This window comes from Mobula birostris, chromosome 24, assembly GCF_030028105.1.
Source record: "Mobula birostris isolate sMobBir1 chromosome 24, sMobBir1.hap1, whole genome shotgun sequence".
Classification (NCBI taxonomy): domain Eukaryota; kingdom Metazoa; phylum Chordata; class Chondrichthyes; order Myliobatiformes; family Myliobatidae; genus Mobula; species Mobula birostris.
In genome coordinates, this window is record NC_092393.1 from 53341933 (window position 1) to 53918648 (window position 576716).

At 45.3% G+C, this 576716-nt stretch overlaps 3 protein-coding genes across 7 annotated transcripts; 1 reads left to right on the top strand and 2 right to left on the bottom strand.

Annotated features, from left to right (window-relative positions):
• Positions 1 to 23214: 23214 nt before the first annotated feature.
• aatkb (apoptosis-associated tyrosine kinase b) lies at positions 23215 to 410836 on the bottom strand. 5 transcript variants are annotated; one of them, XM_072242719.1, is made up of 16 exons: positions 410469 to 410836; positions 352905 to 352931; positions 146253 to 146386; positions 127977 to 128012; positions 108473 to 108617; positions 100256 to 100335; positions 93276 to 93394; positions 91885 to 91972; positions 74170 to 74303; positions 68851 to 68935; positions 63566 to 63687; positions 53079 to 53228; positions 47362 to 50698; positions 41545 to 41707; positions 30932 to 31159; positions 23215 to 24253 (listed from the first exon to the last, which is right to left on the bottom strand). In XM_072242719.1, the coding sequence occupies exons 1-16, from the start codon at positions 410551 to 410553 to the stop codon at positions 24225 to 24227; spliced, it is 4962 nt and encodes a 1653-aa protein (XP_072098820.1). In that variant the 5' UTR covers positions 410554 to 410836; the 3' UTR covers positions 23215 to 24224. The 5 variants fall into 5 exon arrangements, with proteins under 5 accessions (XP_072098820.1, XP_072098819.1, XP_072098823.1 ...); XM_072242718.1 differs by having other exon boundaries at positions 127962 to 128012; XM_072242722.1 differs by lacking the exons at positions 352905 to 352931; positions 410469 to 410836 and adding exons at positions 170298 to 170334; positions 176056 to 176129 and having other exon boundaries at positions 127962 to 128012.
• A 53728-nt stretch (positions 410837 to 464564) lies between these two features.
• Positions 464565 to 476077, top strand: LOC140187213 (parvalbumin-like EF-hand-containing protein). Its single transcript, XM_072242291.1, has 5 exons — positions 464565 to 465048; positions 465139 to 465262; positions 471118 to 471253; positions 473398 to 473513; positions 475171 to 476077. The coding sequence occupies exons 2-5, from the start codon at positions 465154 to 465156 to the stop codon at positions 475215 to 475217; spliced, it is 408 nt and encodes a 135-aa protein (XP_072098392.1). The 5' UTR covers positions 464565 to 465048; positions 465139 to 465153; the 3' UTR covers positions 475218 to 476077.
• Positions 476078 to 492699: 16622 nt separating this feature from the next.
• Positions 492700 to 559477, bottom strand: LOC140187098 (alpha-N-acetylgalactosaminide alpha-2,6-sialyltransferase 2-like). The gene is made up of 9 exons (XM_072242046.1): positions 558953 to 559477; positions 546624 to 546885; positions 524011 to 524179; positions 521456 to 521633; positions 517366 to 517504; positions 512466 to 512569; positions 502685 to 502768; positions 497761 to 497860; positions 492700 to 493594 (listed from the first exon to the last, which is right to left on the bottom strand). The coding sequence occupies exons 1-9, from the start codon at positions 559042 to 559044 to the stop codon at positions 493400 to 493402; spliced, it is 1323 nt and encodes a 440-aa protein (XP_072098147.1). The 5' UTR covers positions 559045 to 559477; the 3' UTR covers positions 492700 to 493399.
• Between the last annotated feature and the right edge of the window lie 17239 nt (positions 559478 to 576716).

Sequence of the window (576716 nt, forward strand, 5' to 3'; positions counted from 1 at the left end):
TTTATCATTAAATCTCCTGAAGGCTTCACCTCGGCAGTGGACTATGTCTATTTACTCTGCAGATGCGTTAACTATTGTGAGCTGACCATGAAACTCTGGCTTTTTACTTCCCTTTTACGTGCAAGGTTTGACTTTTCCTGGCTACCACCCAGGCAGTTTTGATTAGGGACATCTTGCTGAGATGCAGTTATAATCCAAGTTACGTTATGCACTCAGTGGCCATTTGGTTAGGAACCTCCTGTAACTGACAAAGTGGCCACTGAGTTTATGTTTGTGGTCTGCTGCTGCAGCTCATCCACATCAAGGTTCAATATTTTGTGTGTTCAGAGGTGATATTCTGCACGCCACTGTTGCAATGTGTGGTTATTTGAGTTACTGTCACCTTCTTGTCAGCTTGAACCAGTCTGGCCATTCTCCTCTGACCTCTCTCATTAACAAAGTGTTTTCACCCACAGAACTGCCGCTCACTAAATTTTTTTTTTGTTTTCTGCACCATTCTTTATAAACTCTAGAAACTTGTGCATGAAAAATCCAGGAGATCAGTAGTTTGAGATGCTCAAACCACTTTCAGTGGCACCAACAATTATTCCATGGTCAAAGTCACTTGGATCACATTTCTTCTCCATTCTGATGTTTGGTCTGAGCAACAGCTGAACCTCTTGACCATGCCTGCATGCTTTTATGCATTGAGTTACTGCCACATGATAGGCTAATTAGATACTTGCATTAGCAAGCAGGTGTACCTAATAAAGTGGCCACTAAGTGTATACCACACACTACCATGTACACACTGGCTTTATTTTGCTTTAAAACTTCTACCTGTTATAATAAACAAGTTTCACCCAACTTTCAATTCATTTTTAAATCAGTTTTAGTTTGAAGGAATTAGCTGAAGTAGATGTTTCAAAAAGATAAAAATTAGCTTTATTTGACACGTGCATCAAAACATTGAAACAGTGAAATGTGTTGTCTGAGTCAAGAACCAACACAGTACGAGGATATGCTGGGGTGAGCCCACAAGTGTTGCCATGTTCCTACCCAAACATAGCATGTCCACAACTTAGTAACTTTAACCTATACATCTTTGGAACGTGAGAGAAAACTCAAAGCAGTTGTGGAGAGAGCATGCAGACTCCTTACAGTCAGCAGTGGGGAATGAAACCCCAATAATTGCTGCTGCAAAGCCGCTACTCTTCTGTGCCAGCCAGATTCAGAACTGGTTAGCAAAAAATATTTATAGTGTAGGTACTCAGCAATTCATCGCCTGAGTTAGGTCTGCTACAGCTATTGTCTGTTCAAAAAGAAAATGGGCATGAGAAAGGTAAAAATAATGTAGGTGCTGATTAAGGAGGAGGCAAATACCTTCACATTCTTTGTCACAGACACAACCTTGTTGCTGCATTGTGTCCACTTACCTTCTATGAGCTATCATGTTACTTCTAAACACCGGGCTGCAGATGGTGGAATCGGTGCAAAAACAAAGCTGCTGGATGAACTCAGTGGGTCAGGCAGGATCTGTGGAAGCAGAGGGAAGTAATGTAGTTTCAGGTTGAGACACTGCTTCAGGACTGCGCGTGTCAAGGGGAGTGCCAGGGTAATGAGGTGAGGCAGAAGCTGGTGGTGATGGGTGGATCCAGGTGAGAAGCGTTTGAGTAGATGCAAACACTTATCTCCCCCATTTCACGCACATCTGCTCTCACTCCATCCTCCCGCCACCCTACTAGGAATAGGGTTCCCCTTGTCCTCACCCACCACCCCACCAGCCTCCGGGTCCAACATATAATTCTCCGTAACTTCCGCCACCTCCAATGGGATCCCACCACTAAGCGCATCTTTCCCTCCCCCCCCCCCCGGCTTTCCGCAGGGATCACTCCCTACGCGACTCCCTTGTCTATTCATCCCCCCCCCCCCATCCCTCCTGGCACTTATCCTTGTAAGCGGAACAAGTGCTACACATGCCCTTACACTTCCTCCCTCACCACCATTCAAGGCCCCAGACAGTCCTTCCAGGTGAGGCAACACTTCACCTGTGAGTCGGCTGGGTTGATATACTGTGTCCGGTGCTCCCGATGCGGCCTTCTATATATTGGCGAGACCCAACGCAGACCGGGAGACCGTTTCGCTGAACACCTATGCTCTGTCCACCAGAGAAAGCAGGATCTCCACATCCACATTTTAATTCCACATCCCATTCCCATTCTGATATATCTATCCATGGCCTCCTCTACTGTAAAGATGAAGACACACTCAGGTTGGAGGAACAACACCTTATATTCTGTCTGGGTAGCCTCCAACCTGATGGCATGAACATCGACTTCTCAAATTTCCGCTAATGCCCCACCTCCCCCTCGTATCCCATCCGGTATTTATTTATTTATATACACACGTTCTTTTTCTCCCTCTGTCCCTCTGACTATATCCCTTGCCCCCCTCTCCCTTTTCTTTCTCCCTAGGCCTCCTGTCCCATGATCCTCTCATATCCCTCTTGCCAATCACCTGTCCAGCTCTTGGCTCCATCCCTCCCCCTCCTGTCTTCTCCTATCATTTAGGATCTCCCCCTCCCCCTCGCACTTTCAAATCTCTTACTAGCTCTTCTTTCAGTTTGTCCTGACGAAGGGTCTCCGCCTGAAACATCGACTGTACCTCTTCCTAGAGATGCTGCCTGGCCTGCTGCGTTCACCAGCAACTTTGATGTGTGTTGGATGAGTAGGTGATCTGGGTAGAGAAATAAACAGAGGCTGGAAGGTGAGGAGAGCTGATAACAAAGGGCTGCAGATGCTAGGATCTGATAAAGTAGGAAAGATAGTAAGTACAGTGCAGAAGTCTTGGGGTCTCCTAACTACATATATGTACCTAAGACTTTTAAACACTGCTGTGGTAATTTAATGTATTGCATTGTAATGCTGCTTCAAAAAAATCATGACATGAGTGATGATAAACCTGATACTGATATGGATCTCTGTTGTGGAAGAGGGCAGGGAGAGGGGAATCATAATTGGGGGAAAGAGGGAAGGGAGCAGGAAGCACCAGAGGGCCATGCCATAATGATCAATAAACCAGGTGTTTGGAATCAAATGGCCTTCGTGGGTGTGTCTGCACCCATGCCACCTCCAGCTCCTGGTACTCCTTCACTGCCACCTGTCCCACACCCATCCTGCGGCAGTCCCCCCTTGCTATTCCTAGCATCCCTTGCTCCTGCCAGATTTACAAACTCTCTCTACTTCATGTTGACAAATTTAGTACTGTGCAAAGTTCTTGGGGACCCTAGCTCTATATATGTGCCTGAGACTCTTGCACAGTTCTGTAAGGGAGTGGGCAGATGGAATAGCTGGGGGAGATAATCAGAGAACTTAGTAGACTGAGTGTGTAAGTGATAGGCAAACGGAATTAGGTGGAGGAAGTGAATAAGACAATAAAGACAGGAGCAGAATTAGCCCATCGAGTCTGCTGAATTATTAGCAGACTAATAAATCAGCAGTCTACTGCTGATTTATCCTGCCTTTCTCCTGCCTTCTCTCTGTAACCTCTGATGCTCTTACTAATCAAGAACCTATCAATCTCGGCTGTAAATATACCCAAAGACTTGCCCTCCTGGCATTTAATTCCACAGATTCACTATCCTCTGGTTAAAAAATTTATCCTCTGTTCTAAGAAAAAAGCTATCATTTAAAAATGATCTTTTGTGCTGTTGATTTACCAGTACCGATAGATATTTGAGGTCTGGCATGTGGGGGGCGGGGTGAGGGTGTGCTCTATGTAAAATTGTGGTCTGACCCAACTGTAGATGGTCTTGCCAGCCTGCCTTCTCTTGTCTTTCATTCTGGGACAAAGTAGAAGTACAACCTGGATAGAAGGCACATGGAATGCAGACCTCTGTGGGTGAAAGTTGATGTTGAAAGCAAATGTCTTCCATCCTGAGCTCAATGGTGAGCATCTCTTTGGATGTCACATATTCCTCATCACACAATAAAACGAGATATTAGTTTAAAGAGGAAACAGCCTCAAACTTTCGTGTGGCTTTGGTGAAGTTAATTCAGCATAGATAATTTCAAGGAAGTGAAATAAGTTTGCTGAAAGTTCAAAGTAAATTTATTATCAAAGTACATATATGTCACCATATACAACCCTGAGATTTATTTTCTTGATGGCATACTTAATAAATCAATAAAATAATAACCATAATAGAATCAATGAAAGATTGCACCAACTTGGGCGATCAAGCAGTGTGCAAAAGACAACAAACTGCAAATACAGAAAGAAAGAAATAATAAAAAAAAAATAAATATTGAAAATATGAGATTCTTCGAAAGTGAGTCCACAGGTTGTGGGAATATTTCAATGATGGGTTGAGTGAAGTTATCCCCTTTGGTTCAAGACCCTGATGCTTGAGGGGTAATAACTTTTCCTGAACCTGCTGGTGTGAATCCTAAGGTTTCCAGACTCCATGGTGAAGAGAGCTCTACCCGTGATGCACTGGACTGTATCCACTACCTTTTGTAGGATTTTCCAGTCAAAATCATTGGTGTTTCCATTCCACACTGTGATGCAGCCAGTCAATATACACTCCACTGCACATCTATAGAAATACATCAACGTTTTAGATGTCATGGAGAATCTTTGCAAACTCCTAAGGATGTAGAGACCATAAGATATAGGAGCAGAATCAGACCATTTGGCCCATTGAGTCTGCTCCGCCATTCAATCATGGCAGATTTCTTTTTCCCTTCCTCAGCCCCACTCCCCAGCCTTCTCCCCGTAATCTTTGATGCCACCTCCAGTCAAGAACCTATTAAGCTCTGCCTTAAATACATGCAAAGACCTGGCCTCCACAGTTACCTGTGGTAATAAATTCGACATATTGACCACCCTCTGGCGAAACAAATTTCTCCATGTCTCTCTTTTAAATAGACGCCCCTCTATCCTGAGGCTGTGCCCTCTTGCCCTAGACTCCCCCACCATGGGAAACATCCTTTCCACATCTATTCTGTCTAGGCCTTTCAACATTTAAAAAGTTTCAATGAGAGCCTCCCTCATCCTTCTAAGACCGCAGACCTGAAGCCATCAAACATTCCTCATATGATAACCCTTTCATTCCCAGAATCATCCTTGTGAACTGCCTCTGAACCCTCTCCAACACCAGCACATCTTTTCTTAGATGAGGAGCCTAAAACTGTTCACAATACTCAAGGTGAGGCCTTACCAGTGCCTTACAAAGCCTCAGCATCACAACCCTACTCTTGTATTCTAGACCTCTTGAAATGAATGCTAACATTGCACTTGCCTTCCTCACCACTGTCTCTACCTGCAAGTTGACCTTTAGGGTGTTCTGCATAAGGACTCCCAAGTCCCTTTGCATCTCAGATTTTTGGATTTTCTCCCCATTTATAAAATCATCCGAACATTTATTTCTACTACCAAAGTGCATGACCATGCATTTTCCAACATTGTATTTCATTTGCCACTCTCTTGCTCATTCTCCTAATCTGTTTAAGTCCTTCTGTAGCTTAGCTGTTTCCTCAACACTACCAGTCCCTTCACCAATCTTTGTATCATCTACAAATTTGGCAACAAAACCATTTATTCCATTATCTAAATCATTGACATACAGCATAAAAAGAAGTGGTCCCAACACCAACTCCCGTGGAACACCACTACTGATTGGCAGCCAACTAGAAAAGGATCCTTTTATTCCCACCCACTGCTTCCTACCAATTAGCCAATGCACTAACTGTGCCAGTAACTTTCTCGTAATACCATGGGCTCTTAACTTGGTAAGCAACCTCATATGTGGCACCTTGTCAAAGGCCTTCTGAAAATCCAAATATACAACATCCACTGCATCCTCTTTATCTGCCCCACGAGTGATATCCTTAAATAATTCCAACAAGTTCGTCAGGCAAGATTTTCACTTAAGGAAATTATGCTGACTTTGTCCGATCTTGTCCTGTGTCACCAAGTACTCCATAATCTCATCCTTAACAATTGACTGCAACATCTTCCCAAACACTGAGGTCAGGCTAACTGGTCTATAATTTCCTTTCTGCTGCCTTTCTCCTTTCTTAAAGAGTGGAGTGATATTTGCAATTTTCTAATCCTCTGGCACTATGCCAGAGTCCCGTGATTTTTGAAAGATCATTGCTAATGCCTCCACAATCTTTACTACTACTTCTTTTAGAAGCCTAGGGTTCAGTTCATCTGGTCCGGGTGACTTATGTACCCCGAGGTCTTTCAGCTTTTTGAGCACCTTCTCCCCTGTATTAGTAGCTGCACTCACTTCTCTTCCCTCACGCCCTTCAACACCTGGCACACTGCTAGCATCTTCCACAGTAAAGTCTGATGCAAAATACTCATCTAGTTCATCTGCTATCTCCTTGACCCCATTATTATTTCTCCTGCCTCATCTTCTAGAGGTCAAATATCCGCTCTCATCTCGTTTTTATTTTTTACACACTTGAAAAAGCTTTTACTATCCATTTTGATATTGTTTGTTAGCTTGCTTTCATATTTCATCTTTTCCCTCCTAATGACTCTTTTAGTTGCTCTCTGTAGGGTTTTAAAAGCTTCCCAATCCTCTGTTCTTCCCACTAATCCGGGGTTGGTGGCTATGCACCTCCATCTTCTTCGATCTTGCGCTCTTTTTCTGGCCTCAGCATAACTCAACCCAGTCCATTGCCTCACATTATCATACCGAGTGGTTCGCTGCCTTCCTCTTTCCCTCCTTCCTTCTATCATCCCTTCCAATAACAACCTCTGCAGTCCACCACCTCTTAACAAGTGCCCGGCATATTCCAGCTTCCTTTTCTGCACATTCTTCAGCAACTCCTTTTCTCTCCTCACTCTCTTCAACACTTCCATATTACTGACCTTCGAATTTCACCCATCGAATTTTCTGCGGTCTCCTTAAACACCACATTTCAAATGCCTCCAGTCCTCGTTGCGCTTCCATGCGTAACGTCCACGATTCCATGTTTCCATGTACATGTGATAAATAAATCTGAATCTGAAGCGAATTTATTCTCAGAGAAGTGTGAATCTTCGGAAGTCCAAGTCAGTAAGCATATTCAAATCTATGGTAGATGTTGGACTGGTGAGAATTGGACAGGAATATTGAGCTGGGAATTGAAAATGTATGAGCTGTAATTGTGTTGAATGGTGGACAACTCTTGCTTCCAGCTCACATGTATGCAGGTAAGTGGGTTTGAAATTGAGCTCTGTAAATAATGGAGGAGGAAGGAGGGACGGTCATAGATTTAAACAGTGATTAATCTGCAGGCGCACTTTCCTCTGTGATCATTCTGAAATGGCCACAGGGGAATGAACCTGGCACTTGAACAATAATCATACAATTACAGGAAGTGTCACAAAAGGTGAGCTGTCTGATGAGATTCATCATGAACTATCACTTTGAGCAACCCTTCAACAGAGGGTGACACTTGCACAATGGAAGCCGGTGAACGGCTTTGACAGGTGTGGGATATTATTCAAAGGAGGCTACAGATAACTGGCTTTATGTACTCCCAAAGTGTTCCACTGTGGATCGTCTTGCCTTAGAGAAGCCTTTTCCCAGAACCTATGATGGCAACTGTGTCCATGAATAATTGTGTGTCCGTTTCATACGTCAGGACAGATGATGCAAATCCTCATTTTACTGGATTTGCAACAGCATGCAAATGAATGCATCTGGCAGATCTAGAGAGACAGCATGCAAAAGGTAGGTCAGAAAGAACCAGTTATAAACCCTCGCATCTAACTTACTTCCCAACTTTGCATCTTTCTGTCTAAAATGATTGACCTGATATGGAGATGAAGCCTCTGTAATTTTTAAAAATGCTTAATTGCAAAACCAGTTCAACATGCTTTAGTGCTTATAAGTATCACGACAGCGTAGCGCTTTACAGCAGCAGTGGTAAGGTTGGGATGCAATTCCCATCGCTGTCTGTAAGGAGTTTGCACGTTCTCCACGTGATTGCGTGGGGTTTCCTCTGGGAGTCCGGTTTCCTCCCACATTCTAAAGACGTACCAATTACAGTTAGTGAGTTGTACCAGTTACGGTTAGTGAGTTGTACCGGTTGAGGTTAGTGAGTTGTACCGGTTACGGTTAGTGAGTTGTACCGGTTACGGTTAGTGAGTTGTGCTGGTTACAGTTACAGTTAGTGAGTCGTGCCGGTTACGGTTACTGAGTCATAGAAACATAGAAACATAGAAAATAGGTGCAGGAGTAGGCCATTCGGCCCTTCGAGCCTGCACCGCCATTTATTATGATCATGGCTGATCATCCAACTCAGAACCCCGCCCCAGCCTTCCCTCCATACCCCCTGACCCCCGTAGCCACAAGGGCCATATCTAACTCCCTCTTAAATATAGCCAATGAACTGGCCTCAACTGTTTCCTGTGGCAGAGAATTCCACAGATTCACCACTCTCTGTGTGAAGAAGTTTTTCCTGATCTCGGTCCTAAAAGGCTTCCCCTCTATCCTCAAACTGTGGCCCCTCATTCTGGACTTCCCCAACATCAGGAACAATCTTCCTGCATCTAGCCTGTCCAATCCCTTTAGGATCTTATACGTTTCAATCAGATCCCCCCTCAATCTTCTAAATTCCAACGAGTACAAGCCCAGTTCATCCAGTCTTTCTTCATATGAAAGTCCTGCCATCCCAGGAATCAATCTGGTGAACCTTCTTTGTACTCCCTCTATGGCAAGGATGTCTTTCCTCAGATTAGGGGACCAAAACTGCACACAATACTCCAGGTGTGGTCTCACCAAGGCCTTGTACAACTGCAGTAGTACCTCCCTGCTCCTGTACTCGAATCCTCTCGCTATAAATGCCAGCATACCATTCGCCTTTTTCACCGCCTGCTGTACCTGCATGCCCACTTTCAATGACTGGTGTATAATGACACCCAGGTCTCGTTGCACCTCCCCTTTTCCTAATCGGCCACCATTCAGATAATAATCTGTTTTCCTATTTTTGCCACCAAAGTGGATAACTTCACATTTATCCACATTAAATTGCATCTGCCATGAATTTGCCCACTCACCCAACCTATCCAAGTCACCCTGCATCCACTTAGCATCCTCCTCACAGCTAACACTGCCGCCCAGCTTCGTGTCATCCGCAAACTTGGAGATGCTGCATTTAATTCCCTCATCCAAGTCATTAATATATATTGTAAACAACTGGGGTCCCAGCACTGAGCCTTGCGGTACCCCACTAGTCACCGCCTGCCATTCTGAAAAGGTCCCGTTTATTCCCACTCTTTGCTGCCTGTCTGCTAACCAACTCTCCACCCACACCAATACCTTACCCGCAATACCGTGTGCTTTAAGTTTGCACACTAATCCCCCGTGTGGGACCTTGTCAAAAGCAGTGCCGGTTACGGTTAGTGAGTTGTACCGGTTACGGTTAGTGAGTTGTGCCACATTGACTCCGGAAGCATGCCAATACTTGGGGGTTTCCCCCTGCACATCCTCGGATTGTGTTGACACGACGATACATTTTGATGTTTCAATGTGCATATGACAAGTGAAGCTAATTTTATAAAGTAACAGAAGTGGAAATGATATCAGTAAGGTCCTTTCTCAGGCCTCTTGCCCAGTTCTGAAGGGTCATTAACACGGTCCCTCCTTATCTGGATGCTGACTGGCTTGTTGGACATTCTTTTTTTATTGTTTTTAATGTCAGGAATCTGCAGTTTTTGCTCCATTTATACAGTTAGATGTGTTGCCACTGTAGTTAGCCTCAGTTACGGCCAGTATCAACCTCCTCAGTGACCGATATTTGATGCACATGATTTAAGAAAACCTGCTATTTTCTTTTCTAATTGCAAGGTTACCAACTGGCCGGTTACCAACAGGTCCTAGTGTTTTCCAGTCATGAGACAACGCCTTTAAAAGTCCTTTTGACCTTCCTAAGGCCAAATCAGATTTAAAAAAAACTCAAGGAACAATCTGCTGGAGGGAGTCAACAAGTCGAGCAGCGTCAGCGAGACGGAAGAAATTGTTGACGTTTTGGGTTGAAACTCTGCACCATAAAAACCTCAAATATAAAGAAGTCATGTTTGTTTAGAGTTAGTTTGAATGTTTTTGGTGTTGTGGGTTTGAATGGGTTTGTGAAATTAGCATCCAGGGCTGTACTGACCAGGCTTAAAATATCAACATAAGAAACAGGAACAGGAGTAGGCTATCTGTCCCGTTGAGCCTGCTCTACCATTCAATAAGATCGTGGCTGATTGGTCTGGACTCAGCTCCATCTGCCTGCCTTTTTGCCATAACCCTTAATTCCCCTCCTATGTAGTAATCTATCTAACTGTAGTTAGAATTACATAATGAGGTAGCCTCTAATGCTTCCCTGGGCAAAGAATTCCACAGACTCTAGGAAAAACAGTTTCTCCTCACCTTCATCCAGAATCTACTCCCCAAATCTTGAAGCTATCGTCCCTGATTCTAGTCTCACTTACCAGTGGAAACAACTTTCCTGCCTTTATCTTATGTGTCTCTTTCATAATTTTCTACGTTTCTATAAGATTCTCCTTCATTCTTCTTAATTCCAGGCGACCCAATCTCTCCTCTCATCTCCAGAATCAACCTTGAACCACCACCAAGCCCAATATAGTTTTCCTCAAGTAATGAGACTAAAACTGCACGCGGAACTTCAGGTGCGACTCTGTATAGTTTTGGGATAATCTCCCTGCTCTTAAATTCAATCCCCCTACCCACGAAGACCAACATTCTATTTGCCTTCTTGATAACCTGTCGCACCTACAAATCAATCTTTTACAATTCATACACAAGCACGCCCAAGTCCCTCTGCGCAGCAGCACGCTGCAATCTTTATCTGTCTGCAGATCTCCATGTCCTCTGCATAGTTTGCTTTTCCACTCAATTTGGTGTCGTCAGCAAACTTGGATGCACCACACTTGGTCCCCGCTTGCATACATCATTGACAGTTGTGAGCCTATCAACCAGCCCTGTGGCATTCCACTCACCGTTGACCGCCATCCAGAGAAAGACCCATTTATCCCAGTCCTCTGACCACGCTACCACATTACCGCCAACTCCATCTATCAGCTATGATTTTATTGAATGGTGGAATATGAGTGAAGACCGAATGGCCTATTCCTGTTCCTATTTCTGATCTGCTTACGTTCATCCTCATGGGCAAGCCGTTTGCATGTCACCTTATCAAGAGCCTTTGGAAATCTCCCCTTGGGGTTCTACACCTGATCCACAGGGTGGACACCTCTGCTGCGGAGGTGTTGGAGGCTCATCACTTGTGCAGAGTTCTCCCAGCAGAAATGGGTTATGTCTATAAATCGGGGCCTGCCAAAATGACAGGACTCAAAGCAGAAACCCAGTTTGTTCCTTCCTTTATACACACACAATATGGTTTTACAATTGTTTTCCCTTTTGCCTTTACTTTGACCATTTACAACAAACTCAAAGCTGAGAGAACAAATAACCTTAAATGTTTCCATCGTAATGCGGGGAGCCACTGTCTTGGCAAGTACTGACTTACAGTATACGGATCTCACGAATGCTCTACCACCTCCTGCCCAAACCAAAGAAGGTGAGACCCACACTCAGTGTTTTAGGAACAGCTTCTTCACCTCGCCATCAGAATTCTGAACAGTACACGAACCCATGAACATGACCTCATTATTTCTCTTTTGCACCTTTTTTATGACTTACAATAATTTTAGGTACTGCTGCCACAAAAACTCAAAATTCACAAAATACACCAGTGGTAATAAACCTGATTCTGAATAGCTCCTTACAGTGGGATTAACTAAGATTTTGGCTGTACCACTGGTTAAGTCCTTTCTTTAAAAGGACGGCTGATTCGGAGTCCTGCCGAAGGGTCTCGGCCCGAAACGTCTACTGTACGTTTTGCCATAGATGCTGCCTGGCCTGCTGAGTTCCTCCAGCATTTTGTGTGTGTGATGCTGAGCCAATTCTAGTGCATCTCCTCTCCAAACCTCCCTCTCTGAAACTTGTGCTGAGAATGAATAGGGCAGGGAGTGGCCATGGAAATTTACTGGAGTTGTAATTCTGATGAGGTTGGGATTAATAAAATTTGCTGTTTCAATCTGAACATACTTGACATTAACACACTGTGCACAAAACTGAAAATGCCATTGTATTGTAAAGTTCAATTAAAAAAAAAATTGGCCTGGTTTAAAATTAAAACAAGCTTCCAGCTGCTCTAAAGAAAATAACCACATCTGCAGGAAGCTCAGTACAAAACCATCGTCCGCCCCTTCATAGCAGGCGTTTAGAACAGGCATTTTCCAATCCCTCATGATGAGCTTTATTTTCTGCCTTCTCTGAGTAACTGGATGCATTGGTTACAAATAACAGCGGCAATGTTTTCTTGACCTTTTTTTTATCATTCTAATTGCGTCTCACTTGATATACACGGTTATAGCAATGACAGTTTATTCAGATCGGACAAGTCAATAATTACTGTTTGTCAATGCTCTGTAATAACTGGGCAGCCAGTTGCCTTCGTCCTGACATAACCAACACAAGATCTGTGGGAGCAAAATGCCGTGCCATTTCTGTATCCGATAAGCAGGAACCCTGCATGAACAAAGAGCCTTTCAGTGTAATTTCCAACCCCAGATGTACATTTACTGTTATAACATAGGAAATATAGTGGTCTATTTATGGGCTGAGAAATGGCAGATGGAGTTTAATCCAGAAAAATACGAGGTGTTGCACCTCGGTAGGGCAAGTGCAAGGAGACAGTTAAAGGAAAGATCCTTTAACAGTGTTGCTGAGCAGAGAGATCTTGGGATCCAAGTTCATAGCTCCTTGGTTCAGAAGGCTAATGGACTGGTTGCTTTTACTAGTTGAGGCATAGAGTTTAAAAGTCAAGAGGTTGCGTTGCCATTTTATAAAACTCTGGTTAGGCCACTTCTGCAGCATTGCATACAGTTCTGGTCACCCTTTTACAGGAAGGATGTTGAGGCTCGGAGAGGGTGCAGAAGGGATTTACCAGGATGCTGCCTGGTTTAGAGGGCATATAACCATAGAACAATTACAGCACAGAAACAGGCCATCTCAGCCCTTCTAGTCCGTGCCGAACGCTTACTCTCACCTAGTCCCATCTACCAACTTTTTTTTAAAATGACAAAATCGAACCTGCCTCTACCATTTCTACTGGAAGCTCGTTCCACACAGCTACCACTCTCTGAGTAAAGAAGTTCCCCCTCATGTTACCCCTAAACTTTTGCCCTTTAGCTCTCATGAGCTATCATGAGAGGCTGGATAAACTTGGGTTGTTTTCTCTGGAGTGTTGGAAGCTGAGGGGAGATCTGATAGAGGTTTATAAGATTATGAGAGGCAGAGATAGAGTGGACAGAGGGTATCTGTTTCCCAGGGTTGAAATATCTAATAGCAGAGAGCACGCATTTAAGGTGAGAGTGGGTAGGTTCAAAGGGGATGTGGGGGTAAGTTTTTTTTAACTCAGAGAGTGGTGGATGCCTGGTATGGTGGTAGAGGCGAATACATTAGAGGCTTTTAAGATTTGTTTATAAGAAAAATATTGGGATATGGACGTTGTGTAGGTAAGAGGGATCAGTGTTTGGGTGTTTTTGATTTGCTTTTTGCTTGCTTCCACACAACACTGTGGGCCAACTGGCCTGTTCCTGTGCTGCACTTTTCTATGTCTTTCTATAGGAAGTACACTCCTGTACGGAATAAAGTGGCCACTGTCTGTAGGTACGTGGTCTTCTGCTGCCGTTATGCGTCCACTTCAAGATGTTGTCTGTTCAGAGGTGATCCCCTGCATTCCGCTGTTGTAACGCGCGGTTATCTGAGTTACTGTCACTTTCCTGGAAGCTCGAACCAGACTGGCCATTCTCCTCCAACCTCTCTCATTAACACGACGTTTTCCTCCACAGAACTGCCGCTCATTGGGTGCCTTATGTTTTTCACACCTGTTGTGTATTTCCTATTTTAGTAATATTTGAATAATCTTGTAAATATATTGTTTGATTAGTCATTGTTGTTAATAAAATTCATTATGGTTATATGTAAAAATACGTAAATTATAACGTTATCACCCTACCATGTGATATGTGTGCTTAAACTCAAAGTTTAGACCTACTTACCATACTCCTATGTCTTCCCTTGAATTAGTTTAATGTTTTGTGGTTCCAAAACATAGAGCTTTGTAAGCTCTAGATATTGTTGTACGTGATGATCCCAGGAGATCGTGAGAGTAAGAGTTCGGCACGGACTAGAAGGGCTGAGATGGCCTGTTTCTGTGCTGTAATTGTTATATGGTTATCAACAGTTTCTGCAATACTTAAACCACCCCATCTGGCACCAACACTCATTCCACTGTCGACATCACTTAAGTCCCATTTATTCACCATTCTGATATTTGGTCTGAACAGCAACGGAACCTCTTGACCATGTCCACATGCTTTTAATGCATTGAGTTGCTGCCACATGATTGGCTGATTAGATACTTTCATTGTTGACCAGGTGTACAGATGTACCCAATAAAGTGGCCACTGAGTGTATATGAATGGATAAGGGGGATAACCAGTCTTCTTCCCAGGGTAAGGGAGTCTATAACTACTTGGCACAAATTTAAAGTGACGGGGAAAGGTTTAAATTAGACCTGAGAAGAAACTTCCTCACATAAAGGGTGGTGAGTTGCCAAAGGAAGCTGTAGAAGTGAGTGAAATTACAGTATTGAAAGTTAATTTGTATATTTACACAGACAAGGTATGGGCAAATGGAGCTAGCTTAGAACGAAATCTTGGTCAGCATTGATGAGTTGTGGAGCTCTATAGCACAGAAACAGGCCCTTCAGCCCATCTATTACATGCCAAAGTATTATTCTGTCTTGTTCCATTGGCCCGGGACCTGGACTATAGTCCCCCATATCCAGATTTCTCTTAAGTGTTGCAATTGGATGACTTGGGCCAAATGGTTTACTTTCGTACTGTGTAACTCTAAGATTCTGCAGATGCTGAAAATCCAGAGGAACACACACAAAATGCTGGAGGAACTCAGCAGGCCAGGCAGCATCAATGGAGAGGAATAAACAGTCGATGTCTTAGGCCGAGAACCCTGTTCAGGACTGGAAAGGAAGGGGAGGAGTAGCCAGAATAAGCAGGTGGTTGGGGGGAAGGGAAGGAGCCCAAGCTGGCAGATGATAGGTGAGACCAGGTGAGGGAGGTGATGGGTGGAAAATGTAAAGGTTGTTTGGTGACTGGCAAGCTCCCACAATGGCCATACAATGTAAGAGTTGGCCGAATGATCGAGACTGGCAAGGCAGGATTCTGAGATCTATTACATATACCTGAGAGGGCGAACGAGCCCCATGTTTCCCAGAACCAGAGAGCTTTACAGCACAGGACAAGACCTCTCTGCCCAATGTCAAGCAGAGAAACCTATCTTGGCTGTGTCCATACTCCAGATATGGCTATAGATTTGTGGGTGAGACCATGTTCATTCTTTTCCCACCACTTTGCAAGCAGTGGATTTCAGAACCCAGCCACCTTCTGGCAAAATTTCCTGAGCTCCTACCAGTTACCTAGCTCACAAGGTCCTTCACCTTTCTGCCAGGGCAAGAAACTTCTCCTTCTTCTTCCCATCTCTCAAAATTTTATATGTAAAACATAGAACAGTACAGGAGAGGAAGAGGCCCTTTGGCGCACAATTGGTGTGCTAATTATGCAATAACTCCAATCCCATCTGCCTGACCATGGTCTATATCACTCCCTGATCATGATCTATATCAATCCTTGACCACGGTCTATATCACTCCCTGACCATGGTCTGTATCACTCCCTGGCCATGATCTATATTATTCCCTGACCACGATCTATATCACTCCCTGACCACAGTCTGTATCACTCCCTGACCACAGTCTGTATCACTCCCTGACCATGGTCTGTATCACTTCCTGGCCATGATCTATATTATTCCCTGACCACGATCTATATCACTCCCTGACCACGGTCTGTATCACTCCCTGATCATGATCTATATCAATCCTTGACCACGGTCTATATCACTCCCTGACCATGATCTATATCACTCCCTGGCCATGGTCTATATCGCTCCCTGACTGTGATCTATATCACTCCCTGACCACAGTCTGTATCACTCCCTGACCGTGGTCTATATCACTCCCTGACCACAGTCTGTATCACTCCCTGACCGTGGTCTATATCACTCCCTGACCACGGTCTATATCACTCCCTGACCGTGCTCTATATCACTCCCTGACCGTGGTCTATCTCAGTCCCTGACCACGGTCTATATCACTCCCTGACCGTGGTCTATCTCAGTCCCTGACCACGGTCTATATCACTCCCTGACCGTGGTCTATATCACTCCCTGACCGTGGTCTATATCATTCCATGATCTATATCACTCCCTGACCGTGGTCTATATCACTCCCTGACCGTGGTCTATATCACTCCCTGACCACAGTCTGTATCACTCCCTGACCACGGTCTATATCACTCCCTGACCACAGTCTGTATCACTCCCTGGCCGTTGTCTATATCACTCCCTGACCACAGTCTGTATCACTCCCTGACCGTGGTCTATATCACTCGCTGGCCACGGTCTCTATCACTCCCTGACCATAATCTATATCACTCCCTGACTGTGGTCTATATCACACCCTGACCGTGGTCTATATCACTCCCTGACCGTGGTCTATAACACTCCCTGGCCACGGTCTCTATCACTCCCTGACCATAATCTATATCACTCCCTGACCGTGGTCTATATCATTCCATGGTCTATATCACTCCCTGGCTAGATGTTATTTTATTGGCTTCCTCCATCTCCCATGGCAACGTGTTCCAGGTGCCTATCTATTTCTGTGTAAACATCCCAATTAAATTTCCCTTCAGCCTCTAAAGAGAACTGCCCCAGACCAGTCAATCCCTCCTCATAACTAAAATCCTTTACAGCTAGCAATGATGTCCTGAACTTTTACTAATGTCTTCACGTCTCTGTGCAGAGCAGCAGCCAGACTGTACAGAGCGCACAAACTGTTTAACATTTCACCCGGACGCCAGCCTCTCAGGCAAGGCAGAGTTTAGTCAGTATGGCAACAACAGTCATTCTCTGACGGTCACTCTTGAACCTGGCTCCCAACCTGATGAAGGGTTTCGTCTCGAAACGTTGACTGTTTGTTTCCCTCCATCGATGCTGCCTGATATGCTGTTTCCTCCAGCATTTTGTGTGCTACTCCGTGTCAAGAGTGTGTTACTTTAGCAGTTCATTGGCTCCAACTAAAACTGGGCCACTCTGTGAAAACAAGTTACCACAGATGCTGGAAATGTGAAACAAGAACAGAAAATGCTGGAAATACTCAGCAAGTAAGGCAGCGTCTGTGGGGAGAGAAGCAGGGTCAACACTGCAGATCAATAGACTTTTGTTCAACACTGACATTCGCTGCATAAAAATATTAATCATTAATATTAATCTCAGCAAACAAAACATGGCTGGGGTGGAGCACAGTTCACCCCTTCCAGGCTGACGCAAAGAGGCGGCAGAGTAGCGTCACGCTGTTACAGCACCGGCTGTAAGATTGGAGTTCGATTCTCACTACTGTCTGTAAGGAGCTTGTCCATTCTTCGCCATCGCATACTGCTCCAGTTTCCTCCCACATTCGAAAGACGTAGAGTCAGAGTTAGTGAGTTGCGGGCATGCTATGTGACGCCGGAAGCGTGGTGGCGCTTGCGAGCAGTCCCCAGCGTAATCCTCGCTGATTTGATTTGACGCATTTCACTGATTGTTCCAATGTACCAGTGGCAAATTAAGCTGCTCTTTCTCTTTAAATCTTTCTGTGCTTCTGGAACAGAGCTGTTGATTTTACCTGCGATAATCAGGGTTTAGCATATCATTCTACGTTTACACCTCATCTAGGATTCTGCTCTTGCCCTTGACCTTCCGCTCTGAATTTATGGATAATATTAAGTTTTCTTTGATTAAACCATGATAGATGTCTGGCAGCTGACTGAAGGTGACTGTGACTGACTACTTCTCTGTGACTGATTTCTAGGTTTGTGTATCACCTGATTTCCCTCGGCAGAACTCCAAAGTCCAGAGCAGAGCCTTGATGTTTAGCTAACGTGACAGACGAACTTGTTACTCACATCAAGGGGAACGTGTGCCTCTTTCGTTCGGGTAGAAGCTAATTGCAGAGGCGCATGACTGTAATTTACCAGCTGCTTTGAATTCCAGCTTTCCTGCCATTGGGGAGTGATGAGATTGTCCAATAAAAAAAGACAAAATAAAAGGGCATTTTTAAAGAAGGAACTGCTTTACACTCAAAGTGCAGTGAACACACTGTGGGCACTTGACTGGGTACCTCCTGTTTCGAATAAAGTGGCCACTGAGCATATGTTTGTGACCTTCTGCTGCTGTAGCCCATGCACTTCAAGGTTTGACATGTTGTGCATTTGGAGACACTGTTATTTGAGTTACTGTCACCTTCCTGTCAGCTTGAACCCATCTGGCCATTCTCCTCTGATCTCTCTCATTCATTTCTAGAGAAATAGAGTATAGGAGCAGGGATGTGATGTTGAGGCTCTATAAGGCGCTGGTGAGACCTCACTTGGAGTACTGTGGGCAGTTTTGGTCTCCTTATTTAAGAAAGGATGAGCTGACGTTGGAGAGGGTACAGAGAAGATTCACTAGAATGATTCCGGGAATGAGAGGGTTAACATATGAGGAACGTTTGTCCGCTCTTGGACTGTATTCCTTGGAGTTTAGAAGAATGAAGGGAGACCTTATAGAAACATTTCGAATGTTGAAAGGCATGGACAGAGTGGATGTGGCAAAGTTGTTTCCCATGATGGGGGAGTCTAATACGAGAGGGCATGACCTAAGGATTGAAGGGCGCCCATTCAGAACAGAGATGCAAAGAAATTTTTTTAGCCAGGGGGTGGTGAATCTATGGAATTTGTTGCCACGGGCGGCAGTGGAGGCCAAGTCATTGGGTGTATTTAAGGCAGAGATTGATAGGTATCTGAGTAGCCAGGGCATCAAAGGTTATGGTGAGGAGGCGGGGGAGTGGGACTAAATGGGAGAATGGATCAGCTCATGATAAAATGGCGGAGCAGACTCAATGGGTCGAATGGCCGACTTCTGCTCCTTTGTCTTACGGTCTTATGGTCTTATTAACAGGATATTTTCACCCACAGAACTCTCACTCACTGGATGGCTTTTGTTTTTTGCACTATTCTCTGTAAATTCTAGAGACTGTTGTGCATGAAAATCCCAGGAGATCAGCAGTTTCTGTGATACTCAAACCACCCCATCTGGCACCATCAATCATTCCATGGTCAAAGTCACTTAGGTCACATTTCTTGTCCACGCTGATGTTGGTCTGAACAACAACTGATCCTTTCGACCATGTCCGCATGCTTTTATGCATTGAGTAGCTGCCACGTGATCGGCTGATTAAGTATTTGTATTAACGAGCAGGTATACAGGTGTACTAATAAAGTGGCAACTGAGCACATGTTATAGAATCATAGAATCATGCCCCATTTCAACCCAGCTTGTCATTCCAACTAATGTATATCCACCTACTCCCATTTACCAATGACTGGACTATTATCTGAAAGATTCTGCCTCCACTACCCTTCAGACAACACAGTCCAGGTACAGACGGCTGAGGTCCCACACCACTAGGTTACTTCCCTTCTACCGGTCAGTTCTTGAACCAATCAACACAACCCCAATCACTACCTCAGTATAGCAACACCACGACCTCTTTGCCCAGCGATGGACTTTAGAGTTTTTTTTGTTCTAATTGTGTTTTCTTGTATATTTTTGTATAAATTAAGTTAATGTATGCTTTTCTGTTTAATGTTGAGTCTCTAATGCGATGGTCCTGTGATACTGCTGCAAGTAAACTTCTCGTTGCACCTGTACCAATGCATTTATGCATATGTCAATAAATTGGGCTTTGGCCTCCAGTTATGCTGTGGGTGAAAAACAACCTTCTTCAATTCTGCGGAACTCTGTGGTTTTAGATACCTCTGCTCTAAGACAAGTTTCCTATTATTGACCCTCTTCATACTTTTGAATATCTCAATTAGGTCCCCTTTATGACCCCCCTGTTCCAAACCGGCAGGTTGGGGAAAGGCGGGTGGGTAAGGGAGGGGAGGGATGCTGCTTATTTCATGCCCGTCTTCCTCTTCACTTGGCTTCACCTATCAGATGCCAATTTGTAGTCCTCCCCCTCCCCCCACCTTCTTATTCAGGCTTCTGCTCTATTCCTTTCCAGTCCTGATGAGGGGTCTTGGCCAGATACATTGGTTTACTCCCCTCCATAGACACTGCCTGACCTGCTGAGTTCCTCCAGCACAGTGTGTGTGCGTTGCTCGGTTTAGTCTCTGATCAGTTGATTTATCATTCGTGCTGGAGACCAAGCTCCCCTTTTCACTGTAGAGAAACTTCCAGTATACTGTAGGACATAATCATTAATTTGGTCTATTTTCATCTCAAGGTGATAAGCCGCAACACAAAATTGCTGAATGGCCCACTGGTTGTTGTGGCTGCACCATGCACCTCCTCACCTTTCATCGTACCGTAAGACCATAAGAAATTGGAGCAGTATTAGGCCATTTGACCCATCGAGTCTGCTCCGTCATTAAGTCATGGCTGATTTATTATCCCTCTCAACACAATTTTACCTTTGATGCCCTTACTAACCAAAACCTAGCAACCTCCACTTTACGTATATACATTGACTTGGCCTCTACAGCCGTCTGTGGTAATGAATTCCACAGAGTCAGCACCTTCTGGTAAAGAATCTCCTCCTCTTCTCTGTTCTAAAGGGAAATCCTTGTATCCTGCAGCTGTGCCCTCTGGTCCTAGACTCCCCCACTGTCGGAAACATCCACTCTGTCTAGGCCTTTCAATATTCAATAGATTTCTTCAAGCAAGTACAGGCTCTATTTCCTGAGGAGACTGAGGTCCTTTAACATCTGCCGGACGATGCTGAGGATGTTCTACGAGTCTGTGGTGGCCAGGGCTATCATGTTTGCTGTTGTGTGCTGGGGCAGCAGGCTGAGGGTAGCAGACACCAACAGAATCAACAAACTCATTCGTAAGGCCAGTGATGTTGTGGGGATGGAACTGGACCCTCTGACGGTGGTGTCTGAAAAGAGGATGCTGTCCAAGTTGCATGCCATCTTGGACAATGTCTCCCATCCACTACATAATGTACTGGGTGGGCACAGGAGTACATTCAGCCAGAGACTCATTCCACTGAGATGCAACACTGAGCGTCATAGGAAGTCATTCCTGCCTGTGGCCATCAAACTTTACAACTCCTCCCTTGGAGGGTCAGACACCCTGAGCCAATAGGCTGGTCCTGGACTTATTTCCTGGCATAATTTACATATTACTATTTAATTATTTATGGTTTTATATTGATATATTTATACTCTATTCTTGGTTGGGGCAACTGTAACGAAAATCAATTTCCCTCGGGATCAATAAAGTATGACTATGACTACGTCTATGACTCAGAGCCATCAAATGCTCCTCATAGATTAACCTTTTCATTTCTGGAATCATTCCCCAGAACCTCCTCTGGACCTTCTCCTTTCTTAGAGGAGATTCTTCCATAGAGAAGGGGTGCAAAATGCTCACAATACTTACTGATAACAACACAGAAGGGGAAACATCCGGTCCAGCAAGCCTGTGCCAGTTCCTATCCGTTCCAAATCCATTCTTATATCCTTGTAATGCTGTATCTTATGATCTCTTTTCCAAGTTTAGTAAGCTTTCATTGTAGCCCAGGCAAACCGTGATCCATTGTAAGTTAGGGGTCAGAATGCCATCGACTGATCCACAGCTGACCCAGTCAGTACCATCCCTGCCACTGGACGGTCAAAAAATTTACATGCTGTATTAAGCTCACCATATGCAACTGACAGATGTGGAGGAACTTTAACAGATGAGGAGTGACTCCTATAGACTTAGGGCAACTTGAACAGATGTGAAGTAACAGACAGATGTGGAGTGACTCCGACAGATACAGAGTTACTCAGACTGATGTGGAGAGACTCCAACAGATGTAGAGCGATTGTAAAGTGGCTCTGACAGAGCCTGGGTTACTCTGTCAGATGTGGAGTGCCTGACAGATGTTGGGTTACTCTGGCAGAGATGGAGTGCCTGACAGATGTTGGGTTACTCTGGCAGATGTGGAGTGCCTGACAGATGTTGGGTTGCTCTGGCAGATGTGGAGTGCCTGACAGATGTTGGGTTACTCTGGCAGATGTGGAGTGCCTGACAGATGTTGGGTTACTCTGGCAGATGTGGAGTGACCCTGACAGACATGCGGCGACTCTGACAGGCATGGAGTAACTCTGACAGACGTGCAGCTGCCGTGACAGATGTGGACGGCTCCGGCAGACGTGGTGTTTCTGAAAGATACAGCTGGATCCCAATCTCAGGCCCCAGTAGCAGGGACACCCACGCGGGGAGGAGGGAGAGGGTCATAGAAACGTACAGCTCAGAAACAGGTCCATACCAAAACCATTTTAAACTGCCTGCTCTCATCGACCTGCACCGCGACCACACCCCTCCCATCCATGAACCGATCCGAACTTCGCTTAAACATTGAAATCGAGCTCGCATGCACCACTCGTGCTGGCAGCTCATTCCACACTCTCACCACCCTCTGAGTGAAGAAGCTTCCCCTCAAGCTTTTCACCTTTCACCCTTAACCTCTGGTTGTAGTCCCACCCAACCTCAGTGGAAAAAATCTGCTGGCGATTCAGGAACAGCTTCATCCCCTCTGCCGGCCAGTTTCTAAATGGACATTGAATCCATGATCGCTACCTCACTACTAATTTTTAAATTTCGGTTTTAGCACTACTTATCTTAGTTTAACTATTTAATATACATATTAAATAATATGTGCATATTGAACTCAGTGAAATTCATGATTTTTTCTCTGTATTTATCATGTATTGCATTGTACTGCTGCCGCAAAGTTAACAAATATCACGACACATACCGTTGCTATGAAACCTGATCCTGATTCCATACTCCTCACAATTTTGTGTACCTCTATCCAATCTCCCCTCAATCTTCTATGCAGTGGAATGGAGAAGGAAGTGAGGCACCCTCACTGAGAGTACGGAGCCGTCAGGAAGTAATGCAAAGCAAATATAAGATATCGTAAAAAGTTTATTAGTCTGGTGATTTAAGCCACATGCTGGTAGCTAGATGGAAATAAAACATTGAATCGCGGTAATGACCCGTATTGATCAGTTAACAGAATACTAACAGCTGGAACACTTAAAAAGTTACCCCCGCTTACTGACGTCATGCAACTAGTTAATCGCTTTTATAGAATAGATGTTGCATCTGTTGAGTAATGAGGGCAGAAAGTGCTCGCTTGCATCTTTCTAAAAATTCATAGTGTGACACAATAGCTTAAAGCCATACAGATAGCAACTAACATCGCTCGGAGCTGCACAATTTTTACATCTCTTTGGCAACATGTACAATATATTCATCAGTAGTCTGACTGGTTTTACAAAAAAAATAGCATAGAGGCTGCAGTTTAACTGGCTCTCTACGCTATTCAATATCAAACGCAAAGAGGCGGAACACTAAATACTGTGGACTGAATACTCTGAGGCATGGTTGATGTGAGATGTGAGCAGAAAGGGGTTAATAAATACGAATCACCCAAGCACATCCTGCAGGACTCTGAGCGTTTGACGAGGGGAAGCAGATGGTGTTATTTGCAAAACGTGGTTCAATATAAACGGAGGCCAAACTGTCTACAGTTCGTATACTCTGGAAACCTTCACAGTTGCTCTGCACTTTATACACCAGGGTGCTGGCGACCTGTGCGGGATCCTCCAGATCAGAGACGCCTCCCCTCTCCGATGTGATCCGACCCATTTGCTTCGGGACATGGGGGGTTGGGTCAGGTTTACCTGCAGCGACGGCATTGGGATCGAGGAAGTCCGGCCTAATGGGAAGGGGGATCCGAACTACGAGGAGGAGAGTGGCGGGCCGAGGGGCAGCTCGGGTCACCACCCGGTGTGGAAACGGTGCGTCCGTGCGCGCTGGCGGCCGAGTTGTCCAACAAATCCAAATCAGAGAAGTCACCGAACGAGACATTCATGTGCGGGTCCATTTCTGTCCGATCTTGTCCATTTCAATCAGTAAAACAAACTTCCATCCGTGATCTTGCAAGTCATTCCCTTTCGCTCCGCTCGCCGCTGCCTGGAAGGAACCAGAGAGGGAAGATTAGCGTTGCAACTTTCCACAGTAGCGCCAAAGTAACGACGTGTATTCGTGCAAACCTACTATTGTCCACAGCGCCTTATAGCTACTTTAATGTTTACCTGCACGCTCTCTGTAGCTGTTACACTTCACTCTGAATTGTTATTATTTTACCTCGTTCTACCTCCATGCACTTTGAAATTAATTGATCTATATAAACATTGGGCACGTGCGTGGCCTAGTGGTTAAGGCAGTCGACTAGCGATCTGAAGGTCGTGAGTTCGAGCCCCAGCCGAGGGAGTGTGATGTGTCCTTGAGCAGGGCAAATAATCACACATTGCGCTGCGACGACACTGGTGCCGAGCTGTTAGATATGGCCCTTGTGGCTAAAGGGATCAGGGGGTATGGGGGGAAGGTTGGTACAGGGTTCTGAGTTGGATAATCAGCCATGATAGTACTGAATGGCGGTGCAGGCTCGAAGGGCCAAATGGCATACTCCTGCACCTATTTTCTATGTTTCTATATTAATGCCCTTCCCTTGGACAACATCAGTGTCATGGGGAGACTTGCAGCATGGGCAACTGCTGGTCTTCCATACAACCTTGCCCAGGCCTGCGCCCTGGAGAGTGAAGACTTTCCAGGCGCAGATCCATGGTCTCGCAAGACTAACGGATGCCTTTATTTTATTTATAAACAGTACGCAAGTCAAGCTTTTCACTGTATCTTGGTACATAAACCAATACCAGGTTCTTTAAAGCTCAAAACCAATTTCCCCCGGGATCAATAAAGTATGACTGTGACTAAAAAAGTGTTTTAGAGGAGTATTTGGCTGTTAAATACATCATCATCATCGTCATTATGTGCCATGTCCTATGATGGAGGCAATCGTGGTCTTCCCCTCTATCCACGACCATGATTGTTCTTGGCAAATTTGTTTGCCATTGCCTTCTTCTGGGCAGTGTCTTTACAAGATGGGTGACCGCAGCCATTATCAATACTCTTCAGAGACTGTCTGCCTGGCAACGGTGGTTTTGTCGCATAACCAGAACTTGTGATATGCACCAGCTGCTCATACAACCATCCACCACCTGCCCCCATGGCTTCATGTGACCCTGATCGGGGGGAGAGGCTAAGCAGGTGCTACGCCTTGCCCAAGGGTGACTTGCAGGCTAGTGGAGGGAAGGAGCGCCCTACACCTTTGGGGGAGACACATATCCACCCATCACCAGTTAAATACAGACAGATGGACTTATTGTATGATAAGATGGATTCTTGACCTCACAGTCTACCTCAATACAATCTTGCATTTTATCGTTTATCTGCACTGCACCCTTTTGGTAACTGTTACACTTCATTTGGCACTCTGTTGTTGTTTACCCTTGTTCTAGCTCAATGCTCTGTGTAATGATTTGATCACAAACAGAGAAAATCTGCAGATGCTGGAAATTAAAGTAATACACACAAAATGCTGGAGGAATTCAGCAGGCCAGTCAGCATCTATGGTGAAAAGTAAACAGTCGACGTTTCAGGCTGAGACCCTTCTTCAGGACCTAAACCAATACCAATACAGTACTTCCTAGGTGTAAGGAATATAGCGGCCAACTTACACATAGCAAGTTCCAAACAAAGATACCATTAAGTCCGAAAGAGTGCAATGTCAAAGTAAATTTATTGTCAAGGTATGCATATATTACCATATAGGTCCTTGAGAAACCTTTTTCGCAGGCATTTCAAAGTTCAAAGTAAAGTACATATACGTTACCATATACTACCCTGAGATTTATTTTCTTGTGGGCATACTCAATAAATTCTTAATAGAATAATAACCATAATAGAATCAATGAAAGACCACACCAACTTGGACACAAACTGGGCAAATACAGAAAGAAAGAAAGGAAGAAAGAAAGAAGGAAAAAAGAAAGAAAGAAAGAACGAACGAACAAACATGAGATGAAGGATCATTGAAAGTGAGTCCACAGGCTGTGGGAACATTTCAATGATGGGGCAAATGGAGTTGAGTGAGTTATCCCCTCTGGTTCAGGAGTCTGGTTGAGGGGTAATAACTATTCTTGAACCTGGTGGTGTGAATCCTGAGGCTCCTGAACTTTCAGCCTGATGGCAGAAGTGAGACGAGAACATATCATTTGCAGGAAAATAAAGAAATACAATACTTTTTTTGAAAAACAATGCATAAATGAAGATTGACAAACAACAAGAGTGCAAAAGATGACAAATTGTGTAAATAAAATGGAAATACTGAGAACATGAGTTGGGGATTTGAGTTGTCGAGTCCTTGAAAGTGAGTCTGTAGGTTGTGGAATCAGCTCAGAGTGAAATTATCCATGCTGATTCAGGAGCCTGATAGTTGAGGAGTAATAGTTGTTCCTGAACCTGCTGGTGTAGGACTTCACACTTCCCTGTACCTCCTGCCTGATGGCGGCAGCGAGAAGAGGGCATGACCTGGATACTGATGTAATGTACTCATTGAGGACCTCACCTATATCCTTCACATCCAAACAAATTCTCCTTCCTTTATCCTTGAGTGACCCTACCCACTCCATAGTTATCTATTGCTCTTGCTCATGATGTGTAGAGTGCTCTTTAATCCTACTTGCCAAGGACTTTTCATGCTCCCCCCCCAGCTGCCTGGCTTTCCTAATTCCCTTCTTGAGTTCTTTTCTGGCTTCTTTACCCTCCTCAAGGGCTCTGTTTGATTCTAGCTTCCTAAGCCTGGTTCTTCTTGACCAAATTCATCACCAGGCTGTTTTACTTTGTCATTGTTGTCCTTCCTTTCGACTGGAACGTACCTGTGCAGATGGTCTTTAAGCAGCCTGCACATGTCAGATGTAGACTTACCCAAGAACAGCTGTTTCCAATTAACTCTCCTTAGTTCCTGCCCAATGCTCTCGTAATTCGCTCCGCTCCAATTCTCTCTCATACTCTAAGTGATTTTGACCATGGATCCCAGTCTGGGTGGTTTGGGTATCTCAGAAACTGCTGACTTCCTGGGATTTTCATGCACAACAATCTCTAGATTTTACAGCGAAAGGCGCAAGAAACAAAAAAAAAAATCCAGTCAGTGGCAGTTCTGTGGGCAAAAATGCTTTGTTCATGAGAGAGGTCGGAGGAGAATGGCCAAACTGGTTCAAGCTGACAGGAAGGTGACAGTAACTCAAATAACCACACATCATAACAGTGGTGTGCAGATGAGCATCTCTGAATACACAACACATTGAACCTTGAAGTGGACGGGCTACAGCAGCAGAAGATCATGAACACACACACAATGGCCACTTTATTAGGTACAGGAGATACTGTTCCTTTCTTGAACAATGCAGTCAAAAACAATATGGCTTGTCTTCTGCCAAGCAAACACTAGGGGACAGCACCAACTCCAGCTTGGACCCATGTACGCTACCTCGGGCACTCAGGTGGAGCACACCGACTCTGACGTCTCTCTCCTGGGCAGCTGCAAACAGGCGACACCACGGCTTAAGGCCCAGTCCTCACCATGACTGAGGCCACACAGTTCCCCCACCGTCTGTCAGTCAATCGGTGAATCGGACTCGCAGCATTCCACATTAACGGTGCCCAACAGGGTCTTGCGATCATTAGAAAAGTGACTAAGATGATCACTCGCTGTTAGGCCGCGAACTGCTTTCACAAAACCGACCCCTCTGACGCAGGCAGCAGCACACTCCGCAGCAGGCCCAGCTCCTCTGCCAATGAGCAACCCACTGACGGGACAGACCTGCAGCACTCAATGTCCAGCAGGGTCTTGCGATTGTCAAAAACACGTTCATAAAAGACAATAACGTCTCTGGTTGGCCCCGCAGAAGCCGCTGCGCCCGACCACACCACCATCTTCCCGGAACTTTAAGAAAATAGGTAGATGGATGGGAGGGAACGTGGGCAACTGGGACTAGCAGGGAGGATTGATGGGGGCGGGGAGAAGGCTATTCTGCACTATATTACTCTATGGATCCGTGCCAATTGGTATTATGGCTAGGTTTTTACATTTCAAAGCTGAAAGTACATTTATTATGAAAGTACGTATACTATATACAACCTTGGGATTCATCTCTTTACAGGCCAAAAACAACAAAACCCAATGGAGCATTGAATAATTCTCAGTATTAAGGAAATCAAGGCAGGTAGAGTAATTCAGAAAAGCGTTGTCCAGGTTAAGGGGAATTAAGGGTTGTGGGGAACTCAACAGGTCGGGCAGCATCTGTGGAAAAGATCAGTTAATGTTTCGGGTCTGCCCCCTCCCTCTTCAGTTCTGACGAAGGGTTCTGGCTGGAAACTTTGGCTGATCTTTTCCACGGATGCTGCCTGACCTGCTGAGTTCCTCCAGCGTGTTGTGAGTGTTGCTTTGATCCCAGCATCTGCAGAGTATTTTGAGGGTTATGAAGAAAAGGCAGGTAGGTGGAGATGAGTCCATGACTGGATCAGCCATGATCTTATTGAGTGGTGGAGCCGGATGACCTACTCCTGCTCCCACTTCTTATGTAAGGTCAACCATAATTTTACTGGTTGTCCCGATGGGCCGAATGGTTCCCTCCCGCTTTTATTGGCTCATGAGCTTGGAGATCTGGAGCACATTGTGTGGAAATGCATCCTGGTAGAAAAATCAGTCAAATAACATGAGGTGTGTGTATGTGTGCGGGGTGTTCACCTTTCAAGATCTCAGGGGAGGCTCTTCGATTAAAATAATAGAATTTAGCATTACAGAGCGACCTCAAGGTTGTCAAAAGCCCCAGAGGCCTTTCATGGAGCACTATCAGGTGAAGACCTAACACTGATAAAATCACATTAGGCTGGAGCCATATTAAGGATAGTTTTAAAGACGGAGAGGTTGAAGGAAAAAGTTTATGGATTTAAAAACCTAGGGAGTTGAAGACAGGTCAGCGGTGAAGAACGTGCTTGTGTAAAATGCCAGGATCAAATGCAGTTAAAAGAAATGTACTTGTGGTAAATTAAAAAAAAAATGAGATTCACAAAATTTCACAGTAACAGTCCAAGGGGCAGGGATTGAGTCAGTGAGCAGAAGTCACACTTCTTTGCAGCAACTAATTGGAAGGCTCTACACAGTCATTCCAAGGCAATGATCTTTTAGCGTGGGGGGAGGCTGGCAGTTGGTTATCTGACCCACGTGACTGGAATACCATAAAACATTGAGCAGATTTAGATCATTCAGCTCATTGAGTCTGTTTCACCATACACCAGGGCTAATTTATTATCCCTCTCAACACCACTCTCTTACCTTTTACACGTAACCTTTGACTCCCTAACCAATCAAGAGCCTATCAAATTCTGCTTTAAATATACCCAATGACTTGGCCTCCACAGCTGTTCAAGGCAATGAATTCCCTGGCTAAAGAAATACCTCCTCAGGTAGGAGGGGGAGGAGAAGATGGCAGCGCAACACAGTGCACGCGGCCACTCCAAAATGATATCGTACGTGTTAACTAGGATGCCGTGCACAATCCTGATTTGATGGAGACAGACGTGAGAAGCACGGAGGAACATCTGGAGAAACTTCTGAAATACCCGCTTCGCTGCCGCTGCTACTGTGCGATTGAGAATCTCTGGAGGGGAAGGCCCCAAATCCTCGGCTTTGCCTATTGCCTGTTGCCGGGGTCGGGGTCGAAACGCTCGGCAGAGATGGTGCTCGGTGCTCGGTGTCGGAGGGCTGGTCGGAGGCTCGAAGTTTTCGGACGGACTCAAGAGCCGGCTGTGGTCAGGTGCTTCCAGGGTGCTGCATCGGCAAGTTTGCGGCGCTGGAAGCTCATGGCAGGGAGAGTTTTTTTCTTCCTCCTACTGTCTGCGTGAGATGATGGGACTTTTGAGAAACTATGAGACTTTTTTGTTTACCGTGCCCATGGTCTGTTCTTCATCAAATTATGGTATTGCTTTGCACTATTGTAACTATATGTTATAATTATGTGGTTTTTGTCAGTTTTTCAGTCGGTTTGTCATGTGTTTCTGTGATATCATTCTGGAGGAACATTGTATCATGTCTTAATGTATGCATTACTAAATGACAATAAAAGAGGACTGTGTGTCCTCATAATCTAATCCAATCTAATCTCTGTTCTAAATGATCATTCCTCTATTCTAAGGCTGTGTCCTCTGGAGCTAGACTCCCCCACTATAGGAAACATTCTCAACACATTCACTCTAGGCCTTTCAATAATTGGTTGAAAACACACACACACTTAGAAATTTCTAAACTACTGTTAGAAATTACGAGCCGCTGTTTCAGGCCAAGACCTTCCATCCATGCTGATAAGGTCTCGGCCTGAAACATCATCTCATTATTCATTTCCATAGCTGCTGCCTAACCTGCTGAGTTCCTCCAGCATTTTGTGTGTGTTACTCTGGATTTCCAGCATCTGCATAGGGAGAGGAAGCTGGTGGGAAGGCACTCTTCTTGGTAAGAGTTTTACTAGGCAAAAATATAAAGCATGCATTTATTTTGGGCCATTTGTATCCTGAAGGTATCTTGTAGCGTTTCACAGTGACTAAATTACCTACTGGAATGAGATTACTGTTGCCAAGTCATTGTAACGCAGAATTAAACATTTACCCATTGTTTTGATTCAGAAGGAATTTCAATTATTCTGAGAATCTCCCACTGAGGCTCAAAGTGGATAGAAAGGGTTCCCTCCTCACCTCCAGCTGATCCGATGTCTGAATCCGATACGTGTGTAATTGAGAACCTTGAGAGGGTGGCGGGAGAGACGGTGAAACGTGAGAAGCGTGTCTGCTGCTCCTGGGCTCGCTCAGGCCCTGTGGGAACAGGGCTGCAGGCAGCTGCAGAGGGTGACAACGTTTCTTCAGCTGCCAGGGACGACTTCACTGACACCAGCGGAAAGTCATCATCCCACTCAAAGCCTCCACCTGCCGCAAAACGAAAGGCAAAGAGGACGGGTGAATCAGTTAACTGTCTTCAAAGGCTTTACCACTGTGTAGTAGCCCTGACCGCCAAGCCGTCCGACACGTACAACTGGCTAACAGCTAAGATTTCCGCCACTGTCTGCAAGGAGTTTGTACATTTTCCCCATGATGGTGAGGCTTTCCTCCCAGTGCTCTGGTTTCCTCCTACAGTCCAAACCGGTTGGAAGGTTAATTGGTCAGTGTAAATTGTCCTGTGATTAGGCTCGGGTTAAATCGGGGGTTGCTGGGTGGTGCAGCTCAAAGGACCAGCAAGACCTGTTCCGTGCTTAGTCTCGATAAATAAAATAAATGGTACATACAATGCTTTCCAGCACCAGCAATCAATTACTGCCTCCGTCTGTAAGGAATTTGTACATTTTCCCTTTGACTGCCTGGGTTTCCTCGGGCTGTTATGGTTCCCTCCCACATTCCAAACCAGAATCCAATTTAATATCATCGACATACGTCGTGAAATTTGTTGCTTTGGGGACGGGTGTGTCCTGGGCTGGACGTCCTGCTCACTTAAGGAAGGTGAAGCGTCTCCCGCAGCCTCTCCTTTGCAGGTGTAGTGATCGCCACAGGACCACTGTTCGGCTTGCCGTGCAGGAGGTCACTCCTACACTACTGCGCCCATAGCAACGCCTTCGTGTGGCACCCCGTTCTGACTGAATTTACAATGTCATGGCACGACCGAATGCCCAGCAGTATAACTGGGCAGGCAGGCTGGGCTCATCAGCCTCAGCTGGCAGCCAGCTTAGGAGAAGAACAACTCCGATTCCAGACCCGGGTAGGTGGGACTCGATAGCCTTGCCAGGCAGTCTGTCTCGGAGAAGGAGAACTCCAATACTCTACCACAGCTGTTGCAGCTCACTGTGCCGTTGAAGAATGTTCCCCGGTCTAAAGAGTGGAATTGGTCGGCACGCACCGATCCTCACTGTAAACCTACACAGCACGAGTGGGAAGGGAAGTCCTACAGCGATGGAGATATTCCCTCCCAATCTTCACAAGCAAAGAACCAGCCACCATCATCACATTGCAATACATAGTAATAACATCTATAAGTTACAATAAGTCATGGTCATAGAGAAGTACAGCACAGAAACAGGCCCTTCGGCCCATCTAGTCCACGCCAAAACCACTTAAACTGCCTACTCCCATTGACCTGTACCAAGACCATATTCCTACTATCCACGTACCTACTTGAACTTCCACTCAACGTTGAAATCGAACTTGCATGGACCACTTGTGCTGGCAGCTCATTCCACCCTCTCAGGACCCCCTGAGTGAAGAAGTTCCCCCTTAAACTTCTCAACTTTCCCCCTTAACCCATGACTTCTGGTTGTAGTCCCACCCAACCACAGTGAAAAAAGCCTGCTTGCATTTACCCCATCTATACCCCTCATAATTTTATATACCTCTATCTAATCTCCACTCAATGTCCTATGTTCTAAAGATACCTAAACTATTCAATCTTTCCTTATAACTCAGGTACTCCAGACCCGGCAACATCATTGTAAATTTTTTTCTGCACTCTTTCAAACTTGTTTACATCTTTCCTGTAGGTAGGTGACCAAAACTGAACACAATATTCCAAATTAGGCCTCACCATCATCTTATACAACTTCAACGTAACATCCCATCTTCTGTACTGAATACATAGATTTATGAAGGCCAATGTGCCAAAAGCTTTCTTTATGACCCTATCTACCAGTGACACCACCTTCAACAAATTATGTACCTGTATTCCCAGATCCCCTTTGTCCTACCACACTCCTCAGTTCCTGACCGTTCTCTGTGTAAGACCTACCTTGGTTGGTCCTGCCAAAGTGCAAAACCTCGGACTTGTCTGCATTAAATTCCATCTGACATTTTTCAGCCCACTTTTTTTCAGCTGATGCAGATCCCTCTGCAAGCCATGATAGCCTTTTCATTTTCCACTACACCCTCAATCGTAGTCTCATCTGCAAATTTGCTGATCCAGTTAACCACATTGTCATCCAGGTCATTGATAATGATGACAAACAACAAAGGATCCAGCACCATTCCCTGCAGCACACCACTAGTCACAAGCCTGCAGTCTGAGAGGCAACCCTCTACTACCACTCTCCAGCTTCTCCCACAAAGCCAATGTCTAATTCAATTTACTATCTCATCCTGAATGCTGAGCAACTGAACCTTCTTGACCAGCCTCCCACGTGAGGCCTTGTCAAATGCCTTGCTAAAGTCCATGTAGGCAATATCCATTGCCTTGCCTTTAACCACTGTCCTGTTAACTTCTTTCAAAAATCTATATGATTGATTTGACATAATCTACCATGCACAAAGCCATGCTGACTATCCTTAATCAGTCCATTTCTATCCAAATACTTGTATATCCGGTTCCTTAGAATACCTTCCAATAACTTTCCCACAACTGATGTCAGACTCATTGGCCTGTAATTTCCTGGTTTACGTTTAGAGCATTTTTGAAACAGCGGAAAAACATTGGCTATCCTCCAATCCTCTGGTACCTCATCTGTCGCTAAGGATGTTTTAACTATTCCTGCTAGGTGCCCGGGCAATTTTTGCACTTGCCTCCTGTAGGGTCCGAGGGAAAACCCTGTCAGGCTCCGGGAATTTATCCACCCTGATTTGCCTCAAGATAGCAAACACCTCCTCCTCTGTGATCTGTACAGGATCCATGAAGTTGATGCAGTTTTGCCTCACTTCTATAAATTCTGTGTCCATCTCCCAAGTAAATACAGATGCAAAGAATTCAATTAAAATTTCCCCCATCTGTTTTGTCTCCTCACATGGATTACCATTCTGACCTTCCAGAGGACCAATTTTGTCCCTTACTCTTAAAATATCTGTAGAATCCCTGAGGATCCTCATTCACCTTGTCTGCTAGAGCAACTTCATGCTTTCTTTTAGCCTCCTGATTTCTTTCTTCATGGTTCTCTTGCATTCCTTGTACTGCATAAACACCTCATTTGTTCCTCCTTGCACATGCACATCCTTTTTTCTCTTAACCAGGGCCTCAATATCTCTTGAAAGCCAAAGTTCCACACACTAGTTATCTTTACCTTTTATTCTGACATACACACACAAGCTTTGTACTCTCAAAATTTCATTTTTGATGAAGACCTCCCACTTACCAAGTGCACCTTTGCCAGAAAGCAGTCTGTCCCGATCCACACCTGCCAGATCATTTCCGACACCATCAAAATTGGCCTTCCTCCAATTTAGAATCTCAAGCCACATCTACACCTATTTCTTTGGATATTTACTTTGAAACTAATAGCATTGTGGAGGCAAAGTTCTGTCACCTACCCTGTCTCAGTCCCTGATAGCAGATCCAGTGTTGCACACTCAACATGCCTAGTAATATAAAAAATAAATTAAATAAGTCGTGCAAAAAGAGAGGGAAAAGATACTGAGGTAGTGTTCATGGCTCCGTTTTCCATTCAGAAATCTGATGACCTATGTACGAGTTAGGGTTAGGAAGTGGGGCAGGGGGTGTGCAATGGTGGTGCTGGGAGCATGGTGACACTTGCGGGCTGCCCCAGCACAACCCCAGACTGTGTTGGTTGTTGATGCAAATTACCCATTTCTCCATGTGTTTCGATATTCCAATGTGCACGTGACATGCAAGACTTTTAAAGGTTTTCAGCTCGTGCCTTTGGGGAAATAATCATGCTCTGTGATTTTGCTTTCTTGGTCTCAACGGAAAATTGCCACCCACGTACATAGTATTAAGCTAGTGTATAATATATAATAAAAAAAGAAAACAGCAGTTCTCCTCTTACCAGTTCATGAAGAGGAAAGAAAAAACTTTGAGTTGTAAATGAAGAAAAACAACCCCCCACTACACTATAGAAAAAAAGAAAAAAAAAGGGACTGGGCAGTCCATTCTGAGGATACGACCAAAAAAAAAGAAAAACTTTCTGATCAAATCTAAAACTTCAAAAAAAAATTGTAAGAGTAATAAATAAAATTAATTGAAAATATTGAATAAAAGGTCACCAGATTTGCTCAAATTTAAAGGATGTATCAAATGTCCGACTTCTTATTTTCTCTGAACTTAAACAGGACATAATGGAGGAGAGCCAATAAAAGACCGTAGATGGATTAGGATCCTGCCACTTCAATAAAATGGCTCTCCTAGCCAATAAAGTTGAAAAGGCTATCATACATTGAGCAGAAACAGGAATGTTTCCTGCTTCACATGGGATAATCCCAAAAATTAACACTATGTATGATTTTGACAATGTCTATCTCAATCTCGGTTTGTATTGTTATCGATATATATATTTGAGATAATTCTCCTTTTGTTTGTATTTATGTTCCTTTTAAATCAATAAAAAGATGAATAAAGAAAGAAAATTGCCACCTGCTTAAGACCATAAGAAATAGGAGTAAAATTAGGCCATTCGGTCCATCAAGTCTACCCACCCATGGTTGACTTTCTTTTCATTTCTCAGCCCCAATCTCCCGCCTTCTCCCTATAATCCTCAATTCCCTTACTAATCAAGAACCTATCCATAAACACAGGAGATTCTGCAGAGACTGGAAATCTTGAGCAACATGCACAAACTGCCAGAGGAACTCTGCAAGTCAGGCAGCATCGTACGTCTCCAGAGCCCAATGTGGCAATGATCTGAAGAAATTCCTCCTCATCTCAGTTCTAAAGGGACATCCCTTTATCCCGATGCTGTGCCCGCAGATCCCAGACCGCTACAGGAGACAGCCTCTCTACGCTCACTCTACCCAGGCCTTTCAGCGTCCGGTAGTGCAGTATCACATGATTTCCCGATGAGGGGTCCGGAAGGAGAGCATTCCTGGTCGGGCAAACATGGGAAAGTGTGCTTATGTACCACCTGAAGAAAGGCAGTGCTCTGCCAGGTCCCTGGAGTAGGAGCTGATTCACAGGAGGACGGCTAGTACCTACACGAAGACAGCAACATCCATAGATCCCCACCACCCGGGGCCGTGCCATCTTCTCGTGGGCAGGAAGTGCAGAAACCTAAAGCGGGTTCAAGAACAGCTACTTCCCTTCAACGATTTGGTTTCTTGAGCCATCTAGCACAACCCCAATCACTGCCTCAGTACACCAACACTATGAACACTTTGCACTACAATGGACCTCTTTTATGGTTCTAATTATGTTCTTTTTTTGTAAAATTTGTATATATAATTTATGTGTTTTTTCTTGCGAATGTTGAGTATTTGCTTCAGTGAGTGAGTTTATCATTGCATCTGTGTGTGCAGGTACCTGTGCAGATGACAATAAACTTCACATGCTGCCTTCTGCCCCCTTCCTCTCCAGTCCTGATGAAGGGTCTCGGCCTGAAACGTCGACTCTTTATTTTTCTCCGTAGATACTGCTTAACTTACACAAAATGCTGGAGGAACTCAGCAGGTCAGGCAGCATTTACGGAAAAGAGTAGACAGTTGAAGTTTCTGGCTGAGATCCTGAAGAAGTTACTCATTTTCACAGATGCTTCCTGGCCTGCTGAGTTCCTCCAGCATTTTGCATGTTTCTCTATTTTTCCAGCACCTGCAGAATCTAGTGTATATGACAAACACTCCCTATTGACTGAGAGTAAACCAGAAAGCGCAGCCTCCGAATACAAGTACGTCCCTTTAGAACAGAGATGAGAGGGGGTTTCTTTAGCAGAAGTTGGTGAATCTGTGGTATTCATTGCCACAGACAGCTGTGGAGGCCAAGTCATTGGGTATATTTAAAGCAGAGGCTCTTGATTAGTCAGGGTGTCAAAGGTTCCAGAAAGAAGGCAGGAAAATGGGGTTGAGAGGGATAGTAAATCAGTCACGAAGGAATGGAGGGCAGACTCGATATGCCGAGTGGCTTAATTCTGCTCCTGTGTCTTATGGTTTTATGGCCTTAAATCAGGATTCCAGCTCTGAAAATTTGCTGTAAAGGCCAGAAGAGGGCAAACATGAGCAGAATAGGGAACAGACAAAATGCTGGAGGAACTCAGCAAGTCAGGCAGCATCCATGGAGAAAAGTAAACAGTCAACTTTTCGGGCCGAGGTCCTTCATCAGGACTGCTTATTCATTTCCATTGATGCTGTCTGACCTGCTGAGCTCCTCCAGCATTTTGTGTGTGGTGCTCGGATTTCCAGCAGCTGCAGATTTCCTCCTGTTAGTGAGCAGAGTAAGGTCTGGAGTGTCTGTGGAAATGTGGGTGACAGAATGCATTGCTTCGCTGGCGCAAATGTAGGTACAAATTAATGTGAATTTACGAAGTGCTCAATGTATCTGAAGATGCGTGGATTTTCACTATAACGCAATTCCGGAGAAGCTAAGGCTGTTCTGAAACACAGAAGATAGAACAGTACAGCAAGGACATGATGTTGTATGAACTAATTAAACCAGTGACTTCTAGCTGATTGAATTCCTCTTCTCCACACTCTGAACATATCCCTTCCTTCTCTGCACTTTCTATCTCCTCCTCTGACGGCGCATTGCTGGCTCCCACTGGTCTCTGTGTAAAAAAAAACTTGCTTCTTATATTTCCTTAGTATATTCCTCCACCCCATGTCATCTTTATCTAGGCATTTCAATCCTGGGATCCTGGGCTGTCTAAGCCTCATGTAGATATATAAACTTCTATCAAATCTCCCCTGAGCTGCTTCTTCTTGAGAGAAAGCAGTCCCATCTCACCTAACCTCTCTTTATAGCACAGGGGTTCTTACCCCGGGGTCCATGAACTTGCGTGGGAAAAAATTACATTTTTATTTTCACTAACTCTACATGATATTTAGCATTTCCTTCAGTTATGAAGGTAAGCAGCAAACCACAGTAGAATAAGTCATTCTCGTGACTTTGTCACCGATAGAAATCACAGGTATTTTCATATCACGTCATTACAATGCTTCACCGGACTGCCAAAGGGATTCATGGCAGGTTGGTGCTGCAGTTTTTTCTTCTTGTGGCACATCATTTTGGCCATTTCCATAGCATTTTTATTAGGCCGAGTTGCTACTAAGCACTCAATTTAGTATAGATGGAAAACATGCAAGGAGCCAGCCGGATTTGAACTCAAGACCATTTGCATCAAAGTCTGGTGCTGATGTCACTACACCACCAGCTGGCTATTAAAAAGGTTAAGAACAACCAAACGCCCTCCACACCTCCAAACCAGGCAGCATCCTGGTAAACCTCCAATGCCTTCACATCCTTCCTATAATGAGGTGACTAGAATTGAACACAATACTCTTTGATGTGGCCTAACCAGACTTTTATAAAGCTGTGACATAACAGAAAGAAATTAAAGTTCAAGATTGTTTAACGTCATTTCCTCTACAAGTGTAGAGGAGAATGAAATAATTGTTACTCTGGATCTGATGCAAAACAACAAAACCACAATAAGAACACAATAATGATAAAAACACAATAAATATAAATACATAAGATAGCTTATATACATAAGTTGATTGTTTCTCCATAAAGTGATGCTGGGCACAGGAGTGTCTGTACAGAAGGTGACTCTGACAGGAAGTGATAAAGTAGTGGTGGTTGAGGCTGTGGAGGGGTGGGTTAGTGGGCGGAGGTGTTGATCAGCCTCATGCTGGGGGAAAGTCTGTTTTTGAGTCTGGTGGTCCTGGTGTGGATGCTCTGTCGTGCCCCCCCCCCCCCACCCCCGCAGCGGGACCGATGGTGGAAGGGTGGGATCCTTCATGATGTGACTGGCATTTTAATGGTTGAGAGGTGATGACTCACACATCTCACTGCCATGGGCAGGGGGCAAAGATTTAGGCAGTGCTGCCGCTGGTAAAGTTGCCTCCTTTGAGTACCAGAGACCTGGTTCCAAACCTGACCATTTCTTCCCCTGTTGTGTCTCTGGGGTTGCACCTGGATGTTTAGAGATGAAGGGAGTGGGAGACAGGGGAAAGGATGTCAGCACTGCACTAATATCACTTTCAAAATACGAGGGGTGATTGATAAGTTCATGGCCTGAGGTAGAAGGGGTCAATTTTAGAAAACCTAGCACATTTATTTTTCAACATAGGCCCCTCCTACGTTTACACACGTAGTCCAGCGGTCGTGGAGCATACGGATCTTGGACCTCCAAAAAGTGTCCACAGCAGGGGTGATTGATAAGTTCATGGCCTAAGGTAGAAGGAGACGAGATATACAGCTCTTGTTAAATGCACGTGCAGTTCAACTCTTTGAGTGATTATGCAGAAAGTTTGAAGTTAATAACTCATCTCCTTCTAGCTTAGGCCATGAACTTATCAATCACCCCTCGTACACGTCAGAACTTTTTAATGATTTAAGTGTTTAGGGTTTTCTTTGATTTCCTTCGGATGCTCCAGATTCTCCCCATGTCCCAAAAGCCAGGCAGGTTGGTAGGTTAATTGGGAAACGTGAATTGTCCCCGGTGTGTGGGTGACTGGTAGAATCTGGTGGGGGGGTGTGCGAATTGATCAGGATGGTGGGAGATTAAGGATCAATCCTTGTAGGATTAGAGTAGATGGGTGCCTGATGGTCAGTGCGGACTCGAGGGGCCGAAGGACCTGTTTCTGTGCTGCATGTCTGTGGGAGTCACCGCCCGCAGGAACGGCAGAGACAGAGACAATGATCGTTTTTAAAAGGAAACAGATTTTCTCTTAAGAGAGGGCAGCCTGCAGCGTGTGCAGAAATTGTGGAAATACAAAAAAAAATTAATAAATAGTTCAGTGAATAAATATTATTGAGAACATGCATCGTCGAGTCCTTGAATAGGCTGTGGAATCAGCTCAGTGTTGGGATGAGTGAAGTTATCCATGCTGGTTCAGGAGCCTGATTGCTGAGGGGTAATAACTGTTCCTGAACCTGGTGGTTTGCGACAAACATTTCACTGTATCTTGTTTCATTTAGTGAACAAGTCGCGAGATAGGTCCTTCCGGCCCTTTGAGCCACGCTGACCCAGCGACCCCACGACCCCGATTAACCCTAACCCAATCCCAGGACAATTTGCAATGATCAATTAATCTACCCGGACTGTGGGAGGAAACCAGGGCACCTGGGGAAAACCCACGCATTCCACGGGGAGAACGTACAGAGACTCCTTACAGCACAGCGGCCGAGACCAAATAACCGCCCCTCCAAATTGCACGGCAACTTGATCTCAGAAAGCATTTGGGAAAAAAGCAGAGCACCAAAGATCAAGCTAATAAAGGCTTGTGGAATGAAGGGGGCTGTGACAGCAGTGGCTGTGAGCTCAGACAGGGAAATGCCACGGTGCCTGAAGTACCACAGGGCTCCCCCACAGCCCAGATTAGCAGTACAGATGTCTTAGTTAAAAGAGTAATGGTGAAGTGCTTTTCTGTGTCAAAGTAGGGGAATTTTGAGAAAACATGACTTGGAATCTAAATTGGAATGTAAAATTCCCCGACATGTTGTTGAAGGGGTGCCCACAGGTACCTTGAACACTGTAAAAAGCATATTATTGTAAGTGGGTGGAACAAGAAGGCAGGTTCAGATTTTCAGTCAAACAATACTTTTGTGCAGGGGAGTTGGATCATATGACTGTAAACAGAGATATGTGAGAAACCGTATAATATATAAAACATAATCTTTTTCTGTGGTGCAACACACATAAAATGCCAGAGGAACTCAGCAGGCCAGGGGAATAAACAGTCAGCCTTTTGGGCCGAGACTGTTCATCAGGACAAAGCAGAGTCTCGGCCCAAAATTTTGAGTGCTTATTCTCCTCCATAGATGCTGCCTGACCTGCTGGGTGAGCTCCTCCAGCATTTTGTGTATATTGCTCAAAATTTCCAGCATCTGCAGAGTGTCTTGTGTTGATCTTTGCCTGTGGAGCAGGCATGCAAAGGTGTCCAGGGTTTAGTTGGGTATTGAACCCTCTACGGTGTAGATGTACACCGCTGAAACTCTTCAGATGAAATCCCCAAATTAAACACTGTATCAGACAGATTTGTCGGCCGACACTTAGCTGGCAGGGTATGGTCAGTGATCGAGAGGGCTGAGGTTTGAGAATGAGGGCTGAGATTCGTTGTAGTCCAGGCGCACTGACCCCTGCGATGTGTCCCCATCTGTGTGTTTTATGAGGCAGCATGGTAGTGTTGCAGTTAGCATAAGATTATAAAGCACCAGCAACTGGGGTTCAATTCCTGCCACTGTCTGTAAGGAGTTTGTATGTTCTCCTCGTGACCATGTGGGTTTCCTCCAGGTGCTCTGGTTTCCCAAAGACATACAGTTTAATTAGTCACATGGATGTAATTGGGCGGAGAGGGCTCATTGGGCCGGAGGGGCTTGTTACCGTGCTGTTTCTCTAAACAGATTTAAAAAAAAACACTTCAATAACCCTGCAATGACACACATGGACAAGGTACATTACTTTCTTCAGTGAAGCCTCTGTGTGAAGAATCACTGGTTCTGTTCTGTCTCTCTGTTGCCACGGAAACACTGCAGCTCTTATCCTGTGAATGGTGAGGTGGGTGCTGATGAGTTGGGTCAACATCCGGAATATTCTGCTCACTTAATTCACCTGTTGGGCTCTCCTGGAAATGAAACATACAGGTGTTTAAATGTGCCTGTCCAAGTCAACGTATTGTCTAAGTGTGTGTCCACTCAGTGGCCACTTTATCGGGTACAGGAGTGGTCTCCTGCTGGTGGAGCCCATCCACTTCAAGATTCAACGTGTTGTGTGTTCAGAGATACTCTTCTGCACATCACTGTTGGAATGTGTGGTTATTTGAGCTACTGTCACCTTCCTGTCAGCCTGAGCCAGTCTGGCCGTTCTCCTCATTAATAAGGTGTTTTCACCCACAGAACTGCTGCTCACTGGATGATTTCTGTTTGTTTTTCACACCGTTCTCTGTAAACTCTAGATACTGTTGCATGTGAAAATCCAGGAGATCGGCAGTTTCTGAGATAATCAAACCACCCTGTCTGGCATCAAAAATCATTCCACAGTCAAAATCACTTTTCGTCCCCATTCTGACGTTTGGTCTGAACAACAACTGAACCTCTTGACCATGTCTGCACGCTTTTATGCATCGAGTTGCTGCCATGTGATAGGTTGATTAGATATTTACATTAACAAGCAGGTGTATAGGTGTGCCTAATAAAATGGCCACTGAGTGTATGTCACCATATACTACTCCTGAGATTCATTTTCCTGCGGGCATTTACAGAAAAATAAAGAAATACAATAGAATTTATGAAAATCGATACTTTATACTTTATTGTCACCAAACAATTAGTACTAGAACGTACAATCATCACAGCGATATTTGAATCTGCGTTTCACACTCCCTGGATTACAAATATTAAATATTAAAAATAGTTAAAAGTGGTAAATATTAAAAATTTAAATTATAAATCATAAATGGGAAGTAAGGTAGTGCAAAAAAACCGAGAGACAGGTCCGGATATTTGGAGGGTACGGCCCAGATCCAGGTCAGGATCCGTTCAGCAGTCTTATCACAGCTGGAAAGAAGTGGTTCCCAAATCTGGCCATACGAGTCTTTAAGCTCCTGAATACATAGACAAGTACTGAAAACCAACCAATGCCGAAAAGACAACTGGTGTGTAAGGTATATTGTAACACAAACAAAATGCTGGAGGAACTCAGCAGGTCAGGCAAATTCTATGGAAAGAAAGAAATAGTGAAAGTTTTGGGCTGAGACTCGTCATCAGGACTAGTGTGTTATTCTGGATTTCCAGCATCTGCATAATCTCTTGTGCATGTGATTCGCAAAATGCTCTCTATTGTTGTGGTACCAATCTTATCCCTTCTAACAACACCTGAAGGTCCTTTCTCAGCCTAAACCATCAACTGTTCATTCACCTCCATAGACGTTGCCTGAATTGCTGAGTAGGTTGGATTAGTGGTTGAAGCAAGTCAAGCTGTTTCGCCGTTTTTGGCTCCACATCTAAGAATGGATGTGCTAGCATTGGAGAGGGTCCAGAGGAGGTTTACAAGACTGAGCTCAGGAATGAAAGGTTTCACGTATGAGGAGAGTTTGTTGGCTCCTGCCCTGTAATTGCTAGAGTTTAGAAGAATGGGGGGGGGGGATCTCATTGGAACATATCGAATATTGAAAGGCCTAGACAGTGTGGACATGGAGAGGATGCTTCCTATATAGTGGGGGGGGGGGTCTAAGAACAGAGGACAGAGCCTCAGAATAGAAGGATTTAGCTTTTTTAGTTCTTTGGAACAAAGATGAGGAGAAAATTCTTCGGCCAGAGGGTGATGAATTATGGAACTCATTGCCACAGATGACTGTGGAGGCCAAGTCATTGGTATATTTAAAATAGAGACAGATTAGTTCCTAATTAGTAAGGGTGTCAAGGATTATGGGGAGAAGGCAGGAGAATGAGGTTGAGAGGCAAAATAAAACAGCCATGATGGAATGGTGGAGCAGACTCAAGGGGCTGAATGGCTGAATTCTGCTCCTATGTCGTCTTCTAGTCCTGGTCTTATTTAATTGTGCAAAGGGTTAACGATAACACCAATGAGCAGGGCTAAAGGGCACTGTATCTGCACTTTGTTGCCTTACTAAGGCCAATTTACAAATATGAACATTGGGAGGCAATGGTGCATACTTACAACATACTGTATTAGATATTCAGTTAGCTATCGCTTTAACCTTGCCATTAGCAGTGTGTGTAGGCAATAAATACTGCAATCAATTTAGACCACACTGAAAGTGTTAGCCCAAGTCACGTACTGAATCCTTTCGTCAATTAAATCATGAAATAGAATATGATGGCAGCACATTTGTAGATGTTACAAATGGACAATCATAATTTATTAATGCTCGTTGACAATTGTACCGATTATTTAATGCTACTCTGCCATCTCCGGGGATTCAAATGAGAAGACACCAAGGTTTTGTTTACTTGCTGAAACACGGAGAGAGTCACTCAAAACATTAAACTGGATGTGGGCATCAGTCTGAGGATACAATTCATAAGATGGTTCACTTTATGTTTGCATAGATTTAGAGAGTGAATTTGTCATGCATTCAAAATTTCTGTTTTAAATTTATGTTAGTCTCTGCACGTGTGAACCAGAAGATGTTTTCACAAAAAAACCAGAGTTGAGCAAAACTATGAACACTTTGCACCAAAATAGACTTTTTTTGTTCTAATTGTGCTCATAAAAATTGTGTGTTTAATGTATGTTTTTTTTCCGTGAATGCAGCTTATCTGATGCTGTATGTCTGTGACGCTGTGGTAAGTTGTTCATTGTACCTGTATACATATGTACTTGGGCAGATCACAATAAACTCGTCTTTTCCCTTGACCCTCTGACATGTCCATTTTGCTGGATTAACCAATAATAGTGGAAACAGTGCTATAGCCTCAGTGGCCACTTTATTAGGTATACTGTACACCTGCTCTTTAATGCAATTATCTAATCCGCCAATCATGTGGCAGCAACTCAATGCATAAAGGCATGTAGTCATGATCAAGAGGTTCAGTTGTTGTTCAAACAAAACATCAGAAATGGGGAGAAATGTGACCTAAGTGACCTTGACTGTGGAATGATTGTTGGTGCAAGATGGGGTGGTTTGAGTATCTCAGAAACCGCTGATCTCCTGGGATTTTCACGCACAACAGTTCCTAGAGTTTACAGGGAATGGTGCAAAAAAAAGCATCCAGTGAGCAGCAGTTCTGTGGGTGAAAACGTCTTGTTAATGAGAAAGGTCAGAGGAGAACGGCCAGACTGGTTCAAGCGGACAGGAAGGTGACAGTAACTCAACTATCCACACATTACAACAGCGGTGTGCAGAAGAGCATCTCTGAACATACAACACACCGAACCTTGAAGTGGACGGGCTACAGCAGCAGAAGACCATGAACATACACTCAGTGGTCACTTTATTAGGTACAGGAGGTACCCAATAAAATGGCTACTGAGTGTATTTCACTCCTCCAATGGAGGCTCCAAAGGATAGATGGACAGGGAAGCAGCCAATGGAGTTTGACATGGGGAAGGTGGGAGGTAATGATTCTGAAGAGCAACAAGATCCTTTGGACCTAGACATCTCAACCTCCCGGAAGTGCATGCTAACACTTTAAATAACTTGAAAGATTTTGCTTCCAGGATTGTACAGGCCCTCCAGACCGCAGGAGAATGAGAAGAGATTTGATATAGCTGTACAAAATTATGGGGGATTTAGATGGGTGAACATATGCAGGCTTTTCCCCCTCACGTTGGCTGAGACCAGAGGTTTAGTGTGAAAGGTGAAATGTTTAAGGGGAATCTGAGGGAAAACTTCTACACTAATTCAGATTCAGATATATTAATCATATAGAGTACAGGTACAGCACAGAAACACGCCCTTTGGTCCATCTAATCTGCACCAGGTCATTTAAACTGCTTCCTCCCATCAATGTGCACCTGGACCACAGCACTCCATACCCCTACCATCCATGTACCTGTTCAAACTTATCTTAAATATTTAAATTGAGCTTGCATGCACTACTTGTGCTGGAAGCTCATTCCACTCTCTCACGGCCCTCTGAGTGAAGGAGTTTCCCCTCATGTTCCCCTTAAAGTTTTCACCTTTCACCCTTAACCCATAAATTCTAGTTGTAGAAAAAGCCTGCATGCATTTACCCTATCTATACCCGTCATAGTTTTGTATATCTCTATCAAAATTCCCCTCAATCTTCTACATCCCAAGGAATAAAATCCTAACCTATTCAATCTTTCCTTATAACTCAGGTCCTCCAGTTCCAGCAACATCCTTGTAAATTTTCTCCGTACTCTTTCAAACTTGTTTACATCTTTCCTGTATGTAGGTGACCAAAACTGCAGACGATACTCCAAGTTAGGCCTCAACAATGTCTTGTACAACTTCAACATGACATTCCATCTCCTATACTCAATACTTTGATTTATGAAAGCCAGTGTCTTTTCTTTTTCGCCCTATGTACATTGGTACATACAGTGAAATGTATCACTCCTAACGATGTGCTGAGGGGCAGCCCGCAAGTGTTGCCACACATTCCGGTGCCAATATATCGTGCCCAGAATGCTAGGCAGAACAACACAAGCAGTAGCAACAACAGGTGCAAGTGTGGAGTGTGCTGCTAGCAGAAGTGGTGGATGTGGGTTTAGCTGGAATAGTTAAGAGAAGTTTGAGTAGGTACATTGTTGAGAGAAGTATAAAGGGCTGTGGTTTGAGAGCAGATAGATGGGACTAGGAAGACCAGACTGCCATGTACTAGATGGGCCGAAGGGTTTGTTTTGTTCTGTAGTGAACTGTGACTCTATGATCCCAGCTGGAGAACTTCCTGACAGCTGCTTACCTTCTCTTCCAAGTTTGTCCCTGGTTACACGTGAAGTCATGGTGAAGTGGTAGTGGGACGCAGCAGCTTCTACGGGGTCAACCAAAGGTCTTTTTTAAACACACTTCTCATGATTGCAAGACCCTGCTGGACATTAAGGATTTAAAGAACTGCAGGTCTGCCCCAGCAGCGAGTCACTCGTTGGTGGAGAAGCTGAAGGAGCTGGACTTGGTGTGGACTGTGATGCTGCCTGTGTTGGCGACATGTCAAAGTGGGTACAGTCTAACAGCAAGTAATCATCTCAGTCTCTTTTCTTGTGATCACAAGATTCTGTTGGGCATTGGTGCTGTGGAATGCTGTAAGTCCAATTCGTGAACGGTGGGGGAGCTATGTGGCCTGGGTCACAGTGGGACTGGGCCTCAAGCCGTGGTGTCGCCTGTTTGCAGCCAAACAGAGAGTGTTGGAGTCGGGCACGCCCCTGGAGTGCCAGAGGCAGTGTGGTGCAGCGTCCATGTTGGAGTTAGTGCTGCCCTCTAGTGTTCACTCAGCAGAAGACTAGATATATTATGTTTGATTGCAGACCGCTGTACTGTTTATGGATTCAGGGACTTTTTTGTGTGACTATATTCTGTGCTGTCTTATATGTGCTATATATGTCTTGTGCTGTGTATGACTGTTGGTACTGTGTTTTGCACTTTGGCCCTGAAGGGACGTGGTTTCGTTTGGCTGTATTCATGGATGGTTGAATGACAATTAGACTTGAATTTGAACTAGAACTTAATATGCTTCTAATCCCTTCCTCACCATGTATACAATATACACAAGGATTCTCAGAGCCTAGCACTATGATCTGAGCTGGTGTTTCAGCTCATGGAGTAAACACAAATTTGCTTATGACCTGTCCTACCTGATCAAAAAGATAGACCGTGACATCATCGTAGAATGAGACAGCCTTTTTCTTCCTTTCCAGGTCCTCGCAGAAGCTCTCACACATCAGGTTAGGTAACTTCAACAGGCTGCGTAGGTTCTTGCCGTCGTCCTTCTCTGTGACGACGATGGGAACGGTGGGCGTGTCTTCCTCACTCTCTTCACTGTGCTCCTGAATGTTGTAGATGCCGAGTTCCTCGTCTGAGTCATCGCTCTCGTCCTCATCTTCGTCTTCCTCATCCCCTTCCTCACCGATGAAGGCCGGCCGAGGGTCCTTGTTGAGGGTGAGGGAGGGCAGCTCCAACGACAGCTGTACCGACTGGATCTTGGGGATGATGCAACTCTCCAGCTTCTCTTCCACGTTCAAGGAATAGGGCTGGAACTTCCTTATCCCAACGTCTGTGCAATGAAGCCCAACCGTCTCGTTGCCCTGCTCAGAGAGCTGTTCTTCCAGTATTAATTCTGTGCCATCGAAGATGCAGCCAGAAGGTTTGTGAAGGCATTCCTTCTTAGGTAAAGACACATGCTTGTTTAAGCCCAGACTTTCCAAACTACAGCTAGTTTGTAGTAACCCATCTTTGCTCTGTGAACTGAAGTATGCTCCCTCTTCAAACATCTGCCTACAAACCAAATAGTCTGCCTTAACTGTCCCTGTGTCATTCCCAATTTCTGAGTCCCGATGGTGAAACCCCTTGTTTATTTCTGGGACAGATAAGCATAACACTTCCCCATTTGGGTCTGTACTTGTGCAACAGTTCAGCTCATCCATTAGAGGACCTGTGGACTTCTCAGCTAGTACAGAGACCTCATCGGGGGCTGTGGACTCTACGGAAAGGCTGTCCTGAAAACTCTGGATCAAACTGCATTTTTCCACCAGCCCAGCAGCGCCTTGCTGACCCTCCCCTGGCTCGAGCCCAGCATAACTGAGCTCCGAGGAGCTCAAAGGTATCTGGTCTGTCTGTGGAACAGAAATGCTTGCTGGATGCTCCCCACTTAGTCCAATGAGGTCAATCCCATCCTTCTCCAAATCCAATGCCTGATATTTTTCTGACTCGGTGTCATAATCTGAGAAATAGGCAGAATCCCTGTAGGAATTCTTCTCCTCAAGGGATGGCACTTCAAATTCCTCCGCAATCTCACTGCCCCCCTTCACCTCAGTGACGCTGTTGGACTTGGTTACTTTATTGAAGACCTCGGGCTCCTTCTGCTCAACGGGCTCCTTCAGAACGAATTCCGGAGACTCGAAGTTCTCAGTGTCATAACCGCTGTCGGCAGCCTTGGGTTGCAGCGAGGCATAGTGCGAGGTGGGACTGGACATGTCGCAGGAACTGGTCGTGGACGGGATGTCGAGTGACTCCAGTGAGTCAGGCGTCCCCACCAGCTTCTGAAGAGGCTTGTGGGTCACCACCAGGTCGTTGTTCTCGCTGTCCTGTGCCAAGTCCGTAAATATTCCCGATGTAACGTCCGTCTCCTCGTCGTCGTCGTCACTGCATGCACCCGTTTCGGCGCAACTCGTGCTGGAGGTGGTCTTCATGGGGGAGCTGTCGGGATCTTTGGGAAGGAGCGGGTCACTTCTGTCGGAAGTTTCGGAGAGGGTACCGGAGCTGAGGTCTGTTACTGCAATTTCCACCTGGTGTACGTCATTGGGGACTGGCGTTTCCGATCGATCGTGCCCCAGTTCAACCTCCAGCCGGTCTGGGCTGTGACTCTTCTCTTCTCGTGGATGGGTGGAGATCCCGATATCCACGTGCCGCGGGAGCAGCTGGGCCCCACCCGTGTCGCTCTGCTCCCGGCTGCCGCCGCAGTTCTTCACGATCACCCCCAGCAAAGGGTCCACGAACTCCTCGCTCCCTGAGATGTGCACTCTGTCAGGACAGAGGGTCCCAGCTTCCTGCAGCTCAGACTCGGAGAGGGAGTGACTCAAGCCCACCCCCTCCTCTCTGTGCACTGACTTCAAGTTGCATTGCCCATTCTCGGCCAGTGGTTTGGACAGGTGAGGGAACGAGAGGGGGGGTATGGTTCCCAGTCTTGACAGATCGATTTCTGAAAATTCCACTTGGACCTTTCCACCAAATAAACTGGAAGCTTTGCCCTCCTGTTCCAATGGCTGTTCCACTAAATCCATGCCAAATCCACTGCAGAATTCCTCTGGGGTTCTGTCAGAGGCCAGGTGGGTTTCTCCTTCTGCCGCCGACGTACTGACCCTTCTGAATGCCAGCAAGTCTGTTTGCCAGGGGTCAGACATCCCGAGAGTCCTTGTACCGTCCAGCCCAGCCTCCAAGTGTGAGGCTGTGCTCTCCGGGTACATCCCGCCTTCCATCCCGGCTGTTTCATCCATCTCGTCGCAGGAGGGGATGAGCAACGGCCTGGATTCCCCAAAGGAAGAGGTCACCAACGGGGACATTCCCAGAGGGTCCATGCCGTCGTTCTCGCCTGAATTTTCTGCTTTCCAGTTGTCCTCACTTTCGGGGCAATCTGCCAGCAAATACTGGTTGGCGCCGTCGGCCGCAAAGTGCTCATAGTATCCCTCGCTCTTACTCCTGCTGTAATATTGCTCGCTCCCCCAGGGGTCCTGGCTGGCCGGAGGTCCCTGACCCAAGAGGGGCTCCATGGTCAAGGATATGGTGGGGCTGTTGTCGCAGTTGTCCGTGGTCTCCCCGCTGTGTGGTCCTTGCCAAGGCGACGACTCTGCCTGTGGGCTGGGTTCATACTCGGGGCTGTAGCTGCACATGGTGTAGTCCAGGTCCATGTTACACTCGCTGGGCTCCTCGATCCGGATGTAATACTCCCCAGCCACGGACGGGCTGTGCGCACTGATAACTGGAACCACGCCCGGAGGCTGGAGGCTCTGCGGCAGGCTGCACTGCTGCTTGGACTCGTAGAAGGAATTGGAGGAGACGGGGGACACGCTGAGGCTGAGGCGTCCCGAGGCGCTGCTGGGGAAGTAGATCTCCTGATACTGGGAGCTGCTGCTGCTGTGGGCCAGACCCACAGGAGAGGGCTGGAAATTGTCCATCTGCTTGTGGTCCCACTTGTACTCGAAGTTCAGGCCTTGGCTGGTCTCGGTTACGGTCAGCACGTCGTCCACCTCGGTGTGGAAGCTGTCCGTCCCAAACTGCTCCAGGAGGGGGAAGGAGGAGACTTCCGCCTTATGAGTGGAGCTGGAACCACTGGGCTTCATGGCGTTCCAGCGCTTCTCGAACTCCTCTTCCGCGTCGCTGGATGCCTTGGCGCAGAGGTAACTGAGGAGTAGGTGGACCTCGTCTGCCGTGGGTCTCTGCTCTGGCTGCAGCCAACAAAACTGCATCACCTCATACCTGCAACCACACAACAAGAAGATGACGTCATAATACTGGGACAGGGAGAGGAGCAAGGAGCTTGGCAAACTTGGCAGAGTGCAGTTCCCATGGAAACATCACTTGGAAATGGCAGAGTTGTCCAAATTATTGATTGGAACACACTCTAGGTTTCTTTGCTTCATTCACAGTCTAGGCAGACAAAAAGATATAGGGGTAGAATAGGGCCATTTGGCCCATTGAGTCTGCTGTGCCATTCAGTCATGGCCCATTATTTTGGTCGTCAACCCTGATCTCCCCGTAACCCTTAACCCCTTTACCCATCAAGAAGCTATCAATCTCTGCATAAGATACATCCAATCACTTGGCCTCCACAGCTTCCTGTGCCAAAGAATTCCACAGATTCACCACCATCTGGCTAAAGAGATTCCTCCCCTTCTCCGTTCTAAAGGGACATCCCTTTATCCTGAGTCTGGGCCCTCGGATCCTAGACTCTTCCATAAATGAATCTGTGGAATTTATTGCCACAGATGGTTGTGGAGGCCTGGTCATTGGGTATACTTAAAGCGGAGGCTGATAGGTTCTTGATTAGTAAGGGTGTCAAAGGTTACAGGGAGAAGGCAGGAGAACGGGAAAATAAATCAGCCATGATGTGATGTTGAGGCTTTATAAGGCACTGGTGAGATCTCACTTGGAGTACTGTGGGCAGTTTTGGTCTCCTTATTTAAGAAAGGATGTGCTGACGTTGGAGAGGGTTCAGAGAAGATTCACTAGAATGATTCCAGAAACGAGAGGGTTAACATATGAGGAACGTTTGTCTGCTCTTGGACTGTATTCCTTGGAGTTTAGAAGAATGAGGGGAGACCTCATAGAAACATTTCGAATGTCGAAAGGCATGGACAGAGTGGATGTAGCAAAGTTGTTTCCCATGATGGGGGAGTCTAGTACGAGAGGGCATGACTTAAGGATTGAAGGGCACCCATTCAGAACAGAAATGCAAAGAAATTTTTTTAGCCAGAGGTGGTGAATCTATGGAATTTGTTGCCACGGGCGGCAGTGGAGGCCAAGTCATTGGGCGTATTTAAGGCAGAGATTGATAGGTATCTGAGTAGCCAGGGCATCAAAGGTTATGGTGAGAAGGCGGGGGGGGTGGGACTAAATGGGAGAATGGATCAGCTCATGATAAAATGGTGGAGCAGACTCGATGGGCCGAATGGCCGACTTCTGCTCTTTTGTCTTATGGTCTTATGATAGAATGGCAGAGAAAACTCAAAGGGCAGAATGGCCTAATTCTGCTCCCATGTCTTATGGTTTCTTGGAAACCTCCTCTCTACGTCTTCTCTATCCAGGCCTTTCAATGCCCTTAGATTTAATGAGATTCCCCTCTTTTGACTTAACAAAATACATTTTTGTTGCAGCATAATACACATGACACTGATGGCCCCTCAAACCTGCTCCGCATTCCTTATGATCACTGCCACTTCCCCATAACTCTCAATCCAACACTTCTCCTGCTGCTTAGAGAAACAACACAGTATCAGACCCTTGCAGCCCAATTACACCCACGTGACAATGTAACCCACCCACCCGCACGTCTTTGGAATGTGGGAGAAAACCGGAGCACCTGAATCCCACATGGTCACGGGGCAAACATACAATCTCCTTGCAGACAGCAGGGGCAATTGAACCCGGGTGCCGGCACTGTAAAGTGCAGACATCCCACCTTGCAAAAACTCATGTCAGGGAGGTAGCACCACCAATTTGCGGGAGACTTCCGGGAGAGGCAGGATGTCTACAACAGAGCAGCTCCTTAGCAGCTAACCAGCTAGTTTAAATAACATTAGCTATGCTAATGAACGAATGACACCTGTTAAACTCACCTCAACATGTCTTTTACAGTCTTAACCCACCATGGGCAATAGAAAAGTCACTGTTGCAAACAGTGCAGCGAGCAACACTGTCATTATTTTTGACCCCTGTTCAGCAGGGGTACACTTTAGTGTAGTCTGGGGTGACATACGTTTTATATATTTTTTTTGGAACACTCTGCCATGGCGCTCTCTCTCTCACACTCACTCTCTCTCTCTATATCGCTCTCGCGCTCTCGCTCGCTCGTTCTAAAAATAAATCAATTTCCGGGATATTGTGTATGATTTGCGGGCATCAGGGAGCCACTATCAATATGTGGGAGACTCCTGAACTTCTGGGAGAGGTGGGATGTCTGAAAGTGTTCTGCTAACTGTGCCTCCCCTCTGATATGTCTTAGCTTCTCTGGGGGAGATAATTTCACTGATTCCACCCTCTGCAAAAAGCAATTCCTACACTCTTCCATGTTAAATGGCCGCGCCCCCCCTCCCCACCCCATAACTCCGACATGCAGGAGAGACGGGGAGAGACGTACCATCGGTCGGCCAGCGGCAGGTTCAGCAGTGGCTTCGGTAGTTTCAGCTGCTGCTCTTTGATGGCATAGGTGAGCACCTCCTTATCTGAACACTGGTGGTAGGGCTGCTTTCCGAACTCGAACAGCTCCCATAACGTCACGCCCAGGGACCTGTCGGAAAGAACATCGGTCAGTGGGAACGAGTCAAAGGTTCTCACCATTACAAACCTTTAGTCTTAACAAATCCTGAAAAATGTGGACACCAGAGATTCAGGAAATATGGAAAACTCACTAAAGTCAGCAGGTCAACCAGCCTGGATGTTGACAGGCACAAGATCTATCTCTTCCTTCAGTTAGTCCTGACGAAGGGTCTCGGCCTGAAACGTCGACTGTACCTCTTCCTAGAGATGCTGCCTGGCCTGCTGCGTTCACCAGCAACTTTGATGTGTGTAACGTATATAAAGTTAGACCATAAGACATAGGAGCAGAATGTCCCATCGAGTCTGCTCCACCATTCCATCAGGGATGATTTATTATCCCTCTCAACTCCATTCTGCTGCCTTCTCCCCATGACTGTTGATGCCCTAACTAATCAAGTACCTATCAACCTCCACTTTAAATATACCAAAAGAACTGGCTTCCCCAGCCATCTGTGGCAATGAATTCAACAGATTCACCACCCTCTGCCTAAAGAAATCCTTCCTCGTATCTGATCTAAGGGGACCTCCCTTTACTCCGAGACTGTACCCTCTGGTCCTAAAATCACCCGCTATATCAAGCATTCTCTCCACATCCACACTATCTCGGCCTTTCAGTATTTGATAGGTTTCGGTGAGATAGCCCTCGCTCTTCTAAACTCCAGCGAGTACAGACCCAGAGCCATCAAACGTTCCTCATACGTAAGTCCTTTCATTCCTGAAATCATTCTCGGGAACCTCCTCAGAGCCCTCTCCAACACCAGCACATCCTTTCTTAAATAAGCAAGCATGCAAGTACAGCAGGCAGTGAAAAAGGCTCATGGCATGCTGGCCTTGATAACAAGGGGAATTGAGTATAAGAGCAAAGAGGTCCTTCTGCAGCTGTACAGGGCCCTGGTGAGACCACACCTGGAGTATTGTGTGCAGTTTTGGTCTCCAAATTTGAGGAAGGACATTCTTGCTATTGAGGGAGTGCAGCGTAGGTTCACGAGGTTAATTCCCGGGATGGTGGGACTGTCATATGTCGAAAGATTGGAGTGACTGGGCTTGTATACTCTGGAATTTAGAAGGATGAGAGGGGATCTTATTGAAACATGTAAGATTATTAAGGGATTGGACACGCTGGAGGCAGGAAGTACGTTCCCGCTGACGGGTGAGTCCAGAACCAGAGGCCACAGTTTAACAATAAGGGGTAGGCCATTTAGAACGGAGTTGAGGAAAAACTTTTTCACCCAGAGAGTGGTGGATATGTGGAATGCTCTGCCCCAGAAGGCTGTGGAGGCCAAGTCTCTGGATACTTTCAAAAAAGAGATGGATGGAGCTCTTAAAGATAGTGGAATCAAAGGTTATGGGGATAAGGCAGGAACTGGATACTGATAGTGGATGATCAGCCATGATCACAGTGAATGGCGGTGCTGGCTCAAAGGGCCGAATGGCCTACTCCTGCACCTATTGTCTGTTGTCAATTGTCTATAAATAAGGGGTCCAAACCTTCATGTCTTCTAAAGCCTCAGCTTTGTTGGGTAAGTGCTCTAAAGGGTACATGGACACAGATGGCTGAAAGGTTTGGAGATTAGAGTGAAGTGAAGTCACTTTTTATTGTCATTTCGACCATAACTGCTGGTCAGTACACAGTAAAAACGAGACAACATTTTTCAGGACCATGGTGCTACATGAAACAATACAAAAACTACACTGAACTACGTAAAGCAACACAAAACTACACTAGACTAGAGACCTACCCCGGACTGCATAAAGTGCACAAACCAGTGCAGGCATTACAATAAATAATAAACAGGACAATAGGCACAGTAGAGGGCGGTAGGTTGGTGTCAGTCCAGACTCTGGGTATTGAGGAGTCTGATGGCTTGGGGGAAGAAACTGTTACATAGTCTGGTCGTGAGAGCCCAGATGCTTCAGTGCCTTTTGCCAGATGGCAGGAGGGAGAAGAGTTTGTATGAGGGGTGCTTGGGGTCCTTCATAATGCTGTTTGCTTTACGGGTGTAGCGTGTGGTGTAAATGTAATGGCGGGAAGAGAGACCCCGATGATCTTCTCAGCTGACCTCACTATCCGCTGCAGGGTCTAAGAACCAGACAGGATCTTCCACCCAGCAGAGAAAGGCTGGAAGACGCAGAAGCCCTCATCGCTTTTAAATATTACCTGGAAGAGCTTCTGATGTATGGGAGTATTAGAGGTGAAGTGGGCTTTGTTTAAGCAGTTTTCCTTTTTTCACTAGCCAACATTAACACACCGTCCCCCCCACCATCACCACTCTGCACTTTCCATAGGGATGACCCTCTGCGTGAATCCCTTCTCCACACGCCCCTCTTCACTCATCTCCCTCCAGAAACTTATCCCTGCCAGCGTGACAAGTGCTACACCTCCTCCCTCACCACTACTCAGGGCCCCAAACAGTCCTTCCAGGTGAGGCAGCACTTCACCTGCAAGCCTATCAGGGGTCGTCTACTGTATCCGGTGCTTCCAGTGCAGCCTCCTCTACACTGGTGAGACTCGAATGGGGGGGGGGGGGGAATCAGCTTTGCAGTGCGCCTTGACTTCATCCACAACAGCCAATGGGTGGGAAAGGGGCCTTAGTCCGTTCTGTTGTTGCCGCTGCTGCTGTTCTGCTGTTCTGCTGAACAGGGCGCTCACGTTGCGTTGGCACTGGAATGTGTGGCGGCGTTTGCCGGCTGCCCCCAGCGCACCCACGGGTTTGTTAACGCAAATGGTGCACTTCACTGTATGTCTCAAAGTACATGCGATAGATAATTGAACCTAATAGGACTGTAGGGAGAATGGTTCCCAAAGCTCATCTAGGAGAAGGAAAACCCTGATCTCAAACCTCCGCTGCCTTGCGGCTGTACCCGCTCACGGGGATGGCTTCTGGAGTGAACCCCGAGGGAAAAGTCCGGAGCTGGAGTCCCTGATACGTTGAGTTCAACGCTGACTGGCAACTCCTGTGATGCCACTGGTACCAAATAGTATCGGTCTCCGCTGCTCTTTTGGATTCACCAGCTTCGTGGAGAGGGGGAACCTGCTTGCTCTTCATATTGTACTGACCTGGCTTGCATATCACGTGGACAGTTGGGATACAGCATCTATGGTCAACCCAGACCAACGGAGGGCCTCACAGGGAGAATGAACTAGGACACATGTAAAATTAGTATAAATGGGTGTTAGTGCAGTGACATAGTTTTGCTGGGATGAAAGGCCCATTTCTGTGCTGTTATGACTACGAGCCACTGAAGAATTTGTTGGAAAATCTACCAGAGGCCGGGCAGGTATCTTACGACCTCCTTATTATATATGTCATCCTTCTGAGAGTTTGTTAACAAATCACAGTCATCTGGCGTCAGGTCACCAGAAGCTGTGTGGAGCTTCTCGTTTATAAGCTCAAGAGATTCTGCAGACGCTGGAAATCCAGAGCAACGCACACAAGATGCTGGAGGAACTCAGCAGGTCAGGCAGCATCTACGGAGATGAATAAACAGTCGATGTCTCAGGCGAAGACGCTTGATTGGGACTGGAAAGGAAGGGAGAAGGCATCAGACTAAAAGGGTGGCGGGGGGGAGGGAAGGAGGATAGGTAGAAGGTGATAGGTGAGGCCAATCGGTGGGAAAGGTAAAGGGCTGGGGAGGAAGGAATCTGATAGGAGAGGAGAGAGGACCGTGGCAGAAAGGGAAGAATGAGGAGCACCAAGGGGAGGTGATAAGCCGGTGAGGAGAAGAACAAAGAGGCCAGAATGAGGAACAGAAGATGAGGGAAGGGGAGGGAGGAATAATTTTACTGGAAGGAGTAATTCCTGGTGGAGTCGTCGGGCGCCATTGTATCAAGCTTTACACCAGTCTGTTCCATCTGTCGCAGTTGTGTGCCAGAGCCTGGGTCACCGCAAACGCTTTCCCTGTCCATTCTTGGACGTTGTCTGTCCATCTTTTCCTCTGTCTGCCTCTCTTTCTTTTCCCTTCCACAGTTCCTTGTAGAACGGTCTTTGCAAGGCCATTGGATCTTGTTACGTGGCCGTACCATCTCAGCTTTCTTTTCTTCACCGTTGTGAGAAGGTCTTCATGGGGACCTATGTGGTGCTGGATGTTCTTGCGGACCTGCTTGTTTGTGATGTGGTCCAAGTATGAGATGCCCAAGATGTTGCGATAGCATCTCAAATCCAAAGCAACACGCACAAAATACTGGAGAACCTTCATTAGTGTCTTGGCCCAAAATGTTGACTGTATACTCTTTTCCATAGATGCTGTCTGGCCTGCTGAGTTCCTCCGGCATTTTGTGTGTGTTTCTTCTCCTTTACGTGCCTTACTCAGTAAGGGTTGGTTGAGTGGTGAAAATAATGCAGACTGAAAGACTGAATCATTGATTGTGGAGGTTGACAAATGGAGTTAGTCAGTAATGACTAACTTTATTCTGCAATTCAGGTTTCAGAATTAAAGAGAAACAATTAAATTACACTAGACAGTTGCTGCAATCATGGCAAATGGCAAAGTGGTGAACGTACAAATCAGACTGCAAGATGACTAGCATTTATCACAGCGAATCATTTGTGCAGAATTCAGCTTGAGCATTTGGAAATGCCAATCATAGTTTAAAGAAATTGCTTCGAGGCTAGAGAGAGTGTGAAGATTATCCCATCCACAGCATTTTTCCTGAAGTTAACTCCTCCAGAATCAACAGATAGCGCCCCCCCGCCCCCCCGAGTCTGAAGGTTGTGAGATCAAATCCCACCCTGAAGACTTCAGCACAGAGAACACAGACCACAGAGTATGTGGAGTGTGAGAGGTTGCAGTTCCTGTTTGAGTATCTGAAGGTGCTGCTCCTCAAGTTCTCGCTGTACTTCAGACCCACGCTCCTGACCTACGGTTACCTAGTACGGGTGGGGGGGAGGGGTGCAGGTCGCTCGGGGGATCTACTGGTGGGCTTGCTCCAGGGCCTGGCCGAGATAGCCACCCGTGGGTGCAGGCAGCATGGAGTCAAGGGCTCTGTCCGAGCCGACTGCCTACCCCTCTTCTGGGATGATGCTTATGCCTGGGTGTCCTTTGAGACAGAGCATGCTATCTCTATGGGTATAGTGGGTGATTTCTGACAACAGGAAGCTGAATGCTTTGTAGATGAGAGTAACCATATTTTAATTTGAAATTGTTTGCAGTTTTGTGAACCCCTGCTCACTGAACATATTTTGTGTTTGAATAAACTTTTGCATGTCCGTACATTTTCCCCGTGATCATGGGAGTTTCCTCTGGGTGCTCCAGTTTCCTCCCACAGTCCAAACACACACAGGTTAGGGTTGGTGAGTTGTGGGCATGCTGTGTCAGCACCGGAAGCATGGCGACCCTTGCAGGCTGCCCTGCGCAATCCTCCCTGCTTTGTTCTGACGCAAATGACACACTTAACTCATATGTTTTGATGTACATGTGACAAATAAAGCTAATTTTCTTTAAATCTTAAGAACAGTGCAGCATAGTACAGATTGTTTGGCTCACAATGTTGTGCCAACCTTTTAACCTACTCCGAGATTAATCTAACCCTTCCCTCCTACATAGCCCCCTCCCTTTTTCTTTCATATACAGTCGACCTTCACTAATCCAACTACCTGTAATCTGGTTCCTTCAATAATCTGGCACTGATTATGTTTAATGTGATCCTTCTGTAATTCGGCATTTTCACTAATCCGGCACTCCTCAGGTCCCAGTGGTGCCGGATTAGTGAAGGTCGACCTGTACATGCCTATGAGTCTCTTCAATGTCCCTAATGGATCTGCTTCTACCGCACCTCTAGTAGCACGTTCCACCCTCTCACCACTCTCTGTGCAAAAAAAAACTACCTCTGACATCCCCCCTATACTTTCCTTCAACTACCTTAAATTTATGCCCCCGCATATTAGCCATTTCTGCCCTGGGGCAAAGTCCCTGGCTGTCCACTCTATATTTCTTTTCATCTTCTTTACACCTCTATCAAATCACCTCCTTCACTCCAAACAGAATAGCTCTAGCTCGTTTTCTCATAAGACACGCTCTCTCATCCAGTTAGCATCCTGGTCAATCTCCTCAGCACCCTCTGTAAAACTTCCACATCCCACCTGACTGAGGCCACTGGCTCATGAAGGGAGTTCTACCGTGCCAGAGCCGCCATCTTTTGGAAAAGACGGTAACCAAGGACCAGGCTGCCTTACCACGGTGCAAAAGAACCTATGGATATAGCTCGTGTCATGGGGCGCTCTTGAAGGACTGGAGCCAGGTGCAGAAGAATGGCAGGATCGCCAGGAAGAGACGGAAACAAGAGGATAAATATTGCAATCAGAGCCTCGGAGGAGCGACTCAGCAACACCATGAGAATTCATCCTCTCCAACACAATGACCCCACTCAGGCGCTGAATGAGAGTCGTCTTTAAGTAGTCAGAGAATGCGGGGAAAAATGTGCCAGCCTCGATTAACCTCACAACAACACAAGGGCTTAACTACTCTGGTTAAGATATTGATTAGTGAATACAGGTGCTCAAGAACCCGAGAAGCTCAATGCTCTATTGCAAGCCACGGGGCTCATGACATCTTGAGGAATAGTAAGGGACTTATCCAAGTCTTTACCCCTCACTTGACGCATCCCAAAACACATCACCTGGCCGTTATCGCATTGCTCTTTGCCGGAGCGTTAACTGTTAACCGCTGTCTGCTCTGTGGAGTATTTCCAGTGTTTACTGGACTAACCCTGGATGGGACATGGAAGGCGCTACAGAAATGCAGGACTTTATTTTGAGGGACTTTGAGCTTTCTGCTTTTTGATGGATAGTTGATGTAAATTTCCTTAACATTATATTCAGCCTGACTCCTAAGATGTAAGAAAAATAAAGTGATGCCAATTTTTGTGATGACGATCGGTGACAATTCCATGACTAATAAACACTCATCGACAAGCAATGTGGAAAACCGTTTATTGGATCATCTGCCACTTTGCTACTTCGAATATCTTGTGTTGCGTAACTGGCTGTCTTAACCGCAGTGGGAGTTCTTTGTTCAGCCCCTCAAGCATAGAGTCAGAGAGCACCAAAGCACAGAAGCAGGTTCTTCAGCCCATTTAGTCTGTACCAAACTGCTACTCTGCCTAGTCCCATTGACCCACACCTGGACCAAAGCCCTCCACACACCTCCCATGCGCCTATCCAGATGTTGCAATCGAACCTGCATCCACTGTTTCCACTGGCAGCTCATTCCACACTTGAGTTTACACTTACCCTCTCAATACCCCTCACTGAACATTGATAGCCCATTGCATTCAAATAGATTTACACCTTCATCCCATTTGCTCACCTTTGCTCCAGGCGCCCCACCACGCTCTAACCAAACAGAAGCATCCATTGCTGGCTGGCCAGTTGTCACTGGTGGGAACGTGCAGAAGTCCCCAACAGTTGACAGGTTGAGCGAGCCAGGGCTTTTCTCTTTTGGCTGAGGAGGTGGAGAGGCAACTTGATGGAAGTGTATAAGATTGTAGGCTGCTGCACTGTTCAACGTTCCTTGTTTCGAGGGTAAATGTGAGAAGTTTCTGGGTGCTGGCAATGTAAATGTTTTTGCAGTTGTGGGAAGAAAGTCTTGGAGTTATACGGCCCAATTTGTCCATGCTGACCCAAGGTGCCTTGCTGAGCCAGTCCTATTTTCCTGTACTGCATTCGGTCTCTATGACTCTAAAGCAAGAGTTCCCAACACTTTATATGCCATGGACTCATACTGAGGGGTCCGTGAACCCCAGGTGGAGAATCCCTGGTCTAAACCACGTGTCTGTCTGAATTCCTTTTAAATATTGTTAAGTACGTCCTGCACCTACCACTTCCCCTGGTAGCTTGTCCCATATACTCACTACCGTCTATCCCTCCAGTCCCCTTTAAATCGTTTCCCAATCACCTGAAACTTACTGTACTGTGTAGATAGATTTAGCCAGGGTGCCTAAGACTTTTGCACAGTACTGTATTTGTCAATGTGGAAAAGGTCTATGTAAATCTGGTGGGAGCAAAGGATCACACACAAAATGCTGGAGGAACTCAGCAGGCCAGGCAGCATCCATGGAAAAGAGTAAACAGTCGACGCTTCGGGCTGAGACCCTTCAGCAGGAAGACCCTTCTTGGCCCAAAACACCGACTGTACTCTTTTCCATAGATGCTGCCTGACCTGCTGAGTTCCTCCAGCATTTTGTGCGTGTTGCTTGGATTTCCTGCATCTGCAGATTTTCCCTTGTTTGTGGGAGCATAGGATGTTGGGAATGGTGAGGGTGGAGCGCCTCGGGAGGGGTGTGGGACAGGTGGCACAGAAGGATTGCGAGGGGCGGGTGCAGATTCACCAAGCCCTGAAACACCAGGCAAGGTAATTTGATTCCAAACAATTGTTTTATCGATCATTACAGAATGGCTCTCTGGTGCTTCCTGCTCCCTCCCCAGTCCCTTCCTCTTTTCCCAACCATGATTTCCCTCTCACCGCTCCCTTCACACTCTCAATCCACAATAGAGGCCCGTATCAGAATCAGGTTTATCATCACTCACATATGTCATGAAATTTGTTCCTTTTTGTGGCAGCAGTACAGTGCAAGACATAAAATTACTACCGTACTATGCAAACGGCACCCTAGCTATATATATGTGACCAAGACTTTTGCACAGTACTTAATGTCTTCAAAACTTAGATTCCCAGACCCGAGGAAAAAGACTGTGACTACCCACCTTATCCAGTTTTGAGCCCCTTATTTAAGAAAGGATGTGCTGACACGGAAGAGGATTCAGAGGAGGTTCAAGAAAATGATTCCAGTAATGAAAGGCTTATCAAATGAGGAACAATTGATGGTTTTGGGCCAGTTCTCACTGGGATTCAGACAAATGAGGAGGGATCTCATTGAAACCTATTGAATGTTGAAAGGCCTCAGTAGACTGATGTTGAGATGATGTTTTCTGTGGTGGGGATGTCTAGGACCAAAGGATACAGCCTCAGAACAGAGGAGCGTCCATTTAGAACGGGGATGACGAGGAATTTATTTAGCCAGACGGTGGTGAATCTGTGGAATTCATTGCCACAGGTGGCCGTGGAGGCCAAGTCATTGGGTGCACTTAAGATAGAGGTTGACAGGTTCTTGATTAGTCAGGGCGTGAAAAGTTATGGAGAGAAGGCAGGAGAACGGCGTTAAGAGAGGAATAGATCAGCCATGATGAAATGGCGGAAGAGATCCAATGGGCCAAATGGCCTAATTCTGCTCCTATATCTTATGGCCTTATGGACTATCTATGCCCTTCATGATGTTTTAAGCTTAATCTTGAGCTTCAAACGTTCTTGGAAATTGGTTTGGTAAATGGCTCCTATGGTTCTGGAAGTTGGAATGTCTCAGGCTGGTTTGAAGGAGGAACATCCTTGGGTACAGTATTAGGAATGAGGAAGATTCCCAGGTTTTATGAATATGAGATGTTCTCCGATATTGGGAATGAAGAAGGTTCCCCGAGGATAAAAATATGGAACTTCATTGGGCAAAATGGTAGAAAATTCTCAGCTATTTTAATGTAGGAATATGGACGGTTTCCTGGTAATGGAAGGATGGAATGTTTCTCAGTGTTAGAAAATTAAAAAGTTCCCAGGTTTTGGGAACTCCAGAGGGCCCCAGCTACTGGGAGTGTGGAATATTTTCAGGTGTTGGGAACATTGAAGACTGAGGTACAATAGCCATGGGCACTAGCCTCCCCATCATCGAGGAAAACTTCAAAAGGTGATGCCTCAAAAAGGCAGCATCCCTCACCACTCAGCACATGCACCCTTCTCATTTCTACGATCAGGGAGGAGATTGAGCAGCCTGAAGATGCACACTGAACATTTTAGACTCAAGTTCTTCCCCTCTATCATCAGTCCATGAACTCCACCTTACTGTTTTTGCTCTCTTTTTGCACAACTTTTTAAATATATTTCTTATTGCAACTTATGGTAACTTTTTATGAATTTCACTGTACTGATGGGACAAAACAACAAATTTCACAACATGTCAGAGATCATAAGCTTGATTCTGATTCTGTATTGGGACTCTGGAATATTCCTGGATATTGGAAAAATCAAAAGCTTCGGGGTCTTAGAAGTAGGCAAGGTTTTCAGATGGTTGACAGTTACTGGGTACTAGGAGCATGGATCTTTTCTGACTACAGTATTGGGAACATGGAATTGTCCCTGGGATTTGGGAATAAGGCACTGGCACCTCCTCCATCTGGGAGAATTATGGAGTTTTTTCAGAAGTACCTCCATGCACAGTTTTCCGATATCTGTCTGCAGTCAGTGCGCAGGACAGTGCTTGCTCACCAGATATTACTAATCTTGGTTTGATGCACCACCAGCAGGTTGCCATGAACTTCGTCGATGAGCTCAGGTGCGATCCAGCGCAGCGGAATCCAGTGCTGGTCAGGGGTTACCAAGTAATCTTTCTGCCGAAAGAAAATATCAGAAATACAACAGTCTCACCAATCAGCTCCAAGAATCACACAAAAAAAAATCACCACAGAGACATTCATTTGGAACAACAGCTGTTTTCAATTAAACATTAGTCACTAAACTTATTTCCTTTGGAGTTTTACACTCCACTTGGTAATTCAGAGGCTGGGGATTTGTTAATTGTTTATTACAGATCTCAAAATAACACAGAGTAGTGGGTGTGTGGGACCTGCTGCTGGTAGTGCTGATAGAGGCTGATACATTAGGGAAGTTTAAGAGACTCTTAGACAGGTACATGGAGGGCTACGGGGGACAGAAAGGTTAGATTGATCTCGCTGTGGGTTAAAGGGTCACCACAACATCCTGGGCTTAAGGGCGTATACGGCGATATACTGTTCCATGTTTTATGAGAAGTAGCCACAAAAGCACACCAGGAATAACTGCTGCCTTGAATTTTCTTTGTCAGTGTCTAATTCCAGCTCAAGGAACTGAGGAATTTTGGGAGGTCAGGAGAACGAAGGTGAGGTTAAAGTTCAGCCTTGATCCTACTAGATGCTGGCGTAGATGCAAAGGCCTCACTGAGCCATTCTTGCTTCCATTCCATACATTAAATCCTGCTTTAGATTTTGTCTCAGTTTTCTTCTTCCTCTCTTTCAACTTCCTGAACGCCCTTTCCATTCACCTGAATAGAAGTGCGACACCAGCCCTGTGACATCTACCTCGATCGTGGCCATCTTCATACAGGAAGGAAGGCTAGAGGTTTTGTTGGGGGGTGGGGTCGCAAGGGGCATAGATAATGTAAATGGCAACGGTAGTGTAGCGGCTTCCTGTAAAGAACATGTATGTTCTCCCATGACCACATGGTGCTCTGGTTTGCTCACACATCCCAAAGATGTACGGGTTAGGCTTAGTACGTTGTGGGCTGGCATTGTTTGCGCTGGAGGCATGGTGACACTTGCCGTCTGCCCCCAGCGCGCCCTCGACTCAAATGGCACATTTCACCGTATGCCTCGACGTACATCTGACAAATAAAGCCAATCTTTAATCTATAAGCTCCATCCCAGGATAGGGGAGTCTAAAATTAGAAGGCATGTAAGATGACAGGAGGAAAAATTTAAAAGGGCTCTGAGAGCAACATTTCTTCCACAGGTGCTGGTGGGTGTATGGACTAAGCTGCCAGAGGAAGCTATAGATCTAGACACTTGTGTAAAAGACATGGATAAAAAAAATGCCTGGAGAGAAATGGGCAAAATGTAGACAAAAACGATGAGCTCAGGCGGACATCTTAGTTGGCATTGATGAATTGGGCCAAGGGGCCTGTTTCTTTCTGACTTTATGATAGAACTTCCCAGGATTCAGTTTCCCCTGGTGCAGGCTGTTAGCTTTCTCTGACGGACACCACCAGTCTAATCTACCAACACACTCAAGGTGTAGGATGATATAAGACACAGGAGCAGAATTTGGTCCATTGAGTCTGTTCTGCCATTCAGTCATGGCTGATTTATTTTTCCTCTCAAACCCATTTTCCTGCTTTCTCCCCATAACTTTTGATGTTCCTCACCAACAAAATCTCCAGCTTTTCTTTCTGGATCAAGATACCCATCAATGACGAACATATCAACCTCCATTTTAAATATATCCAATGACTTGGCCTGCGCAGTCGTATGTGGCAATGAATTTCATAGAACTACCTCCCTCTGGCATAAAGAATTCCTCTTCATCTCAAATCTAAAGGGATGCCCTCCTATTCTGAAGCTGTGCCCTCGGGTTCTAGACTCTCCAACTAACGGAAACATCCTCTCCACATCCACTCTGTCTCGGCCTTTCAATGTTCAGTATGCTTCAATCTCCCTCATTCATCTGAACTCCAGCAAGTGCAGATCCAGAGCCATCAAACACTCCTCATACCCTTAAGCTTTTCATTCCCAGGATCATACCGTCCATGGACTCACTTTACACCGCACGCTGTCGGAGCAGTGCTGCCAGGATAATCAAGGACACGACCCACCCAGCCAACACACTTTTCGTCCCTCTTCCCTCCGGGAGAAGGCTCAGGAGCTTGAAGACTCGTGTGGCCAGATTTGGGAACAGCTTCTTTCCAACTGTGATAAGACTGCTGAACGGATCCTGACCTGGATCTGGGCCGTACCCTCCAAATATCCGGACCTGCCTCTCGGTTTTTTTGCACTACCTTACTTTCCATTTTTCTATTTTCTATTTGTGATTTATAATTTAAATTTTTAATATTTACTACCGATTTGTACTCCAGGGAGCGGGAAGCGCAGAATCAAATATCGCTGTGATGATTGTACGCTCTAGTATCAATTGTTTGGCGACAATAAAGTATGAAGTATAAGTATAGCGTAAACATCCTCTCGACCCTCTCCAATGCCAACCTATTTTTTCTTAGATACAGGGCTTAAAACTGCTCACAATACTCCTAAAGTGGTCTGACCAATGCCTTATAAAGCCTCAGTATTACATCCTTGCTTTTATATTCTAGTCCTCTTGAAATAAAAGCTAGCATCGCATTTGGAGAAACTGCTTTATGGGCCACGGTGGGAATTGAGCCTGGGTCGCTGGTACTGTAAAACATTGTGCTAACCACTATGTTACCATGCTGTCCCAATGAAGGAACGATTAGTTTTATTTGTTACATGGACATTGAAGCATACAATAAAATGTATCATTTTGAGTCAGATCCGTGAGGACTGGGCTGGGAAGTGTTGCCATGCTTCCATATTTCCGACACAGTGTTCACTAACCTGTACGTCCTTGGACTGTGGGAGGGAACCGGGGCATCTGGAAGAAATCTACATGGCCATGGGGAGAACATACAAACTCCTTACGGTCAGTGGCAGAAACGGAACCCCAATCAGTGTTCACAGGCACTGCAAACCGCTACGTGGCCGCGCTGCCAACTGTTACTAAAGTGCCCACAAGATGTCCACCTGCCTTGAGACAGATACTAACCTGCAAGACTTTAACTGCATTCACCTTGGACAATGAACGACTCCTCATGCGCTCTTGCGTCCTCTATAAGGATACCCAGAACTGGTCTTTCAGTGACCCACCGACAACAGCAGAGAGAAAAAGAACCATCTAGCATCACAAAGCCTGACTGCATCCACAGAGAACTAATTCCAACCATGGAATCCTTAACAATCGTTCAAAGTTCTGACCCCACCACAGCATCACAAGTCTTCAACGTACAATAATGTGGGAAATTGAATGTTCAAAGTTCAAAAAGTTTGAAGTGAACTTATTATTCACATATATCTCACCCTGAGATTCATTTCTTGTAGGAATTCACAGTAGAACTAAGAAGTACAATAGAACTTATAAAAAACAACATACAAAGACTGACAAACAACCAAAAGAAGACAAACTGTGCAAATTAAAAAAGAAAGTTAATAAATAATACTGAGAACATGAGTTGCAGAGTCCTTCAAAGTTAGTCTGTAGGTTGGGGAATCTGTTCAGAGCCGTGCTGAGTGGCGGTTCAGGAGCCTGATGGTTGAAGGGTTAAAACTGTTCCTGAACCTGGTGGTGTGGGACCTAAGGCTCCTGTACCTTCTTCCCAATGGCAGCAGCAAGAAGAGCATGGCCTGAACGATGGGGGTCCTTCATCTTGGATGCTGCAGTGTTCCTTGCAGTTGTGCTCAACGGTGGGGGAGGGCTTTCCCTGCGGTGAACTGGGCTCTGCAAACACGGATCTCTAGTTGAAGGAAGTACATATGGCTGATGCTGAGGAGGCAGGACCAAGGGTTCAGCTGAAAACGGGAAAGGTGACGTTCAGTGACAAAAATTGTCGGCTCCAATCCAGAGAAAGCTCTGGAATGAAGAAATGGAGGAAGAGACGGTAAAGAGAAAGGCAGGCGCACCAGTAAGATTGAAAGAGTACAGTGAACATTTACAAGGATTGGAGCTGAGTTACAAGGAAAGGCTGAATAGGTTAGGACTTTATTTCCTGGAGTGCAGGAGAATGAGGGAGAATTCAATGGAGTATACTGTATACAAAATCATGTGGGGCAAATCCAAGCAGGCTTTTTTCACTGAGAGTGAGTGAGACTAGAACTAGAGGTCATGGTTTAAGGATGAATGGTGAAATGTTTAAGAAGAACCTGAGGGGAAACTTCTTCACTCAGAGGGTGGTGAGAGTGTGGAACCAGCTGCCAGTGAAAGTGGCGGAATGTGGTTCGAGTTCAACATTTAAGAGGAATTTGGATAAATACTTGGATGGGGGTGGTGTTTGTGGAGGGCTATGGTTCAGATGCAGGTTGATGGAACGAGGCAAGTTAATAGTTTTGCACAGACTAGATGGGCTGAAGGGCCTGTTTCTGGGCTGAAGTGTTCTCTTGACTTTGTAACTTCGATACTGTTGTGTATTTGATATTTCAGTAATGTTTGAGTAATATTGTAAATACAATGTTTGAGTAAGGATTCTTTATTTTAAATAATTCATTACGGGTTACACGTAAAAATACGTGAATTGCATATGTCATGACGCTACCACATGATTCCGTGTGTGCGCTTTGCTTAAAGTAAAAAACAAAGTTAGATGCATTCGTGGCTCCCTTGTTTTCTTTTTCATTAGTTTTTATGTTTCGGAGCAACAAAATGTAACAGGGTCCTTCCCTGTGTGCCCGTGAGCGCCAGTTACTCGAGAAGTGGGTGGCCAAAGACAAAGTAAAAATAAGTAGATTTTATTATCAAAGCACATGTATGTCACCAGATACAACTCTTGAGATTTATTTTCCAACAGGAATAGTCGGCAAGTCTATAGAATAGTAACTACAGCAGGATCAATGAAAGATCAACCAGACTGCAGAAGGCAACAAAATGTGCAAATGTATATATCAATAAATAAATAACAATAAATAATGTGAACATGAGATAAAGAGTCTTTAATGTGAGCTCATTGGTTATGGGAACATCTCAATGACGGGGCAAGTGAGTGTAGTTATCCCCACTGGTTCAGGAGCCTGGTGGTTGAGGTGTTAGTAACTGTTCTTGAACCTGGTGGTGTGAGTCCTGAGACTCTTGTACCTTCTACCTGATGGCAGCAGCGAGAAAAGGGCATGGTGACTCTACCTCCACTTTGATCTCACAGGTCCAACTTGGTCCCTCTTCACTACTGCCTCTCGTCTATTTACCTTGTACTTGTTGTGAGACAGGCCATAGTCTCCGATTTTCACGGTCAGGTCCGTCGACAGCAAGCAGTTACGCAGCGCCAGGTCACTGTAGGGAGGAGAGGCACAGGCATTACTGGACAGCATTTGCAAACGACTTCCACTGACTTGAGCGAGGTTGTCTTGCCCTGCCTTCACCCAAGTAGTCATCGACTAAACAACCAGTACGAAACAGACAAGCAGGAGAGGAGGCCATGTATTTCTGTATAGCTTTCATAACCCTTTCAGCACAGCCCAAAGCTGATCGAGTACCTCAAGTGTCCAGCCGAATAGAGCTGCAGATTTGTGACAGTGAAGGAGGAGGCCATTTAGCCCATCACGCTGTGCTGGATCCCTGTAGAGCTCTCCTTCGTCTGTAGCCTTATAAATTATTTTCCTTGGTCCTATCTAATTTTTCTGGAAAACCCCAGAGGGATCCTGATTCCACTGTCCCTGACAGGTAGTGATCACCACTCTCTGTGTGTGAAAAGCTCCCTTAACATCTCCCTCATACCTTTTGCCCAGTGTTTTAAGCCTCTTCCTTCTCTGGTCCTTGAACTATAAGCTGATGGACAACATCTCCCAATTTAGCCTGTCATGACCTAACCCAGCTCTGTCAAATCTGCTGTTAACCTCCCGTGAATCTTGGCTGGACTCTCCAGCACCAGCACGCCCTTTTTTAGATATGGGGCCCAAAAGTGCTCACATGATCCCGTTGGCTAACCCTGACTCACAGTCTACGCTCTCCTGCTTCAACAGCACTCTCTCTGACCCAGCTCATCTCTCCCATGGTCTGCACGTTCCAATACATATATTTCACTATTTCAGTGGCTATATTTCATTAGAGCTTGAGGAGATTTGGTACGTCACTAAAGACCTCAGCAAACGTTAATGGACATACCATGGAGATCCTTCTAACCAGTTGCATCACTGTCTGATGGGGAGGGGCCACTGCACAGGATGAAAAAAGCCGCAGAGGGTTGTCAGCTGAGCCAGGTCAACCACGGGCACTAGCCTCCCCACCATCGAAGACATCTTCGAAAGACGATGCCTCAAAAAGCCTTCATTAAGGAAGCCACCACATACAGGACATGCCCTCTTCTCACTACTACCATCAAGGAGGAGCTACAGGGGCCCGTAGTCACACACTCAATGTTTTAGGTACAACTTCCCTGTCACCGGGTTTTTGAATGGACAATGAATCCATGCGCACTAGCTCTTCATTTTGCTCGCTATTGGCACTACTTATTTAGTGTTCTTTGTATGTATTCCTTATGATTTATAGTATATTTTATGTACGGCAGTATACTGCTGCAAAGCAACACATTTCACGACATACATCAGTGATAATAAACCTGATTGGTCCTGCTCTGTGACACAGTGCACACTGGGTAACGTCCCATTAGGCAAGACGAAACACTTTCCAGAGAGAGAGAGAGATAGAGAGAGAGGGGGGGGGGGAGAGAGAGAAAGAGAGAGAGAAAGAGAGAAAGAGAAAGAGAGAGAGAAAAAGGAGAGAGAGGAGAGAGAGAGAAAGGAGAGAGAAAAAAGGAGAGAGAAAAAGGAAAGGAGAGAGAGAGAAAAAGGAGAGGAGAGAGAGAAAGGAGAGAGAGGAGGGAGAGAGAGAGAAAGAAGAGAGCGAGAAAGGAGAGAGGAGAGAGAGAAAGGAGAGAGAAGAGAGAGAGAGAGAAGAGGGAGAGAGAGAGAAAGGAGAGAGAGGAGGGAGAGAGAAAGGAGAGAGAGAGAAGGGAGAGAGAGAGGAGGGAGAGAGAGAAAGGAGAGAGAGAAAGGAGAGAGAGAGGAGGGAGAGAGAGAAAGGAGAGAGAAAAAGGAGAGAGAAGAGAGAGAGAGAAAGGAGAGAGAGAAAGAGAGAGAGATAAAGGAGGGAGAGGAGGGAGAGAGAGAAAGGAGAGAGAGAAGAGGGAGAGAGAGAGAAAGGAGAGAAAGAGAAAGGAGAGAGAAAGGAGAGAGAGAAAGGAGAGAGAGAGCAAGAGAGAGATACAGAGACAGAGAGATAAAGAGAGACAGAAAGAGCAAGAGAGCTGTGGAGAATGCCCGGCGCCTTGCTGTCTGGTGGGAGAGGCGAGTGGTCAGCCACTACAACAAAATCACTGATGCTGGAGCTGTTAGCTTCACTCCGTCAGCATCAGGATATTGTTGCAGGGAGCGACCAGGAGGTCTGCAGAGGCTTCGTCATCGGCAAGGACCAGGGGGAGCGACGTGGAGCGGGCAAGGAACGGTGAGGGGTGGGGGGCAGAGAGGGGGATGGGAAGGGGAAATAGCGAGGAGCGGGTGATAGGGGAAGGTGCAGAAGGTGGAAGGGGGGGTATGGGAGGATGGGGTGTGGGAGAGGGGACAGAAGGAGGGATGGGGTGTGAGTCGGAGAAGAGGGAGGACAGGGTGTGAGAGACTGTTTGGAGGTGGACAGGGGAGGGAAGCATCAGCGACCCAGATGCAATCCCCATCGCTGTCTACAAGGAGCTTGCATGTTCTCCCCGTGGCCACGTGGGTTTCCTCCGGGTGCTCCAGTTTCCTCCCACAGTCCAAAGACGTACAGGCTAGTAGGTTAATTGTCACATGGATGTAATTGCCTGGCAGCATGGGCTCGTTCAGCCAGAAGGGCCTGTGATCATGCTCTAGCTCTAAATAAGCATTGATTTGAGATGCGGCGTGGTGCAAATTGGAGAACGGGAAGGTAGAGAAGGCAGACGAGGTGTGGTGGGGATATTGGAGGAAAGGAAGGGGTTAAATTGGAGAGGACAGAGAGGATCAGTGGAAGAGTTTAGGATAGGAGGAGGGGGCAGGAACAGTGAGTTGGGGGCAGGAGAGGCAGGAGAGATCATGTGGGGAGCAACGAATTGGGGTGGTTTGGGAAGTGGGGAGAATGGGGTTGGGGGGGAGAGGGAGGGAGATTTCAAAGGAGTGTCTACAAAAAGATAATGGCTTCAGAGGTGAGCAGTTATCTCATCCTGTTATTCTGCTGCCGGAAAAACAAATCCAACTAACCACGTCATGGGAAACAAGAGCAATTATTATTTCCAAGATGAGGCAGGAAAATAAACGTTTGTCAAACTTTAAGTTAATTCACGCAGCAGAACCCAGTAAATGGTCATTTCTCCTGACCTAATCAAGAAACTCAACAGTAAAGTCAGCGTACCAGTTGCTGCCCAGGGTCATTATTGCGCCTAACATACCCTCTACTGTTTCAAGACGCATTTTAAGCTGATTTAAGTCTCTGCTCCTATGTCTTAATGTCCAAGGGTCTAAAGTCTTCTCCCTCTGTCAGGATGAGAGCTTCATCATGTCGATATTCACAACGAGGCCAAGCTAACCAGGTTACTGGTCAGCAGGAGATTGTTGCCTGTTGGGATGTGAGAAGCACCTTTAGGGGTAGGGGGGAGTTCTCCCTGGGGCTGGTTGCGGTGGGAATGGGGCGGGGAGTGATCCGTGGGCGAAGGTTGAACCCAGGGCACGGTGAGGTACTCCGTCCCCGCGGCAGCGAGGACTGCAGATGCCACTGTTGGTTGGAGCCTGGGGCACGACAGCTGCTGAGCTGCTTTGGAGCCTGAGGAGATCCGGTATCTCGCCAAATGTCCATGGATGTATGGTGGACAGCCTTCGTTGCATCACAGCCTGCTACAGAGGCTCCAATGCATGGGGTTGACAGAGGCTGCAGAGCGTTATATACTCAGCCAGCTTCATCATAGACACAACCCTCCCGACCACCGAGGGAGTCTTCAGAAGGTGGTGCCCGATGAAAGCAGCAACCATCATCAAGGACCCCCACTATCCACAAAATGCCCTCTTCTCATTGCTACCACCAGGAAGGAGGTACAGGAGCCTGTAAGCCCACTCTCAATGTTTCAGGAACAGCTTCTTCCCCTCCTCCACCAACTTTCTGAACGGTCCATGAACCCGTGAACTCTACCTCATTATTTCTCTCTTGGACTATTTATTAATTGTATTTTCTATTGCAATTTATAGTCATTTTTTAATGGTTTGCTTTGCTCTGCTGCCGCATAACAACAAACTTAGACCGCAGAATTGGGCTACTTGGCCCATCAAGTCTACTCCCCAGTTCCATCATGGCTGATTTATTATCCCTCTCAAATCCGTTCTCCTGCTTTATTTGATGCCCTGACTAATCAAGAACCAATTAACCTCTGCTTTAAATAAACCCAATGTCTTCACCTCCACAGCCATCTGTGGCAATGAATTCCACAGATTCACTGGCCCCTGGCTAAAGAAATCCCTCCTCATCTCTGTTCTAATTGGACGTTGCTCTACTCTCAACACTATCTGTCCCTCCACCTATTTTCGTACTATCTGTAAACTTGGCTACAAAGCCATCAATTCTGTTATTGAAATCATTGACATATAATATGAAAGGAAGTGGTCCCAACACCGAACCCTGTGAAGCACCACTAGTCAACCAAAATAGCCCCCCTTTACTCCCACTCTTTGCCACCTGTCAGTCAATCTTCTATCATATTCATGATAGACCGTTTCCTGTAATACATGGGCGCTTTCTTGTAAAGAAGCCTTATGTGAGGTACCTTGTCAAAGGCCTTCTGAAAATCCAAGTAAACAATATCCACTGACTCTCCTTTGTCTATCCTGCCTGTTATTTCCTCAAGCAAAAAAATTACATGACATCTGATTTTGTTTCTGATTCACACCAAGTGTTGGAGAAACTTAGCGGCCGGGTAGCATCTGTGGAGAGTAGTAGGCAGTTGGCATTTGGGGTTGAGATCTTATATCTGTCCAGTTGAAGGTACTTGATCTAAAACGCAGACTCTTCATTTCTCTCCACAGATGCTGCTGATCAATATCCTGGCTCTCTGCCCGAGGACATCACTCTGTTGATTCAGCTTTGGTACAAACTGTGATAAGTGGCAGATTTATTCAATACAAACAAGGCCACACTGAATTCTGTACAGTTCCCCTGAAAAAATCGAGTAAGTGTCCCAAAGGGCAAGGATCAGAATGTAAGCGCTAGGAGAGTCAAAAACCTGACCTGCCTTAAAAACTGAACATTTAATTGTGTTACTGAGAGTCTATGGAGGGCAGTCCTCTCCCTCCCTGTGTTCACAGCTATGGAGCACAGTCCTCTTCCTCCCTGTGTTTACAGTTATGGAGCACAGTCCTCTCCCTCCCTGTGGATATAATTATGGAGGACAGTCCTCTCCTTACTTATGTTTACGGTTATGGAGGGCAGTCCTCTCCCTACCTGTGGATATAATTATGGAGGACAGTCCTCTCCCTACCTGTGTTTACAGTTATGGAGGGCAATCCTTTCCCTACCTGTGGATATAGTTGTGCTTGTGTAGGTGCTGGAGTCCGGAAGTAAGCTCACACGCCATTCTCTGCAGGGTCGAGGGGTCGGGGGCCAATTCGTCCACAGTGTTGTGGGTTCTCAGGTAACCCTTCAAGTCACCCTTTAACACAGTGCAGACAAGGGTTAGCAATGAAAGGTACAGATTTAGGCATTCTACTAACCCCTTAGAAGCCAGAAATACCTCAGGCCAGCACAGATCTCCACGATTAATAACATCAATGTTTCCACTAATATTTTTTACAGCTGTGCCAACCAACAGAGCAGGCAGTTTATACGCAGCCTGAAAACTGCATGCAATTTAAATTTTTTTTTTGTGATGTGCGTACTATGAATACTTGGAATGAAACCTGCTTTTGATCTTATTCATTAATTGAGAGGTGTAATGAAATAAAATACAACAAAGAAAATATTTCACATTTAGTAAATTCCTTCTCATCTGTCTTTATTCCAGCTGTGTGGCAACAAAGGGTACGTGCATGGGTGCATTTTGGTTACTGTGTGGCTGTGCACCCACGCAGCTTAGAGGAAACAGTGAGCACCATCAGTAGTCATAGAGTGATACAGGATGGAAACAGGACTGTTGAACTCAGGCTCATTCTTAAACACTCAGTTGCACTGACCTATATTATTTTTCTATTAACTTCCCCCCACCCCTCCCCGGGGTTTCAACTATTCACAATGTGCAGCTGACCATTAGATGAGCAATGGTTCGGGAATGGGGGCATGGGGAGAGTTGTCTTTCGGTTCTCCACAAGGGCTCTCTTTAGTTTGATTGCTCCTGCACGGGCAAGTCCCAGGAGCAGATTAAAGAGGAGCCCTCATGGGGAAATAAAGGAGGCGACTGGGAACACCCATCTCACAGGGAAGGCGGAAGACTGCGAACGTTATCGAACTGGGGACTTTACTCAATGGGTAGCTCCCTCCACTTTTCACCCATCCAACCTCACTCCGACCCCCTCCACTTTATACCCACCCAAACTCACTCCGACTCCCTCCACGTTATACCCACCCAAACTCACTCCAACTCCCTACACTTTACACCCACACAACCTCACTCTGACTTCCTCCACTTTACACCCACCCAACCTCACTCCGACTCCCTCCACTTTACACCCACCCAACCTCACTCCAACTCCCTCCACTTTACACCCAACCTGACTCCGACTCCCTCCACTTTTCACCCACCTAACCTCACTCCGACTCCCTCCACTTTTCACCCACCTAACCTCACTCCGACTCCCTGCACTTTACACCCACCCAACCTCACTTTGACTCCCTCCACTTTTACACCCAACCTCACTCCGACTCGCTCCACTTTTCGCCCACTCAACCTCACTTCGAATCTCTCCACCTTACACCCAACCTCACTCCGACTCCCTCCACTTTTCACCCACCCAACCTCACTCTGACTCCCTCGAGTTTTCATCCACCCAACCTCACTCCGACTCCCTCCACTTTACACCCAACCTCACTCCGACTCCCTCCAATTTTCATCCACCCAACCTCACTCCGAATCTCTCTACTTTTCACTCACCCAACCTCACTGTGACTCCCTCCACTTTTCACCCACCTAACCTCACTCCAATTCCCTCCACTTTACACTCACACAACTTCACTCCGACTCCCTCCACTTTACAGCCATCCAACCTCACTCCGACTTCCTCCACTTTAAACCCACACAACCTCACTCTGGCTCCCTCCACTTTTCACCCAACCTCACTCCGACTCCCTGCACTTTTCACCCACCCAACCTCACTCCGACTCCCTCCACTTTTCACCCACCTAACCTCACTCCGACTCCCTCCACTTTACACCCACCCAACCTCACTCTGACTCCCTCCACTTTACACCCAACCTCACTCCGACTCCCTCCACTTTTCACCCACCCAACCTCAGTCTGACTCCCTCCACTTTACACTCAACCTCACTCCGACTCCCTCCACTTTACACCCACCCAACCTCACTCCGACTCCCTCCACTGTACACCCTCCCAACCTCACTTTGATTCCCTCCACTTTACACCCAACCTCACTCTGACTCCCTCCACTTTTCACCTACACAAACTCACTCCGACTCTCTCCACTTTACACCCAACCTCACTCCGACTCCCTCCACTTTACACCCACCCAACCTCACTTTGACTCCCTCCACTTTACACCCAACCTCAATCCGACTCCCCCCACTTTTCATCCACCCAACCTCACTCCGACTCCCTGCGCTTTACACCCAATCTCACTCCGACTCCCTGCACTTTTCACCCACCCAAGCTTACTCCGACTCCTTCCACTTTACACCCGCCCAACCTCACTCCGACTCCCTCCAATTTACACCTAACCAACCTCACTCCAACTCCCTCCACTTTACACCCAACCTCACTCCAACTCCCTCCTCTTTACACCCAACCTCACTCCGACTCCCTCCACTTTACACCCACCCAACCTCACTCCAACTCCCTCCACTTTTCACCCACCCAACCTCACTCCGACTCCCTCCACTTTACACCCACCCAACCTCACTCCGACTCCCTCCACTTTTCACCCACCCAACCTCAGTCTGACTCCCGCCACTTTACACTCAACCTCACTCCGACTCCCTCCACTTTTCACCCACCCAACCTCACTCCGACTCCCTCCACTTTTCACCCTCCCAACCTCACTTTGATTCCCTCCACTTTACACCCAACCTCACTCTGACTCGCTCCACTTTTCACCTACACAAACTCACTCCGACTCTCTCCACTTTACACCCAACCTCACTCCGACTCCCTCCACTTTACACCCACCCAACCTCACTTTGACTCCCTCCACTTTACACCCAACCTCAATCCGACTCCCCCCACTTTTCACCCACCCAACCTCACTCCAACTCCCTCCACTTTTTACACCCAAACTCACTCTGACTCCCTCCACTTTTCACCCAACTAACCTCACTCTGACACCCTCCACTTTACACCCACCCAACCTCACTCCCACTCTCTCCACTTTACACCCAACCTCACTCCAACTCCCTCCACTTTTCACCAACCCAACCTCACTCCGACTCTCTCCACTTTACACTCAACCTCACTCCGACTCCCTCCACTTTAGACCCAACCGCACTCCGACTCCCTCGAGTTTTCATCAACCCAACCTGACTCCGACTCCCTCCACTTTTCACCCACCCAACCCCACTCCAACTCCCTCCTCTTTTACCCACCCAACCTCACTCCGACTCCTTCCACTTTACACCCACCTAACCTCACACCGACTCCCTCCACTTTTCACCCAACCTCACTCTGACTTCCTCAACTTTTCACCCACCCAACCTCACTCCGACTCCCTCCACTTTACACCCAGCCAACCTCACTCCGACTCCCTGCACTTTTCACCCACCTAACCTCACTCCGACTCCCTCCACTTTACACCCACCGAACCTCACTTTGACTCCCTTCACTTTACACCCACCCAACCTCACTCCGACTCCCTCCACTTTACACCCACCGAACCTCACTTTGACTCCCTTCACTTTACACCCACCCAACCTCACTCCGACTCCCTCCACTTTACAGCCATCCAACCTCACTCCGACTCCTTCAACATTTCACCCACCCAAACTCACTCTGACTCTCTCCACTTTTCACCCACCCAGTCCCACTCTGACTCCCTCCACTTTACACGGACCAATCTCACTCCGACTCCCTCCACTTCTCACCCACCCAACCTCACTCCGACTCCCTCCACTTTACACCCACCCAACCTCATTCTGACTCCCTCTACTTTTCAACCAACCTCACTCCGAGACCCTCCACTTTTCACCCAAACTCACTCTGACTCCCTCCACTTTTCACCCAGCTAACCTCACTCCGAATCCCTCCACTTTACACCCACCCAACCTCACTCCGACTCTCTCCACTTTTCACCCACCTAACCTCACACCGACTCCCTCCACTTTTCACCCACCCAACCTCACTCCGACTCTCTCCACTTTACACCCAACCTCACTCCGACTCCCTCCACTTTTCACCCAACCTCACTCCGACTCCCTCCACTTTTCACCCACCCAACCTCACTCCGACTCTCTCCACTTTACACTCAACCTCACTCCGACTCCCTCCACTTTAGACCCAACCGCACTCTGACTCCCTCGAGTTTTCATCAACCCAACCTGACTCCGACTCCCTCCACTTTACACCCAACCTGACTCTGAGACCCTCCACTTTTCACCCACCCAACCTCACTCCGACTCCCTCCACTTTTCAGCCACCCAACCTCACTCCGACTCCCTCCAGTTTTCACCCACCCAAACTCACTCCGACTCCCTCCACTTTACACCCACCCAAGCTCACTCTGACTCCCTCTACTTTTCAACTAACCTCACTCCGACCCTCCACTTTTCACCCAACCTCACTCCGACTCCCTCCACTTTTCACCCACCCAACCTCACTCCGACTCCCTCCACTTCTCACCCACCAAACCTCACTCCGACTCCCTCCACTTTACACCCACCCAACCTCACTCTGACTCCCTCCACTTTTCACCCAACCTCACTCCGACTCCCTCCAGTTTTCACCCACCTAACCTCAGTCCGACTCCCTGCACTTTACACCCACCCAACCTCACTTTGACTCCCTGCAGTTTACACCCACCCAACCTCACTCCGACTCCCTCCACTTTTCACCCACCCAACCTCACTCCGACTCTCTCCACTTTACACCCAACCTCACTCCGACTCCCTCCACTTTTCACCCACCCAACCTCACTCCGACTCTCTCCACTTTACACTCAACCTCACTCCGACTCCCTCCACTTTAGACCCAACCGCACTCTGACTCCCTCGAGTTTTCATCAACCCAACCTGACTCCAACTCCCTCCACTTTACACCCAACCTGACTCTGAGACCCTCCACTTTTCACCCACCCAACCTCACTCCGACTCCCTCCACTTTTCAGCCACCCAACCTCACTCCGACTCCCTCCAGTTTTCACCCACCCAAACTCACTCCGACTCCCTCCACTTTACACCCACCCAAGCTCACTCTGACTCCCTCTACTTTTCAACTAACCTCACTCCGACCCTCCACTTTTCACCCAACCTCACTCCGACTCCCTCCACTTTACACCCACCTAACCTCACACCGACTCCCTCCACTTTTCACCCAACCTCACTCTGACTTCCTCAACTTTTCACCCACCCAACCTCACTCCGACTCCCTCCACTTTACACCCAGCCAACCTCACTCCGACTCCCTGCACTTTTCACCCACCTAACCTCACTCCGACTCCCTCCACTTTACACCCACCGAACCTCACTTTGACTCCCTTCACTTTACACCCACCCAACCTCACTCCGACTCCCTCCACTTTACACCCACCGAACCTCACTTTGACTCCCTTCACTTTACACCCACCCAACCTCACTCCGACTCCCTCCACTTTACAGCCATCCAACCTCACTCCGACTCCCTCGAGTTTTCATCCCCCCAACCTCACTCTGACTACCTCCACTTTTCACCCAACTTCACTCCGACTCCCTCCACTTTACATCCACCCAACCTCACTTTGACTCCCTTCACTTTACACCCACCCAACCTCACTCCGACTCCCTCCACTTTACAGCCATCCAACCTCACTCCGACTCCTTCAACATTTCACCCACCCAAACTCACTCCGACTCTCTCCACTTTTCACCCACCCAGTCCCACTCTGACTCCCTCCACTTTACACGGACCAACCTCACTCCGACTCCCTCCACTTCTCACCCACCCAACCTCACTCCGACTCCCTCCACTTTACACCCACCCAACCTCACTCTAACTCCCTCCACTTTACACCCACCCAACCTCATTCTGACTCCCTCTACTTTTCAACCAACCTCACTCCGAGACCCTCCACTTTTCACCCAAACTCACTCTGACTCCCTCCACTTTTCACCCAGCTAACCTCACTCCGAATCCCTCCACTTTACACCCACCCAACCTCACTCCGACTCTCTCCACTTTTCACCCACCTAACCTCACACCGACTCCCTCCACTTTTCACCCACCCAACCTCACTCCGACTCTCTCCACTTCTCACCCACCTAACCTCACTCCGACTCCCTCTACTTTACACCCACCGAACCTCACTCTGACTCCCTCCACTTTACACCCACCCAACCTCACTCCGGCTCCCTCCACTTTACAGCCATCCAACCTCACTCCGACTCCCTCCACTTTACACCCACACCACCTCACTGTGACTCCCTCTACATTTCAACCAACCTCACTCCGAGACCCTTCACTTTTCACCCACCCAACCTCACACCGACTCCTTCAATATTTCACCCACCCAAACTCACTCCGACTCTCTCCACTTTTCACCCACCCAACCTCACTCCGACTCCTTCCACTTTACACCCACCTAACCTCACACCGACTCCCTCCACTTTTCAGCCAACCTCACTCTGACTTCCTCCACTTTTCACCCACCTAACCTCACTCCGACTCCCTCCACTTTTCACCCAACCTCACTCGACTCGCTCCACTTTTCACCCACCTAACCTCACTCTGACTGACTGCACTTTACACCCACCCAACCTCAGTTTGACTCCCTGCACTTTACACCCACCCAACCTCACTCTGACTCCTTCCACTTTACACTCAACCTCACTCCGACTCCCTCTACTTTAGACCCAACCTCACTCCGACTCCCTCGAGTTTTCATCCACCCAACCTCACTCCGACTCCCTCCACTTTACACCCAACCTCACTCTGAGACCCTCCACTTTTCACCCACCCAACCTCACTCCGACTCCCTCCACTTTACACCCACCCAACCTCACTCCGACTCCCTCCACTTTACACCCACACAACCTCACTGTGACTCCCTCTACTTTTCAACCAACCTCACTCCGAGACCCTCCACTTTTCACCCACCCAATCTCACACCGACTCCTTCCACATTTCACCCACCCAAACTCACTCTGACTCTCTCCACTTTTCACTCACCCAACCTCACTGTAACTCCCTCCACTTTTCACCCACCTAACCTCACTCCGACTACCTCCACTTTTCACCCATCCTCACTCCGACTCCCTCCACTTTTCACCCATCCAACCTTACTCCGACTCCCTCCACCTTACACCCACCCACCCTCACTCTGACTCCCTCCACTTTTCACCCACCCAACCTCACTCCGATTCCCTCCACTTTACACCCACCCAACCTCACTCCGACTCCCTCCACTTTTCACCCACCTAACCTCACTCCGACTCCTTCCACTTTACACCCACCCCACCTCACTCCGACTCCCTCCACTTTTCACCCACCCAACCTGACTCCGACTCCCTCCACTTTACACCCAACCTGACTCTGAGACCCTCCACTTTTCACCCACCCAACCTCACTCCGACACCCTCCACTTTTCAGCCACCCAACCTCACTCCGACTCCCTCCACTTTTCACCCACCTAACCTCACACCGACTCACTCCACTTTTCACCCACCTAACCTCACTCCGACTCCCTACACTTTACACCCACCCAACCTCACTCCGACTCTCTCCACTTTACACTCAACCTCACTCCGACTCCCTCCACTTTACACCCACCCAACCTCACTCTGACTCCCTCCACTTTACACTCAACCTCATTCCGACTCCTTCCACTTTAGACCCAACCTCACTCCGACTCCCTCGAGTTTTCATCCCCCCAACCTCACTCTGACTACCTCCACTTTTCACCCAACTTCACTCCGACTCCCTCCACTTTACATCCACCCAACCTCACTTTGACTCCCTTCACTTTACACCCACCCAACCTCACTCCGACTCCCTCCACTTTACAGCCATCCAACCTCACTCCGACTCCTTCAACATTTCACCCACCCAAACTCACTCCGACTCTCTCCACTTTTCACCCACCCAGTCCCACTCTGACTCCCTCCACTTTACACGGACCAACCTCACTCCGACTCCCTCCACTTCTCACCCACCCAACCTCACTCCGACTCCCTCCACTTTACACCCACCCAACCTCACTCTAACTCCCTCCACTTTACACCCACCCAACCTCATTCTGACTCCCTCTACTTTTCAACCAACCTCACTCCGAGACCCTCCACTTTTCACCCAAACTCACTCTGACTCCCTCCACTTTTCACCCAGCTAACCTCACTCCGAATCCCTCCACTTTACACCCACCCAACCTCACTCCGACTCTCTCCACTTTTCACCCACCTAACCTCACACCGACTCCCTCCACTTTTCACCCACCCAACCTCACTCCGACTCTCTCCACTTCTCACCCACCTAACCTCACTCCGACTCCCTCCACTTTACACCCACCGAACCTCACTCTGACTCCCTCCACTTTACACCCACCCAACCTCACTCCAGCTCCCTCCACTTTACAGCCATCCAACCTCACTCCGACTCCCTCCACTTTACACCCACACCACCTCACTGTGACTCCCTCTACATTTCAACCAACCTCACTCCGAGACCCTTCACTTTTCACCCACCCAACCTCACACCGACTCCTTCAATATTTCACCCACCCAAACTCACTCCGACTCTCTCCACTTTTCACCCACCCAACCTCACTCCGACTCCTTCCACTTTACACCCACCTAACCTCACTCCGACTCCCTCCACTTTTCACCCAACCTCACTCGACTCGCTCCACTTTTCACCCACCTAACCTCACTCTGACTCACTGCACTTTACACCCACCCAACCTCAGTTTGACTCCCTGCACTTTACACCCACCCAACCTCACTCTGACTCCTTCCACTTTACACTCAACCTCACTCCGACTCCCTCTACTTTAGACCCAACCTCACTCCGACTCCCTCGAGTTTTCATCCACCCAACCTCACTCCGACTCCCTCCACTTTACACCCACACAACCTCACTGTGACTCCCTCTACTTTTCAACCAACCTCACTCCGAGACCCTCCACTTTTCACCCACCCAATCTCACACCGACTCCTTCCACATTTCACCCACCCAAACTCACTCTGACTCTCTCCACTTTTCACTCACCCAAACTCACTGTAACTCCCTCCACTTTTCACCCATCCTCACTCCGACTCCCTCCACTTTTCACCCATCCAACCTTACTCCGACTCCCTCCACCTTACACCCACCCACCCTCACTCTGACTCCCTCCACTTTTCACCCACCCAACCTCACTCCGACTCCCTCCACTTTTCACCCACCTAACCTCACTCCGACTCCTTCCACTTTACACCCACCCCACCTCACTCCGACTCCCTCCACTTTTCACCCACCTAACCTCACTCCGACTCCCTCCACTTTACATCGACCCAATCTCACTCCGACTCCCTCCACTTCTCACCCACCCAACCTCACTCCAACTCCCTCCACTTTACACCCACCAACCTCGCTCTGACTCCCCCCACTTTACAACCAACATCACTCCGACTCCCTCCACTTTACACCCAACCTCACTCCGACTCCCTCCACTTTACACCCACCCAACCTCACTCCGACTCCCTCCACTTTACACCCACCAACCTCACTCCGACTCCCTCCACTTTAGACCCAACCTCACTCCGACTCCCTCCACTTTACACCCAACCTCACTCCGACTCCCTCCACTTTACACCCACCCAACCTCACTCCGATTCCCTCCACTTTTCACCCACCCAACCTCACTCCGACTCCCTCCACTTTTCACCCACCCAACCTCACTCCGACTCCCTCCACTTTTCACCCACCCAACCTCACTCCGACTCCCTCCACTTTACACCCACCCAACCTCACTCCGACTCCCTCCACTTTTCACCCACCGAACCTCACTCTGACTCCCTCCACTTTTCACCCACCCAACCTCACTCCGACTCCCTGCCCTTTACACCCACCCAACCTCACACCGACTCCCTCTACTTTACACCCAACTAACCTCACTCTGACTCCCTCCACTTTACACCCACCAACCTCACTCCAACTCCCTCCACTTTACACCCACCCAACCTCACTCCGACTCCCTCCACTTTTCACCCACCCAACCTCACTCCGACTCCCTCCACTTTTCACCCACCCAACCTCACTCCGACTCCCTCCACTTTTCACCCACCCAACTTCACTCCGACTCCCTCCACTTTACACCCACCCAACCTCACTCTGACTCCCTCAACTTTTTACCCACCCAACCTCACTCCGACTCCCTCCACTTTTCACCCACCCAACCTCACTCCGACTCCCTCCACTTTTCACCCATTGAACCTCACTCCAACTCCTTCCACTTTAGACCCACCCAACCTCACTCCGACTCCCTCCACTTTTCACCCAACCTCACCCTGACTCCCTCCACTTTTCATCCACCCAACCTCACTCCGACTCCCTCCACTTTACACCCACCCAACCTCACTCCGACTCCCTCCGCTTTACACCCACCAACCTCACTCTGACTCCCTCCACTTTACACCCACCTAACCGCACTCTGACTCCCTCCACTTTACACCCAACCTCACTCCGACTCCCTCCACTTTTCACCCACCGAACCTCACTCTGACTCCCTCCACTTTTCACCCAACCTCACTCTGCCTCCCTCCACTTTTCACCCATCCTCACTCGCAGCTCAGAATCAAGATTCAAGATTGCTTGTCGGATTTTTTGAATAAGACATGGCAGGTTTGTTTTATGTGCTTAGCAAAAGCTGCAGCACTTTACGAACAAACCAAAGGCAGTCACCTTACACTGACGTAATTACGTCAGGACACCATCTCTTAAAGTGAACAGACCAACTCAGTAACAGTGTTTGTAATTGTGTGGAACAGTTTCTGTTATGAACAATATGTGTGATCTGTCACCCATTACATTAGCCTGCACAGTCCCTCCCCAGCCCGGAGTTCACCGAAACTGGATTTGTCAGTCTGTCTGGAGCTCGTATGTGTGACCCAGCTGGGGTCCTCCTGGTTGGAATAACAGCAGGAGCCTCTGGCTCACCGAGGGGTGTTCTGTCATGCGCCTGGTCATTTCGTGACACTGGGAATACGGCAGTGGAACCATTCAGGTCTTGAATAGTCAGTTTAAGGTGATCTACACAAATACATTCAGGTTTACCATTCTTATCTACAATAAAAGTCCTTTTGCCTCATTCGAAAACATTGAACGGGCTATCCTAAGGGGCTAAGGGGGTGTTGAAGTGCATTATGGGGAGGGGGTCAAAAATGAACGAGATAGAACGTAGGTCAACTGGAGCACCCAAGGGTGCTGTAGGCCATGATGGGAGGTAGGAATCGGTGTAAAAGGATTGATTTTACTGAGGAGGGCAGAATGCTGCTGAGATACTGACCAGGTGTTTGTGGCGTCAGGAATAAAATCACCTGGCACCCGTGACGGCTGCCTGCAGACCAACTCAGCCGCAGATGACAGCTCGTCCTCCTTCGGCTCGTTCTGAGCCCCAGCAGGATTCAGGGGAAGTAATCACTCATCCGTCACGGAGGCCCTCAGAGCCGCCTATAAGGAATGGTGAAACCGCTCGCACAGGCCACTGGATTGCGGGTGATGCGCCGTGCGGCGTGATGCAACTTAACGCCGAGGTTCTGGGCCATTGCGGCCCAGAGGTCTGATCTGAATCGGGGTCTGCGGTTGCAAGAAATATCGGATGAGCAATGCAGGTGTTGATGAATGACCAAGCCGTGATCTCTGTCATCATCGACGCTAGAGGGACAGCTTCTGGCCACCTGGTGGAACGGTTCGCCATGGTACAGAGATGCATGAAACCGCAGAAGAGGGAGCAAAGACCAACTAGGTCCACACTGGCAGGGTCAAACCACTGCTCAGGGACCTCGCTGGTGCCTGAACGTGACGGTTAACTTTCGCCCGCTGACACACAACATCAGTCCCAAATGGTCCTTCCCAAGTCAGTGCCACACAAACTTTAAAGCAAACAGTTTCTGTAAAGCCTTCTATTCTAGACGCGAGAGGCTGTGAGTGGAGTGGAAAACAGTTTGCAGACACGACGGGGTGAGGGGGATATTTTGAGAAATCGCACTGGAAAGGTACTCCTGTGACCCTGAATTTAATGTCAGCCATTGTGACTGGTGTCCTGCAAAAGCCTGGAGCTCTGGGTGGGTAGCTTGGTTGGCACAGCATTAGTTTTCCCTTCGACGTGGTGTATGTCGGTCATGAATTCTAAAACGTAGGCCAGGTCTCACTGCTGCTGAGCCGATCCAGGATTTGATGCTTTGGCCATTGTGCGCATGAGCAGTCTTGTGTCCAGTGACCGCTGTGAAATGCTGACTGTCCAGTAGAAAATGAAAATGGTGGACAGCCGGATGGAGACCAAGAAGCTCTCGGTCAAATGCGCTGTACTCCCTCTCGCTGGGTGGGGTCGGAGCTGCTGGCTGAAGAGGTGATTCGACCTGCGTACAGTGACAAGTATTTCCATCTCAGCAAACTCAGCTTTTGCGCTGGCCCACCAGTCTACGCACACAGGCATAGACCAGTTGGCCTGTTGTGGAAACGTGGTGCTCGACCCCACGCTTTGTGACTGTGGGCTTGGGGAGGTGTTTGGGAATTTGCCCAGCATGCGCTAGACAAGTCATCACGGGGAATTTACTGGGGGGACAGGGTGATAACCAAAGTCGTTTGCATCCACAAGCGGGCAGTTCTTAAGATCCACCAATAGTCCTTTGACGCACAGGAAATCTGTGCCGGGCGGAGGTCTGGCAACTTTAGCCAAGACAAAATCCCGTGTGTAGCATTGTCTACTGAAGCACAGCATCATGCATTGTGTCTCGTAAGTCCGGATCCTGGTGCTATTAGTGGTCTCCAGCGAGGGTTCGTCGCTCTCTGCCTCATGGGCGATGCTGGCAACACATTCCGTCGAGCACCCGTGTCACACAGGAAGCATTGCCCTGAGAGGGTGCTTTAAATGAAGAAGGGCAGCTGGGACCCACAGTGTTCACACACCTCTGATGCCCCAGTGTGTGGTCACTGTCGCACTTCCTGAGGCTGATGCCAAAGCTTGTGTGGTAAAAACATACTCCTGGCACTGTCTGGCTTGGAGCCGTGAGCATGAGTCCGCTGACTTGGCTTATTGAGACTGGGAAAGCAGGAGGAATGAAGCACCCTACCTGGCTGTGTAGACTACTGGCAGTTTTAACAAGCTTCACGGGTGTATTAGTGAGGGCTAGGCAAACTTGACCTGGCATTTGTTGCATGAAGAATTCTTTAAAAATAAAACAAGCATGGCGGTTGCCCAGGAGAGCTAGCACGTGGTCCATTAGTTCTGAAGGCCTCCTGTCACCCACGCCGGGCAAGGAGAGCAACTGTTTGGCACGCTCAGTGTCTGATAATCCAAAATCCAGAAGTCTGTAATAGATCAGTTTTCAGAATGACGTGTTTATCATGTGCGGGGTGGGGGGGGGGGGTTTCTTCTTAGCAGGCTCACCACTTTGGCTCCCCAGTTTGGTATTGTCCGTGGTGATTTCTCGCAGCGTGAACTGGACTTCTGCCTGTGCAAACCACGGGGTGGCGTGCTGCTCCCTAAACTTCAGCAGCTTCAAAACGACTGCGTCGGTCGACACGCCATTGAGCAACTCTATAACCATCAGGGTCACCAGTGTAGGATCTTGTGAATAAAACCTGCGGGAGTTGTTTTATGTGCTTAAAAATAGCCACAGCCATTTGCTTCCATTCCGAGCAAAACAAAAGCAGCCGCCTTACACTATCGTCAGACACTGTCTTTTATAGTGAAGAGAACTCAATGATGGTGTTCGTGAATTATGTAGAACAGTTTCTATAATGAACGCTATATGTCACCGGTCACCCACTATATTACCCTACAGTTCATTGTCAGTCTTCAGTACACGAGTGTACAGGAGATCGAAAAGATTGTTACTCTGCATCTGATGCAGCATAGGTGAGCACATAAAATATAAAGAATGCAATGAAAAAAACAAAAAATTGAATCAGAATTTTTCACTCTGCAGACACTCCACACACAATAGTCTCTCTCATGCCCACATAGACACACATTCGCTGGCTGGTGGCGCAGTGGCATCAGCGCCGGACTTCGGAGCGAAAGTTCTCGAGTTCGAATCCAAGTCGGGCTACCACCCGAGCACGAAAATGAGGGTCGAGGCAGGAACATTCATATCGTGACTTGGTTAATCCGAAAGGAGACCAATTCTGACACTGCGCGCCAGACAAGGATCGCTGACTGTCCGGTGCGACACGCTAGGAAGGAATAGACACACACACACACCATGAACGTGCTCAGATCGATTAACAGAGCTGTAGTGAGGGTAACTGAGACTGCTGACACAAGAGCAGCAGCAGAAGAGATTTCAGTAAATCTTTACATCCAATATAATTACGGTAACAGTTAAATTCAACAATTATATGCTATGATAAAAACTCTCACTGACATCAATTAATGTATAGCATCTTGTTAGAGTGCTTGGAATTTTAGAGTATTTACTGACTGTTCCCATCACAGTTTGAAGGCTCCATTCAAAGGCTTCACTGGGAAATATTTCCGATCAGATGTCAGGGGCTGTAATGTTAGCTCACAACCACCAGGAGGCGGAGTATCTCCAATTGCAGCAAGAGGCCAAACAACAAAACCTACAGATTGGAAATCTTTCTGTAAGATTTAGTGAATCTTTGCAATTCCCAAAAGATTAACTTGCAGGTTGAGTCAGTGGTAAGGAAGGCAAATACAAAGTTAACATTCATTTTGAGAGGAATAGAATAGAAAAGCAAGGATGTAATGCTAAGACTTGAAGGACATTGGTCAGGTCACATTTGGAGTATTGTGAGCAGCTTTGGCCCCATATCTAAGAAAGGATGTGCTGACCTTGGAGAGGGTCCAGAGGAGGTTCACAAGAATGTTCCCAGGAATGAAAGGGTTAACGTACACGGAGCATTCGATGGCTCTGGACCTGTACTCGCTGTAGTTTAGAAGAACGAAGGGGAATTTCTTAGAAACCGACTGAATATTGAAAGGCCGAGATAGAGTGGATGTGGGGAGGATGTTTGCAGTGGTGGACACGTCCAGAACTAGAAGACACAGCCTCAGAATGCGCAGATGTCCCTGTAGAACAGAGGTGAGGAGGGACTTCTTTAGCCAGAGGGAGGTGACTTCATCGTGGAGGCCAAATCATTGGGCGTATTTAAAGAAGAGACTGATAGTTTCTTAATTAATAAGGGCATCAAAGATTATGGGGAGAAGGCAGGAGAATTAGATTGAAAGGGAAAATAAATCAGCAATGATTAAATGGCAGAGCAGGCTTGATAGGCTGAATGGCCAAATTCTGCTCCTCTGTCATATGGTCTTACTTCCTCAGTTTCTCTCAAAGTTTCATCCCTGTGGTTTCTAAATTTGCTTGGATCTCCCGCAGTACTGAATGAAGTTCTTGGCCTCTCACAAGCTTCCCGTTAAAGGGCACATCCGCCCTGCATGTGGTCTATATTGCTCTGTTCCTAGTCGGATACCATGCCTTTTAACCATTGTGTTGCCATATCTGCTTCCACTACCTCACTAGGCAGCGTGTAAGCACTCCCTGTGCAAAAAAAAATCTAAGACACCCTTTAATGGTTTGCTTGTCTACCTTCTTTGAGGTCTACAATATACTTCATTCTTCAGTTCAACCCACATTAGATCATAACAGCAGTGATTGCTCTCACCACTGCCCTCACCTGTCCTTTCATATCTCCCTCATTCCTTGTCCCTTTTTTGTCTGGCTGTAGAGGTAAGACAGAGGACCTAGGGGGATAGGAACTTAGTTCCTCAAAGTGGTGGCACAGGGAGACAAGTTGAGGAAGAACAGGTATCGCACGTTTGCCTTCCTAGAGTGCAGGAGTTGGAGTTGGGACGTCGTGTGTGAGATGTTGGTGAGATCATGTTCAGGTCTGGTCGCCTAGTTATTGAAAGCAAGGGTGGCACGGCAGGATCCCTTTACTGCCCCTGTGATCAGGGTTCAATTCCTGCTGCTCCCTGCAAGGAGCTTGTACGTTCACCCCATGACGGCGAAGGTTTCCTCCCACGTTCCAAAAAGATGTACAGGCTGGGCTTAGAGAGTTGTGGGCGTGGTGCTGCCAACACATCCTCGGACTGCGCTGGTCATTGTCACAAATGATACATTACACTGTACGTTTTGATCTACACCTGACAAATAAAGCTCAGCTATAATCTTTCTGCTAGCGGGGATGCAGAAATGATTGACAAGCGTGTTGTCAGGACTGGAGGGGCTTGAGTTATAAAGGGAGACTAGATATGCTGGGTTTGTTTTTGTAAGAGGTTGAGGAGTAACCTTATGGAGGTATACAAAATCACGAGGGATATAGATGGTGTGGATAGCCACAACTTCTCCCAAGGGTGGGGAAGCATAAAACTAAAGGGGGTAGGTTTAAAGCGGGAGGGAGGACTTGGGGCAGGTTTTTCACACAATGGTTGGTGGGTATATGGAACGAGCTGCCTGTGGAAGTGCCTACAAATACAAAGCTTAAAAGGCATTTGACAGATGTGTGCATTGGTGGGTGTGTGGACGGAGGTCTCTGTAGTCGAGTGGCTGCACTCGCTCTCTCTTTCTCCTGGTAGTGGGGAGGAGTTTTCTGCTGATAGTCAAGATGGAGAATCTCGTAATAAGAAGCGACGCGGCAGATGGTAATATCCTAACAGTGACTGTCAGTCTACCCCTTCGCTGTGAAAATGGGCGATATCTCTCTGTACCTTGTTAGTGAGAGAGAGAGAGAGAGCCTGTGACATGTCGAACTGTCGGGTAAACAGTAGTTTTACTGACTGCAGATCTTCGTCTCTCTTTGGTGCTTTGCTGTTGCTTGGCGGGTGATGGACACTGATGCGTTTTGCTGAAACGGACAGGGGAGGAGAGGTTGAGGCGTTCATGATTGCTGGGGCTTGCGTGGGGGGAGGGGAGTCTTTGGGGTTCTAACATTCATTCGTTTGGGGTTCGGTTTCTAGTGGATTTCAGGTTGTGTACTGTACACATTCTCGGACAACAAATGGAGCCATTTGAACCGTTTGGAGGAATTCAGAGGGATGTGGGCCGAACTCAGGCAAATGGGATCAGCTCAGGTAGGCATGTTGGTTGGCATTGATGAGTTGGACCAGAGGGTTCAATTCCATTCTGTATAACTCTATAAGAGCAGGATTTTGACTCCCTTGAGCAATGCCAAGGGTGGTCTGGTGCACTCTAGAAGCAATGACAGAGAGATTACTATCAGCATCTGCCATTGCCACAAAGGGAGGGACCATTACCAATTTAGAAGGATGAGAGGGGATCTGATTGAAACATGTAAGATTATTAAGGGATTGGACACACTAGAGGCAGGAAACATGCTCCCGATGTTGGGGGAGTCCAGAACCCAGAGGCCACAGTTTAAGAATAAGGGGCAGACCATTTAGAACAGAGCTTCACACAGAGGGTTGTGGTTCTGTGGAATGCTCTGCCTCAGAAGGCAGTGGAGGCCAATTCTCTGGATTCTTTTAAAAAAGAGTTAGATAGAGCTCTTAAAGATAGCGGAGTGAAGGGATATGGGGAGAAGGCAGGAACGGGGTACTGATTGTGGATGATCAGCCATGATCACAGTGAATGGCGGTGCTGGCTCGAAGGGCCGAATGGCCTACTCCTGCACCTATTGTCTATTGTCTATTACCAGCTCACAGGTTCTCAAGTTACAGGATCCCATGGAACGATGTATCCCCGCACATAACTGACCCACATCTCACCAGCTGACAGAACTCCATGACCAGCAAGTACGGCGTCACCTCTGTGAACTGAGCCAGGCACTGGAGCAGATTGGGATGCTGCAGGCTCCTGTAAGAAACGTACAGTATTTAAGGTGCTGAGGTGTGAAACTAATTACCATTTAAAGTCCTGAATGCATTTCCAGCTACTGCACTCCCTCTGGACCGGCACAAGAGATGCTGCAGATGCAGGAAATCTTGAGCAACGCTCACGGAAGGCTGGAGGAATTCTGGAATCCGACAGCCCACTCAGTCACCTTCCCCAAACCTCCGAGTGCTCCTCCATCCTTTCTCCCAGTTCCAGCCCTTCCTCCTCACCATGCCTGGGAGATCCTGGGATATTCTGAGTAGCCTCAGTGGTGCAGGAGTTCCCATTCCACTGTTCGTCTGTCAGAGCCTTTGAGCAAGGCCCGTAACCTCTTCCCAATGAGACTGAAAATAGTGCAAGCACCTGACCAGGGGTTCCTGACATTTTAGACCAGGGGTTCCCGACATTTTAGACCAGGGGTTCCCGACCTTTTAGACCAGAGGTTCCCAACCCTTTAGACCAGAGGTTCCCGACATTTTAGACCAGGGGTTCCCAACATTTTCGACCAGGAGTTCCCGACATTTAGACCAGAGATTCCTGACATTCTCGATCAGGGTTTCTCGACATTTTCGACCAGAGATTCCTGACATTTTCGATCAGAGATTCCTGACATTTTTGACCAGGGGTTCCTAATGTTTTAGACCAGAGATTTCCAACATTTTCGATCGGGGTTCCCAACATTTTCGACCAGGGGTTCCCAATGTTTTCGACCAGGGTCCATGTTTTTTACGCCATGGACCAATACTTCTTTTTTCTTTCTAAGGACCCTTCACTAGACTAGGTTTTTCACTGTATCTCGGTGCATGTAACAATAATAAACCAATACCAATACTAATTCCACCCTGATGGTTGTGGAAACCTGCTGAATCTGTAAATGAGGATGACAGGACCCCAGGATCTCGGTGTGGGATCTGACTGAGGAGAACGTGGTTGAGAAGGGAAATAAACCAACCATCATTGAACAGCAGAACAGACCTGATGGTCTGAATGGCCTAATTCTGTGCTTACTGTATGTGCTCTGATCTTATGACCCATGTCCTTAGTATCCCAAACGAGCAAGGGACCAAGACTGCCCTTCACCTCACCACCGAGCAGTAACTCGGCTTAAAGTAGCAATTGGGTGCCTTTTGGCTGAAGTCACATTTGAGAGTGGATCGGTTAGGATGTGATGCATGCTATAGCCAAACAGCCAGCTAAGACTTCCAGCTAGTGCATGAATGGCCAGTTGGAAAGGGCTAATGGCTTCAGGGAGACCAGGCGAGCTGGAGTAAGTGTGGTAGCTCACCTGTAGGGCTGGGCTTCCTCCAGGAACCGCATCTGATCCTGAACGCTGGCCCCGATTTTTAACTCCTTCACTACCACGTGGCAGGAATTCAGGCTGATGTTCACCTCACCAAGAAACACCTGAAAGACATCGGAACAAAAAGTTAGTGGTAAGTCTTTGTAACATTACACCCTGTCTCCAGAGTGGACCACAGACTCTTCTTCCACCGACATTCCTGAGTGAACCCAATCCAAAGGAGGATAACTTCAGCTAGAAACCTTTGGAATGAAAGCCGTATCCTGACAAATATTCTCTTGCTTCTGACAGTGCAAGCGAAGGTCCCCTTTAGAGGATACAAAACAGAGGTTCTGGTCATTTCCCTGTAATAGACACACCTTGGGGCTTCAAATTACCACCATCATGGAGGAGGTACAGAAGCCAGAAGACCCACACTCAGAATCGGAATCATGTTTAATATCACCGGATGTGTCGTGAAAATTGTTGTTTTGCGGCAGCAGTACATTGTGTACATAATATAAAAAAACTATAAATTACGATAAGTATATATATGAAAAAATAATTAAATTAAATATCATGCATAAAGAGGGAAAATACTGAGGAAGTGTCCATGGGTTCATTATGCATTCAGAAGTCTGATGGCAGAGGGGAAGAAGCTGTTCCTGAAACATTGAATGTGTGTCTTCAGGCTCCTGTACCTCCTCCTTGATGGTAGTAATGAGAAGGGGGCATGTCCTGGGTGATGGGGGTCCCCAATGACGGATGCCATCATTTTAGTATCAGCTTCTTCGCTTCTGCTATCAGATTTCTGAACAGACCATGAACTTATGAACACCACCAAACTAAACTAATAAGCTCTTCTTGGGCCTCCAGCCGGGTACAAGTAGCAGTTATAACCAACGCTTGGATGACAAACTCTGCCATCTTCTTCAGGGATGATGCCTGGGCATGTCTAGTCCACTGGTATCTATACCCTTGTAGTCTATCCCTCCTGATTGATTAGTCCTCATCCAATCAGGTTTCCGTTCCCCCCACCTTGTTGACGGGATGCACGGTGGAAACGTATCCTTTCCAGTTACCCGGAGAAATCGGCAGTAGCAGAACACTGCATTCACAATGGCCGAAGGATTGACTTCAACAGCACAAAACTACTGTGTCACGCTCACGCCAGTCGCTTTTGGGGCTGCCTGGTAAAGGAAACCATTGAAATAAAACTAGAGGAAAAGAACTTTAACAAAGACGAAGATCTCGCTCTAAGAACTGAATCGATTGTAAACAAGGTGGGAGAGCAGAGACCTGATTGGATGAGGACTAACCAATCAGGAGAGACGGATTACGGGGGTATAAATACCACTGGACTAGACGTGCCCAGGCATCATCCCTGAAGAAGAAAATATCAGTTATAATTGATAGCTGTACCCAGCTGGAAGCCTATTCATCATATATGCTGGGAAAGCACTAGATCCTTCTTCGCTACCTGACTAAAAGTTTGCTCTCATTTAACACTAATTAATATTTATTTACTATTGCAATTAATTTAATGACATATGTTAGTGTTAATAAAACTGATTCTGATTCTGAGCATCTTAGAACAGAACATACACCCAGTGACCGCTTTATTAGGTACAGGAGGTAATAAATTAGGCACCTTCTGTACCTAATAAAGCTGTCACTGAGTGTATGTTCATGGTCTTCTGCTGCTGTAGCCCATCCACTTCAAGGTTCGATGTGTTGTGCATTCAGAGATGCTCTTTTGCACACCACTGTCGTAATGTGTTGTCATTTCAGTTACTGTCGCCTTCCTGTCAGTTTGAAGCAGACTGGCTGTTCTCCCCTACCTTCTCTCATTTACAAGACGTTTTTACCCACAGAAATGCTGCTCACTGGATTTTTTTTTTTTGCACCATTCTCTGTCAACTCTAGAGACTGTTGTGTATGAAAATCCCAGGAGACCAGCAGTTTCTGGGATCCACAAATCACCCCATCTGGCATCGACAATCATTCCACGGTCAAAGTCACTTAGATCACATTTCTTCCCCATTCTGATGTTTGGCCTGAACAACAACTGAACCTCTTGACCGTGCCCGCATGCTTTGATGCATTGAGTTGCTGCCACGTGATTGGCTGATTAGGTATTTGCATTAATGAGCAGGTGTACAGGTGTACCCAATAAAGTGGCCACTGAGTGTACAGTGGAACATTAGAGCACAGTTCAGGCCCTTTAACCCACAATGTTGTGCCGACATTTTAACCTACTCTAAGATCAATCTAACCCTTCCTTCTCACATAGCCCTCCATTTTTCTATCCTCCATGTGTCTATCTAAGAATTTCTTAAATGCCTCTAATGTATCTGCCTCTATCACCACCCCTGGTGTCCCATGCACCCTCCACTCTGTGTAAAAAGAAACTTACTTCTGACATCCCCGCTGTACTTTCCTCCAATCGCCTTAAAATTATATCCTCTTGTATTGGCACTTTCCTCCCTGGGAAAAAGTCTCTGGCTATCCACTCTATTGCTGCCTCTTATTGTCTTGTACACCTCTATCAAGTCTCTTCTCATCCTCTTTCGTTCCAATGAGAAGACCTCATTCAACCTATCCTCATAAGACACGCTCTCCAGTCCAGACAGTATCCTGGTAAATCACCTCTGCACCCTCTCTAAAGCTTCCACACCCTTCCGATGAGGTGAGCAGGACTGAACACCATACTTCAAGTGCGGTCGAACCAGGGTTTTATAGAGCTGCAACATTTCGGGCCGATTGAATTCACCACAGGCCACTCCGTTGCCTCAGTTTCATCCTTTGGAGTTCAAAACCGAGAGACAAAGACTACAAAAAGCAGAACACTGTGAATGATCAGGGATAGGTCTAAAACATCGACTATTTTCAAAAAATGTTAAAACAATACACCAGGCCCATCAGAGCTGAATTTATACAAACCGCCCAAAGCCCACACACCTCCTGACCCACCAGCCTCGCTGGCTGGTCTATTGTACTCTCATTCTTACCTGCAGCGGTCTTATTCTTCTGTGTGATCAGGTAGTTAAAGACAACAAGATTGTGTCACTAATGTGACTGTAGCCTATCACAGGAACAGGGAGTCACCGCAGACACTCAAAGTTCAATGTAAACTTATCATCAAATTACATATACTCTCTGTCACTATATACAACCCTGAGATCCATTTTCTTGCAGGCATTCACGGTAGATACAAAGAAACACAACAGAATCAATGAAAACTGCGCTAGCAACCAAGCTGCGAAAGATGACAAACTGTGCAAATGCAAAAAAAAAATAAATGAGCAATAAATATCGAGAACACGGTCCTCAAAAGTCAGTCCATAGGTTGCGGAATCAGTTCAGTGTTGGGGCAAGTGAAGTTATCCCCTCTGATGGTTGAGGGGCAATAACTGTTCCTGAAGCTGGTGGTGTGGGTGCGAAGGCTCCTGTACCTTCTTCCTGATGGCAGCAGCGAGAAGAGAGTAGGGCCCGGCTGGGTGGGGGTCCTAGATGTAAATGTGCTCATTGGCAGGCATGGCTTTAGCTGTGAAGGACTGGGCTATATCCATTACTTTTTCCAAGGGCATGGGTGTTTCCGTATCAGGCAGTGATAAAACCAGCTGGTACAGTAGTTAGTCAGTATTGTAGTCTGGATTTTCCGCACTTTTAACTGCGCCAGTGCGAGCTCCAAGTGCTGGGTGTCTACAGTGGATGCAGGCAGTACTAACTTGCCAACACAGGGCAGCATGGTAGCGAAGCTGTCAGCACATTGTTTTATAGTGCTAGCTGTAGGATCACCGTTCGACGCCCTCTGCTTCTGTAAGGAGTTTGAACTTTCTCTCCGTGACCGTGTGGGTTTCCTCTGGCTGCTCCTGGATATCCTCCCACAAACACGAGGAAATCTGCAGATGCTGGAATTTCAAGCAACACACATCAAAGTTGCTGGTGAATGCAGCGGGCCAGGCAGCATCTATAGGAAGACGTACAGTCGACGTTTCGGGCCGAGACCCTTCGTCATGATGAACTGAAAGAAGAGCTGGTAAGAGGTTTGAAAGTGGGAGGGGGAGGGGGAGATCTGAAATGATAGGAGAAGACAGGAGGGGGAGGGATGGAGCCAAGAGCTGGACAGGTGATTGGCAAAAGGGATATGAGAGGATCATGGGACGGGAGGCCTAATGAGTTGTGGGCATGCTGAATTGCCGTATTGGCACCAGAAACACATCCCTCGCTGATGTGAATTGATGCAAATGATGCATTTCAGTGTATGTTTAAATGCACATGTGTCAAATAAAGCTGATCTTTATCTTTACCTCAGCACAGCAAGCTCCCGCCAAGGTGAATCAGCAAAGGCAATGCACCCTAGGACAACTGGGAAACAGCAAAAGGAGTAGACACCTTGGTTAAATGCAGACTTTCTTTTCCAATGGACAACCTTATCAGCTGTTCTAGAGGAAAGATCTTGGCACAAAACGTCGACTGTTTTCTCTTTTCCACGGATACTGCCTGGCCTGCTGAGTTCCTCCAGCATTTTATGTGTGCTGCTTTGTACTTCCAGCATCTGCAGATTTTCTGCTGTTTGTGATTTAGCTGTTCTGATGTGTTTTCACCTGTAGGAGAGGGGAAAGGCTTCAGATTCTGAAAAAGTGTCTTTAGAAACCTGCCCTTGAGTTGGAGCTATGGAAACAATGTGAGCTTGTTATCGGGTATAAAACATTATGTTACTGATCTCCCAGCCTCTCAAACCATTGTTAGTGTTATACAATCCTTCATCTCAGGTAGTCCTGCGGGATCGCGGATGACTTGCTTCCAGCAGGAAGGTCCGCAAGAGCAGAAGGCAATGCGCAAAATGCTGGAGGAACTCGGCAGACTGGGCAGCACCGATGGAGATGAATAGGGAGTTGACGGTTTGGGCCAAGATCCTTCCTCAGGAGTTCAATCAGGTCCTGATTTAGGGTCTCGGCCCAAAACATTGACTGTTGATTCCTCTCCGTGGATGCCGCCTGACTGACTGAGTTCCTCCAACATTTTGTGTGTGTTGCTCTGGATTTCCAGCCTCTACATAATCACTTGCATTTAAGGCGCAGAAGACAAAGGTCAGATCATTTTGATTGGACCGGATTTTAAAAAAAATATCCCAAATAGATTTTATCATTTTGGTATAGGTGAGGCAGTGCCTTTAAGTTATAAACAGAAGCAGTCCTTCCTACCAACCTGCACAATATCAGCTGTAGGGTATCTATGAACCACTATGTTGATCTACCCTGTATCTATAGTAGTATTCACTACAGTGGGCACATGGCCAAGTGGTTAAGGCATTGGACTAGCGATCTGAAGGTCATGAGTTCGAGCCCCAGCCGAGGCAGTGTGTTGTGTCCTTGAGCAAGGCACGTAACCACACACTGCTCTGCGACAACACTGGTGCCAAGCTGTATCGGCCCTTGCCCTTCCCTTGGACAACATGGAGAGGGGAGACTTGCAGCATGGGCAACTGCCGGTCTTCCATACAACCTTGCCCAGGCCTGCGCCCTGGAGAGTGAAGGCGCAGATCCATGGTCTCGCAAAAGTAACGGATGCCTTATATATATATATATATATTCACTACAAACAAGGAAGACCCTGGTGGGGATGACTAACCCCACCATTGCAGCTCAACACCAATGCCCAGGAATGATGAAGTCTACAGAACGTGGTGGACACAGCCCAATCCATCAGAGGGAAGACCCTCCCCACCGTTGAGAACTGCAAAAGACAGCAGCATCCATCCTCAAGGACCCCCACTATCCAGGACAGTGCTCACTTCTCACTGCTACCATCGGACAGGAGGTACAGGAGCCTCAGGTCCCACACCACCAGGTTCAGGAGCAGTTATTACCCCTCAACCATCAGGCTCCCTGGACCAGAGTGGATAACTTCACTCACCTCGACACTGAGCTGATTGAACAACCTTGCGACTCAGCATTATCTATCTGTCTATCTAATATTTGCACAATTTGTCTTTTGCACATTGGTTGTTTGTCCATCTTTGTTTATGTATTGATTTTAATGAATTCTAATGTATTTCTTTTACTTTCCTGTAAATGCCTGCAAGAAAATGAATCTCGGGGTAGTATATGGTGACAGATACGTACTTTGAAAATAAATTTACTTTGACTTTGACTATTCTGATTTGGGATAAGATGAGCAGTCTCAGAGGGAAGCAGACAGGAATTCCTAGTTAAGACAAAGGAATAATTCTGCTGACAAACTCTCCTGATCTTACTCAGCTTGAAGCTGAAGTCTGTATATTTTCCCTGTCATGGAAAGTACATCACCAGGGAATGAAGGCAGATGACACCAGAAGCACTCAGCGGGTCAGGCCACATCTGCGGACAGTGAGCATCGACTCTGCCCCTCTCTCTCCCCAAAGACGCTGCCTGCCCCGTCGAGCGTTCCCAACATCCACTGCGTTTTATTTCAGACTTCCTGCATCTGCAGCATTTCAGTCTTCACCGCCAAGAAGTCCGCTGACTGAAGGAGAGCCGACGTGCGACTGCTTTCTGCCCTCGGGTAAGTTGTCAGCAGGCTTTGCAAAGGGGAAAGGTAAATTCTGCCATAAGGTATAAGCCACGGGAGCAGATGTTCAGCACCACAGTTAAATGTTATACTTAACATATTGACAAGCTGGCAAGACTTGGCTGGCTTCTGACGCCTTCTGTGAAGTCCAAAGACCAACCTCCCATTAGAGATTTAAACTTAGAATGAAATCAATGAGAAATGCCCTCTACACCGATTAACACATGCTCACTGTCTTTTGCTGCATTTGCTAGACGAATGTACATGTATCGTTTTTCATAAATTCTATTGAATTTCTTTATTTTCCTGTAAATGCCTGCAAGAAACCGAGTCTCATGGAGACATAAATGTACTTTGATAACAAATGTACCATTAAGCATAAGGGGAAAGAGGTTAAACAGTAGCAGGTTTAAAAGCAACATCCCACCGACCTTTCCAAACCAGCCGACACCCGCTTCCTTCAGGTACAGGAGACTCTGACGGCCTAGGTCTGTCTGGTGAAGGAACTGCCCTGTAAATAGACGCAGGAAGGTTATCACCGCCTTCTCCTTCTGCTCCTTTCCACTGGCGATCCTTCCCCACCACGCACGCCCTCCCTGACTCGGCAGCCCACGACGTACACAGAGAGAAGAGGGGCGCTGTGGAAGTCACTGCCATCTCTGGGTGGAGAGACCCGACAGGAGAGTGGGAGAACAATTTTTTTTTGGGGACGGCGTGGACCCCGAGGCAGAGACCCCGGCAGTCTGCTGCCGTCGGAGCCAGAGTGAACCGGTCGCTGGCCGGAGAGAGGCGGCATTTATCCCTCCTCCTGGCACCCTCCACCCCTGTTTCTGAATGCACGCACTGACAGCAATATATTCTTTGTCACTGACTTGCATAAGCGTGGTCAGCTGGTTGCTGGAGAAGGCAGCACAGTTCCAGCATTCCACTGACATCAGACACCTTCTAGTGAATAACGCATCAGAACACATTGATCACTGCCCTCCTACTTCCCAAGGCTTCCACTGCAAAGAGCAAGCAGAAGACAAATCACCAAGCTTAGAGAGGAAGGCTGTCTTCAGAATGGTCAAGCTGCAGTTCCCAGCTGTACTCGGGTGATAAATATTCAGTATTTTATGCATTTCGATGCACACACGGCACATACATTAAAAACACTTCAGGGATTCAAGACGGTTTATTGTCATTCTTCAGCGCACACACGTAAAGGAGAACGAAATGATTGTTACTCCGGATCAGATGCAGCATAATGCACACAGCACATCGAACCTCGAAGTGGACGGGGTACAGGAGCAGAAGACTGATGCACTATCAATTACTCCAAAAGACTGGAAGTAGAGTAAATACTGAAAGGCTTTCATCAGCAGCAAAATGGGACCTCGTCCATGCTGAGTATCTGCCCTGGACTGAGGGAGGAGCAATGGCACAGTGGCCTTTATTCAGGGGTCTGTGGGAGGAGCCACAGGGGCAGTCAGCAGAGGGGTGTGTCCAGGCAGGTAACCCAGTTACAACATATATATATATGGTTTACCACAAAGACCACAAATATGGTTTACCACAAAGACCACAAACATCAACTCAGTGGCCACTTTATTAGGTACAGGAGGTAGCTCATGACGTGACCACTGGGGGTATAAAAGCAATGGTATAAAACACACTGCACATGTAACTGTTACATACACAGGCTGATCGTATGTACACACTAGGTGATGTGGTGGGGTGGGTTCGTGGGTGGAGGGTGTTGATCAGCCTGGGGGCTTGGGGAAGGCAGCTGCTTTTGAGTCTAGTGGTCCAGCTGCGGATGCTGCGTAGCCTCTTCCCCAAGGGGAGTGGGACAAACAGTCCTTGAGGAGGGTAGGTTGGATCGTTCATGGTGTTACTGGCCCCCTTCCAGCACCTTTAAGTGTATATGTCCTTGATAGTGGGTAGGCTGGTGCCAGTAATGTGTTGGGCAGTGTTAGCTACCCGTTGTAGAGCCCTCCTGTCCCACACAATACAGTTTCTGTATCATGCAAAACCATATGCAGAAGTTCATAATGCCTGTACATTTTTACAACATATTAACATAAAACTATGACGTGCATTCATTAAAAAAGATTAAATTAGCTAGTGGCTCACAGATTTGGAAATGTCAATTATCTTTCCTTTTCAATCAACCATTGAGTGTGTGGTAAACCATGTATATAGGTTGTAACTGGGTTACCTGCCTGGACACAGCCCTCTGCTGACTGCTCCTGTGGCTCCTCCCGCAGATCCCTGAATAAAGGCGATTGTGTCACTGCTCCTCCTCACAGTCCAGGACAGATACTCAGCAGGGACGTGGATCCATTTTACTGTTAATAAAACTGATGCACTATCAATCACTCCGAAAGCCTTTCAGTATTTACTCTACTTCCAGTCTTCTGGAGTAATTGATAGTGCATCAGAGTGCAGGAGTTGGGACTTATTGTTGCAGAAGTGAAGATGAGAGGCAATAATGGTTGCCCCATTATAGGAAGGATATCGAGGCTTTGGAGAGGCTGCAGAAGAAACTTACCAGGATGCTGCCTGGGTAAGAAGGATTGAAAGGCTTATTAAATGAGGAGTGTTTGATGGCCCAGGACCTGTCCTCACTGGAACTTAGAAGATGGGGTGGGGTGGGATCTCATTGAAACCTATTGAATGTTGAAAGGCCTAGATAGAGTGGATGAGGAAAGGATGTTTTTGTAGTGGGGAAGTCCAGGACCAGAGAGCACAACCTCAGAATAGAGGGACGTCCACTTAGAATGGAGGTGAGAAGGAATGTCTTTAGCAAGAGAGTGGTGTTGGGGGTAGGGTACTGACATGGCTAGAAAATTGGTTGGTGGACAGGGATTAATGGGTCCTTTTCAGAATGACGGGCAGTGACTAGTGGGGTACCGCAAGGCTCGGTGCTGGGACCGCAGCTATTTACAATATACATTAATGATTTAGATGAAGGGATTAAAAGTAACATTAGCAAATTTACAGATGACACAAAGCTGGGTGGCGGTGTGAAATGCGAGGAGGTTGTTATGAGAATGCAGGGTGACTTGGACAGGTTGGGTGAGTGGGCAGATGCTCGGCAGATGCAGTTTAATGTGGATAAATGTGAGGTTATCCACTTTGGTGGCAAGAACAGGAAGGCAGATTACTATCTGAATGGTGTCAAGTTAGGAAAAGGGGAAGTACCATGAGATCTAGGTGTCCTTGTTCATCAGTCACTGAAAGTAAGCATACAGGTACGGCAGGCAGTGAAGAAAGCTAATGGCATGTTGGCCTTCATAACAAGGGGAGTTGAGGTCCTTCTGCAGTTGTACAGGGCCCTGGTGAGACCGCACCTGGAGTATTGTGTACAGTTTTGGTCTCCAAATTTGAGGAAGGACATTCTAGCTATTGAGGGAGTGCAGCGTAGGTTCACAAGGTTAATTCCCGGGATGGCGGGACTGTCATATGTTGAAAGATTGGAGCAACTGGGTTGTACACACTGGAATTTAGAAGGGACCTGATTGAAACATATAAGATTATTAAGGGATTGGACACACTAGAGGCAGGAAACATGTTCCCGATATTGGGGGAGTCCAGAACCAGAGGCCACAGTTTAAGAATAAGGGGTAGACCATTTAGAACGGAGTTGAGGAAGAACTTTATCACACAGAGGGTTGTGGTTCTGTGGAATGCTCTGCCTCAGAAGGCAGTGAAAGCCAATTCTCTGGATTCTTTCAAGAAAGAGTTAGATAGAGCTCTTAAAGATAGCGGAGTGAAGGGATATGGGGAGAAGGCAGGAAAAGGGATGATCAGCCATGATCACAGTGAATGGCGGTGCTGGCTCGAAGGGCTGAATGGCCTACTCCTGCACCTATTGTCTATTGTCTATTGGTGAATCTGTGGAATTTGTTGCCACAGGCAGCTGTGGAGGCCAGGTCATTGAGGTTGATGGATTCTTGATAAATGAGAGCGTGAAAGGTTATGGGGAAAAGGCAGGAGATTGGGGCTGAGAGGGAAATGGATCAGCCATGATGAAATGGCAGAGCGAGTCAATGGGCCAAAATGGATGACAGGTACTGAAGGAGGAATTAGAACAAATGTTCCAGATAACATTTTGGCAAGCCAGTGTAAGTTTACATTGTGTAGTGATTATCCCCACAGCACACTTCAGATGAAACCTCACATTTAATTTCTTGCTAAGTGTAGTGGCTAAGGCTCATTAAGTAAGTAATTACTTCAAAGCTTGCTCAAGATTCTATTTTCTTTTCATCACCAGAGCATTAACAGCAAAAGATCCAAACTTAATGACCGCAGAGAACACGGTAGCTGTGATAAACCATATATATATATATATATATATATAGGTTGTAACTGGGTTACCTGCCTGGACACGCCCCTCTGCTGACTGCTCCTGTGGCTCCTCCCACAGACCCCTGAATAAAGGCAATTGTGTCACTGCTCCTCTCTCAGTCCAGGACAAATACTCAGCATGGACGTGGATCCATTTTACTGTTAATAAAAGCCTTTCAGTATTTACTCTACTTCCAGTCTTTTGGAGTAATTGATAATGCATCAATAGCCACTGTGTCTTGGCAACTGACCATGCCGAGAGACTCCCGCTTCCGTGAAATGCAAGTGTGCTTCACGAAAGGCCTTGTGGTAGGCTTCGGCCTGTCCATGTAGGCCTTTCAGCGTGAGGTTGCTGATAATCCTGTGCACATGTGGAAGCCCAGGAGACTGTACACTTGTGGAGTGATGCCCAGTGTTCCTAACTCTTAGCTAAAGCCACGGGGTCTCTGTGCCTGCTCTCTGAGTTCCCCATTGATTGTCCTTCCAAGGACAATGTTGCTGATCTACCTGTCCAGAGCTCCTAGCTACACCCTTCCCACCCCTGTAAAAAACAGGGACAGCATTGTGGTGGAGTTAGTACAACCGCTGCCTCACAGCGCTAGAGGTCCAGGTTCAATCCTGAATGTGGGTGCTGTCTGTGGAGATCTTGTGGCCCCCCAGTGCGAGATTTCTGATAAGCCTCGTTGTGAGGGAGATAGTCACAGTCACGGGATAAAGGGTAAAGCGCATAGGGTGTGCTGTTTTCAGCTATTCTCTGACCTCTGGCTTTCAATGTGTGGCGCAGAAGTCCGAAATGCAGTGAAGGCCGTGCGGTGAATAGGAACTCACGCCACCAGAACCCACCAATTTCCCGTCAGTGTGGAAAGGCTCTCTGGGACACGTTAGCTGCTAATGACACAGTTCCACTGGTCTGGCAAACTCTGAGTCATGTTCTGGCTTATTGTGTTTCTTGATTTTAAAAAACATTATCATTTTAAAGTAGGGGAGAGTTGAACTGGACTGGCCTTGTAGAATGATATCATTTTAATATGTTCAGATTGGGATAAAGCGTGTCCTGTGTTGATTTGTACTGACACCATTCCCTTCGAACACTGGTCAGCCTCTGAGACATGGGTTGCAGGACAACACTACCCGTCATTGCTCCACATTCCTACACAGTCCATGCACTTTACTTCCCCTATTTGTTAATTAGCAGCAAGTTCAGATTCTGTCTGTCTGTTCCTGTTGGGAACTGGGCGTAGAATCTGCAGGCGGTGGTTGTCCGCATGCTACCAGAGCGAGGTGGAGTGGCGCACAGACCCATGGTGAAAGAGGCAGGGCTGCGTCATGACAACCTGGCCTGTCCCCTCTGCACCTTGTGAGGAGACCGATCTCCCCAGCTCACTGTGTCCGGTCTCAGAGCAATAGTGTTGCTGAAGTCTGCATGTGTGTGTGTGTGTGTGTGTGTGTGTGTGTGTGTGTGTGTGTGTGTGTGTGTGTGAGAGAGAGTGAGTGAGTGTGAGTGTGTGTGTGTCTGTGTGAGAGAGAGAGAGAGAGAGAGAGTGAGTGTGTGTGTGTGAGCAATAGTGCATGTGTTTTTCTGTAAATGGGAGGTGGTTTGTTTATGTGTAGGTGTGTGGGCATGGTGTATATGTGGGAAGGTGTGTGTGTGTGTGTGTGTGTGTGTGTGTGTGTGTGTGTGTGTGTGTGAGAGAGAGTGAGTGAGTGTGAGTGTGTGTGTGTCTGTGTGAGAGAGAGAGAGAGAGAGAGAGAGTGAGTGTGTGTGTGTGAGCAATAGTGCATGTGTTTTTCTGTAAATGGGAGGTGGTTTGTTTATGTGTAGGTGTGTGGGCATGGTGTATATGTGGGAAGGTGTGTGTGTGTGTGTGTGTGTGTGTGGGGGGGGGGCACGCGTGCGTGCACACGCAAATCTCTGTGCGTTACAGCCAGTGAATGCACAGTTCACCCACAAACGTGCATATTGACACGCGTGTCTGTGTTGCCAGGTTAGTTCTTTCACTCCAATGTTCCCTCTCAGCTGTGAACGTGTGCGTGTGCACGCATCTTTTGCTACTAGCGCACTAAGGAATTTAAACCGCGCACAAAAGGTTGCCATCCTCTACCTTGATGGAATGTTAAGTAGATTCACAATCGTACACAATCACATTTCCTTTTCCGGTTTCTGATGTGGACAATGTTGACAACGTGGAGTTTGTGATGATTTGTCGGCAGATTTTAGAACTGGATTAGTTAGACTGTTTTTATGGAAGAAATTATCCGGTGTGCACATGTTGTTGTTGCTGGACAAAAGATTTCAGAGCACGAGATTTTTGTACACACTGGTCATTACAAACTGGGGGAACATTGAGTGCAGTTCGCACGTTCTCCCTGCAAACCAAACTCCGTGCATTCTAAATTCTGTGCTTTCACTCCTTCGTCCCCGGTGCCGTGTTGTTAGCTTTTGTGCGAGGGGAGGGGCTTGGGGGTTGCTGTGCAGTGCAACTTGTTAGTTTATTTTGTGTGGGGGAGGAAGGTTTGTGGTGTTGATGATCGTACTGACATTCTTTTTTTGTGCGGGGAGGGGGGTTGGATTTAATGTTTTTCCTTGAAAGACTTCCATGGTTTTTCTCTGTTTTGTGGCTATCTGGAGAAGAAGAATCTCAGAGTTGTATACTGCATACATACTTTGATAATGAATGAACCTTTGAACCTTTCAAATGAATGGGTTTCCTCCATGTGCTCCAGTTTCCCACCAATGAATGGGTTGGTAGGTTAATTGGCTGCTTGTGGGTGTGGTTTTAGGTGATAAGTTCAGGAGATTGTGGGTCACACAAAATATAGGAGCAATATAGCATCAGTTTGATAAGTGATGGTCAGGGGTGGAGTTAATAGGCTAAAGAGCCTATTTCCACTGCTATATCATTTTATGCCTCTTGCACTTTTTTTTTGGCATGAACCTGCATGCGTGCGAGTCTGTACGTGTGCATCTGCGTGTGCGTGCATGATGATGTCTTTTTCATGGCTTTTACAAGGCGCGGAGCGAGAGAGAGACTGTATGGTGCACCACTCCTCACACAGACATTTTCGCAGTATTTTTCCCTTTATTTTACAAGGTCGAGTTGCGATCTGGACACTCAGCCCGGCACGGATGGAAAGCGTACTCGGGAGCAGATCCGACTGGTTTAGAACCGGGGAACCTCCGCTCCCGGGTCCAGCGCTGATGTCGTTGCGCCACCAGCCGGATCACCTCTTGCACTTCTGAGTATGCTACCAAATTCCTCCAACAAACTCGGGGCCACCAACATCATCTAAGATTTTTAGCCCCAGCACAGACAGTAAAATTTACAGCAAACACTTACAAGGATGTTGCTGGGACTGGAGGACCTGGGTTATAAAGAAAGATTGACTAGGTTAGGACTTTACTCCTTGGAACGTAGGAGAATGAGGGGAGATTTGACAGAGGTATACAAAATTGTGAGGGGTACAGGTAGGGCAAATGAAAGCAGGCTTTTTCAACTGAGGTCGGGTGGGACCACGAGCAGAGGTCACGGGTTAAGGGTGAAAGGTGAAAAGTTTTAAGGGGAACATGAGGGGGAAACTTCTTCACTCAGAGGGTGGTGAGAGTGTGGAACGAGCTGCCAGTCCAAGTGCTACGTGAGAGCTCGGTTTCAACGTTTAACTGAAGTTCGGACAGGTACATGGAGGGAAGGGGTATGGAGGGCTATGGTCCCAGTGCAGGTTGATGGGAGAAGGCAGTTTAAATGGCTTGGCATGGACTAGATGGGCTGAAGGGCCTGTTTCTGTGCTGTACTTTTTAATGAGTCCAAAGTTTTTAATGAACTTTTTATGATTCCAAAGTTTGGATAGAAGTTGCTTGTTTGTTCAGCTTCTAGGAACAGGTCACTGACAGCCAGTCAATCAAGAATCAAATTTACTCACCATATACATTGACATGCGTTAGGAATTTGCTGTGGTGTGTTGGTCGTACAACCAAAATCAACAACATTCAACAATTGTAAAGAGTGAAGAATTATATAAAAATAAAGTTAAAAATTAAAGTACGGGTATGGAATAAAATGTGCATAAATACATAAATACCAGCATGCATTTACAATGTAAGCAGCGTTATAAAAAGTGGTTTAAAGTGTTTGTAGTGCAGTGGCTGAGGTAATAGAGGTGAGTGGGAGGGGGGCTAATGAGAATGGTTGATCCGATTAACTGCCTGGGGGAAGAAACTACTAATCTGCAGCAGTTTAAAGCATCTCCCCGTTCAACAGTTACAGCTCATACTACCGTGCGCACTATCCCAAAGGGAGTCCTGGTATAGGCCCGCTTACCTGGTCTTGTGGACGGCTGGCTCGACACAGGTAGCGACACCTCGGTGAGGGGCAGAATGTAAACCTCAGGCCCATTCTGCGAGGAGGAGGTGGTGTGGGGTGAGATTTCTCCTGCGTAGTCCTCACCCTCGTTATTTTCAAACTCCTACAGGCAGAAACAGAGCCACGTTAGCCTTTGCTTGGGGTTGGATCTGGGTATCCCATGATTTTCTGGAACCAGAGAAGAAGTGCATTCAAAGGGAGCTTTCAAAAGCATTCAAACCATTTGAGTTCACAAAAGAAAGTGGAACAGATCCTTTGTATAATAGTGTAAGAAACACAATACCAGATGTGTGTAACTTAAACTGAGGGTATTCAAGCAGTTTTTGATAACTAGGAATCAAACAATGGGTCAACAAAACTGGCCAATGTACAGTGGCATGCAAAAGTTTGGGCACCCCTGGTCAAAATTTCTGTTACTGTGAATAGCTAAGCGAGTAAAAGATGACCTGATTTTCAAAAGGCATAAAATTAAAGATGACACATTTCTTTAATATTTTAAGCAAGATTACTTTTTTATTTCCATCTTTTACAGTTTTAAAATAACAAAAAAGGAAAAGGGCTCGAAGCAAAAGTTTGGGCACCCTGCATGGTCAGTACTTAGTAACACCCCCTTTGGCAAGTATCACAGCTTGTAAACGCTTCCTGCAGCCAGCTAAGAGTCTTTCAAATGTTAGTCCTGACGAAGGGTCTCGGCCTGAAAATGTTAGTCCTGACGAAGGGTCTTGGCCTGAAAATGTTAGTCCTGATGAAGGGTCTCGGCCTGAAAATCCCCCTCCAACTTTCAAATCCCTTACTCACTCTTCCTTCAGTTAGTCCTGACGAAGGGTCTCAGCCTGAAACGTCGACTGCACCTCTTCCTAGAGATGCTGCCTGGCCTGCTGCGTTCACCAGCAACTTTGATGTGTGTTGCTTGAATTTCCAGCATCTGCAGAATTCCTGTTGTTTGTGTTTTTAAGAGTCTTTCAGTTCTTGTTTGGGGGATTTTCGCCCATTCTTCCTTGCAAAAGGCTTCTAGTTCTATGAGATTCTTGGGCCGTTTTGCATGCACTGCTCTTTTGAGGTCTATCCACAGATTTTTGATGATGTTTAAGTCAGGGGACTGTAAGGGCCATGGCAAAATCTTCAGCTTGCGCCTCTTGAGGTAGTCTATTGTGGATTTTGAGGTGTGTTTAGGATCATTATCCTGTTGTAGAAGCCATCCTCTTTTCACCTTCTGCTTTTTTACAGACGATGTGATGTTTGCTTCCAGAATTTGCTGGTATTTGATTGAATTCATTCTTCCCTCTGCCAGTGAAATGTTCCCCGTGCCAGTGGCTGCAACACAAGCCCAAAGCATGATCGATCCACCCCCATGTTTAACAGTTGGAGAGGGGTTCTTTTCATGAAATTCTGCACCCTTTTTACTCCAAACATACCTTTGCTTATTGCAGCAAAACAGTTCTAATTTAACTTCATCAGTCCACAGGACTTGTTTCCAAAATGCATCAGGCTTGTTTAGATGTTCCTTTGCAAACTTCTGACACTGAATTTTGTGGTGAGGACGCAGGAAAGGTTTTCTTCTGATGACTCTTCCATGAAGGTCATATTTGTGTAGGTGTTGCTGCACGGTAGAACAGTGCACCACCACTCCAGAGTCTGCTAAATCTTCCTGAAGGCCTTTTGCAGTCAAACTGGGGTTTTGATTTGCCTTTCTAGCGATCCTACGAGCAGTTCTCTCAGAAAGTTTTCTTGGTCTTCCAGACCTCAACTTGACCTCCACCATTCCTGTTAACTGCCATTTCTTAATTACATTACGAACTGAGGAAACGGCTACCTGGAAACACTTTTCTATCTTCTTATAGCCTTCTCCTGCTTTGTGGGCATCATTTATTTTCAGAGTGCTAGGCAGCTGCTCAGAGGAGCCCATGGCTGCTGATTGTTGGGACAAGGTTTGAGGAGTCAGTGTATTTATAAAGCTTTGAAATTTGCATCACCTGGCCTTTCCTAACGATGACTGTGAACAAGCCATAGCCCTAACAAACTAATTAAGGTCTGAGACCTTGGTAAAATTTATCCGTGACCTCAAATCTCTTGGAGTGCCCAAACTTTTGCATGGTGCTCCTTTCCTTTTTTTTCCACTCTAAAATTGTACAAAACAAAAATAATACACCAATCTTGCTTAATATGTTGAAAAGAATGTTTCATCTTTAACTTTATGACTTTTGGAGATCAGTTCGTCTTCTACTCACTGAACTATTCACAGTAACAGAAATTTTGACCGGGGTGCCCAAACTTTTGCATGCCACTATATCTGTTACCTTCCCCAAGCAGTAAGGCTGATCAACACCTCCCTCACTAACCCACCCCCAACACCACTACTTTATCATTTCCTGTCAGAGTCACCTTTTGTATAGACACTCCTGTACCTAGCACCAATTTCCGGGCATAACATTAATCCATGTATCTAAGCCATCTTAAATATTTACATTTACTGTGTGTTTATTTTATTGTTGTGTTCTTTATCTTATTGTATTTTTTGTGCTGCATCAGATCCAGAGTAATAATTATTTTGTCCACCTTTACACCTGTGTACTGAAAATGACATTAAACAATCTTGAATCAAAATCTCCTAATTTGCATACATTCAAATTACTGATACTAAAAGATATTGGTGCTTTGCATTGAGTTTTTAACCCAGCAGCGAGGCAACAGAAGTGGTATAAATGATTCTTCCGAGGCCACAGGCCACACTGTTTAAGAAGGAACAGCTCCGTCAGACTCTTCAGGTAACAGATATAAACTATCCACTCGATAGGCTGCCTGGCCTAATTCTGCTCCTATATCTAATGGTCTAAAGGCAAATGGGAGCAAAACTGTTGCTTTTAGTGCACCGGGGTGACAAGGAATTGAAGTGGGGTTGACAGCCTCTTCAAATAGAAAGATAAGTTCAGATTTAGATTCAGATTTATTTATCACAAGTCCATTGAAACATGCAGTGAAATTTGTCATGTGGATTGAAAACCAACACACTGAAGGATGTGCTGGGGTTACCACACATTCTGGCACCAGCACGGCCTGCCCCTATTGCTTAGCAGAACACAATAAACAACACAACAACACCAGCATAGCAAGCCCCGTTCCTCCCTCCCACCCACCCACAATTCTAGACCATTTTCAGTGCACGTCAGCTCCACTGCTCCCTCCGTCAACTGCTCCTCCTTGGGAACATGGTAGCATTGCGGTTAAGTTACTGGACTAGCAACCGGAGTCCTGCATCACTGGATCAGAGACACAAGTTCAAATCCCACCTTGGCAGCAGCAATTTAAATACGAGTAGTTAAATAAACCTGGGATTTAAAATGAAAATCCTTTCTCAGCAATGCAAATCTTAGCAATAAATATCTGTGCAAACCCCAGGCTGATCTGTGTATGTCAGATACACCGATGCGGTTGATTCTTAAGGACAGGCAATATATTCAGCAATGCTAGTGTATCAAGAATGGATAAAGGACATTGGGGAGCAATGGGTATCAAAGTGAGAAGAGACCAGAGAACTGACAGGAAGGTGGAGAAGCCTTTGTGGGATAAAACTTTGGACACGTTGGGATGATCTTCCCAGATGTGAGTTCCAACTGGACAATTAACCTGCTTAGCTGATTAAGGGGGTGGCATGGTGGTGTAGTGGCTAGCACAATGCTTTACAGTACCAGTGATCTAGGTTCAATTCCCGCCACTGTAAGGAGCTTGTGTGTTCTCTCCGTGACCGTGTGTGTTTCCTTCTACAGTCCAAAGACGTACCGGTTGATAGGTTATCTGGTCATTGTAAATTGTTCCGTGACTAGTCTAGGATTAAATCGGGGGGAATGCCAGGCGGCACTGCATTGTGCGCTGTATCTCAATAAATAAATTAAACGGGTGTCCCAACATCAGTCCACTGCTTTGCAGGCTCACCCCTCGGCCCAATTTCCCACACCACCATAAAACCTACAGTGACAACAGTCTCAGTCTTCGTTGCAAATCAGTAATCACAAATGAGTGAGGACGTCAAAGGTTACGGGGAGGCGGGAAGACAATGGGGTCGAGAGGAGAAATAACAGGATGGCAAGATCCGAAAAAATGAGGTGTCCTTTGATTAGTGATCTTTAACCATAGAGAAAATGTGCAGCAATCTGTATTGCTACCGGGCTAATAAAGCTCTAACATTACTTGTCAAAACCAAGAACTTACTGAGTTTTCACAGTCCCAGTGTTGTCCCTGAACTTAGTACCGTGAAAGGGAGAGGGACAGAGATTCCCTCTGGCTGAAGCAACTTGTTAACGCAAGTTACACAATCACATGCATTCTTCCCGGACCAGTGCACGCAAAATAAATTTCACCCTCATGGTACGTATGTAATAGCTTACGGTCAGACAGTACTTAAGCTTTGCATCTGCCACTGCCTGATGTGACAAGCCAGTAGTTATGTTGTTAATGACTGGTGTTATTCCCCATCTTGATTAGGCAATGTAATGTCACATCTACTCTTGCTTATTACACTCCACCGAGCAAACTGTGCGGGCTTGTTGTTCACAGTGAGCTAGCAGGCAATTCACTTTATCGTTCTCCTCTCAGGGACTCTGCAACTCCTCCCGCCTTTCAGCTTTGTGAGCCTCCATGGGGACTGACGAACTCCTGCTGTGGCCACAGGGAAATCCCCCGGCAAGATCACGACGACAACAGACTTTGTTTCCTTACGCCCTCCAGTTCCAAAACCTTTTGTCCTGAAGTTTACATTTACCTGCAAAACATCTGGAAAAGGCAGTCCAGAAATCATTGGCAAAGGGTCAACGATGAACTTTATTCACCAAATATATTTACATGTATCAGGAATTTGGTCAATTCTGTTGTATCTCTTTATTTTCCTGTGAATGCCTGCAAGAAAATGAATCTTGAGGTGGTACATGGTGACACAACAAACTTCCAGTAATAAATTGTACTTTGATTTTGATCTTAGGTCCAGGTCAGTGAAAGCTCGCGTGCCAGGTCACAGCGTTAGTATTTATTTATTTATTGAGGTACAGTGCGGAGTAGGCCCTTCTTGTCCTTCGAGCCACATCGCCCAGCAACCCGATTTAATTACGGGACAATTTACAATGACCAACTAACCTACCAACCAGTACGTCTCTGGACTGTGGGAGGAAACCGGAGCACCTGCAGGAAAGCTCCACGGGACAAACTCCTTACAGGCAGTGACGGGAATTGAACCCGCGTCATCTGCACCAGAGAGCATTGCGCTAACTGCTATTATGGACTTTGGGCACATTAAGGGGAATGCAGGGAGAATAAGTAATGGCATTAATGTGGGATGAGTGTAGAATATAGAACCATACAGCACAATGCTGTGCCAACCTATATCAAGGTTCAGTTGGTCAGTTTGGATTCAATGGGCCGAAGGGCCCATTTCCATGCTGTATCTCTCTATAAGTTAAGAGTCTCTATGACATTTAGGGGATTAGGGCATCGATAAAAGAGCAGACGGTACAAGGCTGGATAATAAGTCAGATATTACCCAATGAGATGGTTAAGTTTCCTGCATTTCCCCACATCAATACTTGTTCATAATTTCACTCAGCCAGAGGAGTTGTAGCTCTTTGATGGGGCACCAGGAACTCACGGACAGATGCGCCGCTCAGAGGCGCAGGCTCAAAGGTAAGCCGGCAGCTCCGAGCCCAGTTTTGCAACGTCCGAGGGGTGTATCGGGTCCAGCAGAAACGAGCTCCTGCGGTGGTCTGAACAGGCACCCTGCCGGGAAGGGTCTGGGGATTTACGGTGAAATCGGTGACCAACCCTCATCGCACCACGCCGTGGTCAGTTAGCCCAAGACGCACTGTCAAGGTGCGTGCAACAAGAATGACCACTGGGATATGTTACGGGGTTAAAGAAGACCCAGTTCAATTCATCCTGGGGTCTGCTGATCACGGGGGCTAGACTCCAGCTCAGTCCTCTGCCTTAAACCCCAAATCCATTGTGGTAACTCACAGTAAAGCAACACATACAGAATCTATGTGGAATGAAGGCCATTCAATCCATCAACTCCATGCTGGTTCCAAGCAATGAAATCCCATCAGTTTCATTCATACGAACATATACTTAGTGGCCATTTTATTGGGTACCTCCTGTAACTAATAATGTGGCCACTGAGTGTATGTTCATGGTCTTCTGCTTCTGTAGCCCATCTGTCTCAAGGTTCGATGTGTTGTGTGTTTAGAGATGCTCTTCTGCACGCCGCTGTTGTAACGTGTGGTTATTAGAGTTACCGTCGCCTTCCTGTCAGCTTGAACCAGTCTGGCTATTCTCCTCTCACCTCTCTCATTAACAAGGTGTTTTCACTCACAGAATTCCTGCTCATTGGATGTTTTTTGCTTTTCCCACCATTCCCTGTAAAATCCCAGGAGGTCAGCAGTTTCTGAGATACTCAAACCACCCCATCTGGCACCAACAATCATTCCACGGTCAAAGTCACTTAGATCACATTTCTTCCCTGTCCTGATGTTTGGTCTGAACAACAACTGAACCTCTTGACCATGTCTGCATGCTTTTATACATTGAGTTGCTACCACATGATTGGCTGATTAGATATTTGCATTAACAAGTAGGTGTACAGGTGTACCTATGAAAGTGGCCACTGTATGTACGAAAGAGGAATAAGTTAATTAACTCCTTGACCACACTGTGTCATTCAGTAATATCAGGACTAATCAATCACCATTTTCCCTAACTTTCCTAATATTCTGTCAACTCTAACACTCCAAGTTTCTGCCAAGTCTCTGCCTCAATACACTCAATGACTGTCTCCTCGCCCTCTGGGTTGAGAATTCCCAATGATCCATGACTTTCTGAGTCAAGTTTAAGTTCAAGTTCAATTGTCATTCAATCATACACCGTATACCGTGAGATGAAACAGTGCTCCCCTGGTGCAAAGGTGCAAAACACACTACATACCCTGAGTGGCCTGGTCTGAAAATTGATGGATCATGGGCTGTTATCCTGGAGCCACGTTTCTGCAAGAACATATACGTAGCAGTTCATCTCCTGTGGTACCTCATCATCTCCAAATGAAATGGGCAACCCCTTGATTCCAAAAAGAAATCCCCACTTTCCACCACAGGGAACATTCTTTCAGTATCTACCCTTTCAAACCCCCTCCAAAGCTTTTATATTTAATTAACGTCACCTCTCATTCTTCTAAATACCAGTGAGTACAGCTCCAACCTGTTCAACCTTCCCTACATCCCAGGGGGAAGCTTCTCTGCACAACAATCAGCATTATCATTATGTGCCGTGTTGTATGATGTGGGAGGTCATGGTCTTCCATTTGTCTTCAGTCTGCAGCTCCTCAGATTCTTTTCTCTCTCCATGACCACGATTGTTCTTGGCAACTTTTTCTACAGAAGTTGTCTGCCATTGGCTTCTTCTGGCCAGTGTCTTTACAAGATGGGTGATCCCAGCCATTATCAATACTCTGCCTGCCTAGTGTCAGTAGTCGCATCACCAGGACTTGTGATATGCACCAGCTGCTCATACAACCATCCACCACCTGTTCCCATGGCTTCATGTGACCCTGATCCGGGGGCTAAGCAGGTGCTACACCTCGCCCAAGGGTGACCTGCAGGCCAGTGGAGGGAAGGAGCACCTTACACCTCATTTGGTAGAGACGTAGCTCGACCCCGCCACCCCATAATATCCCTTTTTAAAATATTCTTTTATATTGCACAATATCATTCCTTAAATATAAGGCAGAAACTGGATACAGTGTTTCAGATACCATCTCACTACTCTGTAAAGTTTTAACAAAACTTTCCTTCTTTTAGTGCACCATGGCCTCTTCAATAAAAGCCAAGATTCCATTCGTCTAACTTGTTTAAACTGCATGCCAACTCTTTGTGTGTCTTGAACTGATCCCATTGTTGCAGTCTCCTCTGCCCTTTCCTACAGCCAGTCACACTATTCTTTCTCATATGGTGAATCCCACCTTGGCTGATCTGGTCTGTTCCACCACTACAACAGACACTGAACTGCAGATGGTAACCTCCCTCCATGCAACATAGTTTTATCTCATCTCTCTCCCCCCACCCCCTCCCCATTTGAAATCTATTCTCTCTGGCCAGGCGACCATCCCTCAATGGGAATCATCTCCCTCCATCTCCCTTATCTGAAACAGTCAGAATTCTGTCACTGCCATCAATTCTCTTTTTTCCAAGATGAATGGCTCAGTTTTTCCAGTTTATTCCTCGAAGTTGAAATCCCTCATCCTATAAAACTTTTCAGCACCTCTCTCTGAGACCTTTGTATCCTTCCTAAAGCTTGTGACAACCATTAGACCAACACATAGAAAATGTTTGAGGAACTCGGCAGGTCAAGCAGCACCTATGGAAAGGAACAAACAGTTGAGTTTTTGGGCCAAAACCCTACACTAGGACAGTTCTGATGAAGGGGCTGGGCCTGAAACGTCGACAATTTATTCCTCTCCATAGATGCTGCCCGACCTGCTGAGTTCCTCCAGCATTTTATAAGTGTTACCCTAGATTTCGAGCATCTGCCGAATCTCTTGTGTTTTATGACCACCATTAGACACACAGTGCCAACATTTTTTTGGAGGATCAACTTTATATCCCCGTGTTCTCTCTTTACCCCTGTAGGTGTTCTCCACCCCTTGTCCAAAGTGAAGTTTCAACTCACCTCTGACCCATTCTCTCCGACCTCTGTGGAGCACAGCATTGCAGCTAGGACTGATTGGTGCACATTTAGACACAAGTGCTGGAAGAAACAGTCACCGAGGCAACGGAGGAGAAATTTGGCTCCAGGAAGACTTTTGAATGCCACATATAGAAGAATGGACAAAGTAAACTGTGGTAACAACGGCGTCGAGATAAACCAGTCTTGGTCTCATGAAATCATCAGGCCAAAAAGGTGAATGACAGCAGGAGAGCTGTAACATTGGATCTCAACCTTCTGGTGCTGTTATCTAACATCACTACAGTGGGGAAAGCATCTAATTTCACCTGAGCCCACAGACCTAAAACCTAATAAAAACAGCTGGCCAATGCTTTTCGTTAAAGTTTCAGGGATACTTCGAAGATTTTTATGTGTGAGATTTGAGCATAATTATATACAAGTAATTTCATGGGATTAGATCACTCTTCGATGATTTTCACTCTCTCTGTCCAGAGCCACAAGTAATGTAACAAGGTAAAAACTTCTGGTTCTATTTCTCCTGATCTTCCCCATGTCTTTCCTAAGATCTATTTTAAGATAGAGTCATAGAGTTATTAAAAACTACATGATGCAATAGCACAAAAACAGGCCCTTCGGCCCATCTAGTCCATGCCGAACTATTACTCTGCCTAGTTCCATCGACAGGCAACCAGACCATAACCCTCCTTCTTGGTATCCAAGGTCTCCGTAGATCATCTTACCTTTGGTTAAACGTAACTCTTCCGGAGTCACGGCCATCTAGGAGGTTTCAAGACAGCGAGTCACTCTTCGCAGGGCAGGCGAGAAGGTGGCAAAGTAAATATTATTTCCTTACTGTTTACTAGTTCTGTTTTCAGCAGCAACACCACGGCTTTTACTAAATACCAGCTACCAGAAAGATCCTCTTACATGATCGCTGGTTAGCCATGGGATGAGCCTTTAAGCTATTTCAGTCTTCAGCTTCACTTGTGCATGGAATCCTGTCTTGTCTTGGGTCCTGCTGCTTCCTAGCCTCCTCGCCCTACATGGTGAAGTAATAAAGCCCCTGGACTCTATAACACAAACATCACCCATCTCCTCTCTCCACTCCAAAACTATAATTACACTCAACTGCCAGCAAAGTACCGCTGCATGATGAAATGGATCGTCTGTCCAGCATTTTCTTTGGTTAATGCTCTCATGAAGAAGAGCTGGGAGAATTTATCTCCTTTTGCAGACCAGCCAGCAAAGTGTTAGCAAAGTGCACACCAGAGGCTGCAGTGAACGCCCGCAAGCTAACTTATTGTTTCATTTAAAATGCCAAAAGCCCCCACAAAAATCCCAATAACGGAAAGTATTTCTTGGCGTTAGCCCGGCCTGTGAGGTGACCTCTGGCTAATTTAAATAATGGTGACAGAGAGGTCTTTATAATTTGGCTGCAAACTTTATTTTGCTTTGGTTATCTCAATATCGTCGAGCTTTCCTCTGACATTCTAATTACTAAATTCCAAACTTAATTCAAAGGCTTAGTCCTTTAACAGTTCGGCTCAAGATGGAATTAATCTCTGAGTGAGGTCTTAACATTAAATGTCATATTAAAGGGTCCAACACAGAGGAACCTTTTTTATACCTGTGCAATAACATCAGAGGACCAGTGGTTGCAACTCAGAGTGGTCCAGACAGACGATTGCTTTTGCTTGTGCGGGAAGCAGGGATCGTGCAAAACGTTTCATACACCATAGCGTACTTCTCTGAGGATCGTCACCTTGTTATGGCGAGGAGGTTTGTGAGTTCCAGAGATCCCCAGAGATTGTCTGGAGATTAGCTCTCGGTAGGGTCACCCATGACGGTACGGTCAAGGGGGAGGTTCCAGACGAAGAGCGATCCTCAACGGTGGAGCTGGTGGAAGATGGTGACGCATCACAATGGCAGCGAAGATGGAGGAAGACCGCAGCAGTCGTCTGGCACTCCAAGCCACTGCACCCTGATCCTGATCTGCCAATGACTGTGAGGGGGCAGTCCATGCGTCAGCCTCCCCTCGTTAAACAAAGTCATGCACAGGCATCCTCCAGTAAGAGAATAATCCCCAATGCCTGGGGTTCCCAATCTGGGGTCCACGGATCCCTTGCTTAATGGTATTGGTCCATGGCATAAAAAAGATTGGGAACCCCTGACTTGGGGGATTATTCCCTTAATGGAGAATGCCTGTGTGTGAGTTTGTTTCATGTGGGGAGCTTGATGCACGGTTAGCCACCACGTGGATCTTGACGATCGGGGTCAGGATCCAGTGGCCTGGAACACAAGGCGACTGGGGACCCTTCACTGCTTTAGGTGAACGTCATACCCAACTTGAGAGATCATGCTACGCACTCTTTGGAATTGGAATTGGCTTACTATTGTCACATTTCTGGGCAGGAAGGACTGCGTGGTACTGAGATAAAGGAAAAAACTTGTCTTGCCTATTGGTCACACAGATCAAACCATTACACAGTCATGTGTAATGACTTGATTACACAGTCAAAACATTGATAATGTTTATACAGTACTGTGCAAAAGTCTTAGGCACCCTAGAGCCCTGATCTCAACATCATCGAGGCTACCTGGGATCACAGAAGGAAGTGAGACAATCGAAGTCTGCAGAAAATCTGTGGCAAGTTCTCCAAGATGTTTGGAACAACCTACCAGCCAATTTTCTTTCAAAATTGCACGACAGCCTACCGAAGGGAACCTACCTACCTGAGAGTAGGTTAAAAGTTTGGCTCAACATTGTGAGCAGAAGGGGCTCTACTATGCTGGACTGTTCTATGTAAGTCACTCAGTCTCCCTTGCTGGGATAGCCCTCTCACATTAGGAACTGGCCTGAGGAATCTCCTCTGGACTGCCTTGACCATTACTATGTAAGATAAGGAGAAGGGTAACCATAATAAGATTTTGACCCGAGAGGAAGGGATGGGATGAACTGATAGTTCTGCTGGATGAAGATGACACAGGCTGGGTTCAGCAGAAGCGGCCATCAGATTAGAGGCTAGAGAGTCAGTTAATGATGAGGTCAAACAACTAACCCTTTACTGATCATGGACCTCCTGCTAGTTCAATGTCTAAAGTGTGAAGGGTTTAATGGTGGGAGGGTAAGTCAGAGTCTGTGACCTGACCAGAGTCCTCAGGAGGGTAAGTCAAGGTGTGTGATTTGACTATTACCCTCAGGAGGGTAAGTCAGGGTGTGTGATTTGACCATTACCCTCAGGAAGGTAAGTCAAGGTGTGTGATTTGACCATTACCCTCAGGAGGGTAAGTCAGGGTGTGTGATTTGACCATTACCCTCAGGAAGGTAAGTCAGGGAAAGTCAACAGGTAGTACATGGGAAGAATTTGGGTTCTGTCAGTTTCGGTACCTGTACCCCACCTAACTTACAAGTTTGTTTAGCCTGAGTGCCATGAGAGCTCCGGAATGAGGTTGCAGAGATTAGCACGTGGCACCCAGTGAAGAACTACTCTTTGTAGTGGGCAATCTGTGGTCTTCCCCCTTCCATCAGGCAGAAGATACAAAAGCTTGAAAACTCGTCTCATGTTCTCAGTTGTATTTATTTATTATTTGTTTTTTCTTGTATTTTCTTTGTATTTACACAAGTTGCCTTCTTTTGCACCTTGGCTGTTTGTTAGTCTTGGTGTGGAGTTTTTCGCTGGTTCTATTGTATTTCTTTGTTCTGCTGTGAATGCCCACAAGAAAATGAATCAGGGTGGAATAGGGTGACATAGGTACTCTGATAATAAATTTTCATTGAACCTTGAAGTGGGGTCAAGGGCAGCTTCTAACCTGCTGTTATATGATCTAGATCAGAGGTCCCCAACCTGCGGGCCGCGGACCGATACATTACCGCGAAGAACGCACCCAGCACATCTTTAAGACAAAAGCCGAAATAAACAATCGGCAATCGCCTCCGATCTGGGCCGACATTTATGTGTCAGGTGGCACCTAATTAATTAGCTTGCTTATTTCGGCTTTTTTCTGAAAGATGTGCTGGGTGCATTCTGGCTACCGCTGCATTCTTCGCGGCAATGTATCAGTCCGTGGCCCGGAGGTTGGGGACCTCTGATCTAGATTAACTGTTGATATCACAGTCTACCTCATCACAGCCCTTGCAGCTTATTGTCTGTCTGTACTGCACTTTTCTCCGTAAGTGTAATACTATACTCTGCATCCTGGACCACTCTGAGACAGAGGTATTTATGTATGGAATAAACACACATTCCAAACATAAACAGGAGAAATTCTGGGATGCTGGATATCCAAAGCAACAAACACAAACACAAACACACACACGCACACAGTGCTGAAGGAACTCAGCAGGTCAGGCAGCATCTGTGGAAACGAACAAACAGTCAATGTTTTGGCCTGAGACCCTTCTTCCAAACATAAATACATCAAAGTAGAACAAAAGGAAAGAATGCAGGACAATGGAGGGAAATTATTTGAAAGCTGTGTCCCTAATGAAGAGTCTCAGCCCAAAACGTCAACTGTCCATTTTCCTCCATAGACGCTGCCTGACCATTGAGTTCCTCTGGCACTGTGTGTGTGCATTGATCCAGATTTCCAGCATTGACAGTGTGTCTATGTGGGGACTGATCTGTCTGGATGACATACAAAACAAAGCTATTTCCTGTACCTCAGTACATGTGACAAGAATAAAACCATTACTAATTAAATTTGAACATTTTTTAGAGATTTCTTGTCTCAATTCTCAACAACGAAGACTTTGTGATGTAAACCATGAGCCGTTCTTCCATGAAATATCTCTAGCAAAGATACTTACTGCCTGTTACGTGCTGGCATTTAGGGCAGCAATGAAGGTCTTTCATCTCTGTACTGTCACACACAGATTTAGAAAGATCCTTCGTTGCTGTTCCTGTAACAATTTTGTTTTGAGAGGTCAGGGTTGTTGTCCCCGAACCTGGAGGACCGGTGGACCACTCTTGGTCTGGCCTCTACCCTTTGACCTGTTTGGCATGGGTGACCCGGCCAAGAGCACAAGGCCCTGACTTCAATCAACGTAGCTCTGCGGGCCATTGAGGCACACACGCCTCCAAAGCCTATGACAAGGCTGTGGTCCTCTTGGAGGTTCTAGCAAAGATAGACTGTGGTAACTCAGGGAGTTTCTTGGCAAAAAAACTTCAATTTAAGATTCAATTCAATTCAAAAAAACTTCAATTTAGCATCTGCAGAATTCCTCATGTTTTCAATTTAGGATTGAAGGTTCAGGAGGAGAATATTCTACTCTCAAATCTGTTCGGCTATTAAACTGATCCGTACTGAGTCACCCATACTTCTTCTCTATACCCTTTGACATCCTACTAAAGAAAATTCCATTGATTGCAGTCCTGATACTTGTGCTAATCCACAAATGACGGTGGAGCAGACCTGACCTACGGCTCCCCTTTGTGGGTGGACCTCCTACATACAACACTGGATGCTATTGTGCTTTAAAGAATAAACGTGGGGTTATTCAGAATCAAGGGCTGCTGAAGCAAGTTCACAATCTGACTCCAATGATGTCAACTCTTTGCAATCTGCCTTAACCTCTTGCATTCCGCTGTTGAAGAATTATTGTGCTGATAAAATGCAACTAAAGAACCTTTTTGGAATTGCTCACTGTTCAGATTCCTGCTGTAACCATCTGCTGCAAAGTACATCTCCCTGGAGAAGTAGGGTGTCTTTTGAAGATTATTTTCCTTTATCTGGAGTGTGCATGAAGAGCAATATTTGTAACGCAAGGGAGAGTGAAAGCTCGCTCACCACAATTTTGTGACTGTACGTAAGGAGAGCAAGGAGAGTGAAGTCGATTTTGTTCATGCTCCATGTCTTAATGCCAAAAGTTCTGTGAAACAAAGCCATTGGTAAGCAGAGTCGGTGATGCTGTTTAAAGGGGCAATACACAGCTAGACAACATAGAGAATAACACTCAAACTCTAAGGATTAAAGATGAGCTTTTAGTTGTCACACATACATGGATCCCCACAGTAAAATGCATCATTTGCGTCGATGACCAACATGAGGGTGCGCTGGGGGTGGCCCGCAAGCGATGCCAAGCTTCTGGTGCCAACATAGCATATCAATACCATATTGACCCCAACCTACATATCAATAGCGTACTGACCCCAACCTACATATCAATAGCGTACTGACCCCAACCTACACATCAATGGCGTTCTGACCCCAACTTACGTATCAATGGCGTACTGACCCCAACCTACATATCAATGGCGTTCTGACCCCAACTTATGTATCAATGGCGTACTGACCCCAACCTATATATCAATGGCTCACTGACCCCAACCTACATATCAATGGCATACTGACCCCAACCTATATATCAATGGCATACTGACCCCAACCTATATATCAATGGCGTATTGACCCCAACCTACATATCAATAGCATACTGACCCCAACCTATATATATTTGGACTGTGAGAAGAAACCAAAGCATCTAAAGGAAACCCACGCGGTCACGAGGAGAATGTACACACTTCTTACAGACAGCAGAGGGAATCGAACCCCAATCACGTTACTGTGGCAGCCTGTGGGGAACTCTGACAGTCAGTATCATTAACTTTAATTTCCACAGCAGGTTCTCCGAAAGGGATGCTTCTCAGTGTGAAGAAAACCATTCCATCCACGGCAAAGCGACCTTAGTAACTAATGGAAACATTACACTCAAATTCGGGCAACTTTTCATCATCTTTGGACCAATTCAATTAAACATCCTGCACTTTCAATGGAAACGTTGCTTATCAGTGTAACAGGACTGAATTCCTTCCCAAAAAGGCATTACTGAACCCAGGCCAAGCACTGGAGACCCAGAGGTGGCCAGTCCTAGAACTGGGGGTCTGTGTGTGTGTGTGTGTGAGGGGGTAGGAGGGTGGGGAAGGCACTTTGTTCAGCTGCTTTTGTCTTGTTTGATTCTGTTGTTGTAGTTGCTTGTGTTGTTCCGTGTTGTGTGTTGGATTTTATCGTTCTGTTGAACATCGTGGGCATGCGACACCGGTGCTGGAATGTGTGGTGACACGTGCCGACTGGCCCCAGCACATCACTGGGTGCTGTGCTTGTTAACACAAACGACACTTTTCACTGTATGCACTTGTGATAAGTAAACCTGAATCCAAATCCGAAACTGGTTTTGACACCAATCAATATTTTTACACTTGCATTACCTTCAACTCTCGACTGAGTTAATGAACTGAAGTTAAATTGCCTTGTAGTGAGAGAGAGAGAGAGAGAGTGTGTGTACGTGCGTGTGTGTGTGTGTGTGTGTGTGTGTGTGTGTGTGTGTGGTAGTGTGGTGGATAGGGAAAGGGGCAGTTCATACTTACTCACAGTTCATCCCAACACTATGATTAGTAAGTCAATAATCTACCTACTGTGACAGTGAACCCACACTGATGTACGAGTCGACCGTCTACCTACTATTGCAGGGGATCCACACTGATCTATGAGTTGACGATATTTGTTTATGAGTACTGTTGACAGTAGCAGGACCACCCAGAGCCAGGGAAATGTTAAATTTAGGAACAAGTTCAATTATATCAGCAATGTTCTCTGACAACCATTACAGAACATCACAAGTTCTGGGGACAAGGTTGAGATAAGTTAAACCAACAGCACATTCTCATGTTCTCAGAATGGTGGTGACTGAGAGATCTCCATGGCATTCTGTATCCTGACCCTGGTGGACCTCACCTTCACAACTGCATGCTCTTTGCCTTGTGATACCAGTGAATAGAGGAGCTGTGGAACACAAACACGAAAAAGTCCGCCAGATGCCAGGAATCCAAAGCAACACACACACAAAAAAAAACTCAGCAGGTCAGGCAGCATCCGTGGAAAAGAGTAAACAGTCAATGTTTCGGGCCGAGACTCTTCATTAGTCCGGATGAAGGGTCTCAGCCCAAAAGGTCAGCTATTTAATCTTTTGCATAGATGCTGCCTGGCCTGCTGAGTTTTTTGTGTGTGTGTTGCCAATTTTGTGAGCTGTGTCCAATGATCATCAAAGATCCACATCAAGAATCCACCTACACTCAGTGGCCACTTTATTAAGTACACCCGTACACCTGCTCATCACTGCAAATATCTAATCAGCCAGTCATGTGGCAGCAACTCAATGCATAAGAGCATGCAGACATGGTCAAGAGGTTCAGTTGTTGTTCAGACCAAACATCAGAATGGGGAAGAGATGTGATCTCAGTGACTTTGACCGTGGGGAGATTGTTTGTGCCGGAGACAGGGTGGTTTGAGTATCTCAGAAACTGCTGACCCCCTAGGACTTTCATGCTCAATGATCTCCAGCATTTATAGAGAATGGGGCAAAACCCCCCCCCCTAAAAAAACAGAAGTGGCAATTCTGAGAGCAAAAGTGCCTCATTAATGAGAGGTCAGAGGAGAATGGCCAGACTGGTTCAAGCTGACAGGAAGGTGACGGTAACTCAGATAACCACACGTTACAATAGTGGTGTGCAGAACAGCATCTCTGAATGCACAACATGTTGAACCTTGAAGTGGACGGGCTACAGCAGCAGGAGACCATGAACATACAAAAATATACCCAATAAAGTGACCGTTGCGTGTACGTTAAGTACGCGAGAGAGGTGTTTGGCGTCTGACACATTGGGAGCTTGGTTTTTTCCATTCATTGCAATGCTAATCATGCATTGTGTATTTAAACATTAGTTTGCCATGGTGAGATAGGGTGTTGTTTACTCGATGTTATTATTCTGGGCTTTCTGAATCATGCATAAATTTGGGATATTACTTGTTCAGCAAAAATAGGGCACAAACTATTGGTGATGAAATGGGATTTGTGACTCGAGAAGAAACAAAGAATTGTGTTTAGTTCTGAAGTATTTTTTTGAAAAGTAAAGTGGATCTATAGTGCATTCTATAGTAATCTATAGTGCATTCTACACTAAATAGCCACTTTATTAGGTACATCTGTAAATAGTACCTGCTCATTAATGCAAGTATCTAATGAGCCAATCATGTGGCAGTAACTCAATGCACTAAAGCATGCAGACATGATCAAGAGATTCACTTGTTGTTCAGACCAAACATCGGAATGGGGAAGAAATTTGCTCTAAGTGACTTTGACCGTGGAATGATTGCTGGTGCCAGACGGGGTGGTTTGAGTATCTCAGTAACTGCTGTTCTTCTGGGATTTTCACGCACAACAGTCTCTCAAGTTTACAGAAAATGTGTGAAAAAATCCAGTGAGTGGTGGTTCTGTGGATGAAGATGCTGTGTCCAGAAAGATGAGAGGAAAATGGCCGGAGTAGTTCAAAAGGACAGGAAGGTGGCAGTAACTCAAATAACTGAATTTTACAACAGTGGTGTGCAGAAGAGCATCTCTGAATTCACAATACATTGAACCTCTAAGGCTACAGCAGCAGAAGATCACACCGGGTTCCATTCCTGCATCCAATAAAGTGGCCACTGAGTGTGTTTTATTGGTGTTCACATCTCCAAACACTGGCCACCCCTGCCTAATAAACAGGGTCTGAATTACATATGTTCATAAATTGATTTAAGCTGGAAAATACTCAAAATAATTTGATATGGCATCCACACCTCAACAGTAATATCTTGCATTAACGTTCTGAGTCATTTATCCGAACTAAACCAATTTGTACATTGTCCTCGAATCCTTGGATTCTTAAACTTCTTGAACTAGAACCAGCAAATTGAGTAGCAAGTGCTTGCTTGTCCGAAGTTGATGTCTCTTGTGAAATGTACAATAAATTTCCAAAGCAAAGCTGTTTCCTCTTGAAAGAACTTGGGGCTGTTGTCTCATCGCACCTAAAGTTGGACAGTGTGCAGTCCAGTCATCAGAAATTCTCAGCTGTCTTGTCTTTCCCATGGGTGCAAGCTTTCTACAGTTAATTAATGCAATGAATGCAAAGCTTGGCGGCCGGAACGTGGAATCAATATCCGCAAGACTCGGGAATTATTAGTGTAGAATTCCAATACTGAAAAATGCACATGCACGCAATAAAGAGTCTGTGTGTCCTTCCCTGTATATGAAAAGATGCTTATACAGGAGATAAAGGACACACAATGAATTTTGTGTTAAATATCTGTCCTAAAGTACTGGCCGCCGATAAAATAAGGAAGCTTATTGTGAGGATCAATTAATCTACAATATAAACCACAGACAGGGTACACAAAAAAAATAGACAGTTCTAAGTTACGAACTATGAACCGAACCAACTTACAGCAAAGGATACAGGGTAAACAGTTTAATTTGAGGTAGCAGTGGGCTTTGAGGAAGAACCAGTTTTAACGAAATGGAGGCTACTTTACCCAGCATTCTCAGGGGCAGAGAAGCCGCACTACCTCGGGCCATCAGTCTTGGTTATTGAGCAAGCCCTCTGCTCCTCTGAATTCTGGGTAAAGTATGTCCCATACTACTGCAGTGATTTACCTCCCACAGATAAATGATTTGTGAAGGCCGTTACCAAGATGTTTGTAAATTACAAAATTCTTAGCATTTTTGTAAACAGTAAAGATAAACCATTGATTTAGTTTGCCGAATATTGAAATAACTCACAGATTTTCTTGATGAGTAAACTAACCCAGTTCTATGTCTCGCAACAGAAGATGTAACAATCATTTCAATACCTGCAATACACAAGCAAACAGTTGCCAGCTCTCTGACCGCAACCCTCCATCCCTCCAAAGCCAGTGCTCTAATCATTGCTATGATACGTACTTTGAGCTTTCCTACCTTTTGGCTGTAATTTTTGACTGCAGAAATCGGCTCCTGTGGGAATGAAGATGAAGAGATGAAATTTCCGAGACAAACAATGCATTGGCTTTGAAGATAGTGCGAGTCGTAACCGTAAATGAGGCAGGGGCTGTAGGCAAAGCAAGTTCACGCAGGTGTGCAGCTTGAAGCAGGGAAGAGGCAGTCATACGTGAGTGGAAATCAGAAGGAGAGGCAGGAGGTTACTTGTGAAGGCACCGTGGTCACCGATTTTGCAGGGTGCGGCTTAGCTTCAGTCAGATTCTGACAGCGTCTCCCAAACCCATAACCTCTATTTCCAAGAGCTCCGAGGGCAGCGGATGCATGGGAACACTGCCCCCTGCAGCTTCCCCTCTGAATCACACCTCATCCTGATCTGAGATTATGTTACGGGGCGAGGAGTCCTCGAACGCGCCTCCTCGACAGTACCTTCACCAAGACTGCAGCGGTTCGAGAAGGCAGATTCCCAAGAGCAATTCGGGAATGAGCAACCAAATCTGCGGTCATCAGCAACATCCACATCCCCACAAGAGAAAGACAGTAATGCCCCTTCCAATTAGGACGAGTTACTTTTAAATGTTTGGGTCCGCAGCCAGGGCAAGATGTGGAGCGTTTTTGGATTTTGACGTAACTTTTCACGGGGGAGACCAGGTCTGGGAAATCCCCTGTTCCCCAGCTGTTTTCTGAAAGGCGGACCTCAACTGAAATATGGTGAACTAAGTCTGGGTGCAGGGCTGCAGGAAGGAGGTGATTTGGAGGGGGGGGGCAGAGGTCATTCGGAAAGGTAACAGAGATGAGGGACCTCAGTTACCTGGAGCTGATGCTGTTCTCCTGGGAGTAAAGGAGATAATGGGAGGAAATAATACAGATCTTTCGAACCATGACTTGTGGTGGGGGTGGTGCGGGGGAGAGAGGAAGGATTTTTTCTTCACTGGGAAATGTCCCGGGAACCAAGGACACAGATTTAAGTTTTTGCCGCTGGTTGACAGCTCTCCTCTGTTGCTATGGAAGGTGGCGCCTGCTTAGGATGGAGATATGGAGAAACTCTTTGGAAGTGTCCACTCTAGCTGGAGAGGTGGAGCCATTTAACAGAATGGAGGCAAAGATTGATGGGCATTTGGACACGATGGGTGTCAAATATTACAGGAAAGAAGTGGGAAAGTAGAAATATGGCCAAGACCAGTGCAACCATCACATTCTGGGATGGCGGAGCAAGTTACAGAGGCAACGTGGATAATCCATGATTCAATTTCTTCTTATGGCAACTAAAAACCTAGTTGTGTGTGTGCTGGGGGGAGGATACCTGGGGATGTGGCACAGGTTTGCCCAGTTGCGACAAATCCACAGCCATGGAGCAATACTTGATTTTGTTTAAAATTTGAGACCTTTGGTGCAAAGTTTCCAAGATTTTAATTTTCTGGACTGCAGCCCCGTTTCTTGCTGAAGCTGGCTCACGGGCCTTAATTGATAAACACAAAGAGCACAGATAAAGGAAAACTCTCAAACGGTGGGGAAAACATTGGGTGTTTAAATGGGGGAAAGGGTTTCTAAATCTGGTTGCTAATACTAATTTTACCGTGTCAAAGAATTGGGAAGTGTCTTCCTCATTACAAACAGGCCACTGTGGCATAATGGACCCTTCAGTTCTGCCTCAGTACGAGGCTTAGTTTCGATAAAGCAGATGCAGTCTGTGCAGGCAAGGAGTGGGCTCTGGTAACAAGGAGCAAGAGGCTGGAAGAGAGAAAGCTCAGCTTCCTGCAGCCTTTTCCCTCTTTCCCTCCGCCCACCCACAACCTGGGTCCCTTCTTTGTTGGTAACGAGGTCCAGGTAAGGTGCTGCCCTCAGAGTAAGAAACATCAGCGACTCCCCCAAGATCATCAACCACCCAAGTGTGTCAGCAGAGCTGAAAGGGGGAGGGGGCATAGTTCCGCCCCTGAAAGCAGACAGCAGTAGAGGGGTGGAGAGTGGTGGGGTGGGGTGGGTGTGGAAGAAGAGGGCAAAGCTGATCTTCAGGAGGGTGTCTTGCCACGGCAAACAAAACCCAAACACCGGGAGCCTGCGGACATTTCCTGTGTTGCAAAGGACAAGGGCCCATGCTGGACGGTTATGAAAATGCAAGACTGCAGGTGGAAGGAGCAACGTAAAGTGAGGGTGAAGGATGGCAAAGGAAAGGTGTGGAGTGACAATGGTCATCCACAAAACACTCTACACGTCATACATATCTCCCGGCCTCTCTCCTTACCATTTTCTGTCTTGTGCCTAACATCTTCAGCCCCATGATCCACACCAGCTCCCTGGTCTCTGCCCTCTTCTGCGTTTTCTTCTGGACTTACCCTGACATTGATCGCTCCGAGTGAGGCCCCTCTCTCGTCCTGGACCCTGAGTTCTGCCAGTCTTTTTCCCCTATGACCCATTAACTCTTCCAATATCATCAAATCAAACAAGGTAACTCTCCCGCAGTGCTCCGCTAAACCAAATTACCAGGTTAGTAACCCAGAAACTGCGACTAACAATCCAGAGATGTGAGTTCAAATCCTGCCATGGCAGCTGAGGGATACAATTGTTAAAAAAATAATAATCTGGAAGATAAACATAACTCTTCTTAGTAATTGCAGTAAAAACAACTGAGTTGTTAAAATAACATACACAAAATGCTGGGGGAATTCAGCAGATCCGGCAGCATCTGTGGGGAGGTATGAAGAGTCGACGTTTCGGGCCGAGACCCCTCATCAGGACTGGAAAGGAAGGGGAAAGAAGCCAGAATAAGAACTTGGGGAGGGGCAAAAGAGGAGGGAGTACAAGCTGGTGGGCGATAGGTGAGGCCAGGCAAGGGGGGAGGCAGGTGGGCCGGGAAGGGAGGGCGAAGTGAGAAGCTGGGAGATTAGAGATCTTAGAGGTAAAGGGCTGAAGAGGAAGGAAACTAAAAAGAGAGGAGAGTGGACCGTGGGAGGAAAGGGAAGGAGGAGGGGCACCAGAGGGAGGTGTTCGGCAGGTGAGAAGAGAAGGGGTAAGAGGGGAGCCAGAATGGGAATTGAAAAAGACAGAGCGAAGGGAGGGTGAGGAGAAATTACCTGAAGTTCAAGAAAACAATGTTCAAGCCATCAGGTTGGAGGATATTCAAATGGAATATGAGGTGTTGTTGCTCCAACCAGAGTGTGGCCTTGTCGTGGCATGGACTGTCAGTGAATTTGTTTCTTTGTTTAAATAAACATGGTTCACTAACATCCATCATAGGAAAAGATCTTTCATCCTTTGTCAGGCCACTATCTTTCAACATAGAAGGAGGACATTCAGCCCATCGAGTGTATACTGGCCACCTGAGAACTTCCATCAATCCCATTCAGGTACAGACCACAGCAATGCGATTGACTCATGACTCTTCTCTGAATTTCTCCAGCAAGTCCCTAAATTGTACACAAATTGCGTCATTACATCACCAGGGCCAAGGAGGTACCAATTTCCCAAGGACAATCCAGGATAGATGTTAAATGCCAGCCTTGACAGTGATGCCAAGATCCTGAATATGAATAGATTAAAGAAATACTGTTGTTCCTTTTATCTCAGCATAGTCCTGCTCCTTTTATCCTGCCTTTTTGCCATGATCTTTGACCTGGCACCACCAGCACTCTCCATCCCGGCTGCTTCTCCTGAAGCCTGCAGCAGTTCACAGAAAATGGTTGCAAATGGGTTAAGCACAAAATGCAAATGGTGGACTGGGCGGGGGGATACTATCCCTCGTTACTTCGGTTCAAACTGGTCCTGGTATGGCAACTTCTCTGCCCGAGACTGCAGAGGGTTATCGAGCTCAGCACATCATGGAAGCCAACCTCAACTCCACGTCCTCGGTGTACACTTCTCACCGTCTCGGTCAACTACCCACCCACCCCCACCCCAGACGTTCTCTCTTCTCTCCTCTCCCACTGGGCAGTAGACACTAAAGCCTGAAAGCATGGACCACTTCTGTCCCACTGTTGTATGACTATCGAATGGTCATTCTGTACGATGAGGTGACAAGACCGTAAGACACGGGAACAGAATGAGGCCATTCACCCATTGAGCCTGCCTCGCCTTCCATCATGGCTGATTTATTATCCCCCTCAACCCCACTCTCTTGCCTCCTTCCTGTAAACTTTGACACTCTTAAAAAAGGAAGAACCCATCAACTTCAGCTTTAAATATGCACAATGATTTGGCCTTCACGGTCACCTGTGACAATGAATTTCACTGATTCACCATGGACTTGACCTCACAGTCTACTCTGCTATGACCAGGCTACCTGCAGTGCCCTTTCTCTGAGACCGTAGCACTTTATTCTGCACTCTGTCGTCTTTCATTTTCTCTTGTGCTGCCTCAACGCACTGTTGTAATTAAATGATCTGCATGGTCTGCAGAACAAAGAAGTTATTTTAAAATTGCGCCTTGGCAACAAGGGGGGAGTCTATCAGTTCCTTCCTCTCAAATTGTGACAAGGATATGAGAAAGGAGAAGAGATACCACAACCCAAACAAGACAAGTGAGTAATGTGCATCTTCTCTGTAATTGCACAGTTAAACTCCCCCGTCATAAGTTAAAAAGCTTCAGATGAAGAACATTGTTCCATATACATCTTCCAGCTGTGCTTACAGTGGATGAGACAGTGATTACACTGTGGCCTGCAGAACAAGATACAACATATAACGATCTCTTTCTTAATGACTGTCTATTTCTTTGTGTGTAACTAAATGGGAATCATGTTTATTTTTACTTTCAGTATCTACTGTCCAAATTGCTACTCATTTCACAGAATCTGGCACTGGTACAGAGCCAGCGCTTTGCTGCATATCTTTGCCAAATTATTCCTGAACACTCTGGCACGACTTTGGGCTCCAGTAAACCTACTGCAGATATCGGGGAGGAGGCTACGTGGCATCTGCACCAGGACTAACAGTGACTTTCCCCAAGCAGCAAGGCCGATCAACACCTCCACCCACTAACCCACCCCTCCACACCCCCAACCACCACTACTTTATCATTTCCTGTCAGAGGCACCTTACGTACAGACACTTCTGTACCCAGCATCACTTTATGTACAAATCCTCCTGGGAGGGGGGGAGATGATGGAGGCGCGACAACAGTGCGCGCGGCCTCTCCGGTGATAAATATCTGTTATCTGTCAAGTAGGGGACCGTGCACAATCCTGATTTGATGGAGACAGACATGAGAGCACAGCGGAACATCTGGAAAACTTCTGAAATGTCTGCTTTGCTATCACTGCAACTGTGTGGTAATCGGAATCTCCGGAGCTGAAGGCCCTGAAATCCTCGGCTTTGTGTGTTTCGGCAACCGGGGAGGGGCTGAAGGCACTCGGCAGAGGATGGCGCTCGAGAGGCTGTATCGGAGAGGCTGGTCGGAAGCTCGGAGTTTTCGGACGGATGGACTCGGTGTCGGCTGTGGTCGGCTGCTTCCAAGGCATCGTCAAGTTGACAGGGAGTTTCTCCCTTTTACTCCCTGCTATCGGGGACTCGGGAGTCGATCGATTCGGGACTTTGAGACTTTTTTTTTACTGTGCCTATGGTCTGTTCTTTATCAAATTACGGTATTGCTTTGCACTGCTGTAACTATATGTTATAATTATGTGGTTTTGTCAGTATTAGTCTTTGGTCTGTCTTGTTTTCTGTGATATCACTCCGGAGAAACATTGTATCATTTCCTAATGCATGTATGCATTTCTAAATGGCAATAGAAGAGGACTGAGTGTTCTCATAATCAAATATAATCAGTCTATGCATGTAAACTATCTCATGTATTTATATTTATTCTTTGTGTTCTTTATCTTATTGTGGTTTTTTTGTGCTGCATTGGATCCGGAGTAACAAATATTTCATTCTCCTTTACACTTGCGTACTGGAAATGACTTTAAACAAGGCGAGCTCATCAGTGTAGGAAGGATTCAAGCCTCAACAAAATCACGACGGGGGAATATCTCTGCCATTCCTCCCACTAAAGAACAGGCTCCCTGTCTCTCGGCCAGGGCAGGAACATAAGTAACTGGCATGCAGAGTGAGCATTGCTAAGTTTCTGATTCTATTAAAATACATCAAAAGGGTTCAGCATTTCTGAAAAGACTGATGGTGACTTACAGCTATAATAACAATACGGCTCAGAATTGAGCAACACGCGCGCACACACACACACAGGAAATCCACAGGAGGAAACCCACACGGTCATGGGGAGAATGTACAAACTCCTTACAGCCAGTGGCGGGGTTGAACTCAGGTCACTGACTCTGTAGTATTGTTACGCTAACCGTCACCCCACAGGGTGTTCCTCGTTTGTTTATGTCTTCTGCCCAATTGGCAAAATCTGTACTTTATTATCCATTTCGCTTCCCAGCAAACTGTACCATCACCTGCCCTTTAACTTTCTAAGTTTCCCCTCACCTGGTTCTTGCCCCCACACCAGTGCTTTGATTCTCTCTATCGCCAGCGACGTGTATAAGAACATTCAGTGTTGACAGTCAAGAGGGACTAAGTCACCACTGCAACGGGAGAGAACTGGGGGTTTTGCAGGGCACAAGGCAGGGACTGAGGACCCCTGTGCACTCATTCGGTGTGGGCCGATTGACCTAATTCTGCTCTTGTGTCTTATGGTCGTTATGGTCTCAAGCATCAACTCCCTGGGTTGATTCTAAGAGGTGAGGAGGCTTGGATGGACGTTTGATGGAGAGTTGGACATTTTTTCTCCTTTGCAGACTATTTGATGAGGTGTGTGAGATTCTGGTCAGTGAAAAGAATAATTTAAAAAAAACAGATTTTGACAGAGAAATAAATTATAAACAAAAGACTGACACATGGTAGCATAATGCTATTATAATGCCAGTGACCCGGGTACAAAATGCTATTTAAACAACAGGATAATCCCCTACTATTTATGCATGAGAACTAGGCGTCAAGCTGTGGTGTTGCCAGTTTACAGTCACCCGGGAGAGAGGCGTCAGAGTTGGTGCGCTCCACTGGAGTGTTGGGGACAGTAACCAAGCTGGAGTTGGTGCTGCTCCCAAGTGTTTGCTCAGCGGAAGACAAGTCATATTGTGTTCGACTGCAGACTGCTGCAACTTTCATGGACTCAGGGACTGGGACTAGATTTTTTTTTGTGTGTGGTGACTGTATTTTACTGATATCCTATATGTGCCTTGTGCTGTGTGTGACTGTTGGTACTGCGTTTTGTATCTTGGCCCCGGAGTAATGCTCCTTCATTTGGCTGTATTCATATATGGCTGAATAACAATTAAACTTCAACTTGAACTTGAAGGTCTCTAGTACTGTAACGTCAGTCTGCATTGTGCTATCCACCCAACTTTATTCAGGTCAACAGAATGGAGTGCAGGCAGCCGAAATTATCTTGCTTGCTCTTAGCAGCTGCAACCTAGGCCACACTCCTGACTGATGCCTCAGAAACCATTGGCTATGCTTCGGAAGGTAGTGCTCTTCCTCTGGGATTATGGGCCCGCACCAGCACTACAATAATTAGGGACTGCTGCACTGTCCGAGGCAGCACAGGAGTGAGGCAGCTGGTGCACTGCTCGGCAGGGCTACGTGTACAATCAGGATTGATCCCCGCTGCTTGTCTGTAAGAAGTCTGTATGTTCACCCCGTGACCGCGTGGGCTTCCTCTGGGTGCTGCGGTTGCCTCCCACATTCCAAAGGCGTACGGTTAGGGTTAGTGAGTTGCGGGCGTGCTATTGTTGTCGCCGGTAGTGCGGCAACACTCGCACAATCCTTGCTGATTTGACTTGATACAAACAATGCATTTCACTGTATGTTTCAATGTACATGTGATAAATAAAGCTACGGACACGATGGATTCCAGCTGATTGGGACACATCGAGACCTGTATGTTTTGGCCCAATTAAGCAGCAGCCCCAATTATTGGAAGTTTCATGTAAATAGTTAAAAAGGTATAAAAAATACAAACTACGATTCAACTAAGCAACAAATTATGTATTTAAATGAAATTCTACCAACATCAGAACACTACACATATTACTACAGTACTATAAAACAGTGTATTAGTTCGTAATGGAGGAAATCATTGAGTGTATGCTGGCATAGTACTTGATTGGTCCACTCTTAGCCCCTCGAAGCATTAAGGTTTAATGCTTTTCCCAATTACCAACACTTTCTTTTTATCAGTCCCCGATATATTTGAACAACAAAACACAGTTATGTGATGCATTGCTTTCTCTGAACCTGATAGTGTTGTGTGTTTACAGCCAAGGGGACCGTCCAGCGTGGCACAATTAAAAAAAGGCCGTGTAGATATTATCTGCAAATTCTGATTCTGATTCTGAAAATTTTTGAAGCAAGTTGGGGAGTTTTGTAGATTTCCACGTTTCCGAACTTCCAGGAGCGGAACTATCTTTCTCACATGTGCTTTCTCGAACTTAATGTGGTGCCTACATTTCCATCGAGACAACCAACCATCTTTTGCTTTAAAATCTTAGTGATGTAGCTTCTTAGTTAACTCCTCTGACTTGATTGGTCCACTGACACGCGCGCGCGCACACACACACACACTCACACACATATCGTCTAGCTACAATGGAAAACTATTGATTGAGGGCTTCTTCAACATCTGCATCCTTCACACTTTCAATTTCGAGATGTTGCCCATTGTCCCTCGCATAATGTTCATTCTTCTCACAGTTGATCTTGCTGATGTATCAAGTGTTCAGTGGTGGATTTTGGCACTCCAGTTATCTCTGCCAGCAGATGATGGGCGGTGTTCGGCAATGACTTTTAATTTGGTCCAGTAGGGTAATATTTTTGGCTAGAGTCAAGTCTTTTTGTGGCAAGGATCTCAAAATTTTTTAAAAAAGTCAATAAACAAATGATCTAAAATCATTGCTTTTTGAGTCATGCCCAACTGCCCAAATGAATAACACAAGCACATGCAATTGACGCAACTGTTCATTCTAAGCATGGAGTAGTCTCTAACAGCCATATAAATGCATGTGACTGAACGTTTCCTGCCCCAGTTAAGCAGCGTAGTGTCCCAAATAAATGAAGAGAATCCCATTAATTTTCTCAATTTGTTTTTCTTCTTTAAGACTTGTCCCAAATAAGCGGCTGCCCTGATTAACCGATGGTGCAATTAACCAGAATCCACTGTATATACGGATATATATACTGCTTAATTGGGACAGCAGACTGTTGCTGAACATTTTCTAACTAGTGTCAGTCATGTGCATACCGTGTGGCTGTTAAACACTACACTGTGCTTAGAGAGAACAGTTTTTAAATAACGTCACTTGCATTATTGTGTTCAAAAAGCAGTGCTTGCTAGTAATTTTCACTCACTGTGGTTTCAAGCATTCAGGCTTGGAGATAACAGAAATGGCAAAGAGTGAAAATGAAATGATTTCACTACTTCAACAAGTTAGAAACTATGAAGATTTTGACGGCATCGGCACTCGGCTTGAATGTTACAATTAGAATGAAGATTTGGAACTAATACGCAATTTTATATTACTATAGCAATTTTGGTAGTGTTCTTATTTATCTTCGATTTTATTTAAATGCATAATGCAATCAGGCCATTTGGCCCACGGAGTCTTTGGCACTCTATTATGTTTGATTTATTATCCTCTCAGTTAAAAGGTAGTTTGTCCTTTTTCTTTACCTATTGAACTATTTCCATAAAACTTTGACTAATTGGTGCAGCCACTTAATTGGGCCAAAATATACTGGTCCCAGTGTGTCCCAATTAACTGGAATCCACTGTGTGTGTGTGTGTGTGTGTGTGTGTGTGTGTGTGTGTGTGTGTGTGTGCGTGTGTGTGTGTATATATATACATATACACACACACATACATAAATAAATAAAAGGATTGATAAACTGAACCTCTGCCTGTTCTCTCAGGCTAGGTTTTTGAAAAGCAGAGTTCTTTTTGGCTCCTTGTGCTACATCTGTCCCTCAACTAATATTACTGATCACATCATTATGGCAAGGGATGTCTCTGGGAGCTTCTTGTGCGTTTGGAGGCTTTGGTATTTCCTACATTCTGAATGTGTCACCCTTTCAGAATACTGAGCGGGCTGTGGAGCGCCTTACAGATGCCAAGGTCATGAAGGTGCTTTGGAAAAGCAGATCTTGCTTTCTTGAAAAAGGAATGTGATTTATCCTTTTGTCTTTTTTTTCTGCAAAATGATTATTGTATTTATTTTTATTCAGAGGTAGGGCACGGTAACAGGCAATTCTGACCCAACGTACCCACACTGTCCAATTATATCCACGTGACCACTTAACCTAATAACACATATGTCTTTAGAGTGTGGGAGGGAGAAAGAGTTCCCCGAGGAACCCCACATGGTCACAGGGAGAATGTACGATACTTCTCACAGATGGTGGCAGGAATTGAACCCGGGTCACTGGTGCGGTAAGAATATCATGCTAACAGCTACCATAAGACCATTAGACAAATGTAAGAGAGCAATCAGGCTATTTGGCCCATGGGGTCTTTGACATTCTATTATGTTTGATTTCTTATCCATTCAACCAGTAACCTTCGACACCCTCACTACTCAAGAACCTAGCAACCTCCACTTTAAATATACCCAGTAACTTGGCCTCCACAGCCATCTGTGGCATTGAATTCCACAGAGTCACCACCCTCCGGCAGAAAGAAATTCCTCCTCACCTCTGTTCTAAGGGGATGTCCTTGTACTCTAAGCTGTGCCCTCTCATCTCAGACTCTTCACATCCATTCTGTCAAGGCCTTTCAGTATTTGACAGGCTTGAGTGAGATTCCCCCCCCCCCTCATTCTTCTAAACTCCAGTGAGCACAGGCCCAGAGACAACAAAGACTCCTCATATGTTAACCCTTTCATTCCTGGGATCATTCTCATGAACCTCCTCTGGAGCCCCTCTAATGCCGGCTCATTCTTTCTAAGATACAGGGCCCCAAACTGCTCACGTAACCACCGTGTCACCAACTTAGGAGCTTTAAGACAACGGCAAAACTTTGAAATCATCTCAGCATGGTGCAGGTGTAAACCAGAGGGCAGGGAGAGCTTTACAATTAGTTCAGAACTAGTTTCACGTGCTCGTGGGCTTGTTCAATCCGTATGTACGAAAGTTGTCTGTGGTACCTTGCTGCACTGCTGTCCGTGGGCAAAGAAGGCAGTGGTGGTCCAATCTCCTGACTGACCATTTACAGACAAGCACCATCCCTACACGAGGATCTAGGAGGAGGTCTGCAGGTATTCACCATGGATACAAACTGCCCTTCAGCTTCCTACACTTCACTCTTCACTTTAACCGTATGAAATGACTGTACTTCCCGAAATCCTGCACCAAATTTAGATGCACGTCGCAGACAACCATTCTGACAGATACATTGTCAGATCTTGGAGGTTAACGACAGTGCACAAACTCAGAGGCTGGTCTCATTTTTAAAAGCTGAAAGCATGTGGCTTAGATGCAAGCTAGTGATTACTGGGGAGAGATTCATGATGTTATGCAGCAAAAAAAAACATCCAGTTATCCAGGCCACACACAAGACAGATGCTTCCACTACACTGTAGGACGTATGCTGAAGGCTCGGACCAGTTGTCTGGGGTTGCACCACTATGGGTGTTGCCTTCACAAGTACAATGGTGTGTGGACTCTCCTAAATCCTATCGGCTTAGGCTCCTGTGGCGAAGCTGTGTCCAACAGAGGACCCAGCAGCAGGGTCACCCAACGAGCTATATTTGTTTTGGGTTTGGACTTTAATGAAACGAGGAAATCTGGAGAAAATGTGCAGAGGTTCATACCTCCTGTAGGGAAAGTGACCAGATGGGCCGGTATTCCAGAATACATTCCCATCTCTTTACCTCAAGAGATCGAAAGGCTCCCTCACTTCACCCCAGTGAGAAGTAGATGCTCAGGGAGCAAGCCTAATCAGCATCTGAATCGGAGAGATCCTTGGTCCTGAATGTGGTCTACTGAGAGGGAGGGAATGTCAATCAGATCTCATTCAGTGACACAGAGAAACAAGAAGGTGCTGGAGGTATACAATAGGTCAGGCATCTGGGGAGAGAGAAACGGAGGTCATTGCAAATTTTTCGTCAGAACTGGTCACAAACAGGAAAGGCAGGTTATCTGAAATTGTGTGAACCAACGTTGAACATATAGAATATAGAACAGCACAGCATAGTACAGGCCCTTCAGCCCACCATGTTGTGTCGAACCTACTCCAAGATCAATCTAACCTTTCCCTTCCATGTAGCTCCCCCCGCCATTCTTCTATCATCCATTTGTCTACCTAAGAGTATCTAAAATGTCTCTCATGTATCTGCCTCTACCACCACCCCTGGCAGTGTGTTCCATGCACCCACCAATTTCTGTCTAAAAAAAGACTATCTCTGACATCCCTCCTGTACTTTCCTCCCAACAGTTAACATGTCCTCCTGTATTCCCCATTTCCACTCTGGGGAAAAGTCTCCGGCTGACGATTCGATCTTACTTAAAATCATGAACTCAATTTCTTTTTGCGTGTTTTTCCGCCTCACACTACTTTGTCTCAGAGGTGGGAGAGAGACCCTGCCCCACCCTGAGACCCACTGGTCTCGGTCACTGTGAACAGGTGGGCACATGCTGAAATCTGACCATTCTGCATCGGCAATTTTGCAAGAGTGGGGGGAAATAGTACGGTTCCTGGCACTGGCCGAGCACCAGAGTTTAGCAGAGAATGCCTTCAACCTGCTGAAAGTTTACTTATTACATTAGAATATTAGAAAAGGGAGCAGGGGTCGGCTATTTGGCCCACCGACCCTTTTCTGCCATCCAGGAAGATCATGGCTGATCTGAGATGGGACCAGACCCATTTATTTATCATGTGTACATTGAAAAATACAGTGAAATGCATCATTTGTGTTAACAACTAAGGATGCGCTGGGGGGTGGGGGTGGGTGGCAGCCCGCAAGTGTCGCCGCACATTCCGGCAACAACAACAATGGCAAGACAAACTCCATTCTTCCCTCCCACTCACCCACCCACCCACGGGTGCAAGCAGATAGTCCTCTAACCCTAGGACGGGCTGTCTCCAGGCTTTCAGCCTTCAGTGAACTTGCAATCTAACTGTGTTTTAAATGTACTCGCTGAGGTAGCCTCCGCTGCTTCCCTGGGCAGAGAAATCAGCAGACAGACAGCACCGTAGCAGAGGTGGTTGTTGGATGAACCGTTACACCATGATCCCATCTGTTCTCTCAGGTGGATATCAGACATCCCTTGGGAGTGTACTGAAGAGCAACGGAATTTTCTCTGGCGCCCCAGACAGTATTAATTCCTCACCTTCACTATAAGCAATCTGCTTGTTATCACATTGCCGCTCGTGTGCGGCCTTGACGTGTGCGGTTCCCACATGCCCACGGGGAGGGCATTTCATAGGTCTAACACTGGCTGGAGCAAGCACGGGGCTGCCCTGTGGCGCGAGCTAGCTGCAAATTTTCATTCCTTTCAGTTGTCTGGCTGCTAGTGTCAGCTGTGTGCCCTGCTGAGCTTCCGGCTGCACCTTTGTGGCACTCACACAACACGGCCTCCAACATCAGCTCAGTGCACTTTGCAAACTTTAGATTGGTGACATCCTAGTCTCAGCTTTTTTAAATACTTCTCTCACCTCGATGCACTACGATACCTCTAACGTAACTGCACTCCAACCTACTCCTAGGCTTCAAAGGAGGAACTTAATTACTTCCCTCCTCACGGGTGCTGCACATTTAACCCACGAGGTACTGGGGTGCTTCCCTCGGTGGAGGTTAACAATCTGGCTGACTGAGGGAACATCTCGTCAACTGACCACATGTCTTTAACGAAAACGCCAAAACTAAAGCAGCAGCGTCAATCGATTGATTGTCAATAAATCAACCCATTGAAGTAAGAAACAAAAGGGGAATAAGAGCACCCGAAATAGAAGCTTTCCAGTCCTGTAAATCAAACAGTTCCTCTGTGGTAATTTATGTTTTTTCCAACATGCCCTCCATCTGTCATCAGGAGACACCAGACCGTTCTCTGTATTTGCGGTTCAGTGAATATATTAAATCGCACCAGGTACTTTTCCTGTTTTCTGAACATTTGGCACAAGTCACACAACTGAACTAAAGACTGAAGCGTTGAGCAAGATTGAGATCAATGGAGATGGAAGAGGAAGTCGAGCGCGTGCTCGGCACTGTTCGCTGTGCTTGACCAGTCTCCCTCTCGCCGCCGGCGGAGGGAGGTATGGCTCGTGGCCGTGGGACTTTCTGGTTTGATATTTAACACCCTCAGTGCTGAACACGGTCCGCGGTTGTGGATTTGCTTTTGGAGGACTCTGCGGCTCACGTTCCACGTGTTCCTGGTTATTTTTTGTTATTTGCCCGACCTGATCGAGGCGCTTCGGTGCGGATCTGGCTGTGCGGCCGAGGCCTGCAGTCATCGACAGTGCTAAACTGAGCTGGCTCGGTGGCTGTCACTGCTGGACCATCTTGGGGACTCTGCAGTTTGACGTCTAATATTGTGTGGCATTTGCTGGCTGGTTTGCTGTTCGCACATTGAGCATTCGATGTCTTCTGTAAAAGGCTTCCACGGCGTGTCCTTGTTCTGTGGCTGCCTGGGTTGTATACTGTATACATACTTTGTACTTTGAAACTTGCAAAGGATATCCTCGACGTGATCCATGTACATTGTGGGACAGCGGTTTCATAAAAAACACTGGGTGTGCAGGCAGTCTGCGCATTGTGCACAGATTCAACGCCTTATGCCAATATGCCAGTATGACGAGACACAGCTGAAAATGGTTTCAAGGGGCTTTTTTAGGGCTGTAGTTTCTCAGTAAAGACTACAGCAAGGAAAGGATTTATCCAACAACCAGTATTATTGAAAATAAAGCAGTGACCTGGTCTTTTTACCATTTTTACTGATAGGGAGGTTCTGAAGGTTCTCATCGCTGGGGGTGGTAGAGGGGACCAGCTCCCACTACCTATAAAGTGCTCCAAATGGCGTGCGTCTCCAACAGCCTCTGACAACCCAGTCCAACTCTCGGCCTTCATGTGTGGCTTAGTTACCTGGCCCGGTGGAACTGTTTCTACTGACAAGAGACGGGGTAAAGGTGGACCACTGGAGCATCAAAATCAGTCGCTTCGGGCAGGTGGGGCTCGTCAGCCTGCCTAGGAGAAGGAAAACTCTGATTTTAAACCTCCACTGCCTTGCGACCACACCCACCTATAGGAAAGGCTTCAGGAGTAAATCCTGAGGAAGAAACCTGGAGCTGGGGTCCCTGAGGCAGTTCGATGTTGTTTACAACTTCACTCTGGCAACCTCTGCGACAACACTGGTGCCGAGCTGTATCAGCACTTGCCCTTCCCTTGGACAACATCAGTGTCATGGAGAAGGGGAACCCACTGCAAGGGCAACAGCCGGTTCTTCAAATCTTCCCGCCCGGGCTTGCAGTCTGGAGAGGACACAGTCCACCAGAGGCGCAAACCCACGATCCCCTGGGATCGACGGCTGCCTGCTCCTACTGCTGATGGGAACTTACTGTCCAGAAGTACTGGAAGTACTTTTTGACTGCAGGGTGATGGGGGAGGGGCTTCACGAGGCTGTACAAGGTATAATATAACCACTGGTTCTTTCTCTCTTTGTTTAAGGTGGGGAAGCAAATGAGAAGAGTTATAAATAACCGAGTTTGCAAATGAGTGGTGCTAGGGAGCAGAGGGACAGTGGATCCCACTAGAGGCCCTTTTCCGGTTATCAAACCCCGAGTATCAGCTTTGTCGCAAAGCGGAGAAGCCACAGAGGCAAGATGCTGGCAGAACTCAGCAGGTCGGGCAGCAAATCAGAAGCACACAGGGAGTTCTGCAGACGCTGGAAATTCACAGCAACACACACCAAGTGCTGCAGGGACTCAGCAACTCAGGCAGCGTCCATGAGGAGGAACAAATGGTCGATGTTTTGGGCTAAGACCCTTTCATCAGAACTGGAAAGGAAGGGGGAAGAACCCAGAATGAGAAGGGGGTGGGGTTCGGGGTGAGGGAGAAGTACAAGCTGCCAGGTTTGTGGAGGGAAACGGGCAGTCTAATTTTCAGGTCAAGACACTTTATCTAGAAATGAAGCCTTGCTGATCTTTCTACAGAAACAACTAATTCAGCTCCCTAGTCATGAATAGAAATGTTTTGGATCCTTCCAACCTATATCAAATCCCCTGGCTGCCTGGCTGCCTTCTACACTGTCACTGGCTTGACTCCTAAGAGCTTGTCTGCTCCAGGTTGGGCCAATACTCAGTGGGACTCAGAGGGACAGGAGATGATCTTATTGGAACATACTGTATAAGCTTCCTAGAGGGGCTGGACAGTGTGGATACTGAGGAGGATGCTTTCAGTTGTGGGAGAAACACTGTCACGGGATAAAGGGTCAACTATTAAACGGAGGTAGAGAGGAAATTCTTCTTGCTGCAGGCCGTGCGCCTTTGCGGACGGAGTTGTCAATGCTCGAACATTGAGCGTGACACAGGGTGAAGCTGGTGCTTGATCTATTGGGAAATCTCAGGTTCATGGGAGTCAGGCAGGAAGGTGCACCTGAAATCAAATGTCAAATCATCCAGGACCTCACTGAACGACAGAATTGCCCCAAGAGGTTGAGTAGCCATTTCCTCCTCCTACCATTGATGGAAACCCCAGAATTCCTGTACCTGCAAAGTCCAACAAATACATGTCTACTAATTTTCTGATGCTAATGTGGGATGGAGGGGATTTATCGTAAACTGCCCCTGGACAAGCTTCGTGCTGGATTAACTCTGCATTGAGATCAATGGAAGCAGAAAGTAGTAATGAGCCAGTGTTGCACTGGTTCACTGGCTCAGGTTGATAACAAGCTGATGAGGAGTAATAATGAGCCAGTGTTCCACTGGTCCACTGGCTCAGGCTGCCACTGTATCCAATGGCAGTGTTGAGGCCCAGATGGAAGGTTGCACTCACAGCGAGATTCACGCTCTGTTACGGAACTGAACCTATACCAGCTTGTGGCTTGATAGGTTAACAGTGAGGTCTTGACGTGATTACTGTGGTGATTTTTAGCTGCTACCATCAAATTCACATGAGAGATTTATCTCCCAGGAGAGGTGGGTCACATGACAATGTAATATAATGCTCCCTTGAGCACAGAGTTTAGGCGAGCTTGGAAAATCTCATCGCCTGAAGCAGGTCCTTGTTGGCACGCAGAAGCTGTTTCAGGGGAATTGGATAAACAAAAATACCACAGATGCTGGAAAATCTGAAATAAAAACTTAACATGCTGGAAACACTCAGCAGGTCAGGCAGAGGGAAACAAAGTTAACGTTTCAAACTGATGGCCTTTCATCAGAACGAGGAAATATTCAAACCTTTCTCTACTCCTTTTTGTCACCCACTTCTCTTCCGCCTCCACAATATGTACAGGTATCCAAACTAACACAGCAGAGCTAAAGCAAGGCAACGTTGTGACAAGGCAGTTTCCAGCAACCTCACTCGCTGCCATCATGTCTGACAGTAAACACTCCAGATAAACCATTTCTCCTTTACAAAGGTTCCTGTAACTCTGACATCAGCATGGGGTAACGCACAAGAGCGGGTTAAGCAGGAGTGATCCTATTCGTACTTTGTCATAATCTAGTAACGATCTGTAAAAGGGAAACACATTCCCACACTCTCCCCCACACACTTAACCCCATACACCCAATGGCACATATCCTCTCCCACACTCTCCCCCCAACACTCTCCCTCACACACTTGATCCCACACACCCAACGGCACATATGCTCCCTCACATACCCACCCCACACACTGAACCCCACATATCCAGACCCACACTCTCCCCCACACACTTACCCACACACCCAATGGCACATATGCTCCCTCACATACCCACCCCACACACTCGCCCCCACATATCCATCCCCACACTCTTCTCCATATATCCATCCTCCCCCTACACCATATTGTTCCATATATCCATCCTCACACACACCACTGTATATCTCCCACCCCACTCACACTCCTCTATACCTCCATCCCTGCTGGGTATATCCGAACTCCCCACAATATACCTCTGTCCCTATCTCGTCTCCTGTGGCATACAGATTCACAATTATGAAAGCTGAAATTATCTCCATATCTGATCCTTCCTCAGCCCGAAGAAGACTCATTCTCACCAGTACCTGGTGTTCCAATCTTTATTACCTCTGTCCAGAAACACAGAGGAGGAAAAACAAGGAACGTATTCCTCTTACCTTAAACCCGATGTCTCCTTTCTTACAGCAGAGGCAGGCAAGCATGAGGAAGATGAAGGTGAAGAGCCCAGAGAAGGAGACTGCTACCACGGCTAATGAAGAGGACCACGTGAGTTCACTGATGGGAGTCCCGTCTGGAAACACAGAGAAAACTGTCTTCAGTGACCTTCTCAAATGTAAAAATGACTGCTATAGTCTCACAAAATGCTTCCAAATCTTGAACAAGTCAGTGCCAACTCAGATCCTCAGTTCACAAACAGGATCTCACCCTTGAAAACATTCAGTGGCCACTTTATTAGAAATGTCCTGTACCTAATAAAGTGGGCATGGAATGGATGTTCATAGCCTTCTGCTGCTGTAGCCCATCCACATCATGGTTCAATGTGCTGTGCATTCAGAGATGCTCTTCAGCAGATCACTGTTGTAACATATGGTTATTTGAGCCACTGTCCTTTTCCAGTCTGCCTGAAATAATCTGGCCATTATCCTATGACCTCTCTCATTAGCAAGGTGTTTTCATGTGCAAAGCTGCTGCTCACTGGATTTTTTTTTTGGTTTTGAGCACCACTTTCTCTTAACTTTAGAGACTGTTGTACGTGAAAATCCCAGGAGATCAGCAGTTTCTGAGATACTTAAACCACCCCATCTGGCACCAACAACCATTCCATAGTTAAAGTCACTTAGATCACATTTCGTCCCCTTTCTGATGTTTGGCCTGAACATCAACCAAACCTCTTGACTATGTCCGCATGCTTTTCTGCATTGAACTGCAGCCACATGATTGGCTGATTAGATATTTGCTCTAATGAGCAAATATACAGTTGTACCTAATAAAGTGGCCACTGAGTGCATTCACTCTACGTAGAAAGCTCCCTCCGCTAAAATTTCTGTGTTCAAAGTAAAGTTCTTCACTTGACGCATCAGAATGGTGGTATTCAAAGTTCGAAGTAAATCTATTCTCAAAGTACATATATGTCACCATATGCAACCTTGAAATTTGTTTCCTTGCGGGCATCCTCAGCAAATCCAAGAAGCACAATAGAATCAATGAAAGACCTCACCCAACAGGACAGACAAACAACCAATGTGCAAAAGACAAACAACTGTGCGAATACAAAAGAAAAAAAATAGCAATAAATATTGAGAACGTGAGATGAAGAATCCTTCAAAGTGAGCCTATTGGTTGTGGGAACATTGCAATGATGGGGCGACTGAAGTTATCCCCTCTGGTTCAAGAGTCTGATGGTTGAGGGGTAATTACTGTTCCTGAACCTGGTGGAGCGGGTCCCGAGGCTCCTGTACTTTCTTCCTGATGGCAGCAGTGAGAAGAGAGCTTGTCCTGGATGGTGGGGGTCTCTGATGATGGATGCTGCTTTCATGTAGGTTGCTCAATGGTGGGGAAGGCTTTACCCATGATGGAGGTTATTTGTAGTTTTCATAAATTTTATTGTACTTTATTTTCCCGTAAATGCCTGCAAGAAAATGAATCTCAAGGTCCTGTGTGGTATACTTTAATAATACATTTCCTTTGAGTTTGACTTTGAACCCCTCTGAACCTCTTACCCCTCACCCTAAACTCCAGCTCTCTAGTTGTGGACACCTCAAGGGATGACTGTTTGGAGGAATTAAAAAGAAAAATGATGACAATGAGTCAAAGAAGAAGTTAACAGATTGGATGATGTCACCACTGCAGCTTCAATCTCATCAAACGTTGGATCAGGCATGGTGACACATTGGCTTCCTTCGATTCTACACTCAAACAGTGCGATCGTTCACTTCAAGCCATCCGGAGAGCACTTACAGACCACAAATATCTGACTTTAATTTGCCCACATTTCAAGTACAGAGCATTTGGCTTGTGATTAGATGATGGATTTTCGGTTGCTTTACAATTGTGGCACTGTCATTTTCAAAGAGCTGCTGTCGTTTGAGGTTATATATTGTTGGACAAACTTATCAGAGCGATGACAGTGAGAAACAAAGAGACCTTTCCACCAGCAGCACCTAGTGCAAAGGGCATGGTCGTGGAGTGCAAACACAAGAAAATCTGCAGACGTTGGAAATCCAAAGCCACACACACACACGAAATGCTGGGGGAACTCAGCAGGCCAGGCAGCATCTGTGGAGAAGAGTAAACAGTCCACGTTTTGGGCCGGGACCCTTCAGCAGGACTGGAAAGGAAAGGGAGAAGTCAGAATAAGAAGGTGGGGGGGGAGGAAGAAGTAGAAGGTGACAGGGTGAGAGGTGAAACCGGGAGGCGGGGGAGGGGATGAAGTAAAGAGCTATGAAGTTGACTGGTGGAAGAGAATAAGGGCTGGAGGAGGACGAGTCTGAGAGGAGAGGACAGAAGACCATGGAGGAAAGAGAAGGGGGAGGAGCACCAGAGGGAGGTGATGGGCAGGTAAGAAGAGAAGGTGTGAGAGGGAAACAAGAATGATGAGAAGTGAAGGGGGGACAATTACTGCAAGTTTGACATCAGGTTGGAGGCGACCCAGAAGGAATATAAGGTGTCGCGCTCCTCCAAGCTGAGTGTAGCCTCATCGCGACAGTAGAGGAGGCTGGTAGAGTGGCTAAGCCTTACGGTTAAGATGGCTCCGAGCTGCGATGTCCATCAATGTCACAGCTCAAACTTAGTTGTTTTTGTTTGGTTCGTAGGGATGGCTTTGACGACAGCGCAGGGAGTTAGAGGAGAGGTTGGGGTTTAGCAACAGGGATGAGGGAAAGAAAATGAAAAGACGGGCGGGATTCAAAATGGTGCCAAGCTGCAATGGGAAAAGAGCTTGTTTTGCTGTTAAAAACGCAAACACGAGGCAATCTGCAGATGCTGGAATTTCAAGCAGCACACATAAAAAATGCTGGTGAACGCAGCAGGCCAGGCAGCATCTATAGGAAGAGGTACAGTTGATGTTTCAGGCCGAGACCCTTTGTCAGGACTAACTGAAAGAAGAGCTAGTAAGAGATTTGAAAGTGGGAGTTTCCAGCTCTTGGCTCCACCCCTCCCCCTCCTGTCTTCTCCTATCATTTTGAATCTCCCCCTCCCCCTCTCACTTTCAAATCTCGATTAAATTTTGGCTTGGCCTGCAAAGCCTACATCCCCCGAAAGAATAATAAAAAGGATGTAAGGCATTCTAAGGCAACATTTGAAAAGGAACACAGGAATTATCTCTGGTGCCCAACCCAATATTTATCCCACAAGTAGCAAAGATTATCTGGACAACATTACACCACTGTTTCAGGGAGCCTTCTGCGTGCATATGGCTGGCCACATCTCTTACATTGCAACTGTGATGACTAACGGGTGGACACAGCCCGGTCCGTCACGGGCAAAGTCCTCCCCGCCGCTGAGCACGTCGACAAGGACGCTGCCACAAGAAAGCAGCATCCATCATCCAGGACCCCACCACACGGGCCGCTCTCTCTTCTCGTTGCCGCCATTGGGAAGAAGGAACCATGAGGCACTGCAGAACTGCTGCTTGTGCAGTGGGAGGGGAAGGTGGGGGGCTTCGGGCTTCTGTTGTTTCTATCATTCATTCTATGGGGTTTCTTGTTTCGTGGAGGTCTGCGAAGAGTAAGAATTTCAGGTCGTATACTGTATACATTCTCTGATATTAAATTGAATAATTTGAACCATTTGAGTCTTCGGTCTCTGGGCCTGTATGCACTAGAATTCAGAAGATTGAGGGGTGACCTAATTGAAACCTATCGAATGGTGAAAGGCCTTGATAGAGTGGATGTAGAGAGGATGTTTCCTATGGTGGGAGAGTCTAAGACCAGAGGACACAACCTCAGACTAGAGGGGCGTCCTTTTAGGGCAGAGATGAGCAGGAATTTCTTTACCTGGAGAGCGGAGGATCTGTGGAATTCTTTGCCACAGGCAGCTGTGGAGGCCAAGTCTTTATGTACATCTAATGGAGAGGTTGATAGATTCTTGATTGGTCTGGACATGAAGGGATATGGGGAGAAGGCAGGAGACTGAGGCTGAGAGGAAAAATGGATCAGCCATGATGAACTGACAGAGCAGACTCGATGGGCCAAATGGCCTAATTCTGCTCCTATGTCTTATTGCCTTACGGAAGATACAGCAGAGTTGAACCATTTGAGGCTTTGGTCCCATACCATCAAGTTCAGGAAGAGTTATTACCCCTCAGCCACCAGGCTCCTGAACCATCGCGGATAACGTCACTAACCACAACTCTGAACAGATTCCACAACCTACAGACTGAATTTCAAGGGCACTACAAATCGTGTATTTAGTCATAGTCATACTTTATTGATCCCGAGGGAAATTGGTTTTCGTTACAGTTGCACCATAAATAATTAAATAGTAATATGTAAATTATGTAAATTGGCTCAGGGTGTCTGACCCTCCAAGGGAGGAGTTGTAAAGTTTGATGGCCACAGGCAGGAATGACTTGCTATGATGCTCAGTGTTGCATCTCGGTGGAATGAGTCTCTGGCTGAATGTACTCCTGTGCCCAACCAGTCCATTATGTAGTGGATGGGAGACATTGTCCAAGATGGCATGCAACTTGGACAGCATCCTCCTTTCAGACACCACCGTCAGAGAGTCCAGTTCCATCCCCACAACATCACTGGCCTTACGAATGAGTTTGTTGATTCTGTTTGTTGTTACTTGTTTATTTACACAGTCTGTCTGCTTTTGTACACTGGTTGTTTATCAGTCTTTGTGCGTAGTTTTTCATTGATTCTATTTTATTTCTCTGTCTACAGTGAATGCCTACAAGAAAATTAATTTCAAGGTAGTATATAGTGACATATACGTATTGAGATAAATTTACTTTGAAACTTTGAACCTCAGATTACACTTCAGGAGCTCAAGGAGTCTGGACACGATTTAAATCCAGCTTTACTTTTAATGGAATTCTGTATTCAGAAAATTATCCTGATTTTCCTCTTTTATTTCTCAAGCTCTAAAAGCAAGAATTGATTCTATTGACTTTAAGATGATGCCAAAGCTGCCTGTATTCAGTCTAATTATCCTCACAGTCTGCTAACTAACTGTTCTTGAATTGCCCTTGAAGATGAACCATCATGGACGGGAAATATATTAAAGATGCTACACCTGTGTGTCCTTCCTGACAAACTTTTTAGTTATAAATGCTTACTTCCATACTTATAATGGCAGTGCCAACAGATGTTTGATCCACTGTTAATGCAGTGGAAGACCTGCAGCGCCACCAAAGGGTACGAGAGCAACACTACAGCAGCAGGACAAATAGGCATCGTAGTTCGCATCAAACAAAAATACCGTGGGGGTGCAAATCTGCTTTACAATCGACTTGAGTGGCGCAGTAGCAAAGTGGTTAAGCTACCGGACTGGTATCCAGGATCACGAGTTCGAATCCTGCCACGGTATCTGGGGAATATAAATTTAATTAAAGAGCTTGTCTGACCATGAAACTACCAAATTATTGTAAAATCCCAGCCGGCTGACTGATGTCCTTCAGGAAAGAAAATCTGTCTTAGTGAGTCTAGTCAATATTTCACTTGAATACCGCTCCGCAAGGGATTGATACTATTAAAGTCTTAACAACACTGGCAAAATTGTACACTTATGTTCTGCATTGTACTGTATGCAGCATTGCAGTACAGACATTACACAGTGTCACTTAACAGAGAGGGAGTAATACACACAGTGGCCACTTTATTAGGTACAGGAGGAACCTAATAACGGGGTCACTAACGGTAGGTTCATGATCTTCTGCTGCAGTATCCCATCCACATGGCGCGTGGCCAAGTGGTTAAGGCATCGGTCTAGTGACCTGAAGGTCGCTAGTTCAAGCCTCAGCTGAGGCAGCGTATTGTGTCCTTGAGCAAGGCACTTAACCACACATTGCTCTGCGACGACACCGGTGCCAAGCTGTATCGGCCCTAGTGCCCTTCCCTTGGACAACATCGGTGGTGTGGAGAGGGGAGACTTGCAGCATGGGCAACTGCCGGTCTTCCATACAACCTTGCCCAGAAACCTTCCAAGGCGCAAATCCATGGTCTCACAAGACTAATGGATGCCTATATCCCATCCACATCAAGGTTCAATATGTTGTGCATTCAGGGATGTTCTTCTGCACACCACTGTTGTAACGTGTAGTTATTTGAGTTACTGTCGCCTTCCTGTCAGCTTGAACCAGTCTAGCCATTCTCCTCTGAACTCTCTCATTAACAGGGCGTTTTCACCCACAGAACTTACGTTCACTGGATGCTTTTTTTTGCTTCTCACACCATTCTTGGTGAACTATAGAGACTGTTGTGTGTGAAAATCCCAGGGGATCAGCAGTTTCTGAGGTGCTCAAACCACCCTGAATAGCATCAACAATCATTCCACAGTCAAGGTCACTTCGATCATATTTCTTCCCCATTCCAATGTTTGGTCTGAACCTCTTGACCATGTCTGCATGCTTTTATGCATTGAGTTGCTGCCACACGATTAGCTCATTAGTACTGCAATCACTTGAGTCAAGTATGACGTTCTCCCAAGGGGTTGTCTACTGGTGGGTCCTCAGGTGGCTGTAGAGAGAAATCTGGGATCCACGCAGAGTGCGCAAACGTGGTGGCTGCGGTTGATGGTTGGGTCTTTCGGTCATTCAGTCTCTTTTTTTGTAGCTGCTGCTTGTTCTCTGTAGCACAGCTTCCTCCTGAATAGATTTCCTCCAGGTGTAGCTACTGAGGGCAATGCCTTCCCAGTCTTTGGATGTGATGTTGAATTTCCTCAGGCTGATTTTAATAAGAACATAGGAAATAGGAGCAGGAGTCGGCCATATGGCTCGTTGAACCTGCTCTGACATTCAATAAGATCATGGCTGGTCTGGCCAAGGACTCATCTCCGTCTACCTGCCTTGTCCCCATAACCCTTAATTCCCCTACTATGCAAAAATCTATCCAACCTTGTCTTAAATGCATTTACTGAGGTAGCCTACACTGCTTCATTGGGCAGAGAATTCCACAGATTCACCACCCTCTGGGAAAAGCAGTTCCTCCTCATCTCCATTGTAAATTTACTCCCCCAGATCTTGAGGCTACGTCCCCTAGTTCTAGTCTCACCTACCAGTGGAAACAACTTCCCTGCCTCCATCTTATCTATCCCTTTCATAATTTTATATGTTTCTATAAGATCTCCTCTCATTCTTCTGAATTCCAGTGAGTACAGTCCCAGGCGATTCAATCTCTCCTCATAGTCTAATCCCCCCATCCGTGGAATCAACTTGGCGAACCTCCTCTGCACTGCCTCCAAAGCCAGTATCCTTCCTCAAGTAAGGAGACCAGAACTGCACGCAGTACTCCAGGTGCAGCCTCGCCAATACCCTGTACAGTTGCAACATAACCTCCCTGCTCTTAAATTCAATCCCTCTAGCAATGAAGGCCAACATTCCAGTTATCTTTGAAGTGTTTCCTTTGCCCGGCAGTGGCTTGCTGACCATTAGCATGCAGGTTTACAGGTGTACCTAATAAAGTGGCCACTGGGTGTAGATTATTACCACATTTGTCCTTACAACAAAGGGAAATCAAATGCAATGCAGTCTTATTACCTTCCATGTGAAAACCTGCAAATTAATTGTCATCGGCTTCCAAGCTTCTCCCAGTTGCTATCACAACTGAACTTACCCATTGTGAAAACCCCATGAAATAAGAAAATTATGCTATTCATAGAACAAATTACCGGGAGCTGATATCTCTGCTGCCTCACAGATTTCATGTTGCTGATATTATTGCACGGATTGTTCAGATTTAATAGTGCCTGTAAAATAATCAAGTCTGTCTGAAGATGGGGAATGAACTATCAGATTGTTCCATCCGTTCACGAATATAATTTTTGTGACCTACTTACTGGTGCCATAAGGGAGCTTTCCTGCAGAATAGTGTTTGGGATTTCTTTCTGCCCCTTGAAGTGGGATTAAGGATCCCTGGAGCTGATGTTGTGTCAAATCACTCAAAGGTTAAACAGGAGAGGCAGGAGCTGGGTTTGACCTGCTATGAGCACACTCGCGTGTGCTTTGTCCTTCCATTTCCTTTTCCTCTACCTCCCGACAGTGGGCACGGGGCCAAGTGGTTAAGGCATTGGACTAGCGACCTGAAGGTCGTGAGTTCGAGCCCCAGCCAAGGGAACGTGTTGTGTCCTTGAGCAAGGCACTTAATCACACATTGCTCTGCGACGACACTGGTGCCAAGCTGTATGGGTCCTAATGCCCTTCCCTTGAACAACATTGGTGTCGTGGAGAGGGGAGACTTGCAGCATGGGCAACTGCTGGTCTTCCATACAACCTTGCCCAGGCCTGTCCCCTGGAGAGTGAAGACTTTCCAGGCGCAGATCCATGGTCTCGCAAGATTAACGGATGCCTTTTTTACCTCCCGATAAGGTCAACAGTGTTCCTTGGTGTACCTTGGATGAGGGACCAATGACTTCTGTATAGTGGGCAGGAAGAACAGGAGCCTCAGGTCCCACACCACCAGGTTGAGGAACAGTTATTACCCTACAGCCATCAGGCTCCCGAACCAGTGTGGATAACTTCGCTCACCTCAACTCTGATCTGAACCCACAAACTATGGACTCACTCTCAAGGACTCTACAACTCATGTTCTCAGTATTATTTATTTTATATTGGAACAATTCCGTTCTTTTGCACATCGGTTAATTGTCAATATTTGTTTCTGTAATTTTTCATAAATTCTATTGTATTTCTTTATTTTCCTATAAATGCCCACAAGAAAATGAATCCCAGGGTGGTATATGGTGACATAGCCCTAATTTGACAATAACCTGATTTTGATTTTGACTTCCCAAGTACTTTCATGGGTTCCTCATATTCACCCCCACAAACACAAGAGATGCTGCAGGGGCTGGAAATCCAAAGCAATACGCACTGAATGCTGGAGGAACTCGGCAGGTCAGGCAGCACCTGTGGAGGGGAATAAAGAGGCAATGTTTTGGGCTGAGACCCTTCATCGAGTCTGGGGCGAAAGGGGGAAGAAGCCGGAATAAGGAGGTGGGGGAGGGCTAAGGAGTACAGGCTGGAAAGTGATAGATGAGACCAGGTGATGGGGTTGGTAGGTGGGTGGGGAAGGGGTGGATGAAGTGAAAATTTCACTGACAAGACCAGCATTTATTTGCCCGTCGGTAATTGCCCTTGAACTAAGTGAGAAGCCTTGCTGTTGGCCTGGGCTGACGTACAGACCAGACTAGGTTCCCTTCCTGAGAGGACGTTTGAACATTATGGTAACCTGGTAGTTTTGTGGGCACAACTAATTTCACCCTTCAGGTAAACTTCATGATTGGAATTTTAACTATGGTAGAGGTTAGCTTTATTCGTCACATATAGATCAAAACAAACAGTGAGATGCGTCATTTTGTGTCAACGACCAACGCAGTGTTGCGGGGGGGGGGGAGGCTGTCAAGTGTCGCCACAATAGCATGCCTACAACTCACTAACCCTAGCCTGTACGTCTTTGGTATGCGGGAGGAAGCTGGAGGAGACCCACACAGTCACTGGAAGAACAGGCAGTGGTGGGAATCGAACCCAGGTCGCTGATTACTGGCTCTGTAAACCATTATGCTCACCACTGTGCTACCAAACCGCCCAGAGAGGACACAGACTTATGCCTCTGGGTCTTTGGTCCAGGCTTCTGTACAGGTTGCCTGCTAATAATTGAGATTCACCATATTGCTAAAAACACAATTACTTTAGATTTGTAAAATATAACTTTCCCAGTTCCTACAGCATGGAAACAGGCCTCCTGCTCCATCCCATCCATGTTGACTGTTTTTCCAAGCAGAGTTTGTCCCACCTACCTCCATTTGCCCCCTAGTTCCCTAAACCTCTCCTATCCATGTACTTATCAAAATGTTGCTAACATGTCTGCCTCGATCACTGTTTCTGGCATCTCATTCTGAATTCGAACCACTCTTTGAGCAAGGAAGCTGCTTGTGGTGTCCCTTTTAAATCTCTCGACGCTGATCTTAAACCCACACCCTCTTGTTTTCATACCCTCTCTTTGGGAAAAAGGCTATGTGCCTTCACCCCAGAATCAATATATACCTCCTTTATATACAAAGGGGTCTATAAGGTTATGGACGTACTTCTATAGATTTCTTTTGCCATAGGGTGGTGAATCGGTGGAATTCTTTGCCATGGATGGCCTTGGAGGTCAGGTCATTGGGCGTATTTAAAGTGGAGGTTGATAGGTTCTTGATTAGGAAGGGTGACAAAGGTTACAGGGAGAAATGGGGTTGAGAGGGACAATAAATTTGCCATGATTGAAAGGAGGAGCAGGCTCGATGAAAAAATGGCCTAATTCTGTTCCTACAGCAGGGGCTCCCAACCTTTTTAATGCCATGGACCAATACCATTAAGCAAGGGGTCCGTGGGCCCCAGATTAGGAAGCCCCTGTGCTATAGGATGTCTTGTGGTATTATGGTTTATAGGTGACCGTCCGTATAAGTATACCAGCCATACAGCTGTCGTGATGATACTTCAACTCACATCTAGTAGTTAGCAGAGCAAGCCGCTGGGTTACGCATGCAGTGACAGGAGCACTCTGCACCCTTACACAGCTCCATTTCCAACCCCATTGTCGTGATTCAAGGCATTACGTAACCGGAAGACGCCCCAGTTCCCAGGTGAGGGGGCGCCAAGGTAGCCTAGCGGTTAGTGCGACGCTATTACAGCTGGGGGGGAGGGGTCAGAGTTCAAAGTTCAGTCCCAGTGCTGCCCATAAAAGGCTTGTACCTACCTTCCCGTGAGCGTGTGGGCGCTCCGGTCCCCTTCCTCATTTCAAAGACACATCGATCAATTGGTCATTGAACATTGTCCTGCGGCTAGGCTAAGGTGAAGTGCTGGGGGGTGCAGCTCGGTGGATATGCTCCAGGCCGTGTCTCTAGATGAGTCAATAAATGAAATAGACCCTGCCCTCGACATAGAACAGACTGGCGATTTTCTGAGTATTAAAATAACACCGCCGACTGACGTACAAGCAACCCTGCTGCCTGGCGTGATGGTGCCGTCTCCCAGAGGCACTGAATTATAAGTGCTACAGTAATCAATTCAACAGCAACATTAGAAAAAAATCAATTGCCCCAACAGTGAAATATGACAATATACAGCAAGCAGGAGACACATCAAACCTTCTTGTTCTCAAGATGAGTTATCTTTTGACATCGTACATTAGAGTGCATTTGAGATTCTGTCAACACCGTACCACCTGCAGCTGGCTGGGAAGAAGTGGATTCTGAGCCATTGCTCTCAGGTCCCCAGTAATGGATTGTCAATCGTGGTAACTCCACACATCCAGGGGCCACACAAACAAAACTAATCTCGACAGCAGCCATTTAAGGTTATGCCTCTTAAAGTATTCAGGATTATTTGTCCCCAGTCGAATGTTTAACCAAGCTTATATATTGCTTTTCAGTAGGGCTGTTAAGGAAGGAGAGTCTGTCGTTCAGTATGCTTGCTTTAATAATACATTATTTATCATGACAAGACAGTGGCATACTATAAGGCATAGACACAGGAGCAGAATTAGGCCATTCAGCCTATCCAGTCTGTTCTGTCATTCGATCATGGCTGATTTATTTTCCCTCGTGACCCCATTTCAATACAATAGAATCAATGAGAAACTGCAAAGACTGACAATCAGTGTGCAAGCGATGATAAACTGTGTAAATACAAATAATTACATAAATAAATAAATACTGCCATCCTCCTGCTTTCTGCCCGTAATCTTTGATGCCCTCACTAACGAAGAACTTATCAATCTCTGCTTTAATTATACCCAATGACTTGGACTGCACAGCTGTCTGTGGCAATGAATTCCACCGATTCACCACCCTCTGGTAAAGAAATTCATCCTCATCTCTGTTCAAGAGGAGCGTCCTTCCATTCCGAGGCTGTGCCCTCTGGTCCGAGGCACCTTCAGAATGTGGGGTGAACCTGGAGCATCAGGAGGAAATCCACGCGGGCACAGGAGAATAAACAAACTCCTTACAAACAGTGGTGGAGATTGAACCCCGATCTTTCAGCTGGTGTTGTAAAGTGTTAATGCCAGCCGCCACGCTGTGGTGCTGCCCCATACAAACAAAGGCAGCTGCCTGTGACACGGAACTGACATGTTCAGACTCTTCAAAAGCATGTGGATATTTATAAATCTGTATAACTGAATACTGCGCGGAATGATGATAGCTTCCCATTGCTGAAGAGGATGCTGGTTTTCATTGTGGCCGTCCATTGTTTGACCTGGGGCTGAGCATCTGCTCCGATTGCCAACAGTGTAGTGCTGACCAGTAACACACATCAAAGTTGTTGGTGAACGCAGCAGGCCAGGCAGCGTCTCTAGGAAGAGGTACAGTCGACGTTTTGGGCCGAGACCCTTCGTCAGGACTAACTGAAGGAAGAGCTAGTAAGAGATTTGAAAGTGGGAGGGGGAGGGGGAGATCCAAAATGATAGGAGAAGACAGGAGGGGGAGGGATGGAGCCAAGAGCTGGACAGGTGATTGGCAAAAGGGATATGAGAGGATCATGGGACAGGAGGCCCAGGGAGAAAGAAAAGGGGGAGGGGGGAAACCCAGAGGATGGGCAAGGGGTATAGTGAGAGGGACAGAGGGAGAAAAAGGAGAGGGAGAAAAAGAATGTGTGTATATAAATAAATAACGGATGGGGTACGAGGGGGAGGTGGGGCATTAGCGGAAGTTTGAGAAGTCAATGTTCCCTCTGTCCCTCTCACTATACCCCTTGCCTATCCTCTGGGCTTCCCCCCTCCCCCTTTCTTTCTCCCCGGGCCTCCTGTCCCATGATCCTCTCATATCCCTTTTGCCAATCACCTGTCCAGCTCTTGGCTCCATCCCTCCCCCTCCTGTCTTCTCCCATCATTTCGGATCCCCCACTCCCCCTCCCACTTTCAAATCTCTTACTCACTCTTCCTTCAGTTAGTCCTGACGAAGGGTCCTGGCCCGAAACGTTGACTGTACCTCTTCCTAGAGATGCTGCCTGGCCTGCTGCGTTCACCAGCAACTTTTGTGTGTGTTGCTTGAAATTCCAGCATCTGCAGATTTCCTCGTGTTTGCGAGTACAGTGCTGTCAGTCTGGCCAAGATGGCGCCGACCTGCCGATGACCATCGAGGTCATGGCTCAGGTTTTGGACCCAGCGTGGGCGTTAGGGGGTCAGGTTAGGACTGAGAAACAGGAGCCAGAGCACGAACTCCAGACCTCGAAATCTGCTCTCGCCGACTTCGGGCTTTGATCGTCATCACTGACCCCTGAACCCGCTGACAATGGATCCTCGAGCTCCAGACTCGCTGACCTAGGGGGCCAACTGGCAGCACAGGCCTACGATCCCAGGTCCTGCTGACTTGCAGGGGGGTTAGGAAGGACTCGGTGACCCGGGGTGGGGTAACCAGCCCTCATTCTCACTGATGTGAATCGGAATCTGCAGCTGAGAAATACCACAGGTACTAGAAACTGGGGGAAGGAAGACAGGGAATGCTGGAAAAGCTCAGCATGCAGGCAGCAACCGTGGAGAGAGAGCTAGATAAGCTTTCAACTGAACTGGAATAAAATCAGTTTAAAACTGCAGAGTAAGGGGAAGCAAAAGGTGAAGTCCGTGAGAAGGTAGAGACTAGGTGACACTGAGCTGTTGGCACTGGTTAACATAGTTTGGGATTTACTTGCTTCTGTTTGCTTGTGTCTCACCCAGACACGACAGCGTAGTGGTTAGCGTAACACTATGGCAGCAGCAGCGACCTGGGTTCATTTCCGCCACTCTCTGTAAAGAATTTGTACGTTCACCTCGTGAGCGTGTGCGTTTCCTCCAGGTGCTCCTGTTTCCTCCCACATTCCAAAAGACGTATGGGTTAGGGTTTGTGTGTTATGGGCAGCCTCCAGGAGGACCACAACTTTGTCATTGGGTTTGGAGGCTTGTTTGCCTCAGTTATCTAAAGGGCTATGCTGGCTGGAGTCAGGGCTTTATGTTTTGGCTCTTGGTAGGCTCACCCATACCAAACAGGTCAAAGGGTAGAGGTCAGACTCAGAGTGGTCCACTGGTCCTCCAGGTTTGGGGGCTTCAGCTCAAAGTTAAGCCTGACTGGTAAAACAAAACTGTTATGGAGGCAGCAATGCAGAATTCTTCTACAGCTGAATGCAGGCTGAGAACTTGCACAACTGAATGTAGTGAAAACCGAGCCACTGGCTCGATGAAGGAAGCCCAGAACACTGTCAGAGATGGAGGACCTTCATTGCTGCCCTAAACGCCAGCGGTGTAACAGGCAGTAGAGAGTTGTGGGCATGCTATACAGCCACCAGAAGCATGGCGACTTGCGGGCTATCCTCAGACAGTGTTTGTCATTAACACAGGAGACAAATAAAGCTAATTTTAAACCTTTAGTCTTTGTTACTCACTACGTTTTACCACTACCTTTCAGCACACGCCACCATCCCCGAATCTGATCTCCATGTCTTGTGAACGATGATAAAGTTAACTGTCTGCTCTTGGAGCAGACAGAAGGAAATAGCATCTACACTGTGTCAGAACCAGAAAACATGTTATAAGTAATTTTTGCATTGCTCCACGTTGGAGGAATTTAAGACTTGGAAGAATTTTTACTTTAAGATGATTATTTCATAGCTCCTACAGTCAGGACTCCAGGAATCCAGTTGCTATGTAAGATTTCTGATGCCTTTATAATTGATGTGTCTTTTTCTGGATAAAATATAAAGCTTTAAGAATGCACCATCAGAGCTTTGATCAGTAGCAGTGAAGGATTTGACAAGGTGTACAACAGAGTGCTGCGATCTCTCCCAGGACTGTGACAGGAAGAACATCATCATTCCTGGGAAACATCTCAGTGATAAACCTCAATATCTTCTCCCACTTGAACACGGTTACACCCATCTCGGTCTGTCTTTTGTAGCTGCAGAAAGCCCTGAATTTCACCTGCTTCCCTACACGCAGTGGCCACTTCATTAGGTATACCTGCTTGTTAATGCAAATATCTAATCAGCCAATCACGTGGCAGCAAATCAATGCATAAAGGCAGGCAGACACGGTCAAAAGGTTCAATTGTTGTTCAGACCAAACATCAAGAATGTGACTTTAGTGACCTTGACTTTAGAATGATAGTTGGTGCCAGACAGGGTGGTTTGAGTATAGAACATAGTACGGCACAGTACAGGCCCTTCGGCCCACAATGTTGTGCCGACCCTCAAACCCGGCCTCCCATATAAGCCCCCACCTTAAATTCCTCCATATACCTGTCTAGTAGTCTCTTAAACTTCACTAGTGTATCTGCCTCCACCACTGACTCAGGCAGTGCATTCCACGCACCAACCACTCTCTGAGTAAAAAACCTTCCTCTAATATCCCCCTTGAACTTCCCACCCCTTACCTTAAAGCCATGTCCTCTTGTATTGAGCAGTGGTGCCCTAGGGAAGAGGCGCTGGCTATCCACTCTATCTATTCCTCTTATTATCTTGTACACCTCTATCATGTCTCCTCTCATCCTCCTTCTCTCCAAGGAGTAAAGCCCTAGCTCCCTTAATCTCTGATCATAATGCATACTTTCTAAACCTGGCAGCATCCTGGTAAATCTCCTCTGTACCCTTTCCAATGCTTCCACATCCTTCCTATAGTGAGGTGACCAGAACTGGACACAGTACGCCAAGTGTGGCCTAACCAGAGTTTTATAGAGCTGCATCATTACATCGCAACTCTTAAACTTTATCCCTCGACTTATGAAAGCTAACACCCCATAAGCTTTCTTAACTACCCTATCCACCTGTGAAGCAACTTTCAGGGATCTGTGGACATGTACCCCGAGATCCCTCTGCTCCTCCACACTACCAAGTATCCTGCCATTTACTTTGTACTCTGCCTTGGAATTTGTCCTTCCAAAGTGTACCACCTCACACTTCTCCGGGTTGAACTCCATCTGCCACTTCTCAGCCCACTTCTGCATCCTATCAATGTCTCTCTGCAATCTTTGACAATCCTCTACACTATCTACAACACCACCAACCTTTGTGTCGTCTGCAAACTTGCCAACCCACCCTTCCACCCCCACATCCAGGTCGTTAATAAAAATCATGAAAAGTAGAGGTCCCAGAACAGATCCTTGTGGGACACCACTAGTCACAATCCTCCAACCTGAATGTACTCCCTCCACCACCACCCTCTGCCTTCTGCAGGCAAGCCAATTCTGAATCCACCTGGCCAAACTTCCCTGGATCCCATGCCTTCTGACTTTCTGAATAAGCCTACCGTGTGGAACCTTGTCAAATGCCTTACTAAAATCCATATAGATCACATCCACTGCACTACCCTCATCTATATTCCTGGTCACCTCCTCAAAGAACTCTATCAGGCTTGTTAGACACGATCTGCCCTTCACAAAGCCATGCTGACTGTCCCTGATCAGACCATGATTCTCTAAATGCCTATAGATCCTATCTCTAAGAATCTTTTCCAACAGCTTTCCCACCACAGACGTAAGACTCACTGGTCTATAATTACCCGGACTATCCCTTTTTTGAACAAGGGGACAACATTCGCCTCCCTCCAATCCTCCGGTACCATTCCCGTGGACAACAAGGCATAAAGGTCCTAGCCAGAGGCTCAGCAATCTCTTCTCTCGCCTCGTGGAGCAGTCTGGAGAATATTCCGTCAGGCCCCGGGGACTTATCTGTCCTAATGTATTTTAACAACTCTAACACCTCCTCTCCCTTAATATCAACATGCTGCAGAACACCAACCTCACTCATATTGTCCCCACCATCATCAAGTTCCCCCTCATTGGTGAATACCGAAGAGAAGTATACATTGAGGACCTCGCTCACTTCCACAGCCTCCAGGCACATCTTCCCACCTTTATCTCTAATCGGTCCTACCTTCACTCCTGTCATCCGTTTTTTCTTCACATAATTGAAGAATGCCTTGGGGTTTTCCTTTACCCCACTCACCAAGGCCTTCTCATGCCCCCTTCTTGCTCTTCTCAGCCCCTTCGTAAGCTCCTTTCTTGCTTCCCTATATTCCTCAATAGACCCATCTGATCCTTGCTTCCTAAACCTCACGTATGCTGCCTTCTTCCACCTGACTAGAGTATCTCAGAAACTGCTGAGGTCCTGGAATTCTTCACACACCAGAGTTTACAGAGAATGGTGCCCAAAACAAAAAACATCCAGTTCTGTGGACGAAGATGTCCTTTTAGTGAGAGAGGTCAAAGGGGAAAAGCCAGACTGGTTCAAGCTGACAGGAAGGCGACAGTAATTCAAGTAACCATGCGTTACAACAGCGGTGTGCAGAAGAGCATCTCTGAACATACAACATGACGAACCTTGAAGTGGATGGACTACAACAGCAGAAGACCATGAACGTACAGAAATACACTCAGAGGCCACTTTATTAAGTTCTCTCCTGTACCTAATAAAGTGGCCACTGAGTGTGTGTCACTCCCATTGGAGAGAAGAACGGCTTCGACTTTTCCATATTTTCCAAAGCAATTGGATCAGCGGCTTGTTGAGGAGTTCAGGGGAAAGTCACACCGGAGATAACGATCTTTATGTTTATCACTTTTATTCATTTATTTCGAGACAGTAGTGCACTTACTCGAGTTGACTACGATGTTCTAAGGGGTTGTCTATTGGTGGGTCCTTAGGTTGCTGCAGAGGCCGATTGAGATCCACGTATTCTGGTGCCTCTGACCAAGAGTCCAGTGACTGAATCAGATACCCACCACCCAATGTCCCAGCTTGTGACCGGGGGGCTTCAAGACCTCACAGTCTCTCCGCCTTCACCACTCGCCGATAGCCATGGGACTCACTGCAGGACATGTCAGGGCGGATTCCCGTAATGGAGAACATCTCCGTGCAACTTTGTGTTTAACTTAGAGAGGCTGGAGCCCGGGCAGCCGGCAGACAGTCCTTGACAGATCGGGGTCAGGGTCCAGTGGCCTGGAGTGCGGGATGACTGGGGACCCCTGACTGCTGCAGCTTCCTCTGCCCTCACTGTCACGGAGGTGTGTCATTGTCTTCTGCCAACTCCACCAGTGAGCTCCTGGTTGGATTGCTCCCCCTTGACCTCACTGCCATGGGTGACCCTACCAGGAGCTAAGTGCCAGACGGCCAAGCTCCAGGCGGCGTCGCTCTCGCGGTCTCAGGAACTCACCAGCCTCTCCACCACAACAGGGCGACGATCCGCGGAACACCTTCACGGGCCCTTCCCGCCCAACGAGACCACACAGCCCAATTACACACCTGTGACCAATTAACCCACTAACCCGCACACCTTTGCAATGTGGGAGGAAACCAGAGCACCCGGAGGAAATCAACATGGTCACAGGGAGAACGTACCAAGTGGTGGGTGCGTGGAATGCACTGCCAGCGACGGTGGTGGAGGCGGGCACAACAGGGTCTTTTAAGAGACTCTTAGATAGGTACATGGAACTTAGAAAAATAGAGGGCTATCGGCTAGGGAAATTTTTTTTTAGCATGTGCCTGCGTGCGAGTCTGTGCGTCTGCGTGCTTGTGCGTTTGCACGTCTGCGTCTGCGTGTCCATGCGTGCGTCCGTGATGATGTCTTTTTACAAGGCGCAGAGCAAGAGGGAGACTGTGTGGCGCGCCACTCCTCACACAGACATTTTCGCAGTACTTTCCCTTTATTTTACGAGGTCGAGTTGCGATCTCGACACTCAACCCGGCACGAATGGAAAGCATACTCGGGAGTGGACCCGACTGGTTTCAAACCCGGGAACCTTCACTCCCAGGTCGGGCGCCGATGTCGTTGTGCCACCAGCCGGCCCGCGCTAGGGAAATTCTAGGCACTTTCTAGAGTAGGTTACCTGGTTGGCACAACATTGTGGGCCGAAGGGCCTGTAATGCACTGTAAATTTCTATGTTCTATGTCCTTGCAGGCAGCGACGAGAATTGAACCTGAGTCACTGGCTCTATAATAGTGTTACACTAACCACTACACGACTGTATCACCCACTTCAGCAAGGAAAGAGGGTTGTGAATAAAAATGCACAGGCTAATGAATTTAGGTGTTCATCTGAGCAGTTTCTAAAAAAGAGTTGTGAAAAAACTGAACTGCATGTAATGCGTCAACACGCTCTGATCCACACTCACCGAAAGTCGTTAGTGTTCCACAGCTAAGTTGAGAGCTGAGGTGAAAAACAGTACTTGCCTGAAAAACTCAGCAGTGGCTGAGGAGACACAACGAGGCGTCGAAGTCCCGAGACTGAGAATATTAATGACTACTTTTCCACAGATGCTGCCTGACCTGCTGAGAGTTTCCAGTATTTGTTATGGAAATAAGCTCAGAGTCACACAGTGTAGAAGGAGGTCCTTCGGTGTATCTTGTCCATCCTGACCAAAGTGGCACCCTTGTGATAATATTTGGTTCACTGTCCACAAAGCCCCAAACTCAAAAGGAGTTTTTAAGCCCCATCTGGTATCTGTGAGTACCCTCACGAAAGGGAGGTAATTCTTTAATATTGTTATAGCCGGGGGGTGGGGTGGTGGTGGTGGGGATAAGCTCCAAATAATCCTCCCGGGAAGGGGGAGATGATGGAGGCGCAACGACAGCGCGCGCGGCCACTTCGGTGATGAGTATCTGTTATTTGTCAAGTAGGGGACCGTGCACAATCCTGATTTGATGGAGACAGACGTGAGAGCATAGCGGAACATCTGGAAAACTTCTGAAATGACTGCTTTGCTACCGCTGCTTCTGTGTGGTAACCGGAATCCCGGGAGCTGAAGGCCCAGAAGTCCTCGGCTTTGCTTGTTTCAGTGGCCGGGGAGAAGTCGAAGGCGCTCGGCAGAGGATGGCGCTCGGGAGGCTGTATCGGAGAGGCTGCTTGGAAGCTCGGAGTTTTCGGACGGATGGACTCAGTGTCGGCTGTGGTCGGCTGCTTCCAAGGCATCGGCAAGTTGATGGTACCTGGAGGTTTATGGCAGGGAGTTTCTCCCTTTTGCTGCCTGCTATCGGGGACTCGGGAGTCAATCGACTCGGGACTTTGAGACTTTTTTACTGTGCCTATGGTCTGTTCTTTATCAAATTATGGTATTGCTTTGCACTGCTGTAACTATATGTTATAATAATGAGGTTTTGTCGGTGTTAGTCTTTGGTCTGTCTTGTTTTCTGTGATATCACTCTGGAGAAACATTGTATCATTTCTTAATGCGTGTATGCATTTCTAAATGACAATAAAAGAGGCCTGAGTGTTCTCATAATCTAATCTAATAATCTATTAAATGCTCCCAATAGTGTGCGACTCAAATAGCCTTGACAACCAATTCCAGCTCCGGCCTTCTCGTGTGGCTTAACTAGTAAACCCGGCAAAACCTTTGCTACCGACAGGAGAAGGGGCAAAGGCCTTAAAACCAGCCGCTTCAGGCAGCTGGGGCTGGTCAGCTGTGATTGGCAGCTCATCCAGGAGAAGGAAAACTCTGATCTCAAACGTCTCCTGCCTTGTGGCTGTACCCACTCACGGGGCGAGGCTTCGGGAGCGAACCCTGAGGGAAAACTCCAGAGCTGGGGTCCCTGAGGCAGTCCTACATTGAGTACAAGGACGACCGGCAACTCCTGGCGCCAAACGGTATCGGTCTCTGCCGTCCCTTGGAGGGGGAGCTTGCTGCATGGGCAACAGCTCGCTCTCCATATCGTACTGCCCTGGCTTACGTACCGGCTTGTGAATCACGTAGAGTGTTAGGACACAACTCCCATGGTCGACCACAACCAACAAAAGGTCTGAACTGTACAAACCTACTCTTCAAGGACTATCACAGTGTCAGAGGTGAGGTCCAGCTGCCAACGTACACTATGATCCACCGCAAACCTGAACTGCTCCTAATTGCCTGCTTTTGGCCATATCAATAGAAACCTTTTCCGTCCGTTCACCCCTGTCCAACTGCATTTCAAACATTGCATCTACCACCTCCTCTGACAGCTCGTTCCACATACCCACTACCCTCTGTGTGCAAAACATGGCCCTTTAAATCATTACACTCTCACCTTAAACCTATGCCTTCTGGCTTTTGATTCCCCTACCCTGGGGAAAAGACTGTGACCATCCACCTTATCCATGCCCTTCATGAATTTATCAGTCTCTCCTGGGTCTTATTAAGAACTGAGCTAACGGTATTTGAAGAAAAGTAAATGAATCCTATGATTAAATTGTCAGATTTGGTCCCCTGTAAGTTCTTTACGCAGTCTATAAATTTCTGACTGTGTTATTATCCAATGCTTCTTTTTCCCAAACTGCGACACTGTTGCTATTGGCAACGAGCTCACGCTGAGTCATGTGACATCTTCGTTCCCAAGACTTCTGTGCGCAGTTATTTACAAGCCCCCTCTGATCCAAAAGAGAAGCACGGGAGACAATTTAGACAGACACTGCGCACAAAATGGTGCGGCGGCTGATGCGTGCCTAGGGCAGACAGACAGGAAGGAGGTGTAAAAGGCAGATGCAGCAGTAGTAAAGAGGCAGGAAAGGGACTTAAAAGTCGTCCGTGCTGTGGAATGAAAATTAGGTTGTATTCGGAATCCGTGCATCCAGCAACAGTGACATCATCAACCTGGCTGAGTGGCCAATCACGTTAAAGACTTCCCGCGGCCAGTAAGTTGCAAAGGGAAGTGTCAAGGGGAATATAGTTGCTGGAAATCTGAAATAAAGATGGAAAATATTAAAGATGACCATCAGACCTGGCAGCATCTGTGGAGAGAATGTGTGGACAACATTAATGTTCAGGTTAATTGCCCTTTCACCAAAACCACAATTGGAAAAGAAAGGCTGCCAGTTCAGACTTTTAGCTATTACGCAGAGTGAGGCTTTCAGATTGGATCATAGACTGCTGAGGTAGAGCAGCCAACAAGAAGCTGATGCAACTTGGTGGGGTCAGGCGACATTTATGGGAGAAAATGGACGTTCGGCCTTTCAGGTCAGCACTTCATGTGATCTGAAAGATAAGGAGGGGAGATAGCCAGTATAAAAAGGGGCTGGGAAGGGGTGGAGCAAGAGCCGGCAACCAATATGTGGATCCAGGAGATGACCCGCCCCATAGATGCTGCCTGGTTTGCTGAGTTCCTCCGGCACTTTGTGTGTGTGTGGTGTGTATGTGGTGTGTGTGTGTGTGTGAGAGGTGAGAGTGTGAGTGTATGTGTGTGGTGTGTGTGTGTGTGTGTGTGGTGTGTGTGTGTGTGAGTGTATGTGTGTGGTGTGTGTGTGTGTGTGGTGTGTGAGTGTGTGTGTGTGGTGTGTGTGTGTGTGTGGTGTGTGTGTGTGTGTGTGAGTGTGAGTGTATGTGTGTGTGGTGTGTATGTGGTGTGTGTGTGTGTGAGGTGAGAGTGTGAGTGTGTGTGTGTGTGTGTGTGGTGTGTGTGTGTGTATGTGTGTGGTGTGTGTGTGTGTGTGTGTGTGTGGTGTGTGTGTGTGTGAGTGTGTGGTGTGTGTGTGTGTGGTGTGTGTGTGGTGTGTGTGTGTGTGGTGTGTGTGTGGTGTGTGTGTGTGTGTGGTGTGTGTGTGTGTGTGTGTGTGTGTGTGTGTGTGTATGTGGTGTGTGTGTGTGTGGTGTGTGTGAGTGTGTGGTGTGTGTGAGTGTGTGTGTGTGTGTGTGTGTGTGTGTGTGTGTGTGTGTGTGTGTGTGTGTGTGTGTGTGTGTGTTGCTCCAGATTTCCAGCATCTGCAGAACCATTTCTGTTCATGAAATCACATTCTGGTGTTCGGCCTGAACAACAACTGAACCTCTTGACCGTGTCTGCATGCCTTTATGCATTGATTTGCTGCCACATGATTGGCTGATTAGATATTTGCATTAACAAGCAGGGTGTATCTAATAAAGTGGTCACTGCAGAACCATTTCTGTTTAAGAAAGGGCTGAGCTTGATGGAATCTGATAGGAGAGGAAGGCCGAGCATGGTATTGTGGAGCTAGGGCGGGCATATGATATTTTAGAATCAAATATAAATTTGCTAAAATCCATCATGTGCTGAAATATTTTTCAAATTAAGTAATTATTCACATGTAATTTGGTTATTTCTTATTTATTGAGACACGGCACAGAATAGCCATTTGCCACAAATCTTTGAACCGCGTTGCCCAGCAATTCCCCCAGATTAATCCTAGCCTGATCACAGGACAATTTACAATGATCAATTAAACTACTAACTGGTACGTCTTTGGACTGTGGGAGGAAACCGGAGCACCCGGAGGAAACCCACACGGTCATGGGGAAAACGTACAAACTCCTTACAGGCAGCGATGGGAATTGAACCCAGATCTCTTGCACTATAAATCATTGTGCTAACTACTACGCTACTGTACCATCCACGGTTTATGCCAGGAGTACGGGCCGAAAAGCAGTTAAAGCTCAGTATGTTATTGTAAACTTGGACTCCGTGGAACAAAGCACCAGATTCTCAGCAACACACACAAAACGGTGGAGGAACCCAGTAGGCCAGGCAGAATCTATGGAAAAGAGTAAACAGTCAACATTTTGGACTGAGACCCTTCAGCAAGACTGGGAAAACAGATTAGAGCAAGAAGGTAGCTTCCAACCTGATGGTATGAACTTCAATTTCTTGAACCTCTGGTAATTGCCCCTCCTTCCACCTTCACCATTCCCATTCCTGTTTCCCTCTCTTCTCTTCTCTTCTTACCTGCCCATTGCCTTCCTCTGGTGCTCCTCCCCCTTCCCATTTTTCCATGGTCCTATCAGATTCCCCCTTCTCCAGCCCTTTATCTCTTTCACCAATCAGCTTCCCAGCTCTTTGCTTCACTCCTGCCCCTCTCCTGGTTTCACCTATCACCTACCTCTTCCTCCCTTCCCCCCAACCTTCTTGCTCTCCCCTTTTCATCTATTTTTTTCAGTCCTGATGAAGGGTCTCGGCCTGATACATCATTTCCACAGATGCTGCCTGACCTGCTGAGTTTCTCCAGCATTTTGTGTGGGTTGCTTGGATTTCCAGCATCTGCAGGATTTTCTCGCCTTTGTGCGACCAAATTCTCCGGGTACCTTGGAGCAATATTAGCTCGTAAATAACTCAACTTCTCACCAATTAAACAGATGTTCTTTGGTTCCAGTGAAGAAAGCTGCAGAGCAGAACAGATTGTGAGACAGCACTGAATCACCAAAAGGCAACTAAAGGATTTCATACATGTATAAAAATCCAGAATCAGGACCTGGTTTAATTTCACTGGCAAAGGTTGTGAAAATTATTGCCTTTGTGGCAGCAGTTCTGTGCAATACAGAAAACAATTTAAATTAAAATGAAATATATATATAATATGGTGACAGGCTGGACATGCATCTCTACCAAAGGGGGTATAAGGCGCTCCTTCCCTCCGCTAGCCTGCAGATCACCCTTGAGCAAGGTGTAGCACCTGCTTAGCCTCCTCAGTCAGGGTCACATGAAGCCATGGGACCAGGTGGCGGAGCAGAAGATCCTGGTTATGCGACCACTAATGCCAGGTAGACACTCTCTAAAGGGTATTGATAATGGCTGGGTCACCCGTCTTATACAGACAGTGCCCAAAAGAAAGCACTGGCAAGCCACCTCTGCAGAAAAATTTGCCAAGGACAATCATGGTCAGGGAGGCCATGATCGCCCATGACATACTGCGTAGCTTCAGCATTATTACTAGTGCAAATTTCAGTCCAGCACTTGACAAGGGGACAAGTTTTTTGATCTTTTATGAAGGGGTAACACTCTTGAGACAATCCCAGGAATGTGTAAAAAGTTCTGCTATTTCCTTCGACATTTAGGCGGGTCCATAGGTAGGAAAGCTTAGGGCAGGGGTTCTCTACTTTTTATGCCATGGGCCCCTACCATTAACCAAGGGGTCTGTGGACCCCAGGCTCAGAGGGATATGGGTCAAATATGGGCAAACGGGACTAGAAACTTGGCCAGCATGGACAAGTTGGGTTGCTTCTGCGTCATTCTACTCTTTACCCTTCAGCTTGTGCTCTTTCTGTTGTGGAGAATGGGTCACAGGAGCTGTCAGATAGGAACAGGTCTTGAAGGTTGGACCCACACTCTTTGGAGTTTGGAAGAATGGGAGATGATCCCATTAAAAAGATTCTGAAAGCTCTGTGGTTGGGTGGACTTTCGTTCAATCTGTTACAGTTATTATTCTATAGATTTGTTGAGAATGCCCACAAGAAAATGAATCTCAGGGTTGTACATGGTGACATATATGTACTTTGATAAAATAAATTACTTTGAACTTTTAGAGGTTTCTCCCTAAATGGAAGAATCTAGGATGAGTATAGGTAAGTGTCTGTCCATTTGAGAATGAGATGAGATGCTGTCTCTTTCCTCAGTTGCAAATCAACTCTGTCACTATTTTTGGCATCATGTTTTGATTTTTGGTCATTGATATGACATTCAATTAAGTTCCTTTGTGGAGGGTTGGGTAGGGGTGAGTGGTTGGGAGGGAGAGGAAGGGGGAGGAGGGTGGAAATCCTATTTAGGCACAAACGAGACAGTTCCCCTGAGAGGGAGGACAGGTTGCCTCTGATTAGCCAAGTAGGGAGGCAGGCAGTCCATCTCAAAGGCATGTATTATATCACCAATGTTAATAATAATATTCACTGTGAATCTTAAGACCATAACATATAGGAGCAGAATTAGGCCATTTGGCCCATCGAGGCTGCTCTGCCACTTCATCATGTCTGACCCATTTTCCATTACAGTTCCAATCTCCCACCTTCTCTCCCTATCCCTTTATGCTCTGACTAATCAAGAGCCTATTAACCTCTGCCTTAAATATACCCAATAATTTGCCTCCACAGCCAACTGTGGCAACAGATTCCACAGATTCACCATCCTCCGGCTAAACAAATTCCTTTCTTTTCTTTTTCAATCTTTTTATTAATTTCATAGAATGAGAACATAACAAGCAAAAATACAAGTAGTAGGAGATACATTGTTACATTTAAAATGAGTAATTGTAAAACCAGATAGTAAAAATTAACAAAGCTCCCAATCGTGCAGAATAATAAATAATACAAAGCAAAAAAAAACTGAAGAAAAATCATGAAAAAGAAAAGAAAAAGAAAAAAAAAACAAACCCCATCCCCCAAAAAAACTAAACAGAATTAGTCAACTCAACTAAAAGACTTGGGCAATACTAACAACTTGAAAATGGGAAAGAAGAAAACCTTAGTGTCGACGACTCCATTCCTCTCAACCAAAACAAATTCCTCCTCATCTCCGTTCTAAATGGACATCCCTCTATTCTGAGGTTGTGCTCACTGGTTCTAGACTCCCCCACCATAGGAAACACCTCTCCACATCCACTCTGTCAAGGCCTTTCCACATTCGACAGGTTTCAATGAGATCCCCCCTCATTCTTCTGAATTCCAGAGAGTACAGGCCCAGAGCTGTCAATCGGTTCTCATATGGTAACCCTTGCATTTCTGGAATCATTCTCGTGAACTTCCTCTGAACCCTCTCCAATGTCAGCACATCCTTTCTTAGATAAGACAATAGGTGCAGGAGTAGGCCATTCGGCCCTTCGAGCCAGCACCGCCATTCACTGTGATCATGGCTGATCATCCACAATCAGTACCCCGATCCTGCCTTCTCCCCACATCCCTTGACTCCGCTATCATTAAGAGCTCTATCTATATAAGAGGCCCAAAACTGCTCACAGCCCTCCAAGTGAGTCCTCACCAGTGCTTTATAAAGCCTCAATATATTCTAGTCCTCTTGAAATAAATGCCTACATCACATTAACCTTCCTCTCCACTGACTCAACCTGCTAATGAACCTTTTGGGGATCCTGCACAAGGACTCCCAAGTCACTTTGCACCTCCGATTTCTGAATTTTCTTCCTGTTTAGAAAACAGTCAATAGTTTTATTTCTACCAAAGTGCGTGACCATACAGTTACTGATACTGCATTCTATCTGCCACTTCTTTGTCCAAAAAAAGAGGCAGATGACCCGGATCTGGGCCGAACCCTCCAAATATCCAGACCTGCCTCTCGGTTTTTTTGCACTACCTTACTTTCCATTTTTCTATTTTCTATTTATGATTTATAATTAAAATTTTTGATATTTACTATTTGTCATCCAGGGAGCGGGAAGTGCAGAATCAAATATCTCTGTGATGATTGTACGTTCTAGTACCAATTGTCTGGCGACAATAAAGTATAAAGATGGAATACATATCTTCTTAGATATTCTGTCAGTAGGAGTTCATTTTAAGAGGGTTCACATCATGTTGATTGTTTGATTATTGTCATTAAATAATGTAAACTTCCTTGAGTACTGATTTTGATCTAGCACTGATTTAATTCTAGATCAACGAGCCCGCAGTGACACACAGCTTACACCCGTTTTCAAGCACGTTTCATTGAACCTTCAAACAATGACGCATTCTATTACAGAGCAAAACCTTGCAGCCAATCGTAGGTTCAGTTTTATCTCTAGTATATCAGGCTGATGCCATTCAGCGAGTTGAGCACGGGCCAAGCCACAGAACAGAAGTCACTCCAGTCGGCAACTTTTCAATTTAGATTTAATCTTTGGAAAGCAAACTTCTAAGCGGTTCAGAGAAATGAAAGAACATGAGCCATTAGTTCACGGTGCCAAGAAAGAAAAAACAAAGACTGGCAAACATCTCCAATAAAGATTTTAAGGCTACTGTCTCAGATTGTGGTTCCAGCTCCTCAACACTATCCAGCGTCCCTTTGTATAAAGTGCATCGGGGATCACAGATTTGGAGTGGCCTATTCCTCCACAGAGTGTACATGATGGATTTTGAGGACCATAGTATGGGAAGGGGTGAGCACCACAGTATGGGGGGGTGGAAGGACCACAGTATGGGGGAGGGAGGGAGGACTGTAGTGTGGGGGTGGACCATATTATGTGGGGGGGAGCAATCACAGTTTTGGGGAAGGAGGGAGGACCACAGTTTGGGAGAGGGAGGGAGGATCACAATATGGGGTGGGGGAGGACAGCAGTATTGACGGGGGGAGGACCACAGTATAGGGTTCTTCCAGTACTGCACAAGGAGGGGCCGGGTTGGGTGACGAAGCCCCTCAACTTATTTATTTTATTGAGTGACACAGCACGGTAGGGCGGTGGGGTGGAGATACGCCCCCACCAAAGGAGCTGTAAGGCGCTCCTTCCCTCCACTAGCCCGCGGGTCACCCTTGGGCAAGGTGTAGCACCTACTTCGCACCCCGCTCCACCACTCCTGATCAGGGTGACGCGAAGCCATGGGATCAGGTGGTGGACGGTCGTGTGAGCAGCCGGTGCATATCACAAGTCCTGGACATGCGACCACAAACGCCAGGCAGGCAACCTCTGAAGAGTATTGACGATGGCTGGGGTCACCTGTCTAGTAAAGACACTGCCCAGAAGAAGACTTCTGTAGAAAAACTTGTCTAGAACAATCATAGTCACAGAAAGACCGTGATCGCCCACATGATGACGATGATGATGACAACACAGTAACAGGCCCACCTGACCCAACGAGCACAGTTGCTCAATTACACTCATGTGAGCAACAGACCCAACCACGTGACCAATTAGACCTACTAATATGTACGCCTTTGGGCTGTGGGAGGCAACCAGAGCACCCGGAGGAAACCCATGCAGTCAGGGTGAGAATTTACAAACTCCTTATAGACAGTGGTGGGAATTGAACCTGGTTTTCTGGCATTGTAATAACGTTATGCTAACTGCCATACTACTGTGCTGGCTGTACTTCTGTAGTGTACCTTCCTGGGAGGGGAGCAGGGTGGAGGCACGTTTGTGGCAACAGTGCTTTTGGCTTTAATGAATGTAATGGAACTCTACTCTGATGCTGAGATGCTGGAACACATTGTCAGTGATGTAACCAGGAGTCGTCAAGTGTAGACAACCTCACCCAGGCGACCCAGCCAGGGTTGATCAGGCCCTGGCTTGTGTCCCAGCAGCATTTGTCCTCAGGTCACGCCTCCTGATCCAAAGCCAGCTGGAGACTCGCTCAACAGCCTCGAAATGGACATTGAACCCGTGAACACGGCCTCACTTTTTAAATATATATTACTTCTGTTCTTGCACGATTTTTAAAATCTATTCAATATACGTATACAGTAATTGATTTATTTATTTGTTTATTGGTTCTTTCTCTTTCTGCTATTGCATTGAACCGCTGCTGCTGTTAACAAATTCCACGAGACGTGCCGGTGCTAATAAACCGGATTCTGATTCTAACGGTCCTGACTGCTCTTTTCTTTGCAGAGAGTAATGCCAAGGCGAGAGCAGTCAGGAAGACCTCCATAAGGCGATGTCTGTGATTCATTGTCTAAGAATGTACAAGAGAAATGGCATCGCGCAGTTTATTCTAGTAAATATTTTTTTTATTACGAATAAAGTTTACTTTACTTAAAAAGACTTGCACACTGTCAAAAACAACCTGTGTTCTGTGTCCCACAAGCAGGACTTCCCCGTGGCCAAACATTTCCATTCTGATTTCCATTCTCATTCCGACGTGTTGCTCCACGGCCTCCTCCTGTGCCACAATAAGGCCACCCTCAGGGTGGAGGAGCAACACCTCATATTCCATCTGGGTACCCTCCAACCCAATGGCATGAATTGATTTCTCCTTCTGGTGAACAGATTCACCCTGCCTTCCCCTTCCTCTGTTCCCGGCTCTGACCATTTACTACTTCTCACCTGCCTATCACCTCCCCCAGGTCCCCTCCTCCTTCCCTTTCTCCCATGGTCCACTCTCCTCTCCTACCAGATTCTTTCTTCTCCTGCCCTTGACCTTTCCCACCCACCTGACTTCACCAATCACCTTCCAGCGCCCCCCACCTTTCTATTGCCGGCGGATGGTGTAGCAGCATCAGCCGTGGGCTTCGAGGCGAGCGGTCCCGTGTTAGAATCCGGCCGGCTCCTCGCACGCTGGGTTGGGCGTCGAGCTAGCGACTCAGACTCGTACAATGCAGGCACACGCTAAAGATATGGCAAGTTTGCCGCCCAATGCGCCAGAAGGAGCGGAGAGAAACCACAACCTCTTTATTCTGGCATTGTCCCCCCTTCCTTTTCAGTCCTCAGGAAGGGTCCCGGCCTGAAACATCAACTGCATTCATTCCCGTGGATGCTGCCTGACCTGCTGAGTTCCTCCAGCATTTTCTGTGTGTTGATCTGTGTCCTGTAATTTATTTCATAGGGTAGGGTATTAATCGAGAGATGTGCCATTATAAATGGATTTAAGCCAATCAATGCAGACACAGGCATGAATTCTATGAACAGAAGTATCACATAACTCCAGTTACAAATATGCCAAAAATTGCTGGCTGGTCTGTCTGAGACAGTTCCAGCCTATTCCAGTATGTCACCAGAATCACGTCAAGTTGAGTTCATTTCCACTCATGTAATTTGTTCTTTACAAATCAAAATATTTTAACATGATTTTTTTAAAAATGTAAACTGGGCTCAGCTCCAAAGCAGGCTCATGGTGCATTGCAAATTGAACCAGTATGCTGGAATGGATGTGTTTGTTCTAGATGGTTTGATGCAAAACATCAAAGGGGTGTGAGATAAAACGTCGGTTTGATTTGCCGCCCCTCCTGCACTCCCACTATATTCTCAGCTTGTTCCGCCGGCTTCCCAGTTCACACTTTCCGAATGAGTCTCACTGCCCGAGGAGCAGAGTTCAAAAGACTTTACTCGAGCATAAGGAGATTAGCTTGCACACTGAACATAAATCACTGAAGCAGGACTGATGAATTTTGAGTCAATAACTCGGATAAGTCCAGCTCTAAGTATAACAACATGCTACAAATTATGAAACATACTATAGGAATAAGAGGAGGGCAAGGCCATTCAGCCCTTCTAGTGTGTTCCACCATTTAATACGATCACCGATCTCAATGCCAAATTCTCGTTCTTCTTCAATACTTGATGTCTTTTCTGCCTGGACATTCATCAGACTCGGTCTTGAAGATATTCCGTAGCCTCTACAGCCGTCTGTGGGAGAGGATTCTTCAGTTTATCACCTTCAAATGAAGAAATTTTCTCCTCATGGGAAATCTCTTCCTCTGTAACTGGAGACTGTGTCTTATTATTGTACCTTATGAGGATAGACTGAGTGAGCTGGGTCTTTTCTCTTTGGAATGAAGAAGTTTGAGAGGTGACTCGATAGAGGTGTATAAGATGATAATCAGTGGTAGAGAGTGTGGGAGTCATAGTGTGGAAGCAAGTGTGTAAGCGATAGTCTGGTGGAGTGTGAGCAATAGTGTGCAGGAGAGTGTGGGAGTGAAAGTGTGATTGAGAGTGTGCGATAGGAGTTCAAGAATGCATCAGTGTCAGAACTTCCATCACAGGGCAACACGGTGTGAGACTGCACGAATGTTTTCATGAGAGCGTAGAAAAAAATGTGTGTGAGATAGTGTGCAAGGATGTCCGTGGGAGTGACCGTATGAGCGCGGGTGAACAAGAGGGCAATTGAGTGAGGGCACACAGGAAAACGGATTTGAGCCTGCAGATCCTGATCTCTCCCTCTCTCTCTCACACACACGTACACATGCACACTCATGTGTGCACACATCACACATGTGTACTCACACGCACGCACACACACACTCGCATACGCACGCATGCACACACACATGCACACACATCACAAACATGGGCAGACACACATCCAAATCCTAAGGACTTTCTCCAGGGGCACAATTGAGAGCATCCTGATTGGCTGCATCACTGCCTGGTATGGGAACTGTACTTCCCTCAATCGCAGGGACTCTGCAGAGAGTGGTGCGGACAGCCCAGCACATCTGTAGATGTGAACTTCCCATGATTCAGGACATTTACAAAGACAGGTGTGTAAAAAGGGCCCAAAGGATCACTGGGGACCCGAGTCACCCCAACCACAAACTGTTCCAGCTGCTACCATCCGGGAAACGGTACCGCAGCATAAAAGCCAGGACCAACAGGCTCTGGGACAGCTTCTTCCACCAGGCCATCAGACTGATGAACTCACACTGACTTGAGTGTATTTCTATGTTACACTGACTGTTCTATTTATTATAAATTACTATGATTGCACATTGCACATTTAGATGAAGATGTAACGTCAAGATTTTCACTCCTCATCTATGTGAAGGATGTAAAAAATCAAGTCAATTCAATACACACACACACACACACACACAGCAGGACAATCAGGCTGTGTCTCAGCAGGACCCGATGAAGCAGTATTTGTCACTCCCCAGATCCCTGCAGCTTTTGAATGGAGATATGATGGAGATTGATGATGTAAGTTGTACTTGGGAGACAATATCAAACACCCAGGATGTGAAGGTGATACACAGAATTCAATTGTCAATGTGAGAGTCACATTACTGTTCAGGACTCATTAATCATTGTATCTAATATCACTCCAACCTCTGGTCTTGCAGCCAACACTGGAAATGGCATGCATAATCCCGAGTTTGCTCTTTTGGGGCTGGAGAAAGGTTTTTCTGGCTGGAGGAATCAGCGTACCTTGTGCTTTCCACCCACAAAGTGGCAAATGCCCAAATATAAAGAAACAAAATGATGTCAAAGGCTTTTAAAATGTTTCTTCAGTCCTAAACTGGTATTTGATGCTCTGAGGTTGTGCAGAGTATAAAAGGGTATCGAGCTTGATTTCATCCCCTGCAGAAGCCAGGTCTTGTGCAACTTCAAAGGTGAGGGTGGGGGGGGGGTCATTGCCTTGCTGCTATGTGCGTGGGAGGGGGGAGTTGGTGGGAGGGGCTTTGGGGTTCTAACATTTTAACTGTCATTCATTCTTTGGGCACTTCTCTGTTTTTGTGAATGTCTGCAAAGAAAAAGAATTTCAGGATGTATATTGTATACATTTCTCTGATACTAAATTCACCTATTAAACCTATTGAACTTCAGGCCAGACTGAGGGGCTTCAAGAGATCAAGGGTTGCTCATTGCAGTATTCTCGGGATTTGGTTCTAATTGTTTGCAGCTGGCTGGGATCCTTGGAAGAACTTGGGCAAATCTTGGATTTGATTTGGGCCTGTTCACTCCAGCCCTAGTTATTGTCAAAGATGGCGCTGAGCTACCAGGTTGTGGTTGTGGCTCGGACGTTATCTTATTGAGGCACATAGGGGTGGTTTGCGGGATTGCAGTGGAAGTTAGGAGTTTAGAGACAGAGATGAAAGGCTTTAGAGGTCAGGGGTGGTAAATGAAGAGTCTGGAGCCCAGGTTGGAGCACTCCACGGCAGAAGGCCAGCGATCCCCAGGGACGGATGTCAGGCCCTGTGCATAATGGCTGGTGAAACCCAAGTTAGCGAGTCCCAGGATCTGAGTGGGCAGGAAGCACAAGGGTTGGAAGTCAAGGCCCAATGTCTGCGAGTCAGAGGCCCAATGGCTCAAATATCAACCCTTTCTCCTTTGTCACTTCTGTAAAAGCCTTCCTCCCTCTGACTGAATCTTTTAAGCTTGCTGTAGTCATCCAGTAGTGGGTTGGGCTGTCCTTAACTAAGCTTGCCTCTTGCGTTTTTAGCTGAGCTCTCCCCTCGCCCATGCTTGTCCCAAGGCTGCACTACCTGCTGCAGCTGTCCCAGCGTGGCAGACCCTCATGGGTCACTGTCCAACAGCCTGGATGACCTTCTGTTACATCACTGCCATCAAGAAGGGAGCTCTGGAAGAAGAAGACCACCTAGGCGGCCTTGCAACTGTAGCACGCTGTAAGGTTTCACTGGTATTGTAATGGCTTCTCTGTAATGTTCCACTGCTGAGGTAATGGGTTCTCTGTAGCAGCAATGTTAGCCATGAGCAGGATGTTGTTCTCTCTTGTGAGTCTGGGAGCCGGGAATTCGCGGTCTTTTCCCGGAGAGAGAAGACACGAATGGAGAGTGTTGGTAGCCTGCCAGACGGAGTGGACTTGGAGGGTCGGAAGGTCAGCGACGATCGGAGGAGGTCGATGGCGGACGAACGGCCTTATCAGTGAGCTCCAACGTTGCACATTAGACTGTTTTATGAGAATGGGCACTTCTCTTTTTTTTGATTCGTTACTAACCATCCAGTCAAATTATAAATCTCAATCGTTTAATTGTATATTATGTACTGCTTGTTATTTCATGGTACTGATTTGTAACAGGGGACACATCACGCAGCACCCACCCAAACGAGATTTCTTAAGTTTGGCCGGACCGGGGGCTGTCACCCTTGATATTAAGCCGCTAGCCGAAGCAAGAGTTACGTGACCTAGAAGGTGGTTTTTGAGGAGTTGGGGGGTGGGGAGAGATTTAAGGTGGGAAAGGTTTCTGTGTCAGGCAGTTCAAAGGGAATTTCCCATCCTTGTCTGTAGTGTCTGAGCCCCAGATTCACATGAATTAACTTAATGGAGTTTGTTAAGATTGTTATAGCTGGGGGTGGTAATGGGGACAAGCTCCCACTGCCTATTAAATGTTCCCAATGGTGTGCACCTCAAATAGCCTCTGACAACCAAGTCCAGCTGCTGCCTTTCATGTGGGGCCAGGCTACTAAGCTCAACAGAACTGTTTCTACTGACAGGGGAAGGGGTAAAGGCCCTTAAAACCAATTGCCTCAGGCAGATGGCAGCTCATCTAGGAGAAGGAAGACTGATCTCAAATGACTGCAGCCTTGCAGCTGTACCCACTCACGGGGAAGGCTTCGGGAGTGAACCCCTGAGGGAAGAGTCTGGAGCTGGAGTCTCTAAGGCAGTCCTACATTGAGCCTGATGCTGACTGGCAACTCCTGCAGCACTGCTGGTGGCAAACTTCATCGGTCTCGGCTCTTCTTTTGGGCTCATCGGATGCATGGAGAGGGGAAACCTGCTACACAGGCAACAGCTTGCTCTCCGTATCGTACTGCCCAGGCTTGCGTATCTAGCCAGCTAGGAAGCAGCATCCATGGTCAACCCCAAGCAACGGAAGCCTCTAACTTACTGGATGAAAGATCTGGCCCTTCGGCCCACAAAACCTGCGTCTTTCTTAATCTTATAAATTCTTATCAGTAGATTCTAGGCCCAAGGAGGAGTCAGGTGTTCTGAGAAACAAGAAGGAAATTGGAATTGAGGTGAAGATTAGCCCAGCAATGAGTTATCGAAAGCTAGAAGGGCTAGGTGGCTGAATGCTGGTCCTATATTTTACTTGCACCAATATCCTACTGTAAATGGGATCCCTTTCCTTCACTAAATTCTTCAATGTGACATGTTACACAGTTATTTCCTATCAGTATTAATGCTATTTTTTCATTTGTCCAAATGCCAGCTTCATGACTCATCAGTGATAACTGAACTAGCTTGACTCAGCTAATTGAATGTCACACTGAAAATTCAGCCAAAATAATGATGATACCCAGTGACATTTCAAATTACAGTCAGCCAAATGAAGATGAATCTTGGTTGCAATCATAGGGTCACAAATAGAGTTGTACATCAAATGAGAGATAGGAATAGGCAAACAGAACTGGGAAGAAGGAATGTCTTCATCTCGAGCAGGAGTTCCCAACCTGGGGTCCACAGATCTCTGGTCAATGGTAGGGGTCCATGGCATAAAAAGGTTGGGAACCCCTGACTTAGAGCCGAGTGAGCCTTTGGAGTTTGCCTGAGGTGCTCAGGATAATCACCCGGCCAATCAATATTCTTTGTGGTGACTCATGGTTGCAGGGATAAGGGCCAAGATGATGAGAGTGGTGGGGAAGGCGAGTCACAGACGGGAAAGTGGAGAGGGGAAGGGAGGAGGAGTTGTCCTGATGAAGGATCTCGACCTGAAACGGCGACCGTTTATTCTCCTCCATGGATGCTGCCTGACCCACTGTGTTCCTCCAGAATTGTCCCTCAGTCAATTCAATTCAGCTTAATAGTTGTTAAACCATACATGAATACTCATGAATACAGTCAAATAAGACAGCGTTACTATGGGGTCAAGGTGCTAAAGCACAGCGGCAACAGTCACGCACAAGAACACGTTCAGGGGATAAAAGAGTCCCGATACGTTCTCCCCCCAATGACACCATGGCTTGATATCTAGTCGTCATACATGCGAGACTATATCTAAGGCATCCATTAGTCTCATGAGACCATGGATTTGCGCCTTGGAAGGTTTCCAGGGCGCAGGCCTGGGCAAGGTTGTATGGAAGACCAGCAGTTGCCCATGCTGCAAGTCTCCCCTCTCCACACCACCAATGTTGTCCCAGGGAAGGGCATTAGGACCCATGCAGCTTGGCACCAGTGTCGTCGTAGAGCAATGTGTGGTTAAGTACCTTGCTCAAGGATACACACACTGCCTCAGCCAAGGCTCGAACTAGTGACCTTCAAATCACAAGACGAATGCCTTAACCACTTGGCCACGTGCCAACAAGACTATATAGAATATCAGTAAACCACAACGACGCAGAAAATGCATGTATATAGTCCAGAACTCCCCCAGCCCACCGATATCATCTGTCGACCCACCCCAACATCCGCTAGGTGACACCACGGCTTTGAGGCTCAGTCCTAGCATATACAAGCACATACAGAATATTAGTAAAAATACAACACAGAAAATGCATGCATATAGTCCAGACCTCGCAGCCCACCGAGATCATCTCTCGACCTGCCCTGAAGCCCACTAGGCGATACTACCATGGAAAGCCAATCACTTTGGCTCTGCATTTCTTGTTTTCGAGATCTATAACAAGCAATGGAATTTAATATCCATTCTGATCAAATTGCATGAAACTTGTTTCTTGGTTGAAAACTCATAAAGCACATACTTGCTAGATTTGCTCATGTTCTCAGTTAATCCCAGTGTCAATTTTGCTATTAACTCAAACATGTTTCTTAAACAGGCTTCTTAATAAGAAAGCAGTCAATAAATAGAAATGCTAAACGTGTTACATTAAATTTACTCTGAAGCCTTCCTAGAAATTATTAATTGCTTGGTGTTCAATATTCAATTTTGCTCAAGTACAAAACCCCATGGAATGCATCATTATGTTAAGACTATAACACCATAAGACATAGGCGCAGAATTAGGCCATTCAGCCCATCAAATTCTCTCTGCCAATTCATCATGGCTGATTTATTATTCCTCTCAACCCCATTCCTCTGCCTTCTCCCTGTAACCTTCGACGTCCTTACAAATTAAGATTCTAACAACCTCAGTTTTAGATATACCCAATGACTTGGCCTCCACAGCTGTCTGTGGCAATGAATTCCACAGATTCTCCACTCTCTGGCTAAAGAAACTCCTCCTTATTTCCATTCTAACAGGAAACTGCAGAAAATCTCAAACTTGCCTATCACCACAAGTTTATAGCGTGTGCAATCTCTGTCTCTGCTTTGTAGCACATAGGCAACCACAATCACACTACCGTTCATCAATTACAGCTCAGAATTCCTTCAGTACTAATAACCAAGCTTCAAAACCTGGGCCTCAATACACCTCCCTGCAACTGGATCCCCAGCTTCTTTACTGGGAGACCACGGTCAGTGTGAATCAGTAATAATGTCTCCTCCTCGCTGACCATAAACACGGGTGCACCTCAAGGCCGCGTGCTTAGTCCAGTGCTCTATTCTCTCTCTACACTCGCGGCTGGTTAAGCACAGCTCAAACAACACTTACAGATTCGAAGCAGATTCGAAACTGTTGTTGGTAGAATCTCAGATGGTGACGAAGAGGCACACCAAAGTGGGGTCAGCTACTTGAGTGGCATTGCATTCAACATCAGCAGGACCAAGGTACTGATTGTGAGCCTCCAGAAGGGGCAGTCGGGAAAGCACATACCAATCCTCACTGAGGGGTCAGCATTGAGCAGCCTCAAGTACCTGGTTGCCAACATCTCAGAGCATCTATCCTGGACCAAACACATTGATGCCATCACAAAGAAGACTGCTTCGTTAGGAGTTTGAGGAGCTTTGTTATGTCACCGAAGACTCTTACAAATTTCTACAAATGTACAGCGGAGAGCTGTCTGACTGGTTGCACAGCCTGGTGTTGAGACTCCAATATATAGGATTACAAGAGGCCGTAGAAGGCACAATCCTCCACACCAGTGAGGACCTCTTCATGAGGCAGTTCCTCAAGAAGTCGGCATCCATCATTAAGGACCCTCACTACCTTCGATATGCCCTTTTCTTATTACTAGTGTCAGGGAAGAGGTACAGGATTCAAAGATCAAAGTATGTCTACTGTATGTAACCTTGAGATTCATCTTCTCCACAGGCAGCCGTGAAACAAAGAAAACCATGGAACCCCTTTCAAAGAAAAATATCAACCTCCTCCATGTGCAAAAAAAAACAAATTGCACAAATGACAACAAGAAAGAAACAAGCAAAAAACACAGAACATTAAACACAAACTTGAAAGAGTCCAGGCATATTCAGTTCAGCTCAGTTCATTACCTGCAGGTCGCCCTGACCAAAATCACCTGGAACAGCAACAAAAAAGGAACGACCAGAAACCAGAAACACATCACAACGTGAACCATGGAGTCCAATCCACAAACTGCAATGGTTAGACCTTGTCCAAGACCCAGAAATCTGGCACCATCCTCCAACGGCATCAAGGGAGAAAGAGACCGTCACACGCAGAGGCCTTCCTCTGTCAGCAGCCAGCGAGAGGCAGCACTGAACACCTGCCTGCGTTCTGCACTCGTCTCAATGATATCAATCTTCCTTGGCACTTTACAAGACCCACACTCAGCAATTTAAAAACATCTCCTTCCCCTCCACTGTCAGATCTCTGAATGGTCCGTAAACCCAGGAACACAACTTCATTTTTCCATCTTTCTGTACTACATGCATTTTTGTAATTTATAGACTTCTATGCCTTTGCACTGTCCTGATGTCACAAAACATCAAACTTCATGCCATTTATCAGTGATAACGAACCTGATGCTGATTCAGAACTGACCACCACCAACCAATAGAACGACACGAGGTTTAAAGCAACAATTGCCAAGAACAAGCAGCAGGTGTGTTTGAAAGTGCACGGCAAATAGAGCTTAGTACAGCAACTGAATGTGAGAAGTACTGAGCAGATGTTCAGCAAGGGCACGCAATTCATCAGCAGGGTTTCCCTGCACACTGAAAGCTGAATCTCTGGAGCATTAGATAACACTGACATTGAACCATTGAAAACTGGCAAACTAACATAGCCGAGGAATGACCCAGATATTATTTTACAGGCACAGAGTGACAAACACTGACAAGCACACGCATTTTTAAAATGCTATAGAACATAAACAAACATGCCTGTACATGAAAATCACAACATATATACATACACACACCCTAATTCAGCACAGATAATATAGTGTAAAATATATTAACTCACACACATTTATCTGCAATGTAGGATATTAACAATAAATGACCCCCCCCCCACACACACATTTTAAATATGCATTACCATCACAGAACACTACACTACAGCACAGAAACAGGCCCTTCAGCCCATCTATTTTGTGCTGAAACCATTTAAACAGCCTACTCCCATCTACCCGCACACGGACCTTAGCCTTCCATACCCCTGTCATCCATGTACCTATCCAAATTTCTCTTAAATGTTAAAACCAACCCTGCATGCACCACTTGTGCTGACAGATTGTTTCACACGTTCACACCCTCCGAGTGAAAACATTCCCCCTCACGTTCCCGTTAAAGGTTTCACCTTTCACCCTTAGCCCATGACCTTTAGTGATAGTCCCACCCGACCTCAGTAAAAAAAAGCTTGCTTACAGTTATCCTATCTATACCCCTCATAATTATACCTCTATCAAATCTCCCTTCAAACTTCTACATTCCAGAGAATAATGTCCTAATCTATTCAACCTTTCCCTATAATGCAAGTCCTCCAGTTCTGGCAGCATCCTCGTAAATTTTCACTGCACTCTTTGAATCGTATTTACATTGTTCCTGTACACACTCCAAACTAGTCCTCACCAACATCTTATACAGTTTCAACATAACATCCCAAGTCTTGTATTCAATAAATTGATTTATGACGGCCAATGTACCAAAAGCATTCCTTATGACCTAATCTACCTGTGACACCACTTTCAAGGAATTATGGATCTGTATTCCCAGATCTCTTTGTTCTACCGCACTCCTCACTGCCCTACCCCTCACATGTAAGACCTACCCTAACTGGTCCCATCCAAAGTACAACACTACACATTTGTCTGCATTAAACTCCACCTGCCATTTTTCAGTTCATTTTTCCAGCTGGTCCAGATCCCACTGTACGCTCTGATAGTCTTCCTCACTGTCCACTACACCCCCAATTTTGGTGTTGATTTTCAGCTCATTTTTCCAGCTGGTCCAGATCCCGCTGTACACTCTGATAGTCTTCCTCACTGTCCACTACACCCCCAATTTTGGTGTCGTCTGCAAATTTGCTGGTCCAGTTAACCACATTATCATCTAGATCGGTGACATAGATGACAAATAACAGCAGACCCAGCACTGATCCCTAGTCACAAGCCTCCAATCAGAGAGGCAACCATTCTCCCACAGAGCCACTGTCTAATCCAGTTTACTACCTGATCTTGACTGCCAAGTGACTGAACCATCTTGACCAACCTCCCGTGTGGGGCACTGTCAAAGGCCTTGCTAAAGTCCATGTAGACAACATCCACTGCCTTACTTTCATCAACTTTCTAAGTAACTTCTTTGAAAAACTCTTTAAGATTGGTTAGACATGACTTACATGGTCACAGTCATAGTCATACTTTATTGATCCCAAGGGAAATTGGTTTTCGTTACAGTTGCACCATAAATAATTAAATAGCAATAAAACCATAAATAATTAAATAGTAATATGTAAATTATGCCAGTAGATTATGAAATAAGTTCAGGACCAGCTTATTGGCTCAGGGTGTCTGACCCTCCAAGGGAGGAGTTGTAAAGTTTGATGGCCACAGGCAGGAATGACCTCCTATGACGCTCTGTGTTGCATCTCGGTGGAATGAGTCTCTGGCTGAATGTACTCCTGTGCCCAACCAGTACATTATGTAGGGGATGGGAGACATTGTCCAAGATGGCATGCAACTTGGACAGCATCCTCTTTTCAGACACCACCGTCAGAGAGTCCAGTTCCAACCCCACAACATCACTGGCCTTACGAATGAGTTTGTTGATTCTGTTGGTGTCTGCTACCCTCAGCCTGCTGCCCCAGCACACAACAGCAAACATGATCGCACTGGCCACCACAGACTCGTAGAACATCCTCAGCATCATCCGACAGATGTTAAAGGACCTCAGTCTCCTCAGGAAATAGAGACAGCTCTGACCCTTCTTGTAGACAGCCTCAGTGTTCTTTGACCAGTCCAGTTTATTGTCAATTTGTATCCCCAGGTATTTGTAATCCTCCACCATGTCCACACTGACCCCTGGATGGAAACAGGGGTCACCGGTACCTTAGTTCTCCTCAGGTCCACCACCAGCGCCATGCATCATGCACAAAGCTATGTTGACTATCCATAATCAGACCCTGTTTATCCAGTCACTTAGAATACCTTCTAATAACTTTCCCAATACTGATGTCTTATTCTTAGAGCCTTCCTTAAACAACAGAACAACATTAGCTATCCCCTTATCCTCCAGTCCTCTGGCACTTCACCCGTGGCTAGGGCTGCAGCATTTTCTGACATTGTTTCTCACAGGATTCGAGAGAACACTTTGTCAGGCCCTGAGCATTTCTCCAACCTAGTTTGCCCCAAGACAACAAACACCTCCTCCTCTGTAATTTGTGTAGGGTCTTTTACATATCTCGTGGGTATCTTGTGACTGTCTGATGACCATGAGTGTCTTGTGAGCATGATGTAGTGGTCTTGTGGAGGTCACATGATGTAATTTTCCCGCCAGTGTGAGGCCACATGATGACCTGTTCTCAACAGGTATATACGGGAAACCTCTGTTGTTACACAGGTTTTCTCTTAGTTCGTCAGTTACTCCGTTATGCTGCGTATTGGTCTGATGACGCAGTTTTGCTTTAAAACTTTTTTAAAGGGTTTTACTTTCTATTTTAAGGTGCAGGCAGTTTTGTCAATCGCTGCCAGTTTTGTGTATTGCATCTATAATTTTTCCTTTATAGTAGTATTGGAGAGTGAAGACCTTACTAAAGTATGGGAACCTGAAGGATCGAATAAAATTGGAGTCATTCGGCGGTTTTGTAAAGGATCGACTTGATCGAGTCTTTGTTCAGAAATAGTGACATGCATCTGAGATACCTCCTGCAAGAGCAGGGAAGTTTGTGCAGTGTTCACTCGCCAGGAAAAGGTCAGTTCCTTTAAGCCGTTTTATTTCCTTCGTTGTGAATCCCTTGGAGAATCAGCAGTAACGTTACGTCTTCGAAGAAATCCGTTTCCAGAGAAGTCTCTCCTTATTGACTGTGTAAATCACTTGGACTTTCGAATTTACCACTTTAAGAACTGTTCCAGAGTTGCCGTATAGCAGTTAACTTCCGGTTAAGTTAGTCGTTTGAATATTTTTCCTGCTATTGTTGAGCAGAGTTCAATAAATGTTTGTTTGTTTATAAAACCTGACTCAATTATATATTCATTGTTGCTGATTATGTAACAGGTCCATGACCTCTCTGCTGTTCCTCACATCTATAGACTCTGCGTCATCTCCTGAGTAAATACAATTACAAAAAATCCATTTAAGGTCTCCGTCATCTCTTTTGGTTCCATGCAGAGTTTCGCACTGTATCTTCCAGAGGACCACTTTTGTCCCTTGCAATCCTTTTGCTCGTAATACAGCTGTAGATGCCCTTAGGATGCTCCTTCACCTTGACTGTTGGAGCAACCTCATGTCTTCTTTTAGCCCTCCTGATTTCCTCCTTAAGTGTTCTCTTGCATTTCTTATACTTCTCAAGTGCCTTATTTGTTCCTGCCTGCCTACCTGCTATGCGCTTCCTTTTTCTTAATCAGGACCTCAATATCTCTCTGAAAACCAAGGGTCATAAACCTGTTATCCTTACCTTTTATTATGACAAGCTTTGTACTCTCAAAATTTCACTTTTGAATTCTGCTTAGTTACCAAGTACACCTCTGCCAGGAAACAAACTATCTCAATCCATACTTGCCAGATCCTTTTTGATACCATCAAAATTGGCCTTTCTCCAATTTAGAATCTCAACCTGCAGACCAGACCAATCTCTTTCCATATTTACCTTGAAACTAATGGCATTACGATCACTGGGTGCAAAGTGTTCCCCTACAAAAAACTTCTGTCACCTGCTCTGTCTCATTCCCTAATAGAAGGTCTGGTATCGCACTCTCTCTAGTTGGGACTTCTGCATACTGATTAAGGAAACTTTCCTGAACACACTTGACCAACTCTTTCCCATCCAGCCCTTTTACAGTATGGGGGTCCCAGTCAATATGTGGAAAGTTCAATTCATCTATGACAACACTATGTTTCCTGCAACAGTCTGCAATCTCTCTGTAAATTTGTTCCTCTAAATCCTGCAGACTGCTAGGTGGTCTATAATATAATCCCATTAATGTAGTCATACCTTTCTTATTCCTGAGTTCTACCCATTAAGCCTCACTAGACGAGCTCTCCATTCAGTCCTGACTGAGCCCTGCTGTGATATTTTCCATGACTATTAATACCACCTGTCGTCCTTTAACCCCTTGTACTCAATCACGTCTAGAACAACGGAACCCTGGAACATTGAGCTGCCAGTCCTGCCCCTCCTGCAACCAAGTCTCACTAATGGCTACAGTGTCATAACTCCACATGCTGATCCGTACCCTAAGCTTAAATTCCTTTGTGAACTAGTAACAAAAGATGTGTGTATGTGCCACGTTAGAGGGAACATTGGTTGTGCTGTGTATGACTGTTGGTACAGTGTTTTGCACCATGGCCCTGGAGGAACACTGTTTTGTTTGGCTGTGTTCACGGGTATTCACGTATGGCTGAATGACAATTAAATTTGAATTTGAACTTGACACTTATGCAAAACCAAAATCCTGTGGGGTATGTCCTTTCACAGGTTTAAACTTGAATACTTTAAGAGTAACCTCTTCCCATCACCTTCAAAGTGATTGAGGGTCAGGGAAGGAAGGGTTAAAATGAAAAGTCATTGGATGAAGCATGATTGATAATATTAGGATCCCAATGCACTACACGGAAGCTTAATTAAACTATATTTGTCACTGAGGTGACTTTAGAGCAGATGGCTACAGGCTGCATCAGGTACATGGGTTTTAAGGAAGTTTGTTAAATGAGGAAACAGAGAGGGGGAAGGAGAGAGATCTCTTGGTCAGACACATGGGTTTTAAGGAATGCTGGATCTCAGTTTACTTTCTGATCCTTAGGGTTCTTCCCCGAGTTAGGAATGACAAACAGTCTTAATTCTCATGCTCGTTTATTTTAGAGTACAAGCAAATGTACAAATACTAAGCAAGCTGAACAAAGAACTGAGAAGGGATGCTAAGAGGTAAATTAATGTGAAGACAAAGGGAATAAAAAATAAAGGATGGCACCTCTGAAAAATCCATCACTTTTATTGATGAGATAAGAAATTCCTTAGATAGAAATAAACTAGTTAATAGGTACATAATTAAAACAATCACATCACATGGGTAATGCATACAAATGCTGGAAGTACTCAGCAGGCCATGTAGCATCTGTGGAAAAGACTAAACAGTCGACGTTTCAGGCTGAGATCCTTCTTCAGGAGAAGGGTCTCAGCCCGAAACTGACTGTTTACTGTTTTCCATAGACGCTGCCTGACCTGCTGAGTTCCTCCAGCATTTTGTGTGTGTTGCTTTGTATTTCCAGCATCTACAGATTTTCTCGTGGTTGTGACATCATGTGGGTAATGTGCTAATTCTTAGCCAATGCAAAACGAGAGAGGTGATAGGTCGTTATTTTAGCTGCTATACCGCTTTCTGCCAGTGAGTGGGGATGAACCACCACATACTGTGAAAAATACATGAGTTTGTTAAAAAGTACAAATCTTATAAAAAAGTATCATTAAAAAGCAGTAGTTTCCAACAGGAACATCTTAAATGAGGCAAGGTAAACAAGACAGAATGCAGAATAGAGTGTTACAGTGAAAAAGCAATGCAGACTGACAAACAAAGTATAAGGGCCATGGTGAGGTTGATTGAGAAATTGAGTTTATCATTATTGTATAAGAGGTCAATTCAAGAGACTTATAACAGCAGGATAGAAATCATCCTTGAACCAGTGGTACATGTTCTCAAGTTTTTGTATCTTCTTGACTTTGTATTTTCTAGAATGGGTGGGTTGGCTTATGAGGGAATGTTGAAGAGTCTAGGCTTGTATTTTATGTTCAGAAGAGTGAAAGGTGACTTGATTGAACCATATAAGATTCCTAAGGGTTTTGATCAGGTGACTGTGGAAAGGAGGCTTCCTCTTTTTGGGTGTTCTGGAACTATGGGTCACTTAAAAAAAAAAGAGGTCACCTCTTTAGCATGAGAATCATGAGTCTTCAGCAATTTCTTTTGCAGAGGGGCAAAGAAAACAAAATCTGAATATTTGTAAGGCAGAAACAGAAAGAGTAGGCAAGGGAGTGAAAGCTGACGAGCAATTCCAGGAATGCAGACTTGAGATTGTAGTTAGATTATAGTTAGGTAGTCCTCACTGAGAGATCAGCGGCGGAGAGGGTGAGCAGCTTTAAGTCCCTGGGCCCAACATATTGACGTAATTTCAAGGAAGGCACAGCAGCAGCTATATTTCATCAGGAGCTTGAGGAGACCTGCTGTGTCACCAAAGACCCTCACAAATTTCTACAGAGGTACCGTAGAGGCCATTCTAACTGATTGCATCACTGTCTGGTATGGAGGGGCCGCTGCACAGGATGGGGAAAGGCTGCAGAGAGTTGTAAGCTCAGCCAGATCCATCATGGGCACCAGTCTCCCCAGCATCCAGGACACTTCCAAAAGGCAATGCCTCAAAAAGGCGGCATCCATCATTACAGGACATGCTCTCTTCTCATTCCTCTTCTTTTTCTTTTGTAATTTATTTTTTATTGAATTTCATCATCAAACAAACATTTCAATAAGATGTATTTCAGACACTGTACATATATATCATATAATCATATTTGTCACAAATCTCCACATAATATTTATCTGAGGTATACACTTCTAGGAAGGAGAGGAAAGAAAGAACAATTGAAAGAAGAAAACTAGAGCAGGGAGTGATCTTTTTTTTAACAACATATTCATCGACTTGTGAGAATAAAATTAGGCTTATGAGGTGTTATTTAGTTAAACCATTTTTTCCAGTCTGAATAAAATTGTTCCAACTTATGGTTAACAGATGCTGTTATCTTAGTCATAGTCATAGTCATACTTTATTAATCCCGGGGGAAATTGGTTTTCGTGACGGTTGCTCCATAAATAATAAATAGTAATAGAACCATAAATAGTTAAATAGTAATATGTAAATTATGAAATAAGTCCAGGACCAGCCTATTGGCTCAGGGAGTCTGACCCTCCAAGGGAGGAGTTGTAAAGTTTGATGGCCACAGGCAGGAATGACTTCCTATGACGCTCTGTGCTGCATCTCGGTGGAATGAGTCTCTGGCGGAATGTACTCCTGTGCCCACCCAGTACATTATGTAGCGGATGGGAGACATTGTCCAAGATGGCATGCAACTTAGACAGCATCCTCTTTTCAGACACCACCGTCAGAGAGTCCAGTTCCATCCCCACAACATCACTGGCCTTACGAATGAGTTCTTCTCCATCTTTGTATATCTTCTCCATTTTGTAAATGTCCATTGTAACTTCCATCCATACATTTAAAGTTGGGCTCTCTTGTGATAACCATTTCCTGGTAAGGGTCTTTATACCAGCCACCAGCAGTATATTCATTAAATATTTATCACTTTTCAACCATTCTTGAGGTATATACCCAAAATATATGGTCTTACTCTCTAAGGGTATTTCACATTTAAAGATGTCTTGTAGGGCATTAGGTATCCCACTCCAATAATCTTTTCATTCCTCTTCTTCAAGGAGGAGATACAGGAGCTTAAAGACACACACTTAACTTTTTAGGAACTGTTTCTTCCCACCATCATCGGGTTTATGAATGGATAATAAACCCATGTACACTATCTCACTGTTCTTCCCCGTTTTTTTTGTTCACTTTGTGCACTACTTAGTTAATTTAAAATTATCTATATATATTTTTTTCTTACTGCAATTTATAGTTTTTAAAAAGTGATGTGCTGCTGCCGCAAAACAACATGCTTCGCGAGATACGCCAGTGATATAAATCCAATTCTGATTCTGGGACCAGGCAAGCAATCAGCAAATCAGTAAATCATAGATGCACAAGTTTCTGCAGTTGCTGGAGATCTTGAGCAACACAGACAGAAATGCTGGAGGAACTCAGCAGGTCAGGCGGCATCTGACGCGGGGAATAAATGCTCGGCGTTTTGGGCGGCGATTTTTTATCAGGACTCCTAAAGGGTCTCAGCCTGAAATGTTGGCTGTCTGCTCCCCCTCCACAGATGCTGTCTGACTTTCTGGGTTCCTCCAGCATTTTGTGTGTGTCGTGGAGCCAGAAGGGGACGGGGCTGTGAGGTAAAGTCAGCTCATCTGGGCAAACAAACTCTGTTCTCCCGTGACGGTGCTGAGAAACAGCACTTGATTGATGGGTGAGGAGGACAGTGGACTGATCTGCAGATGACTTGAGGGAATGGTACAGGAGCAGATGGTGATTGCTGCAACAAATCTCTGAATTTCAATGGACACATGCGATTGGAGTCTAGGCTCTACGATCCCAATGGACTGAGCAAGAGCCACTGGAGGAGGAGGATGTGTCAGACAGGGCACTAATCTCCATAAATGGCATCAAATTCCAAGACTAGAGGCAAAATGAATTTGGAGCAACACACACAAAACGCTGGAGGAACTCAGCAGGTCAGGCAGCATCTATGGAGAAGAATAAACAGTCGACAACTCTGACTGAGACCCTCCATTGGGAGGAAGGGGATAGAAGCCAGAATAAGAAGGTGGGGGAAAGACAAGCTAGCGGGTGATAGGTGTGACCAGGTGAGGAGGGTGGGGGAGGGGGATGAAAATAAGAAGCTGGGAGATGATAGGCCGAAGAGGTAAATGGTTGAAGAAGAAGAAGAAGGAATCTGATAGGAGAGGAGAGTGGACCATGGGATAAAGGGAAGGAGAAGGGGCAATAGAGGGATGGGCATGTGAGGAGAAGAAAAGGGTAAAAGGGTAATGAGAATGAGAGAGGAAGGGTATGGGAGAAATTACTGGAGGTTAGACAAATTGATGCTCATGCCATCAGGTTGGAGGCTACCCAAGGAATTTAGAAATAGTTTGCAAAGATGGGGTCAAGTGTAAACTAAAGGGAGGAAGATGTCCTTTCCTACCATACAATTAGAGTGGTCTTCTTCCTGTGAACATTACAGTGGGTATGAAACAGCTGAACTGATAATTATAGTAATGAAGGGGGAACTTGTCTATATAACAACAGTTAATGTTTTTTTAAAAAGAGTTAATTATATACAAACAGCTTAAGACCTTTTGGTGTGCTGTGATTGGGTGCTACATAAATGTAAAATTTTAATTAACTTCACCTCTTTAAATATCATTGGCTAAATATATTCTAGATTAGGTCATGAGAGGCAACTTTTTCGCGTAGAGGATAGCGGGTACATGGAACAAGCTGCCAGAGGAAGTTGTAGAGGTACGTGTGATTACAGCATTTAAAAGCCATTGAGGTACACGGACAGGAAAGGCTTCTGGAGAGGTGGGCCAAATGCAGGCAATTGGGACTAGCGTGAGTAGGCAACCTGGTGAGGATGGATGGATTGGGCCAGAGAGCCTGTTTGTGTTACATCACTGTGAGTCATAAATACCTGGCAACCAACTTCACATTGAAGCTTCCTGAGATGGTGAAGACTTGGGAATTAAATCAACAGAAGGAACTTCCTTTCTTTCAGTGTTTGCAGACTGTAAGAAGTTTGTTTTTCTGAAGTAGGCTGGTTCAGTACTGGTTAGTGGTTCAGAGAGGGGGTCAAGGAGTGCAGCGAGGAAACAGCACCTTCCAGCTTCACCGAGCTGACCAAGTTCTTTAAGTGAGCCAGATTTGTCTTTTTTGCAGAGTCAGGGAGGTAGACAACTCCGCCATGCACGGTCCCAAGCCCGGCTGCGAAAGGAGAAAGGTTTGGCCTGGGGCTGAGCAACCCCACCGCGTAAACACCCAGAGGTACAGAAACGCCAGCAGAAGATCCACAAAGCCCTCACCTCTGGGAGAGGAAGCATACACCGGGAAGATGGGCTACATCTGGAAACAACGTGAACGGCTGTCCCAGGAACGAGGACTCTGGCCAGCTAGTACCGGTGGCCTATGCCCCAGCAGGGGTGACGGGCTTAAGAAGAAGAAGATAGAGATTATACAGCACAGAAGCAGGCCATTTGACCCAACTGATCCATGCTGACCAAGATGCCTATGTTTGGCCCTTAACCTTCCAAACCTTTTCTATACATGTAACTGTCCAATTGTCTTTTAAAAGTTGCATTGTGCTTGCCTCAACCAGTTCTTCTGGCAGCTCAAACCACCCTCTATGTAAAGAAACTCCACCATGGATGGTCCCAAGCCTGTCCGTGAAAAGGAGGACGGTTGAGCAGTGGGGCTAGCAAACCCATCCCGTAAACACCTGGATCTACAGAAACGTCAGCAGAAGCTCTAAAGACCTCATCCCTGGGAGACGAAGGATGAAAGACTGGCCCAGGGCAAAGGACTCTGGCAAGCTGCCTTTGGCGGCCCATGCCCCAGTAAGGGTGATGGATTTAAGTAAGTCTATGTAAAGAAATTGCCCCTCAAGTTCTTACTAAAATTTTCCTCTCTCATCTTAAACCTATGCCTTCTCGTTCTTGATTCCCCGATCCCAGGAAAAGGATGGAGCTCTTTTGGAAAGGCTGGACATACTAGGACTTCCCTCGGAGTATAGGAGACTAAGTGGTGATCTTACAGAGGTGTATAAGATCATGAGGGGCACAGACAGCTGAAGGTACTCAGTCCCCTTTGCAGGGTTTGCAAAGCAAGGAATAGAGCGTACGGGTTTAGAGTTAGAGGGGAAAGATTTAGAATCAGAATCAGGTTTATTAGCAGTGCTTTATATGAGGTGAAATTTCTTGTCTTGCAACAGCAAAACAGTGCAAAGACATAACACTACAGAATCAGAATCAGGTTTAATATCAGTGACATATGTTGTTGAGTGGCAGCAGTACAATGTGATACATATATAATAAAATTATAAATTATAATAAGAAATATATATTAAAAATTAAATGAAAATTAATGCAAAGAGAGAGCAAAAATTAGTGAGGTAGTGTCCTTTCAGAAGTCTGATGGCAAAGGGGAAGAAGCTGTTCCTAAAATGTTAGCAACACACATCAAAGTTGCTGGTGAACGCAGCAGGCCAGGCAGCATCTCTAGGAAGAGGTACAGTCGACGTTTTGGGCCGAGACCCTTCGTCAGGACTAACTGAAGGAAGAGCTAGTAAGAGATATGAAAGTGGAAGGGGGAGGAGGAGATCTGAAATGATAGGAGAAGACAGGAGGGGGAGGGATGGAGCCAAGAGCTGGACAGATGATTGGCAAAGGAGATATGAGAGGATCATGGGACAGGAGGTCTAGGGAGAAAGAAAAGGGGCGGGAGGGGGAAACCCAGAGGATGGGCAAGGGGTATAGTGAGAGGGACAGAGGGAGAAAAAGGAGAGAGAGAAAAATAATGTGTGTATATAAATAAATAACGGATGGGGTACGAGGGGGAGGTGGGGCATTAGCGGAAGTTAGAGAAGTCGATGTTCATGCCATCAGGTGTTAGGTGTGTGTCTTCAGGCTCCTGTACCTCCTCCTTGATGGTAGCAATGAGACGAGGGCACGCCCTGGGCAGTGGGAGTCCTCAATGATGGATGCCACCTTCTTGAGGCATTGCTCCTTGAAGGTGTCCTGGATGCTGGGGAGGCCAGTCCCCATGATGGAGCTGGCTGAGTTTACAGCTTCCTGCAGCTTTTTCCGATCCTGTGCAGTGGCCCCTCCATTACCATTAATTACAAAATGAATAGATAGTGCTTTGGAGGAGGCAGTGCTCATGGGTTCGTGGACGACTCAAAAATCTGGTGGTGGAGGGGGCAGAAGCTGTTCGTAAAACGTTGAGTCTGGATCTTCAGATTCCTATACCTCCCCCCTTGATACTAGAAATGAGAATGGGGCATGTCCTGGATTGTGAGGGTCCTTCGTGAAGAATATCACCTTCTCAAGACACCAACTCTTGAAGATATTCTCGATGGTGGGGAGGGTTGTGCCCATGGTGGGGCAAGTCCACAACCCTCTGCCAGTTGTTGTGATCTGATGTGATGCATTGCTGCCTTCATTACAGGTGGTGATGCAACTGGTCAGAATTCCCTCCACTGTACTTCTATAGAAATATCCTCAAACTCCTAGTGAAGTTGAACCATGAGCATGCCTTCTTTTTGGTTATATTAATGTGTTGAGATAGATCTCTGAGATGTTTAATACCCAGGAACTCAGAACTGCCCACTCTTTCCACCACTGATCCTTCAGTGAGGACTCCTGATTTCCCCTTCCTGAAGTCCACAATCAGTCCCTTGGTCTTGCTGATGTTGAGTGTGGGGTTAGTATTGTGACACTACTCAACCAGCCAATCTATCTCACTCTAATACGCCTCCTCATCACCTTCTGAGGTCCCACCAACAGCAGTGTCGTTTGCAAATTTATAGATGGTGTTTTTTTAGGCTGTGCTTAGCCACACGGTCCTGGGCGTAGAGCAAGTACTGCAGTGGGCTAAGCACGCATCCCTGAAGTGTGCCTGTGTTGGTTGTACATGAGGTGGAGAGAGGAACTTGTGGGGCAACACTTTCACCCAGAGGGTGGTCAGTGTATGGAATGAGCTGCCTGGGGAAGTGGCTAGCATGGGTACATTATCGTAAAGGCAGTTGAACAAGGATAGGGATAGGAAAAGTTAAGAAGGATTTAAGGCAAATGGGTGAAAACAGGACTAGCTTGTATTGGCACCTTTGCCAGCATAGACCAATTGGGCATAAGGGCCTGTTTCTGTGTTGTCTGAGCCTATGGCTCAATTGATCACAGTGCCAAAGGTACACATTAGCCTTGGCCACCCATATCTTCCAATGTCTTGGGATCTTTAATATCCAACTCAGAGGGCAAGTGGGATTAACATCTTTTCCAAAAGACAGCACCTCATGCCCGGAGAGGGACCTGAATCCACCGCCTCCTTATCCCGAGAAAAGGTTTGCCCCTGACAAAAGAACACAGTGAACTAAGATGGGGAGCGGCAGAGGGCGGGAGAGTCTGTGCTTTGGCGGAGGCATTCAAGTTATCGGTCAAAGCAAACTGAACCGTTCTGCTGGAGGTTCCACACTGAGGGCACAGTGTTCTCTGTGCTGTGACGCTGACAGTTCTATGTAGATACTGGCACAGAAAGACAAGCACAACAGCTGCAATTGTGTGTGTGTGTGTGTGTGTGTGTGTGTGTGTGTGTGTGTGTGTGTGTGTGTACTCATTCATCAGTAAACAACCCAGCCCGTCAAACACAGCGACCGTCACAAGGCAAACTGCCAGCGTGTGGGATCGGTGCATCTAACTCGTTCGTTTTACACTGTCAATGCATGAAGTTTAACAGCTACATCTTTTACTGAGCTGTCTTCACTTGGGTGCTCAGGAAGTGGCTTAACCTGTGAGAACCCTTGACTCAAAGTGAGGGGTTGAAGTCCTCCTGATGCCTGACCTTTGCTCCTTCAGTCTCGCTGGCCTTCTCCATCTCAGACACAGACTACAACAGTCAGCGCTTCTCAGACATGGTAAAATAGACTTTAGTCATCTTTCTCCACCCTCACACTTGATATGTTCTGGCTACAAACACAACTCTAGGTTTGCAAACACGTTCAAATCAGGACCTTCCTATTAACTACACCAATTCCTGGAAAGCCTCCGTCCTACACCAACTAACACACATAAAAGTTGCTGGTGAACGCAGCAGACCAGGCAGCATCTATACGAAGAGGTACAGGCAACGTTTCGGGCCTAGACCCTTCGTCAGGACTGACTGAAGGAAGAGCTAGTTAAGAGATTTAAAAGTGGGAGGGGGAGGGGGAGATCCGAAATGATAGGAGAAGACAGGAGGGGGAGGGATGGAGCCAAGAGCTGGAAAGGTAATTGGCAAAAGGGATCCTACATCAACTGATGGTTTGCACAATAAACATGAGATGGGGGGGGGGTGCTCACACCACAGTAACAATGATCTGCCGACTATGCTGCTCAGTTACAACATGGAGAGAGGCTGTTTTTTCTCAGATGAGAGTCCAGAACAAAGGACCAGAATCCAAGAGAAGAAGTCACCTATTTAGTACTAAGGAGAGAGGATGGTCCATTGCTAGCTTTGAAAAACTACAGTACCACAGATATGGTCTGGGGTCTTTGCCGCTGAATACACACGACCCTGAAATCAATGATATCTTGGACACTGAGCAAGATATGATGAAGGGGCAAGAAAGTGGACCCGAGCTGGAAGACTACCCATGACCTGCCTGAACCGCAGATCAGGCTCAAGAGCTCGTATGGCCGGCTGCTCCTTGGATTTCTCACAGCAACAGTGGCGCTTCCGCTGGAGCTCCACAGGTCTATGTATGATGGGTTGCATCTGAACCTAGCAATGGTATCTGCTCTGCTCTCGATCGCCAGAACCAGCAGGGAGTGGTAGACACAGCCCAGTCCATCACAGACCCGTCACTTCCTTCCATCCAGTCCACATCCTCATGGTGCTTTGCTTCAGGAAGACTAAGATGCCCTCCACCCTGGCCCTTCCCTTTTCGCTCTTCTACCTTCTGGGAGAAAATACAGGAACTTGAAAGCCTGGTCATCCAGACTTAAGAACAGAACATCTTCTGCACTGCCATCATAATCTGAACCAGTCACCAGTTCTTTCCAGTGCTTCTATAGACTTGGACTCTTAACTCTGCCTCTCTCAGGGTTATTCCATTATTATCTCTTTAGCATTTCTTTTTGCTGTTTTCCGCTCATTGTTATAATATCATTCATTATTGCCATGTACGCTGTTTACTCTGTGAGGTTCATGTGTTATGTGCCATGTCGTATAATGAGAGTGATCATGCTCTTTCCATGTCCATGATTATTCTTGGCATTTTTTTCTACAGAATTGTCTTCTTCTGGGCAGTGTCTTTACAAGATGGGTGACCCCAGCCATGATCAATACCCTTAAGAGACTGTCTGCCAGGTGTCAGTGTTCGCATAACCAGGATCAGCTTCTCATATGACCATCCACCTCCAGCTCCAATGGCTTCATGTGACCCTTATCGGGGGGGGCTAAGCAGGTGCTACACCTTGCCCAAGGGTGACCTGCAGGCTAGCGGAGGGAAGGAGTGCCTTACACATCCTTCGGTAGAGACGTAACTCCACCCGCCACCCAACAAGTGAATGCTGCTAACCCTGAGAGCTTCATGTGAGCAAGGAATTTCATTGCACCCTGGTGTATATGACATTGATCAGATACCCACATGCACCAACCCTCCCAACACTGTGCATTTCAGAAGGAGTAATACAAGGAAGAAAAAAGCAAAATGATTTACAGATATGGATGAGAGAATTCAGCTGCAAAGTTGCCGGAGATGTTATCCTTGGATGTAAAGGTGCTTGGCAAAAGGTGAGCAGAAGAAAGGAGCTCCTATTGGCTGATGATAAAAAGAGCAGGGGGAATTATAGATAAAAATTCAAGGATATGTGATAAAGAACTTTTTTTTACTTATGCAGTAATAATGACCTGATATTGGCTGCTCGGGGAATGTTAATCAGGGCTTACAGAAGAGAATTGATGGATACCTGGAGGAAAAATTTAGAGACAGGGCAGGAAAATGGGACTGATGGGGTTATTCTACTAGAATTCGGCAAAGATATGATGAGCGGACAGGCCCCCATGGCAATTCTCCGAAATTCCACCACACTTTCTAGTCCATCAGCCTTGGCCAAAGAATCCAACTTATTGTCTCATTTGGGACAAGTCCAAAAGGTACAAAAATCTTAGTCAAGTAGTGACCTTCATGAATAATGCAAGAACAGGACTGATCCACTATCATTAACTGTTCTGTTGTTATTATTGTTTACATTGCACAACACTAGGGGATCAATTGTTGTCAGACGCCATTAAAATCCACATGCCTGTGATTGATTTCATGAGGATCCCATTCCATCAAGATTATGAAGAGGAGATTGATTTTGCAAATTTGAAATCTGATTGAGGGGGTGACCTATTCTTGTTGGCAACACAGCTCTCAGGTACATCCACATTATACTTAATGATGATGGCACAAGTGGGTCATCACTCAAGTCTTAAAGTAATAAATAGTTCTTCTAGAATATAGATAACGTTGAGGGCACACTGCTGATGGAGAAATGCAGACCAAAAGCTGGTCAAACCTGGGGTGCACCGCTTGGTACGGCCACTGCTCTGCTCAAGATCTCAAGGAATTACAGAGAGTTGTGGACACAGCCCAGTCAGTCAGGACTCCAACAGGCCTCCCGCCTATTGGTTCAACCTGCACGTGGGAAAGCTACCAACATAATCAAAGGCCCCTCTGCTCTGCCCTGGTCATTCCCTCATCTCCCCACCTCCATTGGGCAGAAGATGCAAAAACTTGAGAATATGTACCAAGGCCCAAAGAGCCTCTTGAACTCTTTATATGACAAATATGAACTCTTGATCGCTTGATCTACCTCTTCATGGTCTTTGCTCCTTATTTGTCCTCCTGATTGCACTCTCTCTGTAACTGTAACACTACAGTATATTCTGCTTTCTGCTGTTGGTTTCCTTCTGTACTGCCCCAATGAACTTAATAGGCATCCATTAGTCTCATGAGACCATGGATTTGCGCCTTGGAAGATTTCCAGGGCGCAGGCCTGGGCAAGGTTGTATGGAAGACCAGCAGTTGCCCATGCTGCAAGTCTCCCCTCTCCACGACACCAATGTTGTCCAAGGGAAGGGCATTCGGACCCATACAGCTTGGCACCGGTGTCATCGCAGAGCAATGTGTGGTTAAGTGCCTTGCTCAAGGACACAACACGCTGCCTCAGCCAAGGCTCAAGCTAGCGACCTTCAGATCACTAGGCGAACGCCTTAACCACTTGGCCATGCTGGAATGATCTGACTGTAAGGTTTGGAAACCAGTCTAAGCCCGATAGCCGAAACCTGGAGACTGAAGAGTGGAGACCTGGACACCTGCCCTGAAGCTGGAGGACTGTCCATGTGTTAAGAGGGGGTGAGGGAGGAAAGGGGCCTGCCTTGCTGTTGTTGGCTTTGCTGCTTGTTGTGTTCTGTGCTGCCCCGCCGGGCTTTGTGGGCATGCGCTGCTGGTGCCAGAGTGTGTGGCGACACCTGCAGGTTGCCCCCAGTACCTCCTTAGGTCCTGACGAAGGGTCTCGGCCTGAAACGTCGACTGTACCGCTTCCTAGAGATGCTGCCTGGCCTGCTGCATTCACCAGCAACTTCGATGTGCATTACCTCCTTAGGTGTGCTGGTTGTTAACTCAGATGATGCATTTCACTGCATGTGTCAACGTACGTGTGATAAACCTGATTCTGAACAAAGTTTTTCCCTGTACATGTGACAATAATAAAGAGAAGCAGGAGCCTTCAGAGAGAGGAGCTTGGAACGTTGGATGGAACGGAGACCAGGGGATGGAAAAACAACGGAAGGATGAAGGACCATATCTGGAGGGGAAGGGTGACACCTTGAAGGGATACAATACATTTTAGATGAGGTTAGAGGGGTAGATGATAAGTGAGGGGCCACAACCCGATGAATGCACTACCATCAGCGCAAAGCCCTCTCCTCCTGACCCTGAATAGGAGAAGGTTTAACTGAGCAAGCTTGGTGAGAGGTCTGGCACCCTTACGAAAAATAATTGTGTATCAGAGACTCTCTGCCTGACACATAAACTCTGCTTGCACCTTGTGATATTTCTGGCGTTATCTATTTTTATTTTAGATTTCCAGTCTTTGCATTATTCAAGATTCAAGATTGTTTATTATCATTCTTCAGTACACCGAGTGTAAAGGGCAATGAAATGATTGTTACTCCAGATCTGATGCAGCATAGAAAAGATAAGCATAAAAAACTGAATAAAAATTTTAAAAACTCAAGTAATAATGGGGGGGGGGGCGGAGAAGATGGCAGCACGACAGCAGCACACACGGCCACTTCGGTGATGGTATCTGTTATCTGTCAAGTAGGGGATCGTGCACAATTCTGATTTGATGGAGACGGACGTGAGAGCACGGAGGAACATCTGGAAAACTTCCGAAATGACTGCTTCGCTGCCGCTGCTACTGTGTGGTAACCGGAATCTCCGGAGCTGAAGGCCCCGAAATCCTCGGCTTTGCGTGTTTCAGTGGCTGGGGAGAGGTTGAAGGCGCTCGGCAGAGGATGGTGCTCGGGAGGCTGTATCGGAGAGGCTGGCCAGAAGCTCGAAGTTTTCGGACGGACGGACTCAGTGTCGGCTGTGGTCGGCTGCTTCCAAGGTATCGGCAAGTTGATGGTACCTGGAGGTTTATGGCAGGGAGTTTCTTCCTTTTGCCGCCTGCTATCGGGGACTCGGGAGTCAATCGACTCAGCACTTTGAGACGTTTTTTTACTGTGCCCATGGTCTGTTCTTCATCAAATTATGGTATTGCTTTGCACTGCTGTAACTATATGTTATAATTATATGGTTCTGTCAGTGTTAGTCTTTGGTTTGTCCTGTCTTCTGTGATATCATTCCGGAGAAACATTGTATCATTTCTTAATGCATGTAATCATTTCTAAATGACAATAAAAGAGGACTGAGTGTTCTCATAATCTAAAAAAAATGTAAATGTTAGAAACAATACTATTAAATTAAAATGTACAAGTAATTAAGTGTGACCGTACTTACATAGGATTAGCTTATATGCATTATTTTAAATTTTACTTGTTTGATTGTGTATGTGTGTGTATCTGAGCTAGGATCAGAAATCTGGGCACATTTGTACACCTGCTTGCAGCGAGAGCTCTGTCTCCTGTTTGAGTCCGGCTGTCCGGCTGCTGCAGGATCTTCTCAGGTAGACACACCCCAGCAGTTTCACGGCAAAGAGCTGGACAGTGCAGTGAGGAACCTGTCCAACTCTGTCACGTGTATTCTCCACCAATGCACAATGTCACAATGCAGCAGTTCATGTGCATGCTTAGCATTTGTGACAAACTGGAAAAAAAAACTGCATTGCAAGAGGGAAGAGCTTGCGCAGGATCTGGGGGGAGTGTCGGTGGGTGGGGGGTATGATTACACACACAACAGATATCTAATCTTGTTTGAAACGGTGAACTCTTTTGGTGATTTTGCACAATGATTGCTTTGCCTAAATTTCTGATCCCAGCTCACACAGCAGACCAGAATTACAGGACCACAGATATAGAGTCATAGAACACTACAGCACAGAAACAAGCCCTTTGGCCCATCTAGTCCATGCTGTACTGTTATTCTGCCAAGTCCCATCGACCCACACCTGAACCATATCCCTTCCATTGATCTACTTATCCAAACTTCTCTTGAACGTTTCAATTGAACTCGCATCTACTACTTCTACTGGCAGGTCGTTCCACACTTGCATCACCCTCTAAGTGAAAAAGTTTCCGCTCGGGCTCTCCTTGAATATTTCACCTTTCGCCCTCAACCTGTGACCTCTAGTTCTATTTTCACTCGCCTCAGAGAAAAAGCCTGCTGCATCGGTAATCCCTCATGACTTTGTATACCTCTATCAAATCGTTCAGATATCTGAAGTTATTAGGATTACCTGCTAGTTACAAAGCAAGAGGCCATTCAGCCTATTGAATCCATGCTGGTTCAACCCCATTCTCCTTCTTATTCCCTCTCACTTGCCCATCAATTGCCGTTTGATTGTTGAATGAGATCGTAGGGATTAGAGGGAATAAGTCCAAGGAAAGTTTGAAAACAAGGGCATTACTCACAAAATGGGGACATTGCATAATCTGGCACCAACAAAGAACAATAAACACGAGGGAGTTGGGCTTATGAAGCACAGTTACACCCCTTGGTTAAAATCTTCCGTAGGTATAGTAACATGGTAGGTAATGGCAAGCAAGTTAACTTTCAGCTCGCTGTACCTTCATTAGGTACACCTGTACACCTGCTCATTAATGCAAATATCTAATCAGCCAATCATGTGGCAGCAACTCAATGCATAAAATTGGTCAATTAGTTCAGTTGGTGTTCAGACCAAACATCAGAATGAGGAAGATATGTGATCTAAGTGACTTTGACCGTGGAATGATTGTTGGTGCCAGATGGGGTGGTTTGAGTATCTCAGAAACAGCTGATCCCCCGGGATTTTCACAGACAACAGTCTCTAGAGTTGACAGAGAACGGTGTGAGAAACAAAAAACATCCAGTGAGCGGCAGTTTTGTGGGTGAAAATGCCTTGTTAATGAGAGAGGTCAGAGGAGAATGGCCAGACTGGTTCAAGCTGACAGGAAGGTGACAGTAACTCAAATAACCATGCATTACAACAGTGGTGTGCAGAAGAGCATTTGTGAATGCACAACACGTCGAAACTTGAAGTGGATGGGCTACAGCAGCAGAAGACCAGGAACATACATTCAGTGGCCATTTTATTAAGTACAGCAGATACCAGATGAGGTGCTCTCTGATTGTATACGTGTGCATTCATCAAGGTTACAAAGCCTAAAGTAGTCACCATGAGAGGCCAAGTAAAAAACACCAAGTAGTTTGGATCAAGACAACAGCGGAATGAGTGGGAGGATTGCTTATAGGATTTGATTACGACACTTCCAGTATGAAAAGTGTGTGTTACAACTTGGAATTGCATGCTAAATTTTTTATTACAAAGCAACCGGAGTATTTTCACAAGTGAGTTCTCAGAACCACAGTTTACTGTACATGAAATTTGGATGCTCATGAATAGCGTTCTGAGATTCAAACCAACATCTCAAGGTTTGCGTTCCCTGATTGTACCCAGGTGTGTATCGGCGGCTATGTGCCATTGTGCGTGGAAATGAAGTTTATCTAAAATAAACAAAATATTCCGGTTGTAAGCTGTCCTCTGGCAAACAAGAGCAAGAATTACCAGCTCTTTGCTTTCCGCAGTATTTAAGTAAGTTGCTTGAAAGCTTATGGAGGAGTCATGAAGTCAGGGAGTCATCGAGCAATACAGCATAGAAACAAGCCCTTCGGCCCAACGCATTCATGCCAACCAAGTTGCCTCCCGGAGTTTGTCCTATTTGCCTGTATTTTGTCCCTAACCCTCTAACCCTCTAACCCTCTAGGGCTTCCCAACCTTTTTTTCATGCCATAGACCAATACCATTAAGCAGGGGGTCCATGGATCCAGGTTGGAGATCCCTGCCCTCAATCCACGTACCCATCCAACTACGAGGGGTGATTGATAAGTTTGTGGCCTAAGGTAGAAAGGGTCTATTTTAGAAAACCTAGCACATTTATTTTTCAATATAGTCCCCTCCTACATTTACACACTTAGTCCAGCGATCATGGAGCATACGGATCCCTTCTTTGTAGAAGTCAGCATGTTGGATCTCCAGAAAGTGGTCCACAGCAGGGGTGATTGATAAGTTCATGGCCTAAGGTAGAAGGTGATGAGCTATACAGCTCTCGTTACATGCACGTGCAGTTCAACTCTTTGAGTGATTATGCAGAAAGTTTGAAGTTAATAACTCAAGGAGGAGGAGAAGATGGCGGCGCGACGCAGCGCGCGCAGCCTCTCCGGTGAATGATATCTGTAATCTGTCAAGTAGGGGACCGTGCACAATTCTGATTTGATGGAGACAGACCTGAGAGTACGGAGGAACATCTGGAGAAACTTCTGAAATGCCCGCTTCGCTGCCGCTGCTACTGTGTGGTCCGGAATCTCCGGAGAAGGCACCGAATCTTCGGCTTTGCTTGTTTTGGCGGCTGGGGTGAGATCAAAGGTGCTCGGTAGAGGATGGTGCTCGGGAGGCTGTATCGGAGGGGCTGGTCGGAGGCTCGAAGTTTTTGCATGGACGGACTCAGTGTCGGCTGTGGTGGGGTGCTTCCAAGGCATCAGCAGTTGTCGGTGCCTGGAGGTTTATGGCAGGGAGTTTCTCCCTTTTGCCGCCTGCTATCGGGGATTCGGGAGTCGATTGACTTGGGATTTTGAGATTTTTTTTTTACCGTGCCCATGGTCTGTTCTTTATCAAATTATGGTATTGCTTTGCATTGCTGTAACTATATGTTATAATAATGAGGTTTTGTCAGAGTCTTTGGTTTGTCCTGTTTTTCTGTGATATCACTCTGGAGGAACATTGTATCATTTCTTAATGCATGTATTTCTAAATGACAATAAATGAGGACTGAGTGTTCTCATAATCTAATCTAATCTACTTTAGGCCATGAACATATCAATCACCCCTCATATCTATTAGATGTTGTAACTGTACCTACCTCAACCATTTCCTCTGGCGCACCCACCATCTTTTGTGTGAAGAAGTTGCCCTCAGATCCCCTCTCACCTCACATCTACAGCCTCTTGTTTTACACCTGGGAAGGAGGCTGGAACTATGCACCTTATCTCTGCCCTCATGATTTTATATGCCTCCATAAAGTCACCCTTGAACTCTGGCCTATCTAGTTATAATCCAAGCCCGCCTGTCCCAGTAACATCTTTGCAAATCATTGCTGCATCATCCCAGCTTGATGATGAGAAGAGGTTGTTTCACAAATGGTGAGGCTAACGAATATGTTCTCCGCCATTGAGACACAAATTCTCTTATAAGAGTACTTGGTTAAATTCTCACAATTTAAGCTGTCCCTTCAGGACCAAGGAAATGGCCTTTTATACTGTAAACCTCTATGATTCCAACCCCTTTTCTCAATCCCCAACATTAGATTGCTGAACTATGGCAATAATTCCCACAGATGGGGACAATATTAAATTTCTTTTCAACCGGCAGATGGAATTTAATGCAGACAAGTGTGAGGTGCTGCACTTGGGGAGGACAAACCAGGGTAGGACTTACACAGTGAATGGATGGGAGGGATATGGAGGGTTATGGTCCGTATGCAGTGAGGAAAGTGGTGGAGGAAAACAGAGGGATCTGGGAGTATTGATCCAGAATTCCTTGACAGTGTCTCAGATAGACAGAGCTGTAAAGAGAGCTTTTGGCACATTGGCCTTCATAATCAAAGTTTTGAGTACAGGAGTTGGGATGTTATGTTGAAGCCATATCAGTCCCTGGCAAGGCCTAATTAGGAGTACTGTGTGAGGGTCTGGTCACCTACCTACAGGGAAGATTTCAATAAGATTGAAAGAGTGCAGAAAAAATTTACAAGGATGTTGCCAGGACACGAATTATAGGGAACGATTGAGTAGGTTTGGACTTTATTCCCTGGAGTGTAGGAGAATGAGGGGAGATTTGATAGAAGTATGCAAAATTTTGAGGCGTACAGAAAGGGTAAATGCAAGCAGGCTGTTGCCACTGAGCTTGGGTCAGACTAGAACCAGAGGTCATAGGTTATGTGTGAAAGGAGAAATGTTTAAGGGGAATGTGAGGGGGAGCTTCTTCACTTAGAGGGTGGTGAGAGTGTGGAACGAGCAAAAGTTGTGTGCGGATATGATTTCAACCTTTAAGAGAAATTTGGATGGATTTATGAATAGGAAGGTTATGGAGGGCAATGGTCTGGGTGCAGGTCAATGGGACTAGGCAGATTAATAGTTTGGCACAGACAAGGAATTTCTGTGCTGTGGTGATCTATGGCTCGATCTCATCTGTGTTACATTTTCTGTCTTACTTTGCCCGTCCAATCGGTGCACCTTCTGACAGTGCAAATCCCAGTGTGCTTTGTGAACAAGTGGTGTATCATGTTGACTTCAGTCGGCGTTTACAGCCTTTCCAAGTTTTTCGTTTATTTACAGATACAGTAACAGGCCCTTCTGGCCCAACGAGCCTTCACCGCCCAATTACACCCACGCGTCCAATTAATCCACTAGCCGTCATGTTTTTGGGATCTGGGAGGAAACTGGAGCACTTGGAGGAGACCCACACGTCATGGGGGAGAACATACTAACTCGTTACTGACAGCAGCAGGAATTGAACCGCTGTCGCAAGCATTGTATTGGCATTTCGCTACCGTTCCACCCCCAACCTAGGTCCCTAGTGCTGTGAAGCTGAAAGCTGCAGAAAGTTGTCATCTCAGTCAGCTCCATCACGGGCACTAGCCTCTCCAGAATCTAGAACACCTTCGAAAGCTGATGCTTCATAAAGGCAGTATCCATCATTAAGGACCCCCATCACCCAGGTCATTCCCTCTTCTCATTGCTACCATCAAGCTGGAGATACAGGAGCCTAAAGACACATATTCAATGTCTCAGGAACAGCTTCTTCCCCTCCACCATCAGATTTCTGAATGGACGATGAACTACGAACACTTCCTCAGTAATTTTCCCCTCTCTTTTTGCATTGCTTATTTAATTTATTCTTTCATATATATTTCTTATTGTAATTTGTAGTTTTTTTACTATGTATTGCAATGTACTGCTGCCACAAAACAACAAATTTCACAACATAGACCAATGATATTAAACCTGATACTGATTGTGACTGCACCACTGTGCTTGAATTAACTAAGCATGAAAAAGAAGGATCTTGGCCCAAAACATCAACTCTTTATTCCTTTCCATAGATGCTGCCTGAACTGCTGAATTCCTCCAGCGTTTTGTGTTTATCACTGGGGAGTGTTGCTGGAATATTTCAAAGTGGGCTTTGAGTTACTCACCATAGGCTGACTACCCCAACCAATTTTCTCTCCTGCCCAAGTTTGCAACCAGTTCCGACTCCAGCTGAAAGTTTTCAGCAGCTTCAGAAACAAGCTGGCCTAGGAGTGTATAATCTACAATTTATTCCGTTTATCTTCCCTTCTCCACTGTCACTGTCAGTGACTTCTGGCACAGGTTTAACACAACGTTTGAACTCTGCTGCCTCCTTTGACGTCAACGCTAGGATCTGGGTTCTGCTCATCAAAGCAGGGACCACCCTGAGGTCAGCAGGCTGTCCCACACACTGAGTGCGGTCAGCTCCAAAATGGCACCTCCGCAGCACGGTTGGCACTGTGCCCCTTCACTCCAGTCACAACTGCGCTCTCCAGTGAAATTTGACTCATGAATCTAAACTGCCTGAAGAACTCACACAAAGGAGTACTATCACCATTCAGTGTAGCCTTTGGGAGAAGAATAAAAGAGAGGCAGCATCATGATTTTGACCTCCTTAGGAAAGTCTGAACATAACTTAAAGGCGTCTTGTGCATAAAAGGCAGTTCTGCCTCTACTTGTTGTATAGACTCAACACTGATAATGCCATAATGGAGTTGTGCATTTAATATTTGAGTAATCTTGTAAATATATTAATTAAGCATTCTTTGTCATTTTTATAATTCATTATGGTGACATCAAGTGGTTAAGGCATTGGACTAGCGACCTGAAGGTCGTGAGTTCGAGCCCCAGCCGAGGCAACGTTTTGTGTCCTTGAGCAAGGCACTTAATCACACATTGCTCTGCGACGACACTGGTGCCAAGCTGTATGAGTCCTCATGCTCTTCCCTTGGACAACGTCAGTGTCGTGGAGAGGGGAGACTTGCAGCATTGGCAACTGCTGGTCTTCCATACAACCTTGCCCAGGCCTGCGCCCTGGAGAGTGAAGACTTTCCAGGCGCAGATCCATGGTCTCGCAAGACTAATGGATGCCTTTAGTGGTTACATGCAAAAATATTTGAATTGCATACCTCCAGTAGTTCAATAGTTCAACTTAATATCAGAGAATCTATCTAGTATACAACCTGAAATTCTTACTCTTCACAGACTTCCACAAAACAGAAGGAAACCCCAAAGAATGAATGACAGGAAAAGTTAGAACCCCAAAGCTCCCCCTCCCCATTCATGCACAAGCAGCAGCAAAGCATCAACTCTCTCCCCACTTGCTCCAGCAGAAGTATCAAGCCCCACCACCCATCATGCAAGCAGTAACAAAGCCCCCCCTGAGACCATGACCTAGAGTCCATCAGGAGACCACTGTCCATCTCAACACTTTGACTTCTCAGCGAGCTCTCTCACTGATGAGCGAGAGAGATGTAGCGCTCCCGCCATAGTGAGAGGGAGACCAACAGCTTGCTGTTTCAATGTTACAGTCTGCAGCTTCGCTTACCAGTAACGTAATCACGTTACCATGTTCAAGTGTACCTCACTTAAAGTAAAAGATGAAGCTAGATTCACATTCTCACCTCTCTTGTTTTTCTTCCAGTTAGTTCAATGTTTGAAGTTACAGAACATATCAAACAGATCCAGTTGTTGATTATCCTGACGCTGTCTGGGTGTACAGAATTACTTTAAACAGGGAAAGGAGCCCTGAGTCATTGTTTCACCCATTTTAGGAACAGCTTCTTTTTCTTCACCATCAGATTTCTGAATGAACAATGAACCAACTCACAAACACTACTCAGCAACACACACACACACACACACACACACACATAGCGCTGGAGTCGGTGTTTCGGGCTGAGACCCTTCAGCAGGACTGGAGAAAAAAAGATGAGGATTAGTACTCCTTATCCTTTTTTTTTTGCCGGTCCTGCTTTAGAGGTTTCGGCCCGAAACGTCGACTGTACTTTTTTCCACGGATGTTGCCTGGCCTGCTGAGTTCCACCAACATTTTGTGTGTGTTGCTCTGGATTTCCAGCATCTGCAGATTTTCTCTTGTTTGTGATTTGATTACAACTCTGCAAAGTCTCTTCCAGGGATGCCTACCCTGAAGAAGTTTAAATCTTTGCCAGTCCTGCGAAGCATTTCGGCCTGAAATATCTACTGTACTTTAATCCATTGATGCTGCCTGGCCTGCTGAGTTCCTCCACCATTTTGTGTGTGTTGCTCGGATTTCCAGCGTCTGCAGATTTTCTCTTGTTCATGAACACTACTTGCCTATTTTTGCTCCCTTTTGCACTACTTATGTAATTTAATTCTTTTATACAGTATATATTTCTTATTGTAATTTATATTATTTTTGTGTACTGCACTGTACTGCTGTCACAAAACTGCAAGTGTCAATGATGTTAAACCTGAAGTTAGCACACACACGAAATGCTGGAGAAACTCAGCAGGTCAGGCAGCATCTTTGGAAAAGAATAAACAGTCGACTTCTTGGGCCAAGTCAGGACTGAGAAGGAAGGGGGAAGATGCCAAAATAAAAAGGCGGGGGGGGGGGTGTGAATGAGTGAAGCCATGTGGGTGTGAAAGGGAAAGGGCTGGAGAAAAAGAAATCTGATAGGAGAGGAGGGTGGACCATAGGAGAAAGGGAAGGAGGAGGGAACCCAGGGCTAGGTAATAGGCAGGTGAGAAAGAGTAAAAAGAATAGAGGAGGGAGGGGGGAATGAATTTGTTCACTGGAAAGAGAAATCAATATTCATACCATCAGGCTGGAGGGTACCCAGACAGAATACGTGGTGCTGCTCCTTTACCCAGAGGCTGGCCTCATCATGTTAAATTTGTTTCTGATTCTGAGTGCGTGAATCTCTGGGAGTCCACTGGGGAAGTCGAAGCGAGTCGGAGTCCACTGAAGGCTGGAGGCCAAAGGCAGTCTGCTCTGGGGCTAGAGGACTGTGTCCGTGCATTAGGAGGGAGGAAGGGGGCTTGTTTTACTTTGCTGAATGGTGCCTTCTGTTAGGTTTTGTTTTGTGTTGTGCTGCCGGGCACAGCGGGCATGGCACGCTGACCCCAGAAGGTGCGGCGATGCTTGTGGGCTGCCACCCACCTGGTTGTCAACACAATTGCCACACTTCATTGTATGCTTCGAATAAATAAAGCTGAATCTGAGAATAAGAGTATCTAGCTAAGCTGTGGAGTGAGGGTTTGCACAGTTAATGTAGGCATTGACGTAAATAGTTAGTAATAACAGGCATGGATCTTTCTGGGCTTAATGACTATTTAGACTGCTAGAAACCCGATAGAGCATCCAAGACTTCTATCGAACACTTGACAAAAGGCAATGCCAAAATGATTGAGGTAAACAATAATTCAAGACTCCTGCCAGGAAGCCCATTAAGAATTGAGAATTTATCTACAGCTTCTTCACCATGTGTAATAACCAGGCTCAGTGTGAGTGGGATCAATGAATTGATTACTGCCAACGTGGAAAATCAATAAATAATCTGCCTGCCAAATGGAAATAATGAGAACGCTAGCTCGCAGGAAGGTCTTTAATAGCTGCACAGAATCACACCGTCGATAATGTGAGGAAGATGCGCTCCAGCTGAAGAGAGGCATGGCTTGTGGAGTACGAACCTGCTGTTGAGGTGACTCGCCTCTTTGAAAGAGGTAATGAAATGTTGTAACTTGGACCCACAGCCGGCAGCACTTTGGCTCCCCTGACAGCTGGTCATCCCCCCCGCCCCACCTTTCCTCTGCTCAGATGTGGCAGAGAGTGGGGGCTGAGGAAGCAAATGCGGGGAGGATGGGAGGAGATATTCCTGGTATTCTTGACTGGGGCATGGATAGTGGATTCCCTCGCCCCAGGCTGATAGAAATAGACCACAGAACAGTAGGGCTCAGTCGAATTTGTGTCCCTCTCAATCTCTTACCCATGAAGATTTGGTGGGGGAACCACAAATTCGACCAGGCATCCATGAGAGTCAGGGCACAATCAAACAAGAGAATTCCTAGAAGCGTGGTTTTCCGCAAACAATTCTGTAAACGAATGCGTAGACCTCGATCCTATTTATGACCCAATGCGGGCAAAATTCCAGACCACAACGCCCAGAATTTGCCACACAACCAATCGGCGGCGAGATTAACTCCCCACGCCACCGCTGAGTTTCCGAAATGGCGACCAATCAGCTGATTGATAGGTACATAAAGGCCAAACATTCGGAGCGCACGCCACAGTCAGCAATGCACTGATGATGTCTCGTTTGGTGACGAAACGTTTGCAAGTACATCGCCGAGATCGGAGAACAACTCAACACAACCATCAATCTATCTACTTATTTATTTGGAGATACAGCACAGTCAGAGGACCTCCCAGTCCAATGGATATATGCAAATATATGCAAATACATGCAAATAAACAAATCCTGTCTAATCTAATCTAAATCCTTAGTACCCGCCTACCAATCAGGCAGTTCTCTCTTGGCCAATTCTTTACCAATCTCACCTGGTAAAAGTCCACGTTGGCTGCATTCATAGATGTAAACACAAATGCAGATGCTGGAACACACAATGCTTGAGGAACTGAGACACTAATACTTCCGAATGAGCCACTTTAATGGAATGGAGTGAAAGGAAGCACAGTGGGTGCACACTATCAAAGCAGATGACGCAGAAGGGAAGCCACTGCTGCTCTGATTTTAGCAGCACTTTCTAAGGAGGATATTGCTTCTCTTCACATCATAACTGAGCATCTAAACGAAGCTGCCACTTCTTTCCCCTGAAATGTTTCTCCCTTAATAGGGAAAGATATTTGCAAGCACAAAGTTGCAAACTTGGAGCCAGGAAGCAACTTAAATGGTCAGGGTTACGGCATGGAGAAACGGCGCCAATCTACATACGTCAACAATCTCCCCATAAACATCTATGGGGTCAGCAGCCAGTTATGCTGCTCTGGTGTGTTTGGTTGGTCCTGGAGGACAGTCTGTCCATGTGGGTGGGCGGGAAGGAGAAAAGGGGCTTGTTTTCCTGTTGTTTTGGGGGACCGTTCTGTCAAAGCACCTCCGCTCCATTCACAAAAAGCAGAATTGCCCGGTGGCCGATCAGTTTAATTCCTATCCCACCCTTGTTCTGACATGTCAGTCCACAGCCTCCTCTTCTGAGGGGATGAGGCCACACTCAGGGTGGAGGAGCAACTCCTCATATTCCATCTGGGTAGCCTCCAACCTGATGGCATGAACATCGATTTCTCCTTCCAGTAATTTTGTTTTTCATTTTCCCCTCCTCTTTCCCTCTTTTTTTCTATATTTCCCCCCTCTGACCTGTCACCTCTTCTGCTCACCTGCCTATCACCTCGCTCTGGCACCCCTCCCCCTTTCCTTTCCCCTACGGTCCACTCTCCTCTCCTACCAGATTCCCTCATCTTCAGCCCTTTCCCACTTGGTTTCACCCTATCACCTTCCTTCCCGCCCCCCCCCCTCACAACCACCTTTTTATTCTGGCATCTTCTCCCTTCCTTTCCAGTCCTGAAGAAGGGTCTCGGCCCGAAACGTTGACTGCTTATTCATTGCCACTGGGGCTGCCTGACCTGCTGAGTTCCTCTAGCATTTTGTGTGTGTTACTCTGAACTTCCAGCTTCTGCAGACTCTCATGTTTATGTTTTATTGCTTGTTACATTCTGTTTCGTTGTCGTGTTCTGCGTTGTTCTGCTGGGCATGATGGGAATGCTCCCTTGGCGTTGGGATGTGTCGTAACACTTGCGGGCTGCCCCCAGCACATGTGACTGGCCCATTTCACTGTACGTTGCAATATACATGTTGCAAATAGGGGCTGTGGACAATTCTGATTTGATGGAGACAGACGTGAAAGCACAGAGGAACATCCGGAGAAATTTCTGAAATACCAGTTTGCTGCCACTGTTACTGCGCGATCGAGAATCTTCCGGAGGGAAGGCCCCAAAATCCCCGGCTTTGCCTGCTGCTGCTTGGTACTCGGTGTCGGAGAGCTAATCGGAGGCTCGAAGTTTTCGGACGACTCAGAGTCGGACTGTGGTCGGGCATGGCAGGGAGAGTTTTCTTCCTTCTCCCATCTGCGTGAGATGTGGGACATTCGAGAGACCTTGAACTTTTTTACTGTGCCCATTGCCTGTTCTTCATCAAGTTATCGTATTGTTGCACCGTTGTAACTATATGTTATAATTATGTGGTTTTTGTTAGTTTTTTCAGTCTTGGTCTGTCCTGTGATCCTGTGATATCACACCGGAGGAATATTGTATCATTTCTTAATGCATGCATTACTAAATGACAATAAAAGAGGACTGTGTGTCCTCATAATCTAATCTAAATAAATCTGAATCTGTATCTTTATCGGAGGATGGACTCTCCCTGGGCAAATGGAGGTCTCTATTGCTCTTCTCTATAATGGAGTAACAGGATAATTTACAGTCAGCCACTAAAGGAAGGGCAAGTTCAGTTTGGTATCTCACCAGGAGGATAGTACTGCAGGTTCCCCTCAGCCCTGCATCCAAATGTCAGCCAAGAGACAATGGTAAGGGTGGAGTGCAGCTTGAACCCATAAAAGGGCAGCACGGCAGCACAACTTCACTTTACGACACCAGCAATCAAGGTTCGATTCCCGCCACTGTCTGTAAGGAGTTTGTAAGTTCTCCCTGTGACCATATGGGTTTCCTCCAGGTGCTCTGGTTTCCTCCCACAGTCCAAAGACGTACTGGTTAGGGTTAGTGAGTTGTGGGTGTGCTACGTTGGTGCTGGAAGCATGATGACACTTGTGGGCTGCCCCCAGCACGTCCTCGGACTGTGCTTGTTGCTGATGCAAGCGACACATTTCACTGTAGGTCTCACTGTGCGTATGATAAGTAAAGCTCACTTTTAATCTCCCAGCTCAGATGTATCTGCGTGCTGTCAGGATGACAAACTGACACCAAGCAGACCCTTTACCCATCAGAGCAGAGAGTTGGATTGCCGGAACTGTACAAAATGCTGCTCTTCCATTCTTGAGTTCCTATATTTAGAACTGTGCCAAACATTAACATTGCTTTGAAACCAAACACAATCAGTCTTGATTGAACTAGCAGTCTGAGATTGAGTTAACGACTAGGAGGATAACCAGGAGAACCTGCAGTCACAGCTCAATTGATTTGGTTGGTTACTGACACTGTTCATTTAAAACAGTCATTCAAGATCCAAGATTAAAGGTTGCTTGATGTTATTTCCCTTACACAAGTGGAAGGAGAATGAAATAATTGTTACTCCAGATCCGATGCAGCATGAGAAAAATACAAAAGATAAAGAACACAGTAGAAATAATTTTAAAAAGCATAAATAATATAAATACATAAGATAGCTTATATATATTGACTGTATGTCCATAAAGTGACACTAGGCTGTAGATAAGGTGACTGACAGGAAATAATAAAGTAGTGGTAGAGATGAAGGGTGGGGGTGTTGATAAACCTTACTGCCTGCGGAAAGTACTGGTATGGCTGGGGAATTAGTCACAGACAGGAGGAAATGTGGGACCATTGGAACAGGATGAGCTTGGTGTCTATGAAGCAAAAGGACATAAAATAATGCAACGATCTCTCACGGAGTTTGGACATGATCTTATTATAAGTGTTATGATCAACCACAGAGTAAGAATAAGCTTGTAAATCACAGGACAGTGAGCCATGTCAGTTATGGGTAAGTAGTGCAAAGTATTCTAAGGGACAACTTAAAAAGGAATTTGAATATTTTGGGACTGATTAGGGAAAGTCACATTGACTTTGTGCATGGTACATAGTCTAACCAATCTTAGAGATTTTTTTTAAGGAGGTTACGAGGAAGGTTGATGAAGGAAAGCCAGTGGACGTTGTCCACATGGACTTTGACAAAGTCCTGAATAGGAGGCATAGAAAGTTAAGTTGTTTAGCATTCAGGTTGACGTAGCCAATTGGATTCCGCACTGACTTAGCGGGAGAAGGCAGAGAACAGTAGAAGATGGTTTTTTCTCTCTGAGTGGAGACCTGTGCCACAGGGGTCAATGCTGGGGCCGTTGTTGTGTGGCACGGTAGTGTGGTGGTTAGCACAATGTTTTACAGTACAGACAACCCAGGTTCAATTCCCGCTGCTGCCTGTAAGAAGTTTGTATGTTCTTCCCGTGACCGTGTGGGTTTCCTCCGGGTGCTCTGGTTTCCTCCCACAGTCCAAAGACATATCATTGTAAATAGTTCATTGTTAATTGCTCCATGATTACGCTACGATTAGCGGATTGCTGAGTGGTGTGGCTTGAAGGGCTGGAAGAGCCTACTCTGCGCTGTATCCCAATAAATAAATAATAAATAATAAAATAAATCTATAGTATCAGGTTGGCATGTACTGGTTGGGCTGAAGGCACTGCACTTTCTCTGTCACTGTTACACTTTATTCTGCATTCTGTTATTGTTTTACCTTGTTCTACCACAATTTGTGTTGGGCACATGGCCAAGTGGTTAAGGCGTTTGTCTAGTTATCTCAAGGTCGCTAGTTCGAGCCTCAGCTGTGGCAGCATGTTTGTGCCCTTGAGCAAGGCACTTGATCACACATTGCTCTAATGTCTGTGCGAGGAATGGCACCCCACACAGACTTCCAATCTGCGCCTTATAAGGCATGAAAATGCCTGACGCAGGCCTCTCATGGTCTGAGTCGACATTCCCCTACCACAGTGCACCGTGTAGTATTCTAATCTATAGGAACAGTTTTCATGCAAGTTTGTCACTGCACTTCCATACATGTGACAATAATAAACCAATTCTAATTCCAATTCCAAAATCAAGTAAAGGGCCCTGGACTCCTGGAGGTCCTGGAAAAGGAATCATGCACTTGTATCCCCATCGTCTGCTGAACGTGTACACAGGGGACACTATCGACAGGCTGCTTACTCTAAGACTACCAGTAAGCAGGAAATAAGCATGATGTCTGAGATTAGTGTCTGTTGGTCTCACCCGTGGTCTGGCCCGAGCTGGATTTTAGTCACTAGGGGTTGGTAACGAACCAGAAGATCCAGCCAGGGCAGCCTGCCCACAGATTCGAAGAAGAGCCTGAAACAAATCGCTTGGATTTCTGGAGAATCCTGTCACACTGGCGTCAGGATTTCTCCCTGCAGATCATTTTATCAGGAAGTCTGGCACTCATATTCCATGGGGGGGGGGGTGTGATAAATGGGGAAGAGAAAGCTCCTGCGAAGTTTCTTTAGCCAGAAGAAAATCCCAAAGGAGATTGGCCATTCAATTATCATGTTGACGAGGTGATTCTTAATACTGCATTCAATTATCAAATCACTCTGTAAATTAGCCCAGTTACTTAATTCACTTGAGAGCTCAGCAATTTCACCTTTAATCAAATTAGAGTTTTCACAATAGCAGGCAACACACACAAAAGTTGCTGGTGAACGCAGCAGGCCAGGCAGCATCTATAATTCTCCGTAACTTCTGCCACCTCCAACGGGATCCCACCACTAAGCACATCTTTCCCTCCCCCCCCCCCCACTTTCTGCAGGGATCGCTCCCTACGCAACTCCCTTGTCCATTCGTCCTCCCCATCCCTCCCCAGCGATCTCCCTCCTGGCACTTATCCTTGTAAGCGGAACAAATGCTACACATGCCCTTACACTTCCTCCCTTACCACCATTCAGGGCCCCAGACAGTCCTTCCAGGTGAGGCAACACTTCACCTGTGAATCGGCTGGGGTGATATACTGCGTCCGGTGCTCCCGATGCGGCCTTCTATATATTGGCGGGACCCGGCGCAGACTGGGAGGTCGTTTCACAGAACACCTATGCTCTGTCTGCCAGAGAAAACAGGATCTCCCAGTGGCCACACATTTTAATTCCACATCCCATTCCCATTCTGATATGTCTATCCATGGCCTCCTCCACTGTAAAGATGAAGCCACACTCAGGTTGGAGGAACAACGCCTTATATTCCATCTGGGTAGCCTCCAACCTGATGCCTTGAACATTGCAACACACATCAAAGTTGCTGGTGAACGCAGCAGGCCAGGCAGCATCTCTAGGAAGAGGTCTTCCTAGAGATGCTGCCTGGCCTGCTGCATTCACCAGCAACTTTGATGTGTATTGCTTGAATTTCCAGCACCTGCAGAATTCCTCTTGTTTGCCTTGAACATTGACTTCTCAAACTTCCGCTAATGCCCCACCTCCCCCTCCTACCCCATCCGTTATTTATTTATATACACACATTCTTTTTCTCTCTCTCCTTTTTCTCCCTCTGTCCCTCTCACTATACCCCTTGCCCGTCCTCTGGGTTCCCCCTCTTTCTTTCTCCCTAGGCCTCCTGTCCCATGATCCTCTCATATCCCCTTTGCCAATCACCTGTCCAGCTCCTGGCTCCATCTCTCCCCCTCCTGTCTTCTCCTATCATTTCGGATCTCCCCCTCCCCCTCCCACTTTCAAATCTCTTACTAGCTCTTCTTTCAGTTAGTCCTGACGAAGGGTCTCGGCCCGAAATGTCGACTGTACCTCTTCCTATAGATGCTGCTTGGCCTGCTGCGTTCACCAGCAATTTTTGTGTGTGTTGCTTGAAATTCCAGCATCTGCAGATTTCCTCGTATTTGCGTTACACAATAGCAGGTTTAGTGTAGAAACAGAAAATGCTAAACAAGACAAACAGCGGAAAGAGAAAGAGGTACTTTTTCAGATCAAATGTTCTTCAGAAGTAAAAGTTCCCTCTCCCTTTCCACAGATGCTGCCTGACTTGCTGAGAGTTCTCCACAATCTCTGCTTTTGTTTCAGGTTTCCAGCAGCTGCGATTCTTTTCTGATTTGCAGAACGGCAAGTGGTTGTGATTGTCTACCTGCAGGAAAGGTACCAATAAGATTGAAAGAGTGCAAAGAAAATTTAGAAGGATATTGCCAGGACCTGAGTACCTGAGTCATAGAGGAAAGTTGGGTCGTTCCTTCCTGCGCCTTGTTTGGCGGATCAGGTGGCAAACTTGCCGTTTCTTTAGCAGTTGTCATTTTATGAAGCCCAGTTGCTAGCTCGATGCTCAACCCAGCGCAGCTGGAAGGCTTGCAAGGAACTGGCCATATTCGAATTCGGGACCTCATTCCGAATTCCAGGTGTGAATACCACAGACAAAAGTTGAGTAGGTGAGGACTTTATTCCGTGGGGGGGAAGAGGGGGGAGGAGATTTGACAGAAGAAATCAAAATTATGAGAGGCATGGACAGTGTAAAATACAAGCAGGTTTTTCCCACTGAGGTTGAGTGAGACCAGAACTAGAGGTCATAGGTCAAGGATTGAAGGTGAAAAAATTAAGGGGGGAAATCTTCACTCAGAGGGTGGTGAGAGTGTGGAACAAGCTGCCAACAGTGGAAGCAGGTTCAATGTCAGTACTTAAGGGAAGATTGGATAATGGCTGGGCCAGGTCGGAGGAGTGTGGTCCAGGTGCATGTCGATGGGCATAGGCAGAATAATAGTACGGCATGGACTAGATGAGCTGAATGGCCAGTTTCTGTACTATAGTGCTCTATGGTTCTATGGAAAGATGGTATTAAACACAAGAGGCTCTGCAGGTGCTGAAAATCTTCGGCAACACAGACAAAGTGCTGGAGGAACTCAGCAAGTCAGGCAGCATCTGTGGAGGGGAATGAACAGTCGGCACAATCCGGTCGATATCGTTCATCAGTGCTGGAACGGAAGGAGGCAGAGGCCGGAATAAGAAGATGGGGGCTGGGAGAGGGGGAGGAGTATAAACTGGCAGGTGATGGGTGAATGTGTTCCTGACCGGCACTGTAGCTGGATAACTAGCACCGCCACTCACATTCCGTGCTGAACCACTGGTCTATAAAATATGTAAAGACAGCTTACCTTCTTAAACGGAATTATACACTTATAATGAGAAACAGCATCTGAAAAGGTCAACATTAGCACCGCTTTTCAGTTCACGGCCAGGTGCGTTTCTCGATAAGGGGGTTTACATCAGGAGAAACTACACCAGACACAACACGAATGAATCGAATTGTGCATTAAATACTTCTGAGATCCGTTGAAAATTACAGTGTGCTGCCCCTTTGCAACACTGACCCATGGATAAGGGTTACTTTGGCAGAGAAAGGAGGCTTTTATTTTAATATTTGTCTTATCAAATACCAATAAGAACATTTAATAACCTACAATTTGGACAGATGTGGTCCAATCACTCTAAATTTCCAAGTTACACATTGTTTAGTCAATATCCACAGTAACAAAGATTGCTGAGCTAAGCTACTACTCTAGGCTTTGGCATTCCTCTCGACCATGAATGATTTCTGTTGGTCTGCAGCCAGTGTTGATATTGGCCGTGTCTCAGGAGGAAACTTTCATACTTTGGAGTTGGGAGGTTCAAGTCTCACACAGCCCAGAATCAAGGCAGACACTTACTGAGGGACTGAGGGAGTTTTGAGAGACTGAGGTATTTCTGAGGTACTGAGGGAGTGCTGAGGGATGGAGAACACAAAATATTCTGCAGATGCTGGGGGTCAAAGCAACACTCACAACATGCTGGAGGAACTCAGCAGGTCGGACAGCATCCGTGGAAATGATCAATCAACCTTCATCAGGTTCCGGCCCGAAATGTTGACTGATCGTTTCCACGGATGCTGCCCGACCTGCTGAGTTCCTCCGGCGTGTTCTGAAGGATGGAGGGAGGGCCGGGTACTGAGGGACTGCTGAGGTACTGAGGGAGTGCGTCACTATTGGAGATGATGTCTATCGATGAGACCTCAAACAAGGGATGACCCTATCCTTATTGTGAAGCATACTCGATGGGCCAAATGGCCTAATTCTGCTCTTATGTATCGTGGTCTTTTTAAGGTAAAGGGTTTCATGGCATCACCTGAAAGGGAGAGGGAGAGTCATCCTCATTAATCTGTCATACAATTACAGTTCAACTAATGTTTCAGATTCAGATTCATAGTACATTACAGCATAGTACAGGCCTTTTGGCCCATAATGTTGTGCTGACCTGTTAAACAACTCTAAGAGTAATCTACCCCTTCCCTGCTACACCACCCTCCATTTTTCTACCATCCATCTGAAAGTTTTTAAAATGCCATTAATCTACCTGTCTTGTACCACCTCCTCTGGCATGGCATTCGCAGCACCCACACTCAGTGTATAAGAAAATTACCCCTGACATCTCCTCTATACTTTCCTCTAATCACTGTAAAATTATGCCCCCTCATATTAGCCGATCCCACCTTGGGAAAAATTCTCAGGCTTTTTCTGAATTCAAATCTAAATTCAGATTACGATTTATTTGACACACGAACATTGACTCGTATAGTGAAGCGCGTCATTTGTTTTAACAACCAACACATCCAAGGACGTGTTTGGGGGCAGCCCACAAGTGTTGTCACACATTCTGCCACCAACAGAACATGCCCACCATGCCGACCAGAACAAAACACACTCCACCGGGTTCAGGAACAGTTATTACTCTGCAACCATCAGGATCCTGAACCAGTGCGGATAACTTCACTCACCACAACTCTAACGTGATTCTACACCATACAGACTCTTTACAATTCATGTTTACAACATTTCCCTTCTTTGCATAATTTGTCTCCTCTGCCACACTGTTCATCCGTCTTTGCTTACGTCTGTTTTTTTTCCCAAATTTTCAACAGTATTTTTTTATTTTCCTATAAATGTCATCAAGGAAATTAATCTCAAGGTAGTATACAGTAACATACATACTTTGATAATAAATTTTAACTTGATTGTTGTACAAGATGTTAGCACTGGGATATTGTGTACAGTTTTAGTTGCTCTGTTATGGGGAGACATCACTGCACTGGAAAGAGTGCAAAAGTTATTGATGTGAAACATAGGTTACTTTCCTCTCCTTTCCCGAAACGCTGAGAATTCCCTGCATTTTCTGATTTAATTTTGGGGATGTTTGTTTTGCTTATTCAGAACATGTTACTGCTAACTCACCTGAAACATGCGAGATTAGTAGATCTTAGAAACAGTCTGCGTCTCCCTGGGATGCCTGCTATATGCAGCTCCACTGCACAAATCTCTGAAATATCTGCAGCAACTGCACTGCAGTCTCAAGGTGATCTCACAAAAGCCAACTGCTTCATTCTCTCTTAAAGATCCAAGCACTGTGGCCTCAGGTTGGAGAGCAAACCTTCACATTCTGACCAAGTAGCCTCTAACCTGATTGCTCTAACTCCCAGTAATTTCTTCCCCTCCCCTTCTCTCTTTTTCAATCCCCCCTTCTGGCTCCCCTCTCGCCCATTCTCTTCTCGTCACCTGTCCATCACCTCCCTCTGATGTCCCTCCTCCTTCCCTTTCTCCCAAAGTCTGCTCTCCTCTCCTATTAGATTCCTTCTTCTCTAGCCATTTACCTCTTCTGCCTATCGCCTTCCAGCTTCTCACTCCATCCTCCCCTTCCCCACCCACCCGCCTGGTCTCACTTATCACCAGCTCGAACTCCTTCCCCTCCACCTTCTTATTCTGGCTTTCTTCCTCCTTCCTTCCCAGTCCTGCTGAAGGGTCTTGCCCTGAAATATTGACTGCTTATTCCCCTCCATAGACGCTGCCTGGTTTGCTGAGTTCCTCCAGCATTTTGGGATCCAACCCCAAGATCCCCCATTCCTCGACATTGTTAAGAATCCTGTCATTAAGCCCTCGTATTCTGCCTTCAGGTTCGATGGTGATCTTCACCAACCCTTGTCCTTTTTTGTTTTATTTGGTCGTTACAGGAATCACATTATTACAATCGTACAGTACTTCACAATACACAGTGTTAACAGTTTCAAATGATCACATCGTCACAGCTATCCAGAACATGCTCGAGTGGGGCCCGCCAGCACCTCTTGAGGGATAGGTCATTGTTCTGGGACTTCCATAGATAGGTACATGCATTTTACAGATGGTAAACTACACCTTTGCTTTTAGTGAAAGGAATGAGCAATGGGTGCAGCTCTGGACGTTTAGTGATCTTTCTGGATAATGACGGAGAGAGGTGAGTTCTTCAAATAAAACTTCCACAATTGATCACAGGACAGTGATTCACCTTCCAGAATCAGAATCAGGTTTGTTATCACGTATATTCAGTAAATTTGTAGTTCTGTGGCAGCAATGCAGTGCACTACATAATAATAATAAAAAATTAAAGTTACAATAATAAAAATTAAAATTAAAAAAGTAGTTAATGGATTCATATTCCAAGTTTTGCACAGTGCACATGTATAATTTGATCTTCCAGATATGTTACTCAGTGTCACATCTCTCATCAACAGATATTTGATGTTACTTTACTAAAGTTCTGTGAACTTTTATTTAATTTTTTTTTGAGAGGTACAGCACAGAATATGCCCTTCCGCCCCAATGAACCACAACGCCCAGCAAACCAACTATTTTTAACTCGAGCCTAATCACATGGCAATTTACAATGACCAATTAACCTACTAACCTTTGGACTGTGGAAGGAAACTGGAGCACCCGGAGAAAACCCACACACACACAGGAAGGACATACAAACTCCTTACAGACAACACCGGAATTGAACAATTGTCCTCCGAACTCCAGAATTCCCTGAACTGTAATAGTGTCACACTAACAGCCACCCTAATGTGGCACAACTAAGCCACTGAATTCTCAGTTGTGATAAACCTAGAGAAAGTGGCATGAGTATTGAAATTTCGATCAAATACACCTTTGCAACAGAAGTGCTGCTAGATAATATTAATTTGTTAGATGTGAGATCATTTAAAGAAAACGTTCCCAGTTTTGGATGGACAGGAATCCAGAGTACCTGAAGATTCTTTCAGTTTAAACCACCCCCCCCCCCCGCCGATATTTCAATCCCCCATGCAGCATTAGCAAATCTTCCTCCTAGGGTATTAGTAACTGCTCCAGTTCAGGTGCAAACCATCCCTTCTGTAGAGGCCTCACCTTCCCTGGAAGAGAATCGTCCAAAAATCTGAACTCCCTCCCGCACCAACTCCTTAGACATGTTTTAAACTTTATGATCTTCCCTCTTCTGGCTTCACTAGCAAATGGCACAGGTAGCGATCCTGTGAGCACAACCCTGTAGTCCTGTCCTTTAACTGATCACCCCTCCTACCCATGTCATTGGCACCAATGTGGACCATGACCTCTGGCTGCTCAGTCACCCATTTATAAATGCTGTGGACTCAATCTGAAATGTCCCTGACCCTGGCACCCAGGAGGCAACAATCCATCCGGGAATCTCGTTCTTGACCACAGAACCTCCTTACTATTCCCCTAACCAACGAATCCACCCATTGCTACAGCTCGTTTCTTCTCCCCGCAAACAATATCCAAAGTGGTATACTTCTCATTGAGGGGTAAGGTCACGGGGGTGTTCTGTACCGGCTTGCAAGTTTTTTTTTCCCTCTGGGTCCTCCGGTTTCCTCCCACACTCCAAAAATGAAGATAAATATTATTAAAGATCAGCTTTATTTGTCACGCGCACATTGAGATATACAGTGAAATGTTTCTGTCAATTCAAGTCCACAAGGATTGTGCTGGGCAGCCTCCAAGTGTCGTCACACTCCCAGCGCTAACACAGCACACATTCAACTCATTTTCTAGACCTCCACGTCTTTGGAAAGAGGGAGGAAACCAGAGCATCCGGAGGAAACGGGAGCATCCAGGAGGAAACCCACGCTGTCACAGGGAGAACTTACAAACTCCTTACAGGCAGTGGGGGGGGGATCGAACCCTGATCCTGTACACCTGGCGCTGCAAAGTGTTGAAATTACCGCTACGTTACACAGTCAGGGTTAGTGAGTTGCGGGCACGCTCTGTTGGTGCCAGAAGCATGGCGACCCTTACGGGCTGCCCCCGACACAATCCTCACTGGTTTGATTTGCCACAAACAAAGCATTTTACTGCATGTTTTGATGTACATGTGACAAATAAAGCTAATCCTTTGAAAATCCGTCTTTAAATGAAGCCACAAATTGAGTCACTACAAGGCAGAATATGTTTGCAGCCCCATAGCTACTGGCATATCCATCCCACTGTTCTCCCACCTGTTAATTCATATGTACGGGCCACACACAGGTCCAAGTTCCAGTTTATTGTCATTCAACCAAACGCATGTATACAGCTAAACAAAACATTGTTCCTCTGGGACCAAGGTACAAAACATAATACACACAGTCACACACAGCACACATAGTTACGATCCAGCACATACAGTCTCAAAATAATATCAACACAAATCCCTGAGAGACCTGGCCTGAAGGTTGATGGATTGTTGCCAGCATTCTAGGTGGTGACGAGAAGGCGTACAGGAGCGAGATAGATCAGCTAGTTGAGCGCTGCCGCAATCTCAACTTCCTGTGTGTCAACATCTCTGAGGATCTATCCTGGGCCCAACGTACTGATGCAACTACAAAGAAGGCACGACAGTGGCCATATTTCATTAGGAGTTTGAGAAGATTTAGCATGTCACAAAAGACTCACAAATTTCTACAGATGTATTGTGGAGAATACGGATGTATTCTAACTGGCCGCATCACCGTTTGGTGTTGGGGGGGCACTATACAGGATTAAAATAAGCTGCAGAAAGTTGTAAACTCAGTCAGCTCCATCAGGGGCACCGGCCTCCACAGCATCCAGGACATCTACGAGGAGTGATGTCTCAAAAAGACAGCATCCATCACTGAGGATTGCCATCTCCCAGGACATGCCCTCTTCTCATTGTTACCATCAGGAAAGAGGTACAGAAACCTGAAGGCACACACTCAGTGATTCAGGAACAGCTTCTTCCCCTCTGCCATTGATCTCTGAATGGACATTGAACCCACGAACGCGACCTTACTACTTTTTTCCCTCTCCTTTTGCACTACTTACTTAATATATATATAGATACTTACTGTAATTCAGTTTTCTTTTTCTCTCTATTACCATGTATTGCAATGTACTGTTGCTGCAAAACATATGCCGATAATATTAAACTTGATTCTGATGGTTGGTGAAAGGGTTGTTTGTTTTTGACTCCATGCTTGCTTGATGACACACCTCAGGATAACTTTCTGCACTGATCCATGTAAGAGCTGTCCCCTTAGGCAGGTTAACAACTGCCCACACTGTCTTGGGTGGATCAACACAATTTATTATATCCAAATCTCATTAAAAGAGAGCACATCTGACAGCACAGCACTCCCGTTGCCCAGATTACCGGCTCATATTCTGTTTTACTGTCTGAACCTATGACCTGCTGACACAGAGGTTGACACGCTGAGCCAAGTCGACACTTTCTATATTGGCCCTTCAGTCTTTGTTACTGTCAACCCATGGCAGTGTGCTTATACTTCACTGACAGGACAGAGTTAGCAACTGAGGCAATAATCTGCCTTCTCGCATTAGTGTCTCAGCTTTCCAGTCCAGTCTTCCCATCCACGTCCTTTTCTGCCTTTTAATCCTGGAGAACCGGCCTGTGTGGTTGCAGCTGTCTGTTGGAAATGGACTCCTCAGCTAATTATGTTTGTAGCCTGTTGTAACATTCCTTGGAGGGTCCCGAGTCACAAAAGGCTTGGACTTAGGGTGTGGCAATGGTAGTGTAGCAGATGGCACGATGTCTTTACAACACTAGCAACCCGGGATCAATTCTGTCGCTGTCTGTAAGGAGTTTGACTATGTGGCTTTCCTCTCAGTGCTCTGGTTTCTTCCCACAGTCCAAAGACAAACTGGTGAGTAGGCTACTTGGTCACATGGGTGTTATGAATTCATTTGGCCAGAAGGGCCTGTTACAGTGTTGTATCTCTAAATCTAAATCTAGTGGTATGAGAGACGGTGTGGGGGGGTGCATGAGGGGTTAGAGTTGGGTATTGGTTGACCAGAACGACGGGCAGTTCTGGTCACCCCATTACAGGAAGGATGTGGATGATTTGAAGAATGTCGAGAAGCTGTTTACCAGGATGCTGTCTCCATTAGAGATGGGGAGCTATAAAGGGAAGTTGGACAAACTTTCTCTGAAACTCTGAGGCTGTGGGGATCGGCACCTCCCATAACTTATAAAAGTGATGACAAGCATTGATAGGGCAGAGAAGTCAGATGCCTTTCCCAAGGTGGAGTTTTTATGATGTATTTAAGTTGGGAACGAGAAGGTTTAAAGATATATGGGGGAATATTTTTTAATACAAAAAGTGGAAGTGACTGGAATGGGTGGCCAGGGTAGTAGTGGAAGCAGATATGATCGTGGCGATTAGACAGACATGTGAATATGCAGAAAATGGAGGGATATCGATCGTGTACAGGCAGAGGTGATGTGGTTGAATTTGACATCATGATTGGCGTGGACATTGTATTCTTGTCTGGGTAGTTTCTGACCTGACGGTAAGAACATCAATTTCGGATAACCACTCCTCTTCCCCCACCACACCTTCTTTTCCTTTCCCCATTCTGATGGACTTCTCACCTCTACTGCCCTCATTACCTTCCCATCAACCCCCCCCACTTCTCCACCTCCTTCCCTTTACTCCACTCTCCTCTCCTATCAGATCCCTCCTTCTTCAGCCTTTTCCCTCTTCCACCCGTCACCTTCCAGCTTCTCACATCACCCTCCCCCTTCCTCACCCACCCACCTTCCCCCTCACCTGGCTTCACATATCACCTGCCAGCTTGTTCTCCTTCCCCCTATCCACCTTTTTATTCTGGTTTCTCCTGTCCCCAGTCCTGTTGAAGGGTCTCAGAACAAAATGTTGGTTATTTAGTCCTCTCCATAGATGCTGTTTGACCTGCTAAGTTCCTCCAGCATAGCAGCCTGGTAGCTGAGCGGTTAGGACAATGCTTTACAGTACCAGTGACCTGGGTTCAGTTCCCACCATTGTCTGTGAGGAGTTTGTACGTTTACCCTGTGACCGCGTGGGTTTCCTCCCACAGTCCAAAGATGTACCGGTTGGTAGGTTACCTGGTCCCATGATTAGGCTGGGAATAAATTGAGGGATTTCTGGGCAGTGCGGCTCAACGGGCCTATCCTGCACTGTATCTCAATGTGCAAATAAATAAATTCTGTCTGTGTTCCTGTGCTGTACTATTTTACATTGTATGAGTGTATTCATAGTTCTGCAACTGGACTGGTAATTCAGAGAGGAAGGCCCCTGACTCAGCAACACAAGTTCAAATCACACCAAGGACAGGACCAAGGAAGTGTTTTAATTTCATTTAGAACATACAGGGGGTGAACCTGAGTCGGGAAGACTGGGAATAGGACCTCACTACATCAGGGAAATGACTCATCCATTCAGCCTATGTTGGAAAGTCAGGCCTTCTTGCGGATGACACTAAATTAGGAGGTGTTGTTGATAGTGAAGAAGGTTGTTATAGATTACAGGTTATAGATTATAGATTACAGATTATAGGTTATCTTGATCATCCAGGGAAGTGGGCTGAGAAGTGACAAATGGATTTAAGGATCAGCTTTAGTTGTCACAGGTACATTGAAGCATACAGCGAAGCGCATTGTTTGCACCAACATCCTACACCATCCGAGATGGCAGCCCGCGGATGTCGCCTCACTTCTGACTCCAACATAGCAGGCCCACAACCTACTAACCCTAACCCATACGACTTCGGACTGTGGGAGGAAACCGGAGCACCTGGAGGAAACCACGCGGTCACAGGGAGAACGAACAAGCTCCTTTCAGACAGCGGTGGCAGTTGAATCCTGCTCTTGCAGCTGTAACGCATTACGCTAACGTGCCACCCATTTCAATACAGATAGCTGCGAGGTGATGCAATTTACAAACTCTAACCAGTATCAGACTTATCCTGTGAACGGCAGGGCAGCAGGGACTGTACCGGAACAGAGGGACCGAGGAGTACAACTGAATAGTTCAATGAAAGCAGCATCATATATTATAGAATCATTGCTCAACCCAAGCAGGTCATTGGCCCTCCTAGTCCTTGACAGCCCTCTTCAGAACAATCCAGTGAGAGACATTCCCCCACTCTAAGCCTATAAAACCTGCATGCTTATTCCTTCAAGTGCCTCCTGAATTTCCAGTTCAAACGACTGAACCACTCAACACAAAAAAAATTCAAGATGGCACTGAGCTACGACCTCTGTTGAGGTCATGGCTCAGTTTTCTTTGTTCTTAACGGTTTTCTGGGGGTTCGTGGGGATGGTTTTGGGTTCAGAATGGGGAGTTAGGGATCAGGTTAGGGTTTTAGGAACAGAAATATGGGGGAATTAGAGGAATTAGGATCAGAATCAGGTTTATTATCTCCGGCATGTGTCGTGAAATTTGTTAACTTAGCAGCAGCAGTTCAATGCAATACATAATCTAGCAGAGAGAGAAAAATAAATAATAATAATAAATTAATTAAATTAAATAAATAAACAAGTAAATCAATTATGTATATTGAATAGATTTTTTAAAATATGCAAAAACTGAAATACTGTATATTGAAATAAGTGAGGTAGAGTCCAAAGCTTCAATGTCCATTTAGGAATCGGATGGCAGAGGGGAAGAAGCTGTCCCTGAATCGCTGAGTGTGTGCCTTCAGGCTTCTGTATCTCCTACCTGATGGTAACAGTGAGAAAAGGGCATGCCCTGGGTGCTGGAGGTCCTGAATAATGGACGTTGCCTTTCTCAGACACCGCTCCTTGAAGATGTCCTGGGTACTTCGTAGGCTAGTACCCAAGATGGAGCCGACTAGATTTACAACCCTCTGCAGCTTCTTTTGGTCCTGTACAACAGCCCCTCCATACCAGACAGTGATGCAGCCTGTCAGAATCCAAGGTACAACTATAGAAGTTTTTGAGTGTATTTGTTGACATGCCAAATCTCTTCAAACTCCTAACGTATAGCCGCTGTCTTGCATTCTTCATAACTACATCGATATGTTGGCACCAGGTTAGATCCTCAGAGGTCTTGACACCCAGGAACTTGAAACTGCTCACTCTCTCCACTTCTGATTCCTCTATGAGGATCGGTATGTGCTCCTTCACCTTACCCTTCCTGAAGTCCACAATCAGCTCTTTCGTCTTACTGACCTTGAGTGCCAGGTTGTTGCTGTGGCACCACTCCACTAGTTGGCATATCTCACTCCTGTATGCCCTCTCGTCACCACCTGAGATTCTACCAACAATAGTTGCATCGTCAGCAAATTTATAGATGGTATTTGAGCTATGCCTAGCCACACAGTTATGTATATACAGAGAGTAGAGCTAAACACACACCCCTGAGGTGCGCCAGTGTTGATCGTCAGCAAGGAGGATATGTTATCACCAAACGCACAGACTGTGGTCTTCTGATTAGGAAGTCGAGGATCCAAATGCAGAGGGAGGTATGGAGACCCAGGTTCTGCAACTTCTCAGTCAGGATTGTGGGAATGATGGTATTAACTGCTGAGCTATAGTGGATGAACAGCATCCTGACGTAGGTGTCTGTGTTGTCTAGGTGGTCTAAAGCCGTGTAGCGAGCCATTGAGATTGCGCCTGCCGTTGACCTATTGCGGCAATAGGCAAATTGCAATGGGTCCAGGTCCTTGCTGAAATCAGGCCAGAATCTTAAGTCTTAAGTCTCTGCTCTATGGATGTGGGAGATCCACAAACTGGGCTGGGATGTCCAGTCAGATATCAGAGTAACAGACCACCACAGACAAAAACCAGGAACAGCATGTTGTTAGCAGGTTCTGAAGTCAAAGTTTCACGTGGGCAGGAAGAACAAAATCTGATGATCGGCAGGGTTCAAAATTCAATGAGACCACAGTTCAAGGTCCTATCATCGAGTCCAGAGTTTGAGGCCTAATGTTCGGTGATTGGCAAGTCTTGTGGTCGATGCCAAGCACTGAGGTCTGAGGATCAAATCGGAAGTCTGGAAGCTGAGGCCCATTGGCCGAAGCCCCGAGACTGCAAATTTCTAAGTGCCTACTGGGGTGGGTGAAGGTTCAGTGTCTGCAAGTCTGCGTCCAAATCCGAGCCTGTCTTGGGGTTAGAGGACTGTGCATGTGTGTGGGTGGGAGGAAGAAACAGTGTTTGTTTTACTGTTGTTGGTTGCGTTCTGTTTTGCTTTGCTGAGCTTTGCGGGTTTGCCGTGTTGGTGCCAGATTGTGTGGCAACAGTAGTGTAGCCTTGCACCGTGTTCCTTGTTCATGCAAATGACACATTTCACTGTATGTTTTGATATACACATGACAAATAAACATGACTCTAGGGCACCATGGTAACGTAGCGGTTAGTGTGACCCTATTACATCACGGGGCGTCGGAGTTTGGAGTTCAATTCCGCCGCTGTTTGTAAGGAGTTTGTGCGTTCTCCTCGTGACTGCGTGGGTTTCCTCTGGGTGCTCCGGTTTCCTCCCACAGTCCAAAGACCTACCGGTCAGTAGGTTAATCGGTCACTGTATATTGTCCAGTGATTAGGCTAGGATGAAATTGGTGGGTTGCTGGCCATCACAACTTGTTGGGCCAGAAGGGCATGTTCCACGCTGTAACTCTAAATAAACAGAAATATAGTAAATAACTAATCCTTGATCTTGATCTTGACCACTCTATTTCTGCCAGGCACAAAGGCAGAGAACTCTGTGATTTGTGTAAAAATTGCTGAGCATTAAACTTTGCGATGAGAATAATGAGGTCATTTAGTAACTGAGAAAGGAATTCCTGACTCCCTGCGGCAAGGGCTTTACAGTGAAGTTTTGTGACATTTCTGCACCCGAGCTGAGGCAGATGACCTGATTCCCATGCTCTTGACCTGAGTTGAAATCTCAGTCACAAGCCAGAGATTACACGTTTTAAATCCAGTGACTGCTTTAAATGAATAAACCCAATGAAAGATCCATTTCTGACCTAGTCTTTTGGCCATTGGCCCTGGTCTCCCTTTATGTGGCTTGGTGTCAGGAGTTCCAAGGGTCTTCTTTTCCTTTTCGGCCCTCCGTTGGTCACATAGAAACATAGAAAACCTACAGCACAATACAGGCCCTTCGGCCCACAATGCTGTGCAGAACTTGCACTTACTTTAGAAGTCATCTAGGGTTACCCATAGCCCTCTAGTCATAGTCACACTTTATTGATCCCGGGGGAAATTGGTTTTTGTTACAGTTGCTCCATAGATAATAAATAGTAATAGAACCATAAATAGTTAAATAGTAATATGTAAATTATGCCAGTAAATTATGAAATAAGTCCAGGACCAGCCTATTGGCTCAGGGTGTCTGACCCTCCAAGGGAGGAGTTGTAAAGTTTGATGGCCACAGGCAGGAATGACTTCCTATGACGCTCAGTATTGCATCTCGGTGGAATGAGTCTCTGGCTGAATGTACTCCTGTGCCCACCCAGTACATTATGTAGTGGATAGGAGACATTGTCCAAGATGGCATGCAACTTGGACAGCATCCTCTTTTCAGACACCTACTTTTCTAAGCTCCATGTACCTATCCAAAAGTCTCTTAAAAGACCCTATCGTATCCATATATTGCATCCAAGCTGTTGACGTGATATGCAAGGGCAGTACAATATGGAGAGCAAGCTACAACTCATGTAGCAGGCTCCCCTTCTCCATGCGGCTGAAAGTCCAAACGAACAGCAGAGACTGACAGAGTTTGGCACCACCAGTGTCACAGGGGTTGCCAGTCAGCGTTGAACTCAACACAGGGACGCCAGCTCTGGACTTTGCCTCGGAGTTTATTCCTGAAGCCTTCACCATGAGTGGGTATAGCCGCAAGGCAACAGAGGTTTGAGATCAGAGTTTTCCTTCTCCTGCCAGCCGTGGCTGACGGGTCCTAATGTGAGGTACAATACGAATTGGACAATCTAAACACCGGCCCAGATAGACTGGAAAGGCAGTATGTCACGAGCCGGGAGAGGTTGGATCACTCTAAGTGCTGAGCTGATTGGAGAGGTTGAGAATGGCTTCGCCGGTAGCGAAACCTAGGCTAGAACGACTCACAGCGGTGGGGCGTGGTCCCTAGTGTGAGGTTCTGAGAATTTAAATGCCAGCCCAGATAGTGTGGGGGCTTCTCTCTCTGCGACGCTAAGCCTTGAGACTGCCTGTGGCTGCTGTGCTTTGTGTCTGCGAACTTTGTGGTGACTTGCCCCACTAATACAGTGAACTGAATACTGAGGCTTTGGACTACTCTGAGCTGCTCCAGGGATTTGGATCTTAGGACTCAATTTGGACTTAAACTGGATTTTGGGCTGCCGATCATGAAAATCACATTGAAATGTCCTTATCGCACACCTTTGTTTTTGAAATCGCCTATATTTGTTATTTCAATTCAAGTTATAATAACTGATGGCAAGATTAAGAAACGTGTTTTTTTTTGGCCCGTAAATCAAACAGGTCATCAATGACCGATGATTCGAAGAACTTCTAGTGTGACTGGAGAAAAATCGCATGTTAGGATACAAGTACGTTGCTGAAAATTTTCCTGGCAACTACCAAAATATGTGCAGCTGGTTGACAACATGCTTCAAGCAGACAAAACCTTGAAGTGCAACATGTCACTAAAGATTCATTTTCTGCATTCCCTTTTCATCTTCTTCTCTGCTAATCTTGGCACTGACCGTGATAAGCGTGGTGAAAGGTTTCACCAGGACAATGGGGTCATGGAGAAACGGTATCAGGGCAACTGGAATCCACCAGTCTGGCTGAGTATTGTTGCACACTTAAGCAAGGAGTCTCAGACACTGAGTACAAACAAAATTCATCAACAAAACATTTTTAGCTGAGTTGAACCATTGCAAAGCATCAGCACAATTATGCAATTAAATGCATTATGTTCAATGTAAGTTTATTTGTTGTTTCTCCAAATTCCTATGTAATACAAGTAGTCCGAAATTATATTTGTGTTCAGCTTCAAGTGGTCTATCATAAACTGAAAAACTTCTGAGGAAACAACACTTTCGAAAAAAATTCACTGTCCAGTGTTTCCAAATCTATTTCTTAAGCATCGACCATGCTGTTTCTTCTGCATTTAAATGGCAATTTTATCAGACAATGGAATCACATGGCGTATCTGCTCCTCAAACCGAGACAATTTGGAATATTTGGGTGTGCAGCCAGATTCAAAGTCTCAACATGTAAACAGTTAGTGTGCTGTCTTCCACAGAAATCCATCCCTACATGGAGTATGTATGCAGCGTACCAATGTATCCAGAAGACATTACACACATGATGCACAAAGCAGTATTAATTAGATTTTATAAGAGAATATCCTTCCATCCACAAAGATTAAAAGATGCTGTTGAAATTGTTCTTGAACCAAGCATTAAATATGATTTATGTACAAATAGATGAAAAACACATCCATATTTTCAGTACATAATAGTCCCAATTAATTGTCCAAGTTACTGTATTCCCTCTTTACAACGGCAGATGCTAAAGCCCCTTCCTCTCTGAGGTGATCTCAATACTTCAGTTGTATCTGTCTGTGGCAGACTGCCCTGTTTCACTGTGCTCTTTTTTAAACCGTGGTCCTTGTGCCACCTACCAGCTTCCCCGACTTTATGTTCTTGCCCAACGCCCACAAAGATTTCCCGAACTAACAACAAAATATGCTGGAAATGTTCAGTGGGTCAAGCAGCGTCTGAAGAGGGAGGACTGATTAACATGGAATCCATGCTATCGGTTCCAAATGACACCAAAACTGATGGTGTTTAAATTCGTATTCGTGATCCAGTACCCATGTCAGCAATTATTGCTTATCCCAAACTGAGGTGGCTGTGGTGAGGTGCCTCCATGAATGACAGCGGTATGTTTGTTAGGGACGCGATTGAACGGAGGTTCCCGGATTTCGACTTGGCCATGATGGAGGCCTGGCGTTTCCATGTGTGGGAGGTGTGTGACAAAGTGGTGAACCTGCAGGTGGTGATGTTGTAGAGCACTGTAGCACAGAAAGAGGCCTTTCAGCCCATCAGCTCCATTCCAACCAAGTCTTCTGCCTAGTTCCATCTACCCTCACTGAGGCCACAGCCCTCTATCCCACCCCCGTCCATCTACCTTTCCAAACTCTCTCAAGTATTGCATCTGAACCTGCATTCACTGGCAGTTCATACCACACTCGCACCATCCTCTGACTGAAGAAGTGTCCTCCTAAATATATCACCTTTCACCCTTGCCCCATGTCCTCTCATTCTAGTCTCATCCGACCTGAGGGGAATAGGCCTGCATGTACTTAACCTATCTATACTCCTCATGATTTTGAATACGCCTATCAGATCTCTCTTCATTCTCCTGCACTCTAGGCAATAAGGTCGTGATATATTTAACCTTTCCATATAACTCAGTCCTCAAGTCCCAGCAACATCCTTGTAAGTGCCTGCTGCCTTTGTCCTTTTTGGTGGTCAAGGATTTGGGGATTGCGTGGTCACCGGATAGAGAAGGAGACAATTTGACGGTGCGCATGCGCTGCCTCATGGAAAGGGCTGTCCAAACGAGCAATGCACGCAAAATGCTGGAGGAACTCAGCAGGCCAGGCAGCATCTATGGAAAAAAGTACAGCCGATGTTTTGGGCGGAAACCCTTCAGCAGGACTCCTCCAAAGGGTTTCAGCCTGAAACGTCGACTGTACTTTTTTCCGTAGATGCTGCCTGGCCTGCTGAGTTCCTCCAGCATTTTGTGTGTGTTGCCCAGATTTCCAGCATCTGCAGATTTTCTCGTTTGTCCAAATGCGCATTGGCTCTTTGAGAACTGTACAATTACGTGCTGTCATTTTGAAAGTAACTGTCAAAGTTATCTCATGTCTGGGAATTGCCTTACTTCTAATCTTCAGCTCAGCAGAAATTGCTTCTCAAACCAAAAGCCTGAACGTCCAGAGAAGATCCAAGAAGAACATACTTCTTCAAGCTGTTTGCAAAGAATTGCCCTTTAGGCTGAAAGGCAATTAGTCAGACACACATGAACCTGGTGTTATTCATGGTAACTGGTTGCATCATGGTTTGGTATGCCAATTCAAATGCGATAGAACGTGAGAAACCGTAGAAAGTAGCTCACTCGGCCCAGTACATGATGGGCACATTCATTCCCACCATTATTAGTATCTACACGAGGTACTTCCCCAAGACGGCAACACCCATCATCAAAGACCTCCAGCATCCGGTCCATGCTACCTTCTTGCAGCTATCATCAGGAAACATCAAAGACAGAAGTCTCACACCATTAGGGTTAAGAACAGCTACATCCCTTAAACCATTTGGTTCATGAACCAGATGTGACCCTGATCACTAGCTCAATATAACAACACTACGACCACTTTGATTAGTTTGCACTGCGACACACATTTTTTCTATTCTAATTGTGTAGTTTCTTATCAAAATTGTGTATCATTTATATTTATGTTTTTCTTACAAAGGAAAAAACACTGAGGGTTGCAAACTCAGTCAGCTCCATCACCAGCAAAAGCCTCCCCACCAACGAGGACATCTTTAACAGGCAATGCTTCATGAAGGGCTCCTACTATTCAAGCCATGCCCTCATCTCATTACTAACATCAGAAAAAAGGTCCAGGGGCCTGAAGACCCACATGCAATGTTTTAGAAACAGCCTCTTCCCCTCTGCAACCAGATTTCTGGAAGGTCCATGAACACTACCTCACTATTCAGCTCCTTTTGCATTATTTATTTACTTACAATTTCTTATTGTAACTTATAATTTTTATGTATTGTCCAGTACTGCTGCCACAGAGCAATAAATTTCAGGACATATAGGCATCCATTAGTCTCATGAGACCATGGATTTGCGCCTTGGAAAGTTTCTGGGCAAGGTTGTATGGAAGACCGACAGTTGCCCATGCTGCAAGTCTCCCCTCTCCACACCACCGATATTGTCCAAGGGAAGGGCATTAGGACTCATACAGCTTGGCACCAGTGTCATCGCAGAGCAATGTGTGGTTAAGTGCCTTGCTCAAGGACACAACACGCTGCCTCAGCCAAGGCTCGAACTCCCGACCTTCAAATCACTAGACAAAAGCCTTAACCACTTGGCCACGCACCAACACTATTTCATGACATACGTCGGTGGTAATAAACCTGATTCTGATTCTGACTCTAAATGTTGCTCACCTGATGCTATGTAGCTGAGACACTGCTCCATGTAAGTTGTGGGTGCGACAATAAACTCAACTTGGATTTTTTGACTTTATACATAACGTCCTCAGATACTGGACACATGTAGTTCTGGACAGTGCTTGTTACTTCAGCATTTCTGACAGAGTGCATCACTGAACCTTCACCACATGCCCCTGCCATCAATATTTCTCCGTCAGCCAGAATTTCAGCTTGACCGGCCACATAAATAATGTAGAGGGAAGGAGCAGGTCAGGAGCCAGGGACATCCTTCTGGGATTGACTCAACTCCCACGCAAATCTGCTGAAGATACAAAGGTGTACTTCTTGGCAAGGGGAACAACGAGCCCATAATAGGCCACCAGTAAGCCAAGTGGGTGGGCAAGAAGATGGCAGATGCAGGATAGTGGAGGATGATGTGGGAAAATGTGAAGTCATTCCCATTTGAAGGAACGAAAAGCAAGTTACTTAACTGGTATGAGACTATAAAATGTCATGGTCCAAAAATGTGAGTTCACAAAAAAAATGAGTAAACTCTAGAGATTCTGCTCAAAACCCACAGCAACACGCACAAAATCAAAAAAATTGAGCATGCCCCTCAGATTTGGATAGGTACATGGACAGGAGGGGTATGGAGGGCTATGGTCAATGCAATGAGGCAGAATAATGGACTATATGTTTTAAAGGGCCTGTTTCTTTGCCGCAGTGCTCTATGAGTCTATCTCGTTGTGATGCCACTTAATGGACTGAATTAAAATTTCCCAACCTCCACAGTGGGTTTCAAACTTGCGGTCATGGATCAAAGATTCAGGCCTCTGAGTAGTTCATCACTTTGCCACTGTAGCCATGAGGGGCATTTCCGAGCGGGATGTTGAGGGACTTGGAGGAGCAGCTGCACAGGGTGACACATCTCAGGGTATGTACTGCCCCCAAACTTTCGTATGGTTGAGGTCACTGTGTTTGGGAAGTGCTACGGGAGTGGCCTTGACAAAATTAAAACTTCGAAGTGACTTTATTATCAAAGTACGTCGATGTCACCATATACTACCCTGAGATTCATTTTCTTGCGGGCATTTGCAAAAGAACAAAGAAATACAACAGAATGGATGAAAAATTATGAAGACCGAGAAACAACCAACGTAAAAATGAAGACAAATTGCGCATAAATAAATAGATAGATAAAACTGAGAACATGAGTTGTAGAGTCCTTAAAAGTGAGTCCATGGGTTGTGGAATCTGTTCAGAGTTGAGGTGAATGAAGTTTTCTATGCTGGTACAGGAGCCTGATGGTTGAAGGGTAATAATTGTTCCCGAACCTGGTGGTGTGGGAACTAAGGCTCCTGTACCTCCTTCTTAATGGCAGTAGTGAGAAGAGAGCATGGCCTGGATGGTGGGGGTCACTGATAATGAATGTTGCTTCTTGCCGCAGCACTATTTGTAGATGTGTTCAATGGTGGGAGGGCTTTTCCTGTGATCGAATGGGTGGTATTTTTTATAGGCTTTTCCACTTCTGGGCATCAGTGTTTCCATACCAGGGCGTGATGCAACCCGTCAGGAGACTCTCCACTGTGCACCTATAGAAGTTTGTCAAAGTTTTAGATGACATGCCAAATCTGTGCAAACTGCACAAGCAACCACAGTGTATTTTACAGCTAATCCGCTCTGCAGTCACACTGGGAGCTGGGACAGGAAGTCAGTCAAGGGGATTGATTCAAACTGAATTGAAGAGTAATCAAATAGGAAGTGTTTTCATTGGTGATATTCACATCATATCCACCACTTATTAAATTATTCCATAACAAATAAATACTGAGTGAGTCACTTATGTTTGCCTTAATCAAGATGGGCATGGATTAATTAATTAAGGTGGATATATCTTGGTCTATGTCATATGTTAAAACCGCAACTGTTTTAAGGTAGATTTAAAATGTTCCCTTAAAGCTAATAACCGCCCAGCAGTTGGGGGGGGGTGTAATTTCTGCGATAATCTTCTAACAAGTGAAATAACAAAATCCAAATCTTTACTTAGCCGTGACAAGGTACAACTAGCAGGTCATAATTATATGCGTTGCTATGGAGAATGGCTGAAAGGAGAAACTCATTTAAAAGCTGTTAATTATTTTAATAAAGAATTTTAAGGAGGCCTTCTTGATTTGTTTTTTTTTTGTAAGAAGTATTCACACTGCCTTTTCCTTTATCAACAGCATTCTTATCTGGACTTTATTCATTGTCGGCAATCCCTCAACCCAAGGACGATTTCTGTCATGGTTCCCTGATAGAAAATGCACAAAACCATGAATTATTAAACAGAGGCATCGAAGCAGTGATGACCTTGACTGGTGCCCGCTACCTTTGCAAACTCTGGGGCCAGGCAAGTTTTGTTTTTCTCAGACATCTCTTCAGAATCCCAGCTAAGCATGCACTGGGCACAGGACACGGGTCATTACAGCACAGTGCAGGTCCTTTGGTCCACAATGTTGTACAACCTTATAACCTGCTCTAAGATCATTCTGACCCTATTTTTCCTTTTTGAAGTGGCTGGTATGATGCTGGAGTCCAGGATCTACAGCTGTGCTCAAACTATGTTCTTCACGGGCGGTAGGTTCTCGCTCTTCGGAACTCATCGAGCGGCCTGCAATTCGAATTGTCCAGGAGTGGCTTGGAAGACGTGCGCCTCCCAGGTGCTACCCTGTGGACGGCTTGATTCCTCGCTGATGTCATCAGTGAAACAACGCGGGAGATCAAAACATTGAGACAGCAGATACAACTGCCAGAGACCTCTGCACCAGCGATCTCTCTCTCTTTCGATTGTGGGTGAGAGTCTGTTGGCTCCGAGACAGGGGAACCCAGATAGGCGACATTGCAGACTGTTACATCCCATCTGTTGGCCTCCCATCTTGCAGGAGTGATATCTCTTTCTCTCTCTCTTTCCCTTACTGGCGAGACAGAGAGCCTGTCTGAGATGTCGAAGTGTTGGGATGGACAATTGTTTTTGATGGACTCTAGATTGTGTTGGGCACGTGGCCAAGTGGTCACTAGTTCGAGCCTCAGCTGTGGCAGCGTGTTTGTGCCCTTGAGCAAGGCACTTAATCACACATTGCTCTAGTGTCTGTGCGAGGAGTGGCGCCCCACACAGACTTCCAATCTGCGCCTTGTAAGGCATGAAAATGCCCGACGCAGGCCTCTCATGGTCTGAGTCGACGTTCCCTCCCCCCTAGACCATGGTCTCTGGGGGCTTGCTGTTGCTTGCGTGCTGGGTGGTTGAGAAAGCTGCCACCTGCAGCCCTTCGAGCCTTGCCAGCCCGCAGAAATGTGTGTCCACCCCTGCTCTTGCTTGAGACCCCCTCTGCTCCTTTCAACGCCGGCTTCCCTTTAATACCGCCCCCCCCGTCACCCTTGTTCTTTGTCTGTGAATAAAATGGCTGCCGGCTCAAAACCTGCTGAGCGTGCTTTGTGGAGAGAACGAGCACGTACAAAGGGCACTGCGCACACACGTGCACAGACAGAGACTCGCGCGCACACACACACACACACACACTCACGTATCCTTTCCTTCTGGATAAAGACATTCACCACATGTCGCACAGAAGAACAGCTCCGTGATTAAAGCAAAATGAAAGGACTATACACTAAATTGGTGTGTGTGCTAAAGCAAAGACTTCAAAGAAGGGATTACATTTTGCTCAGAGCTCCGGGTTCAGCGCCTGTGATGCAGAGTCAGCTTCCAGTGCAGCAGGGAACCGTCCAACTGCAGCCACAATCGCCACCTGCCAACATTAAAAATACAACTGGAAAATGCCAGCCTAATTACTCAACAGAGCGTATGTGCCCTGACACAGTCGCTTGGCCCTTCATCCGCTTCGTGCTTTGATAAGCACTTTGCTGTTTAAAGGAATGTGTTAATTTATCAAAATGCTCTGGTAGTCCAGGAATATCCCAATCCCGGAAGCAGTGGGAATGCTGGCTGAGTTTGCTTCGAGTCTTTGTCTCTGAATGAGGCCACAGAGCAGCAGAGGCTTTCATCATCTCTGGGTTCACCATGGAAATCTTGGCGCTGAGGTATCAGGAATACCTGGACCAGAGGATACCGGTGGGATACGAGGCCTGGGAATATAAGGGATCACTCAGTGGCCGCTTTATGAGGTACTGGAAATACCAAATAAAGTGGATGCTGTGTGTGTATGTTCCTAGTTTTAAGCCCATAAGGCCATAAGACATAGAAGCAGAATTAGGCCATTCAGCCCATCAAGTCTGCCCCGCCATTCCGCCATGGCTGATCTCGGATCCCACTCAATCCCACGCACCTGCCTTCTCGCCATACCCTTTGATGCCCTGACCGATCGGGAAACGGTCAACTTCTGCCTCAAACATACACACTGACTTGGCCTCCACTGCAGCCTGTGGCAGAGCACCCACAGATTCACTACTCTCTGGCTAAAAAAATTCCTCCTTACCTCTGTTCTAAAGGGTCGCCCCCTCAGTTTTAAGGCTATGCCCTCTAATTCTGGATACCCCCACCATAGGAAACATCCTCTCAACATCCACCCTATCTAGTCCTTTCAACATTCTGTATGTTTCAATGAGATCCCCTTGTATTCTTCTAAATTCCAGTGAGTACAGGCCCAAAGCTGCCAAATGCTCCACATATGTTAACCCCTTCATTCCCAGAATCATCCTGCTGCGGTAGAATAACTATTTCAAAATTCAACATGTTGTGCCTTCAGGTATGCTTTTCTGTACTCCACTGTTGTAACAAGCGGTTGTTTGAGCTACTGTTGCTTTCCTGTGAGCTTGAACCAGTCTGGCCATTCTCCCCTGACCTCTCTCATTAACAAGGCATTTTCACCCACAGAACTGCTGCTCACTGGATGCTTTTTGTTTTGCATCATTCTCTGTATCATCTTCCAATCTGCGCCTTGTAAGGCATGAAAATGGCCGACACAGGCCTCTAATGGTCTGAGTCGACGTTCCTCCTCCTCCCATTCTCTGTAAATTTAGTAGCTCTTACGTGTGAAAATCCCTGGAGATCAGCACCTGCTGAGATACTCAAACCACCCCATCTGGCACCAACAATCATTCCATGGTTAAAGTCACCCAGGTTACACTTCTTCCTCATTCTCATGTTTGGTCTGAACAACAACTGAACCTTTTGACCAGGTCTGCATCCTTGCGTGCATTGAGTTGCTGCCACATGATTGGCTGATTTGATATTTGCAATGAAGAACAGGTGTAATAAAGTGGCCACTGATTGTATGGTCAGGAGATAACGAGAAAAGGTCCAGAGTGTTGTGTACTTAATATTTCAGCAATATTTGAGTAATATTGGAATTATATTGTTTAATAAGTATTCTTTGTTTGCTTACATAATTCATTACAGTTTATATGTAAAAGTACATGAATGGTATACATCATTACGGCACCGCGTCATAAGTGTGTGCTTCACTAAAGTAAAAATGAAGCGTACATGTTCTCCTGGGCTCCCATGTTTTTCTTTTCATTAATTTATGAATTTACTAAACATAACACCGAGGAGACCAGAGATCAGAGCTGCACTCACTGCAGCTGGTGTGGTACGGTGCTTGAGCTAGTGGAGTCACTGCTTACAGTGCTGGAGACTCGGATTCCATCTTGTCCACAGATACAGTCTATGTGGAGTTTGCATGTCCTCGCTGCAACTAGAACATAGAGCACAGAATGGAGCAGAACAATTGTGGCCCTTTGGCCCACAATGTTGAACAAACCTTTTAATCTACTCCAAGTTCAGTCTAACTCATCATTCCACGTAGCCCTCCATTTTTCTTTCATCCAGGTATCTATCTATGGCCCTACTGTATCTGCCTCTACCACCACCCTGGCAGTAAAAACAACTACCTCTGACATTCCCCTACACTTTTCTTCAGTCACCTTTACTGCTGCCCTGGGAAGAAGGTGCTGACTGTCCACTCAATCTACGCCTCTTATCAACTTATACACCTCTATCAAGTTGCCTCTCACCCTCATTCGCTCCAAAGAGCTTGCACAACATTTCCTCATCGGACATGCTCTGTAATCCAGGCAGCATCCTGGTAAATCTCCTCTGCACCCTCTCTAAAGCTTCTACATCCTTCCTGAAATGAGGTGACCAAAACTGACCACAATGTGGTCTAACCAGACTGTTATAGAACTGCAAGATTATATCACGGCTCTTGAAATCAATCCCCTGACTAATGAAGGCCAACACACCATATGCCTTCTTAATCACCCTATCAACTTGCAAGTCAATTTTGGGGGATCTAAAAACGTGGTCCGCAAGATCCCTCTATTTCTCTACGCAGCTAAGAACCTTGCACTCTGCCTTCAAGTTTGATTATCACTTCACACTTTTCTATATTGAACTCCATCTGCCGCTTCTCAGCCCAGCAAAGTCCAGTCTTCTACACTATCCAAAAGACCATCAACAGGATCTCTGGTTTGCTCCCATGCCCTAAGGATGTGTTATAGGGAAAGATTGAATAGGTTACGACTTTAATCCTTGGAGCATAGAAGGATGAGTGGTATAGAAAGGGTAAACGCAAGCAAATTTTACCCACTGAGGTTGGGTGAGACTAGAACTGGCCGTCATGGGTTAAACGTGAAAGGTGAAATGTTTAAAGGGAACGTGAGGGGGAATGTCTTCACTCAGAGGGTGGAGAAAGCGTGGAATGAGTGCCAGCAGAAGTGGTGGATGCGGGTTTGATTTCCACATTTAAGAGAAATTTGGAAACATGGATGGAGGCAATGTTGCAGGTTGATAGGACTAGGTAGGTTAATAACTCAGCAGGTACTAGATGGGCCAAAGGGCCTGCTTCTGTGCTGTCGTGTTCTATGACTCTATCTGCAGGTTGCTAGCTTAACTGGACGCTGTCAATTGTCCTTAGTGTATGGGTGAGTGGTAGAAAATGGGAGTCTTGATGAGATTGTGTGAAGAACAAAAGGATTAATGTAGCACTAGTGTAAATAGTCAGTGTGGATTTGGTGGGCCAGAGTGCCTGTTCAGAAACTGTATCTCAAAGAACTCTTACTCTAAGATTAGAGAGGAAAGAAATCCTGAGGGCACAAGGGATACTTGGATAAGAAATATCAGAGAAATGTGGTCAGGAGATATCAGTTCAAAGTTCAAAGTACAAAGTTCAATGTAAATTTATTTTCCATGTATGTACTGTATGCCATTTATAACCTGAGATTCATTTTCCTTGCAGGTACCCACAAAGAAATAAAATAGAATCATGAAAATCCACACCTAACGAAGACTGACAAGCATGCAATGCACAAAAGAGGACAAATCGTGCAAATAATTTAAAAAGTAGATAAATATTTCACAGAACATGAGCAGCAGAGCCCTCAACAGTGAATCCACAGGTTGTGAAGCCAGTTCAGGCCTGTGGTGAGTGAAGCCAGCCCAGGGACCTGATGTCTGCAGGGCAACAACTGCTCCCGAACTGAACCTGCAGTTCCCGCCCGATAGTAGTAGTGAGAAGAGAAGGGTCCGGCGGGGAAAAGTGGTCAAAAAGATCAGCAGAATGAGGTTTCTGGAGCAAATTTTGTCCAATTCGGTCTGCTCAGGTTTAGGCGGTTGGCAGGGCGATGAACAGTCCGTTGCTAAGGAACGGAATGGGAGGTGATGGCTTCCCAAAAAGCAAGGTTTTATTTCTCCAAAAGCAAAAGAGATTACCCCGTCACCTACTCTCCCTCCCAGGGAATAACCAGCAGCATGCCAGAAGACCAAGGTAGAATTGAACAAGGCTTCTTGGACAGCAATAGGCTTTCTGCCCGTCTCATTACTCCATTAATGTTTCTAATTGGTTTGCAAGTTACAACATTCGCTTCGGTAACGGGACCTGTCAAACGGACGGAGTAAGCGGATTTGGGCAGACCTAATCTCAGATGGCACGAGAGAATGCCACTGGTACTGGCAGCCCATGCCAATTAGGCTGACAGCAGATGTTAGAGTGGGACAATGCCAATTTAGATTGCCAGCAGCTCCAGCCAGGAATCTCTCAAGAGTTAATTGCTATCATGTTCACGGGATAACACGCTAAAATCTTACCTGATCTCCCCAGTTATCAACATGACATCACAGAATCAGGCTGATTATCACTGACATATGTTGCTTTGTGGCAGCAGTACAGTGTAGCACATAAAATATACATCAAACTAGAATAGGAATATATATAAAGATAAATAAGTAATGAAAAAAGAGCAAAAATACTGAGGTAATATTCATGGGTTTGTTGTCCAATCAGAAATCTAATGGCAGAAGGGAAGAAGTTGTTCCTAAAAAAATTGAGTACATGTCTTCAGGCTCCTGTACCTCCTCCCTGCTGGTAGTAATGATGCCCAGGGTGGAGGGTGGTCCTTAATGATGGATGTCACCTATTCAGAGTAAGAGACAGAATACAGCGAGACTGTGGCTTACTTGAGAAAAGCACTTCGCAGGTCAAGAAACAGATTTTTATGAGCATACGTTGGCAAGTTTATTCATTTTGTGCCATATTTAGGCAAGATATAATCAGGATTATTTTTTGATGTACAGAAGGTATACGTACTAATAAGGACTAAACTGTTGGGGCAAAAGAGATTTTATTGTAAACGTTCACACCTCTATATTTGTAATTTCCAAAGGCAACTCATCACCACATCAGGGTAACTTTGGGAATGACAGCAAACCTCCAGAGAGGAGTGAATAGCCACTTTATTAGGTACAGTTGCTCGTTAATGCCAATATCAAACTAGCCAATCATGTGGCAGCAGCTCAACGCATAAAAGCATGTAGACATGGTCAAGAGGTTCAGTTGTTGTTCAGCCCAAACATCAGAATGGAGAAGAAATGTGATCTTTGACCATGGAATGATTGTTGGTGCCAGATGGGGTGGTTTGAGTATCTCAGAAACTGCTGATCTCCTGGGATTTTCACGCACAACAGTCTCTCGAGTTTATAGAGAATTGTATAAAAAACAGTGAGCGCCAGATCTGTGGGCGAAAATGCTTTGTTAATGAGAGAGGTCAGAGGAGAATGGCCAGACTGGTTCAAGCTGACATGAAAGTGACAGTAACTCAAATAACCATGCGTTACAAGAGGTGACGTGCAGAAGAGCATCTCTAAATGCACAATACGTCAAACCTTGAAGTGGATGGGCTACAGCAGCAGAAGACCAGGAACATATTCTCAGTGGCAACTTTATTAGGTACAGGAGGTAGCGAATGAAATAACCAGCGAGTGTATTTCCAGTAGGCCACTGTACCTCCATGGACATACACTCGATGGCTACTTTATTATGTTCTTATGAATGAAACCGATGGGACTGCATTGCTTGGAACCAGCATGGAGTTGATGGATTGAATGGCCTCCTTCATGCTGCAGATTCTGGACTATGATCGCTGAAGTTTAGAAGAATGGAGGAGAATCTCCTACCGAATATTGAAATGTGTAAATAGAGAGGATGTTTCCAATAGGGGGAAGGTCTAGGACCAGAGGGCACAGCCTCAAAATAGAAGGATGTTTCTTGAGAACAGAGATAAGTAGGAATTTCTTCAGCCAGAGGGTGGCGAATCTGTGGAATTCATTGTCATAGAAGGCCATGGAGGCCTAGTCATTAGGTATATTTAAAGCAAAGGTTCATAAACCCTTGATTAGTAAAGGAGTTAAAACTTACAGGGAGAAGGCAGGAGAATGGGGTGCAGGAGGATAGTAAATCACCATGATGGAATGATGGAGCAGACTTGATCGGTCAAATTGCTTAATTTTGTTCCTATGGTCTACAGTCTTGTGTTTACCTCACTGTCTCCCCTCAGCCTTTCAGTCCAAATGGCTTGGGGTGGTATGGCAGCATAACGATTAGCACAGTGCTTTATAATCATGTCCCTTTGACCTGTAATGTTGACTGTCAATTTCCCTCCATAGATGCTGCCTGGTCTGCTGAGTTCCTCTAGCATCTCTTGTGTTACAGTGCCTATAAAAATATTCAACCCCCTTGGAAGTTTTCATGTTTTATTGTTTTACAACATTGAACCACAGTGAATTTAATATGGCTTGTTTTGACACTGATCAACAAAAAGAGACTCTTTTGTGTCAAAGTGAAAACAGATCTCTACAAATTAATTACAAATATAAAACACAAAATAATTGATTGCATAATTCACCCTCTTTAATATGACCCACCAAATCTTCACTGGTGCAGCCAATTGGTTTTAGAAGTCACATAATTAGTTACATGGAGATCTGTTTTTGGAGACCTGTGTGCAGTCCGGGTGTTTCAATTGAGGGTAGTAAAAATACACCTGTATCTGGAAGACAAAAGAACATTCCAAACAACTGTGCAAAAAGGTTATTGAAAAGCACAAGTCAGGAGATGGATACAAGAAAATTTCCAAGTCACTGAATATCTCTTGGAGTACAGTCAATCATCCAAGAATAGAAAGAATATGGCAGAGCTATAAAATCTGCCTAGAGCCAAGCGTCATCAAAAACTCAGTGACCGTGCAAGAAGGGGACTGGTGAGGGAGGCCACCAAGAGACCTATGACAACTCTGGAGGAGTTACAAGCTTCAGTGGCTGCGATGGGAGAGACTGCACATACAACAACTGTTTCCCAGGTACTCCACCAGTCATAACTTTATGGGAGAGTGGCAAAGAGAAAGCCACTGTTGAAAAAAACTCACAGGAAATCTCGCTAGAGTTTGCCAGAAGGCATGTGGGAGACCGAAATCAGCTGGAAGAAGGTTCTATGGTCTGATGAAATCAAAATTGAGCTTTTTGGCCATCAGAGTGAACACTATGTTTAGTGTAAGCCAAACACCGCACATCATCAAGAACACACCGCCCCTACCTTGAAGCACAGTGGTAGCTGCATCATGCTGTGGGGATGCTTCACTGCAGCAGGCCCTGGAAGTCTTGTGAAGGTAGAGGGTAAAGTGAATGCAGCAAAATACAGGGAAATCCTGGAGGAAAACTTGATGCAGTCTGCAAGAGAACTGCGACTTGGGAGAAAATTTGTTTTTCAGCAAGACAACGACCCCAAGCATAAAGCCAAAGCTACACATGAATGGCTTGAAAACAACAAAGTTAATGTCCTGGAGTGGCAAAGTCAGAGTCCAGACCGTAATCCAATTGAGAATTTGTGGCTGGACTTGAAAAGGGCTGCTCACTCACAATCCCCATGCAACTTGACAGAGCTTGAGCAGTCTTGTAATGAAGAGTGGGGAAAAATTGCAGTGTCCAGATGTGCAAAGCTGATAGAGATCCATCCACACAGACTCAAGGCTATAATTGCTGCCAAATACTGACCTGAAGGGGACGAATACTAATGCATCAATTATTTTGTGTTTGATGTTTATAATTAATTTAGATCACTTTGTAGAGATCAGTTTTCACTTTGACACAAAGGTCTTTTTCTGTTGATCAGTGTCAGCAAAAAATCAAATTCACTGTTATTCAATGTTGTAAAACAATAAAACATGAAAACTCCTGGGGGGGGGTTATATACTTTTTATGGGCATTATATTCTGATGTTGGCGCGTGGCCAAACGGTTAAGGCGTTCGTCTAGTGATCTGCAGGTTGCTAGTTCGAGTCTTGGCCGAGGCAGCGTGTTGTGTCCTTGAGCAAGGCACTTAACCACACATTGCTCTGTGACGACACCAGTGCCAAGCTGTATGGGTCTTAGTGCCCTTCTCTTGGACAACATTGGTGTCATGGAGAGGGGAGACTTGCAGCATGGGCAGCTGCTGGTCTTCCATACAACCTTGCCCAGGCCTGCACCCTGGAAACCTTCCAAGGTGCAAATCCATGGTCTCATGAGACTAACGGATGCCTATATTCTGATAGAGTCAGATGAGGAAGGAAGGGAGGAGGCTTGAGTGCAGCTTAACTGCTGGCACTGAGTGGATGAGTCAGATGAACAACTCCTCTGTCACAGTACTCAATTTGATTCCTTGTTGTAGTCTGTAGATAATTGTATTCATTTGTTAAGAAGAGCTCAGACAACAAAGAGTCTATTTTACATTCTCATCAAGAATATCAGATCATACAGTTGGGAAAGAGGCACCACGATGCGCATGCCAGCCATCAAGTAGTACCTGTTTATACTAGTCTGATTTTCCAGCACTCAGTCTACATGGAGACGAACAACCAAAAGACCCAACCACTACCTGCTCTTGTCCACACTGTCCCAGAATATATGTAGCTGGATCGGCCTCTGCAGCTACTTGAGGATCACACTCGACCCCCGTGATCGCACTACAGGGAGCACAGCACAGGATTCTCAACCAACTAAAATCAAAAGATTACAAACAAAAGGTATCTTAGCCACTGTTGCCCATGGTTCTCCGATTGCTGCTCCCATTTGGTCAAGGAATTCCCATTTGGAAATCACAAGCGCTCCCAATAAAGACACAAACTTCTCATTCCAATGGTGTGCCTCTGAATACAAAGCTGGCTGCACCTCTATACATTGAATGAAAAACCACTGGTTCAAACCCTGCTTTATTCCCAAAGTGCTTGCGGCGAATGAACAGATCCTCTTCATTGACAAAGGCATAATTGTCGACTAATAGCACCTGTGAGCGAAGGCGGACTTGTGCCACAGAGGTGCGTGCGTTTCACATGATCCACGCACTGTGTTAGTGCTTCCTTTATACAACTGCAAACAATGTTTGTGGGTTTGAGTGGATTGCTGGGCACCACTGCCTAAATACTGCAGCAAGACCCAGCAGATTAGTTCACTCACAGTGAGTCTGGGATTTATAATTAAAAAATTCTGGGGAAGTCCCTTTCTTTGAAAAAGGAGGACATCTCCTTCGTTCTGGAATGAAAAGCCTCATCCTGAGAGCAGATGCGGCAGAGACAGAGGAATTGAGAGAAGGGGATGGTGTTTTTACAAGTAACAGGATGAGACAAGGTGTAGTCCAGGTAGCTGTGAGAGTCTGTGGGTTTGTAATAGACCTCAGTGGATAAGCTGTCTCCAGAGATAGAGACAGCTAAAATCGAGAAAGGGAAAGGAGGTGTTGGAAATGGACCAGGCAAATTTGAGGGCAGGGCGGAAGTTGGAGATAAAGTGGATCAAGTTGACGAGTATAGCATGGGTGCAGGAGGCAGCACCAATGCAGTCGTCGATATAGTTAGGAAAAGTGTGGGATGGAGCATCGACTGTTCCACGTAGCCAACAAACAGGCAGGGCATAGCTGGACCCATGTGAGTGCCCATGGCTGCACCTTTTGTTTGAAGGAAGTGGGAGAAGCCAAAGGAGAAATTATTTAGAGTGAGGACAAGTCCCACTAGGTGGAGGGGAGTGGTGGTGGAGGGGAACGGTGGTGGAGGGGAACCGATTAAGTCTGGTGTCCAGAAAAAAATGGAGAGCTTTGAAGCCTTCCTGGCAGGGGACAGAGGTGTACAGCAACCTGACATCCATAGTAAAAATAAGATGATGGGGGCCAGGGAACTTGAAATTCTTGAAAAGATGAAGAGTGTGTGAGAGATCATTAATGTAGGTGGGAAGGGACTGAACTAGGGGAGATAAAACAGAGTCGAGGTATGCAGATATGGGTTCAGTGGGGCAGGAACAAGCTGAAACAATGGGTCTACCTGGACAAGCGGATTTGTGGATCTTGGGTAGGAGGCAAGGTGCGGGAACTATGAGGTTGGTGGCAGTGGATGGGAGATTCCCAGAGTCAGTAAGGTTGGCAATGGTGTGGGAGACAATGGACTGGTGTTCCTTAGTAGGGTCCTGATCGAGGGGTAAGTAAGAGGAGGTGTTTGAGAGTTGGCACTGGGCCTCAGCAAGGTAGTGGTCAGTATGCCAGACTACTACAGCACCTCCCCGACCTTCCACATCAATCCTGTGCAACTCCACAATATTAACTCTGAAAGATGACTCATTCAACACCCCTACAACCTCTCTCTGTCCAGGATCGACTTAATTTATGGCTGTCTTTCCTCTGCTCACCTTCAGCCTTAAATCAGCCAAACATACACTTACTTTCCTCGTTTAAAAGAAATTTGGGGCATCACAGTAGCTGGTTAGCACAGTGCTCAAATATTACTGAAAATATTAAATACACAAAAATCTTCCCTAAATTGTCCCCCCCTCACCTTAAACGTTCGGCCTCCGGTATTGGTCACTGCTGCCGTGGGAAACGTGCTGGTTATTCTGGAGTGGGTGTGGGATACAACCGTGCACCTCATTTCTTAAATCACAACAGTGATTACATGCCAAATATACTCCGTTCACCGCAAAGTGCTCTGGGTCCTCCTAACGGAGTTGTAAAAGACACTATATCAATGCAATTTAGCTTCCAATGCCCTCAAGCCTGGACACTTAGTAAGTCCAGATAGTAGGAGCTGATTTGGACTTAAGACCATAAGACCATAAGACAAAGGAGCAGAAGTCGGTCATTTGGCCCATCGAGTCTGCTCCGCCATTTTATCATGAGCTGATCCATTCTCCCATTTAGACCCACCCACCCGCCTTCTCACCATAACCTTTGATGCCCTGGCTACTCAGATACCTATCAATCTCTGCCTTAAATACATCCAATGACTTGGCCTCCACTGCCGCCCGTGGCAACAAATTCCATAGATTCACCAACTAAAAAAGACTAAAAAAGTTTCTTTGCATCTCTGTTCTGAACGGGCACCCTTCAATCTTTGAGTCATGCCCACTCGTACTAGACTCCCCCATCATGGGAGACAACTTTGCCACATCCATTCTGTCCATGCCTTTCAACATTCGAAATGTTTCTATGAGGTCACCCCTCATTCTTCTAAACTCCAAGGAATACAGTCCAAGAGCGGACAAACGTTCCTCATATGTTAACCCTCTCATTCCCAGAATCATTCTAGTGAATCTTCTCTGTACCCTCTCCAGCGTCAGCACAACCTTTCTTAAATAAGGAGCCCAAAACTGCCCACAGTACTCCAAGTGAGGTCTCACCAGCGCCTTATAGAGCCTCAACATCGCATCCCTGCTCCTATACTCTATTCCTCTAGAAATGAATGCCAACATTGCATTCGCCTTCTTCACTACCGACTCAACCTGGAGATTAATGTTAAGGGTATCCTGCACGAGGACTCCCAAGTCCCGTTGCATCTCAGAACTTTGAATTCTCTCCCTGTGCAAGTGAATATAATTAAGTCTTCGGCAACTGAGGGCTGGTATCAGCAGGTTCACGTGAATTATCCAGTTTAGGAACAGTGCTCGACAAGGCCCAGCTGTCAAAACACATTCAGATTCAAGTTCCTTTGTTTCTCACTGAGGCCAACAGCGAAATGCATCGCTGGTGCTAGCAGCAGCATAACCCAAAGACGAGCTGGGGCCAGCCGCAGGTGGCGCCACGCATTCCAGTGTCAATGTGACGTGTTCCCCGCGTTCAGCAGAACAACACAAGTAACAACAAAATCAACAGCAAAACAACAGCAAAACAAACCCCCTTCCTCGCTCGCGCCCGGAGTGAGGCCTCCAAACCCCTTTCCTCGCTCGCGCCCGGAGTGAGGCCTCCAAACCCCTTTCCTCGCTCGCGCCCGGAGTGAGGCCTCCAAACCCCTTTCCTCGCTCGCGCCCGGAGTGAGGCCTCCAACTCCGGGCCAAGTTGCCTTCAGGCCTCCAGCCTCCAGTGCACTCGCAGACTCACATCACTTACAACCTAGGCGAGTTCTTTCAATGCAGGTAGACCTATGCCCTAATACTTAAAAAAAAAATAGGTACGGCAGATGCTGGAAATCTAGAACACTACACACAATGTGCTGGAGGAGCTCAGCAGGTCAGGCAGCAGCTATGAGTGGGAATAAACAGTCGGTGTTTCGGGATGAGATTCTTCATCAGGACTGGAAAGGAAGTGGGAAGAGTGTCAGAGTAAGAAGGTGGGGGGACAGGAGGAAGAAGTACAAGGTGGTAGGTGATAGGTGAAACCGGGAGAAGAGGAGAGCTTGAAGTAAAGAGCTGGGAAGTTGATAGGTGGAAGAGATAAAGGGATGGAGAAGGAGGAATCTGATAGGAGAGGATAGAAGGAGAACAAAGGGGAGGAGTCATCTACTGTATCCAGTGGCCTGCTGTATATCGGCGAGACCTGATGTAGATTGGGGGACCACTTCATCAAGCACCTTCACTCCATCTGCCCCAAAAAGCGGGAATTCCCGCTGGCCACCCACTTCAATTCTACTTCCCGTCCCCATTCTGACATGTCAGTCCACGGCCTCCTCTACTGCCGCGATGAGGCCACACTCGGGTTGGTAGAGCAACACCTCATAATCCATCTGGGTAGCCGCCTGACGGCATGAACGTCGAATTTTTTTTAAAAAAGTTGAGACATTGTCGTGCAGGGAATTGCAGAATTACAACGTCCTACAGCAGTACACTTCATAAAGCTTTACTGACTACAGGAATAGGCACTGTCACAGATGGTAAATCAGTAAAACATCACACAAACGAGCCTGCTCCCTGGAGACTCAGCTTGTGCATTATGCACGTCTAAAATAGAAAGTGACATGGCAGATGCTGGTGTAGCAGTTTAGAACATGGGACCAACTCATAATGGGACCGGCATTCACATGGCGCGAAGACCTACCGCCTGGGAAGAGTAACACATTGGACTCCTGGGCACTGTGGTCAGTCTCTACAACCTTCAGTCCCTTCCACTTCCCTCCATTAGCCCCATCATCCATCTCGGGTTTCTTTCTCTCTCCCTCCATCCTCACAGTGTGCCTCAGAAAGGAGGCATCCATTATTAAGGGCCCCCATCACCCAGGACATGCCCTCTTCTCATTGTTACCGTCAGGAAGGAGGTACAGAAGCCTGAAGGCACAGACTCTGCGATTCAGGAACAGCTTCTTCCCCTCTGCCATCTGATTCCCAAATGGACATCAAACTCATGAACACTACCTCACTTTTTAATATATATTATTTCTGTTTTGCACTATTTTGTTGGGCGCGTGGCCAAGTGGTTAAGGTGCTCGTCCAGTGATCTGAAGGTTGCTAGTTCGAGCCTCAGCTGTGGCGGCGTGTTTGTGTCCTTGAGCAAGGCACTTAACCACACATTGCTCTAGTGTCTGTGTGAGGAGCGGCGCCCCACAGAGACTTCCAATCTGCGCCTTGTAAGGCATGAAAATGCCCGACACAAGCTTCTCATGGTCTGAGTCGACGTTCCCTCTCCCCTGCACTATTTTTCTTTCTTTTTTAATCTTTTTTATTAATTTTCAAGTTCATCAACATAATAACACTAGTGATACAAAGAGATTGGAATTACCTTATTGTTAATAAACATATACCAAAAAAGACTACAAATAGTACAAGTGTAACAGACTTCCAAACTCTTGATATAGTTAATCATGGAGAAAAAAGAAATAAACAGAAATGGATATTGCAAAGAAAAACCCCCAAAAAAAGACAAAAAAACTAAAAAAAAAGAACTAATGGCTAAACCCAAGGCTGAACCAATATATCAGATTGAATCCATTCATTAATGTTGTCAACTCCGCTCCTTTATTCATATATTTTAAGTTAATAAAAAGGATTCGGGAAAGGTCAAACTACATCATACGAAAATGTTGAATAAATGGCTTCCAAGTCTCTTCAAATTTAAGCAAAGGATCAAAAATGACACTTCTGATTTTTTCTAAATTTAAACATGATATACTTTGGGAAGACCACTATTTTTATCTAACTATTTAATATACATCTATATACCTACTGTAATTGATTTACAAATGTTTGTACTTATTTGCTTTCTATATGATCATGTATTGCATTGAACTGCTGCTGTTAAGTTAACAAATTTCACAACACATGCTGGTGATATTAAACCTGATTCTGATCCTGAGTCTGATAAAGATTAGCTTCGAACCATACAGTGAAAGGCGTTGTTTGCGTCAACGACCAACACAGTCCGAGGATGTGCTGGGGGCAGCCCGCAAGTGTCCCTATGGTTCCAGCGCCAACATAGCATGCCCACGACTTACTAACCCTCGCCTGCATGTCCTTGGAATTAGGACTGAGAGGGAAATAAATTAGCCATGATGAAATGGCAGAGCAGACTAGATGGGCCAAATGGCCTAATTCTGCTCCTATATCTTATGGTCTTCTGAAATGAGGGAGGAAACTGGAGCATCCGAAGGAAACACACGCAGTCACAGGAAGAATGTGCAAACTCCTTGCAGACAGTAGTAGCAACTGAATCCCGATTTGCTGGTGTTGTAAAGCGTTACACTAGCTGCTACTCTACTGTGCAGCCCCACCCCACATCAATCAGAACTGGGGTCAGGTGATCACTTTGACCACAGGACGCTTACCTTGTGCCCCAGTCAGAAGCTGGGTCTGTTCCCCTGTGTCAGCCCACGCTTCACCAGCCACGTGCTCCCGGGCTGCATGTCCCACTCTCAGGGAAGGTGCTAAGGTTTTGCGATGGAGCAGCACCCTTCACATCTCAGCCTGTGTTTACCAACCATCGCAAGGAGGAAGTGGCTCATGGAAAAGAAACTGATTTTGCACAGATTCCACGGAGAGGAGCTATCGTCAGTCATCCTCCAGCCCGCTGAAACCTCCAAGCCAAAATTCTCCCCTAACATTTCCGTCCAGGGGGAGCCAGGTTTTGCTGAGAATGGAAGTGGTAGCAATCGCCACTCCTGAACATGAAACCAATCAGCGGTTTCTGAGGAAAATGAGGGAGCCTTAGCAATAGTTTTGTTAGCTCCCTGCTCCTACAAGTTCAGCAACTTAGACCACGAGACCATAAAACATAGGAGCAGAATTAAGACCTTCAGCCCATTGAACCTACTCTGATATTCCATCATGGCTGACTTATTATCCAGCCCAATCCCATTCTCTTGCATTCTCCCCAGAATCTTTGACGCCCTTACTAATCAAGAACCTATCGACCTCTGTTTTAAATAGACGCAATGACTTGGCTTCTACACTCGCTTATGGCAACGAATTCCACAAATTCACCAGCATCTGGCTGAAGAAATTCCTCCTCATCTCTGTTCTAAGTGGATGCCCTTGTATTCTGAGGCTGTGCCTTTTGGTCTAGACTCACCCACTATGGGGAACTTCTCCAGTACGATTAGAATAGTAACACGTACTGAGATACGGTGAAAAACTCGATTTGAACATTGCTGCATACATGGGGACAGCATAGTAATGTAGTGGTTAGCGCATCGCTCTACAGCGCTGGCGATCGGGCTTCAATTCCCTTGAAGGAGTTTGTACATTTTCCCCGTAACTGCATGGGTTTCCTCTGGGTGCTCTGGTTTCCTCCCACTTTCCAAGAAAAGGTGTATGGCTAGGGTTAGTGAATTGTGGGCATGCTATTTTAGCGCTGGAAGCGCAGCGAGATTTGCAGGCTGCCCAGAACAATCAAAGAACGCTGGGATTGGCGAGGGTGGAGCGCCAGGAGATGGTTGTGGGACAGGTGGCAAGATGATTCTAAATAATTGGTTTATTGATCATTACAGATAATCTCTCTGGTGCTGCCTGCTCTCTCCTGTCTCCCTTCCCTTTTTCCCAACCAATATTCCCTCTAATTTGTAATGACCAGTGTGCACAAAAATCTTGTGCTGTGCAATTTTTTGCCCAGCGATAACGACATGTGCACACTGAATAATTTCTTCAATAAGAACATTATAAATAAGTCAATTCTAAAACCTGCAGACAAATCATCACAAACTCCATGTTATCAACACCGTCCACGTCAGAAACTGGAAAAGGAAATGCGATTGTGTGTGATTGTGAAATATACATAACATTCCATCGAGGTTTTGTACGCAGTTTAAAGATGTGTGCACACGCACACGTTCACACCTGAGAGGGAACATTGTTCCCAGCCATAACTCCCTTCTCCCTGCCCCCTTCACCTCTTGATCCACAATAGACCCATATCAGAGTCATATATCATGAAATTTGTTTTTATTTTGCAGCAGCGATAGAACAATTCAAAAAATGACTACAGTCCTGTGCAAACGTCTTAGGCACTCTAGCTATATATACCAGCGCAAAACTTTTGCACAGAACTATACATACTTACATTCTAATTGTTATTTTGCGCTCTATAAACTTTGGATATAATGGCGCTTTCTTTCGGGTCTGGGAGAGTTCATCATTCTGACTGTCTGTCCAAACAGTCTGATGATATTACTCTGACTGAATGTCAGGAACCACACATTTTGACCCAATCCACATCCTTGAACCAAAGCCCAAAGCAGGTTACATGGTCTTGTTGTCCACACTGATGAGACCTCTAAGTCTCGGTGGATTGATTTTATTGAGATCAACGACGGCGACACAAAAATCCTCCCTGATATTAATTAGCCGCTGGACAACAGAATTTGCTCACTGCAAGTTCCACAGCTTGTGCTAAAGTGCAGCCAGTTTGAAAATGGGAACCATGAAAATATAAAGCTGTAGTTGCTAAAGGTCTACAATAAAAACAAAGAAATACTGGAAAAACCCAGTAGGTCAGGCTGCCTTTCCCATATGTGTTTGTCATTCTATAATTAAAACCTAGGAATAAAATTAAGACACAACTACATCAGCTGAAAAAAACCTGTCATTAATTGTCAATATTTTAAATCATATTAAAATAAGCTGTAAAAGATATTATAGACTATAAGATATCTTGACTTGACACTAAGGCAAATTTAAAACATTCACTTTATTAATGGCACAGCCATCTGGGAAGTGAAGTACATAATTTGTTAAAGAGATAATGTCACCTTTGTAAATGCCAGGGCAAAGTTCCCAAATGAGTCAAGAGGGAAGTGTACAACACTATGATGTCATCAGCACCAATCGTACACACAATTATTTAAACATTAAGACTGACTCAGAACACCACAGGGTGTATTTATTTTTAACGATAAGCTTCCTGGTTGCTTCTGCAGTCAGGCTCACCCACTGAATAGATGGCTCGTGGGCAGAAGCTCACACCAGGTTGGATGTGCGACATGTGAATTGCATTCAGAGTCTGAAAATCAGTTCCATTGGCCTCAATGTCACAGCAGCAAAATTTATGGCAGCAATAACTCCGAAATGAAGCCCACTTTCTAATTGTGCGCTCTGGGATTACAAAGGCACTAAAAATGTTACTTAGTGGACAGAAAAGACACAAAAATAGCAGAGGGATGGAGACTCGTTTTGCACCCCCTCCCCCACTTTAACCAGTTTTTACAGGAGTACCATTGAGAGTGTCCTGACAAGCTGCATCTCCGTCTGGTACGGGAATTACAAGATATCTGACCACAGTGGATGGTGAGGACTGCTGGGAGGGTCATCGGGGTCTCTCATCTGAGATACTTACCAGGAGTGCTGTGTACTCAGGGCCCGAAGCATTGTCAATGATCTCTGGTATCCATCCAACAATCTCTTTGACCTCTACCGTCAAGCAGGAGGTTTTGTTTATTTATTCACGGGATGTGGGCATCGCCAGCTAAGCCAGCATTTACCACCTATCCCTAGTTGCCCTTGAGGAGGTGGTGATGAGCTGCCTTCTTGAACCGCTGCAGTCCCTGAGGTGTAGGGACACCCACGGTGCTGTTAGGAAGGGAATTCCACGATTTTGACCCAGCGACAATGAAGCAACAGCGATCATGTTTCCAAGTCAGGATGGTGAGTGACCTGGAGGGGGATTTCCAAGTGGTGGTGTTCCCAGATGTCTGTGGTTCTCGTTCTTCTAGATGGTAGTGGTTGTATGTCTGGAAGGTGCTGCCTTCAGAACTTTGGTGTGTTGTTGCATCTTGTAGATAGCACACACTGCTGCGACTGTTCGTCAAGGAACAGGAGGTACCGTAGCATTAAGGCAAAGACTGTTAGATTAGCAAACAACTTCTTCCCCACAGGCCATGTCTCCACGCAGGTCTCACCACGTATGAAGCACCAGTAGCATTATAGTGTTTACTTTTTAACTCATGTTGTAAGCACACCTTATTATCTGTTAATTCCTTTGTGGTAATATTACTTCATATGTGTGAGTTATACATAGTGTGTTGTGCACCATGGCCTGGGGGAACATTGTTTCATTTGGCAGTATAAATGTGTACGATTGAAATGACGATGAACTGGAACTTGACTGGAGAGTGGGAACAAACAGAGCCCGCTGCAGGAAGAGAAAGTCATATCCATCGAGGCAGTAATCAAATCCAATCCATTACTTTCTTTATAATTAACAGGGTGGTCACAGCTGTTGCCATGTTTGCTCAGTTATAACCTTCAAAGGTTAAAATGTTCCCTCACATGTAAGCAATTTCTCTCCTTTTAAAAGTTGTCCATATAGATCATACAATATACAGTGCCTATAAAAATATTCACCCCCTCCCCCTTGAAAGTTTTCATGTTTTATTCTTTTACAACATTGAACCACAGTGGATTTGATTTGGCTTTTTCGACACTGATCAACAGAAAAAGACTCTTCCTTATTAAAGTGAAAACAGATCTCTACAAAGTGATCCCAATTAATTACAAATATAAAACACAAAATAAGTATTCATCCCCATTAATATGACACATTAAATCATCACTGGTGCAGCCAATTGGTTTTAGAAGTCACATAATTAGTTATATGGAGATCACCTGTGTACATTCAAGGTGTTTGAAGTGACTGTAGTACAAGTACACCTGTATCTGGAAGGTCCAACTGCAGGTGAGTCAGCATCCTGGCAAAAACTACAGCATGAAGACAAAAGAACACTCCAAGCAAATCCACAAAAAGGTTGTTGAAAAGCACAAGTCAGGAGATGGATACAAGAACATTTCCAAGTCACTGAATATCCCTTGGAGTACAGTTAAGTCACTCAAAAGAAATAGAAAGCATATGACACAGCTGTAAATCTGCCTAGAGCAGGCCATCCTCAAAAACTGAGTGACCGTGCAAGAAGGGGACTAGTGAGGGAGGCCACCAAGAGTCCTTTGACAGCTCTGGAGGAGTTACAAGCTTCAGTGGCTGAGATGAGGGAGACTGCACCAACAACCACTGTTGCCCAGGTGATTCACCAGTTGCAGCTTTACGGGAGAGTGGCAAAGAGAAAGCCACTGTTGGAAAAAAAAACCTCACATGAAGTCTCAGCTGGATTTGCCAGAAGGCACGTGGGAGAAGGTTCTATGGTTTGATGAAACCAAAATGGAGCTTTTTGGCCATCAGACTAAATTCTATGTTTGTCATAAGCCAGACACTGCACATCATCAAAAACACACCATCCGTATTGTGAAGCACGGTGGTGGCTGCATCGTGCTGTGGGGATGCTACACTGGAGCAGGCCAGAGGGATTGTGAAGGTAGAGGGTAAAATGAATGCAGCAAAATATGGGCAAATCCTGGAGGAAAACCTGATGCAGTCTGCAAGAGAACTGTGACTTGGGAGAAGATTTGTTTTCCAGCAAGATAATGACCCCCAAGCATAAAGCCAAAACTATACAGGAACGGCTTAAAACAACAAAGTTAATGTCTTGGAGTGGCCAAGTCAGAGTCCAGACCTCAATCCAATTGAGAATTTGTGGCTGGACTTGAAAAGGGCTGTTCACACACAATCCCCATGCAATCTGACAGAGCTTGAGCAGTTTTGTACAGAAGAATGGGGAAAGCTTGTAACGTCCGGATGTGCAAAGCCGATAGAGATCTATCCACACAGACTCAAGGCTGTAATTGCTGCCAAAGGTGCATCTACTAAACACTGACTTGAAGGCAATGAGTAATTATGCAATCAATTATTTTGTGTTTAATAATTCTAATAAATTTAGACCAATTTGTAGAAGTGTGTTTTCACTTTGACATGAAATAGTTGATCAGTGTCAAAGAAGCCAATTTAAATCCATTATGATTCAATGTTGTAAAACGATAAAACATTCCAAGGAGGGATGAATACTTTTTATAGGCATTGTAAGGAACATCAATGAATTGCACAGAGAACCACATTTTGCAGATTCAAAGTTAACCTCCATCAGCGGTATGAAGGACAAGAGATTCTGCAGATGCTGGAAGTCTGGAGCACACATACAAAGTGCTAGAGGAACTCAGCAGGTCAGGCAGGAATATAGTGGGGAATAAACAGTCAACATTTCAAACTCAGTGTTATATTTTGTAACTCCAAAACAAAAAAAAAACAATTGAAAGAAAAACAGTCAGAAATGCGTGTCTTTATTTCGATTTTACTTCAGTGAGCCGTGCATTTGTGATGTGGTGGCATAAAGAGGTATGTCCTTCTTGTACTTGTACATATAATTTGTAATGAATTATTTCAATGAACAAAGAATGCCTAATCAAACAGTATATTTACAAAGCAAAATACAAAGTGCTGGAGGAACTCAGCAGGTCAGGCAGCATCTACGGAAAGGAGTAAACAGTTGATATTTCGGGCCAAGATTCTTCTTCAAGTCGCAAACACGATGAAATCTGCAGATGCTGGAATTTCAAGCGACACACATAAAAGTTGCTGGTGAACGCAGCAGGCCAGGCAGCATCTCTAGGAAGAGGTACAGTCGACGTTTCAGGCCAAGACCCTTCGTCAGGACTAACTGAAAGAAGAGCTAGTAAGAGATTTGAAAGTGGGAGGGGGAGGAGGAGATCCAAAATGATAGGAGAAGACAGGAGGGGGAGGGATGGAGCCAAGAGCTGAGGCTCGAAAATGAATCCTAAAGCCAACTGGAGTAAGTTGGCAGCAGAGACACGTTCCAAGAAAGGATATATGGCTGTGATAGCGAGTCTGAGTCAAAATGTGGTCGAAACGTTGAAGAGCCGAAGAAATTACAGATGGGGAGCAGTGAAAGATGGTTTCACTGAACTCCCGTCGAAGAGAAGATTTAAACTTCTTCAGTGTAGGCATCACCAGAGGAGGCTTCGCAGTAGTGAATTTAAAAACGCAAACACGAGGAAATCTGCAGATCTGGAATTTCAAGTGTTGATGAAGGGCCTCGGCCCAAAACATCGACTGTTTACTCTTTTCCATAGATGCTGTCTGGCCTGCTGAGTTCCTCCAGCATTTTGTGTGTGTTGCTTTGGATTTCCAGCATCGGCAGATTTTGTCATGCTTGCATTATATTTAAAAATATTACTGAATTATTAAATACACAACACTCAGGACTTGGTATCGAGGGTCACTTTCTTTGTAATTGCTAGATAGAGTCTTTGAGCACCACAGCACAGAGAAGGCCCTTTTGCCCATCTAATCTCTGCTGACCCATTCTTTCACCTAGTCCCACCTACCAGCACCCAGACTATAACCCTCCAAATCCATCTCATCCACCTACCTATCCAAACTTCTCTCAAATGTTACAACTGAATCCACATCTTCCACTCCTACTGGCACCTTGTTCCACACAAGCACCATCCTCAGGGTGAAAAAGTTTCCCCTCATATTCCCCTTCAAATATTTCCCCTTTTACAGTAAACCTACAACCTCTACTTCCAGCCCCACCCACCCAAGCAGAGAAGGAAAAAGCCTGCAAGCCTTCACCAAGAGGTATATAGTCTCAGAGAGAGTCGCAGCACCGAGAGGGGGAGAGAGACAGCCTCTGCCACAGTGGGCTGCACGGAGAGGGGGAGAGAGACAGCCTCTGCCACACTGGGCTGCACGGAGAGGGGGAGAGAGACAGCCTCTGCCACACTGGGCTGCACAGAGAGGGTCAGAGACAGCCTCTGCCACACTGGGCTGCACGGAGAGGAACAGGGACAGCCTCTGCCACACTGGGCTGCACGGAGAGTGACAGAGACAGCCTCTGCCACACTGGGCTGCACGGAGAGTGACAGAGACAGCCTCTGCCACACTGGGCTGCACGGAAAGGGGGACAGAGACGGCCCCTGCCACAGTGGGCTGCACGGAGAGAGAGAGAGACAGCCTCTGCCACACTGCGCTGCACGGAGAGGGGGAGAGACGGCCTCTGCCACACTGGGCTGCACGGACGGGGGAGAGACGGCCTCTGCCACAGTGGGCTGCACGGAGAGGGTCAGAGACAGCCTCTGCCACACTGGGCCGCACGGACAGGGACAGAGACGGCCTCTGCCACAGTGGGCTGCACGGAGAGGGGGAGAGAGACAGCCTCTGCTACACTGGGCTGCACGGAGAGGGGGAGAGAGACAGCCTCTGCCACACTGGGCTGCACAGAGAGGGGGAGAGAGACAGCCTCTGCCACACTGGGCTGCACGGAGAGAGGGAGAGACGGCCTCTGCCACACTGGGCTGCACGGACAGGGACAGAGACGGCCTCTGCCACACTGGGCTGCATGGAGAGAGGGAGAGACAGCCTCTGCCACACTGGGCAGCACGGAGAGAGGGAGAGACAGCCTCTGCCACACTGGGCTGCACGGAGAGGGGGAGAGACGGCCTCTGCCACACTGGGCTGCATGGAGAGGGGGACAGACGGCCTCTGCCACACTGGGCTGCACGGACAGGGACAAAGACGGCCTCTGCCACACTGGGCTGCACGGAGAGGGGGAGGGACGACCTCTGCCACACTGGGCTGCACGGACAGGGACAGAGACAGCCTCTGCCACACTGGGCTGCACGGAGAGGGGGAGGGACGGCCTCTGCCACACTGGGCTGCACGGACAGGGACAGAGACGGCCTCTGCCACACTGGGCTGCATGGAGAGAGGGAGAGAGCCTCTGCCACACTGGGCAGCACGGAGAGAGGGAGAGACAGCCTCTGCCACACTGGGCTGCACGGACAGGGACAGAGACAGCCTCTGCCACACTGGGCTGCACGGACAGGGACAGAGACAGCCTCTGCCACACTGGGCTGCACGGAGAGGGGGAGAGACGGCCTCTGCCACACTGGGCTGCACGGACAGGGACGGAGACAGCCTCTGCCACACTGGGCTGCACGGAGAGAGGGAGAGACAGCCTCTGCCACACTGGGCTGCACGGAGAGGGGGAGAGACGGCCTCTGCCACACTGGGCTGCACGGACAGGGACAGAGACAGCCTCCGCCACACTGGGCTGCACGGAGAGAGGGAGAGACAGCCTCTGCCACACTGGGCTGCACGGAGAGGGGGAGAGACGGCCTCTGCCACACTGGGCTGCATGGAGAGGGGGACAGACGGCCTCTGCCACACTGGGCTGCACGGACAGGGATAGAGACGGCCTCTGCCACACTGGGCTGCACGGAGAGGGGGAGGGACGGCCTCTGCCACACTGGGCTGCACGGACAGGGACAGAGACGGCCTCTGCCACACTGGGCTGCAAGTGGACAATAATTTGACAAAGGTGCCCAAAGTGCCTAGCCAGACAGCAGGTCTTCAGCCCACAGAATGACAATGTGACAGCTCACCATTTAACACGGGACAGCATCGATTTGCAAACAGACTTGAGCTGCCTCAAAGCACGAACATTCAAACAGAATTAACAGGATCCCTGTCAAAGCACTGGGTGATTAAATGGAAGACTTGAAGCACAGTTGGGAGATGTTCAAACCGTCCCTTTTGATTTCCCCTTTCAGTCAATGAACATTCTGTGTGGTGCGTCCTGCTTGACGCTCAGTCCTCCTTACTCATTAGCCTCTCACTTGTTCAAGGGAGCAATACCCTTAGTTCATGGTTCGAGACCCACCTTGTTCTCATGGTGATCCTAATAGATCGTTCTCACAGTAGATGCTGGAATCCAGAGCAACAAACAATCTAGTCATAGTCATACTTTATTGATCCCGAGGGAAACTGATTTTCATTACAGTTGCCCCAACCAAGAATAGAGTATAAATATAGCAATATAAAACCATAAATAATTCAATAGTAATATGTAAATTATGCCAGGAAATAAGTCCAGGACCAGCCTATTGGCTCAGAGTGTCTGACCCTCCAAGGGAGGAGTTGTAAAGTTTGATGGCCACAGGCAGGAATGACTTCCTATGACGCTCAGTGTTGCATCTCAGTGGAATGAGTCTCTGGCTGAATGTACTCCTGTACCCACCCAGTACATTATGTAGTGGATGGGAGACATTGACCAAGATGGCATGCAACTTAGACAGCATCCTCTTTTCAGACACCACCGTGAGAGGGTCCAGTTCCATCCCCACAACATCACTGGCCTTACGAATGAGTTTGTTGATTCTGTTGGTGTCAGCTACCCTCAGCCTGCTGCCCCAGCACACAACAGCAAACATGATAGCACTCTGCTGGAGCAACTCTGTGTGTTTGTGTGTGTGCACGTGTGGGTGCGTGTGGGTGTGTGTGTGTGTGTGTGTGTGTGTGTGTGTGTGTGTGTGTGTGTGTGGAGGGGGGTGACCTGATGCAGTTCTCTCTGTCCCACAGATGCTGCCCAACATGCTGAGTTCTGCCAGCAGATTGTCTGCAGCTCCATCCTCTTCTGTCCCTTCACTGTTACTTAGTCTCTCGCATTTCGAAAGCCTCAGGCAATCGGGACTCCCTCGACTCTGGCGTCTTGCTCGCTCTCAAACTTAATTTGCCCCCTCAGATGACACAGAAGGCCACATAGATGTGAGTTACTGGAATCAGGGTGAATATTTGAGTCTGTACGAGGAGATGTATTAAGTACCTTGTATAAAGGGGAAAGAAAGATTGCAACAATAAGATAGAGACTGAAAGGTGTTATTGGAGGAAATGGAATTGGAATTAGTTTATCATCCACACAACAGATTCTGAGGATGCTGGAAACCCAGAGCAACACACACAAAATACTGGAGGAACTCAGCAGATCAGGCAGCATCTATGGCCGTGAATAAACAGTCGATGTTTTGGGCTGAGACCCTTCATCAGGACTGGAAAGGAAGGGGGAAGATGCCTGAATAAAAAGGTGGAGGGAGGGGAAGGAGGATAGCTGGAAGGTGATAGGTGAGGCTAGGTGGGTGGGAAAGGTAAAGGGAAGGAATCTGAGAGGAGAGGAGATTGGACCATAGGAGAATGGGAAGGAGGAGGGGACTCGGAGGAGGCAATAGGCAGGTGAGAAGAGGTAGGAAGCTGGAGTGGGGGAGGGAATTTTTATTTACCAGAAGGAGAAATCGATAGTCATGCCATCAGGTTGAAGGCTGCCTGGATGGAATATAAGGTGTTGCTCCTCCTCCCAAAGGGTGGCCTCCTTGTGGCGTAAGAGGAGGCCATGGACTGCCATATGAGAACAGGAATGCGGATCCGAATTAAAATGTATGGCCACCAGGAAGTTCCGCTTTTGGCAGACGGTGTGGAGGTGCTCGATGGAGTGGTCCCCCGTCTTGCGATGGGCCTCACCAGCGCAGAGGAGGCCGCGTTGTGAGCACTGGATACGATAGACAACCCCAGCAGGTTCGCAGGTGCAGCACTGCCTCACCTGGAGGGACTGTTTGGGGCCCCGAAGGGAGGCGAACGGGCAGGTGTGGCACTTGCAGGGATTCATTTCTAATCGTTAACACGGGGAGAAAATTCAGCCCGCGTCATCTCCAACACATCCTCAGTGATTAAATGAAATACTTGTCCCATACTTGGCGGGTGTCTGGAGCTTATGTAGCATCATTGAGAGCATTTGCATGAAGCCCTGCCACAAGAAAGCACCCATCATCAATGACCCCCACCAGTCAGACATCCCCCCTTCTCACTACTACCAATAGGAATGAGATACAGGAGCCTCAGGTCCCACACCACCACAGTTTGGAACAGTTATTGCCCTTCAACCATCAGGCTCCTGAACCAGTGCGGATAACTTCATTCAATACGCTGATCTGACTCTACAATCAACAGGCCCACTTTTCAAGGACTCTTTACAACTCGTGTTCGCAGTATCTTTCTTTTTTACTCACGGTTTATTATTATTATTTTCTCAGTAGTATTGTTCTTCTTTTGCACATTGTCAGTCGTGTTTATATATAGGTTTTTGTAAATTCTACTGTATTTCTTTTTTCCCTGTAGGTGCCTGCAAGGCATTGTGTGCTGCAAGTGTACTTTGACTTGAACCTTGGTCCCACAGGAAAGTTGTTTCATTTAGCTGAAAACATGTTGAATGACAATAAACTTGAAATTAAATCTCAGGGTACTATATAGTAACGTATATATGCTTCAATAATACATTTACTTTGAACTTATGAACTTTGCCTTTCTCTTCTGTAATTCTAGGCACTAAGCTCATCTTCCTTGTGTGTTATACACCTTGCATTGCAATAAATATACACAGTCTTAGGCACGTTTATGTAGCTCGGGTGCCTGTGACTTTTGCACAGTACTGTATTTGTCAGCGTGAAGAGGAGAGCGAGTTTGTGAATCTGGCGGGAGCAAAGGCCATTAGGATTGGCAAGGGTAGAGTGCTGCTGGAGGGCTGTGGAACGGGTGGCAGAGGAGTGCCAGGGACAGGTAGGGTGTGGCACAAGTGCAGACACACCCAGCCCTGAGACACCAGGCAAGGTCATTTGGTTCCAAACAACAGGAATTCTGCAGATGCTGGAAATTCAAGCAACACACATCAAAGTTGCTGGTGAACGCAGCAGACCAAGCAGCATCTGTAGGAAGAGGCGCAGTCGATGTTTCAGGCCGAGACCCTTCGTCAGGACTAACTGAAGGAAGAGTGAGTAAGGGATTTGAAAGTTGGAGGGGGAGGGGGAGATCCAAAATGATAGGAGAAGACAGGAGTATATGTAATATGCATATGTATATGTAATATTGTAATATGCATACTATGACTATTTAGAATGAAAATTGAAAAATCACATATTTTTGATTTTATTTATTAATTGAAAGGTATGATGAAAATCTTTCATGTTTCATAAACTTTTTCTAACTGCGCCTAATTCCAGCTGCATGGCAACAAAGGCTATGTGTGTGGGAGCATTTCAGTTACTGTGCGGCCATAGAGGGAACAGTGCTAATCACACCTCCAGCTCGCAGTCTGTGCATCGTGTAGGTTAAATGGCTGCAAGTGCTTAATCAGTGACTTTCAGATATGTGTTTGCTGCCTCCACCACCTTTTCAGGCTGTGACTCTTTGGGCCTTTGTCATCTACTGAGTGAAAGCATTTATTAACTGCCTCTGATTTATTCCTCAGTTACCTTAACTCCAGACGCTCTTGTAACTGATTCCTGAGAGAAACTGAGAATTTTAAACATTTTCTCATGAATAACATTTTGCCATCTTGTACAAATATCCCTTGATCACTCAGCAGTAATAATTATAAGTCAACAATTTAAAAATCAAATGCTTAAGAAAATAAATTCTCTGTCCAAGTATTTTCTTAATCTTATCTGCTCCTTGTTTGATTAATAATTGCTAAACGTCTACTGTGTCTCATCAAATTTTAAAAGCATTTTTCCTCATTTGTGTTCATGTTTATGTTTAAGCATAAAGTTCTTTTTCACCAATCATGTTTTCAGCTTGTTTTTATAGACTTATTAATGTAATCAATTAGCACTCGAACTGGTTGCATCACTGTCTGGTACGGAGGGGTCACTGCATAGGATCAGAAAAAGCTGCAGAGAGTTGCAAACACAGCCGGCTCCATCGTGGGCACTAGTCTCCCCACAGCAGTGAGGACACCTTATAAAGGTGATGCCTGAAACAGGTGACATCCATCATTAAGGAACCCCCATCACACAGGGATATGCCCTCTTCTTATTGTTACTATCAGGAAAGAGGTCCAGGAGCCTGAAGATCCACTCTCAACATCTTAGGAACATCTTCCCCTCCACCATCAGATTTCTGAACGGACAATGAACCAACCCATGAACACTACCGCACTATTTTTGCTCTTGTTTTGCAGGACTTCTTTAGTTTAACATTTGTTATATATAGTTCTTATTCTAATTCATAGCTTTTTTTATGTATTGCACTTTACTGCTGTCACAAAACAACAAATTTCATGACATATGTCACTGATATTAAACCTGATTCTGATTATTTGGCTAGGAAGAAGGTCAGATTGGATCGGTGTTACTAAATTTGGTCTATCACCTCAGGTATGAGGCCAATTTATTAATCTGTGTTGAAAGTTTCAGTCCAGGTGTGAAAATGCTTCATTGGGTGATGCTGCTCAAGTTTCCCAATAGCACAAAGAGCTGGCAGAAGTAGAGAAAGTATCTACAAGGCTAAAAAAGAGCTGAAGTGAAATTACCGAAATATTTCACAAATGTGCCATAACTGTTTGAAACAAAGGATGGCATACAAAGGGTTAAAGTTAACCAGATCGAGTAACTGGAGACACAAGTGACTGCAGATGCTGGATGCTGGACTCTGGAACTATCAGATTCAGAATCGGATTTAATGTCATTGACATACGTCATGAAATTTGTTGTTTTGCAACAGCAATTCAGTGCAATATATAATAATAAAAATAATAAATTATAATAATAAATACACACACGCACTATATTATATAAGTAGTGCAATTGGAAAGCAAAGTACTGAGGTATTGTTCATGGGTTCATTCATTGTCCATTCAGAAATCTGATGATGGAGGGGAAGAAGCTGATCCTAAAATGTTGAGCGTGTGTTTCCAGGCTCCTTTGAAGATGTCCTTAATGCTGGGGAGGCAGGTGCCCGTGATGGGAACGGTGAGTTTGCAGTTGAGTTTGCTCTGCAGTTTTTTCCAATTCTCTGCAGTGGCTCCTCTGTGCCAAACCGTGATGCAACCAGTGAGAATGTTCTCCACCGTACATATAGATAGATAGACAGACATACTTTATTGATCCCAAGGGACATTGGGTTTCGTTACAGTTGCACCAACCAAGGATAGAGTATAATATACCAATATAAAACCATAAATAATTAAATAGTAATATGTAAATTATGCCAGTAAATTATGAAATAAGTCCAGGACCAGCCTATCGGCACAGGGTGTCTAACCCTCCAAGGGAGGAGTTGTAAAGTTTGATGGCCACAGGCAGGAATGACTTCCTATGACGCTCAGTGTTGCATCTCGGTGGAATGAGTCTCTGGCGGAATGTACTCCTGTGCCCACCCAGTACATTATGTAGTGGATGGGAGACATTGTCCAAGATGGCATGCAACTTGGACAGCATCCTCTTTTCAGACACCACCGTGAGAGAGTCCAGTTCCATCCCCACAACATCACTGGCCTACGTCCCTAGAAATTAGATGGAGTCCTTGGTGAGACACCAAATCTCTTCCAAGTCCAGATGAAATATAGCCACAGTCCTGCCTTCTTTGTAATTGCAACAATATCTTGGACCCAGGATAGATGTTCAGAGATGTTGACACCCAGGAATTTGAAACTGCTCACCCTTTCCACTGCTGATCCCTCGATGAGGACTGGTGTGTGTTCCCTCATCTTCCCCTTCCTGACCTTCCTGAAGTCCACAATCAATTCCGTGGTCTTACTGACGTTGAGTACAAGGTCGTTTCTGCAACACTACCAAACCAGCAATTCAATCTCACTCCTGTATGCTTCCTCGTAACCATCTGACATTCTGCAAACACACAAAATGCTGGAAGAACTCAGTGGGTCAAGAAGCACCTGTGGAGGGAAATGGACTGTCAATGTTTTGGGTCGAGACCCTTAAAGTGGAGTTTGGGTAATTCCGCTGTTGTCCAAGCAGAGTGCTGTAGGTGACTCCACTCACTTCATTAGTGAGACCCAACATAAACTGGGGGGCCGCTTTGTCGAGCACCTCTGCTCCATCTGCCAAAAGTGGCCAAACGTTTTAATTCCTATCCCCATTCCTGTTCTGATATGTCAGACCAAGGTCTCCCTGTTCTGCCACAATGAGACCACTCTCACGGTGGAGGAACAATAGCTCAGGTTCTGTCTAGGTACCCTCCAACTTGATGGCATGAGCATGGATTTTTTTTTCCTCCTAGTAATCTATTTTCTTTTTTTCCTTTCCCCTCCCCCTTCCCTCTTCTATTCCCTGCTCTGATCTCTTACCTTTTCTCCTCACCTGCCTATCATCTCCTCCTGGTGCCCCTTCTCTTCCCATTTCTCCCATGGTCCACTCTCCTCTCCTATCAGATTCCTCCTTCTCCAGCCCTTTACCTTTCCTACCCACCTACGTTGACCTATCATCTTCTAGTTACTGCTCCATCCCTTCCCCCACCTTTTTATCCTGCAGCTTTCCCCCTTCCCTTTCAGTCCTGATGAAGGTTCTCAGACCAAAACATCAACTGATTATTCATTTCCATACAGGTTGCCTGAGCTGCTGAGTTCCTCTAGCACTTTGCGTGTGTTGCTTCAGTGCCAGAAGTTAGCCAGATTTGTAGGAGAACATGAAGAAGTTTCAACTCCTTCGATGTAAAAAAAATGTGTTTTCTCAGGAAGTTAACTCTGAGTGAAATTTCGTATGGGGTAGGCTAAGGGTTTTTCAGGTCGATTCAAGAACCTGATAGCAGTGGGGAAGAAGCAGTTCTTGAACCTTGAAGTGCAAGTCTTTAGGCTCTTTAAAGCAGCAAAAAGCATGGTACAGAATGTGGGGGCCCCGATGATGGATGTCATCGGATCAGAAAGTGACTGTTGAAGGAGAACAAGAAACTGAGAGCTGGATAACCATGCATCTGAGGAGAGAATCTGCCATTAGAAAGCATCCATGAAGAAATGGGGCTTCACAGCTTTTACAGACATAATGTGAGGGGTTTCAAACGGTTTATTTTTACCCAGTAGCTCAGCAACTCACTAAAGTTTGTAGTTTATATTCATTTGTTATGTGCCGTGTTGTATGATGTGGGCGATCATGGTCTTTCCATGACCGTGATTGTTCTTAGCAAATTTTTCTGCAGAAGTAGCTTGCCATTGCCTTCTTCTGGGCAGTGTCTTTACAAGACGGGTGAGCCCAGCCATTATCAATACTCTTCAGAGATTGCCTGCCTTGTTTTCGTGGGTGCATAAGCTGGACTCGTGATGTGCACCAGCTGCTCCTACAACCATTCACCACCTGCGCCCATGGCTTCACATGACCCTGATCGGGGGCTGCATCTTGCCCAAGGGTGACCTGCAGGCTAGCGGAGGGACGCAGCACCTCACACCTCCTTTGGTAGAGATGTATCTCCACCCCGCCAACCTACAGTTAATATGCACCACTATAATTCTCAGAGTTAAACCTTGGATGACTGGCAATACTACCTCACTGTTTCCCAGAAGTTGTTGCATATTCTACCTGTGACACCTCTGCAAAAGACCTACATATCCTCCTGTACCAATTCACAGAACTGGTGTAAAATTAAGTGAATAGATTACTGTCACCTGGGAAGTGTCTGAGCTCAGAGGTTCCCTCCAGAGACCCTGCCCCCCCATTCCTTCTTTAACTATGCCCCCTAATACCTACCCTTTGACCAATTATGTGTCACTTTTCAAGGATGCTCTCTACAGCCTACATCTGTGCCAGATTGTGCAACATCTTTCCCTGCCACCTCCCTCTGAGGTGGGATGTCCATTTCTGTTTGTTACAGCTGCTGTGATTTCCAGCATTAAAGGCTGCTGAACAATTAAAATCGGATTTATTATCGCCCCGCCCCATTACTTCTTTAACTATGCCCCCTAATACCTACCCCTTTGACCAATTGTTTTGTGGCAGCAGTACACTTGCAAGACACAAAGCATAATTTACAATAAAACCAAAAAATAAATTAATATATAGTGCAAACGAGGAGTAACAAGGTAGTGTTGATGGACCGCTTAGAAATCTGATGTCAAAGGGGAAGAAATTTTTCCTAAAACGTTGAGTGTGGGTCTTCAGACTCCTGTATCTCCTCCCCTGTATATCTGAAGATGAAGATTAGCTTTATTTATCACATGTTCAGCAAAACATACAGTGAAATACATTGTGTATGCCAAGTCAGAGCAGATTGTTAATGCTCCCAGTTCACAACTCACTAACCGTGACCGTGTGTCTTTTTGGAATGAGGGAGAAAACCAGGGCACCCAGAGGAAACCCACATAATCTTGGGAAGAACGTCCAAACTCCCAATCAATGGGAATTTAATCCTGATTGGTGGTTGCTGGCGCTGTAAAGCGAATGCGCTAATCGCTTCGCTACCGCGCTCGATTCTTTGGTGACGTACTAAATCTCCAGAAACCCCTCATGAAGTAGAGCCGCTGGGGTGCCTTCTTCGTGATTGCATCAAAGTGTTGGGTCCAGGTTAGATCCTCTGAGAGACTGATGCCAGGAACTTGAAGCTGCTCATCCTTCCTAACCCTGAGCCCTCGATGAAGATTGTTGAAAAATTGTAATACCAGCATTTTTAAAATAGCAGGAGGAACAGCAACTTTGTGTCAAAATATGGCCGATAATCTTTTGCATATTATTTCTGAAAATGTAGGATTAGGGAAAGGGAACTTTATTAATCTGGATCACCTTGGAATGTGTCAAGCGGCTGATATTAGCGTTCATTACATTTTCACATCTCGCCTGAGCTGAATATGAAGAGAGTTTTGTAAGTTGTGAGTCCTGTCACACAGAGCTTCCCAAACAGCAGTAGCTGCGGTCAGGAGTTAATGGGTTTAATAACGTGCAGGGTAACAGCTGGCCATCTGACAATGGGAACTGTAGGCAGTTGTTAACGTAGCTCTTGCCTATCAAAAGCCTTCGAAGGATCTCAAAGAGTTGTGAAGCGCAATGGAAAAATGGAGGGCTGTGTTGGTGGGAAGCATTGGTTGGATCTGGGAGTAGGTTAAGAGGTTGGTACAACATTCTAGGTTGAAGGGCCTGCACAGAGCCCTATGTTCTATCTGAACATTTACCTCAATGCCACCTTCCCCCAACCCTCAATTCCCCCAACACCAAAAGACATCTTGGTTTCTATCCTGAATAAACTGAGTGACTGAGTCCACTTGGGCCTCTTGGCTAGCAATCACTTTACCAATAGACTCAAAGATTCAAGATTCAAAGTACACTTTTTTATCAAAGTCTATAAGCAGTATACAACCCTGAGATTAGTCATCCCACAGACAGCCACTAGAGACTTCTAATAAGGTTTGACATCCAGGTGAGGGAATTCCTACCCATTTGAGATGGGAATGGCCAAACTCGATGGGCTGAAGGGCCTTTTTCTGTGCTGTAGTGCTCTATGACTCTTGGGCTGATCCATTATTTTTAGACCATTCCTCTACTTTTAGACATTTCTTCTACCCTGCCAAGCTCCAATGGAATTTTGTATGTTTCACTTAGACCACCTCTAATTGAAGTGTATAGCCACTCCCCGAAGAGTATAGTCGGCACATGGCCAAGTGGTTAAGGCATCGGTCTAGTGATCTGAAGGTCGCTAGTTCGAGCCTCAGCTGAGGCAGCATGTTGTGTCCTTGAGCAAGGCACTTAACCACACATTGCTCTGCGACAACACCAGTGCCAAGCTGTATTGGTCCTAGTTTGCCCTTTTCTTGGACAATTTCGGTGGCGTGGAGAGGGGAGACTTGCAGCATGGGCAACTGCTGGTCTTCCATACAACCTGGAAACCTTCCAAGGCGCAAATCCATGGTCTCACGAGACTAGCGGATGCCTATAAATAAGAGTATAGTCAGCCTGCTAACCTGCCCTCCGCAACAAACCCACCAACCTGTCAATCAGTACAGTAAACCTCTGCTGCAAGCATATCCCTCGTAAGTGGATTGACCAAAAGCATACCCATTATTCCAAAAACTGTCTTGCCAGGGCCCTGTATCGTTGGAGTCAGATGTCTCTGGTATTCAGATGCTCTGGTGATAATGACCAGCATACCTTATTGCTTTTTATATCAGCATGGTTTCTTTCATCGATTGTACGCAATGGCATTCAGCTCCCTTCCAGTCTATCATTAAAAATACATTGCTTTTCTTTATTTTGATTAAAGAATGAGAATTGGGTTTATTATACACACAAAAAAGTCTGCAGATGCTGGAAATCCAAAGCATCACACACAAAATGCTGGAGGAACTCAACAGGTCCGGCAGCACTGACATACAGTACAGTGCAAACGTCTCAGGCACATAAAGCTACTTTTGCACAGTACTGTACGTTTATATAAACACTACCTCAGAATGTTTCCTCTGTTTTTCCACTAATTAATTTAATTTTCTTTTTTATATCATTGTAATTTATAATTTTTATTATGTATGCAATATATTATGCATGGACAGAGTGGATGTGGCAAAGTTGTTTCCCATGATGGGGGAGTCTAGTACGAGAGGGCATGACTTAAGGATTGAAGGGTGCCCGTTCAGAACAGAGATATGAAGAAATTTTTTTAGCCAGAGGGTGGTGAATCTGTGGAATTTGTTGCCACGGGCGGCAGTGGAGGCAAAGTCATTGGGTGTATTTAAGGCAGAGATTGATAGGTATCTGAGTAGCCAGGACATCAAAGGTTATGGTGAGAAGGCGGGGGAGTGGGACTAAATGAGAGAATGGATCAACTCATGATGAAATGGCGGAGCAGACTCGATAGGCCGAATGGCCTACTTCTGCTCCTTTGTCTTATGGTCTTATGGTCTATACTGAGGCTGCAAAAGAGCAAATTTCACAACATACGGTACTGTGCAAAAGTTTCAGGCATCCTCTCTATATATGTGCCTAAGACTTTTGTGCAGTTGTGTATGTTGTGAAATTTGTTGCTTTGTGGCTGCAGTTCACTACAATACATTAAAACAATGACTGTTACGATAAGAAGTGGAAAATAATAAAAGAATAGTGCAAAAAGTAAGGCAGAGTTCATGGACCATTCAGAAATCTGATGGCGGAGGGGAAGAAATTGTTCCTGAAGCGTTGAGTGTGTGGCCTCACGCTCTTTGCTCTTTGACTAAACCTGTCCCTATCCCCCTGAAGCTCCTTGGCATCCTCCTCACATCCCAAACTTCACTGGCCTAATTCTGCTCCTGTCTTGTGGTCTTATTAATAACTTCTAATTTGTCACATTATTGCACACTGATTTAAATTCAAAGCAATATATCTGCTGTGTTTCCTTTATAGCAGAATCTACTTCTCAAGTACAGTGCGTATTTGTAAAAACGTAATCAGTCTGCAACTTTGTAGGGAGTATTACGTATGTCTAGAGGTCTGTCATGGACAAAGGCAGAGCTGTTAGAGGTTGTGGAACTCGGGCAGATGGATGGATTTTAATACACAGATACAATACGCCTGAGGACTCGAATGGCTTCCTGACCTCACAATTAGTCCCTTTCGCCCTCCTGAACACTAACAGAACCATCAGGATTAGTTTCCTATCCAGTAAGGTTTTGACAGTGTCGTCACTCCCTTTCAGTTCTTGTCCCGAACCGGTGGTGCGATCACTCGAATCGAACATGATGTGGGACTGTCCACCGGTGGGTCGTCAGGTGCCTGCAGAGGCCCGTCCAGGATCCACGTGTTCACTGGAGAATGTCTGTGTGTAACTTTGTTTAACACGGGGAGGCTGTTGTGCAGGCAGCCACCAGACAGTCTTTGACAGGTCAAGGTCATGCTTTTGACAACTAGGGACCCAAGTTCACTTCATCCTTCCTCTTTCTTCACTGCTGCTGTGATGTGTCATGATCTTCCGTCAGCTCAACTGGGCGAGCTCTTGCTTGGATCACTCTTTGCCTGGAACTTCTCCCTGGATCATGACTGACCCTACCAGGAGCTACAAACAGGAGAAAATCTGCTGCTGCTTTAAATCCAAGCCGAAACACACAAATGCTGGAGGAACTCAGCGGGCCGGGCAGAATCTATGGAAAAGAGTACAGTCTGTGTTTCGGGCCAAAACCCTTTGGTGGGACTGGAGAAGATAAGCTGAGGAGTTGATTTAAAAGGTGAGAGGTGGGGGAGGGGAGAGAGAGAACCGCCAGGTGAAAGGTGAAACCTGGACTGGGGGGATGAAGTAAAGAGCTGGGAAGTTGATTGGTGAAAGGGACAGAAGGCCATGGAAGAAAGAAAAGGGGGGAGGAGCACCAGAGGGAGGCGATGGGTGGGCAAGGAGATATGAGGTGAGAGAGAGAGAAGGAGATGGGAAATGGTGAAGGGGGGTTGGGGGAACTACGCATGAGGAACTCAGCAGTCCAGGCTGCATCTGCAGAAAAAAGCAAACAGTCAACATTTATCATCAGGACTTCTCATCTTTTTTTCCAGTCCTAATGAAGGGTCTTGACTCGAAACGTTGACTGTTAATTCATTCCCATAGATGCTGCCCGACCTGTTAAATGAGTGTAAGGGTTTTTTTTAATGTCACTGCGTAGTCTAATTAAAATAGCTTCTTTGTTATGTTAACTGCTGAGAAAGTCCTTCCCGCTAGCAGTTTGTTTTGGATTATCTATTGATAAGAGGACGAATGAATCAATTGCGATAGTTGTTACGCTTTTGGTGTGTCTGTAAGATATTGTATGCGCGGGGTTTTGGGGCAGAAGGCGGGAGAGAGAGAGATGGAGGATGGACCAGGTGCTGTGAGTCCGCTAACGGGGTCGGAGAGGAGAGGAGACGGAGACGGACTTGTGTGGAGCTTCTGGTCGACCACTGTTGTTGGTCCTTGGCAGCCGGTTGAGGTGGTCCGAGGGGTCGCAGGGTGAAGAAGAAGGGTCCTGAGCTCCAACTGTTTGTGCACGAAGTGATTGAACTTTGATAAGTGTGGCACCTTTTATACGTTTTGTATTTTATTCTCTATTAATTATATAGTTCCAGTAATATCTATAAACTGTAAATTATTTAATCATATCTGGTGCATTGTCTGTTATTTGGGCGGGGTGGGGTAGATCACACAGCATCCACACAAACTGATTACCCAGTTTGGCGGGGCCGAAGGCTGTTTCCCTAGACAACAGTGAGCCGAGCGACCCTGAGAATGGCCGGGGGGGGCTATATTCCTACGGCATTTTTTGTGTTCTGCCAGGAGCTAAACTCCATACGGCATTGCTATCAGGATCTCAGGAACTTTCAGGCCCCTCCACCATGACAAGTGGCGATCTTCGCAGAAGGATCTTGAATTAACAGCAAGCCGAAGAGCAGCATCTCCTTAATGATGAAACAGCTTGTTTGGCAGATCCGCAATGAGATCAATAAGTTCTCACAGAACAATTTACAATGTTATCAAACACCTTATTGAAAATCTATTGCAGTGACTAAACTTGATCTTAAAATATAAACCATCTGGAACAGCAAAAATACAGACTTTGTATGAATCATAATTCAGATATGTGAACACAGGGTAGGGGTGTGATGGCTGGTCAGGGTCAAAGTTGAGTTTATTGCCACATGCACAGACGTGATGAGAAACTTACTTGCAGCAGCATCACATAAACTCTATAAACTCTATAAACTCTAGAGACTACTCTATGTGAAAATCCCAGGAGATCAGCAGTTTCTGAGATACTCAGACCACCCTGTCTGGCACCAACAATCATTCCATAGTCAGTCACTTAGATTACATTTCTTCCCCATTCAGTGACGGCAGTTCTGTGGGCGAAAGTTCCTTTTTAATGAAAGCGGTCAGAGGAGAATGGCCAGACTGGTTCAAGCTGACAGGAAGGCGCCAGTAACTCAAATAACCACACGTTACAACAGTGGTGTGCAGAAGAGCATCTCTGAACGCACAACACATCGAACTTTGGATGGGCTACAGCAGCAGAAAATCACAAATTTACAGAAGTACACTCAGTAGTATCCCCTGTACCTAATCAAGTGGCCATTGAGTGTATTTAATGGTTTGTATTTAAGTTTCCTGGCTGATGTGGTGGGATTTGAACACGCATCTCTGGATTAATGATCCAGAACTCTGGCAGTTATTGTCGGTAACTGCACTGCAGCAACCCACGCTGAGTCCTGATTAGGAAAGATTTAACTTGGCAGGGCTTACTTCGGTATTGAAGATGCCCAAGAATGATCTTTAGAAGGCTTCAGGCATTAATGGTAAGATTATCACTGTCCAAGGATGTACTCTGAGCAGACCGCAAGCAATGTTCCCTTGAGGGTGTGTGCGCACACACATCTTTTGCTACCAGCGCACAAAGGAATTTAAACTGCGCTCAGTCATCCTCTACCTCATAGACATGTTAAGTATATTTCACGATCATACACAATCACGTTTCCTTTTCCAATTTCTGCTGAAAATGGTGTTGACAACTTCGAGTTTGCAATGATTTGTCGGCAGATTTTAGAACTGACCTATTTATACTATTTTTATTGAAGTTATCGATTCACTATGTTGAATTCCAAAGAGGCAAAGGGCGTGAAGTGCCCTTTGTTCCTTTAAGCAGAATGACTTAGTGAAACAATAGAAACTGCTACACCAAAAGCTCATGAGGTCAGGAACGTGTAGCTATGAGAAATATTTATGTACAATTCAGAAGCTGGTGTAACCTGCATGTATTGTTGCAATGAAAAAGTTGCTACAGAATTTGCAAGTGGGAAGAAGGTATTTGGAAACTTGAATTTTTAAAGCGACATTTAGCAAGGCCGGCTGGTGGCGCAGTGACAACAGCGCCAGACTCCGGAACTGAGGTTCCCGGGTTCGAATCCAGTCGGCCCGTTCTCGAGTACGCTTTCCATCCATGCTGGGTTGAGTGTTAAGCTCGCAACTCGACCTCGTAAAATAAAAAAGAAAATACTGTGCCGCGAAATATCTGTGTGAGGAGTGGTGCGCCACACAGTCTCTCGTTCCGCGCCTTGTAAATGCCCGACGCTGGCCTCTCAGGCCTGAGTCGACACCGTTATTATTAGCAAGGAAATCACGTATGGACGGTGTGCATAAGGAAGAAAATCCTTCATTACCTGCTACAGGCCTGCTACCTATGTTTTGTGAGAGTGCAGATAAACAAGAGTGAAAACAATCAAACCCAGAGCAGATCAAAGTTTTTATTGACAGCGTTTTGCTAGCTGTAAAAATGAACGCCTCGTTATATAACACAAGATTTTTGCGCACACTGGTCATTACAAATTGGAGGAAACATTGAGCACAAGTGCCACCATGCTTCCGGCGCCAACGTGGCATCCCAATAACTTACAGACCCTTATAGCTTTGGAATTTGGAAAGTGGAGCTCCCGGAGGAAACTCCGACGAACACGGAGAGAATGTAGAAACTCCCCACAGACAGCAGCGGAAATTGAACCCCGATTGCTGGCACTGTGAAGCGTTACATTAACGGCTACACGGCCACACCAGCTTATGGTCATCATAATCAATATGCACTACAATGGATCTTTCTGTTCGAATTGTGCTCACCCCTGTAGAATTCTGGATAATCTATGGTTAATTGTCCAGTGAAGGCTGTGTATCTGATGCTATGTGCCTGTGATGCTGCTGCAAGTAAGTTTTTCATCACATCTGTGCATGTGGCAATAAACTCAACTTTGACCCTGACCAGCCATCACACCCCTACCCTGTGTTCACATATCTGAATTATGATTCATACAAAGTCTGTAATTTTGCTGTTCCAGATGGTTTATATTTTAAGATCAAGTTTAGTCACTGCAATAGATTTTCAATAAGGTGTTTGATAACATTGTAAATTGTTCTGTGAGAACTTATCGATCTCATTGCGGATCTGCCAAACAAGCTGTTTCATCATTAAGGAGATGCTGCTCTTCGGCTTGCTGTTAATTCAAGATCCTTCTCCGAAGATCACCACTTGTCATGGTGGAGGGGCCTGAAAGTTCCCGAGATCCTGATAGCGATGCCGTATGGAGTTTAGCTCCTGGCAGAACACAAAAAATGCCGTAGGAATATAGCCCCCCCCCGCCATTTTCGGGGTCGCTCGGCTCGCTGTTGTCTAGGGAAACAGCCTTCGGCCCCGCCAAACTGGGTAATCAGTTTGTGTGGATGCTGTGTGAGGTACCCCACCCCGCCCAAATAACAGACAATGCACCAGATATGATTAAATGATTTACAGTTTATAGATATTACTGGAACTATATAATTAATAGAGAATAAAATACAAAACGTATAAAAGGTGCCACACTTATCAAAGTTCAATCACTTCGTGCACAAACAGTTGGAGCTCAGGACCCTTCTTCTTCACCCTGCGACCCCTCGGACCACCTCAACCGGCCGCCAGGGACCAACAACAGTGGTCGACCAGACACTCCACACAAGTCCGTCTCCGTCTCCTCTCCTCTCCGACCCCGTTAGCGGACTCACAGCACCTGGTCCATCCTCCGTCTCTCTCTCTCCCGCCTTCTGCCCCAAAACCCCGCGCATACAATATCTTACAGACACACCAAAAGCGTAACAACTATCACAATTGATTCATTCGTCCTCTTATCAATAGATAATCCAAAACAAACTGCTAGCGGGAAGGACTTTCTCAGCAGTTAACATAACAAAGAAGCTATTTTAATTAGACTACGCAGTGACATTAAAAAAAAACCCTTACACTCATTTAACAGGTCGGGCAGCATCTATGGGAATGAATTAACAGTCGACGTTTCGAGTCGAGACCCTTCATTAGGACTGGAAAAAAAGATGAGAAGTCCTGATGATAAATGTTGACTGTTTACTTTTTTTCTGCAGATGCAGCCTGGACTGCTGAGTTCCTCATGCGTAGTTCCCCCAACCCCCCTTCACCATTTCCCATCTCCTTCTCTCTCTCTCACCTCATATCTCCTTGCCCACCCATCGCCTCCCTCTGGTGCTCCTCCCCCCTTTTCTTTCTTCCATGGCCTTCTGTCCCTTTCACCAATCAACTTCCCAGCTCTTTACTTCATCCCCCCAGTCCAGGTTTCACCTTTCACCTGGCGGTTCTCTCTCTCCCCTCCCCCACCTCTCACCTTTTAAATCAACTCCTCAGCTTATCTTCTCCAGTCCCACCAAAGGGTTTTGGCCCGAAACACAGACTGTACTCTTTTCCATAGATTCTGCCCGGCCCGCTGAGTTCCTCCAGCATTTGTGTGTTTCGGCTTGGATTTAAAGCAGCAGCAGATTTTCTCCTGTTTGTAGCTCCTGGTAGGGTCAGTCATGATCTAGGGAGAGGTTCCAGGCAAAGAGTGATCTAAGCAAGAGCTCGCCCAGTTGAGCTGATGGAAGATCATGACACATCACAGCAGCAGTGAAGAAAGAGGAAGGGTGAAGTGAACTTGGGTCCCTAGTTGTCAAAAGCATGACCTTGACCTGTCAAAGACTGTCTGGTGGCTGCCTGCACAACAGCCTCCCCGTGTTAAACAAAGTTACACACAGACATTCTCCAGTGAACACGTGGATCCTGGACGGGCCTCTGCAGGCACCTGACGACCCACCGGTGGACAGTCCCACATCATGTTCGATTCGAGTGATCGCACTACCGGTTCGGGACAAGAACTGAAAGGGAGTGACGACACTGTCAAAACCTTACTGGATAGGAAACTAATCCTGATGGTTCTGTTAGTGTTCAGGAGGGCGAAAGGGACTAATTGTGAGGTCAGGAACCCATTCGAGTCCTCAGGCGTATTGTATCTGTGTATTAAAATCCATCCATCTGCCCGAGTTCCACAACCTCTAACAGCTCTGCCTTTGTCCATGACAGACCTCTAGACATATGTAATACTCCCTACAAAGTTGCAGACTGATTACGTTTTTACAAATACGCACTGTACTTGAGAAGTAGATTCTACTATAAAGGAAACACAGCAGATATATTGCTTTGAATTTAAATCAGTGTGCAATAATGTGACAAATTAGAAGTTATTAATAAGACCACAAGACAGGAGCAGAATTAGGCCAGTGAAGTTTGGGATGTGAGGAGGATGCCAAGGAGCTTCAGGGGGATAGGGACAGGTTTAGTCAAAGAGCAAAGAGCGTGAGGCCACACACTCAACGCTTCAGGAACAATTTCTTCCCCTCCGCCATCAGATTTCTGAATGGTCCATGAACTCTGCCTTACTTTTTGCACTATTCTTTTATTATTTTCCACTTCTTATCGTAACAGTCATTGTTTTAATGTATTGTAGTGAACTGCAGCCACAAAGCAACAAATTTCACAACATACACAACTGCACAAAAGTCTTAGGCACATATATAGAGAGGATGCCTGAAACTTTTGCACAGTACCGTATGTTGTGAAATTTGCTCTTTTGCAGCCTCAGTATAGACCATAAGACCATAAGACAAAGGAGCAGAAGTAGGCCATTCGGCCTATCGAGTCTGCTCCGCCATTTCATCATGAGTTGATCCATTCTCTCATTTAGTCCCACTCCCCCGCCTTCTCACCATAACCTTTGATGTCCTGGCTACTCAGATACCTATCAATCTCTGCCTTAAATACACCCAATGACTTTGCCTCCACTGCTGCCCGTGGCAACAAATTCCACAGATTCACCACCCTCTGGCTAAAAAAATTTCTTCATATCTCTGTTCTGAACGGGCACCCTTCAATCCTTAAGTCATGCCCTCTCGTACTAGACTCCCCCATCATGGGAAACAACTTTGCCACATCCACTCTGTCCATGCATAATATATTGCATACATAATAAAAATTATAAATTACAATGATATAAAAAAGAAAATTAAATTAATTAGTGGAAAAACAGAGGAAACATTCTGAGGTAGTGTTTATATAAACGTACAGTACTGTGCAAAAGTAGCTTTATGTGCCTGAGACGTTTGCACTGTACTGTATGTCAGTGCTGCCGGACCTGTTGAGTTCCTCCAGCATTTTGTGTGTGATGCTTTGGATTTCCAGCATCTGCAGACTTTTTTGTGTGTATAATAAACCCAATTCTCATTCTTTAATCAAAATAAAGAAAAGCAATGTATTTTTAATGATAGACTGGAAGGGAGCTGAATGCCATTGCGTACAATCGATGAAAGAAACCATGCTGATATAAAAAGCAATAAGGTATGCTGGTCATTATCACCAGAGCATCTGAATACCAGAGACATCTGACTCCAACGATACAGGGCCCTGGCAAGACAGTTTTTGGAATAATGGGTATGCTTTTGGTCAATCCACTTACGAGGGATATGCTTGCAGCAGAGGTTTACTGTACTGATTGACAGGTTGGTGGGTTTGTTGCGGAGGGCAGGTTAGCAGGCTGACTATACTCTTATTTATAGGCATCCGCTAGTCTCGTGAGACCATGGATTTGCGCCTTGGAAGGTTTCCAGGTTGTATGGAAGACCAGCAGTTGCCCATGCTGCAAGTCTCCCCTCTCCACGCCACCGAAATTGTCCAAGAAAAGGGCAAACTAGGACCAATACAGCTTGGCACTGGTGTTGTCGCAGAGCAATGTGTGGTTAAGTGCCTTGCTCAAGGACACAACATGCTGCCTCAGCTGAGGCTCGAACTAGCGACCTTCAGATCACTAGACCGATGCCTTAACCACTTGGCCATGTGCCGACTATACTCTTCGGGGAGTGGCTATACACTTCAATTAGAGGTGGTCTAAGTGAAACATACAAAATTCCATTGGAGCTTGGCAGGGTAGAAGAAATGTCTAAAAGTAGAGGAATGGTCTAAAAATAATGGATCAGCCCAAGAGTCATAGAGCACTACAGCACAGAAAAAGGCCCTTCAGCCCATCGAGTTTGGCCATTCCCATCTCAAATGGGTAGGAATTCCCTCACCTGGATGTCAAACCTTATTAGAAGTCTCTAGTGGCTGTCTGTGGGATGACTAATCTCAGGGTTGTATACTGCTTATAGACTTTGATAAAAAAGTGTACTTTGAATCTTGAATCTTTGAGTCTATTGGTAAAGTGATTGCTAGCCAAGAGGCCCAAGTGGACTCAGTCACTCAGTTTATTCAGGATAGAAACCAAGATGTCTTTTGGTGTTGGGGGAATTGAGGGTTGGGGGAAGGTGGCATTGAGGTAAATGTTCAGATAGAACATAGGGCTCTGTGCAGGCCCTTCAACCTAGAATGTTGTACCAACCTCTTAACCTACTCCCAGATCCAACCAATGCTTCCCACCAACACAGCCCTCCATTTTTCCATTGCGCTTCACAACTCTTTGGGATCCTTCGAAGGCTTTTGATAGGCAGGAGCTACGTTAACAACTGCCTACAGTTCCCATTGTCAGATGGCCAGCTGTTACCCTGCACGTTATTAAACCCATTAACTCCTGACCGCAGCTACTGCTGTTTGGGAAGCTCTGTGTGACAGGACTCACAACTTACAAAACTCTCTTCATATTCAGCTCAGGCGAGATGTGAAAATGTAATGAACGCTATTATCAGCCGCTTGACACATTCCAAGGTGATCCAGATTAATAACGTTCCCTTTCCCTAATCCTACATTTTCAGAAATAATATGCAAAAGATTATCGGCCATATTTTGAAACAAAATTGCTGTTCCTCCTGCTATTTTAAAAATACTGGTATTACAATTTTTCAACAATCTTCATCGAGGGCTCAGGGTTAGGAAGGATGAGCAGCTTCAAGTTCCTGGCATCAGTCTCTCAGAGGATCTAACCTGGACCCAACACTTTGATGCAATCACGAAGAAGGCACCCCAGCGGCTCTACTTCATGAGGGGTTTCTGGAGATTTAGTACGTCACCAAAGAATCGAGCGCGGTAGCGAAGCGATTAGCGCATTCGCTTTACAGCGCCAGCAACCACCAATCAGGATTAAATTCCCATTGATTGGGAGTTTGGACGTTCTTCCCAAGATTATGTGGGTTTCCTCTGGGTGCCCTGGTTTTCTCCCTCATTCCAAAAAGACACACGGTCACGGTTAGTGAGTTGTGAACTGGGAGCATTAACAATCTGCTCTGACTTGGCATACACAATGTATTTCACTGTATGTTTTGCTGAGCATGTGATAAATAAAGCTAATCTTCATCTTCAGATATACAGGGGAGGAGATACAGGAGTCTGAAGACCCACACTCAACGTTTTAGGAAAAATTTCTTCCCCTTTGACATCAGATTTCTAAGCGGTCCATCAACACTACCTTGTTACTCCTCGTTTGCACTATATATTAATTTATTTTTCGGTTTTATTGTAAATTATGCTTTGTGTCTTGCAAATGTACTGTTGCCACAAAACAATTGGTCAAAGGGGTAGGTATTAGGGGGCATAGTTAAAGAAGTAATGGGGGGGGCGATAATAAATCCGATTTTAATTGTTCAGCAGCCTTTAATGCTGGAAATCACGGCAGCTGTAACAAACAGAAATGGACATCCCACCTCAGAGGGAGGTGGCAGGGAAAGATGTTGCACAATCTGGCACAGATGTAGGCTGTAGAGAGCATCCTTGAAAAGTGACACATAATTGGTCAAAGGGTAGGTATTAGGGGGCATAGTTAAAGAAGAAATGGGGGGGGCAGGGTCTCTGGAGGGAACCTCTGAGCTCAGACACTTCCCAGGTGACAGTAGTCCATTCACTTAATTTTACCCCAGTTCCGTGAATTGATACAGGAGGATATGTAGGTCTTTTGCAGAGGTGTCACAGGTAGAATATGCAACAACTTCTGGGAAACAGTGAGGTAGTATTGCCAGTCATCCAAGGTTTAACTCTGAGAATTATAGTGGTGCATATTAACTGTAGGTTGGCGGGGTGGAGATACATCTCTACCAAAGGAGGTGTGAGGTGCTCCATCCCTCCGCTAGCCTGCAGGTCACCCTTGGGCAAGATGCAGCCCCCGATCAGGGTCATGTGAAGCCATGGGCGCAGGTGGTGAATGGTTGTAGGAGCAGCTGGTGCACATCACGAGTCCTGCTTATGCACCCACGAAAACAAGGCAGGCAATCTCTGAAGAGTATTGATAATGGCTGGGCTCACCCGTCTTGTAAAGACACTGCCCAGAAGAAGGCAATGGCAAGCTACTTCTGCAGAAAAATTTGCTAAGAACAATCACGGTCATGGAAAGACCATGATCGCCCACATCATACAACACGGCACATAACAAATGAATATAAACTACAAACTTTAGTGAGTTGCTGAGCTACTGGGTAAAAATAAACTGTTTGAAACCCCTCACATTATGTCTGTAAAAGCTGTGAAGCCCCATTTCTTCATGGATGCTTTGTAATGGTAGATTCTCTCCTCAGATGCATGGTTATCCAGCTCTCAGTTTCTTGTTCTCCTTCAACAGTCACTTTCTGATCCGATGACATCCATCATCGGGGCCCCCACATTCTGGACCATGCTTTTTGCTGCTTTAAAGAGCCTAAAGACCTGCACTTCAAGGTTCAAGAACTGCTTCTTCCCCACTGCTATCAGGTTCTTGAACCGACCTGAAAAACCCTTAGCCTACCCCATAAGAAATTTCACTCAGAGTTAAGTTCCTGAGAAAACACATTTTTTTTACATCGAAGGAGTTGAAACTTCTTCATGTTCTCCTACAAATCTGGCTAACTTCTGGCACTGAAGCAACACACGCAAAGTGCTAGAGGAACTCAGCAGCTCAGGCAACCTGTATGGAAATGAATAATCAGTTGATGTTTTGGTCTGAGAACCTTCATCAGGACTGAAAGGGAAGGGGGAAAGCTGCAGGATAAAAAGGTGGGGGAAGGGATGGAGCAGTAACTAGAAGATGATAGGTCAACGTAGGTGGGTAGGAAAGGTAAAGGGCTGGAGAAGGAAGAATCTGATAGGAGAGGAGAGTGGACCATGGGAGAAATGGGAAGAGAAGGGGCACCAGGAGGAGGTGATAGGCAGGTGAGGAGAAAAGGTAAGAGATCAGAGCAGGGAATAGAAGAGGGAAGGGGGAGGGGAAAGGAAAAAAAGAAAATAGATTACTAGGAGGAAAAAAAAATCCATGCTCATGCCATCAAGTTGGAGGGTACCTAGACAGAACCTGAACTATTGTTCCTCCACCGTGAGAGTGGTCTCATTGTGGCAGAACAGGGAGGCCTTGGTCTGACATATCAGAACAGGAATGGGGATAGGAATTAAAACGTTTGGCCACTTTTGGCAGATGGAGCAGAGGTGCTCGACAAAGCGGCCCCCCAGTTTATGTTGGGTCTCACTAATGAAGTGAGTGGAGTCACCTACAGCACTCTGCTTGGACAACAGCGGAATTACCCAAACTCCACTTTAAGGGTCTCGACCCAAAACATTGACAGTCCATTTCCCTCCACAGGTGCTTCTTGACCCACTGAGTTCTTCCAACATTTTGTGTGTTTGCAGAATGTCAGATGGTTACGAGGAAGCATACAGGAGTGAGATTGAATTGCTGGTTTGGTAGTGTTGCAGAAACGACCTTGTACTCAACGTCAGTAAGACCACGGAATTGATTGTGGACTTCAGGAAGGTCAGGAAGGGGAAGATGAGGGAACACACACCAGTCCTCATCGAGGGATCAGCAGGGGAAAGGGTGAGCAGTTTCAAATTCCTGGGTGTCAACATCTCTGAACATCTATCCTGGGTCCAAGATATTGTTGCAATTACAAAGAAGGCAGGACTGTGGCTATATTTCATCTGGACTTGGAAGAGATTTGGTGTCTCACCAAGGACTCCATCTAATTTCTAGGGACGTAGGCCAGTGATGTTGTGGGGATGGAACTGGACTCTCTCACGGTGGTGTCTGAAAAGAGGATGCTGTCCAAGTTGCATGCCATCTTGGACAATGTCTCCCATCCACTACATAATGTACTGGGTGGGCACAGGAGTACATTCCGCCAGAGACTCATTCCACCGAGATGCAACACTGAGCGTCATAGGAAGTCATTCCTGCCTGTGGCCATCAAACTTTACAACTCCTCCCTTGGAGGGTCAGACACCCTGTGCCAATAGGCTGGTCCTGGACTTATTTCCATCTGGCATAGTTTACATATTATTATTTAATTGTTTATGGTTTTATATTGCTATATTATACTCTATCCTTGGTTGGTGCAACTGTAACGAAACCCAATGTCCCTTGGGATCAATAAAGTATGTCTGTCTATCTATCTATATGTACGGTGGAGAACATTCTCACTGGTTGCATCATGGTTTGGCACAGAGGAGCCACTGCAGAGAATTGGAAAAAACTGCAGAGCAAACTCAACTGCAAACTCACCGTTCCCATCACGGGCACCTGCCTCCCCAGCATTAAGGACATCTTCAAAGGAGCCTGGAAACACACGCTCAACATTTTAGGATCAGCTTCTTCCCCTCCATCATCAGATTTCTGAATGGACAATGAATGAACCCATGAACAATACCTCAGTACTTTGCTTTCCAATTGCACTACTTATACAATATAGTGCGTGTGTGTATTTATTATTATAACTTATTATTTTTATTATTATATATAGCACTGAATTGCTGTTGCAAAACAACAAATTTCATGACGTATGTCAATGACATTAAATCCGATTCTGAATCTGATAGTTCCAGAGTCCAGCATCCAGCATCTGCAGTCACTTGTGTCTCCAGTTACCCGATCTGGTTAACTTTAACCCTTTGTATGCCATCCTTTGTTTCAAACAGTTATGGCGCATTTGTGAAATATTTCGGTAATTTCACTTCAGCTCTTTTTTAGCCTTGTAGATACTTTCTCTACTTCTGCCAGCTCTTTGTGCTATTGGGAAACTTGAGCAGCATCACCCAATGAAGCATTTTCACACCTGGACTGAAACTTTCAACGCAGATTAATAAATTGGCCTCATACCTGAGGTGATAGACCAAATTTAGTAACACCGATCCAATCTGACCTTCTTCCTGGGCAAATAATCAGAATCAGGTTTAATATCAGTGACATATGTCATGAAATTTGTTGTTTTGTGACAGCAGTAAAGTACAATACATAAAAAAAGCTATGAATTAGAATAAGAACTATATATAACAAATGTTAAACTAAAGAAGTCCTGCAAAACAAGAGCAAAAATAGTGCGGTAGTGTTCATGGGTTGGTTCATTGTCCGTTCAGAAATCTGATGGTGGAGGGGAAGATGTTCCTAAGATGTTGAGAGTGGATCTTCAGGCTCCTGGACCTCTTTCCTGATAGTAACAATAAGAAGAGGGCATATCCCTGGGTGATGGGGGTTCCTTAATGATGGATGTCACCTGTTTCAGGCATCACCTTTATAAGGTGTCCTCACTGCTGTGGGGAGACTAGTGCCCACGATGGAGCCGGCTGTGTTTGCAACTCTCTGCAGCTTTTTCTGATCCTATGCAGTGACCCCTCCGTACCAGACAGTGATGCAACCAGTTCGAGTGCTAATTGATTACATTAATAAGTCTATAAAAACAAGCTGAAAACATGATTGGTGAAAAAGAACTTTATGCTTAAACATAAACATGAACACAAATGAGGAAAAATGCTTTTAAAATTTGATGAGACACAGTAGACGTTTAGCAATTATTAATCAAACAAGGAGCAGATAAGATTAAGAAAATACTTGGACAGAGAATTTATTTTCTTAAGCATTTGATTTTTAAATTGTTGACTTATAATTATTACTGCTGAGTGATCAAGGGATATTTGTACAAGATGGCAAAATGTTATTCATGAGAAAATGTTTAAAATTCTCAGTTTCTCTCAGGAATCAGTTACAAGAGCGTCTGGAGTTAAGGTAACTGAGGAATAAATCAGAGGCAGTTAATAAATGCTTTCACTCAGTGGATGACAAAGGCCCAAAGAGTCACAGCCTGAAAAGGTGGTGGAGGCAGCAAACACATATCTGAAAGTCACTGATTAAGCACTTGCAGCCATTTAACCTACACGATGCACAGTCTGTGAGCTGGAGGTGTGATTAGCACTGTTCCCTCTACGGCCGCACAGTAACTGAAATGCTCCCGCACACATAGCCTTTGTTGCCATGCAGCTGGAATTAGGTGCAGTTAGAAAAAGTTTATGAAACATGAAAGATTTTCATCATACCTTCATCATACCTTTCAATTAATAAATAAAATCAAAAATATGTGATTTTTCAATTTTCATTCTAAATAGCCATAGTATGCATATTACAAAAAAAAACACATTTAAAATGCCGCGCAGTTTTAAGGCCTTGTAAATATTTTCCGCTAAGAACAATGGTTGGTCCACGCAGCTATATTGAAGAAAATTGGAGGGAATGTTGGTGATTAGGCTGGACTGCTCTTATTTAGGAATGTGGAACATCAAAGCAGGGTCACGGGTTTGGTGAGTGAGACAGAAAACACTGACTGCGGTTAAGCATATTAATCATTCAGTTACAAACAGTAAAAATTCAACCAAACATTCATGTTCCCCAAGTTACACAAACCACAAAGCTGAGTATTCAACAAATAGGTACTTAGTTAAAAGTGCACATGACGCACACCTCCAAGGGTCCTGCACAGCTTGCCTTGAACAAAGGAATAGAACGTAGAATAGTACAGCACAGTACAGGCCCTTCGGCCCACAATGCTGTGCCGACCCTTAAACCCTGCCTCCCATATAGAGCATAAATCTCCCACGCGCTAACCTTTATACCCAGGATATTTGAAACTGGGCTCTAGGTAGCCAACCAATGGGAAGAGCAGCTGCAGTTTCTGAACTAACTAATCACGATGCAAGTGACTTCCCACAAGCAGATAAGCTCCACCCCCACAGGTGGGACCGGGCCCAATAGACCAAATGGCCTCAGTTTCCACCTTGAATTTCTATAACAAATAGAATTTTTGGTGGCAATATTTTTCCTGAATTCAGATTGGCTAGAGATTCATAGAAATATAGAGACATAGAACTTGGAAAGGTGCTATTAACAACCCACCTCACCCATGCTCACCACGACACAAACCATTCTATTCCTGTTTTCCTGTATTAGGCTGTATCGCCCCAATCCTTTCCTGTCTGGCTCCTGAATAGTTGTTTGAATTGAAATACTTACAGCCCGAGAAATAGATTTTCATTTAGCTGTACAGGGCATGGGCGAGTACAGTGCACGGTCTTGGCTCTTCTATTTAGGGAAAAATATACTAGCTCTGGAGACAGACCAGATGAGTTTCATTGGGATGAGAAGGTTGTCCCCATCATGAATGGCCAAAGAGCATGACCCCCTTGAGGAGAATGAGGGGCGATTTTACTGAAACATGTAAGATCTCAAAAGTGTAGATGTTTAGAATGTTTTCACTTGATGGGGGAAGCATTATGACAAGATTTAAGAGAGTAGTCACAGGTATGAAATGGCGATGAATCTCTGGATTTCTCTACCCCAGAAGGTTATGCAGGCTAGATTATTAAGTGCACATATTGTTGAAAGACTGAAATTGAGGGTGAGAAACTGGTACTGAGGAGTTGAGATCAGGGACAGATCAGCCATGATCATATTAAATGGTGATGCAAGCTTGAGGACCAAATGGCCTACTACTGCTCTATTTTTTTGGAGGGATTAAAGAAAGTCAAGGAGTCGGTAAAGGTATGAACATTGTTTACCGATTACAAAGTTTATCTGAATGGTTGGTTGTGAAACCCGGTTCTTGATCAGTAAAGGAGGGAGGAAAAGATGGCGGCACGACGCAGTGCGTGCAGCCGTTCCGAATGATATCGTATGTGTTAACTAGGGGGCCATGCACAATCCTGATTTGATGGAGACAGCCATGAGAAGCACGGAGGAACAGCTGGAGAAACTTCTGAAATGCCTGCTTTGCTGCCGCTACTACTGTGCGATCGAGAATCTCCAGAGGGGAAGGCCCCAAATCCTCGGCTTTGCCTATTGCCTGTTGCCGGGGCCGGGGTTGAAGCACTCGGCAGAGATGGTGCTCGGTGTCGGAGAGCTGGTCGGACTCTCGGAGTTTTCGGATGGACTCGGAGTCGGACTGTGGTCGGATGCTTCCGGGATGCTGCATCGGCAAGTTTGCGGCGCTGGAGGTTCACCGTCTGCGTGAGATGATGGGACTTTCGAGAGACTTTGAGACTTTTTACCGTGCCCATGGTCTGTTCTTTATCAAATTACGGTATTGCTTTGCACTGTTATAACTATACGTTATAATTATGAGGTTTTTGTCAGTTTTTCAGTCGGTTTGTCATGTGTTTCTGTGATATCATTCTGGAGAAACATTGTATCATTTCTTAATGCATGCATTACTAAATGACAATAAAAGAGGACTGCGTGTCCTCATAATCTAATCTAAAGGAATGAAGGTCACAGGGAGAAGGCACAGGAGAATAGGGTGGAGAGGGATAATAAGATCAGCCAGGATAGAATGGTGGAGCAGATTCTATGGGCAGAATGGCCTATCTCTGCTCCTGTGTCTTATGGTATTAAATTATGAAAACAGCAACTCTATTCATGAAGTGACAAGAGCCAGCCGTAGCTGAATATCAACAGGTGGGAGGTACAATAATGCAGCTAACCGGCGATCCATCATCTCAGAATCTGTAAACAAGGGTTAGGAAAATTAAATGAAGCATAACAGGGCTTTTCCTCAATTTGTCTGTGAGGCTGATCACTATCGTGGGGCTCTGTGGAATCTTAAGCACTCCCACACTGTGAAATTAGAGGAGGATTTCTGTTATGAAGAAAATAAATACCAAATCAAACAATAATGGAAATAAAATCCTTGCCAATGACATAATTCTGAATGAAATGCATCTCCACAGTTCAATATAAATCATAATTCTCAAGAATTGCCAATGGAATAAAATATAAACTATTTTATCGGCCTCCTCTACTTCTATGATGAGGCCACACTCAGGTTGGAGGAGCAACACATTCCTTATACTGTATTCCGTCTGGGTAGCCACCAACCTGATGGCATAAACATCGATTTCTCTAACTTCTGGTAATTGCCCACTGCCCTCTTCCCCATTCTCCACTTCTGTTTCCCTCTCTCACCTGCCCATCACCTCCCTCTGGTACTCCTCCTCCTTTCCTTTCTTCCGTGATCTTCTGTCTTCTGTCAGACTCCCCCTTCTCCAGCCCTTTATCTTTTTCACCAATCAACTTCACAGCTCTTCACTTCACCCCCTGCCCCTCCCTCCCAGCTTCACCCCCTCGTACTTCTTCCTCCCCTTCCCCCCACCTTCTTGCTCTGACTTCTCTCCCTTTCCTTTCCAGTCCTGGTGAGGGGACCCGGCCCGAAACGTCGATTGTTTGTTCATTTCCACAGACGCTGCCTGACCTGCCGAGCTCCCCCAGCATTTTGTGTGTGTTGCTTTGGATTTCCGGCACCTGCAGATTTTGTCGTGTTTGAAAATAGAAACTTAACATCTAAAAAACATGAAGGCTGCTAAGATGGCTCAGCCTGATACGCTCCAGCATTCCGATCCTCTTTTAATTTTGCCTGGCAACAGTCAATGGGTGTGAACAATGCCATCAAATGTTCAGTGTACTGATGTAATTCTACATTGGTTTATAATGAGGAGCACGGTCGAGAGAATTAGCAGGTTCTCATGTCAGAGAATACAGGGATGAACAAGGGCCAGTGCAAACAGTGTATTTGTACTGGGTCCTGCACATTCCCTCACCAAGGGGAGACATGCAAGTGTGGGTTCACTACTGGCAAATTGTTGCCTTTGATGGGGGGGGGGGGGAGGCTAGACTTTATTTATTTATTGGGATACAGTGAGAGTAGGCCCTTCGACTTGGGACAATTTACCTACCAACAGATAAATCGTTAGACTGTGAAAACAGGAACACCTGGAGGAAACCCACGCGGTCACGGGGAGATCGCACAAACTCCATGTGGGCAGTGCCGGGAATTGAACCCAGGTCCACACGTACTGTAACGCGTTGTGCTAACCACTACGCTACCGTGCCCCCCCAAGCTTTCATACGCACTACATTCTACATCACCAGTGTGTATCCTCGATTAACGTACTGACATTTTATCCAAAGTCAAGAGTCTTAGACCACAGGAATTGTTAACAGATACTGAGGAACTGGCACTGGGCAGAGCAACAGGAGGTGGAATTTAATCCTGATAAGTAAAGGTGATGCATTTTGTGAGGTTTAATAAGGGTGGGATATGCACAATAAATGGGAGTATTGAGAAACAAATGGACCATGGTGGAAAATCCATAAATCTCTAAAGGTGGCATCAAATGTGGATAAGATGGAGAAGATGACATTGTGATGCTTGTTTTCATTAGCTGGGGCACACAAGTCAAGAGCATGGAAATCATGGTTCTTTGTAAGACACAAGTAATTCTGCAGATGCTGGAAATCTTCAGGAACTGACAGAAAGTGCTGGAGAAACACAGCAGGTCAGGTAGCATTTATGGAGAGGAATGAACAGTCAACCTTTCAGGCCAAGATCCTTCATCAGGAAAGGGTCAGAGGCTAGAAGAAGAAGGTGGGAGGAGGGAATACAAGCTGGTAGGTAATAGGTGAGCGGGAAGGTGGTCAGTGGGAGGGGGTAGATGAAGGAAGAAGCTGGGAGGTGATAGGTGGAAGAGGTAAAGGGCTGAAGAAAAATGAATCTGATAGGACAGGACAATGGTCCACGGGAGAAAGAGAAAGGGGAGGGGAACCAGAATGAGGTGATGGACAGATGAATAGGCAGCTGTATAAGACCTTGGTTTGGCCACAGCTGGAGTTATTTTTTTGCAGTTCTGGTCCCACGTCATAGGAAGGACATGATTGGATGGCATGACAGCCAGTGAAGTGCAACATCTGAACTGCTTTTTCCAGAACATTAAATAGGGAAAGAGCTGGCCAAACACTCTTTCAGAATTGCTGTGCCAGGCTAAGTTCGTGGCTGCCCCACTGGCTTGTTCACTTCCTGCATGAAATCCATCCCTGCCCCCTCCTGCCTCGGGGCACAAAGATCCACCGATTTCACCCTTCAATATACAGAGGAAGGGATTTCCGGTTCAGAACCCATTGTTCAGTGCAAGGATATGAGAAAGTAGGAGTAAGCTATTCAGCCCCTCAAACCTGTCCCACAAGGCTGATCGGAATCAGAAAGGAAGATTGTTGCTCTCGTTAGAGGTCAATCATCTCAATTAAAAGATACCCCTGGGAAATGACCCAAGCCCAATCATCAAAGAGATATTCATTGATAATGAACATCAATGCTCAGAACCAGTCTTGACTCTTCAGATAATGAAGCAGTCCAAATCCGAGCACAGTAAAACCTGGACAATATCCAGGCCTGGGCTGATAGAACATCTCCAGTACTGTACACAAGAGCCAGGCAGTGATAGCAACCAATGAGAGAAAGTCCATCCATCATCCCCTGACATTTAATGTTATTTCTATCATCGAGTTTCCTCTATCAACATTCTTCAAGTCACCACTGAACTGGAGTAACAACAGACACTATGTGATTCAAGAATAGATCAGAGTATCCTAATGCTGTGTGAGTCACTCATCTCCCGTCTCCCCAAGGCTTGTCTAGTGTCTATGTGGCATGAGTCAGGAGGCTGATGGAATTCTCAAGGAACAGAAACTAATTGAGAAAAATAGCCGGGATTCCCTTCATCTATTTGGGACATTATGTCGCTTCATTGGGACAAGAGACTGTTGCCGAACAGTTTCAAACTAGCAACACACACAAAATGCTGGTGGGACGCAGCAGACCAGGCAGCACCTATAGGAAGAAATACAGTCAGGACGAAGGGTCTCGGCCCGAAACGTCGACTGTACTTCTTCCTATAGATGCTGCCTGGCCTGCTGTGTCCCACCAGCATTTTGTGTGTGTTGCTTGAATTTCCAGCATCTGCAGATTTCCTGGTGTCTGAGTTTCAAACTAGCATCAGTCGCGTGCACTTGTGTGGCTGTTAGACACTACATCGTGCTTACAGTGAACAGTTTTTAAAATAGCGTCAGTTGCATGTGTCTGTGTTCAAACAGCAGTGATTTTTGTGACTGACAGTAGGGGTGAAGTTGTATTAGTCTACTACTAAAAGTGCTCCTCTGTTCAGCCAAGGAGGCATGCAGAGGCTGAGAAACATTGTCCAGAATTGCCAGGATTTTCTGTAGGGCCCTTTACTCCACCACTGTGTCCAGTTTGACTCCTATAACAGATCCAGCCTTTCTACTCAGTTTATTGAGACAACTGCGCTGCTTCAAAGAGCACAATGTGAGGTCATTCTTGCCCTCAACCATCAGGCTCTATAGTGAGTCAATCTATAGCTGGGGAAGTGATGACCTCTCCTGTTAGACTGTTTGAGGCAACTTATTTTTTATTCTTTCTTGCTTCACTTCTAATATTTAGACAATTTAGGAATGCTTTGTGGTTTCAAGCATTCAGGCTTCGAGACGCCAGAAGCAGCCAGAAGTGAAAATGAAATGATTTCAGTACTTCAACAAGTTGGGAACTACAGAGAATTTGAAGGTATCAACAATCATCTTGAATGTGACAATGAAAATGAAGATTTGGAGGATGCAATCGTCAAAAGCATTGTATGAAGGTAATCCATTATTTGCACGAGGTGTCTGCACTGATTTTGTTCATTTAAAAGGCGTCCGTTGCGTGACCATGGATCTGCGCCTGGAAAGTCTTCACCCTCCAGGGCGCAGGCCTGGGCAAGGTTGTAGGGAAGACCAGCAGTTGCCCATGCGTTTCCCCTCTCCACGACAAGGGAAGGGCATTAGGACCCATATAGCTTAGCACCAGTGTCGTTGCAGAGCAATGTGTGATTAAGTGCCTTGCTCAAGGACACAACACGCTGCCTCGGCCGGGGCTCGAACTCACGACCGTCAGGTCGCTAGTCCAATGACTTAACCACTTGCCACATGTCCACATTTACAGTCAATCAAAAAAACACATTATGGTACACTAGATGAAATCCTCCATCGATAACAATTCGGAACTAATCCACAGTTTTATAGTACTGTAGAGGTACTGGTAGTGTTCTAATTTGTCTGCATTTCATTTAAATACAGAACTTGCTACTCAGTTAAACAGTAGTTTGTCTTTTTTTATACCTTTGTAACTATTTCCATGAAACTTTGGCTAATTGGGCCAAAATGTACTGGTCCCGATGTGGCCCAATTAACCAGAACCTACTGTACTGCCTCCTTGACTGCACTGTCGGGATCACCATCACCCAACAGGATACAATAGTTCAAAGGCAGCTCACCACCAATTTTGCAAGGGCAGTTAGGGATGGGAAGCATATGATCCCCTGAAGAAAAGAACACATTTAGCTGAAATGTCAATTGTTTCTTCCTCTCCATTGATGCTGCCTAACCTGCTGAGATCCTTTAGCACTTGTGTGTGTTACACTCATCCTACGTCTGAACCATGAGCTGTCTCAGTGTGTAGTAACTGTGAGTAGCTCAGTTATCCTCCGCAGAACAACGGAAAACCAGAAGCCCTCATTCATTGAGCTACTCCCCCGCTGTGTGTCTTCCTGTAACGTCCCCTCCCCTGATAGGCATTATCCTGAGGTACACGGTCTTGCAAGAGCTTATGAAATAGAAGCAAGCATAGATCATTTGGCCTGTTCCACCATTCTATATCGTCTACCTGATCTGATCTTGTCCTCAATTTCAACACATTATCCTCTGCAACTCCTGCCATTTCCAAAGAGATTCTACACTAAACTTATCTTTACTTCCCCCCCCACCCCCCGCTTTCCATAGGGATCACTCCCTCTGTGATTCCCTTTGTCCATTCATACCTCCACCCCCCCCCCACAAATCTCCCGCCCAGTACTTAACCCTGCAAGTGGCCTAATTGCTACACCTGCCTATTCATCTCCTCCCTCAGCCCCATTCAGGGCCCCAGAAAAGTCCTTCCAGGTGAGGCAAGCTGCAAATCTGCTGGGGTTGATACAGCTTCCTCTACATTGGCGAGACCTGTCGCAAGTTGGGGAAGCCGCTTCATCGAAAACCTCTTCTCCATCCACCAAAAGTGGAGCTTCCTGCTGGCCAAACATCTTAATTCCGATTATCATTCCCATTCCGACACGTCAGTCCATGACCTCCTCTTGTACCAAGATGAGGCCACCCTCAGGGTGGAGGAGCAACACCTTATATTCCATCTGGGTAGCTTCCAACCTGATGGCATAAATATCGATTTCTCCTTCTGGCAAAAAGAAATTGCCTCCTCCTCCCCTCTTCTATTCCTCACCGGCCTCTTACCTCTCCTCACCTGCCTATCACCTCCCCCTATGGTTCACTCTCTTCTCCCACCAGAATCCTTCTTCTCCAGTCCTTTAACTTTCCCACATACATGGCTTCACCAATCACCTTCCAGCTATCTTCCTTCACCTCCACCCCTTCCCAACTTTTTTTTTATTCTGATGCCTTCTCTCTTCCTTTTCAGTCCTGAAGAAGGGTCTCGGCCCAAAACGTCAACTGTTTATTCATTTCCATAGATGTTGCCTGACCCACTGAGTCTCCCCAGCAATTTGCGCGTGCTGCTTTGCATTTCCAGCGCCTGCAGATTTTCGCGTGCTCTCAATTCCCACCGCTGCCTGTAATGAGTGTGTACATTCTTCTGATGACTGCGTGAATTTCTTCCGGCTGCTCTGCTCTCTTCCCACAGTCCAAAGACGTACAGGTTGGTAGGTTGATTGGTCATTGTAAATTGTCCCATGATTAGTCTAGGGTTAAACTGGGGGTTGTTAGGTGACATGACTCAAAGGGCCGAAGGGCCTATTCTGCATTGTAACTCAATAAATAAATAAATTCCTATTGTCCTGGTTTGTTTCCCTTCACCCTCAACTCTGTTAGTCTAAAACTCCACACCAGCTTTGAATAAGTTCCTAGACTTATAGAACCGTACAAACACAGAAACAGTCCATTCGGCCCACCTTGTCGTTATACTAGCTCCACTGGCTCGCATTTACTCTGTAGTTGCTCTACCTTGAAGACACAAGAGATGGCAGATGCTGGAGCTCAGGGAGTCAACCAGAATCTGTGAAGGGAGAGAGAGGGTCAAAGTTTCGGGTTTGGACCCCTGCAAGATGAATTTAGCGCTTCCAATGAACCAGAAGGCGGGATACGGATGCAAAAGCAGCAGCTCTGAACTGGAGACCCTTCATTTTACCTGCCATTTTGGGAAATTTATTCCCGGTACGGATGCTCTCTTCACATTACAACTGTGTCTACACTTCATCAACTGTGAAGTGAACAATCCGAGGTCCTGAAAGGTACTTCAAAATGCAAACCAGTCTCTCTTTCTTCACAGTGATGCCCTGAAATGAGGAAAGGTTGAGCAAGCTGGCGCTTCTCTCTTTGGAGCAAAGGAGGATAAGAGATGTCTCGATAGAGGTGTACAAGATGCATACTGTAGACAATGTGGACAGCCAGAGACTTTTTCCAAGGGCGGAAATGGCTAATACCAGGGGGCATAACTTTAAGCAATACACGCCAAATGCTGGAGGAACTCAGCAGGCCAGATAGTACCTTTTCCATAGACACTGCCTGGCCTGCTGAGTTCCTCCAGCATTTGGGCTGTGTTGCTTTGGATTTCCAGCATCTGCAGATTTTCTTGTGTTTGGCATGATTTTAAGATGATTGGGGGAAAGTATGTAGGATCATCGGGGACTTTCTTTCCCCCATTAGTGACATTTACCAGAAACGCTGTAGACAAAAGGGCCTGGAGCATTATTGAGGATCCCTACCACCCATCCCACCATCTCTTTGACCCACTACCATCAGGAAGGAGGTACAGGAGCATCAGGACTAGGACTGCCAGACTGAGTAACAGCTTCCTCCCTCGGGCTGAGAGAATAATAAATACCCTGCCACCACCGAGAACTCATCACTATATTTTATAAACTTATTTATAGTATAATACCTGTACTTTGTTTTATGTGCTGTGTGTGACACATGTTGTGTGGGTGTACCATAACCTGGAGGAACATTGTTTCCTTTGGTTGTATATATGTACAGTCAGGTGACAAATTTGAACTCGAACATGAACTTGGCAAGTTTTTTTTAAATAAACAGAGTGGTGAGTGTGTGGAACGGACTGCCAGGGCGGTAGTCAAGGCAGATCATTAGGGACACTTAAGACACTCTTAGATGGATAACGGAGAAACAGAGGGCTATTTGGAAGGGTTAGATTGATCCTGGAGTAGTTTAAGAGGTCAGCACAATATTGTGGGCTGAAGGGCCTGTACCGTGCTGTACTGATTGGTGTATGTTCTATTTTGTATGAAATGAACCTAATTTAATGACACTCCCCTGTTTCACCCGACTCCCACCAACCACTAACTGCTCAGATCATACCAGCTGTGTATCCAGGGTTTGAAGGACAATGTGTTTTATCATCACAACGTCAAGCAGATCGCAGTGAAAATACCGTTTGAAGTGGGGGGGGGGGTGGGGGAGAAGGATTTGGAATTACTCCTGGATTGTTCTATAAAACCAGTGTAAATGAACACATACTACTGCTATGGCTGAGATGTTCCCTTAATGCTCATTCTATCTCCTGCACAGTCTCAGCACAGACCGAAGTACCCCACTGTGAATCCAATAGTCACAACGACTACAGGCCACCACATTGGCCAGAGGTGAATACCAACACAAATTCCCTTTTTTCACATTCATTCAAGGGTCTCTCTCTCTCTCTCTCTCTCCCCCCCCCCTCTCTCTCTCTCTCCCCCCCCCCTCCCTCCCTCCCTCCAAAAAATCAATTTCCAGGATATTGTATATAATTTCCGGGCATCAGGGAGCCGCTATCAATATGCGGGAGACTCCCGGAACTTCCAGGAGAGGTGGGATGTCTGGGTGTGGACATCACAGGTGGAGGCAGCATTTAATTGTCCACCTGCTCAGAAGGTGGTGAGCTGCCTTCTTGAATGGCTGCAGTCAGCAAGGGATGAGTTCTAGGATTTTAACCCAACAATGGAGAAGGAACAGCAACATACTTCCAAGTCCATATGGTGTGTGGCTTGGACAGCAACTTCTAGTTGGTGGTATTCCCACGCTTTTGCTTCCCTTGTCCTTGAAGCTGGTAGAGGTCAAGGATTTGGAAGGTCCTGGTGACCTTCTAGCACATCGACCAGCGTGATCACCAGCTGCCTCTGTAAAGAGCTGGCCTGGAAGAGGGACCTTGGAGAATCTGACTTGCCATGAAACTTGCTGGCCACAAAAAGGACACTCTCTCCCTGTATAAATAAAGGGACAAAACAACACGACTAACATAACTAACAAACCACATTCCAGTTTCCATTCATTTTCCTTTCTGTTCCACAAACAGGAAGTTGGTGGCAGGCAGATGAAGCACCCTACCCACAGAGTGAGTCCATGGATTGGCTGGTCCATTACACAGCAACAAGGGTGGGGGGTGGGGGGGAGTGGGAATTGGAGATGGGAGAGGGAAAGAATTATTCCATATTAATTCCTGACCAGAGGTTTAACTCTATTCCACTCAAAAGTAAATCCAAAGTGGCCTTAAGACACAAGATCACTTTTCCCCCTTATGCCCTGGTTCCTTCATCCAATGTATTTACTGTTCATGGTACCAGGCTGACATGGTGGCCAAAGCTAGTTACACACAGAATCAAAAGGCCATGGTCTCAAGTCCCACTTTGGAGAGTTATGCTTAAAGATCTAGATTGATGTACCACAGCAATACTAGGCAATGTTACCACAAAGGCTAGATTATGGACAGTACATCAGAGGGTAAAGAACCTCACTGAACAAAGAGTATCCCACTGGCTGAAAAAAGGACCTCACTGGATGTACAGAGTATTCCACTGGCTGGAAAAAAACAGAGGACCTCACTGGATGCACAGAGTATCCCACTGGTGGGGGGTGGGGGGGACCTCACTGGATGCACAGAGTATCCCACTGGCTGGGAAAAACAGAGGACCTCACTGGATGCACAGAGCATACCACTGGCTGGGGAAAACCGAGGACCTCACTGGATGCACAGAGTATCCTACTGGTTGAAAAAAAAAAAGAACCTCACTGGATGCACAGAGCATACCACTGGCTGGGGAAAAACAGAGGACCTCACTGGATGTAGAGCATACCACTGGCTGGGGAAAAACAGAGGACCTCACTGGATATCCTGGCAGGGAGATTAGCGGGAGCTACTGAGATGACTTTAAACTAGAATGGTTGGGGGGTGGGAATCAAATTAAAGAGGCTAGGCGTGAGGAGGTTAGTTCACTACAGGGGGATGGGAACCAGTGCAGAGAGGCAGAGGGGTGTTAAGTGAGGGTAGAAACAAAAGTACTATGGAGAAAAGTAAAAGTGGCAGGCTGACAAATCCAGGGCAAGCATTAAAAAGGGCCACTTTTCAGCATAATTGTATAAGGGCTAAGAGAGTTGTAAAAGAGCGCCTGAAGGCTTTGTGTGTCAATGCAAGGAGCATTCGTAATAAGGTGGATGAATTGAAAGTGCAGATTGTTATTAATGATTATGATATAGTTGGGATCACAGAGACATGGCTCCAGGGTGACCAGGGATGGGAGCTCAACGTTCAGGGATATTCAATATTCAGGAGGGATAGACATGAAGGAAGGGGAGGTGGGGCGGCGTTGCTGGTTAAAGAAGAGATTAACACAATAGAAAGGAAGGACATAAGCCGGGAAGATGTGGAATCGATATGGGTAGAGCTGCGTAACACTAAGGGGCAGAAGACGCTGGTGGGAGTTGTGTACAGGCCACCTAACAGTAGTAGTGAGGTCGGAGATGGTATTAAACAGGAAATTAGAAATGTGTGCAATAAAGGAACAGCAGTTATAATGGGTGACTTCAATCTACATGTAGATTGGGTGAACCAAATTGGTAAAGGTGCTGAGGAAGAGGATTTCTTGGAATGTATGCGGGATGGTTTTTTGAACCAACATGTCAAGGAACCGACTAGAGAGCAGGCTATTCTGGACTGGGTTTTGAGCAATCAGGAAGGGTTAATTAGCAATCTTGTCGTGAGAGGCCCCTTGGGTAAGAGTGACCATAATATGGTGGAATTCTTCATTAAGACGGAGAGTGACATAGTTAATTCAGAAACAAAGGTTCTGAACTTAAATGGGGTAACTTTGAAGGTATGAGACGTGAATTAGCTAAGATAGACTGGCAAATGACACTTAAAGGATTGACGGTGGATATGCAATGGCAAACATTTAAAGGTTGCATGGATGAACTGCAACAAATGTTCATCCCAGTTTGGCAAAAGAATAAATCAAGGAAGGTAGTGCACCCGTGGCTGACAAGAGAAATTAGGGATAGTATCAATTCCAAAGAAGAAGCATACAAATTAGCCAGAGAAAGTGGCTCACCTGAGGACTGGGAGAAATTCAGAGTTCAGCAGAGGAGGACAAAGGGCTTAATTAGGAAGGGGAAAAAAGATTATGAGAGAAAACTGGCAGGCAACATAAAAACAGACTGTAAAAGCTTTTATAGATATGTAAAAAGGAAAAGACTGGTAAAGACAAGTGTAGGTCCCCTGCAGACAGAAACAGGTGAATTGATTATGGGGAGCAAGGACATGGCAGACCAATTGAATAATTACTTTGGTTCTGTCTTCACTAAGGAGGACATAAATAATCTTCCAGAAATAGTAGGGGACAGAGGGTCCAGTGAGATGGAGGAACTGAGCGAAATACATGTTAGTAGGGAAGTGGTGTTAGGTAAATTGAAGGGATTGAAGGCAGATAAATCCCCAGGGCCAGATGGTCTGCATCCCAGGGTGCTTAAGGAAGTAGCCCAAGAAATAGTGGATGCATTAGTGATAATTTTTCAAAACTCGTTAGATTCTGGACTAGTTCCTGAGGATTGGAGGGTGGCTAATGTAACTCCACTTTTTAAAAAAGGAGGGAGAGAGAAACCGGGGAATTATAGACCGGTTAGCCTAACGTCGGTGGTGGGGAAACTGCTGGAGTCAGTTATCAAGGATGTGATAACAGCACATTTGGAAAGCGGTGAAATGATCGGACAAAGTCAGCATGGATTTGTGAAAGGAAAATCATGTCTGACGAATCTCATAGAATTTTTTGAGGATGTAACTAGTAGAGTGGATAGGGGAGAACCAGTGGATGTGGTATATTTGGATTTTCAGAAGGCTTTTGACAAGGTCCCACACAGGAGATTAGTGTGCAAACTTAAAGCACACGGAATTGGGGGTAAGGTATTGGTGTGGGTGGAGAGTTGGTTAGCAGACAGGAAGCAAAGAGTGGGAATAAACGGGACCTTTTCAGAATGGCAGGCGGTGACTAGTGGGGTACCGCAAGGCTCAGTGCTGGGACCCCAGTTGTTTACAATATATATTAATAACTTGGATGAGGCAATTAAATGCAGCATCTCCAAGTTTGCGGATGACACAAAGCTGGGTGGCAGTGTTAGCTGTGAGGAGGATGCTAAGAGGATGCAGGGTGACTTGGATAGGTTGGGTGAGTGGGCAAATTCATGGCAGATGCAATTTAATGGGATAAATGTGAAGTTATCCACTTTGGTGGCAAAAATAGGAAAACAGATTATTATCTGAATGGTGGCCGATTAGGAAAAGGGGAGGTGCAACGAGATCTGGGTGTCATTATACACCAGTCATTGAAAGTGAGCATGTAGGTACAGCAGGCGGTGAAAAAGGCGAATGGTATGCTGGCATTTATAGCGAGAGGATTTGAGTACAGGAGCAGGGAGGTACTACTGCAGTTGTACAAGGCCTTGGTGAGACCACACCTGGAGTATTGTGTGCAGTTTTGGTCCCCTAATCTGAGGAAAGACATCCTTGCCATAGAGGGAGTACAGAGAAGGTTCACCAGATTGATTCCTGGGATGGCAGGACTTTCATATGAAGAAAGACTGGATGAACTGGGCTTGTACTCGTTGGAATTTAGAAGATTGAGGGGGGATCTGATTGAAATGTATAAGATCCTAAAGGGATTGGACAGGCCAGATGCAGGAAGATTGTTCCCGATGTTGGGGAAGTCCAGAACGAGGGGTCACAGTTTGAGGATAGAGGGGAAGCCTTTTAGGACCGAGATTAGGAAAAACTTCTTCACACAGAGAGTGGTGAATCTGTGGAATTCTCTGCCACAGGAAATAGTTGAGGCCAGTTCATTGGCTATATTTAAGAGGGAGTTAGATATGGCCCTTTTGGCTACGGGGGTCAGGGGGTATGGAGGGAAGGCTGGGGCGGTGTTCTGAGTTGGATGATCAGCCATGATCATAATAAATGGCGGTGCAGGCTCGAAGGGCCGAATGGCCTACTCCTGCACCTATTTTCTATGTTTCTATGTTTCTATATAGAGTATCCCACTGGCTGAAAAAAAGAAAGAGGACCTCAATGGATGCACAGACTACCCCAAAGGGTAGAGGAGGAATTCATTGGGTGAAAAGAATTCCAGATTGGCTAGGGAATGCAGAAGGTGATTTTCTTATCTATTGTCTTAATGCTCTTACCATTTTGCTGGAAAATTCATGGTACTGCCCCATCCCCTCAGCCCTGGAACCAACATCTCAGTATGATCAATCTCTCTTACTCTATCTGATTAGTGATGCTGGCTTGAAATAATTAATTGAGTACTGAAGACTTGAAACGCTGAGGCAAGGAAAATCTCTTTAATATGTGGCACATTTCAGCAAACATTGATTTCAAATGGCTTTAAGAACCCCTATTCGTTGAATAATATATGAAAACATTTTGAAGGAAATCATTGTAATATGGGATACAATTAATTTACCAGATTCTTAATCAATAGCTCCGAGATAGAGTGTTATGTGTGGTTAAGTAGAATGACTTTATTAAACTCTGCTAACACATACCAGTCTAGGAAATGGATTGTGCTGTGACACTGATCATTTGTGGGGCGGTAGACGGGAGTGCAGCAATTAGTGCTGCTGCTTCACTGTTCCAGTAATCTAGGTTTGAGCTTGCCCTCTGGATCTCAGGTGTACATACGCTGTCCCTGTGACCATATGAGTTTTGAAAATGAACCATTTAAATGCCCGTTTCTCAAAGACCCTGGTAACAAACTGCATTCGTTCTAACCATAAGAGATTCTGCAAACGCTGGAGGAACTCAGCTGGCCAGGCAGCATCTACGGAGGGGAATAAATAGTTGACATTTCAGGCGGAGGCCCTTCATCAACCATAGATGCTGCCTGACCTGCTGAGTTCTTCAGCATCCTTTGTGTGTTAAATTCATTCTGACCCTGAACCTTGTGCTGTCTCAATGTGCAGTAACTCTGGGTAGTTCAGTGTTATCCTCTACAGAGCAGCAAACAACCAGAAGCTCTCATGCAACTGTTCTATGAATTACTCCTTACTGTGTCTTCCTCTTCTTCTTGGGCCTTTAGCTCCCAATGGAGCAGAGGCCATTGATGGCCTCCCATCTCCATTGTCCAATGTCCATGGGATGGTTGGAGTTCATTAATGTTTCTGTAATCCATTGTATCCACTGTACAGGGGATTGGCCTGTACAGCTTCACCAGAGCTCTGTTGGCCTTATCCATTTCCACCTCTCACAACAGGGACATAGGATTGGACCGTGTGCTTTTTCCTGCAATTACCCCTTCCCAATGCACATCACCCTGAGGAATACAGCCTTGCAAGAGCATATGGAAAGAAGCAGAAAAGAGACCATGTTCCAACATTCTATACACTCTACACGATCTGACCTTTGCGTGGTTGGGGTGGAGATAAGTCTCTACCAAAGGAGTTGCAAGGTTCTCCTTCCCCCCACTAGCCTACAGGTCAGCCTGGGGCAAAGTGTAGCACCTGCTTGGCCCCCACCTGATCAGGGTCATGTGAAGCCATGGGAGCAGGTCGTACAAGCAGCTGGTACAAATCACAAGTCCTGGTTATGCGACCACTGACACCAGGCAGACAGTCTCTGAAGAGCTGGGGTCACCCGTCTTGTATAGGCAATGGCAAACCACTTTCACAGAAAAATTTGCCAAGATCAATCATAGTCTTGTCAGACAACATGGCACATAATGATGATGGTAATCTGGACTTGGCCTCAGTTCCTTTTGTCCTGTTTGTTTTGCATAACCAACCCTTAATTCTCTGTACCTCTAAAAATCTAAACTGGCTTTGATAAGTTCATTGACGTTTAGAGTTGTACAACACAGACACAGTCCCTTTGGCCCATCTTGTCCATACCAATCATTATTCGAGCCCCATTTGCCCACATTTGGTCTGTAACTTCCCTGCCTTGGCAGTTGACGAGTTTAGAGAGTGGAGTTCAGCGAGCTTGGCAATTAGCTTGCAGACGTTTCACCACCAATCAAGGTGACCTCCTCAGTGTTCAGCTGTTGGTGTTTCTCTCTGGGAATACTTGCTAATTGCCAAGCTCAGGGAACACCACAGCATCAAATGCCTCAACCCAAGCTACCAATATTCATCACCGCCCTAAACACGTTTACTTTCAGTCTGTCTATGTCCCTCATGATCTTGTATACCTCTATCAGGTCACCATCCACTGTAGGACAATCATGCGTAAAATAGTGTAGTCCCTTTCTCCTATTCACAGCTCTCCTCCAAACCCCACACTCCTCCAGTTAAATTCAAAGCCATGCCCCGAGTCAAAGATCATCCCAAACTGCTGAGGCTGGGTCTAAACTGGGCACATTGCCGACTTCAGGGAAGAGTTAAAATCAGCCCTCAATATCTGTGGAGACAATTCACAATTTTAGATCAGAGCTGCACATACACAGAAAATGCTGGAGGAACTCAACAGGCCAGGTCACGTTTATAGAGGGGAATAAACAGTTGATGCTTCACACTGAGACACTGCATCAGAACTCATTTTAAATGTCTCAGTGCTTCAGGCAATTGTGTTTTTTTTGGAATCAGCAAGGAAACAAGCCTTTCAGGCCACCAAGACCACATCAACCCTGAAGGATGCATTCACATTAATCCCACAACCCTCGTCTCCCCCTCCCCTTTCTTTTGTTTTCCTCCATTCTGGTGGCCCTCTTCCCCTGCCTGCACAACCTGCCCATCACCTCCCTCCTCCTCCCCTTTAGTCCACTCCGATCAGATTCCTTCTTCAGCCCTTTACCTCTTCTACCTAACACCTCCTAGCTTCTCACTTCATCCTCCCCGCTCCCCCACCCACCCACCTTCCCCCTCACCCGGTCTCACCTATCACCTGCCAGCTTAGATTCCTTCCCCTCCCCTCACCTTCTTATTCCGGCTCCTGCCCACTTCCTTTACAGTCCTGGTGAAGGGCCTCGGTCTGAAACGTCAACTGTTCATTCCCTTTCCTATGCTACCTGACCCGCCGAGTTCCTCCAGCACTTTGTGTGTGTTGCTCATGATTTCCGGCATCTGCAGATTCTTGTGTCTCCTACTCCTTGATTCCACTTGCCCACCACCCCCCTGCCAAGTCTGCATTTTACAAATTAGAGGCAACATAAAGTGTTCAATTAATCTACAAGTGCACACATCTTACATGCCGATTTCCTTTGGGCGCCCCAGTTTGAGCACGGGGGGAGCCTGCAAACTCCACACAGACATCACTGAACCCAGCTTACTGGAGCTCTGGCCACTGTGCCTCCCCAGATAGCCGCTACTGTAGTAACTGGTAAAAGAAAATCTTAAAGACAGATTTTTTAGATTTTAAGTGTAGGATGATCAATGGTCATGCTGAATGGGTGAGCAGACAATAAAGGGCTGAAAGGCCTTCTCCTGCTAGTTCTAATATTATCAATGGATTTCAGAAGTATTTCTGAGAGTTGGGTGTGCAATTACAAGGGGAAAAGCGGAATGAGATTTTTATTCTGATGTTTTTATTTATTTAGAGAGAGGGTGCGGAGCTGGCCCTTTGAGCCACGCCGCCCAGCAACCCCGGATGACCCCAATTTAACCCTCACCTAATCACGGAACAATTTACAACGACCAATTAACCAACCCGGCACACGGTCTTTATGCTGTGGGAGGAAACCAAAGAGTGCCTGGGGAAAAACCCACAAATTCCATGGAAATGATTTACAAACTCCTTACCAAAGAGGTCGGGATGGAACGCCAAACTCCAACACCCCGAGCTGTAGCAGTGTCACGCTAGCTACTGGTGCCCACAGTAATGTGAAATTAATGTGAAGGATTGCTTCACAAGGAAATCGTGGCTTGACCGCACAGCTTCTGAATGAAAGTGGGAAAGATCCCAAGTGTGCTTGTCTCCATAACAGCTCGTTGATTACTCACCAGTTGGGATATATTTCCTTTGTCTCTGCTGGGAAAAACAAGTCAAACAAAATACAGAACAAAGGAAGCTACAACACTGACCTCAAAGGATGTTTAGTACAACACAATTCTTGCACAATTGGCTCTTGCAGATGCAGGGTTTTTTTTTAACCTTTAAAAATAATTCATCATTCTACAGGGCCACTGCTGCTATTTTTAGTGAGATTGTAAAATTGACAAATAAATAAACATACAGGACAGGACTAGCCTGTAAAGGGGAAAAAAAATTTCTCATTGGTACAAAATTGATTCCAAAAGTGTGAATCTATTTCTGGTTAGCAAACAGATTCAAGCACCAGAAGGATTCTAAGTGATTTTAAGAGAAAATGTTTGAAAAATTAAGCTTCTGCTGCAGATTTTTTAAATGCAGGACAACTTAAAAATAGAAAAATATTTAGAAATGTAAAAGCCTCCCTATGATATCACCCAAGAGCCTCAGTTAATCACAAAATACCCTTACGATGCTGAAATAAATGCTGCACATTTTAAGACACTGTCTTAGCAACACTACAGGGATCTGTGCAAATGAAGCAAAAGGAATCAAAATTACTTGCAGGGAGAGGGAGGCAGGCAGAGAGAGAGAGAAAGAGTGACAGAGACAGAGAGAGAAACAGACAGACAGAGAGGGAGAGAGTCAGAGAGCGAGAGCAGAGAGAGAGAGAGGGAGAGTCAGAATGAGTAGAGAGAGAAAGAAAGAGTGCGATAGAGAGAGAGGAAGGGGGCCAGAGAGACAGACAAAGAGGGAGAGAGTCAGAGAGAGAGAGAGGCCAACAGACAGAGAGAGAGAGACAGACAGAGAAACAGAGACAGACAGACGAAGGGTGAGAGTCAGAGGGAGTAGTGAGAGTGAAAGAGAGTGGGGTGTTAGTGGGTGAAGAGAAACAGGAAAATGGGTTATTAGTATACTCACCTTTTCATCAGGTATTTACTAGAGAAATGTGTTACTTTATTCCCAGTTGTTCACAGAATGCTGTTGCAGTCAATACCCTCTCAATGGCCATAAACGATGTTAACAACAGGTTGTCATGGGTATGGAGCCCACACATATACAGTAAAGGTGGTAGATTTATTTTCTTAAAACACATTAGTAGGAATACTGATGAAACTGCAAGATTTTTATGGAGACACAGGGGTCGGCAGATGCTGGCAACCTGCAGCAACAACCAAGATGCTAGAAGAACGTAGTTGGTCAGGCAGCATCTGTGGAAGGAAAACGGACAAAAGACCCAAAATGTCTAAACCGTTGAGTTCTTCCAGCATCTTGCTTGTTGCTACAAGGTTTTCAGTATGGATCTTATTTACTGATATTTTAATTTCCCAGCTGCTAGGATGGTATTTGAACTCAGTTCTCTGCATGAGTGGACCAAGCCTCAGGTGGCGGGCTAAATACCTAAATCACCACTTACTGCTCTCACTCCCTCTGAGCCTCCTTGCTAATGAATCTCAGACAAACCTTCAAGTTCACCAATCATTTCGTCTTCAGTTCAGCCAACCGTGTGGAACCTTCCATGATCAGGAAAATTAACATCAAAGAACACAAGTTCTGCAGAGAATTAGAACTGACATACTTCTTAAAACAAAAATGCTGACAGGTGCAGATTAAAGAGAATCCAACTTTTTCAGCAACACAAGGAAACTTAGCAAGTTTACATCCATAAACTTGACCGTATGTTGTTTTCTAATTGCACGGTTTAATCAAAGATCAGAGTAAACTTATTATCAAAGCACATATATGTCACCATATACAACCCTGAGATTCACTTTTTTGGCATTGACAGTAGAACAAAGAAACACAATAGAATCAATGAAAAATTGCACACATACAAAGACAGACAAATAACCAATGTACAAAAGACAAACTTTACACAGGAGTGCTGTTGCAGGAAAGCAACATCCATCACCATCCAGGCCACGCTCTCATCTCACTGCTGCCATCAGGCAGGAGGTACAGGAGCCTCAGGTCCCACACCACCAGGTTCAGGAATAGTTACTACCTCTCAACCATCGAACTGTCAACCAGAGGGAATAACTTCACTCAACTTAACTCACCCCAACACTGAACCGTTCCCACAACCCATGGACTTATTTTCAAGGACTTTTCATCCCATGGTCTCAGTACCTATTACTTATTCATTGTTTTCTTATTCTTTTTGTATTTGTACAGTTTGTTGCCTTATGCACACTGGTTGATTGCCCATCTCGTGTGTGGTTTTTCACTGTTTCCATTGCGTTTCTTTGTACTTTTTGTAAATGACTGCAAGAAAATGACTCTCAGGGTGATAAATATGTACTTTGATAATCAATTTACTTTGAATTTTTGAATACAGTAAAAAAGCACATTAGGTTAAGGATGAAAACTCTGGACTGGCAATGAAGCAACTTGGCAAACTAAACATGACAAAACAAAAGAGAGACATAAACTAGAGCAAGATGTGCACAATCTCTTCCTCTTAACATCAGACCCGATCTACGGTATGAATAGACCGTCAAAAGTCGGCTGCCTCTAATGTCGCTTTGCTCAAAGCAGAAAAGCACATTAATTTAGCTCTTATCAACAGCAGAAAAAGAAGCTTTGTGAACTTAATTTACAGGAAAATGCAGTCTTAATACTTGGACAATCCATTAAGCTAGTAGGCACATTTTGCACGAGCATAAAAATTAATTGCAATTTGTTATCGTTTTCCATCCAACTTCACGCATGAGGAATCCCTCGCCATGCCCAGTCAACTATGAAAATATTTGTGAGTTTTTACAGCTTCACAAATCATCAAGAACAGCTTTGGACCTGATGAGGATCGGAATTCAATATTTAAGGAGGTTAGTTTAGACACGAGAGTGGAAGACACAGGAGCAGAATCATGAAATTCAGCCCATTGAGTCTGCTCCGCCGTTTTATCATGACTGATTTATTATCCCTCTCAACTTCATTCCCCTGCCTTCTCCCTAGAACTTTTGATACCTTCACTAATCAAGAACCTATCAACCTCCACTTTATATATACTGTATCCAATGGCTTGGCCTCCACAGCTGTCTGTGGCAGTGAATTCCACAGATTCACCACCCTCTGGCTAAAGAAAGTCCTCCTCATCTCCATTCTCTAGGGACGTCCTTATATTCTGAGGCTATGCCCTCTGGTCTTAGATTCCCCCACTATAGGAAACACCCCCTCTATCTCTGTAGGCCTTTCAATATTCAATAGGTTTCATGAGATCTGTCCTCATTCTTCTCAGCTCCAGTGAGCACAGGTCCAGAGCAATCAAATGCTCCTCACACATTAAACATTTCATTCCTCAGGTCACTCTCATGAACATCCCCTGGACCCTCTCCAATGCCAGCACATTGATAAGGATAGATGAGGGACCTAAAACTGCTCATAATACTCCAAGTGCAGTCTGACCAATGCCTTAAGAAGCCTTAGCTCACCGAAAGATGCCACCAAGATAAACTACACTAAAAAAGAGCTCCACATTTCTCTTTACTTCACTTACCCCACCCACCGCTGCTTCCTCCCCCTCTCCCCCGCCCAAAATATCTGGGAATGGATGCTTAGATTTGTGAAGGTTGATTTTTTTCAAGTCACAGAGACAGACCCTTGGAGTCACCATTTCTACTACCAGCTACCAGGTTTAACTAATCCTATACTAACCCACTTCCCATCTTTCCATGCCAGCTTCAAAGAGCTGGTCTGAAACTTCCCTCTGCCGGGCGAATAGAGCCAAGAAATTGTAGTGTGTTAAAACAGAACTTCAGATGAGTTTGACTACGGTGGAGGGCTGCACTGGTTACCAATTTTCTAACATACATTTGACCCAAAGTTTAATAAGAAGGTTCAACCTCTGCACGGTAAGAGATCACAGAGGAGGTGAATATGGGATTTTGGAATGGGGCAAGGATGGGAGGTGTTAATTTTTGTAACTTCAGAACATTAAATTAATTCAAAGGAAGATGTGGAATCTGGGAATGTGGATGTAACTTCATCTTTTACTTTTAGCAAGGCGAACACTTACAGTATGTATCACTTGGGAGCGTGATGACTTTTACATATAACCCGTAAATGCTTAATCAAACTATACACACACACACATGATAACTCAAATATTATTTAAATATCAAATACGCAACATGAGTGTGTAGGGGACCACAGATGGGACTTGCTTGGTCAGATGATCATGATCTAAATTAGGAAAAGAGATTACTGACGAAGCTATAATTTATGCATATGTTGGTAATCTGCAGTAAATCTCAAATGTGCGTGTGTTTCCCCCAAGTGCTCTGGTTTCCTCCCACATCCCAGAGGTCAGTAGGTTAATTGGCCGTTGCGTATCTCTCTGTGACTCTGAACACTCAGGTTGGGGAAGGGGGCTGGAATGGGGGAAAGTTCACCGGCACTGGGGCCAAAGAGGAGACGGTGAGTTAGTCATCTTGGGGATGGACTGAAGAGGGTGAAAAATTTCATCAGTGGGCGTAAGATGAGAGGGAGGGGTCAGGTAGGAGGAAGTGGTATTTGGACGGGGTGGGAACATTGGTGGGGGGGTGCGGGGAGAAGGCTAAAATTAAAAAGAAAATAAAGGAAAATCTCTTTTACATATAGTGAAGGATTCTGGCCTTCCTGATGCAGCATGATGTTGTGGCGGTTAGTGTAAACTGCTTTACAATGCCATCAATCAACAGTCAGGGTTCAATTTCTAACACTGTATGTGAAGAGTTTATACATTCTCCCCGTGACAGGGTGGGTTTCCTTTGCGGGCTCTGGTTTTCACCATGCGATGGACATACTCACAGAGGGTCTAAACTGGCTCCCAGCATAATCATCCCGACAGACCCTTCCCCTTCATCTTCCCTATCGCACCGCAACATGTCCACTCACATCTACCTGCCAATTTCTCCCTCATTCTCTTTGCCCCTTGTCTACACTAGAGGGAGTTACTGAGGCTAATTAACCCACTGGCAGTGGGAGGGAACCAGAGCGATTGGAGGAATCCGCGAGATTACCGGGAGAACGTGCGAACCCCACACAGTCAGCAAGCATTGCAAGTCAGTATTTGAACCTAGATTACTGGGGTGTGAGATAGGAGCACTAAATGCTGTGACGACGGGCAACTGCTGTATCTGACTGGTAGAGTCCAGGGGAAAGCTGATGAGAAGGTGGGAAGAATAAAATAGAATTAGTGGGTGCCTGTTGGCTGGTATGAACGCAATGGGCTGAAGGGCCTGTTTCTGTGCTGGACAACTCTACAAACTTGGTGAAGCAACATTTTGCGATCAGGTTAATTGTCACTGACTTACAGTATGTCATTAAAATTGTGTTGCAGCAGTGCAATAGATAAAATACACTATAATTTACAATAAGAAATATACATATAAAATTAAATAAGTTGTGCATAAAGAGAGCAAAAATCGTGCGATATTGTTCACGGATTGGTTCACTGACTGTTCAGAAACCTGATAGTGAAGGGAAAACGATGTTCCTAAAACAATGAGTGTCTCTTTTCAGGCTCCTGTACCTCCGTCCCCGATGATAACATTTCTTCATGTACACGGTGGGGAATGTTTCCCTTCATGTTTGTTGCCTCAGCATTTCTGCCATCTTATTGTTCCAATTCATCGTCTTTTATTGATCCCAACCTCTGCAAATTCTTTAATATTGCTTTCCCACGCAGCTACTGGCCTGCGCTCCCCGAGGACCTCCAAGCTCTCTCACTGAGCTGATCACAGATACTCCGAGTCAGCAGGATGCTTTGCAAACCTCTTGTCCCTCAGCTCCCTCTGCATTCACAGTTGGGCCCCTTTATTTAACTCTTTGTTGTATCAGTCTGTGCACCATGCTGCCTCTTTCCCCAACACGGTTGTTGTACTTAGTATGTTAAGTTTAAACCTTCTTAAGTAAAAGGGTTCAAAAGGCAGATTGTTGACAAAATGGAGAGAGTCTGCAAGTGAGTGAAGTTCAGTGGAACTCTGTGTTTGAGGGCATTAAGCACAGAAAGTCCATCAAATGGTTAAGGAGGCAAATGGCCTTTGTGGCTAAGAATTTGGAGTTTAAGGTTTGGGAGGTCTTGTTACAGTTGAAAAAGATCTTGGTGAGGCTACACCTGGACTAGTATGCAGAATTTTGGTCCCCTAACCTAAAAAATAGCGGCAGCAATTCACCAGCCCCATTCCCGGGAGAAGAGAGCTGTTGCCAAGAGACGGTGGCCAGGTTGGGTTTGTGTTCCTTGGAATTGAGAAGAATGGAGGGGTGACTTTGTTCAAGCACACACTCATTAGCCACTTTATTAGGTACATCTGCAAACCTGCTCGTTAATGCAAATATCCAATCAGCCAATCATGTGGCTGCAACTCAATGCATAAAAGCATGCAGACATGGTCAAGAGGTTCAGATCAAACATCAGAATGGGGAAGAAATATGATCTAAATGTTGGTGCCAGAAAGCATCACAGAAACTGGTGATCAAGGCAACAGAAACTCAGATAACCACATGTCACAACAGTGGTGTGCAGAAGAACATCTCTGAACTCACAACATGTGAACCTTGAAGTGGACGGCCTACAGCAGCAGAAGATCATGAACATACAGAAATGCACTCAGTGTCCACTTTTATTAGTTATCTCCATCACATAATAAAATGGCCACTGTGTGTATAAGAAGGTAAGGAAAAGCTCGCAGGTGATAGGTGGATTCAAGTGAGGAGAGGGTCAGTCAAATGGATGAGGGAAGAGTGGAAAGACTGAAAGAAGTAGGGAGGTGATAGTGGGCTGAAGATGATGCAATGAGATAAGAGAGTAAGGTGGAGAATGGAATCAGAATCAGGTTTATTATCACTGGCATGTGTCGTGAAATTTGTTAACTTAGCAGCAGCAGCTCAAAGCAATACATAATATAGAAGAAAAAATAATAAAAAATAAATTACAGTATATGTATAATGAGTAAATTAAAAATCATGCAAAAATAATATATATTAAAAAAGTGAGGTCATGTTTACAGGTTCAATGTCGATTTAGGGATCAGATGGCAGAGGGGAAGGAGCTGTTCCTGAATCACTGAGTGTGTGCCTTCAGGCTTCTGTACCTCCTGCCTGATGGTAACAGTGAGAAAAGGGCATGCCCTGGGTGCTGGGGGTCCTTAATAATGGACGCTGCCTTTCTGAGACACTGCTCCTTGAAGATGTCCTGGGTACTTTGTAGGCTAGTGCCCAAAGACGGAGCTGACTAAATCTAAGACCTTCTGCAGCTTCTTTTGGTCCTGTGCAGTAGCCCCCCACCCCCCCATACCAAACAGTGATGCAGCCTGTCAGAATGCTCTCCACGGTACATCTATAGAAGTTTTTGAGTGTTCTTGTTGACATACCAAATCTCTTCAAACTCTTAATGAAGTATAGACGCTGTCTTGCTGCCTTTGTAGCTGCATCGATATGTTGGGACCAGGTTAGATCCTCAGAGATCTTGACACCCAGGAACTTGAAACTGCTCACTCTCTCCACTTCTGATCCCTCTGAGGATTGGTATGTGTTCCTTCGTCTTCCCTTCCTGAACTCCACAATCAACTCTTTCATTTAAGGTTGTTGCTGTGACACCACTCCACTAGTTGGTATATCTCGCTCCCGTACACCCTCTTGTCACCATCTGAGATTCTACCAGCAATGGTTATATCATCAGCAAATTTATAGATGGTATTTGAGCTATGCCTGGCCACACAGTCATGGGCATATAGAGAGAGAGTGGAACAGTGGGCTAAGCACACACCCCTGAGGTGTACCAGTGTTGATCGTCAGCAAGGAGGATATGTTATCACCAATCCACACAGATTGTAGTCTTCCAGTTAGGAAGTCAAACCAAGTGAGAACCAAGAATCAAGTGAGGGGTGTGAGAAGAGCAGGCCCACATATCGCTTGTCAGCTCTCACTCCACCCCTCCTCTTCAATCTCTATACCGGCTCTCTCTCCTCTATCTTTCAATGCAAATGAAGGGTCTTGACCTGAAACGGGGACACCTCTTTTCCTTTTATTAGGGAGAGAGAGAGAGCCTGTGGTATGTCGAATACCAGGTGAACAAGTAGTCTTTGGGGTACTGCAAGTCTGTGTCCTTATTGATGCTTTGCTGCATGCTTGGGTGCTTGGTGGGGGTGGGGTGCCAATGCTTTTTTGCTGGTAGGGGAGAAGGGAGGATCATTGCTTTGCTTATGCATGAGAGGGGGGAACTGGGCAGGGCTTTGGGATTCTAACATTTAACTCTCGTTCATTCTTTGGGCACGCCTCTGTTTTTGTGGATGTTTGCAAAGAAAAAGAATTTCAGGATGTATATTTCTCTGACATTAAATGTACCTATTGAAACCTATTGAAAAGTAGACAGTCCATTTCCCTCCACAGTTCCCTGACTTGCTGAGTTCATTCGGTATCTTGGATATTGCTACCAAGTGGTTAAATACGTTACCTGATCCTGCAGTACACAAAGAGTTGTATTTGGGAATTTTAAAAAGATTTTGAAGTGTGTTGCAGCCTGTAGTAGTACAGGCTACTCTATCAGGAGCCCAAATAATTGATATACTAACAACAGAATGCAGATACATAGAACTATTGCACTGTCACTGAGACATACCATAAATCACAATATTTATGACATGCATACAAAAACGTATTGAGATACAGTGTGGATTCCTCAGGACATGGAAAGTTGAGAGATTTGATGGAGGTTTATGAAATTATGAGGGGTATAGGTAAGCAGGCATTTTCCATTGAGGTTGGGTGGGACTACAACCAGAGGTCACGGTGAAAAGTTTAAGGAGAACATGAGGGGAAACTTATTCATGAGTGTGGAACGAGCTGCCAGCACAAGTAGTACATGCGACCTTGATTTCAATGTTTAAGTGAAGTTTGGATAGTGGCGGTATGGAGGGCTATGGTCCCGGTGCAGGTCAATGGGAGTAGGTAGTTTAAGTGATTTCAGTATGGACTAGATGGGCCAAAAGGCCTGTTTCTATAACTCTAATAGGTCCTTCCGGCCCATCAAGCCACACTACCTAGCAGTCCCCTGACTCAGTCCTAGGGTAATCATGGGACAATTTACAATGACCAGTTAACCTACCAACCCGTACGTCTTTGGATTGTGGGAGGAAACCAGAGCGTATGGAGGAAACCCACACGGGGAGAACATACAAACCCGGGTCCATCTGTACCGTAAAGCGTTGTGCTAATCACTATGCTGCCGTGCCGCCCTATCACTGAAATGGAGTTATCAAAAGGAAAATATTCTGAAGGCACTTTAGGCAAGCTGACAGAAAAGATGTACTGCAGTGGGAAGCATGCAGTAAGCTGTCAACAAATACGACATGATTACAAGCAAAAAAGAAACAAGTTCTAGGAAAAGGGAACTAAAGGTTTATTTGAGGAATGATACACTGCCAAGAGATGGCCAGAGAAACCAACATTGTTTACCTTGAAAACTAAAACTCGCAGTTTGTGCTACACACGCATCAGGCTTGTTGATATTTAATCCCCGTAGGCTGTTTGTAGAAATGGTGCCAGAAGGCACCATTTTGTCAATTAGAATTCCACTTGAAAAGCACACACACACACACACACACACACACACACACACACACACACACACACACGCGTTGGAGGAACCCAGCAGGTCAGGCAGCATCTACGGAAGTGAATAGAGCGTCAGCGTTTCAGGCTGAGACTCTTCTTCAGGACTGGAAAGGAAGGGGAAAGATGCCAGAATAAAAAGGTGGGGTGGGGTGAGGTGGGGGAGGGGGGGGCGGATAGCTATAAGGTGATTGGTGAAGCCAGGTAGGTAGAAAAGATGAAAGGCTGGAGAGGAAGCAATCCTATTTGCAGGTTGTCCTTGGCACCATGTGCAGTATGTGTTAACCCACGACACACAGGAGCAGAATAAGGCCATTCAGCCCACTGAGTCTGCTCCACCATTCCATCATAGATGGTTTATTTTCATTCTCGATGCCATTCTCCTACCTTCTCCCTGTAACACCCTTTCTAATCAAAAACATACTCTGCTTAAAACACACCCAATGACTTGGCCTCCAAGGCTGTCTGTGGCAATGAATTCCACAGTTTTACCACCTTCTGACTAAAGAAATTCCTCCTTATCTTTGTTCTATAGGGACATCTTCGATTCTTAGGCTACGCCCTCTGGTCCTAGACTCCACCAGTACAGGAAACGTCCTCTCCACCTCCATTCTATCTAGGTCTTTCAATATTCAACAGATTTCAATGGGATCCCCCCCCCCATTCTTCTAAACCCCAGCAAGTGTAGGCCCAGAGTCATCAAATGCTCCTCGTACGTTAACCCCTTCATTCCTGGAATCATTCTCATGAACATCTTCTGGACTCTCTCCAATTCCAGCACAAGGATGAGGGGCCCAAAACTGTTCACAATACTGGACTCCAAATGTTGCCTGACCAATGCCTTATAAACCCTCAGCATCACATCCTCATTTTCATATTCTAGTCCTCTTGAAATGAATGCTAAGATTGTATTTGACTTCCTCACCATCAACTTAACCTGCAGGTTAACCCTGCACGAAGATTTCATCTAAGGAAAGTGTCTTGTTTTGCTGTTTTTGTTTTGTTGCTATTGTTGTGTTGTTGCTTCCACCGAATGTATTACGTTGAGGTCAGAATATGCGGTGACTCTTGCGGGCTGCCCCCGGCACATCCATAGGTTGCGTTGGTTGTTAACGCAAACAATGCATTTCCCTGTGTGTTTCGATGTACATGTGATAAATCTAAATCTGATTTGCAGCTTCTTTACCCATTCTTCTGATCTGTCCAAGTCCTGCAGACTCCCTGTTGTCTCAACGCTGCCTCCTCTCCACCTATCGTCCACAAACTTGGCCACAAAGTTTGGTAAAAGACTACCTGTGAGAGAATGGTGTCAGTGTTTTTTTTTGCTCTGTAGAATCAAGGCTCCCCAGCGTCCTTCCATTCACTGTGAAAGTCCTACCCTGATTTGTCTCCCCAAAGTGCAATGCCTCGCACACATCAGAATTAAACTCCATCTACCATTCCTCAGACCAAGTTCCCAGCCGATCAGGCTCCCGCTGTAATTCCCGATAACCATCTTCACTGCCTATGATACCATGTTGTTTTAGTATCATCAGCAAATTCATTAGCCGTGCAATGTACATTCTCATTCAAATCGTTGCTTTAGATGACAAATAACAATGAGCCCTGGGGAACGTCACCACTCACAGGCCTCCAGGCTGAAAAACATCACCCTCTGCATCCCATCGTCAAGCCAACTGTGTATCCAATTTGGTAGCCCAGCAGGGGTGGGGAGGAGTGCTGGTTGCACGCGAGAAGAATCACTGGGATGGATCACATCTCTGTTTTAGAACGTGCTTCTTTTTAAAAACGGGTAAGTGCTTAAGGCAGGGCAGACATAAATACACTGTGATTTACCCTCATCCGTGACTTCTGCCAACTGGAGGGAACACCATCATCTGCAAGCTCCCCTCCAAGTCACGCACAGAGAAAAGAACATAGAAGTAGAGAACAGTAGAGAATTTAAAAACGCAAACATGAGGAAATCTGCAAATGCTGGAATTTCAAGCAACACACATCAAAGTTGCTGGTGAATGCAGCAGGCCTGACGAAGGGTCTTGGCCTGAAACGTCAACACTACCTCTTCCTAGAGATGCTGCCTGGCCTGCTGCATTCACCAGCAACTTTGATGTGTGTTGCTAGAACAGTAGAGCACAGCACTGGCCCTTCAGCCCACTGTGTTATGCCAGCCCTTTAACCCACTCCAAGATCAATCTAACCCTTCCCTCCCACACAGCCCTCCATTTTTCTACAATTCATGTGCCTATCTGAGAAACTTTTAAGTGTCCCTAATGTATCTGCCTCTACCACCATCCCTGGCAATGCGATCCATGAACCCACTACTCTGTTAAAAAAAAACACCTGATACCCCTCTCCCCCTATAATTTGCTCCAAAGACCTTAAAGTTATGCCCTCTTATATTAGCTCTTTCCCTGCTGGTGAAAAAGTATCTGACTCTCCACTCTATCTATGAGACTTGCATGTCTCAATCACCTGAGAGCTATGCTGGCTGGAGAAAAAACAAGGGAGCTGGTCGTGGACGACAGGAGGAATGGAGACAGACTAACCCCTATTGACATCAATGGATCTGGGGTTGAGAGGGTGAACAGCTTTAAGTTCCTCGGCATACACATCACCGAGGATCTCACATGGTCTGTACATACCGGCTGTATGGTGAAAAAAGCACAACAGTGCCTTTTTCACCACAGACGGTTTAAGAAGTTTGGTATGGGCCCCCGGATCTTAAGAACTTTCTACAGGGTCACAATTGAGAGCATCCTGACTGGGTGCATACCTGCCTGGTATGGGAACTGTACCTTCCTTAATCGCAGGACTCTACAGAGAGTGGTGTAGACAGCCCAGCGCATCTGTAGATGAGAACTTTCCACCATTCAGGACATTTACAAAGACAAGTGTGTAAAAAGGGCCCGAAGCATCATTGGGGACCCAAGTCACCCCAACCACCCCAACCACAAACTGTTCCAGCTGTTACCATCCAGGAAATGGTACCACAGCATAAAAGCCAGGACCAACAGGCTCTGGGACAGTTTCTTCCACCAGGCCATCAGATTGATTAATTTATGTTGACACAACTGTATTTCTATGTTATACTAACTGTCCTGTTGTACATACTATTTATTATAAATTACTATAAATTGCACATTTAGATGGAGACGTAATGTAAAGATTTTTACTCCTCTTGTACATGAAGGATGTAAGTAATAAAGTCAATTCAATAGGGTCACCTATGTTGAACGGGTCAATGTGTAGAGGCCAGACTAAGAGTGGTCCGTCGGTCCTCCAGGTTCAGGGGCTCAGCTCAGGGATGACAAGCCTGACTGGTCAAACAAATTTGTTGGGGAAACAGTATGCCAGATATTGTAGTGTGTGAAGGAAGAGAAGTGGGTGCAGTTACTGTTACAAGAGAGAAGGTGCTCAAAAAACTGAAAGAACTAAAAGGTACACAAATCACCCAGACCACAGGAACCGAACCCCAGGGTTCTGAAAGAGGTAGCGTTAAAGATTGTGGTGGCAGTAGGAATGATCTTTCAGAAATTATTGGACTCCGGCATGATGCCAGAAGACTAGAAAATTTCAAATGTCACTCCACACTTTAAGAAAGGAGGAAGGCAGAAAGGAAATTATAGTCTGACCTCAGTGGTTGGGAAGATGTTGGAGTCAATTGCCAAGGATGAGATAATGGAGTACTTGGTAACACAGGACAAGACAGGCCGAAGTCAGCATGGTTTCCTTCAGGGAAAATCCTGCCAGACGAACCTGTTAGAATTCTTTGAGGAGATTACAAGTAGGATAGATAAAGGGGATGCTGTGGATGTTGTATATCTGGACTCTCAGAAGATCTTTGACAAGTTGCCACACATGAGGCTGCTTACCAAGTTAAGAGCCCATGGTATTACAGGAAAGTTACTAACATGGTTAGAGCTTTGGCTGATTGGTAGGAATCAGTGTGTGGGAATAAAAGGATCCTTTTCTGGTTAGCTGCCAGTGACTAGTGGTGTTCCACAGGGGTCAGTGTTGGGACCACTTCTTTTTATGCTGTATATCAATGATTTAGATGATGGAATAGATGGCTTTGTTACCAAGTTTGCAGATGATACGAAGATTGGTGGAGGGGCAGGTAGTGTTGAGGAAACAGGTAGGATGCAGAGGGAAATAGACAGATCAGGAGAATGGGCAAAAAGTGGCAAATGAAATACAATGTTGGAAAATGCATGGTCATGCACTTTGGTAGTAGAAATAAATGTGTGGACTATTCTCTAAATGGGGAGAAAATCCAGGAACCTGAGATGCAGAGGGACTTGGGAGTTCTTGTGCAGAACACCCTGGAGGTTTACTTGCAGGTTGAGTCAGTGGTAAGGAAGGCAAGTACCATGTTAGTATTCAGTTCAAGAGGTCTAGAATACAAGAGCAAGGAGGTAATGCTGAGGCTTTAAGGCACTGATGAGGCCTCACCTTGAGTATTGTGAACAGTTTTGGGCTCTTCATCTTAGAAAAGATGCGCTGGTATTGGAGAGGGTCCAGAGGAGGTTCACAAGGATGATTCCGGGAATGAAAGGGCTATTATACGAGGAACGTTTGATGGCTCTGGATCTGTACTCGCTGGAATTCAGAAAGTTGGGGGGGGGGGTGGGGGTCTCATTGAAACCTTTCAAATTTTGAAAGGCCTAGACCAGGGGTAGCCAACCTTTTACATTCCATGCGTCAAGTTTTTCACGCACGAGTTCAGATGCGCCATACAACTCTTGTATTCCCACAATTCTTACAAAAATATGTTAATATAGAACTCGAGCATGAAAAAATTGACGCATGGAATGTAAAAGGTTGGCCACCCCTGGCCTAGACAGAGTAGATGTGGAAAGGATGTTTTCCATGGTGGGGGAGTCTAGGACAAGAGGGCACAGCCTCAGGATAGAGGGGCGCCCTTTTAAAACAGAGAAGCAGAGAAATTTCTTTAGTCAAAGGGTGGTGAATTTTTTGGATTTGTTGCCACGTGCAGCTGTGGAGGCCAGGTCACTGGGTGTATTTAAGGCAGAGATCGATAGGTTATTGATTGGACATGGCAAAGGTTACATGGAGAAGGCCGGGAACTGGGGTTGAGGAGGAGATTTAAAAAAAAGATCAGCCATGATTGAATGGCAGAGCAGACTGAATGGGCCAGTAGGCCTAATTCTGCTCCTATGTCTTATGATCTAAACAGCAATGTAGATTGCTTCTACATCTGAGTGTGATGGTATTCCTGAGACCTGCCTGACTGACCATCGTGAAAACCCAGAGGAAGTTACTGACATGATGAAGGAAGCCCTGAACACCGCCAGAGATGGGAGACCTCCATTGCTGCTCCGATCGCCAGTGGCGTAATAGGCAATAAATACATACAACCAATGGCCCTGGAATCTGACAGGATTTTTCTGGAATCTTGTATCCGGAATCATTCGATTTGGAGTGTTTCATTTTTCAGTTCTGGCTACCAACAGCAATTTTATATAATTAAAGGAGGCTAACATTTTATAAACACAGATGCTGGAAATCCAGATTAAGACACACAAAATGCTGGGGGAACTCAGCAGGTCAGACAATGTCTATGGGAAGGAATAAACAGTTGAAGTTTTGGACTGAGACCATTCATCAGGCTTGAAATATCGACTGTTTATTCTTTTCTATAGATCCTGCCAGACCTGCGGAGTTCCTCCAGCAGTATGTATCTGTAACTTTAAACATTTTTATAAGTGCATCTGCATTCTGAAGACTACTTTGCTTTAGAAATTAATGTTGGTGGCCAGGCAGCTTATTTTATATGCCTGTCAGTCACAGGCGAGTCTTCCAGACAGTCAGCCAAGCATTATTAGGATAGTTGGACAATCTAACCTTGATAGAGGCTCCTTGCTAAATGTGGCGTCAGGTCAGTACAGTCAGTTATGGTGGCTACAGTCATTAATCATGGAACAAGGTGGCCTCAGTTTATACCTGCCCAGACCCTCCCAGTACCCACAAGTTTCCAATCGCAGCAAGGGCTGGGGACAGCAGGGCGTCAGTGTGAAGGGTGTGGAAGCCTGGATCCCAGCTCGTATGCTCTGCTAGCAATGCTAAATCCTGAACAACTCCTGGTGAATTGTTAAGACCCCCATTTTCACGGACGGTGACACGACTCTCTTGGCCAGTGACAGCAACGTTTTATCTGAAACGGCGCCGAAGGGGTTAACGTCCACAATGTCAGCCCGCCAAGGACCGATGCTGGGATGATGTTGTAATCGATCTCCCACGGAGCAAGGAGCTCTGGAGGCTGATAGAAGGGTCCCATGTGCCGAGAGCACAACAGAGCACAGCTACACGCAGCCTAACATCTGACACACAGAGATGCGCGATCGCATCGCCAGCGCGATGAAAGGGGAAACATTCAGTTGCCAAGACAGTGCGAACTGAGGGATGATCACAAGGACTTGTCCACACGCCCCGAAAATGCAAATGCCCTACTACGAATGAAGATCAGCTGCAGAATGCCTGCAGTGAAACAAGCCGGCACCGCCGCAGCCACGCTGAGGTCATTCCGCCCAGATGTTGCGAATCCAATCGCCCAAACAGAAGCCTTTCTCTAAACAAAAATCGCAGCTCTGTTTGACCCGAGATGTGCTGGTGCGGAATTCTGGCCTTAAACCTGCCAAGAACGACTGTTGATATCAGCAAGTCGGAGGCAAGCTGTTAAAATGCCTGCCACATGCGTGAGGCACCAAGCGGGTTCACAGATTGAGGTCAAACGCAGCCCGGAGAGTTTGAAACATACGCAGTATCCCTCTCCTACTTCCAATCGCCAAGCCACTTCCAGAGGAAGCTCGATTAACAAGATAAAAGGTACCACGAGGAACAGGGTTGCCATCAAGAAGAACGTACACGCTCTCAAGCTTAATGTTTTAGGAACAGGTACCTCGCCTCTGCCATCAGATCGCTGAATGGGAAATAAACCCAGGAACTACCTGTGTTTTACTCTTTTTTGTACTACTTGTAAATATATCATACACACATAAATATATGTCTCAGTAAATACATACAACAAGATATTAAATATATATAGATATTCCTCCCATCATTTCAAAATTATGCCTCCTTGCATTAGCCATTTCACCCTGGAGAAAAAGTGTTGGCTATCCACTCTACCAACGCATCTTATCATCCTGTCATCTCCATTATTATGCGCCATGTCGTATGACATAGACGATCATGGTCTTTCTATGACCATGACTGATCTCGGCAATTTATTCTACAGAATTGGTTTGCCATTGCCTCCTTCCGGGTGGTGTCTTTATGAGACAGCTGACCCCAGCCATTATCAGTGCTCTTTAGAGATTGTTTGTCCGGTGTCCGTGGTCGCATCACCAGGACTTGTGATATGCACTGGCTGCTCATACGACCATCCACCACCTGCTCTCCATGGGGGGGGGGGATAAGCAGGTGCCACACCTTGCCCAAGGGTGATCTGCAGGCTAGCGGAGGGAAAGGGCACCTTGTGTCCTTTGGTAGAGACATACTGCACCCTGCCACCCATAACTTGTACACCTCTATAGTCACCTCTCATCTCCCTTCACTCCAATGAGAAGATCCATAGCTCACACAACCTTTCCTCATCAGACCTGCTCTCTGATCCAGGCAACCTCCTGGTAAAGGTTTGCACCCTCTCTAAAGCTTTCACATCCACCCTATAACGAAGGGACCAGAATGGAACACAATATTTAATTATTTTAAATTGCATCTTAGAGCAATTCATTATGCCTGCATTGTACTGCTGCCACAAAACAACAAATTTCATGACTTACATTACCTGAATATTCACTACCATTCATGACAAGAAGATAGTGGAGGACTATGCAGGACTGTGGAGCTTTGAACTGAACTGTTGGGTGCGAAATCATTTTACCCTATCTGTACTACACTGGTTCTCCTGAACTACACACACAAACTGCCGGAGGAACTCAGCAGGCTGGGCAGAAAGGGTAAACAGTCAATGTTTTGGGCTGAATTCCTTCAACAGGACTGGAAAGGAAGGGGGGAAGTCGGATTAAGCAGGTGGGAGGAGGAAAGGAAGATATACAAGGTGGTAGGTGATGGGTGAAAAAGGGAAAGGGGAGGCGGTGAAATGAGGGGCTGGGAGGTGGGTCTGTGAAAGCGATAAAGGGCTGGAGAAGGGGGAATCTGACAGGAGAGGACAGGAGCCCATGGAAGAAAGGGAAAGGGGAGGAGATGGGCAGGTAGGGAGATAAAGTGAGAGGGAAACAGGGATGGGGAATGGTGAAGAAGAGGGGGAGGAGCGATGACTGAAAGTTTGAGAAATCGATGTTCATGCCATCCGATTGGAGGCTATCCTGGTTTTCCTGACTGGCATTCATGCTTCATCTTTGCCGGGTTGACGTCTCACTAATAGGAGTGGAGGTCTTCTCCAGACACATCCTCTACACTTCCACTGACTGGGGGGGGGGATCCCCTGCTTTGAGCACAATGGGAGGGAGAGGCCATGCGGTTACAGAGCGTGGTGGTGTACAGCCTTGACGGCCCACAGCACCTCATCAACATTTGGTTGTGACCTGTCAGATTTGTTCTGAGTCTTTTGAACTTGTATTGTTTTAGAGTCATTCAACATAGAAACAGGCCATTCAGCCTAACCGTTCCATACCAGCCAAGATTCCCATCTTAGATATCCTATTTGGCCCATATCCCTCTAACCTGGTTCTCATCCTGGGGTCCACTGACCCGCTGCTTAATGGTCCATGGCATAAAAAAGGCTGGGGACCCCTACTCTAAACCTTACCTACCCAAGTGCCTTTTAAATGTTGGTAATGTACTTCTTCTAACAGCCCAATCCATATACTGACCACCCTCTTAGCGGAAAAAGTTCCTATTAAATCTCTGCTCTCTAACTATATACCTATCCCCTCAAATTGTCCGATTCCCCAGCACTGAGGAGACAGTGTTTTATGCCTTTGTGATTTATAAACACCTCTATTAAAATCACCCTTCATCCTTCTACACTCTAATAAGTTCTGACCTCTCTCCATCACTCAGTCCATCAAGTCCTGGCGATATCTTTGTAGGTCTCCTCTGCACTCTTTCCAGCTTAATGGCATCTTTCCTATAGCAGGTGACCAAAACTGGACACTATATTACAAATGCTGCCTCGCCAACATCACGTACAACTGCAGTGTAACATCCCAAGTTCTAAACTCAATGTCCTGACTGGTGAAGGCCAGCGTGCCTTCACCACCCTACCCACCTGTAACGCCACCTCTTTGTGCTTGTGCTCCTTGTTCCCTGGGCTGTGTTGTAGAACCACAAAAGTGTCCTTAATGTGAAGACATGTGAAAGATTGGGCGGTGGTCTAACTTCTACCCATGCTAGAAAGGTGTGAGATGGAAGGGTTGGATTGATCTTGGCGTAGGTTAAAGGGGTCAGCACAGCAATGGGGGCCAAATGGCCTGTACTGTGCTGTACTGCTCTATGTTAACAGGACACTATTACAGCTCGGGAGCTCCAGAATTCAGGGTTCAATTCCAGCGCCATCTTTAAGGAATTTGTATGTTCTCCCCATGAGTGCGTGGGTTTCCTCTGGGTGCTCTGGTTTCCTCCCACGTACCGGTTAGTAGGTTAATTGGTCATTGTAAATTGTCCTGTGGTGAGGTTAGTGTTAAAGAGGCGGGTTGCTGGGCAGTGTGGTTCGTTGGGTCGAAGAGCCTGCTCTGTGCTATCCCGAAAGAGATGAATAAATCTACACTTGTTAGTTGGCCATAAACCACTGAAACAGTGAACTAATGACCTTTGAATCTCTTTGACCCACTAACGTCAGGAAGGAGGTACAGAAGCATCTGTAGGGCTGGACTAGGACAGCCAGACTGGGTAACAGTTTCTTCCCCCTGGCTCTGAGACTAATGGACACCCTGCCTCCACACCAAGGTCTCCATCACTAGATAGTAAGCTGCTTACCTGTGCTGCACACTCCACACGCACTTTGAATTATATTTTATTAAACTCATTTGTGGTAATATTTTGTTTTATGTGCTGTGTGTGAGATATATGTATTGTGCTTACACCGTGGTCCAGAGGAACATTAGAACATAGAACAGTGCAGCACGGCCATTCGACCCACAATAGACAATAGGTGCAGGAGTAGGCCATTCAGCCCTTCGAGCCAGCACCACCATTCACCATGTTGCGCCAAACCACCTAAAGAGCAAATCAAAACCACCCAAACACTAATCCCTCCTACCTACCAGTGATGTTGTGGGGATGGAACTGGACTCTCTGACGATGGTGTCTGAAAAGAGGATGCTGTCCAAGTTGCATGCCATCTTGGACAATGTCTCCCATCCACTACATAATGTACTGGTTGGGCACAGGAGTACATTCAGCCAGAGACTCATTCCACCGAGATGCAACACTGAGCGTCATAGGAAGTCATTCCTGCCTGTGGCCATCAAACTTTACAACTCCTCCCTTGGAGGGTCAGACACCCTGAGCCAATAGGCTGGTCCTGGACTTATTTCCTAGCATAATTTACATATTGCTATTTAATTATTTATAGTTTTATTACTATTTATTATTATGGTGCAACTGTAATGAAAACCAGTTTCCCCCGGGATCAATAAAGTATGACTATGACTATGACTACACAATGCCCATATCCCTCCATCTTCCTTACATCCATGTGCCTATCCAAACGTCTCTTAAAAGCCTCTAATGTATTTGCCTCTACCACCATACCACGCAGCGCATTCCTGGCATCCTCCACGCTCTGGGTAAAAAACTTACCCCTTACATCCTCCCTGAACCTACCCCCTCTCACCTGCAATGCATGCCCTCTGGTATTAGACATTTCTACCCTGGGAAAAAGATACTCCCAGTCTGCTCTACCTATGCCTCTCACAGTCTTGTAAACCTCAATCAGCTCTCCCCTCCGCCTCCGGAGAAAACAGAGTCAGAAACAGGTTTAATTTCACCGGCCTGAAATTTGTTAACTTAGCCGCAGCAGTACAATGCAATACATGATAATATAGAGAGAAAAAAAAAATAAATCTATCACAGTAAGCATAAGCATATTAAATAGCGCAAAAACAGAAATAATATAAAAACAAAGGTGAGGTGAGCCAACTTCACCTGTGAGTCGGCTGGGGTGATATACTGCGTCCGGTGCTCCCGATGCGGCCTTCTATATATTGGCGAGACCCGACGCAGACTGGGAGATCATTTCACTGAACACCTACACTCTGTCCACCAGAGAAAGCAGGATCTCCCAGTGGCCACACATTTTAATTCCACGTCCCATTCCCATTCTGATATGTCTATCCACAGCCTCCTCTACTGTAAAGATGAAGCCACACTCAGGTTGGAGGAACAACACCTTATATTTCATCTGGGTAGCCTCCAACCTGATGGCATGAACATTGTCTTCTCAAACTTCCACTAATGCCCCACCTCCCCCTCGTACCCCATCCTTTATTTATTTATATACACACATTCTTTTTCTCTCTCTCTTTCTTCTCCCTCTGTCCCTCTCACTATACTCCTTGCCCATCCTCTGGGTTTCCCCCCTCCCCCTTTCTTTCTCCCTAGGCCTCCCGTCCCATGATCCTCACCCTTCACCAGCCTTGTATCCCTTTTGCCAATTACCTTTCCAGCTCTTGGCCCCATCCCTCCCCCTCCTGTCTTCTCCTATCATTTCGGATCTCCCCCTCCCCCTCCCACTTTCAAATCTCTTACTATCTCTTCTTTCAGTTAGTCCTGACGACGGGTCTCGGCCTGAAATGTCGACTGTACCTCTTCCTAGAGATGCTGCCTGGCCTGCTGCATCCACCAGCAATTTTTATGTGTGTTTGCTGGAGGTAATGTTCATGGGTTCAATGTCCACTTAGGAATTGGATTTAGGAACCCAAGTTTATTCTGCCCCTCGTGAAAGCAAGTGCTGTGTAAACCAGGCAACATCATTTGATTGTATTTATGTACAGTCAGATGAGAATAAACTTGAACCTGAACTGATGGCTTTGATGACAGAGTTATTTGTGAACAGTTCAAAGGCAAACCATCAGTCCTTTGGAGCGAAATGGATAGAATGTCCTTAGAGATTATCCTTTCAGTGCAACACAGGCAGCAAATAATTTAAACAAATGAGAGCGAATTTCACAGCAAGAACTTAAAAATTTGTTCTCTCTGAGAAAATGTTACTTCTTGTACTTATAAAGCACCTTAACTAACACGTAATTTGTCAGATAGAAAGTACCATTCCGTGATGCAACAGGACTCTGCCATTGATTTTAATGAGGTACTGTAAAAGCACTAAGAGATGTCAAGAGGCTTACAGAGGAACGTTGAGGCCTTGGAAGCTGAAGGGACAGTTGCCAATTGTGAAGAGATTAAATGTAAAAATGTCTGGGAGCCAGAAGTTGGAGGAATGTCTGTAAATCATCAAAAAGCCCAAATGATTAGGTACACTGCAAATTCCTGGACAACCCCTTTCCATAACTCTGAAGAATAATTGCATTAAAACTCCAAAATTTTAATCCCCTCACATTTTCAATGGAGAACTGCTCCAACTGCAGAAGAATGATAACAGCCATTCGCAAAGGGAATTCCGTCTCCTTCACACCCAAATCAGATTTAGTATTGTGGTAGCAGTACAGTGCAATACATAAAATATACCATAAATTACAGTAAGAAATCGATACTCTATATTTGTGCGTTCATTGTCCATTCGTAAGTCTGATGGTAAAGGGGAAGAAGCTGTTCCCAAGACATTGAGTGTGTGTCTTCAGGCTCCAGTACCTCCTCTCTGGTGGTAGTGATGAGAAGAGGGCTTGTTTTGAAGATGTTTTTTTTTCCCCCAAGATGGTGTGGAAAGTCGCATGTCTTTGCATGCAGCTCTAAAGGGATTCATCAAATATTCCCGTTTAGGAATACTACAGCTAAAATCTGCTGTCATAGCCATGGGTATTTCAGTAGGGAACATTGTTTTAAGATGTTCTTGACACCTCAATCTTTAACAAGGATTTTTTAAAAAATTCTGTTTGCAAATCAATTTGTTTTTGTGCTAACTAGTTATAAATGCCAGTATTCCATGAGGAAAAGGCTTTAGCTGGTCCGTGATCTCTCACATTTTTCACTCTTTAAACCTATTAGTTCATTCTTCAGAGACCAAGGTAGACAATGTTGTCCTTCCATAGCTCTGGAACTGGCACTACCTCAGTTTAGTCAACACCATTACAAACAGACAACTGTACTGTCCAGAACAAGTACATTTGTCCATCGTGCTCAATCCAACATGAATATTAACCTCCCAGGCATGGTCTCTGTTTTTACTTCTCACTGACTCAGAAAGGCAGACAACATAATCAAAGATTCGACCCACTCTGTTCAACCTCTCCCATCGGGCAGACCCTACAAAAGTTCTAAACACAGACCGCTAGGCACAGGACAGCCTGTTACAAGACCTCTTGTACATTAACGATAACATATCAATCACTTGATACACAGACACTCCTCTGCCCTTCATCACTTTATGGATAAAATCAATGTACATAAACAGTCTTATGTATTTACAAGCACAAGAAATTCTGTAGATGCTGGCAATCCAAAGGAACACACACAAGCTGCTGGAGGAACTCAGCAGATCACCTATGGAAATGAATAAACAGTTGATGCTTCAGGCCGAGACTCTTCGCCAGTTCCGAAGAAGGGTCTCAGCCCAAAACGTTTACTATCTATTCATTTCCATAGATGCTGGCTGACCTGCTGAGTTCCTCCAGCATTTCATCTGTGTTGTTAGGCATTTTTGTTATTGTGATTTTATTATTATTGTGTTCTATATCTTATTGTGGTTTTTTTGTGCTACATTGGATCTGCAGTACTGTAATAATAATTTCATTCTCCTTTACACCTGCATACAGGAAATGACATTAAACAACCTTGAAATCTTGACCTCATGATCTCCCTTGCATGGCCTTGCACCTTATTGCTGACCTGCCCTGAAGTCTCTCTGCAACTGTTAAACTACAGAACTAAATTGCATCATTTTTAATGCATGCATTTCTAAATGACAATAAATGAGGACTGAGCGTCCTCATAATCTAATCTAATCTGATCTAAATTCTGCATTCTGTAATTGCTTTTCCCTTGTACCAGCCAACGTACTTATGTTTTGAGATGAGGTGTATGGATGGCAAAGAAACCTAAGTTTGGGTATATCTCAGTAATCGTAACAATGGTAAACCAATTACAATAAACAATTTTCTATTCCTAACAGACCACGAGAGAAGACCGTAAAACCTTAAGACATAGGAGCAGAATTGTGCTATTCGGCCCATCAAGTCAGCTCTGCTATCCCATCATGGTTGATTTTCTCCTCCTTGTCAACCCCATTCTCCAGTCTTCTCCCCTTACTAATCAAGAGTGTGTCAGCTTCCATTTTAAGTATACTCAATGACTTGGCCTCCACAGCCACCTGTGTCAATAAATTCCATCGACTCACCACCTTCTAGCTAAAGAAATTTCTCCTCATCTCTGTACTCTGAGGCTGTACTCCACAACTGTAAACACCCTCTCTACAGTACTGTGCAAAAGTCTTAGGCACGTATATACCTGTATATAGCTAGGGTGCTTAAGACTTTTGCATAGTGCTGCATTTTTCAATGTGGAGCGGAGAGCACATTTGTAGATCTGGTGGGAGAAAAGGATGTTAGGAATGGTGAGGGTGGGACACCGCGGGAGGGGTGTGGGACAGGTTGGCAGAGAAGGAGTTTGCGGGGGCGGTGGTGGGGGCGGGGGGGGGGGAGAGAATGGCACAGGTGCAGATACACCCAGTTCTGAGTCACCAGGCAAGACCACTTGATTCCAAAACAACTGGTTTATTGATCATTACAGAATGTCTCTCTGGTGATGCCTGCTCCCGCCCCTCTCCTTTCCCGTTTTCCCAACAATGATTCCCCTCTTCCTGCCCCCTTCCCACTCTCAGTCCACAATAGAGACCCATATCAGAATCAGGATTACCATCACTCACGTGTCATGAAATTTGTACTGCTGCAATGAAAACAAGGCAATACATAAAATTACTACAGTACAGTGCAAAGATCTTGGGCATATATATATATAGCTAAGGTGCCTATGTGCTTAAGACTTTTGCACAATACAGTATGTCCACTCTGTTCAGGCATTTCAATATTCAAAAGCTACTAAAAAGTTAAAAGAATTCCAGAAAATGGTGAGCAGAAAGGAACTCCTGGTTCTTTACTGGTTTCCCATTTCTTTTTGCTATTTTATTTAGCCATAAATTGATGCTCACTCTTCCAAAGTACTTCAGCTACTTTTGAAAATTAGTACATTTCAGAAGAAAGTAAACTTTTCAAGAACAAGTAAACTGGACATTGGGAAATCAAGTCAACAACTTTAGCATCTGATCATGCCACACCTTAGCCTCTGCCGCTCCAGAGGAAAAAAAAGTCCCAAACTTGTCTAACATAGTACAACCCAAGTTTGTCTAACATTTTATAGTACACACCCTCTAATCCAGGCAGCATCCTGTTAACCGTCTTCTGCACCATCCCCAAGCTTCTACTTCCTTCCCTTCATGGGGTAGTTAGGAACATGCAGGTTTCATTCCAAAAATACATCGCCAATGTCAGATGCCAAGTTGATATGCCAAGTTCCACTAGGAAGAACAGGATGGGAAGAGATTGGGGAGCCTTGGCTGTGCTGTTGTCCAGGCACCACCCATTCCTGGCCAGAAGCATGGCGATACTTGCGGGCTGCCCTGTACATCCTCGGACTATGTTGGTCGTTGACATAGGAGGAGCACAGGTGATACTTATTCAGTCCCAGAGTCGCTGCCTCTGCTCAGCTCAGCAGAGCAGCTGCCCAAAAGGACTCCAGCAGATCCCCGTCAGCTCAACACTCCTCTTTATCTAAACTGCCGGTTCAAGAAAGCGCTGTAGGAATGATATCTTCAGCAACCAGAGGCTGCAAGAGGTGCAAGGAATAGCAGAAGGTTCAAAAGGTTCATTTATTTCCAAAGCATGTCTGTAGTATACAATTCTGACATGTGTCTTCTCCAGATAGTCATGAAACAAAGAAAACTCACGGAAGTCCGTTCAAAGGAAAACAGCAAACCCATCCCCCCCCCCCATAAAAAGAATGGCAAACGATCACCAACCCGCAAACCCCTCCTACCCCGCAAAAAACACCCTTCATCTCCTCCCCTTCACAAAAAGCACCAAGAACATCGACCCTCAAACCCCCTCCCCCACACAAAAAAAGACAAGAGAGAACGGGTGAAAACATTGAACATAAAAACCATAAGACTGAAAAAAAAGTCCATGGTCCAATACCCAAATCAGATTTTCATCTTAAATGTGAGAGCTAGAATGAATTGCCCTTCACAAAGAAACTTTGCAACAAAGGAGTCTACAATTTGTATAAAGACTGTGCACATTTGGAAATTATGACAATCCTGCATCACTTTGATCGTTGGTCTAATAACCAGACGGGAATTAATTTTTAACATACAATTCATCATCGTCAGTGGAAATACTTGCATTATGTATGACTCCAATCTGTGGTATTCCAAATAAAATCTTCCATTGCCATTCAATATGAACTATTGTTTCCTTAAGTGCTTTAAGGAAAATTCCCAAACAGCGACTAGGAGCAGATGGGGTAAACCATCACAGACACAGCAGTAGCACACAGGTTTCTTATGGTGTAGTCACTCCTGCCTTACCGTAGAATTCGCTCACCTCCACACACCAGTGTGTTACTTCCCTACATGATTCTAATGCTCTCTGGTGTAACCTTATTCAGTGTGGCAAAGGAAGAAATCATTGTAGCTATCTTCAGATGAGTGGACCCAGGTGCAGGGTAAACTCAGGGCTCGATAGTAGGTATTAATGATGAAGATTTATTTGGAGAACAATTCAAGGAATAAACTAAGAGCTCATGTACTCGGGACTAGTGCGCACAGAACTCAAATCCGGAACTCAGCGATGAGCGCTGCTCCATAAAACACGGGAAACCCAAACGCAGGTCAAAATCAAAAGCTAATCACTTAAGAATGAGAATGGTCTGAAGGGTTCATGACAATCATTGGTCCATTGATTCTATTCTGGTTCCCAGCAGGGTAATCCCACCAATCCCCTGGCCCCTTACTTCTCCACGGGTAATCCCACCAATCCCCTGGCCCCTTACTTCTCCACAGCCCTACAACCTACCCGCATGCATCAACTCCCCTTTGACAACTTTTGACCACAGATCCATTGGGAGAGGCAACTGAAAACAGCCAATCAACCTAACAGCTGAGCCGCTGGGAGAAACCCACAAGGTCATTGGGAGAACGTGCAAACTCCATTAAGACAGACCGTAAATACATAACACAAGAGATTCTGCAGATGCTGGAAATCCAGAGTGACAGATACAAAATGCTAGAGAGACTCAGCAAGTCAGGCAGCATCTATGGGGAGAAATAGTCAGTATCTCGGGCTGAGACCCTGATGGTCAATCCTGATGAAGGGTCTCAGCTGAAAACATCAACTCTTTATTCTTTTCCATAGATGCTACCTGACGTACTGTCTATGAAGATTCTCAGTCATCCAGGTCATTGTACATCATGCAGGATAAATCAAGGCAACTGGCTCCTTTGATGATAACAATATGCACATTTTGGACAGGGAGGACAGGCCGTTTGAAAGAGGGGTTAAAGAAGCCATTTTTTGTCAAACCCATCCCTGAACAGAGGGAGTGGGGTACGACACCACCTATCGGCTACTTACAATGCTGTCCTAACATCTCTACCCCAGCATCTCCACAACAGTTCACACCTCCATTCATGCAAAGGTAAGACTAGTGACCCTCTCAAAGAGGATGCTGTCTAAGTTGCATGCCATCTTGGACAATGACTCCCATCCACTACATAATGTACTGGGTGGGCACAGGAGTACATTCAGCCAGAGACTCATTCCACCGAGATGCAACACTGAGCATCATAGGAAGTCACTCCCACCTATGGCCATCAAACTTTACAACTCCTCCCTTGGAGGATCAGACATCTTGAGCCAATAGGCTGGTCCTGGACTTAAATCCTGGCATAATTTACATATTACTATTTAACTATTTATGGTTTTATTACTATTTATTATTTATGGTGCAACTGTAACAAAAAACAATTTCCCCCGGGATCAATAAAGTATGACTATGACTATGACTATTACCTCTACAACTCTTAACCACCCTCATGGGATTGCTATAATTTTAAACAACTCACAGAGTTTATAAGCCGGAAAACTACCCACCATGGATCAGACTGAATAAGTCTCTCAGATGAGTGGTGGGACATCTTCTAGACAACACAGCAAGTCCCATTGCCCTAATTTACTATGTGTTACATTGTAAATACATGCTGGTATTTATGCACATTTTATTCTATATCTGTACTTTAACCTCTAACTTTAATTACTATTCTTTTTTTATTTTTATAATTGTTGAATGTTGTTGTTTTTTGTTGCATGTCACACACTAACCAACACACCACAGCAAATTCCTAATACAGTCGACCTTCACTAATCCGACTACCTGTAATCCGGTTCCTTCGATAATCCGGCACTGATTATGCTTAATGTGATCCTTCTGTAATTTGACATTTTCACTAATCCAGCACTACTCAGGTCCCAGTGGTGCCAGATTAGTGAAGGTCAACACAAAATAGTCTGCAGATGCTGGGGTCAAAGCAACACTCACAACACGCTGGAGGAACTCAGCAGTTCGGGCAGCATCCGTGGAAACGATCAGTCAGCATTTCGGGCCGGAACCCTTCGTCAGGACTGTAGAGGGAAGGGGCAGAGGCCCTGTAAAGAAGGTGGGGGGGGAGGGTGGGAAGGAGAAGGCTGGTAGGTTCCAGGTGAAAAACCAGTAAGGGGAAAGATAAAGGGGTGGGGGAGGGGAGGCAGGGAGGTGATAGGCAGGAAAGGTGAAGAAGGAATAGGTGAAAACACAACAGGTAGTAGAAGGAGGCAGAACCATGAGGGAGGTGATAGGCAGCTGGGGGAGGGGCAGAGTGACATAGGGAATGGGGAAGGGAGGGGGGGGGAATTACCAGAAGTTGGAAGTTGACCTGTACCTGTGAATGTATCTGGTGAACCAAGTTCACCAAACCAATGTCTTTGGAGCTCTGAGAGTCAGCACTGACTGTTACACCACTGTACCACTAAAAACCAGAAGGTGCAGTTATTGATTGCGCACACAATGAAATGAATTAAAATCACATTACAATCACTGTCAGATTTAATATCACTGGCATATGTTGTAAAATGTGTTGGTTTGCAGCAGCAGTTCAATGCAATATATAAAAACACTATAAGTTAAAGATGTATATCTTTTACATATATGTAAAAGGGAGCCAAAAATTAGCGGGGTAGTGTGAATGGGTTCTTTGTCCATTCAGAAATCTGAAGGCAGAGGGGAGGAAGGTGTTTCTAAATGTTGAGTGTGTTTCTTAAGGTTCCTGTACCTCCTCCCTGATGGTAGCAATGAGAAGAAGGCATGTCCTGGGTGGAGGCGGTCCTTAATAGTTGTTGCATCAGCTTTTGAAGACAACTCCCACCTTGGAAGTAAAATATCTGAAGGAAAATATTGCAGTCCCAGTTGACAGTGACATTCAAGGTTGTATTTCATTCACCCGTTCAAAGATGCCAGATTAATCGTCATACTGTGCGGCAGGTCTTTCCCAAAAGACGCACCTCACCTATCTGAAGAGAGTACAGGTGGAGCCCCAGTAGACAAAAGGAGGTTCCTTCTGCACAATTAACAGAAGAAAAATTCACCATTTCCTTAAATTACACGATTATGTAAAGCATTGTAAAAACAAGGAGCCGTAGGGCAAAAATGTTCAAATCTGAGAATCTCAAATTTCTGCCTCTTTATCAAGAGAACCATCAAAAGAGATTAAACTAGAACCATGCATGAACACATTCCCCCTCACATTCTCCTTAAGCACTTCACCCTTAACCCACAACCTCTTTTTCTAGTCTCACCCATCCTTAGTGGGAAAAGCCTGCTCGCATTTACCCAATCTATACTCATCATAATTTTCTATACCTCTGTCAAATCTCCCTTCAATCTTCTATGCTCTATGGACTAAAGTCCCAACCTTTCCCTATAACTCAGGTCCTCAAGTTCTGGCAACATCCTTGTAAATTGTCTCTGCACTCTTGAGGAGGCTCCAGAGGATGAGTGTTGGGTTCATTGGAGCGGGCCAGCTGGCCTTCACCCTGGCTCGTGGATTCACGGCCGCAGGTGAGTGCAAGGCACAGCTCCAATTTCCCTGGTAGATCTGGGATGAGCTGATCCATAGAGAAGTTTCATATGCGTGTTGATGTTAACCAGTTTACTATTTCCTCATTCCCAATTCTATCTGCACCACGTCCAACAAGAACAGCAAAAACTTCTTCCAGTTCAAATCAGACAAAGGAAATATTGTTCACTCTAAAACACATGGGTCCACTGAGGTTTAAATGCCATCTGGGCTTTGATCCTGACTTCCATCTCCTGTCTGTTATCCAGATCAACTGAATCTCTCTGTCTATCCTATATCTCACCTTTCTCTTATGTGAATGTTCTCTCCTTGTCATTTGTCTCTTTGTCCTCCTTGGATCTTCTGCACCTTAAATCAGCCTCTCATATTCCAGCACTTCACCACCAACTCTTCTTCTACCGTGTTTCTGGCCACCATTCTTCCCAAACAGTCTTTGGGCACCATCATCGAGTCCTCCACCATCTCTCACTCTGTCCCTCAACACTATAAACCCCCATCCCCACCCAGTATCTAACCACCTCTTAGCCATAGAACCCACATCCACCATTTCTGCCAGCAGTTCATTCCGCACTCTTACCACCCTCTGTGAAGAAGTTCTCCTTTCACCATTAATCCATGTCTTCTAGTTCTAGTCTCACCCAACCTCAGAAGAAAAAGCATGCTTGCAGTTACCCTATTTAGACCCCCAAAATACCTATCAAATCTCCCCTATGCTCACTCTTCTATGGGGAAGTCCGAGTCTATTCAACATTTCCCTCTAACTCAGGTCCTCAAAATCCAGCCACATCCTTGGAAATTTTCTCTGTATTCCTACAATCTTATTGATAACTTTCCTGTAGGTGGGTAACCAAAAATGCACACTATACTCCAAATGAGGTCTTACCAAAGTCCTATGCAACTTCAACATGACATCCTCCTATTTCAACTCAACAAACTTTACCAACGCAATCAAAAACAGAGGAGATTCTGAAGATGCTGGAAATCCGAAGTAACACACACAAAAATGCTGGAGGAACTCAACAAGCCAGGCAGAATCTATGGAGGGGAAAAAGCAGACAATGTTTTAAGCCAAAATCTTTCATCAGGACAAGCAAATCAACGTAACCAAAAATTTTCAAACTGAAATGCCAGCATCGACTGACACAAAATTCATATAGATTTTATAATATAAATGATGACTCTAAATGCAACATTAAGCAAGGATTAACAGTACTTGATTACCTGACTGGCAGACCACAGTACGTGTGCTTGCAACACTGTGTGTCCGACAGAGTGATCAGCAGCACAGGGGCTCCACAGGGGACTGTCTTGTCTCCCTTTCTCTTCACCATTTGCACCTCGGACTTCAACTACTGCACAGAGTCTTGTTACCTTCAGAAGTTTTCTGATGACTCTGCCATAGTTGGATGCATCAGCAAGGGAGATGAGGCTGAGTACAGGGCTACGGTAGGAAACTTTGTCACATGGTGTGAGCAGAATTATCTGCAGCTTAATGTGAAAAAGACTAAGGAGTTGGTGGTAGACCTGAGGAGAGCTAAGGTACCGGTGACCCCTGTTTCCATCCAGGGGGTCAGTGTGGACATGGTGGAGGATTACAAATACCTGGGGATAGGAATTGACAATAAACTGGATTGGTCAAAGAAACTGACGCTGTCTACAAGAAGGGTCAGAGCCATCTCTATTTCTTGAGGAGACTGAGGTCCTTTAACATCTGTTGGACGATACTGAAGATGTTCTACGAGTCTGTGGTGGCCAGTGCGATCATGTTTGCTGTTGTGCTCTGGGGCAGCAGGCTGAGGATAGCAGACACCAACAGAAGCAACAAACTCATTCGTAAGGCCAGTGATGTTGTGGGGATGGAACTGGACTCTTTGACGGTGGTGTCTGAAAAGAGGATGCTGTCCAAGTTGCATGCCATCCTGGACAATGCCTCCCATCCACTACATAATGTACTGGGTGGGCACAGGAGTACATTCAGCCAGAGACTCATTCCACCGAGATGCAGCACAGAGCGTCATAAGGAAGTCAGTCCTGCCTGTGGCTATCAAACTTTACAACTCCTCCCTTGGAGGATCGGACACCCTGAGCCAATAGGCTGGTCCTGGACTTATTTCCTGGCATAATTTACATATTGCTATTTAATTATTTATGGTTTTATTACTATTTATTATTTATGGTGCAACTGTAACGGAAACCAATTTCCCCCGGGATCAATAAAGTATGACTATGACTATACCATTTACCTCTTCCCCTCATCCATCAAGGACCCCCACCAAACAGGTTATGCTCCCTTCTTTCGGCTGCCATTGGGAAGGAGGTACAGGAGCCTTTGGTCCCACACCACCAGGTTCAGGAACTGTTATTACCTTTCAACCATCAGATTCCTGAACCAGCGTGGATAACTTCATTCACCTCAACACTGAAATGTTTGCACAATCTATTGACCCACTTTTAAGGACTCTACAAATCATGTTCTCAGTGTTATTCATTTATTTGATTTAGTTTGTATTTGCACAGTTTGTCTTCTTGAACACCGGTTGCTTGTCAGTTTTTGTGTGTACTTTTTTATTGATTCTATTGTATTTCTTTGCATCTATGAATGCCTGCAAGAAAATGAATTTCAGTATAGTATATGGTGCCATATATGTACTTTCATTATAAATTTACTTTGAACTTTGAAAAATCAGCATTGTAGGCTTGTTCTGGCGTTAGATTTTCATCAGAGATGATCTTTGCAAATTCATCAATGAATTTCTCTGCTGTTCCATGATCAATTGACGCTTTATATTTAAAACATATTAAAATCTCTAAAAATTTAATGACGTGTCTTCTCTTAAATTTATACAACCTCTAATATTCACATTTCTGTAATATTCACAATTACCGTCAATTTTCAGTTCATTGTGATAGATCTTTGCTTCTTTTATGATCAGCATCGACTGACACAAAATTATTAAGAGGCATATTTTTGCTCTGACAATGATGTATGTATCCTTTCAATACACGATCAAGATTTTCATTTTTCACTTCACGCAGTGTTTTTCTATTTTTCACTAACTTCTGTTCATTACAAATATGAGGTCATTTCTCAGAACTGTCTGTGGTGACGGGGTCCTGTACATTGCCTGGGAACCTCCCCAGCACCTTGTGGGATTTTCCACGTGTGACGTCATGTCAGTGATCAAAAATATCTCGGATGTTAGAGGTTTTTGGATTTTGGAAGTTCAGATAAGGGATGCACAACCAATACCAATCCCCTTTCATCTTATGAGGGGTGATTGATAAGTTCGTGGCCTGAGGTAGAAGGAGTCAATTTTAGAAAACCTAGCACATTTATTTTTCAACATAGTCCCCTCCTACATTTACACACTGAGTCCAGCGGTCGTGGAGCATACGGATCCCTTCTTTGTAGAAGTGGTCCACAGCAGGGGTGATTGATAAGTTTGTGGCCTAAGGTAAAACGAGATTAGTTATTAACTTCAAACTTTCTGCATTAACACTCAAAGAGTTGAACTGCACTTGCATGTAACAAGAGCGTCTTGGAACGCCAGGTGGTCCACAGTGGGGGTGATTGATAAGTTCGTGGCCTTAGGTAGAAGGAGATGAGTTATACAGCTCTTGTTACATGCACGTGCAGTTCAGCTCTTTGAGTGAAAATGCAGAAAGTTTGAAGTCAATAACTCATCTCCTTCTACCTTAGGCCACGAACTTATCAATGACTCCTACTGTGGACCACTTTCTGGAGGTCCAAGATGCCGACTTCTACAAAGAAGGGATCCGTATGCTCCACAACCGCTGGACTAAGTGTGTAAATGTAGGAAAAATAAATGCGCTAGGTTTTCTAAAATCGACTCCTTCTATCTTACACCACAAACTTATCAATCGCCCCTCGTACGTTCACCCTCTAGTATTAGTAACATTTGCTCCCTGGGGAAAAGATGCCCGCTGTTCTCCCCACATTCCCTGTAACTTCACCCAGGTACTACCACTCACCTATATGTGATGGAGAATTTACAATGACCGATGAATCTAGCAACCCACGTAAGGGTGGAAGACGTGGGAGGAAACACATGTGGTGACAGGAGGAGAATGCGAGCCCCACACAGACAATGCCTGATGTGGGGATTGAACCCAGCGAGACAGCAGCTCTGCCTTCTGTACCGCAGTTTCCCTCTGTTGTGGAGGAGCAAATGAAATGCCGACAGTTCCCATCCGGTAAATCAATGTTGGACTTAATCTTGATCCAACAAACTGAAAATTGAAGGTAACTGTGAATATTACAAAATTATGAATATTTCAGGTTGCAGAAACTTAAGGAAAGGTGTGGCATTACATTTTTAAAGATTTAAAATGTTTTAAAGATAAAGCATCTGCTGAACACGAAGCAGCAGAGAAATTTATTGATGAGGTTATGAAGATCATCGCTGTTGAAAATCTAACACCAGAACAAGCCTGAAATGCTAATTGTTTTTATACCTTACATAAAACCCAGAAAGCAATGAATACAAATATGGTGTATGTAACCTTTTAATCAAAGCACAGGATCGTAGGTGAAAACTGAAATTTGTTGTTCTACAGCTGATTCAAGTATTCGCCCGATGCAGCTGTGTTGCTTTTGCTACCCTGCATGTTATATTTTCATTATACTAAAGGTACGTAATACTTTTTAATATTAAATACTGTACAAAGAAGCTTTCCAAAAAATGAAGACCATATTAACAGACAGAAAGATGAGCACGTACACTAAAAACAGAAACAACACTCACAGCACGCTGGAGGAACTCAGCATGTCGGGCAGCATCAGTGGAAACGATGATTATTTTGTGTTTACACTAAAAACAGAATACTGCAGTGCTACATTTATTCTGTCCTGACTTATGGAAGTCAAAGCTAGACCATTTCCCCAGCAATGGAAAAGAGACTAGAAGCAGCTGAATTATGGTTCTACAGAAGAATGCTAAAAATATCATGGACCACACACACATCAATGAAGAAGTTCTCAGAAGAGCCCACGCAGTTCGATCACTCATACCAACAATAAGAGAAAGACAACTCAGGTTCCTAGGACACATCATGCGGAAAGATGAACTAGAAAAACTCATACTCCCTGGAAGGATTGAGGGGAGCAAACCCAGAGGAAGACCTCGGCTTACGTACATCAAAAGCATAGCCAGGTGGCTACACATCGAGGAAATGGAAGTCATCCAAAGAACGAAGGAGAGATCTATATGGAAAACCACGGTCACCAAAGTCCGCATCGGATATGGTACCTAGACAGACCGTACACATGTGTGATGAACGTGTGTGATGAACAAGTGTAAGACAAAAACTGCTTACCAGTAGCACATAAATTCAGAGTCAGAAATTATGGTGACTCCAAACTTTTATTATATATATATTCCAAAATCCGAAATCCAAAACCCTTGTGGCCCCAAGCAGTTTGGATAAGGGGAACTCGACCTGTATTGGTTTATTATTGTCGCGTGTATCAAAAAAACAGTGAAAAGCTTGACTTGCAAACTGCTCACACAGATCAGATCATTGCACAGTGCTTTAAGGTAGAACAAGGTAACACAATAGCAATGCAGAATAGCCCACACAAAATGCTGGAGGAACTCAGCAGGTCAGGCAGCATCTGCTGAAAGGAATAAACAGTTTCAGGCCGAAACCCTTCATCAGGACTGAAAAGGAAGGGGAAAGAAGCCAGGTGCAGGTAGGGGAAGGAGTACAATCGTGCAGGTAATAGGTGAAACCAGGTGGGTGGAGAAAAGGGGATGAAGTGAGAAGCTGGGAGGTGATAGGTGGAAAAGGTAAAGGACCAAATCTGATAGAGGTGACAACGCAGAATAGAGTGTAAAAGTTACCAAAAAAGTGCAGAATTGCCAAATAATAAAGTGCAAGATCATAACAAGGTAGTTAGTGCGACCAAGAGTCCATCTTATTGTACAAGCGCACCATGCATTGGCTGACAACAGTGGGACAGACGCTGTCCTCGAGCCTGCTGGTACACGCTTTCCAGCTTTTGTATCTTTTGCCCCCAGTGGGAGAGGGGAGAAGAGAAGGGGAATTTCAAAGAAGATGTGCGGAGCGAGTTTTAATTTCTAGCTTAATTAGTTCAGCCCCTTGGCTGTGTCATATTGTTTCATGTTCCAGAGATTAGTGTAAGGTTGGTATAAATCACAGTTCCCTCTAAGCTGCACGGCCGCGCTGTAACTGAAATGCTCCCACGCACATAGCCTTTGTTGCGGCGCAGCTGGGATAAAGACAGACAAGTAAAAGTTTTTGAAATGTGAAATAATTTGTTTGTTGTACTGTATTTTGTTTTACCCTTCAATCAATAAAGTCAAAAGTATGTGATTTTTCAATTTTCATTCTAACTATCCATATAATGCATATTAAGAAAGGAGCATTTAAAGTGCCACCCAGTTTTCAGCCTGCGTAAAAATTCCCTGCTCAGAGCAGTGATTGATCTGTGCAGCTGTAAAAAAATTAGAGAGAGCATTGGTAAATGTATGCTCAATGGTTAGTAGACACGTAGTGGGCTAAAGGGCTTATTTCCATGCCAGTTCTCTCTGTGACAACAGAATGGGTTCCATCAGTCCACTGTGCTGCAACAGGCAGCACAGCCCGTTGTAGAATAAAGATCCATCTTCTACCTAGCATTGCATCTCAGGCACAGAAAATTCAAAGATTTATTCCTCTTCACTTGCCCTCAAGGTCATGGGAAACAAAATGAATCACTCCGTGCTTTCAAATGCATAAAATCGAAAGCTCCTCATCAGCTCAAACACTCCCATTTGCAACACGGATCGTCCTTGTGGTCATACCCACACAACCAATGCCAGTCAGACAGCAGACTCTAACAGGACAAAGCAAGCCAGTCAATCTTCAATTTACTCCAAGCTCATTGCACAAACCTGACTGGGATTTGTGGGACCGAGAACTCAACTGACGATTATCTGCAATTAACCTATGGTTTGTGGTTTAGGTGGATACTAGTCAATAAATGTTTTACCCTGTTAAAAATCAGCACAGTGATTACTTGGGGATAACGTGAAGAATCTCTGAATTTGAAGGAAAGTACAATTAGACGGGCTGCTTGAATAAATTATTCTCTCCATCTCCCAGTGTCTCTCCCATCCTGAAATTATTCTGAGTCCATGAAAGAAAGATTTGCTTTACTAGCTCTGATTGCCACATGTAAAACCTGATTGTGGGCTTTGCGGAGGGTTAGACAAGGGAACACGAACCAATCCTCATAGAGGGATCAGAAGTGGAGCGAGTGAGCAATTTCAAGTTTCTGGGTGTCAAGATCTCTGAGAATCTAACCAGGTCCCAACATATCGATGAGGTTACAAAGAAGGCAAGACAGTGGCTATATTTCATTAGGAATTTGAAGAGATTTGGATTGTCACCTAAAACACTCAAAAACTTTTACAGATGTGCCACAGAGAGCAGTTTGACAGGCTGTATCACTGTCTGGTATGTGGGGGGGGAGCATTGCACAGGACCAAAAGAAGCTACAGAAAGTTGTAAAATTAGTAGTCCCATCTTGGCTACCAGCCTCCAAGGTATCAAAGACATCGTCAAGGAATAGTGCTTCAGAAAGGCAGTGTCCATTATTAAGGACCCCCATCACCCAGGGCATGCCCTCTTCTCATTGTTACCATCAGGAAGGAGGTTCAGATGTCAGAAGGCTCACACTCAGCAACTCAGGAACAGCTTCTTCCCCTCTGCCAGATGATTCCTAAATTGATATTGAACCCATGAACACTACCTCACTTTTTAAAAAAATAGATTATTTCTGTTCTGCGCTATTTTTAATCTATTTAATATACATATATATAGTTACTGCAATTGATATACTTATTTTTTTCTATATTATCATGTATTGCCTTGAACTGCTGCTGCTAAGTTAACAAATTTATTGGTAGATACCAGTGATAATGAACCTGATTCTGAACATTGAAACATCAAATTAGAGTGAAAAGTGTTGCTTGCATCAGCAACCAAAACAGTCCAAGGATTGTGCTGGGGGCAGCCCACAAGTATCGTCGTGTTTTTGGTACCAACATAGCATGCCGACAAGTTACTAACCCGTACGTCTTTGGAATGTGGGAGGAAGCTGGAACACCTGGACAGAACATGCAGAAGAGCATTGCAGCTCACTACAGGCCCTTCGGCCCACAATGGTCTGTCAAGCTTTTAACCTACTTGGTTAAAACCTCTAACCTCAATGCAACCCTTCCCTTCCACATTGCCCACCATTTTTCTACCATTCATGTGCCTATCCAGGAGCCTCTTAAATGTCCCTAATGTATCTGCCTCAACTGTCACCCCGGCATCCACCTATGCATCCACCCCTCTCTGTGTAAAGACCTACCTGATATCCCCCTTATCCTTTCCTCCAATCACCTTAAAATTATCTCCCCTTGTATCGGCCATTTCCTCCCTGGGTAAGAGTCTCTGATGGTCCACTCGATTTATGCCTCTTATCATCTTGTACACCTCTATCAAGTCACCTCTCATCCTCCTTCGCTCTGAAGCGAAGAGCCTTAGCTCATCCAAACTAGCCTCATAAGGCAAAGTACAGAAAAATTATGGGTCTGAATTTGGATTTGGATTCATTATGTGCCATGTCATATGACGTGGGGGATCACAATCTTGACCCTGATTGTTTTTGGTAAATTTTACTACAGAAGTGGTTTGACATTGCCTTCTTCTGAGCAGTGTTTTTACAAGGTGGGTGACCCCAGCCAGTATCAATATGCTTCAGAGATTGCCTGCCGTCAGGACTTGTGATCTGCACCAGCTGCTCATACGACCATCCACCACCTGTTCCCATGGCTTCACGTGACCCTGATCGGGGGGCTGGGCAGGTGCTACACCTTGCCCAAGGGTGACCTGCAGGCTAGCGGAGGGAAGGGGCATCTTATACCTCCTTTGGTAGAGATGTATCTTCACCCCAGCCACTCAGATCGTGTGTAGCCAGGTTATAAATTAGATCCCTGAATAGTTTGCTACACTAGTCTAATATTGCAAGATTTGGTATGGTAATCCAGAACATGTGATTTCATTTCCCATCTGTCCAATGTGAGCGATATGAAAATGAAAGATGATAACGTCCTCAGTTTATTCTAAAATAGGTGAATTGCCCTCGAAATTGAGTGGAGGATTGCCCTCAACCGCATCTCCTCCATTTCCTGCACTTCGGCCCTCACCCCATCCTCCCACCACCACAACAGGGACAGAGTTCCCCTTGTCCTCACCTACCACCCCACCAGCCTCCGGATCCAGCACATTATCCTCCGCAACTTCCGCCACCTTCAACAGGACCCCACAACTAAGCACATCTTTCCCTCTCCACCCCTCTCAGCTTTCCGCGGGGATCATTCCCTCCGCAACTCCCTGGTCCACACGTCCCTCCCCATGGATCTCCCACCCGGCACTTATCCCTGTAAGCATAAGTGCTACACCTGTCTCTACACCTCCTCTCTTGCCACCATTCAGGGCCCCAAACAGTCCTTCCAGGTGAGGCAACACTTCACTTGTGAGTCTGTTGGGGTCATCTATTGCTTCCGGTGCTCCTGGTGCGGCCTCCTCTACATCGGTGAAACCCGACGCAGATTGGGGGACCACTTCGTCGAGCACCTCTGCTCCGTCCGCCACAACAGACAGGATCTCCCAGCAGCCACCCACTTCAACTCTGCTTCCCATTCCAATTCAGATATGTCCATACATGGCCTCCTCTACTGTCATGATGAGGCTAGAGTCAGGTTGGAGGAGCAATACCTCATATACCGTCTGGGTAGTCTCCAGCCCCTTGGTATGAACACAGAATTCTCCAACTTCTGGTAATTCCCTCCCCCTCCCTTCCTCTATCCCTATGTCACTCTGCCCCCTCCCCCAGTTGCCTACTACCTCCCTCATGGCTCCACCTCCTTCTACTACCCATTGTGTTTTCCCCTATTCCTTCTTCACCTTTCCTGCCTATCGCCTCCCTGCTTCCCCTCCCCTACCCCTTGATCTTCCCCCTTACTGGTTTTTCACCTGGAACCTACCAGCCTTCTCCTTCCCACCCTCCCCCCACTTTCTTTATAGGGCTCCTGCCCCTTCCGTCTTCAGTCCTGACGAAGGGTTCCGGCCCAAAACGTTGTCTGATCATTTCCACAGATGCTGCCCGACCTGCTGAGTTCCTCCTGTGTGTTGTGAGTGTTGCTTTGACCCCAGCATCTGCAGAGTATTTTGTGTTTTTATTCTAAAATAGGTGCCCTTTACAGAGGATAGACTGCTTTCCCTGCCTGGCCAACTCTACATGCTACTCCAGGAGGAGGCCATTCAGCCCCTCAATATGACCCTGCCTTCTGCACCAGTTCCCCACAGCCTTGATCTTGCAAAGATATATCTACTTCCAGTCTTAATCCCACCCGTCCTCCATAATCCTCTGGAGTTTGAGATTCCAGAGCACAACCTCAGTTGTTATATCAGAACAAGCAGAGATAAGGCAGAACCAGAACTGGCGATATCCAAGAGAAGGTCCCCAGTTGACCACAACACTGTGATGGCAGAGCCACCACTCCTCACCACTGGTTGCGTGCCAGACAAAACTCAATGGCCATCCTTCTAAATGAGCGTTACTTTCAACCAGGCGTTGGTATCGTGATCTGTCCCATGCTGGACGCACTCTGCAAACTCGTGCCAAACAACCAGGCGAACTTCCCGGGACCCGGTGCCGGACTGAGTGGTAGGATTGTATTTTTCTTAAAAGTTTAACTTCCATATGCTTGTTTGTATTTGTATATAATCACCGACATGCAGTGAGCTTCCCAGTGGTTATAGTTACCTCTGTACTTTTGTGGAAACTTCTTGCTTTCAGTGAGGTTGTCACATTACTTGAATCTGGCTATTTTATTGGTTAACTGTTATCAGTGGAATTTCTGTGACCTCTAGTCCGACATGAGTGGGCTCTACTACTTTGCAGTCTCTCTCATTTCTTTGCCTCTCACCACATCTCTTCCTCTCCTCCTTGGCTCTTGTAACACTTAATAAAACAATCGTAAGCAGCAAGATTTATGCCTCATTCTTGACTTCCAAAGAGTCTTGGGATCACAAAAGCATTCAGAATCCAACACTCACCAGGAAGTCATCTGAAGGGTTCAGGTATCATTTCACCAACTACTCTGGAACTAGAGGCAGGCAAATAAAGATATGGCAAGGTCCTTATTAAATTTCTGGTGTTCAACATAGCAACAGATTCCAAACGTTTTGTGTGCGTAAAAGACAAAGATTTTCACCATCGTACAAAATAAAGTGCTGCCATTTCTAACACTGTTCAGGCAAATCTTGCTTTAATGAGAAAATCACAGTGTACTCACCGCCTCGCTGGCCCGACGTCCAGTGACCTGCTCCGGTAATGAATGCAAAGGGAACAGAAGAAATAAATCAATTAGTGTTGGGATTTGCATTGTCATTGATTTAATTTACATATTCATAAATCCCTGAAAGTATCAAGACAAACAGATGAGATAGTTAGGGAAATAGACGACATTCTTGCCTTTATTGACCAGGGCACAGAATACAGAAAGATTATCCGACAGGTGTGTCAAAGACTGGTTAGTCCAAAGCTAGAGTTCTGGTCACCACATTATAGCAAGGAAGTTATAGGATTGGAACGACTGCAGAGGGTGTTATACAGTAGTAATGACAGCGGTGTAGCTAGGCTGCTGCTGTTGTTTGCTATGAAATTAAGTACAGACGCCTCTGATCTGGGCCGACATTTACATGCTGGGCGGCACCTAATTAGCTTGTTTATTTCGGCTTTTTTCTTAAAGATGTGCTGGGTGCGTTCGGGCTACCGCTGCACCCCTGCATGCTTCGCGGCCCGGTATCAGTCAGCGGCCCGGAGGTTGGGGACCACTGACTTAGACCACTACAATCAGGGGTTGCCAGCCCTACTTTTATGCCATGGACCCCTATCATTAATCGCGGGTGCTGTGGACCCCAGGTTGGAAACTCCCGATTACAATGGATTTTGTTTTTTTTTTAACCTAATTGTTGCCTCAAAAAGGCAACATCTATTATCTTAGATCCCCACCACACAAGACCTGTCATCTTCTCAGAGCTACAGGAGCTGCAGAAGCATTAAGTCCCACACCACTGGGATTAAATTAACAACAGCTACTTCCCTTCAACCATTCAGTTTTTGAACCAACTGACAAAATTCTAATCACTACAGTGCAGCAGCACTTAATGAAGGCATTCGTTAGTCTTGCGAGACCGTGGACCTGCGCCTGGAAAGTCTTCACTCTCCAGGGCGCAGGCCTGGACAAGGTTGTATGGAAGACCAGCAGTTGCCCATGCTGCAAGTCTCCCCTCTCCACGACACCGATGTTGTCCAAGGGAAGGGCATTAGGACCCATACAGCTTGGAACCCGTGTCGTCGCAGAGCAAGGTGTGATTAAGTGCCTTGCTCAAGGACACAACACGCTGCCTCGGCTGGGGCTCGAACTCACGACCTTCAGGTCACTAGTCCAATGCCTTAACCACTTGGCCACGTGCCCACAGCAGCACTATGACCATTAATACTGTCCAGTACACTGCCAGTGTTTAAGGCAGTAATGAAGGTCCTTCATCTCTGGCGGTGTTCAGGGCTTCCTTCATGGTGTTAGTTGCTTACTTTCGGTTTTCACCACTGTCAGTCATCCAAATCCCAAATGGAAACTCAGGAATACCATGGCACTCAGATGTAGAAGGATTTTTCATTGCTGTTTCCATAACAGTTTTGTTTTACCAGTCGGAGTTGTTAGCCCTGAGCTGAACTCCCGAACCTGGAGGTCCAGTGGACCACTCTTAGTCTTGCCTCTACCCTTTGACCTTTTCGGCATGGGTGACCCTACCGAGAGCCAAAGCACGAGGCCCTGGTTCCAGGCAGCAAAGCCCTCCAGGTCATTGAGGCACGTGACCCTCCAAACCCTACGAAAAGGTTGAGATCTTCTTGGATGAACACAATGACCACTTCGCACAAAATTGGCTTTTTTTTTGTTCTAATTGTGCTTCTGTTTTGGTCAAAATAGTGTATAATTTCTATTTATTTTGTTTTACTTATGAATGCTGCTTATACGATGCTATGTGCCAATGATGTTGCTAGAAGCAAGTTTTTTATTGCCCCTGGGCTGCCATGTGTTTGTCCATATGACAATAAACTCGACTTTGATTTTGATTATGGACAGTAGGGGAACTGAATTGACATGACATGCACAAATTCTGAGAAGCGAAGACAGGATAAACAGGAAGCACTGACTTTTTTGGGCCAGTAATGGAGTCGATAGGCTGGATGGCCTTCCTCTGTTATCCTGTAATTTTTATTTACTATGCTTTTTTCACTTCTTCTGGATGTAAGGCTCAGTGTTTTATTCACTGGAGTTTCATTCAGAGTAAATAATCCCACAAGAGCACAATGATTTAAAGAGCTCTTAAAACAGCAGGGTTTTTATTTTATAAACTTTGTGAGAAATTCTTTAAAATTTCACATTTAATTGGCAGCGCACCCTCAGTCCAAAATGGCATTGAGAGTTGAACAATACAAGACCAGGTCCCACTGAAAAATAAACTGGATTATTGTGGATAAGTGTACATGTGGTTGTTGCTCAACATGATTCAAAGTTCAACGTGGATTTATTATCAAAGTTCATATATGTGACCAGAGACTGCCTTGAGATAACTTTCTCCCTGGCATTTACAGGAAAATAAAGAAATACAATAGAATTTATGGAAAAACTGTAAATAACAAAGACTGACAAACAACCAATGTGAAAAAGATGACAAATCATGCAAATGTTTTTTTAAAAAGGGAAAAAAATAACACTAAGTTGTAGAGTCCTTGATGCACTATCAATTACTCTGAAAGACTGGAAGTAGAGTAAATACTGAAAGGCTTTTATTAACAGTAAAATGGATCCACGTCCCTGCTGAGTATCTGCCCTGGACTGAGGAGGAGGAGCAGTGGCACAATCGCCTTTATTCAGGGGTCTGTGGGAGGAGCCACAGGAGCAGTCAGCAGAGGGGCGTGTCCAGGCAGGTAACCCAGTTACAACCTATATACATATATATGGTTTACCACAGTCCTTGAAACTGAGTTCATAGGTTGTGGAATCAGTTCAAAGTGAAGTTGTCCATGCCAGTTCAGGAGACTCTTGGCTGAAGGATAATAATTGTTCCTGAATCTGATGGTATGGGAACTAAGGCTCCTGGACTTCTTGGCTGGTAGTAGTTGAGAAAGGAGAGCACGGCCTGGATGACGGGGGTCCTTGATGATGGATGCTGCTTCCTTATGGCAGCGCTCCATGTAAGTGTGTTCAGTGCTGGGTAGGACTTTGCCTGGGCTGTGATGGAATTCGGCAGGCTAAAAGGCCCGTGCTGCAGCTCCACGTTGGCATAACAGTCAGCGGGACACCATTCCGGAGTTCAGAGTTCAATTCCGGCACCATCCTGTGCGTCCTCACCGTGGACCTATGTCAATATTATAGAGAGAGTGCAGAGGAGATTGACAAGGATGTTGCCTGGATTGGGGAGCATGCCTTATGAGAATAGGTTGAGTGAATTCGGCCTTTTCTCCTTGGAGCGACGGAAGATGAGAGATGACCTGATAAGGATCAAGGATTAGGGGGATTATAAACTGGTAAGGGGCATTGATCGTGTGGATGGTCAGAGGTTTTTCCCCAGGGCTGAAATGGCTAGCACGAGATGGCATAGTTTTTAAGGTATTGAGGGGATGTCAGGGGTAAGTTTTTCACACAGAGAGTGGCGGGTGTGTGGAATGCACTGCCGGCAGCGATGGAAGCGGATACGATAGGGTCTTTTAAGAGCCTCTTAGATAGGTACATGGAGCTTAGAAGAATAGAGGGCTATGCGCTAGGGAAATTCTAGGCAGTCTCCAGAGTAGGTTACATGGTCAGCACAACATTGTGGGCTGAAGGGCCTGTAATGTGCTGTAGGTTTCTATGTTCTATGTACCCGGTGTATCTTTGGTCTGTAGAGGGAAACCGGAGCACCCGGGGAAAACCCACACGTTCCACGGGGAGGGCGTACAGAGACTCCTTACAGCTGAAACTGGAATTGAACTCTGAATCCCAAAATACCCCGCGCTGTAATAGCGTCATGCTAACCCTTTTGCTGCCATGGTGCCCGTAAACTGAAGTTCTGAGTCAACTTCACAGACGACGCAATAAAATTAGAAGTGGGAGAGAAATGGTGTGCCGGTGTCAAAACCACCAGTGAAACTGAGCAGAGGTGAAAGGGAGAAAGATGTTTCATCATGGAGCAAGTGCAGGAAGTGAGCCTGTCATCACTTTGCTACTGAAACAGAACTAAGATGAGACCACAGAAGTTGCCCTTAAAGTTAAGGATCAAGGATTATGGGGAGAAGACATAAGAATAGGGTTGAAATAAAGCAACCATGATTGAGCCATAGAGCCATAGAACACTACAGCACAGAAACAGGCCATTTGGCCCATCTAGGCTGTGCCGAACCAATAATCTGTCTGCTCCCATCGTGCTGCAGACCATAGTTCTCCATTCCCCACTCATCTATGTATCTATCCAAATTTCTCCTAACTGTTGAAATTGACCACACACCCACCACTTGTGCTGGCAGCTCGTTCCACATGCTCACCACCCTCTGAAGGAAGAAGTTCCTCCTTATGCCCTCTTAAACATTTCACCTTTCACCCTTAACCCATGACCTCTAGTTCCAGTCTCACCCAACCTCAGTGAAGGAGCCCGTCTGCATTTACCCTATCCATACCCCTCACCACAAGGCACTTAGACGTCCTGGTCATCCACTGCAAGAGGTGGTGATCTCTTTAAACTCACCCGGCAGAAGGCAAAGGCAAACTACTGCTGTAACCTGCCACGAACATGATTTCCCAATATGTCAGAGCGGCTTGGAGGGAAATCGTCCGCCAACCCGAAATTCCAGATGCGACCTAACAACGATGACGATACCCCTTATAATTTTGTACACCTCTATCAAATCTCCCCTAGAACGTAGAATACTGTGGGAATAAAGTAATTCAATCTCTATGACTCAGGTGCTCAAGTCCCAGTAATATCCTTGTACATTTTCTCAGCACCCTTTCAATCCTATTTCCACCCTTCTTATTGGTAGGTGACCACAAATGCACACAATACTTCAAATGAGATCTCACCAACATCTTATACAACTTCAACACAACATTGCAACTCCTGTACTCAATACATTGATTTATGAAGGCTAACCTGCCAAATGTTTTCTTTACGGCCCTATCTACCTGTGATGTCACTTTCAAGGAATTATGGATTTGTATTCCCAGATCCCTTTGTTCTACCACACTCCTCAGTGCCTTACTGTTCACCGTGCAAGACCTGGTTGGTCCTCCCAAACTGCAACACCTTGCACTTGGCTGTATTTGAATGGCTAAGTAGACTTGGCAGGCTAACTGGTCTTAAACTTTTCCTATATCTGATTGTCTTGTGCTCTAAATCAAAACCAGGTTTAATATCACTGATATATGTCATGAAAGTTGTTGTTTTGTGGCAGCAGTACAGTGCAATATATAAAAAAAAACATAAATTACAATAGGAAATGTACAATATATAAAAATAGTTGGTGACCTCAATCTCAACTATTTTCCCAGTTCCAGATGTGATCGCTCATAATTGTTTGCAGTGCATCGCTCATTATTTTACACAGTGCTATAAAATCTAATTACAAAGTCTCTTGACTCCTAGTGTGAGACTGGATTGTTAGGGCATATTCTGGAGTTATGATATATAGCAAATTTTAATTTCAACAGCGACCAGTCTTCAGATCTGAGCGTAGATTGCAGATTGAATTTAAAAACGTAGCTCTGAACAATGGTGTTCTTGGAGCTGCAGATTGGGGTCGATAATTATCGTCAGAAAGGCTCTGCAGAAGTTCAGAACAATTCCATCACAAAGCATGAGCCTAGGTATAGATATGGTGACTGCCTAAAAAACCTTGACTGTTTAGATTCCCCCAGAGATGCTGCTGACCTGCTTCCAGCATTTTGTGTTTGTTGAATGATGTAACTCAGTAGTGCTTTGCAGAGTTGATGCCCATCAAGAGTTTGCTTAAAAACTAAAAATACCCACTTTTGTTGAATACTACTTTAAAAATCCTGAACTTCATTTTATTTAAAGATACAATGTGGAACATACTATTCTGGCCCAACGAGCCACACCACCCAGAAACCACCTATTTAACATCAGCCTAACCACAGGAAAATTTACAAAGACCAATTACCCTACCAACTGGAGAAAATCCGCAGATGCTGGAAATGCAAAGCAACACACACACGGAACATGGGAGGAACTCAGCAGGCTAGGCAGCATCTATGGAAAAGAGTAAACAGTCAGCATTTCGGGCCGAAACCCTGACTTCTCCCCTTCCTTTCCCGTCGTGACGAAGGGTCTCAGCAGGAAATGTCGACTGTTTACTCTTTTCCATAGATGCTGCTGAGTTCCTCCAGCATTTTACGCGTGTTACCCTACTATGCGTGTTGGACTGTGGGAGGAAACTGGAGCACTTGGAGGAAACCCAGGCGGTCATGGGGAGAATGTACAAACTCCTTACAGACATCAGAGGAATTAATGTCCGAACTCCAGAACGCACCTAGCGTTAAGCTAACCGCTACGCTACAGAGGCATCCAAACGCACAAAAACTAGGAATTTTAAATACTAATCACAACTGGTTATTTCTGCCAGCTTTAAAAATAATCTCGTTATTTGAACGTTGTTAATCATTCCTTTAGTGAGTGGTGACCAGTCCTCGCTTAATATGAATTTCTGGAAACCATTGTTGTTCAAAACTGCATGAACGAGAATTACTGCATTACCCTCAATAACCCATTCATGTTTGTCAAAGATGAAAGATCACACTATGGCACCGTGCCTGCATATTCCATGTACAAGCCCGTGATAAAATTAATTCAGAGCCAAAACTGCTGGAAGTGATCTGTTCTATGATTAAGAGGGCCATTAGCTTTACCTACCTCCTGAATGGATATTTCAAGCTCATCAGAATCAGGTTTGTTATCATTGTTTTATATTTAGAGATACAGCCCGGTAACAAGTCCTTCCAGCCCAATGAGCTCGTACCACCCAATTACACCCACATAGTCATGAGCCCTGCGGGCCTCTGCGGATCGACGTAGAGCATTGAGCTTCTGGAGTTCATGAAATCCTGTGTTCACTAATTGTTATCTTAACTAGAGCCGTTAAGCCCTTGTGGTTTCGGTTTAACCTTTTCAAGTTAATTGTGATTGGCATGGCTTTTCCCGCATTCTATGATTTTTTAAAGAGGGCTCTCATTTAGTGCCTTAGCAGAGTCATTGTGTGGGAGAGAATTAATCTTGTGGTGCAACTCAGTCATGCCTCTGAGGCTCTGTTGGTGTTCCTGTTTCATGGGGAATCTGCCGCCCTCTGCTCCTGGGGCCAAGTCATCGTCAGCGCTTGCCGTGTCTGAGGCCGCCTTCCGCCGCGCCCGGGTTGAGTCGGTGTCAGCAACTGCTGTGACAGAGAGAGCCTGCAGTTCTCCCTCACTTGGGTCCCGTCCTGCGAGTGCGCACTGTGGCACGTGGTCAATTAAACCATAAACCCCGTATGTCTTTGAAATGTGGGAGGAAACCAGAGCACCCAGGGGAAATCCATGCAATCTTGGGGAGGACGGACAAACTCTTTATAGACGGTGGTGGAACTGAGCGTGGTTCACTGGTGCTGAAATAGTGTTACGCCAACCACTACGCTGCCAACACTGCTGTGACAAGAAATTTGTTGTTTTTCCAGCCACGAAAGACATAAAATTGCTATAAATCGCAAAATAAATAAACAGTGCAAAGAAAAAGGAGAGGGAAATAGTGTCACAGAGCACTATGGCACAGAAATGGGCCTTTTGGCCCATCTAGTTGGTGCTTGTCCATCGAACAGAAGGACAGAAAGAGAGCAGTGTCTGATTCAGGCATAGCTGAGAGGTCAGGAGGACTCCACAGTGAAAGGTAATTCAGTCCTTCTCTCTGTCTGAATCAGGACTGACCACTTTCACTAGTCGGGCCTTTCTGCTTCCACAGTTTGTATAATCTTATTTGCTATTGAGATACAGAGCGGAATAAGCCCTTCCGACCCTTCGAGCCACGCTGCCCAGCAATCCCCCGATTTAATCCCAGCCTAGTCGTGGGACAACTTACAATGACCAATTAACATAGCGTGTGCTCAGACTGTGGGAGGAAAGCGGGGCGCCTGGAAGAAACCCACGCAGTCACCGGGAGAACGTACAAGCACCTTTGAAACCGAACCCGGGTCGCCTGTAAAGCATTGTGCGAACCACTGCATTACCTTGCTGCCCTGCTAGGCAAGTCCCACTGACCAAACTGTATAATATTAGCAACATATTACACATAGCAAGGATATCTATGGCCCCTTTACTGCAACATTATGTCACCCCTTTGTGGCACAATTGCTCACCACACCCACACCTGTCTATGACCTAGATTGACTTGCTTTCTCTCTTTCTTCATTCTGATGATGGTTCTTCAATTTGAAACATTGACTGTTTCTCTATTCAACATTACGGTTAAAAACCAGGAGGACACCGCATTCAATAGTTACATCATCATTATGTGCCACGTCATATGACATGGGTGATCATGGTCTTTGGCCATGATTGTTCTTGGCAAATTTTTCTGCAGAAGTAGTACGCCATTGCCTTCTTCTGGGCAGGGTCTTTATGAGATAGGTGACCCCAGCCATTTGTCAATACTCTTCAGAGATTGTCTGCCTGGCGTCAGTGGTCACATAACTGGGACTTGTGATAAGCACCAGCTACTCATACGACCACCCACGCCTGCTCCCATGGCTTCACGTGACCCTGATCGGTGGGCTGAGCAGGTGCTACACCTCCCCCAAGGGTGACCTGCAGGGTAGCAGAGGGAAGGAGCGCCTTTCACCTCCTTTGGTAGAGACGCATCTCCACCCCGCCACCCTAACAGATACACTTGTTGGAATTTTGTTCAAGAGGAAGCTATGCCAAAGAGAACAAGCGGCAGCTGTGACAGGAGAGACAGAAAAACCAAGAGACCCAACCACTGACCACAGCCACCACTTACTCTTGTCCACACGGCACCAGAACATGTGGATCCTGGATCGGCCTCTACAGCCCTGAGGACCCACCAATAGACAGCCCCTCAGGAGACATCGTACTCGACCCGAGTGATCGTGCTACTACTGCTCTCCATAGACGCCATCTGACTCACTGAGCAGCAATAGAATCATACAAGCCCTCAACACAGAAATGAGCCCTTTCTAGGTGCACTCTAACCAAGTTTTGTAAAGCTGCAGTGTGACGCCCCCAACATCTCCCGCTTTTATTTCAGATTTCCATCATGCAACATGGCAGCAGGTCCTCTGGGCCCAATGAGACCGCGTTGCCCAATTACACCCTTGAGACCTTGAAACAATTAACCTTTGGAATGTGCACCACGCTCCACAGGACCAGCGACCCGGGTTCAATTCCCGCCACTGCCCGTAAGGACTCTGTACATTCTCCCCGTGACCGCGTGCGTTTCCTCCGGGTGCTCCAGTTTCCTCCCACAGTCCAAAGACCTACCAGTTGGCAGGGTAAATAGCCCTGTGATTAGGCGAGGGTTAAATCAGGGGATTGCTGAGCAATAGGACTCAAAGGGCTGTAAGGACCTATTCCAAGTTGCATCTCAATAAAATTAAAAATCCTGTAAACGAATAAACCAAACCTCTGCAGGCACAGCAAATAAACTGCCCTGCCAGGTCTGTGTTAATTAACTTCTCAATTCATTGAATGTATTCCAGAAAAAAAGTACGTTGCTACAGTTCACACAACCCCCATCAGTGACAGAATTAAAATACAGATACACTGCTTTCCTCATGATCATAACCACTGCAGTGTAAACTTTATTCATACTTCAGAACAGAAATTCAACTTATGACACTTCAAAAACAAAATGACGACTGAAAGCCTAACACAGCAAGCACACAAAATCTGTAAAAAGCTGAACCGAGGCTCTGGCTATTTGGAACACAAAGTCAGAGGTGAAAGATAGACGAGGTTCTTTGTTGAGTGGCTAATGTGTGCAGTGGCAGTGGAATTTAATGGGTTGTGCGACTTGCCGAATAGAAATTCATCCCTGCAAATCAAGGATGATTTTCGAGAGATAAAGAAATGTCATTTCAATAATATGTGAAATGGTAAGAGGTTACAATATATCAAGTGACGATTTCAAGATGACTGATTGAGATAGAAAGGGGAGCCTGGAGTGGGAAGGGAGAAAGTGGAGTGGAAAGCATGAAAGACTGAGTGAGAAAGAGTGACAGAGAGGGGAGAAAGAGACAGAGAGAACAAGACAGAGTGAGGGGGAGGGGCAGACAGACAGAGAGGAGAAAGGGAGAGAGCAAGACAGCGAAAGTGAGGAGGCAGACAGAGAGGAAAAAGAGACAGAATGAGACAGTGAAAGAGAAAAAAAGAGATAGAGAGGTGAGACAGAGACTAACAGAGAGAAGGAATAAAGACTGACTGAGAGAGAGAGAAAAAATGGTGGAAGAAGATTGTTTACATCTTCTCATTGAGAGAAGGAGACAGAGAAAATTACAACTTTCCCATCTAAAGGAAGAAAGCAAGAGATGAGTTTTATTTCAGGATGCAGTACGGTAACAGGTCCTTCCAGTCAACAAGCCCCTACCACCCAGTTCTACCCATGTGATCAATGAATCTATCAACCACACATCTTTGGAATGCGGGAACAGTAGGAAGTCTTTCATGCTAATCTAGACAGTTCCTATCCCACAGCTCTTTAAGTATATCTAATACGTTATAGCAATTCATCTCCATATCCACAAACTTATGAATCAAAGACCTCACTCACCCCGCACATTCTTTCTTTTCACCTCTCCCATCAGGCAAAAGATACAAAAGACTGAAAGCACATACATCAGGCTTAAGGAGAGCTTCTATCCCTCTGCTACTCACAAGAACTCTTCCAAGTCCCGGAAGATGGGATTAATGTGATGGGTGCCCACTGCCCAGTAAGGATGTGACGGGCTGAACGGCCTAATGTTATGCCACATAACTCGATAACTCTTTTGCACTTATCCACGTCCCCAAATGAATGCATAAACATTACAACATAAAAAGTACAGCAGTAGACCATTCAGCCCATCGTTCCTGACCACCATCCTCAGCACCACTTCCTGTACTAACTCTAGATTCCCTCAAAACCTAAAAGTCCATCGATCTCCTCCTTAAATATTCTTGAAACCCCTCTCCAATAGAAATCTCCAAAGATTCGCCATTGTCTGGGCGAAGGGCACCGTGTTCAGCCCTTCTTTGGGAAACAGTTGGCAGCTGGCAGCAGCAGCCAATGAAGCCATTGTGTTAACGTGGTTGCTGGTACATCTCTGGGAGCTTGCTTTGAATGGAGTCTACTTTCACCAATTTGAAACACACAAAAAGGTGCCTGGATCAGAAGATGAATGTAAATAGCAGACTGATTAGAACAACTGGAGTTGCAGACTTTGTCTAAAAGTTCAACAACCAATTATTAAAAGAGAGCTCAGAAAAGTTTATCAAATGGAAGCAAAATTGCTTTGCAATTTTCACACCAGGAGAACTAATACAAGACTAAAACTGTAATGCCTCGCTAAACAAAAATATTGGAACCTGGACGGACTAGTGAAATACACCATTAATATTCATTAACCGCATCAACAATTCACAAAACATCAAGTAAGCTTTAAATATTAAATGAACAAGTTAAATGATGTCTTGCACAAAGCAGCACACACCAAATGCTGAATCAACTCAGCGGGTCAGGCAACATCTATGGAAATGAATAAAGAGTCGATGTTTCAGCCTGACACCCTTCATCAGGACTGGAAAGTAAGGGGGAAGACGCCAGAATAAAAAGGTGAGGGGAGGGATTGGAGGATACCTGGGACGAGAAATGTGACTCTGTTCCAAGCCAACGTAATAACTGATATAAAACACAAAGGGCTGTAGCAGAAGAGGAAAGCTATTCTTATTCACACATACAACAAGATATCCGGCAAATGCTGAAAATTCTTGAGCAACACACTTAAAATGCTGGCAGAACTCAGCAAGTCAGGCAGCATTTATGGAGGGAAATAAACAGTCAACATCTCGGGTCGTGAAACTTTATCAGGAATGTTCATCCAAGTACATCCTTTCATAGGGACTGACCTGTACCTATCTCCTCCTAAGGAGTTATTAGGCATTGGTCACACCAAACTTGGAGTATTGCAAGTATTTTGGGCTCTTTCTCAAAAAGCCCCCAAAAAAAGAAAGGATGTGCTGGCATTGGGGGTGGTTCAGAGGAGCTTAACGAGAATTATCCCGCGAATGAAAGGGTTAATATATGAGGAGCATTTGACGGCTCTGGGCCTCTACTCACTGGGGTTTAGAAGAATGGGGGGAAATCTCATTGAAACCTATCGGATATTGAAAACCACAAATAGTGTGGATATGGAGACGACGCTTCCTGTGGTGAGAGAGTCTAGGACCAGAGGACACAGCCTCGGAAGAGAGAGGCGTCCATATAGAAAAGAATTGAGGAGGAATTCCTTTAGCTAGAGGGCGGTGAATCTGAGGAATTTATTGCCACAGACGGCTATGGAGGCCAAGTCATTAGACGTATATAAAGTGGAGGTTGATAGGTTCTTGATTAGTAAAGGTATCAAAAGTTATGGGGAGAAGGCCATAATGGAATAGCAGAGCAGACTTGGTGGGTTGAATGGCCTAATTTTGCTTCTATGTCTAATGGTCTCATAGATAGGTACCCTGCCACAACTATCCCACATGAATCAAGTCTTCTATATTGCTTCTGAACACCTGGTCCTGCATGTACCATTGACTATTTTTTTTATAATGATGCTCTGGATGGCACCACAAGATAGCTTAACTTGAAAGTGATGGTTGGGTTAGCAACCATTTGCAATCTTACTGAGTTTCCTTTGCACAATTACTGTGCTGCCAAGCAATCTGGAGGGGAGGAGAGTGTCTCCCTGATGTACAGAAGTTAAAACAGAGAGAGGAATGGAAATTTGCCAGTCAAGTCATTAAGTTGTCCTGGGAGCCAAGATTTGTCCTGGGACATTGCAGCACATTAAGGGTTGCTACCAGAATGCAGGCTGTTAATGCCATTAACTTATGCGGGGTTGGAAGCAGCCTACGCATCTGATATTTATTCTACGAATAGAATTCGATGATGAACTAATTCCAAATAAATCTGTTCAAATGAACAGAGGCAATCTTATTTGAGGCTCACAAAGTGAGTCACATTACTGTCTACCTGTGCTGTGTAATTCACATGCATTTTGAATATTTTATCGAATTATATGTGGCGCAGTGGTTAGCACAACGCTTTACAGTACAGGCAACCAGGGTTCAATTCCCACCACTGTCTGTAAAGGAGTTTGTGCAATCTCCCCCATGACCGCATGGATTTCTCCCAGGTTCTCCAGCTCCCCCACAGTCCAAAGACATACTGTTTGGTAGGTTAATTGCTCATTGTAAATTGTCCTGCAAGGAGATTATACATTCTCCCCATGACCTCATGGGTTTCGTCCCATAGTTTGAAAGACATACTGTTGGTAGGTTAATTGGTCATTGTAAATTATTCTGTGATTATGCTAGGATTAAATCGGGGAACTGCTGGGTAACGCAGATCGAAGGGCTGGAAGGGTTGTTCTGTGTGTATCTCAATAAATAAAATAATATTTTGTTTATTTTGTGGGTGATATTTGTATTGTGGGGGCATTGTGGTCCGGAAGAATATTGCTTCTTTGGTTGTATATATGTACAGTCAGATGACAATAAATTTGAACTCACATTTGAACTTGATTAAGGTTTGCAAACTTCAACCAGGAAGATAAAAATAAATTAGAATGACAGCAACTAGGGTTAAATTCCACGTGATGCACAACATGTTTTATATGTGCCCCAAGCCCAGTGTTATTTTTGGCATCACAGTGCATTTAATTAAATCCTTTCACTTTCAACACTTAACCTTATTCCTGTAGCCAGTCATTACAATCTCCGCGCAGTGACAACAAGCCTCAGCACAGATCAATTGGATACAAGTAAATTGGATGAGGTGCATGCTTCAACAGTGGCTTATTCCAGGTCTCCAGGCAGGCGAGCTATCAACTATCACATGAAGGAGTTGTTCACGTTCTAATGCATGCTCTTATCAGCTGCCAATGTGAAGCTGGTGCATTCTTTTATTAAATGTAAAAAATTGGTGGAAATATTCATAACAAACTCTCCCATTTCACAGAAGTATTTCACAAAGGACTAAGTATAGTTAATACTTAGCCCTTTGAATTAATGGTCTTTTATTACATGTCATGACTTGCAATGGATAGTCTCTTATTAAACAAAATCGCATACCCTCAGTGGCCTCCTGTATCACTGTAAGCATGTTCGCAGTCTTACGCTCCTATACTCCATCCACTTAGAGGCTTGACGTGTTGTGCATTCTAAGATGCTCTTCTGCACACCACTGTTGTAATACATGGTTATTTGAATTACCGTTGCCTTCCTATTATTTTGGAACCAGTCTGGCCATTCTCCTCTGACCTCTCTCATTACCAGGGTGTATTTGCCTGCAGAATTGACACTTTCTGGAGATCTTTTGTTTTTCACACCATTCTGTAGACTCCAGAGATTGTTGTGCCTGAAAACCCCAGGGGATCAGCAGTTTCTGAGTTACTCAAACCTCACCATCTGGCACCAATCATTCAACGGTCAGAGTCAGGGATCATATATCTTCCCCATTCTGATGTTTGGTCTGAACAACAACTGAACCTCTTGACCACATCTACGAGTTTTTATGAATTGAGTTGCTGCCACGTGATTGGTTGATTAAATATTTGCATTAACAAGCAGGTGCATCTAATAAAATGACCACTGATTGCAATTCTGATAATCATGGTACATAGGATGAGAAGCACGGGCTCCAAATATTTTAAAGATCCAGCTCAGTTACGGGCTCCTCTGACCCAGTCAGCCCACACCCATGTGACTAACTTACCTACTAACCTGGACATCTTTGGAACATGGGAGGGAAGTGGAGAAGCTGGAAGAAACCCACAGGGGTGACAGGAAAAGTGTTCAATCAAGATCCTTACAGACGGAGGTGGCTGTGAACGTAGGTTGCTGGCACTGTGACAGCTGCCTGCAGTGTGGGGAGAAAGAAATTGGATTGGAGGAGGAGGTGCTTGCTGATCTTCACGCACCAGGTGAGCCAGAAAGCCCACTTCTACGCTGTCAGTCTACACAATTAAGTACATCTACTGAAGAAGCTCTTGAACTGAGCTGTCAAAAGAAAGATAAAATACAGTATCCACTGTTATAGAACAGGTAAACTTTTTCCAAAGGATGCTTGCCGGCCTCAACTGCGAGTGTGAGAAAGGTGCCAGAAAAAGGCCAGCGATGTCATGAAGGATCCCACCCAGCCTGCTCACAGAATGTTTGTCCCACTCCCATCAGGGAAGAGCCTATGCAGCATCCACACCAGGACCACCAGTCCCAAAATCAGCTGTCGAGCTGATAAACACCTCCGCCCATTAACACCGCTGCCTACACATCAGCCACTCCTCCCCCGAGCCCCTCGACACCCTTCACCCCCCACCCCCTCACTTTCCCCTTATGTAGCATTCCTACACTGACACAGCCATTGTCCTACTGCATTTCCATATGCCCTGCTGCTACTTAAATGAGTTCCTCTTGCCAAGTCACTGAATGCTGTCCTGTCAGAGTCACCTTATGTACAGATACTCCTGTATTTCATTAACACTTTAATCCAGGGGTTCCCAACCTGGGGTCCATGGCATAAAAGGTCTGGGAACCCCTCCTTTGCTCAGTCTACATATATAAGCTATGTTCTTATCTATTTATATTTTAACTTGTGTTTTTTTTTGTGCTGCATCGAATCCAGAGCAACAATCATTTCATTCTCCTTTATAGTCCTGTACTGAAGAACGACAAAAAGAAACATCTTGAACCTTCAATACCCTTATCCCTTCTCAGCCTGTCTTTGAAGTGGTTTGACAAAAGCCGTGCACACAGATAGGTAATTCCTGTGTGATTTTCTCTGCAGCAGCAGCAAGCTACGATGCCTGGTTGCACTCTTCTCCATTGTCAGGAATCTTTGGAGCGCTGCCAGTTACACAGGCTGGCAATAAAAAAATCAAAGCTTCCCTCAGTATCAAGAGGAAAGGCCAACCAAACCTCTCTTTCCGCAGGAACTGCCCCCACTAAACAGCTTGACGTAAAAACACATTCAAACTGTGCTTAATTAATTGAATAAGTTGTGCAAATTGAGTGTAAAAATAATGAAGACTGCCTCACTATTTTTGCTCTCTATGTGCACTACTTAGTTAAATAAAATTTATTTTATTTAGCGATGCAACAGGTCCTTCCAGCCACACTGCCCCAGCAACCCCACAACCCCAATCAACTCTAATCTAATCACGGGACGATTCACAATGACCAAGTAACCTACACAGTACACAGGCTTGGACTGAGGGAGGAAACTGGAGCACCCCAGCAAAAGCCACAGATTCCATGGGGAAGGACGTACAGAGGCTCCTTACAGAACAGTGCCGGAATTAAACTCTGAAACGCTCTGAGCTGCAGCAGTGTTTGCCAACCACCAAGCTATGTTTCTTACAGTAATTTACAGTTTGCATTTATGTATTGCAGTGTACTGCTACCACAAACAACATATTTCACGATGTATGCCAATGATTTTAAATACTATAATAACATTTTATAAATACTAATAATATTCCAATACAGCCAGTCATCTTGAACTACTTTACATAGGGCTGCGGTTGTAAAAATCTTGGGTTTCCACTTGAGCTGAATAGTTAGAACAAACAGAACAACAGACCCTTCGGCCCACGAAGTCTGTACTGACCATGATGTCAATCCAAACTAATCCCATCTGTCTGCACATCGTTCCATTCCCTCCATCAACTCCCTGTCTGAACGCCTCTTAAGCATTGCCATTGAATTTGCTTGCATCTCCCCTGGCAGTGCGTACCAGGCGTCTATAATCACTGAAGCATGGTTTTAGAGTAGGAAAATTAAACTTGGAGACTTAGAAACACTATCTACAATATTAACGTCAAAAGAAATCAAGTTTAACACACACAAAATGCTGGAGGAGCTCAGCAGATCAGGCAGCATCTATGGAGGGGATGCTTTTTCAGGACTGAAAATCACAAGCCTGATTTTGGTTCAATATACTTAATAAATATGACTCCCTAACACACAATATTGCTTATTCTCTCCTTGACATCAACTAGTTTCTTCTCGACGTGGCCTCCTCTACTTTGGTGCGACCCATCGTAAATCGGGGGACTGTTTCGTCAAGCACCTCCACTCCGTCTACTAAAAGCAGAACTTCCAGATGGCCAAACATTTCCATTCTGATTCCCACTCCTGTTCCGTCATTTCGGTCCATGGCTCCTCTTGTGCCAAGATGACGCCACCCTCTGGATGGAGAAGCAACACCAGATATATCTATATATACCACCATACAAACCTTGTATTCCGTCTGGGTAGCCCCCAACCTGATGGCATGAATATTGAATTCTCCTTCTGGTAAAAAAAAAATTTCCCTCCTTCTCCTCTCTTCTTCTATTTCCCACTCTGGCCTCTTGCCTAATACCTCCCCCGGATTCCCTCCACCTTCCCTTTCTCCTCTGGTCCACTCTCCTCTCCTATCAGGTTCCCTCCTCTCCAGTCGTTTATCTTTCCCACCACCTGGCTTCACCTATCACCTTCTAGCTATCCTCCTTCCCTTCCCCCACCTTTTTAATTCCGGAGTTTTCCCCCTTACTTTCCAGTCCCGATGAAGGGTCTCGGCCCAAAACATCAACTATTTGGGGAGGAGAAGATGAAGCGTGACGCAGTGCGCGCGGCCGCTCCGGGATGAAATCTGTGTTTGTTAAGTAAGATGCCGTGCACAATCCTGATTTGATGGAGACAGACGTGAGAAGCACAGAGGAACATCTGGAGAAACTTCTGAAATGCCTGCTTTGCTGCCGTTGCTTCTGTGCGATCAAGAATCTCGGGACGGGAAGGCCCCAAATCCTCGGCTTTACCTATCGCCTGTTGCCGGGGTCGAAGCGCTCGGCAGGGATGGTGCTCGGTGCTCCGTGTCGGAGGGCTGGTCGGAGGCTCGAAGTTTTCGGACGGACTCAAGAGTTGGCCGTGGTCAGGTGCTGCATCGGCAAGTTTGCGGCGCTGGAAGCTCATGGCAGGGAGAGTTTTTTTTCTTCCTTCTACCATCTGTGTGAGATGATGGGACTTTCGAGAGACTTTGAGACTTTTTTTACGTGCCCATGGTCTGTTCTTTATCAAATTACAGTATTGCTTTGCACTGTTGTAACTATACGTTATAATTATGTGGTTTTTGTCAGTTTTTCAGTCTTGGTTTGTCTTGTGTTTCTGTGATATCATTCTGGAGGAACATTGTATCATTTCTTAATGCATGCATTACTAAATGACAGTAAAAGAGGACTGTGTCCCCTCATAATCTAATCTAATCTAATCTAATTTATTCATTTCCATAGATGTTGCCTGACCTGCTGAGTTCCTCCAGTATGTTGTGTGTGTTGCTCTAGTTTGTAGAGCTAGAAGGGATGGAGTCAATAAAGTGAGTAATAAAACTCTGAAACTGTATTCTTCACAGGTGAGATTCTGCTGCTGGTCTCTTACCAGAGGTAAATATTGACATGAGGCAGGAGTTTAGATTCTGCAGCAGTCCCAGCTGAGCTCCAACAGGGCAAATCACCAGTTGAGCTCTGCAAAGTAGCAACCACTTTGAATTTGGAGACACAAGCAAGACCGTACATGCTGGACTCTGGAGTAACACGCCAAGCGCTAGAAGGACCCAGCGAGTCCAAATGAAGTGTCTCAAACATCCATTGGCGCTGGCCAACTACCCGAGTTCCTCCAGCACTGTGCATTCCGACTTGGAATTTGTCTGGATCGTCCCTCTCTGCTATTAGAGCAAAGTTGGTGATCAAGAGAAGCTAGCGTTCCAGGTCACACCGGCAGGGCCAAAGCCTCTGTAAGAACGTTGCTGAATGTTCAGGGAGACCCCCCGTGGTTTGAGGTCGGCTGTGGATGTTGTGTCCTGGCTGTCTATGTGATACGCAATATGATGCAGAGAGCAAGCTGTTGCCTGTGCAACAGGTTCCCCCTCGCCACGCAGCTGATGAATACAAAGGAACAGCAGAGCCCAATACAGTTTGTCACCAGCAGCATCGTAGGGGTGGCCAGACAGCAGTGAACTCAATGTAGGACTGCCTTAGGGACTCCAGCTCTGGACTTTTCCTGGGGGTTTACTCCTGAAGTCCTCCCATGAATGGGTACAGCTGCAAGGCAGTGGAGGTTTCAGTTCACAGCTTTTGTTTTCTTCCTTTTTTTTTGGCGTGTGCCTACGTGCGTGCAAGTCTGTGCGTGTGCGTCTGCGTGTGCGTGCGTCTGCATGTCCGTGCGTGCGTTCGTGATGATGTCTCCTTCATGGCTTATACAAGGCGCTGAGCGAGAGAGAGAGAGAGACAGAGAGACTGTGTGGCGTGCCACTCCTCACACAGACATTTTCACAGTATTTTCCCTTTATTTTATGAGGTCGAGTTGCGATCTCGACACTCAACCTGGCACAGATGGAAAGCGTGCTCGGGGGTGGACCCGACCAGTTTCGAACCCAGGAACCTCCGCTCCCGGGTCCGGCGCCGATGTCATTGCACCACTAGCCAGCCCAGAGCTTTCGTTTTCCTGCATGAGCTGCCAGCCATGGCTGGTCAGGCCCATTTGCCCAAAGCAGCTGATTTTAAGGCACCAGTAACCCATGTTTGCCCCTTCTCCTGCCAGTAAAGACAATTCCGCCAGGCTTAGTAGATAAGCCACACGTGAAGGCCAGGAGCTGGACTTGGTTGTTAGAGGCTAGTTGAGACCCATGCCATTGGGCGCATTTAATAGGTAGTGAGAGTTTGTCTCCATGACCTTGACAACCTTCACTGACCGGATGATAAGTATGTCCTTTACAACTGTAGAGCTCACAAAAAGAAAGTAAGATTTATAAACTTTTTTTTCAATGCGAAACTACTCTCTGTTTGGCATTATTCCTTAATTCCTCCATAAATCAGTGAGTTTTTTGCAGTATTTGGCAAACCACTGTTGGATTGGGAATTCATGTTATATTTCTTAGAGTTGAACTTTCCTATGCTTGCTTGTATTTTTATGTACATGCATGTTCAGAGAGAGCTTTCCAGCAATTATGGTACAGTTACTTCTGTATTTTTCCAGAAGCTTCTAAGTTTTGATTAGCCAGTGTCACGGGTCGATTGTTATCAGTGGAATTTTTGTAATCTCGATTCTGAGAATGAGACAACCACAACTGCTTTCCCCTTCATCTTTTCTTTGTTTTCTCTGCTCCTCTTTCTTGTTTGCTTTCTATTCTCGTAACACCTAATAAAACAAATGTAAGCAACCAGTTTAATCTGCCTCATTCTTGACGTCCAAAGAACCTTTGGATCTCGAAAGCATCAAGGGTCCAACACTGCTCGCCAGTGTGATAGCCCAAGGTGCATCAGACCATTATTAAAAGACATTATGGCAACAATTCCTAGAGGCATCACCAAAATCAAGGCCACACGGTTCTGCTAAAGCCAGCAGGTTGTTCACAGGAACGATCTAGGGAATGGAAGGCTTCAGAGAGAAGGAGTGCTTTGGGTTTCTGGGCCTGCACTCAATGAAGTTTAGAAGGATGGTGGCAGGGGTGAGGGGGGTGGGGAATGGCTCTCATTTAAACCTAATGGGTACCAAAAGCTTAGATAGGTTTTTATTCTATTCTATTCTATTTATTTATTTATTGGGATACAGCACAGAATAGGCCTTTCTAGCCCCTCCAGCCTCACTGCCAACAGTCTCCCCATTTAATTCTAGCCTTAACACTGGACAATTTACAACGACCGATTAACCGACCAACCAGTACGCCTTTGGACTGTGGGAGAAAACCTGAGCACCCGGAGGAAACCCACACAGTCCCGGGGAGAACGTACAATCCCCTTACAGGCAGTGGCGGGAAATGAACCTGGGTTGCCTGTACTGTAAAGCGTTGTGCTAACCACTGTAAGCAGGAAGGTTATTTCCTTCAATAGGAGAGCCCGGGCTCTGAGGACACAGCCACAGAATAAAGGGACATCTCTTTAAATCTCATTAGCAGAGGAATTTCTTCAGCCAGAGTAAGTGAATCTGTGGAATTCATTGCCAGAGAGCACCGTGAAAGCCAGGTCACTGGGTGTATTAAGGTAGAAACTGATTGGTTCTTAATTGCTAAGGGTTACAGGGAGAAAGCAGGCAAATCGGCTTAGAAAAATCTACCATGATTGAATGGCAGAACAGACTTTATGGACTGAATATCCTAATTTTGCTCCTATATTTTATGGTCTAATTAGAAGCAGCAGGTTCCAATGCAGCTGATTAATTATCCCTCTAAACATTCTTCTGCCTTCACCCATAACCTTACTAATCAAGAACCCCTCAACCTCCATTTTAAATATACCCAATGGCTTGGCCTCCACAGCAGCCTGTGGCAATGAATTCCACAGATTCACCACCCTCTGGCTAAAGGAATTCCTCCTCGTCCCTGTTTTTATATTCTGAAGCTGTGCCCGCTGGCCCTAGACTCACCCACTATTGGAAACATCATCCACGTCCGCTCTATCTAGGCCTTTCAATATTCAATAGGTTTCAGTGAGGTCTCCCCCTCCCCCCCCATTCTTCTAAACTCCAGTGAGTACAGTTCCAGAGCCATCCAATGGTTCCCATACATAAGCCCTTTCATTTCTGAGATCATTCTCGTAAACCTCCTCTGGACCCTCTCCAACGCCAGTATACATCCTTTGTCAGATAAGGGGCCCAAAACTGCTCACAATGCTCCGAGTGCAACTTGACCAGTGCCTTGTAAGGCCTCAGCAATACATCCTTGCTTTCATATCCTGATCTCCTTTCTCGCTGACTGAAAATAGGGATCAGAGGCCTCTCACCTTCCCCCTAAACTAGATAAGTTACGAAGACTGCAGGAAAACATCAGAGAACTCTCTGAATCAGAACATACGCCAATCGTGTCAGTACTAAGCAGCCTCAGATTTGCATTACATTTTAACTCAGTTAGGGAGGCTAAACTGAAAGGCTTTACTGAGCATTTAATACTGTAGACAGTATACACAAAGAAATACCACAAGATGATAGCTTAGAGATTGAGGATGCTGCTGCAGATGGGAAGTGTTTTAAGTGTTTTCAGCTTTTAAGCAGGATTAACTTCAAAAGATTGTTTCATGGAAAAGTACTTTCTGTCAGTTTCCTGTAAGCTTGTCAGCATTTAGTCAATTCTAGCAAAAAAAAACAGGATGAGACATAATGGTTTTATTTTTCTTGGAGATTTGGGTCCTAGTGCGAGGAACGAACTGATGTTTGTACAATTGAAACGCCGGGCTGGATAGATTGAAAAGGCAGGGTGTCGGGTCCAAAGGCGAGGGTTGGGCCTGTTCTGCTTGCTGCTTCGTGATGTTTACTCAGCCCTCCGCGGCACTAGGGTTGCCAACTTTCTCACTCCCAAATAAGGGACAAGAGTAGCAGTCAAATACGTTGTGTTTACCCCAAGAAAGACTACCATGACCATGAAGCCTTGCGCAGGAACCTGTGTGCACGTGCGTGTAGGTGCCGATATTTTTCCACAAATCGGTTTTGGCTTAATCTTCCCAATTTTGAAACACTGTACATACATTATTTCTACTTTATATTGGCTGTGTATTTATCATATCATTCCTGCTTTTACTATATGTTAGTGTTATTTTAGGTCTTATGTGAATTTGGTATGATTTGGTAGGTTATTTTTTGGGTCTGGGAACGCTCAAAAATTTTTCCCATATAAATTAATGATAATTGCTTCTGCGCTTTACGCCATTTTGGCTTACGAACGGTTTCATAGGCACGCTCTACCTTAGCGGAGGAAATAGGGGACAAGGGCGGTCCCATATGGGACAAACCAATTTAGCCCAATATATGGGATGTCCCGGCTAATACGGGGCAGTTGGCAACCCCACGTAGCACTGAGGTGGAGGCTGTGGCCTGCTCCGGGCTTCGTGTCTGCGAGCTCCGTGACGATTTGCCCCACGGTGTGATGAGCTGAGGCCGAGGCTGACAGCCTGATCCTGCTGCTCTGGGCTTCATATCTATGGACTCACTTTAGTTCTGAGTGCTGTTGTTTGCTTGTATTTGAACAATTTGTGTTTCTTCCTCTCTCTCTACACTTTGGGTGTTTATCGGCCCTTTTTTTAAAAAAGGATTCTTTTGGGTTTCTTGTTTAGTGGCTGCCAGTAAGGAGACAAATCTCAAGGTTGTGTAATTTATACACATTTTGATAATAAATGTACTTTGAACTTTTTAGAAGTCAGTCATTTCTCTAAACCCCAGTGCATTAAAGCCTATTCATTTTCGATTTTGAATGAACAACAGTGACTACACTGGACTACAGACCCTTTGGTAAATCCATACCAATCATTAACTATTAATTGCAATTTTATTCTCCCTGCTTTACCACTAATTCTCCTCCCAAGATTCAACCACACACCTACACACTGTGATCGGTTAACTTACCAACCTTCACAGCTTTGGGATGTGGGAGAGGGGGAAACCAGAGGAAACCCATGTGGTCACAGTGCGAACATGCAAACTCCACACGGACAGCACTGACCTTGGGCTGCTGGAGCTGGCAGGCTATGGCTCTGCTTGCTGTAGACTGTGGTGTGCTTGTCTCTGCAGTGCACTGCTGCCACCGAACAGCAAACTTCACATCCTACAAGCCAGCGATAATCAATCTGATCCTCACAAGCAGCCTGAGCAAGCAACCTTGGGGTAACAGAAGTCCTGAAGACCCTCCCTGAGACCCTACTCTTGGACCCTTGGCCCGTCCATATGTCAAGAGTGAGGAGCAAGTCACAAGGCTTCAGAAATTGTCACTTACACCGAAGAGCCCCGCACTGGGATCAGCTGGCAACAACTGGCGCAAAATCTGTTAATCCTGTCCAAACGCATTCAGTTCAGATTCTCATTTATTTATCACTTGTACATTGAAACATATTGTTATGTTTTTGCTTGTAACTTCAAAGCATTAAACTATTTCAAAGAGACTCATGGGAGTCCAAAATTATGGTGTAGCTTTGTCTTTTACGTTAAGCGAGGCGCACACCTGCATTTTCGGACTCCCCTGAGTTTCTTTGAATTAGTTAATGTACAATACATGACACCGGTGACAAATTATTTTAAAAACAAACACGACATGGCTACCGATCTGTTAATGCGGAGCGAGACGTCCAAAATAAAACGCAGAGGAATGTCGAGTCCAGCACGTGGAGGCGGTCGAGTTTTAAGCAAAAGGCAGCGCTTCACATATTTTTTGGAAGGGAAGTCACAATCGAGTTTAAAAAGAAAGTCTGAAAATGGAAGTGTTCACGGGTTCATAAGGAGTGAGTACCGGCTGACAGTAATTTTTTAAGAGACATCAGAAGTGGCTGGAGGAGCTCAGCAGGTCAGGCAGCATCGATGGAGTGGAGTAAAGAGTCGACGTTTCAGGGTGAGACTCTTCATCAGGTCTGGTCCCAGCCCGAAATGTCAACTGTTTACTCCCCTCCATAGGTGCTGCCTGACCTGCTGAGCATTATGTGTATTGCTCTAGATTTCCTACATCTGCAGTACCTCTCGTGTCAGAAATGGCTGGCTACATCGATTGATACAAGATTGACGAGTTTGATTACACAGCAGGTAATTGGCCCAACGATAGGAACAGTATTTTGAAGCAAATGAAATGGACAATGAGAAGCACGTGCCAGTTTTGTTGAGTTCATCAGGTTTAAAGGAATATAGTTTGTTTCAAAGTTTGACTGCTCCAACCAAACCTGCAGAAATGAGCTTTGGTGATATTGTCAACGTAATGGAGGAACACTTAGAACCAAAGCCATTGTTGGTTTCAGAATGCTTTAGGTTTCATAAATGGAATCAAAAAGAAGAGTCCATTTCTGTGTATACAGCTGAATTGAAGAGATTGTCTGAGCATTGTCAGTTCAGTAATGGTCTTATTGATGCACTGAGAGATTGTTTAGTTTGTGGAACCTTACAAGAAAGCATTCAAAAATAGCTCCCAAGTGTAGCACAGCTTACATTCAGATGAGCAGAGGAAATCATTATTTCAATGGAAACCGCAGACAGAGACGCAATCAAGCCGCAGTCAGGCATGAAAATGAGCTTGAACAAAACTACAGCATCTAAACAAAAAGCAGCCTGGCCAAACAAATTGTGTCACCATTATGGCAGGGGCTCATATACACCAAATAAATGTAGATTTAAAGGCGAAACTTGCAGAAAATGCAACCACGTAGGATACATTGAGAGCATGTTGGGCAGACAAAAATAAATGGTCTGCACAGGGAAGAGGAAACACTAAAAAGTCAAATTGCAGTTTCAAGAAGAGAGCTCATCTGCATGTCGTTGATGATGAGGGTGACACAGAGTTGTGTAGCCTTGAGATTTACAGTGTGAAAATTAACAACAGACAAGCAATATGGACTACGTCGGCAGTGATTGGCAAATTAATTAAAATGGAATTGGACACTGGTTCAGCAGTTTCAGTCATTCCACAAAATGAGTTTGAACACCATTTCAAAGATACTAAACTGAGGCCTGCAGATATCCAACTAAGAATACTGGAGAAAAGATAACTTCTGTGAGAATGATGCTCGTGACAGTGAAATGCAACAATCAACAAACCACATTGAGTTTGCGTGTGGTAAAGACAGCAGGACCAGCATTGTGGGGCATAACAGTCTGAGACAACTACTACTTGAATGGAGATCCATCTGTGATTTGCATGCTACGTCCCTGCAATGAAGCCATATGAAAACAAATCAAGAAAGATACTGGATGATGCAACAAGTGTTCAAGGGTGACATTGGGAAACTCAAACATATCAAGGGTAAAATGGTGTTAAATGAAAACACCGCACCCAAGTTTTGCAAAGCCCATCTGATTCCTTCCACCAACCATGATAAACTAGCCAGTGGAAGATCGCATGGAGGCTGACGGAATTCCTTCCGAGGTTGAGTGGAGCCCATGGGCAAAACTAGTGGTCCCAGAGGCCGAGAAGAACAGGTATGTCAGGATCTGTGGTGACTTAAAGGTTACCATCAACCCAGTACTGAAAGTAGATCAGTACCCTCTACCCAAGATAGAGGATATCTTTGCAAACCTTTCTGGAGGAAAATACTTCAGCAAAGTAGACTTAGCAGAGGCCTACCTACAGATGGAGATGGAAGAAGAATCCAAAACACTCACAAAGGCCAGTATCGCTATGATAGGCTTAGCTTTGGAGTAGCGTCTGCACCTACACTCTGACTGAAAGCTATGGACCATGTGCTGAATGGTTGCTCAGGTGCTCAATATTACCTGGATGAAATCATTGTTACCGGTAAAGATGACAAGCAAGAAAATCTCAAGACAGTGTTGAAAAAATTAGAAAGTTATGGGCTCAGAGCACCATGTGACAAGTGTGAATTCTTTTGACCAAGCGTCACTTACTGTGGTCACATGATTGATGCACAAATATTACGCAAGTGTGCGGAGAAAATTCAAGCAGTGGTGGACACCCCTATACATAGCGCCTATACTGCTATGTGCAAGAAAAAAAGAAAGGTGGACATTTATTGAGTCAAAGAGTACCACAACACAGAAATAGGCCCTTCTGCCCATCTAGTCTGTGCCAAAATATTATGCTGCACGGATCATGGCCTTTCATACCCCTGCCATCCATGTACCTATCTAAGCTTCTTTTAAATGTTGAACCCAATCACCACTTCCACTGGCAACTCTTTGCACAGTCTCAGCACCTTCTGAGTGAAGAACTTGCCGCCATGTTCCCCTTAAACATTTCACCTTTCACCCTTAAACTATGACCTCTAGCTGTAGTCTCACCCAACCTTAGTGGAAAAAGCTACCTTGCATTTACCCTATCTATACCCCTCATAATTTTGTATACCTCGATCAAATCTCTTCTCATTCTCCTACGCTCCAAGGAATAAAGTCCAAACCTGTTCAACCTTTCCCTATGTCTCAGTTCCTCAAGTCCCAGCAACATCTCTGTGCTCTTTCAATCTTATTGATTTCTTTCCTGTAGGTAGGTGACCAAAACTACACACCATAATTTATAATGTGACTTTCAAGGGCTAGAAAGTCCCTTGGAATTATGTTTTTTTTGGTAAAATAGCAAGGAGAAAGCTTTCCACAAGAGTCAACACAGTTAAATTTAATCCCACAATCACAAAGACTGAGCATGGTATATGCTAAAGACAGACCTCATCAGCCAAGTGGCCATTTCTTACTTAATGTGTTCCAATTTTGTTAATTACAACCCCAGCTACTGATTGTGAAATAGGCAATTTAGCCTTCAGAAGATGTTTGTCCAGTGATGAGAACATAAGCATGCAGTAATTTTGAAATCAATCCTGAAAACAGCTGCCCCCCAATACTAAGACCAGGAGGGATTAAGTTGGCAGAAAATCTGATACAAAGGATGACCCCCTTAAGCTTCCAAATGAATTCATGTCATGAACTCAAAGTAAAACTTATTCTCCAGATCAAACTATAATATATATTATAGAGGAGACTGTCAGAGCGCAATGGTATATATCTGGCAGGAGCAAAGGATGTTAGGAATGGTGAGGGCGGGGGTGTGGGAAAAACGGCAGAGGAGGAATACCAGGGTGCCAGTGGTGGGGGTGGCACGGGGGGGTGCCCATTTGGCCACTATGCCACCCCCTGCCCTGAGACACCAGGCAAGGTCATTTAATTCCAAGCAATTGGAATATTGGTCATTACAGAACATCTCTCTGGTGCTTCCTGCTCCTCCCCCATATTTAACTATATATAAACACCCAAGACTTTTGCGTAGTACCTGTATGTTTTGTTTGCAATGGACTAGAATCTCTCAGGAGAATTTCTTGTATGTGTGAAGCACTCCCTTGGTAAAGCTGTCAGTGAGCTAATACCCAAGCAGTTCATGGGCAAAATACTGGCACATGCTTCCACTTCACAGCAACAACTTAGCATGATCCAATTGCATACTCTAATAGTTTTCTTCATAGAAAAAGAACACCAACTTGTGAATCCAGGCAAAAACTGACACTTTCACCAATAGCCCTCGCTACCTTCCCATTGTGAGATGTCACTGAAAGAAAGGTGATAAGAGATTGAGTCAGATTATAAACTAGATTGTCGACTTGGATTGGATATTATTCTCACTATAGGCATTTTACTGCTGTGTAGCAACGCCATTCCCATGAGATGGGGAACAAAAAGTTTTGAAGTTCAACCACAGCTCACCCTTTATCTTCCATGCCTCAATGTTCCTGGAACAATTCAGTCCCAACCACTCACAGAAATACATCCCTCAAAACTCAAGCAGTTGGTAGCCATCATAAGAGGACTAGAATATAAAAGCAAGGATGCAATTTTGAGACTTTATAAAGCAATGGCAGGGCTCACTTGGAGTACTGTGAGAGGCTCTGGGCAGCTTATCTAAGAAGGGGTGTGCTGAAACTGGAGAGGGTTCAAAGGAAGTTTTGAAAATTATTCCAGGATTGAACAGCTTGTCATGTGAAGGGTGTTTGACGGCTCTGAGCCTGGATTCACTAGAATGCAGAAGAATGAGGAATGACCTGTTGAATGGTGAAAAGCTTTGATACGGTGGATGTTTCCTATGGTGGGAGAGTCCAAGACCAGAGGGCGCAGCCTCAGAATAGAGGGCATCCTTTTAGAATGAAGATGAGGAGGTATTTCTTTAGCCAGAGAGTGGTGAATCTATGGAAATCATTGCCACAGGCAGCTGTGGAGGCCAAGTCTTTAAGTATATTTAAGGCAGAGGTTGATGAATTCTTGATTGGTCAGGGAAGGAAGGGATATGGGGAGAAGGCAGGAGATTGGGGCTGAGAGAAGAAAATGGATCAGCCATGATGAAATGGCAGAGCAGACTCGATGGGCCAAATGGCCTAATTTTGCTCCTCTGTGGTCTTATTTACGTATTATTGTCCAATTAATTCACCAAGCAAATAAATGTTGGCAGAGTCTGACGTGCATGATATGTATGCATCATCGGTGCTGAGGTAGAGATAACTGAGAGCTTCAAGTTTCTATGAGTAAGTGTCCCTGCCTTCACCAGTCCTCGCTACCTTCTCAAAAAACACATTCAACTCAAAGATACAGGATCAAACTACTGATACTGGATTGCACCCACACAAAGTCATGCCAACTATCCGTGATCAGCCTCTACCTTTTGTAACATACATGCACTCTCTCCTTTAGACATTTCTCCAATAATTTTCCTACCACTGTTGCAAACCTCATGTTGTTTAAATTTTGTTAAAAGATGTCACAGGCATAGATAAGGTGAATGGTTGTGGTCTTTGTACCATTTAAGGGATTCCCAGCCCTTTTTTATGCCATGGATCCCTACCATTAACCACGGGGTCCATGGACCCCAGGTTGTGAACCCGATTTAAGAGAAGGTTGGATAGGTACATGGATATGAGGGGTACGGAAGACTATGGTCTAGGTCTAAGTAGATGGAACTGGGCAGAAGACCAGACTGGTACAGACTAGATGGGTTGAAGAACCTGTTTCTATTCTGCAGGGCTCTACAACCCTTTTAGAACTGAGATGCGGAGAAATTACTTTAGTCAGAGGATGATAAATTTGTGGAATTTGTTGCCACGAATGGCTGTGGAGGCCAAGTCATTGGGTGCATATAAGGCAGAGATAGATAGGTTCTTGATTAGCCAGGGTAGCAAAGGGTATGGGGAGAAGGCAGGGGAGTGGGGATGACTGGAAGAATTGGATTAGCCCATGATTGAATGGTGGAGCAAACTCGATGGGCTGAATGGCCTACTTCTGCTCCTATATCTTATGGTCTTATGGTCTCTATAACTACTAAATGGTTCCTTGGTATAATAAAGCGGTCTCCTGACTTCAAAATCTACCTCATTGTCACTTTGTACTTATTTTGTTTACCTGCACTTTCCCTGTAGCTGTTACACTTTATTCTGCATTGTTATTGCTCTAGCTCAATGCACTGTGCAAGGATTTGCTCTGTATGATCAGTACTCAAGGCAAGCTTTTCACCGTATCTTGATACATGCGACAGTAATAAACCAATTCCAAATCCAATTACCAATTAACCTTTGGGATGAGGGAAGAAGTTGGGAGTACCCAGCGGAAATGCACATGGTCACAACATGCAAACTCTACACAGAAGTATATCAGAGGTTGGTATCGAACTCAGGTACCTGGTGCTGTGGGACAGCAGCTCTACCTACTGGGCCACCACCCACTCGCTTGCTTCACCATATACCATTTCATGTGTTCATCTAATTTCTCATCCTTTCTTTTTCAGCAGGAACGTTTATGCAAAAATGTTTCTCCATGATAGCCTAATGTTCATCTTTGATGCCTTTAACTTAGTTACTTACTGCCAGCTACACCGCTGGTGTTTAAGGCAGCAATGAAGCTCCACCATCTCTGGCGGTGTTCAGGGCTTTCTTCATCATGTCTGCAGCTTCCTCTCGGTTTTCACTCCTGTCAGTCATTCAAGTCCCGGGTGGAGGCTCAGGAATACCGTTGCACTCAGACGTAGAAGGATTCTTCACTGCTGTTTCCATAACAGTTTTGTTTTACCAGTCAAGGTTGTTAGCCCTGAGCTGAACCCCCAAACCTGGAAGACCGGTGGACCACTCTCAGTCTGACCTCTACCCTTTGACTTGTTTGGCATGGGTGACCCTACCGAGAGCCAAAGCATAAAGCCCTGACTCCAGCCAGCATAGCTCTCTGGTCATTGAGGCACGCAAGCCTCCAAACCACAACGAGGTTGTAATCCTGTTAGGGGTTTGACGCCTTTAAGTCGGACAAAAATTCGACAGTGTACAAACCTCAATGGGTTTAAAAGCCACTGACCGACAGAGAGAAACATCCCACTTCATTACAGATTTCATTATAGTTGCATGAGACTGAACAACTTGATAGTGATTGAGAGTTTGTGTTGAATCGCTGTACTGAAGACAGATATGAAGAAAATGAACAATACTAACATTTCAGTTGTACCAGTAATCGCAATTTGTTTTATTTTGTTTAGAGATGCAGCACAGTAACAAGCCCTTCTGGCCCAACAAATACATTCATGTCACCAATTAACCTACTAACCCATACGTCTTTGGAATTTGGGAGGAAATCAGTGCACCCAGAGGAAAAGTTCAAAGTAAGTTTTCATCAAAGTACATATAAGTCACCATACACAACCCTGAGATTCATTTTCCTGCGTGCATGCTGAGCAAATCTTAGAATAGTAACTATGGAATTCTCTGCCACAGGAAACAGTTGAGGCCAGTTCATTGGCTATATTTAAGAGGGATTTAGATATGGCCCTTGTGACTAAAGGGATCAGGGAGTATGAAGAAAAAGCAGGTACAGGGTTCTGAGTTGGATGATCAGCCATGATCATACTGAATGGCGGTGCAGGCTCGAAGGGCCGAATGGCCTACTCCTGCACCTATTTTCTATGTTTCTACGTTTCTATAACAGGATCAATGAAAGATCAACCAGAGTGCAGAAGGCAACAAACTATGCAAATCCATATTTAAACAAATAGCAATAAATAATGAGAACATGAGATAATGAGAATAAAATGAGGTCGTTGGTCGTGGGAACATCTCAGTGGATGGGCAGGTGAGTGTAGTTATCCCCTTTAGTTCAAGAGCCTGATGGTCGTGCAGAGACCCACGTAGTCACGGACAGAACGTACAAACTCCTTGCAGACAGCAGCAGGAATTGAACTAGAATCACTAGTGTTGTAATAGTGTTATGCTAACCACTTTGCTACCGTGCCACCCTAACTAAACTGAGAACAAATCGGCACCTTAAAAATAAACTGCAGGTAAGCGAAAAGCTAGCCGGCCGGTGAGTGTGAGGATGCCGCCATCCGGAGTGGTCCCGGATTCGATCCGGCCGGCTCCCTGCACGTTTCCCATCTGGAGCGGTCCCGGAATCCGGCCGGCTCCCTGCACGCTTCCCATCCGGAACGGTCCCAGAATCCGGCCAGCTCCCTGCACGCTTCCCATCCGGAGCGGTCCCAGATTCAATCTGGCTGGCTCCTTGCACGCTTTCCGTCCGTGCTGGATTGAATATTGAGCTAGCAACTCGGCCTCGTAAAACAAACACTAAAGAAATGGCCGGGTTGCTGCCCGAGGATAAAAAATAGCAAGAAAGCTGCAAAAGATGTATAATTCAGGTTTGTAATGGGGACTCATTCGCAGGGCTGGGGTGCAGAATTGTCTGGCCTAAGTGACAACACACACAGTACCTGACTTCCCATCTCCAAAGGCTAAATCTGATTGACTTTTATTGAAAGCAGTGCAGACAGTAACCATATCCTTCAACTCAAATACAAGATAAATGACTGATGAGATGATTAATACTCTCAAAGCTACTGTGCTACAAATTGGGAACAGTCCATAGATCTTTAACATTCCCAGCTAATATCATTTATCTTAATCAGAGAGGTGCCTTTACAATGTTATTGCAGGCAATCATATTGCTTATGTGCAGCCCATGAGTAATCCAATACAGTTCTTGAATAATCAGACAATGCATTCATATTTTTGCCTTAAAACCGAACCGAAATGGAGAGACCCTGTAGCCTTCTGCTATGACACCAAGTCAGAATCAGGTTTATTATCACAGACATATGTCATGAAAGTTGTTGCTTTGTGCCAGCAGTACACTACAATACACAAAATGCACTCTAAATTACAGTGACAAATAAGTTGTGCAAAAAGAGAGAAAAAACAGTGAGGCAGTGTTCGTGGGTTCATGGACTGTTCGGGAATCTGATGGCAGAGGGGAATAAGCTGTTCCTGAAACGCTGGGTCTGTGTCTTTAGGCTCCTGCACCTCCTTCCTGATGGTGGTATTGAGAAGGGGGCATTTCCAGGGAGTGGGAGGTCCTTAATGATGGATGCCACCTCGTTAAGGCACTGCCCTTTGAAGCTGTCCTTGATCCTGGGGAGGCTAGTGCCCATGATGGAGCCGGCAGAGTTTACAATACTCTGCAACTTCTTCCGACCCTGTGCAGTGGCGCCTCCATTCTAGACAGGGATGCAATTGATCACTGGCCGGGGGGAGGTGGGGGGAAGTTGGGAGAATTTTTGCCAGTCACTTTGAGGCAGGTTCATTGGCTTTGTTTCGGATGGCAGAGCAAAAGATCTCTCCTGACACCGCCGATCTGAAACCTCACTTTCTTGCCAATTAAACTCCAAGGCAATTAGAGATTAATAAATATGTGGATTCCTTGTGAAGTTAGTGAAATAATCGGATGCACAACAGTTATGTCAGGGTTTGCATGCCATTACTTCCTATAAAGGCGAAACCGAACCGCGTCAATGTCTGTGATGCTGTTACTCACTGATGCTCTCAACGTTTTTTATGCAAGCATTGAAAGAGAAAATAAAACAATGCATGATACTTGGAGCCCACTCTCTCTACACTCATGACTGTGTGGCTAGGCACCGCTCAAGTGCCATCGATAAGTTTCCCCATGTTACATTGCTGTTGACAATGACGATCAGATAATGATGAGGAGACATCCAGGGGCTGGTTGAGTGGTGCCTCAACAACCTTTCTCTCAACGTCAGCAAGACCAGAGAATTGATCGTGGACTTCAGGAAGGGGAAGTCGAGAGAGCACACACCAGTTCTCATTGAAGGGTCTGCTGTGGAAAGGGTGGGCAGCTTCAAGTTCCCGCGTGTCAACAAACGAGGATTCTTCCTGGGCTCAACATGTGGGTGCAGTCATGAAGAAGGCGGGCCAGCGGCTGGAGATTTGGTATGGCACCAGATCCTCTTGCAAATTTCTACAGATGTGCCATGGAGATTCTGAGTGGTTGCATCACCATCTGATATGGAGACTCCAGGGCACAGGTTCGAAAGTGGCTGCAGACTTAGCCAGCTCCATCATGAGCACAACCCCCCACACCATCTTCAAGAAGGTGGCATCTATCAGTAAGGATCCTCACCACCTGGAATATATCCTCTTCATGTTGCAGTGCCTATAAAAAGTATTCAGCCCCCCCCAGCCCCTTTGGAAGTTTTTATGTTTTATTGTTTTACAACATTAAATCACATGGACTTAATATGGCTTTTTTTCACACTGATCAACGGGACAGACTCTTTCGTGTCAAAGTGAAAACAATTTTCTGCAAATTGCTGTAAACTTATTACAATTATTAAATGCAAAATAATTGATTACATAATTACTCATCCCCTTCAAGTCAGTATTTAGCAGATGCACCTTTGGTAGCAATTATAGCCTTGAGTCTGTGTGGGTAGGTCTCTATCAGCTTTGTACATTTGGACAGTGCAATTTTTCTGCATTCTTCTTCACAAAACTGCTCAAGCTCAGTCAGATTGCATGAGGATCATGAGTGAACAGCCCTTTTCAAGTCCAGCCACAAATTCTCAATTAGATTGAGGTCTTGGCCACTCCAGGACATTAACTTTGTTGTTCTTACGCCATTCCTGTGTAGTTTTGGCTTTATGCTTGGGGTCATTGTCTTGCTGGAAAACAAATCTCCCAAGTCACAGTTCTCTTGCAGACTGCATCAGGTTTTCCTCCAGGATTTCCCTGTATTTTGCTGCAATCGTTTTACCCTTTACCTTCACAAGCCTTCCAGGGCCTACTGCAATGAAGCATCCCCAAAGTATGATGCAGCCATCACAATGCTTCAGAGTAGGGATGGTGTCTTTTTGATGATGTGGAGTGTTTGGCTTACGCCAAACATAGCGTTTAGTCTGATGGCTAAAAAGCTCAATTTTGGTTTCATCAGACCATAGAACCTTCTTCCAGCTGACTTCTGCGACTGGTGAAGCACGTGGGCAACAGTTATTGTATGTACAGTCTCTGCCTCTCAGCCACAGAAGCTTGTAACTCCTGCAGAGTTCTCATAGGTGTCCCTCCCTAGTCCCCTTCTTGCACGGTCACTCAGTTTTTGAGGACGGCCTGCTCTAGGCAGATTTACAGCTCTGCCATATTCTTTCCATTTCTTGATGATTGACTTATATCCGAGGGATATTCAGTGACTTGGAAGTTTTCTTGTATCCATTTCCTGACTCGTGTTTTTCAATAACCTTTTTGTAGAGTTGCTTTGAGTGTTCTCTTGGCGTCATGGTGTAGATTTTGCCAGGATTCTGAATCACCAGCAGTTAGACCTTCCAGATACAGGTGTATTTTTACTACAATCAATTGAAACACCTTGACTGCACACAGGCCTCCAAAAGCAGATCTCCACTTAACTAATTACATGACTTCTAAAACCAATTGGATGCACCAGTGATAATTTGGTGTGTCATATTAAAGGGGGTGAATATTTAAGCCATCAATTATTTTGTGTTTGATATCTGTAATTAATTTAGATCACTTCGTAGAGATCTGTTTTCACTTTAACATGAAAGAGTCTTTTTCTGTTGATCAGTGTCAAAAAAGCCAAATTAAATCCACTGTGATTCAATGTTGTAAAAGAATAAAACATGAAAACTTCCAAGGGGGGGGTGCATACTTTTTATAGGTGCTGTACTACCATCAGGGAGGATGTACAGGGGCCTGAAGACCCATACTCAACACTTTTAGGAACAGTTTCTTCCCCTCTGCCATCAGATTTCTGAATGATCCATAAGCATACCCGTCTATCTATCTTTCATTCTATTTATTTATCTATCTATCTATTTATTTATTTATAATAACATAGAAATATGTTATGTCATATTGTATTGCTGCCGCACAAAAAGAAACAAATTTCATGACATATGTCAGATATAATAAACCTGACTCTAAATATTTACTGTGCTTTGTGGCTGCATTAACACACAGGAATGTGGAGCATAAAAATAACATTTTTAAAAAATGAAAATAACTCAGTGGCCCAAGCAGCATCTTTGGGGACAAAGCAGTGGATGAAACTTCCAGTCTCAGTTTTAAACACCAACCCATCCCTTTTCCTCCTCTGATGCTACTTAATCCACTGAGTTCAGCAGTGAAACACCATGGATCAGCTCGTACACTACTGTGGGTTTGTTTTTGTACTAAAGTCTTGTTTTGCACGTTCTTTTCCTTCACGGTCTTACATACCGTAATTTATGAATTGTGTGTTGTCTGAATCTATGTGCCTGTGATGCTGCTGCAAACAAGTTCTCATTGAACTTGTACCTCACTCCACTTGTGTATATAACGATAAACTTGACTTGACTTGAGTCTGAAACCCTGTGGGTCTGTTGTGGTCATCTATTGCATCTGGTGCTGCCTCCTCTATATCAGAGAGACCACTTCGTCGAGCACCTTCACTTCGTCTGCCACAAAAGGTGGGATTTCCCAGGGGCCACAATTTCAATTCAACTTCCCGTTCCAACATGTTGGTCTATGGCCACCTCTACTGCCACAGTTGGAGGAGCACCACCTCATATTCCATCTGGGTAACCTCTAACCTGGTGGTATGAAGATCGATTTCTCTAACTTCCAGCAATTCCCCCCCCCACTTCTTTTCCCATTCCCCATTCTGCTTCCCTCCCATCTCCTCTCCTCACCTGCCCATCACCTCCTCCTGGAGCCCCTCCTCCTTCCCTTTCTCCTATGGTCCACTTTCTTCTCCTATCAGATTCCTTCTTCTTCAGCCTTTAACCTCTTCCACCTATTACCTCCCAGATTCTTACTTTGTCCCCCCTGCCTCTCCCTCATCTGGTTTAGTCCATGACCTGTCAGATTCCACTCCTTCCCCTCGCTCCACCTTTTTACTCTGACTTCTGTTCCCCTCCTTCCTTTCCAATTCCAGGGTCTCAGTCCAAAACATCGGCTGTTAACACTCACAACACGCTGGAGGAACTCAGCAGGTCGGGCAGCATCTGTGGAAAAGATCGGTTGACGTTTTGGGCTGGAACCCTTTGTCAGGACACGTCGAGCCGTCCTGGCCCGAAACGTCAACCGATCTTTTCCGCGGATGCTGCCCAACCTGCTGAGTTCCTCCAGCATGTTGTGAGTGTTGCTTTGACCCTAGCATCTGCAGATTATTTTGTGTTTACATCAACTGTTAACTCCCCTCCATTGAATCTACCTGACTTGCTGGATTCCTTCACCATTTGGTATGTGCTGCTCAAGATCTCCAGCATCTGAAGAATCTCTTGTGTTTTTAACTTGATCTATTTTGTCACTCATATCAGTAAAAGTGATATTTGTGTCCATATAATTCCATGATTGCAGATCTAAAATCTACTATTCCCTTTAGACTTGATACCAAGTGACTGCCTTGTCAGCTTTACATTTTTTTTCCTGACTCTGAGATTCAATATGCAGGATTTGAAAACGCAGCAGACATAATCTGAAAAACAAGCTGAGGTTCTGTACATTGAGTACACCCTCTAGCATTCTTACAGCTGGGAACACATCTCCTAGAGCACATGGCTCTTATGAATAATCAGTTGATCTGAAGCCTTGACCTGAACACGCTCCGGCACACTTGTCAATCCTGCACTGTTGTCGATGGCAAGCTGCGCTTATGTCCAGCAGGGTTAAGAGATACTGGGGGAGGGGTGAGAAATACAATACAAGGGAGCTCTGACCCTCGGCATCTCTCAACATGGGACTGATTAAGTTATGGATCACCCATCGTTTTAGAACATAGAACATTGAAGAGCACAGTTCAGGCCTCTTGGGCCACAATGCTGTACTGCTCTTTTAACCTACTCCAGAATCAATCTTAACCATTCCTTCCCACACAGCCCTCTATTTTTCTTTCATCTGTGTAAATGGTAGTTCACAGACTATTCAGAGAATGAAAAGCTGTTCCTAAAACATTGAATCTGGGTCTTCAGAATCAGAATCAGTTTTAATATCACCTGCAAGTGTTGTGAAATTTGTTAACTTTGCAGCAGCAGTACAACTCAATACATGATAGTCCAGAAAAAACTGTGAATTACAGTATGAATATATCTATTTAAAAAAAAAAGGAAAGGTATGTCGTATCTGGAGTTTCTCCGGTTAGCGGAAGATTTCCCTCCACGCCTCTCTGACGCAGTGGGGAACCGCGTACGAGGCAAGTTACAGCAGTGGTTTGCCGTTGCCTTCTGCCGGGTGAGTTTCCAAAGAGATCACCAGCTCGTAACCCAGCACGGATGGAAAGTGTGCAGGGGAGCCGAACTCGGGACCTTTCGTCCCGAAGTCCGGCACTGATGCCACTACGCCACCAGCTGGGTCATCTATTTTAAATCGTTAAATGAAGTAAAACATAAAGTAATGAGGTAGTGTTCATGGGTTCAATGACCATTCGGAAATCAGATGGCAGAAGGGAGGAAGCTGTTCCTGAATCACTGAGTGTGTGCCTTCAGGCTTCTGTACCTCTTTCCTGATGGTAGCAATGGAAAACAAGGCACGTCCAGGAGGATGAGGGTCCTTAATGATGGACGCCACCTCTTTGAGGCATTGCTTCTTGAAGATGTCCTGGATACTACAGAGGATAGTGCCCATGATGGAGCTGGCTAATTTTACAACTCTGCAGCTTACTTTGATCCTGTGCAGTAGCCCCCACCCCTATACCAGATGGGGATGCAGCCAGTTAGAATTCTCTCTACAGTACATCAAATTTGCGAGTGCTTTTGGTGACATACCAAACCTCCTCAAACTCCCATATGTACCTCCTCTCTGAAGGTAGTAATGTGAAGACGGCATATCCCAGATGGTGAAGATCCTTAATGATGGATGTGGCTTTCTTCCTGCATTTTCTCAGCCAAAGTTCAAAGTAAATGTATTATCAAAGTATGTACAGAATACGTCACCATAAATAGTCAATCTCGAGCCCCAGTTTCTTCTGTCCTGCCCAACATGAATTCTAGATCAAACACAAGATGCTGGAAGAACTCAGTGGGTTAGGCAGCATATGTGGAGGGAAATTGGGACTGTCAACAATTTGGATTGAGACCCTTCTCATAGTGGTCATAGTCATACTTTATTGATCCTGGGGGAAATTGGTTTCTGTTACAGTTGCACCCTAAATAATTAAGTAGTAATAAAACCATAAATAGTTAAATAGTAATATGTAAATTATGCCAGGAAATAAATCCAGGACCAGCCTATTGGCTCAGGGTGTCTGACCCTCTTGGACTAATACACAAGTGAAGAGGGACGGTAGACAGATAGAGAAGGGGAGAGCGGAAATACTGAAAAAGCTGGGAGATGACAAAGACCAGAAGGTGATCAAAGATAAAAGACAGAAGATGATCTACCTTCTAGAGAATGAGGAAAGCTAGGAGGTCCATAAAAATTTTTTGGAAAGTCAGAATAAAGAGAATCCCAAGCATTTGATACGTACAGCAAGAGCAGGATGGTAACTAAGGAGCAGGTGGGACAACATCAAGTACAATGGTAGGAACTTGTGCTTGGAGATTGAGGATGCGTGTGTGGTGCTAACTGACTACTTACAGCGGTATTTACCACACAAATATTGAAAAGCCATTGGTCATTTCTTGGATGGTGAGATTAGAAACTGCTGGAAGTGAGGAATCAGATTGTCGACCTGCAGATCTCAATCAGCCCATGGAAGCCCCAGAGGACCAACACAAGCCAGCAACTGACCCGGTTGGCACAGAGTCTTCCTCAGTGGACAGCTTCAGTCTGTTCATCATCTGGTTCCAATAACAAGAACAGCAAGAAGGCAAAAGGGTTTCTGTAGCAGCTTTGAGAACGGCCAGTGAAGTGTCTGTGTAGTTTGGTGGGAAATGGGGCAGCTGAAGCAAAAATTTTACACATGGCTATGAAATAAATAACCAGATCACCTGCTTCCAAGTTCAAAAGTTCAAATGAATGTATTATCAAAGTACATATATGTCACCATATACAACCCTGAGTTTCATTTTCTTGCAGGCATTTACAGTAGAACGAAGAAATACAGTAGAATCAATGAAAGACTGAAAAAAGCCAATATGCAAAAGACACACTGTATAAATACAAAAACTAACCAACAAACAATAAATAATTAAGATAATAGTACTGAGAACATGAGTTGTAGAGTCCTTGAAAGTGAGTTCATCAGTTGTGCATTCAGTTCAGAGTTGAGGAGAGTGAAGTTCTCCACACTGGTTCAGGAACATGATGGTAATAACTGTTCTTGAACCTGGTGGTGAGGGACCTAAGGCTCCTGTACCTCCCTCTGATGGTAGCAGTGAGAAGAGAGCGTGGCCTGGATGGTGGGGGTCCTTGCAACCCAACTCTTCCTTGACAATGTTCCATGGGATCTCTTATACCAACCTGGGAAAGCAGCCAAGATCCACGCTTGATAACTTATGCAGAACAAGGCACACCTAATTGTACAGTCACCCCTCAATTTGTGCTGCCATTCGCCAATTATAACTTGGTGTGTTTGATGATTATCACTCCCAATGAATAGATGGACAACTTTACAAGAGCCCAAGCTAAAGCTCCATTTTGTTTCGTTAGGCAAACGGAAAGCATTTTGAAGGACAGTAAGGGAGCTATCTTATGTTAAGTCCAATCTTTACCCACAATTCACTTTATAAAGAAAACATTTACCAGTCAAAATGTTGACTGTCCATTTTTCCCCACAGATGCTACCAGACCTGCTGAGTTCCTCCAGTGTTTTGTGTGTTGCTCCAGATTCCAGCATCTGCAGTGTCTGTATCTCCATTATCATCCTGCCATCTGCACGATCTCACTTAACACAAGTTATCTACAACATTAGGTCAGTGACAAAACTACAAAATCTTTGAAAAGCACTATAGCGCATCCAGGTTGTGAAAAGTGCTACTGAATTATAAACGCAACTCATCCTGATCACCACATGTTTTGTCAATAATTTCCCCAATTCCAAGCTCCTTCTGCAATTCCCATCCTGGCAGCCCTATCGCTCCCCTTTCCCATCCTATTTTACCAGGAAGCCACCCGGCCTCCTGAACCTGTCCCATCATGAAATATGACCATGACTGATTTTCCCCGGGTCTCCCTCCTTTTCTGTGCCAATTGCTCAAAACTCTCAATTCTCTAAAAGTAGCCATTACTGTAGGGCTAGGGGATTTTTTTTCCCATTTGCCTGACACAGCAAAATGAAGCTTTAGCTTGGGGTCTTCTTCAAAAATATATCCATCTCCCCTTTGAATCCTTCCAGTGATCAAAGCTCCTTAACACATCGGGGAAGAGAATAGCAGCAGGTCACCATTACCCAATAGAGGAATTCCTATGCACCTCAGTTTTAAATAACCATCACCCCTCCTTTGGCTTGCAACTATGTCCCATCACTGAGACCCTAGCTCTGGTAGAAATATCTACCCTGTCATGAAGCCTTAAAACCTTACATGTTTCAATAAGATTATTCCTCTAAACTCCAATGGATGCAGACAAAACGTATTTAGCCTCTCTTGATGGGATGACCCTCTTATTCCGGGAATTAGCCCAATGAATCTCTTTGGGACTGCCTCCAGTGCTTCTACATTCTTTCTTAAACAAGAGGACCAAAACTGCCCAAGACTCCAGGTTCGGTCACACCAACACCCTTTACAAATGTGACAATAATTCCCTGCTAAGTTCCAACTCCTTTGCAATCAAGGCCAATATACCAACTGCGTGCTTGCTGCAGGGCACCACGGTAGTGTAGCAGTGAGCATGACACTATCACAGCTCGGGGCATCAGAGTTTGGAGTTCAACTCCAACATCATCTGTAAGGAGTCTGTACACCCTCTCCATGGAATGTCTAGGGTCCCCCCCCGCCCCCACAGTCCAAAGACGTGCCGGTTAATACGTTAATTGCCCACTGTAAATCGTCCCGTGATTAGGCTAGGGTTAAAGTGGAGTGTGCTTGTTCCTGAGGCTCGAAGGGCCAGAAGGGCCTCTTACGCACTGAACCTCTAAATTATCGGGACTAATCATCAAAAGCACCATATGAAGGATAATATGGGGCACTACTCCAGAGATCCCTTTGCAAATCAACTGCATCCTTCAAAAAGGAATATTTTGCATGCAAAAAGGAGATACATTTTGCAAACTGCATTTCAAGCAAGACTAGGATGAAAGTAGTACTCCATGTCTCTATATGGGTAGGAAATGTTTAGAGCAGGGGTTCCCAGCCTTTTTTATGCTATGGACCAATACCATTAAGCAAGGGGTCCGTGGACCCCAGTTTGGAGGGATATGGGTTAAACACAGCAAATGAGAAAAGTTAAATAGGTACCTTGGTCCCGATGGATTTGATCCAAAGGGTCTGTTTCTGTGCTGTATTACTGAGTGACTCTGAATAAAGATTCTCACTTAATTCAGTACGGTAGCATAGCGGTTAACGCAAAGCGTTGCAGCACCATGAATTAGGGTTCAATTCCCACCGCTGTCCGTGAAGAGTTTGTACATTCTCCCCGTGGCCATGTGGGTTTCCTTCAGGTTCTCCAGTTTCCTCCCACGTTCCAGAAAGATGTACAAGTTGGAGTTAGGGTTAGTGAGTTAGGGTTAGTAAGTTGTGGGTGTGCTACATTGGCACCAGACGCGTGCCGATACTTGTGGGGCTGCCCCCAGCACAATACTCCGAATGTATTGGTCGTTGGCACAAATGGCACACGTCACTGTATGTTTCGATGTACACATGAAAAAATAAACCTATTCTTTATATTTGTAGAGAGTCATCTATGACTTCACAACCTGAACAACGTATGGTCACTCAAGTTGTTCTTTAGGCATAGTCTCAGCCTTTTGAAAGAAAATGTGTCATATGGTAGTAAAAGAGGGACTGGTAACAACTCATAGAAGTGGTGAAGGTACCTGACATAGAACAAATTTAGTTTTAAGTACAGCTACACACATAAAAGTTGCTGGTGAACGCAGCAGGCCAGGCAGCATCTCTAGGAAGAGGTACAGTCGACGTTTCGGGCCGAGACCCTTCGACAGGACAGCTGCACTGTTGCTGTGTTGATTACAGCCGACGGCCTCTGTGTAGCACAGACAGAATGAACAACCGAGCTAGACACGGAGACCAAATGAAGAGAACCTCCTATTCTTTGAGCAGAGCCATGGGGATTTCGCCGTCCACCTGAACCAACAGATACATTTTTTTTGTATAAAGAATCTCAGGACCGTACAAGCTGAAAGGTGCAACTTCGAAGGGAATGTGAACAAAGAAATCGGTAGAGCGCATGAAGCGAAACAAAGCATATAAGTGGAGAGGACGACAAACAACAAGGAACACCAGGAGAGGCAGAAAACACAGTAAACCACTTTGAAACTTTTTTTCAGGCCCAAGTGGGTAAATGTGTCTAATTTGCATATCTGCACTTCAGGAAAGCTTCAAAACAAAAGGTGCAGAAAAGGTGACGGTAGAGGCAGATACATTAGTATAGGGGTGATGTCAAAGGTAGTGCTTTTACACAGAGAGTAGGTGTGTGGAATGTGCTTTCGGGGGTGCGGGTAGAGGCAGATATGAGGTGCATTTAAGAAACTCTTAGATAGGTCCGTGGGATGATAGACAACTCGAGAGCTATGTAGGAGGGAAGAGTTAGATTGATCTCAGAGCTGGTTAAACGGTTATCACAATATTCTGGGCCGAAAGGCCTGTTGTGTTTGAAACTAGATAATGCGTGGTTTCAGAAGACACATGGATAAATTGGAGAAGCTGACTTTATTCTCCTTGGAGCAGAGACGACGGGGATTTGATAGAGGGGGTTAAAATCGAAACAGGTTTAGGTGGAGTAAAGGGAAAGAGGCCCTTCGTCCCATCTACTCCATGCCGAGTTATTGGATTGCTTGTAGAAAGAGACAGCAGGAACTCTGTGTAATAAAAACTGTTCTTCAGCGATTTTACAGAATTCCATTGCATTGCCTGACACTGTTCACTGCGGAATATGAGTGGGCCCCTGCAACAGGGCAGCAACCCCATCGAGGTGCACATTCGTCTGAGGGGCCTGAACCCAAAGACTTCTACCTTGGAGGTGAGCAACAGCTGTCAAGTTTCTTCCCTAATTTGACACTAATAGAAGGATACTTTGGGGGTCTGCCCTTTGTCTCTGCTTCCTGGATCCTGACCATGAAATGCTATACAGTGCCCAGCAGCCCAAAGCACCTTCGCTCGCTTCCTCTCTGACAGTGAGCGTCGACAGGTCCTGGCGCCCGGCAGCAGCAGACTACGGGGTCTTGTAGCACAAGCCAGAACATGCATACAATGTCAAATCAACATACCTTCCTCTCCTCCCGGCAGCTCGGCTGGTTATAGACCAGCTCCAGATGGCCACTTGAAAGGAAAAGTGGCCCAAACATGAACGAGAAGAACAAGAGAAAGTGTGCTGTGTTCACACTGGAAGACCCAGAAAGGATGATACATTTAGATGCTTAGCTTACTTTGAACTTTTTTAATTTATTTGTACCACGTGGGTATTAGAGGCGAGGAGGGCATTTATTGCCCTTGCCGGTAGTGAGTTGCTTTCATAAACTGACTTCACCAGGTTCCCAATTTTCTCTACCCAACCCCTCTTCTTTTAAAGACGTTCCTTAAAATTCACCTCTTCAGCCTTATGTGGCGTGATGTTGACTGGTCACGCTTCTGTGAGACACATTTTAACCTGCAAAAAATTTCTATATAAAAGCCAGCAATAGCTCTGAGACACTTCAAATGTGTTGTGGCTTTAAATAAACACAGATTGCACGTAAGAACATAAGAAATAGGAGCAGGAGTCGGCCATCTGGCCCGTCAAGCCTGCTCCGCCACTCAATAAGATCATGGCTGATCTGGCCATGGACTCACCTCCACCTACCTGCCTTTTCTCCATAACCCTTAATTCCCCTACTATGCAAAAATCTATCCAACCTTGTCTAAAGTATATTTACTGAGGTAGCCTCCACTGCTTCATTGGGCAGAGAATTCCACAGATTCACCACGCTCTGGGAAAAGCAGTTCCTCCTCATCTCCATCCTAAATCTACTCCCCTGAACCTTGAGGTTATGTTCCCTAGTTCTAGTCTCACCTACCAGTGGAAACAACTTTCCTGCCTCTATCTTATTTATTATCCCCTTCATAATTTTATATGTTTCTGTAAGATCTCCACCAGCCTCAATATACTATATCTCAGAATTTCAATGGCAAACAGGCAGTATTGAAATATAATGGGGTCTCCCTCCACCCTCCCATTCAGGACATATATCAGAAGTGCATTCAGCATTGTCAAAGACCCCTTCAATCCTTCCCATAATCTCTTTGACCTCCTGCCGTCAGGCAGAACGCACTGGAGCATAAGAACCAGAACTGTCAGGCTCAGTAAGATCTTCCCCCCGGATCTACTTAACACCCTGCTGCCAACCAGCACAAATATACACTTTGTCTGAATGCCCCCTAACACTCCCCAACTCATAGACATATTCCCATCCTGCACAGGTCACTTTTCATCTTTTATTACTGCTGTTTCACAAATTTATACGACTGCTTGTTTTATTATAGTAGTGACAACAACATTATACTGTCCCACATGAACACGCACTTCGCACTTTATGTCAACCTGTCAACCCTCAGGCCAGGTCACTCAGGTGTTAGTTTTATTTTGTGACTGGATTGTAACTATGTGTACTGTGTGTGACTACATGTACTGTGCTTTGTACCTTGGCCCCAAACGAATGATGTTTCATTGAGTTGTATACATACAGTATGTACGGCTGAACGACAACTAGCTTGAACTTAAACTTGGTAATTGGACATGCATTCTGACTGCATCCTCCTGGAGCTGATCCAAGGCTACTGGGATGCTGACAAGATTTGTCACTCAGGGCTTTCAAACATTACCATTTTCCTCTCCCAATTCAACATTACAAGCCAATTTAACCACACCGGTAGTCAAAACTCTTTCAAAGATGAGATATTCCAAATTATAAGATGATTAACACTACCAATTAAACACAAGACTGATGATTATCACATGAGCCTTTCTGGTGAGATCATTTCTAATCCAACCTTTGTTGAGAAATTAGTTTCCAAATTAAGAAACTTCTACTCTGAAGTTCCTTAATATTTCTTGACAGTGTTATGCAAAATAGTATAACAATGATGGCTATCTTCATCAATGGACAGATTCTCCACTTCAGAACCAAAACCCCAAAGCATCTATAAGATAGATTTTAAACACATTTAAGTACTACAAATGGTGTACAATTTTCCTTTAATAATTGCTACAAATATTCTCCTCCCAACCTCCAAGATTTCTCTCTCCACCACTGCTCTTTCCATCTCCCTGCTTCTAGCCTCACTCCACACTGAGTTGTTACAGATACCACTTTCTACCTTCCAGACAAGGGAAAGGTGGAGGGGTGGGGGGACAGGGGTAGAGGGTGTGGTCTTTCAAAGGAGCACCGTCAAGAGTGTCCTGTCTGGCTGCATAATTGTGTGGTACGCAAGCTGCAAGGCATCAGACAGAAGATAACAAAAAACATCGGGAAGATTGCTGGGGTCTCCCTCCTCTACCCACGATTAGTGACACTTACTGGGACTGTTGTACACCAACGACTGTTGTCGACATACGCACATAGTACACTTGTTGTACACATATTTACCTGCCTCAATCACTTTGTCTGGCACTGCATTCATCTGGGTGTAAAATTTTCCCCTTTGGTCCCTTTTGAATCTTTCCCCTAAGTCCATGTGTCCTGGTTTTGGACTATAAGCTTGTCCCTATTCTCCTGCACCCCAATGCTGATCCTTTCCCCTACCAAGAGGATCACCAGGATCTCCCTCCCCACTATTTTGAATTATATTTCTTTAACTTATTTGTGGCAATATTTTGCTTTATGTGCTGTGTGTGATATATGTAATGTGGGTGCACCATGGTCCAGAGGATCATTGTTCCATTTGGTTGTATATATGTACAATAAACTTCAACTTGAACTTGGAGTTAAGGCATCCTTGTGCCTTGGGATTTTGGATGGAAAATGCAAATGGACTCAACTGATCTGCAGCTCATTCCAAAGCCAGGGAAAATAAGGTGGGACAATGCAGACACGAGGAAATCTGCAGATGCTGGAAATTCAAGCAACACGCACAAAAAGTGCCGGTGAACGCAGCAGGCCGGGCAGCATCTATAGGAAGAGGTACAGTCGACGTTTCGGGCCTAGACCCTTCGTCAGGACTAACTGAAAGAAGAGATAGTAAGAGATTTGAAAGTGGGAGTGTCTTCTCCTATCATTTTGGATCTCCCCCTCCCCCCTCCACCTCCCACTTTCAAATCTCTTACTATCTCTTCTTTCAGTTAGTCCTGACGAAGGGTCTCGGCCCGAAACGTCGACTGTACCTCTTCTTATAGATGCTGCCTGGCCTGCTGCGTTCACCAGCATTTTTTGTGTATGTTGCAAGGTGGGACAAGCTCAGTTAGACAACTTGGTTGGCATGGGTGATTTGGGCCAAAGGGCCTGTTTCCATGTTGTACAGCTCTATGGCTCTCTGGCTGATTAAATAAAACGGGCAGTGGAACTTTCAGAAGCCTACCAAATCTATCCTATCAAATCCTATCCTGTCTATACAAAGGACATAGATAGTAAATGCAAGCAGATGTTTTCCATTGAGGTTGGGTGAGAGTAGAACTAGAGGTCATAGGTTATGGGTGAAAGGTGAAATATTTAAAGGGAGCATGAGGGGGAACCTCTTCATTCAGAGGGTGGTGAGAGTGTCATTCCATGATTTTGACATTATAGACTTGTCATCTATAACAATGATCTGGATGATAATGCTGCCGGCAGAAGTGGTGGATGCCGGTTCGATTTCAATATTTAAGAGAAATTTGGATAGGTACATATGGAGGGCGATGGTCCACGTGCAGGTCGAGAAGACTAGGTAGAATAATGGTTCAGCATGGACTAGATGGGCCAAAGGGCCTGTTTCTGTCCTATCGTGCTCCATGACTCTAAGTTCAAGCTCAACGCTGGCCGTCATTGCTACTAAAATTACACTCAGTACCTGATAAGGATCTGGGGATGGTGAAATATTTAACCAACGGTCTATGAAATATCTTAGAACTACTGCAGGAAAAAGAAATTGGAAGGTCAAAAATTGCCACGTTTGGTGAGGGAACAATGTAGTCTAAAATCCAAATGCAAAATAGGGAAATGTATAAGGAAACAACATGGTAGTGTAGTGGTTTATAGTACCAGCAACCCCGGGTTCAGTTCCTGCTGCTGTCTGGAATGAGTTTGTACACTCTCCCTGTGACCTCGTTGGTTTCCTCCGGGTGCTCTGGTTTCCTCCCACGGTTCAAAGACGTACTGGTTGGCAGGTTAATTGGTCATTGTGAATTGCCCTATGATTAGGCTAGGGTGAAATTGAGAGAAACGCCTGGCAGCATGGCTCAAAGGGCTGCACTGTATCTCAATCTTTTTAAGGCATCTGTCAGTCTTGCGAGACCATGGATCTGCACCTGGAAAGTCTCCAGGGCGCAGGCCTGGGCAAGGTTGTATGGAAGACTGGCAGTTGTCCATGCTGCAAGTCTCCCCTCTCCACGACACCAATGTTGTCCAAGGGAAGGGCATTAGGACCCATACAGCTTGGCACCAGTGTTGTCGCAGAGCAATGTGTGGTTAAGTGCCTTGCTCAAGGACACAACACGCTGCCTCGGCTGGGGCTCGAACTCACGACCTTCAGGTCGCTAGTCCAATGCCTTAACCACTTGGCCACGTGCCCACACTCAATCAATCATTCAATAAACAGAAAATGCAGGACATACTGTACACAGAGAGGAAAGCTTCAGAGCGATATGGACCTAAACACCAGCAAATGATACTAGCTCACTTCACCAACTTATTTGGCGTGGGTAAGTTGGGCCAACGCAGGCCGGGTGCATTTATGAAGGAAGCAAAAGGGAAATCCCTGTTTTTCTCTGCCCAGATGCTGCCTGACCTGCTGAACATTTTCAGTATTTCCTGTCTGGGTTAGGCAATTGAAATTGTAACTAGGACTCTAACGGTTCACACGTTTATTCGTGCCTAAATCTTGCATGTAATAAGCCCTGACTGTGTATGCATCTGTGGTACCGAAACAGTATATACTCAGTTTACTCAATAAAGTGCAGGTTTGTGGTAGCCCATCCACTTCAACGTTCAACGTGCTGTGCATTCAAAGATGCTTTTCTGCACACCAGCGTTGTAACACGTGTTTATCTGAGTGACTGTCACCCTCCTGTCAGCTTGAACCATTCTGGCCAAACTCCTCTGACCTCTCTCATTAATATGTCGTTTTTGCTCACAGAACTGGTGCTCCCTTGATATTTTTTTCTGCAAACCCTAGAGACTGCTGTGCATGAAATCTCCCAGATTAGCAGTTTCTGAGATACTCAAACCATCCCATCTGGCACCAACAATCATTCCCCAGTCAAAGTTCAGAGAAGATTTACGAGGATGATTCCTGGAATGCAGGGACTAACATATGAGGAGCGTTTGTCGGCTCTTGGATTGTATTCATCAGAGTATAGAAGAATGAGAGGGGATCTCATAGAAACATTTCGAATGTTGAAAGGGTTGGACAGAGTAGATGTGGAAAAGGTTGTCTCCCTTGGTGGGTGAGCCCAGGACAAGAGGCCATAGTCTTAGAGTTAGAGGGTACCCAGTTAAATCAGAGATGAGGAGAAATTTTTTTAGCCAGAGGGTCGTGGATTTGTGGAATTCATTGCCACATACAGCTGTAGAGGCCCGATCATTGAGGGTGTTTAAGGAGGAGATTGACAGGTATCTAATTAGTCAGGGTATCAAGGGATATGGGGAAAAAGCTGGAAATTGGAACTAAATGGGTGAATAGTTTAGCTCATGGGGGAGCTGCGGAGCAGACTCAATGGGCCGAATGGCCTACTTCTGCTCCTTTGTCTTGTGATCTTGTGATTGTGATCTTGTGGAAGTCACTTTATTAGACTTTGACATTATAGATTTGTCAACTTTATCGATGATCTGGATGATAATGTGGTTAACTGGATCATCAAATTTGCAGATGACACCAAGACTTGGGGTGTGATGGTCAGTGAGGAAGGCTATTATAGCTTGCAGAGGGATCTGGACCAGCTGGAAAAATGGGCATGAAAAATGGCAAGCGGAAGTTAATGCAGACAAGTACAAGTTTTGTACTTCGGTAGGACAAACCAAAGTAGATCTTACACAGTGAATGGTTGGGCACTGAGGAGTGTGGTAGAACAAAGGGATCTGAGAATACAGGTACCTAATTCATTGAAAGTGGCGTCACAGGTGGAAAGAGTCGTAAAGAAAGCTTTTGGCACATTGGCCTTCATAAATCAACATATTGAGTACAGAAGATGGAATGTTCTGTTAAAGTTGTATAAGACGTTGGTGAGGCCTAATTTGGAGTATTGTGAGCAGTTTTGGTCACTTACCTACAGAAAAGATGTAAACAAGTTTGAAAGAGTGCAGAGAAAGTTTACAAGGATGTTGTCTGCTCTGCAGAACATGAGTTATAATGAAAGATTGAATAGGTTCAGACTGTATTCTTTGGAACGTATAAGATTGAGATGAGACTTGATAGAGGTATACAAAATTATGAGGGGTATAGATAGGGTAAATGCAAGCAGGCTTTTTCCACTGAGGTTGGGTGGGACTACAACTAGATGTCATGGGTTAAGGGTGAAAGGTGAGAAGTTTAAGGGGAACATGAAGGAAAACTTCTTCACTCAGAGGGTCATGAGATTGTGGAATAATCTGAGAGCATAAATTGTGCATGCAAGCTCGATTTCAATGTTTAAGGAAAGTTTGGATGATAAGGGTATGGAGGGCCATGGTCGCAGTGCAGGTCGATGGGAATAAGCAGTTTAAATGGTTTCAACATGGACTAGATGGACCGAAGGGCCTGTTTCTGCGCAGTACTTCTCTACAAGTCTATTTTATTTTATTTTATTTAGAAATACAGCATGGAATAAACCCTCCCGGTCCTTCAAGCCGCAGTGCTCAGGAACCCACCTGTTTAACCTCAGCACAATCACGGGACAATTTACGATGACCAATTAACCTACTAACTGGTACATCTTTGGACCGTGGGAGGAAACCAGAGCACGGGGAGGAAACTCACACACACACACACACACACACAGGAAAGAACATACAAGTTTGCTTACAGCGAGTGCCAAAATTGAACTCCAAACTCCGACACCCCGAGCTGTAATAGCGTCGTGGTGAACGTAATACTTCCATGACCCTCCTTAGATCACATTTTTTCCCACATTCCAATGTTTGGTCTGAACAACAACTGAACCTCTTGACCGTGACTGCATGCTTTCGTGCATTGAGTTGCTGCCATGTGATTGGCTGATTAGATATTTGTATTAACAAGCAGGTGTGCCTAACAAAGTAGCCACGGAGTGTACATGGACAGGGAAGGTTCAGAGAGATATGGACCTAACACCAGCAATTGGGACTAGCTCATTTAAGCAACCTAAGTCTCTACCAAATGAGGTGTAAGGCGCTTTGCCATTCCTCATTCTTGTTTCCTCTCCTTCACCATTCCCCATTTTTGTTTTCCTCTCACTCCTTACCTGCCCACCACAACCCTCTGATGCTCTTCCCCTTCCCTTTCTTCCATGGTCTGCTGTTCTCTCCTATCAGATGCCCCCTTCTCCAGCCCTTTTTCTCCCTCACCTATCAACTTCCCAGCTCTTTATTTCAGCCTCTCCCACACTCTCATTTTCACCTTTCACCTGCCACCTTGTACATCTTCCTCCCCCCACCCCCACCTTCCTATTCTGACTTCTCCCCTTCCCTTCCAGTCCTGATGAAAGGTCTCGGCCCAAAAGGTCGACTGTTTATGCTTTTCCAAAGTTGCTCCCTGGTCTGCTGAGTTCCTCCAGCACTTTGTGTGTGTTGCTTTGGACTTCCAGCACCTGCAGATTCTCTCACATTTGTAAGGCACTCCTTTCCCCTCCGCTAGCCCTGCAGGTCATGCTTGAGCAAGGTGCAACACCTGCTTACCAGCCCACCCCCAATCAGGGTCACGTGAAGCCACGAGAGCAGGTCATGTGACCAGCTGGGGGGCATGTCACAAGCCCCGGTTAGGTGACCATTGACACCAGTCGGACAATCTTTGAAGAGTATTGATAATCACTATAGGGAGGATGTGGAAGCATTGGAAAGGGTACAGAGGAGATCTACCAGGATGCAGCCTGGTTTAGAGAGTATGCATTATGATCAGAGATTAAGGGAGCTAGGGCTTTACTCTTTGGAGAGAAGGAGGATGAGAGGAGACATGATAGAGGTATACAAGATATTAAGAGGAATAGAGTGGACAGCCAGCGCCTCTTCCCCAGGGCACCACTGCTCAGTACAAGAGGACATGGCTTTAAGGTAAGGGGTGGGAAGTTCAAGGGGGATATTAGAGGAAGGTTTTTTACTCAGAGAGTGGTTGGTGTGTGGAATGCACTGCCTGAGTCAGTGGTGGAGGCAGATACACTAGTGAGATTTAAAAGACTACTAGATAGGTATATGGAGGAATTTAAGGTGGGGGTTATATGGGAGGCAGGGTTTAAGGGTCGGCACAACATTGTGGGCTGAAGGGCCTGTACTGTGCTGTACTGTTCTATGTTCTATAATGGCTGGGGTCACCAGTCTTGTAAAGACACTGCCCAGAAGAAGCCAATGGCAAACCAGTTCTGCAGAAAAATTTGTCTAGAACAATCATGATCATGGAAAGACCATGATCACCCAGGTCATACCACACAGCACATAATGATGGCAATGAGTTCCGTGTGGGTGAGTTGAGCCAGCCCACCCAGGTCAGACACATTAATAACCAGAGCAAAAGGTAAAAATCGTTTTTGTCTTTCTCAGATGCTGCCTGATCTGCTGAGCATTTTCAGCGTTTCCTGTCTGGGTTAGGCAATTGAAATTGCAAGTAGGACACTAAAGGGTCACACGTTTACTGATGTCTTAAGTCTTGCATGTAAAAAGCCCTGACTGTGCATGCGGTACCTGAACAGTGTAAATTTCTCCTTGAACCTGCAGGCAGGGCAGTGCTTTTGAGAGGAGAACAACGCTGCCGCAATGGGTTTTATTGAGAGAGGCGTTAATGTCGCTGATATTGAACATACAAAATAAAACCGCAAACTAATTTAGACGTCTGTTAGTATTTAAAATCTCTCTCTCTCTCTCTCACATGCAATTGTCATATGGCACCACACAAATTACAGTGAAGCACATCAATTCGAAGAATGATGTCACCACTGTTACTGGGCATTTTCATGCCGCTGCCCGCCGGCGATTGTTTTTGGGTCGCTCGCTGGCTCGCCAAGCCACCCTCAGACCCAGAGGTGGTAACCGTACCACTGCAGGAGTGTACTGCGTAACACACCTCCCACATGCGTTCTGAGTGAAACAATCACAGGCTCTCGCCGTGAACGGCAATAAGTTGACCGCAAAGGGGTGTCTAATTGTGCCTGTTTTTTGGGGGTAGCGAGCCGAGCGGAGGCTGTCATCCTGCGGTAGACAAGCCGGTACCGTTACAACCGAGCAGCGAGTGGGCCGGCACCTTCTCACCCCAAACCTCACGGTGCTTTCAGCTTCACCCTCGTCAATTCAATTTTGATCGGGGGGGGGGGGGGAGAGAAAGAAATTAAAGCGTAGATCTGCAACGCAGCAACATTTCACGGCCGACCACCACCATTACAGAGAAGACTGGGAGGGGGTGGGGGTTAACAGAGGAGGGGAAGGCACGGTGTTGGGGGGGCGTTTAGAGTGAGAAAGCCAAGGGGAAAGGGCGGGGGAGTCAAACGGGAGAGTGGAAGGGGGCGTTACGAGAGGGCAGTGGTGAGGAGGGAGAGGAATGACGGGGAGGGAGAGGAGAATGGAGGAAGGGAGGGAAGGGGAGTGATGGGGAGGTGAGAATAGGGAGAGGAGTGGCGGGGAGGGAGAGGGAAATAGAGGGAAAGGCGAAGAGGGGAGAGTAATGGGAGGAGAGGGAGTGTTAAGGAGGGGAGAACAAGATAAATGATTTTGGGGTTTAAGAAAGAGGCACCGAGATTAAACAGAGAATCCCTCCTGGAAACAGTGGAGACAGCAGAGCTAGAATGAACAAGGAGCTTAAAGAAATGAGCAGCACAGAGATTAATGGGGCAGAGAGGCAGTACGTCCCTAGGACCCGATGGCCTGCGGTCTAGAGGTACGAAGGACGTGGCTTTGGAGAACCAGGTGATGCCCTGGTTTCATCCCAGAACATTTTCCACAGATCGGAAAACAGCAAATACTGTTTAAGAAAGGAGGGAGAGAGAACCACAGACCAACTAGCCCATTCTCACTGGTAGGAGAAATGCTGGAATTCATTATCGAGAGAATGGCAACGGGATTCTTAAAACTAATGACCACAAGAGATTCTGCAGATGCTGCAGATTCGCGGTAACAGACACAGAATGCTGGAGGAACTCGGCAAGTCAGGCAGCATCTATGGAAAGGAATAAAGAGTCAACTCATCAGGTTCTGTTGAAGGGTCGAAGTGTTAGCTCCTTCTTTCCTTTTCCATAGATGCCGTCTGACCTGCTTGAGTTCCTCCAGCATATTGTGTGCGTTACTCTTAAAATTAATAGTAGGGTTTGGCAAAGCCAATCTGTAACGAGGTTGACACATCGGCTGGAATTATTTAAAGTTGTAGGTGACAAAACAAAACAAAAATGGCAAGCCAGTTTGAGCTTCCAGAAGGTGTTTTGTTCATGTGCTCGTTCTGAGATTATTCCACGGAATTAGAGCACGTGGTATCGGGGAAATGTACCGCGGGGAACCAAGAATAGACAGAAAAGGGAGAGTGGAAAATACAAGTGCGAATTCCTGGATGAGAGGCTATGATTAATGTAAATTGGTAAAATGGCTTATTATTGTCATATGTACTGATGTACAGTGTAAAACCTGCGTTGCATAATGCTCATACATACAGTGCACTGAGGTATCAGAAGGTAAAATAACAACAGAATGCAGAATAAAGTGTTACAGTTCCGGAGAGAGACCAGTGCAGCCAGACAATAAAGTACGAGGTCATTACGAGGTAGATTCTAAGGTCAAGATTCCACCTTATCATATTCAGGAAACGTTTAATGGTCTTAGAACAGGGAGGCAGAAGCTGTTCTTGAGACTCGTGGTACCTGCTTTCAGGCTTTTGTGTCTTCTGCCGCTGGGAAGAGAGAGGAGGAGTGGGGTCTTTGATTATTCAGGCTGCCTTACATTGGTGAAAAGTGTTGACAGGTATCAAGATTCTCTGTTTACAATCTTTATCAGTAATTCGAATGAGAGGATCAAGTTCAGTAGCTGAATATTGATTTATCTAACTTCCAATAATTTCTATGCTCTCCACAATCCCTCTATTTCCATTCCCCATTCTCGTCCCCCCTCCCCAACTCAACTCTTCTCTTCTTCTCACCTGCCCATCACCTCCCTCTGGTGTCCCTCCTCCTTCCCTTTCTCTCATGGTCCACACTCCTCTCCTGTCAGATTTCTTCTTCAGCCCTTCACCTTTTCTACCTATCACCTCCCAACTTCTGACGTCATCCCCAATCCCCCACCCACCCACCTTCCCCCTCAACCAGCTTCACCCATCACCTTCCAGCTTGTTCTCCTTTTTCTACCCCCCCCCCACTTCTTATTCTGGTTTATTCCCCCTTCCTTTCCAGTCCTGAAGAGTCTTAGCCCAAAACATCAACTGTTTGTTCCTCACCATAGAGTTCCTCCAGCACTTAGAGCTGTATGTAATACTCCATGTGCAGAATCTCTTGTATTTAATCAAGTTCACTGTACAGTATTCAACTTTGCTCATGGTACAAAACTAGGCGATACATATAGCTAGGGTGATATATATAACCAGGGCGCACAGTACCGTTGGCGTGGTTTGGCGTGGGTGCAGACACAGCCAGCCTTCAGACACCCGGCGAGGTGATTTGATCCCAAACAATTGGTTTATAGGTTATTACAGAATATCTCTGTGGTGCTTCCCACTCCCTCACCTCTCCCCAAACACGATTCCCCTCTCCCTGCCCCCTTCCCGCTCTCAGTCCACAATAGAGAGCCATATCAGAATCTGGTTTATCGCCACTCACAGATGTCATGACTTTTTTTTGTGTGGGAGCAATACATAAAATTACTACAGTACTGTGCAAATGTCTTAGGCACCCTAGTTTTATATATATTTATACCTAAGACTTCAGGTTCTGTATAAGGTAGAAAAATGAGAGATCTTGATAGAAAAACCTAGAAATTGGGAGAATTTTTAAACAGTAAAAACTATTGTTCACGAGGACCTGCTGAGCTTTGCTTTACTCATCACAAAAAGCTAAGAAACAGGTACAGTAAGAAGTTGGGAAGATAGGCTTATTTTGCAGGGAGAGTTTGAGAAGAAGAGATAAGCTAGCCACAGTGCCCTGGCGACACTGCACATGGAGAACCCATGCACAGCTCTGGTCTCTGTAGGAAAGGGAGGAATAGAGGGAGTGCAGAGAAGATTCAACATTGAGACATGGAAAGGTGGATTTGCTGTATGAGGAGAGGTTAAATAATCTGGATGATGGTCGGTGGGGAGGGGGATATGTAGGTAAAGGGATTAGAGTGGAGGAGGCTGGGGAGTGAGGGGGTGTGGTTCAAAATCAGCTATCACAGTGTCAAAACAAAAGTTCAATCACTCAGGATGGAGATGAAGAAATGTTTTCACCCAGCAGATGGTGAATCTTTGGAATTCCAAATCCCATGGAGGGTGGGGAGACTGGGGATATGACAGGAGACAATGCGGGGGGGGAGGCAGGAGAGATTTGTGGGAGCGGGAGGGAGAAGGGATATGGGAAGAAAATGGGGGTGAGGGGCTAGCAGAAAGCAAGGTGGGGAGTAACTGTGGGGTGGAGGGATGGAGGAGATGGGGAAGGAGGGATTGGGTATAGAGAAAGGGGAGGAGGGGCTGGGAAGTCTGAGCTGGGGCAGATGGAGGATGGGAAGATGGGGGTGGAGGTGGGAAAGAGGGATGGTGTGGAGAAATGGGGGGTGGAAACGAGGGATGGGGAAATGGGGATGAGAGAGTTGGAGAGAGTGGGAGGTGAACAAGGGAAGTGACGAATGTCGGAACAGAGTGGAGGTAAACACTAGATGGGGGACTGGACAAGGGATGAGAAGACGTGCAGCGGCAAATGGGGATTGTTGCAAAGATGTACAGATGGGAAAAAGACAGGGATGGGAAAAGGCAGCGGAATGAGTTAAAGAATCGGAGGATGTGTGTGGGTGAGGGAAATAGAGGTGGCCATCGGGTAGAGTGCGTGGCGGGGAATTAGAGTCGGGGGGGGTATGGCGGAGGGAAGAGACGGTGAGGAGATGGAGGAGGGGGAAGAGAGGAGGGACGGGGTGGGTGCAAGGGAGAGCTCAGGTGGGACAGATTCTCCGGGGAGGTGGGCAGTGGACAGGCGACGGGGTGGTAGAGCAGAGAAGCGGCCGCGACAGGGTTAAGCTGCTGCGGGCTGTGACAGGTACCCCAGCTCAGCTTCCCCGGCACAGGAGAGAGAGAGAGAGAGTGGATTCAAGACAACGCCGATTTAATTTTCAATAGAGAAATAGCCATTGCTTTGCAAGTACAAAAGGTACCGAGCATACCCAGCAAATGGAAATCGAATGAGTAAATAGGGAATAGGGGCGAGGGTAGAACGGATTTTTTTTTTTGCATCCTTTACTCACCCGGGTCGAAGTGGGAGCTAAAGGCAAGGCAGGGATGGCACAGTCCCGAAATCAGCATCAGGCGAAGATGCGCACACGACCACATCGTTGCTATAAATTTTGCAATCAACAATATAAAAAAAGGGGAGAGAAGCCTCCACGACAGAAATAACAAAATAATGCCAAGGAGAGCCTGTCAGCAGTGATGCCTATTTGAAATCAGTCAGGGTAAAGCCGGTGCAGCAGCCCGCTGTTGATGGAACGATGCCCGCTGTGCAAGGCTGCGGTGCCGCGGCCGGCCGGCCGGCTCCATGCTGCCGTCTCCGTCGCAGGGTCCCGGTGCAGAGTCGGGGGCGGCCGGGCCGCTGGCGGGGCTGCGGCGCGCACTGTGCGCGGGCGCTCGGGCTGCGAATGGCTGAGCCCGCGGGCACAAAGCGCCATCTTCGCCCGGGCGCGCGCGCGCTCGCGCTCGCCCGCCTGACTGACTGACTGACTCCGCGAGAGCGCCAGCGCGCTCCCGACACCAAGATCACCCCGCACCCAACCCGACAAATAACAACGCCGCTCCCGGGCTCCGCGCGGCCGTGCGCGCGCCAGCCCGTGCACCTGCGCCAGGCAGAAACCAGTGAGGGGCAACGGGGTAGCGGGGGCAGATAGGCGGTGGGGGGAGGGATCAGGGGGCAGAGAGGTGGGGGGAGAGAGGGAGGGAGAGGGGGGGGAGAGGGGGGGGAGAGGGGGGGGAGAGGGGGGGCAGAGGGGGAGGAGAGGGGGGGAGAGGGGGAGGAGAGGGGGGGGAGAGGGGAGGAGAGGGGGGGGAGAGGGGAGGAGAGGGGGGGAGAGGGGGAGGAGGGGAAGGGGGAGGAGGGGGGAGGAGGGGGGAGGAGGGGGGAGGGGGAGGGGGAGGGGGGGAGGGGGAGGGGGAGGGGGGGAGAGGGGGGGAGAGGGGGGGAGAGGGGGGGGAGAGGGGGGAGGAGGGGGGAGGAGGGGGGAGGGGGGGAGAGGGGGGGAGAGGGGGGGAGAGGGGGGGAGAGGGGGGGGAGAGGGGGGGAGAGGGGGGGGAGAGGGGGGGAGAGGGGGGGGAGAGGGGGGGAGAGGGGGGGGAGAGAGGGGGGAGAGGGGGGGAGAGAGGGGAGGGAGAGGGGGAGAGAGGGGGAGAGAGGGGGAGAGAGGGGGAGAGAGGGGGGAAGGGGGAGGAGAGGGGGGAAGGGGGGAGGAGAGGGGGGAAGGGGGAGGAGGGGGAGGGGGGAAGGGGGAGGAGGGGGAGGGGGGAAGGGGGAGGAGGGGGAGGGGGGAGGGGGAGGGGGAGGGGGAGGGGGAGGGGGGGAGGGGGAGGGGGAGGGGGAGGAGGGGGAGGGGGAGGAGGAGGAGGGGGAGGAGGAGGGGGAGGAGGAGGAGGGGGAGGAGGAGGGGGAGGAGGGGGAGGAGGGGGAGGAGGAGAGAGGGAAGGGGGAGGGGGAGAGAGGGAAGGGGGAGGGGGAGAGAGGGAAGGGGGAGGGGGAGGGAAGGGGGAGGGGGAGGGAAGGGGGAGGGGAGGGGGAGGGGAGGGGAGGGGAGGGGGAGGGGGAGGGGGAGGGGAGGGGGAGGGGAGGGGGAGGGGAGGGGGAGGGGAAGGGGAGGGGGAGGGGGAGGGGAGGGGGAGGGGAGGGGGAGGGGAGGGGGAGGGGAAGGGGAAGGGGAGGGGGAGGGGAAGGGGGAGGGGGAGGGGGAGGGAGGGGGAGGGAGGGAGGGAGAGGGGGTGGGGGGAGGAGTGGGGGAGGAGGGATGAAGGGGAGAGGGGAGGGGGAGAGGGGAGGGGGAGAGGGGGTGGGGGGAGGAGGAAGGAAGAGAGCAGAGGGAGCAGAGAAGTGACGGAGAAGGAGGGGGAGATGGGACAGTGAGGTGGAGGGGTAGGGGGCAGGGAGGTGGGGGAGAGGGGAGAGGGAGAAAAGAGGTGGGGGAGGGGGAGAGGAGTCAGTGAGGCGGGAGAGAGGAGAGAGGGGGCAGAGGTGGGGGAGGAGGGGGCAGGGAGGTGGAGAGGGGAGAAGGGGAGAGGGGTAAGAGAGAAGGCAGGAGGGGGAGAGGAGGCATTCGGGTGGGGAGAGAGGAGAGAGCGGGCAGAGGTGGGGAGGAGGGTGAGAGAGGGCAGAAAGTTGGAGGTGGGGGTAGGGTAGGAGAGGGGCCATAGAGGTGGAGAGGGGAGGAGGGGAGAGGGAGAAGAGAGGTTGGAGAGGGGGAGACGAGGCTGTGAGGCGGGGAGAGACGAGAGAGGGGGCAGAGGTGGGGGAGGAGGGAGAGAGAGGGCAGAGGTGGGGGAGGAGGGGGAGAGGGGGCAGAAAGTTGGGGTAGGGGAGGGGGCAGATAGGTGGGGAGGAGGGGGAAGAGCAGGCAGAGGGGGCAGAGAGGTGAAGAGGAATGGGAAAGGGGGAGAGGGGTGGAGGTGGAGGGAGAGGGACCGGAGAGGTGGCAGAGAATTGAGGAGGACGAGGGGAGAGGGGGCAGGGAAGTGGGGGGAGCCAGGCAGGGACGTGGGGGAGAGAGGAGGGGTAGAGAGTTGAGGAGAGGTGGAAGGTAGAGGGCAGAGGGGGGCAGAGAGGCAGAGGGAGTGGGGGAGAGAGGCAAGAGAGGTGGGAGGAGGAGGGGTAGAGGGGCCAGAGAGGTGTGGGAGAGGGGCCAGAGGTGGGGGGAGACAGGAGAGGGGGCAGAGAGGTAGAGGGGTGAGGAAGAGGGAGGTAGAGGGGTGGGGGAGAGGGAGGTAGAGGGGTGGGGGAGAGGTGGGAGGAGGAGGGGAAGAGGGGCAAGAGAGGTGGGGGGGAGGAGGAGGGGAAGGGGAAAGGTGGGAGGAGGAGGGGCAGAGGGGCAAGAGAGGTGGGAGGAGGAAGGGAAGAGGGGCAAGAGAGGTGGGAGGAGGAAGGGAAGAGGGGCAAGAGAGGTGGGAGGAGGAGGGGAAGAGGGGCAAGAGAGGTGGGAGGAGGAGGGGAAGAGGGCAAGAGAGGTGGGAGGAGGAGGGGAAGAGGGGCCAGAGAGGCGGGGGGAGAGGGGGGGTGAGGGGGCAGATATGTGCGGGAGATTGGGTGAGGGGCAGAGAGGGGGAAGGAGGGAGAAGGAAATGGGTGAAGGGATGGAGAGGAGGAAGGGGAAGGTGGAGAGAAGGGAAGGAGGAGGTGAGATGGGAAGGGGAGGGGAGGGGTATGGAGAGAATGAAGGGGAAAGGGGAGCAGTGGAAATCGGAGGGGAAATATGAGAGGGGGAAGTGGGAGTAGGGGAAGTGAGGAGGGAGAGGAAAGAGGGGAAAGGGGGCAGGGGGAGGGAGGAGAGGAAGAAGAGGCTAGTGGGGGGAGCGGGATGGGGGAAGTGGGTAAAGGGAGAGGGCGCAAGGTGAGAGTAGGGGAAGGAGTGAGCAGGAAAGGGGGAGGGGGACGGAGGCAGAAGGAGTAGGGGAAAGAGGGAGATGAGGAAGGAAGGGGGGCTGGCAGAGGGGGAGGGGAAGAGGTGGGAGGGTAGGAGGGGTAGGAGAGTGGGGAGGGAAGGAGTAGGGGAGAGGGGAAGAGGAGAGGGAGAAGAGGCCAGTGGGGGAGCGGGATGGGGGGCGTGGGTAAAGGGAGAGGGCGCAAGAGTGAGTGGGAAAGTGGGAGGGGGACGTAGGCAGAAGGGGTAGGGTAAAGAGGGAGAGCAGGAAGGAAGGGGGGCTGGCAGAAGGGGGAGGGGAAGAGGTGGGAGGGTAGGAGGGGTAGGAGAGAGATAGGGGAGGGGGAGAGAGTGGATCTTTCCCAAAATGACCACCCCCACCCCAACACCGTCCTGCTTCCTCAGCCATCAACACTGCCATCCTCTCCATTGGCTCTGCCTCCCTCAACACCAAAACCATCCTCCTCTTCCTCAGCCCCCACTCCTTCAATGCCAACACTCCCCTGGCGACACCGACCCTATCTATACCCCAAGATCTTCATCCTATGTATATCCCTCATAATTTTGTATACCTCTATAACATCTTCCCTGTGCTCTTGGGCATTAAGACCTAGCCTATTAAACCCTTCCCTATACGGTACCTCAGATCCTTAAGTTCCAGTAACATCCTTGTAAATGTTCTCTTCACCATTTTAAACTAATTGATATTTTTCCTGTAGGAAGATGACAAGGTCTGCACACAATGCTCTAAATGTGGCCTCAACGACATCTTGTACATCCTAACTCTTGTACATAATGCATATACTCAAGGCCAATGTGCTAAAAGTCCAACTTATGACCTTTTCTATCTGTGCTGCCACTTTCAAGGAATAATGGATTATGTATTCCCAGATCCTTGTTCTGCAGCACACCTCAGAGCCCTACTGTGTAAATCCTGCCCTGATTTGGCCTCCCAAAGTGCAGCAGCTCACACTATTGTAATGAATTTATCAGTATGAATGCTGTGCAAGACAAGTACTTCAAAGTATATTTATTATTCAAATGTGTATACTTTATACAACCTTGAGATTCGTCTCCTTACAGGCAGCCACAAAACAAAGAAACCCTATAGAGCCCATTAAAATGAAAGGCGGCTGTCAAATACTGTATGCCCAGAGAAAATACAAAACAACTTGTGCAAACAGTAACAGTAAGCAAACAGCATTCAGAACTTTACCGCTAATGCAAAACAACAAATTTTGTGACATATGTCGGTAATATTAAACCTGATTCTGACTCTGTATTACAGTACATGCGACAATAATTAGCTAACTTACCAATTTATGTTTTACTGATTGACTGATGGGGCAGATAACTCACCAGGTGTAGAATCGTGCCTTGTATACTGTTCGTACAGATCAAATTACTACCCAGGGTAATAATTACACAAGGTAAGCAATAAACATGTAGAATGAAGTGTAACAGTTACTGAGAAAGTGCAGTGCAGGTAAACAATAAGTGCAAGATCATAATGAAGTAGATCATGAGGTCAAGAGTCCAACTTATTATATAAAAGCTCTGTTCAAGAGTGTGATAGAAGCTTTGCTTGAGACTGGTGCAATATGTTTAGGTGTTTGTGCCTCCTGCTCAATGGGAGAGGGGAGAAGAGAGATTGTCTGGGGTGGGTGGGTGGGGTCTTTGATTATGTTGGCTGCTTTACTGAGGCAGTGAGGTGTATAAACAAAGGGGACTTTGGTTTCTGTGTCATACTGAGCCGTGTCCACCACTTTCTGCAGTTTCCTGTGGTCACCTGCAAAGCAGTTGCCACACCAAGCTGACCATGATAGCAAGGCTACGATGAGTTTTGAATGCAAGGATGAGAATTTTAAAATCAAAGTCTCAGACCAGGTGCCAATGTAAGTATAAAGGGTAGTTTAGAAGAGAAAGATAGGTGGGAAGGGGCAGAGAGGGGATTCGGGAGCTTGGGCACTATACGTTCCACAGAGGTGGAGCAACTAAAATTCAAACTGAGCAAGTATCATAAAATTGTAGAGTTAAGTGAAGAGTTAATCTCCACTCTATTCAGCTGAAATCGGTGTGCAGTCAATTGTAACCTTCCTGGCCTTTGCAGAATTAAACTAAATTCATTTTACTCAAATCTGTACTTTCGAGTTTCTTTCCGCACCAGGTGGCAACGATGCCATTCCTTTAGCATTTCTTGTCTACATTTTTTTAGTTGCTAGCTTGACACTCAAGAGGTATGTCTTTTACACAGAGAGTGGTAGGTGCAGGGAAAGCACTGCCAGCGGTGGTGATAGAGGCAAATGCATTAGGCACATGGATGAAAGAAAAATGGAGGAACATCAGGGAGGAAAGGGTTAGATTCATCTTAAAGCAGGTTAAGGGTTTGCACAGCATTGTTGGTTGAAGAGCCTGTACTGTGCTATACTGTTCTAAGTCCTAACTAACAAAACCATACACATAAACAGAAAAAGACTGCCAAGCAACCAATGTGCAAAATAAAGCAAACTGTGTGAATAATAAAAAATAATACTGAGAACATGAATTGTAAACAGTCATTAAATGTGAGCCTGTAGGTCAGAGAATCAGTTCAGAATAGTGGTGATTGAAATGATCCATGTTGGTTCAGGAACCTGATGGTTGTAGGGCGATAACTGTTCCTGAACCAGGTGGTGTTAGAAAGTGGTGCTTGAATTTATGATGACAGAGAGTATTTAGCAAGCTTTAGCTAATCCTTGCCTATTAACGACACTGATCACTTCCAACGCCATATTTGAAAACAGCACTAATATACCCAAATGTTACTTCACTTTAAAGATTATCTCCAAACCCTTCCAGCTGACAGAGTCTAGATAATTCAGGGAAAGGAAATGAAACATAATAACTGTCTCAAAAGGAGCCAAATCTTGCATTTGTAAAGTGTCATCTGTCCTGGAATGCAAAGTCTATTATTAGCAAGATAAATGCAGCTTGCACTCACCATGACCCAACAAGCAGGTAATCTATTTTTACTGGTGTTCTGCTGCTGCCATCGGGCAAGAGATACAGGAGCCTTTGGTCCCACACCACCAGGTTCAGGAACAGTTAATACCCTTCTACCCTCAGGCTCCTGAGCCAGTGTGGATCACCTCACTCACTTCAACATGCTGAACACAGCCTACAGATTCACTTTCAAGGATCTAGAACTTATTTTCTCAGTATAATGTGTTTGTTTGTTCAGTTATTTATTCTTTACTTTTTTTGTATTTGCATATTGGTTGCTCGTCAGTCTTTGTTTTTCATTGACTGTGTTGTGTTTCTTTGTTCTACTGTGAATGCCTGCAAGAAAATATATCTCAAGATTATATATGGTGACATGTTGTACTTTAATAATAAATTTTACTTTGATTTTGTCCTGAAGAACAACATCATAAAGAAGTGAAGATCACATCTTATAATTAAAAAAAATATAAAAAAACAGAAGCATCCAACTTAGGGTTGGATTCCTGGAATATGGGTGTCTGGCATGCAACTGTTAACTTGAGATTGCCTCTTGCTCTATATTATTGTTCCACAATAGAAGGAACTCAGATATATACTGAATATATTTATTGATTTATTTGTCTATTTTATTCATTCCTTCATCCAGTTATTTATTTATTTCATTGTATATTTGTCTATTTGTTTGTTTATTGATTTATTTTTACTTTCTATTTTGCACAGTGTCTTCTTTTGCAGATTGGTTGCTTATCAATCTTCATGTGCTTTTCATTTATTCTATTGTATTTCTTTGTCCTATTTGTGAATGTCTGCAAGAAAATGAATCTTCGGGTTGTATATGGGGACGTAGACCTACTTTGATAATAAGTTTACTTTAAACTTTGAAATTTATTTTGAGTGAATTCAAGGTTCAAGTTCATTTATTACGTGTACATCCAAACATACAGTGGAAATTGTAAATTTTTGGTATATTTCTTTTTTTTTGGCTGGTGGTTTGATGTTTATCTTTAGAAGCTTTTGTATGACGCATGGCTCTGGGGTTGAACACCTAATGGGTTTTTTTTTCCCCGCACTTTTTCTTGCTCAGCAGGGTTTTTTTTTGTTCTCTTTTTTTAAATTCACCAATATTTTTTTTCAATCTTTATAATAATGTTTTTTTTCTTGAGACATTGTAAGTGTTGTTTACTTCGATGTACTCTTGTAAACTTTGGATAATAATAATAAAAAGATTTGAAAAGGAACAAAATATACAGTGGAGCATGTCATTTGCGTTAGTAACCAACACACTTGGGGGTGTGCTGAGGGCAGCCTACAAGTGTTGACACATTCCAGTGCTAATCTAGCATTCCCACAAAGTTTAGCAGAACAACACAGAACGCAACAAGCAACCAAACAACATCAAAACATGCCCCATTCCTCCCTCCCTGTACCCATGCACATACGATCTTGCAGGTCCAGGACGGGCTGTCTTCAGCGAACTCGGACATGGGCTCGCAGACATTGGGCCTTCGACTTCTCAATGGACTCACAGAGATTCACAGACTCGGGCTCCAGCCCACGGGCTTTGACTTCCTGACTTACGATTTGACCCTCGGGCCTCAAAATTAATGGCAATATCACTGGGAACTCTTCTTGTATGGGCATGGAATTTGCAAGACTCGTCTGAGACATGGGTGGGTGGGATGTGCATCCAACACTGCATCGGCATGGTTACATCTCCAATTGCTGCAGTTGTTCAGTACGTGAGTGCTCTCCACCATTGCTTCAACGTGTAAGATTAGATGCACTGCTTTTGAGAAGATTAGAAATATGTACTGCATGTTGATGTAGGTGTATCTCTAAGAACAGAGTGTAACATGTGGTATGACTTTTTTTAGATTGTGTCAGCACACTTTGCCAATAGCTGAGAGTTGACTACCTTTAATTAGGGATGTGTAGTTGACAGCATCAACTCTGTCATTTGCTTTAATTAGCCAGCACCACAGAGCACCACAGCACAGAAATAGGCTCTTCAGCCCATCTAGACCATGCTAAACTTATTCCGCCTAGCAGCATCAATCCACACCTGAACCAGAGCCTTTCATATCCCTCCCAACCATGCACTTAACCAAACTTCTCTTAAACGATGCTATCAAACCTGCATCCACCACTTCTGCTCGCAGCTCACTCCACACTCACCACCCTCCTCTCGGGCTCTCCTTAAACATTTCATCCTTCACCCTTAACCTATAACCTCTAGTTCTAGTCTCGCCAAAGCTCAGTGGAAAAAGTCTGCTCACATTCACTATCTATAACAGCTCATAATTTTGTATACCTCTGTCAAATCTCCTCTCATTCTCCTTTGCTCCAGGCAATAAAGTCCTATTCAACCTTTCCCTGTAACTCAGATCCTCAAGCCCCAGCAACATCCTTGGAAATTTTCTCTGCACTCTCTCAAAATTCTTGATACCTTCCCAGTAGGTAGGTAACCAGAACTGCACACAATACTCAAATTTGAGCTCACCATCACCTTATACAATTTCAACACAACATCACAACTCCTGGACTCAGTAGTTTGATTTATGAAGGCCAATGTGCCAAAAGCTCTCTTTGAAAGTTCAAAGTAAATTTATTATCAAAGTACATAATATGTCACCATCTACAACCTTGAGATTCATTTTCTTGCAGGCATTCACAGTAACTATATAGAAGCACACTAGAGGCAATGAAAAACTTCACGACAGATGGACAAACAACCAATGTGCGGAAGAGCAGCAAGCTGTAAATACAAAAAAAGGGAAAAATAATAATAATCAATAAATAAGTAATAAATATTGAGAACAGAAGTTGTGAAGTCTATGTGCTGTGGAATCAGTTCAGTTTTGGCATGAGTGGTGTGATCCCTTTCAGTTCAAGAGCCTGATTGCTGACGACACCACTGTCATTGGCTGAATCAAAGGTGGTGACGAATCACCATATAGGAGAGATATTGAAAATCTGGCAGAGTGGTGCCAGAATAACAACCTCTTACCCAATGACGGCAAGGCCAAGGAGCTGATTATTGTCTTTGGGAAGAGGAAACTGGAGATCTATAAGCCAATCCTCAGCAGGGCATCAGAGGTGGAGAAGTTCAGCGACTTTAAATTCTTTGGTGTTATCATTTCATAGGACCCGTCCTGTCTGAATAGCACTCGTAAGTGCAATTACAAAGAAAACATGGCAGCCTCTCTTCTTCCTAGCCTCCAGTTTGCAAAGATTCGGCATGACATTGATAATCAATATTGAATGCTGCCATTTCTTTGTATTTATTGTGAATGCCCACAAGAAAATGAATATCAGGGTAGTATATGGTTACATATATGCATTTTAATAACAAATTTTCTTTGAACCTTCAACTTTGTAAACTTTAACAAACCTCTGTAGATGTGTAGTAGAGAGTACATTGATTGGCTGCACCATGTATGGAAACACCTTTGCCCTTGAACGGGAAATTCTACGAAAAGTAGTGGATAGGGCCCAGTCCATCGCAGGGAAAGCTCTCCCCGCAATGAGCACATCTACGTGGAGCATTGTTGCAGGAAAGCAGCATCCATCAACAGGAACTCCAACATCCAGTTAATGCTCTCTTTGCAATCTGCTGCTGCAGTTCATCCATTTCAAGGTTTGACTTATTGTACATTCAGAGAAGCTCTTCTGCATACCACTGATGTAAAGTATAGTTATTTGAGTTACTGTTGCCTTCCTGCCAGCTTGAACCACTCTGGCCTTTCCCCCCTGATCTCTCTCATTAACAAGGTGTTTTCACCCACAGAACTGTGACTATGTGATTTTTTTTTCACATAATTCTCTATAAATTCTAGAGACTGTTGTGTGTTAAAATCCCAGAAGATCAATAGCTTCTGAGAAACTCACCTCATCCTGTGTAGCACCAACAATCATTCCATGATCAAAGCCATTTAGATCACATTTCTTCCCCCATTTTGATGTTTGAACTGAACTGCTTGACCCTGTCTGCATGCTTTTATGTATTGAGTTGCTGCCACACGATTGGCTGATCAGATATTTGCATTAACGAGCAGGTGTACAGGTGTAACTAATAAAGACTATAAGACCTAGGAGCAGAATTAGACATCCAGCTCACATTCTGGAGCAGAGGGTAGCGGTAATGCACCATTAAGCTGGATGCCAACCGCCGTAAAACAAGATACAGACAGACAGACATCCAGCTCATCAAGGCTGCTCCACCATTCCATCATGGCTGGTTTATTATCCCTCTCAAATCCATTCTGCCGCCTTCTCCATGTAACCTTTGACACCCTGGTTAATCCAGAGCCTATTAACCTCCGTTTTCAATATACCAAATAAATTGGCTCTGTGGCAATGAATTCCATAAACTCACTACCCTCTGGCTAAAGAAATTCCTCCTCCTCTCTGTTCCAAATGGATGCTGCTCTATTCTGAGGCTGGGCCCCCTGGTCCTAGACTCCCCCACTACAGGAAACATCCTCTCCACATCCACTCTATCTAGGCCTTTCAATATTCGATAGGTTTCAATGAAAACCACCCTCCCCGCCAATTCTTCTAAACACCAGCAAGTACAGGCCCAGGGCCATCAAACACTCCCCTATATGCTAACCCTTTCAATCCTGGTTCATTCTCGTGAGCTTCTCTCTCCAATGCCAGCAGATCCTATCTTAGAGGCCCAAAACTGCTCACAATACTCCAGATGCTGATTGATCAATGCCTTATAAAGCCTCAGCTTACATCCTTGCTCTTGTATTCTAGTCTCACTGAGTGTTTGATATATTTTCTGTAGCTGTAATAGCATCCAAATGTTGAGATTATCAAATAATCTACCAGATATAACCTGTTACAATTGTTAAGAATTATTAGTCCCTGTTCAGTTTTATGTTAATGGTTGGTGTTTAGAACATGAAATAAAAAGTTCTCAGAGTGATGCATAGTTTTGAGGTGATAATTGCCGAACAGGAGTTGAGAACAAATGTGTGTGAAGTCTATTTGAAGAATTGATCCAGTGAAATTACTCGTGCCTGGATGGATACCACAGATGTTGCAATGAGCGTATTGTGAAGAGGAACAGATTGTGTGACTTTATGTTTAGTTACATATATAACTGTTACATACATAAATAGTATAACTTGTATACATAATAATTAGCTGACAATATGCTATACATAGTTTATCGTTTGTACGGGTATAAAAGGGGAAGCTGTGGTGTTCAGAAGAATGGGGTGGGGATCTCATTGAAACCTACCACATACTGAATGGCCTGGATAAAGAGGATGTGGAAAGGATGTTTCCATTTGTAGGAGAGTTTTGGGTCCGAGGACACAGCCTCAGAATAAAGGGAGATCCCTTTAGAATAGAGATGAGGAGGAATTTCTTTAGGATGTTTCGCAATGTGTTGGCATTACGAGAGGTTTCTGAGGAGGTTCATGAAAATGATCCTGGGAATGAAAGAGTTAGTGTATGGGGAGCGTTTGATGGCTCTGACCTGTACTCACTGGAGTTTAGAAGAATGAGTGGGGATCTTATTGAAATCCATCAAATATTGAAAGGCCTAGATAGAGTAGATGTGGAGAGAATAGTCGGAGAGTCTGTGACCAGAGGTCACAGCCTTCAAATAGAAGGACATCTCTTTAGAACAGAGAGGGGGAGAAAATTCTTAAGCCAAAGGGTGGTGAATCTGTAGAAGTCATTGCCACAGAGAGCTGGGGAGACCAAGTCATTGGGTATATTTAAAATGGAAGTTGATTAAGGGTTAAGGGATTAAGGGTTACAGGGAGGACACAAGAAAAAGGGGTTAAAACAAAAATCAGCCGTGATTGAATGGTGCAGCAGACTCATTGGGCTGAATGGCCTAATTCAGTTCCTATATCTTCTGGTTGCATGGTCCACCCTTAAGGATAGTGTGTGCCATGGGGATGAACATTAATACCAACAGTTGCCAATAACTGAGAGTTGATTGTCTTCAGTATAAGAGGTGTTGGAGGTAGCCCCACCCCTATTATTTGTTTTCGCAACCAGCAAACCTGCAGACTCTTCATACACCACAAAATCAAAGACCGAAGTTCTTGTTTTGCACCAAGTGCATTGGCTGAACTAACACTGAATACTGGATTGTTATGCCTATCAAAAATACATGACTCTAACTATCCTGTGGGAAAGGTTTTCAGGACCAGAATCAAATTTATTATCACTGACATAAATGATATGAAATTTGTTGGTTTGCAGCAGCAGTAGAGTGCAAAGAGGTAAAATCGTTATAAATTGTAGATAGATTTTATAACGTTTCACAAGTTCAGAGGATCCTTACTGTAGAGTCACAGAACCTTAGAGTCGTAGTGTACCACTACGATGGATCTTCAATCCATCCAGTCCACACTGAAATATTATTGTCTAATCCCACTGACCCACACCTGCACCATACCCACGTACTTATCCAAACCTCCCCTAAATGTTGCGATTGAACCCACATCCACCACCCCTGCGTTCCACACTCTGAGCAAGGAAGCTCTCCCTCAGAGAGGCAACCATCTACTACCTCTCTCTGGCTTTTCCTGCAAAAGCCAAGTCATAGAAGACAATTATTTACATATCAGCTAATAAAATGCAGATGTAAGTGGAAAAGCTCCAAGCAGCACACCATCCTGACTTGAAAAGAAATCACCTTCCTTTCACTGGTGTTGAAACTTCCTACTCGAGTGCTGTGGGAGTACGTTCACTGAAAGGACTGCAGTGCTCCCAGCCTGTTGCCACCAACTCCTGAAGGGCAGTTTGGGTTGGGTAGTACGTACTGGAACTTCAGAGATCCTGTAAACAATTGTAAAAACAAATTCATAAATAGTGAATGGAATAAAAGCAAAAGTGTGGTAGATATTCAGCAAAAGGAACAGCTGGAGAAGTGAGCAGCATAAATACAGAATGACTGACAACTTATTTGGAACTAGATTATTCACTCAAATATCATGTGCCTCCAAATCTGAATGAGAATGAGGTTTAACATCAGAGACATATGTCGTGAAATTTGTTGCTTTGTGGCAGCAGTACTTTGCAATACATAAAGATACTATAAATTACAGAAAGAAATACTGTATACATTTTTAAAAATTAGTTTAGATAAGCAGTACTAAAAGATTAGATTAGATTATGAGGACACTCAGTCCTCATTTATTGTCATTTAGAGATGCATGCATTAAAAAATGATACAACGCTCCTCCAGAGAGATATCACAAGAAAACACAGGACAAACCAAGACTAAAACTGACAAAACCACATAATTATAACATATAGTTACAACAGTGCAAAGCAATACCATAATTTGATAAAGAGCAGACCATGGGCACGGTAAAAAAAAGTCTCAAAGTCTCGATAGACTCATCATCCTACGCAGGCGGCAGAAGGGAGGAACTCTCCCTGCCGTGAACCTCCAAGCGCCGCCAACTTGCCGATGCAGCACCATTGGAAGCACCCGACTGCAGCGGACTCTGAGTCCGTCCGAAAACTTCGAGCCTCCGACACAGCCTCTCCGAGCACCATCCTCTGCCGAGCGCTTTGACCCCGCCCCGGCCGCCGAGCAACAAGCAAAGCCAAGGACTCGGGGCCTTCTCCTCCGGAGATCCTGGACCCCACAGTAGCAGCAGCAGTGAAGCAGGCATTTCAGAAGTTTCACCAGATGTTCCTCCATGCTCTCATGTCCATCTCCATCAAATCAGGATTGTGCACGGCACCCTACTTGACAAATAACAGACATCACCACCGGAGTGGCCGCTGCGAGTTGTGTTGTGCCGCCATCTTCTCTTTTCCCAAGCGGGAAAACATGAAGTAGTGTTCATGGGTTCACTGTCCATTCAGGAATCTGATGGTGGAAGGGAAGAAGCTATTCCTAAAACAGTGAGTGTGTGTCTCTTCAGACTCCTGAACCTCATCTTTGATGGTAGTAATGACAAGACAGCCGAGTCCTGGGTAATGGGGTGTCCTAATGATGGACGCCACCTTTTTGAGACATCTCCTTTTGAAGATGTCCTGGATGCTCAGGAGGCTTGGGCCAATGATGGAGCTGGCTAACTCTGTACCGCCCTACAGCTTTTTTCTAATCCTGTGCAGCAGCCCCTCCAGACCAAGCGGTGATGCAACCTGTCAGAAGGCTCTTCGTGGTACATCTGTAGACATTTGCTAGTCTTTGGTGACATATCAAATCTGCTCAAGCTCCGAAAGAAATGTAACTGCTGACGTGCCTCCTTTCTGATTGCTTCAATATGTCGGGCCCAGGGTAGACCTTCAGAGATGTTGACACCCAGGAACCTGAAACGGTGGTAAATCATGTATATAGGTTGTAACTGGGTTACCTGCCTGGACACGCCCCTCTGCTGACTGGTCCTGCGGCTCCTCTCACAGACCCCTGAATAAAGGCGATTGTGCCACTGCTCCTCTCTCAGTCCAGGACAGATATTCAGCATGGACGTGGGTCCATTTTACTGTTAATGAAAGCCTTTCAGTATTTAATCTACTTCCAGTCTTTTGGAGTAATTGATAGCGCATCAGAAACTGCTCAACCTTTCTACTACGAATCCCTCAATGACGACTGGTGTGTGTTTCCCCCGACTTCATGGTATCTCCTGTTGCAAAAACCCAAACAAGTGAACAGTTGTGTATGCAGCACCATTCAAGATCCATTTATTAGCAAAGAATGTTTCAATTATATGACCTTGAGATTGGCTTGCTCACAGGTAGCCACAAAGCAAGAAACTCAAAAGAACCCAATTAAAAAGAAGAATAAAAATAAAAGACAACACTGGATGCACAAGAGAGAAAAATTAAAATTAAAATAAAAATCATGCAAACTATTCAAGCGAACAACAGCATTCCAAACCAAACTGAGTCCTCAGATCCGAACTCCGAGGCAGCCTGGAGTAGGCTCAAAGCCTTGCTTATCAGTTAGCGGGGCAGTCTTCATGGCCTCAGTGCCATGGAGATGATCATTGCAGAGGATGAGTGAAATCAACTCTCGTTCTGTCCAGTCTTCACTGAATCCACACACCTCCTCGACTCCTCTTCTGTTCAATTCTTGCAATTAATTCTTAATTTCATTGCCAACGTATAACTAAAATTTGTTGTAACCTGCGTCAAGCCACACAAATTTGGTCAGCAGCCGTCTACATTCCTTGCATTCAATAAGAATAAATTTTCATTGCTGCTCCTCACCAAAGCAATAAGGAGTTACTTACTTAAGCCCATCAGCCTTTCTGAGGCACAAGCCAGTGACAGCAGCTTGCCAGAGTCCTCTGTCCTGGGGCCAGTCCTTCTGCCGTTCAAGTTGTCCATCTACTCAAAGATCATTCCTCTCCCGGGGTTGAGGTCTTTGGAGCTTCGGTTGGCGTTTCAGTAGCTCTGGGTTTTTACAGGATGGGGTTGCTAGTCCCATTCCCTCTTCTTGTCTTGCAACCATCTTGGGACCATCCACAGCAGAGTTCAATGAGTAGTTGGTTTTACAGAATTGGACTGGTAATAAACATCGTCACTTATATGCAAATATTGTTCTTATAGTTCGGGAACCCATCAGTGGGAGGATTAAATTCAGCCTGCCTTTGGGTAAGGAAGCAGCAGTACATGCTTTTAAGCAACACACATGAAAGTTGCTGGTGAACGCAGCAGGCCAGGCAGCATCTCTAGGAAGAGGTACAGTTGACGTTTCCGGCCCAGACCCTTCGTCAGCACTAACTGAAAAAAGAGCTAGTAAGAGATTTGAAAGTTGGAGGGGGAGGGGGAGATCCAAAATGATAGGGAGAAGACAGGAGGGGGAGGGATGGAGCCAAGAGCTGGACAGTTGATTGGCAAAAGGGATATGAGAGGATCATGGGACAGGAGGCCCAGGGAGAAAGAAGGGTGGGGGGGAACCCAGAGGTTGGGCAAGGCGTATAGTGAGAGGGACAGAGGGAGAAAAAGGAGAGAGAGAAAAAGAATGTGTGCATATAAATAAATAACGGGGTACGACCGGGAGTTGGGGCATTAACGGAAGTTAGAGGAGTCAATGTTCATGCCATCAGGTTGGAGGCTACCCAGACGGAATATAAGGTGTTGTTCCTCCAACCTGAGTGTGGCTTCATCTTTACAGTAGAGGAGGCCGTGGATAGACATATCAGAATGATTTCCTCGTGTTGTCGTACATGCTTTTAAATTGTTCCAAAGCAATACTTCCACAGTGGAAGAAACTATATCTTCCAGGGCTCGAAGCACAGGTGTTTGCTAGCACATCTCTGAAAAGAATGTCTATTTTTGTGGAATTAAAAACAAATATTGAGGAAGAATAGAACTTCGAGCAGTTATGGGATGATTAGCTACAATAACTTAAATTGGTCTTTTAGCATACAGAATATATAGTTTTCCTTTCAGCAATTTCCTAATGAAACTTAATCAATTCGTAGCGTGAACATGTTATGGGAAGGAAGTACTTTGTATTTCTTTCTCCCTGAGAGTGTCCCTAGACAAGATGGGTGTTCACAATGAATTCGGATGTCCAACAACTTTCATTTGCTATTGAGTTAAAGAAATGCTTTGCCCTCATGGTTTCTTTACTATGCGTCAATGTATTAGGCAGATAGAATTTAAGCTCTAGTCTCTGATCCTTGGTCAAACAGATCATTGTACTTTAAGTGGTACAGCATGATAAACATAATTTATTTGGAGCCCGAGTCATTTGCTTTCTCAATTTTAAAGAATTAATGTCATTAGTTTTGCTCTGCGTAGTACTCTTGCCACTAAGTCAAAAGGTTGTTGGTTCAAGCCCCACTTCAGAGACTAAGGAGATAATCTCATCTAAAATTCCACAGCAGTCTGGATGGATGCTGCACAATGGAATATACTGACAAAATATGCTACAATAAAATATTATTTGCTCTCTGCATGGGGGTGGAGGTAATATTTGTTGAGTCATTCTGGCAACATTAATCACTAAAAAGATTATCTGGTGAATATCTCATTGATGTTTGTGAGATCTGTCTGTACACAAAATTGTCCAGCTTGTTTTTCCATGATACTGCTGTTATCAGTTAGTTATACTGCTCTGCTAGCTGTAAAGTACTTTTGAACAGAAGACCATAACACAGAGGATCAGAATTGAGCCACTTGGCCCATTGAGTCTGCTCCATCATTTTATCATAGCTGATTCTTTATCCCTCTCAACCCTACCTTCCTGCCTTCTCCTCTTAACTTGTAACACCCTCACTAATCCAGAACATATCAACCTCCTTCTTTCAAGAGAATTGTAAATAGTGATTGAGGGCAACTGAGAGCACAAGAGACACATGTGCGAGAACTAAGCGATGCAGACACGGTGGTTACTGGAAATCTGAGATAATAGGATATAAACAGCAACAGAGAGAGAGAGAGAGAAAACTGGCCAGTCTTGACCCACATAGGAAAAGCTTTCAGAAAAGAATTCAAGATCAAGGTCTCAAGAGGTACAATGTGCTGAGAAGGAATTTGAGGTGCTGGTCCTTGAGTTTGGATTGTGAACCATTGGAGCAACCAAGAAGGTCAAAGGCAGAGCGCCAGGTGGGAGTATGACTCAGAATTAAAGTGACAGGTGATTGACTGCTCAGGGCCAGCCCTGCAGGCTCTGTGGAGGTGTCCACAAACCAATCACCCACTTCGTGTTTGTTCCTATAATGGCCACTCCTTTTTAGGAAGGATATGGAGGTTTTGGAGAGGACACAGGAGAGACTTAACAGGATGCTGCCTGGATTAGAGTTTGTGTGCTTTAAGGACAAACTTAGAGTGTTTTCTCTGGAGACCTGATAGAGGTTTACAAGATTATAACAGGCATAGATAGAATATGCAGCTTGTATATTTTCCCATGGTCTAAATGTCTAACACCAGAGGGGATTCAGTTAAGTGAGATGGGATAAGTTCAAAGGAGATGTGTGAGGCAAGTTTTTTTACATAGAGAGTGGTAGGTGCCTGGAATACACTGCCAGACAGTGGTGGAGGCAAATATAACAGAAATGTTTAAGAAGCTCTTAGATATGATGGAGATAGAGGAACTGGGAAATGAAGTTCTTAAAGGACGCATCACGTTTAAAGCCCTCTTCACCATTGACCATATCTATACCTAGCACTGTCACAGGAAAGCGTCATCCATCACCAGAGACCCCCACCACTTAGCTCATGATCTCGTCTCTCTCCTGCAATCAGGAAGATAGTGCAGGAACCTCAGGACTCATTAACAATTTCAGAAACAGTTATTACTCCTTGACCATCAGACTCTTGAACCAATGAGGATAACTTTACTCAACTTCACTCGCCCCATCATTGAAACGTTCCCACAGCCTAGGGATTCACTTTCAATACTGTTCATCTAATGTTCTCGATATCTAATGCCTATTTCTTTTTGTGTTTGCATAGTTTGTTGTCTTTTGCACGTTGCTTTTGTTCATCCTATTGGGTGCAGTCTTTATTGATTCTATTATGGTCATTGGACTTATTGAGTAGGCCTGCAAGAAAATGAGTCAGGGTTGTATATGGTGACATATATGTAATTTGATCCTTGAACTCTCAGTAGGAGGAGGCATGTTCAGCATAGCTGTGGGATTCTGTGGGCTTGTAAGAGATAATGGTCACCTAACACCTGAAATGAAGATAGAGGAATCAAAAAGAGTCAGTGATAAACCACATGGAAGTGAGAACGAGATGGAAATTGGTAGAATATATGCTTACACTCTCAAATTGTTTTTGCGTCCAGAAGGCAGCACAAGGACAGCTGTCAATGTACTGGAGAAAGAGTCCGGGTGGTGGGGGGATCGTGAGTAAGATTGAAGAAAGGATTGTTCCATGTAGACCTCAGAGAAAGTGAGAAGTGAGAACTTATGCTAGTGCAGATTCCCATATTGATACCAATATTGGTATCACTTGGGTGGCAGGATGGAGCTATGTCTCTACCAAAGGAGGTGTAAGATGCTGCTTCTCTCCAGTAACCTGCAGGTCACCCATGGGCAAGGTGTAGCACCTGCTTAGCCCCTCAATCAGGGTCATGTGAAGCCACGGGAGCTGGTCGTGGATGGTCATACAAGTAGCTGGTGAATATCACAAGTCCTGGTTATTTAACCACTGACGCCAGGCAGACAATCTCTTAATAGTACTGATGGTGGCTGGGGTCACCCGTCTTGTAAAGACACTGCCCAGAAGAAGGCAATGACAAAGCACTTCTGTAGAAAAATTTGTCAGGAGTAATCATGGTCATGAGACCTTGATCTCCTATGTCACACAACATGGCATGTAATGATAACGGTGATGATTGGTATCTCATGTACGAAGATACAGTGAAAAGCTTGTTGTGCATACTGTTCATACACGACTTTATTCAGCACATTGAGCTAGAACAAGGTAAAACAATAACAATGCAGAATAAAGTGTAACAGCTACAGAGAGGGTGCGGTGACAATGAACAATAAAGTGCAAGATCGTGACAAGGTAGATTGTGAAGCTAAGAATCCATCTTACCATACAAGAAGTCTGTTCAAGAGTCTAATAACAGTAGGCTAGAAGCTTTCCTTGAGCCTTGTGATACATGCTTTCAGGCTTTTTTGTCTTATGCCCAATGGGAAAGGGGTGAAATGAGAATATCTAGGGTCATACTTTTGATTATAGTGGCTGCCTTACTGAGGCATTGAGAAGTATAGATGGTTAATCCTTTGATATGAACAAAGGGATGGAAGTAAAAGGAGACAATGATCAGTTTAACAAGTTCAGCAAGGGGAATGAAAATAGCAAACACAAGAGATTCTGCAGGTGCTGGGATATCCAGAGTAACACACACAAAATGCCGGAGGAACTCAGCAAGTCAGGCAGCATCTAGGGAGAGGAATAAATAGCTGACGTTTCAGGCCAATGCCTTTCATCAGGAATAAGAACAGTGGTGGAGGGGGCTGGTGAAGTCTCAGTACAAGAAGTTGAGATCTTCCTCGCGATGTGGGGCAGAGGGGAAGATGAAAAAGGTGGCGAGTATCAGAGGAGTGGTGGATACAAGATGGAAGGGAGTGGATGGGGTAGAAAGAACCAAGTCACGGTCAGAAGTGATTTCTGTGTGGGAAAAGCTTTGGCACTGAAACAATGGGACAACAGGGACAATCCTGTGTTCTTTGGGGAGGAGGTTAGAGTGAGCTGGGAAGGGAATTGGAAACAGTGTAGGGAAGGTCTCCCAAGGGAGTTAGATTAGTGACTATTTTGGAATGAGTGGCCTGATGATCAATTGGTGGTGTTGTCGTGGTCCATAACCTAAGCACCTCTCTCTCCTTTTTACCAACTGCCCGTTACCCCACTGTCATACAGGGCAGTAACGAAGATCCTCCATCTCTGGCGGTATTCACAGCTTCCTTTGTCATGTCAGTCGCTCCCTCTCGGCTTTCACTACTGTCAGTCACACAAGTCCCTGATAGAGGCTCAGGAATACCATCGCACTCAGGTGTAGAAGGATTCTTCATTGCTGTTTCTGTAACAATTTTGTTTTTCCAGCCAGAGCTGAACTCCCAAACCTGGAGGACCAGTGAGTCACAGTTAGTCCAGCCTCTACCCTTTGACCTGTTTGGCATGGGTGACCCTACCAAAAGCCAAAGCATAAAGCCCTGACTCCAGTTAACATAGCTCTCCAGGTTGAGACCCGCAAGCCTCCACACCCAATGACAAGGTTGTGGTCCTCTTGGATCATCTACTTTAAATGGAGGCTTATGTAGGAGGGAGGGGTTAGCTTGATCTTAGAGTAGGTTAAAAAGTTGGTACAATGTTGTAGCCAAAAGGGCCTGTAGTGTGGTGTTGTGTTCCATGATCTTTATGCCGCTGGGTAATTGTACAAAACAAATTAATCATGAAGACCAAACCCAATGGCAAGGTTCCTCCAGCTTCAAGAGAAGCTCTGAGTTGATGTTCATCCTCTGCAAAGTAAGGGTCAATGTCCCAAAGCACATCTGCATTCCCCTTGTTCGTGGGCTTGGTGGAGTGCTGGTTCAAAGGATCGGAGAGAGAGCATAAGACATAGAAGCAGAATTAGGCCATTCATCCCATCAAGTCTGGTCCACCATTTGATTGGGGCTGATTTATTGTCCCTCTCAACCCCATTCTCCTGCCAGAGAACACAGCCTCAATTGAGGGATGACCATTTAGAATAGAGATGAGGCGGAATTTCTTTAGCAAGAGAGTAGTGAATCTATGGAATTTATTGCCACAGGCAGCTGTGGAAGCCAAGTCATTGGGTATATTTAAGGCAAAGAGTTGATATACTCTTGATTAGCCAGGGCATGATATGGGGAGAAGGCAGGAGATGAGGGCTGAAAGGAAATGATGGAGCAGACTTGATGGGCCAAATGGCCTAATTCAGCTCTTATACCTTATCGTCTTACGGCCTTCTCCCCATAACCCTTGACGCCCTTACTAATCAAGAACCTCTGCTTTAAATATACCCATTGTCTTAGCCATTATATTTCTTTAGGGCAATGAATTCCACAGATTCACCACTCTCTGACTGAAGGAATTCCTCTTCTGAGGTTAGGATGAGTAAGGAGAGTGGCAATGCTTACTGTTGTAACTGATTACACCATGCAATGAAAATTATCATCCTAAAAAGTCACAAATCTCAAACCACGTCAACCACTTAAATACAGTTTCCATTCATTATCAACAGTATTTCACTTGGCGAAGAGCAATTACTGCACCTGACATCTGGTCTACTGGCATTACAGGACTGAACCAAATCAGCTCCGTTCACTCCATTACATCTTAGATCGAATGAACTATCCTTCAAATACTTTACCACATACATTGATTGTAACTCAGCCGCTGAGACATCTGGAGAGAAAAATGAAGTATAAAATTGAAATAAACAACCAAGCTTATGTTGAAAGAGAGCCATATAGTCCAACATTCTTTTGATACGTTGATGCACTTTATAACTCCAACTTCTGATTTATTTTATAGCATATGTAAATTTTCAGAATTGCACACCATATCTAACGTATTGTAACACTGTAAGGCTTGATAATTCACAGACGTAATGAAATCTGGCAGGAACATAAAGGATTTAATCAGAATTGACTAAAGGACTTACCCTCAGATTCCACTTTATTAGTTACCCCTGTACATCTGATTGTTAATGTACTATCTAAACAGCCAATCACGTGGCAGCAACTGAATGCATAAAAGCATGCAGACATGGTCAAGAGGCTCAGTTGTTGTTCAGACCAAACATCAGAATGGGGAGGAAATGTGATCTAAATGACTTTGACTGGGGAATGATCGTTGGTGCCAGATGGGGTGGTTTGAGTATTTCAGAAACTGCTTCATCTCCTGGGATTTTCATGCACAACAGTGTCTAGAGTTTACAGAGAATGGTGCAAAAAAAAACAAAGAAAGATAGAGTAAGCGATAGCTCTGTGGGTGAAAACACCTTGTTAATGGGAGAGGTCAGAGGAGAATGGCCAGACTGGTTTAAGCTAACAGTAATTCAAATAACCAAGCATTACACTGATTGACGATGAGATACCAACATCGCCTCTTAATGACTGCAGTCTCCGGGCTGCACTTGCCCTTCTTGCCGACAGACCTTCCGCGTCTTCACCCGCCTCCTCTTCAGGTCCAGAAGATCATCTCTGAATGCACAGCACATCAAACTTTGAACTGGATGGGTTACCGCAACAGAAGATCACGAACATACACTCAGCGGCCACTGTATCAGGTATGGTAACCAACTAATAAATTGGCCAGTGAGTGTACAGTATTTCACTGTATTTTATAGAGAAATGTCAAAGGTCTGTGCATATTTCACAACACCAGGTCGTGGTAAAATTCTTCTATTTATGTGGAAATGTAGAATGGCAAACTTCCAACATATTATTAATTCATGCTGCAAACTGTTAGTGCCTAGATTGTCCTGATGGCTGACATAATCTTTTAAGAGTGAATTTCATTCAGTTGACAGTGGATCTGGTTTCACTCACCAATGTTCTGTTAGTTCCGATGTTGGATGACCATTTAATATGGCAATAAAGCAAAAGAGCACATCATTATGAAAATGTAAACTATTTAACTTTTATTTGATCAGTGCTTCCCATAAGAATGTTAAATGCAATTTAGCAATCAGGATTGAAAGTGCTGGCAGGTGACATGAAAACTGGATGTATTGTGGGTAACGTACAACGTTGTTGTAATTTACGTCGGAACACCGAAAGGCTGGAGAGCTGGGCAGATCGAATTTAATCCAGAGAACTGCGAAGTGATTCACTTTGGAGGTTGAACTTGAAGGCTGAATACAGGGTTAATAGTAGGATTCTTAATAATGTGGAGGAACAGAGGGATCTTGGGGTTCACGTATATGGATCCCTCAAAGTTTCCACACAGTTGATAGAATGGTTAAGAATGTATATGGTGTGTGGGCCTTCATTTGTGGAGGACTGAGTTCAAGAGCTGTGAGATACTATTACAGTTTTAGAAACACTCACAACACGCTGGAGAAACTCAGCAGGTCAGGCAGCATCCATGGAAAAGATCGGTCGACGTTTCGGGCCGGGATGGTTCGACGTGTCCTGACAAAGGGTTCCGGCCCGAAACGTCGACCGATCTTTTCCACTGATGCTGCCCGACCTGCTGAGTTCCTCCAGCGTGTTGTGAGTGTTGCTTTGACCCCATCATCTGCAGAATATTTTGTGTTTACAGTTTTAGGATATTCTGGTTAGACCACACTTGGGGTTTTCTCTTCAGTTCTGGTTGCCTCATTGTAGGAGGGGTGTGGAAGCTTTAGAGATGGTGCAGAGGAGACTTACCAGGATGCTGCCTCATTTAGAGAACATACCTTAAGAGGACAGGTTGAGTGAGCTGAAGGTTTTCACTTTGGAGCAAAGGAGAATGAGAGATGACTTGATAGAGGTGTATAAGATGATAAGAGGCACAGTCAGAGTGGACAGCCAGCGCCTTTTCCCCAGGGTGGAAATTGCTAAAATGTAAGGGGATAATTTTAAGGTCATCAGAGGAAAGTATAGAGGGAGTGTTAGAGGAAAGTATTTTTTACACGGAGAGTGGGGAGTGCATAGAACATACTGCTGGCATGGTGATAAAGACAGATTCATTCAAGACATTTACAATACAGTTAGAAAGGTACATGGATGATAGAAAAATAGAGAGCTATGAGGGAGGGAAGTGCTTGATTGATCTTGGAGTAGGTTAAAAGGTCACTACAACATTGTGAACAAAGGGCCTGTACTATGCTGTGCTGTTCTATGTTCTGTGTTCTAAAAGGAACTGAAGGGAATTTTTCAAAGTCTTTGTAGCTAATCACTTTAAAAATGATTCTAGGTATCTGTAAAATCCACAGAATTCACCGAGTAGGCCAGTGTCGGTGATGCGTTGGGCAGTACTGACTACCCGTGTAGAGTCTTCCTGTCTGCTGCAGTGCAGTTTCTGTACCAAGCAGTGATGCACATGTTAAGATGCTCTGTATGGCGCATCTGTAGAATGATGTGAGCATAGATGTGCAAAGTCCAGCTCTCTTCAGCCTCCTCAGAAAGTAGAGGCATTGGTGAGGTTTCTTGACTATGTAGGATATGTCCTGGGACCATGAGAGGTTGTGTGAGATGTGCCCTCTCAGGAGTTTGAAACTGCTCACAGTTTCCACTGACGTGCCGCTGATGTAAAGTGGGTGTGCGTGGTCTGAGTTCTCCTGCAGTCAATAACCATCTCCTGTGTCTTGTTAACCTTGAGGAGATCGTTATTGGCCTGGTAACGGGCCTCAAGGTCTTCCACCATCTTCCCGAAGGCCATTACACCTATGTTGGTAATAAGCCCCACCAATGTTGAGTCACTGGAAAATTTGACAATGTGATTACTCAAACATGAGGAAATCTGCAGATGCTGGAATTTCAAGCAACACACATAAGAATTGCTGGTGAACGCAGCAGGCCAGGCAGCATCTCTAGGAAGAGGTACAGTCGATGTTTCGAGCCGAGACCATTCGTCAGGACTAACTGAAAGAAGAGATAGTAAGAGATCACTCACAACACATTGGAGGAACTCAGCAGGTCGGGCAGCATCTGTGGAAACGATCAGTCGACGTTTCGGACCGGAACCCTTTGTCAGGACTGTAGAGGGAAGGGGCAGAGGCCCTATAAAGAAGGTGGGGGGGAGGTGGGAAGGAGAAGGCTGGTAGGTTCCAGGTGAAAAACCAGTAAGGGGAAAGATAAAGGGGTGGGGGAGGGGAGGCAGGGAGGTGATAGGCAGGAAAGGTGAAGAAGGAATAGGGGAAAACACAATGGGTAGTAGAAGGAGGCGGAACCATGAGGGAGGTGATAGGCAGCTGGGGGAGGGGGCAGAGTGACATAGGGATAGAGGAAGGGAGGGGGAAGGAATTACCGGAAGTTGGAGAATTCTATGATCATACCAAGGGGCTGGAGACTACCTAGACGGTGTTGCTCCTCCAACCTGAGTTTAGCCTCATCATGACAGTAGAGGAGGTCATGTATGGACATATCTTCGAGGTATGCCTACTCTGAAGAAGTTTAAATCTCCTCTTCTCCAGCATCTGCAGATTATTTTGTGTTTAAGATAGTAAGAGATTTCTGCCTGAAACGTCGACTGAACCTCTTCCTATAGATGCTGCCTGGCCTGCTGCGTTCACCAGCAATGTTTATGAATGTGATTACTCGGATCTTTGGCAATGCACTCATGTGTGAGCAGAGTGTACAGCAATGGGCTCAGCACACAGCCCTGTTGGGGGGAGGGGGCACACATATTAAGGATAATGGGGAGACAGGAGCAGTTAGGTATCCTGACTACCTGAGGCCTGTTGGTTAGGCAGTCCGACACCCATTTGCACAGTGGTGTGTGAGGGGTGATTGGTAAGTTCGTGGCCTAAAGTAGAAGGAGTCAATTTTAGAAAAACTAGCACATTTATTTTTCCTACATTTACACACTTAGTCCAGCGGTCGTGGAGCATACGGATCCCTTCTTTGTAGAAGTCGGCATCTTGCACCTCCAGAAGTGGTCCACAGCATGGGGTGATTGATAATTTTGTGGCCTAAGGTAGAAGGAGATGAGCTATTAACTTCAAAGTTCCTGCATTTTCACTCAAAGAGTTGAACTACACGTGCATGTAACGAGAGCTGTATAACTCATCTCCTTCTACCCTCAGCCACAAACGTATCAATCACCCCTGCTGTGGACAGCCTGGAGGTCCAAGACGCTCTTGTTACATGCAAGTGCAATTCAACTCTTTGAGTGATAACGCAGAAAGTTTGAATTTAATAACTCATCTCCTTCTACCTTAGGCCACAAACTTATCAACCACCCCTCGTATTTAGTCTGAGGTAGAAGTTTGATCACCGAGGTCTGTGGGACAATCTTGTTGGTTGCCAAACTGAAATCCAAAACCAGCATTTTGACTCAAGTGTTTTGTTTTCTAGGCTTGTCGAGGCCGGGTGCGTGACAGGTGCTTGGAATCTGTCGTAGAGCGGCTCTGCTGGTAAGCGTATTGGTGAGTGACCATTGTGGCAGGATTGGAGCTTGTGATATGTGCCATTACCAGCCGTTCAAAGCACGTCACGATGATTGGCATCAGTGCCACTGGGCGGCAGTCATTTAGCTCAGAAGGTGTAGGGTTCTTTGGTACAGGGATGATGGTGGCTGATTTGAAGCATGTGGGGACAGCAGCCTGGATGAGTGAAGTGTTGATGTCTGTGAGCTGGTGTGCACACTCTGAGTACTCGGCCTGGGATACTGGCTGGCCCGGGCGGGTTACAGGCAGTCCTTCTCGCACTTGCTGCTGTCGCAGGCAGAGGCTGTACACCTGGGAGAGGGGTAGCTATCATGGCTGGTGTTGTGTTGCAAACATTAAAGCGTGCATAAAAATCACGTAGAGTGTCAGGGAGGGAGGCTTCACTGGTACAGTTTGCAGTGGGTTCCTTCCTCTTCAGCCCTTTACCTTTCCCACCTATCACCTGCCAGCTTCTCATTCATCCCTCCACCCCCACCCGCCCACCTTCCCCCTCACCTGGATTCACCTATCACCTGCCAGCTTCTCATTTATCCCTCCTCCCCCACCCGCCCACCTTCCCCCCTCACCTGAATTCACCTATCACCTCCCCGTTTCTCATTCATCCCTCCTCCTCCACCCGCCCACCTTCCCCCCTCACCTGGATTCACCCATCACCTCCCCGTTTCTCATTCATCCCTCCTCCCCCACCCGCCCACCTTCTCCCCTCACCTGGATTCACCTATCACCTCCTCGTTTCTCATCCATCCCTCCTCCCCCACCCGCCCACCTTCCCCCCTCACCTGGATTCACCCATCACCTCCCCGTTTCTCATTCATCCCTCCTCCCCCACCCGCCCACCTTCCCCCCTCACCTGGATTCACCTATCATCTCCCCGTTTCTCATTCATCCCTCCTCCCCCACCCGCCCACCTTCCCCCCTCACCTGGATTCACCTATCACCTCCTCGTTTCTCATCCATCCCTCCTCCCCCACCCACCCACCTTCCCCCCTCACCTGGATTCACCTATCACCTGCCAGCTTGTACTCCATCTTGCTCTGGCTTCCGCCCCCTTCTTCTTCAGCTCTTTATTCCTCTCCACGGATGCTGCCTGACCCGCTGAGTTCCTGCAGTATTTTGTGTGTGTTGCGCTGGATTTCCAGCCACTGCAGAATCCTCTGTGTACACAAATTTAGACCTGCTGACTCCTGAAACCCCAGGTAATGGCTGTGCTGTTGATATTTCCATTGAGGTGAAATAATCATCAACTTTCATGTAGTACCCAGGAAGAAGGCTGCCTGAGTGTAGTGCACCGAGTATAGAGCCCAAAGCAGGGAGGCACAGTAATATAGCGACTAACATAACACTTTACAGCACCAGCAATCAGCGTTCCTTTCCTACCACAATCTGTCTGGAGTTTACGTATTCTCCCCATGCAGTGGAGGTTTTGCCCAGGTGATCCGACTTTCTCCCACATCCCAAAGGCGTATGGGTTAGGGTTAGTAAATCGCGGGCATGCTACGTTGGCACTGGAAGCACGGCAACACTTGTGGGCTGCCACCTGCACGTCCTCAGGCTGTGTCACACGTTGACGCAAACCGCGCACTTGGCTGCGTGCTTCGATGTACGGGTAACAAATAAAGCTATTCTTTCATCTTTAATGCAATGCTGCCTCAGGACTGAGCTGCCAGACCTGGCACCAGACTCCCTCTGCTGCTTGGGATGCTGAATGTTCGGCAGAAGATAATGACCCAGACACTTCCGTCTCGATGAAATCCTTTTGGCTTTGATAGGTCTGTGAAACTGGAATCAGCCTTGGGACGTTGCAAATATGCAAATCATTGCAGAAATATTGAAGTTGCTGCAAGTACATTAATTCAGGATTCCTTCATGGGCTGTACATCTGAAATCAATGGAATTGACATGAATTTCAGTTACTTTTACAATCATGTCACTGAAATCCACTCAGTGGTGACTTTATTAGGTACAGGAGTGGAACTCGGTGTGATCTTCAGCTGCTGTAGCCCATCCACTGAGGTTCGACATGCCATGTGTTCAGAGATGCTCTTCTGCACACCACTGTTGTATTGGGCAGTTATCTGAGTAACCGATCAGCTTCCTGTCAGCTTGAACCGGTCTGGCCATTCTCCTCTGCTCTCTCTCATTAGCAAGGCGTTTTCACCCACAAAACCTCTGCTCACTGAATATTTTTTTGTTTCTCGTACCATTCTCTGTAAACTCTAGAGATTGTTGTGAGTGAAAATCCCAGGAGATCAGCAGTTCCTGAGATACTCAAACCACCCCGTCTGGCACCAACAAATGTTCCACAGTCAAGGCCACTTAGATCACATTTCTTTCCTATTCTGATATTTGATCTGAACAACAACTGAACCTCTTGACCATGTCTGCATGCTTTTGACCTGCTTCCACATGATGGGCCGTTTAGATATTTGCATTAACAAGCAAGTGTACAGGTGTACCTAATAAAGTGGCCACTGTGTGTATATCTGAAAATTGTATCTCAGCAATATGAATCCTAAATGTGCTTCAAAGTTTTATTTAACCAGCTGTCCTGTTCTTAAAGAACTGGTTTTATTTATATGCACTTTAAAGGTGCGTTTCAATGGGACTAGGCAAAATAACAGTTTGGCATGGATCAGATGGACTGAGGGATTTGATTTAGCTCTATGACTCTACAAATTATTCGTATAAATGTTTCAAAATGACATTTTCATTTCTTAGCTAATAATCTCTAGTATATCTGCTTTAATCATATATGCACATTCCAATCTTCATCTAGAATCTTGTGTGATATTTAATATATTAATTAAACATCGTGCCTTTTGCTTCCAGCTTTGCTGTCTCAGAGAATACTTTCATGTACTTGGCAGTCCACCCAGAGTCACAGCTGCCGGGTGTCAGAGACCCAGGGAGCTAGCAGCTTTCAGCAGGGGGACCTTTCACTAACGAAATTGCTAAATCTTTGTGGAGAGCTTTCTTCAAGTCCAGAAGTGAACAATATTGTAGGTTTGGGGCGTTTGATTTTGAGGTTTTCTATTGCCCTGCGTTATATGTTTGCGCTTTTTTTACCCCCCCCCCCCATGTTCTCATCTTAAGAAAGGAGAAATTTGTAAACACGGGGATGCACTAATGAACTTCTGACTTCCACGTTCATTATAATATGGTGAACACTGACTGAGAGTGATAATCTTTCAATGGCAAAGAATGCTTTTGGCATGCTGGCCTTCATCATTTAGGGCACGGGGTATAGAGGTCGGGATGTTACATGATGTCAGTGAGGCTACATTGGAGTACTGTGTTCAGTATAGGTCACCCCGTTGTAGGAAAGATGTGATTAAGCTGGAAAGAGTGCAGAGGAGATCTAGGAGGAAATTAGTGGTTCTCAGTGGGCTGTGCTAGGGAGAGAGGTTGAGCAGGCCGCATTTGGAATATCGTGTTCAGTTCTGCGCACCCTGCTGTAGGAAAGGCGCCATTAATCAAGGAAAAGTGCAGAGAAGATTTACGAGGATCTTGCTGGGATTTGACACTGCATTATGGAGAGACTCATTACGTTGAGCAGTTTGGGTCTTTTTTCAATGGAGCATAGGAGATTTGGAGAGTCAAAGATTCAAAGTGCATTTATTATCAAAGAATGTATAAATTATACAACCTTGAGGTACGTTTGCTTACAGGCAGCCACAGAGCAAGAATCCCGAGAGAACTAATTTTAAAAGTATGTAAATAAATAAAAGACCGGTACCAAGAGAAAGAGGGAGAAAACATAAATTGTGCAAACAACAGAAGTCAGCAACATGTTCAGAACCAGGTTGAAGGGTGTATGAAATCACGAGGGGCGTGGATAGGGCGAACATGTGCCGTCTGTTTCCCAGGTTTGGGAAATCAACGACTAGAGGGTACGGTTTTAGGGTGGGCTGAGAGGGATTTAATAGGAACGTGAGGGACAGCTTTTCCACCTAGAGGGTGGTCAGTATATAGAAGGAGCTGCCAGCTATATTGAGGCAGGTATATTGACAACATTTGAAAAACTCTTGGACAGGTACATGGATAGGCAAGCTTAAGAGTGGGGGGGGGGGTCTTCAATCTTTTATGCCATGGACCCCTTTGGCAGATCAGCCCCCTTCTCAGAATAATGTATTTAAATATAAAAATAAAATACATAGCATTACAAAAGAAACCAATTATATTGAAATACAGTTATCAAAATACATAAAAACAAATTTCTTTATTAAAGCTTAAGTAGTAAGACAATACATTTAAAATATAGGCAAGTTAAAATTAAATTTTATTTTTAATTTTTAGTTGTCCAGCTACGTCACACGAGCGTCTGCAGACAGGAAGAACTGTGATTACATTCAATCTAGTGGCAGATCTAATTAACTACCATACTTCTCCGTGGATTGTCACCTTGTCGTGGTGGAGAGGCTTGTGTGGTCCTGTGATCCCGAGAGCAATGCCGTCTGGAGCTATGCTCCTGGCAGGGTCACCCATGGCGGTAAGGTCGAGGGTGAGGTCCCTGACAAAGAACAATCCAACCAAGACCTCAACGGTGGAACAGGCAGACAAAGTTACTTCAAACTCAACGGCTGTGAAGGCGGATGAAGGCTGCAACAAATCCATCAGCTCCAATCGTCGTGGTTTCCATGCCATTGGAATCAGTTGTTTGATTTGTGAAGTATCGTGTGCTTCTTGGAGTGCAACATCAAGTACACGTTGAACAAGTACACACACAGGTGTCTTCACTCTGTGGGCCACTTCTTCAGAACGAAGACCATCAGCCTCAACCTCGAGGGATAGCCACTACGATAAACTACCATAATTTCGAAGTAGTGCTGAGCATGCCATAAACAATATTTTGAGATATTTGTAACATCCGTAATGTGATATGAAAATATCTGTGATTTCTATTGGTGACGAAGTCACAGGTTCGGCTAATACTACTGTGGTTTGTTCCCTACATTCATAATTGAAGGTAATGCTAAATTTCAGTTTGAAGTTAGTGAAAATGAAGCCGTAATTTTTTTTCCTATCCAAGTTCACGGAGCCCCTGGAATCTATCCTCAGAAGCCAGATTAACAACCCCTGCTTTAGAGGGATATGTACCAGTACTAGCTTGGGTGCAAATATTGGTCAGTGTGGAGCTGTTGGACCAAAGGCCCTGTTCATTGTTGTTTGAATCAATGACTCCATCATCGAAAATCTGCAGTCAAACAATACACACATGTTACAGTACGCACCCAGCTGCGCCACCCTCCGGGGTTTAGACGCTCTGATTCTCCAGAGTATGGCTAGCTGGCGAGGTCCCTTTAAGGGCTCTAGCCAGCTCCACTTAATTGCTGGCCATGTTTTGACGCCAAGATTTTGGATATTTAAAGAGCACATGAATGCAGGTTCGGTGCTCAATCACCAGCTCAACTTTGGTTCAGCCTGCGATTGTGTTTAGGATTTCTGTCTCGTTTGGATTCTCCTCGAGTCTCGTCAGGTTCTTGTCTAGCCTCTGATCAGGGACCCTGTTCTTGTCTCGGTCTCAAAATCATGTCTGAATTCTAGTCTTGGATGCTCCAGCACCTGGGATCTTACCATCCTCGCCGCGGCCTCTCACCGCAACGCACAAATAAGATGCATAAAAAAGCTACATTGGTACCTTTAGATTCGATTATGAGAACACTCAGTCCTCTTTTATTGTCATTTAGAAATGCATACATGCATTAAGAAATGATACAATGTTTCTCCGGAGTGATATCACAGAAAACAGGACAAACCAAAGACTAACACTGACAGAACCACATAATTATAACATATAGTTACAGCAGTGCAAAGCAATACCATAATTTGATGAAGAACAGACCATGGGCACAGTAAAAATAAAGTCTCAAAGTCCTGAGTCGATCGACTCCTGAGTCCCCGATAGCAGGCGGCAAAAGGGAGAAACTCCCTGCCATAATCCTCCAGGCACCATCAACTTGCCAATGCCTTGGAAGCAGCCAACCACCGCCGACACTGAGTCCGTCCGTCCGAAAACTTCGAGCTTCCGACCAGCTTCTCCGATACAGCCTCCCGAGCGCCATCCTCTGCCAAGTGCCTTTGACCTTGTGAGATTTTAAGAAATACAGCTACATGAAAGAGAACCAAATGAAATGGAAGTAATTTATTCATCTCCATAGACTGTACCAGGTCCATTGTTCAAAGTTCAAGATTCATGATTTAATTTTATTTGTTTTGCGTACATGGAAGTATACAGTGAAATGCATCGTTTGCGTTAACAACCAACACATTGAGGATGTGCAGGGGTGTTGCCACCCATTCCAACGCCAACAGAGCATACCCACAATACTCGACAAGACAACACAGAACACAACAAGCAACAAAACAACAACAGCAAAGCAAGCCCCATTCCTCCCTCCCGCCCACGCACATACTCGGTCCTCTAGCACCAAGACAGACAACTTCCTTTGGCCTCCAGCCTCCAGCAGACTCAGACACGTAGACATTGTTCAAAGAGATCACGGATGACCTTTTACCTCAGCACCATCTGCCTGCATTCCTTGATTCTCATACTATCTAAGAGTCAGAAAAGGGTAAAGATAAAGATTAAGGATGAGCTTCATTTATCACATGTACATCGAAACATCAGTACATACAGAGAAATACATCATCATGCAGCAACAGCCAACACAGTCCGAGGATTGTGCTGGGGGCAGCCCGCAAGTGTTGCTATATTTCTAGCAGCAACATAGCACACTTACAATTTACTAACCCTAACCTGTAGGTTTTTGTGATGTGGGAGGAAACTGGAACACCCGGAGGAAACCCACGTGGCCGTAGGGAGAACTTTCAGACTCCTTACAGACAGCGGTGGGAATTGAACTCCAATCAGTGATCTCCGGCACCGCAAAGCGATTGCAATAACCACTATGCCACAGTGCCACCTATATACAGTGCCAAGAAAAAATATCCACCCCTCTCTGGGAAGTTTTCATGTTTTATTGTTTTACAACATTGAATCACAGTGGATGTAATTTGGCTTTTTTTGACATTGATCAACAGAAGAAAACTCTTTCGTGTCAAAGTGAAAACAGATTTCTACAGAGTGGTCTGAATTAATTACAAATATAAAACAAAATAATTGATTGCATGAGTATTCCCCTCCCCTTTAATATGATACACCAAATCACCTCTGGTGCAGCAATTGGTTTTAGAAGTCATGTAATTAGTTAAATGGAGATCACCTCTGTACAGTCAAGGTGTTTGAATTGATTGTAGTAAAAATACACCTGTATCTGGAAGGTCCAACTGCTGGTGAGTCAGTATCCCGGCAAAAACGACACTGTGAAGACAAAAGAACTCTCTAAGCAACTCTGCGAAAAGATTATTGAAAAGCACAAGACAGGAGATGGATACAAGAAAATTTCCAAGCCACTGAATATCCCCTGGAGTACAGTTAAGTCAATCATCAAGAAATGGAAAGAATATGACACAGCTGTAAATCTGCCTGGAGCAGGCCGTCCTCAAAAATTGAATGATTGTGCAAGAAAGGGACTAGTGAGGGAGGCCACCAAGAGACCTATGACAACTCTGGAGGAGTTACAAGCTTCAATGGCTGAGATGGGAGAGACTGCACCAACAAACAACCGTTTTCCAGATGCTTCACCAGTTGCAGCCTTATGGGAGACTGGCAAAGAGAAAGCCACTGTTGAAAAAATGCTCACATAAAATCTCAGCTAGAGTTTGCCAGAAGGCACGTGGGAGACTCTGAAGTCAGCTGGAAGAAGGTTCTACGGTCTGATGAAACCAAAATTGGGCTTTCATGTTATGTTTGGTATAAGCCAAATGCTGTACATCATCAAAAAAACACACCATCCCTACTGTGAAGCATGGTGGTGGCTGCATCATGCTGTGGGGATGCTTCACTGTACCTTGGGGGAAGACTTGTTTTCCAAAAAGATAATGACCCCAAGCATAAAACCAAAGCTACACAGGAACGGCTTAAAACAACAAAGTGAATGTCTTGGAGTGGCCAAGTCAGAGTCCAGACCTCAATCCAATCGAGAATTTGTGGCTGGACTTGAAAAGGGCTGTTCACTCACGATCCCCATGCAATCTGACAGAGCTTGAGCAGTTTTGTACAGAAGAATGTAGAAAGCTTGTAGCGTCCAGATGTGCAAAGCTGATAGAGAGCTATCCACACAGACTCAAGGCTGTAATTGCTGCCAAAGGAGCATCTACTAAATACTAACGAAGAGGGTGAATACTTGTGCAATCAATTATTTTGTGTTTAATAATTGTAATAATTGTAGAAATTTGTTTTCACTTTGACACGAAAGAGCCTTTTCTGTTGATCAGTATCAAAAAAGCCAAATTGTGATTCAATTTCTGACGAAGCATCTGCAGAATTCCTGTTGTTTAAATTGTGATTCAATGTTGTAAAAACAATAAAACATGAAAATTTCTGGGGTGGGAGGGGGTGAATACTTTTTATAGGCACTGAATATGTGAAGTATTTCCATAGCACGTCACACAGAAATCAGTCTGATTTTATTTAGTGGATAAACTGGCATAAGGATCTGGCAGTTTAATCAGCATTCTTGACAATAATGCGCCCTCCTGACCCACTCAACACTTAAAGCAGAACATTCTGTAAGTTTACTTTATACTACGAAGTCATCTCACATTAAGACATTTGTAATGAAGGAAATGTGGCACCAATTTATACATGGTATGCTTTCAGGGATTGTATTACAGTCATGCTTATTAAGGGTAAATATTAACTGGGACATCGGAGAGGACACCCTGATTTTATTTATATTAGCACGAGAAGATCTATTACATACATCCCAAGAGAGGCAATTGAGCTTAAAGACTGATGTTTCACATGAAGGAAGCTACTGTAACCTTCTTTGGTCCTGATGATCTCTATCTGAAATGTCTCTTTATGCCTCTCTGTAGATGCGACCTGACCTGATCAGACCAGTTTCTCCTGCATTTTTCCAGCGTTCCAGCATCTGCAGAACCTCTTGTGTTTAAGTTTACCTTCGTGGAGGCTGGTCCGGTTTGATCATCGTGATAACAGTGGGACAGACTCGCTCCTCTGTACCTGGAGACAGGCAGAGTGTGCTTTGTAGCAAGTTGGGTGTGACAGTAACACTACGGTTAACTATTACAGCTTGGGATGTCGGAGTTCAGAGTTCAATTCCGGCATCCTCTGTAAGAAGTTTGTGCACCTTCCGTGTGGAATGTGTGGGTTTCCTTCCGGGTGCTCCAGTTTCCTCCCACAATCTAAAGATTAGATTATGAAACATTCAGTCCTCTTTTATTGTCATTTAGAAATGCATACATGCATTAAGAGATGATACAATGTTCCTCCAGAGTGATAGCACAGAAAACAGGACAAACCAAAGACTAACACTAACAGAACCACATTATTATAACATATAGTTACAGCAGTGCAAAGCAATACCATAATTTGATAAAGAACAGGCCATGGGCACGGTAAAAAAAAGTCTGAGGTCCCGATTGACTCCCGAGTCCCCGATAGCAGGCGGCGAAAGGGAGAAACTCCCTGCCATAAACCTCCAGGCACCATCAACTTGCTGATGCCTTGGAAGCAGCCGACCACAGCCGACACTGAGTCCATCCGTCCAAAAACTTCGAGCCTCCGACCAGCCCCTCCGATACAGCCTCACGAGTGCCATCCTCTGCCGAGTGCCTTCGACCTCGCCCCGGCTGCCAAAACAAGCAAAGCCGAGGACTCGGGGCCTTCCCCGGAGATTCCGGTTACCACCCAGTAGCAGCGTCAGTGAAGTAGGTTAACTAGTCATTGTAAATTGTCCTGTGATTAGACTAGTGTTCAATATGTGGGTTGGTGGCAGTGTGGCTCAAAGAGCCAGAAGGATCTACTCCATGCTATACCTCTAAATATATAACGTAAACAGAAAGTTATTGCTGACCACAGGTCACAGCCAACAGATGTCCTTGGAGATGAAGGGATGCAGAACAAGCTCTGACAAATACTTGTTTTCCTTAATCCTTCCCATCAGCACATACAGCTGAACTTTTAAGACAGGTTCCTCTCCCAAATTCTGGCACGCAGACAGTTGGAAATGACAGTGTCTATTAACCAGAAGGTAGTTGCGTTTCAGCGTGGGGACGAGGTAAGTTAGCCGCACATGGCAGCTCTCAGAAGAATAAAGTAATTCTGTGTCTGACATATAGTTTGTTTTAAATAGCCAGTGAAAATGATATATAAGCCCAAATAACAACAAACACAGGGACAGACCATTAGATAGCCTGGCTACAAGGGTTTAGGAACATTTGCTTCTGGTGAGTTCTCTCTTAAGATTTGTAATTGATCAATTTTAATGGCAAAGCTTCAGATATTGAACTAAATACAAAGTCATGTGTTAACTATAAGGATTTAAGTATACTGAAACATCCACGGTTATAAATGGCTTCTAAGTTTAATTTCCTCAGACTTTTTAGTGTACTATTTAAGGTATTTCTAGTCATTTCTATTTGCATTATTTGATGCCATCATAACCCAGGATTATTAATTAGCTCACAACTATATTAAAGTAAGACAAAGAAATATTTGCCATTGTGCTAACAATAACCTGCTTCGGTATTCATTGATTTAGTTTTGTTATGTTTGACGTTTGTGGAATTCAGTACATTCCTAATTACGCATTTATACTAATAATAACAATAACAACTGAATATAAAGGGAAGGATGCAATCCTGAGCATTTATAAAGCATTGGTCAGGCTGCACTCGGAGTATTGAGAGCAGTTTTGAGCCCCTTATCTTAGAAAGAACGTGCTGCGCTTTGGAGAGGGTTCACGAGAATGATACCAGGAATGAAAGGGTTAATGTACGAGGAGCATTTAATGGCTTTTGCCATGTTCTCGCTGGTGTTCAGAAGAATGAAGGACGATTTCATTGAAACGTATCAAATATTGAAAGGCCTAGATGGGGTGGACATGGAGAGTATGTTTCCATATTTAGAGAATCTGGGATTAGAGGGCACCGCCTCCCAACCTGAGGTCCTTGCTAAATGGTACTAGTCCAAGGTATAAAAAAGGTTAGGATACCCTGGAATAGAAGGGTGGAGATGTGAAGAGTGTGTTTCCAATAGTAGGCAGTGGTGGGGGGGTCTAGAACAGGGGGCACAGCCCCAGAATAGAAGTACTTCCTTTTAAAAGAGAGATGAGGAGGAATTTCTTCAGCCACAGTTTGGTGACTATTGCCGCAGACAGCTGCGGAAGCCAAATCATTGGGTATATTTAAAGCTGAAGTGGATAGTTTCTTAATTAGTAAGAGCGTCAAAGGTTATGGGGAGAATACGGGAGAATAGGGTTGAGAGGGATAATAAATTAGCCATAATAGAATGTAGAAGCAGACACAATGGGCCGAGTGGCCTGATTCAGCTCTGATATCTTATGGGTTTTATAGAGTCACAAAGTAGAATCCTGTTGATGAAAGGAAGATACTTAGGAATGATTGAGGAACTAAAGACTCCTTTTTGCTTACATTTACAAAGGCAATTAAACTCCTTTTCTGATTTTAAAATACCATAAACTGAATCCAGAGTGAATGACCCACTCTCAAACAAATGTGGCTGTTAGCTTCGTTCGTTATGTTTAAGTACTTATTCTATTGGGAGCATTTAAGTTTTTTTTGGCTTGGCTCGCTGTCATGTATACTGAATCAGCAGAGTGGCCCTTAGTAAAACGAACTCTCCCAGGAGTGCAACGTTAGGAAACATGGGCAGCTGCACTTTACAGCATCCAAGATTAAGGCAAATTACTCCTAGAATAGGTGGACCTGATGCAGATAATATTACAAGATCTACTAGAACTTGCACAACACTGCATTTACTTTGCAACCACAACTCTAAATTCAAAGCTCAAAGTAAATTTATTATCAGAGTACAGATATGTCACCATATACAGCCCTGAGATTCATTTTCTCGTGGGCATTCACAGTAGAACAAAGAAATACAATGGAATCAATGAAAAACTACACACAAAGGCTGACAAACAACCAATCTGCAAAAGACGACAAGCTGTGTGAATATAAATAAATAATATTGAGAACGTGGGTTATCAGAAGTCCTTGAAAGTGAGTTCGTAGGTTGTGGAATCAGTTTAGAGCTGAGGTGAGTGAATCCATGCTGGTTGAAGGGTAATAACGGTTCCTGAACCTGGTGGTGTGGAACATAAGGCTCCAGTACCTTCTTCCCAATGGCTGCAGTGAGAAGAGAGCATGGATTAGATGCTGATGGTCCATAATGATGGATCCTGCTTTCTTCCCCCAGTGCTCCTTTTGCATCTCATTGTGCTTCGGTCAGCAACCTGGTCTTGTTTTTAGCATTTGTCTGTTCTTTGCGAGGCTGAGTTTCTGGCTCGATGCTCAACCCAGTACACATGGAAAGCGTGCAAGGAACCAGCCGGATTTGAACCCAGCACACTTGCCTTGAAGCCCGGCGAGCATGCCACTACAGCCCTAGCCAGCTAAATAATAATAATTAATAAATAAATGTTAATAAATAGTACTGAGAATGCACTACACTAGCAGCAATATTTTATTCTAGAGCTCTCACATTTAACCATGTAACAATTACAGCACAGAAACAGGCCCATCTCGGCCCTTCTAGTCCGTGCCGGACTCTTACTCTCACCTAATCCCACCGACGTGCACTCAGCCCATAATCCTCCATTCCTTTCCTGTCCATATAGCTATCCAATTTAACTTTAAACGACAACATCGAACCTGCCTCAACCACTTCTGCTGGAAGCTCGTTCTACGCAGCTACCACTCTCTGAGTAAAGAAGTTCCCCCTCATGTTACCCCTAAACTTTTGCCCTTTAACTCTCAACTCATGTCCTCTTGTTTGAATCTCCCCCACTCTAAATGGAAAAAGCCTATCCACGTTAACTCTATCTGTCCCCTCATAATTTTAAATATCTCTATCAAGTCCCCCCTCAACCTTCTATGCTCCAAAGAATAAAGACCCAACTTGTTCAACCTTTCTCTGTAATTTAGGTGATGAAACCCAGGTAACATTTCTTACAACTGTATTCATATTTCTCCTCTGGACCGCAGGAAGGGGCAAGAGACTTCTTGGTCCTACCTTTGAGGGGGAGGTGGGTAAGAAGCCCAATGATACTGTTTTTTGTTGACTTCAATTCAGGAGATAAAATTAAATGGGTTCAGTATAACCAGCATTGTACCTGAGTGACAGGGTTGTCACAAGAATCAGCAAGGGAACCACATGGACCCCATTCGTGCTCCGATACTTAAAAGGATCCTGGATTTACCCCAGGTCTCCAGGCTTTCTCTGTGCCAGGTCTCCAGAGCTGTCAATCCTTCAAGGTTGTATTTAACTCCACTCTAAATATATCCAATGATTTAGTGTTTCCCAACTGTCTGGGGCAGAGAAAATCCAGAGATGTGTCACCCTCAGGAAGAAGGAACTTCTGCATACTTCAGTTTTAAATGAGTGTGGAACGGTGAGGGTACGGTCAGCATAACACCTTACAGCATCTACGGCTGTGGTTCAATTCCTGCTGCTGTGCAGTTTCCTTACCACACAGTGAAGGTCTCGACTGTGCATCTGAAGGAAGTCTTGTGCTTGTTTGTTTTTCATTTTTAGTGTATCCAATGTTTGGTAAGTTTGGAATCTTTGTTTTAAGAGTTGAACCAAACAGTAATCTGTTGGGCAAAACAAAAGGAAATACTGGGTCAAATCAGTCTGACGAACAAGCAGAGGTTCTGCTTACACCCATCTAAAGCCGCATGATGTCAGGTGGCTGACATGTTTAACTTTCCACTCCACCACTTGACTCACCACTGAGCTTGCACTGTGGAGAGGTTCTGGATGCAGTTCACACCTGGCCCCTCAATTCACAATGATAGATATTCATTTGAAAGCATAGCCAGCCTTGTTGTTAATATAATTGCAGGTAAAAGTTTGATTCAAACTTCTTAATTTTAATGTTTTTAATTATTTATTGGCACTAATAAATAATTGCATTCATTTATTTTGAGTTACTGAACATTTTATTCACAAAATGTATTTCAATCAATTCCATAGTTTGTGATTATTTCAATCAATTTGAAAACTTTAGCCATGAGGGAAATCTGGGCTAAGCCAACACCATACTCTGCCTGAGGCTTACCCTCTCCTGGTTGCCTGCCTAACCTCACCAGATCCCCTGTAGGTGTGCACCTTCACGTCATTTGTCCCTCCGTTTCTGGAGAAGGGTAGTGCTAGTGGGCACCCCAGGGTGCGGGCCCAGTAAGTGTTCTGGGTCCAGCACGAACTGACCCAGGACATCCACTTAAAGATACTGATTAGCTCTATTTGTCATGAACATCGAAACGTGACCAACACATCGAGGATGTACGCTGGGTAGCCCACAAGTGTTGCATCACACTTACCAGACCCATCCTGTGTATCTTTGGAATGTGGGAGGAAACCGTAACACCCGAAGGAAACCTACGCAGTCACGCAGGGAAATATACAAACACCTTGCATACAGCGGTGGGATTTGAACCCCGATCTTACAGTCGCTGGTGCTGTAAAGCGTTATGGTAACCGCTACGCTACAGCACTGCTCCTACAGGTAAGGCCTGTTTTGGGCACCAGCTTACTGTTTCTTCCCATTTATTCCCAGTGTTTTATCTAACCCCGGCATATGTCTTTTTAACAAAAGTGTATATCTTTAATATTGAGTACTCCCAAGTGACTAAGTGGCTCCTGGCTGACAAAGCAATTTGAACAAAGTTGTGGATTGATTATTATATAATAAGCCAAGAATGAGCCTCTGTACAGTGAACAGTAATACTCCCTCCAGCTCAATAGAAATCTAATACTTTATCAACTAACTAGTCACTTTGTCAATAGCTCAGCTTACAGATGTACAGACCAAAATCAACACAACAGTACAGATCACCCAATCCGGCTACCTATAATTCATCCTCTCTGGCTTTAGTTCAGAGCTCTGCCAACATACTGACCTGAGTTTAATGACTGTTGGGAGGAGCATGCCATGTTGATTGACAGGGGAACTACCCAATCAGCTCCATTCTGCCTGGTTACAAGGGGCAGTGCTGACAGAAATATGATGTCAACATCTTTATTTTTGGCCTGGGTTTTAGTGCAAGGACATGGCATAGATCGTAGAGCCATAGAGCAATACAGCACAGGTACAGGCCCTTTGGCCCAACCAGTCCCTGCTGACCCAGCCAGTCCCAGAATCTTGCATTAGCCCTATATCCCTCCAAGCCTCACTCTTCCACGTAGCTACCCAAGTGCCTCTTAAATGATACTACTTCAGGATTCAGGATTTTTTATTGTCATTCTTCAGTACATGAGTGTAAAGGAGAACAAAATAGAATAGAATAGAATAGCACAGCACAGTACAGGTCCTTCGGCCCACAATGTTGTGCCGACCCTCAAACCCTGCCTCCCATATAACCCCCCACATTAAATTCCTCCATATACCTGTCTAGTAGTCTCTTAAACTTCACTAGTGTATCTGCCTCCACCACTGACTCAGGCAGTGCATTCCACGCACCAACCACTCTCTGAGTAAAAAACCTTCCTCTAATATCCCCCTTGAAATTCCCACCCTTTACCTTAAAGCCATGTCCCCTTGTATTGAGCAGTGGTGCCCTGGGGAAGAGGCGCTGGCTGTCCACTCTATCTATTCCTCTTATTATCTTGTACACCTTTATCATGTCTCCTCTCATCCTCCTTCTCTCCAAAGAGTAAAGCCCTAGCTCCCTGGAGTAGTGATTGTTACTCCATCTCTGACACCACAAAAAAAAACACAATAGCAAAGAACATAAAGAAACACAATAAATAACGTGACTGAAGTGTCCTGCGATTATGAGGAGACCATCCAGGTGATTGTTTTGTAGAGAGCTGATGACATTGTAAAGCCCTCCCAGTGCATCCGTAGGGTTTGTGCTTGGAGGGGTTGGGGTAGACCACGGCGATGAGTGAAATCCCTGAGTAGACAATGTGACCACCACTCAACTGCACGATGATCAATTGCCACAGAACGGTGACTGCCCACTGCAGAAGGATCTGGGCATCAACCCTTGTCGATGTACACACAAAGTACACGTCGCACACATCGCACACACATTTACCTGCCTCAGTCACTTTGTCTGGCACAGCATTTGTCTAGGTGTAAATGTTTCCCCTTTGGTCCCTTTCGAATCGTTCCCCTAAATCCATGTGTCCGGGGGGTTTTGGACTATAAGCTCGCCCCTATTCTCCTACACCCCAATGCTGATCCCTTCCCCTACCAAGGGGATCACTAGGACCTCCCTCCCCACTATTTGTGACATTTACCGGGAGCACTGCAGGCAAAGGGCCTGAAGTATTGTTGAGGATCCCTACCACCCATCCCACAATCTCCTGACCCACTACCATCAAGGAGGTGGTACAGGAGCATCAGGACTAGGACTGCCAGACTGGGTAACAGCCTCTTCCCTCGGGCTGTGAGACTAATGAATACCCTGCCACCACCGAGGTCTCGTCCCTAGAACAGTGAGCCATTTCTGTTTGCCTGGGCTGCATGCATTTTGAGTTATATTTTATTAACTTATTAATGGTAGTATTTTCTTTTATGTGCTGTGGGTGATATATGTATTGTGGGTGCACTGTTGCCCAGACAAACTTTGTTTTGTTTGGTTGTATACGTGCATAGTCAGATGACAATAAACTTGAACTTCAAATTTGCGAATCTTACATTGCCTTGTGTAACCTAATGTCAAATTTTAGATGGAGCTATGAAAGTCTACAGCAAGACAAGTTTATTGTCATCTGTGCAAGTCTATGTTTGCACAGCTGCAATGAAAAACATATTTGCAGCAGCATCACAGATACAAGGTAAGCAGCATTCACAGGAAAAAACCAAAATATAAATGACAGATGATTTTTACTAGAAAGAACACAATTAGAACCAAATAAAAGTCTGTTTAAGTTCGAAGTGGTCATGGTTTTGCTAAACTGTAGTGATTGGTGTTCTGCTATTGGTTCAAAACCCAAAAGGATGAAGTGAAGTAGCTGTTCTTGAACGTGGTGGTGTGAGACTTCAGGCTTCTGTAGCAGCAGGAAGTTGGCACGACCGGGAGGGTGGGGATCTTTGACGCCAGATTTTGCCTTCCTGAGGCAACACCTCCTGCAGATACTACCGATGGTGGGAAGGGGTGCGCCAGCGATGTGTTGGGCAGAGTCCAACTGCTCTCCGCATTTGTTTCTGTGCGTTTGAATTGCCGCACCAGACCATGATACAACCAGTCAGGACAGCTTCAATGGTACCGAAACCGACCACTTGATATACCGCATCCAAGACGAGCTTTGTACTTATCTACGCTCATTCTGTTTGTTAGCACAGTTGGGAAGCACTTAGGGACAGGTTGCTATGTTAAAGGCGCTACACCAGTACAAGTTTTTGTTATTGCAGCTGTTTGGTGCTTTGTTATGGGTCCCCCTCGGGTCGAGGCTCCCAGTCCCTGGTGTCGCCGGGAACCCTCAACTTGTCCGTATTTGCAGGAACCCCATTCCTTTTGCTTGTCTCCTTTGTTGAGTGTGGACCCTCGGTGTTTTGTTCTGGTGTCCCAGTATTCTGGACTGTACCCAGGCACCAAAGACACTGGCATGTATTCCCGCTCTGTTCTTCACCCTTCTTCTGACCGAGAGGTTCTTGTCCCATGTCCCACAGTGCAAGTTGAAAAGAAATTGCTGCGCCACAGTTTTGTTGTATACGGGAGTTCATTCAGCCCATGAAAAATATTTCTATATATTTCCCCCTTCCCGTTTCCTCTTCTTCCATTAACCACTCTGGCTTCCCCCTGACCTCTTCTCTTCTCCTCACCTCCCTCTGGATCCTGTCCTCCTTCCCTTTCTCCCATGGTCCACTCTCCTCTCCTACCAGATTCCATTTTCTTCAGCCCTTCACCTTTTCCACCCACCACCTCCCAGCTTCGCACTTCATTCCCCTCTCCCTACCGACCTACCTTCTCCTCCGCGTGCCTTCATCTATCACCTTCCAGCCTGTACTTCCTGTCTTCCCACCTTCCTTTCTAGTCCTGTTGAAAGGTCTCGGCCTGAAACATCGACTGTTTATTCCTCTCCATGGATGCTGCCTGGCCTGCTGGATTCCTCCAGCATTTTGTGTGTGCTGCTGTGGGTTTCCAGCATCTGCAGAATATTTTATGTTTACCATAGGGGCTAAATTTGATCATTATGGAGTAGTCCTATGAGTATCTTTCTACACAACCGACATTCCCTGCAAATAACTACTTTTCAAATTCTCTTTAAAAACTACACGTTTGATTATTTTCACACCTCCTTCATAGGTATGAGTTCTTAATGATAAATGACCACATAAAAATATCTTTCCTCACATACAAACCCTGGGCCCACCAAGAATATCTTTTCTCACAAACGAACCCTGGGTCCACCAAGAGTATCTTTCCTCACATACGAACCCCAGACCTGCTAATAAGAATGGCTTCAAAGTCAAAGTAAATTTATTATTAAAGTACGTATATGTCACCATGTACAACCCTGAGATTCATTTTCTTGCAGACATTCATATGGAAATAAAGAAATAGAATTTATGAAAAGCTAATAAAAAATGTATAAAAGACAAGTTATGCAAATCAATCAGTGAATAAATAAACAAACAAATAATTAAAGCTGAGAACATGAATTTCAAAGTGAGACTGTAGGCTGTGGAATCAGTTCAAATTTCAGGTACCACAGGGAAGGGGCTTTGTACTATTAAGGCCAGGACCACCAGACTCAAAAATAGTTACTTTCCCCAAGCAGTAAGGCTGGTCAACAACCCCACAACCACTACTTATTATTTCCATCATAAATGCCTCTTTACTTACAGACACTCCTGTGCCTAGCGTCACTTTATGAAGATACAATCAATCTATGTAGAAACATAGAAAACCTACAGCACAATACAGGCCCTTTGGCCCACAAAGTTGTGCCAAACATGTCCCTACCTTAGAAATTACTAGGGTTACCCATAGCCCTCTATTTTACTAAGCTCCATGTACCTATCCAAAAATCTCTTAAAAGACCCTATCATATCCACCTCCACCACCGTTGCTGGCAGCCCATTCCACGCGCTCACCACCCTCTGCGTAAAAAATTCACCCCTGACATCTCCTCTGTACCTACTCCACCAGCACCTTAAACCTGTGTCCTTTTGTGGCAACCATTTCAGCCCTGGGAAAAAGCCTCTGACTATCCACACAATCAATGCCTATCATCTTCTACACCTCTATCAGGTCACCTCTCATCCTCTGTCACTCCAAGGAGAAAAGGCCGAGTTCACTCAACCTATTCTCATAAGGCATGCTCCCCAATCCAGGCAACATCCTTGTAAATCTCCTCTGCACCCTTTCTATGGCTTCCACATCCTTCCTGTAGAGAGGTGACCAGAACTGAGCATAGTACTCCAAGTGGGGTCTGACCAGGGTCCTATATAGCTGCAACATTACCTCTTGGCTCCTGAATTCAATTCCACAACTAATGAAGGCCAATACACCATATGCCTTCTTAACCCCAGAGTCAACCTGCGCAGCTGCTTTGAGTGTCCTATGGACGCGGACCCAAAGATCCCTCTGATCCTCCATATTGCCAAGAGTCTTACCATTAATACTATATTCTGCCATCATATTTGACCTACCAAAATGAACCACCTCACACTTATCTGGGTTGAACTCCATCTGCCACTTCTCAGCCCAGTTTTACATCCTATCAATGTCCCACTGTAACCTCTGACAACCCCCCATACTATCCACAACACCTCAACCTTTGTGTCATCAGCAAACTTACTAACACATCCCTCCACTTCCTCATCCAGGTCATTTATAAAAATCACGAAGAGCAAGGGTTCCAGAACAGATCCCTGAGGCACACCACTGGTCACCGACCTCCATGCAGAATATGACCCGTGTACAACCACTCTTTGCCATCTGTAGGCAAGCCATTTCTGGATCCACAAAGCAATGTCCCCTTGGATCCCATGCCTCCTTACTTTCTCAATAAGCCTTGCATGGGGTACCTTTTTAAATGCCTTGCTGAAATCCATATACACTACATCTACTACTCTTCCTTCATCAATGTGTTTAGTCACATCCTCAAAAAATTCATTCCGGCTTATAAGGCACGACCTGCCCTTGGCAAAGCCATGCCAACTATTCCTAATCATATTAACCTCTCCAAATGTTCATAAATCCTGCCTCTCAGGATCTTCTCCATCATCTTACCAACCACTGAAGTAAGACTCACTGGTCTATAATTTCCTGGGCTATCTCTACTCCCTTTCTTGAAAGAAGGAATAACATCCGCAACCCTCCAATCCTCCAGAACCTCTCCCGTCCCCATTAATGATGCAAAGATCATCATCAGAGACTCAGCAATCTCCTCCCTCGCCTCCCACAGTAGCCTGGGGTACATCTCAACCGGTCCCGGCGGCTTATCCAAACTGATGCTTTCCAAAATCTCCAGCACGTCCTCTTTCTTAATATCTACAAGCTTTTCAGTCTGCTGCAAGTCATCACTACAATCACCAAAATCCTTTTCCTTAGTGAATACTGAAGTATTCATTAAATACCTCTGCTACTTCCTCCAGTTCCATATACACTTTCCCACTTCCACACTTGATAGGTCCTATTCTTTCACGTCTTATCCTCTTGCTCTTCACGTACTTGTAGAATGCCTTGGGGTTTTCCTTAATTCTGCCCACCAAGGCCATCTCATGGCCCCTTCTGGCTGTCCTAATTTCGTTCTTAAGCTCCTTCTGTTACAAGGGGGCACTGAAGGCAGACCCAAAAGCAAGACACAGACACTGAAGTACAAGGAACAGGACTAGGATTATCGAGATAGCAAGGTGAGTCAGGAAGAAACGACGCTGGACATTGACACAGGCCCTGGACGAGACTAGGATTCAGGGCCTGGGCTAGGACTTGGGCTAGAAGCACAGGACCCAGACGTGGAACCAGGAACAAGGAGCCTGGACTAGGATCTCGGAACTCCGGAACCAGAATCTGGACAAGGACCCGGAACCTGGGTCTTGGTTGGGATCGGAACCTGGGTCTCGACTCGGAACCGGAACCCAGGTCTAGGCAAGGACTTGGGACTAGTATCTAGGCAAGGACAGGACATGGCTACAGGGCAGGACAAGGCTCTTGGACTAGGTTTGGCTTGGCTCTTGGGTACAGAGTCAGGACTCCTCCTAGGAACGCAGGGCCAGGACCCTTCCTAGGAGCGCAGGGCCAGGATGACTGCCGAGGATTCAGATGGGGACGATCTAGCACAAGACGAGGAATCTCCAGCACCAGGCTGGGCAAGGATCTCCTGGGCTGGGCAAGGACACAAAGCTCAGACTTGGACAGGGCTGGAACACGGCACCTGGACTTGGTCTCGGAACACAGAGCCTTGGACTGAAGCACAGAACACAGAGTCAGGACCCATCCTTGGGAACAGGACATATGACCAGGACTCATACACAGGACACAGACACTAAACACATGGACACAAAGAGAAAGTTCCAAACTCAACAATAGGTAGTTCCTTATCTTGGCATGGCAAGGCTCCAGTCTCACTCCAGTAGTTGACCTTAGCGGGGATACTGACAAGATCTCGGAAAGAAGGAGAAGGGAACAGTCCAACCCAGGAATCCTTGGTTTGAGAGGTATTTATGTGCCAGCCCACAATGAGAATTAGATGCCTCAATTAAGGCACCCAATGGAACAAAGGAAAACAGGAAAACCCGGTATAAGGAATCGACGGACCGTGAACCGGAATGCAGACTTTACGGACCGGACCATGACATCTTCCTGTTAGCCTTATAATCTTCTAGATCTCTAACATTACCTAGCTCTCTGAACCTTTTGTGAGCTTTTCTTTTCTTCTTGACTAGATTTATTACAGCCTTTATACACCATGGTTCCTGTACCCTACCATAACTTCCCTGTCTCATTGTATATAAACTATCTTATATATTTATATTTATTGTTTTCTTTATCTTACTGGTTTTTGTGCTGCATCAGGTCTGGAGTAACAATTTTTCATTCTCCTTTACACTTGTGTACTGAAAATTACATTAAAAAATCTTGAGGTGAGTTTTCTTATTAACACCAGTTCAGGAGCCTGATGGTTGAAGGGTAGTAATTGCACCTGATCCTGCTGGTGTGGGAACTAAGGCTCCTGTACCTCCTGCCTGATGGTAGTAGCCAGAAAAGAGCATGGCCTCGATGGTGGGGGGCCTTGATGGATGCTGCTTTCTTGTGGCAGTGCTCCTTGTGGATGTGCTGTGTGGTGGGGAGGGTTTTGCCTGTGATGGACTGAGGTGTATCCACTACTTTCTGTAGACTTTTCCTTCCATCTAAACCCTTCATCACTTTGTACAAGTCAATCCAATATCCTCTCTGGTCCAAGGGGAAAAGGTCCACCAATAAAGATGCACCGAGCTTTGGATTGAACAGGATAGAGTGCCCAACCCTGAGCTTCTCAGTTATAGAGGCATATCACAATGTGGTCAAACCATGATACAGGAGGTGGATTGCGTGTACAGGAGAGGTTGCTCAAAGCTTGGAGCAAACAGGAGAACATTTCAAACAAGGGTTCCCAAGCTGGGGTCTACAGACCCCTCCCGTAATGGTCTTATTCCATGGCTTAAAAATGGTTGGGAAATCCTGCTTTCGAGGAGCAAAACTAAATAAAAAAAGGCAAGGAAGATTTCTTCTGTAAAACTGAAGTAATGAGACCTGTGACCACCTTTAGGGAGGGAATCTGTCTCAAAGACAGTTCCATCAAGATTCACTCGAAGTCCAGATGTGATCACATGTTAACATGAGCCTTTACAAAATGCTGATTGAAAAGCAATTCCAGTTCCAAATGACTGCGGAGTCAACAAGTCTCACAAAGCTCAGTGCCAAGCGGCCCACTTGATTGACCATAAGGCGTAGAAGCAGAATTAAACCATTTGGCCCATTGAGTCTGCTCCATCATGGCTGATTTATTACTCCTCTCAACCCCATTCTCCTGCCTTCTCCCCGTAACCTTGACACCCTATCAAGAACCTATCAACCTCCACTTTAAATATACCCAATGACTTGTCTTCCACAGTGGACTGTTACAAGTTCCACAAATGCACTACCCACTGGCTAAAGAACTTCATCTTCATCTGTGTCCTAGCAGGATATCCTTCCATTCTGAGGCTGTGCTATCTGGTTCTAGACTCTGCCACCATAGGAGATATCCTTCTAGCATCCACTCTATCTAGGCCTTTCAATATTTGATAGATTTCAATAAGATCACACCCACCCACTCCCAGTCTTCTGAACTTCAGCAAGCACATTCCCAGAGCCATCAAACGATCCTTGTATGTTAACCCTTTCATTCCCAGGATCATTTTCATGAACCTCCTCTGGACCCTTTCCGAAGCCAGCCCATTCTTTCTTACAAAAGTGGTCCAAAGCTGCTCACAATATTCCAAGTATAGTATGACCAGACCTCCCAGACTCCCCAGCCCCACCCACTGCCCTATTCCCTCCACCACTGGCACACACTGCACCATCTACTGGACCACTCCTCTCGGCTAGCTTGACTGCAGCTCCCAAATTGCCGACCTCTTCAAACAAGGACAAAGGGCAGCAACAATGTGGCGATAGCACCACCTGCAGGTTCCTCTTGAAGTCACATGTCATCCTGATTCCAAATTTTTATTTTATTTAGAGATTTTAGATACAAAACAGTAACAGTCCCTTCTGGCCCAGTGAGACTGTGCTGCACAATATACCCAGATCTCTGCCCCAACTAGACAGATAGTGGTTAGTTTCCTGGACTAAAAACCAGAAGCCAAGAGTAATGAGTTCAAATTCCAACTTGGGAAATTGAAATGAAATACAATCTACTCAGGTGAAAAGCTGGTCTCGGTAATGGTGAGCATCATTGTAAAGTCTTTCTAGTTCCCTGAAGACCCTTAGGGAAGAAGTGCATTTCATCTCATGTATATGTGGCTCCAGAACCTCGTTCTCCCCTAATTTCTGACCCCTTGTATATAGAACATAGAACACTACAGCACAGTACAGGCCCTTCAGTCATGATGTTGTGTGCCTTGTTAACATACTCTAACATCAATCTAAACCTTCCCTACCATTTGTTTCTTCATGTGCTTATCTAAGTGTCTCTTATATGGGGCCTAGTGCATCTGCCTCATTAGGCACATGATCTGGCAGCACCCACCCCTCTGTGTGTAAAAAAACCTACCTTTGACACCTCTCCTATACTTTCCTCCAATCACCTTAAAATGATGCTCCCTTGTATTAGCCATTTCTGCCCTTGTTGGCAACGGACAATGCCAGCAGACATCTGTTTAATAGATAGATAGATATACTTTATTAATCCCGAGGGAAATTTGGTAAACTGAGTGGAGGGAAGTTTGGGAGGGAGGTCAGAGGTATATTTTCTTTAATACAGAATAGTCGGTGCCTGGAAAGGACTGGCAGGAGTGGAGTTAGGGGCAGGTACATCAGGAGCATCTTAAAGACTTAGATAGGTACAGGAGTGTAAGAAAAATGGATGGTTGGGCAAACATCTGTAGGTATGTAGTAGAGACTGTATCAACTGGCTGCATCATGGCCTGGTATGGAAATTTACTTTGGTCTTTGACTTCATTGGTTACGGGCTGTGCGGGAGAGAAGGGTCAGGTTGATTGTGTCATAGTTTAATATAGATCGGCACAACATCGCGGGCCGAAGGGCTGTACTGTTCCAAAAATAAACAGCCTTTCAATCTGACTCAGTCTATCAAAGCCTTAAGCACATTTTTTTAATGCATGTTAATTTTCTCAAATTGATTCAACAGGTTCCTTTTTTTTGACACACTGTTAGACTCTCATGTACCCATCACACTGAGGGACGTTTATAAGGTCCTGTCGTGTCAGATTAAAGTTCCCCTTCATTACCTTGGGAGAACTAGCCTTTAAAAATAGGCAATGTGAAATAAAACTAACTTGGGATTTGTTATACAGTAACTGGAAAGACACCATCTTCGGTTACTGTCACAGACTCTGTTCCCAGCTGCCAACTCCGTTCACTGGAGTGATTCATATCCTCGAGGCATGGGAGACTGCAGGTGCTGGGGTCTGGTATCCCAGATTGACACCCCGTGTGCTCCTGAGTTAATCACCAGACCATTGTACACATGGTGACCATTTTGTTAAGTACACCAGTACCCCTGCTCGTTAATGTAAGTATCTAATCAGCCAATCATGCGGCAGCAACTCAATGCATAAAAGCATGCAGACATGGTCAAGAGGTTCAGTTGTTGTTCACACCAAACATCAGAATGCGGAAAGAAATGTGATCTAAGTGACTTTGACCGTTGGGGCCAGTCAGGGTGTCTCAGAAACTGCTGATCTCCTGGGATTTTCTCTAGAGTTTACAGAGAATGTTGTGGAAAAACAAAAAAAAATCCAGTGAGTGGCAGTTCTGTGGGAGAAAGTGCCTTGTTAATGAGAGAGGTCAGAGGAGGATGGCCAGACTGGTTCAAGCTCACAGTTCATAGTTTGAAGTAAATTTATTATCAAAGTACATATATGTTACCATATACAAGCCTGAGATTCATTTTCTTGTGGGCATACTCAGTAAACATAATAAAATCAATGAAAGACAACGTCAACTGGATGGACAACCAGGGTGCAAAAGACAACACACTGTGCAAATGCAAAAAGAAAGAAATATTAGTAATAAATAAACGAGCAATAAATATCGAAAACATGAGATGAAGGAGCTTTGAAGGTAAGTCCATAGGTTGTGGCAACGTTTTAGTGATGGGCCAAGTGAAGTTGGATGAAGTTATAACCCTCTGGTTCAGGAGGCTGATGGTTGAGGGACAATAACTGTTCCTGAACCTGGTAGTGTGACAGGAAGGTGAAAATTATTAAAATAACCACACGTTACAACAGCGATGTGCAGAAGAGCATCTCTGAATGTACGTGTTGAAACTTGAAGTGGACGGGCTACAGCAGCAGAAGACCAGGAACGTACACTCGGTGGCCACTTTATTGGGTACAGGAGGTACTTGATAAAGTGATCACTGTGCGTATGTGTGAGGCGTCACTGAGACTATCTAATTCAATCTGCATACTATTACCTGACTGCTGCTGAAAACCTCCTCAAAACCCCGATTTTCTCTTGCCCCCCCACCCCAAGTCACTGCCCCATCTGCCACTCTCTGTGAACTTGTTATACAGTTAGACAAGGCATTGCAGATGTTGAAATCTGGAGCAACACACAAGGTGCTGGAGAAACCCAGCAGGTCAGGCAGTATCTGTGGAAGGGAATGGACAGTCAATGTTTCAGGTTGAGAGCCTTCATCTGGAATGGTTATTATACTGTGCAGAAACAGACTCTTCGGCCCTTTGGGTCTGAACTAACCAATAAACACTCATTTGGTACATCGATGCCAAGGAATTGGAGGGCTATGGCCCAGGTGCGGATCCACGGGACTCGGCAGAATAACAGTTTGGCACGAACTAGATGGGCTGAAAGGCTTGCTCCCGCCCTGTACTACGTCTCTATGATGTCGCTGTTGTTCCCCCTCCCCCACATTCCCGTCAGCTACCCCCAGGTGCTACCACCGACCTACACACTAGAGGTGATATACATTAGGCAATGCACTGACCAGTCTATCGCAGGGAGAATGTGCAGACTCCACGTAGACAGCACCGGAGGTCAGGATTGAGCCTGGGTGGCTGAAACTGTGAGGTGGCTACACTGGCTGCACTGGCTACACTGGCTATAACTTGAAACGTCACCGAAAACTAAGTTAGTGCAACCAAACCTGGATCAACACTCTTTTTTGCACTACTAATTTAATATATTGTATATATTTCTTATTGTAATTTATAGTATTGTTATGTATTGCAATAAATTTGACAACATATATCAGTGATAATAAACCTGGTTCTGATTCTGATATGTTATGCGAGCACTGGAAGGGCAAAGGTAACGGGGCTGCCTCCAGCACTAACCTCGGACACAAACGATGCATTTCACTGTATGCCTCGATGCACTTGTGACATATAAAGCTAATCTTTTATCTTTAATCTTTAAATAACTTACCAGAAACCTGTTCTCCGCTCACGTGGCTGCGCTGGCTCTCTTGTGTTTAAAGTTTGACTGAGCTACTCTCCCTTGTCAGTCCACGGCCTCCTCTACGGCCACAGTGAGGCCATTCTCAGGGCAGAGGAGCAACACCACATACTCTGTCTGGGTAGCCTCCAACTGGATGGCATGAACATTGGTTTCTCCTTCCAGTAATTTCTCTCCCTCTCCCCCCTTCTATCTTTTTCCATCCCCCATTCTGGCTCCCCTCTTACCCCTTCTCCTCTCCTCACCTGCCCACCACCTCCCTCTGGCGCCTGTTCTCCTTTCCTATCTTCAATGGTCCACTCTCATCTCCTATCTTCAGCCCTTCACCTTTTCCACCTATCACTTCCCAGCTTCTCAGTTCGTCCCCGCTTTCTCCAACCACCCACCTTCCCCCTCACTTAGCTTCACCTATCACCCTCCAGCTTGCACTCCTTCCCTTCCCCCCGTCTTCTTATTCTGGGTTCATCCCCATTCCTTTTCAGTCCTGATGAAGGGTCTTGGCGCCAATTGCCAACGGTAATGAACATCCTCCACAGGTGCTGACTCACCTGCTGAGTTCCTCCAGCATTTTGGGTGAACTATTGTCCCTCATTTTCCCTCCAACAGGTCAGATCAGAACAGATGGATCCTACGGTGTTCAGTGCCCAAGTGAAGCAAGTTGCCCAAGCCATGAGCTCGAGTCTGACAGACCATGACATTGCTCGCATGCCCGAGGAGCTGAGACTCAGAGGTAGGACTGACAACCACAGTCTTTGCAATATATGTAAACTGCTGATAGTTGGAAATGAGAGGCTACCATCCCTCTTATCACCTGGAATAATGACATTTAAATATCATACTCTCAGGGTGACATCCTGTACTTAATAAAATGGCCACTGAGTGAATGAGATCTTCTGCTGCTGTAGCCCATCCACTTCAAGGTTTGAACTGAATTTAAATTAAATTGACTTTATTACTTACATCCTTCATATAGATGAGGAGTAAAAATCTTTATGTCTAAATGTGCCATGTGCAATTTATAATAAACAGTATGTACAACAGGACAGTCAATATAACATAGAAATACAATTGTATCAGTGTGAATTAATCAGTCTGATGGCCTGGTGAAAGAAGCTGTCCCGGAGCCTGGTGGTCCTGGCTTTTATACTGCGGTACCGTTTCCCGGATGGTAGCAGCTGGAACAGTTTGTGGTTGGGGTGACTTGGGTCCCCAGTGATCCTTTGGGCCCTTTTTACACACCTGTCTTTGTAAATGTCCTGAATAGTGGGAGGTTCACATCTATAGATGCGCTGGGCTGTCCGCACCACTCGCTGCAGAATCCTGTGATTAAGGGAAGTACAGTTCCCATACCAGGCAGTGATGCAGCCAGTCAGGATGCTCTCAACTGTGCCCCTGTAGAAAGGATTTGGGGGCCCATACCAAACTTCTTACAACCGTCTGAGGTGAAAGAGGCGCTGTTGCGCTTTTTTCACCACACAGCTGGTACGTACAGACCTCGTGAGATCCTCAGTGATGTGGATGCCGAGGAACTTGAAGCTGTTCACCCTCTCAACCCCAGATCCATTGATGTCAATAGGGGTTAGCCAGTCTCCATTCCTCCTGTAATCCACAACCAGCTCCAACCACAACCAGGTTCAACATGGTTTGTATTCAGAGAAGCTTTTCCGCACACCACTGTTGCAACACCTGGTTATTTATCACTTTCCTGTCACCTTGACCCAGCTGGTCATTCTCCTCTGAACTCTCTCATTTACAAGGCATTTTCACCCACAGAACTGCCACTCACTTCTGTTTTACACACCATTCTCTGTAAACTCTAAAGACTGGCGTGCATGAAAATCCCAGGAGATCAATCAGTTTCTGAAGTACTCTAACCACTTGTCTGGTACCAACAATCATTCCACGGTCAAAGTCACTTAGATCACATTTCTTCCCCATTCTGATGTTTTGTCAGAACAACAACTGAACCTCTTGACCATGTCTGCATGCTTTAATGCATTGAGTTGCTGCCACGTGATTGACTGATTAGATATTTGCATTAATGAGTAGGTGTACAGGTGTAACTAATAAAGTAGCCACTGAGTATAGATCTGGAATTTTACATTATAAATTCATCAAAGTCAAAATAAACTTATTATAAGTACATCTACTACCCTGAGATTTGTTTTCTTGCAGGCATTTACAGCAACATAAAGAAATGCAATGGGATTTATGAAAAACTACATTAATACACAAAGACTGACAAATAAAAAAAAATTGAGAACACGATACAAAGATAGGTGGAGGTGCAGGTAGTTCTGAAGACGTAGAGGGGCTACAGAAGGACTTGGACAGATTAGGAGATTCGGTAAAGAAATGGCGGCTGGAATACAGTGTCGGGAAGTGTATGGTCATGCACTTCGGTAGAAGAAATGAAAGGGTTGACTATTTTATAAGTGGAGAGAAAATACAAAAAACTAAAGCACAAGAGGTCTTGGGAGCCCTTGTGCAGGATTCCCTGAAAGTTAATTTGCAGGTTGAGTCTGTGGTGAGGAAGGCAAATGCAATGTTAGCATTCATTTCAAGAACACTAAAATATAAAAGCAAGGATGTAATGTTGAGATTCTACAAAGCACTGGTGAGGCCTCACTTGGAGCATTGTGAGCAGTTTTGGGCCCCTTATCTTAGAAAGGCTGCGCTGAAATTGGAGAGAGATCTAAGGAGGTTCACACAAATGATTCCAGGATTGGATGGCTTGTCATATGAAGAGTGTTTGATGGCTCTAGACCTGTATTCACTGGAATTCAGAAAAATGAGGGGTAACCTCATTGAAACCTATTGAATGGCGAAAGAGTGAATATGGGGAGGATGTTAGGATGTTTCCTATGGTGGCCATGTCTGAGACCGGAGGATATGGTCTCAGAATAGAAGGGCTTCATTGTAAAACAGAGATGAGGAGAAATTTCTTTAGCCAGAGAGTGGTAAATCTGTGGAATTCATTACCATCGGCAGGTGTGGAGACCAAGTCTTTATGTATACTTAAGGCTCTAGATTCTTGTGTAACTGGGTCTTGGTTATACTGGCTGCTGAGGTGTCTAAGATGGCTTCTTTGTATATTATATAAAATGGCTTTTCTGTAATAATAACTGCGATGTAAGGAGTTCTCACTCTCCCTGCTTGTTCGGGTTATATTATTGATAAGGGAGGGAATGAACCAATGAGTGTCCATGTTATTCTTTTTGTGGGTGATATTCTGTCTCATATGGCTGGGAACCGTGTGGTTTGGGGGGCTTTCGGGAGGAGAACCGAAGAGGAAGGACGTGCTGGACACGCTCTGGTTGACCACCGTGGGTGGTCCCAGGTGGCGGGTCGAGGGGGTCAGAGGGGATCGAATGGTGGAAAGAAGACCCCATTAATTGAGCTCCAACGGTTGTGCACAAAGTGGTTGAACTCTGATAAGTTTGGTGCCTTTTACTTTCCTTTTATATTGTATTTCAATTAATTACATAGTTCCGGTAAGATCTATAAATTGTAATCTGTAAATCGTACACTGTGTGCTGTCTGATATTTGATGTGCGAGTTTGAACCAGGGTGCATTACACAGCAACTACGCAAAACGTGAGACACGGTTTGGCGGGCAGACAGAGTTTCCCCCAGACAAACACGAGCCGATAGATCTGAGCGTTACACTTGATTGGTCAGGACATGAAGGGATATGGGAGAAGACAGGAAATTGGGGCTGAGAGGAAAAATGATGAAATAGTGGAGCACAATCAATGGGCCGAATTGCCTAATCCTACTCCTACGTCTGAAGGTCTTGTGAGTTGTACAGTCCTTGAAGGTGAGTCTGTAGATTGTGAAATCAGATCAGAGTTGAGGATAATGAAGCTATCCATGCCAGTTCAGGAGCCTGATGCCGAGGGGTAATAACCGTTCTTGAATCTGGTGGTGTTGGACAGCTCCTGTACCTTCCCCCAACTGGCAGCATTGAGAAGAGAGCATGCCTTTAATGGTGGGGGTCCTTGACAATGGATGCTGCTTTCTTGTGTTAGCTCTTCTTGTAGATGTGCTCAGTGGTTTGCCTGTGATAGAATGGGCTGCGCCTACCACCTTCTGCAGGCTTCTTCATTTCTTGGTATTTGGTATCCATACCAGGCCGTGATGCAACCAGTCAGGGTGCTCTCCACTGCACATCTATAGAGTTTGTCAAAGTTTTAGACTGCATGCAGAATCTGCACAAACTTCTAAGCAAGTTGAGGCAATGTTGTGCCTTCTTTGTGATAGTTCTTGTCCCAAGAACGATCCTCTGTTATCATAATGCTAAGGAATTTAAAGTGACTGAGCCTCTCCACCAAGACAATGGGAATGCAGAAAATGACATGCTTCACTTAACAACACACATCAAAGTTGCTGGTGAACGCAGCAGGCCAGGCAGCATCTCTAGGAAGAGGTACATTCGACGTTTCAGGCTGAGACCCTTCGTCAGGACACGTTTCACTTCGTGGTTTCAGCTCACAGTTTGGGCAACATTTTAATTGACTTAAATTATGAATTGAAATTACAAATCTAGGTGATTTTTACAAAATGGTGCGTGATAGGGAAATTTCATGGCGATTTTCATGATCAGCAGCCCAAAATCCATATGATACACTCAAAAGTATTCAGGAAGCAAAATCTTTGTTGTCCAGTGTAATTAGTCCAAGCCGTTGAACTAAAATCAAACATATTCAGAGTAGATCACTGTCATAATATCACTCATAGGCCAAGACATTGGATTTTACCTATCCTCAATGCATCATGAGTTTAGTTCTGGCGGTTAACCAAGCCCTACTCAAATTTGGCACTAAATTCGTAAGAACAACTGGTTCAAAATTCAAAGTAAATTTATTATCAAAATACATACTGTGCACTCTGTGGCCACTTTATTAGGTCCCTCCGGGACTTTATAAAGTTGCCACTGAGTGTGTGTTCATGGTCATCTGCAGCTGTGGCTGCTTCACATCAAGGCCACCCAACCAGATAACGCACACGACATAGAGAGAGGCAACAGCAGAGCGGGGGAAGCAGCTTCCAGATTTACTAAAGGAAACATACAGGTCCTGATAAGAGGAATAAGTGGCATCAGGAAGTGCCGGTTGCCAGGGTGAATAGGAAGGGGGCGGAGGATTTTGCAGAGCAGATGTTGGAGGAGGTGGGGGGAGAAAGTCCAGCCCGAGCCATAATTAGAAAATCTGGCATAAAAACAGTTGGAGCTTTCTCTGCCTGGAGAGGAAGATTGGAAAGAAGTATTAGGATCTCACAAGCTCTGTCAAGGTACATACACACACACACACACACACACACACACACACACGCACGCACACGCGCACACACACACACACACACACACACACACACACACACACACACACATCCATCTACACACACACACACACGCACGCACGCACGCACGCACACACACACACACACACATCCATCTACACACACACACACACACACACACGCACGCACGCACACACACACACACACACACATCCATCTACACACACACACACACACACACACACACACACACACACACACACACATATACACACACACATAAACACACACAAAATTAGTAATGATCTATTTGAAAATGGAGGGATGAGGTTTGAGCTTCTAGGACGATGGATCGTCATCTCAAAATAAGCAGGCAGTAATTAAGTCAGGGATGAGAGAAATGTGTTCCCCTAGAAGGCAGTGAATCTTTGGCCTGTGGAGGTTCTGATGCTGGGTATATTCATGACAATGAGTGCTAGGTTTCTAAGACATTGAAGGAATTGGGGTATGCGGTGTTGAGGTAAAAGGTCGCCCACAGATCTGGCCTATGGGACTAAATGACCTACTCCCACGTCAGTTCCTGTTGTTCTAATGTTCCTTACAGAAAGATTAGCTTTATTTGTCACATGTAGACCAAAACATACAGTGAAATGCATAGTTTGCGTCCAATAAAAGCAAGAATTGTACTGGGCAGCTGCAAGTGTTGCCACGTTTCTGGAGACAACATAGAACGCCCACAACTTACTGACCCTAACTATCAGCACCTGCAGACAACCGACAACACAATGCTAAATTGAGCTGAACTGAACTAAACTGAACACTCCTAGACTGTTTCAAGGATTCCATGGTTTCATGTTTTATATTATGTGTGATTTTTCGCTCGGTTTTTTTTGCCGTTTGCACAATTTGTTCCTTTTCTGTGTGTGCGTTGGGTGTTTGATATTTTCCTTGGACAGATTCCATGATTTTCTTTGTTTTGTGACTGTGTGTGGGAAGATGAATCTCAGGGTTTTATACTGCATACATACTTTGACAATAAATGTACTTCGGAATCTTTGAATCTAAGTCTTTCTGGAACATGGGAGGAAACCCAAGAACCTGGAGGAAACCCAGGTGGTTATGGGGAGAACATCCAAACTCTTTAAGACAGTGGCAGGAATTAAACCCGGGCTCCTGGCACTGTAACAGCATTTCGCTAACGGCTATGCTACTCTGCTGCACCCCCCAGGTTGTTGACCATAGATCGTTTGGTTCTTCAACTCACAACCTTCCTTATTCCACCAGGTCCATTTAATTACCACAAATTTTTTGAGTATATGGCAACATTCAAGAAATCCAAGCAACAGGAGGAGATCATCCGGAAAGCATTTGAACGGCTGGACAGGGATAAGAGTGGTTACATTGAGTGGAATGAAATAAAGTAAGATCTTTGCAAGTTTTTTTTCCTAATGCTACAAAACTTCAAACCTGCAGAGCAGAACCCAAACGGAAGATATTGCAGATGCTGTAAGCAATAATAAAAATAGATTTTATTTACTTTTTGTAGCGATACAGTGTGGAAAAAGGCCCTTCCAGCCCTTTGAGCCACACTGCCCCAGCATCCACACAACAACCCAAATTTAACCCTAACCTAACCATGGGACAATCTCAATGACCAATTAACCGACTAACTGGTACATCTTTGCACTCTGGGAGGAGACTGGGGCACCCAGGTAAAACCCACACATTCAACGAGGAGGACGTACAGACCCCTTGCAGATGATGCCGGAATTGTACTCTGAACTCCGACGCCCCAGACTGTAGTAGCGTTGTGCTAACCACGACGCTGTCCGTGGTGCAAATACTCAGCAGGCAGGGCAGCATCTGTGGAGAGAGACAGAAACAAGCTCACCAACCCAAAATGGAGACACAAGAGACTGTAGGTACTGGAAAGCTGGAGCCAAGTACGAAATACTTAGTGGGTCAGGCAGCATCGATGGAGAGAATCAAGACCCTTCAGCGGGGCTGGAAAGATACAAGGGAGATAGCCAGCATAAGAAGGTGAGAGGGAAGGGGTGGAGAAAGAAGGGAAAGGTTATAGGTGGATTCAGGTGGGGGGAGAGTGGAAGTGATGTAAAAAGCTGGGAAATGATAGGTGGAAGTGACAAAGGCTGAAGAAGAAGGAATCTGATAGGAGAGGATGGTGGACCATGGAATAAAGAGGAAGGAGGTGAAGAGGGGGACCAGAGGGAGGAATGTGTGGATGATGGGCAGATTGAGAGGGTAAGTCAGGGCAGGGGAGGAGAATGGGATGGCTGTTGGGAACTGGTAGGATAAGGGGAAAATACAGAAGAGGGCTGGCTACTGGAAGTTAGAGAAATCGATGTTCATTCCGTCAGGATGGAAATTACCAAGGTGGAATATGAGGTGCTGTTTCTCTAATCTGTGGCTAGCCTCAAATAGGCAGTGGAGGAGGCTGTGGACAGGCATGCCGGTGTCAGAACGGGAAGTGGAATTAAAACGGTTGGCCACCGGGAGGTCCTGCCTGTTGTAGCAGACAGATCAAAGTGTCACCTTGAGGAAGTGGCAGGTGTATGACGGTTATATTTTCAGAAAGAAACCTTAGGGATGATATTATTTTAGTGAAGGCATTTCAGAGAACGTTCACTAGGATGATCCCAAATATGAAGAGTTTGCTCTATGACAAAAGGCTAAACGGGTGAGTTGGAATTTCGAAGAAGAAGTGACCTTATTGAAATAAATAAGACTCTTCCGGGATTAGACAAGCTAAGTGGTGAGAGGACGTTTATCCTTACAGGAGGGTCCAGACCAAAGCTCATGCCGTCAGAATAAAAGAACACTCATTTAAAACTGAAAAGAGCAAGTATTTCTTCTCTCCAGGAGGTTCTAAGTCTGTGGAACTGTTTTCATGGAGACCTTGGGTATATTCATGGCTCAGATAGCTTTCTGATTGGTGAGATCATCAAAGATTGTGGGAAGGACAGGAAAGTGGGCATGAGGGATATTAGGTTAGCCCTGGTGCATACAGCGAAATATGTTGTTTGTGAATCCCAAAGGTCTCCTTAGATTATAAAATACTTTGTGACCACCCCTGGTTATTTGCCAGTTATTTTCCATTAACTTGTTTGTGTATTTCATTCATTACAACATAAGTGGTATTTTACAGCTTAGCCGCTGGAAAAAGTCACATTAATATTTCTATGTTCATTGGTTGAAAAGGAGTTTGATATGTCTTGAGATAGTACTGTCACCATATCAATGCAAGACTTCCATTTCTTTAGTTTCTTACTGATAATTAGACTAAAACAAAGTCAATTATTTAAAATTATACATTGGAAATAACAAATAATAAGACGTTAGTGCTGGAAAACGATAGAAATATCATTCTAATTTTGATTTGCATGAATTTGAGAGTCGTAAATGTTTTTTGGCCAAAAGACATAGGCTATTTGGCCCATCAAGTATACTCTTGCCAAAAGAGTGCTTGTGTCAACAGCTGCCTCTTGTTGTCTCCCAGTTGTGAGGAATGGTTAGTGTCACAGCTCACTCTACCTTGTTCTGCAGGTACATCCTCTCCATCATTCCCTCCAATGTTCCCGTTGTCCCTCTGTCCGATGAGGAGGCAGATGCCATGCTCCAGGCAGCAGACGTGGATGGAGATGGAAGAATTGACTTCAAGGGTAGGACGTACAGCTTGCACGTTCAGTACCTACAATGTGAACTGGCTTGGGTGGAGATCTTTGGAGAAGTGCAGGAAGTGAAGTGTTTCTTCAGGGTATAAGTCTGAGCAGAGTTTATGAAGATCTTGGAATATCTCTCCTCATCTCCAAAGGTGATGTAATGAGCTCTTTGGGCCTGTGAGGGGAGCTGGAGAGCAATGGGTGCCGAGGATTTTAGAGCACCAGAACTGGTTAGTTGCTGTTTAACGAAGTCGTTAATCACTTAGAGTTCCTTGTCTTTTTCTCAAGCGACTTGCTCTTTGTAATGCAGTCTCCTGGTGCTTTCTGTTTAAGCTCATTAACTTTATTTTGATAGGCTCAGGGTTACTGTGTTCCTTGTATTATTTAAGCGGATGCCCGATTAGCGCTAATCGCAGGGTCCAAGTTTTGAGAATACTACATCTCGCGGCGTTGCTCAGCTGAGCTACTGATGCTCAGTTGGAATACTCTAGTGAATAAATTCTGATCGCCGTCTCTACATTGGAGTCTGTCTTTGCTCCGCACTTGAGTTCTGACATTGCCAGCACGCACCATGACAGGCAAATCCAAAGAATTGCACAGAAATCCATACTTTCTTACAGCATAGAAGGAAGCCACTTTCTCCTTGCTCCAGGTACTCCTTGTATCTAATTCTCCTCATTAACTTCCCTCAGATTTGACCCCTCACCTACAAACTACGGGCTTCAGACTGCTCAGTTCTGATTAAGAAGCATTCACCTCCCCCTCTCAGCCAGCAAGAGCATTGCTAATGTCATTTAGATTCTGTCTTCATCCTATCATAAACATCCACTTTGTTCTCTCCTTCCCTGCAAATTAAAATCTGTTTCATTTCTCATTTTCTCAGTTTCAATTATCAACACAAAACACTAACTCTGTTCCATTCTTCACAGATGATGCCCGGCCTGCTGAGCATTTCCAGCAATGTTTGTTCAAAGTTCAAAGTAAATTTATTTTATCGCAGTCACCATATACAACCCTGAGATTTATTTCCTTGCGGGCATTTGCAATAAATACAAAGAAACGCAATAGAATCAATGAAAAACTGTACACAACAAAGATGAACAAACAAAACCAGTATGCAAAAGATAACAAGTTGTGCCAATACAAAAATAAAAACAAAATAATAGTAGGTACAAAGTTCGAAGTAAAATTATTATCCAAGCACATAAACATCACTATTTACAACCCTGAGATTCATTTTGTTGCAGGTATACCCAATAAATCTATAGAATAATAACCATAACAGAATCAATGAAAGACCACCCCACCTGCAAGAGACAACAAACTGTGCAAATACAGAAAGAAAAATAATAATAATAATAAATAAGCAATAACTATTGAGAACATGAGATGAAGAGTCCTTGAAAGTGAGTCCATTAGTTGTAGGAATATTTGAGTAAAGTTGAGTGAGGTTATCCCCGTTGGTTCAAGAGCCTGGTAGATAAGTAATAAATAATATTGAGAACAAGAGTTGTAGAGTCCTTGAAACTGAGTCCATTGGTTACCACTCCTGTTTCAATTTTTAATTAGTTAGCTTATTAAGTGCCGTCAGCTGTAATTGAATGCCAAAGAACTATCCGAACAAGGAAAGATTTCTGCTCTTTTTTTCCTCTTGCAGAGTTTCAAGCTATGATTAAAGAAGAAAAGATGCAAAGGAAGAAGTAAGGCAGTCAGAATTCCCACAAGGATCGTGTGAGGCTGAACCAAGCTGCAAATCCAGGGGCTTCTGCATTCTACTCACAACCCCTTTCACCCCAGAAATAGCTAAAGATGAGACTAATTCAGCTGATCGCAAACTGCATTCTTCTCCTTACACCTGTCACCCCTACCGGGCCGTAGGCCACTAACTGCAGCTTGCTAGAGTACTCTGTCCTGGGCCGCAGGTCGATTGACCCTGTGACTTCCACCTTCACTACCAACTCCATACGTTTTCCAGGCGAAGACCCTTCCTCTCCCGGGAATGAGGACTTCGGAGCTTCTGTTGGTGTTTCTGTAGCTCTGGGTTTTTATGGGATGGGGTTGCTAAGCTCTTAGCCAGCTCTCCTCCCTTCGCCACAGGGTTTGGGACCGTCCATGGTGGAGTTCGAACTGCATTGGCCTTGACAAATAAATAACTACAGCTTCCACAGTTTGAAAGAGGGCGAAAGCTACATTTGGGTCTTATCAATACAGCCACCCTATACCATGGTCTGCAGTTAATCTTTAAGTTGGAAAACCCAGGGAAATGATTATTCGTTCAAAGGTTGGTTAACTGGGGATTTAAAACTGTACAGCAATGCAGGCTGTTGGAATATGATTGAGTGGCAGTGAAGCCACTGGAATGTGCTTTGTGAATACATAGACCATAGTACTGCATTACCACTAGTTTTCTGCTCTGCCATCTCCTCCAAGGTACACCTGTGGGCTTGTGTGTCCGAGGTAGGAGCAGGACAACCTCCTCAATACAACCTCCAATAGCCCTGCCACCTTTGAAAGAGCCCATCATGCATCGAATTCTTGCATCGACAACTTGTGGCGACGACTTTCGAAGACACCTCTTTATTTTGTGTTTGAATAAAGCAGTGTTGTTTGGTGCAGGTGTCAAGTGAAGTCTTGGTGAGAGGGACATAAATGCTCGGAGCAGGAGTTCCCAACCTGGGGCCCACAGACCTCTTGGTTAATAGTAGGGGTCCATGGCATAAAAAAGGTCGGAATCCCTGAGTCAGAAGCAGTTTAGCTGTAGCATGTCTCTATAGCAATGTTTCAATTTAATATCAAAGGATGTATATAGTATACAACCTGAAATTCTTACTTTTCACAGACATCCATGAAACAGAAGAAAACCCCCAAAGACTAAATGAAAACATTAAAACCCCCTCCCATGCAAAAACAGCAGCAAAAGAATCAACCCATCCCACTTCCCACTTGCTCCAACAAAAGTATTGACCCCCTCCACCCACCAAGCAAGCAGCCCCCCAGAAACCATAATCTAGAGTTCATCAAGAACTCTAGATGCTCATCTCAACAGCTCGACGTCTTAAACAAGCTCTCTCCGTCTCACTAGTGAGGGAGAGAGACATATCACTCCTGCAGCAGACGGGAGGGAGACCAGCAGCTCGCTGTTCCGATGTTTCAATCCACAGTGTTGCTTATTTGAGTTCCTCTGACTCGAGGGCTAGCAGACACTCACTCATCATCGAGGGAGGGAGAGAGAGAGGTGGCTCGAGTGCAGGGGCCTTCCGGCAGCCAGGCACACTGCCTGCTGTCTGGATGTTTCAATCTCCCGCGAGGCTTCAGTCGGTGATGTCAGCGAGGAATCGGGTTGTCCACAGGGCCACACCCTGAAGACGCTTGTCTTCCAGGCCGCTCCTGGAGATATCAAAATGCCTGGCCGATCAGCAAGTTCTGAGCACAAGAACACACCATCCAGGAAGAACAATCGTTTGTAGATCATAGATTCCAACAGGACCCCTGCCTTGAAAAGAAAAAGAAGAGATGTAATGCTCAGGGCATTACAGAGACATGAGAAAAGAAGAAATTCAATTGTTTCATGATGAACTGGAAGAAGTTGCTCAGATCCTCAAAAAACTCTGGCACTATCTTTATTTAACAGCACAAATGGATTATAATGTAATTAATGGATTAGGGGTCACTGCATTCCACTGGCTACATTGGTTAGAGTGCAGTCATGATCAGGAAACCTCTCTAATTCGAAGAGATTCTGCAGATGCTGGAAATCCAGAGTAACACACCAGAGACGCAGGAGGGACTGAGCAGGTCAGGCAGCATCGAACAGTAACAAGCAGTCGGTGTTTCTGGCCAGGACGTTCCATCGGGACATGAAAGGAAGGGAGAAAGAAGCTGGAAAAAGAAGGCGGGGAGGGGAAAGAGTGCAGGCTGGCAGGTAACAGGTGTGATACCTGGTGAAGGGGAAAGTGGGGGAGCAGCAGTGAGGGGTTGGGGGTGAGGAAAGAAACCAGGAGGTGATAACTGGGAGTGGTAAAGGGCTGAAGAAGAATGAATCCAATAGAAAAGGAGAGCGGACCACGGGAGAAACGGAAGGAAGAGGGGCACCAGAGGGAGGTGATAGGCAGGTGGGGAGAGAGGCAAGAGGGGAGCCAAAATGGGGAATAGAAAAAATGGAATGGGGAGGGGGAGGATTTGCCAGAAGTTAGCGAACTCACTGTTCATGCTGTCAGATGGGAGGATATGACGTTCTGTTCCTCCAACCTGAGAGTGGCCTCATCGCGACAGTAGAGGAGGACAAGGACCGACATGTCAAAGTAGGACTGGGAAGCCGCATTGAAATGGGTGGCCATCTACATAGAGGAGGCTGCACCGGGAGCACTGAGCACTGCAGATCACCACGGTTTAAAACATTAACAGCCTGTTCTGATATAACATGACTTTCTACAACATGAGATTTCTTAGGAATGCAACCACCTGTAGTTACAAAACAATTTAGGACCCAAAGGAAACTGTGTTATATGTAATGTATTCACAACTGTGGAGTTACTGTTTTCTTTTACTGAAGGGACGCCTTCCAAAAGATGTTAATTAATGTCAGCTATTCAGATCCCACTTGTCCTCTCAATCCTCCGCCACTTTACTTATTGTTCCAGTCATCATTTTCATCGCTGGCGAGGCTGGCGTTGGATGCCTGTCACTAGTTGCTCGAGCTGGTGGTGTTGATCTACCTTCTTGAAGTATGTAGTCCTTTTGGCAATGGGTCACATGTACATCGAAACACACAGTGAAATGCACCATTTGTGTCAACAACCAACACAGTCCGAGTATGTGCTGGGGACAGCCCACAAGTATCGCCATGCTTCCAACGCCAACGTAGTGTGCCCACAACTCACTAACCCTGACCCGTACATCTTTGGACTGTGGGAGGGAACCAGAGCACCTGGAGGAAACCCACATGGTCGTGGGGAGAACATACAAACTGCTTATGGAAATAGGGAGGGGGAGGAATTAAGAGAAGTTACAGAAATCGCTGTTCATTCTATCAGGTTGGAGGTAGCCATGACGGAAAATGGAAGTGTTCTTCCTCCAACCTGAATGTAGCTTGGGTTTGTACCACTGGTCTCATAAATTTAAACAATTTCCCTCAAAAGGCAGGTCAGCTTTTTTGAACAATGCTTCTAAACTGTGGAACTCAATACCAAAACTATAAGATGCAGTTGACACTTCTAAACGCCAACTCAAAACATATTTATTTAACCTTGCTTTTAACTAACACCTTTTTGTCTTTTATTTTCATGTTTAATTTTTTTTTAATATTATATTCATGTTTGTACTTTTATCACACTGTTTATCACTTTGAACTACATATTTTTATATGTAGTTGAATACAGTTGAATACAGTTTATAAAGTTGAATACAGACAGAGCTACTTGGTAGGGAGTTTCAGGTTTTAAACCCACTGATGATTAGAAATGGGAATGTAAATCCGTATCTGGATGATGCTCCACCAGAGTGAACGTGGTTACAGGTCCCGTGGAGTACGTTTCTGCTGTTGACAAAGGTCCACAGCAGCTCAGCGTGAACACGGTCACAGATCTCGTGGAGTACCCAGAGATGCCCAGTTCTGATCTCCAAGACTTGTTTAACACCCTGATAGTGCCACCCACCATGGGAGACTTGAAGACAGTATCTTGTCTCCACAAAGACAATGCAGTGTTCACTTCTACCAATACAGCATAAATACAGGCCCTTTGGCCCAATCAGCCCATGCTGACCAGAGCCCATCCTGTTAAATGATGTTCTGTCATCAAAACCCATCCTTGATGGGCCAAATGGCCTCATTCTACTCCTATATATTCTGGTCTTGAGATCTAAAAGGAAATTTGCTTTAAAAATAGGTAAGTTGCTCTATTTATCCTAAATAATGAGATGGTTTTGCCTACTTAAATTTGCTCCCAGTGAAAAGTACGTTGCTTGCAAACAAATTATCCTTCACACCTTTTTGTGACATCAATGATCAGATACGAGATCAATAATAGTCGCTGGAAAATGTATTGCTACATTCAAAGTTTAAATTAATTATCAAAGTACATATATCTCACCATATACAATCCTGTGATTCATTTTCTTGTGGGCATTCACAGCAAATACAAGAAACACAATAGAATTAATGAAAGACCACACCCAGTAAGACAGACAACAGCCGATGTGCAAAAGACACCAAACTGTGCGAGTACAAAAAGAAAGAAAAAATAATAATAAATAAACAAGTAATAAGGATTGGTTGGTGCAGCTGTAACGAAACCCAATTTCCCTCGGGATCAATAAAGTACGTCTATCTATCTATCTATCTAAATATTGAGAATATGAGATGAAGAGTTATTCAAAGTGAGTCCATAAGTTGTGGGAAGAGTCCTGTGATAGGCTGAGTGAAGTTATGCCCACTGGTTCAATCTGGTGTAGATGATCATCAGAAAATAACGAATTCATCCTTGTGCCCAGAATGTGCTGAGCTGAGGTGAAATTAGTCTCGAAATGTCAGCACAGACATAAAACAAACAGCTTTTCCTTTGCTGTACGTCTCAGATTCAATCAATCCTGCAAATAAACAGGGGCTATATAGTTCATTCTTCTGTCACACCCTGTAACCTCTCAACTAGTCCTCAATGTATTCTTGAAGCATCCAGCTCCCATCAGAATCCTTTCTGGAGTCACAAGTGACGTAGACAATTTCTTTCCCTCCCACCAATGCTTCTCAAACCACTGAATTCCTCTACTTCAGGGGTTCCCAAGCCTTTTAATGCTATGGACCAATACCATTAAGCCAAGGGTGTATGGACCCCAGATTGGGAACCCCTGCCCTAGATTGAGTCCAATAATCTCAATGCTTTGGCAGGGCTGAAAGATGCTAGTGCTGTAGGGCAGGAGGTCAACCAGGAAAGCCCAGGAGATCCTTGGCTCCAATCAATTAGTTGAGCCGGGTATTTAGGGCTGGAGTTGTGAGGGCAGATTGGCAGTGAAAGAAGATGCTAGCACTTGTCGAACCCCTACTGGAAGATCACACCAAGGGACTCTTTAATTTTGTGGGGCCACCTCTCAGGTGAGTATTTATGGGTGGCAGACCGTGGGGTGGGCATTAAGGGCAGGCGTTGGCTTGGAGGTGTGTGGGCAGTAGAGGGGGGCAGAGTGTGGGGGAAGGAGAAGGTACTCCAGTCAACTCTTTAGGTTCAGTTGTCAGTGACAGATTTGTGCAAGGGCTCCCTCAGTGAGCATTTGCAGAGCCAAAGGGATCTGGGGGCAGAAGTGAACAGCGAGGAAGGCTACCAACGTTTACAGTGCGATCTGGAGCTGGGGAGGAAGAGGAGATACTCCAGTTAACTGTAAGTGTAAAGGCTCCCTCAGTAAGCTTTTTCACAGCCAAGGGATCTGGGGGGTTGGGGGGGGTGGGCTATAGTGAACATAAAACAGTACAGAGCACGAACAGGCCCTTCAGCCCACAATGTTATGCCCAGCCAACCAAATCATAGCGAGAGCTTTTGGCACAGCTGCCTTCATAAATCAGCACAGGAGCTGGGACGTGATGTTGAAGTAGTACAAGATGTAGGTGAGGCCTCAAAGGAGTATTGTGTGCTATTCTGGTCACCTAGCTAAAGGAAGGATATCTATGATACTGAAAAGGTGAAGGGAAAATTTTCAAGGATGTTGCCAGGTCTTGAGGAACTGAGACATAGGGAAAGGCTGAACAGGTGAGGACTTCATTCCCTGGAGTGGAGGAGGACGAGAAGAGATTTGATAGAGGTATACAAAATTGTGAGAGGTACAGATAGGCTTGCTCATTTACTTGCTCTCATCTACCCTATGTCCCAATGAGTTGGCTGGAGTACCTTCTCCTTCCCACCACTCTGCTCCCCCCCTACTGCCTTTTTCCATTGAGGGTAGGTGAGACTAGAACTAAAGGTCATGGGTTAAGGGTGAAAGGTGAACATGAGGGGCAACTCTTCAGTAGGAGGGTGGTGAGAGGGTGGAACGAACTGCCGCGCACATGGTGGATGGGGGTTTGATTTGGATAGGTACATGGATGAGCGGGGTTTCTGTGCTGTAGTACTCTATGGCTATGATTCCACAACCTACAGACTCATTTTCAAGCACTCTACAACTCGTGCTCTCCATTTTATTTTTTTTTTATTTGTACAACTTGTCATCTTCTGCACATTGGTTGTTTGTCCGTCTTTGCTTCTCTATAGTTTTTCAAAAATTTCATTGCATTCCTTTTTCTTCCTGCGAACAACTGCAAAAAAATGAACCTCAAGGTAGCATTTGGAATATATACATTGATAACATAGGGCACTTACAAAACATTTAGATAGACACGTGGATGATAGCAAAATGGAGGGCTACGTAGGAGGGAAAGATTAGATCGATCTTAGAGTAGTTAAAAGGTTGGTATATACATATTTCAATGGTTCAATAATTCCATTTAATATCATAGAATGTACACAATATACAACTTGAAACTCTTAACTCTCCACAGTCATCCACCGAGCAGAAGAAAAATTCCAAAAAACAAATGATAGAAAAAACCCCCTCCCACACACAAGAAGCACAAACCCTCCCCTTCCCCCCCCCCCACTTACTCTGGCAGAAAGCATCAGCATTCCCACCACCTTCCTTGCAAGCAACAGCAAGACCCCCATAGAGGAACGATGGTCCACAGTCCATCAAAAACTAACTGTTCACTCCAACACTTCGACATCCCATAGGCTCTCTCTCTCTCTCTCTCTCTCTCTCACTAACAAGGGAGAGACAGATGTCATTCCTTCCATAGCAAGAGCAGAGACAACAGTCGCTATTTCGATGTTACAGTCAGTCTGAAGCATTGTTTTGTATTTCGAGTTCCCAACTCGAGCATTGGCAGCAAACTTTCCCTCACCATCGAGAGTGATCGATCACCGAGCTTGGAGCCCTCCGACAGCCGCTCGTGCAGTCTTCGATGTGCCAGCTCCCTCTCGGCTTCAATTCACGACACAGGTGAGAATATTTGATAATAGGTTTACTTTGAGTTTGACTTGCATCTGCCTGATGCAGCTAAAATTCCAGTAAGTGGTTAAGGGGAGGTTAGAGGAGTAGGGGGTCAACATGTTGATGACGGGTTGCTGTTGGACGCTTGGCAAAATCATTAGGTTCCAGTTCGCTGGGAATAGGCACACAGGCCACACAAATGCCTACCAACGTTACTTGTTACACATCAAATCCAAGCCTGGATGTTGTCCAGATGTTATGGCTGTGGGTGTTTTCATTTTGAGGCCATTATGAGGCAATGGAAATATGTGACCTGTATTCGTTGATACTCCCTCTGAGCTGGGGACCAGCCCTAGTTTGACATTTTAACTCATGCCAAGTCTGGGGTTTAGTGCCCAATTAAAATCCAAAATAGCTCCTGGGGCACAACGTGACATCGCAACCAGCTACAGGTGCGAGAGCAGAGAGCACACAGACGCAAGGCAAAAATTTAGGAAGTGGAAGGGTTGTATATATTTCTGTATTCACTTCCACTGTCCAACTACACCCAGCAACCACAACACAAGCCAGCTGTTGGTGTAGAGGCTTCCGCCCCAGACTTTGGGGCAAGTGGTCATGGGTTCAAATCTGGCAGGCTCTCTGCATGCTTTCCATCTGTGCTGGGTTGAGCATCAAACTACCAACTCGGCCTCGTAAAAAAAACAAATGCTAAGGAAGTGGTGAGGTTGCTGCCCGATGTGCCCAACAAGGCACAGAGAGGAAAAGAAAAAAAATAACACATTGACTCATTGGACTGAAAGGGGGAAGGATTGCAAGTGACCTGAGGGGCAACTTTTTCCATGCAGACCCGGAGGGTGATGTGTGTATGGAATGAGCTGCCAGAGGAAGTGGAACAGGCAGGTACAATGGTATCAAAATGCTGGAGGAGCTCAGTAAAACAGGCAGCATCTGGGAAAAGAGTACAGTTGATGTTTTGGGCCAAAACTCTTCAACAGGAGTCCTGGTGAAGAGATACAGTCGAAACATTATAAGTACAGGTAATGCAGTTACGTCAGAAAGGATAGGTCCATGATGAGAGGGCTTTGGATGGATACCACACACTCACTTTCAAGGACTTCATAACTCATGTTCTTAGTACTATCTATTTTCTATTTGCACAATTAGTCTTCTTTTGTACTTTGGCTGTTAGTATTTATGTATATTTTTTTCCATAAATTCTATTATGCTTCTTTATTTTCCTGTAAAGTCCTGCAAGAAAATGAATCTAATACATGTGATATAGACAAGATAGTATAGGTAACATAACGCCAGCTGGTGGCGCAGTGGCATCAGCACCGGACTTCAGAGCGAAGGCTCCTGAGTTCGAATCCAGCCGGCTCCCTTGCACGCTTTCCATCCGTGCTGGGTTGAATGTCGAGCTAGCAACTCGGCCTCGTAAAAATAAGAAAGCCTGCTAAAAAAAAAAGGCCATCATGATGGTGTCCTGATGACTCCACTGGGAGTTAAGAAGGACTTTCTTCTTCTTCTTATAGGTAACATATACAATGGCAGATACATGAGGGCCATTTAAGAGACTCTTAGACATGGATGATAGAAAAATGGAGGGCTATGTAGGAGGGAAGGGTTAGATTGATCTTGGAGTAGGTCAGCACAACATGGTGGGCTGTAGGGCCTGTACTGTGCTGTGGTGTTTTATGATCTATCATACACATACTTTGATAATGAATTTGACTTTGACCTGGGTGCAGGTAGATGGAACTAAGCAGATCAGGTCAGCACGGACTAGATGGGCCTAAAGCCTGTTCCTGTTCTGTAGTGATCTACAACTCTACAGAAGTGGCACTAACCCATCTTTCCTCTCCAGCAAACCCGTACACGTTGAGCAGCTGGCTGGCTGGTGTTCAGCACGGGGGCTCCATGGTGCCATAGCGGTTAGCGCGACGCCATTACATCTCGGGCCATCGAAGTTCGGAGTTCAATTCCAGCATCCTCTGTATGTTCTCCCCACGAGTGCGTGGGCCTCCTCCCACAGTCCAAAGACATACGGGTTATAGGTTAATTAGTGATTGTAAATTGTCCTCTGATGAGGCTGGGGGTAAATGGGGGGGTGGGGCAGCGCAGCTCAGTGGACCAGAAGGACCTGTTCCACAGTGTATCTCTAAATAATAAATAAACAATTTCAATTGTGTATTTTATACCAATGATCCTTGCTTATTGGCAAATGGAGCTGAAGTCTGTTAACAGCTACCTCCCACAAAATCATTTAGGGGAGTTTTCCAATGAATTTTCACCTCTTTAACACCCATCCGCCATATATAAACAGTCAAGGTCATAGCTAGAAGACCTTTGGGGTGTCTAATCAAAGGAGTACAGTCCTTTAATTGGATGTCCTTTTCCAAAGGTACTTGTTAGCATGGCAGACTACCTACAGCCCTATAGTTGCTCTAAGCTATTTTGCAGCACAGTACTTGCCGATTTACACCCAGTAATCATAACAAGTGTCGCCTCACGTTCTGGCACCAACGCAGCCACTCCTTCTAGATTACTTTGCAGAGCACCTGCGGCCTGTCCAGTACAGCCATCTTCAGCATCCTGTTGCATACCATTTCAATTTCCCCACCCATTCCTTCAATAATCTCCTCAGCCTTCTCTACTGCCAGGGCGGGGCTGAATCCAAACTAGAAGAATGCCATCTTGTATTCCCACCTGGATAATCTCCAGCCCAATGGTATCATCATCATCATCAGCCGTGTCATATGACAAGGGTGATCACGGTCTTTGACTGTTTTTGGCAAATGTTTCTCCAGAAGTGGTTTGACATCACCTTTTTTTTTTGGGCAGTCTTTAGGAGATGGGCGACTCCAGCCATTATCAATACCCTACAGAAATTGCCTGGCATCAGTGGTCGTGTCACCAGGACTTGTGATATGCACCAGCTACTCACACGACCACCCACCACCTGCTCCCATGGCTTCATGTGACCCTGATCTTTGGGGGGGGGGGTGCTAAGCAGGTGCTACACCTCGCCCAAGGGTGACCTGCAAGCTAGCAGAGGGAGGGAACGCCTTACACCTTCTTTGATAGAGACGCATCTCCACCTTGGCCTCAGTGGTGTAGTCAGCGGATGGTACAGTTCCACCAATCCCTCTCTTCACCGTTCCTTTCCGAAACCCAGGCTCCCTTATCCCTTTCTTCACCTTTTCCATCTCTTCCACCCTTTCCCAAGATCAGGTACACCCAAACTGCCCATCACTCACACAGATTTTTTCTTCCTCGGATCACCCTTCCTATTTCTCCCCTCACCCGGTTGAATCTGCCAATCGTCGCTCCATCATCTGGTTCTGCCCTTCACCTGCCGCCTTCATCTAAACCACCCCCCCTCACTTTTAATCTCCCCTCACTTCAGTCTTGACTCAAAAAATGATTGACAACATTTACCCTCCGCAAATGCTGCTTAATCTGCTAGGCTGTCAGTGGTTTGTTTTTTGCTCAAGGACTCTAGATAACACAACTTCTGCTTACTTAAAGATAAGATTACCTTTATTTGCCACAGTGAAGTACATCGTTTGCGTCAACGACCAACACAGTCCGAGGATGTGCTGGGGGCAGCCCACAAGTGTCCTTATGCTGCTGACAGCAACACAGCACACTCACAATTTATTAATCCCAACCCGTTCGTCTTTGGAATGTGGGAGAAAGCCCAAAAGGTCATAGAAACATAGAAAATAAGTGCAGGAGTAGGCCATTCAGCCCTTCGAGCCTGCACCGCCATTCAGTATAATCATGGCTGATCATCCAACTCAGAACGCTGTACCTGCCTTCTCTCCATACCCCTGATCCCTTCAGCCACAAGGGCAATATCTAACTCCCTCTTAAATATAGCCAATGAACTGGCCTCAACTGCTTCCTGTGGCAGAGAATTCCACAAATTCACCACTCTCTGTGTGAAGAAGTTTTTCCTCATCTCGGTCCTAAAAGGCTTCCCCTTTATCCTCAAACTGTGACCCCTCGTTCTGGACTTCCCCAACATCGGGAACAATCTTCCTGCATCTAGCCTGTCCAATCCCTTTAGAATTTTATGTTTCAGTAAGACCCCCCCCCTCAATCTTCTAAATTCCAGCAAGTATAAGCCTAGTCGATCCAGTCTTTCATCATATGAAAGTTCTGCCATCCCAGGAATCAATCTGGTGAGCCTTCTTTGTACTCCCTCTATGGCAAGAATGTCTTCCCTCAGATTAGGGGTCCAAAACTGCAATGTCATGGGGAGAATGTACAAACTCCTTACACTGACGCTATAAAGCATTACAGGTAAGAGTTAGATTCTAACCGCCATACTTCCATGTTGCCCTTTCTACCTTTACTTTGAGGACAATTGACGTTGTCAGCCTCCATTTGTTTCAGCATAGTCTTAGAAAAAGTATTAAGTTGGCCACTAGTTGTACTGCCACGGTAGTGCAGTGGTTAATGCAATGGTTTTACAGCTTGGGGTGGCAGAACTCAGAGCTCAATTCCAGTGCCCTCTGTAAGAATTTTTTTTTACATCTTTCCCGTGAATGTGTGAGTTTCCTCCGGGTGCCCTGGTTTCCTCCTCCATTCCAAAGACGTACCGGTTAGGAGATTAATTGGTTCCATGATTAGGCTAGGATTAAATAGGTGGGTTGATGAGCGAGCCAGAAGGGTCTGTTCCATGTTGTATGTCTAAATAAATAAAGGTCTAATGCCTAGAGATCAATTTCCTGCTGGTTTCTAAGGTTCCCTTTTTCTCTAGAGCAGCCACATAAAGAAAATTATTTGAAGCAGGAATTTTTATTTTTCTGGCAGATTAACCTGGGACAGTCTCTAGGGATAGAGGACGTCCCATAACCATTCAGACCGAGGCAAGATTAAATGCAAAGACTTTGGGCAGCTTCACTTTGTGAGAACTTAATAATCAACACCTGGCACAAATCAACAAAATATACCTCTAAAATATTCCGAATATGCGAATGAACTCTTCTCGAACTTTCAGCTGGGTACAGGTATTGATTATAACTGATGTTTCCTGGCTGAGTTTATCATCGGTTATAATCGATACCTGTACCCAGCTGGAAGCCCAAGAAGAGTTTATTTGTCATATACACCAGGAAAGCACTAGTTCCTTCTTCCAAATATATTTTTGCAATAAGATTCTGGAGAGGATCAGCATGGAGTGCAGGGATAACAGGAATTTTTGCATCTTAATTTAAGTTAAACCCTATATTTCTTAAAGAGTTAGATTGCTACCATTTTACATCGGAAAATTAAATCTAGAATATTCCTCATGTGGATTCATTGTAAAGTACTATATAAGTATTTGCAGTAACTAATTCAATTCTGCACTTTTGTGATTTCATGGAAAAATTGAGTAAGGGTTCTATCACATCTGAAATCCTGTCTGCCCACTACCCTGGACCCTCATCAATTTGCCTATCACACCAACAGGTCAACAGAGGATGCCATCTCCACGGCACTTCACTCTGCCCTGATTCACCTGGACAGCCCCAACTCTTACGTCAGAATGCAGTTCATTGACTTTAGTTCGACATTCAGAACTGTGATCCCCTCCAAGCTGATCGCCAAACTTCTCCAGCTTGGTATCAGCTCATCTCTCTGCAATTGGACCTTGGACTTTCTGACTAACAGATCCTAATCAGTTAAGTTAGACAACCTCTCCTCCTCCACTCTCACCCTGAACACAAGCGTGCCTCAAGGCTGTGTGCTGAGCCCTCTTCTGTACTCCCTTTTCACCTATGACTGCGTACCTGTACATGGTTCTAACTCCATAATCAAGTTCGCAGACGACACCATGGTGGTTGGCCTGATCAGAGGGGATGATGAGACAGCCTACAGGGACGAGGTCCAGCACCTGGCCGCGTGGTGTTCTGACAACAACCTGGCCCATAACACCCAGAAGACCAAGGAGATCATTGTGGACTTCAGGCATGCTAGGAGCCACACTCACGTCCCCATCTACATCAACGGAACTGTTGTGGAGTGTGTATCATGTTTCAAATTCCTTGGTTTCCACATTTCCGAGGATCTCACCTGGTCCCTGAACTCTTCCATCCTGATCAAAAAGGCACAACAGTGCCTTTATTTCCTACGGAGCAACAAGAAAGCTCACCTCTGTCCCAGGATACTGACGGACTTTTACCGCTGTACCATTGAGAGCATACTCACCAACTGCATCTCAGTGTGGTATGGCAATTGTCCCATATCGGACCACAAAGCACTCCAGCATGTGGTGAAAACTGCCCAGCGGATTATCGGCACCCAATTGCCCACCATTGAGAACATCTACCATAAATGCTGCCTGGGCAGGGCGAAAAGCATTATCAAGGATGCATCTCACTCTAACCATGGACTTTTTACTCTCCTCCCATCCGGTAGGCGCTACAGGAGCCTCCGCTCCCGCACCAGCAGGCACAGGAAGAGCTTCTTCCCTGAGGCTGTGACCCTGCTGAACCTCACATCACAGCGCTAAGCAGTATTGCACCCATATTGTACTGTCTCAGTACTTTTATATTTGTGTACTGTACCACTTTTTATTCGCAGTTATTTTGTAAATAACAGTATACTTTGCTTTTCTGGTTAGATGCCAACTGCATTCCATTGGCTTTGTATCTGCACTCGGCACTATGACAATGAAGTTGAATCTAATCTAATCTAATTTTCAACGGATTCCAAACAGTTTTGACAAGCTTTATATAGAATCATTCTGATCAGTTTATGTATTACAGAATGACAACTTCCATAGTGACAAATGATCTTCGCAGTTCCTTACATTTTTGTTCTGATTGGTTTTGTCAAGCTTCACCGATACATAATGTTCATTAGCTCAAATATAAATTTCTTCTCTGAAGGACTGTGGACTTGTCAACACACCGCACTCCAATTTTCTTTTTTGTTAATATCAGGGACGCAATTGCGGGAACTTTCAACAACTCCAACTGGAAAACCTTAGGTATGCATAGAGTTACTGACAGCTTCTTGTCAAACGTTTCTTTTGAAATACTTGTCAAAGTCACGCTGTGTTTGAGAATGCCAGCTTTTCAGCTGAAGAGACAGAGACGCTGTTCTGTGGCTGTGGTCCACAACGGTGAGAGATGCCGGCAAGTGAGAAAGCATGGTCTGTTGGCTCAGGCAGGCTTTTCCTACCAGTTTGTACAATGTGGTAAGAGGACAACATTTCTCACCTAACTCAGCAAAGCCTTGAAGCATACCTCCGGGTCACATGAACTACTTTACTCAGAGAGCAGCAAGAGTGTGGAATGAGTTACCAGCGTAGAACGTGGATGCACGTTCAACTTCGGCACTTAAGAGAAATTTGGATAAGTACATGGAAGGGAGGGGTATGGAGAGCTGTGGTTCAGATGCAGGTCAATGGGACTAGGCAGAATATTATTTCAGCATGGACTATATGGGCTGAGGAGCTTGTTTAGCTGTTATAATGTTCTAACACTACAGCAGAAGCAACATATTTGGTGTCAAAATAACTGCAGATGCTAAGAAACTGAAATTAAAGCAGAAAATACTGGAAACAGAGTAACCCAAATCAGTAATTTTGTTAATCTTCCCAAGGATGGCGTCTTTGGAGGTTAAAGAACTTTGATATGTCACCGAACATTCTTATCGAACCTCTACAGATGTATCATTGAAAGGATTCTGTCTGCCCCACAGTTGAATTATGGTCTGGTGCGGCAACTCAAAGGTGCAGGAGTGTAGAATCTTCAGAGAGTCGTCCCCTCAGCTCAGTACATCTCAGGCACCGCCCTCCCCACCACTTGGAGTATCCTCAAGGCGGCAACGTCGAACTTCAAAAATCCCCACCACACCGGCCATCCCATCTCCTCCACGTAAGCACGAAACCAGGTTAAAGAGCAGCCACTTTCCTTCAGCTATTCAGTTCTTGAGGCAACAGGCGAAACCTTTTTCACAACGCTATGACTAGTGGGTAGTGGCTGCATATGTCACTACTACAGGGCGTGACGACCCTGCCTTACACGAGTCCCGGGCTCAGCTGGCTCCGGCTGACAGTACCCGGGATGGGCCCCTATCCAGGGTTACGGATCCCACTGCCTTGTGGGTATCTTCGGGAGAAGAGAAGGCTAAGGAGTAAACCCGACACAAATCCGGAGTGGAGCCCCTAAGGCGATTGGATGACGTATCACGTCACCTCCCGGCAGCTCCTGCAGCCAAGCTGATGCCAAATGTACTGCTTCGCATTCCTTTGGACCACATCCGCGAGGCTGAGAGGGGGATCTTGATGTCTGGGCAGCCCAGAATCTCCATATTCATCGCCCAGGTCCGCGCCCCGGAACCAGGCGCATCCATTGTCTACTTAAACAGACAGAGCCATTATTATATTATATTATTATGACTACTTTACACATGACGTGGACTTATTTTGTTCTAGTTATGGTTTCTTGTAAAAAATAGTATATAATTGATCATATTTTTTTTATGATGCTATGCTGCTGCAAGGAAATTTTTCATTGGCTCGGTGCCCACATGCACTGCACTTGTGCAGATGACAAACTCTACTTTGACTCGCCTGCTAAGTATTTCTGTTTTTAATTCAGAGACTCCAACTTGGGCAGTGGGGTGGAGATGCGTTTCTATCAGAGGAGGTGCAAGGTGCTCCTTCCCTCCGCTAGCCTGCGGGTCACCCTTGGGCGAGGTGTCGCACCTGCTTGGCCCACCCCCAATCACGATCATGTGAACCCATGGGAGCAGGTGGTAGATGGTCGTATGAGCAGCTGGTGCACATCAGAAGTCCTGGTTATGTGACCACCGACACCAGGCAGACAATCTCTGAAGAGTATTGACAATGGCCGGGGTCACCCATCTTGAAAAGACACTGCCCAGAAGGCGGCAATGGCAAACCACTTCTGTAGAAAAATCTGCCAAGAACAATCATGGTCATGTTCATCATTGCCTACATAATACAACATGGCACATAACGATCAGAACCAGGTTTTATAATCACCAGCATATATCATGGAACTTGTTGACTTTATAGCAGCAGTAGAATGCAATACATGATAATATAGAAAATAACTGAATTACAGTATATACATTTTATTCATAGTTAAATTAGCTACTCATTTAATTTAACTATTTAATATATATAAATATTTAAATAGTAAACTAAATAAGTAGAGCAGAAACAGAAATTTAAAAAGTAGTGAAGTACTGTGGGGTAATGATGATGATAGACTTTAGGAAGATATTTGACAAGATGGTATTCTGATCCAGAACATGGGACCCAATATTCTGATTATCAACCCTATCTAGGCCTCTTACAATTTTATATACCTGTATGTACCATTATACTGCAACATGCGCCAATTGCACAAGAATTTATCCAATCTCAACAACTTCAAAAGACAAACCATCGGATGTCCTGCCTTTCACCATTCACTCTTCAATCTTAACCTATCCAATATTGCAGTGTGCCACTCTAACAGCAGAGGGCGCACTTCACAGTTACTACAAGTCTCCACGAGCAACATTGGGCTAGCATTCTGCTCAAAACCAGCATTATCCCTAGAATGGAAGATGATGAGTTGAAGAGCTGCCTGTCTACAATTTTTTTTTATTACATTATCAAAGAAATTCCTTAATTTAGTGTACATGTTGGCTGCCAGCAGCCAAAGTTTAGACACAAGCTAAAGACAGTACCAAGTATCCTTCCTTTGAGAACAGTACATCAAGGACACCCACGATCCAGGTCATGCTCTCTTCTCGTTGCTGCCATTGGGAAGTAGGTACAGGAGCCTTAGATACCACACCACCAGGTTTGGGAACAACTTCTACCCTATAACCATCAAATTTCTGAACCAGTGTGGATAACTTCACTCACCTCAGCACTGAAATGATCACTGAACATAACCTACGGACTCACCTTCATTGGCTTGACAACTTATGTTCTCAGTATTATTTATTTACTTATTTATTATTATTATCTCTTTTTTTTGTATTTGCACAGATTATCTTCTTTTGCACATTGGTTGTCAGTCTTTGTGTGTCTTTGCTAACTTTGTTTTTCATTGATTCTATTGTATTTCTTTGTTCTACTGTGAATGCCTGCAAGAAAAAACGAATCTCAGGGTAGCACATGGTGACATGCGAATACTGATTAAAAATATATACATTGAACTTTGAACTTTAAGGTTTTATTCTTTGGTTTCTACAAGGATTTCAAGTCAATGTAAATGTCACACTTCCAGCCAGTAGGCGCAATGCATTGTGCCTTAAACCAGAGTTACTAATTTCCCCAGACACGCAACCATCAATCAGTGGACCAGTCTCTCTTTGGAAGACAGCTCCAAACAACTTTCTTAGCAATTGTGCCTGAATTTCCACGCCAGTACAACGAGAGATTGGATGCTAACTTGGGTAAACCGCCCAACGCATATGGTGACTGACTGGTCAATTTAGAAAATTATTTGAAAATAGTAACAGTGACCAAGTCAAGCCTTTGGAAAAAATAAAATCAAACAGCTAAACAAACATACATGGAACAATGTAAACATAATTCTTTCAGTTCCATTTACACAGTATGTACTCCACAGTAAAAGATCAATTCCCTGGATTTACTTATCGTCAGTAGTGCACAGTCCCTCATCCCATCAGTTTTCCCCTTTCTTACAGCAGCAATGAAAAAAAATTAGAATAAGAATCACCATAATCATATGTCAGAGGAGAAAGCTGATCAATAAACAGATTTGCATCAAGTCAGTATAAAAATCAGTTTCAGTTTCTCAATGTTGAAACGACCCCAGAAGTTAATGATATTCTTCCAAATTAAAGTCCCAGAGTGAATTATATTCTTCAATATAACTGTATTTCAGGTGCTATCATCTCCTTGTCTTGTTCTCACTGGTGTCTTTGGTGTAGAGTTTAATTACTCCCAGTTCATTCAGCTTCTTCCACAATCGCATTTCCAATTTCATGTCATGATTTGAATAGAATACCACCCTGTGGTAGGTCCGGTCATAGTAATGATCCGAATAATTTGCGTAATCTTCTGTCATAAAGCCGTACGCAGAGACCTGAAGGTTAAGAAGACAAGAAATGATAAGCAAAGACACTTACCAAGTTGGCAGAGACCCAAGGGTCAAGAAGAAACATTAAGCAGAGAAATCTATTAGGAAAGTGGAAATTCATCAAAATCAAAGTCAGTCTGAGAAAAATCCATTATCAGACTATGTATATGTCACCATATGCTACTCCGATATTCATTTTCTTGCAGGCATTTACTGGAGAATAAAGAAATACAATATAATTTATTTATTTGTACATCACGGGGTAGGCCTTTCCTCTAGCCAGCAATCTCCAGTTCAATCCCAGCCTAATCACAGGACAATTTACAATGGCCAATTTACAGTACATTTATGAAAACTGAATTCTTGATTTTTATTATTTGCCAGATTTGTTTTCTTTTGCACACTGGTTGTTCGTCCGTCTTTGTTCTTATAGCTTTTCATAAATTCTATTGTATTTCTTTATTTTCCTGGGAATGCCTGCAAGAAAATGAATCTCAAGTACGTGGAGAAACGCATGTACTTTGATAATAAATTTTCTTTGTAGTTTGGGTGGGAGCTGTGTAGTACATGGAATGGTGCACAACTGCCTTTGGGTGCAGTAATATAACAGACCTCTTGTGTTCTCTGGTAGGACAAGGGAGTTCACCTCAGTGTCAGTTTCAACATTACCAAAGTCACATGGATATTAACACAATGCTGCCCATGGGCACTTGCTGTACACAGCTAGCCTCCATCTCTCTACCATTAGGGAAAAATTAACCACAGTTCAAAACTATTCTGTTGGTGATAAAACATTTCAGAAGGTCCTTAAAGTTATTAAATGCCAGTTTTATTTATTGTCAAGGGTTTTGAAAATACATCTACTTGGGATCAAGATTTAGAATCAATCTTGATTTCTGTTGATTGATTGTAGGAAGTTAACCACATAAAGTGTTCTTTGTGCCTGTGTGGTAGAGACCTCTATAAATAATGGAGGGCAATTTACTTAAAACTTTTGACTATGAATTTCTTTAATGGCTCCAAACATCAAGGAATTAACAATGGGCCTGGAGGATCGATGGGCAGCATGGTGGCATAGCCGTTAGTATAGTGATTTACAGTGCCAGCAACCCAGATTTAATTCCTGCCACTGTCTGTAGGAAGCTTGGCCTCCAAGGGCTCCAGTTTCCTCACGCATTCCAAAGATGTATGCAATAGTAGGTTAATTGGTCACGTGGGTGCAACGGGGCTCGACGGATCAGAAGGGCTTATTACACAGTATCTCTAAATCTAACAAGAATTCCCATTATCTACCCAAACTATGGGCTAATTTGTTTTTTTTAAATCTCAATCTTGAGCTTTGGGAACCATGTTCAGAAGGGACAATGCAATTCCCTGGATTACTAGTTTAACACAAATACAAATTAACTTCAAATCCCAGTCTAGAAACAATTATTTTTGTGCAGTATTTTACCCAAGTCATGAACTTCCACCATAAATCTGTAATCCTACACGGCAGTTAATTTGTTCCGCAAGGAAAATATGGGCAGGGATTATAAATCTGTTGAAAAATGCCTCTGTAGTAATGAGAACACCACAGTATATCAAGACTGTCTTTTTGTAACTCCAAAATTTTCAAAAAATAAATATTGAAAACAAAATTCAAGACTCAGGCTGGCTGAATGACAAGACAGTCGACAGTCATGCCAACTGAGAACCCGATACCAAGGCAGAGGAGGGATCAAATAGACAACAGAACAATGAGAGCAAGGCAGAGGAAGCACAGGAATAGGACCCTCAACCCACCATGTCTGTGCTGAAGCTAATCCTTTCTGCCCGCACATGATCCGTATTCCTCCACCCGTCAGCCTCTTGGATGTTACCATCAAGTCTGCTTTCACTGTCACCCCTGGTAGAACATTCTAGACACCTACTGCACTCTCTGCGTAAAGACCTGTGCCCTGTGCATCTCTTTTAAACTTGCCCTCGTAGCTATGCACTTTAGTACTCGACATTTCTACTCTGTTGGGGGGGGGGGGCGTGGAAATTCAGGCTGTTTCTCCTCCCTATGCCTCTCAGGATTTTATAAACCTCTGTTAGATTTCCACTCAGCCCCTGACACCACGGAGAAAACAAACCAACTTTGTTCAGCCTCTCCTTATAGCTAATACACTCTCAACATCATCATTGTGCACCACTGCACCATGTCATATGACATCATCATTATGTGCCGTGTCATACGATGTGGGTGATCATGGTCTCCGTGACCACGATCGTTCTCGGAAAATTTTTCTGCAGAATTGGTTTCCTATTGCCTTCTTCTAGGCAGTGTCTTTAAAAGTCAGGTGACCTCAGCCATTGTCAATACTCTTCAGAGATTATCTGTCTGACATCAGTGATCACATAACCAGGACCAGCTGCTCCTATGACCATCCACTATCTGCTCTCGTGCCTTCATGTGACCCTGATCGTGGGGGCTAAGCAGGTGCCACACCTTGCCCCAGGGTGACCTGCAGGCTAGCTGAGGGAATGAACACTTTACACCTCCTTTTGTAGACACGCATCTCCACTCTGCCACCCACAATACACTCTAATGCTGGTAAATCCATACTGAACCTCTCCAAAGACTCCACATCCTTCAAGTAGTGGGGAGACAGGAACTGCATGCAATGCTCCAAGTGCAGCCTATCCAACGTTTTGTCGTCAAAGTAAATTTATCAAAGTACATCATTTAAAGTTAAATTGGACAGCTATATGGACAGGAAAGGAACGGAGGGTTAAGGGGTGAGTGCATGTCAGTGGGACTAGGTGAGAGTAAGAGTTCAGCACGGACTTGAAGGGCCGAGATGGCCTGTTTCTGTGCTGTAACTGTTATATGGTTATACGTATCTGTCACCATACACAACATAGAGATTCATTTTCTTGCAGGCATTTACAGGGATATAAAGGAATAATAGAATTATTATTTTTTTAATTTATGGAGATACATCATGGAATAGGCCCTAATGGCCCTTCAAACCGCACTGTCTGATTTAACCCAAGCCTAATCACGGGACAATTTACAATGACCAATTAACCTAACAACCAGTACGTCTTTGGACCGTGGGAGGAAACCAGAACCCCTGGCGGAAACTCACGTGGTCACAGGGAGACCGTACGAATTCCTTGCAGGCAGCAACAGGAATTGAACCCTGTACTGCAGACGAAGGGCTGAAAGTATTGTCGAGGATCCCTGCCACCCATCCCATAATCTCTTTGACCCACTACCATCGGGAAGGAGGTACATGATCACCAGGACTAGGACTGCCAGACTGGGTAACAGCTTCTTCCCCCAGACTGTCACCTGTCACCACCAAGGCCTCGTCACTAGGAGAACGGCTGTTTGTTGTTCACTGCCTATCTGTGCTGTGAACTATATGCACTTTGAATTATATTTTATTAACTTATTTGTGATAATTTTTTGTTTTATGCACTATGTGTGATTTATGTTTAGTGGGTGGACCGCGGTCCAGAGGAATGCCGTCTCGTTTGGTTGTAAATATACACCGTCATAAGACTTAAAACTTAACTATCAGATCACTATGGATCCCATGCATCTTAATCTTCCAGAGGAACCATGCTAACTGCCTTAATAAAGTCCACGTGGACATCCACTGCCCTAACCTCATGGGTCACCTTGGTCATCTCCTCAAAACTTCCAAATCAAGGAATGTCAGTAAGCCAGGCTATCAGAAAAGTTGAGACACGAGACACTGCAGGTGCTGGAATCTGAAGTCACGTGTGAAAAGCTGGAGGATCATTAATAGGTCAAGCACCATCATTTTTTAAATATTAGAGGTACAGTGTAGTTGTAGCCCTTCTGGCCAAATTACACCCATGTGACCAATTACCCTACTAACCCATCCGTCTTTGAAGCACGGGAGGAGGTTGGAGCACCCACAGGAAACCCTCGCGACATGGGGAGAATGTAGAAACTCCTTACAGTCAGCAGCGGGAACTGAACCCGGGTTGCCAGCACTGTAATAGCGCTATGCTAAACTCTACACAACTGTGCTGCTCTAAATCTGTGGAGGCTGGTCAGAAAAGTTGCTGGCATCCTACCACTGTGTCTCACTCAAGGACTCGCCTGGGAGATGCAGCAGCCCTGGAAACTGGAAGCACTGCTGGAGAATTACAACAACACTCCATCCTACCTCGTCACACGAATGGATGGCAGCCATCAGCATTGCTCCTCCCGTGGTTGGGCGATAGATGTCTCGGTGACGTGATTTCAAAATATTTGCCCTTAAAAACCTGTAGAAATAATGCACGCATTACAATTGGTCCGGGGGTACTTCAAGTACCGAACTAATGCAATTTATACTGGACTGACATAGTTAGAATCTCTCTGTTCCTCTTATGCAAGGACCTGGTGAACAGACCAAGTTTTCTCAACGGCCTATTACTTCCCCTGGGTGCCCTCCCCCTCCCCTTTCTCCTATTGTCCACTCTCCTCTCCTAGCAAATTCTTTCTTCTCCAGCCCTTGGTCTTTCCCACCCATCTGGCTTCCCCATCACCTTCCAGCTAGCCTCTTTTCCCTCCCCCAGCTACCAATTCATGCATCTCCCCCCGCCCCCCACTTCCCTCTTAGTCCTGAAGAAGGGTCCCGGCCCAAAACATCAGCCGTTTGCTCTCTTCCACAGATGTTCCCTGACCTGCAGACATTCTTGTGTTTGTGATTTACCCTAACGAAGGGTCTTGCCCAACCTTGGCATCTTCTCTCCTCCCCCTTCCGTCGGGCAGAAGACACAAAGGCTTGAATACGGGCACCTTGAAGCTGAAGGGCAGCTTCTACCTCCTGTTCTAAGACTACTGAGTGGATCTCCTGTACGATAAAGATGACTTCTTGTCCTAAGCTACCAACCTCACCACGTATCTTACATCTGCCTGCATCCATCGTATTCGCTCTGTAACATATCATCATCATCATCATCAGGTACCGTGCCCAGTTTGAGCTTTGACTGCCATGGCCCACACACTCCTGTTTCGGGTCAAGTGGATCAATTCATTGGTATTCATTTCCAGTTCTCTGGCTGCTGTCTCCATCATCATTTGTCTTTGCCTTCCTCTTGCTTTCTTCCCTTCAATCTTTCCCATAATTACTGTGCATTCTAACTCCTCTTTCCTAATCACATGTTCAATGAAGTTACGTTGCCTTTTCGTGATCTCATACATTATTTCTCTTTTTTTGTGCTTGCTCTGTTCATGACATCCTCGTTAGATATTAGTTTCATCCATGATATTCTTTGCATCCTCCTCAAAAACCACATCTCTGCTGCTTCAATTCGTTTCCTCATGCTACGAGATATTGTCCACTTTCCCCAAAGCTTTGAAAGTCCCCAGTCAGGGCCTCATCACCGGTTGCAGTTTAGAGTCATACCCAGGACTATCTCTAACACAAGACACTACATTTTATTCTGCCTTCCCCTTGTACTATCACGATGGACTCAAGTTTTAAAATAGGCCCTTCAGCCCATCTAGTCCATGACAAACTATTATTCTGCCAATTTGCATTGACCTGTACCTGCACCCTCCATACCCATCCCATCCATGTACCGATCCAAATTTCTCTTAAATGCTGAAATCGAACCCGCACCACCACTTCCACTGGCAGCTCGTTCCACACTCTCACCACCCTCTGAGTGAGGAAATCCCCCCTCATGTTCCCCTCAAACATTTCACTTTTCACACCTAAACCCTGACTTCTATTTCTGGTCTCACTCACCCTCAGAGGAAAACACCTACTTGCAATTACCCTGTCTATACCCCTCATAAGTCTATACACCTCTGTCAAACCTCTACTCATTCTCCTACGCTCCAGGGAATAAAGTTCTAATCATAGTCATAGTCATAGTCATACTTTATTGATCCCGGGGGAAATTGGTTTTCGTTTCAGTTGCACCATAAATAATTAAATAGTAATAAAACCAGAAATAGTTAAATAGTAATATGTAAATTATGCCAGGAAGTAAGTCCAGGACCAGCCTATTGGCTCAGGGTGTCTGACTCTCCAAGCGAGGAGTTGTAAAGTTTGATGGCCACAGGCAGGAATGACTTCCTATAACGCTCTGTGTTGCATCTCGGTGGAATGAGTCTCTGGCTGAATGTACTCCTGTGCCCAACCAGTGCATTATGTAGTGGATGGAAGACATTGACCAAGATGGCATGCAACTTAGACAGCATCCTCTTTTCAGACACCACCATCAGAGAGTCCAGTTCCATCCCGACAACATCACTGGCCTTACGAATGAATTTGTTGATTCTGTTGGTGTCTGCTACCCTCAGCCTGCTGCCCCAGCACACAATAGCAAACATGATCGCACTGGCCACCACAGACTCGTAGAACATCCTCAGCATCGTCCGGCAGATGTTAAAGGACCTCAGTCTCCTCAGGAAATAGAGACGGCTCTGATCCTTCTTGTAGACAGCCTCAGTGTTCTTTGACCAGTCCAGTTTATTGTCAGTTCGTATCCCCAGGTATTTGTAATCCTCCACCATGTCCACACTGACCCCCTGGATGGAAACAGGGGTCACCGGTACCTTAGCTCTCCTCAGGTCTACCACCAGCTCCTTAGTCTTTTTCATATTAAGGGGCAGATAATTCTGCTCACACCATGTGACAAAGTTTCCTACAGTAGCCCTGTACTCAGCCTCATCTCCCTTGCTGATGCATCCAACTATGGCAGAGTCATCCGAAAACTTCTGAAGATGACAAGACTCTGTGCAGTAGTTGAAGTCTGAGGTGTAAATGGTGAAGAGAAGGGAGACAAGACAGTCCCCTGTGGAGCCCCAGTGCTGCTGATCACTCTGTCGGACACACAGTGTTGCAAGCACACGTACTGTGGTCTGCCAGTCAGGTATTCAAGAATCCATGATACCAGGGAAGCATCCACCTGCATCGCTGTCAGCTTCTCCCCAGCAGAGCAGGGCGGATGGTGTTGAACGCACTGGAGAAGTCAAAAAACATGACCCTCACAGTGCTCGCTGGCTTGTCCAGGTGGGCGTAGACACGGTTCAGCGGATAAACGATGGCATCCTCAACTCCTAGTCGGGGCTGGTAGGCGAACTGGAGGGGATCTAAGTGTGGCCTGACCATAGGCCGGAGCAGCTCCAGAACAAGTCCCTCCAGGGTCTTTATTCAACCTTCCCCTGGAACCCAGGTCCTCAAGACCTGGCAACATTCTTGTAAATTTCTCTTCACTCTTCCAACCTTATTGACATCTTTCTTGTAGTTGGGTAACCAGAACTGCACACACATTGCTTCAGATTAGGCCTCACCAACATCTTGTACAACTTCACCATAACATCTCAACTCCAGGAGTTAAACATTGATTTATCAATGTGCAATTATCAATCCATGTAATGATCTGTATGGACACCATACAAAGTAAAGGTTTTCCCCACCGTATTTTGGTACACAAGACCATAATAAACCATTTCTCAGAGTAATTGACTAATGAGAAAAGTATCCCTCTATTTACCCCAACTAAACCAGCCACAATCTTCTACATCTCCTCTCCAACCTTCATTGCTCCCAGGGAAGGTGGCAGGCGACAAACTCCACTCTCCTGAACCTCTGGATTTCTCCTAGCGACACAAAGTGCCGAAGCTGTTCTCAGCTAACAAAATCCAGAACCCCCGGAGGAAACACAGGCAGTCACGGGGAGAATGTACAAACTCCTTACAGGGAGCGGCGGGAATCGAACCCTGATTTTTCAGCCGGCGTGCTCTAAAGCATTGAGCTAACCACTATGCTATCGTACCGCCCCAGGATACCCACAATGCCATCAACTCACACCCAGGCTCCTACCACCTGCCTGTCCACCTGGAGGCAACTTAAAAGAGGCCAAATAACCTAGCAGCTCACACACCTTTGGGACGTTGGATGATACAGAAGAACATTATTATATTTATGTACTTAACTACAGGAGTTGAGATGTTATGCTGAAGTTGTATAAGACGTTGGTGAGGCCTAATTTGGAGCATCATGTGCAGTTTTGGTCACCTACCTACAAGAAAGATGTCAATAAGATTGAAAGAGCAAAGAGGAAATTTAGGACCTCTTCACTCTTGATTGCATTGTACTGCTGCTGCTAAGTTTAACAAATTTCACAACACGTGCCAGTGATAATAAACCTGATTCTGATTCTCTGGAGGACCTGGGTTCCAGGGAAAGGTTGAATGGATTAGGATTTTATTCCCTGGAGCGTAGGAGAATGAGTGGACGTTTGACAGAGGTGTACAAAATTATGAGGGGTATAGACAGGGTAAGTGCAAGTAGGCTTTTTCCTCTGAGGGTGGGTGAGACCAGAACTAGAAGTCAGGGGTTAAGGGTGAAAGATGAAATGTTTCAGGGGAACATGCAGGGCAACTTCCTTCACTCAGAAGGTGATGAGAATGTGGAACAAACTGCCAGCGGAAGTGGTGGTGCAGGTTCGATTTCAGCATTTAAGAGAAATTTGGATAGATACACGGATGAGATGGGAATGGAGGGTGCAGGTGCAGGTCAATATCACTAGGCAGAATAATCACTTATCATGGACTAGATGGGCTGAAGGGCCTATCTGCATTGAGTACTCTATGACTGTGTATATAATATACTCTCTGTGAGGAAGCAGTTCTATCAGCTATGCCATTGTTCCAACAGATTGGTACATTTTGCTTTTGGAGATCCATAACAATAGGAGCTGGAAGATGAAAATAACAAGACTCAGACCATTCAACTGTCACATATTCATCTTCGGTGGCAAACCTCCTCCCCCTTCCCTTTGCTCTATGGCCCACTGTTCTCTCCTATCAGATTCCTTCTTCCTGAACCCTTGTAACCTCTTCCACTTCCCACTATCCCCCTCTTTCACTCACTGACCTTCCACCTCACCTGGTCTCACCTACCACCTGCCAGCTTCTAGTCCTTCCTCTCCTTTTTATTCTGGCTTCTGCCCCCTTCCTTTTCAGTCCTGATGAAGGGTCTCGGCCCAAAACGTTGACGATTTATTTCCCTCCGTAGAAGCTGCCTGACTTGCCGAGTTCCTCCAACGTTTTGTGCGTGTGCTGCCGGAGTTAAAGGTCCGTTTTACCTGTTTCGGACGTATCGGATGAAGTCTGGATGATACATCTTGAATTTTTCTGCCCTCCCGTCTTTGCTGAAATAAGTAGGCGGGCTGAAACAAAAACGAGAAATTAGAGATTTTGCAACAATACTCTTCAACCCTTTAACCAATACTATGAACCATACTGGTACCTGGTGGTCACACCACCACCATCTTACAATCTCAGCACACACTGCTCCTCCATCACCTGTCGCTCACACCCCCTCAAACTTCTGAGGAACTGAACCGAGCCACAAGAATCAACGCAACTCCAGTACTTCACACAGTGGCCATTCGTCACCTAATGACCAAGTTCAAGGAACGGGACAAGTTGAGGGACAAACAGATATCTGAACCACCAGCATAAGAATAGCAGAAGGGCCCCAGGTGTCTACCCTGCCAACTTCCACGCACAATTTTGGACAGCAGCGTTCATCTTCCCATTTTGGAAATGCAAACCTAGTTATTGTAGTCTTCATCTCAGTACCAGCTTGTACATTCTCACACTAATGACTCTCAGAGCCTCTGCAATACCATTCAAACTACTGACATAAAAAGAGAAGCTGCACATGTTGGGACCGCGCATGGTGTGCTGGCCTTCATTGGTCAGGGGCTGGAGTTCAGGAGTCACGTTGCAGCTCCATAAAACTCTCGCGATACGGTTGTCCACACTGGTTCGACCACACTCGTGCAGTTCTGCTCGACTCAGTATAGGAAGGAAGAGGAAGCCTCATAGAGGGTGCAGAGGAGGTTTACCAGTATGCTGCCTGGATTAGAGAGCAGGTCTAATGAATTCAGCTTGAGCGAGCTAGGGTTTTCTCTTTACATCAAAGGGAGATGAGATGTGACGTGATGATGGTGTACAATATAAACAGAGGCACAGGTACAGTGGACAGCCAGAGACTTTTGCTCGAGGTGGAAATGGCTAATACAAGAAAGCATAATATTACTCAGCATCTCATATTCTTAATACCTATTGCTTACTTATTTATTATACTCGTTTGTCGTCTTTTGCACTTTGGTTGTTTGCCTTATTGTGTGAGGCTTTTCACTGATTCTGTTGTGTTGCTTTGTATTTAGTGAGTATGCCCACAAGAAAATGAATCTCAGTACAGGATATGTGACACACATGTACTCTGACAATAAAGTTACCTTGAACTTTGATTAAGACCATTGGATGAAAGTGCAGGAGGGATGTCAGAGGTAGATGTTACACGGAGTGGTGGGTACATGGGGATGTGGAATGCACTGCCAGGGGCAGTGATGGAGGCAGATACATTAGAGACATTTAAGAGAGTCTTGGATAGGCACATGGATGACAGAAAAATGGAGGGAAGAGTTAGAATGATCCTGAAGTAGGTTAAAAGGTCAGCACAACATCGTGGGCTGAAGGGCCTGTACAGGTCTATGTTCTATGTTTCTTTATTTTTTTATTTTTAATTTAGCGATACAACATGGAGTAAGCCCTTCTGGACCTTCGAGCCATGCCCCTCCCCCCCCGCAGCAGCAGCCCCACAACTCCCATTAACCCTAACCTAACCACGGGACAATTTACAATGACCAATTAACCTACCCGGCGCATCTTTGGACTGTGGAAGGAAACAGGAGCACCCAGGGAAAACGCATGCATTCCACAGGGAGGATATACAGAGATTCCTTACAGTACAGCACCGGAACACACTGAGCTCTAATAGCGTAACACTAAAAGCTACGCAACTCTGCTGTATACGTTCCATGATATAAAGAAAAATTATATCTTCACTGGCTCTTTAACTTTATAATTTATTGTCGCCAAACAATTGGCACTAGAACGTACAATCATCACAGCGATATTTGGTTCTGCACTTCACACTCCCTGGATTACAAATATTAACTATTAAAGATATTAAAAATAGTTAAAATTAGTAAATATTAAACATTTAAATTATAAATCATAAATACAAAATAGAAAAATGGGAAGTAAGGTAGTGCAAAAAAACCGAGAGACAGGTCCAGATATTTGGATGGTACGGCCCAGATCTGGGTCAGGATCCGTTCAGCAGTCTTATCACAGTTGGAAAGAAGCTGTTCCCAAATCTGGCCATACGAGTCTTCAAGCTCCTGAACCTTCTCCTGGAGGGAAGAGGGACGAAAATTGTGTTGGCTGGATGGGTCGTGTCCTTGATTATCCTGGCAGCACTGCTCCGACAGCGTGCGGTGTAAAGTAACGTCGCCATAGCCAGGCTGTGGGGTGGGTGGGAGGAGCAATGGCAATAAGCTCCTGCTACTTATTAAATGCTCCCAATGGTGTGCATCTCAAATAGCCTCTGACATCCAAGTCCGTTTCCTGTCCTCACGTGTAGCTTAGTAGCTAAGCCCAGCGGAACTGTTTCTACTGAATGGAGAAGGGGCAAAGACGAGTTACAGACAACTTAAAACCCGTCACACTGGGAAGATGGGCTCGTCAGCCGTGGTTGGCAGCTCGTCTAGGAGAAGGAAAACTCTGATCTCAAACCTCCACTGCCTTACAGTTATACCCACTCAATGGAAAAGCTTCCAGAGTAAACCCTAACAAACAACCTGAAGCTGGAGTCCCTAAAAGATAGACAGATACTTTATTGACCCCAAAGGACATTACAGTGTCACAGTGGCATTACCAGTGCACAGATACACAAATACTAGAAAAAATAAAATAAGTTACCTTAAAAATAAGATGTACAAGATTAAGCAGTCAAAGATTACAAGATTTACAAGTATTTGTATTTATTTATTATTTTACATCCAAGGGAGTAAGAATCTTGATGTGTAAAGAGGGGAAATGTGGGAGGATATGGTCCAAACACTAAGATTGTGTACATTAGGGTTCGCCAACCCGTCGATCGCGATCAACCGGTCGATCCTTGAGACTTTCCCAGTAGATCCCAAAAAAAATCAAAAATACACAAATACTGTTGTAATGTGAGCATTATAAAAATAAGTAATACTAATTCGGATAATGGTAATATAGCAATACTCCCGCTACAAAGCTGTTTGTAAAGAGAGATTGTTTCCGGGTTGCGGGGTTTTGGTTCCGTTCTTTCTGCCTAGTGCGCATGTGTGTAGCAGCCCCGCCATGAACTGCGTTTTCAGTGTAGCTTGCACTGCATCAAAGTGACCAATTAAGTTAGATACGCAGTGGTCCCCGACCTCCGGGCCGCGAAGAATGCAGCGGTACAGCAGTGGCTGGAACACACCCAGCACATCGTTAAGAAAGAAGCCGAAATAAACAAGCTAATTAATTAGGTGCCGCCCGGCACGTAAGTGTTGGCCCAGATCAGAGGTGATTGCCGATTGCACCGCCTCTGATCTGGGCCAACATTTACGTGCCAGGCGGCACCAGATTAATTAGCTTGTTTATTTTGGCTTTTTTACTTAAAGATGTGCTGGGTGCGTTCCGGCCACCGCTGTACCGCTGCATTCTTCGCGGCCCGGAGGTCGGGGACCACTGGATAAGAGTACAGACTGTTGCAAACATCAATATACGGCACTCACTCGTGATATCCTGATAGCATAGCGGAGGCTCCACGAAAGAAGTGAAAACGTACAAATTCCATCCAGAATGGGAAGAGGAATTTCTATTTACCTCGGTGAAAGACAAGTGTGTATGTATGTTGTGCCACCAAACACAAGCACTGACTAAAACAGGGAATCTGGAGCGGCATCACAACACCAACCACCAGAAATTTAAAGATACCTACCCTCAAACAGCGCAATCCATTCCAGGAAAGTTGAGGAGCTGAAATCAAGGTTGAAGGTCCATCAATCGTTTTTCACAAAACATGCTGCTCAAAATAAGGCTGCTATTGAAGCATCATTTCATGTAAGTCACCTTTTAGCTAAGCACAAGAAGCCTTTTACAGATGGCGATTTATTCAAGGAAGCAATGGCCGTTACCGCTGAGACTGTTTTTAATGACTTTATAAACAAAAACGACATCACAACCGCAATACATAATACACCGCTTGGCCCTGCAACAGTGACAAGGAGGGTAGAGTCATTGTCAGAGGATGTGGATATTTTTCACTACAATTCGATGAATCCCTGGATGTAATGCAAACAGTTCAGCTTGTTGTATTTGTCAGAATGGCTTTCCAGGATTTTACAACAAAGGAGGACTTCCTCACTCTTTTGCAATTAAAGGAGAGAATGAGAGGTGAGGATACTTACAATGAGTTTTAAAAATATGTCCATGAAAATGACAACCCCATTCATAAATTGGTGGCAAATACTACTGATGGGGCCCCAGCAATGCATGGTGTGCACATTGGTTTTATAGCACTAAAAGTCAGTGCCTACTTCGGGTCAACTTCTCTTTGTGAAACTGCATTTTCACAGATGAAAAACTATTAAATCTAAGTACAGGAGCTGTCTTACTGACAGACACCTCACAGACTGTCTCAGACTGGCTGTCTGTAGTTATGAGCCAAATTTCAGGGAACTAGCGATAAGTATTCAGCCCCAGTCATCACACTGAGTGCAACAGTCAATTTTTATTAATTTTTTTTTGTGTTGGAATAAAATTAAATAATGAAACTTAGAATTAAAGGTGTGAAGTATTGTAATACTCTTAAAGAAAGATATGCTAGTTACAGTGTTTTCTTGTTTGAATTAGTTTGAAAGTTTGACAAAAAGTATTTTGTGTAATTCAAATACAATTAGCCAAAATAAAAGGCCTCAAATTGGCAGTACAATCTGAGCTGTTTTTTCTCTAAACAATTTAGTAGGTAGATCTTGCCTTTCACTAATGTTGAGGTAGGAGATCTTGGGCTTGAAAAGGTTGGTGACCACTAGTGTACATAATTGTTTGCATACATGTATCTACAGATACAATATGCAATCACATCAATATGTATTGATAAATCTGATGGCCTGGTGGAAGAAGCTGTCCTGGAGCCTGTTGGTCCAGGCCTTAATGCTAGGGTACTGTTTGCCAGATGGTAGCAACTGAAACAGTTTGTGGTTGGGGTGGCTGGAGTCCCTGATAATCCTCCAGGCCCTTTTCTTTTTATTTATTTATTTATTTTTTTAAAAACACACCTGTCGCTGTAAATGTCCTGAATGGAGGAAAGTTCACACCCACAGATGCGCTGGGCTGTCCGCACCACTCTCTGCCGTAGGACAGTTCCTGTACCAGGCGATGACACAGCCAGTCAGGATCGTCTTGATAGTGTCCCTGTAGAAAGTCCTGAGGATTTGGGGACTCATGCTGAACTTCTTCAGCCGTCTGAGGTGAAAGAGGCACTGTTGTGCTTTTATCACCTCACATCCGGTATGTAGGGTCCAGGTGAGATCCTCGGTGATGTGTATGCCAAGGAACTTGAAACTACTCACCCCTTCAACTACAATCCCGTGGATGTCAATAGGGGCTAGCCTGTCTGTTACTCCTGTAATCCATGATCATTTCCTTCGTTTTTTCAACTTTGAGGGAGAGGTTGTTTTCTTGGCACCACTGTGTCAGGGCGCTGACTTCTCCCCTGTAGGCTGTCTCATCGTTGCTGGAAATAACGCCTTTCAAGTTGATACTGATAAGATGACAGTAAAAGAATTACTGTTATATTATACAGTAATGGGTGCACATTCACACTGTCCAGATAAGAAGTGATGGTGGTACTGCACAGGCTGCCCATGATAGCAGGGTGTGGTAAACAGAGCTAAGCAGTGCTGTGGTAAACAGATAGTGCAGTCCTAACGTTGAGTTCAATGCTGACTGGCCACACCGGTCACGCTACTAGTGCCAGACTGTATCAGTTTCTGCCGCTCCTCTGGATTTATCAGCTGCGGAGAGAGGGGAAACCTGCTGTGTGGGCAACAGCTTGCTCCCCATCTCGTCCTGCCCTGACGTGAGCAGAGAGCTAGGATGCAACATCCATGGTTGATCCCAATCTATAGACGGCCTACTGCTACAGTGGGGCTATAAAGTTTATGAATCCTGTAGAATTCTCTCTATTTCTGCAGAAATATGACCTAAAATGTGGTCAGATCTTCATGCGTCCTAAAACTAGATAAAGGGAACCCAATTAAATAAACAACACGAAAAAAACATTATACTTGTTCATTTATTTATTGAGAAAGATGATCCAATTGTACATGTATTTGTTGGAAAAAGTATGTGAAACTTTGCTTTCAGCAATTGGTGTGATCCCCTTGCACACCAATAACTTCAACCAAACATATCTGGTAACTGTTGATCAGTCCTGCACATTGGCTTGGAGGAACTTTAGACCATTCCTTCTTATAAAACTGCTTCAACTCTGGGATGTTGGTGGGCTTCCTTGCATCAACTGCTTGCTTCAGGTCCTCCCACAACTTTTCCATAGGATTAAGTTCAGGACTTTGACTCGACCATTCCAAAGCACAAACTTCCTTTTTAAACCATTCTGTTGTTGATTTACTTTTGTCTTTTGGATCATTGCCTTGTTGCATTACCCAACCTCTATTAAACTTTAGTTATGACGGACCGCTACCCTGATATTCTCCTGTAAAATGTCTTGATGCAATTCTGAACTAAATTGTTCCCTCAAGGATTGCAAGCTGCCCAGGCTCTGAGGCAGCAAGGCAGCCCCAAACCATGATGCTCCTTCCACCATGCTTCACAATTGGGATGAGGTTTTGGTGTTGCTGTGCAGTGCCCTTTTTCCTCCAAAACATAGCAATGTGTATTTCTGCCAAAAAGTTCAACTTTTGTCTCATCTGTCCAGAGAGCATTGTTCCAGAAGTATTGTAGAACATCCAGGTGGTCTTTTGCAAACTTGAGATGGGCAGCAACGTTTTTTTTTGGAGAGGAGTGGTTTCCTCCATGGTGTCCTTCCATGAACACCATTCTTGTTCAGTGCTTTTCTTATAGTGGACACATGAACATAGACTTTAGCAAGTTTAGATATTTCTGCAGGCCTTTTGCTGTTATTCTTGGGCTCTTTATCACCTCCTTCAGCACTGCACGTTGTCTCTTGGTGTGATCTTTGCAGGATGCCCACTCCTACGGAGAGGAGCAACAGTACTGAGTTTCCTACATTTGTAGACAGTTTCTCCTACTGTGGACTGATGAACACTCAGGTCTTTAGAAATGCTTTCGTAACCTTTTCCAGCTTCATGCATCTCCACAATTCTTCTTCTAACGTTCTCTGAAAGTTGTTTTGATCGAGGCATGGTGCACATAAACAGATTTTTCTTGAGAAGACCAAGCTCTATCAGTAACCTGACTTAGTGTGTCTTCTTTATAGGGCAGGGCATCTCTACAACCCACACCTCCAATCTCATCTCATTGATTGGAACTCCTGACTCCAAATAGCTTTTGTAGCAGGCATTACCCCAGAGGTTCACATACTTTTTCCAAAAATACATGTAATATTGGATCATTTTTCTCAATATACTGTATAAATGAACACTTATAATTGATTTATTTAATTGGGTTCCCTTTATCTCGTTTTAGGATTTGTGTAAAGATCTGATCACATTTTCGGTCATATTTATGCAGAAATGGAAAAAATTCTACAGTGTCCACAAACTTTCTAGCACCACTTTACTGTGTTAAAAAGTGTCATTGGAGAATAATGTTCATGCAGACCTTTTGGGTGTTTTCAGCATTGCTTATATCTTGCATAGCAAGTATCTGCACGTTTTGCTCCATTTATGATTTTCTGAAAATCCCACAAAGAAAGCCATCCCACAGATCATAATTCAGGTGACTTGGAGCTGGTTGCTGTAGTGCAGAGAGGTTGCAATCAGACCCTGACCAGACAAATATTCTTCTGTTACAGGTTAAAACACGCATTTCACTCCCATAGATGGAATTTCAGATTTGGCTGCAGGTTGTATGTTTTTTTTTTAAAAAAGGGATTACTTTAGATAGGATCAGGATTATAATCAAATAGCTTTAAAAAAGAAGTGTTAAGAATCACACGCAAAATGTTGAAGGAACTCAGCAGGCCAGGCAGCATTTATGGAAAAAAGTACAGTCAGACCCTTCGACCTCGGCCCAAAACGTCAACTGTACTTTCCCCACCAAAGATGCTGCCTGGCTTGCTGAGTTCCTCCAGCACTTTGTATGTGTTCCTTGGATTTCCAGCATCTGTAGATTTTCTCTTGTAAGTGTTAAGATCGTTAGTGGTTCTTCTTCTAAATGAACCAGGGTCTCCAAGGGCGTGCAGTGGGTATGGATTACCCAAATTCCTTCAGACTAGAGCTGTCTGGTAGCTTTACACTGCCTGAATAAGATAAGATACAGGAGCAGAATTAGGCCATTTCGCTCATCAAGTCTGCTCTGCCATTTCATCATGGCTGATTCAATCTTCCTCTCAGCCCCAATCTGATGCGGGAGGAGAAGATGGCGGCGCGCCTGCGCGTGCGCAGCTCTCCGGTGAAAAATGATATCTTATCTGTTAAATAGGGGCCGTGGACAATTCTGATTTGATAGAGATTGGACGTGAAATCACAGAGGAACATCTGGAGAAATTTCTGAAACGCCCGTCCACTGCTGTCATTACTGTGTGGTCGGAACTCTTTCGGAGGGTAGACCTCAAAATCCCCGGCCTTGCCTGCTTTTGACGACCGAGAAGGAGGTCGAATCTTTCGGCAGAGGTGCCGCTCAGTACTCGGTGTCAGAGAGCTGATCAGAGCTCGAAGTTTTCGGATGACTCAGAGTCGGATTGTGGTCGGCATGGCAGTGAGAGTTTTTCTTCCCTTTCCCATCAGCGTGAGATGTGGGACATTTGAGAAACTTTGAACTTTACTGTGCTCACGGACTTTCTTCATCAAGTTATGGTATTGTTACACTGTTTGTAACTATATGTATAATTATGTGGTTTTGTCAGTTTTTTCAGTCTTGGTTTGTCTTGTGATTTGTACATCACACCAGAGGAAATAATGTACTATTTCTTAATGCATGCATTACTAAATGACAATAAAAGGGGACTGCGTGTCTTCATAATCTAATCTCCTGCCTTCTCTTGCATCCCTTTGTTCCCTGACCAACAAAGAACCTATCAACCTCTGCTTTAAATATACATAGATAGCCTCCACAGCTGCCTTTGGCAACAAACTCCATAGATTCATCACTCTCTCGCTAAAGAAATTCCTCTTCTCTGTTCTAAAAGGACAACTCTCTGAGGTTGTGTCCTCTGCTCTCAGACTCTCCCACCATAGGAAATATGTTCTCCACATCAAATACCTTTCCCTGCTGGAGGCTTATTTCTGTGGTGCACATCCAAACAAAGTTCAAAGTAAATTTATTATCCAACTACATACATGTCAACATACACACCTCTGAGATTCATTCTCTTTCTGGCATACTTAATAAATTGATAATAGAATAATAATCATAATAGAATCAAAGGCAGGCCACAGCAACTAGGATGTTCAACCAGTGCGCAAAAACAAACTATGCAAATACAAAAAGAAATAATAAATAGATATTGAGAACATGGGATCAAGAGTCCTTGGAGGTGTGTCCATAGGTTGTGGGAACATTTCAGTGATGGGATGAGTAAAGTCATCCTCTTTGGTTCAAGAGCCCAATAGTTGAGGGGTAACAACTGCTCCTGAACCTGACGAGTGGTGGCAGTCCCACAAAGCTGCCCCACTCCTGAACCAGTGTGGATAATATAATTCACCTCAACTCTGAACTGATTCTACAATAATCAATCAGCCTCTTCTGGTGCTTGCTCGGACTGCTCTTTCTCTTATTACAGCAAGGACTCACTCAACACAGTTATCAGATTTCTGGAAAGGAATGAAGCAGGACAAAGGAATTTACCTTTTGGATTTGTCTCTTCCCTTTGATACGGCTGTGTTTGTAATTGCAGCTTTGGCCAGATAATAATCTCGATCATGATCTGGGAGAAAAATGTATCTCGTCTCCTTTAAGAAAAGAATTACAAGAGGTAATTAATTTGCAGATTGTACAGTATAACTGGTCAACTATTGGCTAAATATAAAATAATCTCAGGTCAACTACGCGTAATCGCATAGCCGCCTTGGTGTGGTTTGTCTTGGGAATTGTCCATGTCATAGAGTCATAAAAAAGTACAGCACAAAAACAGGCTCTTCGGCCCATCTATTCCATGCCAAAACCTTTTAAGCTGCCTATTCCCATCAACCCGCACTAGGACCATAGCCCTCCATACCCCAACCATCCTCGTACCTATCCAAGTTTATCTCAAACATTGAAATCAAGCTCACATGCATCACTTGTGCTGGTGGCTAATTCCACACTCTCACGAGCCTGAGTGAGGAAGTTCCTCCTCATGTTCCCCTTAAACTTTTCACCTTTCATCCTTCAACCCTGCCCTTAGTTGTAGTCCCACCCATCTAAGTGAAAAAAGCCTGCTTGCATTTACCCTATCTCTACCCTTCATAATCTCGAATACCTCAATCAGATCACCTCTCAGTCTTCTACATTCTAAGGAATGAGGTCCTAAGCTTTTTTATCTTTCCTTATAACTCAGGTCCTCCAGACCCAGCAACATCCTTGTAAATTTTCTCTATACTCTTTCACCCTCAAGTTACATTTTTCCTATAGCTAGGTGACCAAAACTTCACACAACACTCCAAATTAGGCCTCACCATCATCTTATACAGCTTCAACGTAACATCCCATCTTCTGTACACAACTCTTTAATTTATGAAGGCCAATGTGCCAGAAGTTTTCTTTACAACCCAACTGTGATGCCATTTTCATCGAATCAACGTTCTACAGAGACATTTAATTGCCCTATATTTGGATCTGTTCAATGTTCTTGATACAAGTTATTGGCCTTGATATTGTGTTCACCCTTGAAGAAAGTCATCCAGAAATGATTAAAGATGTATCAGAAACAAACATCACCTTTCCTGTAATTAGGGCTGCCAGATGTCAATGACTACAATAAGCATTGCTGGATCCAAAGGTTCTTTAAAAGTCAAGAATGAGGTAAATCACTTGTTCATTAAATCTTTGGCTTGTCACTCAAGTCTCTAGCAAATAGTCATAGTCATACTTTACTGATCCCAGGGGGAAATTGGTTTTTGTTACAGTTGCACCATAAATAATAAATAGTCATAGAACCATAAATAGTTAAATAGTAATATGTAAATTATGTCAGTAAATTATGAAATAAGTCCAGGACCAGCCTATCGGCACAGGGTGTCTGACCCTCCAAGGGAGGAGTTGTAAAGTTTGATGGCCACAGTCAGGAATGACAACCTTTGACGCTCTGTGTTGCATCTCAGTGGAATGAGTCTCTGGCTGAATGTACTCCTGTGCCCAACCAGTACATTATGTAGTGGATGGGAGACATTGTCCAAGATGGCATGCAACTTGGACAGCATCCTCTTTTCAGACACCACCGTCAGAGAGTCCAGTTGCAACCCCACAACATCACTGGCCTTACGAATGAGTTTGTTGATTCTGTTGGTGTCTGCTACCCTCAGCCTGCTGCCCCAGCACACAACAGCAAACATGATAGCACTGGTCACCACAGACTCGTAGAACATCCTCAGCATTGTCCGGCAGATGTTAAAGGACCTCAGTCTCCTCAGGAAATAGAGACGGCTCCGACCCTTCTTGTAGACAGCCTCAGTGTTCTTAGACCAGTCCAGTTTATTGTCAATTCGTATCCCCAGGTATTTGTAATCCTCCACCATGTCCACACTGACCCCCTGGATGGAAAAAGGGGTCACCAGTACCTACAGATATCTACAGATGTACCGTGGAGAGCATTCTAACTGGTTGCATCACCATCTGGAATGGAGGGGACACTGCACAAGATCAGAAAAAGCTGCAGAAAGTTGTAAACTCAGCCAGCAACTTCATAGGCACTAGCCCACCCCCAGCGTCAAGGACATCTTCAAAAGGTGATGCATCAAAAATGTGGCATCCATCACCCAGGACATGCCCTCTTCTCCTCACTACCATCAGGGAGGAGCTACAGGAGCCAAGGACACACACTCAACATCTTAGGTACAGCTTCTTCTCTTCCGCCATCAGATCTCTGAATGCACAAAGAACCAACCCATGAACGCTATTTCACTATGTTTTTGCTCTCTCAGAATCAGATTTAATATCACCGGAATGCATAAAGAAAAAAAAAACTGTGAATCACAGGTAGTATATGTCTACATTAAATAGTTAGATTAAATAAGTAGTGCAAAAATAGAAATAAAGAAGTAGTGAGGTAGTGTTCATTGGTTCAACGTCCATTCAGAAACCAGAAGGCAGAGGGAAAGAAGCTGGTCCTGAATTGTCGAGTGTGTGCCTTCAGGTTCCTGTACTTCCTTCCTGACGGTAGCAATGAGAACAAGACACGTCCTGGGTGATGGGGGTCCTTAATGATGGACGCCGCCTTTTTGAGGCATCGCTCCTTGAAGATGACCTGGATACCGTGGAGGCCAGTGCCCATGATGGAGCTGACTGAGTTCACAACTCTCTGCAGCTTCTTTCGACCACCTCCCACCCCACCCTCCAGCAGGTCAACAAATACACTCAAAAACTTCTATAGTTGTACCGTGGAGAGCATTCTGACAGGCTGCATCACTGTCTGGTATGGAGGGACTACTGCACAAGACCGAAAGAAGTTGCAGAAGGTTGTAAATCTAGTCAGCTCCATCTTGGGTACTAGCCTCCAAAGTACCCAGGACATCTTCAGGGAGCGGTGTCTCAGAAAGGCAGCATCCATTATTCAGGACCTCCAGCACCCAGGGCATGGGCTTTTCTCACTGTTACCATCAGGTAGGAGATACAGAAGCCTGAAGGCACACACTCAGTGATTCAGGAACAGCTTCTTCCCCTCTGCCATCTGATTCCTAAATGGACATTGAACCCTTGGACACTACCTCACTTTTTTAGTATACAGTATTTCTGTTTTTTGCACTTTTTAAAAAATTTATTCAATATACATATATTGTAATTTATTTACTTATTTATTTATTATTTTTATTTTATTTACCATTTTTTCCTTCTATATTATGCATTTCATTGAACTGCTGCTGCTCAGTTAACAAATTTCATGTCACATGCCGGTGATTCTGAATAAGAGATTATTATATATAGAAACACAAAGTATTAAAAAGCTCAACTACAAGAGAAATAACAACTCCATTGCCCAATCCAACAGGGCATTAGTCATAACCTCAGTCCGCAGTTGTGCCTGTTGAGTCCACGTCAACCATCAGGCACCTATTTACACTCTCCGTGGTTCCTCCTCCCCAAATTCCACTCAGCTGCCTCTCAGATTCTGCAGATCAGGGACACAAGAGGTTCAACAGATGCTGCAAACCCTGAGACACAGACACACACTAAATGCTGGAGGAACTCCCACTGCCACAGAAGCCAGTTTTCAGTCAACTGGATTCACTCCACGAAATGGCTGGCGGAGTGGGGAGCACCACAGGCTACGGGACCAATCCCGCCGCCTAACCTACTGAGCTCCTCCAGCATTGTGTGTGCGTTTCTACAGAATAGGGACAAATCACAGTGGCCCATTAACCCGGCTCCCGCAGAGATCTGGTCTGTGACGGGGAGCTAGAGCCCCTAGAGAAGGCAAACACGAGGAATTCTGCAGATGCTGGAAATTCAAGCAACACATATTAAAGTTGCTGGTGAACGCAGCAGGCCAGGCAGCATCTCTAGGAAGAGGTACAGTCGACGTTTTTGGGCCGAGACCCTTCGTCAGGACTAACTGAAGGAAGAGCTAGTAAGAGATTTGAAAGTGGGAGGGGGAGGGGGAGATCCAAAATGATAGGAGAAGACAGGAGGGGGAGGGATGGAGTCAAGAGCTGGACAGGTGATTGGCAAAGGAGATATGAGAGGATCATGGGATGGGGAGAAAGAAAGGGTGGGGGGAACCCAGATGATGGGCAAGGGGTATAGTGAGAGGGACAGAGGGAGAAAAAGGAGAGAGAGAAAAAGAATGTGTATATATAAATAAATAACAGATGGGGTACGACCGGGAGTTGGGGCATTAACGGAAGTTAGAGAAGTCAATGTTCATGCCATCAGGTTGGAGGCTACCCAGACGGAATATAAGGTGTTGTTCCTCCAACCTGAGTGTGGCTTCATCTTTACAGTAGAAGAGGCCGTGGATAGACACATCAGAATAAGGCCCCGGTTACGGACAGCGTCAGAGACTGGGATTGAGCTCGGGTCGGTGGAGCTGCAAGGCCACAGATCTATTAGCTGTACCTCGGCTCACCTTCCACCTCCAGCTGAGGGAGACCCACGCCTGGGAGACCTCCCAGAGGTCGTATTTATTTTATTTAGAGATACCACACGGTAGCAGGCCCTTCTGGCTCAGTAAGCCTGTGCCGCGCAATTACACCCACAAGTCCAATTATCCCGCTAACTGGCACAACTTCGGAAAGTGCAAGGAAACCGGAGCACCTGGAGGAAACCCAAGTGGTCAAGGGAAGAACGTGCAAACTCCTTACAGACAGTGGCGGGGTTTGAACCCGGGTTGCTGGTACTGTAATGGTGTTACGCCGACCATTGCAGTACTGTGCTGCCCTCAGGTTACAGAGGAGCTTGGAGGGCCCTTTCTCTTCAGACTTACTGAGAAGGCCTGCTTTTGCTATGTTCATGATGAGGAAGATAACACACCACTTTGATATTTCCAAAAAGTTTAAAAAAAACAGAAGCACACTTTAAGAGAATTTGGAGAACAAAATTTGGGAGACTTTACCTCAGTATCTGGCAAACCAGTGTATCCTACACTGCGATACGCATGTAAAGAATTCTTCATTGTATTTGTGGAAAATGTATAAAAGGAGGTCCTAGATCCCACATCTTGTTCAAATCCTTTAATAATGGCGCCATTCACCCTGTGCATTGCAGAATAAACAAAATCAGTCAAAGCAATAGAATTTTAACTCACTGTGTTTTTCCCCCAGCTCCTTCCTTTCTCTGATTTCTTCAGGAACATAAGAGCACGAGACACAGGAGCAATTTTGGGCCACTTGGCCCATTGAATCTTCTCTGCCATTTCATTATGCCTGACCTATCTCCTCCTCAACCCTATTCTCCTGCCTGCTCTCCACAACCTTTCATGCTCTGACAAATCAAGAAGGGGGTTTGGTGGGAGGCTGATGTTCTTGTTGCATTTTTTTTCTGTTAGCTCTTTTCTGTAGGGGAGGGAGATTTTTGCAAACCTCCCTTGAACTCTCTCCAGTTTCAGTACATCATTTCTAATATAAAGGGCCCAAAACCACTCACAATACTCCAAATGAGGCCTCGCCAGTGCTTTATAGTCTCAACGTTACATCCTTGCTTTTATATTCTAGCCCTCTTGAAAAAAATGTTAACATTGCACTCAACCTGCAAATTAACCTTTAGGGAATCCTGCACAAGGACTCCCGAGTCTCTTTGTGCCTTGTTTTTTTTGTATTTTCTCTCCATTTAGAAAGTAGTCAACCCTTTTATTTCTTTTACAGAGGTGCATGACCATACACTTCCTGACACTGTATTCCGTCTGCCATTTCTTTGCCCATTTCCCTAACCTGTTTAAGTCTTTCTGTATCGTCTCTACTTCCACAAAACTACCTGACCCTCCACCTATCTTCATATTGTCTGCAAACTTTGCAATAAAGCAATCAATTCCATCATCCAAATCATTAACATATAACGTAAAAAGAATCAGTCCCAACACAGACCCCTATGGAACACCACTAGTCACCAGCAGCCAACCTGAAAAGGCTCCCTTTATTCCCACTCTTTCCCTCATGCCAATTAGCCACTGCTTTATCCATGCTAGAATCTTTCCTGTAATACCATGGGCTCCTAGTTTGTTAAGCAGCCTCATGTGTGGCACCCTGTCACAGATCTTTTGAAATTTCAAGTACCCAACATCAACCAATTATCCTTTGCCTATCCTGCTTGTTATTTCTTCAAAGGATTCCAACAGATTTGTCAGGAAAGATTTTCCCTTGAGGAAACCATGATGACTACGGCCTACTTTATCATGTGCCTCCAAGTACCCTGAGACCTCGTCCTTAATAATCAATTCCAACACTGAGGTCAGACTTAACAGGCCTATAGTTTCCTTTCGTCTGCACATCTCCCTTCTTGAAGAGTGGAGTGATATTTGCAATTTTCCAGTCTTCCAGAACCATTCCAGAAGCTAGTGATTCTTGAAATATCATTACTAATGCCTCCACAATCTCTTCAACCACCTCTTTCAGAATCCTGGGGTGTACACCATCTGGTCCAGGTGACTTACCTACCTTCAGACCTTTCAGTTTCACAAGACCTTCTCTCTAGTAATGGTAATTTCAAATACTTCGTGACCCCTGACACCCGGAACTTCCACCATACGGCTAGTGTCTTCCACAGTGAAGACGGATTCAAAATACTTATTCAGTTCACCCGCCATTTCTTTGTCCCCCATTACTACCTCTCCAACATCATTTTCCAGTGGTCTGATATTCACTCTCACCTTTCTTTTACACTTTCAGTATCTGAAGAGAATTCTGGTATCCTCTTTAATATTATTGGCTTGCTAACTTTCATATTCCATTTTTCACCTTCTTAATGACTTTTTAGTTGCCTTCTGTTGGTTTTAAAAGCTTCCCAATGCTTTATTATATGCCCTCTCTTTGGCTTTGACTTCTCTTGTTAGTCACGGTTGTGTCATCTTTTCTTTAGAATACTTCTTCCTCTTAGGGGTGTATATATCCTTTGATTTGTGAAAGGTTTCCAGAAATTCCAGACATTCCTGCCAGTGTTCTTTCCTGATCAATTCTGGCCAACACCTCTCTCATGTCATTACTCCACTGTAATACTGAAATACCTGACTTTAGCTTCTCATTCTCAAATTTCATGCTGAATTTGATCATATCATGATAATTCCCCCCCCCCCCCAGGGTTCTTTTACCTTATGCTTTCTTATTAATTCTGGTTCATTGCACGGCACCCAATCCAGAATAGCTGACCCCCTACTGGGCTCAACCATGACAGCCTCTAAAAACTGCCATCTCGTAGGCACTCTAGAAATTCCCCCTTCTGGAATCCAGCACCAACTTGATTTTCCAAATCTACTTTCATATTGAAGTCCCCCATGACTATTGTAACATTGCTATTTTAGCAGACATTTTCTAAGGTCACATCGTTACCACTGTTTGGGGGTCCACATACAACTCCCATCAGGGTCTTTTCCACCCTTGCGGTTCCTTAGCTCTATCCACAATAATTCAACACCTTCCGACCCCATGGCACCTTTTTCTAATTATTTGATTTCATTTTTTTATCAACAGTCAATGCCACCCCCTCTGCCTTTCTTAGGACAGCAAGCTCTCAGCTATAATCTTCCAGCCATGGTTCTGTGATGCCTGCATCATCATACCTGCCAATATATACAACTGTGCTGCAAGTTCATCCACCTTATTCCATATACTGCATGCAAATATAACACCTTCGATCTTGTTTTCACCCTTCTCAATTTTGTCCACCTTTTACATTGCAACTCATCCTGTTGACTGAAATTTTGCCCTGTCCACAGCCTCTCCTCACTACCCATTGCAATCTTCAGCACTATTATCTGCCTTTCCTACGATATTTCTTGCATTGAAGTACAGTATATGCAGCTCAGGACACTCATCACACCGTGCTCAACCTCTTGGTTCCTGACTTTGAGGTCTTCCCAACGTCTACCCCCATAACCTCTTCACTAACTGTTCTGGCACTCTGGTTCCCAGCCCCCTGCAACTCTAGTTTAAATTCCACCGAACAGCACTAAAACATCTTCCAGCTAGGATATTAGTTTCTCTCCAGTTCAGGTGCAAACAGTCCCTTCTGTACAGGTCCCACATTCCCTGGAAGAGAGCCTGATGATCCAAAAATCTTATGCCCTCCCTCCTACACCAACTCCATTGCCACATATTAAACTGTATAATCTTCCTAGTTCTCACCTCACTATCACGTGGCACAGGTAGCAATCCTGAATAAAGTGGTTACTGAGTGTATCTTCGTGGTCTTCTGTTGCTGTAGCCCACCTGCCCAAGGTTCAACGTGTTGTGCATTCAGAGATGCTCTTCTGCACACCACTGTTGTAACGTGTGGTTATTTGAGCTACTGTCGCCTTCCTGTCAGCTTGAACCAGTCTGGCCATCCTCCTCCGACCTCTCTCGTTAACAAGGCAATTTCACCATCACAACTGCCACTCACTGAATGTTTTCTTTTTATTTTTCACACCATTCGGTGTAAACTCTAGGATGTTGCACGTGAAAATACCAGGATATCGGCAGTTTCTGAGATAATTCAAACCACCCCGTCTGGGATCAACAATCATTCCACAGTCAAAGTCACTTCAATCATATTTCTTCCCCATTTTGATGTTTGGTCTGAACAACAACAGAACCTCTTGACCATGTCTGCATGCTTTTATGCATTGAGTTGCTGCCACATGATTGGCTGAATCAATATTTGCATTAATGAACAGGTGTACAAGTGTACCTAATAAAGTGGTCAGCCTTTGTATAAAAAGTTGGTTCCCCTCCCCCCACCCAACTCACAAGTTCCTATTGAATCTTTTCCCTCTCACTTTAAACCTATGCTTTCTAGATCTTGAAGGGTGCAACCCCGCAAGAAAGCCTAGGTGCATTCAGCCTGCGTATGCCTCTCGTTATTGTATACGCCTCCGTAAAACCAGTTAATAAATTGAGCCTGGATGGGACAAAACAAGGACTGCATTTTCTAAATGAATGGACTGAGAGCGTGCGAAGCAGGCCAAAGCCATCTCCTCCACCTAGAATTCCCTCGCCATTGAGACAAAAGTTCACCTGAATACATAGTCATGTCCGTCGATTTCCTTGCCCTTCCGAGAACCATTCAGAATTCCCCCGTTCCCGATCACCGCGCAGCGAATACAGTTCGACTTCTTGTTCGGCCTTTTCTCCCAGTCATCAAAGAGGACGGCATTGGCAGAGGTGTTGAGGTAACTCAGAGTGTCCTTCAGGTCTGTAACAATGACATGGATGCTTACCCACTGTCACAAGATGAAGCAAAATTCAGCCAGCAGGTGCCAGCAAAGTGGCACAGACACCACTTCACAGCCCAGAGAAACACATACTTTTTTATTGCTTACAGATAGAGTGCAGAACAAGCCCTGCGGGCCCAGTGAGTCTCACTGCCCACCTATTTAACCCTAGCTTAATCACAGGGCAATTTATTAACCTAATAACCAGTAGGATTGTGAGGCAACACTGCTCACAGAAAGGATGTACGAGACTTCTTAAAGTTGGTGTCAGAATTAAGCTCAGAGCTGCGCTGCCCCGAGCTGTGTGATACCATGGCGCTAGCCGCTATGCTCCGCGGGGCTTCCCCCGCGTGCTCACTACGCAAACCACGAGCGGCTCAGTCGGTTATGGGGGGCAGCGTGAATTGCTGCTGGTGCTTTGTGGAAGGGCGTGGATGAGAATCCGTGTGTCGAGTGGGCGGCTGGACCGTCAGCGTCTGCTCGGTTCACCCGCGGCTGAATCCAGCACGAGTCGAGGAGCTCGCGAGCTTGTTCTTGCAGAATAACATCAAACACATCACCTATCTTCAGGTACAAGTAATACTTACGCTAACATTACTTTGTGACTGTGCACGCTGGATCCTAACTGTGTGTGCTGTATGTGACTGTAGGCACTGAACTTTACACCCTGGCCCTGGAGGAGCAATATTTCATCCAGCTGCATATATGTGTAGGGTTGAATGACAATTAAACTTGAACGGAGGGAAGAGTAATTAAAGAAATGTGATTATTACAGGATTAGTGTGAATGAATGGCTGAGGGTTGTCAGGGAAACAGTGGGTTGAGGGACCCACATTCCAGCTGCAAGAATCCAATATAAATCCTTGCTTCAAAAAAAAAAGGAACCCAAATTCAGAATCAGGTTTATTTTCGCTGACAAATGTGCTGTGCAAAAGCACACTTGCACTATATAGAACGGGCGGCCAAGACTTTCACAGAGTACTATACTTGGTAATGTGGAGTAGAGAGTGAGTCCATAAATCTGGAGGGAGCAGAGGATGTCGGGAATGGCGAGGGTGGAGCGCCGCAGGAGGGGTGGTGTGAGTTGGGTGGTAGAGGACGAGTGCCAGGGCAGAGGGTTGGCACGCGTGTAGACACACCCTGCCCTGAGACAGCAGGCAAGGCCATTGGATACCAAGCAATTGGTTTATTGATCATTACTGAAGGTCTCCCTGGTGCTTCCCATACCCTCTCCTCTCTCTCCCCTTTTCTTAACCATGATTCCCCTCTCCCTACCCCCTTCCCACTCTCAGTCCACAAAAGAGACCCAGATCAGAATCAGGTTAATCACCACTCACATATGTCATGAAACGCGTTCTTTTTTCTTGCAGCAGTACAGTGCAATACATAAAATTACTACAGTACTGTGCAAAAGTCTTAGGCACCCTAGATATATACGAGGGGTGATTGATAAGTTCGTAGCCTAAGGTAGGAGTCCATTTTAGAAAACCTAGCACAGTTATTTTTCCTACATGTACACACTTAGTCCAGTGGCCGTGGAACATACGGATCCCTTCTTTGTAGAAGTCAGCATCTTGGACCTCCAGAAGTGGTCCACAGCAGGGGTGATTGATCATTTCGTGGCCTAAGGTAGAAGGAGATGAGGAGAAACTTCAAACTTTCTGCATTTTCACTTAAAGAGTTGAACTGCACGTGCATATAACGAGAGCTGTACAACTCATCTCCTTCTACCTTAGGCCATGAACTTATCAATCACCCCTGCTGTGGACTACTTCAATAAAGAAGGGATCTGTATGCTCCACGACCGCTGGACTAAGTGTGTAAATGTAGGAGGGGCCTATGTTGAAAAATAAATGTGCTAGGTTTTCTAAAATTGATTCCTTCTACGTTAGGCCACGAACTTATCCTTATCAATCACCCCTTGTACATGTGCCCAAGACTTTTGCACAGTATTGTATGATGTGAAATTTTTTGTTTTGCTTATAGTGAGTGTTGGTGGCAAGGCTAGTATTACAGTGCCTATAAAAAGTATTCACCCCATCCCCCCCCAGTATTTTTCATGTTTTACTGTTTTACAACATTGAATCACAGTGGATTTAATTTGGCTTGTTTCGACACTGATCAACAGAAAAAGACTCTTTAGTGTCAAAGAGAAAACAGATCTCTAGTAAGTGATCTAAATTAATGACAAATATAAAACACAAAACAATTGATTACATAAGTAATCACCCCCTTCAAGTCAGTATTTAGTAGATACACTTTTGGCAGCAGTTACCACCTTGAGACCAGTGATAATGGTCATCAGTATGATGTAATGTCATGTAGAATATTTAAAATGACACCAAAGAAAATATTTACCTTCGTAACTTATCACACTCCACCCATGAGCCCCGTTGTATCTCCTCAGCCTCTGGTAGGCCTGCTTCGTCACATGCTTACTCCACTGAAGGATAGGTACCGTTCCCAAGAAAATATTTTTGAACTCCGACGTATTTGCCAGTCGACCTCTTGCAGTCACAGGACATTTCTGACGAACAACACAAAAAAAACAGAACAGTGTTACGATCAAGGTAGCACAGATGGTTAGTGAAAAGGAGGAAGTCTCGCAAATTGCACGTTTTTGCATCCAGGGGGGCAACAGAACAGAGTAGCGATTTGCGTTACACTATTACGGAGCCAGTGACTCAGGCTGAGTTCCTGCCACTGTGTGCCATGAGTTTGCACGTTCTCCCCACGACCAAGCCAGCCTCCTCCCACATTCCAAAGACGTGCAAGGTTAGTAGGGGTTAGATGTACAGGTCATTGGTCACAGGGGTGTAATTGAAGGGCCTGTTACCATACTGAGCACTAAATACACAAAATAAATTAATTTCTTCACCTGATTTAATGCACGAAGACAACTACTCTAATTCCATTTGCCCCCATAGGGACCATAATCTTCAAAGCATTGTCTATTAATGTGTCTGTCTAAATGCCCCTGAAACATAGCAATTCTATCTGTTCGGGCATTCCGATCAGGGAAACCACTTATGGAGTTCAATTCCATTTAAACTCCTCAGTGATGGATCCCAACAATATTTTCATTGCAATAATCTGGTCTACCCGCAAGCTTTTTCCCTCCTCAGGACTGGCGAGACTACAACTAGAGGTCATTGGCTAAGGGCGAAAGACAAAATATACAAGGGGAACCCATTCAATTTCAAGATTGCTTAAGATAATTTCCAGTACACAAGTGTAAAGGAGAATGAAACAGTTGTTTACTATCCAATGCAGAGCAAAAAAAAAACAGATAAGATAAAACAACACAATAATTGAAAAAAAACAGTAAATATATAAGAGAGCCTGTATACATAGATTAAGTGTCCATAAAATGAGGCTAGGCACAGGAGTGTTTGTAGATACGGAGACTCTGACAGGAAATGACGAAGCAGTGGTGTTGGTGGAGGGTGTGCGAGGGTGGGCTAGTGGCTGGAGACGTTGCTCAGCCTTGTTCCTGGGGTAAGTAACTGTTCTGAGGCAAATACGGGGGAGGCCAGCGGTCCCTCTCCACCAAGGCCACAGGTTGGCGGCGTCAGGAAGGCCGTCGCTCTTCGCGGAAGGACTAGGTTCGAGCAGCCGCTCTCCTCGGTTCTGGCAGGAGGATGCTTTCAAAGTTCTGAGACTGGTGTGATTATTGGACTGTAGTTTAGCTGTCTGTGTTCTCATTCTTGCCGCTGATCGGCAGGTCGGGGGGTCCCAGGTGGGCGATGTTATTGGTTTCTGGGTGAGGGAGGAGTTGGGTTTGGTGCTGCCATCGCTGTTATTTTTGCGGGGGGAGGAGGGCGGCAGCTTGTCAGGTTCAAGTGCATTGTCATTGGCATACACACCTGCCGCATGAGTGCCTCAAAAATTAAGCATGGGAAACAGCAGCACACAACATTACAATCATGACAAACACAGGTCAAATTAGAGATGACGCACGACAAAAGTAAACCATTAAACATAATCACACCGGTGGAGCTTGAACAGAGTCTAAAGTACAATTACTGTATGCTTTATCTGGTCTCCTCGAGACCTGAAGGAAGTGGGGAAGTTGATCTGATGGCCAAGATAACTTCACTCATCTCCACTCTGAACTGATTCCACAACCCCTGGACTCACCTCAGGGGCTCTACAGGTTGTGCACGCAGCTCCACAGCATTGTAAAGGTTGGGAGCCCCTGGTTTAGAAAGTTATGGGTTAAATAGTGGCAAATGGGCTTCTGCCAAAAAGTCTGGGATATCATCGGGAAAATTTCAAGGTCAGGATCGATAAATGTTCTATGTCCCATTCCCACTGAGCGCCGTGGCTGCACGATGATGTTACAGCTCAGGATGTTCTGGGGGTTGGGTGTTCAATTCCAGCGCCATTCTGCGAGAAGTTTGTACATCCTCCCCATGAAACGCGGGGGTCTTCTCCAGGTGATCCGGTTTCCTCCGACAGTCCAAAGACATACAAGGCAGGTTATTTGGTCATTGTAAGTTGTCCTCTGACTAGGTTAGGGTTAATCGGAGCATCCTACACATGATCTCACAAAGTCTAATGAGCTGCTCCTCTGTCCCAACCTCAGGGCTTCAAAGTTCAAAGTAAGTGTATTATCAAAGTACGTAGGACATGTCACCATACACTTCTCTGAAAGTCATTTTCTTGCAAACATTTACATTAGAACAAAAAAAAACAACAGCATCAATGAAAAACTACACACAAAGACTGACAAACAACGAATGTACAAAAACAGTCAAACTGGGCAAATGCAGTGTTAATAAATAATTCTGAGAGCATGAGTTGTAGAGTCGTTGAGAGTGAGGTTGTGGAATCAGTGCACAGCTGAGGTGAGTGAAGATATCCCCTCTGATTCAATGGTTCAAGAGCCTGATGGTGAAGAACCTGACTGGCAGACCACAGTACGTGTGCTTGCAACACTATGTGTGCGACAGAGTGATCAGCAGCACTGGGGCTCCACAGGGGACTGTTTTGTCTCCCTTTCTCTTCACCATTTACACCTCGGACTTCAACTACTGCACAGAGTCTTGTCATCTTCAGACATTTTTGGATGACTCTGCCATAGTTGGATGCATCAGCAAGGGAGATGAGGCTGAGTACAGGGCTACGGTAGGAAACTTTGTCACATGGTGTGAGCTGAGTTATCTGCAGCTTAATGTGAAAAAGACTAAGGAGCTGGTGGTAGACCTGAGGAGGGCTAAGGTACCGGTGACCCCTGTTTCCATCCAGAGGGTCAGGGTGGACATGGTGGAGGATTACAAATACCTGGGGATACGAATTGACAATAAACTGGACTGGTCAAAGAACACTGAGGCTGTCTACAAGAAGGGTCAGAGTCGTCTCTATTTCCTGAGGAGACTGAGGTCCTTTAACATCTGCCAGATGATGCTGAGGATGTTCTACGAGTCTGTGGTGGCCAGTGCTATCACATGTTTGTTGTTGTGTGCTGGGGCAGCAGGCTGAGGGTAGCAGACACCAACAGAGTCAACAAACTCATTCGTAAGGCCAGTGATGTTGTCGGGATGGAACTGGACTCTGACGGTGGTGTCTGAAAAGAGGATGCTGTCCAAGTTGCATGCCATTTTGGACAATGTCTCCCATCCACTACATAATGTACTGGTTGGGCACAGGTGTACATTCAGCCAGAGACTCATTCCACCAAGATGCAACACAGAGCATCATAGGAAGTCATTCCTGCCTGCGGCCATCAAACTTTACAACTCCTCCCTTGGAGGGTCAGACACCCTGAGCCAATAGGCTGGTCCTGGACTTACTTCCTGGCATAATTTACATATTCTATTTAACTATTTATGGTTTTATTACCATTTATTATTTATGGAGCAACTGTAATGAAAATCCAATTTCCCCCGGGATCAATAAAGTATGACTAAGACTATGAAAAGTAATCGCTCTTCCTGAAGCTGGTGGTGTGGGAGCTGAGGCTCCTGTACCTCCTTCCCAATGGCAGACAGCCTGGGATGGTGGATGCTGCTTTCTTGTGGCATTGTCCTTGTAGATGTGGTCAATGGTGGGGAGGACTTTGCCTGCAATGGACTGGGCTGTGTCCACCACCTTTTATAGGCTTTTTCGTTCATGCACACTACTGTTTTCATACACTGTGATACAACCTCACTTCACATTATACTTAGTTTGGAGAAACAGATTCAGCTCCCCACAGTTTCAATGTCCATTTCTCTTCCATTTCCATCTGCCAAGCTTTAGGGTAACTGTTACGTTGATAAAGTAGATCTTTAGCCTGCCCACTCTCTCCACCCTTCCTCCCTTGGAAACTCTTGCACGCCTGTATTCCCACTTCCCAGTTCTGATGAAGGGTCCTCGTCCCAAAACGTTGACCATTTCTCTCACCGCAGATGCTACCGAGCACGTCCAACGTTTTTCCTTCCTTGTGTCACACCGCTCAGAAGTGGACCTCTCCAACCTGGATGTCTTCCTGAGCTAGCCTCATTATCTGCATTTTGCCCATGACCTCTAAGAGCACTGTGAGCACCTTTGAGCCCCATATCTGAAGAAGGATTCAAAGGAATCGATGTACATTTATTATCAAAGTATGCATACAGAATACAACTCTGAGATTAGTCCTCCCACAGGCAGCCACAAAACAAAGAAACACCATGGAACCCGTTCAAGAAAACATCAAACAAATGCGCGATAAAGGAACAAATTGTGCAAACAGCAAAAGGCGAGCGGGCAGCACATAGAATATGACACGTCAAACCAGGAGTCCAGTACCATGCAGTTCTACTCTTTTTCCATAAATGCTGCCTGCCCTGCTGAGTTCCTCCAGCATTGTGTGCGCGATGCTTGGATTAAAAGCAACTGCAGATTTTCTCATGTTTGCGTTCAGGTTAGATCAGTTCAGTGCTACGCTCCACCATTAGGCTGCACGCGGAGCCATTCTTCGCTGAGGCGCCCCAGTCTGTATTGATCGCCCCAATCAAAAACAGCAAATTAACCAGAATCCAGAAATGCATGCACTATGAACCTCAAAGTCCCCCCCCCCCCCACCAAAAAAAAAACAAGTCCAGGATGCGCTGGCACTGGAGAAAGTATCCCAGGAATGAAAAGGTTAATGTATGAGGAGCATTTGCTGGCCCCAGGCCTGTACTCATTGAAATGAAGAAGAACGAGGGTGGGATCTCACTGAAATACCTGGGTGGAGGTTATGAAGAGGAAGTTTTTGCGATAGTAGGAGAGTCTAAGACCACAAATTGCACTTCTGCAAACATAGTTTGCCAAACTATTAATACCAAATGTCAACAGCTCCATATTTGCTTTGGCTGGCCTATTGCCTGAAACAAATACACGCAAACGTAAAGCACATCATCCATAAGCAAAATACTGCAGATGCTGGAAGTTTGAAGCAAGTGTTAGAAATAGCAAATCAGACAGCACATGGGGAGAGAAGAAGAAACAAAATAGATCAAGCAACAGCTGAGAATAAGAGCTAGGTTTCCACTACAGAGACAGATAGCAAACAACAGGAAGATCAAGAGGTTTATGGTATTATTTTTGTTTCATATCTTGAGGAAGCCAAGTAATGAAAAATCATAAAGGTATGAGGCACAAGTGCGTTCCAATAGATTGCAGACACAGATTTATTTATCACGCGTACATCAAAACATGTGGGCCAAATACTACCCCCAACTTCTGAAGTCAGTGAAGAGTGATCGTGTAGATAGCCAGTGGCTTTTTCCCAGGGCTGAATTGGCTAACACGAAGAGCCATAGTTTTAAGCTGCTTGGAAGTAGATAGAAGGGGAATGTCAGAGGTAAGTTTTTCACACAAAGGGTGGTGGGTGTGTGGAATACAGTGCCAGCGAAGGTGGTAGAGGTGGATACAATAGGGTCTTTTAAGAGACTCTTAGATAGGTACATGGAGCTTAGAAAAATAGAGGGCTATGCGGTAGGGAAATTCTAGGCAGTGTCTAGAGTAGGTTACATGGTCAGCACAACATTGTGGGTTGAAGGGCCTGTAATGTGCCGTAGATTTCTATGTGCTATGTTCTAAGAGACATTTTGTGCTGGACATGAACGAATACCTACTATAATCTCTCCTTGAGCTCATTAACTGTTGGCTACTGTTCGGCCACTGTTAACCCTTTAAGGTTCCCCCATGTCTGAGAGACCGGGACTAAGGTTTCAAGGCCCGAAGGCGGCCTGACCTGCGGTTGGAAGCCTGTCTGTGTGGGTGAAGGGTGGGCATGTGAGAGCGTAGCAGTTAGCGTGACGCTTTTCCGCGCCAGTGACCTTGGTTCATTTCCCACTGCTGTCTGTAAGAAGTTTGTACGTTCTTCCCATGACAGCATGGATTTCCTCCACATGCTCAGGTATCCACCTACATTCCAAACACAGACCAGTAGGTTAACTGGTCACACAGGTATAATTGAGTGCTGTGGGCTCTTTGGATCGTTGGGGCTGTTACTGTGCTGTATTCAAAATAAATTATTCAGTATAAAAAGGATCATGATTGATAATTGACTTCAGCCCAATTTCCTAAAATGACCCCACATCCCATTTTCTTAATATCCAAAATATCAATTACTGATTTGATTATACACTGTAGTTGCACCCTCAAAACCCTCCAAAAAATTCTCCAATTTCTAGTTGAAAGTATCTTATATATCCCAAATGGCTTATTCACTGAATAGAAAGTAATACCCTCTGACTTGACGTCAAAGACCCAAATTAGAGGAAACTACTACTGCCCTGCTCCATGGAAAGAGCCACAAATTCGTCAATGTAGCAAAGATGATTCCCTACTAACATCACAAAGGAGAGTTGGCAATAACTTTGGGGCAGTTGCAGCATTTACTGTATCAGATAAAGTTTTTTCTTCCTTTAAAAAAAATGCTAACCTGCTGAAAACAGGCAAACAATAATTTTGATCATTAGATTTCTGAACTTTAATTCAAGGGTATCATGGACATATTCAAAAGCCATTAAGTAAATGGCATTGGTTGGAAGTACAAAGAAAACATTTTGCAAGTACATAGCTGGGCAGCATTGACTTGACTGAGAAACTGGCTCTTCATGAGACCTAGGTGCAAAATCCAAACTGGATGGTAACAGGACATAACACTGCAAATATAAGAGGTCGGGCAGATAATTAGGAACTTGTTTTTAAGAGACTAGCTTTTAAAAAAAATATAGTCCTGTGCAAAAGTCTTAGGTATATTTATTTATTTATTATATTTATATATATATATATATAAATAAAACCAGGGTGCCCAAGTCTTTTGTACAGTACTGTAGTAATTTTACATACTGCACTGTACTGCTGCCATAAAAAAAAAACACATTTCATGAGGTATGTGAGTGATGATAAACTCAATTCTGATTATGGGTTTCTATTGTGGACCGACAGTGGGAAAGGGGCAGGGAGAGGGGATTCATGGTTGGGAAAAGGGGAAGGAGAGGGGAGGGAGTGGGAAGCACCAGAGAGACATCCTGTAATGATAATAAACCAATTTTTTGAAATTAAATTACCTTGCCTGGTGTGTCTGCACCCGCTCCCAAACTCTTCCCCCCCCCCGCCCCCATCATTTCTCCTCTGCCACCTGTCCCACAGCTCTCCCTTGGTGCTCCACCCTCACCATTCCCAACCTCTTTTGTTAGAACGATAGAACGTTACAGCACAGAAACAGGCCTTTTGGCCCTTCTTGGCTGTGCCGAACCATTTTTCTGCCTAGTCCCACTGACCTGCACCTGGACCATATCCCTCCATACACCTCTCATCTATGTACCTGTCCAAGTTTTTCTTAAATGTTAAAAGTGAGCCCGCATTTACCACTTCATCTGGCAGCTCATTCCACACTCCCACCACTCTCTGTGTGAAGAAGCCCCCCCCCAATGTTCCCTTTAAACTTTTCCCCCTTCACCCTTAACTCATGTCCTCTGGTTTTTTTCTCCCCTAGCCTCTTGCATTCACTCTAGCTATACCCTTCATAATTTTATATACCTCTATCAAATCTCTTCTACGCTCCAGGGAATAAAGTCCTAACCTATTCAACCTTCCTCTGTAACTCAGTTTCTTAAGTCCCGGCAACATCCTTGTAAACCTTCTCTGCACTCTTTCAACCTCATTAATATCCTTCCTGTAATTTGGTGATGAAAACGGTACACAATACTCCAAATTCGGCCTCACCAATGCCTTATATAACCTCACCAAAACATTCCAACTCTTATACTCAATACTTTGATTTATAAAGGCCTGTCACATTTACAAACTCTCCCTCTCTGCTCCATGTTGACAAATACGGTATCGTGATAAAGTCTTAGGAACCCTTGCTATACTTATGTGCCTAAGCCTTTTGCACAGTACTGTATATTCTTTGAACTCCTGAAGACAGGTGACAGATCAACTGATGATCCCACTGGTGATAGCACAGGACAGTTAACATCTCAGTCCACGTGTATTTTGTAACTATTCTTTGAACTTTGAAACCTCTTTAAATCATCCCCTCAGCCTCCTTTGTTCCACGGAGCAATTATTTTGGGATGAGGATACAATAAAGCAAGATAATGCACAATGAAGAGGAGGAAGATGAGAAATGTGTGGAGGATTAGCACAGGAACTTGGCAATGTAGATCCAATGTGCATCCAACCAGGAGGAGGATTGAAAGAGGAAACCACCTTCATGACAGACACAACCCTGTCCATCACCAAAGGCACCTTCACATGGCAATACCTCAAGAGGCAGCATTCAACGGCAGGAGCAGGCCACAGCGATGAGGTTTCTCGCAAGTTGGCGACGCTTGTTTAAAAGGAGAGCCTTGCGAGCGTTCAGGCTCCTTCTGACGGCCCAATCAGCGGCAGAAGCGAGCCACAGCGACGAGGTTTCTCGCAGGTCGGTGACACTTGCTTAAAAGTACAGAAGGGACAAGGCGGACGGACGCTGCTGGGAGTAGGCCAGTGGCGAGAGGAGGTCAGGCTTTCACTCGGAGGAAGCTTTGGCTCAAAACAGGCGTTGGCTCTGAGTAAGCTTCTGGTGTGGTTCTTTTTTTTCTCTCTCTCTTACTGTACCTAGTGTAGTAATTGGCTGTTGTGTGTTCTCCACGCCAATGCCAAGAGTCCTGGGAGACCCAGAGTCTCCCAGGGAACTACATCTGCGTAAAGTGCATCCGGCTGCAGCTTCTTGAAGACCGTGTTAGGGATCTGGAGCAGCAGCTGGATGGCCTTTGGCTTGTATGGAAGAGCGAGGAGATCATCCATCAGAGTTACAGGGAAGTAGTCAGCTGGATGACTGTTAGAAGAAATGGAAATGTGACCAGGAGGTTGGCACATAGCACCCCAGAAAAACGTTTTGGATACTGTTGTGGGGGATGACCTCCCAGGGCAGTGCCACAGAGACTGGGTTACTGACACTGAGCATCAGTCCGTGGTACAAGAGGGAAAGGAGGAGATGAGGGGAGCGGTAGTGATAGGGGACTCAATAGTCAGTGGAGCAGAAAGGAGATTCTGTGGACATGAACGGGATACCTGGATGGTACGTTGCCTCCCAGGTGCCAGGGTCAGGGACATCTCTGACCGCGTCCACAACTTTTTGGAGAGGGAGGAAAAGCAAGTTTGCAGCTGCTATGAAAATTGGTGGAGGGGCAGGTAGTGTTGAGGAAACATATAGGCTACAGAAGGATTGAGACCCGTTAGGAGAATGGGCAAGAGCATGGCATATTAAATACAATCTTGGAAAATGCATGGTCATGCTCTTTGGTAGTAGAAATAAATGTGCAGACTATGTTTATAAACAAGGGAAAAAATCCAAAAATCTGAGATGAAAAGGGACTTGGGAGTCCTTGTGCAGAACACCCTGAAGACTAACTTGCAGGTAGAGATGGTGGTGAGGAAGGCAAATGCAATGTTAGAAGGATGAGGGGGGGGGGGATCTCATTGAAACCCTTTGAATGTTGAAAGGCCTAGACAGAGTAGATGTGGAAAAAATGTTTCCCATGATGGGGGAGTCTAGGACAAGAGGGCACAGCCTCAGGATAGAGGGGCGTCCATTTAAAGCAAAGACTTGGAGAAATTTCTTTAGCCAGAGGGTGGTGAATTGGCGAATATTACCACAGGCAGGAGGCCAGGTCGTTGGGTGTGTTTAAGGCAGAGCTTGATAGGTTCTTGATTGGACATGGCATCAAAGGTTATGGGGAGAAGGCCAGAGAGTGGGGCCTGAAAAGAAAGGGTTAGCCGTGATCGACAGGTGGAGCGACTCAACAGGCCAAATAGCCCAATTCTGCTCTAAGTCTTATGGTCCATCATTAAAGTCCCTCGCCAACCAGAACATGTCCTCTTATTAGAATCACCAGGGAGGAAGTACAGCAGCCTGCAGACACGCACATAACATTTTAGGAACAGCTTCTTCGTCTCCACCATCAGATTTCTGAATGGACACTGAACACTGACTCAGCACTTCTGTTCTCTTTTTGCACTAAATTTTTTTTAATATACTTATTGTAATTTATAGGATATTTCATCTGTCACACTGCACTGCTGCCGCAAATCGACAAACTTCAGGACATACTGCTTGTGAATGACAATCAACCTGATTCTACTACTGAATACATGTACAGTTCTTATAGTCTTCGTGGTCCTCCTCTCCAGCGCAATTAGATCTTGCACTGTGTAACCCAGGAGTGTGAAGACACCACCTCTCTCCTAAATACTCAGCTGAAGCAAGTTAGAACAATACTTCTACATCCCTTGAGAACGAAACACAAGAGCAAATACGAGAGTGCGGGAAAGTACCATCATTATTTTGAGGAACTTAGCTTGTTGGGAAAACAACATTCTGACCACAAGCCCACCACAGTGCTTCAGTTTACGTTTTCTTCTCATTGCTAACTCGAATTTTAAAAATCACTTATCGGCGTGTCCTGACCCATGTTTTGCAACTCCAAAGTTGCTTAACAACATTGTCAAACCTCAGTATTGACACACTCCAAATTAGCTCAAAAATTAAAAGAGGACTTGCTCTGAAGGGTTTCTTTAAAGAGATTTTTCAATTTTAAAATCTGTAGAATAAGAGATTGCAGGAACAACGCATATATTTAAACACTTACTAGATAAAAAACCATCCAGTCTTGAAGTTCAAATTTCAGTTTAATTGTCATTCAACCATAGATTGCAGCCAGATGATACAATGTTGCTGTGGAGAAAAAAGCTGCAAAACAACACCAGCAGTCACACACCACACAAGGCTCACATAGTACATAAGATAACAGTAAGTGTTTTTCCACTTTAGATTGATACCACAACCAGCATTGTTAATCTTGCTCTTTGTGCTACACAAACTCGGGTAGACAATACTGATCGTCTACCAGAGACTGTGTCCCACTGGTATTATTTTGCACCCCTTCACACCCCTGCGGGCAATCCAGATTGTCTGCAGCCAAAACGGCTTAAAGCCCCAATGGTAGCAGCAGCAACTTTCCCATTGCTGGCAGCTCATTGTTTTTTTCGTTATTATTTTGCCCTGACCACTATACATCGAGACACAGAGCCAGAGACGGGGAGCGGGCCAGAGAAGCAAAGCACAGAAACTGGCCCTTCAGCCCATCCAGTTCGTGACAAAACCATTTAAACTGCCTCCTCCCATCAACCTACACCGGGACCATAGCCCTCCATGCCTCTGCCATCTATGTACCTATCCAAGCTTCTCTTAAACATTAAAGTCAAGCTTGGAAACACCACTCGTGCTGGCAGCTCATTCCACACTCTCAAGTTTCTCTGAGTGAAGAAATTTCCCCTCATGCTCCCCAGTAAACTTTTCACCTCTTACCCTTAACTCATGACCTCTAGTCGTCGCCCCACCCAACCTCGGAGGAAAAAAGCCTGCTTGCATTTACCCTATCTATACCCCCTCATAATTTTGTATACCTCTCAATCGTCCACATTCCAAGGAATAAAGTCTGAACCTATTCAATCTTTCCATACGACTCACTCAGGCCCTCGAGATCCGGCAATATCCTTGTAAATTTTCTCTGTACTCTTTCAAACTTATTTACATCTTTGCTGTTGGGAGGGGTGGCCAAAGCCGCACACAGTACTCTAAATTAGGCCTCATCAACGTCTTATACAACTTCAGCACCTGCTGGTATTCCTCCCTACTCCCTCTCTTAGTAATCAGAACCAGGTTTATTAACACCGACGTTTATATCCTGAAATTTGTTGTTCTGCAGCTGCTGTACATTGCATCACCATAAGTTACAAAGCGAAATGTAAGTAAATAAATAACTGGATGCAGAAACAGCAAACTAGGGAGGCAGTGCTCGAGGATTCATGGACCATTCAGAAACAGTCGAGGGGAAGAAGCTGTTCCTAAGATGTTGAGAGTGTGTCTTCAGGCTCCCGTACCTCTCCCCTGACGGTAACGATGAGAAGAGGGCATGGCCTGGCTGGCAGGGGGTCCTAATGTTGGATGCTGCCTTTTTTCAGGCACAATTTTAATATGGCGAGAGAGATGCCATTGTCCATTCTGAACACTGCCAGCAACTTTCCCTGTTTAACAGCAAGGTAAAAGAAAGTTTACCCCTCTCCATAGAGTCATAGAACGTTACAGCATAGAAGCGGGCACTCTGGCCTATCTTGTCCATGCCGCACTATTATCCCATCAACCTGCACCTGGACAATAGTCCTCCATACCCCTCCCATCCATGTATCTTTCCAATGTTCAATCGAACCTGCATTCACCATTTCCACTGGCAGCTCATTGCACTCCCCCCACCACCCTCTGAGTGAAGACCACCCCCCCTCATGTTCCTCTTAAACATTTAACCTTTAACCCATGACCTCCAGTTCTAGTCTCACCCAACCTCAGTTGAAAAAGCCTGCTTGCACTTACCCTATCTAAACCCCTCAAAATGTTATACACCTCTATCAAATTTCCCCTCATTCTCCTACACCCCAGCAAATAAAGTCCTAACCTGTTCAACCTTTCCTTTTATCTCAGGTCCTCAAGACCCTGCCACATCCTTGTAAATTTTATTTTCTCTGTGCCTTTTCAATCTTATTGATGCATTTTCTGTAGGTTGGTGACCAGACAGGTGTGTCCGACAGAGTGATCAGCAGCACTGGGGCTCCACAGGGGACTGTCTTGTCTCCCTTTCTCTTCACCATTTACATCTCGGACTTCAACTACTGCACAGAATCTTGTCATCTTCAGAAGTTTTCGGATGACTCTGCCATAGTTGGATGCATCAGCAAGGGAGATGAGGCTGAGTACAGGGCTACGGTAGGAAACTTTGTCACATGGTGTGAGCAGAATTATCTGCAGCTTAATGTGAAAAAGACTAAGGAGCTGGTGGTAGACCTGAGGAGAGCTAAGGTACCTGTGACCCCTGTTTCCATCCAGGGAGTCAGTGTGGACATGGTGGAGGATTACAAATACCTGGGGATACGAATTGACAATAAACTTGACTGGTCAAAGAACACTGAGGCTGTCTACAAGAAGGGTCAGAGCCGTCTCTATTTCCTGAGGAGACTGAGGTCCTTTAACATCTGCCGGACAATGCTGAGGATGTTCTACGAGTCTGTGGTGGCCAGTGAGATCATGTTTGCTGTTGTGTGCTGGAGCAGCAAGCTGAGGGTGGCAGACACCAAAAGAATCAAGAAACTCATTCGTAAGGCCAGTGATGTTGTCGGGATGGAACTGGACTCTCTCACGGTGGTGTCTGAAAAGAGAATGCTGTCTAAGTTGCATGCCATCTTGGTCAATGTCTCCCATCCACTACATAATGTACTGGGTGGGCACAGGAGTACATTCAGCCAGAGACTCATTCCACCGAGATGCAACACAGAGCATCATAGGAAGTCATTCCTGCCTGTAGCCATCAAACTTTACAACTCCTCCCTTGGAGGGTCAGACACCCTGAGCCAATAGGCTGGTCCTGGACTTATTTCCTGGCATAATGTACATATTACTATTTAACTATTTATGGTTCTATTACTATTTATTATTTATGGAGCAACTGTAATGAAAACCAGTTTCCCCCGGGATCAATAAAGTATGACTATGAGAACCACATACAATGCTCCAAACTAGACCGCACCAATGCCTTATACAAATTCAATATAACATCCCACTTTCTGCAAGCAATACTTGATATATGCCTTCATAGTGTCCCACTACCATCTATTTTCCTACTTGCTCAGCTGCAGACTTTCCTCACCTTTTTATGGATTTTTGTACACCTGAGACACTTGTTTCTCAAGTTTTACCCGACCTGAATCTCTCTAGTTCTGTCAGAATTAAACACTGATCTCTGGAATGGCTCGGTAATCAGTGTACTCATAAGATGAGCGCTCCGAGCATATTTACAAGTGACCCATGTCATTGATCGATCTATGTCTCTTATCATCTCGTGCAGCTTTATCAAGTCGTCTTACATCCTCTTTCACTCCTGACAGAAAAGCCCTCGCTCAGTCAGCCTCTCCTGCTCTCGAACCCGGCCAGCATTCTGGTAAATCTCCTCTGCATCCTTCTAAAGCTTCCACGTCCTTCCTATAATGAGCCGAACAGAACTGAACACAATACCCCAGGTGTGGTCCAATAACAGATGGTTACGACTGGTGCTACAAAAACAGCTCGTGGCGATTTTCAGTTTATCTGGTTTTAAAAGATTGCCCAGCTTCTGCAGCATGAATCAAGTCTCCGTTTAGCAGATGTTTAATTTTTATTATTGATATACTACGTGGCAAAGGTCCTTCCGGCCGTTCGAGACACACCACACAGCAATCCACTGATTACTCTAGCCTAATCACAGGGCAATTTACAATGACCAATTAACCTACCAGCCAGTACGTCTTTGGACTGTGGGAGGAAACTCGAGCACCCGGAGGAAACCCCAAGTGTTCACAGGGAGAATGCACAAGGCAGCAGTGGGAATTGAACCTTGGAGCAAGAGCAGCCAGGCTTCGTATTCCATCTAGGTAGCCTCCAACCTGATGGCATGAACATCGATTTCTCCAACATCCAGCAACTTTCCACCCTACTCCTCCTTCCCCAATTCCCCACTCTGGCCTCCTGCCTCTTTCCCTCACCTGCCCATCATCTCCCTCTTGTTCGTCTCCTCCTTCCCTTTCTCCCATGAACCAGTCTCCCCTCCTATCAGATTCCTTCTTCTCCAGCCCTTTGCCCTTCCACCCATCACCTCTCAGCTTCTTACTTCATCACCCTTCCCCCACCGTGGTCTCACCCATCACCTTCAAGCTTGTGTTCCTTCACCTTTCCCTACCTTTTCATTCTGGCATCTCCCTCCTTCCCTTTCAGTCCTGGTGAAGGGTCTGAGCATGAAACGTCGACTGCGTACTCATTTCCACAGATGCTGCCCGACCTGCCGAGTTCCTCCATCATCTTGGGTGTGTTGCCCTGGGTTTCCAATATCTGCAGCATCTCTTGTGTTTATAACAGGAGAAACAGCGGGGGTCTGGAGTAGGAATCTACTAGGGATACTCAGCAGGTCAAGCAGCATCTGTGGGGAAGGAAACAGTCAGCATTTCAAGTCAAAACCCTGCATCAGGACTGGGGGGAAATGGGTGGGTAAGGGGGGAGGGCTAAGGCAGGGTCCAGAGGTGATTGGTGGACAGGGAGGACAATGGGCAATCATTGCTCACCTTATCCACCAACAAAGCAGAAGAAAAGCTGTTCTTTGAATTGAATTTCAAAGGCACATTGAATCATCTTTCAACTGACCAAGACAAAAGGAAAGTCATTTAGCTCATTAGGTCCATGACAGCTTTCAACAGAACAATCACACCAGTGCCACCACCCCCTTCTCTCACGTAAACTTCAAGTCTCCTTCAATTCATTATCACATAGTTGTACAAGATGTTGCTGAAGCCACATTCGGAATACAGTGGATTCTGTAACTGGGGCAGCTGCTTAATTGCGAAGGAGTCTTATAGAACACAAACTTATCAAGGAAATAGCCAGGATTGACAACATTTATTTGGAACACTATGCGTTTATTTGGGGCAGGAGGCTGTTGCTGAACAGTTTTAAACTAGCATCAGACACGTGCACTTCTGTGGCCGCTAGACACGTGCACCGTGCTTAGAACGGACAGTTTTTAAATAGCAACATACACAAATTGCTGGAGGAACTCAGCAGGCCAAGCAGCATCTACAGAACAGAGTAAACAGTCAATATTTCGGGCCGAGACCCTTCATCAGAGCAATCTTTAAATAGCGTCAGTTGTGCACGTTTATGTTCAAAAATCAGTGATTTTCGTCCCTGATACTACTACTATGTTGACTCAGGCCTAAGGGGTCGGTTCCTCACTGATAGTTGATGAGAACTAAGCAGCAAGTCAACTCAGTACTGTTTGCTCACTGCGGTTTCAAGCATTCAGGCTTGGAGATACTCAAAAAGGCTGTGAGTAAAAATAAAATGATTTCACCACTTCAACAAATTAGGAACTACAAAGAATTTGAAGGTATCAACAATCATCTTGAATGTTACAATGAAAATGAAGATTTGGAAGATGCAATCGGCAAAAACATTGTACAAAGGCAGTCCATTATCTGCACTAGGCGTCCGCGCTAATTTTGTTCATTTACAGTCAATCAAAAGAACACGGCAGTGTACATTGGATGAATTCCTCTACTGATAACTGTTACTTTGCTATTCGAGAATCTCCTAACATTATTGGTATAACTCGTGGGTTGAAGTCTCATAAAGTATCACTTTATGCTGATGACTTACTTTTATATATTTCTAATCCTCAAAAATCTACTCCAGCAGCTTTAGATTTATTAGCACAATTTAGTCTTTTTTCAGGATACAAATTAAATCTTAATAAGAGTGAACTTTTCCCTATTAATAAGCAAGTTCCCTTATATCAGAACCTGCCGTTTAGATTGGTTATAATCATTTTTCATATCTTGGGATTAAAATTACCTGTAAACATAGGGATTTATTTAAGACTAATTTCTTACCCTTAATTGACCATATTACACAACTTTCCTTTAAATGGTCTCCACCTTATCTAACTTTGATTGGTCGTATTAATGCTGTTAAGATGTTTATTCTGCCAAAATTTTTGTATATATTTCAGGCATTACCGATTTTTGTTCCAAAATCCTTCTTTGATAAAGTAGACCCTAAAATCTCTTCATTTATTTGGTAAAATAAAAACCCGAGATTGGGTAGAATACATCTACAGAAAGCTAAGAGAGATGGAGGCTTACCTAACTTTAAATTTTATTATTGGGCAATTAATATTTGACACATGAAATTTCGGTTACTTGACCAAGATACACTATCCATTCCTAAATGGGTAGTTTTGGAATTACATTCTGTTCAAGGTTATGCACTTGGCTCTATATTAGGTTCTTCTCTTCCTTCCGATTTGAAACGCTATGAACAGGTTTGCAACCCGATAGTTAAGCATACCTTACGCATTTGGTTTCAATTCCAAAAATTTTTCGATCTTAATCAATTTGTGCTAGCGATTTCTATTATTGGCAATATATTTTTTCTCCCTTCCTCTACGGGCCGTGCCTTTCAAATTTGGAAGAGTAATGGTATATCACGGTTTTTGGATTTATTTTCAGATGGTTCCCTTATGTCTTTTGAACAGTTATCTAACAAATACAATCTACCAATAACATTTTTTTTTAGATATTTGCAAGTTAGAAATTTCCTAAATACCATACTTTCTTCCCTTGCGGCGTCACCCCCTACAAATATTTTAGACGCTATCATTAACCTCAACCCGTGTCAGAGAGGTGTAATGGCTATTATTTATAATACTATCATGAAACTTAGGATAGCTCCATTTGATAAGATTAGGACTGACTGGGAAAAGGAATTGGGCCTTACTATCCCGGGCTCATATTTTACAATTAGTCAATACTTCCTCTATCTGTTCCAAACACTCCTTAATTCAATTTAAAGTTGTCCATAGAGCACACATGTCTAAAGATAAATTAGCTCGTTTTTATTCTCATATTAATCCTCTTTGTGATAGATGTCATGGCAAGATAGCTTCTTTGACCCAGAGTCAGAGTCAGAGTCAGAGTCTTGTCCTACTCTGGAAACATTTTGGAAAGACATTTTTAATACTATTTCAAAGGTTTTGAATAGTGATATTTCTCCCCATCCTATTACTGCTATCTTTGGATTACCTAAAACTTCTAGTAATTTATCCCCCTCAGCGCGTAGAATGATTGCATTTCTTACTTTAATGGCGAAAAGGTGTATTTTACAACATTGGAAGGAGATTAACGCCCCAACTATGTTTTTTTGGTTCTCTCAAACGATATTGTGTCTAAATTTGGAAAAAATCAGAAGTAACCTTTATGATACTTCAGTTAAATTTGAACAGACCTGGAGATCTTTTATTCAATATTTTCATTTAATGTAACTTTTCTTTTCCTCTCTGATCATATATACACTCCCTTCATGGAATTTATCTGCTATTAGTGGAGGTCGGGTTTGAGGATGTGATTGTTTAATCTGTTTAAGTCTACTATTTACCTAGTTAGCCCATTGCTTTGCTTTGTAGCTTAGTGGTACGGTAGTTTTTTCTGGGGGGGGGGGTTCAGGTTTTTTTTTCTCCTTATCGTTATATATGGAAAACTAGTATACAATTATATTACCTTGTTATTTTGTAACTAACATATGTTGTTTTTATTGGTTTTTTTGTATTAATATTTCTTGTATATCTGTATCGTAACAATGTATTGGTTGCTATATGTTTTACCTTGTGTGTACTAATTCAATAAAAAGATTTAAAAAGAAAGATAACTGTTACAAACTAATACACAGTTTTATAGTAATGTAGTAGTATTGATGGTGTTCTGATTTGTTCTGTACTTCATTTAAATACATAATTGGTTACTCAATTAAAAGGTAGGTTGGCTTTTTTATACCTTTTTTTTAAAAAACTATTTCCCATACTGACTGGGGCTCCTATGTGTTAAAGGACTGGATGGGAAAAAGTTTGTCAAATGTGTTCAGGAAAGTTTCCTTAATCAGTACATAGAAGTCCCAACAAGACAGTGTGCCGATACTTAATCTGTAATTAGGGAATGAGACAGGGCAAGTGACAGAAGTTTGTGTAGGGGAACACTTTGCATCTAGTATTCAGAATGCCATTAGTTTCGAAGTAAATATGGAAAAGGATAGGTCTGGTCTGCTGTTTGGAGAAAGGCTAATTTTGACTGCATCAGAAAGGATAGGCTGTTTACTGGCAAAGGGTGTGCTTGGTAAGTGGGAGGACTTCAAAAGTGAAATTTTGAGTTCAAAGCTTGTATGTGCCTGTCAGAATAAAATGTAAAGAGAACAGTGTCGGGAACCTCGGTTTTCAAGAGGTATTGAGGCTCTATTGAAGAAAAGGAGATGCATAGCAGATACAGGCAGGTAGGCACAACTGAGGTACTTATGGAGTGTAAGAAATGCAAGAGAAGACTTAATAAAGAAAACAGGAGGGCTAAGAGGAGGAATGAGGTTGCCCTAGCAGACAAGATGGAAAATCCTAAGGGATTCTACAGATATGTTAAGCGCAAAAGGATTGCAAGGGACAAAATTGGTCCTCTGGGAGATCAGAATGGTAATCCATGCATGGAGCCAAAAGAGATCGGGGAGATCTTAAATAGATATTTTGCATCTGTGTTTACTCAGGAGAGGGACAGAGTCAAAGCAGTGAGGCAAAGCAGCAGCGAGGTCATGGACCTCATACAGATGACAGAAGAAGTGGTGTTTGCTGTCTTGAGGCAAATTAGGGTGGACGAATCCCCAGGGCCTGACAAGGTGTTCCCTTGGACCGTTTGAGAGGCAAGTACAGAAACTGCAGGGGCTCTAGCAGAGATATTTAAGTCATCCTTAGCAACAGGTGAAGTACCGCTGTTTAGTGCTGTTCCACTGTTTAAGAAAAGCTCTAAAAATAAACCAGGAAATTAGAGGGAGCCTAACATCAGAAATGGGAAAGTTATTAGAAGGTATTCTAAGAGACTGGATATGTGAGTATTTGTATAGATATGGACTGATTAATGATAGTCAGTGCATGTTGTTTGTCTACATGGACTTTTGCAAGGCATTTCATAGTCAAAGTCATACTTTATTGATCCCAGGGGAAATTGGTTTTCGTTACAGTTGCACCATAAATAATTACATAGTAATAGAACCATAAATAGTTAAATAGTAATATGTAAATTATGCCAGGAAATAAGTCCAGGACCAGCCTATTGGCTCAGGGTGTCTGACCTTCCAAGGGAGGAGTTGTAAAGTTTGATGGCTACAGGCAGGCAGGAATGACCTCCTATGACGCTCTGTGTTGACAAAGTCCTGCATGGGAGGCTGGTCAAAAAGGTTCAGTCGCTCAGCACTCAAGATGAGAGAGTAAGTTGGATTAGATATTGGCTTTGTGGGAGAAACCAGGGAGCGGTAGTAGCTGGTTTCCTCTCTAACTGGTGGCCTGTGACGACAGGAGTGCCACAGAGATCAGTGCTGGGTTTGCTGTTGTTTGTGATCTATATCAATGATCAGGATGATAATGTGGTTAACTGAATCTGCAAAATTGATGACGACATCAAGATTGGGAGTGTAGTGGACAATGAGGAAGACTATCAGAGCTTGCAGTGGGATCTGGACCAGCTGGAAAAATGGGCCGAAAATGGCGGATGGAATTTAATGCAGACAAATGCAGTCTTTCAGTGGGACCAACCAGAGCACGTCCTACATAGTGAATGCTAGGGCACTAAATAGTGAGGTAGAACAAAGGGACCTGGGAATACAGGTCCAATATTCATTGAAAGTGAAGGCACAGATAGACAGGGTCATGAAGAAAGCCTTTGGCACATTGCCCTTCATACTGAGTACAGGAGATGGGATATTTGTTGAAGTTGTACAAGAATGTTGGTGAGGCCTAATTTGGAGTATTGTGTGCAGTTTTGGTCACCTACCTATAGGAAAGATGTAAATATGGATGAAAGAGTACAGAGAACATTTACAAGGACGTTGCCGGGACTGGAAGACCTGAGTTATGAGGAAAGACTAGGACTTTATTCCTTGGAACATAGAAGATACAGTATACAAAATTATGAGGGGTATAGATAGGGTAAATGCAAGCAGGCTTTTTCCACTGAGCTTGGATTGGACTACAACTAGAGTTAGTGGGTTTAAGGGAAACATGAAGGGGAACTTCTTTCACTCAGAAGGTGGGGAGAGTTTGGAATGAGTGGCCAGCACAAGTGGTGCATGCAAGTTAGATTTCAGCGTTTAAGGGAAGTTTGGATAGGTACATAGGTGGCAGGGATACGGAGGGCTATGGTCTGGGTGCAGGTTAATGGGAGCAGCCAGTTTAAATGGCTTCAGCACAGACTGGATAGGCTGAAGGGCCTGTTTCTCTGCTGTACTTTTCTATGACTCTGGTTCCATGAAACTTTGGCTAATCGGGGTAGCCAATTCAACCCCCTACAATTCACCTACTGACACAACCGATCAACAGACAATGCAATAGCCACTGCTCTACATACCGTCCTTACAAATCTGGAGAAGAAGGATGCTTATGTGAGAATGCTGTTCTTGGACTACAGTTCAGCATTCAACACCATAATTCCATCCAGGCTTGACAAGAAGCTCAGAGACCTCGGCCTTGACCCTGCCTTATGCAGCTGAATCCTGTCAGATCGCCGGCCGGCAGGTGGTAAGAGTGGGCCCCCTCAACTCCACCCCTCTGACTCTCAACACAGGAGCCCCTCAGGGCTGTGTACATAGTCCCCTCCTTTACTCCCTGTACACCCATGACTGTGTCATCACCCACAGCTCTAATCTGCCAATTAAATTTGCCGACAACTCTACATTGATTTGCCTTATCTCAAACAATAACGAGTGGTCTACAGGGAAGAAGTCATCTCTTTGACGCAGCGGTGTCAAGAAAACAACCTCTTCCTCAATGTTGCAAAAACAAAGGAGCTGGTTGTGGATTACAGGAAGAATGGAGACGGGCTAACCCCTATTGACATCAATGGATCTGGGGTTGAGAGGGTAAACAGCTTCAAGTTCCTCGCCATACACATCACTGAGGACCTCACGTGGTCTGTGCACACCAGCTATGTGGTGAAAAAGGCACAACTGCACCTCTTTCACCTCAGACCGTTGAGGAAGTTTGGTGTGGGCCCCCAAATCCTCAGAACTTTCTACAGGGGCACAACTGAGAGCATCCTGAGTGGCTGCATCACTGCCTGGTATGGGAACTGTACCTCCCTCAATCGCAGGATTCTGCAGAGAGTGGTGCGGGCAGCCCAGCACATCTGTAGATGTGAACTTCCCACTATTCAGGACATTTACAAAGACAGGTGTGTAAAAAAGGCCCATAGAATCATTGGGGACTCGAGTCACCCCAACTACAATCTATTCCAGCTGCTACCATCCAGGAAACGGTACTGCAGCATAACAGCCAGGACCAACAGGGTCCGGAACAGCTTCTTCCACTAGGCCATCAGACTGATTAACCCCCACTGATGTGAGTGTATTTCTATGTTACATTGACTGTTCTATTTATTATAAATTACTATGATTGCACATTGCACATTTAGACGGAGACGTAATGTAAAGATTTTTACTCCTCACGTATGTGAAGGATGTAAGAAATATAAGTCAGCTCAGTTCAGAATTCATTTATTGGGCCAAAATGTACTGGTCGTGATGTGCCCCAATGAAGAGGAATCCACTGTGTTGTGTTAAATTTTGAGCACCCTGCTATAAGGTGATCGGGGGCAGTACAGGCAGCGAGGGACATTATCAAAACTTCTAGCTGGATCTGGACCAGCTGGAAAAATAGGCTGAAAAATAGATGGAATTTAATGAAGACAAATGTGAGATGTTGCACTTTGATAGGACACCATCTTCACCCATGTTCAATTCTGCCAAATGACTGAGCCAATGCTGTTAACAGACACGTACAATGATGAGCAATAAAATTGAGACTCACTGATGTGAGGTAGGTTTGGTCTGTGGGGTACCAGTCTCCAAAGTAGGATGGTGTGGTGGTGTGTTTCTTCGCGCCAGTTACTGCTCTGGTACTCAAGACAGCTCCGGTCGCAGAACCTTTGCTCTCCCATTTCCACAAGTCCTCCTTTCTTTTGCTTTCATGGATTTTCCAAAAGATCACTTCATCACTGGGTTTGTCGACCTTCCCAGAAACATTAGCAGTCTTATCCTCAGCACGGAGTGATAACAGCTCCCTCACTATACTGTGGAGAAAGGAGGGACACTTAAAAGTTAGTCGCACAAAGAGTAGCAACACTTAACTCATTTATCACGGTAAGTACAACTTCCACTCATTTCCCTTCACCATATAGGCTGTTAGATTAGAGTGCAGAATTGGTATTTTTCTTGCAGTTTAACTAAAGAGTTCCTCCAGGACTCCTCTCCACGGGCAACGAGTGGAACAGGAGGGCAGATCTCGGCAGACAGCTACATTTCTCCATGGAAATCACCACCACATCTCCTTGCCCAGACATGCGCCGAGACAGCCCTCCCCACTGAGCTGATCATCCCACGAGAGGAGGGCGTGGAGGTCGCCCATCAGCGGAAGAGGATGAAAGGACTCAGACCTGGCAGAAGTACAATCATCTAGCATGTGGGGGCAGGGTGCCGGGTTTTCGTCGGCGCGTCGAGACCGGGGTGTGGCGGGGACGGGAAGGGCCTGCAGAGAGTTGGCTGAAGAGGCAGAAAAGGGCAGCTTTTGGCTGTGGCTGAGGAAGGACGGACAGGAACTGGGGCGGGGGGACTGACTAACTCCACTGAAAGCTGCAGGGGGTGGCAGGGAGACGATCCTGGCGCCGCTCCGCCACCAGGAGACGTACCAGGACCAAGGAAGCGAAACATCAACGAGCGGTGGGACCCTGCCGCTGACCCAAGCAGGAAACATCACCTTCCCGTCCATCTCACCGCACTGCCGAGCGGGAAGCATTTGCCAAAGTCACACTGTGGAACTCCCTAAGCGGGCCGATTGGAGGGCTTTGCCGGCTGAGCGATGGCTCTTTCCGAGGGGACCACCGAATGGGAATGCTGCCCAAACAAATCAACCGACAAAGCCCTTTGCACGAAAGATCCTGCGGGATGGATTCGGAGGGCTGGGCCAGCGGACTGGCCGCTTACAAACATATGCTTACTTATAATTTTATATAATCACCTGCAGGACTGCGCAAAAGTCTTAGGCACACACACACACACGTATATAGCAAGAGTATCAAAGACTTTTGCACAGCACTGTACTGCTGCCGCAAACTATAAACAAATTTCATGACATGTGTGAGTGATGATAAACCTGATTCTGATATGGATCTCTACTGTGGACTGAGTGAGGGGAGGGGGAGGAGGGGAAGAAAGCACCAGAGAGAGATTCTGTAATGATCAATAAACCAATTGTTTGTAGTCAAAAGACCTTGCCTGGTGCCTCAGGGCTGGGTGTGTCTGCACCCACGGCACTCCCCACCCCTGTACTTCTCCTTTGCCACCCGTCCCACACTCCTCCCACGGTGCTCTACCTTTGTCATTACTATATATTTAAGACTTCCGCACAGTATTTTATATACAGTGTATGCGCCCAAAATCTTTGCACAATACTAACCCTAAATGCATACTGTGCAGATCTAGGCTAAAGGATGAATGTGACATTATTATACTGTACACTCAGTGGAACTTCATGAGGTCTGCTGCTGCAGCCCATCCACTTTGAAGCCCAATGTGCTGTGTATTCAGAAATATGTTCCCGCACACCACCGCTGTAATGCATGGCTATTTCATCTTTCCGTCAGCATGAACCAATCTGGCCTCTCTCATTACAAAAGCAATTTCACCCACAGAACTGCCGCTCACTGGATGTTTTGGGGTTCCCCACCCCCCTCTCTGTACACTCTAGTCTTAGAGACCGTTGCGCATGAAAACCCCAGATCAGCAGTTTCTGAGATACTCAGCCAGTATATCCAACATTACAGGCTTCTTCCAGTAAAACCTTGCGGCATCAGCCTAGATTTACGCTGAAAAGTTTTGAGAAGGACTCGAATCCACAACCCTGCCCGCTGACTTGCAGACAGGATTGGTAACCACAGAGGAAAACCCAAATACCGGCCTCTCTGAAGTCATAAGTCACAAGAAAGTCTGCAGATGCTGGAAATCCAAAGCAACACACGCAAAATGCTTGTGGAACTCAGCAGGTCAAGGCAGCATCTACGGTCAGCACTCTAGGCTGAGATCCTTCTTCAGGACCAGGAAGGAAAGGGGAAGGCTCCAGAATAAGAAGGTGGGGGGAGGACAGCTGGAAGGTGATGGGTGAAGCCAGGCAGGTAGGAAAGATAAAGGACCGGAGAGGAAAGAATCTGACAGGAGAGGTGAGTGCACTATGGGAGAAAGGGAAGGAAGAGGGGACCCAGGAGGTGGTGATAGGCAGGTGAGAAGAGGCAAGCGGCCAAAGTAGGGAATAGAAGAGGAGAGGGGAGGGATTTTTATTTTTTAACCAGGAGAAATAGATATTCATGCCATCAGGTTGGAGGCTCCCCATACGGAATACAAGGTGTTGCTCCTCCCTCCTGAGGGTGGCCTCGTCTTGGCACAGGGGCCGACATGTCGGAATGGGAATTAGAACGTTTGGCCTCCGGGATGCTTTGCTTTTGGCAGATGGAGTAGGAAGCTCATGGAAAAGTTCGGTTCTCCCACCAAGCTTTCAGTTCGAGTCAGAGAGTCAAACAGCATGGAGAGAGGTCCTTCAGACCCTCCTGCCTGTGTAGACCACTCGAGTTAGCCCCCACATGCAGCTACTTGGCTTATGTCCCTCTGAAACTTTCACATCAATCTCCTTCCATTCAACTGTATTATTAAACTACGTAAATGTCAACATACAGTGGCCAGAGGTTCATTTTTAGCAGGCATTCATAGTAGAAAAAAGAATTACAATGGAATTATACACACAAGCAAGGTCTGACAATGTGTCAAAGAGAACACTGCAAATACAATAAATAATACTGGCAAGAGTTCAAAGTAAATTCATGACATAAGTACTTAAAGAGTATATCACCACATACAACTCTGATATTCATTTTCCTGTGGGCATATTCAGCAAATCTATAGAATAGTAACTGTAACAGGATGAATGAAAGATCAACCAGAGTGCAGGAGACAACAAACTGTTCAAATGCAAGTAAAAATAAATAGTAATAAATAATGAGAATATAAGGTAATGAGATAAAGAGTCCTTAAAGTGAGATCATTGGTTGTGGGAACATCTCAATGGATAGGCAAGTGAGTGTAGTTATCCCGACTGGTTCAAGAGCCTGATGTTTGAGAGGTAGTAAGGTGTTTTTGAACCTGGTGGTTTGAGTCCTGAGGCTCTTGTAGCTTCTACCTGATGGCAGCTGTGAGAAGAGAGCATGGCCTGGGTGGTGGGGATCTCTGATGATGGATGCTGCTTTCCTACGATAGCGTTTCATGTGGTGAGTTATAAACATGATCTTCTGCTTTGCTCCTAAGCACTCTTAAGATTCATTTCCTACATTAAAAAGTGAATGAATGTTGCTGTTAAAGCAACTAGTGAAAGGTTATCGAATTATCACACAAAGTTCTCGAAGAAATTGTGCCCTGCAACTAAATATCTCTCATCTTTGTTCATGCTCCAGTACACCTACTTTAAGGCCTAGGAAGTTTTACATCTGTAAAACTCTGTCATAATTATGGTTTCACACTATTCCCATTGACTCATTCAGTGAGTATTGAAAAGACAACTCACCCATATCTATGGTATGATATCAAGGACACAGGAAGTACAAAAACAAAAGATTATGCAGGTGTGTTAGAAATCCAAAACAAAGTGCACTAAATGCTGGAGGAACTCAGCAGGTTAGCACTAAGGAAATGAATACACAGTCAACGTTTCGGGCCGAGACCATTTACCAGGACTGGAAAGGCAGGGGAGAAGAAGCCAGAATAAGGTGGGGGTTGGGGGAGGTGTACAAGCTAAGAGGCGATAGATGAAGCCAGGTGGGCAGGTGAGGGGGGTGAAGTAACAGGCAGGGAGGTGATAGGTGGAAAAGGTAAAGTGCTGGAGAAGAATGAATCTGATAGGAGAGGAGAGTGGACCACGGGAGAAAAAAGGAGGAGGGGCACCAGAGGGAGTTAAGAGGCAAGAGTGGGGAATTAAAGAAGCGGGAAGGGGAGGGGGAGGAGAAATTACTGGAAGTTAAAGAAAGCAATGCTCATGCCATCAGGTTGGAGGCTTCCTAGATGGAAGATGAGATGTTGTTCCTCCACCATGACAGTAGCCTCACTGCAGCAGAAGAGGAGGTTACAGACCTACATATCAGCATGGGAGTGGGGGATAGGAATGAAAATGGGGGACAGGGGAACAAATACACTCTCCTGTGCAGGACTGGTCTGGCACGGTGGTGAGGGGAGGCTGCTAGAGCAAGCCGAGCCCACCCATATCTGTCAGCATGTGAGTGATACCACAGCACAGCTCCACTCACACCAGCAGACGCGATCAAGACTGAAGAACTACTTTGAGCCACGTTCTCCATATTTATTAACTTTCCCTCAGCATTTGAATAGCTTGTTGCCTTTTACACATAGCTTGCCGTCCGTCGTGTTGAGCGCAGTCTTTCATTGATTCTATTGTGTTTTTTGTATTTACTGGGAATGCCCGCAAAAAAATGAACCTCAAGGTTGTAACGTAACATAGACGGAGACGTAACAATAGTTTTTACCCCTCGTGTATATGAAGGATGTGTAATAAAGTCAATTCGATTCATGTACTTTGCCAATAAATTTACTTTGGACTTTGAAATACTCTTGAAAAACATGGATAACTGTCCACAGATACTAAACAGAAATTCTGTGCAAAATACAGTCAGTAGCCACTTTATTGGGTACCACTTGTACCTGGCAAAGTGGCCACGGAGTATATGTTCATGGTCTTCTGCTGCTGTAGCCCGTCCAACTTCAGAGTTCGACGTGTTTATGCATTCAGAGACTATCTTCTGCACCCCACTGTTGTAGCATCTGGTTATTTGAGTTGCTGTCACCTTCCTGTCAGCTTGAATCCATTCACCTCTGATCTCAAACACCAAGAAAACCTGCAGATGCTGGAAATCCAAAGCAGAGACTTGCAGGCAGCCACAAAATAAAGAAACCCAATAGAACCCACTTTTTTTTTAAAAGTGGACTGTCAAAACCCAACGTGCAGGGGAAAAAAAATCGTGCAAACAAGGAAGTAGCCCAAGAAATAGTGGATGCATTAGTGATAATTTTTCAAAACTCTTTAGATTCTGGACTAGTTCCCGAGGATTGGAGGGTGGCTAATGTAACCCCACTTTTTAAAAAAGGAGGGAGAGAGAAACTGGGGAATTGTAGACCGATTAGCCTAACATCGGTGCTGGGGAAAATGCTAGAGTCAGTTATCAAGGATATGATAACAGCACATTTGGAAAGCGGTGAAATCATCGGACAAAGTCAGCATGGATTTGTGAAAGGAAAATCATGTCTGACGAATCTCATAGAATTTTTTGAGGATGTAACTAGTAGAGTGGATAGGGGAGAACCAGTGGATGTGGTATATTTGGATTTTCAAAAGGCTTTTGACAAGGTCCCACACAGGAGATTAGTGTGCAAACTTAAAGCACACGGTGTTGGGGGTAAGGTATTGATGTGGATAGAGAATTGGTTGGCAGACAGGAAGCAAAGAGTGGGAATAAACGGGACCTTTTCAGAACGGCAGGCGGTGACTAGAGGGGTACCGCAAGGCTCAGTGCTGGGACCCCAGTTGTTTACAATATATATTAATGACTTGGATGAGGGAATTAAATGCAGCATCTCCAAGTTTGCGGATGACACGAGGCTGGGCAGCAGTGTTAGCTGTGAGGAGGATGCTAAGAGGATGCAGGGTGACTTGGATAGGTTGGGTGAGTGGGCAAATTCATGGCAGATGCAATTTAATGTGGATAAATGTGAGGTTATCCACTTTGATGGCAAAAACAGGAAAACAGATTATTATCTGAATGGTGGCCGATTAGGAAAAGGGGAGGTGTAACGAGACCTGGGTGTCATTGTACACCAGTCATTGAAAGTGGGCATGCAGGTACAGCAGGTGGTGAAAAAGGCAAATGGTATGGTGGCATTTATAGCGAGAGGATTTGAGTACAGGAGCAGGGAGGCACTACTGCAGTTGTACAAGGCCTTGGTGAGACCACACCTGGAGTATTGTGTGCAGTTTTGGTCCCCTAATCTGAGGAAAGACATTCTTGCCATAGAGGGAGTACAAAGAAGGTTCACCAGATTGATTCCTGGGATGGCAGAACTTTCATATGATGAAAGACTGGATCACCTAGGCTTATACTCGTTGGAATTTAGAAGATTGAGGGGGGATCTTATTGAAACGTATAAAATCCTAAAGGGATCGGACAGGCTAGATGCAGGAAGATTGTTCCCTATGTTGGGGAAGTCCAGAACGAGGGGTCACAGTTTGAGGATAAAGGGGAAGCCTTTTAGGACCGAAATGAGGAAAAACTTCTTCACACAGGGAGTGGTGAATCTGTGGAATTCTCTGCCACAGGAAACAGTTGAGACCAGTTCATTGACTATATTTAAGAGGGAGTTAGATATGGCTCTTGTGGCTAAAGGGATCAGGGGGTATGGAGGGAAGGCAGGTGCAGGGTTCTGAGTTGGGTGATCAGCCATGATCATACTGAATGGTGGTGCAGGCTTGAAGGGCCGAATGGCCTACTCCTGCTCCTATTTTCTATGTTTCTGTGTTTCTAGCAATAGAAGTAACCAATTAACATTCAGAATTGCAGTTGACTAAGGTGAATCTGCAGCTACGGAGCCAGTCACAGCTGGTCCAGGAGCCCGTTATTTGCAGGCCACAGCCTCAATTCAGCGCAGACACGAGTGGACCTCACCGAGCTGTCAGCTCAACACCGGCCCAAGTCTCTCAGCCTGAGGGAAGAAGCTATTACCCGATAGTTTTAGGTGTTGAGTTCCACAGTTTAGGAGAGCAGTTCAAAAAAGCTGACGTGATAATCGTCTTTCAAGGGAAAAATTGCTTAAATTTAAGTGACCGGAAAAGAAGACCTGAGAGCTCGAGCAGGATTATAGAACATAGAATAGCACAGCACAGTACAGGCCCTTCAGCCCACAATGTTGTGCCAACCCTCAAACCCTGCCTCCCATGTAACCCCCCCACCTTAAATTCCCCCATATACCTGTCTAGTAGTCTCTTAAATTTCACTAGTGTATCTGCCTCCACCACTGACTCAGGCAGTGCATTCCACGCACCAACCACTCTCTGAGTAAAAAACCTTCCTCTAATATCCCCCTTGAACTTTCCACCCCTTACCTTAAAGCCATGTCCTCTTGTACTGAGCAGTGGTGCCCTGGGGAAGAGGTGCTGGCTGTCCACTCTATCTATTCCTCTTAATATCTTGTACACCTTTATCATGTCTCCTCTCATCCTCCTTCTCTCCAGAGAGTAAAGCCCTAGCTCCCTTAATCTCTGATCATAATCCATACTCTCCAAACCAGGCAGCATCCTGGTAAATCTCCTCTGTACCCTTTCCAATGCTTCCACATCCTCCCTATAGTGAGGTGACCAGAACTGGACACTTCTCCAAGTGTGCCCTAACCAGAGTTTTATAGAGCTGCATCATTACATCGCGACTCTTAAACTCTATCCCTCAACTTATGAAAGCTAACATCCCATAAGCTTTCTTAACTACCCTATCTACCTGTGAGGTAACTTTCAAGGATCTGTGGACATGTCCCCAGATCCCTCTACTCCTCCACACTACCAAGTATCCTGCCATTTACTTTGTATTCTGCCTTGGAGTTTGTCCTTCCAAAGTGTACCACCTCAGACTTCTCCGGGTTGAACTCCATCTGCCACTTCTCAGCCCACTTCTTCATCCTATGAATGTCTCTCTGCAATCTTTGACAATCCTCTACACTATCTACAACACCACCAACCTTTGTGTCATCTGCAAACTTGCCAACCCACCCTTCTACCCCCACATCCAGGTCGTTAATAAAAATCACGAAAAGTAGAGGTCCCAGAGCCCATCCTTGTGGGACACCACTAGTCACAACCCCCCAATCCGAATGTACTCCTTCCACCATGACCCTCTGCTTTCTGCAGGCAAGCCAATTCTGAATCCACCTGGCCAAACTTCCCTGGATCCCATGCCTTCTGACTTTCTGAATAAGCCTACCGTGTGCAACCTTGTCAACCTTATAAAATGAAAATGATTCTGTGGTGTACTCTATTCCCAGGCCAATGAGAGCTTTAACAACAAGTACAGGTTTGGCAGCCCTTATCCAAGATTCCATAATGTTTTTGACCGTACGCATAACAACACAAATGGAAAATTTCACAAAGTACTGGGGAGGTTCCCAGCTCTCTGTGCACAACAGACAGTTCTGAGAAGTGAGCTCACATATGTAATGAAGAGAAGTTAATGAAAAATAGAAACACACTGCATAAAATGAAGATCTTGATCGTCTATTGGAAGAATGGATTCGTCAGTGGAGTGAATGTATGCCACAGCAGTTTGCTGATCACGATGAAGTGAAAATTGAAGGCAAGTGTGAAAGGCATAACATTAAATTTTTTTTTAAGATTTGCAGTGATGAGGCATCTGTTGGTCACGAAGCAGCAAAGAACTTCATTGACGAGTCTGCCAAGTTCATTGCTGATGAAAGTCTCGCAACGAGCAGCTGCATCAGTACGTATGCATGATGAACAAGTGCTTACTGCCAGCACATATATTCAGAGCTGGGAACGATGGCGATGCTAAACAGCCACTGACTGTCCACATGGGCAGCCAAGGTAGTGATAGCCTATGTTCCCTCTAAGCTGTGAGCACGCACACACATTTTTCAACCAGCGCACAAAGGAAATTAATGTGCGCACAAAAGGTTAGTTACCTAAAATAATGTAGTAATTAATATTATACTTACTGAAAATAATCTTTTAACTAAATGTTTCTGTTAACTAATTAGTCGGTTTTTCAAATACCACAATGCACGTCACTAATTTACCTTTCCTGTTCTGGTTTGTACAGCTGCATCAGGGTGGCAGCCATCTTTGGTGGACAGTGTTCATATCATAAAGTTTACAAAGATCTGTTTCAAATCCTGTAGATAAGTTTTTACTAAGTTTTTATTGAAAAAATATTGATTCACGAAGTTAAATTCAAAAGAAGCGAAGGGCGTGAAATGCAAAAGAACTTTACAGGTTTTAAGTGATGTCTTTGATGAACTGGCTGCACTGTGCAAGAATCTGCAAAAGAGTGGCCTGACACCGACTGATTCACTTCATTTTGCGCGAGGCAAAATTAACAAGATAAGAAAGCAGTATCTGGGAGACAATGTTTCGTGGAGCGACAAAGTTAACGTTTTGCTAAGCCAACAACGTGAAGAAAATGTCACAGTAAATGCAAGTTTGCTGTTGACTTTTATAAATAGTCTTTGTGTTCATTTAGAAGAAAGGTTTTCTGAAGATGAGGTACAAGAATGGTCAGCTTTTGATATCACTGCAATTGCAAATTGTGACTTCACATTTGGCAATGAACAAGTTAATGCCTTATGTCTAAAATATCATGATTTCCTAGCTGAAAATACTTTAATAGTTAGACAGTTTAATGATTTCAAATTTTCCATGCAAGAAAAAATTAAATCCAAACTGATTTCAAACTTTGTTCAAATGGTGGCTTTTGTACTTCAAAATGAACAGTCTTGCGACCTTGCACAGTTGATGGACATTGGGGGAACCTTTCTTGTACCTAGTGCGGACTGTGAGCGAGGTTTTAGCCTAATGAATCAACTCAAAAACAAGCTGAGAAACCGTTTAGGTGAATGTCATTTGGATATGTTAATGAGAATCAAAAGCTATCAATTGGATGGAAGTTCTATTAGTCTAGATAGAGTTTACAAAGAATGGGTAAATGCCAAAGACAGGAGAGAGAAAAAATAACCAAGTGACTTAAATACGCATGTTATTTTGTTGTTATTCTGTGCAGCTTTATATAAAATATTTTGTAAACCTACATAAACTGTGCCATGTGTACATTCAGTGCGCACATACTTTTGTCACAGGAAACAAATTTGCACAACATAAGATTTTTGTGCACACTGACTACTAAAAATTAGAGGGAACATTGGTGATAGCCTACCTTTCTGATGGTTCAATGTGCACATTATTGTTTCACACACAAAATTATTAAAAATATTATATAAACTTATCTTCAAAGTATATGCATAAGCTGTATGCATAATATAAATGGATTTCTGTATTTAGACTTGGGTCCTATCCCCAAGAACGTCAGTATAGAGGAGCAAATTTTCCAAAATCCGAAACACTTCTGGCCCTGAGCAGTTCGAATAAGAGGTGCTCAACCTGTAACAGGAATCGGAGGGGCAACATTCTTACCTGGATATGGAATGAGCTGCCAGAGGAAGTGGTGAAGCAGGTACATTAACAACATTTAAAGGGCGCTTGGATATGTACACGAATAGGAATGGTTTAGGACAGGGTGGCGCAGTAATGTAGTACTTGGTGCATGCTTTCCAGGGCCAGTGATCGAGGTTCAGTTCCTGCCACTGTCTGCAAGGAATTCGTTCTCCCCATGACTACATGGATTCTGCTGGGTACTCCAGTTCTCTCTCTCACACACTCACTCCATTAGGATTAGTAAACTGTGGGCGTGCTACACTGGCACCGAAAAGATGGCAACGCTCGCGGGCTGCCCCCAGCACATCCTCGGACAGTGCTGGCCATTGACACAAATGCCACATTTCACCGTACGGTTCATCGCCGCAATCCACATGTGCCAAATGAAGCTAACCTTTATTAGCATTATTTGTTTAAGACACCTCCAAAAGGGCACGCCTAGCTCTCCTATATGCAAATGAATAAAGTCCCAGTATGCTCAGCCTCTCTAGAAACCAATCCCTCAAGTCCCAGTAACATTCGAGTAAATCTCTCTCTAGCCCAACGCCATCTCTCCTACAGTAGGGTGACCAAAACTGAACACGGTACTGTATGCAAGATAGGCCAAACAGGGGCGAATGGGATTAATTTACATGGGAATTTTGGTCGGCAAGCACAACCATCTTCTTGTGCTATGTCGGATTCAGGGGAACAATTATTTCGTTTTTTTGTGCAGGAAACGACATTAAACCATCTTGAATAGACTAGTTGCCAAATGGCCTACTTCCTTGCAGTATGACCCTGTGACTTAGTCTAAACTATCTTGTAGCAAATAAAATAACGCTGGCAAAAACACTTTCCGGATGGACTGTAGAGGCGGGAGAGAACAAGGAATTATTTTCTCCCTTCTAAAACAAAGCGGTCAGGATTACTGCGAGCCATTAAAAAGATGGAAGTAAAGTTAAAACGTGATTTTGTGTGTGTTTTTTTAAAGCTATGTTTGAGAGGATCATAATAGCGAGCTCACAGCTGGGGGCAGTGCACTTGGCCCCAGAGTCTGTGTATCGGGAATTGTGCTCGACTCTAACCATCAGGATAGTCAGAAAGTCATTCGGGCTGTTCGGGGGTATTTTTCTGTCACCACCCACCGCCCTGCGACCTCGAAAGCCGAGTCGCCCTCATCTTTAAAACTGTTTTCAAAATATCTTCGGTCCATGGCGAATTAACGGTTGAAAAAAACTAGGTTGCCTTGAAAGTGTTTTATATGAAAACGTTTTCTTGGTGCATAAAGGTCAACCACCACTCCTGTGCTGGCGTAGTCACTCGCAGGGGTAGGTGAAGTTATAGTTAATTTTATTTTTGGGTGAATTTACAGTTGTTTAACTGCGACCCGGGTTTACACCACCCTCGCTGACGGGAGGCCGAATTATTACTAACAGTAATTGCACCCTTTTTAAAGTTTCCGCTAACTTATCAAGCTTTTAGCCAAATAAAAAGGGACAATCCCCGTGCCCTTTAAGGGAGGGAAAAAAAGCATCGGCCTATAACATTTACTAAACTAACTGTATTTCAACTTAAGACGGAGAAACGCGAGGTAAGTATGGTTGTTTTAAAGGAGTATATAGACGTTATTGTACGTCAAATTACAACAGAATCATAAATAACAGGCCGGAATATTATCTGCTAGTTTCCTGGAACAAATGGGGAAGGGAAAGGGAGAAGAAGGTTCTTGTGAAGGGAGAACGGGTTAGTGCATACAATTCACTAAATCGGTGGGGGCTCGTTTTAAGTTTAAAAAGTCGAATCGCTTTGTAACGACCGAGAAGACAAACACGAGGGAAGGGTACCTGTTCACAGGTGTAGAATCCATCTGACTGTAGATCACGAGTAGAGTGAGTAAACACGCAAACGTGATCCAAAACTTCGCAAACTTCCTCATTTTAAAATCCAGCGAGTTGTCAGCGGCTTCCAGGAGAAATAAAAGCGCGGTTATGATGGCAGAGCGGCAGGGAGAGGAACTTGCTTTGCCTCGTCGATAAGCGACGCCTCTTGACTATTATCTCCAAACTAAAGCCAACCCATGTCGGAGGAAACGTGAAGACACCCAGTCGTTCAGTCAGTTCCCAGCCCCGCTCGTTCGGCGGATTAACATCGAGGTGCGACGGTTTAAAGCCGATGCCTTGTCAACACCGCTTGAAGAGCAACCTTTTTGTATGTTTCCTTGTGAACGACATCCTTTGAGAGCGTACCGCTAAAATGTCCCCAGATGTAACAATAAATTAACACCAAGACTTCGCACGGGGGTAGAAGAGGTTTTTACGAGGGTGAGAGGTGGACTTGGGCAGCTACCGGTACAGTCTGCAGTGGGAGAGAATGAAGAGGCACATAAGGTTATAGGGCAGGGTTAGAAAGAGCGAGGTCAGGGAGCGATCTGGAACAGGAAGATAAGAATGTTTAAGCTGAGCCGTGGCAAAACAAGGAATCAGAATCAAGTTTATTATCACTGTCTTGATGGCGTGAGATTTGTTGTTTTGCAGCATAAAAGCATAACAAAATATAAATTACAAAATAAATAAATAAATGGTGCAAAAAAAAAAGGGAATAACAGGGTAGTTTTCCAGGGTTTATGGGCCGTACAGAAAACTGGTGGTAGATAGGAAGTTCAAAATAAATTTATTATCAAAGTACATATACGTCACCGTATACAACCCTGAGATTCATTTTCTTGTCTGCATACTCAACAAATCTATAGAATGATAGCTATAACGGAATCAATGAAAGACGGGGCATTCGACCAGAGGGCAAAAGACAAAAACTGTGCAAATACAAAAATAAAGACATAATAATAATAAATATCAAAAACACGAGATGAAGAGACAATGAAAGTGAGTTCATAGATTGTGGGAACATTTCAATGATGGGGCAAGAGAAGCTGAGTGAGTTTTCCCCTCTGGTTCAGGAGCCTGATAATTGAGGGGTAATAACTCTTCCTGAATCTGCTGGTGTGAGTCCTGAGGCTCCTGGGTCTTCTTCCCAAAGGCAGCAGTGAGAAGAGAGCATGTCCTGGGCAGTAGGGTCCCTGATGATGGATGCTACTTTCCTGCAACAGCATTTTGTGATCAATGGTGGGGAGGGTTTTTCCGTGATGGACTGGGCCGTATCCACTACTTTTTGTAGGATTTTCCATACTAGGGCATTGGTGTTTCCATACCAGGCTGTGGTGCAGTCAGTCGATATACTGCTGCAATATTCTACACATATATACTAGTCAATATACAGATTAGATTAAATTATGAGGACATACAGTCGCGACGAGAACGTACAAACTCCTTACTGTTCGCATTGGTATTGAACTGCAAGCTGCAGTGTCCGAAGCTGTAACAATGTGGCGCTAACTGCTACACTACCGTAGCACCCCCATTTTCCCAGTTATAGCATCTGTGTGGCCAGCCGCAACAAATCTATTGAAGGTGGTTACTGGAGGGTAAGGGCCAGGGGAGCTCTAGTACTACTTTGTCTGGAAGGAGAAGTGTGGAAAACATATGAGGTGCAGTCAAGGTTCTGTCAACCATAGGAGAGGAGATACCACGGTCAAGGAGAATATATGATATCTCAGAGGCGCCCAATGGAAAATCTCCTCATCGGAATAGATATGACAGAGAAAATGGAATGAGGCAGGTTAGGAGGAAGTAGCTGTCAAGGGAACAGTGGTAGCCTGTGTCCTTGTAAAGGATAATTGTCGCTGAATCTTCCCCTGAGACAGAGATCATACAATCATAGAAATATTATTCATTTGTTATGTGTCATGTCATATGACATGGGCGATCATGGTCTTTCCAGGACCATGATTGTTCTTGGCAAATTTTTCTACAGAAATGGTTTGCCATTTGCCCTCTGGGCAGTGTCTTTACGAGACGAGTGACCCCAGCCATTATCAATACTCTTCAGAGAATGTCTGCCTGGCGTCAGTGGTCACATAACCAGGACTTGTGACCATCCACCACCTGCTCTCATGGCTTCACATGACCCGAACCAGGGGCTAAGTAGGTGCTACACCTTGCCCAAGGGTGACCTGCAGGCTAGCGGAGGGAAGGAGCACCCTACACCTCCTTCGGTAGAGACTTATCTCCACCCCGCCATTCAACATAGAAATACACTGCAGAATTATAAATCCTTCAGCTTAACTTCTCATTTCCAAACAAAGTGTCAAACTAAGCTAATACTATTTCAGCACATTCAGCCTTTATGCAAATGTCTTTTAAGTATTATAGTTCCTGTGCAGCTCATACCATATGCACTCTACCCTCTATGTATAAAAGTTCCGAAATGTTCCTTCTAAATCTTTCTTCTCTCCCTTCAAATCTACATCCTCTAGTGGGGGGGGGGGGTGAGGGTAGAAAGACCACAGAGAGATGACAGTGGGGGGAGGGGGTCTCTTCCCCTTGAGTATGGTGGTGTTTGGAAATAATTGCCTGAATGCGTGATGAAGGCTTGCAATCTCATCTTTACCACCATGGAAAGGACATGGATACTAATCTACAAAGCTGAAGAAGTCCTGTCGGAAAGCAGCGCAACAAAGGTGGTAACTTCGCCTCTGTACTCAACAATATGGTTTGCATTAGTTGGGACCTTGTAAGAACATAAGTAGGAGCAGGAATAGGCCATCTGGCCCATCGAGCCTGATCCGACACTCAGTAAGATCATGGTTGATCTGGCCATGGGCTCATCTCCACCTACCTGCCTTTCCCCCATAACCCTTAATTCCCCTACTATGCAAAAATCTATCCAACCTTGTCTTAAATATATTTACTGAGATTGCCTCCAATGCTTCACTGGGCAGAGAATTCCACAGATTCTCCACCCTCTGGGGAAGAGCAGTTCCTCCTCATCTCTGTCCTAAATCTACTCCCTCAAATCTTGAGGCTATGTCCCCTAGTAGAAACCAGTGTGAACACCTTTCCTGCCTCTATCTTATCTATCCCTTTCATAATTTTATATTTTCTATGAGATCTCTTCTCATTCTTCTGAACTCCAGCGGGTACAGAATGCACTTGATGGGACAGAACGTACTCAATGGACTGAATGGCATCCTTGTATTGTAAGCTACAACAGGTCGCTCGGTGAGGAGAAACTAGCTTTAAACTCAGCGGGGTTTAGAAGAGTGAGGAGTGACCTCCAATGAGAAATAGAGGGACTGAGACAGATCAGGAATCCTACAAAAATTATCCAGCTGGAGAAGGTGTAGAGAACATTCACAGGAATGCCACCCAGGACTGGAGAGCTTGAGTGGGCAGGGAGAGATCAGATAGAAAAGGAAAGTTTTCCCTGGAGCAAAATGTTTCTAAAATTAAGTGGGGAATAGTTAATATGGACGGAGACAGTCTTTTTCCCAGGTTAGAGAAGTCTAAAACTAAAGCACATGGGTTTAAGGTGAGAGGGAAAAGATTTAAAGGGGACCTGTGGGTGGTGGTCCTCCAAGTGGGCCACAACTCCAGCCGGGTTTGGAGGCTTGCGTGCCTCAATGACCCGGAGAGCTATGTTGGCTGGAGTCAGGGCTTTATGTTTTACCTCTTGTTAGGGTCACCCATGCCAGACAGGTCAAAGGGTAGAGGCCAGACTAGGAGTGGTCCACGATCCTCCAGGTTCCGGGGTTCAGCTCAGGGCTAACGATTCTGACTGGTCAAAAGACGATTTTTATGGAATCAGCAGTGAAGAATCCTCCTATACAGACAAAGATGGAGGGCCTTCAATGCGGCCCTAAATGCCAGCAGTGTAACAGTGTAGGTGAGGGGGATGGGTACATGGAACGTACTACAAAAGTAGGTGGCTGAAGTGAATAGAATTATAACCTTGGTCAAGAGGTTTAAACATGTACTTGGACAAGAAAGGTTTAGATAGAAGATTATGGGCCAAGTACAGTCAAAGGCATCTTGGTTGCCATGAACAAGATGGGCTGAAGGGCTGTATAACTCCATGAACCTATGAACCCAAAGAACCATAGAACATTACAGCACAGAAACAGACCTTTTGGCCCTTCTTGGCTGTGCCGAACCATTTTTCTGCCTAGTCCCACTGACCTGCACATGGACCATATCCCTCCATACATCTCTCATCCATGTACCTGTCCAAGTTTTTCCTAAATGTCGAAAGTGAGTCCGCATTTACCACTTCCTCTGGCAGCTCATTCCACACTCCCACCACTCACTGTGTGAAGAAGCGCCCCCCCCCCATGTTCCCTTTAAACTTTTCCCCCTTCACCCTTAACCCTTCTCCCCAAGCCTCAGTGGAAAAAGCCTGCTTGCATTCACTCTATCTATACCCATCATAATTTTATATACCTCTATCAAATCTCCCCTCATTCTTCTACGCTCCAGGGAATAAAGTCCTAACCCATTCAACCTTTCTCTGTAACTCAATTTCTCAAGTCCCGGCAACATCCTTGTAAACCATCTCTGCACTCTTTCAACCTTATTAATATCCTTCCTGTAATTTTGCAACCAAAACTGCACACAATACTCCAAATTCGGCCTCACCACTGCCTTATATAACCTCACCATAACATTCCAATTCTTATACTCAATACTTTGATTTATAAAGGCCAATGTACCAAAAGCTCTTTTTACGACCCTATCTACCTGTGACGCCACTTTTAGGGAATTTTGTATCTGTATTCCCAGATCCCTCTGTTCTACTGCACTCCTCAGTGCCCTACCATTTACCTTGTATGTTCTACCTTGGTTTGACCTTCCAACGTGCAATACCTCACACTTGTCAGTATTAAACTCCATCTGCCATTTTTCAGCCCATTTTTCCAGCTGGTCCAAATCCCTCTGCAGGCTCTGAAAACCTTTCTCACTGTCCACTACACCTCCAATCTTTGTATCATCAGCAAATTTGCTGATCCAATTTCCCACATTATCATCCAGATCATTGATATAGATGACAAATAACAATGGACCCAGTACTGATCCCTGTGGCACACCAGTAGTCACAGACCTCCACTCAGAGAAGCAATTCTCCACTCTCTGGCTTCTTCCATTGAGCCAATGTTTAATCCAATTTACTACCTCTCCATCTATACCAAGCGACTGAATCTTCCTAACTAACCTCCCATGCGGGACCTTGTCAAAGGCCTTACTGAAGTCCATGTAGACTACATCCACTGCCTTCCCTTCATCCACTTTACTGGTAACCTCCTCGAAGAACTCTAATAGATTTGTTAAACATGACCTACCACGCACAAAGCCATGTTGACTCTCCCTAATAAGTCCCTGTCTATCCAAATACTTGTAGATCCTACCTCTTAGTACTCCTTCCAATAATTTACCTACAACCGACGTCAAACTTACCGGCCTATAATTTCCCGGATTACCTTTAGGGATAGTCTTTGGGTAAAGTCTTGGACATCTGGGCAGGAGAGGAGAAATTTCATTCTGTGAATGTTTGTGAATAAGATCATTAGTCATAGGAGCAAAATTAGTCATTCGACCCACGAAGTCTACATTGCCATTTGATCATGGCTGATTAATTTTCCCTTTCAATCCCATCCTCCTACCTTCTCCCTGTAACTATTGACACCCCTACTAAGTAAGAACGTATCAAACTCCACTTTAAATAGATTAGATTAGATGAAGAGGACACGCAGTCCTCTTTTATCATCATTTAGTAATGCATGCATTAAGAAATGATACAATGTTCCTCTGGTGTGATATCACAGAAACACAAGACAGACCAAGACCGAAAAACTGACAAAAACCACATAATTATAACATATAGTTACAACAGTGCAACCAATACAGTAATTTGATGAAGAACAGACCATGGGCATGGTAAAAAAAAGTCTCAAAGTCTCTCGAAAGTCCCATCATCTCACGCAGATGGTAGAAGGAAGAAAACTCTCCCTGCCATGAGCTTCCAGCGCCGCAAACTTGCCGATGCAGCATCCTGGAAGCACCCGACCACAGTCCGACTCTGAGTCTGTCTGAAAACTTCGAGCCTCCGACCAGCCCTCCGACACTGAGCATCGAGCACCATCTCTGCTGAGCGCTTCGACCCCATCCCCGGCTGCCGGCAACAGGCAAAGCCAAGGATTTGGGGCCTTCCCCTCCAGAGATTCTCGATCGCACAGTAGCAGTGGCAGCGAACCGGGCATTTCAGAAGTTTCTCCAGATGTTCCTCCATGCTTCTCACGTCTGTCTCCATCAAATCAGAATTGTGCACGGCATCCTACTTACAAATATGATATCATTCACCGGAGAGGCCGCGCACGCTGCGTCGCGCCACCATCTTCTCCTTCCTCCCTTACCCAATGGTTTGGCTGACACAGCTGTCTGTGGCTACAAATTCCACAGATTCACCACTGCCTGACTAAAGAAATTCCTCATCTCTGTCGAAAGGGTCAGTGCTATTCTCTTGGAATCCTCTCTGGTCCTAGACTCATCCTCTCCACCTTCCTTCCCATCTTTGGAACCATGCACCTCAACGTTCAGAGTAAATTTATTATCAAAGTCACCATATACTATCCTGAGATTCCCTCACCTGCAGGCATTCACAGTAGAACAAACAAATACAATAGGAATAAATGAAAAACTACACACCAAAGCTAACAAACGACTAATATGCAAAGGCAAACTGTGCAAATAAAGAAATGACAAAGTAGATGGTACTGAGTACATACGTTATAGAGTCCTTGAAAGTGAGACTACAGGTTGTGGAAAAAGTTCAGAGTTGTGGTGAGTGGAGTTATCCACACTGGTTCAGGAGCCTGATGTTGAAGGGTTATAACTGTTTCTGAACCTGGTGGTGTGGGACCCAAGTCTCCTGTACCTCCATCCCAACGGCAGCAGTGAGAAGAGAGCATGGCCTGAATGGTGGGCGTCCTTGATGGTGCTTTCAGTGTTGTGGGGGGGTGGATTTGCTAGTGATGGTTTTGCATGCTGATTCTTAGTGACTATTTTAAGCTGAAGTGGATTTTGGGATAGACTGGGTGAATCTATGGTTGTAGAGAAAGAAGAAATGAGTTATAGGTTCAGCCATTATCTAGCTGGATGACGGAGCAGTGCGTGATGGGTCACGTGACCTACTTCTATTTCTACAGGCTGAACCCTAATGACAGCCTCCCAAAAAATGAGCAAGCCCCCACTTAAATTCAAAATTCTGACATACCGTAAGTTAATTCCGGTAAACGGCAAAACTAGTTTCCACTTTTAGTAATTATTCTTTCAAATGCTATTTATACCATTCATTACAATGTCATGGAGGTATGGTTACTGTGTATTTTTGTATATTATCTGACTTATTATGGACAGAATCAATATAAGTACACCTGTGAAAACGAAACTCGTTCATTACCCAGGGACAGCCTGTAGTTCATATTTAAACTGCTTGGAAAGTGAACTATTTTCACTTTTGGACATTATTTTTTTAAACCATTGGAAACTCTGCGTAGTTTTCCAATCAACTACTTTCAAAGTGAACCAGGTCAGAACAATCTGCAGAACACCAGGAGGTCAAGTGGTGAAGTTAAGGATGCAGAACATTACAGTGTATTTTATAGAGATATGTAAAATTATCAGAGACATTGACAGAGGGGGTGGTCAGATTTTTTTTTCCCCTAGGGTGGTTTGGGGAGACTGAAGCTTGAAGGCACAGGTTTATGATCAGAGAAGATGAGGTGCAAATTTTTTATACAGAGGATGGTGTTAATATGGAATGAACTGCTAGAATTGGAATAATTACAACATTTAAAAGGTTTTCAAACAGGTACTTGGCTAGGAAAGGAGTGAAGGGATATGTACATAATGTCGGCAAATGGGGTGTTGATAGGCTTCAGAGTCAGCACGGACGAGGTAGGCCAAAGACTCAGTTTCTGTGACGTACAACCTTATGACTATCAATGATTCAGCAACACTGTAAGGTTATTGGTTTTACACCCATAGTGCTGGAGGAACTCAGCAGGACAGGCAACATCTACAGAGGGAAATGAACAGTTAATATTTTGGGACAAGACCCTTCATTTGGATGCGAAACATTGATTGTTCATTCCCCTCTATAAGTGCTTCTTGACCGGCCGAGTTTGTCCAACGTTTCGTATGTGTGTTGCTGAAGATTTTCAGCAGCTGTAGAAAATCTTGCGCCTCAACTCACTAGATTGTATTTATTTATTTGAGATACAGTGCTGGATTTGCCTTTCCGGCCCTTCAAGCCGCACCACCCAGTAACCCTCAATTTGACCCTAGCCTAATCACGAGACAATTTACAATGACCAATTAACCTAGTAACCAGTCCATCCTTTGGACTGTGGAAGGAAACTGGAGCACCTGGAGGAAATCCACACGTACACAGGGACCCCACACCACTCGGTTCAGGAAGAGTTAATTGACTTTCAACCATCAGGCCCCTGAACCAACATGAATAACTTCACTCATCTCAATTCTGAACTCATCCAACCTCACTGACTTTTAAGCAATTTTTACAAATCATGTTCTCCGTATTTTTTTATTTACCCAATTTGTCTTCTTTTGCACATTGGTTGTTTGCTATATATAGTTTTTCATAAATTCTATTATATTTCTTGTAAATGTCTGCAAGAAAATGAATCTGAAGACAGTACCTGGTTACATATTTGTACTTTGATAATAAATTTACTTTGACTTTGCCTTTGGTGCATTGTTTATGCTAAGTAGGAGATCAGTATTTACTGGAACAATGCATAATTATATTTTACATCTTCATACGGAACACTGTTATACCAAGGGGTGTTGGACAGGGGCTACAAGGAGGTAGTCATCCCAAGGCTACAGGAGACAGATAAATGGGTGATTATCAGGAGAGAGAAGGTAGACATCCCACCCTGCAAAAACTCATTTCAGGGAGGTAGCACCATCAATTTGCGGGAGACTTCCGGGAGAGGTGGGATGTCTGCAATAAAGTAGCTCCTTAGCAGCCAGCCAGCTAGTTTAAATAACGTTAGCTATGCTAATGAACGAATGATACCTTTTAAACTCACCTCAACATGTCTTTTACTGTCTTAACCCACCATGGGCAATAGAAAAGTCACTGTTGCAAACAGTGCAGCGAGCAACACTGTCATAATTTTTGACCCCTGATAGGCAGGGGTACACTTTAGTGTAGTCTGGGGTGACGTACGTTTTATATTTTCTTTTTTTGGAACATTCTGCCACCCTGACTTCTTTTGGAACTCTCTCGCTCTTGCTCTCGCTCTCTCTCTATCGCGCGTGCTCTCTCGCTCGTGGTCGCTCTCACTCGCGCTTGCTCTCTCGCTCTCTTACGCTCGCTCTCAAAAATAATCAATTTCCGGGACATTGTATATAATTTGCTGGCATCAGGGAGCCACTATGAATTTGCGGGAGACTTCCGGAACTTCCGGGAGAGGTGGGATGTCTGGGAAGGGAAAATATCAGATAGTGGAGAGTAGCCCTGTGGCCGTCCCCCTCAACAATAAGGGCTCCCTGTTGAGGGGGTCAAACCAGAAGTAACAGCGGCCATGCCTCTGGCACTGAGTCTGACCCTGTGTCTCAGGAGGGTAGGGAACTGAAGGGGCTGGCAACAGAAATAGGGGGACAGGTAGGCGATTCTTTGGACACAAAAAAGAAACAGGGTTGGTAGTTTGCCTCCCAGGATCCAGGGTCCACGATGTTTCTGAACAGTTCCACAATATCCTGAAAAGGGAGGGGAGCAGCCAGAAGTCGTGGTACATATTGGTACCAACAACACAGACAGAAAAAGGGAGGAGGTCCTGAAAACAGAACACAGGGCATTAGGAAGAAAGTTGAGCAGCAGGGTAGTAATCTCAGGATTGCTGCCTGTGCCATGCGACAGTGAGGATGGGAATAGCATGAGGTGACAGATAAATGTGTGTCTGAAGAATTGAAGCAGGGGGCAGGGATTCTGGGTAATTGGGACTTCTTCGGGGGCAGGTGGGACCTGTACCAAAGGGACGGATTGCACTTGAATCCGAGAGGGACCAATATTCTTGCGGGCAGGTTTACAAGAACTGTTGGGAGTGGTTTAAACTAATATGGCAGGGGGATGGGAAACGGTATGATAGAACCGAGGAAGAACCAGCAGGTTTACAAGTAGATGATGGGTGTAACATGAACGTAAGGAAAGACAAACCAATGACTGGTGTTACGTACCCCGTAACTGGGTTGCCAAACCAGCAGAAATGGATCACTCAGTTGGAGTCTGGATTACTAGAACTGAGAAAGTTTTATTAAAGGAACAAGCAACACAGTACTCTAATCAAAAGGATAATAAATGCAACAGTTCAGCAATGATAAACACACATGTACACACAATTCAGGATCAATCAAGCTCTATCGTTGTCTAGGGGTAAATGACCAGTTTCAAAGTGACGCAAAGTTCAGTTCAATTTAGTTCAGTTCAGTTCGCTGTAATCGCTGCCGTGGTGATGGACAGTGGGGGGAAGGAGAGAGAGAGCAAAACGAATGAATATTCAAGGCTTCCACACAGACCTTCGCAGTCAGCTTTCGGGCGAGTCCTTTGTGATGTCATCTGAGGTCACCGACCGTGACCCCTCCGTTTCCAGATACGACCGTTTCCCTGCGGTGAACCCGGCACCCAAGCAAGGGTGGACACACACCAGGTTCCCACCGATCATGCCTTTCCACCCTGTGCGTTTATGGCTTGATCCCACGATCAGCCGTCCAAAAGCTTCCCACCGACTTGTGAGAGACGCACCGCTTCCAGGGTCTCGTTACCTCAGGTGTTGTGTGTGTGTCCTGCCTTAGTGAACCTGTCCCTTTTTATCCCCCTGCTGGGGTATCGCCTGTCCATCACTTCAAACAGTTCAGGGTTCAAAGGGGGAGCTGCTCTAGACAGCTCTCCTTCCCCTTCATTACACATCTCCAAATGCTGCTCCATTGTTTTCCTTATCTCTCTCTCTCCTGAAGACAGGTGGCAGACCAACTGCTGATCCCACTGGTGCCAGTACAGGACAGCTACATCTTAATCTATGTGTATTCTCGTCACACTGGGTACAAACACAGACAGAGCAAAGAGTTAAATTGTACCACAGACACAAAATTCAAAAGGGCAAAGAATGCAGGACTGAAGGTGCTGTATTTAAATGTGCATAGCATTCAGAATAAGTGGACAAACTCGTGGCGCAGGTAGAGATTGGTCGGTGTGACGTTGTGGGCATCACTGAGTCGTGGCTGAAAGAAGGCCTTAGTTGGGAGCTTATCATCAAAGGATGTACATTGTATCAAAAGGATAGGCCTGAAGGTGTTGGCTGCGGTGTGGCTCTGTTGCTAAGAGATGGAATTACATCTTTAGAAAAAGTGACAAAGGGTCAGAGAATGTTGAATCATTGTGGGTGGAGTTAAGAAATTGCAAGGTGACAGGGGAATCATATATAGACCTCCAAATAGTAGCCAAGCTGTGGGGTTGAGATTGCAAAGGGAGCTGGAAAAGGCATGTAATAAGGGTAATGTCACAATTGTAATGAGGGACATCAATATGCAAGTGGATTGAGTAAATCAGGTTGCTGTCGGATCGTAAGAGAGGGAATTTTTTGAGTGCCTATGAGATGGCTTTTTAGAGCATCTTGTGCTTGAGCCTACTAGGGGAAAGGCTTTCTTAGACTGGGTGTTGTTTAATAACCCAGACCATATTAGGTAGGTTAATGTAAAGGAACCCATAGGAGGCAGTGATCATAATATGATTGAATTCATACTGCAGTTTGAGAGGGAGAAGCATAAGTCACATATATCAGTATCACGATGGAGTAAAGGGAATTACAGAGGCATGAGAGGGGAGCTTGCCCAGGTGGATTGGAGGAGCATACTGATGGGGGTGATGGCAGAGCAGAGGTGACCAAAGTTTCTGGGAATAGTGCAGGACAGAAACGTCCCACAGAAGAAGTTATTCTCAATTAGCAGGGGTGGGCAACCATAGCTAACAAAGGAAGTTAAGGACTGCATAAAAGTCAAGGAAAGGGCATATAAGGTAGCAAAAATGAGTGGGAAGTTGGATAACTATGGAGCTTTCAAAATCCAACGAAAGGCAACTAAAAAAGCTATAAGAATGGAAAAGAAATATGAGAGCAGACTAGCCAATAACATAAAGCAGGATACTAAAAGTTTTTTCAGTTATAGAAAGAGTTAAAGGGAGCTGAGAGTTGATATTGGACCACTGGAAAATGATGCTGATGAGGTAGTAATGGGGGACAAAGAAATGGCAGATGAACTTAATGGGTACTTTGCATCTGTCTTCACTGTGGAAGACACTAGCAGTGTGCCAGAGGTCCGTGAGTGTCAAGGAGGAGTGAGTACCATTGCTATTACAAAAGAAAAAGTGCTAGGCAAATTGAAAGATCTTGAGGTGGATAAGTCACTTGGATTAGATGCACTACATCCCAGAGTTCTGAAAGAGGTTGCTGAGGAGATAACAGAGGCATTGGTCATGATCTTTCAAGAATCACTTGATTCTGCCATGGTCCCAAAGGACTGGAAGATTGCAGATGTCAGTCCACCTGTAAAAAGGGAGGAAGGCAAAAGAAAGGAAATTACAGACCAGTTAGCCTAACCTCAATGGTTGGGAAAGTGTTGGAGTCTATTATTACTTGGAGACTAATAATAAAATAGGTCAGCATGGTCTCTGTAAAGGGGAATCTTGCCGGACAAGTCTGTTAAGAGTTCTTCAAGGAAGTAACAAGCAGGGTGGACAAAGGAGAGGCAGTGGATATCATTTACTTGGACTTTAAGAGGGCGTTTGATAAGGTGCCACACATGAGGCTGCTTAACCAAGATAAAATCCATTGGGATTACAGGAAAGGTACTGACATGGACAGCAGAATGGCTGACAGGCAGGAGGCAGCGAGTGGGAATATAAGGAGCCTTTTCTGGTTGGCTGCCAGTGACTAGCAGTGTTCCTCAGGGGTCGGTATTTGGGACCATTACTTTTCACATTGTTTGTCATTGATTTATATAATGGAATTGATGGTTCTGTGGCAAAATTTGTGGATGATATGAAGATAGGTGGAGGGCAAGGTAGTGCTGAGGAAGCAATGTGATTGCAGCAGAACTTAGACAAATTGGAAGAATGGACAAAAATGTGGCAGATGGAATATAGTGTTGGGAAATATATGATAATGTATTTTGGCAGACTATTATCTAAGTGGGGAGAAAATTCAGACATTAGAGGCACGAAGTGACTGAAGAGCCCTCATGCAAAACTCCCAGAAGGTTAATTTACAGATTGAGTCTGTGGTAAAGAAGGCAAATGCAATGTTGGCATTTATTTCAAGGGGAATGGAATATAAAAGCAAAGAGTTAATGCTGAGTCTTTATAAGACGCTAGTCAGGCTACACAAAATATTATCAACTGTTTTGTGCCCCATATTTCAGAAAGGAGAGAGTCCAGATGAGGTTCACAAGGATGATTTTGGGAATGAAAGGGGTTAACATATGAAGAGTGTTTGGCAGCTTTGTTTCTGTACCCTCTGGAATTTAGAAAAATGCAAGAGGATCTCATTGAAATCTACCGAATGTTAAAAGGACTACATAAGGTGGATGTGGCCAGGATGTTTCCTGTGGTGGGGGTATCCAGGACTAGAGGGCACAGCCTCAAATCTGAGGGGAGACCTTTTAGAACAGAAGTAAAGGGGGATTTTTTTTTTAGCTAGAGAGTAGTGAATCTGTGGAATGCTCTGCCACGGGCGGCTGTGAAGGCCAAGAATGTGGGTATATTTAAAGTGTAAGTTGACCGTTTCCTGATCGGTCAGGGCATCAAAGGATATGGCAAGAAGGCAGGTATATGGGGTTGAGTGGGACCCAGGATCAGCCACGATGGAATGGCAGAGCAGGATGACCCAATTCTGCCTCTATGTCTTATGGTCTAACCTGTGAAAAAAACTGTTTACCAAAACTGTTTACCAGAAGAGGCATTTGAACCATCAGTCATGTAGTTAGTTAGTTAGTTACTGCCTGTTGCGCCGATGGCATTGAGGGAAGCAAGAAGGTCCTCCATTGCTGTCTTTTCTTGGTCATCTCCTCCATTGTGCCCCAGGAGTGGTTCAGGGTCCTCATTTCTGCCTCTACAGTACAGTGTCAAGTTGTCTTTGGTCTCCTGCATTTCCTCTGCCCTCAGGGGTCCTGTGAAGTCCTCCCTGATGATGGAGTTGGCCTCTCTTCTCATCACATGCCCAATCCATCTCCAGCATTTCCTCATGACGATTGTGGCCATGTCCTCTTGGTGACACTGAAGGGGTAGGGTGTGCTTGGAGATCTTTCTTGGCCAGAAAATACAGAGGGATTTTCCTGAGGCTCACGGTGTGGAATGATGACAACTTGGCAAGGCCATTCTGTGTCATGAGCCAGTGTTCTGACCTGTACAAGAGTGTGGACAGAACACAGCTTCATCATGGTGTGGACGCTGTACTTGGTTGATCCCCATTTGTTGCTCGTTGATCTGAAGACATTTCTGGCTGTGACGAGTCTGCACTGGATGTCATCCCTGCTCCCACCATCCTGCCGAAAGATGCTGCCCAGGTAGGTGGATCTGCCAGTGCTGAGTGAGTTGATGCCATATGCCTTGACGGGAGGAGGAGACTCTACATTGAGGGTCACGGTCTCAGTCTTTCTCTGGCTGACTCTAAACCCAACCTGTCCAGCAAAGGTACACGGGCGCTGAGTTTTCTCTTGCATGTGCTGGTATGTATGTGACCGTAATGTGAGGCCATCCACAAAGTCAAGGTCTTCTAAAGCAGAGAATAGAGTCCACCTGATGCCCCTCTGCTTACCTTTTGTTGTTTGCCTCATGACCAAGTCAGTCACTGGGTTAAATAATATCACTGATGTCACACAGCCTTGCCTGACTTCAAAGCTCAAATTGCAGTTCCCAACTGTGCAGGTGAAGTTAACATGGAAACTCTGGATAAGCTGGACAATTTTGGAAGGGATCCCATATGATCCAAGAATTCACCAGAGATTCTCCCCATGGATGCTGTCGGAAACCTTTCCAAAGTCCACAAAATTCACATACAGTCGTCTCTGCACTCTGTGCATTGTTTAATGACGTTACACAGCATGAAGATCTGGCTGACACAGCTTTTGTTTCTCCTGAAGCCAGCTTGCTCTTTCCTCATTCAGGAAACGTGATGTTCAAAATGCTCTCTGTTTGGATATTTAAAACATCCGCCTTTGCGAAGTCAGTGAAACCATATTCCTTATCATTAAAGTTTCTCTTGACTTAAGATTCTCATGAACACAAGAGATTCTGCAGATGTCGGAAATCCAAAACAATACACACAAAATGTGGGAGGAACTCAGCAGCTCAGGCAGCATCATTGGAGAAGAATAAATGATCAACGCTTTGAGCTAAGAAGTAACCCCCTCATTTTCCCTTAAACCTTTCACCCTTAACCCATGATCTCTGGCTGTACTCCCACCTAACATCAGTGGGAAAAGCCTACTAGCATTTACCCTATCTATATCCCTCATAGGCTCCAAAGGTAGTCATAGCCGAAGGGTAGTAGTAGGGACAAGCTCCCACTGCTAAACAAATGCTCCTCATGGTGTGCGTCTCAAACAGCCTCCAACAACAAGTCCAACTCCTGGCCTTCGCGTGTGGCATAGTTCTTATGCCCGGCGGAGCTGTTCTCACTGACAGGAGAAGGGGCAAAGGCGGGCCACTGGCGCCTTAAAACCAGTTGCTCCAGGCAGATTGGGCTCGTTAACCACAGACGGTGGCTCATCTAGGAGAGGGAAAACTCCAATTTCAAACCTTCGCTGCCTTGCGGCTATACCCGCTCATGGGAAAGGCTTCGGGAGTAAACGCCGAGGAAAAATCTGGGGTCGGATTCCCGAAGGCGGCTGCCTGCTGTACCCAGCACTGGCACGGCAACTGCTGCGATGCTGCTGGCTCCAAACTGTATGTACTTTCATCGTTCCTTTGGACCTGTCATCAGCATGGGGGGGGGTGGGGTGGTCCCACCGCATGGGCAACAGACGGACCTCCATATCAACTCTGCCCTGGCTTGCCACTCCCAGTGACTACCAGAGGCACAGTACCCATGGTCGACCACGACCAAAAGAGGCCACGCACTATCCCTCATAATTTTGTATACTCGATCCAATCTCCCCTCAGTCTTCTACATTCCAAGGAATAAAGTCCTAACCTATTCAATCTTTCCTTATAACTCAGGTCCTCCAGTCCTGGCAACATTCTTGTAAATTTTCTCTGTACTCTTTCAGTCTTATCTACATCTTTCCTGTAGGTAGGTGACCAAAACTGCACACAGTACTCCAAATTAGGCCTCACCAATGTCCTGTACAACTTCAATATAACATTTCAACTTCTGAATACAATACTTTGATTTTTCGCCAATGTGCCAAAAGCTCTCTTTATGACCCTATCAATCTGTGCCACCACTGTCAATGAATTATGGACCTGCTGGGGGGGCTACTGAGTTCACAATATTCTGCAACCTATTTCAATGCTGTGCAGTGGCATCCCCCCCCCCACCACCAATTCCAGACAGTGATGCAGCCAGTTGGAATGATCCCCATGGTATATCTGTAGAGATTTGCGAGTGTCTTTGGTAAGACACCAAATCTTTTCAAACTCCCAATGAGGTAAAGCTTCCATCATGCCTTTTTCATAACTGCATCGAGATGTTGGGCCCAAGATAGATCCTCAGAGATGTTGACACTCAGGGAGTTGAAATTGCTCACCTTTTCCACGTCTGATCTCTCAATGAGCTCTGGTGTGTGTGCCCTCGTTTCACTGTTCCTAAAGTCCACAATCAGTTCTTTGGTCTTATTGATGTTGAGTGCAGGGTTGTTGCTGTGACACCACTTAACCAGCTGATCTATCTCACTCCTGCAAGACTCCTCATCACCATTTGAAATTCTGCCAACAACAGTTGTTTATAGGCATCCGTTAGTCTCGTGAGACCATGGATTTACGCCTTGGAAGGTTTTCAAGGCGCAGACCTGGGCAAGGTTGTATGGAAGACTGGCAGTTGTCCATGCTGCATGTCTCCCCTCTCCACGCCACCGACGTTGTCCAAGGGAAGGGCACTAGGGCCAATACAGCTTGGCACCAGTGTCGTCGCAGAGCAATGTGTGGTTAAGTGTCTTTCTCAAGGACACAATACGCTGCCTCAGCTGAGGCTCAAACTGATGACATTCAGATCACTAGACCGACGCCTTAACCACTGGGCCACGCGCCAACAACAATAGCTGTTTTGTCAGCAAATTTATAGATGGCATTTCAGCTATGCCTAGCCGCACAGTCATGGGCGTAGAGAGAGTAGAGCAGTGGGCTAAGCACACATTCCTGAAGTGCGCTGGTGTTGATCGTCAGCGAGGTGGAGATGTTATTCCTGATCCGCACAGACTCTGGTCTTCCAGTTAGGAAGTCAAGGATCCAGTTGCAGAGGGAGGCACAGAAGCCCAGGTTCTGGAGCTTTTTGATCAGAATTGTAGGAAGAATTGCGTTAAGCGCTGAGCTATAATCAATATATGTAAGTATTACTATTGTTCAGGTGATCCAAGGCCACGAGAAGAGCTCATGAGATCATATCTGCTGTAGACCTATTGTGGCGATAGTCAGATTGCAGTG

Bases quoted from the DNA above. Each gene is read 5' to 3' on its own strand.
- aatkb (XM_072242718.1), bottom strand. From the start codon at position 410,553: ATGTGGTCGTGTGCGCATCTTCGCCTGATGCTGATTTCGGGACTGTGC. The intron at 50,699-53,078 runs GTACGTCTCTCC...GTGTGGTTGCAG, and splicing joins CTGCCGCTGGCCGACCGATG to GTATGAGGTGATGCAGTTTT. The intron at 24,254-30,931 runs GTGAGGAGGGAA...GGTTCCTTCCAG, and splicing joins AGACATCGGATCAGCTGGAG to GCAGCGGCGAGCGGAGCGAA.
- LOC140187213 (XM_072242291.1), top strand. From the start codon at position 465,154: ATGGATCCTACGGTGTTCAGTGCCCAAGTGAAGCAAGTTGCCCAAGCC. The intron at 465,263-471,117 runs GTAGGACTGACA...TTATTCCACCAG, and splicing joins CGAGGAGCTGAGACTCAGAG to GTCCATTTAATTACCACAAA. The intron at 473,514-475,170 runs GTAGGACGTACA...TTCCTCTTGCAG, and splicing joins TGGAAGAATTGACTTCAAGG to AGTTTCAAGCTATGATTAAA.
- LOC140187098 (XM_072242046.1), bottom strand. From the start codon at position 559,044: ATGAGGAAGTTTGCGAAGTTTTGGATCACGTTTGCGTGTTTACTCACT. The intron at 512,570-517,365 runs GTAAAGTCTCCC...CTTTTCTTAAAG, and splicing joins CTGGTTTGCCAGATACTGAG to GAGACGAGATACATTTTTCT. The intron at 502,769-512,465 runs GTAAATTCCTTT...TTTTTGTTTCAG, and splicing joins GGAAGAGACAAATCCAAAAG to CCCGCCTACTTATTTCAGCA.